The sequence below is a fragment of the Triplophysa dalaica genome, chromosome 5 (assembly GCF_015846415.1).
Source record: "Triplophysa dalaica isolate WHDGS20190420 chromosome 5, ASM1584641v1, whole genome shotgun sequence".
In the NCBI taxonomy this organism is placed as follows: domain Eukaryota; kingdom Metazoa; phylum Chordata; class Actinopteri; order Cypriniformes; family Nemacheilidae; genus Triplophysa; species Triplophysa dalaica.
In genome coordinates this window covers 898,491-1,475,206 of record NC_079546.1, presented here as the reverse complement: position 1 = coordinate 1,475,206, position 576,716 = coordinate 898,491, and the positions used below count along the sequence as shown (strand labels likewise).

Genomic DNA, 576,716 nt, shown 5'->3' with positions numbered 1-576,716 from the left:
TGGAGCTCTAGGTCAAGCTGTAAGAACACACTGTACTCTGTTATTAGTCACGACAGGCGAGGCTTGATTCGATAGTTGCCGCACAAGATAATCAGAAGTCAGACATTTTCATTTTTTGTGGTTTGTGATCTCTTTCTCTCTCTCTCTGTTTCTATGACATGCTCTCTCTCAAAAGCATGTAATTACGGCCTTCCCCGGCGAATAAACAGCTCCGGAGGACCACTCCACCGCACACGACAACACATGCAACATACTCCAGATCATACGTGTAATCATGTTGTTGAGGCTGATGGACGCAAGCGCAATTACGAGGGAGGCGGTCAGGTGGGTAGAATCAGAGCTGCCACACGGCTGTTTGCTCGTGAGAGCCGTAATGACTACTTAAAGCTGTTTCTGACTACGGCTGTTTACTTCGTGGGGAAAAAAAACACAAAATTGCCTGATTAGAGCATTCTGGTCGGATAAATCCATCATCTCTATCCCTCTGTCAGCCTCTCGTCTGTTCCTGTACTGTATGCTTTTAAAACACGGCGCTTCCTTTCTATTGAATGACGGTTGTGATTAAACAAGATAATATCATTTCTGTCCTTCCTGTATGTCATTCCTAGTTTGCTTTATCGACCTCTCTCTAATTGGCAAACACTTTCTTTTTCGAGCGCAAAAATAATGAATTGATTGGGTTTCAGTCTGTTAGCGGTGACGGATCTTTCACGATTTGTCAGCGTATTTGCTTATTTTCTTGTTTAATTAGCACATGTCACAATCAAATTGTGTCAAGTTCTGTTCTGTAGGCGTATGTAAGTGTGTGTGCATGTGTCACAGAGAATGTAAAATCATTAAAATTTTCACTTTATACACTGTCCGGAGAAGAGTGAATGTATGAAATACAAAATGAAACACAAGTCCTAAAAACGGTGTTTCAGTTGGTATTTCCCTTTTGTATCATTAGCATAAATACTAGTAAAAGCTCTTGTCTTTATTCAAACACGTATATCCTGACCAAACTTTTGCGACATTACAATTGAATGACATAGCAGCGTATATTTTTACCAGTGACCAATCCCAGTGCAGAACGCGGGTCGATCAGAAAGTTTTAAGACAGGAGCTGTCACGCCAACTACACAAACCAAACTCTGACGTCAAAGCTCACGCCTGAAGCTCCAAGACTGAGAGAGCGGAAAAAAAACTTGAGGACAGGTATCTACTATGTCGCCAGGCGCTCAGCCACATCTGACTTTGATTAATTACAACCTCTATCCCTCTCATCCAGGACCTGACAGAAAGCATGCAGTCGGGTATCCTCACTGTAGACGGGGAAGCTCAGGCACTTGATTTTCTCACCGCCGCACACCTCTCACTCAACCTCCATCTCCCTCAGGGTGTGCTTTTCAGAACACTCGGAGAGATACAGAACCGCGCTCTTTGTCCGTGAGGATGTGGAGTGCTGCCCGAAACACATCATGCTGCATAAATCAGAGCTGGAAAGTACACAGTTGCCTGGCGGCCCTTCCATCGGATTAGTCGTGCAAGGCTTTGAGCGTTTGCGTTGCAGGCCCTTTTATCAGCCATAAGAGTCTAATTTATGAAGCTCTCCGGCCTTTGGCTTCAGCCAGCGTGTCACCACTAAAAGTGAGAAAGGACAGACCGCGAGCCGCATCGTTTTATTTAATGCTGATCATTTTGCAGCATTAAATCCCGAAGAGCTTTCCGCAGCCACTGTGTGTGGAAAGCAGCGCTAATGCACGAATTTAAAAGATGCTAATGTCTGTTCCATAAGAGTTAGTGTATAATAGGGCCGGAATTAGTCGCTATTAGGCGTACGTTTTGTGCCAAATGAAGTTTTCTAACTGTGCCGATGTACTTTTTGTACATGGAGCATTCTGTCTTTAGGATGATGTGTAGGATTTCCGAGGCGCGAGGGTGAAATTAGCCAGATGGAATCACGCCGTTAATCAGAAGGAGCCGTGTCACTTTGATTTCCTGTCGTGAGGTCAGAAAGATTGTTTAAGGAAGACGCTCAAGTGTTTGAGAAAGACACGTCTAAATTCGCCCAGAGCTATGACTTCCTAATAAACGAACGTGGACCTATCAATAACACGAGGAAGTGCTTTTAAAAAGGTCCGTGAGATTATTCAGATTGTCCGATCCAAATATCAGAAGCACCTCTATGTTGGTTGTTGTTAATAAGAGCTCGAAGCTCGACCTAAAGTGCATTCCACCGTACGATTTGTTCAAACATGAAATGACCTTCAGCTAAGCTGCGAATTATTGTAGTCGTATCTCGTGGCTCGACGAACTAACGTCAAGCTGCGTTTTCACGTCGCCGGTTCTGTAAGCCGGCTGGATTCCTGGGTGAGGAGAAATGAAAAAGCAACATGGCACTGGGTGTTTAACCAAGCACAATTTGCGGCTTCAGTGAGACAAAGCTCGTGATCAATGCATAATAGCTTCTTATTAACCTCAATTACCACAATTAAGCCAGACTGCCACTGGGCCGCTTTGATGACTTAATTAATCTGATTCTGTGAAGAGGCCACAGCGTTCCCCCCCATAGACCCAAACCTTGACCGACCATGTGGCCCCTGTTAAAAGCACATCTGGTGGAACAAAACATCTCCTCGCTGGCAGACAAATGCCTGCACTCTGTGAATGAAAGGCAACCCTCTGCTCTGTGATGTTCCTAATGAATGGTACAAGCCCCTTGGCACGGTGCCGTATTGGGTGGCTTGGATAGCTGCCCAGTTTGTTCGCGGCTAATTGCTTAATTGATGCATTGTTTTTGGCGGCGATATGAATTGCTCTCGTTACGACAACAAAAGGCATTACACTCGATTAGCGAGCGGCGCGTCTCTTGTTTTAAAGATTTAAGGCGCCTTCGGATTTTGCGCATCAATGCGATTAGTAAACACGCTCTCGGTGAACGTCACGCGCTTTGAATAATTCGCTCTGCAAGCTGAATAAACACGCCCGGAGCAGTCTCCGGCGACGTTTGGCTGTACGTAATGAAAATAACCTGTCTGATTTAGCATTTCGCCTCGGTGAGGAGACGTTCCCCCCTCGCTGGCAAAAACAACCCCACTGTTAGTATTTACAGTTCCCTCACAGTTAAAGGAAATGAAATGGCATTTGACTCGGTGTTGGAGCTGTTTAATTAGCAGGCTAAGGGTTAATAAGTTCCTCCTCTGGCGCTAGAGTTTCTCCTCAGGAGAGTTGACACTTCCATAATGCATTCCCTTTTCTGAGTGTAGCACTTCCACCCCCACCTCTCTCTTTCTCTCTAGATATTCCCACTGAAGTCTGGGATAAAGAGCTGTTTCCCCCCCCTCTGCTGCTGCATGTTTGTCCCCAGACCCTCGGAGAGCATTCCGGAAAGCCGGCAGCCTCTGCGGAGCGTCTTCTGCCAGGGGAGCTGGCGGGGATGAAGAGAGCGCCGGCCACATGGAGACACGCCGTTACTTATTCATCAGCTCTCGGAGGCAGGAAACAAGACTTGTGTGCTGTAAACACATTCCCACACAACACAAAGACTGAAATAACAAGAGCTCAGCCCGGCACTGAGCTGAACTGACAGGGATGGGTGCCAGGCAGGTCGGGGATGCTCTGCGTTGTCTCTGTGTACTTGTATGTTTGCGGAGGGATGGCGGAGAGGCGCCCTTGATCACGGCACGCTTCTGGTGCGCCAGACTGGAGTAGTCGATGCGCGTCGCGGCACAAAAGCATTCTGGTTTTCGTCGTTTGTGAGCCATCTCTCCCGTGACCTGACGCACGCTGTTTTGTACATATTAATAGGAAGTGATTGGGGCCGAGAATGTCCATAAGGGGCCTTGTTTTTGGGAGATTTGGGATTTAAAATAAACCAGCATCCCCGCTCTAAGCTTGCCGGCTATTATCTCGACAAGGCAGCGCCGTAGCTGCCGTTCCCCCGCGGTGCAACACACCGGCATTTACATGAGCCTGTGCGGCAGAGAGGAAATTACTTGCTTTGTGATTTGCTTGTCTGCCGCGATTACAGCATTATCATAATGTTACGGTAAGAGAAACGTACCTGCGAGGATGTCTGGCCTTCCTCGCGCCGCCTCTCCCACCCCCTCCGGAGAGGAACCGGGGCCGTGCCGAATGGAGTAGGACCGGGCAGGTGGAGGATGCGTCCCCTCGGGGAGCTGGCGGGTGCAGATGCTTGACAAAGCACCCGTGTAGGCATTCTGATTCAATGAGTGCATTCTGCTGCTGTAGCACGCCGCAGCGCATTCTACTGTTACAATAACATCTGTTTGGGAGATTCAGTCATTCATAAGACCAGAGCACAAGTTAGGCGTCTTATGATCAATTCTCATGAAGTTAATGAGGTTTAGTTTTACATCTGTAGCATACAGTTCAGCAGAGTTCTTTAGTGCTTTCCAGACTCGAACGGAGCTTTTGAAACTCTGTGTTTGTTTTGATGGAAAACTGGGGGTCAAAGGTCGTGGTTTGTTTTATGAAACCCACTACAGTGTTCACTTCAAAGGCACTCCAATGTGAAGCAATACCTAATATATTTGTAATAAGTTGCCGTGCTTGTAAAGTCAAACTGTACGTTTACCACTGCGAGCGTTACTGCAGTAAAACCGTGGTAAATATTTGTATAGAAGAATCTCACCAAGACTAATGACGGACATAGACACAGACTCTAAATTCATCACTTAAGTGTGTTTTTCTTAGTCTGCAAACTGAAACCCATCTCCCTACACACATTTGACACAGTTTTTCTTCAGCAATGCTTACATAATACACTTATATTCGTCACGATTTTAAATGAATTCCAATGTGTTCCTGTTTGATTTATTTACTGCATGAATCCCGGCAGACGGCGGCGTGTTGCATTTGCACGTTTAGCAGGCCGTCGCGATCAATTAGCTAACAAGATGTTACAGGTTACGTTTAGTTGTGAATTCAGCGTTTAGAGCATCAGAGGGAAGATCTTATGAATAGTGAAATATTCATGATGTTTGTTTAAATGCCTGCTGCGCGGCGTTAAACTGTTTATAAATTCTAATAGGCTGCTTTGGAGTCCTCGCGCTCCAGTTTTTACCCGTTTAGCTGCGATCGTCGATGTAATGCAAGCCAAGACCTGCCAAGCCTGTGACGTTACACCTCTGAAGTGCAAATGAGCGTTTTTCTCCTACTAACACAATGTTTTTATGAAACGGCAACATGGGCAGACGCTTGTTTATTTCGTTTCAGATTAGCATAGGCGCTGAGAGCGAGCACCACAACATAAGCAAGATGATGTTAGTTCTGTCGCGCTGAATTTCACCGAAGTTATCTCAAATATTTGATCTTCCTTTTTTACCCAAGTGCTCTGTTATTGGTCGATGAGATCTGAAGGCGAAGAGAACTTCAGGTCTGTATAAAAGCGCAGGTAACCCAAAACAGCCGGGTAGCTTTCATCTCGCTTATTATGGAGTCGTCTCGTATTGACCACAAATACAGAAAACATGTTTTTACACCAAAGAGGATTTGAGAATTTCTTGCTTGTTATTTTGGGACGAGTGTGGGCTTTGGGGATGTTATTTTACACCAGGGTCCGTCTTCCTCTCTCCCGTGGTGTATTTCTGCCTCTCTCTCTTATTAAAAAAGCTTGAATCAGACTTTGATTAAGGAAGGCGAGCTGGCTGTCTTTCTTCCTGGGCGGTTGAAGCGGCAGCCTGGGGAAATTTGATTTGGATCTAGCTGATGTGACTAGATTAAGATCATAATTAGTGGCGTGCGGGATGGTGCTGATGGCGGCTCGGTCCGGCGGCGGGAGAGGGGAGGATTAAAACATTCCATGATGGCGATGCGTGCGTCCTCGTCTGACAGGGTGGGCAGTCCGTGTGTCAGTAAGACGTGAATTTGACTGCTAAACATTTCACATCATGTCACTATGAATACCCGGCACCACGTGTAATGGGCGGGTCCGATTTAGGATGGGGCTGATTAGTGCATGGGGCTCAATTATGGTTGTAAGGCTTCATTAGGATGATGTGAAATGAAGACCCAGTGGTCCGAACTGTCACCCCGGTGGAAACAATCGGCGAGCCAATTCTCGCAAAAAAAAGAAAGAAAAATACACGTTTCCTGTTGTTACTCGGCTGTGCATTGTTAAGAAATTTGTGACGGCGGTGATGTGGTAATATCCTGTGAAGAAAGCTGATATGATGGGGGAGATATTAGCGGGCGCTTGTTAGGACGGGCTGTTTTTCTCGGGCTGTGTTTTAGGAGAAAATAATTCTTCTCCGTGACATTTTTGACTGGAGCCCTCGGGGCGCGAGAGGGGAATCGGACAGGGTAATTGCACCAGGGGTTTCCCCTCACTAAATTAACCTCTGCTCGGAAATTTATTGGCCTGCTGTTTTTGAAAATTATTTAAACTTGAGCTTCTTTCCGCTTTTTTTTCAGTCACAATTGCGTAGCAGGAGGATGTTTGGGAGTGAAGACAGACTGGATAATTCATCCCGGACAGGATTTGGCCCGGCGATGTTTTGAACTGCTCACCTGTGGAAATATACAATAGTGGGTAGTCATGACGACTGGGTTAAGTCATTATCCGTTCACAGGTCATGAGTGACCAGTGTTGGGTATGTTACTCTGAAAAAGTAATGAATTACTAGTTACTAATTACATATTCAATAGTGTAATTAGATTACAGTACAATCACTATTTGACTACTCATTACTAATTACTTTCTATATCCTACATTAACCTTGATTAGTTAAGAGATTCAATGAGAGACATGAAACAGCTCTTTTAATACGTTCAAATAAATAATATAAACTATTACAAATGTGCGAAAGAAACATTTATTCATGCATTTTATAGTTAGACATAAAATTTGAATGTCAATTCCAGTATTATATACATTACACAGTATTTAGTTCAATTACATCCAAAGTAACTGTAATTAAATTACAGAAAAACAAGAGTAATCCCTTGTTACTTTTTTAAAGGAAAAATAATTACATTACAGAAATTAATCACTAGTTACACCCAACACTTTTAGTGACACAGACATGTTTATATTTGTGTGTGGCGTGCATACATGTTTATATATTTCTTAATATAACCCTATATATAAAAATACATGCCACACATATTATATAAACACAAACATTATTTTACATTTAAATACATCATTCAATACTGATAGAGGTGGAATTTGAACTTCATAGCAGTTGATTTTTTTTCATTGAAAGACAGAGGCGCATGCAAAAAAAATGCATTTCATGAGTATCAAAACTCGATCCATAAATCAAACGTTTTGTAACCAAAGTCTTACAAATATTTAACTTCTCGCCGAAAGGCATTCACCTAACAGGGCTGTATTGGCGTAAGTTAAATTTAGTTTTCTCCACATTGGTGACTTCATGTAAAAATATTTAGTCCCATTTGTATACATGTGAAAGCTTGTATGTCTTTGATTTAAATCATAAATGATACTTGTGTCAAGCGTACAGTCTCGTATAGGAAGTAGTGAATCATTTTAATTTACTCTCCAAAGCCAATTTTACAGTGCTTTCATTTGCCACTTGTTTTGGACGTGCGGTCTAAGGCTCAGTCTAGGCTTTGCTCAAGTTAAATTTCACAGTGTTTTTAGAGGAACCCACGTCATTATTTTCATCATCATTTAATGCAGCGTTCCAATCGTCACACCGTCCGGTAATTGTCGTCTCCCACAATGCCCCTCTGCTGATGCTCCAGCACAGACCACACGCGATCTGAACGATTGCTTTTTATGGCGCATTAAAAATGATCATGCGAAGATCCAATGTGGAAAACGCTAACACTTAAAAAGGATATTAAGACATTAGTTCCCTGATCCCGACCTCACTAAACCTTTTAGACAAGCCTTTACATACAGGTTAGATAAATGAGACGATCTCTCAACATTTTCCGTTCTCCCCCTCCTCAAGCGTATTAAACTGCTCTGGACTAATGGTGAGGTGTCCGATTTGATGGTTCCGCCGCTAAAATATGTTTGCCGGTCGTCGAACCGAGACGCTTTGAATAAACATCAATCTCGGACTCCCCTTAAGTCGAACACAATTGTCCAAATCTTGAAGCGGAGACAGCCGTCAGGAAACTGACAAGTAGCCAGGAGAAGCCGAGGAAACGGTCAGCCGATCATGATTTACATGCTGTCTGGCATTTCGGAGAAAACTCTGTCAGATATATTTGACTTTTCTCCTCCGGCAGGCCTTCAGGTCATCCTTATGTGTCTGTATGTAAAGCACTCTTCTGTTTTTCTCATTCCTACAGTCGTTTATTTTCAGAGCTGACCAGTTAAGCGTCTAGGCCCTGAAAGGGAGAGAGATGTTGTCTTGTTCCGCCCGGGGAACCACGGAGGATGTTGTCTGCACAAGATAAATACTGTAAAACCTCTGTCGGTTCACAACAACAGCAATTTGTTAATCAGCCAGAAGTGTTGTCAGACGTGTAATGAAGGGTCGATATTAAAATGAAGGTATTTTGTACCACACTGACCTTTCCGCGGGAGAGTAACGGCTTCTCATAATAAGCTCTGTTGAGTAAGCATCCTAGAAGGCAAGGTTATAGTCTGGGAAAAATAAAAGGCCGTCCTGAATGCGATTTCACAAGTCAATAAACTTCCCGGCGCGTGTGGCCGCTGTGGTTATGCTGATGCGGAGGTTTTTAAAGAGTGCGGACAGCAGGATCCCTCCAGACATTTGTAACGCATCAGATAGGAAAGCATCAATCTCTCCCTCCAAAGTGCCCCGAATTTAACACGGCCGGAGGCAACGCGGAGAAGGAGAGCAGTTAAATGTTCAGTATTTATCTCTCTCGGAATTCTCTCGGTAGGCCGGAGGGGTGAAATTGATATGGACGCGTTCCAGGGTTTTATATCGCCTCGTGCTGCGACTCTGCTGGGCTTTGTTTGGGATCCGCTTATTTATTTATCGGCTGTTTTCGTTTCGCACCGTTGTAAAATGAATTTGCACGCAGTCTCTTGAACACAAAGTCAATAACGGGAACGATATTTCATGGCAACGTGGCGCAGTGACACTGTAAATGAAATGTTGATGTGAGAAAAGGGGAAGAAATCCTTGTGTGACATTTTGTGTCACTATGTGCGTGCGTGGTGTGACTGTGTGTGCGTGTCTGTCTGCGCGTGTGTGTGTGTATGTGTGTCTGTGTCTGTCTGTCTGCGCATTATGACTGCGTGCGTGCATGTGTCTGTCTGTCTGTCTGCGCATTTTAGCAATTGTATATGGTTTAGTCATTTTTTATATTTTTCATATCGCTTTAGTTAAAGTTATGTGTTTATTTACTTTCTATTTATTTTAATGATTTTAGTGCATCAGGTCACATGTATTTAAGTTAATTGCTGATGCAACATTTCAATTGATTTGTTTAGTTTATGTTTTTAAATATAATTTGACAATTACTAAAAAAAATATTTCAATTAATAGAAATGATGTATAATTTTAGTTGTTGTTTAAGTAATAGTTGTACAGTAGTAAGAAAAGGTTGTACAGTATAACAATTCAGTATAATAGATCATTATATCTATGGAAGGCACAACAATGTATAGAATCCTAACGTGGGTGCGTGCGAGAGAGAGAGAGAGAGTCTATGTCTGTGTGACTGTCCATGTATATGAGAAAGTGAGTTTTCTGTTGGAGCATAACAAGCTTCCCCAAACAGCGTCTTGTTTTCTTCTCCTGTGGTCTCGCTCTGAGCACAGACAAGTGCATCTTCCTCTGGCCCTCTGCTTCTCTCCACGCACCACAAACTTCTGCTGACACCAGCACAGAAACATCTTCCTCCAACATCAACTGGTTCGTCACTTTTGTCAAACCCAATGTTGTGAATTCTCACACGCTGCTGTTGATAGATGACTGCTGCATGTGACTTCAGACACAATGTAAAAAGTGAAGGTGTCTGCTTGTTTTTACACCTGGGAGTAGTTGACTAGTTGCTCGCATTTCTTCACCCAACGTTTCCTTGTTGAATTTTGAACGTGACCTTTATTAAGGCGTCTTTAGTTAAATGAATGTTTTTGATTCTATACAAGTTAAACGTGGCAACGTGTTGATGACCTTTTCTGTAGTTTTCTTTGGTTATAGCAACACATTTATAGGTAAACAGACTCCAAATGTATTTATCTCACGTGTTTAGCTGGTCATCTTTTTCAGATGCAGAAATGCAGAAATTGCACTGGTGAGAAAAAAACTCCAACTTTAATTTACGTTGAACTTTAAAGCTCTTAATATTATATATATTTTTTGGAGTTTTTAAAGAAATTATCTATGAACCCTATTCCCATGGTTTTACCAAATTAAGTTTTGGGTTGTCTCAAGAAACTGTAACACAAGTAAGAATTATTTTCTGCGGTAATCTACAGTGTGCCACAAAACCTGCCGACACAGTTTAACTTGAACTCATCGAACCCGGAACCTTCCTCAAAGGATATTAAAGCGAAAACCAATGAACAGCTTGCGTAGCAAATGACAGTTATTTGGGCACCGCTCTTGATTTTTCCTCTTACTTTGCGTGTTTCTTTGTGCACACGAGGAGGAAACAGACAAGGGATTATCAATCTTCATTTTGTAATTCATGAAGGCCGGCTTGTCAGGTATCCAGCAGCGAATGAAACGACTCATTCTAGCGTGCTGGGGTAGAAACCCAAGGGAGCGTCAGCCTCCTGTCTCTCCTCCACCTTACCACCGTCAGCGCGCCGTTCACCGCGCGGGATTAACCCCTCTGTTTGTCGCACAGGTGCGCGCGGCCAAGCTCATTAAGAGTGAGGGCATAGCGGCGCTGCTTCGACAAACGGGAAAACAAACGCTGCCTGCGGTGCCGGGTTTAGCTTGGTGGAACCGCGTCCCTGCTGAGAAGTCTCGCCACGGGACCCTCCGCTAGCCCGGGACGCTCAAACACGCTTAATTATTCAAGCACTGAAGCAAACTCACCTGAGATGCCATCAAAGAAACATTTTGCTCTTTTTTTTTTTTTTAGGGGGCGGGGGGGAGTCACCATACTTGTTGGACACTTTCGTTTAAATGCGTTTTTGGGACGTTTGTACATTCAAATGGAAATGTAAGTCATTGTTTAAATGAATATTTTAACAAAATTGAATTGAACAAAATTTCTCTCCTGCAGTTAAAAAAGTTTTGAAGTCTGCTAATTTAATTTGACCAAACACATTTGGTTTCCTCAATTTAGCTTTCCTTGGATGTGGGTGATCAGTTTACATCATCAAAAGTTCACTTACTCTGGATTTCACCATCAAGGTGGAGAGCCAACTTAATTACCCAGCGAAGATGTCCGTTCTTAATAAATCTATCATTAATATTTCCAAATGCATAAATCTGCAAATTTGGAAATCACTTTGATCGCATCCCTCTCTCCATTTGCCGCCGCCTTTCCTCTTTCCGCTCCTTTCACTCCATTAAAGATTGAAATGTTCTTTTTGAGAATGAGAGCGAGTTCGCTTCATTTTTAGCGGAGTTAGTTTGTGGCGACCTTTCGCCTGTGAATAATTTACTTTCTTATGAAACTCAGTGGGTCTCCTCCCTGGGCTTTGATTGGGGAAAATGGGCTGATTTGCAAGCGATTGCCCCAGGCACCCACCCTAGAGCAGCCTGTGGGGGTGGTGGTCCTGCAAACCCCCCATTCCCTCTCCCAACCCAAAAGTCCAGCAGAGAACGCCAAGCGCCGGCCTTTACGCATTAGCGTGGAGTGGAGAAGCCGTGAGCACGTTTCTCTTTGAATTGCCCCCCTCAGGAACGTGGCCTGATCTAGGAGTTGATCCTCGGAGAGACAGGCAGTGTTAGCTCGCCTGCGCCGGCCGAGAACCCTCCATCACCTCAGGCTGCAATTTGTCGGTTGACCTGCCAGGGGCTTTGAAAAAATCCTCACCGGAGGAACTCGGCAACCGGTTGCCAAGAGTGTCATCCTGCCCTGTTTTTGCCCCCGTTTCGTATTTATGCATGTGGAAAACTCGACCGCCACAAGGGTTTGAATGAACACGGAATAAAAACCTGCAGGACAGCTGATGAGATTTTTAAGCACAGAACCTTCTTGCCGTTTGTTTGGACTCATAAACCACACCGATTGATAGTTCATCCAAACCACTGTTAGTAACTCCTAACAAAGGCTTGTGCAGTTTTCCTGACACTGGAAGAAAAATCCGGCTTGCGGATCAGACGTCTTGGATTGTAAACTTCAGGGGATAATGGCAGGGAGGGTCCAAGGACAAATGCATCCACAAGACCAGACAAAGGCCTGTTCAAATCTCTCCTCTCGTATCTAAATGCCACCTGTCCTCCTTTTTCAGACGTCAGCACTTTTTACGATGGAATTAATTTCGGCCGAACGCTGCGGCTCTCCGCTTTGCTCTGTTTGCCTGCAGTCCTTGCATCTTCAGATAGATAAAAAGACTCTTTTATAATCAACATTTTGTCCCTAAGCAGTCTTTTCTTTTTAAACAAGTTTTCATTATTTATAAGTGCTCCGGAGGTGTAACTGGGCTGGGATTTTCAGCAAAGGTTTGATGGGAGTTAGATGAAGCTAACAGAATTGATTCGAGAAGCATGGAAATGATTATCTGCTTCACACCGTTAACGCATCGAAAAGTTGAAACGGGAGCGTGCGTTCGTTCGTGCGTGCCTTTGTGTCCACTGCGCGAGTTTTAATTTAAAGATGAAAAATATTAAGTGCTCTGGAAATGTAGATGTGATTGAACACGTGTGAGAATTGAGATATTACGGTATCTCGATATCAAAGAAAAGCAGAGCGATTAATTTGACTTTTGCATCCATCCGTCCGAAATCTTCAAATAAAGCAATTTCTGCGTAAGGTTTAGTTAGCAATAAAAAAGACAAATTCAGGCATAACTTTAAAACAAAGTTAAGATGGACTGAAAGCACACATAGATTTTTTCATTCTGCATTTTCATTCAAATAAATATTTCCATTCTAATAGAAACGACCCATTTCAGAGTACTGGACTGATGGTCAGTGAATTTAGTTTTAAAGAAACTTCATCTCTCTTTCCATCTCCCTCTCGTAGTTCTGCTGTCATTTCCTTCCAAGAATGTTAATGGCAGCGGAAAAAAACATGACGAGAATGACTTAGACGTACGTGTCATGAAAAGAGGTCATCTTATGGCAGAAAGATGTTAATTCTCTTCTATTAATGAAATTTATTCCCTTCACCATCTATGCGGCTCAAAAGCGTAGAGGTTTTAAAAAAAGAGACGTAAAACGGAGAAATAAAGGGATAGGGGATTTTTTAAGGCCACGGGGGGGCAGGGCAAAAGGAAGACACTGACAATCGTCAGGTGATTAAGAGGACTTAGAGGCTATAGGTAGACCTACAAAATGTAACCGTGGACCCAAAACCACGCCATAAGGCTCAATGGTTTGTGATTTGCACGTTGATAAGACAAGAAGATTAATAATGGTGCATGATAATGGTTGCTGGCGACTCAGCTGGGGAGATGGTAATGATGCGATCCTGCTGTAGGAGCGATTCAGCGCGACGCAGCGGTGAAGAGACGGCAGAAAAAAAACACTCATCCCAATTGGCCCTCAGGATACGGCGAGTTTGAAAAATGAGAATACAGTTATCATTTTAATTAGATGTAAAGTTTTTTTCCATGTAATTTTGCTGAAGTGACGACTTCAAAGTATGCGTTTCGCAGCGTTCGGCCGGCTGTGATTCCTGAGTGACGTTTTTGTTCATTCCCGAGGTGTGTTTTTATTTGAATCGAACTTCTCCTGCAAGCGTTTCGGAGTGGGCAGAACAAAAAGAAACGCGTGCAGGTGCGTGCGTGTCAGAGACAAACATCTAGGCTTTAGATGCGTTGGATCTGTCAAAAAATATCTTTATTGATATATTCATAGACAGAGATTTTATCTATCGTTCAGCAATATTGAAGGGATAGTTTACCTTAAAATGAAAATTCAGTCATCATTCACTCTTTTCATTTCAAACCTGTATGACTTTACGCAGAACACAAAGATATTTTAGTGTAAAGAACGTTGGTACAACAGCGGTACCCAATTCACATTTGAGCGACTGGAGGGTAAACCAATGATCACAGAATTTTCATGTCTGTGTGTTTAATGACAAACATCACCTGTCAAGCGCAAAACTACACGTTTTGACGTCCTGAGAAGCTACGAGGCTCAGATTTGGATGCGTTTGTCTGTGTTTCACGATTCTGTAAAATCGCTTTTGCTTTCAGCATTAGGCCGCAAACCCATGAACTCGCTCGACTAGCTGTTGAAGGCTGTTGTTGTGGTGCGGTTTGCTAGCGTTGACAGGGCCGCTGTAAGGTGCCTCCAAACGTGTTGATAAACTGCTTAGTATCTTCAAGCAAACAAATGAAACCTGAAAAAAAGGTCTTAGTAAGTTCGTTCACAAGATCCGACACGTGATGTGGCATGTGTTGAACCCCGCGCCGGCACGTGTGAAACAGGGGTGAGAGATTGTTTGTGTCTGCTCATTTAAGTGTGTGTGTGTGAGTTTATGGCTTTCCGCCGGGAATATCCCGATCCCCCCGCATTTACAAAACAGAGGATGTTGCGTTCGCCAACAGAGCCGGGTTGATTTAAAACAATTCAAACTGACACGATCTGGTTTTTCCTCTTTCTTGTTCCACGCCTGACACACAATCCCTCCATTTATATTTTAATTCGAGCACTCTAGTTAATTATTGCAGCCGGTTTGTAATGACTAACTGCGCATTTGCATAGGTCACAATTAAGCGGACGAATTTTCGGGAAATATTCCACCATTGAAGTGTCAACTTTGCTAGAGGTCACAGTAGCTCCGAATGCTCCCCCTATGCCCCGTAATGAGTTAATAACTGCTATTAAACTCTAATTAAAAGGCCAGCGCTGGGTGAGTGAAACAGTTAATAGAGCAATAGCTCAGATGTTTCGTCTAATGCGCAGCCAAAGCAGACATTGCCTATTCAAATTAAACCTAGCAGGGTTATTGTCTGCGAGCCGGGCCGCATTCTGACACTTTAATTACCACGGGGGAGGAAGTTGCATTTTTCACAGCGACACTTTGCCTCCGTATCGGCGATAGCTTGCGTAAACCATTATACATGTCAAATGGCCGTTTAAGAACGGTTGCCGGTAGCCAGCGCTGAAATAATAGAGTTTCCCTCGTTCTCACGGTGTGTATCTGTGTATCGGCCTGCCGTGTTAACACACTGCGTCGGTCACGCTCGCTGCCGTGGATATTTGTCCTGCAGAGGGACTGACATCCGTTTGAGAGCAGGCTGTCAGTTTGACGCAAAGCGAATGAGGCATGTTAGACGCACGCATAGTCCACCTTTCAATGGCGCGCTGATGCACTGATGGTTCCCAGTAAGCAACGATAAGCGTGGAGAGAAGTGACGGTGTCAATAGTCATAATCTCGCCTGCCAGGAAATGATGACACTCGCGTGGCCTGCTAAACATGCCCTCCATATCCACTAATGAAATGAAAGGGGAAATTTCTTTTGAAGTAGCAGGGAAAAAAAGAAACAATCAATAAGCCATCGGATGATAAATATAAAATTGGCGTGTAGAGCGAATACATTTGCTCATGTACGGGGCGGGCGGGCATCGGATCGGTGTGAAGAGAGGGAAGAAGAAGCCCATTTGTATGTAAATGCGGGATTGATTGTATTTATTTGTAGGCTCGTGGTGAAGATGCGCTTGGGGGACAGATCATCTCATCAGTTTAGATCTCGGATTGGCTGCTGTGTAAACCGCTGTCATTATATCACATACACTGACAACATTGTAGTTGAATTAGATCTGTCACTACTGTGGCGTAGTGGGGTAAGTGTATTGTACATTGAGCTTTGGTGGCCATCTAGAAGATGTAGGTTTGTATTTACAAGGATGCATTTGTCTTTCTCAAATATTTGTATTATGGATTAAAAGACGTTTATTTAAAATTTGACTTGTTAAACGTTATGAAAAGCTAGATCTGTCAGGGCCGTGGAAAGTTTAGTATACATTGAGCTTTGATGCACATCTAGAAGATGTAGGTTTGATTTTTTCCGGATGCCAGTTCCATTTCTATCTCTATCAATAACAGGGTAGACAATAGCCATTTTCTCTCTTTCTCTCTCTCTCTCTCTCTCTCTTTTTCGCACTCTCTCTCTCTCACGTATTTTTATGATGTAAAATTCATTTTGTTTTTACATTTTTTTTACTATTTTGCTTATTTTTATTTTGTCCTATTAAATTAAATGGTGCGCTAGATCTGTCGGGGCTGTGACATGTTTGTTAGTATTACTACATGATGAAGGTTTGATTTTTTTTTGGATGCCAGTTGCATTTCATGCACCTTTTTCTCTCTTAAATATTTTTTTATTTATTTTTTATTACTTTTCGATTTATTTTTATTAAATAAATTTGAATATTTATGTATTTATTCAAGCACGTTAAATAATTCATAATTTAAATTTTCTGTACAGTACATAGTTTTTCAAATACATTTAGAAGCTTGATAAACATTTAAATGTGAAGTTAAAATCCAGTTAAGGCAAATTGTGTACAAAAGCATTGTCATGATTCAAACCAGCGATATACAGTGTAAACCTAAAATCCTGATGTTGATTAAAACGAAAAATGTCCATAAGCACGTTATGCTGCCCACACAGTTTAATGCAGCATCATTTTATTTGTTCATATTCATAAGATCATCCCACTCAGAAGCATGAATAATGTAATGATAATTCTCTTTTTCCCGAGGTCACGTGATCCATATGGTCCCCGGTTCTGCTCCTGGCACCAACCTAATGACCTCACACTCCCGTGCAGGTAGTTTTCACCTCTCATCGTGTGTGCAGAACTGCTAGCCCTGGGTTAGCTCGATATTCCAACATTCTGCTCCTCTCCAGAACATTCTCATTACCAGTCCACCCTCATTACGTTTGCCATGTCATTGTGTGCGGACGATTGGAGGCGGGGGAGAGAGAGGCAGAGAGAGGGAGACAAGCGCTTTGGAGCAATTTTATAATTTCTTAATCACTTTTTTGGCAACCTTTGCATGTGCCTGGGTTAATACCATAAATTGAATATTGCTTTGGTTTTCTGCTAAATAGGCTATCACGACATTGGCGTGGCGCTTGGCGAAATCTATTATTGTCATTTGCACAGTTCTTTTTAGCGCAAAGATCCTACAAAGGCTAGAAGAACAAAGAGCTCATGATGGAGAAAATAGGACAGAAAGGGATCCAGCTCGCGCCTCAAACGTGACGTCAGCCCCTAATGAAATCCTTTGACTGAGACCATGGCAAATGGTGAAATTCATATCTGACACTTAATGGTTTGCATAAATTAGAAAGCTCCCGCGTATGATGCGGGTGATTAATTTACACCACTTTTGTTACGTTGACGCCGGCGAAATAATTTGTTGGGTGGATTTTTTTTTAGCCGGAGTAAAAAAATGTATCAAAGCAATTAAAAAATGGATTAAATAAAGCGTCTAATTTCCAAATGGAAAAAAATCGAGCACGTTGCATGTGTGCCTTTTGGGAGAACTGGCCACTTGATTTCCTATGAAAATTAATCGGCTATCAAACAATCTTTGTCTGCCGAGGATGATTATAAAGCCAGAGAGAGAGAGAAAGAGAGAGAGAGAGAGAGAGAGAGAGAGAGAGAGAGAATGCCCTTTGTGTAGGTGAAACGTGTCGGAGACTGTCATCGTAATATACCTCAGTGAAATGAAGGTTAATTCTGATGTACAGCCTGCATGGCAGTCATTATCAGCGAATCATGAAAATAAATTAAGCCACTGAAATAGATACGTCCTCTCCACGCACACAGCGGGGATCCTCTGAGCGATGGACGGATGAACTTTACAGATTATTATTGGAAAATACTGCCGAATTCAATTAATGCACCTAAAAGACACCTTTATAGAGGGCAGCCATAATTTAAATGACAGCGGGGTGTAATTTTGCTTGTTATAAGTCAAATTTGCAGAGTTTCATGTTCCACATATTTCATTCTTTCCCCTTCTGTTCTGCACATTTCCTCCTGGCTTTTGCTCGTCCACACCCACAGGACGCGTTCCTCCATCACATCTGCAGCATTTGCTAAATAAAACCCTCTTTCTCACATGCTCAGTTATCTCTCACGCTAACCACATCGACTCAGAGGCGTGCGCGCACCCGTCGCCTTTATGCAGATCACCTGCCTTCTCGCTTCTCGACGAGGGCCTGACGATAGGAATAAACGGTTGACCTCTAACCTCTCGACAATGGGAGGGAGAGAACAGGAAGCCGGCGTGTTAATCCGTGCAGGCATCTGACAAGCGCCGGGGTCGACTGGGAGTCCATATCAGCCTGACCCCGGCGCACGGCACCTTTATCTGTTAATCTACAGCTCTCTTTAACAACCTGCTGAATTAACATCCAGGCAGGGCAAGAGGGCTTCCGATTAACACACATCAGCCCCCCCGCGCACGGCACGAAAGAGACGCTACCTTGTCTTTATGCTCGCCCGCCCGCCTGAAAAGCCACCATTCCTTTCCTGTGCAGTCAGGAAGTTTGGGAAATAAATTGCCAAAAGTAGTTCGAAGGAGTTTTGAACATGATAAAAGCATGAAACATGAAAGTAGATTCGTACAGATAATTCATATAAATGATATCTTTGTTGGTCATGTAGTGCACCGAATGGAGATTTCTTTCATGAATTTATCCTATTTGTAAAATTCTTATCATTACAGATAGAGAATAATCCAGATTGTTTTTCAACATAACATAAAACCTGCATTTTAAATATTACTGTAAATATTATACGATTTACAATATTATATTAAACATTGTTATATCATATTTTACATGACTGTAATTTACGTTTACATCACCAGTTAATAAAATCTAGTATTAAGGGATTAGAAAATATTAATTGGAAAATACACCTAAATTAATTAATTAAAATTATCGAAGTTATTGTTTCATATTCTAGAAAATAATTTAAAAAGTGGGTAAATGCATCTAACAAACCAGGCGTGAAACAAACCTTTTTTTTATTTCTTCAACTAGCATCACTTTAAAATGTTAAATTCCTTCTATTTATTTTTTTAATTTTCTGATGCAAAAAATGTCTAAAGTTTTCACGGAGATGACCCGAGTCCTCTCTCGTCTGGACGGTTATCTTTTAAATCATAATTTCTATTCCCCGTCCCTACTAATGAAATATAGTCCCAGCATCCTTATGGATATTGAACCCATCTTTGGTTTGTGGAATTGGAAGTGGATGATCACTCATTGCAGCAGATAGTTAAATCAATAGGTGTAGTGTGTGTGAGAGAGTGGCAGTGATACCTTTAGCACACCAGACTGTGTACGCGAGAGACGGAGGCAGAATAAAACGTGAGGTAGTGGGGCCACCTTTTGACGACAGCAACGCACAGACAGCTTGCGTTCGCCCACACAACACACACACACATCCTCTCTCTCTTTCTCACACACACACTCAAGGCCCTCAGACAAAAGCGGTGGCGGCTAATTCCAATGAGAGCCAAATCAATCAGCTTTCTTTAATCACAGCGCTACTTTTATAGTCTGGCTGTAATGATGAAATTCTACGTAGGGTGATCCCCTAAGAAACACCGCTCGCGCCCGCTCGCTCGCACCCTGTCGATTTTAGTACTCCAGACATTTGCTCTGATGATTTTCTTTTTTCAATTACATTATCTAGTCAGCCAATCAATCGCGGGGCTTATCAATAATTGATGCTTCAATGACTATTAAAACTCTTAAATAAAACTGCAACATGGCCTCTGACAACATTTAATGATTTTAGCTCGGTGACATATGGCCCGCGCAGAATAATCTCCATATTTATTTTTAAATGGATAATTCCAATGATTCATTAGACGGGGAGGGAGACGAGTGGAATATCTTTATTTAAATTATGAATATAATGCATGGCGCTCTGTTATTAGCTTTCGCTCGTAGCGCAGCTGCACAACATACAAATAGTAGCGTTACGTGGGTTTAGTAACAGTTTTGTCCACGGGCATTGCAGCGGAGGGGTTGTGCTCGGAGGGGTGCTTCTTTTCTCTCGCTGAGTGTGGATTTGATCCAGCTAAATGGCAAGAAACAACTGTTTATAAACAGCTTTGGAGCCAGCGGGCCTTGAACCGACCCAACCTCACAGCAGATGAAGCTTTGATCCCACTAATCTGAGCGCTCGACTCTCTCTCTCTCTCTCCTGTGTGTGATGTCTGTTTTTCGTACTACAGGGTGGCAATCATCGGTAGGCCTGATCGCCCCTCAGTTGTTACTGGGCATTTATTTTTATACCGCAGCGCCACAGCGATACAATATAATTCAGGTTTTATAGAGCTACAGGGGAAACTTCAAGTGATTTGTTGTGTGTAGAAGAGATTTGGTACGCTGTTTAACAGAGCGTGTGGTTTTACGTTTACAGCACGGTTTTATAAAGTCGCCAAGAAAAGCATTCACAACCTATTTTACTTTGTTGACACATCTCACAGGATTGTGAATGCGTGGAACTTGATTTTATCTATTGGGAATAGTTTGGATCATGAGAAGTTTCCTATATGTGACTCTGGATCACAAAACTTAAGTAGAATGATAGCCAACAAAAATGTAAGGCCATAAAAAATGGGTGTGTTAAGTAATGATAATGTTCTATGAAGATGTTTAGTAAATATCCTTCAATAAAAATATAAAAACTTTATCTTTGTCAGTGGATGGCGTTTTACACCCTCAGATTCCAGAGTTTATATCTCGGTCAAATATTGCCCTATCCTAACAAACCACGTATCAATATAGAGCTTATTTATTCAGCTTTCAGATGATCTAAAAATCCCAATTTTGAAAGATTGAATTTTAAGACTGGTTTTGTTGTCCAAGGTCACGTATATATTATTTCCTTTGGAATAAATTACACAACAATAAGAATATCTCATTTTTCATAGTGAAGCATAAAGCCATAGTTGACCCCAAAATGATTTTTTATCATCTACAAGATTTTTGGAAACCATTGTAAACTGGACCTCATTGACTTCCATTGAATGGACACAAAACCACAAAGACATATCTTTGTGCCTTTGAGAAGAAAGAGTGATAGACTGGTTTTAAACCAATAAATGAAGATTTTTAAATGTTTTCGTGAAAACTATCCCTCATAGATGATGGCACCAGCAGTACCAAAGTGTGTATTAGTTAAAATCACATGGCGATAAGTTTTGCATGGTGACTTAAAAGAAAAAACTCCCTCACAACCATATATAAAAGATCAGCATGATGCAGATGTTGAATATGTAGTCATGAGAGAGCGAGAATGAAAGAGTAGAGGCAGGAACATCTGTCAGCACTCAGACCGGTGTGATGAGAAGAAGTGCTGGTATGCAGCCGCCCGGCGTACGAATCAGCAGGGCCGATGAACTTGGCACAGCTGCGTTGTTTATTTGGCCTGACCCGTCGTTCGCCGCGAGGCTACAGCGAGCGCTCGCTGAAAGGAGCTTTTGTCCTCCAGCAGAAATCTGTTACAAATATTTACCGTGGGGGGAACGCAAAGACCTGGCCCTCCGCCAGCCAGACAGCGGCCATAAAATTCACCGCACATTCTTGAATTTGTCGTCCTTTCAAACTGCGCTAAATTTATACCCTCCCTTTATTAATGAGATCACGCTGTCAAAGATTATTGGCCATTTACAGTGTCAATGTATGGATTTCACGACCCCGCTCAGGCGAGAGGCGTGCAGTAATTCAATACCTTTGAACGGAAATACATATGTGCATTTTCCAAGTCCGGACACGACTGAAATTGAAAGGTTTTCTGGAGAACTTATATTGTTTCGAGACATCCGTCTTATCATTTTTTCTCTGGGATGTGAAAATATAAATGATTGTATTTGGGAGGGGGGAATCTGAGCCGACCCTTTTTTTCCCCCAGCGCACACTTGGGTCAGTGGTAGCAAGCGGAATTTCGAACACTGCATAATTTCACATACGTTAAGAAAAAAATGCCGGTCTTGAATACATGTGCGTTAACCAGCGAGATCGTCTTTTACCCCCGTAGCCGGACCTTGTCAACATCTTCCCTACGCATTGACATGCAACAAAGCTAATGGCACCCGATTCGGAAGGGTCTAATCTCGACTAACTGACAAGATTTAAATGGAGGAGACATGTTCAGCTGATTAGCTTCCACACCCACAATTATCCAACCGGGGTGTCAGGCGAGGTTTAACATCTCCACTGATTCTTCTCTCTGGAGAGATCCGGCAGGAAACGCAATCGCTTTTAATAACTGCAGCCACCTTCAGCAACACCATCCAGCGACTGCAACGTTCCCAGCCGTTCAAACTCCCTTCAAAATTAACCTTTCCAGCAAAAATATAATTTCGTGCAAAATGAACCACAAGCCCTTTTTTCGCCCCTCGCTCTCCCTTTCTGTCTTTCTTCCTCCCCCTCCTTCGAATAATTTATTCAAATTGCCCAACTCAGAACAGTGGAGCAATCTGCTGCCCCGAGAGGACCTGCGAATTCAGATTTTATTCGAAAAAAGAAGAAAAAAGAGAGTTTATATACCTGGCTGTCTCCTGACAAATAAGGGACTCATTTGAAATGTCCCCTTGGTTGCGTGCGGCTCATTAAAATTCGCCTGATTTGAATATTCCGTGAAAAATATTATTTGATTGCGGGGCGTGTCCCGTTGTCGCGTGTATTTCCGTGCGCGCCAGGCCTCTGTTGGGCAGCATATGTCACTGACGACTTTGAAACCGAAATTGACCCCGTTTCGAACGTCGCCCAATCCGCCGCGACAAAGGGGACGTCACACGTCATGATGGACGGCTGGGTTAATTCCGACCAGCGAAGCTCTCCCGCCATCAGATCGGTTTTCGTCTCCGCTCAATCACCTGTAGGTTTCCCGCATTAATGAAATGTTTTTCTCGCGGTGATGAAATCGCGACACAAAGCAACGCAATTAATAATTTACTGTTTAGTTTTACTAATTGATCTGTTTGGGGAGCGAGGATGAAAGTTTAGCCGCATCCTCAGATCACCACGCTTTCATATGCCATTTACACAAAAGCCACAGCGCGTTCCCACAAGATGAATAATGAACTAAACAAGATCAAATAATTATCACCGGGGACCTGAAGAGCATTCTCTAGACAACAAAGTTGCTAAATAGCACGGCAACGTTTCAGAGGAGAGGATCCCAAAATAAGAAAAGGCCGTTCGGCGTCAGGGACACGTTGTGATGGACAATCTTTTTTTGTTTAATGACCACAGTTTACGGCAAACACCATTTCATTAGTAAAAATATTAGTTTTATAGTTTAGATTGGTTAAATAACTTTAAGCATTCAATCCATCGTGCACTCATAACAATGATTATCTGATGGCATTTTCATTCTTCTTTGTCTTTCTAGTAACACGAAAGCATGTCCTTTTCGTCTCGAGTTATCGTGGTGGGGCTGAGTTTAATTAAAGGGTTTATGTTCACACAAGATGAGCTATTTTTAAAACTGTGAATGCCTGTTACTGCTCAGAATAAATGCAAATTGAGCCGCGTTTAAGACTAAAGAAATTATCTGTGATCTATCAGACGTTTAGCATATGGGCATAGTTTACGTTTCTTCAAAAAGCACCATTTTACGTATTCATATATTATATTTGTAGGTGGACATGTTTTGACCAGTGTGAGCTCAAGTTTATATCGTCGGCCTGACATCCATCTCCAGTGTTGCAAAGCGTTGAGCCGTCTGAAGTGTCCGCATCCCGAGGTGCTGTTGCTATTAGCAGTATCTCAGAGACATTCAATGTGCTCATTTCAGGAGGGGAGAGGCACGGATATATGAGCTTCTTACTAGTATCATCAAACAGAGTGGGATTAATATGGTTTTCTTGGGGACTTTTTTTTGTAAATTATGTATTCGTCTCTGCTTGCTCGCTGATGAAATTCCGCAGTGTGTTTTTAAGGAGTAGTTCAATTTCTAAATAAGTGTTCATGATAATTTACTCACCCCATGTCATCCAACATGTTTTTGTTTGGATGTCCAAACGGTTGAAGTTCAAAGTGACAGTTTCAATGCAGCTTTAACCATACCAGACCATGAATAAAAGTCTGTCATTTTCTAAACAAAATAAAAGTGTATATGCTTAATATATGTGCGTTCATGACCTCACGTGATTACGTTGAGAACTTGCACGTTCAACTCGGTACTTCCGCCTACGACAAGTGTGACCTTTTCAACGTAATTACGTATTTTGTGAAGTCGTGAACGCGCATCGCAGAAGAGAGCAAGGCGAGCATTTGTGTTTATAAAGCATATACATTTTTCTTTTTTTTTAGAAATGGACCGATCATTTCACTAGATAAGACTTTTATTCATGAGCTGGTATGGTTTTAAAGCCCTTTGAAGCTGCACTGAAACTGTCATTTTGACCTTCAACCTTTTGGAGTCCATTGAAGTAAAATACTGGAATGATTTCATCAAAAACCTTCATTTCTGTTCGACTAAAGAAACAAATACATAAACATCTTGTATGACATGGGGTGAGTAAATTATCATGAACATTTATTTTGAAAGTGAACTACTGCTTTAAAACATTGATACCATGCTAGATGTCGCCTACTTTGTATTCATTACCTAGTTAACAATTCATCATTGTGTGTACAGTGTGTGGTAAATCATACATGCATTAACAACTAATATTCAATTCCCTCTTATGTTTGGAAATGATTTACACAATTCCATGTGCTGCAAAGCTGGTGTGACTGTTCAGAGATGCTGATTGGATCTGGACGTCTATCACCGCTTTGCTGAAAGTTTGTGTCAGCGACCAGTGTTTTCGTCTCTTTAACTGCCAGCAGGAATGAACGGGCTAAGACGACATGTTTTCAGTCCCAAATATAGCGTCTGGATGCTGTTCCCGTGTTATACGCTCTGTTATACAGTCGCACCCGCATCTGCATACGTAACCAGACAGATCTATTTCCAAAGGTGAATCTGAGGCTTAAACGAACCTTGATGTCAATCACAGGGCCGATTCTTATTTTAGCAAAGTCAAGCACATGTCTGAATATGCATTATTTATGATGGAAATAAGCGGCTTAGGCAGTTTAACCCAAGCCTGCTGCCAGATATTAACAGGAGAGATACTTTTCATCAGCGCTGCGTGTTTGAAGTCTAAATAACACGTGTGATTAGACGCGAGCTAGCTTCTGCCGTCCCTGGAAACTCATTTTCCAAGGCAGAACAAAGTGTTGTGTGTGTCAGGATTTATTTTGGGGGGAGCAACAAACTTTCTTTCTTTGCTCTGTTACGGATCATCTTTACCGTGGCTGTCTTGGTGACTTTATTTATGTGCGTGTCTGTTTTGTTTCAGGTCACCTGATGGACTGACGGAACGGATGAAACATGGCAAGTCTGTGGAGAAACAGAGAGGCTTGTTGACCCAGGTTGGTTTAATGAATATTTCTTCATGAAAGTCTCTCTCTCTCGGTGATTTCCCTGCCTCTTCACCAAGATTTATTTCGTTCATAATAGATTTGCGGAAACTCTGGTTTGCGTCTGTATCTGGCAGTTTTAAGGGCTTTCTGTTATTTCTCTCTCTCCCTTTCTGCTATATCTGTAATAGGTTTACAGATAAATAGAATCAAAATGTGTTGTTTTCGAATGATTGACCGAACTTACTCTGTTCTGTGTTAAGACATCAATTTGAAACGGACACACAGGGTTCGCACTGGTCTGGAATTTCATGGAATTTTAAAAGGTCTGTTCAAGACATTGAAAGTCATGGAATTTGATATTTTTTTTTGTCTAAGTCATGTAATATCAGTGAATTTCGTTTGTCACTTAAAATTGTAGTTTCCATTTATCAAAATGTAGTTTTTCATTACTGTATACTGTATTTATTTTTTTGCGCATTTTGGATATCTTCAGCGCCATTTTATTCCATTCCCGCTCATCACTTTGCAATCACATAAGTCAAATGCAGTCACCTGTAGATCTTAACTAAGGCAAACGACCACTTCAACAGACTGGGTTTCATTCATTATAGGTCGTGGAAGTTCAACTTTTTAGTCGGTGAAAACTCAGGGAATTTGGCTTAGAGTGGGAACCCTGCATACAGCTGTGAAAAAAATCTGTTGAACACAAAATAATATGCGAGTCGCTTTGGATGAAAGTGTCTGCCAAATGCATGAATGTAAATGTAATATTACGGTTGCCAGGAACTGTTTTGTAAGAAGCATTCTTTCAAATATTGACATTTATATTCATGCATTTAGCAGACGCTTTCATCCAAAGCGATTTATGTAGAGTTTAGGGAGAAATAATAGTTCATACAGGAGCAATAATACAACAGGTGCTAATACAAAGTTACTAGTTTCAACAAAAGCTAGACCAACACCTGTTGAGAGAAAGAGTTTTTTTATTGCTTACATTGCATTACATTGCATTATATTATACATTTCTTTCCAATTATGTGTGTCTGGAGAAATAACTTTCTCTGTGTTCATCAGAAAAAGTAAATTTGTACAGATTTGGAACAACTCAAGGGTGAGTAAATGAGTATTTTTGGGGGGTGTGAACTTGTTTTTAATGATGTTAATACGTGTACTGGAAGATGGAACAAATACTGTATATTCAGTTAGAAAAGCCTGTCATGATTTTATTCCCCCCTCCCCCCCCCCCATGTGATTAATACACTGAATTTATAGATGGAAAGCCCCGCAGCCCCATACATAGTGACACCCATGCAAATACGGTCTGTGAGTGTCAGTGGAGACTCTTCACAAACACCGCGGCCGCATCGGGTGGAAGGCCCCTGATGCTAGCGCTGGCTTTTAGATCGGCTTATTTGGATGCACTTGATGACACAATGGATGTGCATTACTCGCCCCCCGGCCTTCCGGCTGCTGTAATTTCATAGCAGTTACCACATGCATCCTACTTGACATACAATTCACTCTCTCCGGGAAGGGAGCCAAATAATGGGATTTAACTCGGGCCGCTAGCGCCCGCATGCCACCGCTTGTCTAATTAGCCTATCCAGACACGCGGCCCTTTGCACTGTCAGCCGCACATCAACCCGTGACGTACCACTCCACCACTGAGAGGTCAAATCTGTTTTCCAGAGCAAATGGAATAATGGACTCATATCGGCCCCCTCTCATCCGGCCCCGGGCGCTCTCAACCACACGCAGAGCAATACAGATAATGTTTTAGATGGTGGAGATGCGCCGTTCCAGCTGAATGTTGACTGGAAAAGGGAAGTGGATTGTGGAATTGTGGGTAAAAATACCAAATTGTGATCCGTTTGATGTGTCACTGTTGGTAGGTCGAGACGTGTTCCAAGAAAGGACTGCGGTTGTGATGAGTTCGATTTTTGACTTGAATGTTATGGTTGTTGTGTAACCATTATGCAATTTTATAAGTCAGCTCGTTGTATTCTAATGTCTGTTTTTGTATAAAGCTGGGATGAAAAAGGCACTATGAACTACAGAAACCGCAAGCATAATTAACATGATTGAATGAGACAGAAAATATAAATTAACGTTTTGCATAAAGTCGCTCGTCCTCGTGTTGGTCCATTCTTGACGTTGCGCGGGACTTTAATTGTTACAAGCATGCACTTCTCAGTAATGACCTGAGCCATCTCCCACAACCGAGCTGTCAAAAACACACAGAAATGATAATCTCTGCTTCTGTAAAGAAAAACGCACAACCCTGGCCTTCTGTAATCAACCTGCTGGGTATTATTGACTTGTTTATTTAATGAAAGCGAAAGCAGTAATGATGCGCAAGGCTTTTGTTTGTTTCATCCGAGGAAAGATAGGCACACAATTAAGAAAATTAATGAGTTTATTGTGCGTGCAACCAAACACGAGGAGATGAAGACACGGGATGAAACACAAGACGCTTCGCTTTGTTTTCATGTCGGGAACACACGGTCATTGGGACCGCAAGGTATTGAGTTATCAGTTTAATTGCGAAGCGTCTTGACAATGAATGTAAGGTTGACTGGTCAATGGGCGAAAATGAATACCGCTGTGGTTAATTGTATTCCTCTGCCTGCTTGGATCGATATACAAATAAGAAAATAAATACATTTAAGTTGGATTGCATACTGAAGTTGGAAGATAACGTTGAGCTTATATACTGTTGGCTGTAATTATGGCTCGTCCAATCAGAATTCCACTCGGTTGTAAAATTAGTTGCATTGTTTTTATTTTTATCAACAAGCTGTGAAACCAACGCAAGACTTCACACGTCATATTAATGATCTTATATTTTGATTTACTGATGTTAACTGACATGAAAATAAATTGAAAATGACATTGTGTATCTTCAATTGATGAAGTATTTATGTAATTCACTACTGTATCCAAAAATAGTCCGTACCATATAGCTATTTACTTCAGAAACTACTGTCATTTATACACACACACACACACACACATGTATATATGTAATATCACCAAACCCCATCTTCACATAGTTTGATCTCATAAATCATTTGAGATAAATGCAGGATTTAGAAAAGGTGACTAGCACCATTCCAAACTTATTTTCAGTTTTTCAGCATTTACACATTCAGATAAAATGATCATTTGCGTTTCATTCTGTGAACTATTAACAATTTTTCTCATTTCAAATAAAAATATTGTGACATTTGCATGTATTTACAGAAATATATAACAGAAAAGCAGCCGTGTACTTACAGAAACAAAACAATATAAAACAAAAGTTTATATTCATTTTTAAGCAATACAACAGTAGTATTTGTACATTTATTTAGGAAAAATGTACAATCTCAAAGTCCTCGTGTATCTTGTCAGTCTTTCACAGTGCTGTTGGATGACTTCATGTCACTCCTGAGGTTTGATTTTGTTCAACACACACTGGACTGGAATGATCGCAATACATCTAGAAATGCTGATTACATGAAGATTTTGAATTGTCTTTTCATTTTTTCCGTGGCTGTATTTACCATTAAAGACGTCTATGTTGCTTGTGGTTGTGATGGAGTAAACCTCTCTTAAGTATTTGGCTCTTAAATAGCTTTGAAAATGTATAATGTCTACTCGCCCCCTGAACATCACCTGAATGAAAAAGTGAGTCAGAACGCATTGATGCTCCTGATCACAATATGAGTGTGTATGTGTGTTCCCATGCCAGCTCTTCTGCGTTGTGTAACCTCGACCATCTCTGATCAGTATATAATTATCTTTAAACAGGAAGTTATGGGTATTGGAATGGGGTTTAGTTGTGATGGATGTTGAACCCCCAGGGGGGACCTGCTCCTGTTGTGTTGGCGCACGCCGCCCCGGGGGTAGGGCAGGAAACGAGCTCTTTAGAGGACATCACCACCATTAGGTCACTGCAGGAGTCCTCTCCACGCATGCACACACAGGACATTACTGTACATGTATCATTCGGCTGAAAGATGACCTCGCTTTTCTGTGGGCAACACCAAACCTGGTGCACTGCTTACTATGACAACTAAAGCTTTATAAGTGAATGATTTGAAACGCTCTACTTTCTGTAGACAGTAATCCATCCAAATGACACTTTCTCAACCGGAGCTCATAGGGGACTTAACCCAGATTTGATGCGAGGTGCGTGAGGACCTACACATATTCTATGCATAAACATACATAACATGCAGGAATGAGACACGCACTTTTTTTTTTAAAATAAATATTTTTATTATCTTAAAGCATTAAAGGTCCAGTGTGTAATATTTTTGGAGTATCTATTGACAGAAATGTAATATAATATACTGTATATAACTATGTTTTAAAGACCTTACATAATGAACCCTTATATTTTTATTACCTTAGAATGAGCGATTTCTATCTATGTACACCGCGGGATCCCTTGCATGGAGTTTGCCATGTTGTTTCTACAGTAGCACTAAACGGACAAACTTCCTTACTGAGCGTGTTTCTTAAATACGTTATCTCCTTCAAGCAAAGGAACGAAAATGTTAATCCTGTGTCAGCCACCGTAGTGATCGCAAGAAAGGGGTGGAGTGAGCCGTTAGTTGCAATTTGCAACATCACCACTAGATGTCGCTTAATTTCACACACTTGACCTATAATGCATCCAATATCGTGTACGATACTTAAGTTACTACATTTAGTGTAATACTAATGGTAACAGGTAAAGTACTTTACAGGTTTTTAAGCTAAGAATGAAATCATAATTAATGTTGTTTTGATGGATTATTTTCGCTGCATTCATTGAAATGCATGGTGGGATTGGATTTTTTAAGGATACGTGTTAAAATTTGGCCAAAATGAGGTATTTCAGGAGCAGCCTTGGTGTCTGTTCTGGCTATGCTGGCAGCTCACTTGGTTTCATGAGACTCTTATAGGCCATAAACTCCCCTAATATCTTCTCCGTAATATCTCTCTGTCATTCTCTGTTTCTTTCTGTCCGGCTCTCTCCCCCGGCACAATAAATATCATGTCAGAAAGGCGGAGACGCTCCTTCATGGAACGCTGGCTGTTTATTAGCAGTGGGCTAACTTTAAAAGAAATGCTAACAACATTCATTAATGGGCTGCATCTTGGGCCTGATGAGGCGTGCCGTCGGGCTCCTGCGGCGCCAGGGGCGTAATGGCGCTGGTAAACGGGTGTCGTCCGAATCGTAGAGCGGGGCCGTCCGAGCGCTGACAGTGACAGAGCAATTATGGCGAGGCAAACGGGCTGTGTCAAATTAGCAGCCCTGAGGAGCGCTCATTTCTCTCGCCTCGACCGGAAGAAGTGATAGCCGCTTGATTGTGAGTGATGGGTGGGACGCGGCTTCGGAACTAACGTTCTGATTTGTCAATAAAGAGCCGGGTGTCGGGATGCGATTGAGATGTTGCGCTGAAGGTGGAGGATCAGGGCGGGGGTCCGGTGACCTGGGCAGGGAGTCTTTCTCTGGGAAGGTCATCAGTCAGTGTTCCTGTCAGATGAAGATCACACGGATGCCTCTGCGGTAATTACACTTGACTGCGGATGAGGAGAGATGTCTTCTTTGGTGGGCTTACAATGACTGCATCATTTATAGTCGACTGCAATCAGACACGTCAGGCGATGAGTCTTTGTTTTTTGGGTCGGCTGCGTGTGATGAAGCAGAACGGCAGTAAAAGACAGTTTGCTGATTCAGGAATAAAATATGCAGACACTTTAAAAGCACCTTAATGGAGTTTAGATTGTTTTAATTTAAGTTTAGTTTCTAGTGTTCCTGCAACTTAGTTGGTAGAACCTTGTGTGAGCTGTTCAGAGGATATGGGTTCGATCCCCAGGGAACACAAGTAGATGATAAAATATAAGGTCTGTCAAACGATATATCGCATCCAGAATAAAAGTTTGTGTTTACACAATAGATATTTGTTTATTCTGCATATTTGTTTATAAATATGTTTATTGAGGAAGGAGCAGAGTATCATATTTCATACAGCAAAAGTTAACAATACTGTATCACTTAATATCAAATATGTACCAATAATTTGAATAAATAAATGTTTATATTTTTGTACATTTTATACTTTTCTCAAACATGTGCATGCATGCACATGTGTTTATAGATACAAAAATAACCTGCAGTCATATATCATGTCAACACAAACTTTTATTCTGGATACAATTAATCGCTTGACAACCCTATACAATATGTACCATTTAAACCGTGGTTCAGATAAAAGCTTCCATCGAATGCATAAATATAAATTTAAATGATGTTTATACATTTTTACATTTGATTTATATAATTTAAATTGTTTTTAAATTTTTCTTTATGATGTCTGATATTCTAGCTCCTTTTGAAGCACAAGATGGTCTTTGGCACGTCCTCAGATACTGCTGTGATAACAGGGAATGTCAGGTTTGTCACGAACTTGTAGTTCATGACAACTCATAGCTCAGCTGGAACATGTCCGTCTCATCTGCCATTAATGTCACTTTCAGCTCATCACATGCATATGATATTTAATTATAAATGCGCTGCTGTCAAAAAAGATTAAGCAGATTTGCCTGGAGTTGTATGTGGAGGAAGTAGGAAGGACTCTTTTGGTTCATTTATTTTAGTGTAACAAATGCAACAAGTCCTGATGTGATTTTTCAACTTTAGAGGGCATTTTCAATTGTTCGTGTTCAAAGATTTAAGCAGAACCAAAAAATGTTGAAATCCGACAGCTCATTTTTGTGCACTAGAATAGGATTTTAGGGAAGCAGGCTGATGATATATTTATATAACACAGATGTACTCCAGTGTTACGCTTTCAGATATTCTTCATCTTTCGGGATGGATTTCACAGACGGTGTCGATATTGCTACTTTTATTCTACATCGTGTTTCTTTTGTAACAGAAATCCATATGACAAATGTATCATTTAGTTTTTACTCCTCTATTGTATATATTCTTATACACATGTCTGTGCGAAAAAAGTGTGTCGGGTCAGTAACAAAACGTTTATTTTGTCTCCTAGTTTAGTGGTATGTCTGTTTTTATTTTGTAAATGGCCAAACCGAAGAGGGTGATGCCAGTGATTCCCATAAAACAAGATGAGTAGGCCAAATCAACGTGCCATGATGTTTAAATATTTAAACTGTCCTCCTCGCAACCCTGATGCAAATGACGTCGGTTATTCACGTCCACAATCTTCAGAGCGCTCGTGTGATATCAGTCAGAGATGTCGATCGGTGAGGTGGAAGGGGGATGTTGCAGGAGAGATTGGGAAGTTTCCCAAAAAACACATTTGACGCAAACAGTACGTCCCACTTACCATGAAGAATGAACAAGGAACGGGGAAAGACCGTGTTGATTGGAACATGCCCTCGAGTGCGACATTGACAGAGCTGAATGATGGCGCACGGCCGCTGCTTCTTCAATAAAGAGAAGGAGAGGTCCACTCCCTTGTTTGTCTGCAGAGTTTTGGACGTGCCACAGAAGACTTTGTCTTCTCTCGAGGCATGGAGCTTTTGACAGAAACATTTTTTTTCCACTCTCCACCCGTCCCAGAGTTCCCCTCCGTCGAAACATTCCTCCTCTCCTGACAGGTGCGCCGCGGCCAATGGGATTTGCTTCCGTGGCCTGCAGGTTGTCAGGAGAGACGGCCAATAAGCAATCAAAGTGGCACGAGTTGCCGAAACAAAGAAGCGGGTTTTTTCTGCCTTTTTTTATAGCGGCACGGTTTGGCGAGTCTTGCATGTATAATTAAGTGAGGGAAAAAAGGAAAGGGCACTTAATCTTCCCCCTAATGGCGATTCCTTCTATCACCGGCTTCCTCTGGGGGGCATACCCCAAAGACCGCTCGCCGGGTCACTGGTGTCCCCCAATTGTCATTGGTGAAGCTTTTTTATCAGGCTGAGATGTGTTTGCTTGCGATGTGGCATTATTCCATTCATCATTGCTTTGTTCCTGTACGAATTCATAGGGCAGCGGAAGGGTCCATCGCCGGGCGCAATTTATCATCTGGAGGAAAATAAAAAGAGATGTGCTGGGCCCTAGTTGCATATTTCACGCACGCTTTCGCACACACACAAACCTGTGGCGACGTCTACCTGTTCATTTGCGGGTTTTATTTGTGTTTTCCGTGCACACGTTAGACATCACAAGCACGCAGCATTTACTCCACATTATTTCAACTGTACAGCTCATTACAAAAGCTCTAAATGGAAGGTGGTGTTTTACACGTCTTGCACCGTCGCAAGTAACGAATTGTTGTGTGATTTTCTCTCTCTACACGTCGATAATTCTCAGTTTCCGATAAGCAAATCTCAGTATTGACAGCTGATGATTTTGATGAAGTATGCAGTTAACGAAACAAGGATACTGTAAGAGGTGTAGACCTCATTGAAGAGAACGAACTAGCCATTATCGGTTCACTGATGAAAGGTGTTAGTGTCATCTGCCAGTCGTGTCCTCCACGCAGGTGTCACAGGCCGAGGAGTCGCACCGGAGCCTGTGATTTAGCCCAAATGGGCCGCACTGCTGCGCTCTATAATACAGACTATTATGTGGTCTCACCACTGACATTAATGGGATGTTACAGCGATTTAAAATGATTTAATGGCTCCCAGGTTGGGCCCCTAATGGCCCTCTTTATACTGCAATGCCTATTATGAATGTGAAAGACAGTGTTGTGAAGTGCCTCTGTTTTTTCCGTCGTCTGCTCAAACAGTGTGACAGGTGCCGCTTTACCCGGCAACTGAAGGGATGGTGGGAATGGAGAGGCAGACGGTACGTGAAGACGCCTTACTGTCCATCCATCCTCGGTTGATCTGAAGGTGTGCAGGTATGCTTAAATGATGCATTTTAACAGCGTCCCAACATATTTAAAAAAAAACAAGAATTTATTTAAAAAAACGTTTGGTCAAAAAAGTAAGTAGAGGCAACCCATCACATCTCGTGTGAGAGCTTAAGCAGCTGAAATGCTAAAAGTAAATTTTTGCTAAATCTAAGCGAAAGGTGATATGATATTGTTTTTTGTTTATTTTGTTTGTATTAGCGCTGTCAAATCGATTATTCCTGATTATAAATGTTTGTTTATATAGTGTAAGGGTGTGGATTATTATATGCATTTTTATTATATTTATTATATATACATACAAATATACACAACGCACGCGCAAGCATTGTGTATATTTGTATGTATATATTAATGCACACACGTTTTAAATTAAGAGTGTTTAAATAAATATATATTTAGATTTAAATACAATTTATGTTATTTTAATTCATACTATATTATAATATTTTGGAATTGATCAATTGTGGGGTTTTTTGTATAAAATTCCCAAAGCTACATTCATGGTGTTCCATAATTTATTCCATACTTTTAATGACTTTTCTACTATTCTAAAGTGTGGAAAAAAGGGTTATAAATTCACCCATATTGTTAAACGATTGTATATGCACTGCTGTATACACAAACACAACGTGCTGTATACACATTATTCTTTTTTTATCACAAGCAAGAGTTATTTAGATCTAGATTATTAAAATTGTGATATAATAAATATAATTTACTGCATGTAATACCAGTATAACACTAGACATCAGATGAAAGCACTGCTATCGCCCCAACCTCTCACTTGCTTTTCTAGTCACAGTTATCACGGATGGGTGATTGGGTAAAGTCCATCGATCGAAGCGGTCAGAGGTGGCCGTGAGGTTAAGCTAATATTGTCACTATCTCGGATGAACTTTCTTTTCCTAAAGTGCCGTTCCTGCCCTCATTTGCATTTAACAACCACAAGCAGTTTGGCAACAATGCCCCAGACTTCTTCAACTGTCCTTAAATCAGTCAGTCGGGTGAGAGTCTGCGTCCAATCAGAGGGTGACGCTAAAGGGCGAGAGGGGTTAGCTGAAATTGAAGAGTGGAAGATGGTGTCATCGCCGGACACAAACTGCCACTCATCTTGTTCTTTCGTGTCCCGACCCCTCCGGTTAAAGCACACTGTCCATGGGCATTTTGAGAGGAAGGAAATGAGAGCGAGCCTGCTGGATTGACATACCGAACAGTCATTACACGCTGGGTTGAATACTAGATTACTCCAAAATGGCTCGGGGTCAAACGGCAACGTGTTCGCTTTTGGCACACGATGACTTTAATACCAGACGCTGTATTAGACAATTACGGCAAAGCCCCGCGACTGGGTTTTACACCCACCAATAAAAAAAGAGCCTGCGACCTCTTCCCCGCCAAACAAACAGCTTCACGGTTTTGAGACAATAGGGTCCCGTTCTGAAATGGCCACTCTGAGACGGAACATCCCTACTCGAACCCTTGACTCGCTATTCTTTTTTCTTCTGGGTGAGCGATACGACCTTTAGGTGCTTCGGTGACAATTACAGAAAGCGAAAAATTGAATTATGAGCTTTTATTTCGCCTGCCAGTGGCCGTGTAGGCGTCGCTGTAAAGCGCAGTAATTATTTAGCGAAATTGGCATATTATAGTTCTTTTTTTCCCAATCCTTTTGCAAAATGAGTAATAAAGGAGACGGCATGCTGGTTGTTGAGAGGGGTTTGAATGAAGGTAAGTGATTTAAATAGCTGATGTAAGCTCGGCTCGATGTTGACTGTCAATAGGAACAAAAGCGGCGGTTTCCCAGAGGTTAGCAGGAGACAGGTGGAGTGACGGAAGGCCACGGTCCTCCATTTTGCCTCTTTTTGGCTTTCCTAGATGAGCTTCAAACAGGGTGATTTCCTTGATATTATTCGCTCTCATTCTTCCTCTCTTCCAGAAACTAAACTGTAGGGTTGTAAACACAGAACTAGTTTTATTGAGAGCATCTATGCTTTACCACAGAGTCAAATTTGTGTTTTGTTAATATTTAACATGCATATGTTTAACATTTCTAGCTGTTATTATGTCCTATTTAGGACACAGCACTGTTAAATCTATAGAATTAAAAACACAACACAACCCGTGTTGACTCATTCTTGAACAAATGACTTTAAGGATCAGTTACTGAATTAATCTCACTCGCGTTATCCTAATTTATTGAATCATGTTTATGGTTAACAACCATAATGTGTGTGAACATTATTTGTAAGGGATGATTTATTATAATATTGATATTGTATAGGCGGTTTCAGCGGCAACAAACAAACGTTATGTAGCCCAAACTTAACTTCCAGTAGACGTCTGCAAAGAATCTATAACCGTTAAGTAGTTTTAATTTATATATTATTTTTTATTTATAAATAATAGTTGAAACCCCTTATGAAATCCATATTTATATTATAACAAAATTAGTTTGATAGATTAGTTTTCATTTGTTTTACTTTAAAACCATAGTAACTTGGTATGTTATTGGAATGAGAAGATGTGAGTTTGTACTGTAGTGTAACTGTTTTATTTTCTGAAGGGAAATAAAGGCACAGTTTTTAAATTCACAGCGGCCACTATTGTTTTATTATAGATTTGCATCTATCAGTCCAAACACGACGAACACGAATAAATCCTGAGGGGCAATAGAAAGACTGTAGATGATGGATGTCTTATTTATGACTTAAAATCCACTGATTACATTTTACAAATATACATTTTAAGTATAAAATAAGGATAAAAGTCAGGCAGGGGCAAGTACCTGCGTTAATATTATAAAGACTTTACAGCAAAGACACGTTTGAGAAAAGTTGTTTTTTCTTTTTGTTGGAACCAAGATATGTTGTGGTTGTATTATTGGCTGTGTGACGGAGCAGTGTGGAGCGTCATGGTTAATCTGGAACTGCTTAATATTGTACTCGTCCAGATACTGGAGAGAGAGAGAGCGCGTTTTACTCTTAACTCATTGATGAATAAACTTAAAGTTAATCTGCGAATTCAATGTATGTAGCGCTCTGTATGTAGAAATAAACGACTTATTCTAGTGTAGTACAGACATAACGCTTCAGTACGTAAAGTCTTTATACATTACTGAAGATATAGTTTTGTATATTATATGGCATTTCTGTCAATAGATCCTCCTAAAAACACTGTATTGCTCTTTTTTTTTATATTGATGTTATAAAAAAATGCCAAAGTGTCCTGATGAGAAATTATGAAATTAAATTATGAGATCCCATCACAGAGGACAACCCAGAAGAACACTCTCAAATAAACTTTTCCATTTGCGGTCAATTTAATCTTATCGAAACAATTGAGTTATTACGGAGATGTCATCTGTGTTCTTTATTCTACTCAAAAAAAGTTAACGCACTAAGAACTGCTTTTCTAATTGTTTAGTGGCACTAAAATAATCAAATAGTTGTTGATGTAATTGAAGGGAGCTAAAATCATCGCAAGATGATTCAGAACCCAAATTCCTTCTGATTCCCTCGTCTCATTCCCCGCACGCTTTTGTCTCCGTGTGGATTGTGAACGCGTTCTCAGAGTGGTTGTAATTATTTTTTCTCTTAGTATTCACCCAGGATGAGCGTTTTGCTTAGTGGCTTGTATCCGGGCCTGACAACCATGCTTTTGATTATTGTGTCCAATGATTTGGCAAACCCTAAACCGTGATGTCGCTAATTAGGTAGCTTTGAGTAGAACAGATGACTGCGAGGTCCTCTGAAGGTCGACGCTGCCTCTCCAAAGCCCGGCTATAAATTTGAAGTTTGAACGGAGAGGGGAGCGAAGGGGGCAGCGAATATGAAGATGAAAGTCCCTGGACGATTCGTTCTTCCGTCCGCCGGAATGCGAGCGCTGTCATGTGCACTCGCACGTCGCCATTAACCTTTTTCTTCCTTGTCCTCTCCTCTCTACAAAACATATTCCTCCCCCCTCGTCGCCTGTGTTTGTTTTTCCCTGATGTATGTTTCAGCGAGTATGTTCTTGCATTTATTTGTCTCTTCTCGAGACGTCTAGGGAACATGTCCTTAATGAAGGCATGATCAAAGAGAGCGACTCTGTCTGTCCAGGCACCCGAAAACCACGTGGAGGCATGAAATAAGAAATAAGAAGCAGGTCTCTATTATTAACATGTATCAATAAACACTGTCGTGTGGACCTTAGCACTTTTTGTGCACTTAAAAAACGACGTCTTGCAAAAGAAGACATGTCTTATGAGCAGCTGCAGCCGCGTGAGCGAGTTACCTGTTATTCTGGAGGACTTTGCGAGAGCCAGAAAGGCATTTATCTGTTTTTCAAATGGTGTTAAATCACACAGCTGTTGAAAAATGGAAGGTCACATCCACGTGCAATGGGAGGCCCGAGACTCGGCCTAGTCCAAATATTGACATGGCTATGCTAAACTCAAGGCAATAAAAATCAACAACGACTAGCTTTAACCGCCGGTGTTATTCCAGCGCTCTGCTGTGTGGCCTTGAGTTACCGCAAAACACACGAGCCGTTCTGTAGTTTTCACGAACTCGGGCTGGATCTTTTTTCCCGACCCGTCTCAAAGCGCTTTGTCTGCATTCATCTCCAGACGCTTTGTGTAATAAGCGCGCGGAATCTCGCGCGGCATGCACGATCAATGAAAACAGAAGGTAATGGAGTACAGGGGTCTGTGTTAAATCAGAAGGGGGCTCCTTCTTTATTCAAGGTTGGATGAAGAATGAGCTTCTGCTTGCGTCTGGTTCTGGAATCCGCCGTTTCTAAATATGCAACGAAGACCTTCTGGCGCTCGCAGTGTAACACTTCTTATGCAACAAGGGGTGAAATCTGCATTTTGTGTCGTGTCAAGAGGTCATAAATGATGGGAGCGAATTTGACCCCGTCTGTGACCTCAAAGAGTGAGCGCCGGAGAGAGTTTAAAATGAAGAGGTGAACATGTGTCACGGGTGCCAATGAAAGCGAATGCATACCGCATACGCTCGGGCACAATGAAGGACACCCGTGTCAGACCGGTGTCCAAATCGACTCACACCTGCTTATTTTTAAACTCTTGCTCAACTTGAAGAGGTTCTCGTGTGGGGTCACAGGGGCTTGTGTTTTGTGTGTTATTATCATTTCGGAAATGAATATCATGATTTTTTTATGACTCATTATTTGGGTGGAACAGGAAGACGGTTGATATTGATTGTGATGCAGAATTCATAAAGAGACAGACTCTCGCTTTTGTTTCTCGCTCTTTCACCAGTCAAGAACTTTCCACTCGGCCTTCCAAAGAGGGACTCTCCTGTTTTTGGTGTTGCGTCTCTGTTGTGTCAAGCGCTGTGGAATTCATAGATATTTCCTTTTAAAACGGCATCTCCTCACAAATTCATTTCTCTTGGTAGGGTGAAGTGAAAATGAGGTGCTTTTGTTAAGAGAGGATTCATGGAACAAACAGAGAAATAAAGTCAAATAATTCCTCAAATACTAAAGTATTGTAGAGAACATTCAGCGTTCACTATGATGCACGGTTCGGTTCAGTGGTTCAGATAAATCTTAAACTTATAAATTAGCTCAAATAATAATATTATATTATTTAATAGATGTTTCATCAGACACAAGCACCTGGCTTGAAGTTCCTTCCAATTCATCAGTGTTTGTTTATTGGTGTTTATATATAAGAATTTATATTATATTTACATTACATTCATATTTCAGTTTATTTTAATTGTAATAAAAAAAAAAAAAAAAAAATATATATATATATATATATATAAATGTGTAAAACTGCTGTAATTTTGCAGCAGGAATTTTGCAGCAACTTACTGTAAATGTATTCACTACTAAATACTTTCCTATTAGTAATGTTTTAATTATATAAAATAATTAAATAATAAAATAAATAATAAATTAAAACACAAGAAGAGACTGGTCTCATTACTGGGATTACACTGCAACACATGACATTCCTCCCAAGCATTTTTGTTTTGTTTTCTAGTAAAAATATAGAAAACTTCTTAAATTTGAAAACAAGAAAAGTGACCTTAAATATGAAGTCTCGTTTTATGAAAGAAAATATGAAGACTAGGTTTATGTTTAAAACAAAATTGTAAATTAAATCTGCAGTAAATTACTGGCTAACCTGCTGCAAAACTACAGTTTAATATATATATATATATATATATATATATATATATATATATATATATATAATATTTTTTTTCTATAGTGTTACCACTGATATAATTTTATTATATTATATAGTAGAGTATAGTATGTTTTAAAGAATAGTTTACCCAAATATTATTTTCATATAAATAAATACAAATGTTCATAATTTACTCTATATGCTATCAGAAGATAACAAGACATTTCAATATAAAATAATTTGTGTGTTTATCTGAAGAAAGAAATCCATATACTGCAGATCTATGATGGCATGATGGTGAGTATATTTGAAGAGAATTTTCATATTTGTGTGAAGGATTGTTGTTGTGGATAAGTAATTACATCAATGTAATTAAAAGAAATAACGCTAATAGAGTTCATTTATATAATAAAAATACCATTTAGGGTTGCCAAATTTATTAATATAATGCATTTATCTCAAATGAATTTGATCAAAATAATGTCACACGCAGGAGAACCCATTGTTGTTATTTTCATTATTGTTTGCTTTTCCTCATTTTTGAGTATTAAAAGCATTCACAGTACGTGCTTAGATGTGTAGTGCATTAGGCAGTTAACTAGTCACCGGTTAGCAGAAGCGTTCTATTGAAAATGACTTACGGTGCACTAATAGCATGGACAGTCCCATCGGGGTGACCCGGGGTTAAGTGCCCTGCTCAGGGGCACAACTCGCCATCTGCTGGTCCAACCTTTGCTTTGGACTGAACTCGCGTTCCCTCATGTTGGCAGACGAGATCTTCACCCAGTAGACTTCCTCCGCAGAACATAAACAAGACAATTAGCAATTTACCACATGGAGAAGGGTTCATATTTATTCATTAAAAGCAGGATTATCACAGCGGTGGGGCCAATAAACACATCGCGTTGCATCTGAGCTCGGCGTAAACAGCGCATCCAAACTTCATTTCAACTTATGGTGACTTCTAATTTTCTACGTTTATAAAGAAAGAAACCAATGCACAGAGCGTGACATTTTCTCTCTTTTTTTAAGATCACATGACAAACGGTAACCCAACACTACAGAATTACCAAAGTGTGTCTGAGAACTAATGAGAAAAATTTCTCCAGGGAATCTTTATCTATTGCTCCTCGGAGTGCACCTTGGGGACCCGCTCACCCACTCCGATGTCTGTCACTCCACCCCCAACACACACACACACTGACACCCTGCTTCCTTTACAATGTCGGCAAGTGAAGCCATTTCACTTTGCACCTTGCAATTAAAATCCGAGAGTGAGAGCGAGAAAGGGAAAGATACACTTACTTTTGTATGACACACACATACTTGCCACTTTCCCCACCCCTGAAATATGTGGCGTACACATGTACGCAAAACGTGTCAAGATTGTGGAGTCGAGAGCAATGACAGGTATGGAATTAATTAACAAAAGAAATCGCACAATTCCCCTTTAGCAGGAGCATTTTATATCAGCTTTTTACATTACGCCTGTCTGATTGCCTCAAAGATGTGGCGCCACATTACCGTGCTATTTATGGGTGTCTATTAGAGTTTTAGCTCTTGGCTTTGTTAAGGTAGGTGTGATGTGTTGGTGAATTGTTTTACAATCTGACACGTGATCCTTTACAAAAGGTACTTGGTACCTCTGCAGCGACAGCATCCAATGAAAAAAAGGGAGTGGTGGTGTGAATCTTAAAGGGACAAAACTCTCTAGTTCTGAATCTGAATAAATTTGTGGGTTGAACACGGAGAAAGATATTTGGTCGAATGCTTGTAACCAAACACTTCTTCCACCTCATTGACTCTGACTGGTAGTCAAAAGTGCCCCAGAATTGTTTGCTGTCCTACATTCTTCAAAATATCTTCTGTGTTCAACGGAACAAAACATTGTAACGTAATTTTTCCTACTGTGGGAGTCAATGGGGGGCAAGATCTGTCTGGTTACAAGCATTCTTCCCAATATCTTTTTCTGGGTTCAGTAGAACAAATCAGAGTTGTCACATCTTGAAGGCGAGTAAATGATGACAATTTTATTTTTGGGTGAACTCTTCCTTTAAGCAAATACATTGTGTAAGTGGTATACAATGTCGGTGAATACATACTGTATGCATGTGCCTTGGTAATAGTAAGCCAGTGTATTTTTGGTCAATTGAATTTGTTTAAATGCTTTTACAAAACATACTCTTCAAAAATAGTATTAAGAATAATGTTAAAAAAAGGAAGCGGAGATACACCTAAACTTTCCTTTTTCCATGATGAAAGCGTTTTAAAAATCATGCTACCAAATTGTGTTTTTGGATAAAAAAATGTTTTCTTTGTCAAGAAGTATGAATGTAATATACAGTTTGTACAGAATAAAAGTCTTTGTCTATAGTAAGTCCCCATTAAACAAAAAAAGCATAAATGTTGTTATAAGTCTAATTTGTGGCGTTACTATACTGACCTCTACAGGAAGTGTGTGTGTGTGTGTGTGCATACGCACACGTGTCATGATGTGGCCTCTAACATTTTCTTGTAAATAAAAAGAGGTCTCGGGCTGCGAATATGTGTGTAATGGATGATAGCCGTGTCCCGCTGGAGTGTTTGAACACAGCACCACAAACACATCCGGACAGAAGAAGCTGTAGTATGAAACATTAAAATCTGCGAGAACAAACACACACACATCCCGCGCCACCACGCACGGGTCAAAGGTCCAGTCATGTAAACAAGACGCTTGATGAGTATTTCATAACTCTTCAATTTTTCATCCAGCAATAAATTGGAATTCCATGCGTTACATATTTGGCCTCTGATATGAAACATGAATGACGAGTGTCTTCGTTTTCAACAGGTACACAAAATTGAGAACACGGTTCCCTTTGGGCCGGGCCGCATCATTCTCGGGTACGTTTTGTTTTTGTTGTACATGTAAACAGTTCAGAGGTTTAAGAAATGCATGGAATGGTTAGTTAATGTCAGATATCTTACAAATGTAGCGTTTTTTAATATATAATTTTCGTACAGACTAAATGTAATTGATTGTATGAGTTTGAAGCTAAACTAGTGTCTTCATTGAGTGGGCAGAGCCTATCACGGATCTGATCTGTGATAGGCTCCGCCCACTCAAGGGAGACCCTAGTTTAGCTTCAAACCCCTACGATCAATACGGTTGTCATTAAAAATTGATGGGAACACTAGTAATTTATTGATTTGATTTATTTGAATCCTGAACTTAAGCATTTCTATCTCTCATTCTGTCTCTTTCACCTTATAGATCGAGTAGAACGATCTTTGAGATGATTGACAGCCGGTTCCTTCGGTGATGAGGAGGTACGCGCATCCAGGTAAACAGACAGGATGGAAATTTGAACAAGGCCTGTTGTAATTTCAGCTCAGAGTAATTATGATAAATGATGAGCGGGAGCGACCGGGACGCCACGCATCTCTATCACCTTCAAAGTGTTTGTGTTTGCTCAACGGCAGAATCGCCACGCATCTCAATTAACCCCATCCACTGTCATCCATCTGCCTCCCGTTGTTATTCTAAATAGATTTGATATCATTTCCAGACTAACCGATGATTTCCCATCTCCTGTATTTGACAGTAAAGCAACTTCGATGGTTTTCAACGAGGTGATTGTGTTGAGAAAAAGACGTCTCGGTTTTAATAACGCTTTTGAAGAGAGTAGCGTCCTGTAGACCCAATTGACGGCGCTTTTAACCCGCGAGCGAGAAATCGCTGTGGAAAGCAGATCTATACACACAGGCCCATGAAAAATGCATCCGCTGGATCTCTCTAGTTGGGCCCGTCCGGTGTCAAATGCGATATTGGAAATGTGCGGTTGCATTGTCTTTCTTTTTGAGCTTGCTTTTTGACTGGAATTGGATGTAGATGAAGAATGAAATGCAAAGTTCGTCTTTCTCTTCGGTCTTGATTTATCCTGAGCCCATTTAAAAGGAAGTTAGCGTGCAGATTTGCAGCCATATGGGCGTTGTGGTGGTCGCGCTCCCAACTCTCATTACTTCTCCAACCCGTCTCTCCATCATTTCTCACTTTCCATCGCTCTGTTCTCTGTGAGCGGTACAGTGAGTAACTAAAGTATTGCTCCACCTACTGTGGCCTGTGTTGTACGCGCCTCTCATTACTTCCTGCACATCTGCCAAAACAGGCACGTCTGTAGGCCTCTCCTGCGTGTCAGCTGCATTTACCATGGCTTTGAACACCTGGAGTCGCATGTTTTATTGATTTCTTTGTTGGTTGATGCCGGATTCCCCCTCAATGTCCAGAGATGGGCTTATGTATTAGGAATGCGGGTCTGCGATGGGCCGTGCATGGATGAAAGAAGATCCGAGATGGTGCTTTTTTGTTCCACTGAAGAAGAATAAGAAGAAACTGGGTCCTTCATCGGATACCAATACTGTCTGTGTTGATGAAGAGTTTTTACCAGACCTGCATTTTTGGAAGTGTTGTATTCAGTCCAAGACAAAGAATCGTGGTTATTAATCTTTTTGCTAGTCCACAACTAAGTAAGGGATGATGTACAGGCAGTTGTTATCGCAGAAATCATTTTTGCTTATTACACGGCTACTTGCCACATGAGAAAAAAAACTGGACTTGATGTGAATTTGAAATATTTTATTAGCACATTTTTACCGAATGCAGACGTTCCACAAGGAAAAGCCGTTTACTTTTGGATTTAAGGTATGAAACGACGCTTGAATGTCACAAACAGTCAATTTGGTTTAATTATTTGTAAACAACATCATGTATGTTTTTAAAAGACATATTTGTTTAATTTGTCGAAAGAAGCAGTCAAAACACTTTGCTGCATCCGGGGTTACCGTGCAAGTTCAGTACCGTGTGTATCTGGGAATAAAAAACCTGCAAATGTCACGACTGGCCAATCAGAATCCGTGTAATAAATGGAGAGATCAGACAATCCAGCGTTACATTCACAGTTTATATAACATTCATCACCCAAATGCAGTGAGCAAACAAACAACGCTACACTTCCGTCAGACGAGTTTAGGGAATTGATGGACGTGCTCTTTCTCACGCTGGCTGGTTGACGCGTGGGCTTGCTCTTTCGCTCGCTGGATAACATGTGGGTGTGTTTATCTGTGAGAATTGTCCAATAAGGGACTAACAAGGGGATCCCCTTTGTTACAAAACAGGGATCCATTTTTAGAAAAAACTTTCTGAAACCTGTATGAACCCTGGCGGAGTGAATCGAGCACAGAAATACCACTAGTTTTTTGACAAGTTGACCACGTCAAGCTTGAGAAGCCAGCATGTTTAACAGTCTAAAGAAGTTAGAGTGCATGAAATAGGATGTTACCTCCGCTTGATATTTGCAAGTGGATGCATGTGATGAACTTTCTATGTTAAATGTGTTTATTTGTTATTTTTAATTATTTATAATTCATGTGTTTTATCATCATTGAGAAGTCCCTGTTCCTCATGGCTCGCATTTTGAGTGCTCGCTGGCAACTCGATGTTGTAGTTGTAGAGACAGGTGTGATTCCACATCACATATAGAAACAATCGTACATGCCGTTAATTGCATCAGTGATGAGACCCAAGAGAAAGGCGACCGGCCAAAAAACAGACAATGTCTCATTAATGAGAGAAAGAAAGCATGCGGGTGCAGCGTTTGGCTGTGAAGCTATTAATTACATGCTTAGTTTAACCTCTTGACTTGGTTTCTATTTGTTCCGGGGGGGATAAGCGAGGGGGCTTCAGACAGAAACATGCAGACGTGTCGGGCCCTGCATTAACGCTCCATATTTTAGAGCCTCTGTAAGCTGCAAACAGTCACATGCGTCATCAGATGTTGCTTTGTCAGACAGCCGCTCCTCGCCTACTTGTTGTTAACACGTGCATCAGTCCGTCTCCCTGCGGTACCCCACTCGACTCCTTTGTTCATTCTCGTAGCGTGTTGACTTGTGGGTTTTTGTTTCCTAGACGTCGCTCTTCCAGCTTTGTTTGTTTAAACGGTTGTAATTGTTGTGACAATGTTTAAGAGAGGGATCAGCGCATAACAGATGTTCCTAGTTACTGCTGACAATCATATTCGTGCTGGGTAAAGATGGCTGACATTCGTTTAAATAAAAAAAATACGCCCGCATGCAGATGGCCTCCCATTGTCTGAGCTGAGATGTATTTAAAATAGAGGCCGTTCTGCTGATACGAGCGTTACTTTTCATTCGGAGATGAATAATCTTCCCTCGTGTAGACTAAACATTAAATTAAAAAGCTCTTTTTTTGATCTATCTGAGACGGTGGAGGAAGTGGGCACCGGTGACTTTGAGAGATAAAAGCGGCGACAGTAGCCGTGCTGTGGGATAAGAGGAAATACATTTTGCGCGTATGTAACCGCGCTTGATTAACAGTCTTCCCAAGCAAAAAGCTAATTATTTTATTGAGTCAAGAGACAGAATCTCACCCCGGGGATTTGGCATTAGTCTTAGAATATAGAAAGCCGCGTGTCTTTCTCTGCGCCTTTTGGATGACTGGAGTTCTGAAAGAGAGGATGAGCCCCAGGTATGGGTGGTCTCAGCACATGTGTATCAATAAGAGGCTTACGGGCAGAACTGGAAAAAGGAGGGAGTACAATAGCACAGCAATTTGATTCTAAGCCCCTCAGGTCAATCCGGTGAACTTCTTTTTCCACAAGAGCCTTTTTTAAATCAAGACGTTTTTGTGCCCGAAGTTCTGAGTCGGCAAGAATAATGTTTGCTTGGTCTATAACGTGGTAACGTTCGTCAAACAGGACGCTTTTTCCAATGTTGTCTTATTGGAGTCGCAATTTACCTTTCAAGCAGCAGTCGTGTGTCGAAAAAGGTGGAAAAAGTACATTTATGTAACCGAACGATCCATATATGAAGCGGTGGCACTCCGACAACAAATCGCCCTCTGCGCAGGTTGGTGTCTGGTGATGCTAAGGTTAGAATTTAATTGTGACGCAAGGGGGAGAGCCACGCCGGTTATGGACAAAATAGCAACGCACATGTCACAGGACGTGTTGTGAATAGTTCACTTAATACCACTGTATACACAGCGGACAGAGAGCGGCCACCTTTGCTCCCCGCTCCGCAAATCCCCGAATAAGAATCTGACACAGATTCTGCACATATAAAATTAGTAAATGCCACTGTAGCCATAGTTAAATATCACACGATTCCCCGAGGAGGCCCCTTGCAAGTTACCTTGCCCTATTTTGCAATAAAAAAGCAGGGGGAAAAGCGGAGGACAAAAAGAGGGGGTCGTGGGCAAAAGAAGCGGCGAGCTTACAGCTGTGTGTAGTTAGAGAGCGAGGTTGCGGTCCGGGAATAGCCAAGGTGGCTTTTGCATCTCCATCCGAGACCTCCCCTCCCGCCGTCACATATTGAAACCATCAAATAAAAAAGCGCCCGAGCGAAGGCTTTCCATCCGTTTCTCATATGGCTCATTAGGGGTTAAGTGCGGCCTAATCTTTTCTCTAATAAAGTTGCTTTGAAGTGTGGAAAGTGGGCGGTACGGGGGCCGGGGTCCTTTACACGGAACACTTTGTAAATGAGACGCGTGCGTGAGGACTGGCTCCTCGACGCGAGCTGTCACTTTGAACCGGTTCGAAGCGTACTCTCAGGAGTCCTCTTGTGAAGTCTCGAATTGGACGCCGTGCTCTCCTGTTAGGCTGCTTTGCATGATGGGAGATTTTCTCGCGCTTGCCGCGCTGGCACGGCTCCAGGTACGCGGGGGGAAGCCCCTCATTAATTTACCCGCAGATTGCTGTTAGCTCGGCGCGCTCGGGTGAGAGGTGTTTACAACAGTTTAGCGGCAAACTGTCACACGCTGAAGCCTTAATGTAGTACAAACCCGCATCGCCTGGACGGGCTTGTTTGTTTTTGGCATCTGTTGGCATTTTCCCTTAATAGGCGACGTTGGGCCTCCGCCAGCAGCTCTGCCAAGATGCAACAGGTCGGTTTTCTTTGCGTGTTCCCGGCGAGCACGTCTGCGGGGTGCCGAGCGCCTAACACATCACAATGTGGTTGCGATTCTCAACGCAAATGTTATTGCGCCGGCGTGTTAAGTGTGTGCATGCGTGCTTTCCATCCATTTCACATATTTTTTATCCGCTCTCTCCAATTGGACCGGGCGGTGGTTCTTTCTCTGTGCAGATCATGTTAAATTACCCAAAACCATTTAGCGTCCGCAGCACAAATGGCATTTTTAACATATGGAAGTCTTTATTTAATGTTTTCCTTGTTGATATACAGAATCTCTAACGAATGGTAATGATTCGCAGCTGTTGAGATGTCAGATGTTTAGCCGAGGCTGGAATGATGGAGAGGTGCCTCGCTCGCGCAATAACGCTCGTATTTACTGCTGATTGGACGCTGGGGTCTATTGACTCAATACTCGCAGGAACCATAAAAGATAAAGAATCGCATTCAAGATGTTTAGCCACATGTTGTAATTGTCAGTCAATATTTTATTTCTCTTTGTAGTTACATGTTTTTCTTTTTTGTACATCCACTGTGTTTTTTTCCTCCTTAAACTATATCAGTTGTGACAGGCCCGACAAGTGTAAATGAAATCAAACGCGTGTACTGTACGCATGCAGCGAAACTATTTGACCTTCTTTGCATTTGTATGTATAACCTGGAGAAGTGTGTTTTCACGTTCCTCTCACTCGGGACCGTCGCTGGTCTGGTTAACCCACCGTTCCGTGTCTGAACCCGTCTTGGAATTGACTTGATGTGGCATATCATGACAGGGTGAGTGTTGATTTTCAGAAACCCCAGGCCGTGATTATACCTAGCTGACTGTGACCGAAGTAAATCATAACAATAATCGCTCGGGGAGGCCTGCGTGTGAACTTGTAGTCTGTAACATACATGTCATGAGGGATACGTGGACCCACCAAACCAAATCCAGTTATTGTACCTCAAAGGCTTGATAGTAAAATAAATCCCATGTATGAGATCAAAACACCTGAAAACATTTGTGTTTTTTTAATGAGAAGATATTACTTCGGTTTTGGCATTCGGAATTCGGAGTTGATTTACTTGTTTTTAAGACAGCGGGCAAATGGTTTGCTCGATTTGGGGTTTTTAGCATTGTTTTTTGTTCCCTCTGATCAAACCGTCAGACTCACAGCTGTCAGTGACCATCCTCCTATTAGCAGCACATGTTTGTTTGTCAGCCTCTATCGATAAAGATAATCTTTGATCAAACAGTGTGTATTGAACTACACGCATCTCCAAGCCGATACTTAGACAAACAACACGCTCCATCAGTCGAGTGTCAGAAGCCTCTCGCTCGCTATCTAACCATGCAGGCCCGTTTTCAAGTGGCAGTCGCTTGTTTTCTTCTCATACGGCATCATGGGATGATCCGTTCTGACAGCGCAGAAGAACATGTTTAGACTCCACAATGGGATTGTCACGTCTTTGTGTATTCGTCTGTTTACGCCGCGCACATCTCAATATACATGCTCTTTCATACCGCGGCGAATGTTAGAACACACTGATGTTTTTGGTAGTGTAAGCAGATCTTGTTGTGCTAAGTAAATATTTAGGCTCGGGTGTCAGAGCCGATCTTAGCCGCCTTGATTTTTTTCCCGCTTTTATGCGTATCTGTTTATCACCCCGCTGAGATAGGAAGCGACTGGGGAGGTTGTTTTGAATAATACAACAAATTAGCAAACACAACAAGTGCTTTCCCATTCGTTGGCAGATTTAAATATCTATTATTTACACTTACGTCTTGTTGCCAGAAGAGAAACGGTTTGTTTACTAAACATGCAGATGCTGAGATGAAAGTGGCGGAGTTGCATAATTCATGCGCCGCATGTTTGCGAGCATCCCAACGTGCGGGCGTCGTGCTCTTCCCATGCATTAAAAATACACAGCAATGCTCCCAGTATTGTTATCATTTATTTAGTCACAGTGACATTAATATTGCACGCTGTGCTTCTGCCCTGCCGACCCGTGCTGTTCGGGAAGCCGCCACGCCAAGGCCTGCCTAGGTCCCACTCGGTGCCGAAAATTAATCCTTATTATAATGACAGCGTACGGCACCTAGATTAGCCCAGGTGAGACGGCACACCACCCTTCAGGGCATCTCCGCACGCAGTTTAATCCAAATGCCAATTTGGTGTGGGTTTGTTTGGCGCAAGGGAGGGCTGCACGAAGAGGGGAAGGTGCTCCTCCCAGCTTGGTGCGTCTATAATTGGAGTGCAGGGAGCGACTGGAGCTGGCTGGCGTCAGTCCGTGTTTAGGATGCCCGGGGGCAGAGCTATCCTGTGGGTATCAAAGTGCTCTAATTAAATGCGGCCTTCGTAGCGCGGCCCTCTGCGTTACTGGCAGAGAGAAACAGACAGCGGCCGACACCTTCCTTCACTCCGCCCGGCCGCGGCTTCTGCTAATTACCTATTGTCCAATTGACTTCCCGTTTTTGACAAAACAGTGAACCTTCCTCTCCGTTCGCACCACCCCCATCTTTATTTTGTTCCCCTTCACCTTGTCTTAGCCCGGCCGGCCTAATTAATCTTATGGAGATCTCCCTCAGCCGGTTTCCCATGTGCCTGACCTCCTGTTTATAATTTGATTCGGAATGATAAAAGTATGTGTGCCTATGAAAGACGAGTGTCATTTCCCCAACGCCTGGACGTGCCCGGGCTATCAATCTTCCCAACGTGCCCGGCAAACTGATTTACCAGAAAATTAACTTCAATTAATAGCACGAGTCCCCCGGCGTGGCCGCGGAGGCAGGCGATGCTTTGAAGGAGGACCTTCAAAGTTGTCTCACAACAGCATCTCGTACACATCCGTTTGCCGCGTGCCCTTTTGTTACCCGTCGAGTGCGAAATATTTGCAGCGTCCACACAACTATTCCCACGTCGACGTGAAAAATTGATTGCGTTCGCAGAGCGGAATTATAAAGCGGAGATCATGTCATTGTTTGTTGTTTCACTAAAGTTAGGACTGTAGGTTGGTGAATGGATTTTGGAGTGTTAGAACACATCTACAATCTCTTTTTTCGAGTTTTATTTGTTTTATTTCTGGTGGGCTTTTTGCTCATTGTTGCAAAAGCAGCTTTAATGAACATTTTAACATTAGAATGAAAAAACAAGGATTTGATACAAATACACGTAAAAAAGTGCGTTAATTGTTTGATGTGGTATCAAAAAAAAACGTGTTGAATGGATAGTTCACCCAACATCTCCTCAAGTCATTGGGTGCCAATGTTGATTGTACCAACGTTCTTCAAAACATGATTTTTCATTGACTTTTGTGAAGTAAGTCATAAAGGTTTGGAATGACATGTGGGTAAGTCAATGATAAAAAGTCACATTTTGGGGTAAACCATCTCTTTTTCTGATATAGCTGGCAGGTCTTGGGGTTAGCCATTTATCACCCCGAGCCGGTCCTCCGACTGTGTTCAAGATCCCGCACTACTAAAGCAATCGGTGTCAGCAACCGGCAAAACCACAGGCTATAGCGGACAAAGACGCGTGCACACACAAATAGAATACGGATGCTGGAACGGCTTTTGAAGGGTCCATTAGAGGGGCCGTGCGAGGCAGTGATGGAGGGAGATAAGTGTCAGGCCCCCCGCCGCACCGCTGCCAGCTGTTTACTGCATCCTGCCGCGGATGCTTGTTACTGTCTGACACAGTCAAGATGAAATCTCTCTCTATCTCTCTCTCTCTCTCTCTCTCTCTAAGAGGCTTTTCACACAAACAAACGTTTGCTGACTCACAGAGCCTGTGAGCGGACCCAGGGAACCAAGCACAGCCTTTTCTCTACATTTGCAGAGTGCTTTCTTCTGCAAAGTTATTTTACAATTAAAGTTCGACTTTTAGTCGATGTCTGTTAGCTTTGAAGCCATCTAAATACTGGTGCATAAAGAAAAGAGCGTTCCCCTTTTTATTTGTTCAGTGGATGAGGTTGAAGCCCATTTATTGGCACAGTCTCGGTACCACCGCTCCACAGGCATTTACACTAACTTACCTTTCATCAATAATGCAGAATGACAGCTTCATGTGTTTATTGAGATGTCTTGAGGTGCCCATCGCACACCTGCTGCTCAGTGGAGGGGAATTTTGAGCGTGCGAGATTGAATGACTGCGTGTGAGAGAGTGGACTCCGTATAAAGCGAGTGTTCCTGCCTCTCTGCCCTGCCTCAGGCACTGCCTCCATTGGGATGGTTTATATGCAATAGTGGGCTTCTACTTTATTGATCCGTGCTAATGTCTCAATGATCGCACACACTTGATTCTGCTCTCTCTCTCTCTCTCTCGTTCGCTCGCTCGCTCGGTCGGGGAGAAACAACCCCAGCTGTTGCCTACATGTTTCAAACTGATTTACAACTGCTCATTAATTAGCCAGAATAATGAAGAGATGAAACATATCTCATGCTATCACATGCTCCTTTTTCACCTTTATTTACATTTACTTTTCAGGTGCACCGTACTTTGCACTTCCAAACTTCAACGGCTTGCAGAAGATACAGGCTACAGTAGAAATGTTGTGATTAAATGACATTACAGCTTATTTTCATTGAAGAATGTTGTGATTCACTTGCGGACACAAATGGGTCAGAAATACCGAATGGGAAGCGGTGACCTGACAAGTGCTAAGAGGATAGAGCTGGATAAAGGACGCGACAACTTTGTTTTTCCTACAACATTTCAAATGCTATTAGATTGTTAATGATAATCTTTAATCCTTAATTTTTATATTTTTACTAAGCCTTGTTGTGCAAGCACTGTTGAGCTTGTGCAGAGGCAGCAGCTTTTGCCAGAGGGGAACTGGAATCCCCTGGTTGGGCCTGGGTTCCCCTGAGGTTTTTTTTCTCGATGGGAGTTTTGGGTTCCTCACCACCGTTTGCATATTGTTTTGCACTATCTGCCTGGCCGGGGGGGGCTGCTTTAGAATTCATACTTGTATTAAATGTGTCTCATGTACAGCTGCTTAGTAACAATGAAAATTGTAAAAAGCGCTATATAAATAAAGTTGAGTTGAGTTGAGTTGAGAAATAACATGAAGATGAGTGAATTTTGAATAAATAACTCTGAATGATAGGAATAATTAAACAGAAACTCATCATTCTCTCGATTTACTCACTTGCACTGTTCGGGTGAAAACAAAGTTTATAAAAAATTGTCCCTTTATTTGTTATGTATTGTTATCAAGTTTGACAACACATTATGAAATTATTTAAAAAGTTACCGTGATTTTCCATTTCCCCAAAAACAGCAAAATTGAAGTTAATTCGTTTTTGCGTTTTTACTTTTTGTGTTAGTAAACTGTGTTTTTTCTAGTTATTATAACTTAATCAAAACAACCTAACTGCAGTTTGATTGATGTTACTTGGTGTGCACAAATAAAAAACATGATTTTCATGTTTTTTATGCAAATGAACTCTTTAAATATTGATCTTAAAATATGATGCACATAAATGCAATTTAAAAGTACTTCTAGTCAAAGTGATTTGCATTATACTTATTTTAGGGTCCTTCCCCATCAAGTATCATAACCAGAGGTTTGTTCAGAATCATTCACGTGTTTATCTGCCGTGTCACAGTCTTTGTGACTCAAAAGTAAACCGGATAGAGCATGCATCTTTCTCTCTTTCTTTAACACATCAGCTCATAAATCTTCTGCTCTTGTAAGGTCTCCAGCCTCTGTGTTTGCCACGGAGTTATTTTCTCAACGCCTTTGTTTTCACATGTCTTTAAATCTCTGCTCGAGTGGACTTACAGTGGAAACAGTAAATTAAAGAACAATGCGGAGGTACTGATCCCCTCTCTCTCTCTCTCTCTCTCTCTCTTTCTATCTCTCTCTCTCTCTCTCTCTCTCTCTCTCTCTGGTGTGTTTGATTACTGAGAAAGCGAACAGACTCGTTTGTTTTCATTAGGGTGATTGCCTCAATGTCTGAGCGACCTTCAGCTGTCCTCGCAATCCAAGAGAAGTCTATATACACACACACACTCGCTGTCTCTCTATGACTAATGGCATGTGTGTACAGAGTTTGTGTTGGGGTTAGCACTGGAGCATGATGGGCTTTGGTGTAATGAGGGAGGCTTTAACTGACGTGGTGGCAAAGAATCTTTTGTGTTTTTGACGTTCTGTGGACGCTGCTTTTGGTGTAGTGTGATGTTTTCCTCGATGTTACAGAGTTTGCAGTGGTTCGGTTTGCTCAAGGGATTTTGGAAGTGAGCTCGGTTGGCTGTGACAATTCTTCTGTTGCCGATTGGCCGTGACCGTTTTCGATTGTTGTTCCGTGCATTTGTGTTCGTCAGCTCGGAAATATGATGCAATGAAATCCCCAAAGTTGAAGTTGGGAAACTCTCGTTCTCATATGTGTCATAAAGGATATCTTAAAGTCTCTTATTCAAGTCAACTGTTATGTTAGACAGATGTATTTATATATATATATTAGTTTAATGTATATGTATAATTTATACAAATTACTTTCTTACTAGGTATGTTTGTCTTGTTTTTCCAGTACAAATCTCAAAAAATTTGTGAATCAAGATGCATTTTCTTGATGAGCAAAACGACCCAAGAAAATAAGTCTCGTTTTTTGAAGAAAAATATACAATTTCAGTGAATTTGTACTTGGAACAAGCAAAAGAAATCTGTCAATGGGGTAAGAAAAATAAACTTGAATTTAGTGACTAAGAAGAAGGTAAACCTGAATTCAAGATTATTTTTCTTACCCCATTGGCAGATATTTTAGCTTGTGCAAATATTCACTGAAATTTCATATTTTTTGTCTTAAAAAATATTTTTTTTGACATTTGTACTGGAAAACAAGACAAACTTACTAAGTAAGAAAGTCATTTTTGCAGTGGATGTGTGTGCTTGCATACACTGGGAATTGGAATGCCAATGACTTATAAAATCAACAAAATGCTGATTTCTAATAACCTTCGATTACCAAATTGCTTGGCAAAAATAATTCATTTTAATCTTTATAAATGAGAGTTTACATTTAAAATTGACCTGAAATTAGGTTTATTTCGGTTTGTGTATTTGCTACATGTTTCAGATGTGATGAAGGTTATTAAAATGAATTAGTGAGAGCACCAAGACAACGTGCTGTTGTGTGATGGAAGACCTTTGTTCTACAAAGAGGCCATTGAATTCTGCCGATTCGGACACCCACGCAATGCAAAAAAAGAGAGAGAGGTGAGCGGGTGGGCGTCGAGACCCCCGTTTTAAATGATGAAGGCGGTAAAGCATACTTTTTGCCTCGTAACAAACCTCGGCTTTTTCGACATCCCGGACTGATTAATTTTGTAGTCATCGAGCAAACTTAAATAAACTTACAGTACAGACGTAAACAGTCTGACAGTCATGCTTGGTGAGGTGCGGTCTGCTGTGAAATTGGTACGGATGCTTGATAAGTTACAGTGTTGTGTCATGTGACTGCTGTACGAACTTCACGCTTCCAGCTCCCTTGTGTTCGTGTCTGTTATGTTTGGGCGCACCATGGAAACAAAATGGGACCGTTTTCAGCACGTTTGGTGACAAACACCGAAGCGAGCGTGCACAGCAAACCTTCTTTATTAAGAGGAAATATTTCATGCCGTAATTTAAAGCTCTAATTTAGCCGTCCGAGATCGTGGGACAGAATTCGAAGACACAGGCGTTCTTTGTGCGAGCTCGAGGCTCAGACTTGATGAGTTTATAACTGTCTGCAAATTTGAAATTATTATCAGGTTACGTCAGTTAGCAACATTTCTCTTGGCCATACCGAGGGTGCAATTGACTTTTCGACCTCAATGCTCGAGCCAAGCTTCTCAACGCAGGTGTGCCAATTGAAACAAGCTCAGAGCCACCTCTTCTCACCTCTCTCTCTCTCTCTCTCTCTCTCTCTCTGTGTGTCTGTATTCTGCTCTCTCTCGCTTTGTGTTTCCCAAGAACACCCGCTCCGGAGGACCTTGTTACCAATACGAGCGCTTTCACTTTTCAGCCATCAACACAAAAGCTTTTCCTTGCTTTGTAACAATTTAGCGTTCCCAGGAGACCCGCGAGCATCACGGGCGCGATTCAGTCACTGAAATCGCATAACGCAGCAACTTTCTCACAGCAAACCGAGAAGGAATGAAATCTAGGGCATGTTTTTAGTGAATGCATCCTGACACCCTTATTCGGGTCTTGTATGTTGGATAAGTGAGCGGATTATTGACTCGCCAAATTATTTTTTGTGGAAGTTTACAATGCACGATGGCAGTGAGACCCAGAGCGCCAGTTCACGATTCAAGAAAACAGGACCACAGATAACGTCATGGCAACTACCTGCTGCATCCTATGAGTTTGACACTTTTAACACGGTTTTGTGTAAAAATTGAAGGCCATGTATGTAAGATCATGTGTCTGTGAAGTTCACTGTAGTCGTGTGAGCTTTTACGGGTGCAGGTGTGCATCTTTGCCCGAGGGGCCCGTTCTTCACTAATGAGGGATGATGCCATGGATCTGTTTATTTACTGACTCCGAAACTAGATCTGGCCAATTTAATCTCATTCTCTCCCCCATTGATACGCAGTTAATGGTTATCAGATGCTCCGCTATTAGTGGGCCTTAAATGTATTTGTGTGCTCCGGCTGGTTTCCTCAGACTAAACCGATATCGGGCCACGGCAGTTGGTTTATATCAAAACACGAGCGACCCGGGACGTCTCCACCTGGTAAAACAAAATAAAGGCTGTTCTGACGGGAGGGTAACATCTTTCCTAACATACGAGCAGTTTAGTGAGCAAAGCCACCTGACCCGTGTTATGTTAGCATTAAATCCTGCCGCACGGACGGGAGATAAAGAATGTGTGAAAATAACATTTCTGGGAGAAGAGGCCAGACTGAATTATGGGGTACAGACAGCAGGCGCTATATTTAGTTGACACGATTGTTTTCAGAGACGGAACATATTGCTTGATTTGAAGTAATGAAATGGTTTGGTCTGAAAGGTTCAGTTTCAAAACAGTGTCGGGTATTAGATGGCCCGGTGCAAACACTACAGCGTTTACATATTCTCAAGCTGTTTAAGGTGTATCTGCTATGGCGTGCCGTCTGCGGTCGACCGCAAGTTTTCTTTTGACGTTACCAAGTGTTTACACGCAGGCCTTCGGCTGTCTCCTCGAATTTAGCAGTTTGCGGCAAGCTCCATGTGCTCGCAGGACTACAATAATGAAATCCTGCTGATTTGAGCGAAAACATGTGGCGGTCCTCAGAACGAGACACGAGGAATCATGTACTCAGATCTCAGGCTGCTTTGAAACTGTAGATTGCCAAGTTGCAGGCTACTTGAAAGTTAAAGTACTTTTCTTGTGATAAAGTATTTATCCACTAAAAGGTTTCAACAACTGACAAACAATAGATGAGTTTATTAAAGATTTGTAAAAGTTTGTTTTTTTCACTTGGGTTTTTTTAAATACAGTTGTACAACACGGTTTATAACTTAATATGCGGGTCTGTGCACAAACCACATTGAGCTATTATTAAAGATATCTAACACTAATAAGTAGGGATGTCAAACGATTAATCGCATGCAGAATAAAAATTTGTGTTTACATAATATATGACTGTGTACTGTGCATATTAACGTTGTGTTTATAAACAAATACACATACATGCATATATTTAAGAAAAATATAACAAATAATTTAATTTAAAACGTAATTTAAGTTATTGGTAAATATAAGTACATCTTAAAAAATGTATTAAATGTATCAACATATGCAATACAATTCATTTATAAATGATATGCACAATACATGGACACATATCAAGTAAACACAAACTTTTATTCTTGATGCGATTCATCACGATTAATCATTTGACAGCCCTACTAATAGCTGATATACAGCGGAACTACTTAAAAATGTATAACATTTCATTTACATTTATGCATTTTAGACGCTTTTACATTTGATCAGTGTGTGTATTTCCTGACTACGATTTTTTCTATGGTAACGTTGCAGCATCACTTGATTTATTTAGTTACTCGACAACACTGACGCATGCAATTTATTTTTGACTTCTTTATCGCTGATCATCAGGTTTGCACAACTATGGACCGGAGAAGTATTGTGACCCCAGAATCTCCTCCACATGTGGGCGGGACTCATTTAAATTGATTGGCAGGTGAAAGGGCTTTACTCCTGGGAACGTTTGTGATTTCCTCATTTCCTGTATTTCTGATGGGGGTTTTCAGGAAGTCACAAGAAGTCAAATAATACCAGATTCCTGAAAGCAACAGATATTGTTTGGAAGTGCCGGTAAAGTACAAGATCAACAAACAATGTAGGAGTTGCTACAGATATGTAGTCATTTGTAAATGGTTTTATCATTTAAAAGAGTTTTATCATTCACTTTTTTAAACACTAATCATGTTTTTTTATATATACCATGATTCTGGATGGCTTTATTAAGGTATTATCGGTATATTATTGGTATATACAGCAACTCTAAGAATGACATCATTGTTTAATTTCATTCCTAGAAACTTTCTATGGTTTTATTTTATTTAAAAAGTTTTTGATATGATATATTTTTTTAAGTGTATAAGGTGTTTTTATGCTAAATGTCTATTTTTAAAGGTGTCCCATAATTTAGGTTAATTTAATCATGTTCAGGTTTGTAAATATTAATATTTTAATATCGACATGTTTAATACAATTTTATATAATTTACCTCCCACCCCATAAAGTGTATTAATTCATGCATTAGCATACATAATTTTGACATGTTTTAGTAGTTTTACTTTGATTTGTCAAATACAATTTTGACAAGCTTTTTCTCCCGACCTCTTTAGCGGCACAGGAAGCCAACAGTGGGCAGTTTCCATCATCACGTTTGTGCTGAGGTGTGGGGTCTCGCACGCGATTGGCCACGGCTCCCATCGGCCCCGAGCTCAGAGCGGGGGACCGCAGTCCGTCAGATTCAGCCTCTCTTCATCTCTTCACGGACCTTTGCGGGAGAAACGGGCAGAAAGGGGAGAGGTGAGGCCCGGTCCGGGTGTTTATTTGTGTGGAGGAAGGAGCAGGGCGGATGTTGTTCTAGTGTCAGGTGTGCTGGTGAACAAACATGGCTCTGTTGTGTGGTTAAAAGGGACATGCTGCTTTTGAGATCTCAGCGAGGGATAAAGACTCTCTTCTGCTCGGTCTCTTTCTTTTGACTTTTGAGTGAGCAGACTGTCATTCTTGAAAGGGGTGTGCAGGTAGGAGATGCTGATGCATTGGGGGTTTGTCTGAGACTCTTTAACAGTATGCATCATTTTCTTAATTAAATCTATTTTTAGAGAAAGTAAGTATGCATCTAACTTTTCTTATTGTTGCCTTGTCTCGATACTTGTAAACTGTGAAGAAATATTGACTTTGTTAAGAAATTATATTGCAGGGAAAAATAGATCCAGTACAAAAGTGCCGCCCGACATCAGGTGGAAGTTGAGCAAAGCATCCTGGGCAGGTGTACAAACACATACACATACACAAACACACATACACAAACACACACACAAACACACACTCCTTAGTAAACACAGTCACTATAAGCTGTAAGAAATAGAATTGGTGTTTAGCATTGTACGAGTTTAACACACCCTAGAAAAATACACACCATCTTTCATGTGCAAATAAATAGAGGCACCAACAAATACGAACACCTTTAATCGCACTCATTCCCTCCCACAACGTGAACACAGTTCCTCCACACACACTCACACTCCATCAATCCCCACACTTGCGTTTAGCATCCTTCAGCGGAGATCATTATTTACAAAACAGCCTCTTTAATAAGTGTGGAATGATTACTGTTTCAAGAGGAGGGGAAAGAGAAAAAACCTCCACCCGAGGAATATCCATCATAATTGATGTGTTGCAAAGCAGATTACACACATTAGCGCACACAGTTTTGAATATGACAGCTCCAACTGAACATGACAAATTCCATAATGTGGAAAAAGGAAGGTATTTGACTTTCAGGATATTAGGATGCTCGGCAAGCAACAAAGCAGCGTTTGCATTCGGGCGTAACATCCGCCCCCCACCTCTGTTCCTTCGGTCATAATTATCTCTCATTTTTTCTTTATTTCAGAAGGATCCTGTGCAGCGCGTCTGCCGGATGACTCCCGCGTAACGCGTCTCCGATTGAACTCGGGCTAATCCGCGACATGCTATTAGATGCCGTAGCGTGCGCTGTTATTTACCGAAGCCGCTTGCCGTAACAGATACGGAGAGGGATTGCTTACTTATTACACACTTATAAAATGCTCTTTTTTAAGGCATCAATAAATGATAAGGATTTGAGGGATTTGCTAAAGAGGTCTCGTACTCCCTGTGTATTTAGAGGGTGGGAAATAGAAAATTACTTATCTTTACTGTAGACGTCTTAAATTCAATCTTGTAGCAGTTTGGTGACGTGGTTTCTTCAAGCGTTTAATCTGGAGGATCAAAGGAGATGTGCTGACAAAAGCACATGCAAGATGTCTCTCATAGCAACACAGAATTGTTCATTGTTACCGTTTTACTAGTCCACTAATTAATCATCATATATTCATTAGAATTATTAAATTATTATAAGTATCATTATATATATATATATAGAAATAGTGTATTTATAGATATTATATTATAGTTCTTACTATATTCTTAAAACCCATATAAAAATACTGTAGAAATACAGTTTTTCTGCATAAAGATACTAGTGTGTTTTTAAACCTTACCTGTTAATGTATACAGTATTTATTTAATATACTGCTGTAAATACCGTACTATGTTGTAATGCAGTATACTAAAATGTATGCAGTATACTAACATTTAATACAGTTTGTTATATGAAGTACAGTAAAGTATTTTGTAGTATTTTTATGTGGGGTATTTGAAGAGTTTGGTTTCTAGATGTAATATTAAAATTGATCAAAAATTATATTATTTATTGTGCATTTGTATTTATATCACTCAAACTGCAGTTGGATTGTTTTGGTTTAAGCCATTATAACTAATACATGAGATAACTATCTCTATAAAAACATAAAACAGTAAAAAACATGATTTTTGAAAAATAAAAATGACTTATCTCATTTTGGAACCAAACTCTTAATTTACTCTAATACGTTTTTACTTCAAAACATAATTCTTAACCTTTTGTTTACAATTATTTTATTAAATATAGTTTTACAGCGTTGTATTTTATAAGGCCGCGTTTCCACTTGGATTATTATTTAATTTCTGTGAGATTGAATGAGTGTTTGAGATTCTAGACGCTCTTCACAAGTGCCATTACTTCCACACAAATTCTCCATCTCGCACTTTCATCATAATCACCTTCCGGTCCTTCAGGAGGGGTGATATATTTATTCCAATTTCTGATTATAACACCTTCTACAATATTTTCGTCCTCATTTCCAAATACGGGCCTGTTTGACTTGATTTTATACGTGAATGCTCTAATAACAGATCAAGTGGAGTCGTAAGGAAAGACAAAGTGAAACAATACTCTCACCCTCCAAGCTTGAACACAATTAAACAGCCGTGTTAAGATCTCTCTGGATCCATATGGGCTCACCCACACAGTTTCTGGTATTTTTCAAACACGTGTAAATTCTAATAAGGATGTTTAATTTCTCTCACACTCAGGGTGTTATTGGAGTCCTTGGCAGATATTTTACTGAACGTACACTGTCGCAGATTTATATAAATTGTTAAAGTATGTTTGCCGACTGAAAGGCAAATGGAGGATGTTCCCTCTGTGTAAGTGGCTTTTTGTGCTATTTGTACTGATAAGAATGAAACGATTTTCGTTTTTTTATTGGATATCTTCTGGGTTGTCTGTAATTTTTATTACCCAATTTCTATGTTTTTAAAAATAAGTTTAAAGTTTTTTGTTAATGATTATTGTTCAGCCTCAGTCTGTTTGTCGGGTACAGGAGTTGTTCAGAAATGTTATAGGTTGTAGGGTTGGTGTGTGAATAATGTTTTCAGCTTTACCATCAGATATGTGAATTGTGTTCCAACACTGACCTCTAGTGACCAAAACTACCTTTTTTATTGTGAAACAGCACGGTTCCATCTCTTGATACAGACTCACAACTTGACATTTGAACAATCATTTGAAATATCATTCTCATCTCATTTGTGTCTATCTATCAAATAAGGTTTAAAAGCAACGACATAAACAAAGAATTTAACTTCCTGTACACGTCCGCAAAGAATAGAGTCCCTGTAGATTATTTCTGATAGCAAGCATAGAAATAACAAGTAAATTACATTAACTAGCGAGTTAAAAGTATGTCTAGCAAAGATTATTTTGGGTTAGAAGAACAGTTTCTTTGCTAAATTTAAATGCCACAAAGTTACGCCACCCATTCAACAAATTGTTTAATAAAATGTATATACAAATAAATTCAACAGATTGTTTATTTAAAACTTTTATTATAAAATGAACTGTGAATGAATATTAATATAAATTAAATGAAATATAAATAGTTATATTAGCACCCGATGAAACATCAATAGACAATAAAAATTATTAATTATTTATAAAACTGTATGTAAGATGGGCACTATAAGGCATTTCAAGGTACCTTTATCTGGGCTGTCACAATATGACATTCTTTCTAAAGCCTTTCGATATTGTGGCCAGAAGAATAATCAATAACAGTATTATCATAATATCAATGACGTTTTGAAAATAATAGTGATATCAGTCAAATTAATCCTATTATTATGGTTATTGTTGGCTGTTCACTTTAAAAAAAGCCCCCATTGACTTATTAGGAATAAAATGACTATGGAAAGTCAATTGGGGATATTTTAAAGTGAACTGCGCCTTCAATATCATTGCCATTGCATATATGTGTATATTGTGGCATCGCTAAGATATCTTTTAGTAACACACTGTATTCATTTTGCTTTCTTTTAAATCACACAATAGTATCAATGATAAACAGGACATTTTATATTTTCAGTTTTATAGGTGAAATCTCCGGCGTCTCAACCTGCCTGACTCTCAAAGTTATGCGATGACCCACAAAAGCAACATTAGCCTTCAGTCATAAATATGTAGTCTTGACTCCCTTTTGACCCCCGCACCTGTCAGACCTACATCTTCCTTAGTCTTTATCGCCATCTCTCTCTCTCGTCCCCCGCTTCAGCCCATCTGTAGGACCCACATCACATCTTTAGAATATGGTCAACCGGTGTATACTCTACAGGCTGTAATAGGCATAATAGGGTCAAGACTCTGCATTTAATAAACAATTACCTATTAATAATATATAAGTCTATCTCCAAAGGGCGTGGCGACGGCCCGCTGCAGGCCAGGAGATGAATAATGCACACCATCGTGGTCAAACGGGTGCCGACCCGCACAGCGCCAATTATCTCGGCAGGGTAACAAGCCCGCTAAACCTGAAACCCGTACACAGCCTTACACACGTTTACAAGCGCACACGTTTCAAAACCACAGAGAGTGTTTGTGCCAGTTTGTCAATTCTCGGGGAAACACACATGTGGATAAATATCTCATCCCTGCGTGCCTTAGTTTCTTGATTTCCCCGCAGCTCTTTCGATGGAGAGGGGGTCTGTTTCAGCGGCCCGTGGCTCTGGACCTGTGGCTCTCGTTCTGAATCACAAATCAGTCGCCGGTGCCGTTTCCGCTCGACCAAGGTCAGTCAGATTATCAGAGGTTGACTGAAGGCAGATTAGCATAGTCCGGCGCAGGCTCTTGATTTAAGGAGCCCCTCTGGAATCTTTCAGAATTCCCAGCTCGGTCTCCCCAAACAGCCGCTTATGATGGAACGAATGCTTTGCACTGTGCAACGCTCAATTATAGATATTAACCATAAAGAAAATATACAGGACTCCCACAGGGTCACGACATATCTGCCAGCATTGAGCTTCTGTGCTTGACGGGAGATTTTGACATCAGTCCGTTGAGGTGATTTTTGAGTTTAGGTGAGATATATTGAGTGCAACATTTTAAATGCATCAAATGTTGAAATAATGAGTAAAAATGCTTGCGTTTTCCTTTTTTTTTTAAAACATGTATTTTTACAAATTAAACTATAGCATAAATTATACATTTTTATCTACACATGTAGATGTCAGTAAATCCTGTTTTGGTTTTCTGAGTAAGTACATCTTGTGAGATCTTATTTGATTTGTATAACAAAACCATTATTTACATTTTATTGGTGGTCTAAAAAAGTCTAAAATATTTTTCTATATTTATAAAAAAATATTGTTTAAATTTTTTTTGAAATTCACACTTTTTCCTTATTTATACTTTATAAGATCCTGAATCTCATTTTTTTATCTGGTGTCTTATATTAGAATCTAGTAATTTTTTTACTTGTTTGTATATTCAAAATCATTTTTGTAGTCTTCATTGTATGTTGGCCTTCTACCCTGTCTTCGGAAAAAAATCTATCATGGTACAAATGATCCGAGTGATCTTGAATCTGAAGTAGGTGGAAATAATGTGAGATTTTGCTATTTTTATATAATTCCATCAGTCCCTACACTGATATCCAACTGTTACTGCTTTCATCTGTTTATCTCAGAAATCTAAGCTTTGTTGTTAAAAAATATATTTCTGCATTTTATTTTATATATGGCCATCGTCCATCTGTATCTGAATTTAACAGCCATGCAAAATATATAGAATTTTCAATATTCTATAAACATACATTTGAGACCCGGTGCAGAATATAAACAGAACATATTATAGTAAATGTAAGTAAACCTGTGAATGAATAAGCACTCATGTGTATACAATAGACATATAGAGCAGTAAGTGTCCACTCCCTGAGATTTCATTTACACAATCAACATTCTGCTGGAGATAAATTAGCATTCTCTCTCTCTCTCTCTCTCTCTCTCTCTCTCTCTCTCTCTCTCTCTCTCGCTCTCTCGCTCTCTCTCTCTCTCTCTCTCTCGCTCTCTCTCGCTCTCTCTCGCTCTCTCTCGCTCGCTCTGTCTCTCTCTCTCTCTCTCTCTCTCTATCTCTCACTCTTTCTCTCTCTCGTTCTCTCTTTCCCTCTCTCTCTCTTTCCCTTTCTCTCTCTTTCCCTCTCTATCTCTCTCTCTCCCTCTCTCTCTCTCTAAATGATCTTGTCTATTAATGTCAGTCTGGAACTCTGTTCACTTTGTCCTAATGACACACTCTCCTCTCCACATCCGCAGTGTTCGTCTCAACGTCCTGGCCTGATCCGAGTGATTTAAAACCCATACGGCCGTACCCCATCTTTATTGTGGAATAAAGGGCAGCGCGGGCCTGAGATACCTTCGCACTCCCTCCTGCATCTGCCCCACATCTGGAAGTGTGCGTCTAAATAATTGGAAGTCAATTTGTTTGAAGTTATGTTTGGGCATCTGGTTCAATTCATTCGATCTCTGGAAATCGCATTCAGGGGTTTTACAGCGCCGCCCCAGCTGGGAGCTTTTTCATCTCTTTGTGCTGTGTGTCGTTAATTCCGCGCTCGCCGGCCGGTGATGTGGGACTCTGTCAGATACTGCTGGGTGTGGTCCCATAAATGCAAAATGGTGGCTCTGCCTTGATGGATTATGGGAAGGATGTTAGGGCATGTGGATAGAGTCCGAGTCGGGTCGGCAGGGTTTACCTGGGGTCACGACTCGTGACATCACTCCCTTTTGTTATGATGATGTCATTTGTCACTACTGCTAAGCCAGAATGGTCACTATACATTTTAATATAAAACTACTGACGGTAGAGAACAACACGTCACTTCTAAACAAACGTCAATAAGTTCTTTATCTATTGGAATGGCTGTATGTGAAAATTATAACTGTAAGATGTAGTAAAATACTACTAAGAAATGATGAATACATGTTCTCGACATTGAAAGTTTTCCACATTAAACAATATAACTAGGGTAGAAATGTAGGAGATTTTAATCTGTTATGATATAAATATAAACTGTGCATTAATGTTTGAAGTTGTCTGTTCTTATACTGTAGGACAACAGCATGCAGCACACGCAGTATGAAGAAAATCCAGTCATATACTGACATCTGCTGGTGGCACACAGGAGAACGGGTAAAAACAACAACAGTCCATTTAAATTATACCAACATGTGATATTTGGTGTCATTATGTTAAAAAAATCTGGAAAGTGATGTATACATGATTAATCATATGATTATACTGCTTAAGTATCATATTCATGTGTGTAAATTTAGTAAGCTTGACAGACAAATGAAAAAATATATAAATAATCCTCTCTCTTTCTCTCAACAGGTAGTGGTCTAGCTTTTGTTGAAACTCTCAACTTTGTATTGACGTATCGCTGTTTGCTCCTTAAACTCTTTGGATAAAAGCGTCTGCTAAATGACTTAATGTAAATGTTTTCTTTGGTTCTTAAGGACATTGAAAATGATTTGCATACAACTATGCATAGTTCAAATAAGGAAAGCTGTTAAAACTGTATTTAAGATCGTATAATTTTTCCTCTCTTTAAAAAAAATCCAGTCCATTTAAAACTTTAGTTTTTGGAAATGAGTCACGTATCAACTTTCTGACATTTTGAAATGAACCCGTGACTTTGGGCTTTAATGAATGCATTAGTGCATCTGAAATGTGTTTGATATAGAGCCCAGTTCCTTCAGTTTATGTTCATCCATTTTTAGTTGCAAATAATGTTTTGAATTATAAGATCATTTTGAGGTCTCTCCTGACCTGAACTACGATGCAGTTTGCTTACTTATAAGCATCTTCATAGCAACGCCCTAGCAACCACCCACAACTCCCCAGCAGCGTATTAGCTGGTTTTGCGCAATACCACCTAATTTTTTGCTTAAAATGAACATATTGAAAATAAATGCACTGTTGGTTGCTTTGGATACAATCATCTGCCAAATGCATGAACGAACGTAAATGTAAAACAAAGCAAATGTTTGTAGTTTCTTTCTCTTTTTCATTCTTTTTAGTTGTTATTCTTCTAACTTCAGGATTGAAGTCCCCCGGCCCTATTATTAATGAGCACCACAATAACACACGCACGATAGTATACGATTTCACTTTTGTACTGAACATAATATTTGTTCCTTTCTATGCAATACCTAATCCGTATTGGAATAAATCAAAAGCCCGTGTTTGTTGAGGAAAACCGCTTTAGAAGTGGCTGGGAAATGGGAAATGAGTCCGCTCCATGTTTGTAATTTACTGAAAATCCATATTTACTTTTGATAATTGCTCTGGCCAATTAAGCGTAAACATCACTCAGCGCTTTGTAGTCTGAGTATCTGCCCTCGATAATGATGTGGCGGTTCAATTTTATTTTGCGCCCGCATCGAAGATGCAAGTCGAAGCTTTTTCGATTTCATTACAGAGATACATATAAGCTAATAACATTCTCAAACATTAATTTAGCCGGCCTTTGATGAGCGAGGCCTATCTGCCGAAATGCATTGACATGTTTCTACGCTCGCGAGTGTTTGTTGTATAATTAATGTGTTATTTCATTTTCCATTTCGGTTAAATAATATCCGCTAATGAAATGTTTCTTAAGAACGCTGCCTGTTCTGGGAAACAAGTCGAAAATAAAAGTTTAAACAAACTAGACTAAAAAGAGCCTGTGTGCGAGATGTTGCGTGTTGTATTTCTGATCATCAGTGCGACTCATTTCGTCTGGGATTTACTTTTCATTTGGCACTCGTGTGTGCGATTCTCTTGTAAACTTTCTTCTGCGGATGCTCTCCGTGTTCGTGGCTGTTTGAGGGCCGCTGGCATATAATTAGGGTTTCTTTCATGTCATTAGTGGCCTACAGTTGGGGGTCATCCTCATCAGTGGCCAATCAACACGTCAATCAAACCTTCAATCACCCGGTGGGCGGGGCTTCTCATCAGTGTCATTACTGCACTGTGTCTGAACACGGTCCGCTCATCTGTGTGCGAGTGTGCTGCTTTTTGGATGACCTACATTTGTGCCAATTTAACATGATGTTTGTAGAATATGTTTCAATATTTACAGAATCAGACATTTGTGATGTGTAATCTGTGCATTTTACATTTATGCATTTGGCAGACGATGTTTGATTTGGAGTGCATTCAATCTTTTTATCAGTTTGTGTGTTGGGGTTTGAAACCATCACCTTTAGTTTTGGTAACACAGTGTTCTACCAGTTGAGCTACAGGAATACATCAAATTTCTTTTTTCAAAAAGTTTGCTTTAAAGGAACAGTTAATTATTTACCCTCAAGTTGAAGGATAAATTCTGGTTAAATTGTTTTATTTTGATGAACACAGAGAAAGATATTTGGAAGAATGCTTGCAACCAAACAGTTCTGGGCCATTGACTACCAACAGAAATGTTGTTTTATACATTTCATTGTTTTTTTGAACTGAAAAGAAGATATTTGGAAGAATGTAGGAGTAAACTGTTCTGGAGTGTTTTTGACTTCCTTTGTTATTTTTCTTACTATAATAGTCAATTGTGTCTAACAACTGTTTGATGACAAACATTCTTCCAAATATCTTTCTCTGCGTTCATCAATTTATTCAGATTCAGAAGCTCGAGGGAGTAAATGAAGACAGATTTTTTTTGGGGGGGTGTGAACTGTCCCATGAAACTAACAAGACTGGTTAGATACTACAACAAGAAAGAAATTGAAAGCATTGAGTTTGTATTTTCCAGAAGAGGTTTATTGTGTTTTCCCACCCCCGGATTCATACGTATATAAAGAGTATCGTTACATTTAGTCTTATTTTTCCTTTATTTATTTAAAGATTACAAGGATTAAGACATTTAAATACATAAACAGGTGTGTTTCTGAAAAAATACATTATGTATGAAACTTTAAAAAAGGTGTTAGGTTTTTTGCCTAGCATAATTACAGTAGCATTGCTTTAAATGCATGAAAGTTTGCCAGCGTCAGATAAGGCACAAATGATCCCTCCCTAACTCCTTTAAACTGGTCCTTTCCATCAATGCCATTTATACATTTAAAGGGACAGTTCACCCAAAAATGAAAATTCTGTCATCGTTAACTCACTGAGTTGTGCTGAACACAAAGGAAGATATTTGGAAGAACGTAAGTAACCAAATAGATCTCGATCCCCATTTACTGCCAGGGTAGGGAAACGAAATACTATGGGAGTTTGGTTACTGACGTTCTTTCAAATATCTTTCTTTGTGTTCAGCAGAACAAAGAAATGTATACAAGTTCGTAAAAGTCTGAGTAAAAGATGACAGAATTTTCATTTTTGGGTGAACTGTCCTGTTTAACATTCCAGTGGATGTTCATTGCTGTGAAGACAGTCCTTCATACACAACTGGCTGTACAGTAGATCAATGTTAGTAGATCAGTTAATCTCCCTTTTTATGATGTGTCCGACTCAACATTGGCGTAAGATTGGCGTGTCTTCCATCCTCTTTGTAATCCAATGGAAACGGGAGGTCAGTTACACAGTGTTACAAACCGGTCCGGGCGGTCAGAGTTCGTCCGTTTCCTCTGAACTGAAACTGCTCCTCCGGCTGCTCCCCTTGGACACGGCGGGCGACCCGGCGGACAGCAGCGGGTCCGTGCCGAAGGGCGAGAGATCGTCGTCCATTAGAATCTCATCCAGTCGTTGCTCTTCTTTCAGGCTGCTGCTGAAGAAGTCGGTGAAGTGAGACAGAGGGTCGGAGAAGGTGGCGGAGCCGTCCATCGGTTCTCCGACGTTCCCAACACCCAAAGCTGTCGGCAAGGGTGTCCGTTGGATGTATTCCTGGCTGCTCAGGTCGTCCTGAGGATAGAGAGGTGGGGGAACAGACTGGGCCTGAGTGGTCGCTTGGGTCTGGTGCTGTTGTTGCTGCTTCAGGAGATGAGACGAAAGCTCAACAGATCCAATGGAAGTGGCCATATTGGGCAGCCCGTGAGCGCGAGCCTGGATCTCCAGTTCCTGTCAAACACACAAACACGGGCAGGTGGGTTAGAGAGGTTTTTGGGGCCTGAAGGAGGCTTTGACACGCCACTGGGGTCATCCAGGCAAACCCAGACAAGATATGATGGATGACCTGAAAGTGCTTCCTAATTTGGTCTGGAGGGATTCATCTTAGCTATCACTGATTCTCTCACGCTACATCTTTTCCTCTCTCTGTTTTTCTCTTCAAGCCCTCGAGGGCCCCACGGGGGTTTGTGCCATAAACACATAACCGGGCGCACCCAGCTTCAAAAGATCATTCATCAGAAACTCATACTCTACGGTTCCTTGAACCTAGCAGGACATCCCATTGAAGAGGACAGCTGTAATTCTCCATCTTAAAACTCAACAATGTGTCATACAATCATTAACTTGCTCATTCATTAAACGACGTTACCTCTTACTTGGGAAAAAAACATATTTGGGCAGATACCCAGATTAAAAAAATGAAGTTCACCGTATGAAATGGAAATCAGAAGCCTGACCCATAAACATTCTTTAGAAAAATCCTTTTAGGTTGATGGAAGACGAAAGCGCATTTTTCTAAACACATTTATCCAAAGTGATCATTTTTCCACATTTAGCCATAGTTTACCCCAACATAAATCCGTCATTTATTTATTCACACCAATATTAATGAATTACTTTGACTTCTGGGACACACACTGGCAAAAATGCATTACTTACTGAGCAGTTTTGTCCTGTTTTCTAGTAAAAAAAGATCTCAAACTCAAGATTTACTTGACAAGTGACCTAAGATATTAAGTCTTGTTTTACGAGAGTTTAGATTAAAAAAATCAACTTGAATTTAGTTTGACTTTTGACCTTTTCGCACCGTTGGCAGATTTGTTAGAAAATAGAAAATATCAAAACAAGACTAAATATCTTGGGTCACTTCAGGAAAATGTATCATGATTTACGACTGTTGTAGACATTTGTTCCATAAAACAAGGTAAAAACGGTTAGGAAGAATATAATTTTTGCAGTGCAGAAGAAGATATTTTGAGAAATGTCTCTCTGGATTTGTGTCCGTACAATGGAAGTCAAGGGGGATCAGGTTTGTTAGGTAATCAACGTTCCTCAAAATATCTTCTTTTGTGTTATTGCAGAAAAAAGAAACTCATACAAGACTGGATTGACATGATGGTGATCATTTTTTGTGAACTATTCTTTTGCCATTAGTTTTGCAAGTTGACGTATTATGTTACTTTCTGTCTTGTTTTCTCAGGTTGGGAGCAATGCAGAAAGTCGTGCCTGTAAACTGCTAACCTGAAACTTTTGTAAGTGTCTATGAACCATTGTTTTATATTTCACTCCCACACATTACACATAGCGGAGACGTTTTAAATGAGTTACTGCATTGCCTCTCAATGTGGGTATCTTCAGACACTCAATTGAGGCATTATTAGCATTAGCGTTTGGATAGCGAGCCTCGGGGTAATTACTTTGAGGGCTAATTGCCGTGTCTTGGCATGTGTGAAGACGATTCGTGCCCGGTCCACGAACATGTCAATACTGTGCGAATGTAATGCATAAATTCAGACGAGAAGCCACGGCTCTTCAAAGTTATTAGCCCTCATAATCTAATTCCAGGCCCTGTGCGCTCGTGCCGACGCTGTAGCGCGCTATTTATTAATCAGGTAATTACTTCAGCCCGACATGCTTCAGAGCTCAGATGGGGAGACGGTTACAAACATCAATAGGACAGACTGCTAAGCTATCAAGCACACGGATGGAGTGTTTGCCCTGTTCTCAGATGAAATTATATAATTAAATACATTTAAATTTAATGTAATTACTTAAAATAAATGTTAAACGCATTATTATATTTCTGAAATAAATCAAGAAAATAAGATATAATATTTATTTCTTATATTTTTATTGTTAGTTTAATAATTGCTTAATGATAATATATTTGTAGTTATTTAAAATGCATTTAATATACGTTATATGAGGGATATCTGTACATTTCTACAGCACAATGTTCTTGTATATTGTTATAGACTGACATGCTAGTTTTAAGGTATCTTCCCCATCACTACCCTCACTAAAAGTTACTATGGTTTTACTATAGTAATCATGGTATAACTATGATATTTGTAGTAAACCATAGGAAACACAAATTTACCTTTGTCTCGCCATAGTTTAATCATGATATTTGCGGCAAAACAAATAGAAACTGTCATCAGTCTGCCAAAAAAGATTGTTATTATACTATGGTTCAACTATGGTTCATTTTCACCTCGGTTATGTTGGGGAAGCTACCCGGAGCAAACCCTTCCTGTGCCGCCCACCCCTGGCCATTGATAAAAAGTTGGTAGCGGCTCTAAACTTTATTTTTATCTCACGGCATGGTTACATCTTTCTTTTTACACACTGTGATAACCATCTTGTCCTTTTATTTCATCTCATCTCTACTTTTTTTACCTGGATTCGTAGCAGAAGTCTTCTGTTGGCCTGTTCCAGTTTCTTCTGCCGGCTCTCCAGATCGCGGGCGTGCTGCTGTTCTTTCTGTAGCCACTTAATGTATTCCACCGAGGCCTTGAGAATCGTCCCTTTGTTCCAGCGCATATCACTGCCGGAGAAACGTAAAAGATAACCTTTCTCAACAGCGCTTTTGCATCAGCAGAACTTTCACGCGCAGAGAAAAGCCGCCGCACAAGGGTCCCCTCTTTTCCGCGACTGAGAAACTGTGATTTACATGGCCAATTATTCATTCTCGGACATTAGCTCGCCTTTGAATGGGAATTTTAATGGAATAGTTAAGTACGTCTGCAAAAAGTCCATTCTGCCGACCCCTTGTGTGGCAAAATTAATCCCAGAGCAAAAATAGGTATCGGACGAAATAGAAAAAGAAGGGACCCGAGGTAAAGCGCGGTCGTTCCTGATACCATTACTTTTTAAAAGGAGGAAAAAGTGGTGAAATTGTCTCTTTCTTTGGAATAAGATGTTGGCCTGAGCTAATAATCTCCTTTATCTTGTGTTAATGGCAAGGTGACAGCGGTAGCCCTCCGTTTTAAATTCCATAAAAAGTTGAATTAAGCTGGGCCGATGGTCTCCCTCTCTGTACCGTACTTCATCTGTGGCTTCGGTGCTTTAACTTGAGTTCAAACGGTTCATCTTTTGCCCTCAACCTCATTTCCATCATTCAGATGGTGGTCTGCTCTCAGGTCCCCATCACCTTTGCTTGAAAAATGGGTCATTTTCTTTCTACTTAACTGTAATTTTGGTATCTCTTTATAAGCCCATATCTGCTGTAATTGTTTTTTTTTCTTTTTTTAAGGTGCAGTTTGACATTTCGAGTGGGACTGTTAGTGTGTGAATGAGGTAACTCACGGGTCATTTGATTTGGGTATCAGCGTTCCAAGCTCCTTGATTCTGTAGTTGATGTTGTATCGCCGTCGTCTTTCAACTGAAAATTATAAGAGCATCAATCGTAAGTATTCAACACTCATTCTGTGAATCTATGATATTAATACATGAATGATTCAAATTAATGTAGCCGGCTGATATTTAATATCACAAATGAAAAATGTAACTAGTTCTGTGGAGATTTTCTACTCTTTATACATTTGGGTCCCAGGGACACAGATGATATAAATTTAAAAGTAGTATTATGGTCATTATGAAATTAACTTCTTTAAATTACTCATTCTTGTGACTTATTAAAAACCCGTCTGAGAGAATTTAACCGTTGATAAACAGAACATTAGATTTTTCTATTATTTGTAAAACACTTACTTAGATTATGATTGTTTTTTTTCTGTCTTTCTTTGGCCGTGACCCTTGTGTCGTGTTCTGTTGGAAAAGAGGACATCAAAAGTTATAGTTTACTGCAGAAACCGAAGATATACAGCAGACGCAAAGATGAGGTAAGTTCTGATGTTTGATGCAATAAATGTCAATTCAACAATTTAAAACCTTTAGTTTTAAATTCAGTTCAGTGCAAACCGATACAGAACCCGCAAAATAAACCCATCTGGATGCAAGCGGACAAGTCCTGTGTCTTTCTCTGAATAAGTTGTCATGATACACTTCTCGACACCACGTCTCTGTTTCGTTGCGGAAATCTCTTTTTAATCCTCCGATTAACGGTTTAAATCTGCTGACGTCCCGGAGCGAGAGGAAGGCGAACTGCTTCGCCGTTCTTATTCGCATTCTTTCGAATTATAAAATTGGAAGCAGTGATTGGATTTCTCAATTGGTTTCTGCTGATTCAATAAGGTCATTTAAGCCGCGCGTAACCAAACAAGAGCCCCGTGCAGCGTGCTTATACCAGCGAGACAGTGATGCGCTTATTTCCTCGCCGGAGTGAAGAGCTCTCCAGGCATCCTTTCTATTTCCTGAATCAATTAGCTTTACTCCATGCATGACATTCATCAGAAATAACGCTCCCACAAAGGGGCCATTGTGCCACGTCTATCATGCTAAGAATACATGCTACCATATTCCGCTTATTGAAGCATCGATAATGAATAACGAGGGAACGCAACGGCGAGCTAAACACAGAGCGCTCTGTCTCTTAAAATAAGACAGCTGGTTTATAACATGAAACATACAGGGTTGTGTTTGGCTTTCGAGTCCCGGCCGTTTGGAATAACAGATGTCTGGGTCTGCTTTGCTAGATCTGTTTCCAGTGCATCCCTGACTGATTTTCCAAATCTTGTCGGTTTGTGCCTCAAAGACGTTCCCTTTATTATATTTATTCTTCAAGCTTATTTTTTCAATATAAAACTGCACAATTATGACCCGATTATCTTAAAGAAACAGTATAAATGAAGTCCCAGCTTTGTGATGTAAATCATAAACTGTTCTGTTTCTTCTGAAATGTCTAGCGGCACAGGTCCGGCCCGGAAAAAAATGTCAAGCCGTACGCCGCACCTGTGACCTCGCTTTTAACTGAGAGCTGTGTGGGACATGAGCCGGCGTGAGAGGCGGTCATACCTTGCTCGCCGCCGTAGACCTCCAGCATGCTGTTGTTCAGAGACACCTTTATAAGAGAGAAGAAAATGAGTCTGTGAGAACACATTTCTACATTATATTGTGTATAAACTGATTGAATAACATATTGACATGACTTGACAAATGTACAATAACAATTATTATTCACTGTGACTTTGAACTGGCTGCCTAATCTCAAATCAGCATGAATAGTTAGTAAAACACATTTGAAGTCCCCAATTCAGCTATGTATTAATAGAGACAGACTGTGTTTCCAATGAACACAGAGCTTCAAGAGACAGTAGAGGGCGCTGTAGAGAAAGTGAGTTTTAAAGTGATAGCTCACCCAAAAATGGTCATTGTCTCGTGTTGTTTAAAACCTGTATCGGACTCTTCTTTAAAAAACACAAAAGAAGATATTTTGAGGAATGTCTCAGTGGTCTTGTGTCTACGCAATGGAAGTCAAGGGGGGTCAATGTTTGGTTATCAACGTGCAGAAGAAGGTCATACAGGTTTGGAATAACAGGAGGACGAGTAAATGATTTAAGGTTTTTTTTTAGGTGAACTGTACATATAAGTTAAACAACAGTATTATGTTGTGTAAACTGAAGGATCGTGTCTATGCACTTGGTTTCAATATCTGTTCTCAATTCGTTGTCAGCGTAAATAATTGCTTACAGTTACATTTATTCATTTGACCGATGATTCAAAGAAACTTTGTATTTTAATCAACGCACGTTCCCTACAAAACAAATCCAAAACTGCAGTGCTCCATAGATGGATTCATCGGACGCACGTGTCTGACCCGAAGTTAACGTCCGGTCTGTTTTTGGTTATAATATAACAATTAATTTTGTACTAAACTTACATTAATATTTTATTGTAAAGTAATTGTATTAAATTGAATTATAGGAAGTTCGGTTTTGGCCGCATAACTTTTTTTTATTATGTTGCCGCTGAAACCGTTAAGTTCACAACGTTACTGTAATATCTGAAATTAAACTTATTTTTTTTGTTTTTTTATAAGAATTCCTCCAAATCAACGCAAAACCATTCTGCTTCTTTAGATTGTCTGGTGTTAAAGAGGTCCGAGCATTACAGATAAAGAAAAACATCAGAGTTTCTCCTCCGCTCTCTCTGTGGAAAACGCTTATCAAAATGAAAGATTGCCACAGCCTCTCGACCGCTGCCGTCGTAATCACTTCAGTCCATTCCCATCATGTTAGCTGATATGTTGATATGTGGAAGCGGCCTGATGCCTCGCGCTGGATGACTAATTAGAACCAATTGATCCGTTTAAGCACGGTCTCATTTCTGAACAAGTCCACTGGGAGAGCAGATACAGCTCCATCCATTGCCTGACTGCTGAACTCGCCCTATTTCATCTCATAGTCCTTTTTATTTCTTCGTTCCTGTCATGCTTTATGCAAGTACCATTGCAATTGAGCTAAAGGTGTAAATAAATACAATAATTGACAAAAGCGTAAAAAGAAATAAACGAAATGTTTCACTACAACACATCTCTCCAGTGACTCCACACTTGGGCAACTTCTACTCCAAAATGCCTAGCAAAGTTTTTTTTTTCGGTGACTACAGCTGAACTGCAGCCCGTCAGCAGTACGCGGTCATTTTTTAGCATCGATTGGCTCGACGTGGAGTTTATTTTCTAACCACATCTGTTTTTCTTTTCTCTTTTCTGTTTTCGTTTGAAGAAATCAGAGCGTTTCACAAATACACATCGATCACTCATTAACACACAAGATGAGCTCTTCTAAGACATACCTCTCTGTGTGCCGACATCATTAACAGGCTAATCTGTATTGTTCAACCACCTAAATCCTTAGATTTACGTCCCCCCTCCCTTTTCACCCCACAGAAACGCTGAACTTTGACCCTCAGCTGGACTCGGTGCGACCCCACGCAAAAGCAAAAAGCATTTTCCCAAGCATACCAAAGACCGGCACGTGTTTGTGTTATGATTTTGTACACGCAAATAAGTAGCTTAGAGCATTGCGATTCTTAGGGAACACACGTACTGATGAAATAATTATGCACAAAGGAGGATATTTTGAAGAATGTCAGCAACCAAACAGATTTCATCCCCTGTGGACTCCCGTAGTATTTATTTTCCCTACTATGGCAGTAAATGGGGGATGAGATCTGTTTGGTTACTGACATTCTTCCAAATATTTCCCTTTGTGTTCAGCAAAACAAAGGCATTTCAACAGGTTGCGAGCAACTTAAATGTGAGTAAATCAATTTTCATTTTTGGGTGACTGTCCCTTTAAGTTGCTTTTGATGAAAGCATAAAAAGTACATAGAATCACAATTTTGAAAGAGACATCTTGCTTTTATTCTATGTGAAGGTTTTCACAAGCACTTGTTTATTTTATTCAAATAAGAATATCCTCTGTGTGTTTTCTACTTTCTCTGCATTGGCAGAACAGATGTTATTAACTAGTATATGGCTATCCATTTTATCTACTTACTATGTGCAAAATCTGCCAAAATGACTTTTGAGGGGCTGTTAAAGATATGGAGAGAAACTAACAGTGAAGAACCGACGGTTTGTACTTACATTATTTTGCATCATGATGCCCGGCTCCATGCAATCCAAACCCCCGTCTTTGAACCCGGTTTCAAAGCTAATGAGATCATCAATAACTTCATCCATTGGAAACTAAAAGAAAACAGTGATTACTCTCTGCTCTTGTCAACAATATGGTACAAGATAAGATTTCATTTTCAACATGTCACTGTGGAGTGAAAGTGAGAAGCTTGTAAATAAACAGCCTTTCTAATCCAATAAAAGATGATTCATCATCTGACAATGGCAACGGTGTGAATGAACCTCTTATCAGAGTAGTTGACGCTTCTGAAACGCGATCAGTGCTGGATGCTTGAAGTCACTGATGAGCACAGAAAGAGACAGTGGCGAGAGAATGAGATCACACTCACCTCGTCGTCGTGATTGTTGGCCAGCGTGAGCAGGGTGACGGGGCTCCCCGGGGTGCTGCTGTCGGTCACCGTCGGCATGTGTCCGTTACGCATGACGGGCACCGTGCCCAGGGCTTGGCCCGGGTAAGGGTGGGCGACCGGGTGGGCCTGGCTGCCGAGTTTGCTCCCTAATGTTAAATACTGTTTGACCTGCTGGGTCTGGTGGTGGTGATACTTGGAGCTCTCCAGATGGCCTTGGACCTGTGGAGGACGAGATGAGTCGGTGGATAAATAAAAGTTTTTTCCACCAAAACTGGTCGAGCAACAGACATACATTATTGTGCACTTATTTTTCTCAAAACTTTTAGAAAGTAAAAGCGTTCAATGGGGTTCGACAGCTGACAGAATGAAAACAAAGGTCCAACACGGGCAAGAGCAACACGAATGTTAAAAGTTATTTTGCGTTAGAAAGTCCTTACGTTAGAAACCCGAGCACCGTCTCTCACCTTGTAGAAACTACAGTCAGTTAAATGTGGCATTCTGGATCTCCTTGTGCGTCCGTTCGCGTTCCCGCTCAAGACCTCTCAGTTAGGATCTCAGGACCTCAATGCTCTAATCTGTACTAAAGGCCAGGCCTTTAGCTTTCTCTTACAGGTCCCAATAATCACTTCAACCCGAGGGCCACCAGATTACTGATGTGACAGGTTTGATGACTGCAGGACTAGTGTCTTTTCCCTATATCACTATTGCTGTGGGACCGCCCAGTTGTGTTTGCGTGAAGTGGCCAATCGTAGACTTCCTTCTCCTGCCACTTCTGCTTCAGGGGGCCGGAGACAAACGCCGCTTGTTCTGCACGGTTTCCAAATGACCCAGGGGCCTGTCTTAGGACAAAACTCACCAGTCAACATTGTTTTCTATGTGGTCTCAAAAACTAACTGTCGTGAACCGGTCGCTTCTCTAATTTTAGCCTGCGATGTATCGTAAAGCTGAAAATAGGACGGGGGCACTCATTTGGGGTGACAGAGGCTGCCCCCGATGGCCATTATCGTGTTGTTGTATAAGTTCACAAAAGCACAACTGTTAAGTCACTTTTTATGGCAGTTAAAAAAGTATTTTTGGAGCGATCCGAAGTGAACTTTTAATGACCGATGGCTTAAACGGTCAATTGTGTGAACAAATGTTAAATTAATGGGGCTGGGATAGTTGAGCAAATCTTTCATCATTTGCTCACTCTCATGTTAATCCAAAGCTGTATGACTTTCTTTCTTCTGCAAAACACGAAGGAGGATATTTTGAAGAACGTTGGTAACCAAACAACATTCACCCTTCCCTTGATTTTAAATATATGGACACAAAAACACAGAGACATTTCTCAAAATATCTTCTTGTGTTTCACAGAAGAATCATAAACATGTTTCCAATGACAAGAGGGTGAATTAATTATTTAAAAAATCCTTTTGGGGCGAACTACCCCCTCAACTCAACTTTGCTGGAAACCGAGGACGCTTGGGTTAAACTCGTCCCTCAGTTGTCGAAAGGATGAATCTAAAAAGGCAAGGACCAAATCGGATCTTCTCTGACTCCATCTTCAACAGTTCAGCGGAGGTCTGTCTGTGTTTATCAGCCTTTGCAAAGCTCTTTTCATTACACACGCTGCATTCGTCCTCAAAAGAGACCCAGAGTGTAACTTCTCTCTCATCCCCGGCAAAGGTGAAAGAAGTCATTGTGTGTCGGAGACCCCGGCTCTGTGGAAGGGATGGCTTATCCTGCCCGCTGCTGGTTTTGTTTGTTGGGCATGTTCTGAAACCCCGGTTTACCAGGAGATGCCACTATTAACTCATTACAGCTTTTTATTCAATTCAGGCGAAACGGTTTTGGGTGATGCATCGCTGTTAATAAGAGACATGCGTCCAAAGATGTGTATAGAGATTTATGGGAAGTAAGGCAGTATAGTCCATAAACACTTAAAGAAAAAGTTCAACCAAAAATGAAAATTCTGTCATGAATTACTCAACCTTGTGTTGTTTTAAACCTCTATACACTTCTTTGTTCTGTTGAGAAAGATATTTGAAAGAATGTTAGCAGCTAACAAATCTGGGGCACCATTGACTACCATTCAAATGTTTGTTAAAGGCGCCCCAGAACTGTTTGTTCTCAAAAATTCTTCAAAATGTTTTCTTTTGTGTTCAACAGAACAAAAAATTATAAAAGATTTGTCAGTTGCTAATATTCTTCCAAATATGTTTCTGTGTGTTCAAACAAAGTTACAGTTTCAGGACAAATTGAGGGTAATTCATGACACAATCTTCATTTTTGGCCGCAGAGTGCAGATTGAGTTTATAACATCAACACATTTAATATTATTTCGAATATGCAGTCCGGCACCCCCTAGTGTAGAAAATACACTTCTTCATTCATAAACCGACTCCCAAAACTGGAATAAGAGATTGTCTGCATACATCATCTACAAAAAAAATGCATAAACAAAACATATTTCATAACTTAAAAATGTCCTTTTAAGGCACTTTATGTGTTATAAAGCAACTAAATTAGCAGCGTCCAGAACTTCAATTTAGTGATTTGAGTTGTAGCTGTAACGGTTTAAACGTTTAAAGTACAGCAGAACATTTTAAAACATTTAGGAAAGAAAGATGATATTCAAGGTGAAATGTAATAACACGGCTCATCTCATTTAACTTCATAAATAATGTTTTTGCACTATAAGAACAGAATAATTCTTTGAACTGAAACAACAATTACAATGCAAGTCATTTAATATTTTGATCAAATGTATTTCCTTTACCTTATTAAGACCTGTTCTGTGCCATGTGCCTAGAAAACCTGCATCCGTGCTTTGAATGGAGCGAGGTGTAATCTGTTGAGCTTTACGTCTATGTTGCCTAATTTCATTTCAGCATTTGTCAAGTTCTAGTTTCACTTCAGAAAAATCTGAGTTTTGAAACACCAGGGTGGGGGGGCTACGTTTTTACAGACTTTAGAAATGATGGACAAAACCTTCAACTCCCACAAGATAAGTCATTACACAATCACAACTGATCAAAAAGTGTGTGTTTCTTTTCTGCAATCTTAAACTATGTGACACATTTTAAAGAAATGATATATCGAATATTCCTCCGTAGGATCAGATCTGTTAGACCACAACGCTTTCTAAAGGGAAGAGAAAGCAAAAACCTTGCACACCCAAGAATCTAATTCAAACGTTGTTCCTTATCCAAGCAGACACATCTTCTATTGTGATTTTTGGATTTGATGCTATTCTGTTGCCAATACAATGTCTAGTATATTTTTAGCAGGTGTTTTTATCACTCATCACCTTGCCATTGCAAGTAAAGCTATAGATTTTCTTTATAAAAAATATTTCATGGGTTCAGGTTTACAGCGCAAATACAGCTTCGCTCTCAAGGAACAAGACTATTTAAAGCACTCTTTCTTTAAGAAGTTAAATGAACACTATCTGAACTTAAACACTCGTATAATGCCAACTCTCTCTCTCTCTCTCTCTCTCTCTCTCTCTCTCTCTGCAGCTACATACCGGCATCAGTTGGATCTCGGTGAGCGAGACGACTTTTACCAAACAGCACCGGCTCATGGTCCAGTTAAAGGCCTTCCCGTTCGGTCCGCAGGTACAACAAGCTCTCCGCTTTCACAACACAAGCCACAAGCGCTGGAATCGCGTTTGCAACCCGGCTGGAACAGCAGAAGGATAAGTGTGTGTGTTTGTGGCTTTCCTGAGCTGTGTGTGCAGAATTGCAAAAACCGGAGAGGAAGGCATGACACATCGGCCTTCTCAGCTACACGGCTTCCTCTGAAAGGGATTGTTAGGGTTCTAGCGGTCGGTCAAAAGCCTGACTGAGGCAGAATTTCAGGTGCTTGACAGACTGAGCGGAACGGAGGATGATGCTTGTTATTTGTTCTTGGTTATTTCCTGCCTGACCGTCTTTACGGGCTTATTCAGCAAATTCCTCCGATAGGTTATCTCTTCAACACACACGCACTGTATAAATCAAAATAAATGCAGTGGATGCAGTGTAGTGTTCGGCACAAAAGCCTCTCTGTCTTCGGGGAAGGACGTCGTATGCAATGTTTTCTATTCTGCTATTTGTCCTGAAGGATCGTTTTTGTATTGCATCATGGAGATGTTTCTCCCACACTGTGAAGTTTGTGTTTGACTGTACTTTCAAACGTGCCATTCAGCTAGAAAAACCAGCATCATCTGCCAAGTCCCATAAAACCTGTTTTTTTGCATAGAACTTTGGTGTATGGCCAAATCGGCCAACGATAGGGAGATGATTATGAAACCAGGTTCTAAAGCTTTAGAATCTGCGTCTTTGCAAATACAGCTAAACCTAAAGATGCTTAGAAAACATCGAATGTTGCTTAAGAATCATCATCATCATCATCTTCCTGTTGGCTTGTTTCCTGTTTCAAAGGAAATGCTGTGGAAAGTGTCTGGTAATGGACCACATGGCCTTTGAACCCGTGTTTGCCGGTGTTTATAGATAGGGTTTGTGTATTTATTTACCCCCTCGCCGCGTGTCCTGGTTGGCCACTTTTCTGTGCTCTCACCGGGCCCGGTCCGAATTCTCACCTTTGTTAGTCGCACATACAGCATGTATAAAAGATGAGCTACTTCCTGTAAGAGTTGGGGCGCTTCTGAGACGAGACATCAAAGTCCAGCTCACACATCTGAGAGCTGTTTTATCCAAGTAGAAAAGGAATGCATAATAACCAGAAGGCTTTAATGATTCATATATAAATTAAATATTACACTCATTTTAACGGTGCGATACTGCAGGGGCCTCCGAACTGATCTCCCCGAGCTCAGCGTCGAGTTTATCAACAAAAAGTTGATGTTTTTCCAAACATACTCCGAATTAAGAATACTTAAATACACAAAGTCATTCTGTGCAAGTTTAGACATCTTATATAAAATATCTAAACAAGCATCGGCAAGAAAATAATATTAGATGATTTTTTAAACATCAAACTTTCCATTAAGTATGATGATGTCCAAATACTTAAATATTTATCATTTTTGTTGATCATTTATCTTACATTTCGCTTGAAAGCTTATGATCTGAATTAGGCACGGTTTATTTATGTTTATATAATAAACTGTTATTGGCATTATCGCAAGACCACGTTTGTGGAAATACGATGTTACATAAAAAGATTCATAGGCTGTGATGGTGCATCCTAAAGGGAGACAAATAGAAACCTTTTTTAAAGATGTGATTACATCTAATGTGATTTTCGCTCTAAATCAATTATCCTCCATCAGAACCGACAAGGCGGGCCATTCACAGAGACACCTGAGAGAAATCCAACTTTACGTTTTATTTACAGCGACCCGTTGTGTGACCAAATCTATTTGCCGACGTGACTAATGCCGTTGCAGTAAATCTGACCGGGAAAATGATTTTTTCCTCAATTTGAGTGTTTGGAAGCATTTAACCGGATCCCTTGATCTTCCAACCCCCTGCTTTGCGCTGATCCCCTTCACAAATGACCAAACCATGTCACATGACATCCTCCGCACACCAGACTCAAAAAGACGCTCTCGGAGCAAAGGCTTGTGGGTAATCTGTGGTTTTGAAAGAGCCTCTTTATCCCGGCTCGTCTAATCACCAGTTAGAAACACCTAAATGGATTTGTCTGCATTATGCGCTTTGACTGAGAAGAGTTTGGTTGTTATGACGGATTGCGTGTTATTTCAGGCTTTCAGATTTGTAGGGATGCTTAGACAGCTATAACACATTTTTGCTTTACAGTGAGAATATAAAGCATCTTTATTAAAGGAATAGTTCACCCAAAAAGGACTTTTTTTCGTAATTTGCTCACCCTAAACCGTTTTGGGTCACCATTGACTCCCATAGTAGTCTTTTGCCCTGCTATGGGAGTCAATGGTCACCCAAAACGTCTGAGTTACAAATTTTGATTAAAATATCTTTGTGAACTATTCCTTTAATAATGATTATTTGCATTATTATAATGCTATTATAATTATTATTATAATGCCAATTAATATTGATTATAATGTTCATACTTCCATTATCAAGCACCGTAAAGTATTTTTATAAATACAAAAGGACATTGAATAGTTCAAATCGTATCAGTTAGTAAGTCTAGACTGTTTTATTTTAAGAGCACCGGACCTTTCATGTCGTTGTCTGGTCTGTCTGTTGTGAGATGTGAGCGTGGGATAGCAGAGTACAATCAATCCATTTCATTTCAGATGTTAGGAAAGATTGAAACGGGAGATTGAGTTAGACCTTTATACACCGTCATCTTATCTGATTGAAGAACATTACAGTAAGGGCCTAAACCTTGATTCACGAGCCCTACCGTACGCAAGATTAAAGCTATCAGCGGTTCGTCAGGTTCTCCACAATAAAGTGGCGTCTCGCTTCACACACAACCTGCTTCTGCTGTAAATTGTAGTCAAACTCATCACACATTTCCTCTCGGTTTCTGCCTTCAGCCTCGAGTTACTGTCGGGCTTTGAATTGTAATCCGGCCCACGACCTTTGGTCCAAAATAAAATAAAATGTTTGAGCAACAAAGTGCATTTGTGGGCTAAAAATCTAATTGTGTCAAATGAAATAATGCAATAGCTGTTTAATGAATACTAAGCAGAAAATTAGATCAACTTTGACCTCAGCCGAACTAATAATATGCGGTTTAAAAGATGACAAAGAAAGGCTTGTTTTAACATTCTCTTCAAGTCAAGTTATTTGTGTGTGTGTTTTGTGTAAGTGTGTGTTGTCAGTGTGGAGTATCTACACAGGGTCCATGTGCATGTGTGGATGTTCACAGAGGCTCAAGTGTATGGTTTTGTAAGCCGGTTTGATTGTGTCGTAATATGCGTGACGGGTTAAAACAGTCATGGCCGTCTTAAACACAGTGTGAAAGAATTCAGTCATCGACACCGCAAAGCACATAAATCTCTTCACAAACACACAAGTTTCTGAATAGGATTCTGTCCTTATGGACATTTGAGTTAAGATTGTTACCATGGGACGTCTTTCATTTAAAATAGAGATTTGGGGTTTTTGTACTGTGTTGTTTGTGAGTGTTAAAGAAGGTCTTGTACGGTTTACATCATGTATGAAGGAGGGAATATAGTTTCAATTTCACTATCATATATTCATCCCCGTGTCATTCCAAACTTCTATGAATCTCTTCTGGAAATATTTAATAAAAATTGGCCGAACAACATTGGCCCCCGTTGACTTCCCTTATAGGGACACAAAGACATTTCTCAAAATATCTTTTTGTGATCCACTGGTTTTAAATGACATGGATGAACAAATGATGACTGTTTTTTGTGAACTATCCCTTTAAGATGAGAATCATATACCAAACACATCTATACTTTTTAGAAATTTTCTTTTTGTATTAGAATCATTCATACCGCAGTAACAAGGCCTAAATCCATATCAATGTTTAATAAAGTACAATAACTTTATACAACATAATTCAGTAACATATTAATAAAAACTAGATGCACTAGGGGAGAAAAATAGTTGCCCCCTTGGTAAATACGAGCAAAGAATGCTGTGAAAATAAATCTGCATTGTTTCTCCTTTTTGTTTGAAAAATTCACAAAACATTCAATGTCTCGTCAAAGTAAAACTAATGAAAGTGTGGGGAATATCACACAATAAAATAAAGGTTTTTCTCTAACATTTTTACTGCCTCCATTTGCAAGAAAAACAGATGGGAGCCTTCTCTTATAATGTCATATACATATACAAGTGATCTTACACTTCCTCCGTACAGAATTTCTCCAGATCCTTCACATGTCCTTCACATCTCTCTTCTTCAGTTCATCCCGCTCATGTTCAGCTCAGGGAACTGGCACGGTTATGGCAGGACCTTGATTTTGCGAGTCATTAGTTTTGTTGATTTTGATGTTTGTTTTAAACCAATGGAAGATCTAGTCACGACCCGTCATAATATTTCTGGCAGAGCAAGTCAGGTTTAGTTTTTGTATCTTTAAGTATTTGATATGATCCATCATGTGTCTGATCAAGATGTCCAGAACCTCTTGTATAAAAGTAGGTCCACAACAATAAAGATGCGGCGGTATATTTGACTTTGGACATGTGGCACTTTTTATCCCTGTTTGCGCCGAACCCATTTTGTGTTATTGCTTCCTAAAAACTTGTTTGAGTAATCAAAAGATTTGTCTTTAACCATGTCCCAAACAACTCGTTGTGATGGAGGAGTGATTTTCTTTTTATGAATTGACCCCAAAAATGTGATCCTTAAAGATTCTTTGTCCCCTCGAATTCTTCTCCTCACTGTGCATTAAGGTAAATAGACACACATCCCGTTTCAGGAAGATTTTCAACATTTCCAGTCTATTAAGGTTGAAAATGTGAATTTTGGTTTGAACTATTTCCTTAAAGCTACTTTCTATTTTGTCTATGCCAACAATCTTTCAGAAGTATTCTTTGGTTTTATCCATTGTGATGAAAGATTGAGGGGATTTTGTCTTTGTGTTACTTAATAATTATTTTCCTGTCCAACAAGAAGTCATGACCGGTCAACATCTTTTAGAGAAAATGTAGATATCAATGGGAATGTACTTGAGAGATATTTCACTTATTTTTGGGGAGTAATTGTGTCCAGAGTGTATTACAGAAAAACAATTATTTTATAATGTGATATTCTCCACATTTTCCGTTGTTTAACATCAATGAAACATTGGATATTTGTGATTAAAACACGAGATCAAAAGAAGAATCAACGCAGGTTTATTTTTACTGCATTCTTTGCTTACCAAGGGGCCGAATATATTTTTTTCTCAATCACTATTACATTATGTAGTTATGCAAAGTCTGTTTTTAGATGTCATTGGGCTGTTCTTTAACTCTATTATATCAGGTAAAAGGGATCTTCACGGCCATCTGCTAGCTGCTGGACACAAAGGTTTATTCACAGAAACTATAAATATCAGCTTCTGTACAGCGCTGCACGTGAGCATTCCAGAAGGGTGAACCTGAACTATTCACAAACCCTCTTCCTTTGATATTTCAGGCCTCCTGTCCATTACCACTTAATCCAATCAAGTATAACATCCAGACATTATGTAAAGATTAATACACAGATTTTTACGATCCACTTTTAAATTGAATCCATGTCCTTTTCTTGCACAGATCTAACTCTGCACGGCTCAAATAGATTAATCAGGAAAGCCTGAGTTTAATTTGATCGTAGAATAGAGGTACAAAGTGTTCAATGTGTCAGCTGCTCATGTTTAGAACTGAATACAAGCTCTCGTCCGTCTGATCAGATCCTCTGGCCTATAGATTCAGTTTGTTGAAATTATTTTTAGTTAATGACTTAAAAATGTCATGAACATCATATAAGAAACTAGTCTGACGACTCTGACAGGTGCATATTCTATAGAGCCTCAAAGTATTATAGAGTTATTACAGTTTTGCTTTCAGCTTTTAATGATATTTTCGCTTTTGTTTTTATCATTTCAGTTTTTATGTTTGTTTTAGTTTAATTTTTTCATGTGCATTTGTCATTTTATTATTTGTCTGTTTATTCTTTATGTTGCTATAAGAAGATTAATTGGTTTTACTTTTCATTGCCTCAAGTTCCTGAGGCAATATATCTCATTTTCATTTATAACTTTTGCATACGTTTAAAAAACTTTATGAATTTAAACAACTTTACTGCTCACCTGAATACTTTTAGCAACATTTCAAGTGCTACTGTACTAACAAATCAGTTTGAAAACACTGAAATTCATGATGTCTAGTCGTGATTCATGATTTTTTTTCAGGTCTGTAAGGCTATGCAAGAATTAGTTTTTTCACTCTTTTTTACATTGTCATTGGAAAGTTTCACATCCTCAAATGTCTTTTAAATTCCTCTAAACCAACTTAAAGGGAGTAAATGGCTGTCGATGGTGTAAACAAATCACGGTTATGACGAACAATATCAGTTGGAGAGAATCCCACATTCTTGAGCGGCCTTCGCTTTTTATTTCTCATCTCTCTTCTCGTCAGCCGAGGACTTTGGTGACGCTAACACGAGCTGATGCTTCTTCTTTCATCACTGCAGGGTTCTCTTCAGACCAAAGACTTGACTTAAGACCTATTAGGTAATTAAGTATCTGATGTTGCACACCCAGGTATAAAAAACCCAACAAAGTCTTAGCAATAGAACCCCAGCTGAGGGTACCAGCAGCTTTAGAGAGAGCTGGTTTGTAAAGATCTGTATTTCTGCTATTTTACAGCATCACATGCTGGCAGCTTAAACATTTAGGTTTTGGTTTAGGTAGTTTTGTGGGGTCTTCGACATCCTGTTTAACAGAGCAGGCGGCTATTGGCCAGAGTAAACGCACATGCTTTTATTTACACGCACAGCCACGGAATAAATGAAGATAAATATTTTAGTTCAATATCTTGAAACGATTATCAAAGGAACATTTAGAATTGTATCTTCCGTTTTTTTACAGCTCCATCCGTCTTTTGATTTCCCCCCTAGAAAATGTTTTAATGTTGATCTGATTTCAGAAAAAGTCAGTCATCTTTTTCATTTTGGCTTTGCGTTTGTTTGTATCCCAAACACATTTTTATTCTGAAACTAAACGCGGTTTTAATGGCTGTCATTTTCTGGCTGGTGTTTAATACACACGCTACATTAGCTTCTTGTCTGGATGGTTTATGTTGTGAAGCTGTTAGTGGAAAATATGAAGCGTATAATGACCTGTCAGTAGGACACACACACGACACCAGTGATACAATTATGGGAATTAAATTAGCCGGTTTGAAATTACTTTGTCAAATGTAGCATCGTACTGACACGTTACCCACGATGCATCATACGGCCGCTAGGTAATGGGATTGTTGATAACAGATTCATTTGATGCAATGGGGAAGATTTGACATGTTAGTTTAGACGAGATAGCGCTCAGATTAGCATTAGGCATTACGTTGACTACGGTCACAAAATGACAATTTCAGTCCTGCAGTTTTCCTTTTAACTTGTTCACACACACACAAACATCTTTAAATGGTCAGATAAAAGTGCACACAAGCAAAGAATCAATGCGATCTCAGATGAACTAAATATTATATAATTCCACGGTAGTATATAAACACCAAATTGACTTACCTGACCGTACCAGCTGTATTCCAGCATTCTGATGCTGCCAAAATCGCACACTTTTGCTTTCTTTCCTCCGGCGCAACAGTGCCGTTGGTTACATGTACGGGCACCTCTAAGCCATCGCGAGCTACGCAGCTCTGTTGAAGTTTAGCCGTCCTAATCGTACAACCTGTTGATAATGAACCTGAACCCATTATTTTGAGTCAATGAATTGAAAGAAATGGGGCAAGGAATGAAAGCCACAGGGCCAATTACAAACCCTCTTTGATGTTTGATTCCTCCCTCACTCGGTCGGTTCGGCACATTTTTGACCGTTTTCCATTTTTCATTAATTATTTTTCTCTGGGTCAGAGGTCAGCCGGCTAACTGTGCAAACTGGCAAGCTTGGAGAATGCCAACCATTCTACCAAAACCTGACCCACTCTCTTGCTGTGCTCAGCCACCTTGCATTATGCCAATTAATCCAATTCTGTGATCTTTTTATGTTTCCCCTTTGTGATTTATAATCTGTGTAACTAAGAGTTGGTGAGGGGATAACGTGGAGCAAAAGCTTTACAGGCCTCAGAAATTATGTCTGTCTGTCTGTCTGTCTGTCTGTCTATCTCTCCTTTCCTAAAGATAAAGAGAGCAGTTTCTCTGGCTCCGCTGGACGGATTAGGCAATGACGTAGGCAAATTGGTCTACAAATGGATTTATTTACCGAAACAAAGCGTGTTGGGTGCCAATGCTTTGTGTGGAAACACCGTTCACTCACACCTCAGTGAATTTCACAAGGATTTAGAAAACAACAGAAACGTTATTGTAGAGATTAACTTTCCTCAATGGGAAGGGTGGCGTAATCTGAATGAGATTAGGGAACGCTATGCGACTAATGATGTATTTCACAGATCTTCAATGACGTTTATCTGACTTCCCGAAAGGATGCTTTGGATGTCCGTGATAGTTAATGCTGTCCCCGGCCCTGCTTCTGATGCACACATATCAGCATTTAGCTAGTATGCTAACCACTTTATTTTTGATTTCTTATATTTCACAATTCATGTTTATTTCAAAAGAAATTCAAATGACGTCTGTTGTAGGATTCTTGTGATTAGTTTTATTGACGCGCTGTTTTTGTGTTCCAGTAATGAGGATCTAATGAGAATCATCAATGAGACTAATGTGATGCATCCATTGCTTTAATGAGATCTGGGGACAAAATTGACTTGGTTGTCATAATGTCACATAATTAAAATGATAATGGTTCTTCAGTATACATGGGTTTCTTTATATGCGAGATGTAGATTACATTGTAGAGTACATTTTATATATATACTGTATTTTTATATTACTTGTAGTTTATTATGAAATGGGACCAGGGCTATATATTTAAATTTGTTTTGTAATATTGTTCTTTTTTTTAGAATATACCCAAGGCCAAGTTACTAAGGCTTGTACCAATGCTTTCATCTTGTTGTTCTCACACCAAAAGTCCCTTCACTCGAATGACAAAGACATGTCAAAGTCACTCTTCATGGTGCATTTTATCCCGACGAGCAAGATGTTCCACTTTATTGAACATCTAAGAGCAATACGTCCAAAGAGACGCCAGTGACTAATCAGAGGGGCCGAGCCGTGATGCTGAGATGTAGGCCTGAGGGAGTTAGTTAGGGTCTCTGGTGATACACCACATTAAGAGCCACAGTGGCCCTGTTTGATATACGTGTTATCATCAGACGGCCAAAACGGCTCACTTTGATCAGAAGCCAAAGGTCAATCGGCACAGACAGACAGGATCTTTAAAGACAAGACAAGTTTAGTGGCTCCGGTTTTGTATTTCTTCAAACGCTTCATACAATCAAAGGTCTGGTCGAGGAATTGCCTTCCACATTATTGTATATATTTACTAAAACCTATTGGTGTAGGCGTATATAATCGTTATAATAGTAGTTGATTTAATGGGTAGCATTTAAAAAAATCTAAATTTATTATTTATTTAATTCCATTTAATTTATATTTTAATGTTTTATATTTTTATGTATAGACTGTTTCAGCTGCAACAACATAAACAAATAATACGTGGCCCACACTTAATTTACGGTTGAAACTTTGCAATGAATCAATAACCGTCGATTTTAAATTAATACAATAAATATACAATAAAATATGAATATAAATGAAGTTTAAAAAAAAATGGTTCTATTATAACCAAACACAAACGAAAGTTAGCTTCGTGCAGGCGTATGTGTCTGACAAAACGTCTATTTATTTATCTTGATTTAATGCAGACCTTCCAGCCAATCAGAACAGAGTATTCAAACACGCCATGGTGAAATGAAACATATCAAACCCTACCACTAGCGCTAAAAACCTTTAAAATATTGATAAATTGTTTACATTTAAAAGTTTAATATTTATAAAAAGTATATTATCGTAGCAGATCTGCTGTTTTTGTTGTGCTTTAAAACAGATTTACTCGCGCTCATAACCAACAAAAACAAAGCATACGATTTCTTAACGAAGTTTTAATGTACTGTCAAATTATTAGGAATAAAACTGAAATAATAAGACTTTTACTAATCAGCGTAATCCTGCAAACCCAAAGTCCCCAATAGGGCCCTGAGGCCAGACCAGACCCCACAGGAGCCTCGGGGCACGGCCATATTCTCCACCGTTGAGTCTTAAGGCCCAAACCGGCATATATTCCACATGAACCTTTCTCTTTGAATCTTATTAGCGTCTGAACTTGGTTTAACTGGAAAAGACTGCCGACTTCACTCGATTAGGTCTAATAGGATTACAGGGGCTTGTATGGGCCGGGCTGTTTAAATAAGACAGGAATTTTGGCAGACACCTGCTAGATGTACTGCATTAATCTTATAAAGGAGAAAATGTGGGCTACGCGTGGGATTCTTGCTATCTTTGTCGTAAAAGTGAATAACGGCTTTGGTTGAGAACTTGTTTGTTGCCAGATGTGTTTTACCAGGTTTCCCGTTTGACTCGTGCCAGTGCTGTAATGTTATTAAGGTGAAGTAATTCCAGAAGGGAATGTAATTTCCAATCACCTTTATGGGATAATGCGCTTAGAAATGTCATTCTTTTGGTTTAATAGCGAAATCAGGATTCAACGGACATATTTTATTTATGGGCCAAAACACAAATCGGCCGTCGTGATTGAGATATACACACCAATTCTTGCGAGGTCTCCATCAGTAGAATTCTAGGTTGCTGGAGCTATAAACCCCGCGGCCGAAGTCATGGGTTCCATACCCAGAATTGCACAAATTGATGTACCCTTTTATCGCTCTTCTTTTGGGAACTGGCACCGTGTCATTGGAATAAAACGTATGTCCGGCTGCTTTAACACAATCTGCAAATGGAATGTATTCGTTTGACCTGACAATCATTTGTAGTGTGGATTCCTTCTTTTTTTTTGTTTTACTAGGGACAGAGAGGCATGTCTGGAGCATCTGGTTAGAGAGGGTAATCCAGAGAGGTCAGGCAGATAAACAGGTTTCCATTGAGTTTTTACACACAATATATTGAATTTAAAAGGCCGCTGGCGTAATCCTATTAGCAGGGAACGACCCTCACGGATCAAAGAGACGAACACAAGACACGCCCCCCCCAAACACCAGGAGTGGTCTTTAGGAACCAAACGGATCCCGGGTTAATCTGAGAGTTTTGGGCTTGATGGTTAATCAAGTCCTGTGATGATTGGATCAAAGTTGAGTCGGTCTACAGAGACCGTTTCAAAAGATTGTTGGATGACAGAAGAGGTAACTACTATATGCTGGAAAGTTTCTAACAGATTACAGTTTTTCTTTAGCATGTTTTCTTTGGCTTTCTCGCGGTATAAAGCATTCATTTTGAAGTGGGATTTTCTGTAAAGAGGCTCTGAACCAAAAACTGTGTTTGTTCTAGCGTTGGTGTCGGGTGAAAACCTTGTATCACCAATTTTAACGAAATTGAAAAAAATGAAACATGTTGTCAAAGTCTATATTGTGGTTTTATATACGGCCAGACATTTGGATCGTTATTATATTTAAAAAAATATTTAAATCCAGCTCAAACGCAAAGATTATTGACCAGCGAGTGTCAGACACGTGTAAATGCATCACATCTCATTTTCATCAGTTCATTGTAGCTGTCTTGGTACTGAGGTTTTTGTTAAAGAGAATACTTTTTGTGGTCAAATATTTGCAAAAATTGAAGAATTATGTAAGTGATAATCCACGGCTAGCCGTGCATTACAGGATTTTAATGCACAACGTTGAGGCGAAGAACCATCCGATGCGTGGATTATCCAGTTTATACCATGGTTATTTACCAAGTTAAAGCTTTTATTGATGTTTACGGTGTCATTTAAGGAAAAACAAGTGAAAATGAGGGTTATTTTGTCAGTCAATTTTAAATGTTATCAAAATGAGTGATGGCTACCCGTGCGTTAAAGGCTTTTAATGCACACCTTCCAGCCAATCAGAATCCAGAATTCAAACAGACCATGGTATAAGGCGATATAAGTTTTCCTCTGACAGCCATATGTTGATCTGACAAAAGTTTTGGACTAGCAAAAGCTGAACTAGAGTTTACATCAACTAGTCTGCCTAGTGACCCGTGGCCCACGTAATCTTGAGAAATACCCCGTCCAGCTCTAAACCCGGATCATTTTAATTCTTTCCCATGTATGCACTTCAGTAAACCCCTCACGATAGCGTACGGGAAAACCGCCTGTCCCTATTATACCTCTTTAGACCTGCCCACCTCCTGTCATTGCCGTTGATCGCAGGATGTCAGACTAAGTTTGGGTCTCGGCCAGACGGCCTGGGTGGTCTCCCTTCCAGTCCAAACCTCGCCTCACACCTCCCTATTCAGTCTTCTGTAATACCTCTAGCCATAAATCCCCCAGCACACCTGCCTCTGACATAAGTTCCATAATGGGAGGTCGTGTATAGACATTATTCTTAATCTTTTTCTTTTGTGAAAAGTGTGTTTGTGTGCATCTGCTTTAAAGGACAACATGCTTTTTACATATTTCATATATATATAGAATCAGACAGCACGGATCACGGCTTTGTTCTTTTTAGAATCAAAATAAACTTGTGTCTGGTTACCGTAACACAGTTCTTGAGTATTTGTCAGCACATTACTCTCCAAAACAATAGTGCTACTAAATCCACAGCGCTGAAATTCCAGACCGGTGAACCCTGAGACACAATGGACTGTTTGGGTGGTTTGTGGCGTAAATGTGCGACATCGGCATGCGTTTATAATCACATTATGGGCTTAAACATTGATGCTGCAGAAAGAAGGAAAATATTTTGTATAACACAGACACACACACACAACGACTTTACACTCATTAAACGCATATATATAAAAATGCTTTTATGCTACTTAGAAATTGTGAGACTTTTTTTGTGAAGACATAACTGTTTATCTACAAAAAAGTCTGACAGATGATGTGATGAGAGATTGACTCTACCTTCCACCGGGTGCATGGACAGGGCCGTGTGGACGGCTGGTTGCTGTAGCTGAAGCCTGCGTTGGGTTCGGTGTAGTAAGTGTGTGGATACGAGGAGAACAGATGTCCCGGGGTCTGCTGATTCTGGTGGTTTGATACATTAGTCATGATGGGAGAATCGAGTCCTGAGAACGGCTGAAACATTGCCGCTTTCCCAATGCTGGATGCTGAAAACACATTGTAACAATTCTCAATAAAATGGAAGGAAGGAGGCGGGAACCGGAAGACATTTTATACATTTAATAAATTAATATAACAGCCGGCGGCCCCTCACGGACGACCGCCGGCGAACAAAACATGAACATAAATATAAATACAAACATAAACATAAGTTCGGGCCCGGTCCTCTCTCTTCGACGGTCCGGTCGCTCGTTCCTTTTATATGCTCCCATCTCCTACGTGATTCAAGGCCGGTGTGCGCACAGCTGGCGCTAATTCACAATTACTCACCGGACTCGAACCACGGTCTCGCCCCGCCTACTCTACTACACACATCATCAGAAATGTGTTAATGTGAAACTGTCCACTCTTATGTGTTCACTTTATTTGGTATAACATAAAAAAAACCATTGATAAAACGTATAATTCCCGGTTTCAATCATCTGCTATGAAAAGGCTTGTTTGAGCATCATTTTTACATTATTTAATCAAGCCTCCTTCTTTTATATACTTCATTCTCATGACTTCCATTCCTTTGTGATCTTTTTTTACAGCGAAATGGCCCGTTCATCTTCTGTGCCGATCTCACACTGGTTCTGTTCTTAATCACCGCTGGTCCTGATGAGAGGACTTTGTTCATGAGACTGCAGCGTGACCATGGCCGATGGCGCTCGGCCTCTGACACAATGGGCTCGTGAAAACATGTCTTTGCTAGACAGGAAGTGGTTTGGGCCATCTTTTCTGAGTGATGAAGAGCAAATGAACCTGACGATGGTTCAGGGCTGAGTGAATGGAGAATGGGAGAGATTAGGCCATAGCTACGGAAGAAGCCAGCGGTCAAACAAGACCCAGCCCGCATCCTGTCTACCCCGATGTATATGCATTTCATCTGCGTTATTTTTATGTTTGTACTACAGTTTTGAGCAGTATTTTTCTCTCTTTCTGGTTTACTTCATCATAATGCAGTCATATCAAATGTCCAATACGTTACAAAACACAGGCACAGTGCACAAGTATGTGGCGTTAGGATCTTAAGAGAAATCATCGATACTACGATGGTCTCACACAATCAGAGGAACCCTGCTGAGAGCCAGACAGCACTGTGAAAGGAAAGAGCGCCATTATAAAATGAACAGAAGGTTGAGAGGAACATAATTGGCAAGTCTTCCCACACCTCTCTACTTCCATGCACGGTGCAAGTGATTTTAAATTCTCTCTCTCTCTCTCCCTCTGTCTCTCCCTCATCATTATTTCTCATTTCCTGTCAGCATCGCAGAACAGTGCTGCCGTTGAACGTCCAATCCCAGACACCAGTCAGATTTGGAGACGACCCGAAATGCTGCTAAAAAAATGTTCCTGTCCATCGGTCAGCATTCCGAGAGCGAGCTGGTTTTAGCTTCCTTTATTCCAGACAATCGCCTCTGCGCTTCCCTCGGGTCCGGGTCCACACTGGGCCACTATTTCTTGCCATTATGGGGCGAGTAAGTATTTCACCCAAACAACAGGGCCATTTTGTAGAGTTAATACCATAATGAAGCCAAATAATGACACTAAACCAGGGCTTTTGTCGAGGGCTGAACTGTTTGACACATTCTGAGGTCAAAAATCCCAAGCCATTTTCCAATTTGCAGAACAGTAAAAGCCTACATTTCGAGAGGGATGCAAGGGGAATGCTGGCAAACGGGTGGTGCCGCGCCGCAACCTGCTGCTTTTCACAATTTTGTCATGTCTTTGACATTCTCATTCCAACTTTCTTGAGCAAGCAAGCATCCTTACAGCCTATTTATTTGTCTTTGTTGCTACTTGAGCTCATTTTTGTTTACGTTCCCCATTTTTAGGGATGTGCTTTTTCCTTTTCCAAGCACCCAGAGAACTTCTTAAAGGGACAGTTCTTTCATGACTTATTTAGCCTCAAGTTGTGTAAATTTCTTCGTTCTCCTGAGCGTTAAAAAAGATATTTCAAAGAGATTCACGACTTGTTAAACGATGACAGAATTTTCCTTTTTGGCTGAACTGTTCGGCGACAGGATTTGCCTTCACACACAACTTACATTTTCTTCTGAACATCTCTTATGCAAAAGAGATGTTTCACGCATTATTTTTGGAGGCCTGTACAGTCTCGATGCGGTCGACTTAAACTAGTGATTTACAGTTTGTGGCAAAAGCCTTCAGGCTCACGGTTCTCGCAGGAACGGTTAGCTTCTCGTGTAGGTAGACACAAAGGAAGTACAGAACCATAGCCTCGGGTCAAATGGACCTCAGTATTGCGAGACCTCACAGGAGCTCTGCTCTTGTTAAAAGTCTGTCAGTCTCGAGGAAGGTTTGGAGTGTGTGTGTGTGATGTACGATAAGAACGGTGTGTGTCTGCGGGAGATCTCAGAGGATGTGTTTCAGTCTGATGAGCTCTTCGTGCCTCCCCCGGGCCTCATTAAAAGCTCTCCCATCAGTGTGGAGTTTGGCTTCTCCATCGACGGGCGGCCTGAGAGACAAAACGCTGCCTGTCTCTCCTTCTTTCTCATGTTGTCTCTCAGGTCCTCAGACGTCTTTGTTGCGGGTCTTTCAAGTAGAAGCATTTATTTGCTCTTTTCACAGCCGATTCTTGGCTTTCTGTGCTCACTGGCCCTCACCTGGGGATGAGCGGGGCCGCGGTGGCCCTCCCTGTACACAGTCGATGAGCCCAAATAATGGATCAAGATCTAAATCTTGTTCGTTATTGCATCTACGGACTACGTGTCCGTATCATATTTGTCGTAATGTATCTGATAAAATGTTAAACTTTTGGCCAAACCAATAGTAAATGATTCAATAGCAAATGATTTAGCAACTTTTCAACCTGTTTGTCTTTTGCACTTCTTTAGGGAACAGGCACAGAGAGAGAGAGAGAGAGAGAGAGAGAGAGATAGAGAGAGAGAGCTTTTGTTTGCTGTTTTTAAGAGGACATGGCCAGACGGGCACAGAGCTGCGGTCAAACCCAAGAGCGACTGGCAGAGGAGAGACAACGGGATTCAATGTCATCTCTGATTGGCCAAGGTTGAGCCGTGCCTCACCTTTCCGTGATCCCCTCGGCTGTCACTGATTGGACAAGGTGAGCCGAGCCTCACTCGTGTCCGAAACCTCGTCTCGGGTGAGATGTTGGTTCTGTGATGTGAGGGTCTCGCAAACGCGGGGCAGGCGGGGTAAGAATGCTCGGTGAGGGAGCGCTCTGTTTGGAGGGCTCTCAAACATCACTCGGCGGGGAGAGATCCTTCATCACTCCGCCGGGATGAGAGCACTACTGTGGAGAGTTTTGAAACCCGCCTCTCCTCGAGGAGGCAATTCAGTGGTCCTCCCTGTGATTAAACAATATGAAGTCTGGAATGCAGATTCTGAGATCCTCAACCGCTGCCCTTTATGAACTTATCTGGGCAGGATGAGTTTGTGACACTCGGGTGGAGGAGACGAACCAGAGTAAAGCAGTTTAAAAGTGCAGTTCACCAGCTGACCACAAGATGCCGCTGTTTAGACTGAATAGTTTGTGCTCGAAACTTCCCATTTATCTTCAGGTTTGAGCTAGACATCATTTGAAGAGCCAACGGTTAAACTTTTTGGTTAGTTGTTGACTTCTACGTGTTGAGCCAGCCATATTAATAAATGTTATTTATAAATAATGTTAGATTATTATGAGGAGCGACCATCGTCCAGTTTAAAGGGATGGTTTGGCAAACAAGCAGAATTTCAATACTTTTATTCTGTATATGGTTTAAACACTGTTGTAATCTTTTATTGGCAGTGAGAAAAATGAATAACTTTATAAAGTATATTACGTGAAATGTTGGATGTCCTGATAAATGGTCTTGCTTGAATGTACTTTTAATGTCAGCATCCTACATCTCTTCACACCTCTTGTGTCGTTCCTCAAACAGGGCCGTGATCTTGTGACTGACCTTTAAGAGGTGGGCGATCTTCAGATATTGAGCAACGGCAGTTTTATGAATCATGGCTGAATCAGAGGTGAACACGGCACGCTGGCTTTCTTTTCTGACCACACGGCACTCTACTTCCTCTGAACACAAACACACGGCTCTCTCTCTCTCTCTCTCTCTCCTGCACACATCTCTCATCAGTGTTGTGACATTCAAGGGGGTTTTGATAGGAGTCAAATCATTTTTTTCTGGGGTAGACTCATAACATCTTATTTTGGTCAAAGGTTTCTTGGACCAAAAATCTCTAACCTTTAAAGGGACAGTTCACCCAAACATAAAAATATTCTGTCATTTACTCCCCCTCAGGTTGTTTCCGACTTTCATAAATGATTTTGTTCTGCTGAACCAAAGGAAGATATTTACAAGAATGTCTGCAATTTTCAGATCTGGGACATGATCCACCACCATAGTAGGACAAATTAAATGGTGGTCAAAGGTGCCCCAGAACTGTTTGCTTTTCTAGAGTCTTTGAAATATCTCATTTTGTGTTCGATAGAAGAAAAAATATACAATATTTGAACCAACCTGAGGGCGAGGAAACGATGAAAGAATAAAAAATATTGTTAACTATCCCTCTAAACCAACTGCTTTTGTTAATGTGGCTTTAAGAATTGTGTATATCACTAAATGATTCATGTCGAAATAAGTCTCACAACCTGTTGCGATCAGAGTAAAATTTAAGAAAAAAGTAACATTGTTTTAAAAATACATTGATTCATAAACAAAATTTTATATGTAATCATTAACATATTTACTACTGTTACAACGGCAACAACATAAACAAACGTAAAATTGCCCAAACTTTACTTCCCCAAAGAAACAATGACTGTTGAGTGGTTTTTATTTCATATAATACAATATCCAATCAAATCTTAATAAAACTGAAATATAAAATATATTATAACCAAACAGATACGCAGAGTTTCAGATAGTTCACTATAAATTGTTCAAGATAAAAGGAAATTTTATATATTAATATAAACTCTCTTTGAAATCGGACAAAATAATGATTACCTTATAAATGAATTAGTTGTGAAAACGTAATAATATAAGTCATGGCAGGTGACTGCTATTGGGTTCTTCTCTCTCTCCTTCTCACCCACAAACCTCATTCGTCTCCGTCTGCATGTTTCATCTCTAAGATCTCTTCATTATCTCATTGTCATTCAAATGTCAGATATCTTTCCCTGTCTATTTTCACCTGGCCTCTCCTCTCTGTATCACCACACGAATGACTCTCACACCCCCTGACATTCATCAACACCTGTGGATCTCACTCATTCTCTCTACATAAGTGACATTAACCTTACGATGGGGTCCAGACGCTGCAGCTCATCTCAGTCTTTGATATTTGCCCTATGTGATATTTCTGCTCTTTCCCCATCTGTGTTTTTATCCTCGCTGTGATTCTTACGAGTGACCGTTTCAAATGCTCGGCATAATGCCCTTTTGCTTTGTGCTATATGACACGCATCTAGTTTGTGCATCGATTAACAACGTCATGATTTTAAGTCTGTGTGCGTGCAAAGTCGTTGTGATTGTGACAGCCGCTCACATGCTCTATTCAGAAATATTCTTTTAAATTGAGTGCAAAACCACATCCTCAAGAGACGGCTGCAGAAATCTCATGATAGATGGCATTTCCTGAACCCATCAAAGAAAATATCTAATGGGAACCAAATAGAGGAAGTTTGGTTATTGAAAAACGTGGTGATGCCTGTTGCTGCCTCTTGTTTTGTTTGTTTGTTTCCTTTTTGCAAAGTCATTCCGTCAGTTTCTGTAAACAAAATCTCAGTATTTCAAAATGGGTTTGTGGACAGTTAACCCACAGCTGTGTTCAGAATTATAACAAATATACCAACACGATCATATTAGCTGGTTATTTAGGTAACTTAGCTGCTATTCATGAACATTTAAATGAGGTTGAATCTGCTTGTTTTGTATATTATTTTTTGTATGATAACATGTGTACAATGGTTATTGCTGCCGTTTTTACATATTACTTTTAAGAATTGAAAAGCAAATATTTCAAGAAAACCTATATTAAACCTTTCTATATGTTCTATGTAATCATTTGTTCATGTCGAATGGTTTTACCAGTTGACCAATTAGATATTATATAAGGAATACGAGAGCCCGAAACCCATAATGTTTAAACAAACATGAACAATATCAAATACACATCAAGACATTTGAACCACGAGTGCTGTTTAGTGTAGCTTTCATCTTTGTCAACTTCATTTGATCCATCACTCGATATGGTGTCATTGTTGATGTTGATGACATCCATGCCACGCTATTATTAAATACTTATAAATGATATATAAACTTAAATGTAGATTATTAAAGATATATCGGTGAAGATTGAGAAAAATGAATTACCTGTGATTTGCGGTGTCTTATTTGTCAGTCTGTGATCTCTTGTCTTTCTGTTAAAGTTTGTCAGTAAGACTCTGTCTGATATAAATCTTAATCGGTTTCCTCTTTTCTTTGTTTATGGAACCGGGTGCAAATGGGAAGTGTCAAGGCGACCTTCTTAAACATATCTTGAATATGGAACCAAATCCGGTAACCCTGTTATTCATTTTTATGCAATGCAATGATGGAATTGTGAGGGATTTTTCCATGTTTCTGGTTGTGTTTTGTATTCATTTATTTTGTGTATTATTTATGACTTTAAGAAATATTTTTTTGAAAAATGTACAAATGCTTTTCTGTTGTCATCTTGTTACAAACAAGGTGACTGTTTTTTTAAATGTTTTTTATTGAAACAACGTTTGTGGATGAGTAAAAAAATAATAGGAAATATGTTTTGGGGTAAAGTAGTAATGAAAGAGTTGTTTTGATTTGTTTTATGTAGTTATAGTTTTAATTAGCTGTTTTTATGTTTATGTAACCCACAAATTTTCTTTCTTATGATCATTTTAGTGCTTTTAACTCCGTTCTTAAACTTCTAACGCAACATTTCAATTTTTGGTTTATTTTGTTTCAAAAAAGTTTAAGCTAATATTTTATTTGATGTCAAAGAACAGGAATGTTTTCAAAGTTGTCATTTTAGTTAACTTAAATAACCTTGATTTGTATAAATATGAATTGTAGAAATAATTTCAACATTGACGTGAGTCATACATGCGTATAATCCTGTGCTCAGCCTAATTCTGTCTAATTTCTCCCAGAATGAAACTAACGTCTATCGGAGTCAATCTCATGTGTGATGTCTGAAGACGAAGAGATATAAGCCACAGACACGTAATCTTCATCACAACATGTCCTAAAGCTCTTGATAATTCTCATCTCCAGCTATTTGTGCTACGAGAGTCAGAGATGACCTTAATCAAGTCATCATCATATTAGAGACCTTGTGTGTGACCTGTGCCTACATTTCATATGTATTAATATATGTGCGTCCGTGTGCGCTTAGTCATTTTTCAGGTACAGAAGAACAGCTGATGTGTTTGACAGGGGAAGGGGAGGACACAAGAGGTCTCTGCAAACATCTCGCTGTTACTTATATCCCTTCAAACGGCGCCCTCACGTCAATCCCAGCATTCCCTTTGTCCGAAAGTTTGCCGAGAACAAACTTCACCCACGTCTTCAAAACCCGATCGCTTTGCTTTATTCTGATCAATGTGCTCCACGCTTCTACGCCGTGTCAGAGTGGGAAGATAAAAAAGCAGAAGGGAAGGAGGGGGGTGGCGGGCGGACGGCTTACTTTTTAGATGCCAATTGTATGCGTCTCTGTGGCTGCCTCACCTGTGTTGCTTTGATCATAGCTGAGCACGGGGTGGCGTTTGATTCCGGGGTTACTTTGACAGCTCGCCGGCTGGCAGAGGCCTCTTGGATGACTGAAGATCAGAGGAGAGAGGCTGGAAAGCAGAAGTCCAGCCGAGAGAAGATCAGAAGAGGCACAACTTCAACCGGAGGTATTGTGAAGGTGCGTAATAACTTTTTCCTTTCTTTCTTTTTTACTTGTGAAAACTCCCCCCCCCTTAGAATTTTGAATGGCACACTTAAAGGTCCACAGGGTTTTGTCTGGCTTTGACAAAACAAATGGATGTGAAACACCAGTGACATTGTTTAAATGGAGCCGACCGTCCAGAAAGAGGAGGAAAAAGGGGTCTGTTTTATACAAACCATATCTGGTTTACTAGTTTTTATATTAACATCAATAAAATTACACTGTCCTAATAAGCATGGCTTTTATCTGTGGATGTAAAAATACATTGGGTACCCTATACGGATTTGTCAGTTTGGCCTTTATTTTAGACTTTTCTTTGTTCGTTGGGATGTTTTATTTTTGCATCATTTCATGTTTTTCAATATTCACTGTGTGAATAGTACATTAGCTGTGAAATAAAAGAATTTCAAACAAATACAAGACTGGGGATTTATGTCAGCATTCAGACAGTACACGTGGTGTAATGTCTCCCTCTAGCGGTCGATGTGATGAACATCTACACAGCATTGTAGAGTTCAAGCTTATGCCAAATGTCAGCGATAAAACATGGGACAGTTCACCCAAAAATGAAATTTCTTTCATCATTTACTCGGCTTGTGTCAAACCTGTAGATATAGATGTCTTTGTTCCGTTGAACACGGAGCAATTTTTAGTTCTGGCATATCATCCACTACCATAGTTGGAAAAAATTATTAACATAATTTTTGTTTGCTCTGTTGAACACAAAATTAGACATTTTGAAGAATTCAGGAAAATAAACAGTTCTGAGGCACCTTTTAATATATCCTACTACGGTAGTCGATGATGTCATTTATAGGCCTACAGTCATGAGGTTTAGTAAATGATGTTTTGATTCATTTTTGTGTTTGGGTGCTCACTTTAACAATGAAGATGCGTTTTAATGCAAATAAAGAAGTGAGACGTATAAAATGATCTATAGTTTGGTTGGCCAGGAACAAAAACCCTACTCAGATTCAGAATTTTGCACTGTCAGCATTGTTATGTATGTTGTCTGACTTCGTGTGCAGTGATATGCATACAGATCACCAGTGGAGGGCGCTGTTGAGTGTTTATTCTCTATTACAGGCAGTAAAATAATTCTCAGGCATCACCACTGGAGGGCTTGGTAGATTCTCTAAATTCATGTGCACATAAATTCACATGTAAATAAACTGAGTGACTAATTTCATGCATTTGATTTGATTATTTGGTTTTCTGATCTTCAGGTCATCTCACTCCAAAGTTGAGCTACCAACAGCTTATAACGGCACATGTGTTTGGATGAACAAGTGCACGTGCTGACATGGCTTTTTTGTCCTCTTACAGATTTCAAATTGTAGGTAATAATTGTTTTTAATAAACAATTTGTTGTAATAAATTTCTAAAATATATATATATTTTGTTCATATTATTAAATAAACAATTTGTTGAATGTGTTGTGTAACTTTGTCGCATTTAAAGACCGTATGGAACATTGAAATCTAGCGGTTGAGCTTGGTCTAATTCTGGAGAGACAAGTTTATCCAAGTAACCGCTCTTCTCGGTTTCTTTCGTCTTTTATCGTAAATAATGCACAGGCACTCTTGTTGTTTGCAGATGTTTTCTGAAGTGGAGTCCAAAAACGTTTGTGCGCATGCGCGGTAAGATGAAACCATCTATAAATGGAAGTGTATCGGATGCTTTATTTCATTTTTTGAGCTTTTGAAACACCTGCGCTTCATAGACAAGAATCTGTAAGATGCGCAATGAATGCAACTCTTACTTTAAGGTTTCAAAAACTCAAACGTGTGTTATTATGGAAACCAGATCGTATAAAATGTTCCTAGAGAAATATGAACATCGTGTAACACCAAACTATACGAGACTGACATATAAGACACAGAAAAGAGTCCTTGCTTGCTTGCTTGCTTTATTAGCCCTGAGACAAACATCCATCAAGATGTCAAATAAAAATAAAGATGAGCGCTTTAGCCACCCAAGAGGAAGCCTCCATCTTTCTTTGCAGAAGATTTGATATGGAGATATCCAAGATGATTTTCAGCCCTGGATACAGCCAATAGGCCGCTTGTGAGAGGATCAGAGACGGGGACCTAATTTGCATCGATTTTCAGATCCTTGGCCACCAGCATTGCAGTGACGGGGTGCAGGGCTCCACGGTGCTCCTTAAAAGCTTTCACCGCCGCCTCGCTGTATTTGGGGAAATTGTATACTTCCCTAGAGAGAGAGAGAGAGAGAGAGAGAGAGATAAAAATGAGGTCAAGGAGACTGGAATTGATCTTGAAGATCTCTTGCAGATCAAGAAAGCACCAAACTGGCTGTGGAAAAAACAGAAGTCGACACAACCACAAACAAGCAGATGTGTGGTTCCTTAAAGCAATGAAGATGTCACACAACTGTCTTTTGTGAAATCTTGAATTTTCGTAACAATTTAACTCACTTAAAGAGCGGGCGAGTGAATTTCATCCTGCCCTGATCAGTGGCCATCTTCAGCGCAAGAGTAACTGATTCCTCCCACTGTCCCCTGACACACACGCGCAACCACCTGCGTAAAACACAAACTTGATGTGATCTACTGACACGTGTGATCTGAGTTTAACGACTGTGGTTCTGTGTGCGCCGTGATTACCTGAAGCGGACCTCTGCGTTTTTAATATCGTTGAGCTGGTAAACCTCCTGCATCCTCTTCAGGTGGGTCAGAGGCAGCGGCTCCTAAAACCATCAAACAAATTTGTCTTTAAAGCACAGATAAGCGTATATTTTCACTAGCCACATATATCTTCTGTTATCTTTTGCATCTATATAAAATTGAGACAAATCTCTTAATTTGAAAATAATTAGAATAAGTAAGTATTTAAAGCTATAGAGGGATCCTAAAACGGAAGGAATATATGGATTTGAATGCGATACTTGTTACCTCTTGCAGAAGTAAAGCCACGAACTCAATGAGCTGATGAGAGTTCAGTTTCTTCACATCTGCTTCAGTGAAACTGGCAAGATCTCCTTCTTTTGCCTAAAAATAATCACGCAGAGAAAGAGAGAGGATTGTGTTACTCTCAGAGAGAATCAGATTTTCAGGCACTTATAAGGTTTTACCTCACCTTCACCCATCTCTGACACAGAGAAGTGCAAGCGTCAGCCATAGTAGTGTCATACCTGTGAACCAAGAGCGTGAGAAACACAAATCACACAATTTCTTTAGATTTTTAATACAGCTATTAACAAACGCTATAATCTAACCAAACGTATTGCAGTTTGAGTTAGAGCGGTGTTTTCCACTTACAGTTCTCAGGGCACCCTTACAAAATGTATCAGATGTATCTCTATAAAGACCCTTTCACCGGACACGTGTGCCGGTTAACTTCCAGTCTGTGTTGGCTAGTGTCTAATAATATACCCATTTCTATTTTATTGTATTTATTAATTTGCATGTATATTACTATTTTAGCGTATGATATTTGTATCAAGCGATTTGTTGAATTGTGTTTGTTCATTTTATTAAATTAACAATTTGTCGAACGGGTCCTGTAGTTCGCATTTAAAGAGACCGTATGGGACATTGAAATATTTTTATTTAGACTGCGATACCATGCTCAACCGCAACATTTCAGAGACAAGTTTAGCCAACAAACAGTTCTTCTCAGCTTCTCTTGCTTGTTATTGAAAATAATCTGTGTGACGAAGACTTTATTATTTACACGTGGAGTACGGAAACGTTTTGGCCTGTTAAAGCTGGTTAGAAAAATATGTATTATCACATATAACTGTTAAACCCAAGCTTGTCTGTTGAAAAAACAGCATATGCTGGGTTAGGGATGGTTTGATGCTGGTTTGACAAGGACTAGCACATGACCAGGTTAAACCAGCATCAAAACTTAAACCAGTTTATGCTGTTCAATTAAGCATTCATCTGGGCTTAATAATTGTGTTCACATTGCTGGGATGTAATTAAGGTAGATGAAATGTACATGATTAGAACACAGCTCGTTTACTTAAAATTTTGGGAAAACAGGTTATATATAAATCTTGGATCTGATTACAATATTTAATACTATTATAAATATTTGGTTTACGATCTCACATACTGTACATGTTTTTCGGCTGTAACGTTAATTGTTTTACCGGAAATACGTCTTTTATTTTTTTTAAGTTGTATAAAAACATGATAGAAAGAGCCGTTTCCCCACTCAAAAAGTCTTAATTTTTTTAGATATGTAAATTAAAAATTTTCCCTTGATGTTCGACGATTCAAATGAAACTCAAAAACAATCTCAGCATGATGTGTTTTATTCTCGACTAATACATATTTATTCTGTTGCTTGTCCCTTCGTATATCCCTAACAGATCACTGAACATGTTGCCATCTAGTGGATACTCCTGAATTACACGTTCAATTAACGTGTATGTAGCGATTCCTTATGGCAACGATTAGTGCCTTAAGCGACGGGATACATTTGTACTCGACACATTTCAACGGTTTACGATATGCGTTAAGAAATGTAAACGTCATTATGCTTTTGATATCGAAAAGCTCAGCTCTTCCATTCACTTCTTTGAGTTTAGTGGGCTTTTTCCTCACCTAATATGGCGGCGCTGTATAGGAGGTTATTGGCCCTTTGCCCTACCCAATATGGCGGCGCCGTTGACGAATCACAGCAGCGGAACCCTCCCAAAAACCACGGTTGCGTGATGACGTCACACTCGAAACGCCAAGGATTTAGTGAAACATTTATTTTCACCCGTGACGTGTCCGTGCATATATTTGGAGGAATATTACAATCGAATGTTGTGTTGACTGTGTTCCCTGCCTTTCTAGCAACGTGTGTGTTTCTATTTAAAATAAAATAAGAGTTTGTCTTTCTCTTTTCGCGATGTTTATCGAGTTGGCTCGAGCGGTTTCTTTCAAAAGGCTTAAAAATGTCACGCGATTTCCGGTGAGGGACCGTAGGGAGCATCGATGCTCACTTGTTTTGCGTCACATTATGGAATTGTGTACGTTTGAGTACACTGGAATGGTTTTGGGAATGAGACAGGCCCTTCCCTGATCGATGCCCCATTACTTAACAAGGGAGCTGATTAAGACACGCCCCTAGTTAATGCGTTAATTGGCTTTCCCAATGAACCTAATCAGTTTTCACCAGCTGATGAGTTGAGGCAGGTGTTTCATATAGAGACACATCTGAAACGTTTTGGGAGCAGGGCCCTGAGGAACATTCAAGTTGTAGTTTCTCACTGTGGTTTGACTGGAGGCATTCCTGGAGTGTGCATCCATCCGTTCCAGTCCACTTTATTCAAGATGTCCACCTGACAGAGAAACAAAGAAAAGTGAGTTACACTGTAGTCGGACCGTGAAGAAACTGATTATACACTAGAGAACGTAAACTAACTCAATGAGAGACAATGTTACGCTTGTACCGGTCGTACCGGTCGGGTAGAAAGTTGTTTAAAAAAGGAAACAATATGACATGTCACATCTTACCTTGTCTTTGAAATAAGTGAACAGATAGTTCTTCCATTCCTCTGTGGTTACGCTGCTGTAAGCGAATAGCTGAATGTAGGATTTCACAAAGCCCATGAAGACCTCTACAAGTTTATGCGAGAGACAAAAACAGTGTTTTTTTTCCTTCCTTTTCTTTAACAATTATTGGTAACTATTATTAGCATTGATACACTGTTAGAACTGTAAACGCTGTATTTAAACATGTGTGTAAAGGATGTTTGTTTGTGTGTGTGTACCAGGGCCTCCCAATAATTCCTCCAGATGATAAAGCAAAGCGTATCCTTTCTCGTAGGGTACAGAAGAGAAGGCTTCGTCCGTGTCCACTTCCTCCAGATTTGGCACCAGGTTTGTAAGGGCACTGTTTGCTCCAAAATGGTTCACCTACGAAATGACACGGCGGCAAAAGTTTTTCATTGTTTTACAAATGGAATGTGATGTCGTTTTTCAGGGATTTTATTATATTTTTGTGAGAAAGATTAGGTTAAAAAGATATATATCGTGCATCCAAAAGTAAAACTTTACGACAAAGTGTTATGTCTCTTTTTGTTTTCAGAATACATTCAGAAACATATTTCATATAGATTTCTCGGAGCACAATCTGATGAATGTTGACGTGAGTAGCTCAAGTGTCTTACAGACTCCTGCAGTTCTTTCCATCCTCCGATGCCTTTAAACTGCCTGAGCTGTTCAGTTTCCATACACCTGGCAATCATTCTCTCTAGATACACTGTGTGACCCTCGTTCAACCTAGAGAGAGAAAGTTGACTTGTTACCAACTGAGTGGTTAAGTAATGGAAACCATAACCCGTCTTGCTCTTTTGACTTTATGAAGTTTGGTGTACCACGTAGATGCACCGTTAAAACTGATAAAACTCTCTCCGCACATCAACCAGACTAAAGTGACGAGCAATAATAAGAATATCTGAGCAATGTATTTCTGCAGAGTCAATCATGATCGAACCAAAATGCAACCATGCACAATTTCTTTTGCATCTTGAAATAAGAAATTGCAACGTGCGAACGTACCAGAAATGCTCCCAGGTCTTGTTGGTCACCAGGTTGCCCGTCCAGCTGTGGGATATCTCGTGAGCGATCACCTGTAGCGGGACGGATGCGAAAAGCAGATTTACAAACACACGAGTGAATATATTTTGAAGCACTTTGTGTAAATGTGTTCTGGTGACTTACGCCTGCGAGAGAACGATCTCCAGCCTGACAGATCACAAGAGTTACACGGGCGTGGAGGTAAAAGATCAAAATCATCAGTCATCTACATCAGTATTAAGGGCTGTCTGTTTGTAATTGGATCAATGAAGTAGAGCGTATAAAGGTATAATAGGAGGGATTTGACTAACCAGTACAGTGGGTGTGATGAATGTGAGGCAGGGGTTCTCCATGCCCCCGTAAGGAAAAGAAGGGGGCAGAACCAGGACATCGTATTGTCCCCACACGTACGGCCCTGCGAGGTTCTCCGCCGTCTTCAGCATGGTCTCAGTCTGATAAAGAAGATGGAGAGACAGATAACAGTTCATTGCCTTAAAATAAGAATATTTGTAACTCAATTTTGAGTGAAATTAATTTCATAAATCTGTGACGATTTATTTACATTGTGCCATGTTTTTTTTTTAAACATGTAAATTTTCGGACATTTTTAAGACATGGTTCTATCTGCGACCCAATTGGTGCTTCAAGAGGACCAATAAGGTTCAGGTTTATTTGACATGTGACTGGACTCCTCAGTGACTGCGTTATATATCTGAGAAAACAGTTTCACGCAAAATAGTGTTCAAAAGAAACCTTACTTGACCGTTTTATTGATCCTCTTGTCTAGGAGAGCAGCTAAAACTGCATTATATTTAGTTTTGTCGAGGAGGTTATTTGTAGACTAAACAGTAGTGCTTCCTTCCTAATTCCAGTGTTTACATACACCCTCATCGTGCGATTAATGCCTTATTATGCCTAAAAGGCCAAATAGTCAACGATTTTTGAGAAATATGTTCTATCCACGTTTGATCTGTTTAAAAAATGTTTGATATCGTACATTAAGATTAAGAATGCAATTAGGGCGTCTGTCTTATTCATGGACTAAAGGGATTTGTTTCTCGTTTCAACTTTGTTCTATGAAATGCAAAAACATTGATGCTCAATATCTTCAACTTATCGTTGTCAAGGTGATGCGTTGTAGGTTCATCAGTCAAATCAGATCATGCTCCTAGGGAGGGGGGTATTAACTACCTAACTCGGTGATCCTCAATTGGTGGATGGAGAGACATGCATTTATACAGACCATCCTCTGGCGCTTTATTGTTAATCTAGTGCCTGCGCCAAAGGTGCTTCATCTTAATTCTTTCTGCTCCAGGTGCACTGAATCTCTCCTGCTAAAGATGGGTGTGTAAAGAGCTGCACACTTATGTTAACATCGAAGCGTAGACATGGTCAGCAGCTTAATAGAATCATGTATTTACTTGAATGCAAATGTGCTGCAAGTTAAAAATATATGGTGCTCTGACTCCAATCTTTCAACTACTGTCCTTGAGGTTATTGACATGTTATAACATATAACACTATCAGCATTTCATAATCTGTTTTAACTGGGCAAATTATTTAGAGCTAGAGTTGGTTTATGTTGTTGTGGGATTAGAATCCTATAATATTTCTACCAGTTTATAACATTTGCAAGCTCACTGCTTGTTTACATGCCAGTAGATGAGGTAATCCACTGCAAAAGCAGCGCGCAAAAAGTCATCAAAAGAAAGTTTGTGAACTTAATGAGTGCAAATAGGCTTGCAATGTGCCTGCAGATGGAGACCGATAGGCATGAAGCGATAACCAATAAAAGTGTCTGTGGATAACATGTTTATTAAAGTGTTGCCACATGTCTGGCACAGCATCGGCAAGAAAATGAGTTTGGTGTCGCAATCTCATCATCACCTCAGAGAACTCGAATGCCGCCCGATCCACAAACTCCTTCTCAGACCAGACTCTGGTCCTCGGCCCGATCTCCCTGAAAACCACAAAGCACGTTAATGGTTATGTGTGAGCTGCAGAAATGTAAATGTAGAGCGATTTCAGAGAAACAAGATTAAGAAAGTGATAGGTTGGCTGGTAAAGTTAGAGGTTTTGGCAGTATGCCACAGATCGCGGTGTTCATGTCAGCTTGTTCAAAAAAGTGACTGTTGTGAAGGCATTACTGCTTTCAGTGTGCATTTAATATAAAACATATTTATCAGACAATTGGTTCTGTCAGTTTAGAAAGAATGAGACATCAAGCAAGTCACCTGCTTTCCAAAGCACCAACTACAATGGCAATGAGGTAGGAAGGCATGGGAACCTAGACCAAACAACACATGATACATTAGTCAAACTTTAATTGGGGATAACCCAATAAAATCTGTCCTAGTGAGGACGAAAGAGACTCACGGGTTGTCTGAAGCGATAAATGATTCGGGTGTTGTCGCTGGGATCCGCCTCCTGACCGTCACGCAATGCGCTCATCAGTGCCACCAGCTCTTTGGGAACAGACACCTGACAGACACAAACACAATTGGTTTAGCATCAATACCTTTCATTCCCTAAAGGCAAAATTTGTGAAACACCGTTCTGCATTCATACAATGTTTTACGATCTTTGGCAGCTGTGTGGAATGTGGTCAGAACTGGTCCTGGTTCCATGAGTGTAACAAGTCTTGAAATGAGCGTTTGGTTTCATGTGGTTGCTTTTGTTCAAGAGTTTTTTTTCTCAGTTATAACAAGCATGTAGCAGTTTTTGCTGTGGGTGTATTTTACCTGAGCGTAGTAAGTGTGCTTGATAGAAGGAGTGTCTTGGCAAGGCAGCATAGTCCTGCAATGGGCGGCCTGCGAGAGCACGAAACATAGATGTTATTGCTTTGTCTTCATGGTTATTGAGAAAATCAAAATCAGCATTAGCACGCAAAGGTTTGATGTGGGGATAGTTAAGCAGAGTTGCTGGCAGTAATTACAGATGAGTAAAAGAGATAAGCAATGCGGTTGTGAATATACTTGCAAAAGTTGGACATTTAGCAAATCATATTAAAAAGTGGTTTATGGTATTGGCAGGAGCTTTTGTGTCATTCCACGTGTAGTGCTGTCAATGTTTGCTCAGTAAATCAGCACAAGTAGTGTAAAATACACAGCCTTTGAAACGAATTGTAAAAAGGGGGTTGAGAGAGAGATACCTGGCACTGGCTGAACAGATAGGGATGGGCTTTCCCAGCAGTCTGCGCGGGAGTCAGCCACTGCAGAGCTGTGGCACTTGGAGACGTCTCGTAGTCGATCTCCACAATCACATGCTGACCACTGAAAAGAAACAGAAGGAAAAAAAAACTTGAAAGAAAAAGAGGAAATCTTTTCAATGCTGCAATGTTGTGCTTTGAAAGGAAAGTGGAGAAATAACTAATCTTTCCACAGAGTGCCTTTACATAAGGAGGAGGAAGGAAATGTGTTGTGAAAGAAAAAGCAAAGTGTGAAATAAGATGTCAAACCATTTTGTGGTATTAAACCGAATAAGGCCAACAGGATTTAACTTGTTATAAGTTGAATACAAAGCTGTGGGTTAACTAGCAGTTCTAGCCAGTAGGAAGCCTGGAGCTCTTAATTGAGTTAGCTGGCACACCTGGTAAGCAATCAGCGAGGCAGTCAACAAGTAAAGAGACAATATATAATCCAGGCCGATCGGTGAAGCGGCAGCGTAACGCGGCAGTCGTAGCGTGCAGATGTGGCGTGAATCCCTGCTCGTGTAAAGACCTGCGACTCTACCTGCGCGACTCCACCGAGCAGACGACAGCAGCGACGGAACGAATACATACTACGCTAAGTCTTACAGTTACTTGCACTTTTATTAACACCTTCTTGATGCTTGTCTACCTTCAGAACATAACTTCATGCTCTACACTTTCACACTCTTCAATATACAGACAAACACAATCAAACATAGCAGATGTCTCATCACCTTCTTCAGCCCCTCTGTTCTAGCCCTCCACAGTCTACTTGAAAGCATCAAGAACTGCCGGTCGTCTTTGACAAATGCACACACCTTTTTTTCTCTTAACCTGTGTGTGTTACCTTCACATTGTGGCTGTTGAAAGACAGACTACCGCAGGGAGCTCAGATCCTGCTCCTATTGACTTCACATCCACAGAATCACAGCTCCAACCTCACTCAAACATACCTGGACGGATTAATCAAGGCGTCCAGGACCTCTTAATAATTACAGACAGGTGTGCAGGGTCGGAGCGGCACTTTTCAAGACAGTACCTCAACAGGAGCAGTGTTGGAGAACCCTGCGCTACGGCTAATAAAACCACACACTTCTTTGTTGTTTGCCTCGTCTCTCCCTCACACATACAGACAATCACGACCACCTACACAGACATTTCAAGTAACATCAACAGTAAGTGGAAGTCTCACCATCCACCACAAGGTTGTGACAAAGAATAAAGCTTAGGGAGTACCGTGAAAGCTCAAAGGGCAGAGTGATCTCCAGAGGAGATCCCTTGAATCTGTGCTGAGCCCCCAGAGCGAACTTGGCTGCCTGGCCATTTGCACACACTTTGAAGATCTTCAGATTCTTGGAGTCCAGCGTCTACAAAACATATCAGAAAAAAAAACACATGTAAATGACACAGAGCTTCACCTCAACTTCCTCCACAAAACACAATGTTTTAGCATTTCTTACACGTGCAGTTCCTCACATGCATTGAAAATAGCACGAAATAATTACGTCTTCATTCACTTATACACATCCTACACGCTACTACAACAGTTGCTGAATAAACGCAATGCATTCTAAAACACACAAGTAAACTCCACTCTTGCATGAATAACCTTCATTTAAAACTGCTAGCTTGACACATTTTGGCCTCATTGACTTCCATAATGGGAAAAAATGCAATGAAACTCCAAAGAGCACCAGGACTGTTCGCTGTCCAACATTCGTCAAAATGTCTACTTTTGTGTTCAACATAACAAATCCGAAATAGACAAACATTTTATGGGACCTAATCCCTTATAAGCTTCTTCCTAATTAATTTATCTGGGTTCAAGAAATATGTACAGATGTACAACAACTCGAACACGACTAAATGATGACACACTATTAATTCATAGGGTGAGGTCTCCCTTAAATCAGCTTTCTCATGCATTTGCGTTATTTCCACACAATCTGCTGACACAGCGCAGTACAAAACCTTTACACCCGCACGTCCATTTCTCCATCTCAGGTAAAAGGTCCTTTAACGTTACCTATCAAAACCACAAATCAAAGTTCGGGTGTAGTAAAATGGTACACAGTCCAAGACTTTGCCTATTCTTGTCCATTACAAATCATTAACGAATTATCCCCGCCGACACTAAATAATACAAAACCATTATAAATTATTTAATGCACCTTTACATTAAAACCCACTCGGATATCAATTAATTGCGTTTTGATGATTTCCATCCTACCAAGTACACGCCAGGAGGAAACGTTCAAGTTTCAATGAAAACCAACTCGCTACAGTTCTGCTCGTGGCTCGTATGGACAATATGTGCCATTGAACATATCAAAGGAAATAAGGCGAATACATGACACGAATCAAGTCTTTACACGTCAAGGTTTGATATGCACCGGCACATCATGAACACCGTATCAGGTTTGCCTCGAGTTGTAACCCGACGACTGCTGTTACAGTTTAACTCCGTCTCTTCAATCCAAATCAAAGCATCAGACTACACGAGTGAATCTTACACGCGCGATTACATGAGGAGAAGAGAAACGCGCACACTGAAAAGCGTTAAATCACATGAAAACTCTACCAGCGAGGAGAACTTATCCTCCAGAACCTCCACCGTCAGGGCCAGCTTTCCTTTCAGCACGCGCCTGTCAAAATCCACATGATACGTGACATTTAAGTGCTTGGTTGCGCACTTAGAAGGAGAAGAGAAGGAGCTCGGATCTGAAACGGGAGACATTGTTGTTACGGAGAACAGTCGGCTGAGTTCGCCCTGCGTGTGGATTTTAACCCGGGCGGTGTATGTGACGCCGGCGAACGCGGCGCATTGTGGGAATTGCGATATTGTGTTTTGTTTTCTTCACCACGGAGACCAAGCGGACACTGCGAGTGGCTGCTGCCCTCTAGCGGCGAAGACGCTCCACGATGGTGTTCTGGTAAAACAATAAATAAAACACACAATATCATAATAAATCACTTTATATACACTACCGCTTTATATTATTATGTAACAACAAATATTTTTAATTGATTTATTTTAGCATTATTATTATTATTTTATCAACTCACTCGCACCTGCCCTAAAAATTACATTTCTAAAAATACAAATGATATTCATAATAAACTGCTTTTACTGGCACTTGTAATGCCGCCTTTCTCCGCAAGAGGGCGTAGAGGGAACATAAATGTTAGGTTCACAATAATTGCTCACGAATTGATCTGACATTTGAGGGAACGTAAAGATTAAATGTACTCGCGCAGATTTTTGGATTACACCACACAAATATTCTACCAGGGGTTTATAAGAGAAATATAAAAACACTTTGCACTATGTGTGCGAGCGTGTGTTTTGAAATATCCTGCTTCCTGTCACTGGATATCCCTTCAGGAAATCGGAAAAGGGTTACACCCCCCCGTGGAGCCCCATGGCACTCGTAAACTAATGTGTGATGGGGAATAAAGATCACGATCAAACTACTGTTTTGAATGAAACATGGTCCAAACCGAAGACGAATAGGCCTTTCTGACCGTGGCCATCCCACAAGTGATCTACATCGACTACTGCAAAACCGTACATGTTGTTTCAAAGAGCACGTGAACCCCGTTGCAGGCAGAAAAGGGTTACGTTCTGCAAAAAAAGGAGTTAAGAAACTCACTGCAGCTTCTTTTAAAGTTGGGGTGCCACAGTGTTTCATGTGTTTGGACTTCTTTACAATGTATAAAACTGACTTCTCGTGCACGACATGGTCAAATTGTACAAAAAAAACGTGTTGGACGTGTGACGTCATATTTCAATGTTCGATACACTCCCCCAGCTTTCGTGATTTTTGGAAAATATGACATTCCGTTACGTAACAACTTTTCTTAGTCCCTCGTTGGACAATTCACCCGGAGAAGCACGGTACAAGCGATAAAACATGCTGGTCATGAACGGTAAGTCAAACAAAGTCATGCATCTGTGTTTTGTTGCCCAAGCAGTTTGTTAGCCAAGCAGTCTAATTTTCGTCATTTCAGGGCGCATGTGCAGTTTCAGATTTTAACTGGACATTATGTGGGTACATGAATTGTAAAACGCTACTTACAATAAACGCTGCAAAATTTCATGACAAAATAAGATTAGATAACACTGGGACTCTAATACTTGCTTTTTTATCGGTGGTGACCTCAAATGTTTAATTGTGCGGCCTTTAATATTATGTATTCATTTGTGAAATAGGCCTAATGCTTATTTATTTTCCAGCTTTCTATTGATTAAGAGGTTTCAGACTTTTATTAAGTACTGGATGAGTTACTTCAAATTGCAATTACTGCTTACGTCATCGACTGAGCATTTATTCACTAATTTCACAAATAAATACTGTCTATATCACTTGAACCGTTTCAGACACTTTTCTACCTTGGGCGTTCTCAGCAATTCTGTCAGAAACACACACGCGCGCGCACACAACAACACAAAAAAGTGTGTGGAGGAAGGAACACGGGCTCCTCCCGGCGGGTCCCGGACAGGAAGAGGATGACGTAAGTGCGCTCCGCTCGCAGCAGATTCAAGTTACAGTACATCACCGCGGGTGCGCGCGTCCGTGCGTTCGCGTGTTCTTGAATGTCGCGCATTTGCGGATAGTGGCTGGAGGAGGAAAAGTGTGTTTACACAGACGGCCCGAGCGCCTGGGGAATAGCGCGCGGCGAGAGGAAGTGAGCCGGCTCGCTGTCTGCCTGCACCAACTTCCTGCTCAGAGTGAGAGAGAGAGAGGGAGAGAGAGAGAGAGAGAGAGAGAGAGAGAAAACAGTCGGGATCCCATTACAGTCCGACTGAGAGCTGACGAGACGGCCGACAGCATGGAAAAACAGCGCATTATACGGAATTCTTGGTAAAAAAGTTATTAAGGACACAGAAAACCCAAACCTTTACGCACAGGTACGTTGACTAATCATTTATACCATCTCGACGTTTTACAAATGTTTTGAGATGTCTACAAACGTATAGTTGGACGACTTGGTAATAGCATTAGGAAGAAGAGCTTCCAAAGTACAGGAATGAAACTTGATATCCCAAAAAGTCGGTCAACGCCGTGAACTTATCGAAACGAATGAGCTGTTTGAAATGTACAGCCCTGACGTGTACGTCTTCGATCCAAAACGTCTGTCCGGTTAAATGAAGAACGAGACCTTTTAAAGCGAAAGAATACGCGAATAACAACAATCGATCCCTAAAGCGCAATCTGCGCTCATCGTTCCCGTTACTTACGCGCTACTTACGCGGTAAAGTTTGGATACCTGTTGAATTTGTGATATCGTTGTGTACGTTTATAAATAAAGGTACGGCTCTTTCCGAGGCTCAAATGTGCCTCCTGGCTCTTTAAACGCGCTAGTAGAGTTTCTGGTTTGTCTGGAAACAGCAGCAGACTAATTGCCATGCGCTTCCGGATTGAAACTGGCAGCAGACAGCATCTTGAAAATGAGTCATTGGGGCGCACAAAGGAACTTCAGTTCGGTCCTAAAGCTGATGTTACTCCTGCATCTGGATGCGTCAGGGTTTATATTTTAGGATTGGAGAAGATCTACAGTGACCTTGACGAGCGTGTTGCCGCGCTACTTTGTAACCGCACCTGAATGTCTTACCTTTATAATGTATGAATTTCTGACGAACGATGGTAAAGCTAAGCCGTTTTGCATTCGCTTTAAAACCACTGGAACTACGTTTTAGTTAGTTGATGTAAACTCGGTTCCTGTCAAATTAACACAGGTGGCATAGGAGAGAAACCACAGGTGTAGTGTGAAGTTCATCGCATTAACTGTGGTTACATAACATTACGCTTGACGAGATGTACATTTTACAGTATAGATATCGTGTTATTTTTTTAACTATGAATATTATTATTTTATAATATCTCTCATTCAAAACGAAGTTACATTCAGTTTGATGTTGCAATGACAATTACGCACTTTGAGGCATCCAAATGGGTTTGGGGGGCACGCGCTGACATACTCGGGTCTGTCTGTGTAATTTCAAGAGCTGCTGATCTCTGGAGAAATGTGGTGGTGGAAGAAGTTCTTCACGCTCTCCATCTCCCTCTCTTTAGCAGGAGCTCTCCGAATTTTCCACTGCAGTCTGTGCGCATAGGAAGAGCGCACGTTTAGTCATGGCGAGGTAATGTCTGCGCAGACACACTAATCTCGTTACGAGTTTCCGCTGGCGCTACAGTGGTGGGGTTTGTGCGGCAGGTTTGGTGTTTTAAAGCTGTCCGGGGGCCATTCAAAATATTGTGCTTCGGGATTTTGGTTTCCAAACTGTCCCAAAGTGAGTCTTGCGCCGAAGGCCTTTTAGTTTAAACATCTCACCGGCTTGTGTTCATAAGCACACGCAGACTGTGTCCAAAACGGCATCCGGATGTATAGGCCTATCGAGGTAAATCATGCAAAAACTGCAGTGGGTTAGTGACTAGACAGATGATTTATGTTTAGGACACAGTCGGCATGTGTGGAGAGGCTTCTTCTTGTTCCTCCTCTGTACTTCCCGATGAGCCGGATAGATTCACAGGAAGAAATTGTGGTGGTTTCCGTTAAAAAAAGTTCTTAACTCACTGGCTTGTGAGAGTCTCAAAAATGTACTTTGCGGGTAAAACGGCTTGATGCAGCTCTCGGCTAAAGAGGAATCGATAGAAATACATCCTATTGTATTTCCGGCTGCCCGATGGCTGCACAGAGAGGAATAAACTATGTTTGTTCACAGTTAAATGTGATGCGTACTGATGCATCATAAAAGCATTCTAAAAACATCATCTTTAAATGGTGCACAAAATATTAGCCTCTTTATAAACATTGAACATCATGTGCACTTTTTGCTTGCCATATTGATGACCTGATTTTTTGGGGGAGATAATGTCTAAATAAAAAATCTGCTCTACAATGAAATAATTCATGTAAAAACAGTGCATTAAAAACAGTCGAGGCAAACTAATCTGCATTCTCAAACTTCCACGAGTCTGATTCAAACCAGACATGTTTGACGTGACCTCAGTGTTTGTTTAGCACACACTGGCTGTTGATTATTTGTCTTCAGATGGCGGTTGTTCAGATTCAGTGTCGTTCCTCTCCTTAAAACTGCACTTTTTACGTCTTTTCACTTTCAAAATAACAAAGACAGCACAGGAATGTTCTCATGATCATTTGCAAATGGTTGTGCAAACATCAAAACGGAAAAGAGGTAAAGGAAACCTATTTGTGCAAAGCGCCCATGGGGTCCCGGCGTTCCCGTGTTCCTCCCCGCAGCAGGAATTCCTACCTTTCAGTTTGTGATCGGCATTCCCAGGAAGACGCCTTTCAAAGGAGAATTGTAGGAAGTCCTGATATAGACAGTTTTACGGTCGTTTAACGCAGATGCTCCGCACAGAGGATGCTGGAGCAGGAAATGGCTTTATTTCGCTTCTTTGGGGTTTGAAAAAATAATAAGGGGACGGCGTGTGTGTGTGGTCAGGGATGAGGTAGGGTGATGTTTTATATTCTGCTTACGTAAAAGTACATCTAAATGAAAATTGCTATAGAAACGAGTGTGTCTTTGGGAAAGTCATCACAGCGGAGAGGGGAAATGTAAATGGTCCCTACTGATAAAAGGCCCATAAAATGGACAAATCGTTAAAGTCGTTGTTCCCTTCAATCTAATGATGTCACATTACTTATATGATATTTGGAGGTACATTTTGGAGATCATCAGTGTCATATGAAAACAATGGGAGTGTATCAGTTGCCCTCGCTCGCACAGTGAAACAAACCTGTGTGTATCTTCACTGAACTTCCTGAAAAATATCTGCAGGGCGTTTGAAGCACATCCTTCTTTGCACATCCTCTTTGTCACCACACGTCTGGAACATCTGTATCTTGCTGTACATGTCCCAGGCAAACACATGAAGGAAAACAAAAAATCCATGACATGTTAAAACAGACACAATTTGAGGACATCACAACTTTTTTGAATGCTTCAGTTTGACATTTTCCTTTCTTTTCATATGTTTGACCCTGGATCACAAACCCGTCTTAAGTAGCACCGGAACATTTTTAGTAAAAGACAAAAATACATTGTATGTGTCAAAATTATCTATAAAAACTTTGTTTCTGAGTGCCACAGTGCCCCTGACTAACAACTTCAAAGGCAATTTTCTCAATATTTTCAGTTATTTGCACTCTCAGATTCCTGAGTTTTAAACGGTTGTATCTCAGCCAGATCTTGTACTATAACATCTATAGAAATCGTATTTATTCAGCCTTCAGATTATGTAAAAATCTCAGTTTCCTAATTTTGACCCATAAGACTGGTTTTGTTGTCCAGGGTCATGTTTTCATTTCATCTCGTCACAGAAATGAAAATGCTTTGCTTTGACTGCTGGAACATGTTGACTTTATTTTGTTTGCATTGTAAACTCTCCTGATGGACTTTGTCGTTTTAAATCCTTTCTCGTACACTCCTTTTGGCTTTCAGTTTCAACACTCGTATCAACCTCTCGAGGACATTCAGAACTGTCTGGTTTGATGGCTGAAAGTGTGGCGAAAGCACGAGGTCGTGTGTCTCTGACAAAGACTTTCCCAAAATAAGCGAGACTGCAATCATGGCGTTCCTATTGACCAATATAACACGTTCCCTGTCAGATCTCTGTGCCAGTGAGTCAGCCAGCATCTTTTCTCCAGCTACTTTTCTTTCACTCCGTCCATCGCTCTGGCCCAGACAGCAGGAAGACAGCAGTTAACGCCAGCCCGCCCTGTTTGACTGACTTACAGCCACCAAAGTATGATGTAACGCTAGTTAAATCTGAGGAGCGTGATATAACACGCACACATTCGACAGCTTTGAATTTCAAACACGTCACGTCTATTAAATAGCCATCAGACATCCATCCAGGTCCTACTCGCCCTGTTTTTTACAACTTAAATCTTTCCTTTACACCGGACATCCACTCCAAATGAAGCAACGCTTTAGTCAAGTTGTGTTTCTTAAAGGGATTGTTCACCCCGAACTTATACTGGACACATCCTCACGTCATTGAAAACCTGTGTGACTTTATTTTCTTCTGCAGACCGCAAAAGATGATGTTTTGAAGAACATTGGTTTGGTGTCGGCCAATGTTGTTTGGTTACCACAGACATTCCTCCAAATATCTTCTTTTGTGTTTGCTTTTGGCAAAAAATACTATCATGTCAGCAAATTAATGTTTTTTTAAATATAAGCAACGTGTGATGTATCAGAGCCTTGATTTGCCGCTGTGCACTTAATTCTAAGCGTGCAATAAACGTAAATCTTTAAATAATAAACTTCATCTCTGGGTAAAAGAAGCAATGAAAATGAAAGAGGTCAGAAGAGCACGCTGAGGTTAAAGGCTTGACTCAAGGGCATGCGGACACTTGGTCTTCCTATACGGCAAGGCTTTTAACATTGAACCAAAGCATCTTCCTGTTGGAAACAATCCCAGACCCCATGCGTAATGGAAACGACTCCCGTTCAACTACAAAATCTTTATCTTACCTTTAATGGATGAACTCACATATCGACTGCCGTCAGCCTCAGACGATACTGTTATTTAATTTCATCCCAGCAGCGTCCGACCCGGTTTGCGCTCTTAAAAATAAAGGTGCTTCACGATGCCATAGAAGAACCTTTTTTTGACTGAATGGTTTCATAAAGAACCTTTGACATTCGAAGAGCCTTTTCGTTTCACAGAAAATGGTTCTTCAGATTGTTAAATGGTAAACACGAGATGGTTCTCGCATGAACCTTTGACTGAATGGTGCTTTGTGGAACCAAAAATGCTTCTTCTGTGGCATCGCTGTGAAGAACCTTTTCAGCAACTTTGGTCTTTAGAGCGTGTGCTTGAAAAAACTGAAGGATTTTGCAGGGAGTATGTCCAGGAAAATGTAACATCACTCAAATTTCGTTGTCAAAAGTACAGAGATCAGAAATGTACGGTTTTGGTTACGGCCGAGGATTTTGACGTTTCTTGGAATCTGAATGCATATCTTTGTGGAGGTCCTGCGTTTTATGAGATTGTGGTTTCCTGTCAGCTTTTCCGCAGATATCCGTTCTCAATCTCATTCACAAAACTAGACTATTGATCAGTCCTTATCTCCTAGATAGGCTGCCGTCCAGTAAATAAAAAGATCTGCGTCTGCATGCACTTGACGGCCTTTGTTTGAACATCACAAAGATTCAGTTGACGTTCACGGATTAAACCCAAAAAAAGGAAGTGTTCGACCTCTTGTCATTTCTATGTTATTCAGGTTCAGCAGCTATTTTTTTGACGCACCTGTGTCGAGGTCAGATAAAGATCTGTTACATGTGTGTGTACCCGTAAACTAGATTTGTATAATTGCAGAACAAAACATGAGCGATACATGACCGCCGTGATGCAAATGTGTTCTGGGGTGGTTAGCACTTCTTAAGTGTCAAAAAAAGTTCACTGTGTCTCCGTATTCTTTGAAAAAAAACTCAGGCCAGTATTCATTTTGTGTCTGCTACCAGTGTTTTGTGATGTATGGGTTGCATTAGAATGAAGTGTTCTGCCCTCTCTTAACCCTCTTATCTCCACCTGGTCTCTTTACTCTTTATGTTCACAAACAAGGTCTTACAAACGGACAAACTCCATATTTACCTTGGTAGTAAATTTGTCCATATTGCGCTACCTTTGCATGGACACCTTCTGAACCTCTTTTGAGTGTCTGCGTGCTGTAAACTGACCTCGTGTCAGTGGGACGGTCGATGCTAAACATGTGGCTCATTTGCAAGAGGTGAAGCTGTTGCCGTGTCTGCGTTCGGTTTCTGGCTGAGATCCTTTGTTGTTTACGAGCCCGTGCGTTAATGTGCAACAGAACAGGAAATGCTTGCCGAGTTTGTGGGAGGGCACGCAGGAATGAAGAGAAAAGGAAGTACGCAGAGAGAAAAGGGAAATTAAAAGCGAGAGGATGGATTCTTGTTCATCGATAAGAGTCTGAATATCAGATCAATTAAAACCGGGCACATGTCTAACTAAATTAGGCGTTACTGTGCCATAGGACCTTCCTGCTGATATTAAACCTTGTTAGGGTCATAAGAGCACGTCCTCAGGGCACCTTTATTTGCCCAATAATATATATATATATATATATCTTCCCGACAGCATTGAGATTTGAAGGACCGCAAGAAACTCGGTTGACCTAGATCTCAGATATTTCTCTGGATAAAAGAGCCAGAAGTCTCAGAAATGTCTCCATTAGAGATACAGGAAAGATCTCAACATTGTGACAAACTGAGCTCAGATTTGTCAAGTCTGCAGTTTTCAGTATAAACTCCAACATTTCTCAACAAATTAACCCCAATCAAGATTCTTTTACCTCTGCATCGTACATTCATTTGACCTTTAGATACTCTGACTGTATTTTAACAATTCTCTCATTTGTTTTCATTTTATATCCCCAATGCAAAATTTTGAGAAATCCGAGACTTGCTTAAATAAAGACTTAAAACACAACTGAGAACTCCATCGAATCTCCCGTGCTTTGAAATAATCCTCTGGTAGAGAAGCAGAGAAATGTCAACTATAAACAAACTTATATGTTATGTAATGTTATGTAAAATAAACCATTAGTATTGCTGCAAGCATACAGCACACAATAACAAGATTAGGCTTAAGCCTAGTCCCAGACTAACTTTTTACCGTTTCTTGATTGAAAACAACTGACACATCTTGTTTTGTCTAGTATTTTTGTAAAGTATGTTTTTAGAAACGACTTAAATATCCTAATTTGACTAAGGTCTAGTTCTGGCTTAAACCAATCCCCATCCCTATCGGTTGTAGAATGACTACAATCTCTCTTTAGCTTCTCATAATTAATTGTGTTACTTTTTGTCTGACAGATATGGAGAGTGCCATCACGCTGTGGCAGTTTTTGCTGCAGCTACTGCTAGACCAAAGCCACAAGCACTTGATTTGCTGGACCTCCAATGACGGCGAGTTCAAACTGCTCAAGTCCGAAGAAGTGGCCAAACTCTGGGGCCTTCGCAAGAACAAGACCAACATGAACTACGACAAACTAAGCAGAGCACTACGCTACTATTACGACAAGGTTACACACGCTCAGACATCGTCACACAATTCCTCCGGACGATGCCTTCCTAATCCACGTTGTGTTTTCTCTTTTTTTGCAGAATATCATCAAGAAGGTGATCGGCCAGAAGTTTGTTTATAAATTTGTTTCGTTCCCTGACATTCTCAAAATGGACCCTCAAGCCGTCGAGCTCGGCCGCGAAGGGGCTCACATCTCTGGGGGTGGGATGTTGCAGGAGGCGGAGTCCGATTGCGGCGAAGGGGAGGAGTCTCCGAAACTATCCCTGAGAAGCCCCGCCTTTAGAAATGAGTATCTGCACTCTGGTCTGTACTCATCCTTCACTGTCAGCTCCCTCCAAAGCCCGCCTCCGCTGCTGCGTCCCATAAAAATCGAGAAACAGCGAGGAGAGGAGGGGCCGACGGTGATTCGGTTCGGCAATCGAACAGATAAGGTCGCTTCACTCTCCTCCTCACCGCCACCCTCTCCCTGCTCTTCTCGCAGCCCCTCCCCCTGTCACAGTCCCATCTATACGATGCGGCCGAGGCATCCAGAGGCTCATTTAGACGAATCGGAACAGAGCGTTCAGCCTCTGAATTTATCGTCTGGCCACAGGGAGCGAGCTCAGAACCGGGCCACGCCGCCCGAGAGGAGGACCGGCAGCAATGGATTTCCTCTCAAACCGAGGAAACCCAGAGGGCTGGAAATCTCCGCCCCGTCCATACTGCTTTCAGGAAGTGACTTGGGCTCCATCGCCCTCAACAGCCCAGCGCTACCCTCAGGGTCACTAACGCCAGCTTTTTTCACTGCACAGGTACTAAAACCTACACGCAATATAGCACTCGAACACCCAGAACGCATTGCAACAAACTCGCTCTAACAAAATAATGTCGATCACCAGAGAATTTTCATGTTTTGATCCACTACCTATTTGAGTCTCTGCATGCCACCTACATAGGGTGTTTCAAAGACATTTCAACTATGAAGGCAGCTAACTACTTAGGTAGCTCACAACAAGGAAGCTTACGAATCCGAGATACAGCTGAACATAATAGAAACGTCCACTCGAGCTCTGTTTCACACCGGTATTTAAGAAACACACCTATACTGGTATTACAGTAAACTTTCGGTGTTTTCTGGGCGTGTAGTGGGAAACGTGTGGCAGTAAGACGAGTTTGTAAAGAGACAAAGAGTGAGACGGTTCGAGGTTAAAGACAGACAGGCAGGTATGAGAATGAAGAGAGACCTATAAGTAAAGCCATATGTTCGTAATCTCGCACAGTACGGCACGGTGACACAGGACAGAGGAAAAACAGGGAAAGCGAGAGAGAGAAATTGATTTTGCATGCTTCCCTGCAGCCACAACCCGCCGGTCCAAAGTTTATGACCCATGGGATGCAACGCGCTCCCGTAGACGTTTCTTTTTCTTTCCCTTCAAAGTCAACACAAAACGCATCCTGTATTTCGAGCGGAACAGGATATTAAACGAGGAAAATATATAATATGGAACTTTAGGATTTTAGACAAGGGTTTGAGTATGCAATGATGTCGGGTGAAAAAGAACACTTTTTTAGGATTGGTGCAAGTTGTTACAAAGACTTTTGTCTTGCTAATTTAAACAGTTATTTCAAGCTTGATCTCTCATTAATTCATGTTAAATAAGCCAAAATTAGCTGAAAAATTATGAATTGCTCTGAGATTGTGCAAAAGATTGTGTGTGAGCAAAATGCAAGATGCAAGAACAGATGTTTATCAAGTGACGTCTGTTATCTGGATAGATTTCATTCGTCTTTTTAGATTTGCTTGGCTAAAAAAATGGATAAAACCTTTGAAAAGTTACCGTTTTAGTGGTACTCATACTTTATTTCTGCATCATGGGTTATATAGCCTGCAACCCGAAGCGAAGACGAACTCTGACGCGTCGAGACAAGCAGAGACTCACATAAGCCTTGCAAACGTTTCGAAAAGACATCAAGAATTCATGATCCACGACTTCAGTGACTATTACAAATATCTTACGGTTCTGCTTATGTTCAGCCCCTTTCACAATACCTCCTCTCTCTCTCTCTCCAGACTCCCTCCGGTCTGCTGTTGACTCCCAGTCCTCTCCTGTCCTCCATTCATTTCTGGAGCAGTCTGAGTCCCGTAGCACCTTTGAGCCCCGCGAGACTCCAGGGCCACGGGTCACTCTTTCAGGTATGCACAAAAACTCCCAGAATGCACTGAGGGTGCAGGTTTCAAACCTATAAAAAGGGAATATGGATTAGAGATTTATTTATGTTTTTGTGTGTGTTCTACAAAGTGATTTCTTTAGAGAGCATGCTCGTCTTTATTCTGTGTTGGGTGTCGCGTTTCAGTCTTCTCGTGAGCGAGAGGGGAAATCCTGTGGATACTTCCTGTTCTGGCCCGGGGGAGTGTGTAGGGTTTGTGCTTATATGTGTGTGTGTGTGTTGAAAAGACAGAAAAGCAAACTGTATGTACGCTCATCTTGCTTTTGAGGGGAGGGTCCGGTCTTTACTGTAAACATCGCTCACCAGCAGGAAATGATTAAGGTAACCACAGCGACTGTTTGGCTCCGCCTCCAAAAGAATAGTGACAGTTCACGATGTGCACTTTTCATGTGCTGTAACACACACACACTCCCCCACTCTCACTTCCTCCCCCGGCGTGCGTTCTGGTTGATCACATGACCGTCGATCCCATCCGTCATTGGCCGCTGTGGAAAAATGTTGTGGCTTGTCTAGATTTTGTTTTCTCTCGAAGAGCTATTCTTCTTTCTTTCCATTTTCTATACCTGCGGTTTTGAAGCACTGAAAGAATCATACTAGGAATGAATTTGTAATGCTGTTGAATTAAGATTTTTAGGGCACTTTTGGGATTTTCTCCGTGTATGTGTGTGCGTATTGGAGTTTGGAAATAAGCTACAGATGTTTCCTCCCAGCGTTGGAAATGGGGGAAAACGGCTTCCTGTTAAAAAAGGGTGGGGTGATAACTGAAAAAGAATCGGTGTGTGTCTCTGTGTAGTCAGCTCTCACATAACAGGAAGTTCCTCTCTCCTAATGCTACCGTGATGCTCGAGAAGTGACTATGAGCGTGTTTGTTTTGTGTGAATGTGTGAAACACAGAGACACTGTTTGAAAAGGGACGGAGAAATATTAGGATGAATGTCACAAAAGCACATTTATATGTCGAAAGACTAAATCAAGTAAATGTTATTTTGCCTAAAGAAAAAAGATCTAAAATTTTGCTTGCAGTTGCATGACTTTCCTTAGAACTGCAGTATCCTGTCACAATGCAAACATTTCTTAGATTCATTTTCTTACATTTCAGACAAATAGTTTATAAATCACAACAAAATCCATAGTAACTGTTACACATTTACAAAATTACACATTGAAGGGATACTTCACCCAAAAAGGAAAATTCTGTAAACGTTTACTCACTACTGTAAAAATGACGTTGTTCTGCTAACCACAAAGGAAGATACTTGGAAGAACGTCAGGAACCGAACAGGTCTCATCCTCCATTGACTCCCATAGTATTTATTTTCCCTACTATGTTAGTAAATGGGGAATGAGATCTGTTCGGTTACTGACATTCTTCCAACTATCTTCCTTTTTGTTCCGCAGAACAACGCCATTTTGACAGGTTCGGAACAACCTGAAGGTGATTAAATGGTGACAGATTTTTCATCCATGGGTGAACTGTCCACATGCTTCCTGTTTTAATCATTTGCTTACTGTTCATTTATAAATATAAAGTCCTTGCTAAGCAGTGACCAGAGCGTTTGAAAAGTGCACCAATACCTCAGTGGTTTGTTTGCTTTCTCACAGTTCCCCACCCTGTTGAACGGACCCCTCCCGGTGCCTCTTCCCAACCTGGACAGGTCCTCCCCACCATCTTCTCTTCTCCTGTCTTCCGGTGCACAGAAGTCCTGATTCGCGGACAATCTGTGTACCCCAAGTTATACTCTTACACTAATAAAGGAATTATGGACCTTCATGGATTTTGAGCCAGACTGCACTTCGCCCCCTTGTGGCCGTCGACACGTATAGCACTCGCAGATTTCTTGTTTCACAAACGGACCAGCAAACTGTGTAGGTATTTTTCTAACTCGGGCTGCCATCCAAACAGCTCACAAACTCCTCGAATAGAAACGATTACGACATGATGCCAAAGAACATGAAGTGACCGTACGAGGACACGGACAGTCAGTGGAAATGCAGCCTTGGAAATGAACGCATTCATGACGTGCCTTCCGGCAAATTACTTCGAAATATCTCCGAGACGAAGTACAGTTCTGGACACTTGATGGTTGTGAAGAAATACGTATTGAAGCACCTTCAGCATCATCTTACAAGCAAAGCTTTCCTTCCCGTATTGTCCTCTTCAGTACACAAATCACATTTTAGGTGCTCTTAAAAAAATTCTCAGTTTGGAAAACTATGTTTTTTAAGTGCAAAACATTTGAGAAATCTCATTAGCATTTGAGTCTCTTTTAAAAAATATATATTTTTGAGGCTGTGAACTGGGTTTTTGTTCGTTTGTCTGGTATTGTATTGTATAATATTGCATTGTATGCACTGTGCTTCAAATGTACTACCGGCTGTGCCTTTTTCCCCGTGTAAGAATTGTGCGTTTGTATTATTTTCCTGCTTAAAAACAATTTTGTAATAGACGAAATTCCATTTCATATCGGAAAGAAAAGCTTTGTAATAGCTTCTGGTAATATTTGTCATTAAGGAATTGATTAAAAATGTATTCTCATATTCATTTATATTATTTTTGCTTTCCTAGGGTACAGAAAATGTGCCTTGTGTTTTTTAAATAAAGCTTTGAATGCGACGCGGTCTTCCGCGTCCAAAACGAAATAAGGGTTTCACTTATAAACACAAACACGCAGAAATAATGTAAACAAATGACAGGATTCTTTGTATGAAACAGACCATCTTTACTTCACTGAATAAGAAATAAATATCTGCAGTACAAAGAGTTAAACGGTCAATTCAGCCGGGAGCGTCAGCGTTTCACGGAGGCGGAGCTTACAGACACCACGCGTTCCATGCGTCACGTACACACGCGCAATCACGCACGCATTCTCCAGAAACGCTCGTCTCCAATATTACAACATTAATAACATCTGTCAGTTTAAAAAGAAAAAAAACAGTCATCTAAAACCTGCTCATCTTCTGCATTCTTCATGTCTATAAATGCTGGGGAAAAGAAACGTTGGTCCAATGCATCGGTCAAAATTGACATTTTTTTGTTACTTTTCCTTTTTAAATCCACACAAAATGTTTCTCTTCTGAATAAAACCAAGCACGAATGTGGGACTCCAACATGCCACATATAGAGACCATTATTCACAGAAGGGTCAATATGCAACAATAAAAAATATTCTTAATACTGTTAATGAAACTAGCTCATCTTCACAGCCAGCACTGGCACAAAGCAACGTGTCTCTGTTCAGTTAATCATCTCAATTCACACATACACACACTCGCTCGTACAAGCATTACGTACACACACGTTCAGAAGCTACAGAGGAGATGCATTCATAGGAATAAGTCATTTGTGTAACGGGTTGTGATGATGCCTAAGGAAACCAAACAAAAGATCTGGCAAACAAGCACTTCAGACAGAATGTTATCACTCTAAAATGATTAAAAAACAAAACGAGGAAGGTTAAGATAAGATGGTCCGGTTCTCAGACGGATCGGTGAGGTCACGTGGTTCCCGCTAGTCCAGTGTTTGTTTTCGACTCTCTCCTCGCTGCTTTGCTCCGTCTGGACGTCCCGTGAAGGGCAGAATCTCTAGTGCTCTCCAAACTTACAGAAGCAATCCTGACAGATCCAGAGCTTTCTGAAGCTTTTCTGAATCTGGCTGAGAAGGTCATGGAACTTCTCAGTAGAGAAGAAATCCCACATCGGAGCGACGCATTGACGAGGGTTTGTTTCCAGAGCATCTTCAAATAAAGATCTGGAATGGATCTTCAAAGGGGGCTGTTTCGTGTCACTCCGTTTCGGTTGAAGCGCATGTTCCTCACCGTGCCAGAAAACAAACAAAAGCGAAATCAAAACACACTCGTAAAATTAACACGACAAACAGACAGCTGCGGTATCAACATTTTTAAGAAACTCATCTTCAAAAAACAAAATAAAAGAACAAAAACTCGACATCGGACTGATGCGTCCATGGCAACCAGGATCGGGGTCGCCCAAGAGTGAGGAATTTACGAAGAGACAGTAGTCAATTAGCAGCAAAACATCTCTCCCCCATCAATAAATATATACACGCTCGCGCACATTCGCACACCCTAACCGTCGCCCGAGAGAAGGGGAGGGCATCCAGACGAGGGGCGTTGGGCGTTCTGGCTCAAGGCTGCATGCTGGAGGTGGGACGCTGGGGGAGACAGACAGTGGGTTCGACCAATCCCCTTTCACCACGCGCGCACGTGAACACTAAACACCCTCTTCTCAGAGATTGAGGGGGGCTTGTCAGTTAGTCTGTACAACACAGTCACGGAATAAGAGCCAACAACCTAATCCGTCAAATGTGTCTGTGTGCTTGAGTGAGTGTGTTCGTAATGAGCAAGTGAGTGAGGGAACACAGCTTAAAACAACATGCTCTGTCTTCTGTTCTTGCCGTTTCCTGTGAGTCAAGAGAGAGAGAGAGTAAAGGGAGAAAGAAAAGAGACGAGTAAGATATGCAGAGGTAGTAGAAAGCTCAAGCAAATTGACAAATTTGTTCCCTAAGGCAAAATTCTACTGCCTTGTCAATAGCAACATTTGTCTCTTAAAACGTTACACAACATGACCGACCAATATAACAGGTTGACCAATGAAAACAATTTGATTTTGATGCCATGTATCAGTCAGTGAGTTTTGAAATGACTAGCATCAACCAATAACATATATTTGACCATTTATAACCACCTATAATTAGCCATATGTAACTTAATATAATTTATATATAGCCGTATAAAATTAGCCATATGCAACTATATATAATTTGCCATATATAGCCACATAAAATTTAATTAGCCATATGTAGGTTTATATATTTGCTTTATATAGTCATATAAAATTTGCCGTTGTAACTGTATATAATTTGCCATATATAACCATTTAAAATGAAATAAGCCATATGTAACTTTATATAATTTGCTATTTATAGTCGTATAAGATTAGCCATATGTAACAATGTATAATTTCCCATATATAGGCAGATTCAATTAGGACATATGTAATAAAAAATTAGCTATAAAAAAACATATATAATTAGCTATATGTCATAAAAATCTTTCATATAACCCTATACGATTAGCCTATATTGCATATATAACTATATAAAAATAGCTTTATGCAACCATATATGAAATAGTCATATATGTGTAATTAAGCATTTTGTCGCTGTCCTTGCGATACCTTGGATGACCTTTTCATTTCCAGAAAATATGAAAACAATATGAAAAAACGTTGTAATTGATTGAATACAATGTTGTCAAAGTTGACAAGCACGTTTTAATGTCTAACCAACTTTATTGGTTATATATTTGCAAAACCCAGTGACCAACATAAAATGTGACTTATAATAAGGATTTATAACAAAAACATATGAAAAATAACAAAATACAAAAGGCACTAACGAACCTGTCTCTGGGTATGAGGAGTTCCTGTAACCGGGATCTCTTTGCAGCTGCACTTCCTTCAGTGTAAATATGGAAATATCTGCAGAAGAACATCACATTATCAGAATAAGTGTGTGTGGAGGTTCATGCAGTAATACATGAACTGTGTGTGTGTGGGGGGGGGGACTCACTTTCTGGCAGTGTGTGCATACGCATGCCCAGACTCTTGAAGTAGGAGTGTTTCATTGATTCATCCGCAGAGATTCTCTTCTTGGACTCATACTAATGAGAAAACATTTGAATAAAGTATCTTAGATTGAAATTGTTTCACGTTTTTGCAGTATGCATTACGTGTAAGAGTGAGAAATTGTTTTTTACCCTTAAAAAGGACAACAACAACTCTATTCCTTCAGTATCCAATCTTTAAAAAAAAAAGAAGGAGAGATGACCATTAGCAGGTTGACATAACATTGGCATACGGAGGACAGGAAGCAAACGGCCTCAGAAATTCCACAGGATGTCCTGTCGTACTGGCACACAACAGTTTCTAACATACAACTACAACACACACATCATTTCTTACAGCCACACCAGAACACACACACAATGAGGTCACGGCCGTTTGTTTTGTGTGGCAGCAAACTGACCAAGTACACAAACATGTTCAATAATAATCACTATGTGAAAGAGGCCACAAACACACTGCAGGTACCTCGGTGCGTGATTGATGAAGGGTTGAGGCTTATATTTGGGGAAGTTGTAGGATTTGAACTCTTCGATGGATGAGATGCCGGCCCAGTTATCCTCTGTTGGTGTACCTATTTGAGACAAAACATTTGTCAAATCACATTTATTTATTGACTACTTCTATAAAATTTACAACACCTAAAAAGAGTTCTCTAAAGTTATTTTGCTCAAATTTCACACCTTGAAGTTTACAATTTATCAATATTTTTACATTTGCAAAATTGTCAGACATGGCGTTGAATATGAGAGCAAATTAAGTTTTGACCCAAAACCACCTTACCAATGCAAGAGAACCTGACTTTACATAATGTGACATTATTTTTATTCCCTAACATCCTTTGCATCTGTGACCATATTAAACGCTGTGCAAAATTGCAACAATTCATTTAAAACTCATTCTCAAAGACATTTCCTAACTCCAGAAAGCCACACCAGATTTTAGATGACCTGTGGTAACCTAACCACGTGATCTCACTGTTTCCATGCGTGTGTGGTTACCAAACATGGCAGAAGTCAGATGGCTGCAGTTTGTATTTAAAGCAGATGGCAATCACATCTGAGTCTGAAAACTGCGAGACGTCTGGTGTGTGTGTGTTATGGATGTCGTCATGTCTGGAGGGGAGGTGTGCGTTTCGTCACACGGTCTTATATGAGAGCTGGACATGAGCGTGAGGGTGTGTGTACTCACCCAGTAATCTGAAGATCAGATGCAGCTCATCTTCGACCGTAGAACCTGGGAACAGCGGCCGACCTGCAGCCATTTCATAAAATATACACCCAACACCCCTGGGAGAGAGAGAGAGAGAGAGAGATGGAGAAAGAGAGTGAGAGAGAGAGAGAAAGAAAGAAAGAGAGAGTGAGAGGGAGAGAGTAAGAGAGAGAGTAAGAGAGGCTTAAAGGGCCAGAACTGAATCTACACAATGAATCCTAAATGATGAATCTTAAAGCTTCATACACACACACATTACTCACCACATGTCGATCTGGGTAGAGTACTCCGAAGACCCCAGGAGTACATCAGGAGGTCTGTACCATAAGGTCACCACCTCATTTGAGTACGTCTTTGTGGGGACAGACTTGGCTCGTGCCAGACCTTTGAACAGCGACATACAGCAATTTACATACAACACCACAACAACATGCATCGAGTATTTCAAACATACTTCATAATATTATGCTAAACGTACCAAAGTCAGCCAGTTTGAGTTCTCCCCTCTCGTTGATGAGCAGATTCTGTGGTTTCAGGTCCCTGTGCAGAACCTTGCGTTTGTGGCAGTACGCCAAGCCTCGCAAGATCTGGTAGAGAAAAATCTAGAACCAGACGAGGTCTACTGGTTAGAAAACCTTGCAGCGCACCAACAAACGAAGAGTTTATGAAGCGTTCGACTTGCACGTACCTTAACGTTGTGCATGCTCATGATGTTCCCGCAATCGTCCATGTACTGCTTCAGATCTTTATCCTGCAGGAAGATGTGGAAAAATAAACAAGAGCGGAGCAGAGCAAACAAAAAGTAACTGTGAAACTCGCTGATAGAAAGAAAAGGATTGTGGGAAAGCTTCCTCACCAGGTACTCAAAGACCAGTGTGAGGGATTTGTCCGTGTGGATGATGTCGTGAAGCGTGACGATGTTGGCGTGCTTTAAATCCTTCAGTAGCGAGACTAGGGGACAGTGAGGGTGAAACGCATAAAATCACTTGTGTGTAAACGTAATGCCGGCCGATCGGGCCAACGTCAAAGTTTGCATCTTGGAATCGAGAGATAATGAGAAATTCCTCACCCTCTCTGATAGCCGTGCACGGAGCGCCTTCCTCGTGCTCCAATCGGATTTCTTTCAGAGCCACTAGGTTGTCTGTCAGTTTGCTCCGCCCCTTGAAGACAGTGGCGTACGTCCCCTGTGATACAATTACAGCAACATTTTAATTCTAATGTATCAAACGATTTAAAGGTGCATTAAGTTATTAACTGCAAAGGGTTTTTGTCAAAAAGGATTTAAGAAATCATATAAAAGATCAAAGAACTTTTTTAAATAACTGGGTTTCTCCACAATTGCATCAGTAACTGGAAACACTTCCTTTTGCATGACACAGCATCATTGCAAACGTCCGTATGACGCTCAAAACAATAAATAAAACATTACACAGTGCACTTTTAACAACCCTGATTTTGCTGATGTACAGATTCAGATTTTACCTCTCCCAACTTGTCCAGTTTGATGTAGGTCTCCAGTTTCCCAAACCCGATTTCTGACTGAAGAGAGAGAGAGAGTGGGAGAGAGAGAGAGATTGCTTCATTAATAAGACATTGTTAATGCTGAACATGCGTGTGTTCAATAGACCTTATCTGTGAGAAACACGTGTTTCACTGACTCCGATATCAGCAGCCGAAATCATTAATCATGTACACACACAAACACTCGATTTTTAAAATCCACGAGGGGTCACTAGAACTTAAAAACCCAAACACATTTATTTGGTTAGATGCAAGCTTACCCTAGACTCCTTTTTAATCATATATATTGCTTTATCTATATTATTAAGCTCTTTTTAACATTTCTATAGACTAACATTAACTAACCCCGTAATTAATTTCTAATTACTTTGAGCCTTTTCACGATGTAAATGTTTTTATATATTTATTTATTAGCTAAGAAGAACATTACAGAGTGTATCCATAACTCTTATTTTTGAGAGACATTTGTATAAAATGTATGTAAACATGTGTTTGAAGAGGTACAGACAAATGGCAAGAAAGAACAATGAATGCCTATAAAAGGTGGTCCCTAAAGCAGGGGTCTTTTCACAAGCAAACCCCCCGTGAACACAACCTACAGACAAAGAACATCGTATGTGTTTTTGTACCCCACTGAGAGAACGACACAATGTCCGTACTGACACTGGGGTTCTCGAGTCCATGGGCAGAGAATATCAGCCCGTGGTGTGTCTTTAAAATCAAAACTTGTTGTATTCCGTGTGTTCATTAACCAAAGCTCACAATATTCTCGTTCAGACATAACAATAATCTTCTCATTTGCTATCCTGCATATCAGATTCTGGTATAATAATGAGCTTTGCCAAGTTTAACATCAATGAAAGCAAACATGATCATTTTATTTCATGTGCATCAAAAGAGATTTTGATGAATAACGACAGACTGTATATCAAGAGTTTGGTTCCAATATGAGATTATACATTTTTTATTGAAAAAATCATGTTTTTGATTGTGTTAGTTAGCTGTATTTTTTTTAGCTATCGTGGCTTAAATTAAAACAAACCAATTGAAATGAATTGGAGTGCACTATAAAAAAAACATGATTTTTGTTCTCATTTTGGGAGCACACTCTTCATATGTGTCCGCATTATTTAATTTAAATAAGATCTGAAACACATGGTCTACACTTTTTTTGCAGACAGCACTCGATTTAATTTATTGCTTTTATTATTCAACCCAAATTCTCACAGCGTGACCAATTCTTTATGAAATATCACATGACAGTGTTTTGTAGTTTCACAACCGTGTCATAGTTTTAACTCTACAGTCCACAGAAAGCTCATTTATTCAACCCTAATCTAGCATTTACTCATCTTGAATACATCGATCTTTGGACTATTCATGTTGCAAACTTGCTACGACAGAGAGCAACGTGAACAACGACTGTTGCTATGGAGCGTAGTTGCTAGGAAGATGTCCCATCATGCACTTCTCCTGATAAGCTTATAGGAAAACAAGCACTACAGATACGAGATATGAAGATTCACGGTGATGCAAGTGTATTATATGAAGAGATGTGTCATGTTTGCGTCATAATAGACGTGGGAATGATTGCGTGTTCTTTGAGCGTACTTAAAGCACATCATGCAGAATGTCACTGGAGATAATGTGAATAGTTCCACCCTCACACAAAATCCTCGGAGACCTCCTTCGGGTTTATGCGAGTAAAAAACGCAACTTTCACACGCAGATACTCACCAGAGAAGCTCTGCGTGACCGTCGGCTGAGGGGTTGGTCGAACGATGGGCTGCTCAACTGCAGCTTTTCCAGGTAACCGTCAGGAATCCGGATATCAGCAGGCAAAGACAAACGTTTATTCAGGTCCTGTGACGTCACAAAGACACATGCATAAGCAAACAAGTCACTCACATGGGACACAATTAGCTTGGTTCCTATCAAAGACGAAATCAAATTAATAATTGATGCTTGGTGAACAATTCCCATTTGTTGTGTGCTTCTAGTTTGAAAGCAGCGTGTGTGTGATTTCAACCAGATAGCATGCCTGTATAAAGCCTGTCTCAACCCAAAGCATTAGCATCTTCAATAAATAACCTTCCAACATGCCCCGACTCTCCTCCTGCACACACATCTCTCTCTCTCTCTCTCTCTCTTTCTCGTCTTTGCTCTTCACCCACACACACTTGAAAGAAGCATCCAGAAAGCAGTACTTTCAAGCACATCAGTCCAATATTCGATAACGGTACATATGCATGTGGGCGAATCTTTCAAACACTGCTAAAATTATAAGAAATTGAAGATTATAAGAAATTGCGTTTTGAAATAAAAACAAAAGCATGAATTATAAGACCGCTAAAATCTTTTGCATTTACATTATTTTAACGAGAAATTGAAATATTGAAACTAAATATTTGAAATAAAATATTAATGAGTGCTATTTATTGTTCTCTACTAAAATGATAAAGAGTCTTTTATGAAAAATAATTATTCAAAAAGATGAAAATTACAAACGATATTAGAGCAAATCTGGACTTTTTAAAAATTAAAAAAGGAAAATACGCCTAATTATTAATAAAAGTATGCCAGAATAATTATAGTGTGTATTTAGTAAAAAACCGTGAAAGTAATAGCTTTACTTTTTTGGTTTTTGTCAGATGTGCACATGTGCAGTAATCCAATGCATACAGCAGGGGGCGTAATAACCCCTAAGACGGAAATCGAGGCATAAATGGTCGAATAACTAGTGTGAACTGAACTGTGGTTTGCAATTAAACCCCAGAATAAAAGGTTTACATGTATACGTGTGATGTGAAATCTCTTGCCGATGCATTTCAGTTCAACTTTTGACAAAAATTGGGAGATTTTCTCAATCTACATCATTTCTAAGTGGTCTCTATTTACAACACCCAGTAAAAAAACTATAAAGCGGACATAAAAATAAAGAAAAGGATAGGTGTTAGAGAAAGCGACCGCCCTTCTTCTAAGATCCATGTATGTGTGTAAAGACCGAAAATATTAAACGGTTTCTCAACCACACCAGACAGTCTTTAACACCTCACTGTTCTAATAATACGAGTCTAAAACAGCGCAGTAACCAGGAGAAGTGACACGTTTCCAGTAACATGTAATTCTCAGCCTTCACTTAAACTTCACGTTGCTTGTCAGATCTGATGCAGAACATACAATTACATACAGCAGGATTCTGGACCAATGAGATTTTACTGTGGGAGGGGCAAGCCAGCACGACCCCTCAGCGCTTTTATTGCTGGTTGGCACGTGGTATCTCATGCACCTGAAAGATCTAGGTAAGTCCAGAAGTTTCCATCTGCGTTTCGCATTTTTTAAGAAATTCAATTTACAGAATCATTGCAGAGGAAGAGAAGAGGAGAAATAAAAGAGGAAAACTCAGGGCTACAAATAAATCCACATCACCATCATGAAGCTTTTAGGATACTTCACAGACACACGTTTTATTCTATGAATAAATGTGCTGGTGATTCATTTATGGACACACAGGGTTTTACCTCCATTGATATGCGGCGATGCGTCCGGCTGCGGAGACACACGCCGGTGGGCGACTGGACTTCATCGGAGGACGTCCCTGAGGCTTGATCGCTCTCTCCGTCAGAACCCATCTTCAGATTCTCATGAACTATATCTGTGAAAGAGGTCATTTTATTAATCATCATATATGTGGTGGATCTTTAAAAGGCTTTTTATTTAGGACATTAGAGACAGATGGTGAGATGAGGAAGGAAAAGGACAATGTGACCCAGGCCGGACTCGAACCCGGGTCTCATGGGATCTCAATGCTTCGACAATGCACTAAAAGCATGCACTCAACATTACTCACATATTCTTTTTACGTAAACAAGGTTGGCAGTACTGGGGCTTTCTAACCACATCAGAACAGTTTTAGGTCTCAGAGTCTCATACTGCTTTTAGAGAATTAGCAATGCAACTTCATTTATGTATTATCAAAGGCAGTGCAAATTGACCATATATGACCTCTATGAGTCAAACATTTTAGTTCCCTAATGATGACATATTCCACATAAATATTTTAAATGGTTTAAGTCATAAGTATACAATAAAATATAAATAAGTATATACTAAATAAAATATAAAACCAACTTTTATTGTACCAATTTGGCAAGCATTTAGCAGTTGCTTCCTTTAATTCATTTTCGAATCAAGTTAAAAATGTCTTCAGACAGTTGATCACGAGGAGGCGGCCAATTTTTATTGAATTAAATGACACACCCCTTTGACGCACAAGGACCGTCTGCACCGTTTGTAGTATTTTCAACATGCAACATGATTTGGGACGCACGGAGCATTTTTTCAACAAATATTGTGAATTTGGATTAAGTCCGTGTGCATGTGCAGTAAAAGCAGCATGTGATTCCATGTCAGTGAAAGACGTCATTCATCTGCTTAACACAAACACACACACACCTGTGTACATACAGTGTGTCTATGTGTAACATATGAACCGCAGGAGAATTATTAACAGAGGTGCTTCTTATTCAACAGCCACATTTAACCCCGAAAAACCATTGACCATAACATGCGCGTCCATCCATGCGATCATGTTCTACGAAATTGAGTTTCTAAGAAAAAGCTGAATATTAACCGAGTAACCGCAGTTTTGTTTTGTTTATAAGAAATGGTGTTCGTTCGGAAATGTCTCCTTAAATCCTCTCTATTACATAAAAGTATGATCGTGTTTATCAGGGCTGGCCAATGGGCTAAATTATGATGTAACACAAACACTCGAAATTGAAAACACTGGCTAGAAATGCTCAATTTGTGTGTTTTAGATCTTTTGTGTCCAGAAAGGTCCAGGATACATAATTTTGCTGCGAAAGGGAACCAGGGATATTCCTTTTCAAAGGAGAATCTGGGTGTAAAGGTGGTGGTGCCTGTAGCGGGTTGTTTGTTGTGGTAAGACAGGGACCCCTCCTCCCTCTCCAGGGTAACATATTGGCCCGTGTTTTATGAAGCCGAGGCAGTAAAGTGCAGTAACCTGAGGGCCATCCATTACGACACAGCTGTGCGCGTCTCTCCCCTGATTTTACACGAGGCGGATGGGGAGAATCCCAGGATGTCTAGAGTATAGGTGGGTCGTATTTCAGGCCACAAAATAGAAAATGATGCCTGTTATTTACTTTAATGGATGACATAAAAATTCACAGTCATAAGAAATGTGTATCAAGGTCATAAAAATAAAGCTTCTTTAAAATTCAGCAAAACATATTTTAGATATTTATACACTAACTTATATTTTTCACAAAAAAAGGTTGAATACAGCATTCCAAATTTTCATTTAATCATCATTTCTAGATGTATTGTGGTCATTCCAGTCCGGAATTTCGAGAAAAATCAAACCTCAGGAGTGACAAAGTCATCCTACAGCAATGTGAAAGACTGACAGCATGACAAGACACATTCAAACTTTGATAAAGATCACTTTTTGATTCATTTAGAAATATTACTTTTGTATCGCTTAGAAGTGAATATGAACGTGTTTTGTTTGCGGTATTTGAGGTCTGAAAAAATATAGAGCATCATTTCTGTTATTTGACCTGTTACTCCAGTTTTCATTTTCTACAAATAAATGCAAATAGAAACAATACTTTTATTTGAAATTTGGGAGCAATATTGTTAGTAGTTCACAGGATGACACTTTACCTAAATGCAAACCTATACGTAGCAAATTCAGAAAAACTGAACCTGTATATATTGCCACAAATTTGAACCATCCTAAATATTATCCTTTATTTTCCTAATGCGAAATATAAATTCTCATTCTTGTTGACTCTGGAGTAGAGAACGACTCGGACATCATCTCGCTATTAACTTTTGGAGAAATGAGAGGACAGATGTAGTTTCCTCACAAAGGCACATTTCTGCACCCCGTCACATCTCTGAAGTCTGTGAAACAGCGCATGGCTCTGTGTGAAAGCGTGTGCGGCTGTAGTCGACGCGCCCTGTTTTTTATATTTCTGACATACTGCGAGTTAACAAGTGCTTCTGTCAGATCACCCCACACTTCCCTTCATTACCTCGCCCTTTTATCCCTCCCGACTTCCTCTCGCTCTTTTATCATCACAGGCTCTGCTCTCTTTCATTCCCGTCACGCCCGAGACGACCTCGTTCCCTTTCTTCTAATTCTGACGTCTGTAATCTGTCTACCTCTCCTGCCTTTTTTAACGCACAACGCTGTGAAACTCTGGGATCCGAAGCGTTCTACTTTTGTGAGAAGCTTGGCACGGAAAAACAACCAGGAACAAAACTGGGTCAAACTTTAATCAACTCCAGACCGTCTCGCAAACTCGCAGGTCCGCCTCACATCACCCCTGACTGACGGACTGAATCCGAGACGATGTATCAAACGCAGATCCGTGCCAAATAAACAAACAGTCTTGACATCAGTGTCACTAGATCAGAGCAGGGAGAGGACGGGTCTAGACTTGCAACTTTGTCTGCAGTACATCACATGCTCGCGTATGGGAAGAACCACGCATGAACACACACGCTAAGCAGCAGAACGGATCTGTTCAGCTGTGACACACACGGTCACCTCCCACATGGGTTTATTCTGACTCATATCCTGCCAGTGTGAGCACGTTCTCTCTGTGCGTACACCCACACACACACACTTACAAGCTTGCAAATGCGATAAGGTCAGGTGGCCCACATCACACACAGAGATTCTGCAGACCTGATTTTTATTCTCAAAATTCTTACAAAACTTATCTGTGACGTGATCATAAGTAAGAAGAGTAGGGTTTATGAAAGTCAAACGGAAGTGGGCATGTTCATGGAAGATTTACGATTGAGATCGGCATGAATACCGTGACTCATTCATAAAAGTCGTGTAACGTGTCTCAAAAACGAGTCATCATTAGCGAACTCAAAGGTCTTAAGAACTGTCTGACTCATAGACGTCAGTTCTCAAGACATTTTACTACGGTCATGTGATTTCTCAGTGCTTATTCAAGACAGTAAAACGCATTCGATTTGATCCATTGGTGACCATCTGAAATGTGAAAAAGATATACAAATCTTTACTGTGGCAAATTGCTTTTGGTATAAAGTGTACTGATGTGCAAAATATGTTCACTTTAAGTATTTATATAATAAATACATTTCTAAAATATATAAAGAAAAAATAAATATTCCCATATCTAAATGTATGTGAATGCTGTACAATAAAATGATAAAAAATATAGGACATTTAATGTAGCCTAAAAGACACCGGTGTGGTCTCCTGCCAGTGTTGTACCTACATATAAGATTGTTATATTGTTGCCTTCGTAAGTCACTTAGAAAAAAATGTAGTGCTTAATTCAAAGTGTAAATGTAAGAGAAGTGTTGCGATTGGTCACTTACCGAGACGGCTGCCGTTTCGGGGCATGGCCATGAAGGACCCCAGACTGCCCCCGATGACGCTGTGCGGCCGGCGTAAGGGAGGCTTCTTGAAGGATCCGGTGTACTGGTGCAAAAACGAGTGCATGCTGTGAGATGTTGGTGGGCGGCCATTCCTCACGATGGGCTCTGAAATAAATCACAAGACCTCTGTCAATACACACGCATCCGTGTTATCACGTGAATGGATTTATCTGTGCACGAACATGACCCGATATCTGTTGTCGATACTTCATTCAAATTATTACTTTATTACACAAGGGTCAGGCTGAGGGCAGGGGAACTATCGGAGAACTTCTAAGAAAGCTGTGACGTTTGTGGAAATTCACTCAGATGCTGTGCCGGAGCTGTTGCTATGGCAGCGTTGTAACCGTGAGATACACTTATTAATATTGAAGTTGCCTCGTGACACTCCAAACAACATGTAAAGTTTAATTTAAAGATGAGTCAATCACTGCATAAGTGTTTCTATGGCAACATGTGCCATATATAGAAAAATTGAGGTTAACATTGAACCGATCATAGCGGGGCATGCAACAGCAACAAATCGACAAACAACTGCAGTTACACACAATTGAATAATCGATGACAACATGCATGTCCTTTTCATAATACACACAGCATTCATTAACATGAATTGAGGATTCTAGAGGTCATTTGACCATCACACTGTGTGTGTGCACCCGTCCCTCCCACCTGTTAGTGCTTATAGCACCTGTCCCAACCACCAAATCCTCCTTGAGCTTGCAAACACACACACACACATATAGTCGGGCGATCCATCCCACAGATATTTCTTTGAAAAGGCAAAATAATATATATTTACAACATCCATTTTCATTTAATGTTGACTTCAAATGTTGTTTTGTCATTCATTCAAACACATTTTTCTGTTGTGGTCATGTCTTCCCACAGATATTATAACACGGCTTCCAACCTGCTTACCGAGAAAAGCCAACAAAACATCAGACAAACAACACAAGACACACAAGAGCGCAGTCCAAATGTTTCAGTTTTAACCAGATGAGCTCACCGTTTCAGCCGGCCTTGTTTACATACGAGCATCATGGAAACTCCAGAATGTTCTACGGTCAACGCTATGGTAACGTACAACGAGTAGAGCTGTGCCAATATGTCATAATGTCCAAGGCAAGAATGTGCCTCAGACAACATCAGTGGGCACGCTTTAAAAAAACAGACAGAAAAAGACCTTGGGGAAAGCTTGAATGTTTCTGGTTCTACCATCACCACATTTGTTTTTACATAAGAAAAAACACGGTGATCGATTTTCAATGCATAAGGATATAAAGTATATAATATGTAAACTCTGCCTGTCCCCTCTACTACGTCTTGTTGCTAAGCAACAGGGCTCCTGAGAAAATACTTCCATGTCAGCAAAAGCTCTCGGGCCCAAAGCGAGGACGCTTTCACAGTTGCCGTGTTGACAGTCTCCGGTGGCAGAATCTTAGGGGTCACGAAAACTCACTCATTACTTATTGACTGCAAAAGGACAGCTTAAAAATACAAGAAAACAACAAGACGAGTACAAGTTTAATGTTTAGCAACACGCACGCCCTGTGCCGATTTATGTGCATTATAATTTAACAGGTAGAATTTTGTGGGAAATGACCGTCGGACATTGTTTGACTTATTAACTTATTTCAAGATAGACGGTTTCATCTTAACAAAATAAAAAAACTTTACGCACGATGTCAATGTACCGTAAGGTTTGTTTAAATGTGACCAAATACAGGATTCGTTCAGTAAAACAATAATACAAATTAATATGAACATAAATTAAATAAGAGATAAAAAGTAATATTATTAGACCCTAGCCAAACACAAACCGGAAGTTAACTGTGGATCAGGCGCGCGACGAAACGGTCTATAGAAACCTATAATTTTAAGTTTAAAACAGAGACGGCGATAGAGAGGCAGAGGTTAACAAGTGAAGCTTTTCGTAGAATTTTCTCTGAACAGTCTCTAATGGTATTTCAGATGGGATGGGCCGAGACGTTCCCGTGGTGATTGAGGATCACCGTAACCGGGATCCAGCTGAGCTTAGAAAATGAGGGTAGAAACCCTCATTAATGTGCGGATTAAAAGAAAGAGAGAACTGCATGACATCCTTATGTAACGTCGGGGTCTTAACAAAACATTCATCAGACCGCCTTTCAACCCTGGTTGGGTCACTGCCTGCATTACACGCATTCAACACGCAGGTCTTAAAACAGTCAATGTGTGTTTAAGTACAACTGAGTGTGTGCAAAGTTGAATGGGCATTTTACGACCATTGTGTACACATCATTGTGTTTACTGCTAAATAAATGGCACATTCGTACAAAAAGAAATTGCATTCTTGAGATGTTAGTCTTAACCCGTGGATTTTTGTTTGCATAAAGACTAACTGTATCCCTCAGTCCACAAGCTCCCATTCGAGGGGTGATTATTCTCCATCGGTCAGGAAGTTCGAGGCAGGACATTTGGAATCTCTCCCGAGCCATATCCGAACCCAGTCACCCGACATTCTATCACACTGGATGATTTTCAATGTTCCCTTTTACACTTCCCTCAACCCCTCACGCGAAGCTGTTCCAAAAAGGACAACGTGAAACTGCACCATCTGTCCCCGGCCAAAACTTTCCTGTGCCCAGTTGATAACTGTGGTTACTGTTTTACCTCATTCGAGCACGCAACACTCAGGGAGCACAGGGCCCAGCTGGTGAGGCTAGGTACGAAGCAAAAAGGCACTAAAACCCAAACGGCTTTGGCTTCTGGTTTATACAGTGTCTCATTGTATTGTCTGTGTGATTACGGTACATCCATCAGACCGGCCCGAAGCCAACGGAGCTAATTTAGGCCGTCTCTCACAAGCAGTCACATGCTCCTATACTCCTCGCAGAGGTGTCAGCGCTGTTATGTAATTACAAGCTAGATGAAAATATAGGCGAGAAGGAAAAAAAATAAAAATGAGTTTTGCTCCAATTTCTTTCCTTGCAACTGAAATTACATCGCTCCAGGCCCTCAGGCTGACTGAAAGCATGACAGAAGGATTTTTCAGCCGGCGTTGGTGCAACTTTGTTTTTATGACCACGGAAATGGTGCAGATGTCCGTAATGGCAGATTTGAATGGCAGGTTTTGGATGAACCGTGAAATGTTTGTGTCAGGGTGCTGCTGTGGCCATGCTGGTGACCCAGAGAAAACAGGCTTGGTATAAAAACTGTTTAAAGGAACATTCTGCCCAATTTGATAGCAGTTTTAACATACTACCCATAACCACAGACAGGGTTTCTCAACCTTTTTGACTCCAAGGCCCCCATTGAATTCAACAATATCAAGGATGACCCCTCCCACACACAAACCCTCAAAATTTCTACCCGATAAAATATTTTAGAGCTTAACATTAACTGGAAAATTGCCAAATAATAAGACATTTTAATGTATTTCAATGCTAATTTTGTCTCATTTTAAAATATCGGTCATCTTGAGGCCTCACAGGAAGTCAGCTGGGGCCCCCTTGTGAACCAGTGACACAGAAATAAATGTGTCTGGTTTACTGATGAGAAACAAACAAACAGTGTAAAGTAATCCAATGGTTCTCAAACTTTTTCTTTTTCTCAAACGCCCTTCTTTTAGGGTGCATCACTTTGTGCCTCCCCTCCAAATCAAGACTCATGATCTTAAACTAAGAATTAAATTAAACCAAAAAACATATTTAGTCATACAATACTGGAACATCTATTCTTTCGGTTGGTGGGCTTATTTTTCAAATCTTTAATTGCATAACATTTATGACAAATTTCTATATCTCATAAAATGCCACAAAATCTGTGGCCCCCCTGGATCGATCTCGGGGCCACTGTAGTTATGCACTTACAATGCAAGTCTATGAGGCAATGCACTGGTATGGAATCAATGTGAAAGAGGAAGTTCACCGAAAAATAAAACATTCTGAGATCATTCATTCACCTTCATGACATCGAAGTATGACTTTCTTTCTCTTTTGAAGCACAAAAGAAGATATTTTAAGAAATGTCTCAGTGCTTCAGTGTACAGACTTTGGAAGTCAATGGGGGTCAATGTTTGTTAACGAGTGAACTTCAAAATCTCTTCTTTTGTGTTCTAGATAAGAAAGAAAGTCATACGGGTTTGAATAGACAAGAGGGTTGTTAACTTTTTGGTAAACTGTCCCCTTTAAAATCACACAGTTTTGAAGTCACAGCCACGAGATTGAAACATTACACGTCTAAATATGAAATTGACGTCATTTAATAGTTTACAAAGACAATTTTGACCATGGTGAGAATGTGCGCTCTTTAACTTCACATAATATAGTCAACAGAACGGAAAGGAGTGTTAACATAAAAATGGAATTATGTTTGAATATCTAACTAAAAGAACCACAAGTCATCCCGCCATTACGATTATTAATCATGAATGTTACAGCTTAAACATCACATTTTTGAACTAAATAATCAATAAAAATACAAGCTTGACATTTCAAGCTTAAACACTCCTTGCCCCTTACACGTATATTGTACGTGCATTACAATAATGTGATTTGAGATTCTCTGTAGTAACTCAAAGTATGCCACAGACAGATGTATGTAGTGTTTATGAAATCACAAATTAAGTTTTGTTTTAGATATCCGTCCATTTACTGTCAGTTTGAACATTTCGCAAGTCACATCTCTTCATGCCACAGACATTTCATTTGAGCTCTAGCTGGCTGGTCTCTACAATCCTTTGCTAATAGTAGTTGATAAATTCTGATAGTCTGTTAAAAAATGTTCCAATACGACCCACAGGGGGTCTTTTTTTCCGCTGTGGTGGCAGTTTTCCAGAGCTCTAACTCCTCAAACTATTAAAGAGCTAATAAATCAGACTGTAATCTGGTCTGCTTAACACTAATGGTGACCCTGCAAACACAACGCGCGCAGAGCAAACGATAACTACGATACGGCACGGAAGCTCACCGCTGTCTTTGCTGCTGTTCTCCTCGATGGTCATCTGTTCGGCCAGCTCGGAGAGCGACTCATCGATCGTCTGGCTTCCGCGCAGGCTGAGAGACAAGCGTCTCTTAAACCTCTTCATCTTCTCCATGGGCCTGTGAAGCAGCGGGGGGCCTGCGGGAAAAACACACACAGCGTTAATGTTCATCAGCTCTCCAAGACCTGCGGGTGATGCGAAATGCAAGAGCTTTTTTTTACATTCAAACAAAATATCGACCCAGCGTTTCACAAGTTTATTAAAAAGTGATGCTAGGAAAGAGAAATGAGAAGGCCTCCGATAGTAAAGGAGGTTAAAGAAGGTGTTTATCTGTAAGGGATGGTTATTAAACCACACAGCAGGCCTTTCAGACTCATGCGCGTGACACGAATAAATAAAAAGAAACCGTCATTAATAATCAAAAGGCTTTTAATCAAATATTTATGACACGGTATTTTGTTTTTATAGGCACTTAAACACATGGCAGTGCATTAATAAAACACACACACACCCCACATGTCAGAATTCTATTATAACAAATGCATTCTCGTAATATAACATTTGAGACGCAAGGGCAATTCCAATGCCATTTTTAGTAAAAACTAGACAAACAATATACACGTAACAATATATCGACGTATCGCAATACAAAAACATTAAGATATGTATCGTAGAGCTAAAATGGTTCAATAAACTGTAAACAGTGTCAATTCTTTAACAAATCCCTTTGTCCATATACTGTATTATATGCATTTTTCAAATGTCGTGATGCAATCATAATCCTAAACTCAATATGGTGCATCGTATGGAGTTGTGAGCGGAGCGTATCGTTACAACCCTATAACAATTTGCACATGTTTTCTACTTTAAAAGAAGAAAAAATCAAAGCGTTATGGATGTCACAAAAAAGGATGCACGTTTTTCTAAGACTACATACAATTACTGCGAATCGAAATGTATAAAGAAGTTAAAATAATCGACAAATAGAGAAGGGATGGCTCTACATAAAACAGTTATTTTATTTGAATGTGCCCAAAAATGAAAATTCTGTCAACATTTACTCATCCTCTGATTGTCCTCTGAACTTCTTTGATCTGCTAAACAAAAAGGAAGATATTTGGAAGAATGTCAGTAACCAAACAGATCTCATGCCTAATTTACTGCCAGAGTAGGGAAAATAAATACAATGGGAGTAAATGGTGGATGAGATCCGTTTCATTACTGACATTCTTCCAAATACCTTCCTTTGTGTTTATCATAAAGAAATTTAGACAGGTAAGGAACAATCAGAGGATGAGTAAACAATGACAGAATTTTCATTTTTGAGGGAACTATCCCTTTAAGAAAATCAGGGTCACGTCTGTATCTTATATATGATTTTAGTATGATTTTAATATTGCTTCAATGTGTGTGTGCTTCTATTCATCTCTCAATAGGTCGGTGCTGACGGTGCGGTGTGAAGCAGGAAACACCTTTCCTTTGGAAGGCAGCGGGGCCCATTCTGTCCATTGTATTTCCACCTCAGACTAAACACACCCAAAAACAAACAAGTTCATGCTGTTCACAAAACGAGGTAAAAAAAGAAACCCTCCCAAATCTGTCAAAAGTACGGCACATTCTGATATCGTTTGCTCCCCGTACGAAAATCCAGTCCACTGAAATCACACCCAAAAAATGCTCATCAGGTTACGGATAGGTGGCGTTTTCTCAGGTGGTGTCTGTAATCCCAGAAAAAGCAAGTGTGCGCTCGTCTGCAGAGAACAGACACGCCCCCGCCACAGGAAGTGCACGGTCAGGGCGTCCGTGATAGGTTTCTCTCAAATACAATCGCACACGCAAGCAGACGTCCATCTGTCCATCCGACATGCACCGGGGGAGGGAGACGAACGAGCACCAGTACGAGGGATTAGTCTACAGCGATATAGCGCAGACAGACAGCTCGCTTTCAAACCCACACATATACAGAGAGGTTAAATGCGTGTGCTGACGGAGCACTGGACTCCAACAGCTGGTATCTCATTCTGCTAGAGGACACAACAGGGCCCAGACACACCCTGTGGTCACATGTGAGAGGTTTTTATTTTGCGAGTCTGTGTGTTTGAACAGTTGGCATTCTTGTGTTATCCTGCCTTAAAATACATCAACACATTTTAATTCTTTTCTAACTTTTTTTCAGGCCTCAGCAGTAATTTCTCGCTGGTCCGGTTAGCCAATGTTTGAAATGGGTAAGACTTGAGCCCCTGGTATGTCTTTCTAGTGAGGAGCATCATGAAGATTGATTTGATAAAGACGACTCAAGTTAAAGCTGAAAACTGTTATAGTATTTTTGTTAAAAATAACACATAAACAAGAATCAGTTATTGATTCAGTTAACCACTTCGGACAATGTAAACAACGCTGGTGTATCGCTAGTGCAGAGGAACTTCCTTTTTTAGTTCTGTAACAATGCACAAATGTTATAAACAATAGAAACACAACCAACAGACACGTTAAACAAATATTTGCAGATTTAATTATATGCAAGATAAAAAAAAAACCTGCTGGACCAATGAGGGCATCTACATGCACGGTCTTACGCTGATTGTGTTTAATGAGCTGATATATGTAAGGTCATGTCAACGCGTAGAACGGTTTTCTTTTATTGTAGAAAGGTAATAAACAGAAAAAACCGATCGGCATAGGTAGTTTTTTGGCCATTACTCTGATTTCTCGCTTCGTGTAAATGCGGTTTCTCTCAGTTTTGTTGATGTGCGCATGTCTGAAAGTGCAGTGGTAAAAGTCCCAAACGGAAGTAATAGTAAAATAACGTATAAAGGTCCGCTCTGGAATCATGCAGTTGATGTAGAAACGTCAAGATGAAGTACTACTGTTGCATATGCTGGTACTGCGGACACAAGAAGAGATATAAAAATACAGCTTCTGACCGTTTGCCTGCTGCCTTTTTAATTACGAAGACGATCGACGATGACGTCACTGCACGCAAGAAACCCGGCAAGTCTCAAATTTCTGCGTAAACACGGTTTTCTGCGTAGCCGGTTTATTACTGTGCATGTATTTTTTTTAAGCTGATTTTTGATAGATATCCATTAATTATGTTAAAGCACTCAGTATTGTAAAGTGGTCTGTGGAAAAAAATGTGTAAAAAAATTATATTTTCGGGTATGAAAAATGTCAGTAGGACATAACTGCAACTTAAAGTGACCTGCAATTTACAAACGGAGACGTTGATAGAACAGCAAAAGTTACAGCTTTCATCTTTAAGACCAAATGTGTCTTAAGATTTCTGTTTTCTGTTCCAGTATCCTCCATCTCCCATTGACCGCTCGCTCAACAGACGCGCTATGCATAAACTGAATCAACAACATAAAAGCATCACCCAAAACCACCGGAGCATCCTTACTGTAGAGCTCTGCATGATGAGAGACGAGTTATCCAGACACACACACACTTCCACTCATCACTTCTCCCTTTCATGTGGGCCTACAGAGACACTCGGTCTTTTCAACCCTGCCTCATTAAAACAACTACAACACATCATAAAAGTGGCTAAAAAAATAGCAAACGTCCTCCTGTTTCCTTTTCACAATTGACAAAACATTTGTCTCTGTTTGCCACCTCTCCTTTTATTCCGCCCGGGGTACGAGCCTTCAGAGGAATATTCGGCATGGGACAGTGACACTGTTGATGCGGCTACAAACCGCATTCTTGGCCAATGAGCGAATGATAACCGGGGACAGTGCTGTCTATTGTCACCCTGCCCCCTCGCTTCATTAACCGCCGGTCTGGCGCGATATCAGTCCCTGGACATTAGCTTTCCGGGGTTCCAGACGGTTAGGAAAGTGGGCTGCATGGGGGGGTGAGGAGGCCACGGGGAGAATGAGAGAATTATACTTTCTAATATGAAGAGATGCTTATAAGTGATTTGATAAGCGTGTGGAAGGGGGCGGGGCTCCTGCTCCTTGGGACTAGAACTGTTGATTTATTGAAAAAACATTGTATTTCCTTTTGCTGTAAACCAAAATGCAGCAGATAAATAAAAGTAACAATAAAAAGAGCCTTTGGTTCAAATACATCATTGAATAATATGTTTTAAAAAAATCACATGCGTGTTCATATTTTGATGGTTAAATCCAACCTGTAGGTTTTGGCTACTAATAGTTGTAGGTTAAGAAAGACAACAAAGACAAACATGTCGGTTGTTTTATTCAACTTCATCAGTCTCTATTGGCGTTGTTTCACAGTCCTCCAATCACAATACAGTATGAAGATCAAATACCATGAGGGGAATCTGTTTACAGTCTCTCATACACCCCTTGGGCTGGGATTAGCCCGTCGCCCCTGTACGCACTCCTCTTGAGAGATAAGGGGTCTTTTGTGTGACAGCGTGAGTGCACACAACCCAAACCATAACAAACCCTCGCGCGTGCGCCGGGGAGGCACAGAAGAAGACAAAACATCCCAAATACACACAAGCGCGCGCACACGGTCTTGCAGAGCTTGCAAAAATAAAAGCATGGCTTCCCTCATACGCAAACAAAACAACAGCACACTCAAGCCCACAAGCACAATGAATGTCCCACACTGCTGCCTCTGATCCAGATGAATTCTGGGATGGGCCCTGAAGCCGGGTGCCACCCCAGACCAGAGGTAATTAGAGCAGGAAGGCCTGACATCAAACCAGTCACCAGCCAGAGGCCTCAAACAGCGGTCTAATTAAACGCAGCCTGCAGAGACAGACACCGAGTTAAGATGCGCATACACACACACGCAAGCTTTCAGGCTTCCAAGTTCACACCATGGGCTTCCAAGTTGAAAAAGCCATTGCACCATCGTACAGTAGATTTGAACACTGTAGGCAAAATGACGCATAAATACAACCAAGGGTTTAGTACTTTTGCGATTGAGTTTAAATGAAAGAAAAGTACAAAAATAAGCCTTGATGTTATCTAAAATGTAAATATTAGCCTAATATTAGGGCCGCACAATATATCTTAAAAAAAGCAATATATCAGCAATAACTTAAGTACAGTCAAAGTACAGTCAAAGTTATGAATCAATGCAGAGACCAAAGAGACTGAATGTTAGCATCTGTGTGTGTGCATGTGGAAAATGAACAATGATCACAAAGAAAGTGAAATATATACATAGGTTATAATGTTTCCTATTTAAAAGTATTTTAATAAGGTTCAGATCTAAAGTATCCCCATACATCACAAATCATATACAACATGTATTTATTTGTTAAGTTATTGCATGTCACGTTCTCCTTTAATATCATGCAGTTCTATCAAATATCTCCAGAAATAAGTAATGCACCATAAAAAAAATCATCTGACATGACATGATTATATTACGTATTCACATTTATGCATTTGTCAACACTTTTATCCAGAGCAACTTTCAGTGCATTCAAAGCCTACATTTTATCAGTGTGTGTTGTTGTAATTCAAATTCAATGTTGGAACACTATTTATAAAGTACAATCTCCTTCATTAGAAGGACCTTAACTACGCTTGCACTTCCAATGAAAAGCTCTGCACGCGCCTGAAGAATATTGTAGGAATCTCTGTATTTTAGATAATTCTCTTTTTATCTATTCCCACACGCACACAAATAAAAGTCCATTCCCGTCACCATGGCAACACGTCTTTCCTGGGACTTCTCAGCATCTTCTTTCTCACAGATCAGAATCAGTAATCTACCCCTCCATGCACCCAGAGAAAGAGAGGAGAGCGAGAGAGAGAGAGATAGAGAGAGAGAGAGAGAGAGAGAGAGTGTGACTGAGTGGGGAGCGAGCACAAAACAGAATAGAGCGAACGAGAAAAAGACACAGAAGAAACAGAATGATGCCTTTGTGTCGGAGTACAAAGCATGAGATCTCCACAGCAACTCTGCTCGTCGGCGGCGAACTGCAAGCGAGTGAGACAAAATGACAAAACAGGGCAAAACAAGGGCGAGAGAGACAGGGGAGATAAAGAGACAAGTTAAACGGGGTGTGAAATTAGCCATACTACATGTGTGAGTGTTCAAGTGGCTGTAAAATGCATTTCTAATCATCCATTTGAAATAAGGAACCTGGCATACGATATCTGGAGAAAGTCATGCACCCAGAATTGCACTAGTTTGTGATTTAAAATCTGCCTTTATGACAAAAGTCACTGGCAAAACATCAAGTATGAAACCGATAAACATCTACCGCAGACGATATGTTTTCGGTTTTCTCATAGCACACAGCAACTTTCGCTATCAGAACAGACAAGAACATCAACAGGTTATCCAAGGAGAAGTCAAGTCTGTTGCCGTCTTCACATGTGTACGTGTGGAGTGTTTAAATGCATTAACACATCTGCCCTTCGTCCTACACGGGACATCAAAGGTTGTGTTCTTTAGACTGTATAATGTAATTAGAGTCATAGAAGATGGAGAGAGAGAGAGAGAGAGAGGCCGTAATGTCCTTTAATCTCCTAGTCCACTCGACGATGTTTGAAGTATTTTAGCGAGTCGTTAATACGCTCTTCGCTCTAGCTCCACGCTGGAAAAATGCATGTAAATTCACCTCCGCTTGCAATTCAAAGACTGACGGGTAGGTCAAGAGAACTAAAGCCATTCATACCTGCTTTGAGGTCAAAGGACGAGTGATATCCAAACACAATAATGTACCATCAAAATAGGTGCACACGTTATGTCTGGATATGTGAGGGTGAAAGTGTGACTAAGCATAGACGAAGATATTGCGTTGAGCGCTCTGGCCCATCAACGGTTGAGCTGCAATTTCAGGAAAAAAAGCGCAATGACATGTACATTTCTGATGTATCGGGAGATTCGAAACTCAACGAAAAATAATTTCAGACAGTGGAAATTTTTGTGTGTCACAAAGATCATAAAACATTAAAATATAGGGATCTAATGATTCATCCTGAGCTAGTTGAGAATCCATTATAATATGTGACGATTCAAGCCGGTTGAGATGTTATTTGTATCGCAATACATGATTTGAACAACAGGGGCACTAGGTGTTTAGGGGAAACTTGGAAAAAGTGGATCTACTGATATTTCCTAAATGTAAAAAAATATCAAATTAAAGCAGTTTGTTTATATTAAAGAGACTTGTGTATTATTCATTCATTATTTGATTTGGAATTAGTTTTAAATTGCAGTTTAGTTTTGTTATTTGACATGAAAGATATTTTTTATTTCACAAAGAAATGTGCAGCATTTAAGTAATAATAAAAGGCAGTTTTTCATTTCTTATTCAACTCAACTCATTTTGTAAAAATGAATCGTATCGTGAGATCAGTATCGTGAATCGCATCGTGAGCTAAGTGAATAGTTATATGCTTTTTACAATAGGTTGAGAAATGTAAACGTTATTGTGCTTTTTATGACATATATTTGGTTGTTTGAAGTGTATATTTAAAGGTCTAGTGTGTACACAAAAATCCTTGAGATATGAATGTAGCAGCAGAGATAATGTAGTCTGCAGCCTTAACTCAACAAAATATACAACTTGAAAAAAATCAAAACATCTCTGTAAGACAGACTGAGAGAAGACTGAGGTCAGGGGTGTAATGAGAAGATAAAGATTTATATCAGAAGGTGAACTTTGTCCTTTTGTCAGCAAATACTCACAGCTAAAAACACAACACAGAACACCTCTGAACTCAAGGATAGCCAGGTGATTCCCAGTGTAACGCAGTGTGAAATACAAGTAAATTGCTCCACAATTTCACCACACAGGACACCTGAAAGCATTTAGCTTGTTGTAGAGAGACGTGCTTTCACTTTTTCAAATGCTGTACATTTTTGAGGTTTTGGCGGTATGGTAATTTAAGTCAAACCATCATGGTGTTGCGGTATTTGGGTTTGCAGCTTTTAAATGTGTTATTTTAAAAACACATTGGACACAATATATTTGATTTTAAGTAACACAACATATTTGGAACAATAGTAAACATGTTCAGTATGTCCGGTTAAATCAGTGCTTCCCAAACATTTCGTAAGCATGGCACCAATTTTTTGTCTTTTTTTCTTCGTTTGCATGCATTCGTCCATACATATATGCATAAATATATTAAACGCAGAAGAGCAAACAACTAACTTGGAGTACACAAAATATAGCACAGAGCCTAATGGATTCCTGCACAAAACAGATCATACCTTTTGAACAGTATATAAGAAATGTGACTTTCCAAACCGCGGTATACCTTGAGACTGGTATTCGGCCCACGGCTTGTCGACCCATTAAACAGTCCAAAATTCCCCTGAACTTTGCGCTGTTAAAGCAGGGGAAGACTAAGTATCAAATAAAACACTTGAAGTCAACACCTATACAATAAAGCACATGTGCACATCCAGGACCTCACACACAACAAACACATGCATGGAAACCGATACAGATTTCTCTTCGCACATTTTGTAATTTTCTTGTTATGCTATGTGTGTGTGTGTGCACGTGTTTGTGTCTGCAGGAGATAACAGGATGATCGCACACACAATCCCCCTTGACAAATGAATCTATGAGAGGCACTGACTCCAGGAGAGAACTGCCTGTTCTCGATCTCCGATACACACACATAAACGCCGACGCACGATCAGACTGTTATTACACAGCATCCACATGATCTACTGCAACAAACGTGAGAAAAGAAGAGAAGGGATTTAAATGGGTAGACCTTACTGTTACTGTCACTACATGCATTTTAATACCGCAGATATGATTTACATACCATGTTATTCATACTACTCATATACATAAGTAGTTGCATTCAGGGATTATATATCCGGTTTTACACCATCACAGCAAACACAAAGTAATAAAAAAACTTAAAAGACATTTTAATTTTAATATGTATTTATATACTGCGAAATATTTATTGCAATATGAACTGCATCATGAGGTGGCTGTTGAAAGCCTGCTTTAAAGTTAATTCCCTTGTGTTGTACTTTAAGTGAAAGAGAGAGGAACAGTAGTTTTGAGGACATATGGAAATAGTTTTAAGGGAGGGCAGAACTCGGAGGTCACCGAATGAGAACGCACATCCCAGAGGCATTTGCAATGTCCCATATACTCATTCTCCACCTGAGAGATGCTCCATTTACTCCACATATACTCTTACATCTTTAGCCTGTAGAAGCCAGCTTTCCCTGCGACACCCAGAAGTGTCACTCAAAAAACCCCGAAAACTCAACTAACCTTCACCCAGAGGTCAAATCTGACATCCCATCAGTACAGCAGGAAGTGTTGATAGTGCACTTAAGAGTTAAGACATTACATGGTGTTCAATGTTCATCTGTGGCTGATACCTCATACGGTGACACCTGCATGAGTCTTCTAATCCCACGATCCTCTTAAACGCTACGTAGCCAAGACGCCCGCAAACTTCCCGTCATTGTTCCCGCAGCAGAGTGGCATTCCAGACAACAGGCAAAAAAAGTCACAATAGAAGCGACAAAAGTGTGTAGTTGGTCTGTCCGAACCACTAGGTAGTAATTTACTGTCTTTTTACCAACAGATGGACAGGAGATTGAAATTACAGTACAATGTTGTTAAACTTATTTCACGAAAAGAAAAAAGTGTGTTTATGTGTTTCTGTATGGGATCTTTTTCTAGTTGTCTACAGTGCGCTTTAACCAAACATTGGACAAGTGAATTGCCCATTTACCCCAGAAAGTTAATCATTCCCCACTTTCTCCTGCTCTTTGCCATGTTTGCCATTTAAACACATGATAGTGTGATACCTGTGCTTGGTCAATAACAAGAAGGTTTATATAGCAAAACATCTTTGATCACAAGTCTTGAAATGTCTAGATAGTGATCATTCATTTGCATTCCAGGTGCCGATCTCTGTGGCTAATATTCCAGGGATCAGATAAAGTCTTCTCTTAAAACGACAAGCGGAAGAAGCATTGCCCTTCTATGAAAGTTCATTTATGACCTCATCTGCATTAAAATCTTTACGACATCACAAAATCAAAACGGTGTCAGTATGCACAATAGAGCACTTCTTATAAAGTTGAGTTGTATGCATGTTTAAATACATATTTAAGTATTTAGGGTTTCTGAACGATCAACTGAATTTTTTATATGAAATCTTATTTTTTTTTAACAAGCCCTCTAGAATAATTTTTCCTTCATCAGCATACATACCAGCCAGGTTTTAAAAGGAAAAACAACAACACAAAGAAGATCTCATTCATCCCTTCAATGCTGTCTTCACGAACAATCACCCACATTGACACACATACAGCATATTTGATCAATTGCAGTCCTTACTAAATCTTAGACTCGATACAACCAGTTTTTACAAGACACTATCGAGAATCAGATAAGTCAAGACATCAAAACAAGGCCAGACCCAGGGTGACATTAGGTCCTGATTATAAGCTCTGTTCCTGTTTGGCACTGCGCAAAACAACAGCTAAAAACCCACAGCGCTGAATGTCCCATGACAGATCACAAGGGATGTGAGCGTGGACGGGTATTTCAAGATATTAGCCTTTAGGACACTTTGCTAAACCACTCACGACTAGAAACTCAAACAAGAATGATGTACTATTGATCATACTGAGGAAATGACAGACCAGGGCAAACAGATATCCTTCAGAAAGTCAGAAAAGGTGTGGGTGATCTCTAATGAAAAAAGAATCACAGGATAGAAATAAAACTATTGAACTATTGACCCATACAGTACACTTCCCCAGTAAGTTAATTCCTTGCACACAGTTTGTTTTCAGAAATTGAGGGAAGTTAAAGAAAGTAAAAGAAAGTTCATGTAACTCGCATCAATCTCAACCCACAAGTACAGGATGCGCTACGCTGCAGAAAGACTCCAAAAAGACGAGCGTGAAGATCTTAGATGCTTCGCTGTTGCTTAGAGACGGACCGGGAATGTAAACACAATGTGAGCTCACTCGACACTCGCGCTCCTTCGAAGGTGAGTGACACCAAAGTGTCTGTTCTCTATCGATGTGCCTCGCCATGAATATTTTAGAGGTTGAACGGTGAAAGATCTCCAGAACACTCTCACTCAGATGGAAGGACACAGAGTATTTGCAACCGCATCCATGTTTCTCCTTGACCAGCCAATCAGAACAAAGAACAACAAATCTATAGACCTGTGACACAATTGGTGTCACGGCAATGATCACAAAGGAAAATTGGGTCACTATATGGCAGAGAGAGCATATTTAGCACAGCAGAGCCAAGTGTGAGGTGTGAGATGAGCACTGGATGGTACTGTAGGAATTTTGTGAGTGTGTGTGTGACGCTGAAGCAGTCTTGCTCTGTGCAGCAGTACACAAAGAAACCTTTCAGTATGCTCAGTTTAGTGATGAAGAGAGGGAGAGAGAGAGAGAAAGAGAGAGAGAGGGGGATAAAATACAAATATCAACAGGCTCCTGTCCAACATACCAAGAACTTTTACAGTTTAGTTTAAAACCAAACAGAGGGCTTGAGTCAAATGATAACAACCACTCACAAATAAACACACACACACACACACACACTAGTGCATTCCTCGCATGGCTGACATAGCTCGTATTGTGCAGGGGTTCAGAGTCTAGGGCTGTGGGGTTTAGGCCGTGTATAGCAATGCCTCTCTTCCTATGTTCGATCATTTTACGCCTATGTGCTTGTTCTATATAAAGCGTAAAGATTTACAAACTTACAGAGGACTGGAATTACGTGACGGCCTTATGATGTCATTAGCGAACAGGGGGGCACATGAACTCTCTAATTAGTTCACTTCCTGTGAGGTTTGCAACTTCCTCTTTGAGGAAGACGGAAAAAGAAAAAGATTCCGCACAATGCGTGAGGTAAAGCACAAAACATGAGTCTCTCCAAAAGCAACTCTGAGTGACTAACTGAGAAACTAAGTGTGAGAAATAATAACAAAATCATTACATTTTACAGAAAACGTGACGGCACCCGGGTTGGGTCACATCCGTTGGAGAGAGAGAGAGAGAGAGAGGTAGCATTAAACTGGAAAAGAGAGAGGAAGAGAGATGTTGTTGCCAATAGCAACATGCCCTTTCTAGAGGACATGGCTGCTTTGCTAACAATGTCCAAAAATTGTGAAATAACTCAACCATATGAATAACACTACATCTCATGCTTAGTAAAAGATAGCACATGACGACTTTCTTATCCTCATCTTATCCTCATGACTAGTAGGTGCTCTAGAACTGTTAGGTTTCCCACATCTTCAAAATATCGTCTGTTGTGTTCAACAGAGTATACTTCCAAATATCTTTCTTTGTGTTCAGCAGAACAGCAAAATCGGTTTGAGACAACTTGAGGGAGAGTAAATGATCGTTTACATTTTTGGGTGAACTGTTCCTTTAACAAGACACACAATATAACATCATATAATCATGATGACCATACTTCAAAATGCTACAGAACATTACGGGCTAAACTTTTAACACTGAATATAAACCCCCCAAAAATGCAATGTTTGTGTTCGCACGAACAATCAGGCAAAAAAATACTCATCATAAAGATGCATATGCGGGTAAATGCAACTACAGTGCATGCAGCTACATGCAAGTTCGCTGAAGAAAAAAAAAAGTTTGCTTAGGACATCATAACTGCACACACTTGGAAAATATGCCACCATAATCAATTCACAATGTAACAAAAGTGTAATGTCAAACCTGTATGACTTGCTTTCTTCCCAGAACACAACTTAACTCAACTTTATCTATATAGCACTTTTTACAATTTTCATTGTTACAAAGCAGCTGTACATGACACATATTGACTACAAGTAAAACAACTAAAGTCATACACCTGTAAAAACAAGAAAAAAGTGAAAACACAAAAGACAAACATACAAATGCTCCACACACACAATATGCATGCATACATACACACATCGATAGACGCACACACACGCAAACACACTCGTACACACGCACAGTGAAAGCACACATTTGAGATAAAGCAGAGAGAACCACAGGTAAAATAAGATAAGAAGATATTTTGAAGAATGTTGTTAACTGGACCCCATTCACTTCCATTTGATTTTAGAAGAGATCACAATAGAGGTGACTGGGGGCCAGTGCTGTTACGTTCTTCAAAATATCATCTTTTGTGTTCTGCAGAAATAAGAGAGTCATAGAGGTTTGAGATGACGAGGGTGAGTAAATCAGGCCAGAATTTATTTGGGGTGAACTATCACTTTAATACATGGGACTGTAAAGTTGCCTGGGTTTTGTATTTTTGACACCCGCACAGATCTTTGCTTCTACTTTGTGAGAACGGGCACGATTGAAAATAGTATGCATTTAAGATGGCTAAGACGACAGCTTGTGGTGGCAGAGGAAAGCATGTGGGCGTGCAGTCAGATGTGTCTGTGCGTGCCTGTGCAATATAGGCCATCAGCTGTGCTTCAACTAAATTAACTTCATCCCGGCGTGCTCTTGACCTACCGATTGAACAAGAACACCAATGCAGAGAGAACAAGAGACAGCCATTCTCCAATAACAATACCCAAGTGCTACCCGAGCTTCGGCTTAAGCAGGTCAAGTTACATGAATGCCTACGACGATGGGTTTTCACCTTCTCGCTGACCTTACCCACAGACACACGGCACAAATTCTCTCAGCAAAAATGTAAGAATCAAATCAATGCACTGCATGTGGGAAAATAGCTCTCAAAAACTGTCATCGCTCTGTCTCCGTTTCACAAACCCTCTTCGTGTTTGTTTAAATGGAGGGATTAAGTATCACTGGGAATTATTACATCACACTGATAAACTGTTTTGCTAGGAAAAGCATAAATCCGCAACGTTAAGTCGAATAACACGGGAAAGGTAAACGAAAAAAAAAAACAGCCGTCTTATGCTCCTAAAGTCCTTGTGCTTTCAGTAGCATTTACAGTTACTGAAGCAACACAGAACAACACATACAGTTGCCTAGAAAACAACACTGATTTTGTGTCTGAAATATAGAAACTAGAATAACTTCACCATTTACGTTCAAAGATCCAGTGTGAGAGCTTCCAAGGCAAACATCACTGTCACTGCTCCTCATACGTACAGTCAAGGTCTAAATACACCTCTAAAGGTATAGTTCACCAAAAACATTAACATTATGTCATCATTTATTCACTCTCTCGTTTTTCACAGCCCGTTTATGACTCTTTTTTTAGCTGAAGAAGATATTTTGAGAAATGTCTCTGTCGTTTTGTGTCCATCCAATGTTATTTGGTCAGCAACAATCCTCAAAATATATTTTTTTGTTTCCTGCACAAGAAAGAAACTCATTCAGGTTTGGAATGAGATGACAGCGAGTATATGATGTAAGAATTATCATTTCTGAGCCATTGCATGTGGACACATGGTGGATGATAAAAAAGTAGACTTTCGAGGAAAGAGAAAGACGTTGGGCTGGGGGAACCCTCACAACCATCCATCACTCCACACTAACCGCATAATGCACTGGCACCTACGCAGAACACCCCATGATACAGACTGTAAGTTCATATTTTCAAGCAGTCTGTTAATACTATTTATTTTGACAACATCATCAGGCAGTGTTCAGTTTCAATAGAGAATAGAATTTCCATTTGACACATTCTAGATGTACAACTGTTTCAAGATGTTCTGAGGATGCCTAAAATGAATTAAAAAAAATTGTACTTGTCAATTAATAAGACATCAAATGACACAATCACTATAGCGCTACCTTAAGAATTAACAAATAAAATACAGCGATTAAGAGTTTAAGAAGAAGACAAAACCGAAGTGTTGGGTGACAAATTGAGCGAAGCCTTTTTTTTGTGTTGCTGTTTTATGGGTCATGTATTATCAGCTTGATCTACCACAATAAAAGTACTCGAGCACAAAAGACCAAGAAGCCACAATGGCCCTGTAACCCTGCTCCTGTCACAGCACGCATACAACATGACACTGTATCTTGAGCTGGGAGAGGCATGGACCCATTATCCTGATGTTGCATTGTGCCGCATCATCAAACACACAGGGGTAAAGAAGCACACAATACATTGCAGAACTTGCAGCCATGTCTACCCTCATATACCCAACATGCGTCCATCACCATGTGGGCCACATTATGTACTGTGAAAGAACAGCCAACCCGCAGTTCCCGATTTGGGTCATCTATACAGCAGCTGCATGCCGGGCAATGGAACGCAACGCACCCTCATTTCCATTTCAAGAGACCCTGATTGAGAGATGCGCATCATCCCTGGCAAACCCCTAAACTGGCCACTGGCCCATAAACTCATCTGAATAGGGCGCGCATGACACAAACATTCATGGGCATGCACACAGGGATGCTCGTCTGTGGTATTCAATGAATTCCCATTTTCATCCACGGCATATGCCTGACACACAAAAATAACATGCCTTAAGAAAAAATGAGGGCACATGAAGTTGGCATGGCACTGATGTTCTCATTCACTCGTGAGTAATAATGCAAAACTTCACTCTGCCGGAGATACATTTGTCCATCTTAACGATTCATTAAACACATCAACACATTTCTCAGTGTTGTGGAGTCACCTGCGGTTTTGAATATCTGATTAAAAAATGCAGAATATGTCCACCGCTTCCTTACACTTCACAGAATTATTTCACAAAGTGGACAAACAGCAATCCCTGCTGAAAAACCATCATCAAGATTCAATGAATTTAATGATATAATGTTAACTTTATAGGTTTTATAATGGTCTCTATGAGTCTCTGATGGTTATGTGTTTGGTTCTTCTGTTGGTGAGATGTTAACCGGTGGATGGAATCCAATTAAACCCATTAAGTCCTACTGTAACACACACAACATAAATACAAGTATAATAGTTTTAATAATAATTAGCTGATGGTTTTTGTCGAATCTGTACTGTCACTTCGGCAGTGATCTTTGTCTTTAGACTGTTTTAAAACATGCATACAAACCGGTAGATCTGTGCTTTTGTTAGACCAACATTTAAAAAAAAAAAACGTAATTATTTTTGTGAAAACAGACACGCTCACTCCAAAACAATACAAAACAAAATCTGCGAAGCCTGTCATGGTTATTCAACCAAGTGGTGGAATTCCCTACTATCACAACCTTAAATAAGCAACACCTCAAATCAACGGTTTTGCTTTCCTTTCAAAGCAAAACAACACAACACACGACACATACGTCGTGCTAATAACGCACCAGTCGATCAAACGACATTTATATCCGATTAATTGCACCAAACACTCCGTACAGCTTTAGTTTTGTTTGACGAAGTACAAAGTAAATGACATAACAGCGTTACATTAAACTCGTTGTTGTTTACGCAACTACACATTAATTCCCGGCATGTCCAAGTGTTTCGTTTTAACTTCGTTAATATAGTGCGTCTTTGTTACAATGTATTTGCGAAACGTCAAATGCCTCAAACGTTACATTGTATCGACGTTGCAATGTATTAATGTCACAATGTATCGTTCTCCAACGTTCCATTGCAGCGTCACTTTTATCTTCCGCTCTGGCGAACACAGCCATATTCACACTCACCAGAGACGACAAACGTTGTTCGGACCCAAGTCCCTGCCCTCGCCTGCTTCTCGGAGGCCGGATGCCGTCTTCCACACTCCACGAACACACAAACACGAGTCTCGTTTTAGACGAAAACAACGCGCTCTTGCCCGTCCGATAGCGTTTAAACGTATGCCGATATCCTCTCCGCAACGGGTCGAATGACTGCGGGAGCTTCGTGTTTAAGTTCACTATGGCGATCGTTTCCCTTGAGCGTACAGTGACGGTGGTTCAATCCGGGAGGGGTGCTGGTGCTGCCGCTGCCCGTGTACTGACGCCTCCGCCTAGGGGTGACATCGGAGGTTGAGGAAGAAGCTTGCACAATTATTTGCGTTGTTCGCCCATCTGTGACTTAGCATACAACGCCACCTTCCGTTGAAAGAATGCCGCGACTCAAATTTTCTTGTGTTGGTGCATTGTGGTGTTTGATAACGATCTTTTCTCATACCCAGTAGGCTGTGGGTTCGAACACTGTGCTGTCATGATTTACTTTGAGAGATTTTTTTAGGTTTTTCTAGTGGTGAAGTTTAAAGTACAAACATGCAACAATCTAATTCAATGAAATTTTCATCTTGGGTAACATACCTGTCAAAAATTAACTATGTTTTTTTGTGGTACAAGTGTGGTAACCATGTTTTTTTGCTGCAGGTTAGGGTTAGGTTTTTTTGGTACAATTACTTGGGGCTCAACCATGATTTTACTACAGTTACCATCGTTTACTATGGTTTTTATAAAAAACATGTTTTTCAAAATCATGGTTATTTTGTGATAACCATTGTTTTACTACAGTAACCATGTTTTTTTGGTTTCAACTGTAGTATAACAATGCTACATTTTCGTAAGGGATTGTTTAAAAGCTCTCACCATGAGCAATGACGGATTAATATGAGAGATGAATCTGTTAAATATAGTATTCAATATAGTAAACATAGTAGTACACAACAAAGAATATGGATTTAAGAATTAGTCATATATTTCTAAAACAGTTTCAATTTCAGAGTTATCCGATCAGTATATCAACCTTTTGAATTCAAGGCCGCCCGTTGTCCACAACAACATTTGAATTCTAAATTTGACCTCCACATGCTATCCAATAAAATCTAGAGCTTGGCGTAACTAGAAAAAGATATTTGTTGTAAAATGTATCCAAACTACCACATATAAGAACTCTTACTTTAAATTGTTTTAGCTTATTTCAATGCTTTTTGGAAATTTGTTGAGGTCTCCTTCTTGAGAAACGCTGCTGTAGATGAAGTAACCTTGAAAATTCATTATTTAAAAAAACTATTTTCTTTAATTCTGTTCTCTCCTCTCCTGGTTTCATTATTCTTCCTGCAAATCCTGTGTACTTTTTATTGTGTGCTCTTTTTCAATACATCTGTTAAGGGAATAAATATACAGTAAATCATGTGTATTAATAACTTTTTCTTATAATGAACGGTCATCATAATGAAAGTAAATGCTTTGCACTTTCCACACTTCTGTTGTCATTCTTAGAATTATTTTGTAATTTCCTTTATTACTTGAGATTACCTCAAAAGTTCCCTTATTTCAAGATTTGCATGAAATAAAAGGTTTGCACTGATACAGAGTAAAAAGATTTTCCATCTTATTTTTCAGTTTAACACTTCACATTTATTTACATTCACACACTGACAACACTTACATTTTTAGTTTAGTGTTCTTGTTAACTGGGATGAAATAGATTGGAAAGATTTGTGTCGAAACTTGATTACTTGTAAAAATCTATTTATAAATAGATTTTCAAATGAATCTTTTTTTTACAAAAAGAGTAAAACTTCTGTTTCTAAGTTAGAAGAAAAGATGAAAGATGATTCATTTTACATTTGTAAATGTCAGTAATTATAATCTGTACAGTACAGTATTTTTTGTAATGGCCTAGGGAGGATTTAAACCCTTTTTTATACGCTCAGTAAATACTTGATGGTATTTTGAGCAACTTTAATGAGTGAGATTTTGGCTGAAACTCTAAAAGAAGTTGCATCTTGTTCTCAAGAATCTTAGGTATCTTCTCATCTTTCTATGTCTGTAAAGCGTTGCAACAATATACATTATGAAAGCACCACAGAAATACAATTTAAATGAAAATTATCAAAGTGAATTGAGTAATCACTGACGAAAAATGAAAGAGAAAAGGAACGTTATAAGAACTCTTTCGTAATGTTGTACCACTGATGGTTCTCAAAGATCCTATCATTCGGCTTAAAGGAAGAAAATGGATTTAATAGAGAAAAACTAAAACTAAATCTAGCAAAAGGTCATGGTCAAACACTGTTGTAACTAGACGCTAGACAGTGTTTTTATGTTTTGTGAAAGATGATCATGAATCTCTTCTTTGTCTGGAGCCATTACACTGCCCACTGTTCTTCAAAAAAACTCCAGGTCCAGACATATTTGACCGTTCCAACAGTACTGTAAGATACATCTTTTCACAAGGACTACAACAGAGGTCAATTATAAAGGGTACGATCAGTGATGCTTACATAAAGATCTCTTTTAAAGATTTTATTAAGTAAAACTTTTAAGAAGCCACATAAAATATGTACAATCTCTTTCCCAGAATACAAAATAAAGTCAATTTTCACCAATAACCAGACTAAATAAAATAAAAGTTAATAGCATATCATCAATATTTAATTTGGCCTGCGAAGTGCTTCATGCATGTAAACATGTTTGAAAAACTGTTGAAAGTAACAAATCAACCACATTTTGCACATACAGTAAACCCGAGGCAGCTGACAAGGTCGCAAGATTCTGTTCAGTTCATTTCTTGGAATTGTGTTTCACAAATGGAAATTTACTGTATAAAACGTAGAACCAGACGATGGCAGCAGCATCCGTTGGTGCAACATGGTATTACCTAATAAGCAGTCACTATAAAAGAGTTCATTAGAGAAGTAGTACACATTACTGAAACTGTTGAGTGTGAATTACACTCACAAGATCCAGAAACCATGAAGACTACTGCATTTCTGTGTCTGTGTTTCGTAAGCTTCAGGTAATCTAATTTGACTAATATCAGGCCTGATGTCAATCAGAAATATTATTATATTAAATACTGGTTATATTCTATGAATTAACAATTGTTTTGTGACTATTTCTATAGTTACAGTCTGGCGATCAGCTCTGTTGAAGATGTGTATGAACGTCTGTGGAAGACGAATACAGACATCGCCAACAAAACCCTCGGAGTGGACTTCCTGAGACAAATGGAGAACGGCAGCCTGCAGGCTGAGCGATACGTCAACTTCACCATACAGGACATCAACTATCTCCTCAAAGTGACCAAGATGTTGAAGAAAATGAGTGCAAAAGTATCTCAACCTTCGGACCTCAAAGACTTCATGAAAGACAGATACACAAGTTATAAAAGTTTTGCAGACTTCATCCTTAATCAGTACTTTTTTAAGGTAAGAATAAACAAAGACATTCCAGATGTTCCTTTTAAATTAATTGAAGAGAAAATTAATTTTGACTGCCTTTGAAAACAGGGTGAGCCTTCCATCCAGCAAACTCCAGCTATGGTGAAGTATCTGTCATTCTACAGGAAGCTGATATCAGGAGATCCGTTATACTTTGCCGTGGGTCTTCTGCCCTGTTCCAGACTCTGGGTGTGGCTGGCAAATAATCTAAACATACCTCCAACCAATGCATACTACACCTGGAGAAAGGAGAACATGAACGGCCACCCTGAGAAGCACTACAAAGCTCTGCTGAACAAGTATCTCAACACGACTGACAAAGTGATGTTTGCTAATAATGTGTTTCGTACTCAGATGCAGAATGAGCATGATTTCTTTTTCACTTCTTGAGTGGTTTGTTTGTAGTTTGTGTACAGTACAGATGTACAGCTTTTTATTGAAAAATGTTCCAAACTAAGCAATATCAAACTATTTCCTCTGATGCAACAGAAATGAATAAAAAGAACTGTTCTTTTCAACTTGTGGGTGATATTCATTATGTCTACAGATTATGATAAATGGCAAACACAGCCCAATGTTATGGGACAACATTAATAACTGACATATATGTAGACATTCGGTCAATCTAATCATAATCATAATCGTATATTTTAATTTTTATTATGAATCATTTTATTCACGCAGTGATTCAACCTTCGAAAGACTCATTTATTCTCTACTATTACACATCATTTCCAACCCTATTAAAGTTTTAAAAAAGTATCATTTTTTTCCGATTTTATAAATTTAGTCCGGGTTAAGAATTTATAGCCCTACAGTATGTCTGATATGCTTAAGCTTCCAAATGACATAGTGGTATATATGCAGTTTAATCTTGCTAGACCTACAGTGACAATACTTTTTTTTAGCAGGGCACACTATAGCTTCCAAAGGAAAAGTCATTTTTCACCATTTTGAATGCAATGCAAATTGTAGCATCCTAGCACTTCAGTACATCAGGAATTAATAAAATAGCTCAAAGGACATGCATAAAAAATTAAAACTCCAGTTTAGAGGACACAAGTCGGTGGGCGAGGTCTCGGTAGGATAGGGCCTTTATCTTTTATCTAGGTTAGCTACAGTATTTCTCAGCCGTGTTATACAATCCCTGTGTGACCGTGTATCAAAGAATGAAGAATGAATTAGCTTATTATTTTTTCTTTAATCACAAATTTATCACACACCTCTACAAAGAAGCTCGCTACTTATTTTACTTTCCCTGGTGTGCACTGGCAAACATTTGACCTGTCAAAAGGAAACTGTAGCACAGCCAGACAATATGACCACCATGCCCGTCTGACACAATTGACCCAATAAAAAAACACATATAAGACTGGCGACGACTGGATGAGGGAAAAAAGTTGAAGACTAGCACACATCAGGATCCAAGAAACATGAAGATTGAGGCTCTCCTGTGTTTTTGTTTCATACATGTCAGGTAATACTCTAATACATCTATTTTTATATATCATTCATGTTTTATTATGATTATCTTTCACTTCAGCCTTACTATTTTAAACACTATGTAAATCTGATCTGAGTCCAACGAATAACATTTGAAATGTTATGAATAATAACGATATTCCATTCTGCAGCAGCTCCTCTCACAGTTTCACAAATGAATCTGCGGATGATGTGTATGAATCCCTCTGGCAAAACAATAAAGACATCGCCAATAAGACACTCAGGGTGGACTTCCTGAGACAAATGGAGAATGGCAGTCTGCAAGCAGAGCGATACATCAACTTCACCATACAGGACATCAACTACGTGCTGAAAGTGACTGATATGTTGAAGATAATGAGCAAAAGAGTTACCAAGCCTAAGGACCTCAAAGATTTCATGGCAGCCAGATACTCAGGGTACAAAGATTTTGCCAATTTAATGGTCAATCAATATCTTTTTAAGGTAAGATTAAACAATGACAATTTATCCAATTGGAAAATGAATGGAATGACATGTCGACATCTTTTAGCTGATGTTATTTACTCACTATTCTACAGGGTCCACCTGCCATCCAGCAAACTCAAGCTATGAGAAAGTATCTGTTATATTACGGATCATTGATGTTAGGAGATCCGTTGTATTTTGCTGTGGGTCTTCTTCCCTGTTCTAGACTCTGGGTGTGGCTGGCCAATAATCTAAACATACCTCCAACCAATGCATACTACACCTGGAAAACAGACAACATTAACGGCAACCCTGAGAAGCACTACAAAGCTTTGCTTAACAAGTATCTCAACACAACTGACAAAGTGGCGAAGGCGAATACTGTGTTCCGTAATCAGATGCAGAATGAGCATGATTTCTTTTTCACTTCTTGAGTGGTTGACTGTGTTCATACCATAAGCAGTGAAATAGGGCCGGTTTCAGATGTCAGTGCAAGTTGTTTTCAGTTTGGACAGCTCTTACATTATATTTAGTCTATTTAGTCCAGGAGACTGAACCAAAATTTTGTGATAAACATGATTTTTTCGTGGATGATTATAACCTTTCTTTAAAGCAATCAGAAATGTGTTTCATTTATGATTTGACATATTATGATTATAATATCTTTTCATGTGATCTTTACTTGTATCTGCTCTTTGAAATATACTAAAAATAACATACAGTGATATTGAAATAAAAACAATATGTATATCAATCATATATCTTCAATAAAATGAAAATAACATATCTTAGCATAGGCCTACTTTTACATACATTTCTCTCTCTTCTTGGATTTCTAAGAAAAAATAGTCAGCATTCATTTTTGCTGAATATGTTTTATTATTGCCACAATATCTAACGAGGAGCATTTTGTCCGATAAAACAACGTTTTTTCACATTTCAAAATAGTTTGTAAAGGTTTGAAACTTAATAAAATATTTTAGAAATAATTATTAAATATATATTATAAAATATTATACGTTTACGGAGATTCATAGACTGTTCTGTCGAGGCAAAAAAAAAAAAATTTCTTTAGTAGATAAACCTTTAAATCTATATTTTAATACAGCGCTGTCCCCTGGTTTGGCTAGAAGGGATCCAGCTACCTCCACTGGGCATGCGCAGTCCAATATCGGATCATTTCAGTCACACTGACTACAGTTAGTTACTATTTTTTTATTTGAAGGTTAGATTAAGGGTTGTGGTGGGTGTTTAACTAGCTAATGTAATTTATTGTAATTTTATGGCGAGAATTTGCATCACTTCCGGCCATAGCTGTATTTCTTTTAGCCAATATCCGTCGTGATGTGATGACGTCACACCACTCGGTGACCGCGCCCCTCACAACTCCGTAAACAAAATATATAATCTTTAAATACCTTTATTTATCAAAACATTAGCTATTCGTGTGAATGTCTTTGAATTTGGATCGTAAATGTCCGCTCTCATTTTAAAAACACGTAGGGCAGGTAGCAATGCACTTTAACCCAGTTAACGTTACACAAGTAAACACACGGCCAGTCAAACGCTGCTGTTCACCCAAAGATCAGAGTTCAACATAAAGGATATTTCACCGGACTGGAAGAAGATGTCTCGGGCCGCAGACAGACTGAAAGTGGTTTTAAATCATCTGAATGGATCACAGGGCAATGTCGTATCCTTTAAAACAGTCGCTTTGGTGCATTATAAACAGCTGAGCGGCGCTTTTAGGGTGTAATTTATGGGAGGGTTAATAATGTGCGTTTTAATTAAGTAACAGTAACAATGTAAGATTGTTGTGACGTTTCATTCTTAAGTCAGGATTACTCGACTCGTGCATTTCCGTCTGGTTGTTTTGTTAGGACTGCACAGTATATTTATTGTTGATTACTGGTTTGCTGGATTGTTTTTATTATTAGCTGTTATACAGTCAATTTTGTAAATCAAACATCTTTCAAGTTTGGGTTTTTGTATAAAGTTCTTCAAAAATGTTGTGCTATGGCGTATATGAATGTTTGCTTATTGTTAATATTGCTTATAATTGTTTATATAAAGAATAAATCATGCAATATGTTTGTTATCATTTCTGATCATTTTTAATACTATTTTTAATTCATGATATAAATCGTTTTTTATATGCATTTAATTTTTTCCACGAGTCATACATCTCTTATGTACAGTATGTCTTTTGTATAATGATTTTACATAACATGCAAAATGAACTTTAACACCTGTGACTCAGCGTGCGTCCTTCACCTCGGCGCAGAGTGTTTCCCTTCATCGTCATCCTCAAACTTTTCGGTCAGTCTGATAATGTTTATTTCCATACAGATTTTTTTAAATGTCTGTATATTAAAGATGCAGCACAGGTCATGTAATACATGTAACACAAGGAAGTTGTCACAAAGCTATACAGTATATCTGTTAATATAAAACCAAAAGTCCAGTTGCACAAGCGCTTGTTTATTCGATTAATTTCTTTATTATCTTGTGTGCAGATACACACTAGACACAGACATCCTGACTCCTGAACAAAGGCTCTCTTATGAAGAGAATGGATTCATCCTCATTCGAAACCTTGTGTCTCCTGCAGACATCGAGAAATTCAGGCAAGCATAATCAATTTATTACTACATTTATTAGTGAGATCTCTATTCAGTGTGTAGTTTTTGTTCATTTGAGTCAATCTAACGCATTTCCTAAATGTATGTCTCACAGGAAAGCCTTTGAACAGATTTGTAAGAGAGAGGTGAAGGTCCCTGGCTTGGTGGTAATGAGAGACGTATCAATCGCGAAGTCTGAGTTTGTCGAGGGTGAAAAGGCTGTCACCAAACTTCAGGACTTCCAAGAAGTTCCAGGACTGTTTCGGTACTGCACGTTACCCCAGGTAGACACAGATTTAATAAATTTACTACAACAATGACACAATACATTTTCTTATTAATCTTGTACGATAATGTAATTATTTTTATTGTCGCCTGAATGCTTTTCTCGCAGATCCTGAAGTATGTGGAGTGTTTTACTGGACCTAACATCATGGCCATGCACACTATGCTTATCAACAAGCCACCGGATACAGGTAGAACCCGCTCTGGACATGAAAAATGTACCCGAACTTACTCAAATACACACACACTTTCATCCCAAATTTCCTAGGTAAGAAAACTTCTCGCCACCCCATGCATCAGGATTTACACTACTTCGCCTTCCGACCCGCTGACCGCATTGTATGCGCATGGACGGCCATGGAGAAAGTGAACCGTCAAAACGGCTGCCTGGTTGTCCTACCGGGATCTCACAAAGGCACCCTGCAGGAACACGACTACCCCGAGTGGGAGGTGAGGACGGTTACATTGAGCTGATCATCCGCACGTGCGGTCAATCACAGCTTCTTATTTCTTCCCAGGGTGGGATAAATAAGATGTACCATGGGGTCCGTAACTACGACCCAAACCATTCCAGAGTACACCTGGAGATGGAGAAAGGAGATACAGTGTTTTTCCATCCTCTGCTGATCCACGGCTCTGGAATGAACCAGACCGAGGGCTTCCGAAAGGTCCGTATATGTTCAATGCGCAGGCGTAGTAGAGTTTGTCTATAGCTCATAATACGAAAAAATATCAGACCTGCAGATTAGCACAGTTATCCAATCAGAATGCAGCATTCCAGGAAGCTACGTGATAAAGAAATGTCATTCTCCTAATGATTTTGTTTATCTCAGGCCATCTCCTGCCACTACGCCAGCGCTGACTGTTATTACATCGACGTGAAAGGAACCACTCAGGAGAACATCAGCAATGAAGTTAAGGATCTTGCGTTTAGGAAGTACGGCGTTGATTCGCTCAGTTTCCAGGTGTGTTCAGATTTAAAGGCACTCTTCATTTCTTTGTAACCTGCAGGATGTAAGGCTTTATAAACGATGCTCAATTCTACAAGTAACGTGTGTTTAAATGCAGGACACCTGGGCCCTGCGTGGACGTCTGGTCCATGGAGAGAGAACATCACTGTGATTGGCTTGAGCCGTCACCATTTGACCATCTTTCTGAGATCTGGAATAATTAACAGCACACCACACAATTTCTTTAGAAATCTTCTGTGGTCTTACACATAGTTGAAAGTCTGACCATAAGGTGGCACTATACTAAATAATCGCAGCTTGTCCCTAGGAGGGTTAGTCCTAATTTATATCTAGCAATAATAATAATGAATGCAAGGCATTCTTAAATTGGCATTAAAGGCCTTTTATTTCCTTAAGCAATGCTTGAACATTAGGAATTCAGTGTCTTTGATTGATATGTGAGGTGTTCGGAGATAAGTTTCATGCAAGTAATTTGAAAAGTTATTGCTGAAGATGTTATAGAGCATTGATCAGAAGTCGAGTTAACAAGATGGAAGGTATAATATAGGTTAGCAGTGTTTTTCTTAATCTGCTGACGGAAGGTAAAGTAATGAGAAGCAAATGTTTTCCCATCAAGTTTGAAATAGAAAATGAACATGTTATTAGATCAAGTTAAAACATCTCATTACACTTTATAACAAAACAGTAATTATATCTTTGCCTAACATCAATGTTGCTTTGAGTTGCAACCTAATTTTGAAAATGACGGATATGATAAAATATATTTTTTCATGTACTAAAATAAATACATTTAATGAGGTGATGAATATTGAGTCCTTTTGTGTCGTAAATTGCTAAAGTTTCTTGTGTCACACAGATCTTTATTGACATCATAAATTACTGGTTTTCATTCCCAGTGGGATTTTACAGCTTTGATTTAGCGGATGTGTGCTAAATTCACATATTCCACAACCTATTTATAAATGTACAAGCTAAGTGCGGTCCAAAACGTTGATGGTGCTGATTGAAAACAGAATAAGTGGGTTTTTTAAGAGCTGGCACAAATTCTTGTTTATTTCACACACAGGACTATATAAGTACCATACATGCCCAAAATGTGGCCTTCATTTAAATCAAATGGTTTTGAGTAGAAAATGTTGAGAAGGGCAAATAAGAATCCATTTTTAGCTATTTCAAGGTGCACAAGGTACAAACTCCATCAAGACAATTCTTTAGTCAAATCCACGCCAGAAACAAAAAAGTGTCAGTAAGTTTGGGTTTAGCAATTCGAATGAAAGTGAATTGGCACTGGGGCTTCTAAATATGAAGACATCTCAAAATGACATTTTTTCATTTATGCAAGCATGCATGCAAAGCTATTTTACATCAATAATTATTGCAGTAAAAAGCGAAGAGTTAATACTCTCCAATCTTTTGTGTTCTGCAGAAAAGTTGGAGTAACGACAACCACCTTTGTATTTGCAGGCGAACTGTTCCTTTCAGAGAGGGACATGCATTTACACTAAGCTAGCAGTGGGCATATAAGTGATTCTCCAGACTATATGGCGGTACCTTTGTGACGAGAATGATACTTCACATGCTATGGTTTAATTCTGCAATGTATGTCTTTTAAGAATTAAGCTGAATAAATATCTGCCAAGGGTCTCTACTGTTTCTTGTACCGTCTGCGCTACGCACAGTTGGAACCACAGAGAGAGCTGGCCAGAATCCAGACATTATAGAATCCATTTACACGGCATGGAAGAATGTCTCATAAATGTTCACATACACCCTATAGCCTAGCCAAACCAGACTGGGCAAATCATAGATACAATATGCAGTTTTTTCTTTATAGTACTTTGATATAACTTTAAAACTGTGGCTAAATAGAGACAGAAGCCATCAGCATAAATTCTTACCAGCCCTTTTCTATTTAACACACGGTCTGTCTGTTTTATATTTGCTCACATTCTCATACCCTGTGTGTTCATTTCTCTGTTGACCATTTATTTGCTAGCTGTCAGTCTTTTTTCAGACTCATTTATGTATTGTGTGCCTTTTTAATATTAATTAAAAATATGGTATTAACAACAAACTGATCAAGTTTAATGTACTATCTCTGTCAAATCTCATAGACATGTTTGGTAGAGAAGTACACACTTAGTAAATGCAAGTGAGATTTATGATGACAGGTGAAAATGCTTCTATTCACCAGGGAAGTGAAGCAGAGTTAATCGGCTTAATACTGATCAGTATCTGCCTGTGAATGCCGTCACACAAGCTTAATCTGTTATACGTTTATTAAATAAGAACAGAAACCTGATGCTAAACAATTCACATTGCCAGATATGGAAGATCGGAGAGAAACGGTAAGTGGTGACAGTGTTCAGGGCTCCTAGGAGCACAGAGGGTCCCGCCATTGGGCGTGTAAGTGGGTGTGCACTGGGGTTCTGTGTCTACCTCTCTCGCCCCTTCTACACTTCCCTGGGCAAATAAAATCCTACCTTTCTTCCTCCTTTGCCTTAACTTTCTCTCTCTCGCACACACACTTTATGGTCTCATGATAATTCCTGCTGTCGTTCCTGATACCTGCATAAGACTTTTTCTTTCACAGACACACATCTTAAAGATGGTCTGGAATCGTGCGGTTCTGTTGGCACTGGTGCCCATCACATTCATTCTGATTGGTGAGTATTCCACTAACGTGTATACCAGGATGCTTTTTTTAAAAGTCTTGTTTGTCTGCTTTAATAATCCTATTTACAATTCAAAAAGTACTGGGTTGATACCATCATACTTATTTTTTCCCTTTGTACTTATTACATTTTTTAAAAATATTTTTACAGTTTCTAAAAACTTTAAGAATGTTATGACATTGACCTTGTGTATATATATAAAGAACAAAAAAATTAATACCACATTTTTTGCATGTGTATTCATATTTGTAAAGCTTCCTTCATGTCCTCAAGTTGTAAATATATTATTGGAATTAGAAAAAAAGTGAAAGAACGACTTAGAAAAAAGGATGGAATATCAACCCTTCGTTCTTTCATTTCATTTCTCTCTCTCTCTCTCTCTCTCTCTCTCTCCCTTTAGTGCTGGCAGGGGTTGAAAGTGCTGCCGTGAGAGATGGAAAAGACAGTGAAGATAAAGGTTAGTTTAACACAACTTCACACATGGACCATTACTTTATAAATCCTTATAAATGAGCACTCAAATTTGTCCCCAAAGTATACAATAGCTCAGTACACCCACCCACATTCTCCACATCCCTCAAGCTCTCTCTGGTTTCCCCATTACTTTCACAGGATCATCTAAACATATTTTTGTGCCAGCGACTGACGCCTCAAACTTCTTCAAACGTCGCAGTCGCAGGTCCCTGAGACCTTACGAAGAGTACTATGGTGAGCACAGTAATATTCATATCTTAAAGTGACAGTTCATCCAAAAATGAAAATTCCGATGTAAAAAAAGCCACTGTGGTTTTACCAAGGTACCATTATGGAAACCTAAATGCACAGTGTTGACATCAGGTTCCAATTTGTAAGTTCAGTAGGACAAACAGGACAATGTGGAGCTTCTCTCTCTCAAACAGACACGATCCCAAACGCCATCAGGTCGTCCCGTAGACTGCCAGCACAGCATCGCTCCAGTTAAAGCATGGAAAACTTTTACTGAGGTGTGTTTTTAGCTGTCAGCGATGTGTGTGTGACGGTGAACGAGAACACTGCAGGTTGGAGGAGGAAAAGCAGAATGGAATGTGCAGACACAGAACTAAACTTACCTCTCTCGATTTAGAGAGAGAGTGGGGAGAGAGATCAAAACCTGGATTATTGTTGGCACACAATTTTGCTAATATCTGTAAATTCACACAAGCTCTCAGTTCACACGAGTGTGTAAAACCTAATTGTTTATGTCCTGAAACAAAAGTGTGTGTCTTGGCCTGCTACTAGATTTCACAGGTATAATATTGACATTTAAGCATTTTGTAGAATTTTTATCCAAAGTGACTTACACCTACACACTATGGATAGAAGCATCTGCTAAATCGACAACCTCTGATCTACTTTACTCACAACTTGACCCCAAGAAGCACAGCATCACATTACCTCAATGTCTTTTGTGTTCTTGTGATTTAGGAGCATCTACAAAGTTTAATATAATCTAACAATAACATCGGGTTAATCTTAGTGAATATCTACTGTCTCTGAGTCTGTTTTTCTCTTATCTGAAGCGGAGCAGAGAGTGAAGATGTCTGGAAATGAGAGGAGGAGAGAGTATTTAGAGGAGCAGACCAATGAGTACGAGAACTATTTAGAGGAGGATCGTAACGGTGAGATGAATTTTTGGCTTTCAGAAAAGAGAATGAGACTGATGACAGCGATTCCTTTCTCAACCTGATAGGTTATCTGTATTGGACACTTTGCATCTAAGATGAGGAATTATGATCCTTTAGTTATCCAGATTTCTGACAGGAGATATGTTTAGCTGATTAGAGACTGTAAAAATTGGAATAGTTTGGCAAAAGAAGGCTGAATTTCTGGCCACTCCTGATTTTAGGATTAATTCTCCATACCAAACCTGTATGACTAACTGTCTTCCGCAGAACACACAAAATAGATATTCTGAAGAGTTGGTAACCAAACAACATCGGCCTCCATTGACTTCCACTGTATGAACAAAACCACAGAGACATTTCTCAAAATATCTTTTTTTTGTGTTCCACAGAATAGTCGTATACAGGTTTTGAATGACATGAGGGAGAATAAATGACATTTTAATTTTTTGGAATGGCATTTATTTTAAGATTTATTTCCTGCTTTTATCATTCTTTGTACAGAGCAGCATGAGAGAAACAGAGAGAAAACCGAACAATGGAGAGAGTATCAGTATGACGGGAATTACCCACGATACCCTCACCATCGCTACTAAGCCGAGCACACGTGACAGTCCTCGAGCTGCTCCATGTGGTTGAAAAATAATCACAAGTTAATGTGTAATTATTGAATCATATAAGAACTTAAGCATTTAGATACATTAATGCAGATCCGTTCTAACCGTGTTATATCATTTATCTTAAATGTTACGCTTTCTTTATGGGACTTTATACTGTTCTGACAACACTTTTCTGAGCTTCATCTTTCCAGAGGAACTATTTCTTTTTCGGATATTTAAAAAAAGCCATCATCTGTACTGTATATGTGTGTGAATAAAAGTACTTTTCATTGTCCTCATTTTTGCACCTACATACTGGAGATCCCACAGCAGTATTTGTTGGCAAAAGAGTATACATTCCAAACTTATACACATGGGAAAAACGTTATGAATGCAGTTGAAATACAGTGGAGTGGAAAGATTTATTGCCTTTTTAGTCCCCTGGTGCCTTTACATCAATCTGACAATCAGCTGACAGACAGGGGGCTGGGTTCATGCCACACCTTCTGTTTAAAGACAAGCACAAGAAGATAATAAAGCTTTAAAAATGCAACTTCTTACTAGGAGAGAAACAGGACTAAACATGTATATCACCCTCGGGGGAAAGTCGTTTTTGAAGGTAATACAATAAAACGTTGCAAGTATTCAATTCAACAGTGTTTAATTCAGATGCACCACTTGATGTTTGCACAGTTGACATAAAATATCACAATTATAACAAAAAATACATAATTTATATATAAAAAGGCTTGAAACCTCAGGTTAAAACAATCCACACAGACAGCAGACAAACATCAATTCAATAAAAACATTATCTATATTTAACATCGAGTCTTGTTACGATCAAACTTCCAAGACTTACAGTCCCCATCTCACTTTCTGCCAATGAACACATCAGTATGTCTGTCCTCTCAGATCCTTGGCAGGGAAAACGGTCTCTAGTTTAGACTGTTGAGGAATTTGGGTTGTTCTTCTCCACGTGTCATCAGCAGATCCCCACCGATTTTGGGTCCCTTTCTCTCCTATAGAAATATGAAGTTGGTCAAGACGGGGAAAGTAATCCGAGCAAATACACACCAATGTATTAAGGCTGCTAACCATTTCAAGCCAAATCCAACGTAAATAATGTTAAACTAATAAAGAGAAACCGTACCTTAAACATACTGTCTCTCTCCCACTTAAAGAGACCGCAGTGACTGAAATGGAGGCAAAACAAAACATAAGTAACTTTAACATGCAATAACATTGTAGTAGCTTTCCTGTGGTTATGCCTAGGTCATGGGTACATAATCAGAAACAAATGTGATGTAAGTCGCTTTGGATAAAAGCGTCTGCCAATTGCATAAATTAAACAAAAGTATAGTAACATGATGTATATGATAGATACATGACTGTATAGATTATCATTATACCCAAATATATATTTAAGCCTCTATTTCCCCAAAATAGTTGCTCAATGTTAAAATATTTGGTTGCAGAATACAAATGATTGGTGTCTGACCAATCAGAATCAAGTATATCCCGAATTAACCTAAAAAAAACTGTCATGTTTTCTTACCTGCAGGCTCCATGAGGCATTCGCCCCAGGCTGATCTTTCTTTGCCCGCACGAGCATTTAAAAAAACGTTTGACTGCATCGTGCCAGTGGTAGTCGTGTTTGTCCTCTACGCAACGGTCCGCTGGTTTAAAGTGGGTGTATTTACACTGTGGGGTAAAAGAAGCTCATGAACTACATCATTATTCTCCACTTACAGGTGCAAAGCGCATAATCGCCACTTTAGTATCTAAAAATAAAGTTTATTTTTCCGTTTAACATTTATTGTTCACAAATTGTGTTTAAATAAGTTTTCAGCAGGGTTTTATTTACCACTGCTGTGACTAAACATCAACTCATTATTAATGATGCAGGACCAAACACTCGCTTCTGGCATTAACCTGCACAAAATTGTATGACTTACAAAGCCACAAGCGGGTATTTTTCAGGGCTTATTACTTAACTGCATTTTTGCTGTTTTTCAACGGGAAACCAAACACAACATGCTTTCTTAGCGCTTAAACGCTGCTTGTTGACTTACGGTTTTGCAGGTGACGGCTCTGCACTTCATCTCCCTGATACTCTTCATCTTCTCCTCCATCTTCTCCTTCTGCACCAGAGGCTCGAAATACTCTTGCATGGCCTGTTCCTCAATCTGCACATATTGCAGCATGTTTAAAAAAAAAAAATCGCAACTAAACCTGCGCATTTACACAATATTGACTTAATATGCAAACAGAAGAAAGATTTAGAGCATCATTCGATCCCACAGTAAGCTCAATCATAATATGCAGAGGACACATATCAAAGCGTCTACTTCAAAATACTGTACAAACCTCTCCCATCAACCATGAGTTTGAGGACTTGGCATTGAGGATGCGCTGGAACTCCTCTGATTGGATGTACTCCAACTGTTCCCGCTTCTTTTTCTGAGCTGGCTCCTCCTCCTCACCAGGCGAGTTTTCATCTGTAGACAGATATTTACAGGAATAAATTCCACAGACCAGAACAAGCAAATAAACAACGTCTGGATGTGTCCATACCTTTAGGCGAGGATAGATTTCGTGCCACTCTGTCTGCGATGTCGTCGCTTTTGGTGCGTTTGCGTTTAACAGCGTTCGGGTCGTCTTTAACAATGGCTGAGCCTTTAGCTTGAAGTTTCCTCACTGCTGCCATCTGAACAAACACAACAAGAAATATAAAGATATAAGTTATTATTAACATTTAGTTCAACTAATTTGAACTATTAATGACTAACAAATGATGTTATGAGGATCTTTCCTCAAATACCTTTGCAGCTGACAGGTGTTTTGAAGAAGGCGGAGACATATCGAGAAGGATATCATCCCCCTCTGAGAAACCACGGCCCAGCGTGGGCACGGGAGGTGCTGCGAGACGGGACCTAGGTTCGGAGGATCTTTTAGGGACCTCAGAGGCTGCTTTAGGGGACAGAAGAGGAGCCCTGCTTCCATCGGGCTGTGAGGGTACAACAGGACCTCTACTGTTCTGCAGAACTCTGAATAAAGAGAGTACACAAAGCAAATTAGATTTGGAGACACGTTCATTTAAAAAAGACCAACCTATAATGCAAACAATGTTTTGCCTTTCTGAAAATATTAAATTAAAGTGAAACGAGCGCTGGGCGTGCACAAGCATAGTAGGAATGACTGCACACGACGGTGCACACCAGCCCACAGCATCACGGAGACGTTTATACTGCACACATTCTTGGCACATCTTAAGTAATTTGGAATGCTCACAGAATGCAATAGTGCACCAGAAGGGTGGTTTCTAAAGATGGTCAATTTGACCAAACAGCTATTTTATTTGGATGTGAATGAAATGTAATATGCGCAAAAAACACCATTAAGCACCAATTAGTAAAGCCAGGACTTCAGCCACTACGCCACCCCATAAAGACACTAAACAAATCTATAATCTAAAATGCAAAACAAAATATCTCTTTCCTTCCCAAACATATGATGTCTGATTTGCAGTTTTTCAGGAAATAGAAAAAACACTTTCTAACAGGTTAGATATTTGCAAAACCCAGTGACAAACATAAAGGGTGACTAATAATTATTATTTATGGCAAAGAAGTAAAAATCACAATAGATGGATATACAAGGTTTGAGAAAGAAAGCAGCTAAAATGAAGCGACTTGGGAAGCACACAACCCTTCACACCTCTTCTGAATCTCTTCGGCTCTCTTCTTGCGAGCCAGTAGTCTCTGCTGATATTCTTCTTTCTGCTGTTTCAGGAGGTCGGATGCAGTGATGGACTTAACAGCAGATCCTGTCCCAACTAATAAAAGTCACAAATTTGATTTTATGGTTTTAATCATCATTTTAATCTTCACTGAGGCCTTGTATTACAGTGGCATCACTTTCATCGCTCTCAATTGTAAGCTGGTGTATGATGGCCGCCCGCTGGCTTAAAATTGCACTGGAGCATCACAGAGCATTTACATCTAAATAATCTTTTAAAAAATCGGCACTCAAATATAACTTGAGACGACACGCAAGGTCTGAAAATGTAATGACATGAAAAAGATCTGAGCGTTACAGTCATTAAAGAACTACTTATATCTCTCTTCTTGTTCCATAGAAATACTATAGTATTAAATGAGGAGAACATCTTTATGCACTGTCCCTTTAAATTACCTGTTTTCTTTACATGTCCTAAATGTTTCTTAATATTAAGCGCTCCTGGTGACGGCATAGACATCAGGCCTTTGAAGTCATCAGAACAGCCTAAAACCTCTCCCGAATTCAGAGCTACATAAGGGAGAATTAGACAACACACACATAAGCCAAACATGAAAAACCATCCGCAATATAAAATAGGTACAATAAAGACGCATTTTACCAAGTTTCTTTGTTGGGATAGATGCCAAAACAGACTGAATTGTGGGTTGTTTCTTTGGCTGTGGGGCAGACCTGTCAAAAGAGATTCATGGCGTAATTTTAAGGTTTGTTTTGATCTAAAGGGGAGGTGACAGTCATCACAACTTGGAACTCACACTGAAGGTGCACAGGCAAGCGAAGACATGCCTCCATAGTGGAAGTCAGACTGGCACAGACGCTCCTTTAAACTGCCCCGCCCCTTTCCTTTGCCAGGGGCTGGGCCTGTGAAGCTGGACTGAAGCTCCGCCCTCTTCGAGCTCATTTTCTTGTACTGGGCTTTGACATGGTACTGGCAATACTGGCATTCAAACTGGTAGAGGAAACAGGAGTGAAAAAGTGAGCAATTACACATTTTTATATAAATAATAATAGAAGTGTACGTTTTGGATACTCACCAAGTTGACAAGCTGAGAACAAGAATCTCCGTTCTTCTTTTTACCGCTGCAGGTGCCAAAGTCCATGGCTTCCCCTATAATAAGAACCTTCTGTGGGTGATCTATTGTCAAGCAGACCTTAAGAGAGAGAGAGAGCGAGATAGAGATAAGACAAAAACACATATTAACTTAAATTACACATTTCTGAGCAAAAAACTGACTAGATATTCAAGTATATATTGTGTGATTCTGCATGTTTATATACTTTTCCTCGAAAAGTATTTACCTCATTTGAACCATCTTTGTTCTTCATTGGATTGGGATTGAGAATGCCGATCACTGTTCCGGTGTCAGTCTTCCACAGTTCCGTGTGAACGCTCCCAAACAGGAAGAGAGACACGTTCACATCCAAGTTATGAAGGTCATTTAATTTCCAGATGCTGAATGTCTTTCCCTAAAAAGGATACACGAACAAGATCAAATAAGATAACGGCTTCACTTCCTGCATACACGAGACATGCTTCCATGGAGACTGTCTACTTACGTTGTTTTTGCTCTGTGGGGTGATCTTATTGATCACAACTGCAAAAGTGACCCAGTCACTGTCCTCTAAATTGTCCCTAGTCAGTCGTTCGGGCAACTGGGAGAGGCTGATCATCCTGCGGCTGGACATTTTTTGCTCAATGTCTATGGAAGAAAGACGTGGTTTCCTACGGATAGAAAAATCTATTGTTTTATTGGAGAAGACCAAGTGTTATTTGAAGACTTTATACCGTTACAATATACTGACCTGAGTCTAAGACCAGAGTACTTCTCCACAGCAACTTGTTGACTGACAGATGGACGTGGCGTGGACTGACGCACAGTAGGAGAACTTTTATTAGGTGGAGGTGATTTCAGGGTACTGTTTACTTTTGTGCTTTCTCTCATTGGCTGAGAATTGCTCATGCCCTGACCAACAGGGATATGCTTTTCTGGGAAGGCTGCAAAAAATAAATATATTTAAAGAAACGTCATCAAATAAGACAAATTTTGATGTTACTGTCAGTTGCCTATACCTTTTTTGGGTTGGAGGACCGTCCTCTGTTTATTTTTAATTGTGGCATCTGATGATGGTGGAGAGGGTGTTTGTGGGGCGCTTTTGGAAAGACCACAGGGTGGTGTACTGGTTTTAGCACTTGACCGGCTCTGGAGCGAGGGTTTGTTTTTGGGCTGTATGGATTTCTGTGAGGCCTCCAGTTGCTGCTGTAGATTCTGCATCTTCTGCTGCATCAACTTCAGTTCAGCTTGAACACAAACACACTCAGTCAGCATACAAAACTTAGTTAAACTTCAATAGGTTCAAATAAATTGTGTCAAAAACCAAATGTCCTACCCTCCAGGTCATCTTTTGATTTATTTAGCTCACTGTGCCCTCCAGGTGAACTGGATTTCTCAGGTGTCACTTCTTCTTCCTCCTCCTCCTCTGGCTCAACATAAGGATCTTCATCATTGTCATCCTCCCCATCAAAGAGGTCATCCAGATTATCATCTTCCTCTCCAGCACCCTGCGGCCCCTGACCCTCGCTCTCAGCAAACAGGGACAGCAACAAATCCAAATTATCCTCCTCTGATGTCACAAAACAAAAACAATGTTATGTATTTCTCTTGGTACAAATTAAATTCAACATATTGATATTAAAAATGAAAAGTTATTTCTAAGCCTAGAATAAACTAACATGAACAAAGATCTATAAATGATGTAAAAATATGACATTGTAATATATTACTTAATACTGTTTATTGTTAGTTCGTATTAATTAAAGCATTAACCAAAATATATAGTACAAGATAACGTTTTGAAAGTACAATATTTCATAATATACTAACAATACGCTTTTTATACTAATAAGTAGACAAGAGGCAAAAGCACTGGTCACTTAGTTGACCAGAAATGTATTCCATCTAATATCAGTATGCTTTATACATCAGAAGAATAAACTGATTTTACGACTTTGTAAACACACTTCTCTTCTTACCTGTCATTTTAATATTAACCTCTTTCGCGTGTCTTATATTTAAATATAATGTGTTAAATGTCCCTGTGTTGGATCAGTCACTGCCTGCCGCTGTTGTTTCAAGGTTGGCGCGAAATATTTTTAATGTTCAGGACCCCGGAACTACGTCACAGTTCCGGGAGACTTCTCTGCCTGTCTAAAACAAAACAAAATAAGTATAAAGACAAAATAAAAAGGAAATGAGTTGTAAAAGCTAGTAACTTTTTATCACATAAAACAATGAAGAATATGGACAAAAAGAATTGTTGCCGATGTTTCGCTACGAGTGGTCACGTGGTCTTGTTGACGTTTGTCATTTTTTTAACTACCTATAACCATTTTCCCGGATCTTATTGCTATAAATTGTATTATATGTGATACTGTCAACAACATTGATTGTTATTTTCCACTCTTATTTGGCATCACAAACACAACACATACACAAAATCAAACGTCAAATTTATTGGATAAAACAAATACAGTTTTTCATGTAGGCAATGCATCTTAAACACTCATCATTGTATTAGAATGACTTGTTCACTTCAGGTCTAGATTCACAATATATAATAATTTGCTAATGACTAAAAACTGACAATGAAAACAACTAAACTGTTAAGTACTGTTAGTTTGTTAGGAATGGTCATGTAGCCATAGTAGAACACTTAGGCCTTGGTCAAGTTTTGTCTAGATTATATTCCCCGCTGGGATCATAATAGTATGTAACATAAAAACAGAAAAATCTGTGAGTTGTGTACAGTTTGATCCGGGGGAACGTTTTGTGTTCTCTCAATCTCACTGTTTCAGCACAGGCAATTCTCTGGGCTTGAAGAATGCCTGGGACATCCCCATAGCATAAATATACACCTTGGTGTCCACCACTATTTTTTCTTTTTGCAGTAATTCTTAAAAAATAAGGAAAAGAAACAAAGTTATATACAAATACTGTGTCAATACAGGTTATTACAAACATAACTGTATCCTTAGATTTATAATGTCAAATGTATAGGCCACTGACATAAAAATGTAAATCTCCAAGTAACCTCAAGAAAGAAAAAACTATATGTATTTTACCAGGAAGACTACCCACCATCAATTTTTCGCTGAAATTCATCTAGAGGTAGAAGAATAACCTCCACAAATTCTGAAAAAAGAGGCAAAATGTGTTTTCAAAATAAACCCTGCTTAGCAATAGTGATTTTCAGTAAAATGAACACCTACCTCCATCACCTGGAAATGGACACAAAACAAGAGATTTTTTTTAAATGTATGAATTTCAACATGTTCAGTGATGTAACATCAATAAAACTACCACTATTCTTGTACTTAAGATAAAGTGTCTGCTAAATGTAAATGTAAATGCAATACACTTACCCAGCTGCTGAGTGGGGTTTATATTTTGAATATCATCTCCATTTATATGCACTATCACAATCTGTGTAGTGCAGTTAGACAGCCCTGGGTCTAAACATGTGACTAAACATCACAAGAAGTGACAGGACATGTTATAAAAAATAGATAAGGCTATATGATATATTTCTATTAAAAAGGAAATATAAGTTGCACCTGGGGTGATGCCCACTACTTCTCCTTTATAACCTGTCTCTTCCTTTAGTTCTCTCAATGCCGCAACTTCAGCACTTTCATTTTCATCTATCAGACCTAAAACACAGATGCAAAGTATGCATGCATGTATTCAATAGTGATCAAACACAAGTGAACTTCACTTCTGTGTGTTTGAACGTTTTTTTAGGCCGTTTCTGACCTGCAGGAAATTCCAGCGTGTGACATCCCATCGGTGGTCTAAACTGCTTCACCATGACAACACAGTCCTTGTGAAGGGTCCTCTTCAAAAGGGCGATGATTCCCACACCTAAATATCAGTTATAGTTCAAATTCACAAAGCATTAGAAAAACAAGCATTCCAAAACGAGTTAAAATGAGGGTTGAAAGAAACCATACAAACCATCCGCTGCAGTGCTAGCTACTCTGGTTGTTCTCTTTGCTGTTTCCCAAACCCTATGACAAAGTTTCACAAAAAAGGCCTTAATTCTGTGTTTCCAGTTACGAATCATAAAATACACCTTACAGATCTCCATTTTGAATGTTTTATTTAAATACATGGACCAGACTAAGGTGTGGTATGATGGGATGAAATAATCATTACTACAGTGATAGATAAAATAATACATCCACATTCCAGATGGATCATAGGTCGGACATCAGTCACAGATCAATACCTTGTGCTTCCAGAGGGATCCACATATGTGGTCTTTTCCAGCTTTACCCAATTTCCACTTGCAATCACCTAACCCAAACACATTTAAGTCACATTTTAGTGTTGAACAACACTGAGCAACATGTAAATGCTAAAAAAATCAGAATGATTTTCATTACAAATACTATTACAAACCACCAGCTGCAAATAAATACAAAATCCCTAGTGTGTTTTCTTATCTGCCGGATAACATCCCAACAACAAAGAACACAACACCAGTACAGACCCTTACAGTTTCATTAAAACCAATACAATACCCATTTTATTTTTAGAAGAGTTAAAAAATGAAAATAACGAGTCAGATTCTCACCTCCTCTTTGACAACATGAGGTTCAGTAGTAGTTTTCTTTGGAGAGCTCATCTCGCATGTGTACAGAAGCAGTTATATTATGTGTACTGGGACAGATACAGTGATTCTGCACGTACAAGAAATTGAATTAGGGCACATGATGATGTCATGATAACAACAGCCAATCTAACCTTTCTTCAAACTATTTTACACAAACACAAACTTATTATACTTGACATCTCCATTGAGTTAAATAAGTGGTTGACGTACCAGAAACGTCTGAGTCTAGCGAATATAAATCGCAATCCGATAAATCGCTGTGAAAAGTTTGTTTTGTCCCGTGTAGTCTCGTGTTTCATGAACATCTGCCCATATGTGCGCAGCTAAAACATTCCCCATTTTATGACCATCGTCCTTTCATCGTTTTATACATTATGTGATTAATTGTGCTCATCATATTAATGGAAACAACTATATAGGAACGTAAATCATCTCTTAAAGTAATAGATTGTATATTTTTTTGAACACAAACCAGAGTTATAAAACGGAACTGTTGTTTTAGGTATTGTCGTTAACACGGAATGTTTTTGAAGCTGCACAGGTGTTAAGCGTGAATTTCAGACAGCATGAAAAAAGAGCAGGTTGTAAACTGTCAGTTCTCGGTTTGGTATCCTTTATTCAGGAAACACACAATTAAAAGGTAAGACTGTATGTTAATCGAGACTATATAATTATTGTGATGACATTGTACTTTTTCAAAAGGGACTGAGAGAACAGGAAACCGTTTATATTGAGTGTCACTAAACTTAGATAATCCTACACATTTTAAAGCAGTGCAAAAAGAAATATGACGATGTTTCATGGGCTAGTAATATAAACATGCTAGAGGTAAATAGAAATTGTACTTTATAAAATAACATTTTAAAGAGTTGCAAAATGAAAGTAAACATGATGTTCTGATTAATTCAACATACATGATATTCCCAGTTTGTGATGGTTGTTGTTTTGTTTCCAGCTTGATTCTACCTATACCTCAAAATGTAATCGACTATTTGTTAGATGATGGGACACTTGTGGTTTCTTGCAGGTGAGATTAGGGCAAACTTTAGGTATGAATCAAATTAACAATTTCGTATTCTGGCTATGGACAGAATAAATGGTTGTTTATCTTTACAGTGAGAACGACAATCAGCACACACACACAAATAACACTGATTCGGACGAGGACGATATTCAGGTATGTGTGTGGTTATGTTAAATGTGTCCTACATGAAACATTTTTTTCACCAAGTTATGAACGTTTTCTCATGATTTGTTTTCAGTGGACTGACGACGAAACTACAACAACAGTTACAGTGAGTCGCATGCTTACAACCAACCATAGCTCAGCAGTAATTTTGTGATATGTCAGAAAATTTTGTGAATATTTTGCAGGCACCAGAATTCCCTGAGTTCAGCAAAAAGGTACAGGAGGCAATAAATGTTCTGCGTGGACGTGTCTTCCCAAAGCTCAACTGGAGTGCCCCTAGAGTAAGAGTCCTTCTGAGGAATTATGATATAAAGCAATATCTATATTCAAAAGTTTTTCTGTTGTTTTTGCTTCTTAGAATTACACATAATTTTGCTCACTCATAAATGTCTTTCTTCCACTCAGGATGCCAACTGGATTGCATTGAACAGTTCCCTACAGTGTCAGAGCCTAAGTGACATCTTCCTTCTTTTTAAAAGTTCAGATTTCATAACACATGACCTCACACAGCCGTAAGTCCTGAGGGCATCTGACCTCCTAAATTAATATTCAAACAAATTTAGCACTTAAGACTGCCATGACCTTCGATCCTGTTGTCTTATCTTTGGAAGTAATCATTACATCACTCCTCTGCCAGATTTCTCCATTGTAGTGATGATTCTCCAGACCCAACCATTAACTATGAGGTAAAAACACAAACAACTCTTACACTCTGTGCAAATTGTGCAAATAATTTTGCTCCATAGCACACCTGTTGGATAACCTCTAAATACCTTATGTAACATTTTTTTTTATGGCACTTTTTTGTCCAGTTGGTGTTGAGGAAATGGAGTGAGCTCATTCCAGGAGGGGAGTTCCGCTGCTTTGTGAAAGAAAACAAACTAATTGGTATAAATTCTGCCTATACACTAATATTTCCTATATTAGTTTAATTGATAACATTTTGTATAAATGCTTTTACCTTTACATAAAACATGCATAAGGTACATTATGCCTCATTGGTTTGTAACTTTGGCTAGAACTTCTCTGACATTGCATGAGATAAGCTAAAGGGCTGATCTAGATTCAGTACTGAGTTCAGTTTTGTTTTTAGCAATCTGTCAGAGAGACTACACACAACATTACCAGCACATTGCCAAACAGGAGGCAAACGTGTCCAGCTCAATACTAGAGTTCTTCAGGGACCAAATTCAATACAAGTTCCCAGATGAGGACTGTAAGTGTTTCAGTATAGCTTTATAAGAGAACATATTTACCATTCTTATTGGTAACATAAGGGCACTAACAACACTGTTTCTATTTTCAGTTGTCCTGGATGTTTACAGAGATAGCACAGTAAGATTTTCATAAATTAGTTTGGCTTCAATCCTTAATAAGTCTTTAAAACCATGGCACAAAACTTACATGAACATTTATGTTTATGAAATACATTGCTTGTCTATAGGGACGTGTGTGGTTGATCGACTTTAACCCATTTGGTGAGGTCACGGACTCTTTGCTCTTCACGTGGGAGGAACTAACCTCGGGGAATAACCTCACAGCCAATCCGACACAAGAGGAGACAGTGCTGCAGGTATGTGTATACTGTGAATGCTATAGTATGCAGATTTAATGTATGTCCAGATGACCATCTGCCAAACTGCAGTGTACTAAAGTGAAACTTTGTTTATTGTTGCATAATGCACTCTATATTGCTTCTTTTAAACTATGTGCAGTTGTTTTAAAGCATATTGTTGTAATACTGACAGGTCTTATACTATATTTTATTAGGACAGACCTGCATTTCGTTACCCTACCAGTGAGGTCACTGTGCAGCCGAGCCCATGTCTGTCATACAGAATCCCGCGAGACTTCATGGACCTGTCCTCTGGAGAGGACGCCTATAAACTCATTGATTTTCTTAAGCTGGTAGGTGAGAGGAAGAAACGGTGCAGTTTTTTCTAGAAAAACATTTCAACTGATATTTCTTGCTCTGTAATTACAGAAGAAGGGTCAGCAGGAGGAGGAGGAGTCTGAAGAGGAACGGGCGGGTCCTTAGTTGTAGATAATCAGAGATGCTGTATACCATTGGTACTTTATTCTGAACCTCTAGGTTATCTTTCAATCCTGCTCTAACACCTGTCAAGTGAGGAACATTGACAGGCTACTTCATGTAAAGACTATATAAAGATGTTGTGCAGGAAGGCGGCGGTCAGTGCCAACTCTGAGTAATGCTTTGGCAGGCTTATTTATGCTTCTGTATGAGAGAAAACCTTTGAAAAAATGTATCCACAGTAGTGCTTAAACCAAGTAAATTCAGTGTGCAAAGCTGTAGAAAGAAAACAATAAAGAATGTGTAATAACTCAAAAATAAAATGTTGCTGCAAAGTTACAACTAAAAACGATCCTGATTCTGCAATCGCAGTGTTGCACGTTTTTTTTAAATCTCACTTAAATCGTAATTCTGGTCATTGAAAAAGGTGTTTTTAAGAAAGAAGACTTTCGAAATGTGCAATGTTTTGGGTCCCCAGGATCAGGAATAAGAAACTCTCAGCCATAACATCTATACAATGGGTGTGCAAATTTTACTTGCAAACAGATGCAAGTAAAATCACAACATCAACCTTCTCATTTCTTTCTTTACTTTTTTGTTCATCCACATGAAGGCGCCAAATACCAATTAACTTCTGTATATTGGTCCAGGGAAACAATCTGTAATTGCTTGAGCGTTTCTTTAGGTGTAATATAATAGAAACATGATGTTATTATGGACCATTTTATTTTTCCATGCATTGTAGTTATTTGTTAACTTGCTAAACAGCTAATTTTTTCCTGCTTTTGCTTTTGTTTAGTTGCATTACTTGGAATGCTTTCTATTATCTTAAAAATTCAGATGCATGTGGGCTGAAGTGGATCTAGACCAAGAGAAATACAGTATCATCTTAGACAGGAAACACACACACACAAAGACGAGAGAGGGTTGGAGGAGACTGACAGAAAAATCAAATTGCTAAGACTTGCTGACTAAGAACTGGTGAAGAGAAAGAGAGCGAGAGATAGAAGGCAAAAGGGAGGGACAGATATTCCTGAGCTGAGAAACTGCAGTGGTTTGCAGCTGGAATACTCATGAGCTCATAGACTACAGCACAGGAGCTGAATTATGCACGCACAGAGATTCAGTCCTTGCTCCGTTATACATACAGTCTGGAGCTTTTGACAACACTACAGTCGTCTGTGATTCACAGGCATGTCTAAGGTCTAATCATCCGACTGGCACATGCTAAGAGAAGCCACCAGATGTAGCCACAAAAGAATCAAAAGATCAGTTTTATATTGTCCAAACTACTTCCTAAATCTGCAAATTACACTTTTGCATCAAATACACTGACCATTCAATTACCAACCTCTCTGACATATAAACCATTTCATTTAATCTGACTGATGATTCATTTACAAAGAAAGAATATGCATTACTTAAATCACACATTTAATAAGATGCACGCTTTTTTACTACTTGAACTTCGTTGCATTTGGTGCAATGCGAATAGTGCACGCAGCATCTTCAGTCTGCCATGCATTTACTCTGTCAGGTCACGCAGTGAGCAACAGAGCATCTCTCTCACAGGCGCACGTTTAGTTTCCTTGTCTAACTCACATTTTCTTTACTTTCTCACTCACTCTATTCCAGTTACTCACTCCCCTCCCTCTCTCTCTCTCTAACTCCCTCTCCTATATCGCTCTCTCACTCTTTCACACTGTCTCTCGCACATACACACACCCTCACTCTCCTCATTGCCATAACAACAGATGCGCCGCATCACTCCGCTTGTATCTATACGGGAGTCGAAGGGCGGAATCAACCCGCACCGGTGCCGATAAAACGCCGCAGAGGTGACGCGTACGACCCTCGTTGAACCATTTACGTCGAACCGAGCCGCTTCGGGGAGAAGAGCGCGCGGGACATCCTCGTTCGCCGGGTCTGCGCGGTCACGGCACGAACCGCAGGCGAAGAGCGACGGACGGAGCAGGAAGCGGAGCGTGGGAAAGCGGGGGAAATCTCCGGGGATCTCCAGCGCTCGCGTCTCCATCTACGGTCGTTCCCGTGTGTTTCCGCCATGGCTCGGGAGAACGGAGAGGCCGGCGGGGATTGCTCGTGGAAGAAGCAGGTCGAGGACGTCAAGGAGATGTTTGAGTTCAAGGAGGTGCTCGGGACGTGAGTTACTTTGTATTGGTTTATAACATATGTGTAGCGAAAAACGCGAGTGTACCATAAACGCATAATAGTGGATTATTATGGGATTGACTTCTCTTAATGAGGGGTATTTTGGTCGGATCTAAGGTACGGCTAGGGTTCCCGTTTTGTTGGTAAACAACCGATCATAAACAACAACAATAAGGATTTCTTTCCTAGAAAGCAGAATGATTTTATATGTATGGTATTTACGCACAAGAGAATCCCAACCCTGATGAAAAATACATTAGAAACCATCAGAGATGTTGTAATGGGAGTTGTATTGGTTTTAATGGAGGCTGTAATTGTCTCTGTGGGTCTCTACTGTACTGGTAATGTGTTTGGTTTTATTGGTTAGATGTTATCTGGCTGATGGAAACCAATAGAACATACTGAACGAACGGCATAAAACACTACATATAGAAATTTAGTCCATCTCGTAATTTGTATTCAATCATTTTCCTTTATTATTTTTGGTGCCGAGCCCTTAAATCGGCTCTGTACGATCTATTTAATGTTGAAGGGTTGAAAACAGAAATTTGGTGTTTGTTTATGCATTGAAGCGCATGACAGTTTCCTGCAAGTGATGCTTTTGCGGGTGTTGTGTTTGGAACAGTCTGTTTGGTGATGAAAGGTGTCTCTGCTATATCATCATGGTGTTATTCGCCACCCACCAGTGACTCGCTCTAGTGTCGAGCTGATGCATCTGGACCTAAAGACAAATCTACTGAATAAAGGCACAGGTGATGCTGTATAGTTTGAGATACACAGATGCACCAGTGTTATTGTGCATTCTTGCAGGGCCTGCATGTGTGCTGCAGAGGGCTCTCCCGAAGCTTTGACTGCAGTAATATAATCTCTGTGCGCTAACCGAGGGAGAGTCGGATTAACCAGGTTGGATTATAGACGGGCCTTAAATAGATTGCTTCCAAATTGTTTAACACACAATCAAGGTGACACTTTACATTATGGTCCACGTTGCACATATTGCTTGTTAAAGGGACAGTTAACCAAAGAATCGTCTACTCACCCTCATGTCATTACAAACCTGCATGACTTTTTACCTTTTAGAGGACACAAAATAATATTTTATTTTAAATAATTATATATTTTCGTAATAACATATGGAAATCTTTCACTTCTATGAAACATGTGATTAGGTGGATCTGAGCTTGCCGAGGAGACACGGCCGTCATAGCAACCTTAGAGGCAGGAGTCATGGCAACTCCTGCTGGCCCGTTCAAGCACATCATTAAGAGGGTCTCACCGATCTTCATTTTCCGCCTTATAAAAACCGCTGCTGTCGTGTTACGGTCCTCTCCGCCCACGCTTAGTTACACACAGATTTCATTTTTCCACCCACAGACATCCAGCTGGTCATTATGAACCGCTACACAGCACGCCTGATCCTTGCAGTATTCAGTTCATTGTTACCCCATATTGTCTTTCGAAACATCAATTATTGATTCTTCCTAAAATGGCAAACCACTGCATACACAATGCTGAGAATTATGAAGAAAGACAGCTGTGTTGGCGTCTCTTGGTGCGCAGACTGTATTTTTGTCCATATTGTTGACGGATGTGGCACATTCAACAGTTGGACGCCGCAGGGGCAGTTTTTTCCAGAAATGAAATGTTTTCGGAGACCTCTGCTCTTTTACAGTCAATTCCAGTCGTCTAGCACTTTGGGTCACATGAATCATTCAGTTCCGGCTTGTTTGTGCCATAGGACGACGTCCCCCTACCTCAACACGTTCTTTATCTAGCCGTTACTCTCCCCATTTGTACATTCCATAGACGGATCGCTTCCTGATCAGTCATGCCTGACCCTTAACCTTTTCGTTCTTGGACTAGATGTGTCTATTTTGGTTGCAAAGACAACAGCAATATCTTTCATCCTTTGAAAAAAAATAAGTCATTGTAACTGGATGGCAAAACATTTTGTAAGCTTGCTTTCTGCGTTCGGTGAAAATCTCTTTGGCTGTTTTCATTTGCATACTTTTATGCTAATTTTGTGCATTTATGTTATTATGATAAATCATAAGATGCAAAATATTTTCAATTACAAACTCACTTTTAAATTTGATACTTGTCTATGCAACTTGGATAGGCTGCTAATGTGCAGAGAGTTGTTTGGGGGTGTTTGCTTGTCAAAATATTTTTATGATTCCTTTTTAAACTTCATTGTTAGTCTATTTGATCTTCTAAAATCTGTGTATTATCTCCCAGTAACAACAAGACACATGATTCAAAATGTAAAGGAAATATGAATTACTGCGTCATCTATCTGCAATGTCCTTCACTCTCTCTAGTAGACATTAGGGACGGCAGAATTCAGTGTTGTGTTTCATCTCTCTGTGTGTACACATCCTGAGTTGTGCTAGCGATTGAATTATTCAGTACGCGAAAGCACCCAGAGGCCAAAAAAGGTCACATGATCACTCAACAGGTGCACGTGTGCCAGGTACAGCATGCGACTGTTAGAAAACTCTCAGAGCTCTGATGTGAAACACATGCGCGGTGTGCCGGGGCAGGTGACTCCAGAGGAGAAAAAGAAAAGGAAGACGAGCGATAAAAAAACATTGAGGCCATGAAGCCCTTAATTGCCTGCTCCACTTTTAGCCTCTGCTCTTGGCTTTGTCCTCTATATAAGAATGTCTCTCTCTTTTTTCTCTCTCTCGGCCCATCATGTGTCATTGTTTCTCTCTCTCGTTGTTCTTTAGTGACTTGACTTGCAAGCACGAGTGATTCGATTTTAAATCTTGTTCTGTGCCGTTTCAGATGCGATTCAGAAAGATGTATTGATTTATTGATTATTCGTAATGCGTTTGTCCTGGGTTTGTTGGCACATTAAGCATCATTGTGAATATCGTCATTTAAACGCCCTTTCATTTGATATTTAAGTTTTCTATTTTTAAAATGGCATTGTTCGATTAGTTTACAAAGGTGGGTGTCGCGACAACATTCTTAGTTTAAAGGGGATTCGTATAATTTATCGTTCACTCACTCTCATATCATTAGCTTGTATGACTTTTGCAGGACCAAGCAAAATTAACTTCCATTGTATTGACAAAGCCAATGTCATTTGTGTTTTACAGAAAAAATAGTCATGGAACGACACGAGAAATGATGACAGAATCCATTTAATATGCAACATAAGAGCGTGAAGCTTATAACTTTACGAGGTTTTTTACTTGGTTGGAATTTGATGTCTAGAAAGTTGGATTTTCTTCTTAAAGCGAAAGGTTTTGTTCTTGTGAAAGTGTGTTTTCTCAACGGTTGTTTAGTAATGTGGTGACGCTTAAGTCCTAGAGTCAGCAGACTTTTAGCCACATCTCTTTCTGAATTCAGCTAATATTACAGACTGCTTAAAGAGAAGTGTGCAATTTTCAAGCTAAAATACAATAGTAAAATGCACGATTTCGGATATTGTGTATTGTTTTTTGTAACTTGAGGCCTTTTCAAACTTGCTGTTCTCATGAGCAGACCGCTTTCCTTGTTTCGCAATCTGTTGCAGAGAACAAAAACACCCACAGTTTGCATTTTTTCTTCTGGTGCAAACATCTCGTGACTGCTCTATTCAATACCCCCATGTGTGCAGCTCTCAAAACCATCTGCTTTGTTCTGTCAATGTCTGCGGCACCAGAATTTGTCAGGTATTAACACGGTGACTCCCACAAAAGAATTACATGATGGGATCTTGTAAGATCTACATCAAACTTGTCTGATCCAATATGTTTTGACACCATGCTTTACTGGAAGTCACACGGTGATGTAAGTTGTTTGGCTTCGAGGTCACGTGCTGGATTAATGGAAGTAAATGAGTTTCGCGTTAGAGGAAACCCGTCTGGAGATTATCCTCTCTTCAGTGTTCTCCAGCTCCGCTGTCTCTGGCTCGCTGTGTGTGTCTTCTGTTCATCCGACTGCACTGTCTGCTTTCTGCCGCTGATTTTATCCTAGGCGACGACCGGCTGTACTCGTGTCACCAATGTTTATCAGCAAAGCTTGTTCACTTAACACAAGCAGTATCCGAGATTATGCCCAAATCCCATCTGCTGCTGATAACATGGTCTCGCAACACACCGCCCACAAACAGTCTTTTGTATTTCTTTAGCATCTGATGTACTTTTGATGCTTTGATTGGCTCCGTCGTTTAAACGGGTGGATGAAAATGTTAAAAAAAAATTGCAACGCAATTCCAATTTTCACATTTAAGACCAATGCACATTGAGTCCGAAATTTGCGTCCAAATTTTTCGCAGGTTGAAACATAAATATAACCTCACATTATGTCAATCACATATACAGATCGCTTACAATATTTTCATCCGTCATAAAAAAATTCAGAGCAGGTTCAATCTTTCTGTGTTTTTTTGCATCCGTAGCAAGCATTTTGATTCAGACAATTCAGAGACAATGTACAAACGAGAGCCGCATACAAATATTTCGGACTGTATGTGCAAAGACCTGGGTTTAAAAAAACCCAGAATTACATTAACCCAGGGTTAAAGATGACCCTTGGTTTTCCCCGAATGCTTCCACAATCACTTTTATAGAGTGAATTTGAGATTATTTTGTGTTCTTCACATGTGGACAGCCCCTTGTGTGCATGATGCTTGCATGTTTTCGAGTGATTTCTTGTGCCGTGAGGCCCCTCATCCTGCTTCCATCTCTCTCACTTTCAGAGAACTTAATGCCCAAAAATAGCTTGAGAGAGCGTTACTACAAGATCTTTCCCTGCATTAGCTTTTAGCCTTCATTACAGTGATCATCTGCAATCTTCCACTCGTCACGCACGTCGTGTTCTAACAGGCTCGTAAACAGAAAGCTCGGACACAAACGCTGCCCATTACTTCAGGAGCGACCTCGGGTTATAAATAGTGACCGGCTTTTCCGCCCAGTCAGTCTTCCCCCAGCTTAGAGACTCGGGGCTTTTGGCATTCAGAGCAGGACCTGCTGTCCGGTAGTCCAGCAATTTAAGTTTGTTATGTTGGGCGCATTAATCCGTATCAACGTCAGTCTTAACTTCTTTCACGATCATCAGGTTGTTTGCTTGATTACTTTGTTTGTCGCTGTAAGCCGGGACTGGCCAACACAGCGACCGCCGCTTATGGCACAGAGTCACCGTTTGGACTTTGGAAACGTTGTGAGGGAACAGACTGTGCAGGGATAGTGATGAGGCTAAGTGTGAAGTATATTGGAAAGGGCAGTGGAATTGCATTGGGCTAAATAACAAGGACTGTTTTGGAACAGCCTGTTCATTATCTGCTTGGCCTTTGCTTAAGCTCTCCGCTGATTGTAAATGCAAGAGATTGCAATAGAAGGGGATTAAAGGAGTTTCAGCCTTAGATGGTACGCTCATAAAACGCCCAGAGTCCGATCCTTGGTCTTATGATGCATATTACATACAAAATTGGCTCCTGGCACTTACATACAAAATGGTAAACTCCAATCAGATTGATTGACTTCAGTTAGAAAGTCAGGATTATATTAGTCCACATTACAGACCCAGAACTTTTGTGTTTTGAAAACTTGTTATCACTGAAATAAGAAAGTTTATAAGGTAAACGTTAAATCTGTGAAAGATGTTCAGTCTTTGGCTTTCTGTAAGTAAACCTAAACATAGGACACTGTAAACAATTATGTCATCAAGTCATGATAACACACAGTCACGGAAAAAGTCAATGCAGTCTAAAAACATACCTATAAATATTTTAAAAAAGTAATAATTTTGAAATGGTCTCAAATTTTTCCACGGCTGACCAAGTCTGTGAAAACCAGGACAAGTTTTGAAAATCTAAAGCATCAAAGTTTGATTTCCACCATTTATCATTTTACCGAAAGTTCTTCACAGTATGTAGGAACATTTTATGTTTTTTTCTTCAACTGGGTTTTCACAAAATAGGTGACCTGTACAGCCTATTTAAAACAAACTTTAACCCAAAATGTTTACATTGCACATTTGTGATCTTTATAAGCTCTTTTATTGTAGTATTGTTTTCTTTTTATTGTAGTGCTAAAGGTCATTTCAGATGTGCCTGTCCATAAATGCATAAAGAACTGTGATTGGTCACTTTCCATGTCGGTCAAAGGGTCTTTTCATGGTAATAATTAATGATGTTGAGAGCTTCAAAGTTCTTCAGTTACAGAGTTTGAAATCTGCTCCTTGTTACTCTTTAAACTAATAATGGCAAATACAAACTAAAGCCATGATCTGGCCAATGAACATCACAACATTTTTATATTCAAAATATTGATATATTGCTATAAGAACTGTGATTGGTAACTTTCCGTCTTGCAATGAGACTACGATTGTTATAGAAAAGAAAAAAAAGACCCAAGAAAAACTGCAAAGGGGAGTCATTTGAGATATAATAAACAAGAAGTGAGGTATAAGGACGCAAGTTGTCTTCTTTATATCCCTGACTTCCCTCTCCCTTTTTCAATGTCACATCTAATCCTGGTTCTTCCTGCTCTTTGATCAGACTCCAGCCCAGCGGTGGCTCTCTCCAAAGCAAGAATCCCGCTGTGAGCTCAGCCTGAAGCACACGGAAACTCTGAGAACAGGGCTGAACATGTGATGTGCCCCTTCTACATCACAGCGACATTAAAGATTACACTGTCAGCTCATCCACAAAGCACATCACAGACCTTTAAAGCCTCTCCAATTAAACATTTCATTACACCAGTCCAAATATAGTGTGGAGATTTAAACAAATTTATGTGACTACTACGCAGCCTAGAGAAGTTCAATAGATGTGGATTTAGAAAACACTGGCATGTGCATCTTAGTTGCAAATGGTAGGCAATATAAGGATACATAAAAATAATTAATTGATTATTTGATTTGGTCTTTGTGTTCATACTAAATAGATTTTCGTATCGTTAGCTGTGCAACATTCAACCCTGAAATCAATGGTGTGTGGAGTCTTCTGTGTTCTCCAATGTGATTAATACACCCAACCAAACACAGTCGATAGTTTCAGACTAATGCCTCAGTATCATTTACAACCACTCAAAACTTGTTTGATATATGTGAACAGTGTTCCTCGCACAGAACGGCAAGTGGCCGCTGCGTGGGTTTGAGTGTCAGCGATGGGTTCTGCGACAGGTGTCGTGGTCGTTGGTTACCATAGTTTTCATTTTCCGTCCGCTCGTCTCCCACACCCTCCTACGATGCATTGCAGCATCCTCACCTAGAGTTCAGCAATGTTTCGGCAACATTTCGTGAACGCTTTCCCACACCAGCTCAAGCAGCGGTCAGTCGGAGTGCAACCGAACGGATGAGAGAGAGAGAGAGAGAGAGATGCGGTGATGTGATGTCAGCACGGCCCTCAGGGACAGTGACCTCAGATATTGGAAAGCTCAGTCATTACCCAGCGTTAAATGCCAGTTATTTGTTTGTACTCAACCGCTGTACATCCTACAGAACACAGCGCCTCCTGCCATACACGATGCTGTAGTAAATCTTATTTGTATCACTTTCTAGCAAAGCGACATGCTATAAGATAAGACTTGTTTCAGTCTATCTTGAATTGAATGGCATTTTTTCTTTTCCATTTTCTGGTCTTCGATTTAAAAACAACCTGTAACAGTTCTTGACCTCTACATTTTGCAATTTATTCAAAGAAAGTCTCTCTTTTACCTTTTATGTGAATCTTCTTGCTTGTGAAAACATGTTAGATACTGGGTATGACCTGCCCAATTTTCTCAGTATTTTAGGTTATTCTAAAAGGAAATGAAAGCATAATTTTTAACTGGAGGCCTCTGTTCATCGAACCCATGGATGAATAATAGTCTAATAATCATAAGCGAGTCAGTTAATAATTAATGAGAGTTTTAAAGTCCTTTAGTTAAGGAGTATGAAATCTGCTCTTTGAAACTATTCCATCTAATAACAGCCAATGCGAACTTATACAACGTACTATATTTTGTAAACACTTTAGTTTTTTGTTTCTGATGACGGGCAGCACACAGTTCTCTTTTGTTTGCCTCCCTTGAAGGTTTCCTTTTCATTGAGCTTGTCTTTCCATATCACCTCTCTCTCTCTCTCTCTGGCCATGTTTCATGCGAGACCTACTTTGGGAAAGTTCCATTACAGGTTGTCCCCTCAGAAGGGATCTAAATAAAGTCACTTTAAATGTAAGTGTCTCGTATGTGCGTGGCCCATTTGTGGGGAGGTTGCCGGAGTGAATTGCAGTCCTTATTGTGCCCTCGGACAGCAGCGAGGTCAAAGCTGAAGTGCTCTCTCGCAACCATTTTGAAGTTAAAGAGTGTCATTTCGACGATAAAACGCTTCCCCTTTTTCGTAGCTTAATGTGCAGAAGCTGTAAGTAAGCCATTTGTAGACCGACGTCCCCTTGTGCGTAGTGATCTTGATGACTAAGGCATGTTTCTAAGTCAACATCTTTTGTTGTTCCTGGAAACCCGAAGTGTTGCAAATGCTTTTCCGTGTTGACGTTAATGGTGATTATGGTGTCGGCGTGTGCGGCGACGGCAGGAGTAAATGAACTGAAGATGTAAATGTGTGTTGGCATTGCAGCGGCCCGCCTCACACCCACAACAACAGTCTTCAAGGTTGATTTATCCCCATGGTATCCCAGCATCCTCTCTGTGAGATTTCTCTGGGGTACCTTAAACTGGCCCACTCTCATCTCTCTCTTTCTCTCTCCTATAAAGGGTGTACGTGAGCTCGGACAGGCAGTTCAACTACTGTTCTCGTTCATCAGATAAAGTGTTATCTCTCTGTAATGCTATGAAATATGAGGCATAAAAGAGGATAAGTGAGACGGCCCTTACTCTCATATACGCATGACCTATGTTCCAAAAACTAGACATTCTTTTAATTTGTGACCTTACATAAGTCAACATCCCTATTTTATAAAGTTGCATTTCTTATGTCTTTGAGAAAAAGGATGCTGTCTTGAAAGGCAGCTCTCTACGTTGTGATTTTACATCCCGTAATGTTTGTATGAGGTCGATAAGTGAAACTGATTCAGTACTGCGTATACAAGCCCACAGCGCATCTGCAAAACAACTGGGGGATATGTGGGGTCTTTTCCTGTTTGTGGCAGTTACTGTACTCGTTTAGACTTCGCCGAAACAGTATCTGTGATTCATGTATTTGCATTATGTTCTGCGGTTGTTGTACATGAGTGTTTGCCACATCTTTTAATGAACAAATGTTACAGAGGCATTTTGTAAAGAATCGTCTTCTGACAGCTGTGTGTGTGTGTTTCCTTCTTTCCCCAAATGTTTTATGCAGGGAACAGGTGGGAATCATCAGATGAGCAGAAACAATAGAAGAGAAGATAATCGTGTCTCCTTTTTATGTACTCAAGCGATTGTCTTCTCCCTCAACGCAGACAAAAGCTAATTTTCTTGCTGAAAGAATAGAAAAGATTGTGATAGCTGGTTAGCTAGTTACTTAAGAAACCCGAACAGTACGCTCAGATCCAACTGTGATTCGATCACAAATCTTAATAGAGTTACTTTGGAACATCATCCGTGTTCACCCAAAATGCACTTGCATGCGCACTCTCTCTTTCTCTCTGTCGTGCTGTTTGCAGGTGCAGCCGAACGCATAACATGCAGACTTCCTGTGGGTTTTACCGCCGCACGCCCTTACTCCATTCACTCGCATCCAAACACAGTACATACATAGACACACAAATAAACGCATGCACGGGCTCTGCTCAATAAACGTCGCTCAATGGAAACTGCAGCTATACTTTGAAGCGAGTTTTGTTAACAGATGTTTGATAATTTGAGCTTTTTAAAGGAGAGCGTGAGTGGCCAGCTGTGTTGTTTTGAGAGAAGTTTGTGTGTTTTGGAGGCGGGGGGTGCCTAGTTTGCGCAGAACAGTGTTAGATGAGGTGGTGACCTGTTGATGGCATTGCATATGGGTTACATTCCGTCATCTTTCATATTACTGCACAAATAACATGACATGAAAATAATTCCTTGCCCTCAGCTTTTGTGGGTTCACCAAAGATATCACCATATTTTTTACTTGGTTATTTTGAAGAAGTGGCACCTGCTTGAAAACGCTTGAAAATACACTTTGTACACTTTGTAAAGTACATAATTCCATACGGTCGTACTCCATAGGGTGAGAGTCATTTAAAATAAGAACCCGCATGGCGTTAATTTTAGAGAGAACAGGCGAGTAGAAAAGAGTGAAGTGGGATTTTGCAGTAGCGAATTGAAGGGAGCGCACAGCCAGAGCGCGAAGATAATAAGACGTGTAATTACCCATGGTCCTTTGGGCCTGCCCTGGATAATATCTCAGAGAGAGCAAGACCAATATCAGAGTGAGCGTTCTTTTAATGTAGCTGTGCCGCTGAACGCTCTATGAACCGATCTCCGAACGCCGTATCTCGGTCTCCGTGCGTTTGTTAGATCTGTCTAACATCCATCTCTTCCGTACACTTGTCAACGGGCTTATCACATCGTCGCTGCATTGTAACCATAGTAACGCCAAATGGATGCTCCGGATCCGCTGTGGTACAGGGAGTATGCCACCGTGACTTTAGCAATTACCAGCCATCCTCTCTTGACTTGAAACAATTACACACACACAGTCACACAGAGATGGATTATATTCCAGCGTGTGTGTGAACAATCCTCAAAACTTCAATTTAAATGTGTTGCTCTGTGACTCAGGGCTTTTGACGGAAATTACAACCTTCTGCAAACCACCTGTCTTCACATGAGTCACGACCTTAGGGAGACGTCAACAATTTAACACACACATCTCTGATCGCACCTTATCGATCGCACCCATGCACTTTTATCCTTGCCAACGTCCTTAAACTCGTGTTGGGATGAATCACACTATCGGGTTGTTAAGTGGTGACGTAAGGAATACCTTTTTAGGGTCCAAGCATCTGTTCATTTCAAGGGGGGCTACAGATTAAACAGCTGTTTATGAGCACCGTTTGCTCATATTACATATTTACAACTTTATGCAGATGATACTGTTATATATGTATCTAATTCTGATTCATTACAAATTCAGTCATTTCTTCAGTCTGATTTTAATATTTGACAAAATTGGTTTAAGGATAATAAATTGGTGCTTAATAAAAATAAATCTTGGATTATCTTTGGTTCTAGACAGAAACTGAAATCTATGAATAATGTCATTGTATGTAAAGATGATTATAAAGTGGATACTATCAAATATCTTGGTTTATTTACTTTCCTTTAAAACTCATATTAATTTTGTTTTACGTCAGGTTCATTTTGGTATTAGTACTTCATATCTATCCCGAAATTGCTTTTCATATAGTGTTCGTACGAAACTTGTTTATACTGCCTATTATTGACTATTGTGAAGTTGTATATCAAACTGAACTTGCTTCACTTACTATACAGTATTTTACAGACTGCAGATTTGTTATGGGTTGTCCTTTTTCTTCTCATCACTGTATAATTTATGATACACTCCAGTGGCGACAGATTCATTGGCTTCATTTTATTTTATTTTTAAGTTAATTTATTTTAATTACCCTGATTATTTACAACAATATTTTATACCATATTTTTCAAATTAGGAAATTAGACATTCTGTTCGGACTTATTTTTTGGTTCCTCGTGTTAAGAAAATAATGAGTAAAAGAGCTTTCATGTTTAAAGCTCCATGGAATAATCTACTTGATGAAATTAGGTCCGTTATATCATTTCATCAAATTTTATTAGAACATTTTGTATTGGACTGTAAATGTTTCTATTGAATCTGGCATCGTTCAAATACTGGTTTGTTTCTTGTTTATTTATAATTAAATCCATTATTTGTTATTATTATCAATAGAATTTTTGTTTGTTTTGTTGTAATGTGGACTTGTGTTTGTTATTCTTCGTGTTGTCATAGTTTGTGTATTAGAGATGTTTCATCTCAAGGGGTTTACCCCAATAAATAAATATTAAAGGGTAACATGTATTAACTCAAAGTATAGGCTATACTAGTCACTAGGCTCACGGAATCTCCGACATCAATATTTGAATAAATTATGAGTAATAAATTGCTGACTGACCATGGGGGATTTCGTTATGAAGATATATAACTATGGTAGGTCAGTAATGCTGTGTTAAAAACTGCAATAGCATTACGCAGAGTCGTTCAGAAAAGCCCCTGGTTCATTCACTTTCGATTTCTCCATATATCAAACTAAAGAAGTAACTGTACATATCAAAACAATAATAGCACCGCAGTACCTTCAGCATTACAAGATGAAAAAAATATTAATCAACAGCGTGACACGTTTTCAGCGTGACAAAAATGATGCAGAATTGAAGTGCGCAGTGGAGGTTGCTGTATCCCTTCTAGTCAAATGTCATGGTTCCACCTCTCCTTGTCAGGTATTTCTTGGTTTTGAGGTGGAATCATACAGAATCCTCTGTTTCTTGTGAGGAGAGATATTTTTGACCCTTGCGGTCTTCCATACTCTCCTCAAGTCGCGTCATTGCCCAACCCTCCTGTTTCATAGTTAGTATTAATTACCTCCCCTATAAAGACTCCTCATGTTTCTTTGTCTCGTTGCTCGTGCATTGAATGTGTTTATGCTGTTTGATGTTATGCTCTGTAAGCTGTATGCTGCTCGTGTTGCTGTTCCCCGTATCTAGTTAGTCTTAGTTTAGTGTTTGTATCCCAGTGTTTGTTTGCGTAGTTTAGTTAGTCAGTGTTTCCTGTCAAAGTTTATATTTCATCCTGTCTGTTTTCCCCCCTCGTGGGTTTTGTTTTGCTTGTTTAGTTTTGTTCATGTTTTATGTTTAATAAAACACCCTTGTTCCATCTATACCGTCCGTGTCTGCCTGCAATTGGGTTCTCACGCCATGTCTCACACCAGAGATCATGACAGTCAAAACCTTACGTCTGGCTTAACAAGCAAATAAACTTAAACACTGAGTGTGCAAGCGCACAAACGTATGTGGAGTGTGGGGGCTATTCATTATTTTAATTTGCTAATACAAAGAAAGCAGGATAGCCTCCTACCTAAACAGCTTTTAAAAGCACAACAGTCTTGCTCAAGCAACATTATGCAGAAATTCTGACGTTGCAGACAAAGAAAATCCCAGAATGCATCTCAACAACCTCGGTCAAAAAGTTGAACAGAGTTGCAGCCTCGGCTTGGTTTGCATTCACAGTAATGAAATGAATGAATTGTATTTTGAACATTTTTCGAACACTGTGTAGCTCTTAAGCTAACAGATGGACGACATCCCCCCGCCGTTACTAACGGAAGGACGATACATTATTTTGGACAGTCAGATCAATAAAGAATCTCACTGCTTCGGCTGCAAGGTTTCCTAGCAACAAGCACGCAGGGCACTTTGATCTGATCTGAAACGTTTCAGATGTTTTGAAAATATAAAAAATTCTTGGCACCAAAACATCTACAAGTAAAGCCATCTACAGATTTATACACTGTTGTGGCATTGCTGAATAAGGGTCGAGGGTTGAATGATTGTACACAAGCGGTTGACAGTCTTGACAGAGCATCCTTTTTCTTAGGGGAGACTATCGATCGCTCCAGGCAAAGAAAACCGATCGCAACGATTATGTCGAGGTTAATAAATGATGGTGTTCATGGAGTGGAGATTTATGTATCCTGTGTATTGGTTTGGGGGTGGGTCGGTTAATAAATCGAGTAAGAAAGCGGTCTATCTTGAATACAAAGCTAAGACAATGTTTTACCGCAGGTTACTGTATGTTTTTCTAAATGAAATTAGTTGGGTTTTATTTGTTTGGCATGTAGCACAGTAAGACACATCGTATCAGACCCAGAAGTGCTGCCGTGGCAACAAGGCTATTAAAATGAGAATGTGAGACCAAGCATATGTGTTTTGGGGTTGGTGTAACTGTTCGGTTTTTCTTGTGTGTGCTTGATCTATGTGATCTTTGGTTTTATATCTTCACGGGTTAAATTCGCATAACGGTCGGTGCAAAAAAAGTTATAAATAAATTGCATTTAACACATATTTGTAATCGATGAGAAAAAGTAAAGTCAGTTTATATTCGTTTTTGCTTTGTTAATCTGAAAGGGGTCAGAATTAAATGATTGCAATAAATGTGTTGAAGCTAATGGTATATTAGTTTGGCTAATTCACTTAATCTAGCACGTTTTAAAGGAACAGTTCATCCAAAAATGCAAAATTCCGTCATCGTTTACCCACCCTAAAGTTGTTGTTCTGTTAAACACAAAAGAAGATATTTTGAAGAATGTGGGAAACCAAGCCGTTCTGGGGCACCATTGACTACAATAGAAGGCAACTAAAGAACTACGGTAGTCAATGGCGCCCCAGAACTCTTCAAACAAACATTCTTCTAAATATCTTCTTTTCAAGTCTAGGGAACACATTTTAGGACTATCTTTGGTTACACGGTTAATTGCTCCGGGCTTTTCGATCATTTTATTTGAACTTTTGGCTGTTTTAAATTCGGTTCAGGGAATGATTCCACTGGAATAAATTGACGAAAAACTGTTTTGAATAGTTAAAGGGGAAATTAATGGAATGAGCCATGTTATCTCAAATGGAAATGTGTTAAGCAGCTTTGCACTTGCAAGTTAATGTAGTCTCGGTGATGAATAGCGTCCACAGTTTCAGATTTCCTTTATGTTGGCGTGTCTAGTTGCTGGTTGATTGCATCATCAGTCTGTCCATTCGCCCTTCTTTTGATTGCGGATTTGGACTGAAGGGTAGAAGACGCATGAATAACTAAAATCCAAAAAGACTGTGACGTTTGTTAGAGCTTTTCTACATCAAGTTAGTGAGTGAAGAGTTTGATGGAGACAAGTCTGTAACGGGTTTCAGTAAGGGGGAAATTCCCCTAGCGCACTTATTTCAGATAAACATTATCATCGATAACGGGAAGTGAGATTTGACCAATTATACAGTAACGATAACTTAAAGATCACTTAAAATGCAACATTGTGGCGTTTTTTTTTATATAGTTATGAACTATTTCTTTATACAGTTGAAGTTGGTTAGTGTCTTTTTTTGTTAAATTCCTTTGTTTAAATAAACAGGTTTGCTCAGGTCTGACACTTGCATGCATACATGCATACCTAATCAACACAGATAACCCATAATTCTTTGCATTTTTTGTGAAAACATGCTCAATTCTTATTATATTGGTTTGACAAAAGTTCTTATTGCTATAAATTTGATAAAAATTTGATAACTGGACAACAATGAAACGTGCATATTAAGCTTATTAGTACAGTTTATGTATGCAAGCAGTACACGACTACTGCCCAGTTCCCCCCTCCCTTATTTCTTCATTTCAGATATCATTTTTTTTCTTTCATACAATTTCAATAAAAGGCACTACAGATGCTTTGCTTTTTTCAGATCTCCAAGCGCAACGTTTTAACATGATTTATTTAATAGTTTCAGATGCATTGTGTAATTACCATTCATTGAAGCCTCTGTAATGGGTCCTCAATCCTGTCCGCTTTATAACATCTCTCTCTCTCTCTCTCTTTCTCTCTCTCTCTCTCTCTCTCTAGTTTCAGCAGTTATAAGTGGATGTTTTGTGTATAATTTGTCAACTGATCCCTAAAGGAGAGCACGGCAGCATAGAAGCCTTTCAGCGAGATTTGTGTGTGGGGGGGTATGAGTCATTGATTGACATTCACTGCAGCTCTGCACAGCCCGTATGATGCACGCTTGTCGATACGTATTGATGAGTAGTTTCCTCAGCAGTGGTCCAGCTGGCATACCCGCACACAGCATCGGGAAAGTCAAATCACAGAGGCGCTGAAGCCATGCTGACAAAATTTCAGTCATTCGGCACTAAGGCAAAAAACGCTTTATAGGCACAAATTGACCTGCATTTACAAACACAATTTTCGTCCTGCGTGCATGCGGGCCTTTCTCTCACCGCTGCAGCTATGAATGTGGAGACAGAAATGAAATGTAGATATTTGCTTGTGGTCTTGCTGGTGTAGCTCGATCTAGTTTGATTATTTTCCAGTGCGCTTGTCTCGACATGCCTGCCATGCACACACGCCAACAAACACGGCAGAAAAACACACGCTTGATTACACCTAACAGGCAGAGCATCTTGCATATCATATAAATCTAGCTTGCGTCAGTCTCTCACCTGAGGTCTGAAATTATTGTCATTTACATTGACTGTATATACGTGGTGGGTGGGGACGGTGTTTTAATGCATGTGGCTAAATTCATGGTTTTTCTTTACCTCTCGCTGTATTTGCTGGTCTGGTGCTCTCCATCTCTGTGTCCTCTTTCCTTCGTTTGTCTTCTTGATTTTCAGTAAGTTTAGTATGTCTTTAGCTAAAGCTTATAGCGCAAGACGTTTGCTTACACTTGATGAAATATATAACTTGAATGTATATTAGAATATGCACATAGTACTTGTTTTCAAAATAATCTTTTATTGGCCTTGAATCAAGGAGTTTTTTGCCATACAGTACAGTGTACAGAGACGTGACATGATGGGATGAGAGAGAGGGGTTCAATCCACCGGCACTTACAAAAAAATGGTCAATGGTCATGTCTGTGACTTAGAAACAGGAGACATCCGTGACCCAATGCACATCCATGCTGACAAGTGTGTGCTTGCGTGCGCTCAATGCGTTCTGTGTATGCAGGAGCATAGCAACAGTTTGCGATTGCCTAAGCAAATATTCCCTAATTCTTTGCTCGGTGTTTTTGAAAGCTTTTATGTGCAGCGGCAGATGGTAGATGAGGTGGAGATTTTCTCAGGGACCTCATCAGCAAATGGGTATTCTAAAAATTTTTACACCCCATGGCACCAAGCCACCTCTCTACGGGCACAGTCACACAGAGTGCTGATCAAGTCTGAGCTATAACGGGCGTGCTTTGATTAAAGTAGAAAGTTAAGGTCTCTGACCCCATGGTGGTGTGTTGGGCATGAGAGTCATCAAAATCATTTAATATTCAAATCTGTAGCCAAAAATGTGTCCATAAATTCTCTCTCTCTCTCTCTCTCTCTCTCTCTCTCTCTCTCTTCAAAAGGGGTGCATTCTCAGAGGTGGTCCTGGCGGAGGAGAGGGCCACGGGAAAGATGTTCGCTGTCAAGTGCATTCCCAAAAAGGCCCTGAAGGGGAAGGAGAGCAGCATCGAGAACGAAATCGCCGTTTTGCACAAGTGAGTTCGATTTCCGGCACCTCGCTTCAGTACCACACCTGTTCCCATGGCAACCGCATCCACCCTCTCTTCTACACTCAGTTTGCCAGTTGATAGGAGCTTGTTTGCCTAAGGTTTGACCTCCAGTTACCGTGGTAACTCTGGTGCCCTCATCCAATTTCAGAAGGGAAGCTCCTGCAGATATTCTCTCTGTGTGAAGCCGTACGTGTGCAATGTGTGGATGGAGGCTTGGGCTTTGTTTGGATGTTCTTACGGATGTGCTTATTGTTAAATAAAATTGTTTTGCATTTTAATTCAGTCAGATATTGTTTGGGCAGTCTAATTAAATAAAAACAGGGTACCAGGATATGACCAGGGTGTGTAATATGCATACTTATGGTACTACTATAGCGAACAAACCACTGTTAGCTTAAAAAACAGTGAAATACAAGATCGAAAAAAAGCAGCGAGCTCAACATGATATCTCAGGTATTTTCCCACCTTGGTTGCAAATGGAAGCAGGTGTGTTCTTTGTGTCTTGCTTACATATGGTGTGTGTGTGTGTACAGCAGGTGTTTTCCCATGGGTCTCAGCAATACATCCGTTTCTGATTCTCACACTAATTTCTGTTGTCACGGCGATAGTACCCCGAAGATTGAGCGCACAGAATTGTCCTTCACGTTTCTGTCTACATCTTAAACTATAGCAGCCCGATGATTGACAGCTCGACTGCCGTCTCCGGGGTGATGCCATAGGCCTGTAATTATATAGAGCGAGCAAACGAAAGCGAGTTTGCTTGCCTGTTTGTCTTCCTATGTATGACATAATGATACGCAGAGAGAGCAAGAGAGCTTTCTTTGGCATCTACAAAAGAGATAATGAGATGCCCCTATAGGTTATAGTTTAATCTAGTTTAATATAGTTTAATACGTACGAATATTATGTTAAGAGACAGTCAATCACGGTCAATTCAGTTTTTCCTAACAGGGGATTCACTAAACAAGAGGAACACATAAGTCCTGGGCTGCTGGTTTAAAGGTGCTATGTGTCGTTTTTAAAACAAGTATAAACATAACTATGTCTTCGGAGGTCTATAAAGACCTTATTTAATGAAGCGTTAGGTTTTTATTACCTATGAATGAGCTATTTCCATCTACATACGCCGCGGGTCCCCTTGCATGGAATTCGCCATGTTGTTTCTACCAAAGCCCTAAACGGACAAACTGCTCTACAGAGCGATTTTGTTAATACGTTATCTCCTCTGCAAAGAAGCAGACACATGCTTCGAAAAGGGAGGGTGGAGGGGTGGACTGAGCCATTGGCTGCAATTCGCAACCTCACTACTAGATGCTGGTATATTTCATACACTGGACCTTTAAAGTTTATGAGACCTCAATCGAGTTATTACCAGGCACAGGATGACTTGTTCCGGCAACATCGAATTTGTCTCTTCCTATTAAAGTGAGAAATATTACAATTTATTTGGTTTACTATTTCTTTTCAATGGAAACAAGTCTCACTCCACATTAGATAATGTGAACGCTGCTGAAATGTATGAGCTATCACATAAAAGTACCTAGCAGGCCTTTAATCTGTTTATTTGTGTGTGGAAAAAGAGATTTTTAAAGCAAGCTGTCCGAGATGTTTCATTGTTAAATGTATTCTATTATTGGCACTCAATAGTGCTTTTCTGTCATTTAATGGGAAAGAGAGGGATTTTTGTTGCTTAGCGCTTTTCCTTGTGAATCAAAAGAGAAGATGGTTTCAGAGGCAGCGACGAAGTCGTGCTACAGCTTCTGCCCACTCACTGCTGAACGACAGAGAGAGAGAGAGAGAGAGAGAGAGAGAGAGAGAGGGAAGGAATCAGTCAGTGTACGAAAGAGAGATATTAAAGCGGTGAATGTCCGTGTAATCCTTACGCCGACAAGTTTTCCATAATGAGTTGACAAAAAAAATCAATATGTCAAGGGCGAATCGACCTCCAGGTTTCATTTAAAATGAAAAAAAAAGACAGGGCATGTCGGTGCTTATTCGCTCGCGTACGGAGTGGCATCAGAGGTTATTCCAGGTTCTCTGAACGGTGAATCGATACTAAACAAGAAGGAATGAATGAACAAATCACTTGCTCACAGCTCTGTCTCAGTAGGTCCCTTATATATTAGGAATATACTAGGAAGAGCTGGCTTTTCTACCCAGAACAGATCCGTTTTTGTTATGTTTTCCCTGAATTTTACTTTTTCCGTCTTATCTAGGGAAAAGACATTTTCCTCCTCACCTGTGAGAATTAACCTTCTCTGAAAATGTGAACAAAGAGAGTCAATTATAGAAAACAAATGTATTATCTGTCTTTCCACACTCGCTGATGTCATTTATCTGTGTGTGTGTGCGTGTCGTGCTGGACATCTTGTTATTGTCCGCTCACTTGCGTCATTGCCCGGCCTGTTATCATGTGCCAGTTGGGCTCACCGATCAGAATTCACTTAAAATGCAACACTAATGTGTACACACACATGGCGTTACCATGACGAGCAGAGAGCGAGAGATGTTAACTGCGGGGATGGAGAGGGAGAAGGAGCGCAGAGGAAAAACAAAAGATGAAAATTTTGCCAGTTTATTCAACGGAGATGAAAAATGTATTTTAAATGAAGAGAAGATAGCAATACGCTGCTGTGAAATTGTACTGCCATTGAGTCACGACGGTTTATAAATCAATAAGCCCCGAGACGCCATGCACAACGGGTAAAACCCACTCTCACTATAATGCAGAATACATTATGGCATATAATAAAACATAAAATTATATATACAAAATATTTAAGAGACTATGGTATGGTGTTTGTAACTTTGAGGACTTAAGGCATAAAACATTGCGTTGCATTGCACAAGCGTGTTTGTTGGACTTTTACAAGTTTATGGAAATGTGCACCCGTATTTTCAGTATAATAGAGTATTTATATATGAGCAGATCTGGAATACTCCCCTATCTTAAATTCACTGCTTTAACAAACCCTGAGTCATCGTGAGCCAGACTGCTCCAGAAACACATACACACGCAAAACTTTTAAAATTGCATATTGGAAGAATTCATTATTTATTACAAATGTGTCCCTCCTGCAGTTGAGTCGCCCTCCGGAAGTAGTTTCTTCATGAGAGATGTGAAGTTTCTAGAGAGCAGAAGCGCTTGAATTTATTTTTGCTAAATTACCCCAAAAACACATTACATTTATAAAGTAGCATAACCGGTGGAATAAGCAATCATTTTTTGAAGGATCTATTGACAGATATGCAATATAATATGCATAATTATGTGTTTTGTGATTTATGAATTGTTAAAATGTTACTTATTAATAATATCTTATATTTGAGTTATGTAGATCATATTTAAAAAGTTCTCATTGAGAGGAATTTGTAGGGAATTGTTTTATCTTGTTTTAAATATAAAAACATGTTACTGAGTACGTTCAAGTTTAAGAAATACCTCATATTGTTAAATAAAGCGCACAAATGTGTTTTGTCTATTTTCTTTTGCAGAATTAAGCATGAGAACATTGTCGCGCTGGAGGACATCTATGAAAGCTCCAACCATCTCTATCTTATAATGCAGCTGTGAGTATGACCAACAAAAAAAACCTAAAATGTGTTTATGTCATTCTGATCTGTATTTCTCTTTGTTCTGTGGACATTTTGTCAAGTCATTTATTTGTATAGTGCGGTTCACAATACATACGGTTTCAAAAGGAAGTGTGTGTGGTGAAAGGTAAAGCTCACACACTCAAGAAGTTCAATTACGTCTCATTAACAAATAGTGCGGAGAGGTTGTTTTCACTGCATAGGAAACATAATAGTGGTTATTGTTTACGAATGAAAGCAATCCCAATCTTCATTGTCATGTACGTACACACAAACTCTCTCGCTCACCCCTCGGCTCTTTTTGTACAAGCAGGAACGATAAGTGAAAATCTTTTCAGACTAATGTTTACTTCATTACGAGACATTTTTTCTTCTTACAGTAAATCAATATAAAGTCGTATTTTGTTGCCCAGTGCATAAACACACACACAAATGTTCTACACAGCTGACATATCCGGAAGCTGCTCGACAAGCCTGACGTCCGATGGTTTTTAAACAGAAGAGAGGTCAAGCACACAAAGAGAGCACATAACACAGATAAAGGCACAAACGGCAAGCGCAGGAGCATTATGTATTATGTTTTTTATGTAAATCTTGACTGTCGCAATGCGTAGATGTGAAGCATAACAGCTCTCTCTCCATTCCACCTGAACATTTAGCTAAACCCTCATGTCACTCCAAACCAGATGATGTTATTTTTCCACCGAACACTAAAAACAGATATTTTCTATATACATAATAGTCAAGCTTTATAAAAGTATTCTATATGACTGTATATAGCCTCGGAAAAAACTAAGATAAATTAAGAGACCATTTCAGAACTATTTTCAGCTTTTCTGAATTTACTATTTATAGGCATGTGTTTAAGTAAAATTATTATTTTCATATTTTTTTATTTGTGTTTATGTGCAGAAAATGAAAACTGGAGAAACAGGTGAAAATAACAGGAAAGATGCTCTGTATGTTTTTAGACCTCAAATACTGCAAAGAAAACAAAACTCAAAAAATTATTTTTGTGTTAACCCGGATTTAATCACAGTTTTCATGTGTCTTGGCATGCTGTCCGTCTTTCACATTGCTGTTGGATAACTTCATGTCACCCCTGAGGATAATTTTGTTGAAATTTATAAGACCACACTGCATATAGAAAAATTTTGAATGGTCTTTAAATTTGATCCAAACACATCTAAACGAGCTCATGGAGTTGAAAATGACCGATAGGAGTGTTTGGTTAGATCTAAACTGTCTGACCGGAGTTGAAAAGCCCTGAAACATCACTATATAATCCTCAGACATCCTGTATCTTTAGACTTCTTTCAACTCATGAAAGAATAAAAATGAGACCGCTTGTAAAATGATAAGAAAGGATATTATTCATTTGGATGGGAAGCAAAATGTCCCTGCCAGTCAAGCACTGCAACCATCTGTAAAGAAAGTGTGATGCTTTTAAGAACGCTAAGTAATGTTGATATATGAGACTCCTGCATCAGAGTACATTGTGTCCGTAAGAGTGTGAATGAAACTGATAGCTCTGACGTCAAGCTGACATTACAGTTCTGCTGAAATCTTTGTGATGGTGAAAACACTTGCTGTGCTTCTAGTCCACATTCATTCAATCCATCAGAACAGGGAAAAGTGGATGAAGGGAGAGGGAGGATCTCATAGAGGATTAGAGGAAACATCTATTTTCTGTCCTCAATTCGCCCCTGGAAAGAAACTTCATCGCACTTTGAATTGCAGAGTGTTAATTTGAATGTTGGCCCGGAGCCTGCCCCTCTTTCCCCTGTTAATGGCTTGCGCAGGGGTGCGCGCGTGTGTGTTTGTGCATTACAAAGAGAAACACGGAGAACATTTTGGCATATGGCTCGCCGATGAATATTTAAACACGACCAAGCTGCTTTCTGTATGATCAAACAGACGCAGTTTAGAAAGCCTCTCCATAATTCACACTGCATGTAGAGTATGTTTGTGTGTGTGACGCGAGCGTTTGATACGATACACAACAGAGAAAGAGAAGAGGATGTCAATGTGTTGACCTGCAAGAGTTTGAGTTAATAACAGTGCAGATCTTTCTCTGGCGTCTTAAGCATCCAAAGGTGGAAACACAAAGACAGAAGACAGTATCTTACACCGGTAGGGGGCGCTATTATATAAGCAGTAGTTTGAACCCAACAGTCCAGCCCAAGACTCTTTGTGAGAAGTTAGGAGCTGTTCTCTTTCTGCAGCAACAGATTACACAACAGCAATATCGCAACCCACTCAAGTCGCTGTTTGAGGTGGAATTTGCATAAATCTAGATATAATAACTAGATGGAAAATGTAATGGAGTTTTCTGCTCAAGGTGCTTTTGACAGCTGTGTGTTTGCTGTGAGAGATAAAGTCCCGGATCAGTTCTGTGATGTGGGGGATTTGTTCATCATCACAGTCGGCATGCAGTACCCCCTATAGGCCGCTTTCAGAATTGTGCAGTCCTACAGGTGTATTAGGACGCATTTCATTTTCAGTTTATGCATTAATGGTTTTATCTTCTTTTCAGTGTATCTGGTGGCGAGTTGTTTGACCGCATCGTGGAGAAAGGTTTCTACACAGAGAAAGACGCCAGCGTGCTTATTAAACAAGTATTAGACGCCGTCAACTACCTCCACAGTATGGGCATCGTGCACAGAGATCTCAAGGTAAGGTGACAATTCATCTTTAGTCATGTGTGTTTGATGGGATTGATTTTAATGTGTGTGTGTTTCTACTCTCAGCCGGAGAATCTGCTGTATTTCAACCCCCAAGATGGATCAAAGATCATGATCAGTGATTTTGGGCTGTCTAAGATGGAGGGGACAGGTGATGTCATGTCCACAGCCTGTGGAACACCGGGATATGTTGGTAAGAAAGATAAACGGATTCTGTAGAGCGTTGCGTCGGCAACACAAAGGTTGCGGGTTTGAATCCTCCACTTCTGCCAAATGAGTCGGATTGTACACCGGTATTGCATCTATTGCATGCATTTTGTTGGACAAATGCTGTTCTTTGAACTTAGTATCAGATGTTTCTCCTGAAATTTCTTATTTAGAAAGTCAGACCCAAATGAGAAAAAATTGAAATTAAGATTTTGTGTGAGATTTAGTGGATAGCAAAGATCAGATCCTTTGGTTTTGAACGAGTTTGGTACCTTGGCAAATATTGGTGAAATTGCAAAGATGTTCTGTTGGCTATTCATGTGAGAAGCAGGATTTGAGTTAAGTTTCTTTATATATCTCGTATTTAATCTCTGTGATGTAAGAGAAAAGAATAAAGATAGATCTCTACATATCTATGTTTTAAAGTAGTTACCAAAGGTGATGAATAAATGTGTTCTCTCTTTTTTAAATGTATTATCAAAGGTGCATTGGACATTTTGTAGGCGTGTTGTGTAGTTGAGCTTTTGTGTTAGCCAGGAGAATGACAGCTTATAAAAAATAACTGATAAAACTAAAGCCTGATATGCTTTAGTTTACTTTTCTGCAAAATAATTGGCATATGGCGTGAATACATGTTTTTCTGTGTCTTTGGTGTGTTATAAGTTGCCTATGCATGTATTAGACAAGTAAAATTGCAAAAATTAAAAAGTTGGAACAAAAGATGCATTCGATCTAAAAGTGAATGCTCACCCAGACCTACCTGAAACACCTTGTGTAACCACATCCCCACAAATCTACTTCAGTTGATGGTCTGATTTGACTAAGACCGCCCAAATGTAAACGCAAGTAAGGTGTGTGTACCTGTCAGTACAATTGAAGAGGAACCTGATGTTCCAAATATGGCAAGAGGCGTTACATTTTCTTCACACGCTTGCAGTATTCCACCAATCACTACACATTAATGAATTGACCAATAATAGCACACCCTGCTTTTCAGAGCCATGAGCTTTGACAAAGATTGGCAGGGATAAGAGGTGATACAAACAAGCGTTTTTTAACCTAAAATCGTGTATATACATTGCATTACATCTAAAACAAAGGATAATATTCGTTTTAGCTGTGTCATATGACCCCTTTGAAAATGTAGGTTTATTTGTCTATTTTGTATCAAACACCTCATATTTAGTTCATTCAAACCTGAGAAGGCATTAAACGCAAAGTTACAAATATTTATCACTTTATTGTAAAGAAAACATGTGAATGTATGATGGATGTAAACACATTTTCATTTTCTATCAAATCTCAAACGTATGGGATGTATTTGGCTGTAAAGCTCATTCAGCCTGCAGCTTTTTCTTATCACACACTGACAGAACTGCCCCACAGTCGCCCCCTTTTTTCCCTTCCATCAGAGCGACCGCATCACTCAGAGTCAACAGCACCGAACGTGACGTACACCTCAAAAATAAATAATTCACACATTCAATTTAAGAAACGTGTAGTCATGTGTTCATAAATGTCTCGTGGGGCCGTTAAACCTGTACATTCCTCTCCTCCTGAACATGTGAGGGTCATTATACGGTTGAAATATCTACCCAGTAAACCAGCGTATAACACAGGGACACCTGCTGCAGTTTGATCTTGCTATGCCTGCATCCGTGCACATATCTGGTGGTGTTTAATAGGATTTGAGTCGCCGTCGTGCTGAGTTTAGTACATAATGCATGTTCATGTTTTAAGGTCGTCCTTAGGAGCAGGTTTCCATGGAAACCCTTTTAACATCGCTGTGCCTATAAAACAAATCCGGAACCAGTTGCATCCCAGGCTGGGGTCAGGCACTGCTGTGTGTTTGAAGAATGTGTGTGATGTTTGTTTCTTCTTGGTGTTCATCAGAAGAATACCAGACTGAGAGCATCACAAAGGCATGCGTTAAGAGTGCATGCATGTGTGTATGTCTGGACAAATTGTCTGGCTTACCCTCTTTTTGTCTTTAAATGGAAATGGTCTGAGAGCTCTTTAAATCAAATTTAAAGGATCAACCACGACGTAGTCTTGGGCTTTAGCTGCTCAAGTTTCTCTCTTATTTTTTTGTTTGTCTCCTCTCTCACTCACACACTCATTTATAGACGACACTTTAAATGTGATGATGAGATTATTTTGATCGCAGCCCTAACTTGGAAATCATTCCAGCATTCCTACGACTGGAAAACTCACAAGTTTTAATAGAAAAGTGAATCAAAAACAGTTGTTTGTTGCGGACACACAATTTAACTCATTGTGTAATGTAGTCTGAGACCAAAGTTCTAGTCAAACGCTCCCGTTTTGCATGTTTGTAATTAACAAAATACAAATAATTTAAGTCAGAAAGATGGATTGAATTTCAGTCTGATTAATCTTTCTTTGTTCCTTTCTTTATACTGAAGTTATACGTTTCTTATAACTACAAATTATTAAATATCTTACAGCTTGACAAACAACAGTTTCACAGTAGATTTCACATTAACGTCTTGACCTGTATGTTTTGGTGGTCTGTTAATAGAAGGTCATGGAGTTTATTTCAATTCTGATGGAAATGTGCTTTGTTTCATCTGAAGAGCTTTTAGGAAAGCAGCTTTCATAAGCAATAGATGAGTCAAAAACTGAGCACACACACTCAATACGGCCTGCTGAAGCCCTAAGCCATAGAATCTGAGCTTTTGTGTGCTGCGTGAAAGCTTATTTCCTGAAGGGAGGAAAATGTGTAGTGGCAGAAAATGGAGAGAATAATAGAATAAATTTAGAAGGACTGAGACGCCTGTATTCCCCTTAACCTCCTGTGGATAAGAACAGGATTGTGTGAGTGTAGGTGTTCGTATATGGTCTCCACAATTGTATACTGTACATGTCTGGCTAATATATATTATATTGAACATAATATAAAAAAAATATAATATATTATACACACACAGATTTTGTATATATGTATATGTGTATGTATCTAAAGCATCTAGTTATACAAGATGTATATATATGAATTATATATAATTTGTGTGTGTGTGTGTATATATATATATATATATATATATATATATATATATATATATATATCGTATACAATATAAATATTATATATATATATCGTATACAATATAAATATTATATATATATATATATATATACACACACACACACACACACATACATACATATCCATACATCATACATATGTGTAAATATTTATCATTTTTATTTTATGTTGTTCTGAAACTTTGTGAATTAAACTAATTAACAACTACCAATCATTTTGTGGGATAATATAATCAGTAAAGTTTGCTTATGTATACTCCTCATTTAGCCACATCGGTCATTTATTCTATGGACAGAAAATGTACATACAGTATAGTGTGAATGTCATGCAATTCAATTTGGTCCCACTAGTGTCAATAAAGACACTTCACCATTTGAAGTTCATCCTTTATACAGTAATTGCTAAATAAGACAAAAATGCCATGATGTGATTTTTTGTAGTCTTGAAATGTAACGTTTCTTTACTTCTTTTCTCAGCTCCAGAAGTTCTGGCTCAGAAACCGTACAGTAAAGCCGTTGACTGTTGGTCTATCGGAGTTATCGCCTACATTCTGTAAGTACCCACAATGCAACACTCCTCCTCCCTCCCACTGCATTTTTATATTAATCTGAGAAAATCCTTTGTCTCTGGCTTAAATGAAACCAGAAATATAAATACAGGTCAACACTTGCTTATGTTTATAAAGTATTATTACTGGAACAATGAGTATGTAACCATCTCTTACATTTAATGACCCATCATCTCCTAAACGGATGCAGATGTTGCACCCCACTTTGAGAAGGATCCTTATACGGTGTTATTGTTTTGATGATTGTGAGTCATTAAAAGAGAAAGTCAATGTATCGCATGCAAATGAGATGCTGTTTGATGACAGATTTCTGCAACGCTTTATGGGAAATTAATCTTCCTTTCAGACTTTCTTTTTTTATATTTTCGTCTTGAGTTTTCAGTGTCAGAATGTGTTATAAAAACTGTATGTTTCAAATGAGCTGCGACCATCTGGGCTTTTACGTGTGTTAGCGTTCCATTGCAAGTCTGAGTAGAAACAAATAAAGATAAATGGTCAATGACAAATAATAAGAATCAAGAAAGAGGTGGAAAAGTATATGTATATAAGGAATGTCCCCATTTTCTCTTTTAGCTTTCTCATTCGTACATCACTTGTCTTTAGGCTTGACAAATTTAGTTTTTAAGGTACAAATATTTAATGTCACTTTTATACATACAATTCTTATAACAACATATTTTTAAAGGAACAGTTCACCCAAAAATGAAATTTCTGTCTTCATTTACTCACAGAATTTTCTTTTTTTGCTGAACTGTCCCTTTAAAGATGATATAATTTTGTATAAAAGTGATGCATGAGATTGAAAAATAATTTAAAATGGTTATTGTTTGTTATTTGTTTTTAAAATACCCTAACTCTATATACATTTAAGTGGACTGTCTTTTGTTTTGGTCCCTCGCTCTCGAGTGCTCTGGGTCGACTCCCGTGCCAACACAAACATTCACTTGTCTTTCAACAAACGGCAAAGCTGCCGATGAGATAGCGGTTCCCATCACTCCCACGCACAGATGCCCTCATCTGACCCTCTTCACGTGCATACAGCAGAGTCTATCGCTCACGGGACGACATTTTATATAAGCAGTGACACTGATAACAATTTTTTGACGATGCAACAAAGTTGAGCAGAGATCAAACACTGAGATCATAGAGTTCAAATTTTTCAGATGCGGCGACAGGAAGTGATGGTGGTCTTCTTAGAGACATGTATTAACACACAGATGTTGGTGATCTCCAGCAATCAGTAGTTAGACCACCTAAAGCTAAAGATATGTGGCATGTGTGTGTTTTTACTGATAACCCCCCACCAGCCCCCCGTCACGGTTGGTCGGCTCTCTCTCAGGTGTGATCAATGCAATGACAACCGGCTGAAACCGTAACTAATTCTCTTAGCGTTTGATTGGTTAACCCATCGCGATGTGAGAAAAACACAAAGCTAATGGGCTCCAAACCAGGCATTAAATTGCCATCCCTTTCACCCCCACTGCCTGCGTTTCTCATGAGAAAAGGCTTTTTAACGTCTCGGGTGATAAGGAAAACAAAAATGGATTTATATTGCTCAGGATTAATCAGCTATCTTTATTTTCAGCTTTTCAGACAGTAAATAGGGTTTACAGTCACTGATGAACAATTTCTTAATGGAGAGTTTATCAAGGTGTTAAATCAAGGTTTGTAGACTGCTGTTAAAGGAATCATTTTTGTACATTCTTCAATGTTTTCTCACAGGCTGTGTGGTTACCCCCCGTTTTACGATGAGAACGACTCCAAACTATTTGAGCAGATCCTGAAAGCCGACTATGAGTTTGACTCACCGTACTGGGATGATATATCTGATTCTGGTAATGTCTTATTATTAATTATGTCTTAATTTCTTTATTTCTTAGAAATGACCTTGTATGGTTATAACTTAAATGTACAAACGTTTTAAAACATTTATCTTTCATTTATCTTTTTCACATTTTTAAAAAAACAGTAAACGGGATTGAAAGGATTTCTACCTGTAATGGGCCCTTGTTTGCTGCCTTTTCATATATAATTTAAAATCATTTTTGTTTCCAAATAAAATAAATTACTGTGCAATTTACTATGCCCTATATTTACTATATTTTTATATATATAAAAAAATGATTACACCTTCAGATTAAATGTTTAGCATCATGAGAAATCAGTCAAGTGTTTCAAAACAGTTGTTTTTGTAAACAGTGCTTTTATAGGAATTTATGAATAATTTAAAAACAAATTAGAATAAATATATATATATTATTTGAAACAACTGCCAACCTTGTTTTTAATAGTATTTTTAATTTTTAAAATCCTGTACTTGAAGGCAGTGCTCTATATATCACTGTTAACATAGGCATTGTCACACTGTAGCCTACCCACAGCTCCAATTCTGTTTTTTTTTAATCACCCCACTCCCTCCTATCCTCTATACGGTGTCTGTAACTGTGAAACACACAGAAATTAGGCGAATGGAATAATTTTTGGGAATTTTACTCATAACTCACTGACTCACTCATCCATCAGTTACTCTTCGTGCTGGTGTAAGAGAGGAAAAAATGTAAGCGGTGTGATTTACAGGAAACTCTGAGCACAAGCTCTGGCATTCGGTAAACACCACATGCACATGATAGAAGTTTTTATGAGATTAATCGCATGCACGATGAAATTCTGTATGTACTGTATGTTTTTCAATCATACAATCAGTTTTTTGTTTTATCTACAGCAAAAGACTTCATCAGTTGTTTGATGGAAAAAGACCCCTTAAAGCGATACACATGTGAACAGGCCCTTCGGCATCCCTGGTAAGTTGCATGCTCTCCTGATCCTACACATTAAGTGCTTCCTACAGCTTGAGTACGGCAAAAATCATTTGTGATTTACTTTGATTTTGTCAGAGTGTCATTTATTCCTCAAAAACTCTTGAGCTGTGGCAAAACAATTAAAGCGTAACCTCTTGAGCAGCCCTTTGAGGCCGAGTTTATTTCATGTTATTAGTGTGACACTTGATTCGCATTCGAAAGAGACGCTATCTGTGTCGGCCGGGGATTGTGTGTAGGTTATGAGTATCAGATTGAATGCGCTCTCCCCATTATTACGCTTGGAGATCTCTCTCAGGAATAACAGAAAAGCAACTGAATAAACGCTTGCCAATTAAGACGCTGCGCTTAATCTCGCATTACGCATTCCAAAGCGCTAATCAGTAATTAGCACATGCTCTGCAGACACCGCTAACAAGCCTTCACCACACAAGAGAGAAGAAAATTGGAGAACAGGAGAGAAGGAATGAAAATCTGTAGAGAGCTGACGTACTTCACAGTAATTCAAAGTGCTTAAGAGTAGAGAAGATGTCAGTAGGTGAAGAGTTACTAGTTTTGAATTTTAACTAACACTCGATTTGTTTTCTTCAGGATCGCAGAGGACACGGCACTCTGCAAGAACATCCATGAGTCCGTCAGCCGACAAATGCGCAAAAACTTTGCTAAAAGCAAATGGAGGGTGAGTTAACTGTGTACTTCACGAGTATACTTCAAGTTCATTGTAGTAAGCATAGCCCATATAAGTTAGATTTAGGTTTTTTTTAAGAAGTGTACTTTATGTGGTTGTATCGTTTCACAGTAGTATACTTGTAAATGTACTATTTTAATGCTACTTGATATTTCTTTAAAAGTATACTTTACTTTAAGTGTTACAGTAGTAAAGTTGATTACACAACTTGTTTACCGGTAAGTTTTTTTTTGTTTGAACTGCAACTATACTACAAATGAACTTATGGTAATACTGTTTCTAATTCTGTTTTTTTGAAAGTACACTTTGAAGTACATTCTTATTATTAGTTGTTAATATTGCAAGTATAGTTGTAAGTTTTCTTAAAGTGAACTTAACATACAAAGTTTTCCGTTTATATACAGTGTTATTTATACGAAATTGTTACGATATAAACTTAAACATGTACATTTATAAGACAATATGCAAAACTATGAAAAAGTATACAATAGGCTACTCAAACAAAAGTAAACAAAATACTAGCCAAGTATACTTTTAATACTAAATTATATATATATTGAGATTTTTTTTTATTTGTAATGCAAAATGAATAAATGAAATTTGTATAGACCAAATATACTATATACTCCGTCAAGTATACTTCAGTAAGTGTAATTTAAATTTGAGTAATTTCGTTTTTTTTAGTTTAAAAGAAGGATTCTAGTAGCACATTCAAAACTTTTTTGTAAATCAAGGCATAAGATTTCCAACTCTTCTGTCATATCTATGTACCAGCAAGCATTCAATGCCACGGCCGTGGTTCGACACATGAGAAGACTGCAGTTGGGCAGCAGCATGGGCAGCAGCATGGATGCCACGCATTCAAGCAATGCCAACCAGAACCGAGTGAACGCAAACCAGACCGCGACCGCACCGCCCAACCAAACATTAAATTCTACACAGAATGTGACTGCGTCTCTCAGCCCAAACCACAAAGCAGCTCAGAACCAGAATACAGTGCTTATTAATGACATGGCGACAGGCACCGCCTCTGTACCACGCAAAGACTGTAAGTTCTGCAGTGATGTATTTTCTTATAGCTTAAAATACTACATTAATCAAATTAACCGAACTATATTTGGCTTTTATAGGTGCGGCTCCACCCCACACTTCCTGTTCTCTGGCATCAGCCACCTCCTCCACCGCCTCAGGGGCGGAGCCCTGCAGGCCACACCCTCCTTCGGTCACGTCTGTTAGCACAGTTGTAACTGGGACCAAGTGACGCCAGGTTCTGCGGGGAGAGAGCTGGGAGGCCACCGCCCTGTAAGCCCCACCCCTCAGCCCGCTCCCCGCCCTGCCGTCAAAGGATGGCAGAGGACTGATCCATCACCATAGCAACCACCGAGAGGCTGGAAAAAAACGTGCGTCTAATGCACTCTGCTGTCCGACCTGCCATTTAACCTCCAGGCAACTAGAGGGCACAATGCATGCAGCGGCAGGAGAAGGGGATTCCCAGCAGGAAAGCTTTCATTTCGAGAAGGCTGGACAGAACTGTAACGTCTTTGCTATGAATGTGCTATGAACTTCGCCAGCCATTTTACCTTTTGGAAAAACAAACAAGTCAAAGAGCGCAGCGGTTTAGGTGCGAAAGTGTGCATGATTGTGTCCGCCTTTAAAAGAGGGCGGAGCCAACATCAAAGCGTTCTTCTTACTATAGCTTGACTCTTCTAGCTCTTCCCTCTTTCTTCCCTCTTTTCCCGTTTGCTCACAAATGTATTGTATTGTTAGCTACCACTTCTGATCTGTTGGGCCTTTCCACGGATTTTTCATGCTGACCTATAAAAGTGCTTTTAAAATCACGTTAGACTGTTTTCGCGACATTTTCGAGTCGAGACTTTATCTGTTTGCACATAGGCTATACACGAGAACAGTTAGCTGAATTAACTTTACTGTATTACGATGAACGGGAGATTAGCGCTTCGATTTTTAACATCAAGCTAGAGGTTAAAACAAGCTATATGTTTAATTTTTAGCATTTTTTGCAAATGTATTTGTGAGCTCCACACACAGACGTAGTTGATGGTAGATAACTGAATATAGTACAACTGTTAATACTAAAAACACACATACTGTACACACAAATCTCCCGAAAAGCCATGGCAGCGTCTTTCTACGCCCAGTGTACGAGTTCTCAGGGAATTCCGCAGCTTCACTGGGCGTCATGATGGTGGTTTCTATAGTAATGCGTACATGGTACAAGATTGTCTCATACAGTCGGATTTATGTCGATTAGTGCGATGGACAGCTGTTTTCGTCTTAGCATTCTCATAAAGATTGTACCACAAAGCGCTAAAAGTTTTGTTGCTTTCACGTCATTTGGGATTACATGATGACCCCATGGGTTTGAAACACAAACAAATTCGGTGCTATTGAAACATTGAGGTTTGTTCAATGGACTTTAGAGCGTGAGATTGTTCGGAAACTTAAACAATACACGAACGTAACATGGTTTAAAGTCTCCGTGAACCGGAAGTTGCGATAGTTTTTACTTACGTATTCTGAGTGAAAAGGAAATTCAAAGAAAAAGAGTGGCTTGCATTTTTCATTGCAAATTAATTGGATTTAGTAATTAATTATTAAAAGGAAAAACATCTATTGCTTGATTTTGAAATGGAACGAAGGGGAGGAGTTAATGGATGCCCCGCCCAAGCTGTCTAGATGAGATGGATAGTCATTTCAGGGCGGAAGTCCATTTGCAGATTTTAACTGAAGATAATGAGTGTACATGAATTTTTAAAAGAAAACTATCCACATTGATAAGCTGTTTATTATAAGCGCTGCAATATTTCACGAAATAATATGAATAATTTCACTGGGACTTTAAGGTAAAGTCTAAAACGACATGAAAGCAACAAAATAACTTTTATTGACGGTAAACATATTTCCAAAATGACGAAGTGGCTGATAGTTAAGCATCGGTATAAGGGCTACGTGTAGATTTATTCACTTCATTAGTGACGGCTAACTGGTCTTCTGTCCCCGGATGGCTCTTATAATGTCCCGCAAGCTTTTGAAAGAGACTGATGTCTTCTTTGCCCTTTACGGTTTGTTAATATCACAGGAGAACTTGTCTGCGGACACATGTGACATTTTCCAAAGTGCCATCTTATAACTTCATGCATTTTTCTTCACTTTCTTGAATGTTCGTTTCAGTATATATTAAAATATGACACCTCGGTGTGAAGAGGTTAATGCTAAGGGGTCTATTTTCGGGTGCGTTTTGTCTTCGTCTGTAAATATGAGATGAGTTCACATACTCAGAATAGAGGAACATTGCAAACCATCTTAGAAAATATTAGAGTAAGATTTATGTTTGTATGCTACAGAATATGTTTAGTGTTAACGGATCATTCAGCACATTTCATTTTCTACTTTCTGAGTCACTTGCGGTGCAAGCATGAAATGTCATGGATGTTTCAGGTTTATTATCTTAAGCTTTATCAACGTTAGGGTTTATAGAAACAACTTGAACCTTTTCCTGCACTTACAATTGAAGTATATTGGGTAAGGAATTTTCGCACATAATACGTTTTTATTTTTCAAGCACTTAAATCTATTATAATACACAAAAATGTTTGTTCTTCAAGCTGTAAAGGGAGTCTACATAACTGATGATAGTTAACAACTTTATCACACTAGATTTATGTCAAGATGTTTAATATTTTAGTTTTGTGGCTTGAAACTATACTTGTTCCATTTCTTGTCCCATTGACTTCCAGTGTAAGCGCATCAACAAACTAGGACACAAATTGAAACAATTATTTACAAGAATCAGTACCGTGTCACCGATGCTGTCAATAAGGCTTAAGTCATATTAAACCTGGAATGTTATTAAACCTGGAAGGTCACCTTGGGGTCAGTGTACGTATACTGAGTGTTCGTCCTTTTGTCTGTGTTGTGTAAACAAAAGTATAAAACCAAAAGGTGTGGATGATGTAATGAAGTGACACAGTGGGTTAATGCCATGCCAAGCCAAACAGAAACGTCTTTAAATAATTGATAATAATTCAAATGAAATATTTGTTTAAATCGCTTTTAACTATTTTATCATTTTACTGTTTAACTTACATTCTACCAAACTAAACACATGCGCACATGTGCCATGACACACACAGACACACACACAAAACTGACTATTCAACAAGTGCAATGAAGGACAAACAGAAAGTTTAAAAATGTTGATCTGTGTTAGATTTGTGTTTTGTTTACTTATAGTGTCATCATTGTTGGTCTGTGTCCAGAGCAGTCTCTACGTTTGTCCAAAAGCTTCGTAAATAGACCGTGATTGTGATGTGTCTTCCATGTTGTTTCCGAAGAGATGATTTGTGTGTGTGTGTTTTCTCCTAAATGTTTATTTTGATCATTCCTCTCTCATGTTGTTCTCCAAGCACTGCCTTTCTCTGAAACTCCACCGCACACTCTGAATCTGTATATTCGGCTCTCGCTCTGTGTTGTAAACTGTACGTGCTGAGAAAAAAAAAAAAATCACATTTCTATTGTAAAAACTGAATATTGAACTACAATCGGTTGTGATGCACCTTTCCGGAACTCCTTTTTTTTTACCAACTCAGTCGTCACTTTTGCCTCTTATGATGAAAAAGCTGTGACTGACAGGTGTCTGTGCTACCCAGTAACTGTGCAGTTCTTCAAACTCGTCCCCTGAATGTGGACTTATTGCTGTGCGACGTCGCTGAAGATCTTAAATCATCTGCAACTGCATCGAATGATTTTATAAAGAATTGCCAGCATGTTAAATGCGCTTATCGGTTCAACGACTTGGTTTCACTATGTAACTATATGTTTGAAGAAACATGTCTATATCTATCTATCTATCTATATATATATATATATATATATATAGATACACATTAAAAAAAATGCAACTTTGACAGTGCAGGATGTTATCTCTGCGTCTCTCACAACCCTGTCCGAAATAAAAGTTGCCCAGTGAAATGTGAATTATATCCTCATATGCATGTGACAATGATGATCCATGTTTTGGGAGTGGCATACGAATACTAACGTTACTGTGATGTGAATCTTCTGTTGATACGGGGCTTGTATATACAATGCCTTTGACAATCATCTGCACATATCAGAATTTATATTTCATGCTGTAAAGCAATTGGGGAAAGAATGATTTCCTTTTCGTTTTCCTTAAATAAATCCTGAATGATCATCATTTGTCTTTCTGGATCAGTAGTCAAGTTATTAGTTTTTCGATGCAATCTAGATTGTTTATTTGATCCAGCGGCTTTAGTTCGGTTGAGCTTTGTTTACCGTGAAAGTGTCTGTTATTGGTTTTGGGGTGGTGGGTTCAGAATAGTTTAGTCTGTTGATCTCCACAGGTGATCAGTGGTGTTCGCCTCATGTTCCCTCATTAGTGAGCAGTAAGGCTGGATGTTGTCGGCCTCCCACCAGCCTCGGCGCTTCAGGCTATACCGCCTGTTACTGAATCCAAAATAGTGGCCGAGGAATGAGACCATGTGAATATCATCCCGGTCTGCATGACCGCTTACAACCCCAGACATCTGCAAGTGTCTGGCCAACATGGTACATATTAGCGAGGCTACATTAAAAAACTGTGATTTTTTTAAATCTGATAAATTAGTTATTTAAACTATCTGTTACTTTAAGTTGCATTTTTGTTTTTCTATAAGGTTTAGCTTATACAGTATTGTAAGTACAATTTTCCTTTTTACATTTAAGTCAACAAAACAATCTTCAAAGAATCCTATTAGTTTATGCTCTCCACTCATCCATCACAGTAAAGTATTATTTGTGTTTTGGTTCAATCGGATGGATTCACATTCTTCTTCTGTGCCAAACGTATTTCTGCAGGCCTGCCAGTACACAATTTCATTTAACACACAAACATCTTAAATTAGACTGAGATTTCCCGGGAGGAAAGCATATATTGTTTTTCTTCGTATGCTACCGAGGGACCTGCAGAATTTCCCCATCGTTGTCCTCTTTAAATGAATGACTTGTAAACGCTTTAACCAACATACAAGTGGGAAATTGTGAGTCATGCACATGTAAGAGTTTGCTAAGGGGTATAAATAAATAGTGTTTTGTTGGAGGGACACTGAGGGGTTTCTAGTGAATGTTTGGGTTATGAAAAACGTAACTTCTCCAAAAAGTGGCGCAGATGAAAGAAAACAAGAGGAAGAGTTTGTATTAGGACATTTGTCAGCAATTAGGTTGGATTAAAGCCTGCATGTTTAGAACGTGACTTCAGTTAGGGGTACAAACTGTGACCGACTTTCACAAAGTAGATTTTTGGAGATGAAAAAGTACAAATACTAGGCATGTGGCTCATTGTTTCTTGTCGAGCACATATTTTTTTATGCCTGATCCTCCTCTATCATTGCATGCATAAATCTATGTCTCACCACAACAACACAAATCCAACTAAATGCACGCCATCATTACAATAACTTTAAGGTACAAGTTCAATCAACATCTCAAGAGAAACAATTGATCACAGGTGAATGAAATAAGCAGTCCTTACAAACTCCAGCAAGCCTTATTTTGATGAAATGATCTGGACTCACCAATGAAGTTCCGTTGATAAGATGCACACTGATCTTCATTTTCAGACATGTCAATGATTCCTCTGAAATATATTGATAAATTCCTGTTCAGTTGAATGCATGGTAAGGTCAGTGTATCCAGTGGCCATCTTGGCGACGCCCCCATGCATCAATGCAGGTGCAGCTCCTATCTAATCTAATCATCCAAATTTCCAAACATGTTTGCCAAAACATGTTTAAATAACTTAAAGTTGATCAAATCTCTGTTTACCTTTTGTGTTGTGTGTAAAGGTTAAATGCAGCATCAATTGTATGGAGCACGACATGCATAATATTCTGATAGGAATTGATTTCAGTGTGATGCCAAGCGCTCTTTTGGAGCAAAGATGAGACATTTTTTCTCCCTTAACTTTAAGGAAGGTAACATAAAACATGAATATCATAAACATCTGGGTCATAAATTATATTAAAATGACATTTTTGCATAAGATAAACACTAATATGTATCATTTGTACCATAAAGACTTTTTGCATTGAGACATTACTTACTTGATCATTAAACTTGTGCCCCAATTTGAATTAGGACAATGTGAAAATATAATACAGTATTTGAATTGTAAAGTATTTATGGATCGTGATCGTTTTTGCTGTAATGCATTCATTTATGCAAATTTTTTATTTAAAAACAATGGATCAAACGGCATGATTTTCACTAGTCAATTACAGTAATGAGATTCTAATGATAATAATTGTGGTGAATAATGAGAATTACAGACAAGCTCATGAGTAAAACATCCAGACACATTATGGTAATGGCAATTAAGCGGCACAATGTGGTGAATTATCATCACAATAAAGTCATACGGCACTAAGTGCTCTTAAAAATAATGCAGATTACAGCCTAATTGCTTTGATTTATTTATTTACAAGTTTTACATAAAACTCAACCAAACAATATAAAGTATATTCTGTGACAAGGCAAAGATAATGGTTCATTGTTATTGCCATCTCTTCAAAATGAAAATATGTCAAATATAGGATGACAGGATAAGGTATTCTATTATCCTAGACCTATAAAATATTTATGAATCATATCGAATTGACACAATCGAACGGAACTAAACTCAAACACATTTTCACCCCTAACCAGCAGTTTTTAACTATTCACTCGGTACCAGGAAAGCCAAACTAAACCACAAAGAAATCCAGGCCCACCTTCTTTCACATTGTATTTTGGATGGCAAAAATGATCATCTTAAATTTCCTAACAAAGAGGATTCATTTCTTACACACTTAAAAATAGGTTAATAAAACAAAAATATATATCGCACCTAAGGCCTAAATTAAATACAAAGTGTGCAATTTACAGCATTTTTGGAGCTGAAGGTTAAAATCTACAGTTATTTTTTTATCTTTCTCAAACTGTTGTCATATCAACCAGCAAAAAAATTACAGCAAAACCGATTTTAACACAAACATTTCTTCTTTGGAATAATTTGCACAACATCAGGAATGTGTATTATTAGAGAGCAAAGAAATACAAATTCTGGAAATTGAAATTCTAAATGAAGATTCTGACATCATTTATTCACCCTCTTGTGGTCTCAAACCTGTACAACTATTTTCTGCAGAAAACAAAAGAAGATAAGTTGTTAACCAAACAGCATTGGCACCCATTCACTTCTATCGTATGGACATAAAACCAATGCAAGTGAATGTGTGCTGGTTACCAACATTCTTCAAAATATCATCTTTTGTGTTCTACGCAACTAATACAATTCATACAGGTTTGAAATGATGAGAGGGTGAGTAAATGATTTTCCTTTTTGGGTGACCACTTTAAATTCTTGTTAGCAGAAAGGATTTAAGCAGTCATTACAAGGAATGATATTGTGACAAACAGACCACCCTGCAGTCTGTAAGAGTCCACCTGTAAGAGTGTTTGTGTAAGTGTCATTGGGTGCCCTGTGTTTGTTTGTTGAAGCTCACAGTCTATGTGTTTCTGTGTCGGGGTGGGATGGCATTAAGATGATGACCAGCATGCCTTTCTTCCGTGCTCAGTCGTTCTCGCAGCTCCTGCCGTTCCTTCTCGGCGTCTTGTGATGCTCTCCTGGTCTTCCGCAGTGAATGTCGCAGTTTCCCGACGCGTTGTCTCAATTGTTTGTTCTTCCTCTCAAGCTCGGCCACGAGTTCCTGGAGCTTCCCGACCCGCTCCTCCTCCTCCATCAGCACCTTCTGCATGGAGGAACACATCAGCTGAGAGAGAGAAATATAGTATTATTTATTTAATCAGAAACAACCCACCCCTACAGAAAAAGCTTTTGAAAACAGACAAAAATAATTTATTCATGTTAAAAAATATATAAACATTAAAATAACATTATGAAATATATAAGACACTGTAATAGCGTATAAAACAATATTAAGCAAATTTCAGTATTCATTTTATTTTTGTAATAAATTTCTAAGATCCAGACTCTTTCATTTCCTTCATTCTGTTTTTTTTTACAAATATCCGGTTTACTCCAACTGTGCATTATGTTTAAAGTATAATTTTGTGATACCGTTTATCTACTAAATATTTCGAACCGAGAGAGACATGTATGATTATAGATCTCTGCATCCATAAGCAAACTGTGCCTCAATTTCAACATAAACCACAACATCATTTCCAGACCCTGTTACCTCCTCTTTTGACCTCAGTAATGACCTGCTGTTATGTTCACAGTACAGACAAGAAGAGATGTGGTGTGTGTGTGTGTGTGTGTGACTGCATGACTGCATCCGTGTGTGCAATGTGAGGCCCCACATTCTCATAAAAATAATGAAAGGGCCTGAATCTCTGTTGTGAAGGACCAAATCCATCCTGTGATGTCAGAGGTCACTCGACAGACTGTAAAAAATGTTCTCCACAAAGGACAAGTACCATCATTTTACAATGAAAGTTAATCTGGATGCTATAAAGATTAAATAATGAAACTATAATAACCAGAAAAATAACAGGCAGTGGAGCAAACATGGAGTGACCGGATGAGACGAATGGACGGGTTGTGTCCTGCTGTCTAAACAGAACACACACTGCTGTAACAACAACAGCACTCCCCAAGTGACACTGAATCACACCCTGATCAGGGAAAAGACCGAATTTGATAATACAGGAAGAGATGGAAAGAGTTAAGGCACATAAGATGTTTAATACAGGAAATACAAGAGTCCCTCAGGCTACCTCAAATAATCCTTTTCCCACAGGAAAGCTCACGTGTAAGAGCCCTTATTATCTCTGAGGTCCCCGGGTCTGATAATAACCCCCACCTGTTTCTACCACACAAACACACACATCACATCCTTCGTGTGCATCTGATTCTTTATTTACAGATGTGGTTAGTGAGGTACCCTGGTGTGTGTTCTTGTGTGAGGATCTGTACCAATACCTAAATGATTATAGCAGTTTTTAAAGGAACGAAAACTGTGCTAGTCGATGCAGCAGTTGATAAAGCTTAAAGGCACAGTTCAGTCACAAATAAAAATTCATAATCATTCGACAAAATACAAATAATCATTTACCAAACCAGTATGACTCTTTCGTCAGCAGAACACGATAGGAGATATTTGGGAGAATGTTGGCAATCAAACAACATTTCCCCAGGCATTTCTCAAAATATCTTCTTTTGTGTTCCACAGTTTTTGAGGGCGAATAAAATATGACAGAATATGTCGTTTCGGGTGAAGAATCCCGTTAAGTTGTCTTAAACCCTGTACATTCCTGTAATTGGCTCCCGACAGGCGGATCCTCACATCTGTTTGGTGCAGAGGACACCTGTTAGAGTCACCTTACACCTCCTCAGGTCAATGCTTGTGACCTTCAGGTTCTAGTTCTGACTACCCTGTCATCAAAATTCAGATTCTTCTCTATATATCTATATAAACCGGTTTACTCACTATCTCTAAATTACTTTCTATCAATCTGAAACCACAGAGCAGCTTTCCTCGTGTTTTCCTGGCTCTCTCACTCTCTCTTTCTCTTTCTCCCGTTCATCATTTGAGCTTTAATTCGTTCATTTTGACGTTCTTTCTTTCTTGTGTGTGTAAGGTGGACTGCTAAGTGGGAGGTCTTTAATCCGACCTTTATCAAGTCGAACGAAATCTTGAATTACCTCAACCTCCTACCGTGATGAAGTCACAGCCGTACAAAGACCACCAAAGAATGGGACTTGTGTGTCTAACTAACTATGTGTGTGTGCTGTGCTGTGGGAACAAGGAGCTCCGTTTACCCACGAGAACCTGAAGCTTCTTGCATCCTGTGTTCTTCACACCTCATTCTATCACCTGTGACGGCCCCGGCCGATCAGATTCCCGCTTTCTTCTCCGCTATTGTCTCCAGACATTATCAGAGCACCGCTGGAATGGAAATTGGCTCTAGCTTTACTGTTAAAGCGCTGCAGTATATTAGTCTGTTAGGACACTGCCTTCACGTAAATGGAAGAGCAGGTTCAGACCTGCGTACCAGAGCAGTTTTAACAGAACAGGTCAAACTGAGGCACACAGACGACCCTGTCGCCATAAACAGATGTTTACGACCTTAGTGAATTTATAGCTGAGCTGCTTCAAACACTAAACAAACTGCACGTCTGCTTGCAACGAGGCAAATAAAAACACAGTCACACACAAAATGTTTGTCTCTCTCTCTCCTTCCTGCTTTGTTGTCTTGACAGAAGATATATAGTCGTCAATACCAACCACAAACCTACAAAATTTGAAGACAGACTCATCAATTCTTTGTGTGTGTGATAGTTACATACCCTGATGTCCTCCTGGCTCTCCCAGTCACTATTAAAGTTGTACACCGTCTGTCCAGCAGAGCAGTTTGAGAACTGGAAGAGACTGGAAAACAGTCGTTTGTTCTCCAGCGTATCTGGGAATATGGCATCTTGGAAGTTCACTCCATGAGGGAGGATGTTGTAGTTTTCATCCATTCTGTACGAGACAGACATCAATAAACACATTTGGGGCCCAAATTTGGCTGTAGGGTCTCTGGTGCCCAAAACACTTTACATAAAGGAATGTGATGCTTTATATGGCAAAGAGTGATAGCGCGTAATAGCAATTGTACTGGAACCCAATAGAAGTTGTATTATTTTGCAGAGGACAAAAACGAACCCACCTAAGAAAAAAGATGTAAGAGTTGTTCTCCATCACCGTGTGCGAATGACAGCTGAAGTACCCGAGTCCCGTGAGGTTGATGCGCGATCCCGCGGGCATCTCCAGCATGCTGCCCCACGCCTGGTCACACAGTAACTCAACCTCCGCCGCGTACAGCAGCGCGTCCTCGGTGCGCTCGTACTGTTGGTACGGCAGGTAGTTGAACAGGCTGGACGCGTACGGCTCCTCGTGGATGGCGAGCACCTTGGCGTACAAGATGATCTCGGCGAGTTCAGCCCGACAGCCCTCGCTGAGGGGTCGCCACTCGGTGGGCAGCTGACATGCAAACACGAACCCGCAACCCAGAGTCACCAGAAGCGCAATGCGCATCCTTACAGTGCCAATTAAACCCATGCGTAAAAGAGTTCGCACAGTGCGCACAGCTATTCAAGCACTGCAACAGTACAAGAGTTGTGCAGTTTAAGTACTTTTAACGCAAAACCACCCAGGTTATCCAATAACACGCAGTGCATTTGTAATTCGAAGAGCATCTTTTAAAAACCAGAAAGGTCAATGACCATGGCGCACAAACCCTTCCCACCCGGGGTCAGTTCACAAAGTCCCGACCTGCACTAACTGACTAGTGTTTACTAACCAATGAAAAGTTCTCTCTTGCCCTATCTATCAATCACACCTAAAGTTCGTCTCGGGCCAATCGGACGGCCCCAAAATTTGGTCAACCAATAAGCGCACGGTGTCCTGCTGCTCTCCACGAGTTGCGCTGCATTCCAGGGCAAAATGTGCGTTACTGCGTGTTTATTTATAACGTAAATGAATTTATTACTTTAATGGGACAAAAACAGAATAATAGATAAAAAAGAACACAAGGATACATTCCAAAAGTTGAAGCATTCAATTGAAATAGATCAACAGGCTTTGTATCAAAGTTATGTCTCGGTGGCTCCATCTAGCGCCGCAGAAAATTCATCACATGTGATTCAACACAGTTAATAACAACAACACAAATATTTTCCTTATTGCATTACTTGCAATAATAAATACTGCCATGAGTGTGCCGCAAAAGCCACTTCACCAGTCCCACTTCAGAGTGCGTCATGCGGTATGATGACTGACCGTAAGGACGGCAGCGCAGGGAAATCCCGGCCCGCGGTGTGACGTCAGCTCCAGGAAGCCGCCTTAGCGCAGAGTTTTAATGCAGTTGCTCTTGTAACACTTGTCACGACAACACGTAGATCAGACCGATCCTACCAGAATACTGATCTGAGGTCTGTGGAAAGCATTGCATTACATCTGACGTCTGGATCAGGAAGTGCTTCTTACCAAAACAAGCTGATCTGTGCTCGCGCAAGACGCAAGTGAAGCCTTGGTGAGTTTTGTAACGCGAGTTAATGTCAATAACTGTCTTTACATTAAAGTGTCTGCGATTAGATTGTAAGTGTTGCGTCTGTATTAAACACTCAAGGGCGGAGACGAACAGTTGTTTAATTCAGCAAACGGTGAAGAAATGTCATCGGTAACTTTCGTTTTCTCGTATTGTCACCATTAGGGTCGATGGTGTCAGATGATGAGATATAAATGTATTCTGGTTCCAATGCTTTGATTTTATATAACTGTGTACAAGTGTACATATCTTTACTAAACATGTAAATAATCTGGTCATATAAGAGTACTCAGTACGAATATACTGCGTTTAAGAATGTATAGTGTTTACATATGTTGCTTAAAAAAGTACTCAAATCAAGTATACAACAGAATAATATTCTAACATTATTTATTTTGCCTTTTCCATTAAAACCATACACATCCCATTATAACAATAAATCAATTATAATTCTCTGTTGTGTCATTTTCAGCTGCGTTTGTAGTGTAAATTAAACACACGACTGGTTTTATTGATTAGTTAAAGGTATTTGCTGAACGTGTTTTTACCAGATTAACCACATTCCGACCTCTAAACAGAGTTAACATTACTTTCTTTTCAAGTTAAACGTACATTTCCAGTTTCTGTTCATATATGGTTATAAAGTCTTTAGTTATGTACAATATGTACAATGACCACTTGTATTGAAGGAATTAAAACCTGGTATATATATTTTAACGTTTTTTTTATTTATTATGCATATTGCTATATTACCCTGCACAAGTATAACAATATATTTTAAAAAATGATTGTATATATATTAATATCACAGTATTGACTATAGTATTTCTTTTTTAAGAAACACCAAAATAAAGATGTACAAGATCTAAATTTGTACTCCAAACAGCACAAAAACTTTGGGCTGTGCATCTGTTTCATAACTGCTCTTATGTGTCCAGCCCTTTGTGAAAACATGCCTTTGTGTAAATACATACGGTCTTGATATTTCAGAGCTCCAGACTTTGAAACATGGCTTCCGGTTCATCGATGATGAACGGGGACATCAATCACCCCCGAGGGGGCACTGGCAATCTGACCGGTTTAGAAGAGACGATTCAACAAATGAACACTCTCATCAAAGAAAACCGAGAACTGAAGGGTGAGGGACGTTCTCGCTTCAATTCTGTCGATTCACACATGCGTAAGCCACAAACGTTTGTCTGTAAACCCCACAGAGGCCCTGAAACAGACCAATTTGACCATGAAGGAGAGATTCGAGGGCTTGTCCGCGTGGAAGGAGAAACAGAAGGAGGATAGAGAGTTCCTGGAGAAACGACTGGATGAAGCCAGAGCCGGACTGAGCGCTGCGGACGCCGAGAACGAGACCCTGAAGAAGAAAGTGCAGGAGCTGGAGAAGAGCGGAGCCGAGGTGACACGGCGTGGAATCAAAAATACTCAAATTCAATATTTTGGGGTGAATTCAATTTCTATAAGTAATCGTTACAATTCTCTTGTAGTGTTTACTGTCAGAACTGGAGGCGTTGAGAGGTCAGATCGCTCGACTTCAAGCCGAGAAAAACGATCTGGTGGCTTTAAACTCCGAACTCCAGCTGAAAATGGGTCAAGGTTCACCTCGGGACTCCTTCATCGAGATCAGAATAGATGTAAGCGCACAAACACATTCTTGCGTCTGAGTAAGGACTTTCCATTTCTGTTTTTTCACAACCTTTTCTATTATACCCTAATCTTTAAACTTCCGATTTTGTCACAACAAGAATTTGGTTTGCATTGTTTGATATTTTGAAATGTTAAATAGCACCATTACTTCATGAAACTGTGCTTTGTCCCACAGGACGGTGAACTCAATGTGACGAAAGATTTGAGCAGTACACAGAAAGACCAATCTTCATCCAGCGTGTAAGGACCCAGCATAAAACTTTTTTATTTTTATACAGATTGAATTAAAATTTCTTATTTATTTAAGAATTTAAAATAGTCAGATAAAAAGTTTGTTTAGAGCTCTTAGTGTGACATTATTGAGTCGTGTGTGTTTAGGGCAATGGCCGAGTCCGAGGAACAAACGGTGCGACAGCTCCTTCAGTCTCTCAGGATCGAGACGGATGAGAAGGAAGTGCTTCATCTAAAGCTTCAGGAGGCCCAGGCGAGGTGGGCTTCAGTTCTTCACACAGATTAGTTATTTGACTGGAAAAGCTTCCTTTACACTCTTCTGTGTTGTCAGGATCGCAGAGTTGCAGAAGAAAGTGGATCAAAGTGAGGGCGGCACGCAAACGTCTCTTCCCTGCGCCACTGAAAATGTAACCAACATATATCATGCTTTTAAACTGCTTATTTGATCTGTTCATACACCCTGAACGGTTTGTACAAGAACATTATTTTGACGTGGATGTTGTTCTTGTCAGTCAAGCGGCGAGGTTCAGAATCTGAAGGCTCAACTGATGAAGCTCTGTGATGAGTTAAAACAGGCACAGAGCAAACTGGACGAGGCCGAGAACATGAAACGAGATCTGCAGGACAGGTGAGGAACACCAGATACTGTTTCTCTACATACGTGAAAGAAAGAACCAACGTGTCTTATCACTCTTTCCGCAGGTGTAAAGAACTGGAGCAGGATCGGAGCACTCTGAGGACCCAGCTCGGAGACAAGCAGAAGGTCCAGACTGAGAACGAGAGTCTGAAGGTCCAGATGGATAGTCTGCACGCTGCTGTTAAACTGGAACAGAAGAAGACTCAAGATGAAAAGTACTGAAATAATTTAGGTCTTCAATCTGGAATAGAATCACATCATCACATAATAACAATATATATTTCTGTGTCTTTCTTTTCCAGGAGTAGCCTGAACCAGCTGAAAGATGCCTATACTAAACTCTTTGAGGATTATAATGAACTTCAAGATGAGGAGAAGAAGAAAGAGGTGCAGTATATATTTGTCTCAAACTTTTGAATGTAGCGTGCCCATACTGTAACACCTTCAGAAGTGGACGATAAATAAAAATGACAGTATGTACAGTAGGACTTGTGACATTTTCCACCTACGTCGATGATAGATGTTTGTGTGCTTGATCAGGGAAGTGTGTCAAAGGAAGAGTACGAAGACCTCCAAACCAGGTTTACAGTCGCAGAAAAGGCCCTGGCGGACAAACAGGAGAAGATCGATGGCATGAAGATGGAAATCTTCGAGAGGGAGAAGGAGCTGGAGACCATCTCTGTTTTCAAAGCTCAGGTGCTGCGACAGAATAATAAACAAGTAGAACTGTGATGTTAGCTGAGCTGACCCAAAATAAGTCATTTGTTTGAAACAAGACTATGCTTTTCTTTTGAACATTTAAACAACTGTGGCTTAAAGAATTAAAAGATTTAAAAATACCCATTAAGATCACATTTACGTTTGTCATTATTAATAATCAAGTCGGAGTCTGTGTCCGTGTGCACAGTGCTCCAGACATGCAGCGCAACAAGGCTTCGGGCGAGTTCGAGTCCTGACTCGTGGTCCGTTCCCAATCCTGTGCCCACTCTCCTCCCCATAACTTCCTGTCTGTCTATACTGTCCTGACAAAAACTGTATTATTCATTACGATAATAGTTTGTATCTGTGTCCCCACTCAGGCTGAAATATATTCCCAAGATTTCCATGCAGAACGAGAAGCTCGTGAGAAGATACACGAGGAGAAAGAACGTCTGGCCAATCAGTTGGATTATATGAAGAAACAACACAGTCAACTTCAGGAAGAAATGGAGTCGCTCGGCAGGTGCGTACACAACCACACGCTCACGTACTTTCATGTCTCCGGTTCTGTATGTTCCGCGTAGAGACTAAAAAGGGAATTATTGATGTGTTTAGGCAATCTATGAGCGAGATGCAAAGGAGACTTCAGTCAGGTGGGCCCAATCCACAAGAACCCGCGTCTCCATCACAGGGGGCCAGAGGTACTGTACTGTATATCCTTCTCTTCAGGATAAGATTAAAACCTGAGATTTGTAAAAGAACCAACAAGAACAAATCAACTATCAACACTGAATAGAACATTTTAAATTGTTTTCCCTTTTTTCCTCAGATGACTGGCAGCAGCAGAATATTCCAGAATATGCGTGTCCAAAGTGTGAGGAAGTACTGCCCGACCTGGACACTCTCCAGATCCACATTATGGATTGCATCATCTAAACCCGTTGCCTAGTAACCATACAGAATTCCCCGTCTGTGAATCAGCTTCTCTGTCCAGCACTGGAGATGTAGACATCAAACGCATTGTTGATTCATCAATATACCTAACAAAAACATTTAAGTCAACTTAAACATGTAGGTTCAGTGCTGGCTGGTCAGACGTTCTCTAAATAGACTTTAAATAACAGCAACATTCATTAATTTAACGCTGCTAAATATATACTCAATGTATAAATGTTATCTGCTAAGAAAGACTGTATTAATGTATGGTGAAGGTAGACAATTGGAGCGGCACGATCTGTTAATCTGTTGTGTACGACTAACTCTATTGGTCGCAAAAAGATTTGTTTATGTTAAAATAAAAGTTTGTGAGAAAACAAAGTTTATGTTGAGATTAAATTATGCAGAATTTTTTTGTTTCATTAATCTGTTTAATTCTGCTGTTAATGTCATTAGAGACATCAAAGACAACTGATGTAATAGAAAATGTTTTTCTTTTTGGTTAATTGTTGAAGCACTTTATCTTATTTTATAAGCAAGCCTATTAAGATCAGGGGAAGATATACAGCTTCGTATTTGTTAAAACATGCTTGATTTAAATAAACACATGAAGTTCATTTACAGTATATTGTGCTATGAAGAGATTTGGCGCCCTCTTGTGGTTCATTGTGTGAATAACAGTGACAATGGTCGAGCTTAAAGGAACAGTTCGCCCAAAAACGTAAAATTAAGTCATTTACTCACCCTCAAGTTGATCCAAATCTGTTTTAGAAATTCATTTTTGATGAAAACAGAGAAATATATTGGGAAGAATGCTTGTAGCTAAACAGTTCTTGGCCACCACTGACTATCGTACACTGAAAAAAAAAAGATTCTTGAGGGTTAGTAAATAAATCCCATGCAAATCAGTTAAACATATATTATAAATCAGTTAAACATATACATATATATACATATATTAGGTAGCAAAGTAAAAAATATGCAAATTTACTGAATCTACTATTAGATTAAGTAGATTTTATTCTATGTTTTTGGGTAAAGAGTACCTAAATTTATCAGATATAAGTCATGACACACTAAAAGAAATTAGAATAAAGTCTACCTAATATTTCTCAATATTAATTACTTGTAAAAATGGAGTAATATTAGTTAATAAAACCAACAACAGTTCATCTTATATCTTAGACTTATTATGAATGATAAATATTGAATGATTAAACACTAATTATGACTTATTCAGAGAAGCTTGAATTGACCAAAAAATGGTCAGAAACAGGAGATCACATCAATTGCTTTTATTTTTAATTTTATGTGATCAGTGATTCACAAATGAACACTGATCACAATAATGGTGACATTAAATGAATCTTGTTCATTGTCAAAAAGGGGTTTTGTAGACGTTTGTTATTTGGTCAGTCTTGTGTTTCATTTGCATTTGATGTGATCTATTTCTGACCATTTTTAGGTCAATTGAAGCTTCACTGAATAAGTCAAATTTTGTGTTTAATCATTCAATATTTGTTATTCATAATAAGTAGATGAACTGTTGTTGGTTTTATAAACTAATTAATTAATATTGAGAAATTTCTTTTAGATAGATCTGATAGATTTAGGTACTCTTTACCTAAAAAACATAGAATAAAATCTACTCAATCTAATTGAGTGGAAATTAATTGAGTAGATTCAGGAACTTTACATATAGTTAACTTTGCTACATAGTATATGTATGTAAAATTTAACTGATTGGCATGGGATTTATTTACTAACCCTCAAAAATCATTTTTTTCAGTGTAGTAGGAAAAATGATGTTATAAATGTCTTTGTTCTGTTTAACACTGTTTTTGCCAAGAGGTTCATATCATTAGGACAACATTATGTTGACACTGGGACAAGATTGTGCTCAACCAATCAGATTTCAGAAATAAATTTACTGTTTATTTTAAATGTAATCTTCCAACCAGGATTAGGTGCTTCAGACCATTGTTTTTCACTTATCATTTCCCTCTGATGTTAGGGGTAAGTTATGGTCTGGGTTTGCTGTGGGTTTGGGTTTTATTTATAAAAATTTTGCCTGTATGTCAACAAAATATGTTGTCCTAAAGACATCAAACACTTGGCAAAATCAGCTCGAGCAGATATTGTGAAGAATTATGGAAAGCAAACAGAAGACGTACCACATATAACATCTTCAAAGCATCTTGTCACCTTTCTGACATGTGAACAGATGATCATCAACATTCAAATCCTTGTCCCACACCTCCAGCTTCAGGTTCTATGATTCAGAAGTTTTAAAAGCTGATCCCTGCAGACCATAAAGGGCTTAAAATATCCATCTGAAATGATCCTCAGACTTGGACATATGGATCAGGGACATTCCCCAGAAGGATACTTGGCCCGTAAGCGTGAAATCCAGATCAGCATGTGTAAGAATGCCATGACTGTCAAGAAAAACAACAAAATGCACAAGAATTAATGTTAATCATAACAAAGAATATTTAGACTCATCGTCAAGTGTAAATAATGGCAAAAAATAAATCCTTACCCCACTTGTAGTTTTAGGATAAATTTAGAATCCCAAGCCCTATTTACAGCCAAAAGAATCACAACAATCTTTCATACGGGACAAAGTCTCGTGTTTATGCAACAACTTTGTTTGTTCAGCTCATCCAGTGGCACAAACAATGTCAAGGTTGACCAGTTATACGTGATTTGAGCAATGCATCACTTTGGACACCAGTGGCTGCCAAATACGATAAATATGTTTTTTTTATTTTCATGTTCATATGAGGGTAACATTCATCCTATCCTCTTACAGAAAACATGAACCATGTGGATAGTAATCAGTTTTTCGTTCTCTGTCCTGTAGGAGCTGTAAAATCAAGTCTTTATAAGCAAAGACATTTATTCATGTTTTTAGTGTATATTTTTTGTTTTCATGATAAGTTAAATTGAATTTTTTTTGTTTTATGATTTTAAACACACTTTTTTTAGGGCTGTCAAAGGATTAATCGCGATTAATCGCATCCAGAATATAGGTTTGTTTTTACATATGAGCAGGCAGAGCAACATCAAGTACACCAGAGGTGCAACACACAACCCCGGAGGGTAACTTTATTTGAAGTCGCCGTGGGAGAGGAGAGGAAGGTGTGGGTATAAGGCCTCGATCTGACACGGGGTAAGGCTGTGTGCACAGAGCTGTTGCACATCTTCCTTCTTGTTGAGAATAAGCTGCAGCTGGTGATGACCTGCAGGTATGCCGCCTTGATTTCCTCCGTCTCCATGGCGACGCTGTTTGCGCCAAGTTAGTATATATATCTGTGTGTAGTAATTTTGTATTTATAAACACAAAACATACACATACTTGTCGATATACTTAGAAAATATTTAAATGTATTAATTTATATTGACCAATAATTGTAAATACAATAAAAAACGTTTATTTATTGTTATATTTTTCTCAAGTATATGACTTTATGTGTATGTATTCATAAATACAAAATTAATATGTACAGTACACCGACATATATTATGTAAACACAATTTTTATTCTGTATGCGATTAATCGTTTGACAGCCCTATGATTAATATATCTTTTTAGGTTTCATTATTTTAGTTTTAGCTTTTTTCAGTGAAGATTTTAACGTCACAGCTTAAACCCATTTCAGTTTATTACCGAGGCATCGTTTCTAGTAATATTTTTTATTTAGGTTTAAAGAACTTAAGGGGTGTGCAATCAAGCGAATCTTTTTTGGTCCACCACTTGTGTCGATGGTTTTAAATAAGCGACCTCTAGCGGCGAAACGGACACACTGCGCCTAACAGTCAACTGGACATTGTGCAACAGAATATACTCTGCATCGATTTTTTTATTTGAATAAAAAACAGTTTGCGGTTAGTTCAGCAAGATGCAAAATACAGTAGAATACTACAGTCGACAGTAGTAAAATTACCACAACCTGTTTGGCACAAACACATTTCAATACACAACAAGCAGAACTTGCAATGAACTGTGTACGTGATTACTTCAGAGCTGGTTACAGTGGAGATGATCTCAGAACAGATTTAAAACATAGTGTAATCGAAATACAGAGTTCCATAATATTTGTCCGGACAAGTGATTTTATGAGACCCCCTCTTAAGCTCTAAGATACAAGTGTACAAATGGTCATCAAAAATCAAATCTTTGTCCCACACCTCCAGTGCCAGGGTGTCACCGACTTCACAATTTGTTATGTTGAACTCTGCGGTCCACTGGGGGTAATCTGTATCTCTGCGATGTTCTGTCATACTCCTAAATAAACCATTGCACGAGACCTTCACATATGCATCAGCTTGGTTTCCCGCTGGATCGGCGCCGGAGAGGTTGTTGGCACGTAAGCCTGTAACTCTGACACCACCAGCACTGGTTAACTCCAGATGTAGAGCCAACATCAGCATGGCTAGAAATGCCAATCGAACATCGGACAAGAACGCCATGGCTGTCAAAAAATATTTACAGATGTCCATTATTGCTTGGTGATAAATTATTTAAAGGCATTTAGATACAGACACACTGTCAAATAAAAAACATCAATACAAACAACTTTCTGCAAGAAATTAAAGACGTCTTACATCTGTTGTACGGGATGGGGATAACTGATCTTGCAGTTTAAAAATCTCTCAAACAAAGAAGGTCCAGGTGTCAAAGAGTAAACTTTATTTGCTCGAGCCAAACAAAGTGAGATGTTCCAAGTCATCTGAAAACACAGTGCTTTGCATCAACAGTTATACCCAAACGTCAAGAGGTGTTCCTTACTTTGAACCAATCCGGTCATTTCTGGTTATCTCTTTAGGTCCCGCCCCTTTCATCCGTTTCTATTGGTGGTAAACCAATCTTTGTGTATTTTTTTATATAAATCCTCGCCCACCACAATTATTTCATCATCATCATGACCTGTTTCCCCTTCTTCACCCCATTCTCTTGTCTCTAACTGTGGCAAAACTGTGGCCTTGCTCTATGTAGATTGTTGTCATAGTAACGGGGCGGAACATGCCCAGATTGGGACCATGTAGGGTTGGGGCCGGAAAAAGTGCCCAGATTTCATAAACACTACCAGACAACAAAAACAAAGCAGTCAGGTGCTTTTCTGAATCTCATACAAATGTGTTTAAATCGAAGAGCAATACATTGTGAATAAGGATGAAAAACAAAGTCATGTCATGAAATTCCTACATATACAGTATCCCCCCCTTTGAGGCCCCAGACATTCTCACCTTTTGTGATAACAGTGATCACAGTTATTTGCGAAAAACCATAACATCAGGAGACTATAACTTACAGGAATACAATATGTGTATCAAAATATATATGTTAAACAAGTGCGCAAAGATATAACGTAGCGTGTGCAATTTATCATTGGTGCCCAAAACATTTAAATTGTCACTTAATTCAGCAAGTTAGATAAGTAAAAAGCTTTTCATTTACATTTACATTTAGCGGACACTTTTATCCACAGCGACTTGAAGTTGGATAAACAATGGAAGCAATTGGGTCAACATTAGGAGAACAAAAAGCATAAGTGCAATAAAAACAGGTCTCACAAAGTCTACTACAGTGTACAGAGCAAAGTTTAGTTTATCTAAGTATAAATAAGCATGTTTTTTTTCCAATACATTTTTTAGATATTGTAGAAAAGATATATATATATATCAGGTGCAGACTGAAGAGATGTGTTTTCAGCCGATTCTTAAAGGTGGGGACAGAATCTGCTGATCTTGTAGCAGCAGGTAGATCATTACACAAATGTGGAACAGATCCAAAGAAGGTTCATGAGAGCAATTTTTTACCTTTTTGGGATGGCACCACAAGACGTCGGTCGTTTGCATATAGTGTAAGGATCTAGCGGGTACATAATTCTGCATAAGTGAGTGAAGATAAGAGGGTGCCAAACCAGTGGTGCTCTTGTAACTTAATGAAGAGAGGAGTGACGCGTGCTCTCTTCGGTTCATTGAAGAACACTCTTGGCTCTGCATTCTGGATCATCTGTAGAAGGTTGGTCATGAAAGCAGGAAGTCCAACAAGTAGCGCATTGCAATAGTCCAGTCTGGACAGAACAAGAGCCTGGACTACGACCTGATATGAAAGGTCTAATTTTCCTGATATTGTAGAGGATGAATCTACAGAACGAAGTGGTGCTGGCAACCTGATCTGTGAGCACCACTCGGTCCTTTTCACATCCTACATCATTTATCTCGTACCATGGATGACTTCTGATTGTACAACTCTCAATATTTTTCAGGTTCAAAGACCATTTTACTCCACATTGGCAGCAGCATCATTGTAATTATTATCTGTTACTGTGTACAATACCTTTTGATCTATTGAGCTTTTCTTTGGATCATTAAATCAACAGTGGCTTTAAAAAATTAAAAGATTTAAAAATACCCATTAAAATCACATTTATATTTGTTAATATTAATAATGAAGTCGGAGCAACAACGCTTCAGGCGACCCGAGTTCGAGTCCTGACTCGTGGTCCGTTCCCGATCCTGTGTCCTCTCTCCTCCCCATCACTTCCTGTCTGTCTATATTCCAATGTCAGTCCTGGAGGGCCACAGTCCAGCAGAGTTTAACTCCAACTTGGTTTAACACACCTGTTCTGAAGTTCCTAGTCTGCTTTGTGAGACCTTTATTAGCTGTTCAGGTGTGTTTGATTAGGGTTGAAGCTAAACTTCAAATCCACTGGCTGGTCAGACATTCTCTAAATAGACTTTAAATAACAGCAACATTCATTAATTTAACGCTGCTCAATATATATTCAATGTATAAATGTTATCTGCTAAGAAAGACTGTATTAATGTATGGTGAAGGTAGACAATTGGAGCGGCACGATCTGTTAATCTGTTGTGTACGACTAACTCTATTGGTCGCAAAAAGATTTGTTTATGTTAAAATAAAAGTTTCTGAGAAAACGAAGTGTAAATTGAGATTGAATTATACAGAAAATATTTAGTTTCATTAATCTGTTTAATTCTGCTGTTAATGTCATTAGAGACATCAAAGACAACTGATTTAATAGAAAAGTTTATTTTTGTTGAACTGTTAAAGCACTTTATCTAGTTTGATAAGCAAGCCTATTAAGATCAGGGGAAGATATACAGCTTCATATCTGTTAAAACATGCTTGATTTAAATAAACACATGAAGTTCATTTACAGTATATTGTGCTATGAAGAGATTTGGTGAACTCTTGTGGTTCACTGTGTGAATAACAGTGACAGTGGTCGAGCTTAAAGGAACAGTTCGCCATAAAATGTAAATTAAGTCATTTACTCACCCTCAAGTTGTTCCAAATCTGTTTTAATTTCTTTGTTTTGATGAAAACAGAGATTTTTTATGGAAAGAATGCTTGAAACTAAACAGTTCTTGGCCACCACTGACTAACATTACAGGAAAAATGATGTTATAAATGTCTTTGTTCTGTTTAACACTGTTTTTGTCAAGTGGTTCATATCATTAGGACAACATTATGTTGACACTGGGACAAGATTTAGCTCGACTAATCAGATTTCAGAAATAAGTTTACAGTTTATTTTAAATGTAATCTTCCAACCAGGATTAGGTGCTTCAGACCATTGTTTTTCACTTATCATTTCCCTCTGATGTTAGGGGTAAGTTATGGTCTGGGTTTGATTTATAAAAATGTTGCCCGTATGTCAACAAAATATGTTGTCCTAAAGACATCAAACACTTGGCAAAATCAGCTCGAGCAGATATTGTGAAGAATTATGGAAAGCAAACAGAAGACGTACCACATGTAACATCTTCATAGCATCTTGTCACCTTTCTGACATGTGAACAGATGATCATCAACATTCAGATCCTTGTCCCACACCTCCAGCTTCAGGGTCAATGATTCAGAAGTTTTAAAAGCTGATCCCTGCAGACTATAAAGGGCTTAAAATATTCCTCTGAAATAATCCCCAGACTTGGACATATGGATCAGGGGCATTCCTCAGAAGGATACTTGGCCCGTAAGCCTGAAAACCAGATCAGCATGTGTAAGAATGCCATGACTGTCAAGAAAAACAACAAAATCCACAAGCATTAATGTTAAATCATAACAGAGAATATTTAGACTCATTGTCAAGTGTAAATAATGGCAAAAAATAAATCCTTACCCCACTTGTAATTTTAGGATAAATTGAGATGGCCTACTGATAATCCCAAGCTCTATTTAAAGCATAAAGAATCAGAACAATCTTTCATACGGGACAAAGTCTTGTGTTTATGCAACAACTTTGTTTGTTCAGCTCATCCAGTGGCACAAACAATGTCAAGGTTGACGGATTGACTTCCAAATTATACGTGATTTGAGCAATGCATCACTTTCGACACCAATGGCTGCCAAATACATAAATATGATTGTTTTTATTTTATTTTCATGTTCATATGAGGGTAATATTCATCCTATTATAGAAAACATGAACCATGTGGATAATAATCAGATTTCAGTTTCCTGTCCTGTAGGAGCTGTAAAATCAAGTTTTTATAAGGAAAGACATTTATTCATGTTTTTATTGTATATATTTTGTTTTCATGATAATTTAAATGTAAACTTTTTTTTGTTTAGTGATTTTAACACTTTATTTTTTAAGGGCTGTCAAACGATTAATCGCAATTCATCGCATCCAGAATAAAGTTTTGTAATTAAATAATTTAATATATGTATGTACTCTGCATATTAATTTGTATTAATGAACACAAAACATACACATACTTGTCTATATTCTTAGGAAATATTTAAATCTATTAATTTAAATTGACCAATAATTGTAAATAAAATAAAGAAATGTTTATTGTTATATTTTATATTTTTCTTAAATGTATGCATTTATGTGTATGTGTTCATAAACAAAAAAATTACATGCCCAGTACACAAACATATATTTTGTAAACACAAACTTTTATTCTGGATGCGAATAATCTTGATTAATTGTTTGACAGCCCTATAGGTTTCATTATTTTAGTTTTAGCTTTTTTTGATGAAGATTTTAACACCGCAACTAAAAACTCATTTCAGTTTTTTACTGAGGCAGCGTTTCTAGTCATATTTTTTATTTAGGTTTAAAGAACTTAAAATAATTTATGCATTTTTATTTCAATAAACAAAATGTTTTAGTTGTATTCAACAGTAACACTGATTCCGGTGGGTCCCTGGTGTTGAACAGTGTGTAGACCGAGCAAAAATGAAGGTTCAGGTTGTGCAATCTAGCAAATCTTTTTTGGTCCAAAACTTGTGTTGATGGTTTTGAATAAACGACCTCTAGCGGCGAAACGGACACACTGCGCCTAACAGTCAACTGGAGATGGTGCAACAGCATAACACTGCATGATTTTTTTATTTGAATTAAAACCAGTTTGCAGTCATTTCAGAAAGATGCAAAATACAGTAGAATACTACAGTCAACTGTAGTAAAATTCCTAAATACTACAGTATTTTTTAACCTTACCACAACCTGTTTGGCAGAAACATCTTTCACTGCAAAACCAGCAGAACATGAAATTCACTGTCTACTTGATTACTTCAGAGCTGGTTACAGTGGAGATGATCTCAGAACAGATTTAATACACCTCTAAATCAAAATGCAGAGTTCCATAAGCGTTACAATAATAAGAGCCGCTCTTCAGTGGTGGAGATGATCGACAGGATGCCAAATGGTCATCAAAATACCAATCTCTGTCCCACACCTCCAGCCTCAGGGAGTTACTGCCTTTACAACTTGGAAAGTTGAACTCTGCGTACCACCTGGGGTTATCATCATCTTCAACATATCCCGACAGAGCATCCTTTTCAGAACCGCACGAGACCTTCAAATATGCATCAGCTTTGTCTCCTGAGGGATCGGCGCCGGAGAGGTTGTTGGCTCTTAAATTTGTAATTTTGACACCAGCACTGGTTAACTCCAGATGTAGAGCCAACATCAGCATGGCTAGAAATGCCAATCGAACATTGTACAAGAACGCCATTGCTGTCAAAAAAAAATATACAGATGTCCATTATTGCTTGGTGAAAATCAATTATTTAAAGGCATTTACATACAGACACAATGTCAAATGAAACACATCAATGCAAACACTTTTCTGCAAGAAATTAAAGACGTCTTACATCTGTTGTACGTGATGGGGATAAATGATCTTGCGGATTAAAAATCTACCAAACAAAGAAGGTCCAGGTGTCAAAGAGTAAACTTTATTTGCTCGAGCCAAACAAAGTGAGACGTTCCAAGTCATCTGAAAACACAGTGCTTTGCATCAACAGTTATACCCAAACGTCAAGAGGTGTTCCTTACTTTGAACCAATCAGGTAACTTGCGGTTATCTTCGTGTTTCTTTTATATAAATCCTCGCCCACCACAATTATTTCATCATCATCATGACCTGTTTCCCCTTCTTCACCCCATTCTCTTGTCTCTAACTGTGGCAAAACTGTGGCCTTGCTCTATGTAGATTGTTGTCATAGTAACGGGGCGGAACATGCCCAGATTGGGACCATGTAGGGTTGGGGCTGGAAAAAGTGCCCAGATTTCATAAACACTACCAGACAACAAAAACACAGCAGTCAGGTGCTTTTCTGAATCTCATACAAATGTGTTTAAATCGAAGAGCAATACATTGTGAATAAGGATGAAAAACAAAGTCATGTCATGAAATTCCTCCATAAGCAGTATTCTATAATCATAACTAACAGGAAAAAAAATATGCGTATCATAATATATATGCTAAACATGTGCGCAAAGATATAACGTAGTATGTGCAATTTATCATTGGTGCCCAAAACATTTAAATTGTCATATCACTTAATTCAGCAAGTTAGATAAGTAAACAGCTTTTCACATCTTTATCAGTTATCTTGTACCACGGATGACTTCTGATTTTACACATCTCAATATTTCTCAGGTTCAAAGACCATTTTACTCCACATTGAAAGTGAAAAGTTATTTTCAGAGAATTTGTCAGATATCTGCAAAATGTACCTCTGCTTTCAACCCATCCAGTGAGTAGTGAACACACGCACAGCAATGAACACATGGACAACCAGAGCAGTGGGCAGCTATCACTGCAGCGCCCGGGGAGCAAGTAGGGGTAAAGTGCCTTGCTCAAGGACACCTCAATCATTACCCGTCTGCACTGAGGATCGAACCAGCAACCTTCTGGTCACGAGTACAACATTCTAACCATTAGGCCACGATTGCCCCAGAAAGAAGATCAAGGCAAGATCAAGGCTAGATAAAGGATACAAATTCTTCGTTTGTTTATGAAGGTAAGTGTGTTTTTTTCATTTTGTGTTAGCGGAGGTGCTAGGATAAGTACTTCAATACGTGTTCTGTCAGTTTTTCACTGTTGTTCAATTACAGTTCGACGGCAAAACGGAAGTTGTTCTTCTCCTTGTTTGTTGAAAGACGGATGTTATGATACACTGCTTTGCGAAAAGGCGGAAGTTGAGTTACGTCATTGTGAAAAGGGCCTATACCCGACAAACCCCGTTTTCATATCAACGACGAAACGAATGATTGCTTTCTTCTATTTGACACCCGCATGGTAGAAGGCGCTGATGGAGAATGTATTTCACGCCTCAACATTATGTGGAGCTCAACCGCTATTCAGGCTTTGGCTGCTGAGAGGAAGAATAGCTTAGCGCATAGCAATACAGGCTACTAGTACTGTTTGCTTTACGTACTTCCAACAGCAGAACAAGAAATGGAGATCTCCAGCACCAGCAGCAGTGAAGATTAGTTTATTGCTTTTTGCCAGAATGAGCAAAGGAAGAGAAAAAGACGATATCAGGTACACACCGATCCAGGAGTATAAGCTGTACCACGATCGTTTTCATCGTTACTTCAGGACGATGGTCTGGGGGTTAATTAGTTACAAAATGTCATTTGCATTGCAGCTGTACTATTTAAACAGTTGTAAAATATGTGTACACTTGACTTGATTTTTGTTTACATGTGCCTGTGATTTCTACAGTCAAGCAAAAACTGCTTAGTTATTGTATATAAAAAAAATAAGGAAATATGAAGAAACTGATTGTATTTGATGACTTACTGGTACCGCCAATATATTTGTAATATCCCAAAACAACATAATATGTGAATTGTATTCATATGAAAATTATATATAAAACTTGCTGTGACTTATCCTTGTTCAGGATGATCTTTTTCTGAAACTTGATTCTTTTAATGTCTTCAGAGAAGGCATCTTCTTGCATCTGATTAATAATGACGATTTCCGTTGTAGACTTCCCGATTTCCGATGTCGAACATTTGCTCGACATCACACATTACACAGCACTCCCACTAATGTGTTGGTCATGTCTGGGCCAGTCAAAAGGTGATCGTTTAGAGAGGTGTCTTGGAAGCGTGCTGAACAATCTAAAACTACACAGAATTAACCTGGTTTGTGGGGATGGTAAACTCTGTGGTCCGGAATATACCCAGCAGGTTGGTTCTCAAGTTCATAGAGAGGAACTCACTCTGCATCTCCTCAAGTTATCATTTCGTTCCTCAACTTGAGATAATCGTTGTGATATTGTTTATCTTGTCTCAAGCTTACCTATAACGAATTCAGTCTATGGACAGCCAATTGGTTGTTGTCTGGGAGATTAGATTTGTCCGTCTTGAAGGGAAGTGGAAGTTCAAAGTGGCGATTTTCCTTTTGCCTTATACCTTGGATAAGAAAAGAAGGTCTTCCTGAGAAACTGGGTATCATCTGTGCTATTATTAATGAAGTCGGATTTGAGAGCCTTGATAATGTCTGTTGAAATTATTTCCTAGACACGAGTCCTGCACACAAAGTGTACCTCTCTTTTCAGGTTAATGGACAACTTTACGTCGGGCATAACTTGTCGCACTAAAGTTATGTTGCTGATTCCTATTGTGTCACAGCGATTATTAGCTGGGTATGAGTATCCAACTATGCTCCAGCCAAGATCGGTTTGTTGGGCATATGGCTGATTTTCTTCCCCAGATAAGACTTCCTTAGGACTAGGCCTTGCTGGAAATGATTGCAGATTAAAATGCCTACTTCACAGTTCAACAATGGCAAAATTTTGTCTGATAACGGTTCCAAATGAGGCCACGTCTTCTGCTGTTTCTGAAGTTGGAATCTGTGACCTATTTGCCGGAATGACCGCTCTTGGAAAGACTGGTGGCAATGGGTCCTTTTCTCTGAGGTGTTACCCCTCAGTTGTAGACTTGTCAGTTTTTGACAAGTTATGACTGTCGACCTTGCCAACATTTTAGATAGCTGTAAACTGACACTCTTTGTTCGAATCAAGATTTTGAGCCACTTTATCCAGAATAAAGGTTGTATCACTTTGCGTATTTAAATGTGCATGGACAAGGACTTCTTGATCAAGCTGCTTTGTGCTGGTATGATGGTAGATGTTTGCGTGTCTAGATCCTTTTGTTTGACTACATTGGCGATTACTGTTGCAACTATCTCCTTATTATCTGTCTCCTTTGAGTTTTCACCTCTCCTAACTTGTCATCAGAAGCAAGTAGGATATCTTTTGCTAAACTTTTCGCATATGCTCCTGTTATCACATCTTCTTGAATGATGACTTGGGGCCCGTTTCAAAAAGCAGGGTAAGTCCAAATTCAGAGCAAGTCAACCCCAGAAAACGGAATACTCAGGGAGTTTGGTTTCAGAACGCGAGGTATCTTATACTCCGAGTGAGTAACCAGAGTAACACACTCCATGAACCAAACCCGGGAGCAAACCCAGAGTTTGTTACAATCTCGCGAGCGCGAGCGGTGTTGACATTGCATACGCCATTTGTTTATTGATTCACGATCCTAATCGAAATGGGCCCCAGCCTGCAAACACCCAAAGCAAAGCTTCTCTGTGCGCACAAACTTGACACAATCTTGCAATGTCTTCTCGCCAAACCTTGTACATTTAGCCATGTCCTGTTCTCTTACAAAAAGGGCATGATGAGGTACGGCTCTGTGTTGTGTTTGTGTACAGCGTCTTTGAATGGGTTGGTTTCTCAACTGCTTGGGTTTTGTGCTTTCTACACCTTTGAGCTTCGAAGATATTAGATTGCAAGCGAGATCTGCTTCTTTAGACAGGAAGTCTACAAAATCTTTGAATCGCGGATAATCAGGCTTTATTTTTCATCTGGCTTCCATCACTTCGCGGTTCCATCTGGAAACGAACCAATCTGGTAGCTTCAATAGGATTTTTTGATTCTCATTGTAGTCATTAAGAATTTCCAAAGTCTTAAGGTGTGGCATTGCAGTTTCATTGTGTCATAGATGTCAAAACAGGTGGGGCTTTTGATGACCATTGCAAAGTCTGGGTTTGTATTGCCTGAGATTGAGGAATGAATTGATGGCTTGAGGCATCAAGTGTTTGTGTGATGAATGGCTGAGGCAGAGTACTGACCAAGAGCTTTGCGTAGTTGGAAACCTGAAGTCCTTCTACTACATCAGTAGCGTGCTGGGAATTAATTGGCTTAAAATTTGCTTCAAATTGATCATACACTTCATCGAGCACTGGCAGCATTCAACTTTTTAATTTCTTCCAAGCGTTCAAGCCTTCTGCGCTTGTATTGCTTGGTGTCTTGCCAGGTCATCAGATTCAAATTGAGCCATTGCCTACTTTCAAACTCTAGAAGTTCTTTGAAGTTCTGCTATTTCTCTTTCCTGTTCTTCCAACACTGCTAAAACTTCCTGAGATGCAGCCGCTTCAGCCACAGCCTCGTTTATTTTTGCAGAGCGTAAACTGAAGTGGGCTGAACTACACTTTGATCCTTGAGACATTGGTCTTGATGCAGAGCTTGTTGAAGCTAAAATTGATCCCACATCAGGCCGCGGTTCTTTCTCCTCATCTGCTGCACATCGTTCAAGTTGTCTTTGTGCTCGTTGAATAATGCATTCTGAAAGCGATATACAAGCGTCAACTCTACGTCGCAGATCTGTTTCAGGAGTTTGAACTACTTTATAGACAATCTATACTTCAGGACATGCGTTTTCCATATTTTTCTATATTAGTATATATATTAATTCATCTCGGGAGACCTCATCATATGGTATTTCCTTGCCTATTCTCACATGAGACTTCCATTTGTATTTCCCGATGTATAGCCTATAGTTTTTTATCTTGAGGTTGTTTTCCCTTTTTAGTTAAAGTTCGAGTTCTTTCACTTCTACACAGCTTTTCTACGTCTGCAGATTCAGGGTTTGTAACTTCTGCCTGACCATGTGATTCAGCATTTCCCTGGCGAATCTCATTGTATGCGTTTAACATTTTGAAATAAGATGAATGGATAAAGTAATGAACTGTATGTCTGTTGTTGCTAAGACTGACTTGTTTGTAAGGCTATGTGTAAATGGAAACTAGGGTGTTCTTAAATGTGAATAGTCAGAAGGTGAACTAAATGAATTCTTTAACAACTACGAGCACTTGGATTTCTTAACACATACTTAATATTGCATTCAACCCTGTATTGTCACCTAGACTTAAATAAATCTTAACCTCAAGAAGTGAAACCAATTTCAAACAAATTGAATCATAAAATACTTTGCACAATGTGCAATGCAATATAAACAGTTCAAATACTTAATTTCCAAGTGTATTAAACTGCTATTTTGTAACTCAGAAGAGGTGCACTTCTGTAAATTCACATGAACTGTCCCTTTGGCTTGCCATAGACAGTTTAAACCTTTAAATTGTTCTTAAAACAAATTACTGCAAAGCCCCTTTAACCTTGTAACAAGTACCAGCGTATTAAATCACCCCTATACTTCTAGGCATAGCACAGTAAACAAAAGGTTAATATAATTAAATAGATTTTAATTGCAACGCCCTTTTGTGTCCAAAATCATTTCAACTTGATTCTTGAGGTTTAGCACTTAACAATTTCGGCTTGAAATGTTGCACTTTCAACAGTCTATTTAACGTAGCTTGAAATCGCAAAACTGTCATTGAGTTGTGCGCCTCGCTTATCTGATACGCTGGATCCTCGTCGAATTTTCCCGCGAAGGTCTCGTCTCACATAGCCGTGTCGAGCAGATCTTACTGTAGCTCTTTCCCAACACCACAGACACAGGTAGTTCTTTGTGACGGCAACATTTGTATCTTAAAATACATTTAACGAAATAAACAATCATGAATAAGTAAACAAATCATACAGTCATTATTAGAAATAAAAAGTAGTTACAGTCATTGTTCTGTTGAACACGACAGCAGATATTGTGACGTATTGAGGAAGGCAAACAGAAGACCTTCTACATGTAACATCTTGATAGCATCTTGATTCGGAAGTTTTAATTCCTCAGAAAGATATTTGGCCCGTAAGCCTGAAATCCAGATGGAATAACATCATCAGTATGTGTAAGAATGACATGACTGTATTAAATCATAACAAAGGATATTTAAATGCGGATTCATTGTAAAGTGTAAATAATGGGAAAAAATAAATCCTTACCGCACTTATAGGTTTAGGATAAATTGACTGATAATCCCAAGACCTGTTTAAAGCCAAAATGATCAGAACAATCTTTCATACGGGACAAAGTCTTGTGTTTATGCAACAACTTTGTTTGTTCAGCTCATCCAGTGGCACAAACAATGTCAAGGTTGACGGATTGACTTCCAAGTTATACATGATTTGAGCAATGCATCACTTTGGACACCAATGGCTGCCAAATACATAAATATGATTGTTTTTATTTTCATGTTCATATGAACATTCATCCTATTATAGAAAACATGAACCATGTGGATAATAATCAGTTGCTCGTTCCCTGTCCTATAGGAGCTATAAATCATTTAAGTTTAAGCTTTTTTGTTTTGTGATTTTAACGCTTTTAAGGGCTGTCAAACGATACATCGCATAGAGATATATATTTTGTAAACACAAACCTTAATTCTGTGTACTCTGCATATTAATTTTGTATTTATAAACACAAAACATACACATACTTGTCTATATTCTCAGGAAATATTTAAATATATGAATTTATATTTGCCAATAATTGTAAATAAAATCAAATAAATAAAAGGTTTATTAATCGTTATATTTTTCTTAAATATATGCATTGATGTGTATGTGTTCATAAACAAAAAAATGACATGCCCAGTACACAAACATATATTTTGTAAACACAAACTTTTATTCTGGATGCGAATAATCTTGATTAATTGTTTGACAGCCCTATAGGTTTCATTATTTTAGTTTTAGCTTTTTTTGATGAAGATTTTAACACCGCAGCTAAAACTCATTTCAGTTTTTTACTTAGGCAGCGTTTCTAGTCATATTTTTTATTAAGGTTTAAAGAACTTAAAATAATTTATGCATTTTTATTTCAATAAACAAAATGTTTCAGTTTTATTCAACAGTAACACTGATTCCGGTGGGTCCCTGGTGTTGAACAGTGTGTAGACCGAGCAAAAATGAAGGTTTAGGTTGTGCAATCTAGTCAATCAAACACTTGTGTCGATAGTTTTGAATAAGCGACCTCTAGCGGCGAAACGGACACACTGCACTTATCAGTCAACTGGACATTGTGCAACAGCATAACTCTGCATGATTTTTTTTATTTGAATTAAAACCAGTTTGCAGTCATTTCAGAAAGATGCAAAATACAGTAGAATACTATAGTCAACTGTAGTAAAATTCCTAAATACTACAGTATTTTTTAACCTTACCACAACCTGTTTGGCAGAAACAAACATCTTTCAATGCAAAACCAGCAGAACATGAAATTCACTGTCTACTTGATTAGTTCAGAGCTGGTTACAGTGGAGATGATCTCAGAACAGATTTAATACACCCTGTAATCTAAATAGAGAGTTCCATGATAATGTTTACAAGTGTATGTATAAGAGCCGCTCTTAAGCTGTGTTGTACAGGTAAACAAATTGTCATCATAATCCCAATCGCTGTCCCACACCTGCAGCTTCAGGGTGTCACCGACTCCACAATATGAAAAGATGAACTCTCTCGACCACCGGGGGTAATTTGTATCTTCGCGATATCCTGTCGAACCCCCAAATAAACCATTGCACCAGACCATCACATATGCATCGGCCTTGTTTCCCGCAGGATCAACATCGTAGAGGCTGTCGGCTTTTATGTTTGTAATTTCTACACCAGCACTGGTTAACTCCAGATGTAGAGCCAACATCAGCATGGCAAGAAATGCCAATCGAAAATTGTTCAAGAACGCCATTGCTGTCAAAAAAATATTTACAGATGTCCATTATTGCTTGGTGAAAATCAATTATTTAAAGGCATTTAGATACAGACACAATGTCAAATGAAACACATCAATGCAAACACTTTTCTGCAAGAAATTTAAGACGTCTTACATCTGTTGTACGTGATGGGGATAAATGATCTTGCGGATTAAAAGTCTCTCAAACAAAGAAGGTCCAGGTGTCAAAGAGTAAACTTTATTTGCTCGAGCCAAACAAAGTGAGACGTTCCAAGTCATCTGAAAACACAGTGCTTTGCATCAACAGTTATACCCAAACGTCAAGAGGTGTTCCTTACTTTGAACCAATCAGGTAACTTGCGGTTATCTTCGTGTTTCTTTTATATAAATCCTCGCCCACCACAATTATTTCATCATCATCATGACCTGTTTCCCCTTCTTCACCCCATTCTCTTGTCTATAACTGTGGCAAAACTGTGGCCTTGCTCTATGTAGATTGTTGTCATAGTAACGGGGCGGAACATGCCCAGATTGGGACCATGTAGGGTTGGGGCCGGAAAAAGTGCCCAGATTTCATAAACACTAACAGACAACAAAAACACAGCAGTCAGGTGCTTTTCTGAATCTCATACAAATGTGTTTAAATCGAAGAGCAATACATTGTGAATAAGGATGAAAAACAAAGTCATGTCATGAAATTCCTCCATAAGCAGTATTCTATAACTATAACTAACAGGAAAAAAAATATGCGTATCATAATATATATGCTAAACATGTGCGCAAAGATATAACGTAGTATGTGCAATTTAATATTGGTGCCCAAAACATTTAAATTGTCATATCACTTAATTCAGCAAGCTAGATAAGTAAACAGCTTTTCACATCTTTATCAGTTATCTTGTACCACGGATGACTTCGGATTTTACACATCTCAATATTTCTCAGGTTCAAAGACCATTTTACTCCACATTCTGGAATGTATATACAGCTGATTCTTCCATTGTGGCACAAACTTTAGCTTGAGCAGCAGTTAGCAGATCCACGGTTCTGCAGCTGTTTAAATGAAATCCTTGAAGTTCTTCCATGATGCTCTCCATCCTGATCCTCGTGGCATTCATAAACGAAATCAATTCATATCTGGTGATTTCCACTTCATGCAATGATGATGCTACTCCCAGAGCAGGGCTGAATATATTCGGTTGAGAGCTTTTCAGCCAATGTCCATACACAACGATGTATGAACGATTCTCTTCTTGGCCTTCTCCACAGCACACATGATGGATGTGGTTGAAGTCGAGGCACACAGCCCAGTTAAGTTTTGTGGCAGTGATAAGTATATCTGATATCCAGTCAGCCATTGATCGTCTTCCACCACACCTGTGCGTTTTGTACTGTAGCACATCTAGATTAGCACAGCCTTTATCTTTGCGAGTTAGATATAGATACAGGCAGCGGTATTTCTCCAGTCGTCACAGACCGCAAACATCCCAAGCAGCACTGCCGTGTGATGAAATTAGTGTCTTTCTCCCTGTAAATCGTAGAACATTGCGGGGGGCATTTTGGAAATGCATTTGTAAAAAGGTTTTTTCTCTACATAAAACATAAATACTAGATAAGACTGAAAAGCATGGTTAAATTCATTCCCTTTTATACATTAATGAATTAAAAACATTACATAACTCATTCTGACATGAAGCAATAATAAATCTCTTCATAAATCATTCACTCATTTGTTTACATTACTTAATACTAATCTAGTGGTTTTATTTGTGTTAGTACATTGATAAACGTTAAAAAATACAACAGTTAATATTTTAAATGGATTAAAATATTTATTTAATCCGTAGTAATGGACCATTAAGACGAATAACTGTTGTAGGAGTGGTACACATTATTAGTTCATGTAAGTTTATATTTAGAAATTGAACCTAGTTGTAAAGTGATATCAAAGTTGGTCAGCTGTATGTTGGCCTGTCACAAAATAAATCATCATGCACAGGTTAATGTCATCATTCTCATAGGGCGTCAATTTGGGTAGGGACGTGTTATTCAGGGAACAATAAATGGTCCCTACTAATAACTTCAACCAAACAATTCATCTTTACGTAAGGGATAATCCAGAGCTAACCGTGCGTTAAGAGGTTTTAATGCACAACGTGGAGGCCTAGAACCACCGGACGCGAAGCAGTTGCCTCTGTGAAGTCCATTAAATTCCTTTAATGTTGATATGGAATGCATTATTGTGTCAAGTCAGGTGACAGAAGCAGTCCAGTCGTGTTGTGGAGAGTCACAGGTGATTAGGCTTTTTAAAACATGATTATGTTATTTGTTGTACATTATATTAAAGATATAACAAGGTTGGACTGTTATAGAGGTCTAGTAAGCACTCAGTCATACATAGTTTTAAAGATGTAGGCATAAATATGTATGTATATAAAAAGTAGTTTTATCCAGACTGTAGATGTAGTTCAACATACTGAAGAGAGTCTAATTGTATATTCTGGTGTATTTCTAAGGAAACTGATCTTGCTGTAGACAGCAATAGACAGTATAGCAATGAGAGTGACAACAATGAAGAACCGTCTAGAAAACCCTTTCAAATAAAACATTTTTTTAATTCTTATTATATTATGATATTGTTTAAATAAGTCAAGTAAACGGAGCTAAACATTAGTGACAATGTGGCTCTGCACACCACTTTTATGTCCCCACCAATGTCAAAATCCCGGTCTATGGTGCAACACTACATTGAACACTTTCAACAAAGCAGACTCTGTGTTATGGAAAGCACTGAATCCAGATTTACGCTCTAATCAATTAGCTGTATTTAAAAACGGAATCTTTGTGACAGCGTGACTTTCTAAACGTTTTGAGAGACAAGACAACTTGGAAACAGTGCAAAAGTTATTAAAGCAGTTTTCATCCAAACCTTGCTTCTCAAGCAAAGGCTGAACAACTGCCTGCTTAAAGCAAATGAACCAAACCAGTGCCCAAAGAGGAGTTCATCAACACTTGGACACTTGGGCCGATCACATGGGAAAGATGCTTTTGTCATATCTGGTTGAACAACTTTGAGTGACGAGGTGTTTGCCTTCCTCTTGCTAACAAAAGAAGAACAGATAGCACTCACTTTTACGACGAAAATGTTAGATTTCTCACAAAAACGGCTCCCTAAAAACAAGGACTTCGGATAAATCTATCTGAAATCTATTTGAAAATGAATAAAAAAGACTTGACCTGGTGTCCACTCAACCATTGTGAAGTTGGTTGTCAGTAGAGCCGCCTCAGGAACTGGTCATCGGGCTTCCTCATTCTCTTGAGGTCTGTGCTACTGTGAATATAAAGTTTCATACACAACAGGTCATTGTCTCATGTAGATCCTTAGTTCCACAAAATGTCCTTCATAAGAGTCTCTAAAACAAAACAAAAGTCACTAATAGGAAAGAACAGAAAAGTTTCAAAACATGAAACTTAATGTCTCTAGATCAGAATTGATCAGCTATCCTTCATAAGCCAATAAACATAAAAAAACGGAGTATATTCTTCAATGACCATAGTCCATATATCATATTGTGACCGTTGGGTGATTTCTTTCTATGTTGGCTAAAACATAAATTAAATTCTTATTCATGGTCACAACATGCAGTAATAGTAGTAGTATTTTTGCCAAAATGCAATCTTTATTAAAAAATCCAAAGACTTCAGCCTTCCAACACAGTACTTGAATTCATTCTTTGAAAATAAAATTTTAGAGGATACGTGATATATATATATAAGTTATTTATAATAGTTTCACTTTCTCTCCTGGGGCCCGTTTCAGAAAGCAGGGTAAGTGCAAACTCAGAGTAAGTTAACCCCAGAAAACGGAAGACTCAGTGTTTTTGGTTTCAGAACTCGAGGTATGTCAAACCCGCGACCGCGGGGTAAGTCAAGCCCATTTCAGAAATCGAGGTATCTTAAACTCCGAGTGAGTAACCAGAGTAACACACTCCGTGAACCTAACCAGGTCGGGAGCATGAGCTTCGAAAGGAAGCTGCATTAATTCGCAGAGAGTTACATTTATGTCGGGAGAGAATTGTGAGGCCCCGTTTGGACGTTTTATCTTAACTTTTAAGGCCGCTTTAAGTCGTATATTTAACATTTCCCAAACAGGCATCCTACTAGCAAGAGCATTTTATTTCTTTAAACTTTAAACAAGATGTTCTTGTATTTCATATTCAGCTTCTGCCGAGATCTTTTTATTGCAGAAGGATTGCATCTACATGAGAGAGAGAGAGAGCGCGAGAGAGAGAGAGCGCGCGAGAGAGACAGCGAGGGGGGGGGGAGAGAGAGAGAGAGAGAGCGCGCGAGAGAGACAGCGAGGGGGAGAGAGAGAGAGAGAGAGAGAGAGAGAGCGGGAGCGTTAAATATAATTCCCATTTTCACAGTTTCAACAAAAAAGATATAAAAGTGATTGACATATAAACTTGCGCATTAATGTGCTCATATTCACCGTACGCTTGTAACAGTTCCTTCAATTCGATTGGCGACAAATGAACACGTGCTTTTGTCACGTGCCGTTGCCATGGTGAATCGTGCTATCTTCACTCAATTGATGATGTCTTTTCCTCGCCATGCTGCACGCGCATAACCTACAACAGTGGTTCTCAACTCTGTCCCGCGAGATCCATTTCCCTGCAGAGTTTAGCCCCAACTCTGATAAAACACCTGAAGAGGCGAATCAGTGACTTCAATAACAGACACGTTCAACTTAATGTTGGGCTGCGCAGATTGTTTGGCATATCGCGTTAAAGTACCGCGAGAGCGATTCAAACCGTACCGAGCAATATACACTTGAATTGCTCTCGCGGTACTTAAATCTCATACTCTGATAGATTTGCGCAGCGCCGCATTAAGTTGAACGCGTCTATTTCTAAAGACACAGATTAGCTTGTTCAGGTGTTTTATATCAGAGTTCGGGCTAAACTCGGCAGGAAAATGGATCTCGCGGGACAGAGTTGAGAACCACTGACCTAGAGTGAACTTACTCAGGGTCGATTGAACTAACTCAAGTCAGCTGGTCTGAAACTGAAAACTAGCGATTCTCTGAGTAAATCAACTCAGGGTTCAGATTTTAACTCGATGTTGGTTGAACTTCCTTATTGAAACGGGCCCCAGATCCTGTGCTCCTTCATACATCATCACAGTCACTCCAGGACAGCAGACAACAGCCCTCCTTTCTTGCTCTTAAGTTTTCTCAGCTTGATATGACAAAACCCTACATACATTGACAATCTAAACAGACAAGACACAAATTGAATTCTACATCTACACGCAACTCTTCTCTGCGAGATAAATAAATATGTCTTTCTCTTTCATTCACTCACTCACATTCATACCTTTACTTTGAGACCTGGGACCCTTCTGCAAATGCAGTATATTCATTTGGTTTTTCATTTCGGAGAAGCTTTATACAGACACCAATGCTAACCAGGACTCACCTCCGACAGACTGCACAGATGTTTAAAAAAATGTATAAGCAAAAATATGCTCACCTATTTTGAGCGCTTGATCTTTGCACCCAGCCGGATGGCCCGCCCTAGGATGTTGTCTTATGCCCTCAGCCCACACGGGGATGTCAACTTGGATGGTTAAAATAAAAAAATCTCTCTCAAACAAACAAGGTCCAGGTGTCCAAGAGTTTATTAACTCGAGCCAAACAAAGTGAGACGTTCCGAGTCATCTGAAAACACAGTGCTTTGCATCAACATTTATACCCAAATGTCAAGAGGTGTTCCTTACTTTGTACCAATCCGGTCATTTCTGGTTATCTCTTTTGGCCCGCCCCTTTCATCCGTTTCTATTGGTGGTAAACCAATCTTTGTGTATTTTTTATATAAATCCAAAACACAGCAAAAACACAGCAGTCAGGGTGCTTTTCTGAATCTCATACAAATTTTGAATAATGATCAAAATCAAGACATGTCATGAAATTCCTCCATATAAGATCAAGATCACAATGTTGGTAATTTAGTACATTCATGCAGTCACACACTCCACTGTTTATGTGATTGCCCGACTCTCAATAAAATGGTGAAAATGTGTAATCGGAGGACCACATTAAATCGGAGGATGCTACATTAAAAGTAGTAAAATTGTGATAAAATTGAATGTGTTAATTCATAGAAAATATTACACAAGTACCCATAAGAACTGTTTTTTATTTACGGGTCGATTTGGTAAGTTTTACTGCCAGGTGTAAATTAACACATTAACAAACAAACATGAAGTTAACCTGGGCAGTATTAACACATGAATCCAGTATTAACTTAGGTTAGACCTTCATTAATTCCTGATTATTTCTTTCTTCATTCATCATCAGTTCATGTGGAGGTAAGTAATAATTCAGATATTAGTATTGATTATTCAACGACTTTATATTGAACCTATATTGGAGTATTACGATTATTCATGGACCCTTATTGTAAAGTGTTCCCGTAAAAGTGTTCCTGTAGCTTATAGAGTAGCACTAACAATGTCAAGGTTGATGGACGGATTTCCAAGGAATACGTGAAATGATCAATGCATTATTTTCCACACCAGTACCTGACACAAAGCCTAAATAGCATATGATTGTTTATATTTAGTTCGTTTTACGTTTATGTTGTATACGGGTAAAATTGATCCTTATAGAAAACATGAACCACATTGTTCATTCCCTGTCCTGTGTTAGCTTTAAAATCAGGATTTTATAAGCAAAGATATTTAGGTTTTTATTCTTTATTTTTCCTTTTCATAATCATTTTAGTTTAAGCAATTTTGTTTAGTGATTTTAACTTTCTTACCCAAATATTGCTTCTTAGGTTTAATTTCTTTAGCCTATTATAAATTAAATTGTTTATTTTAAGAAACTTTTTTTAAAATGATGTCAAGATCATGGGACCCAGAGAATGCGTGACTACAAACGAGCACGACTTGATTTGGACAACAGTGTGAACATTTCAGCAGTGTTCATTACATGAAATATGGGAAAGATCATTTATCATGGGTACTTTTAAAAACAACAACCTCCACAGTTATGAGTTAAGCAGATTCATTGCTTCAAGCTCTCTAAAGGAACTTGAAGACGTTTTGATTGACGTCAAAACATTTGAATGGAACTTACTTTAATTTAAATAAAAAACATTTTATTTTATTGCAGCACTGTTAAAAGTTGTATAAGAAGCAACTTTTACCACCTTACCACAACCTGTCGGGCAGAAACAAACATCTTTCAATTGAAACCATGCAGAACGTGAAATGCAAAGGTCGACTTTATTATTGTTATTTATAGATTTAATACAACCTGAATTTGTAATACAGAGTTCCTTTAGATTGGTTACAAATGATATCATGAGTACCACTTAGCAGCTGTCTGGTACATGTGAACATTTTGTCATCATAATTCATATCTTTGTCCCACACCTCCAGCGTCAGGATGTTATGGACTTGACAATTTGGAAAGTTGAACTCTGCGGACCACCAGGGGTTATTGTCACCTTTGCTATGTTCCGTCATACCCCCAAATACACCATTGCACCAGACCTTCACATATGCATCGGCTTTATTTCCCACCGGATCGGCGCCGGAGAGGTTGCTGGCTCTTAAGTGTGTAACTTGTACAGCAGCACTGGTTAACTCCAGATGTAGAGCCAACATCAGCATGGCTAGACATGCCAATCGAACATTGTTCAAGAACGCCATGGCTGTCAAAAAATATATACAGATGTCCATTATTGCTCGGTGATGATAAATTATTTAAAGGCATTTAGATACAGACACACTGTCAAATAAAAAACAACAATGCAAACAACTTTCTGCAAGAAATGAAAGACTTCTTACCTCTGTTGTAAGGCCGACACCAATTTGGACATTTGTTGATCCAGCCTTCTTATATAAAGCCCCAAATATCTATAACAATCTACAGGTGGTGAAGTCTCATGCTTATCTGTGTTGACGTAAAGAGATTTCTGTTCATGTAACTCAACAGCAAGCAACATAAGATCATGGGTTTGATTTCAGATTCACAGACCTTGAAGACAATGTTGCTTTAGAAGTGTCTGCGACCGCACAATTTCTTAATCAAACTGTATGTGATCCTGTCTGTGAAAACACAGCTAAAGTTTTTTTTTGTGATTTGCTGTTTTCTACATAAGATCAACATACACAATGTAAAGAACATTCTGTGAACCTTATTATCATTTATATCAAAAATTGAAATCTTAGTGGAACTAATGCTTTGCCAAACACCTGTGTTTTCCTGTGCGAGTGAGAAATTGAACACACGGTCAACTTTAAAATAGCTTTTCTGGGACATCCAGAACGAGGTCTTTAAGAAACTAACATCCTTGAATAACAGAGAAACAGAGACGAGTCATTTTTATTTAAATGACTTTTATTAAGTTTACAAATAAAGGTAACAAATGCTGTTTTATTGGAGCGCAAAGCACAGTTCTATATGAAGCTTGAACGTCCTATACTTAGTGCAAAACATACAGTTAAACTTGCCAATGATTGCCTACATGTTTACGTTTGGTATTTGTTTTATCTAACTTTTTTCCTTTAACATTTTTGTACAATGTTAAATATCACTCGGAGAAACACTGAATGAAGTCGCTAGATGAAACCTAGAGACGAAACGAGCGGATCGTATATTAGTACAAAACAAAATAACTTAATGACAGGACAGTATTAAGTACACATTCTTCTGTTGTATTTCCTTCCACAGGACGGCGACTAGACGGTAAAACAAAGCGTTTTATTCATTTCCACACTTTTGAGTGCGCGCCCGTGTGCATTTTCTGTATCTTGTATAATGCCAAGATTCTTTTATCTATGATTCATTTATAGACAAAAATGAATCTGAATGTATCAATCGGAGGTTTGTTTGCACATCAGCCGCATTTCTCAAAAGTATGGTGAGGGGTAAAGTTGGCGTTTATAATTTACAAAGTTTAGGGTCATCTCTGTAGTTTTGGTAAACTGGGAACGTGGTGTCACATTGTGAATCTGGTTTAACATTGTACGTTCTGCACTGCAGTTACATTAGCGCCCTCTACAGTACGGGAGGGCGAATAACACTTACGTTTTGGAATGAGGACATGGCACTCACAAGGTAGCTGTCGACAGATTTCATTAAGTCTGAACACTGAGCAGGTGGGACCTCTTTGTCAAAAACCTTTTGGTTTGTTCACAGTTTCAATGAACGAGCGTAACGGTGAATTCAATTCCGGGTTAAAAAACAAGAGAAACAAGTAATGCGTTGTGTACAAAGCAAAAGCCATCTTTAAAACAACTTATTTAAATATAAAGAAAAACGGAGCCATTCGCGGCTGGTGAAAACAGATACTGTACAGCTGATTAGTGATGTTCTTCTGTACCAGACGTTCCACTCAGTACACTAAGCAGTACACAACAAATTATAATCCAAGTCCATTCAGTAGTTAAGGTGATGAGTGTCTCAACTAAGTTCAACTTCACTACATTTTGTACCCATTACGGTCTTAACCTGGCAAACAAGGTTTTAAACATCGGTACATTTGTAAATGATGAATTAGGACTGAAAGCATTTACAAGAGTGATTCGACCGGCACTTGACCAATTGTTGCGTGACTGCTACAAAAGGGATCCCGTAAGAAACTACTACTAAGCCATAAACCACGAGGCCATTGCAGTAGCCTGAAAACTTATCTACACAGCGAGTCTCAAGCAAAGAAACAACTGCAACCGCTCGTCTGAACCAGAACTGTTTTGGCCATGTCGTGTTGGTGAGGGTTGCTATCTTTCTCCATCTTTCTGCATCCTTCACGTCCTGTCACAGCAACGTCCAAACTGAGTTAACTAGTCAAAGTGCTTCTCAACACACGGATGGTGTCTTTGCCAGTTAAGCAAATAGGATACATTTAAAAACATACAACAAACCGTCTCACGTGAACCAACGTTCTTTGCATCGCATCTCAATCTTCCTCACCATCACAAGAGCCGGTCATGATGTTTAAGAGCTCTCTCTCTCTCGAGGGAACATGGTGACACATTTATAGAAGGGTGCGCTGCTGATATGCACACTTAAGCATGCTAAGATCATCTAAACTCGTAGTATAGTAATGGCATTTATGCACTTTCGCAGGCACCCGGCCTTCAAAAAAGAAAAGCCCCACCTGGTTATTTATCCAGATGATCTCAGCAGGTTTCTTGGTATCGGCGTGCATTACATACAACAGCCCAAGCTTCAAAACTCCTTTTTCGCACACTGTCCAATGTCTACAACTGTGCCATCAAATGGTTTCAGTCATAGCCGAGCTAGAACGCCACTCAAACCGATATCTTATTCTGTAATGTACAAACATTCACCCTCTGTGAGGTCCAAACACCGGCATCGTTCAGACTCTCTGCAGGCGTCAAAGCCCAAAGCAAAGAAAAGTAAAAAAGCAAGGCACTATAATCTTCAGGAAAGCTCACCGGACGTGGGCAAAAAAGGGAAAGTTTCTTCAAGTACATTTTTACATTTTACATTCACATTTTTTTCGAATACACAAAAATACAATGGGGGAAAAAAAAGGTTAAAGTGTCTCCAATAAGTTGTGAAATAATGAAATAGCTAGCCTTACATCTCATGAACGCTAATATCCATAACCCTCACAATTTCATGTTTTTTTTTCTACCTTTAGTTTAAACGCATGTTGTCCAACAACATTTATAATAATCACAGTGTTTCAACATCAAAAACTGATGAGTAAATACAGGTCCATACAGAACTCAACCTTCTCATTTGACTGTCGCCAACTATTATAACAGGGCCCCAAAATGCTGGCAGGATCAAACAAAGCTGTTCCTTTAGAGCTTTGTCTGTGAATGGGTCTACATGTCACATCTACTCATCCCAAATAAAGACAACGTGAATGGTGGCCATTTACAGTAAATGGGTGGAGCAAAATGTTGACCTCTAATTCACTGCAAAGGGGGCCATGGGTGTTGACGGACAGGCTCCCCTACCAAAAGGAACAGATCGGTTTATCTTAACTATATTACACAATTACAGCTCGCCTTACGGTGTGGCCCGATGAGAGAGGTGGAAGAGGATATTAAGCATGTGAATGTGCTGCAAAGCATGCTGGGAAGCCGTAGTATTTTGTAGCACAAACCCCGGGGCAGCTTAAAGGCCTCTGAACATCTGAAAAACAGAAATCTCCCTAACATTTGCTACACAAGGCCGGCTCGATGGGCGTAAGGGAAGAAAACCAACCCAACCAAACCAAACGAACAAAAAAATGGAATCGTAACCCTCGTAACCCAATTTAAAAACAAAGTACGATCTTGTACACAGATTTTCGTTTTATCGAATGAAGGACACTTTTTGCGTTTTAAAACAGGTTATTTTTCCCCAACCATTGAAATTATTGCATTTTTCATGGCGTTGCAGCAGAGGGTCGAGGGCAGGGGGAACAACAGGTGTACGCAGCTTGTATGTCTCCTGTCTGTTTGCTGACGATGAGCGAGTGTGAGGAGATAAAAGGCGAGACCTCTTGAATACCAGTCGATTCAAATCACTCCGGAATCAAATGTGTGGGCCTGGATGGTGAACAATGACTTTGCTACACATTTTGAAAGATGTGAAACCATCACAATCGTCAAGACTGTCTTTGGCCACATCACATTGCATTCGTTTAGTTTCCGTCCCCTCCTGTGTCTGGTTGGGCGTTATCTGTAAATGTACAAGAAGATTCCGCAGGTGCATCTTGGCATCTTCCGTCTCCTCATCTGCATGGTCTTCCTCAATCCCTCAACTGTCCAAACCTCTCAACGCTTCCAGACAAATTTGCAACGCAATAACACACACATTCCAAATTCCAAAACTTCCCCCTGCCTCTTTCTCTGACTGTCCCCTCCACCAAAATCTTTGGGCCTGGCACGGCAAGGCCCTGCACTATGTGCTCTTCAGGTTGGGTCCGCCGGGGTGGCTGACTGACTTTTGCAAAGTGCTCATGTGGAAGGTCTGTATTGGGTTGGGAACCGGTGGAAACTGGCCCAGGGGTTGCGAGGCGGCAAGTAGGCCACTCTGGGCGTGCGGGGCGGAGCTGACCCACTGGGCGCTGTAAGGTGCGGATGGGTAGACGTACTGCGGCGTTGGGCACAGGGAGCCTTTCCGGGTTCCTAGAGAGGTAGCAGGAGTGTTGGGTATGGGTGGGTGAGCGCTCAGATTCGAAGCGCTACTTGGGCACAGCTGTCCCGGAGCGGAGTACTTACGGCCCATGTTGGCAGGAGGGACCATCTGAGGAGAGATGATGAAAAGACATGTAAAAACGCTGGCTGTTTTAGCATCACCAGTGCTCTGTAAATCTCCAAAATTTTCAAATTCAGGTTCTTACATCGTAATTGTTGCCCTGAGGGGCCGACTGCTGTTGATGTTTGTTGACTTTCTTGCCCTGGGACAGGTTCATAGCATCCCTGGCCCAGTTGTCCACCAGCTTGTGCAGTTCGTCTGTGAACATCCCCTTGCAGCTCTGGGACTGAGAGACGGACGGCTGGTTTTGATTGGGACCAGTTCCTGCCGTCCCTACGCAGGTGGTGCTGCTCGTCCCTAAGCAGAGAAAAATGACAATGTAAAGAAGTAATTTGAACCGATGTCCCACAAACCCACAGCTGATGGCCACAGACTATACATGTATATTTTCATATACATAAGGTATGTAGGAAACAGAAGTCATGGCAGTGAGGCCCTATGGAGCACCTGGGCGTCCGCTGTGATGCCAAAGTGACAGTTTTATCACTATGAATCCAGCCTGCAAAACAGGGCACCATGAAAGTGTTACAACAGCATCTCAGGCACTTCACCTTTTTAAACGGCCTGCGTTTTATGATCATGCTTGCCATGGTTGTCATTATGATGATGTCAACACAGCGTTTAAAGGAGCGAGATGGTGATCAAATGAAACGAGGTCACCAAATGCTCCAGTATTAGCTTGAAATGAACTGCAATGTCTCCTACACGAAGAGGTTATTCTGTTCTTTATTCATTTGAAATGTATATGTACAGTTTTAGGATTTAATCATTGAGTTATAAAGTTATGTTTCAAGTTTTAGAATTAGTATTTGGGAGAGGAGGTATGAGTAGATACATTTAGACTACACTGTTTACTGAGCACTTAAAGGGACAGTTCACCTAAAAATAAAGACGTCACCACTTACTCATCCTCATGTGACCTCATACGTTCTTAATTTCAAGAGGTTTAGTCAAAAGACTCAACTTCTCTCATCCAAAAAAGGAATCCATTGTAAAAGCAGTTTGCGAGGAAGACAAAGCTGGTGTCACTATTCACTTTCATTGAGATAAGAGCAGGCGGAACAATGTGCTATAAATAACTGTGTTTCACAAAAGAAAGAGATAAAGGTGAGGAAATGACAGAACTTTCTTGTTTAGGTGAACTGTTCCGGAGCGAGATGAAGCAGACGGGCTGAAGAGATGGGTTAAAATACCTCAGCTCCTTCGTAAGACACATCACCGTCATAACAAGAGATGACGGTCCTTAAACAGACCAAACGAATCATGCACTGCTCTAAGCTGTCGCTTTTAGTGCGCACGTTTCTCCAAAAAAAAAAGGCATTAGAAGTGTAAGTTAATAGAGCTTACAAACAAACACATTTTTATAAAATCACATCTCATCATTTTAATGATGCCCCAAAAGGATCCCCACTGGCAGTATGCATAAGACCTGTTAGGACAGCAGACAAAGTCCGTAAGGAACTGAGAATTCTGGGTAACGTAGTCCAGAGCAAGCCATGCTTAGAAAGACAGGCACACCCTTTTCCCTCGAGTGCAAGTGCTGGGCTGAAAAAAAGACAATAAATCTACTCTAAAAGTTTCTCGCTTGATTCAAAGCAGGATCCGCAGTCCTGCAGGGGGCAGGATTACGTCAGGAAAAAGTTTTAAACCCAGCCCAACTGGAATGATGCAATTTTAGGTACAGTGCACAGCTAGTCCAGTATTCAGCCAGTCGTGTTGTCTCTGTTCGTCTGAAATAACCACACTGTACTTGCGAATACAACACGTGTGAAATAAATGTCTTTAAATGTTAAAGCCTGAGCACCAGCACAGTTTCGATGGAAAAGTGGCAAGGAAAGCTACACAGTTCGACATCAGCATTTACTAGATGACTTCCATTCACCATGTTCACCAATCTCTTGTATTTTGGCCTTCTATTTGTAAAAACCGTCCTTTAAGTCTAAATGTTTTTCTGTGAAAGTCCGAGCAGCTTCGCCTCAAATACACTGGTTTGTGCAGTGATTAAGCCCTGTGCATATAAGTGAGGCTTCATTAAACCCTTTTAATGGGTGAGAAAGCCAATCCGAACGGGACAAGGACGTACAAAAAAAGAGAGAGAGAGAAATGAGTTAAAGAAGAATGCAGATGAGCACAGAAAAAGGAGTCTGCGGTTTTGAACTGGCTTGCGTGTAATGTGATGAGCGTTCAGACCAGTCCGTTTAAAGTGCACTGGACTGCTGCGGGCGGTGAGATGTTTAGAAAGAGTGCCATTGACTCTATGTGCACAAACATATATGCATACATGTTCTGTAAACTTGGAATTTCCAGACACCCAACACCACGCTGTGTAAATGCTCTTTTTCATAAAAAAAAAATCTGGGGCCCGGAAATACAATTTAGCATTTATGTCTATGGTTTACGGTAATATAATGTTGCGTTTCTTTAAGAATGAGTTTGGATTTTAGCCCTAGTATTTAACTCAATATATTTATCTAAGAATGGAGCTGTAGGAAAATCTTGAAATATCTATAGGCACCCCCACCAGTTTTCATGTTGGTATTTTCTTATATGAACTTATATTTAAGAGATTTACACATGAACACACATCACATGCCACACTTATAACACATGAATGGGGTCATCAGAGAGGAAATGCTCAAGTCAGCCTGAGAAATGTGACAGGCCACAGGACACAAGACAAGGGAGTGCAGGAGTGAGTGACGACAGGAGAGAGCAGAGAGGAAAGGGCAGGATGTATAAAAGAGAGATAATTACTACAGAGCTGGTTGCAGGGGCAGACTTTTTTCACCATCTTCCCTGAAGCATGGAGAGAACGATGGGATTGAGAGAATCAGTGTTACTCAACATCCGACACAATGCATCATGGGAGTGCATTAAAACAAGCTAGCCTAAAGTCTTACTCAAAGCCTTTACATAATGTACTGTTTTATGAAGGGTAAAGTGAATGGAGGGAGGTGATCTTGTGGCGACTATACTGTTCTAGTGAGGGGTATTACCACGTGAGAACACACGGTGCTAGTCGTCTTTTCTTCTGACTGCTAATGGAAAACATTGCGTCTGAGTTAGAACATACAGTAGCACCTGTGTCCAGGGACATGTTGCGGTTTCATTTCCTGTTTTTTTATGTCAAAACTGAATCCAACAAAACATCAACTGGTCGACTGCGATCAATTCTTGAATTAAAATCAAACGCATGCACTGCTACATTATGACATATACGTGTAAGGGACTGTACTGTATATGTTTAGCAACATGTATGGGTGATTTTGAGATTCCTGAAAATAAGCCAATCGGGGGGCCTGGCAAAATCAAGAACCAATCACATGACAGTGTACGAAGGAGACAAAAGAAAAAAGCGTTACACACAAAGAGCCAAGCAGGGCGTACTCAGAAAACGCGTCCTCCTGCCACCTGGTTTGAAGGTCACTCTCTCCGACCCACAGCTAAACTTTATACAGCCTGTGGTACAAAAAGAGGGAAAAGAGGGCAAGCAAGAAAGAGAGAGAGAGAGAGAGAGAGAGAGAGAGAGAGAGAAAGAGAGAGAGAGATGGAGTAAGAGAAAAAGAGAGTGTACACAAATACACAGTGAGAATGATAACAGAGGTCAGTAAGGCATGAATTCCTGACAGATAGAGAGTGAAGGAGGTGAAGGAGGGGTGTGGGAGAGCAACGAGCTGCGCAGAAAAGGAGGGGAGAAGAGCGCCCCCCGCAGGAATAAGCATCAGCCCTGCAGCTCCATCCACATCAAAACATGCACCGTCTCAGATGGGGTCTCTCTGACATGCCCGTATCACCAGAAATAAGACCACAACGTTCAGAATAAATAAACACTGCTAACATGAAATCCAATTTCTCTCGATTGTATCATTTTTTGGTCTCCTCAAATTTGGAAGAAACAAAACACGAAAGACGCACGAGATCACTATATTCAGCAAACATGTGGGGTCAAGCGGTGGGCTGTGACGTGTCCGGCCTTTATTTTACCTTGCGAGGTGACGCACAAACTGGGCGCGGAGAGTGTGCCGTCGCTGGTGTAAGCGGAGCACAGGTTCTCATTAGAGGGAGAGGGTTTGAAGGACTGGAGCAGAGGGCTGCTGCCCCCATCTATCATCCCCCCAGGGGCCAGAAACGCCTGCTGGGACGGGTACACAGAGGGAGCGCTCTGCGCCGATAAAGTGCTGGCTGCTGAAACAACACACACACAGAGAAGCGCTGATCAGAGCCAGGACGGAAGATGCAGGCACACACACTGTCGTTCTGTAAAACGGGTGCCTTTTTCTGAGACGTGTTATAATTAGTGGTGGGCATAGATTAATTTTTTTAATCTAGATTAATCTAGATTAAAATGGCTCATTTGAATTCTGCCTAAGGCATTCAGAATATGTGTGCTACCCAAATAATGACTAAAAGTAAGTCTTTGAGAACGGGTTTCTCAAGCCAGGTGGTGCATTAGACCAGGGGCTCATCTCCTGTTTCCAAAATGCATCACAAACTGCTTGAGAAAGCTGTTCTACTATGATAATTGGTGATGAAAAATAAATTATGTTCAATAAAATGAATTTGTGTTACTTCCGCATTAGCTAAGGGATGATTTCTGTTTAGGTGGTACTTGAGACTGGAAGAGCTCCTACAGTACATTTAGTCATTTAGCAGACGCATTTATCCAAAGCAACTTACAAAGAGTGAGCGATATGTCATACAGGAGCCATAATACATTAGATCTCAATACAAAGTTACTGGTTTCAACTAAAGCTAGACCACTACCTGTTGAGAGAAAGTGTTTTTTTTAAACCAATTCCGCATTGCACAAGGTGCAAACAACCTTAGTCTTGTCGATGTTTCTATTGGGAAGCTTCTTAAAAATTAATATTCCCTGAAGCAAACCCGGCGGCTTCATAGCATATTAGCACGTCATGTTTGATGCGGTAATTTCACAGTAACGTTATGTTGTGTTCGGACCAAACACAAATGGCGGCTCAAGCGCGAGTGAGTTATATGTTAATGCAAAGAGCCAATAGACCAACTTGCTGCGCGAATCGCGCGAATGAAGCCCTGGTTATGAGATGATGAGGCGGCTTCTGCTTCCGCGAATGACGCGAATCACGCGAGTTGAAAAATCTCGTTCTCGCCCCGTACAGTGCAGTTAAGCTGGTATACATCCGCGCTAAAATATCAAGGTGAAAGTCATCATAGCTTGCGTAGTATAGACCCAGCTGCCAACCCAACTTTGAGAATAGATTAACCGCAACATTTTTTGTAACGCGCGATAATAGTCTCACTGCGTTAACGGCCCACCACTAGTTATAATACAATTCACATTCAGAAAGGTGACAGGGCTGACGAGGCACCTCTTTTACGGAATGATCCCATAATGCCAAGCACGAGGCAGGACAGAGGGAGGGAATACCTGGCTGTACGGGACTCTTACTGCTCTGCAAGCTGCTGCGGCTGGATTTGCTGCTTTTGCTCTTGGTAGGACGTCGTCTGCGGCCGGCGGGATTCAAAACAGGTGGGTTGATCATGCCGGGCGGAGCTTTGCCCAAACGTGCAAAGAGGGAGTCGATCTCGGCTTTCTGTCTGACGTACAGGGCCTGGCTTTCAATCATGTGCCTGACGGGGTAACAGAGATCTTAAATACCAATAAACCATCCATCACATCAGATCGGGGGAAAATGGTGAAAACATACTTCTCCCTCAGTCTGCTGACTTCTTTCTTAAAGTCCTCGTCTTCGAACTCCGAGTCATTGTCGCTGCTTGGGTAGGGGCTGATGGAGTTGTTGAGAGGGCCGGGACTCTGGGCTGGACCGTTTCCTAAGGCAGGATGGGTGTGAGGTCCCGGTTGGGGTTCAGGGGACGTCTCGCTCACCGAGAAACGACCCACTTTGGTGTCCGCCTTAGTAGTGACTTGAAAACGTCCGATGGTGGTGGGCAGGGGTGAGACGGCGTTCCGGTCGGAGGAAGCAGAGGGGCTGTCGATCCTGTCCACTGCAGCGTTTTTGAGGGGAGAGGAGGTGCGGTGCAGCGTGTGCTCAGGGCTTGAGAGGGTGGAGGAGGACGATGAGGTGGAAGATGATGATGATGTGGTAGATGAATCGTGGAAGGTGGTGGGAACCTGCGGGGAACTCTCATCAGAAGCTACTGACACCTAAACAACAGATAGAAGGAGTAAGTCAGCTCGGCGTCACATGGTTTTAACTTCCAGTTGCTAATAATACTGTCATGCTAAATCATTTGAGGTACCTGGAATCGTCCCAGTTTGTAGCCTCCAGTCACGGGCACAGCTGCTGGCTCTCCATCCAAGGAAAACGGAACTGAAAGAGCAACATCAATAAACGCCACAAATAATGGGTTCTTGTCACCTTTTTAAAATATTATGTAAAGATATTTTAATGAAAGATTGTTCATAAGCCATTTTGGGTCACCATTGACTCCCATAGTAGGACAGACTATGGTAGTCCTAAAACAGCTTATTTACAAACTTTCATTAAAATATATTCATTTGTGTTCGGCACAGCAAAGAAATCCATACAGCTTTGTAACAACTACAAACCTGTATGGATTTCTTTTTTGTGAGCAATGGGTGAACGAATTTGCATATTTGTATTATGCAGGAATGTAAAACAGCTATCAGTCAACATTAACTTCAGGGTAAAAAGGTGGATCGTTTAAAAGACAAAGTTGATCATATTCTGATCAAAAATAAAAAGACATTTTCCTCTAAAGAATAACATGCACCGATAAATCATTCGCAGTATAAACAGGATTGTGTTTTTGCAAATGTTGTTGTGTAAATTTCGACATCAAAGTTTAATCTGTGAATCTGGCAGCACACACCTGGCTGTCCTCCAAATGGCATCCCGGTGACGGAGCACTGCAGAGCAAAACAAAGACGAGTGGAATTACAATACAAACATGTAGACGCAGACTAAATGACATTTGTTCACAAAAAGGTGTGTAAGACCCGACATGCAAGACACAAGAATCTTAAACCAGTACGCAAATCAAATCAGGATTTCTCAGTTTCGACTGGTGACTCAAGACGCCCAAACTGATGTCAAAGAAGATAATCCTCTCTTTAAAATTGCTGGAGATCTGAGAGACATTGTTTGATCTGCTCTGTGTTTATAAATCATTCCAGTGTTGAATCTTTAGGCAAACTTAACAAAAGCAGACAGCTCTGGTGTTTTTCGGTCAGCCCTGTTAGTGTGCTTGTACCTGATGCGTGCCGCTGCCGACTTGGACGGTCTCTGGACTCAGAGCTCGTCTCAGCTGGGCATCCAGATCCTCCAAGGGCTGCTGAGACTACACAATCCATTTCACCAATTAGTCAAGTACATTTAAAAAAACACACATACGCTTTTTCCTTGTGGCAAGTGCACGCAAATCCGACATGGGAACAGTGAATCTAATTAAATCCAGCAGTCTCTTACAGTAAGTTAAAAGTCAGATGACCATTGCCTGGAAGGGCTGAATGCTTTTAATCCAAGTTAAGGTTTCCTGTCATGCTACAGCTCAAATTGGTATTCAAATTGGTCGGCGTTCTGCTGTTCCTGAAATGTTTTGTATGGCTCGGCTAAGGGCCAACAAGCACTTTGAAACTAATTTCCTCTTTTAAGAGGCAGATGAAAGATATTGCTCTGATTCTACATAAACACACAAGATTTAGTGTGAATCACCTCGGGCCAGAATGTAAAGACTAAACTGAATGTGAGGTCGAGGACAGCAGGTTTTAAGATTGAGCCGAGGAAAATTATAACAATTTGGTTTGGCATCTAAATGTATCAAACCAAAAGATAATCAAAACTACTGATGATTAATCTTTCCTTTGGCTATATAATTTAAAATATGCATAACTTACTATTAAAGAGTACATAACATGATATCATGGAAATTAAATTTCACACGTTTTACATCACTACATATAGTCCCCGCCTAGGTTTTGCTAGGACTGCCCGCGAAAACTTAAATCTTCTCCCCCAAACACTGTACCTCGTGAGCCTCATTCGAGGTAGACCAATCACATCAGACTAGAGCATCTGACCAATCACATCAGATTAGGCTAGTGGAAAGGAGGGGATTAGAGCGATTCATGGCGGAACGAAGAGTCATTCAAGAAGTAAGGTATTACGAAATAATTGTGTTTTTACACCTATGTAAATAAACTTGTTGGACACTCCATATACCAAAGTAGGACCTTAAAAATCCCTAGTTATGTACTCTTTAACAAATAAAGTATGAGGGTTTCGTAACACGAATATGCATTACTATATGTGAGAACATGGTTTGACAAAATCCATTTCTCCAAGTAGAAATAATAGAGGAGCGAGTTAGTACGAGTCAAAGGTCATGCTCCTATTTGACCTCACAGGATAGCAACACTAGTTATTCATGCTCCGTGTGTTTCACAGGAAACGATATCCAAACTTAAAAGCACAGCGTGATAGAGAGAGAAAGCAATAAAGGCACCTGGATTAAACAAGGTCCTGGGAAGGGTGGTAGGTGCTCTGATGGTGGTGTGCCAGCCTGATCGAGGCCAGCAGGCAACACCTAATGAATGAAGACGGAAAAGAAACTAAACCATCGTGAAGAACAAGTGCTGGCAGATACTTGACTCTGAGAAGCTATCTCAAGCTACATGCAGCATACAGGAGCCAAAGACTCATGTTTGGGAAGTTGAGTTGTCTCCATCATGCTAGCTCTTGGTATATAATTTTAGAGTTAGTTGAGTCACATGCTAGAGATGCACACTTAAAATCTCATGCATTTTGCCACGTATGAAATTCTGCCATGCATAACATGTGATTCAAACAGACTATAACAGGTTTTCATATTGTTAGTAGTTGAGAGAGTAAAGTTAATAAAATAATAAAAACAAGAAAATCTGTAAAGATGTCAATCTTTTTTTTAACTGGCCCTTTACTGTTTGTATAATATTTATTATCAATTGTAAAATATCCTGATCGTATTTTCTTTTGATCTTGAGTGAAGTCTGAACAATTTTCATAAACATTTTCTCTTCAACCATTAAATTAGCCATTGCTCACCGGTAACCTTGACAACGGAGCTTTGGATGGTGTTGTCTGACTGTAGCCGACAGGGGTGGATCCATTACCCATGGCGGTCATCGGGGAGCCCGTTTGTAGACCGGAGGTGCTCAGGGGTAAACTAGAGGGAGGGAGGGGGGTACCACTAGGGGTGGCGCATGTGGTTGGGGAGGAGGTGCCAGGGACGCTTGGGGTCGCCATTGGGTCAGACGTGATATCGGACTGGGCAGATGGCGGACCGGACCCCAGGTCCATAAAGAGAGAACGTAGTTTCTTATCAAGAGCTTGGATGTCATCAACGCCCTTTCCCTGCGGGTCGCTGTCGCAATCCACACAATGAATGTGGCTCTGGTTGGGCACGGTGGAGGTTTGAGGTTGGCTGTTTGTGGTGACAGGTTGGAGGGTGGGTACCTGCGGCTGGGAGTCTGCGGAGGGAATTACAGTGGTGGGGATGGTGGAAGGTGCGAGCTGGGGTGTTTCAAAAGCTGTGGTGGGAACTACAGTAGGCGTGAGTTGAGCAGTCGTGGAGGGGATGAACGGGTGTTCGGCACTGCCGCCGGAAACAGAACCCACAACATTCACAGGAGCCACAGGATGAGGGAGCGATGCGACCATGCTACCCAGCGCTGGCACAGGAACTGTTGCCTGGGGGAACGGTGTAGAGACGGGCATGGTGATGGCAGCTTGCACAGGCAGAGATGAGGGAGATGTAATAACACTGATGCCAGTAGGTATAGATGGCTGACTTGGAGGCAGAGGGGGCTGAGACATGGGCAGTGAATGGGTGGGTGTGGAGGTCATGGCAGAGGTTGGCGTCTGTTGAAGGGTAGGAGGTGGTGATGTTGACCCCTGAGGGTTTGCTGAAACAGTGGGTAAAGATGCCAAATATGTTACTTCAGACACATGTGCTAGTGGGGGAGAGACCATCAGGGCGGTGCCAGAAGGCACGGGTGTTACAGGGGGCAATAAAGGGGGCATTGAGGTGTGGAGCATTGGTGGTGCAGTGCTGGGACCGGGGTCAAAATGGCCCTGACGCATCTCCAAAAACGCCTGTTGTAGACTGACTACGGACGCAGACGTTGAAAGCCCAAGACCTGGTGCTGCAGTCGAAGCAGGTGTGAAAAAATACAGAATTAGGATACGGTTGCATAAAATGTCCAACAGACGAACTTGAACCCAAAATCTTCATTTTCTTATCTCTTGATTTACACTCACAGGATGAAGTCTCTTGACCCACAGGGACTGAGCTGAAGAACTGGTCTTTCAGCCTGGATTCGGGCACTGGACTTACGATAAACCTGCGGCCTGCTGAATGGACCACCAGGGCAGCTGAATAAGGCGGTATGCCTGAAAGAACAAGTGAAGGAGAGACCTCAGTCCTGACATGATATTAGCATGGGACATTAATTTGTCTATCATGCTAAGATCATAAACTTTACCTTGTTCAAGGGGTGCAGAGATGGTGGGCAGATGTTGCACATGATCATTGACCGCCTGTTTGGACACATTTAAGTTGTTTAGACAATGTTGTCAAAAAAATATATATTTTTGTGTAACATATCATACATGGTCTACAATGCAAACTATGTCATTCTGCCTTATGACACTACGATGCTATTGAGCATAGCTTACCTGGCTGCGTTCTCGCTCTACACCTTTCTCATCAGCTGTCTCTATGACCTCCCGGATCTGCTCAACGAAGGACTCGCGCTCGCTTTCTAGAATAAATTCACTCAGAACCTAAAACAAAAAGGAGGATATTGCAGAAATTGTTTCTGTCACATCAAGTTCATTGGGCATATCTGGTTGGTATTAAAAACATGCAGGTGGTGTATCAAGTTACCATTATTTGTGCAATTTCCTCTGGGTTATCTCCGTCTAGATCAAACTTAAACGTCACCATTTTTCTGTTGTGTGTTTCCAGCTGACATTCTGCAACTCTGTCGCCCATGCTTGAGATCTGAAACAAGATTGAGATGTTTTTCCCACTGTAACTCACCAAAAATCCTCAGAACTTATTTCCAAAATGTAGCAGACATACATTAAGGACGTTGAGCTTGGCTTTAGAGTTCTTGTCGTGGCGCGAACGACTGCGCACTGATCTGCGCTGGTGTCGTTTTGCCGAACGACCCTCATGTCTGCCGCCCGTTACGCCATCATTCCCATCACTGAGCCCAGATGCCACGTCAGAGTAATAACTGAAAGTGTAAAAAATGTTTTGATGTGCTAGCACTTTTTATCAAATTTTCCTTTTTTGTTTTAATAATAAACCATTACACATTGTGAATCTGGTAACTGAAGGATCTTACCTATCCACAACAGGACCTTGAAGTTGTGTCAGCTCTGTTGTCAAAGTCTGAGCGACGGTGTGAGGAGTCTTAGATGAGAAAAAAATGATTAGAAGAAATAAAGGCTCAAATCAGGCTGACTCTTTGTGAAGCAAAGGAAATAAACACACCAAGAGAGAAAAACAATAAATTTAATAATAAAAGACTATCAAATCAACCTCATCATTTCACTTTTTATCTTCCCAGACAGAACGACAAAAACTGAAAGACCATGAGATGACGGTAGCGAAAGACAAACGCAGCATTACCACTAGAAATAATCTCATTGTACATGTACAATGACAGCAAACAGCTTAAACTAAAAGTTAACCAAATCAGTCTCTGGTACCAAAATATCTACCTGTCTGCCTGATTATTTAAAACTAATGAAAGTGTGATTAAGGGGAAAGAAAATATTGTGAATAGTCATTTTAGTTCTATTAGTTTAGTTAAAGATTTATCAGCAGGTACTTATAAAATAGAGCCTTATTTTTTTTAATTGCTACAGCTCTGATAAAGAAGCCTATAACCTCTATCTTTACTTAAGTTTAACTTCAAACGCTATTCCATGTACATGGAAAACAGCCATGGTTATCCCTTTGTTGAAAGGTGGAGATCCGTCAGAATTAGATAATTATCGTCCAATTTCAAGATTATCAGTAATGACAAAAGGGTTTGAATCGCTTGTTAATGATCAAGTTAAACAGTTTTAACCAAAAATGAAATTTGAAATCAGGTTTCAGATCAGGTCGTTATACGTCTATTGCAGTAATGTTGGTCACAAATGATGCTATAAATTGTTTGTTTAGAAAACCACATTATTTGTTTGACTCCGTGGATCATAAACTTCTGCTGCAGAGGCTAGAGTATGTTGATTTTAGTGAAATGGCTATGAATTGGTTAATCAGAGTTCAGTGGGTCTCAGCTGAGAATTATATTTTAACAGATCAAAAAATTACAAACGGAGTTCCTCTGGGATCTATATTAGGACCGATTTTATTTTCAGTTGATATTTATTATTTAGGGTTTGGGATTATCTCAAGTAAAATAAATCCCTATGCCGATGACACTGTTATTTATACTGTAGGGCACTCTTTAAATCGAGCCTTGGAGCTTTTGCAAGAATCTTTACGGTCATTGTAATGGTCATTGATAAACTTAAAAAGGATTTTTAACTCTTAAAAATCTAAATATATGTTTTTTTCTCGTAGTAGTATCAAATCAGACAACCCTTTTTAACATTACAAGGAGAGTATATAGAAAGAGAAAAAAAGTTATAAATACTTGGGTATATGGCTGAATGAAAAGCTGGACTTTTATGTCAATATTATACCTAAATTGGGTTTTCTATATCGAATCAAGAAACGTCTTCCTTATGAAGCTAGAAAAGTATTTACTCAAAGTTGTTTCCTTTAGGTTGAAGATTATGGGGATGTGCTATATATGCATGCAAGTTTAACTCTACTTAAAAATCTGGACTGTGTGTACCATGCTGCCCTACGATTAGTGACTGGTACTTCTTTACGCACTCACCACTGTTCCTGGTATGAATTAAGAGGCTGGTCCTCCTTGTCTCAAATGAGAAAAATATACACATGTTGTTGTTCATTGGCAAGGCAATTAGGAAAATTACCTAATTATATCTGTAGTCTTCTATTTTATCACACTTGTAATTATACGACGAGATCTTCTACCAAATTGCTTTAAGAGTTTAAACAGAGTTTTGCATAACTGCATTTTCTTTGAATGCACCTTTTTTGAGGAACTTTTGATCTTGCAAATTGATCTCTTGGTATGCACTAATTGTTTGATGTGTATGAAGTTGATTTAAGTGTAACTTTTGTGCTGCCATTTTGGCCAGGACTCCCTGGAAGAAGAGATTTACATCTCAATGGGACTATCCTCGGAAAATAAAAAACACTATACACTAATGGGTCGAGAGCTAGTCGGGGGCTGGCAGAAGTCAGTTCCAGGTACCTGGAATGGGGTGTCTGCTGGCAAACATGGATGTTCGGCAGGGGTGGGGACTGTGGCCACAATGATGGTTGGCACTATAGGTTGCCGCGCTGCTGAGGGTGTGGGTATCGGCTGGGGCAGGGACCTCTGAACCGCTGTGACTGGAAGCAGCAATGAGGGTACTGATGCGGGGGCCAAGGTCGGCACGCAGGGAGCCTTATTACAAAGCTAGGAGAGGTAGCAGAGGGGCAGGTGGATCAGATTGATCGCTGGGTAGATGGAGGACGAAGGGGGAATTGTGTTTACTGGGGTGGTGCAGGGACCAATCAGTGAGGTTGATGGAAACCGCAAGGCCTGATTATGTGTGAGAGGAGCGATGTCTCAATAAACCATTGCAAAAACAACAGACGGCATGCCTTGGAGTGAATTGAGGATTACATCAACACAAGCAAAACAAACATCAACTTTAATTTACGAGCCAAACAGTTATGAGATTAAATTAGCAGGGGCTTCTTTCTATGTGCCTAAAAGCTGTCGCTACACAACAACACATTAAACTATTTAGTAAAAAATGGACTTGTGAGATCAACCCATGTGTACAGTTATATTCAAAAGCAAACGTGGAGAGAGCGTCTTTGTGGTGGAACACAACACAATGCATAGTAACAATATGATCTGGGCTTCCAGGACAAACAGGTTTTCCGGACAAAACATCATAGCACTAAACAAGGTGGACTCATCTTTAAACAATACCCAGATGACGTACATGCAACATATACAAACAGCATGCTAGAAAACACTGCACATAAGCTCATCTGAGAAAGACTTATACACACACAGGTTAAAAATGAAAACGGAAACAAAAACTTCCAATGAGGAAGAGGCTTTATCAGTCAACATGAAATGGCATTCAGCATCAGTGCAAAAAAAAAAGTAGGAACTTGCTGTGTGTGTTACCTGTGTGGGAGGAGGCCCGGTCTGCAACTGTGTCTGGGAGCCGGTCTGAACCACGTTGGGAGGCTGTTGAGGAGCTTGCTGGGGTATAGACACACCTGGTTGGGAAGGTGGTCCCAGAGACACCTGCTGCAATACAGGAGCCTAAATGGAAAACAGAAGAGCCACAGCCAGGCACAAATCTTGATTATTTTACTCTTTTAATATTACTGCAATGCTGGGAGGAAGAGTGCTGAAGAAAAACATAAGCCCATTTTCCATGAATGACTTTGCTCTCTCACTCTCTCAATTTTGTCTTGATCTCACTTAAACTTGCCCTGTCATGTCTGTGCAAACTACTTACCTCAAATAAATATACTTGGGAATTGGGAATATGCCTTTGATTGAACCATTTAACGCCACAAGACTTTTTATCCATATATGTTATAATTTGGGACTAATTTACAATTTGCTTTCATCTACTAAAAGAAGAGTCAAACTTATTAACAGATTCCAGAACATTACTTAAAACCACCATATTCAACTTTATGAAGAAACAGAAACCAAATCTTATCACAACAATCATTCTCAAATTAGTTCTTCAAGAAAAATGTATTAAAGACCCAGATTTGGTAATACTCGCATTTGCAAGCTTCCGTTATTTAACATCTAAATACTGTGCAACATTTCAAATTGTGCAAATAGTAATGAAATGACAAACTAAAACAAAAGATTCAGTTAAATGTAAGAAAGAGAGAGAGAGAAGGCAGAGAGAGTGGAAATGGGTGTTTTCTCTACCTGCGAAGGGAGCGCTTGGACGTAGTAACCTCCATACTATAAGAAACAAATACAAGACCGTTTAAGTGAAAGGCACCTCTGATGTCCACAGCTTTCATACGCAGGAGAGAATCCAGAGCGAAAACAAAACTCAAAAAGGTCTGGAAGTGTTTTAAAGGGGAGTGATTGGTTTGCCTTTGCTCTACATCTATGCCAATGGTGAAGGAAAAGAGACCATGTGATTGGGAAGAAGGACGTCTTACCTGCTGAGGAGTGGGGACGGCCGTTGGGGTGCTGCAGGAAACCAAAGAAATTGAACTTGTGGACTGCGGGGGAACCTGCACCTGCTATGAGAATTGAAGAAATATGAAAAAAGAGAGAGAGGATGGTGGAGAGCGGTGGAGAGATGGAAAAATTAAGTCAAATCCACATCTTGGCTCCATCATAAACAAAACTATTCAACTTTAAAATACTGACTATTCATACACAAAGCGAGAACACAGAGTAACATAACTCAGGTCATGGTTCACTTTTTGTGTATGCCTTTCACATCTCACAATTAACTGACAAACAAACATCAGGGTGTTAGCCAGGGAGTGAGTAGGCTTCATGCACGTGACTCTACATGACTCTTAGGTAGCTTAGGTGAAGGTTATACCAGAACCCAGGGATGCACCCTGAGTGTACTGTAGTTTGTATAACCAAGGAAGCTTTTCCTAAAAACACACTGCTGGATTTGACCCTTAGAAAGCTGCAAGTATACTTGTCTTTCAACTTCTCTTCTCTGGGATACAGACAAGTATAGTTGCTCCAGACATAGATCACCTTACCTTGACATTGTATCGAAGTATCTACTCATTATTAGTACGAGGCTTAGAAAGCAGCAGGGAATAACGAAATTAAAATAACAATGGTGTCAAAAGATAAAAAGAAAAGTTGCTTAAAGATGGGGAACAGAATGGATCTGCGGGATGACATTGATACATAATGCCAGCCTTCTAAGGGTTATAAGTTGACTTCTAAACAAAAAAAATGTGTTGATACTTTTTAACTGATGCTGTATCTCAACTTGTCCGTCACAAAGACAAAATTGGAAAAGGTGAAAATCACTAGGAACCGTTTTAACCATTTCCAGCCATCTATAATGTAGCAGGTCTAATAAAGCGGGCGTTAAAATACAACAACAAAATAAAAACATTTCTAAGAGCAGGATTAGAGAACCCAACATTAAAGAGGCAAGCAAACCGATCTAAACCCCCATTTGTGTAGTATGCGTCTTGTGTGTTTGGTCATACAAATCAGTTTCGTCAAGCCTCATTTTTCAAATAAAACAAGCATCTTTTAAAATTCTGATATTACCACACAATAACTGTTACATTTTGGTCGATGTGCATAAAAAATTGGTAAGAGGCAACCATGACTTCAGATTTGTATGTTCAGATATAAAATTATACGTCATATCTGCACAAACACACAGGTACAGCACTATACAGTATGAACATACACACAAAATAATACTTACAAAACACACCTAAAATAAAAAACTTTGGAAATAAAATGACAATAAATCAAAGGGGATTTAAAAAGCAGGTTTATGCATATACAGCTCAGTATACCTCCTGAACATACTTCTTAGCCCTATGATATGGCTGGAGAGGGTTAAAACCACAACCACGGGACAAAAATCAGGTAACTGAGAAAAGCACAGGGATTGCTAGGGAAAGGCGGACGGGAACGAGTAATTTTAGGTACCAGATGAGACAGGGCAGCCTCGTGGTATGCGAGGTTCGGCTGAAGGGTGGTTTGCCGGCCCCAGGCACTGATGTGCAAGGACGGGACACCCGACGATTCGGAGGCTGGGACGAACAGAAACGTTGGCTGACTGGGCGGGTGTCCGTCGCTGATGTTGCTCCCTCCTTCCATTTTGTAATAGAAAGTCTGAGGGATTGACTGAGCGCCGGAGGACTCTTGACCTTGGTAAAATGGATGAGGGGGAGGTGAGTAGAACTCACCAGCATCAGAGGAGGTCATTGAGTCGCTTGATGGCTCAGGGCTGTGATCTCTAGGTCCGTGTAGAAGCAGGTTACCAGGGGGAAGAGGCAGTTCTGGGCTGACGTAGCTGTATAGTTCTTCGGTGACAGGCTGCAAGCGACCGCATACGCCCTGATTGCTGGCTGCTTCCTCAAGGTTAAGGTCCATGGAGCCGCGGCGGGCTCGGTAGAGTCTGGAGGCCAGCATGGCGGGGTCTGCCTGAAAGTTGTGCATGTGGAATTCAAAGGGTTCGGCAGTATGTCCCAACACAGGCGGAGCTGAATGAGGTTGATAGACCGGATCACCAGCACCAACTGCCCCAGTTGGCTGTCCCACAGACATTGACATGCTCATGGGAGGCAGTTGCGGGACTGGGCTCTGGGTCAAACGCATTTGGTTTTGGACGTGAAGGTGCGGGTAAGCTGTCCCAGGTTGAGGTGGAGCCTCGTAGGCCATGCTGGCGGCAGCAGCCGCCTGCATCTGCTGATGGAAAGCGATGTGGCTCATCTGATGAGCCGTCATCGGGTAGCCACCATATGACATGGCTTCCAAGTGTTCCATTAACGCAGCCTGATTAAGACTCAATCTCCGGACCGCTTTCTCTTGCTCGGCTCTAACATCCTTGTATCCGTAGATGGATTCTGTAGGGGTTGGCAGGTGCAGTGGCTCGGCCAACCTTTGAGCCGCCATTCCTTGCATCACGTATAGAGAAGGTTCAATGCTGGCACCCATGGTCTCCATGCCTGAGAACGGGTGCAAGCTGCTGCCATAGCTACGGTGGTAGGTGGGCTGGAAGTGTCGCGTGTGGGCCTCCAGGATGGAGGTGCTCTTACGACGCTGCACATTGAAACCTTTGGGTGGGCAAGACGGCGGCGGCGAGAAAGACACGGGCCGCTCTGGGATGGTGGGGAAAAAGTGCGGGGGCTCAACCAGACCTGAGCCTCCTCCGCCGTAGGGCTGACTCACTGACTGCGGCTGCAGTGACAATAACATATAGCATCTTTGTGAGGCAAAGGAAACAGCACAAGTTCACAAAGCAAGAAAAAACAAAAAGAGAGAAAGATGTAAAGAGATATCAGGTGAAAAACAGACAATATTCATCTCAAAGGTAAAACTGCCTCAATGACAAAAGAATAAGTCAAAAGATGCTTAAAATATGCTAAATGTTTAACAAAAAGAAGTGTAAAAACATGATAGGGACAGATTCACGATTAAATACAGATGTGTCACAGGCTGAAGGGCCTAAGAACTATTTTGACTCGACCGAAGTTCTTCTAAATCTGTATTTAATGTGAACACAGGGCTCCAGCTGAATGAACCAGGGTATCCAAAAGAGGTTTTAATGTATGTATCTGTCCGTCTTCATTCCATCAGGACTGTGGTTAGCCAATCTATTCTCAAGATTTGTGACAAACAACCATTATGCTAATGCTATGGTGGGTTTCAACCTGAACCTTTGACTCTCAAAAAGAGAACTCTACTTGTCCTCATGTTGTGTTAAACAACCGCTAATAAGTGAAATTGCATTACCTATCTTTAAACTAACATTTCTAACGGAATGACTTTCAGTTTGATTATGTTCCTCGCCCCTTCCAAACTGTTCATAGCACTTTAAAAGTGTTCTTTACAGATGCAAGGTCTATACCCTAGATCATGTACAGCAGGGGAATCCTGGTTCACTGGGAAAAACTAACATACAGGACTGGCAAAGATTGCTGGGAGACTGGCCCGGCGGCGGGACGGGGCCGAGTGAAGGGGCAGGACGCTCTCCAGCGCTTTGGACAGTCTGTCCGCGAACGTCTCCCCATCTGGCCTCCCCAGTCGGGGTGAGAGGGGGGCTGATGCGACTGGAGGAGGTGTGGAAGGTTGCTTGGGAGGGCACAACAGAGGAGTGGTAGAAAAGCAGGGCACGCAAACAGACATGCTACGACGACGTGGAGGAGGCTGGAGGCAAAGAGGGGAACCGACTATTAACCTCAATGGAACGTAAATGAGACTAAAGCTAAAAAATAAACTATAAGAAAACAATTCAAGACAAATACCAACATACAGAATAAAAAAAAACATTAAAGCTCAAAAGAGAAGTCTGAGGTTTCGATCAAATGTTGATATCATCTACCATAAAGTCTATTGTCAAGTCAGATGAAAACAATAAACATGGTTGAATTGATGACCTATGGATGACAATACTTTATCAGGTGACATAACTATTTATGCTACGATAAGACTGCATGTAATACAAAACCAAGAACTGATGAATCACAGTGGCAGCCTGAAGTATTGCTCAACAAACCTGATCTGAGATCCGGTTACATGTTACAAAGAAACTGTGTTAATTTCCAGACAAATGTGGGTACAGGTGACTGCAATGACGCTACTGAGATCAAATCTACCGTCATTGTCAGACTCCAACACCACTAACTTTCTAAAACAGATAAATAACGGATACAGTTGAGGTTAGGAATCTCCATAAAAACATCACAGGATCTCCATCCACAGAGATGTTTCATGACAAAATATGAACATAAAAGATCAAATATGACAACAAATATCATGTGGTATAAGAAAACAAATGATAATAATTAAAAAATATCGGTGCTGTGCAGAATCTGAATTTTAACTTCTCACGCATTATTAAAGCTATTTTTTAAAGCCTTATTTGAGTTTAAGGAAATAACTAGAGTGAATTTGAAATTTGTCCCCGAAGTCGTTTAATGTAATTGCAAAAAGGCAAACCAATGCAAACAAATTAAAAATGAATGAGTCAGAATAGCTTGCGGAAGTGATGAAGGCCTTCCAGTCTGCACAGCACGATACACTGCTACAGTACATGGCACTGTCTTAAAAAGAACATGGGAATAAAAACCAAGTAAAATGCAAATAAGTAAAAATGTGATGAAGAGGGAGCACCGGCTCAAGGCCTGTGGGAATCTGAAATATACTCGACAGTTGAGAGAGAAAACCAGAATGAACAAAGAGGATGTTTGAAAAGAATCAAACCTGTTTAGTGTGTCGAGGTTATGGCTTTGATTTCCTTTTCTCATGCATCATTCATTTAGTGTCTCATAAAGATCAACATTCAGTTTCATATAAAAGACAAATCATGCAACCACAACAATCCAAAAGTCAAACATCAATTCAGTCCACATTCATACAATATTTTACAATATCATTATGCACAGGAAGTACCATGATGGGATAAACATATATTAACTACATGAATGAAAATTATATTTAACTAAATTGCTTATTGATTGTCAAATATAATATTATTTTGTTGTGCAAGTGAAAGACCTGCAACTTTATGTTGTGTTGTCGACGTTATAATACGCACATACAATTTAAGAAAGACTAGATTAGTCAATTATCTGATCATTCTCCTGCCAGAGGGTAGCTGCCAAAACTCTGTTCTCAAATGAACTCGTGCACATAGCAACTCATTTGTTGATTCTTAATGATGTTAAAAACAACGTTTAGCTGCATTTTAGACAAGTCTGTGTCTTCGATTACTACTTCGATTTTTTCTGTTGCATACTTGACAGGAAGGTGTGGTTCTGTCTGTTCTGTGTGCGCTAGATTTAGTTAAACAATGCAAAGACTATTTCTGTAGCTCCGCTGGTGTAGCATGGTTCTAGTAACCGCATGGTCATCGGTTTGAATCATAAGGCTGAAATACACTACAAGACTTTTGCTCATATTTTCAGATTGTGCCAGTCTGAAGATTTGATCAGTTAGTGTGTTTCTATCTGATACTTTCAAAAAGTTTACAAGTGTACGTCTAGTTTTAAAAAGATCTGTTCAGATTTTCAAAGTCTTGTAGTGTATTCCAGCCATTAGGGAAGACGCTAGTAAAAAAACGGATAAAAACACTTTTTCACTATGAGTCACATTGGATAAAAGCAGCAGCCAAGAGCGTAAATGCGAATGTAATTTGTGTTGACTTTAAAATCCCATTTGAACCTTTCTTCAGTCTACAGAGAATATAAACGCAGCTGCTTTCTGCGCTTTAACATATTTGAGCTGTTTAATCTTTCTGTGCACTGATCACGGATTTGGCTGCAAAACTGCTTCTTTGAAGTAGTAATTTATTAATTGAGGAATATGCCAGTAGGCGTACAGCTGCCAAAAGTGTGGTGTGTGAATGTTTACGTTTCTTGATGATGACTTACCATGGGCTGCTGGAGGTATGGGGTGTGCTGCTGGGGAGCCTGAGATACGGGGGGAAAGATGCCCTGTCCGGGCACCTGGGGTTGTTGGGACGTTGCAGGAGAACCATACGACATGTTGACCTGGCTCAGGTGAGCTTCTGAGAACACTGATGAACCCTGACCACTGTCCAGCGTCCCATCAGCAGCTGGGAAAAGAGACCAGGCTTAGAATTAAGCAGGAAAAGACTGATTGGTCGATGAGTTTGGGATTACCCTTACAGGCCATTCCACTTTGTGAGTAGTGAAGCTGCTGTTCTGCCTCAAGTTCCTCACAATCAGGTTGAAGAAGACCTGGAGTGGGAGGCTGGGATCCGCACTGACTCTGAGTACCGTGAGAGGTTGGTGTGTTCTTCAAAGACTCGCTGGAAATCTGCTTCTGCTCTTCCTCCTGTTTGCGTTTCTCTTGTTCGGCTCGTACTTGCTGCCGTTGCTCTCGCTTGCGGTTGATCAGAGCCACGCGATCCCTGATGGCCTTGGCCATGGTTTTGTGGTCGCCCTCGCAAACGTAGCCCGACTCAACCTGTGTAGTGACATCGTTAAAAAAGGTACAGAAATAAAAGACACCTATGTGCGCAACATGCAGCTCATAAAACCAACCCACCATTTCCTGAGCCACATCTTCTGGAACATCCTTGCTGAGGTCGAAGGAGAACTCGATGGCTTCGTTTTCTTTGTATTTGCCTTTGAGTTTCTTGACGTCTTCGATCCGCAGCCAGAGCTTAATGGCGATCACCTCACGGTCGTCCTCCTCGGCCAGCTCAACTCGTACTCCTGTCTCCTCCTGGAAGAAGGCATGGTTCAAAAGATCCTTGATAGCATATCTGTCAGGGACGAAAAGCGGTTTTAGTACAAGTAAACAAGACTAGTGATCTTAAATAATGACAACCAGACAAAATTACACAATTTGAGTAATGTAGAATAATTCTGAGAAACATGCTTGAATACTGGAGTTCTTCAAGACAATTAAAAAATGGACTAAAGGGTCGAGCCACAATTCAAAACACCGAACACGATTTTCAATTGCACCATCTGATTACGAAAATGATATTTAATAGGGTTCCAGTCTCAGGGCTCTGCCCCAATGAGTCAAGTTTGATAAATTCATAAGACTGTACAGTACAACATAAACTATAAATAAGATTTTATAACCTAAATCAGTGGTTCCCAACCTGGGGTCCGCGACCCCCTTAGGGGGGCGCCAAAGTTCACATGAGGGCCGTGGGAGCTGACATACATTGAGATTAAATAAAGTTGCATAAAATTTTCCACTAATCATTTTATATAAAAATAATGTGCTTACAATGCAAAGATAATGCAGTCAAAGATAGTTATATCTTATATAAAATAATTATTTCAATTTCCGGCTCCATCGGCAGACATTCACAAAGGACTTTGCGGTAGCTGGAAGCACTGACATCGGCTGTTCTCGCTATGAGACTCACGTGAGAATTGTCCTCTGTCAGTAGTCAACGTTCGTATCAATATAAAAATTACAAGAAAAAATAGCAGAGAAACGTTGCAACACAGTTCCAAGTAAGGAAGGAGGCAACTTTTATTAAAATAAACAAACCACAAAAGGTGGTTCACGGTCGACTGCTGGCCACACAAACATAATAAAACATAACAAAAAATCCAGGCCTGGTCCTCTCTCGTCGTACACTCCTGTCGCTCATCCTTTTGTTTTCAATCTCCTCCGTGATAAATGCAAGAACTGTGCAACCCGCAGCTGACACTAATCACTCACGTTCCCTCACGGCTCTAACCTGAACATTTGTTTGAGTATTCAAGTAAAAATGTCATTCTATCTTAACCATTTAATTTATGATTAAATTATTTCATTTAATTGATTTATATTTACTATCTATATATGTGTGTGAGTAGCAATTATGTGTGAATACACACCAGACACACACACATATGAGGGTTGGGGGGGTTCGATTGTTATATATGTACGTGGGGGGGCCCCAAGGAAAAAAGTATGGGACCACTGACTTAAATATTGCACTAGAAATGACCAACCATTTGCATCTCAAAATGCTAAACCATGTCACTTCCAGGGAATGATGAACTCCTATATTTTCACCAAACAAATCTTGTTCAGCTCTTTCGTTATTCTGGAGTTCTTGCAAGCCGACCTCCAGGTTTGCACTGCAGGATTCACGCATTGATGAGTAGCTTGATACAGTAGATATCAGCTTTCTATTGCTTCATCATCGGAACTTCAGACATCATCTCATCTTGCTGTTGACACACCGTTTTCCATTTGTTTTCCGTTTGCCATTTTCCATTCAATTTTTTTATTTGCCCAAGCAAAACACAGGGCATTAGCCGTAAGCATGATCCTTGATACGACACTATTAATGAAGTTACAGATTTTCCCCATATTTTGTCTTAAAATACACTTCATGTGTTCTAAGGTCAGTATTAAGAAGACTTTTAGTTAAAATGTGCATTTTGCAGAATCTTGCGGGGTTTAGACCTTGGCGTGCAGGAACTTCTGTTATCATTGCGCTGCAAGAATGAAGTTGATTAAATAAAGACAGAGATTTTACTGCCAGTCGAGTGAGATTACAGCAGTTTCATTTACTGCCGGTTACTGGAATTGTTCCAAAGCGTTGTGTGAAATAAGCTTATCCGCTGCTACTGTGCACATCACACACCCAGAGCCCCCGATACACCCTCACATCAGCAATAGGTTCATCGCCTCCGTGTGCAGCTGCAGCACGACTGCCTACGAGAACTGAGGTATGACCAGATGAATGAGTTCTACGACCGATGTGTGCGTGTGAAACATGCAGTAGGCACCACCTCACCTTTCATCTTTGTTTTGCTGAATACATCCCTCGATGATCTCTTTCACCTCTGGAATGGCTACCTTGTCAAAGCTGCAAGGCTTAACTCCCTGCAGAATAAAAACACAATGGAGCGTTAAATCAACACGTCGTTTTTAAAGTGTAAGAAAACACGGCTCACTAGGGATAATCCAACACTTGTTTCGTGAAGAAAACGCAAGGGCCGCTTGCCTGTGCAGAAGCAGCTGGCGTGATGCAAAGATTCTAGTTGGCACCTAAAACATCGCTATCCAGTTACTAAGATGTTCTGAGTATGTTAGTGTTGTTGCTATATTGTTGCTAAGGTGTTTCGGGTGGTCACTTGGTGATCAACTTCTGGCCCAAGATGAAAGAATCTCTAATGGTATTCTGGTCTGTAAATATGGTTTGGCTAAGTGAAGATTTTTTTAACCCATTATTGACCGCTTGGAGAAGAATGAAAATACTTCTTATAAACAAAATTCATGATTTGAATCATTGGTATTATTCATTCAGTACCAAAATATCTTAAAATTCATCAATAATATGATTAAAACCATTAGTTAAAATTCTGTTCACTATCATTCACAATAAAAAAATCAGTTTAGCTGATAAACCAGATATTGAGCAACCTAACACTTGATGACCATTAGTTTAAAAACAGAACACAACTCCACCATGCGACAAAACCAACATCCTACGAATCAACTAACACAAAATAATGAAGACAAAGTAGTATCTTGAAAACAGAAACGACCCTTTTAACTCATCACAAAGATAAAAAAGCATTAAAAAAAGTTACAGCATCTGCCCGAGAGAGAAACAAAACAAACTTACGAGCAAATCCTGGAACACTAGATGCCTCACAAAGAGATCCGCTTCGACTATTTACCAAACCTTGGCATCGCCTCCTTATAAGTCTGCACCCCTACCTCAAATTCCAGTGCCAAACAAAATTAAGAATGACGAAGCGTCTAATCGAATGAAGCGAGAAAGTCAAAGAATTCCGATAACAAGGTGATTTAAAAAGCCTGTTGCTAATGCTCAGAGTAAATGGGTCCCCCTAAAGCCGGATACATGATGTTCCCTGCTCTTGTGCAAGTTAACAAAAGCGGAAAATTAGAAGCAATCATATCGTATTTTAACAAAGCAAAGAGAGGAGGGCTCTTGAAACAGCTGGGGGTGGATGTTAAAGGGAACAAAAGTAATCTTAAACTTTTGCTCTGTTCAAGTCAGTTCAGATGTGTTCCCATGCATCTTCATACTAAAGAATATTACTGTCCGAATTCTCTTTGTGGTAACGTGCCGTAATTGCATCTTTAAATGTTTTCCTCAAAAGCAAAAGCATGACATTATATTTTGACCTTTTTTATTAAAACGGGCTGTTAGGATGTTGCTAAGGCGGATGGTTTCTTACTAGGCCGTACTGTAGCAATGCTTTGGCTGTAAAAAGCACCAATACTGACTTTCATCAAAGTGTCCATTTGTAAGCTCCTTCAAAACAGTTTATTAGTTAGTTCATGGCTAAAAGAAGGTTGACCTTCACAACAGCATCAACAAACATTTCCCCCAAAAACAACTCCAAATATCTGACATCACTATTCATGTTAAACAAACTGTATAAAAAATAAACAGGAACACTGTGAAACCCTGTAATGCTGTTTACTCTGACTGCGGCTCTGAACTCTTTAGTTGAATTACCCAAAAAGAAAAAATCTGCATTACAGTAAAATGCCTGCCAGTGACTTCACTTCAGTAAAACTGTCGGGTTGAAACGTTCACATTAGAAAGTGCACGGCTTGATAGAGAGAAGTAACAAGAGCGGTTTTGTCGTAATGAAAGCTCTGTTTACACAGAGGCTGAAATGGAGAAAAGCAGTCACACAGCTGTTTGTGTGAGTAACCCCGGGTCTGTCGGGCTTAAAACTCTCTCCGATTGCATAAATCTTCAATTGCTTCTTTCAGAGAACTGAGCGATTGGATTTCAAGAGATTAAACAGCCTTCAGTTTTCCTGACGGGTGAATAGTGCCAAAAAGGCGAAATCTAGGACGTTCTTTGCACTTTCTTAATCCAACAGGTGGACTAGGATAACCAATACGGCCACTTTTCCACCTGCTGAGAAAGAGAAAGGCAAACAGTGCTATTCTCCTTTTTAGACACTGCAGAGTAGGCCTTTTTATTTGCCAACAGCAGATCATTCTTAAGAACAACTTTAAAAGAATGCCAAATTAAAATTTAGACCAAAATTTTGTTTGTCAGACAAATACAATTCGAATCCTTTTAGGATTAAGCATCGAAGTGACTATTGTGTTATTCCTAAATCAAGTTTTATTTAAATAGTTTTAAATGTGTTATCTATTCAGTATTCAAACTACTGATCAGATTTTAACCTCCAGTATCATATGATGGTCCCATTGACCTGAAGGAAAACAAACAAACTCAACGCTGTCCCTCCCCTCTTCTTCCTCTCAGCCAATCATATTAAAGGCCATCTATAAGGGGAAAGAATACTATTTTTAAAGCAAAGCAACACAATGGTCTTGGACTCGCTTATACCCTCAGCGTCATGCAGTGTAATTGTTCTCTGACTGACGCATTGTCCATCTACAAATATCATTAATGATGATTACATCACAATGGCTTAAATGAGATCAGTAATAAATAAATCTCATACGTAAAATGAAACGCAAACATTTAAGCCGGAGCAAGCAGTTGATGGGATCGAGGCTGTGACTGTGGAAAAGTGAACACAAGCTGATATCAATAATGAGTGATTCAATCTAAGAATGATTTTTTCTATTAGCACAGCTTTTTATTCGTTATCTTACCTTTAGGTTTGCCTTTATCCATTGCTAAATAAAATAATAAAATAAATGGCTGGCAATAGCTCACGTTGTAGGTTTAAGATCATTACAAAAATGTGGCACGACAACATTCATTTGCTGATATGTTTATATATACAATTGATTTATACCGTTGTCATGATCATAGCGCCCACCACTAGCGTAGGCGTAATGGACGGCTGTCATAGTTGGTTTGCTATATAATCTTATACATAGTGAGACGCCTCCAGCAGCGGGCAGGTTTAAGTGTGCGTAGAGAGCAAGCTCCTTTTATTGAATTATTTCACAAGCAGAAGCTTGAGTGGGTGTAATGACAGAAATGTGAGCCAGTGAAGACTACAGCAGACGGAAACAGAGATAAATCCAAAGTCCCCCACAGACGGATCGAGGGGGCGAGAACAAGGTTCGGAGAGAAAGTGATAAGATGTGCGAGGATACTCACGCTGGTGACCCGGCGATAGATTTGAGCGGGGTTCTGACACTCGGAGTAAGGGTACTCAGAGGTCGCCATCTCCAACATGCACATCCCGAAGGCGTACACGTCCACCGATTCGTCGTACTTTTCCTCGTACATCTCAGGCGCCATGAACTCAGGGGTACCTTAAATCAAAAGAACCATTCAGAACTCTCACAGCCTGAGATCTGTACTCACCCCAGCAGGGCCGGGGAGAGGAAGGGAGAGAGGAAGAGGAGAACCGGGCTGTCGCTCCGTAACGTCCCTGAGAGGAGAAAAGAGGGGGGAGCAAAAGATATGGAGAAGAGGGGAAAAAATAAAACAAAAAAAAAGAGGAAGGGGGAAAACTGGCCTCAGTTATTTCGCAGTGAAAGAATCCACTGTTTTTCTTTGCAAGGCCTTTAGGTGGGTTTATTCAGGTGGGTCGGACTAGTGCACAAAGCAGTTACTGCAAACAGGAAGTTGATTCAAGTCGGATTCACGTGTTGGTGAAGAACAGCCTACTTTAAGAGGTGACAGCGATGGGCTTTTCGAAAACCATGTTTATCTTTACAACCAGGTCATGCCACCGACACCTTAAATGAGATGGCAGCGACTAGCTATGGAACTTGATCCATGTCAACAACACAGTTGTGGAAAACACATGACAGACTCACCTTTCTACCAGACTGTAATGAGAGAAGGTTAAGCAGGTTAAAAGCACAGAGCAAGCCCATAGCTAGCGTGTTGTGCACTAGCTTGCGTTCAAAGGCCTCGCACAGAAAAACACGTCAGAATATTGATTCGTATTAGAATTATTTCGGTTTTTTGTGGTAGGTTGCTTGTTGACTTACCACTTACTCGTGAGCCATTTTTAGCATACTTACTGTTTGAACTGCAGGACATTAAATAATCCATACAGTGACGTGAGACCAGCCCTACAGTTGAGAATATAGCCCTACAGTTTAAGGGAAACAATTCTCAAAACCAGGGATAAAAAACTAAGACAATAAATGGAAAGAAGTCATTTTGGGGAGAGAAGGGATCCAGAAATAAACGTATCACAATATCTAAACCATCTGAAATAAAGGAGGGGGAAAATCTGATGAGGCCAACAGGAAAACCTTTGGAAAAATATGTTAGACGTTACTGGCAGCAATAGATCTCTAGGCTTTTAATAATTATACACCACAGGTTCCAAACCGAAGGGTAATTCTGTTTGTGAAAGTCACCAAGTCTGACTAACAAACAAAACGTTACGCACCATGCGGCTTCATTGGTTTTCTTGAGGCATATAATGACTCTGAACACAATAAGCTTTATGGAAGGTGTTTTTGTGTTTGCATTTACAGGCCAATTAGACGTCACTCGTTGCAATTACTGGCTTCGGGTGGGAAACAGCAGGATCTAAAGGTGTTCCCCCACTTTATACAAAGTCCCTTTGGCTTTCCCACATCTCCTAACTTTAATAAAAACCGAATCCCTTGGTTGCCTGGAAATCTGTGGTCTAAGGTGAACAGTGTAGCTCAGAGCTACAGCATGCCTTACATATTTCATCATCAACTTTCCATTTCAACTTGACACCTCATCGAACAAGACAAGCAATGACATGAAACACATTAAGTTATAAATACTTGGGAGGTGGGGAGAGAAATAGAAGAGTCAGCAGCAATGTCGTACCTATGACACTTTTAGCAAACGAAGAGCGCTTGAGGGTGGCCAAGCCCAGATCTCCAATCTTAACAGATCCAGTGGGGCCGGTGATGAAGATGTTGTCACATTTAAGGTCCCGGTGGATGATGGGAGGCGCCCTGGTGTGTAGGAAGTGTAGGCCCTTCAAGATCTGTCGGCACCAGCTCCGCAATACTTTTATCTTCATCACCTTGAAGCGCTTGAGATACCTGAGCACAAAGAGATTAGAGAAGATTACAGCAGGTCATGTGGAGTTCAAGGAGTTCTTGAAGAGTAAACCAATCGATCAATATTATTTCTTTAGTGTAAAAACAAAACCGGTAGCATTCTCTGGTCTTGAGGTCCTGTTATAGACAAAAAAGAACTTTTACTCAACCTCTCAATAAAGTCCACATTTACCCCATGATTTCTGCGCTTTAAATGACACTGCATTTACATCTCAACAACTCGCAGGAAGGCCGGGATAAGTGAGATGACAGCATGTGATGATGGCAGTCTACCCCAGCACTTTCATTAGATTAGCTTGCCCTAATCAAATCTTTTGGAGCCGAGCCATAGCCAGGCTTTATCCTTGTAATCCTCATTACAACGATCTACTCAGTTCAGGCACCACAACAGGGGTAGCTGGGTACCTATTATACCATAATGCCCTTGGCGAGAAGGAAGACGGGCACAAACCCGCTTGGAATAAGAAACCTTGTACAGTGTAACGCTAATAGCAAAGAACCAAAATTGAATCTTTTGTTATAATGTGACATCAATTTCAATCTGGTGCATTGCTTCTCTAAGCCAACCAACCTGTTTGTCTGAAAGAAAAAAACACACACAATGCAAGCCTTAGAAAACATACGTGTACAAAGGTAGATGTTACAGGTACGCACTCAGAAGTGCAATTTGCTGTGTCTTGCATTTTCACTACTCTTGCAAAAAAGATTTGACACCTATCACGCATCGGATAGTAAACGCATTAAAGTGGTTGAACTATCTTTGTTCATCGAGAAAACATCCGTAGGCAGGGATAAAATAGATAGAACTGGTTTTGGAAATGAACGACAAAGCCCGGCTGTAAGGGACGTAGTTAAAGTTTTATGTAAACATCTATAGTTTGCTTAATAAGATGCCCTGGAAGCAGCACTTTGCCCAACGGGATATGGGTGGTGAGGTAACAGGGTGTTTTGACGGTTCTGGCAGGTGATTGACAGGTGGGAAAGGAGCCAAGGGCAAGTCCCGGAGCGAAATACAGAGAGCAACAAAGCTCAAAATTGTCTCATCACTCAACACACCCAATGGCTCCAAGAGAGTCCTAATTGCCTGTTCTCCTATTTTTTAATTACATGAAACGTGTTATTTAAAGTATTCTGTCCTTAAGCATGAGGTCCAAAACACGTGCACAGAAACGCAAACACCTCAAGCGTTGCAAAACCAAACATTGTATGCATTTCCACTTAGAAACATGCATGTATTAGCGTAAACTGTTTTTTGGGTCATGGGAGAGCAACAGTTTGAAGAATCTTGCTGAACAAGTTCAACCGTCCTGTAGCTGGAAAATGTCATCAAGTTTATGTTTGGGAGATGACGCTAACTCTATTCCCCACCTTGAGGATTGAGGTTATAAGGCAATACATAAGGCAATGTAACATAAGAACGCATGTTAAATACGTAAAGTCACTGAAACTTTACTTTTTTACTGAAGTAATCAGAGAGTTCCCGTCATGAGTAAATCATTTTAACAGGTGAAATAATTTTGGCACAAAACTCCAATCACGATGGATTGAATTTAGTCCCACCATACTGTATCAAGCTAAATATTTAACGACACTCATGTTCGACTACATGTTCCCATGCCTTTGATGTCCAATAAACAATGATTAGTCTAGGCATGGCATGGCGTGGCTCCGGGAAATGGTGTATCCACCTGACCTCACTGTTTATCTTCGTGGTGGAGCCAGAGCCGGCACTTCCTATAAGCGAACAAAGCGGCAGCTTAGGGCCCTGCCGGCACTAGGGGGCCCCCAAGAGCACATGAAATTACAGCTTTTTTGTGATAATCACAATACGCATCCATTTTCTAGCATAGGGCCATACCCACTATTTTTTCTGTGATGTGTGTTTCAAATTTTGTGAAATTACGGTCTTATCGCAACATTGCAATATCAAAATAATTGTGGTGGCCAATCAAATGAAAGGAGGCGGGAGTAACTGGTTACAGAGCCTGTCAATTCAGCGTTATATTTGGGATATTTTTGACTTGTAATGCAAGGTTTATGTATTTTGGTTTTAGTGACATTCCTACATCCCAAACACAGCAACAACTAATAGAATAGGGTGTGTTCGATTTAATGTGTGGGTGCAAATAATCAAACATTGACAAAATATGATTGTATTTAGGGCAAAGGGGGCCAATTCTGCTTAGGGCCCCTTTAAGGTACAAGTATGTGTGTGTGTGAACATCCACAGGAGGGGGCTGCTAATCCAGCGTATGGTCTTCTCATGTGGAGGTGACAAGCCACTCTTCCCAGCGATCACTCTGGTATAACTGCTGTCTCGATCGCTCTATTGTGACTTTGTGTTTTGTAACAGATAATCACGCCCCCTGTCCACTGATGTAAATGGACATGTGGCTGCTAAAAAGCATGTCTGAAAAGAGGGTCTTATTGTTGCATTTCAATCTGCTGATTAAAATATTCACAGCTAAAGCTAATTGCACAGACATAAAAGGAACAAACAATGGGTTGTATTTTACATAACAGACCGGCTACAAATGATGCATTCAATAGTTGCTGTTGAGACAACAACACAAATGTGATTTCAAGCATTTTGACAATATAATTACACTTCTTAAACTATATCAATTGTTACCAAACTGATCTAGTAGTCCCATCAGAAGCAAGTATTACAGGATGCCACGTGCAATAAAATGCAAACAACAACACAATGGAGTACAAGCCTAAGGCCGATATATATACTCACGTTTTTAGCGTTCCAGATGTCATGAGCTCTGTCACCAGCACGATGCACTTGCGACCTTTGGAAGGCAACTCCCACGAGTCGTAGAAACGCACGATGTTTGGGTGCTGCAGCCCTTTTAACATGCCGGCCTCCTCTTTAAACCTCTGCCGTTCCGATTTCGACAGCTTTCGATCCTGCAAACGAGAGTGGAAAAAACTTTTAGTCGCCTGCCCTGTGTAAACAAACTGAAATTGATGGAATTTCACAGCTATTTATTGGATTTTAATAGTTGCAACGGTGATTAAACTCAGAGGTTAGCGTGGGATAAGCGTTACAAATGTGATTTAAATTAGCCGTAATGACTTCATGTAAAACCACAGTGGCTCACGAGGGAATCGGAGTGGATCCACTCAACTTAAATAATGTAATCTGATTCCAGATTCCTGTCAGAGCTCCGGCAAACAGGCCCATAGACAAAGTAGAAAGGACACAAGAGGACTCATCTACTTTAAACAGAGTGGTCCTATTATCCTGGGCTAAATCCTTGTCAAGACCACACACAAACACACACACAAATGCAGCAAAAGAATAGAAAACCTCTTTGCAACTGGTTCAGCAAGACTGGCCATGAAAAACGATACTACATCATCTTCCCCCACTGTCTAACCCAGCCGAAAAATTCCTCTGATATTCTACCCAGGGGCCGAGACCTGTCCAATCAGTACTTCGTAGGGACGAGAGGGTTGTTGAATCGAACGCACCTCCACGCTCGTGAGGGTATCCAGTGTTAGTTATGTGAGTGGTGACGTCATTTCCTCTCCGGTCAGACGTGTCAGAAGTGTGCACAAGCCTGATCATTAATAACCATTATGATTGCCACAGCATCCCACAGTCGTGAATAACTCTGCACTTTTTTCTGAGGTTTACTTTTCTACGGCCCAATTCATGTGCATTATGTGACCGCTAACTTCAATCTTTTGAATTCAATCGTGCCCTGCAAACCTGCAGGAAGACCGCCATGTGCATCTTATAAAAGCTACGGTTCTGTGCATGTGCGCATCTATCGATTCGCAAGCTAACTGCAAGCAGATCAGATATCATTTTCTCTGTCTGGTCACTGATGTGCTGCCATTCCAGAACGCTGAGAGTTGCAATCTATTTCTACATTAAAGCAGACAATCATTAATTTTCCAAATGCACCAAACACTGTTCTAGCAGCAGGCATCTGCAAACCATTAAGTACCAGTAATCCCAAAGGATAGCAGAGAAGTAGAGAGAGACAGAGAGAGAGAGAGAGAGAGAGAGAGAGAGAGGGAGAGAGGGAGAGAGGGAGAGAGAGAGAGAGAGAGAGGGAGAGAGGGAGAGAGAGAGAGAGAGGGAGAGAGAGAGAGAGTAAATGGTATTGACTGGGATGAGTGCTATGGGAGATGAAAGAGAATGTGATGGAAAGACCCTATCAGACTGAGTGAGAAAAACAACATCTAATTTGGATTTGTACATCCCAGAATACAAAGGCAGAGAACTCAGAATTCTCTGATCAGATTTGCCGATCAGAAGTGTAACATTCAATACAGTAATGCTTAAGAATGGACAATTAAACTGATCATTTAGATATATCTTGTAGGCCTGGTAAGAAATCTCACTACTTGAGTAATAAAGTCACATTGAAGTGGACTTGCTATTGTTCAGGTTTTTAGCTATAAAATGTTGGACCTTTATCTCATTGCTTAGCGCTCTGGTGAGCTCACAGTGACCATGTTTGAGACCGACCCGGGGCAGTTTTAATCCTACTTCTCTCGCCTTCATGCTCCTGTCTGTATCTATAATCCTATATATACATAAAGTCCATCAAAAAAGCATTATTAATATTTTGACAGTTGAACTAAAATTGCTCAACAGGATTGTCTTCAAACTTTTGCTTTGCCATGACAGTAACTGACTTGAAATAGAAAACTGCAGATATAGATTTTAGTTTGCCCACGAAAGAGCACGTACCTGCATTGCATTACTGTACGAATTGCACTGACATTTCACAACTGTCTGTGGAGAATCTAATCAACACCTGATAACATAGAAAAAGAAAGACGTCTTCTGCAATATGCTGGGGATTGCAGCTTTTGATAGCCTTTATTTTTTAGTCAAAAAAGCCCATTGATGCTTACTTTGACAGATAAGGCTCAGATAGATAAAAAAACAAGTCTGAGTGAGTGGGCGAGTGAGAGAGAGAAAGGGAAGTGATGCGTTTTACTTTGACACCTCATGCACACTGGTCTTGGCAAACTGCAGGTGTCACTTTTAGCACTCTGCATCTCAATATAAAAACGCAGGTGCTTGCGCTTTTCTCAATCATGTGAAGAATATATTTAAAGGTTTGTTTACAGGAATAAACACAGGGTAAAAACAACAAAGGTTACGTTAAATAAATCTGCCAAGGTGGATGAGGAAAGCAAATAAACAAACATAAAAACTCAAAGTAGAGACTCTCTCTCTTTTCTAGTCACATTAAGTTGGCTGTCATCTGTAAAGAAGGTAGTACATTGTAGGACGTAGTTACTTTTTAACATGGAAATTCATGCTAATAATACTACAATCCCCATGAATCGCTCAAGATGTCAAGAATTAAAACAGGACATTATATTACAAATTATTTTTTCCACACTTCATTAAGTTGTTTAGAAGCATTCAACTGTGCGAAGATAACAAGAAAGCTTTTCACAGTAGCTTATTAACACTTCCGAATAATTCCTTGAGGACCATTTGATTGTGATCTTTTGGTAAACTGCAGTGATGGCCGCTGAAACGGGGCTACAACAAATGTATACCAAGTTATACACATTTTAAAATTAATTAAAAAAACTGTTTTAGATAATGGTAATTTATTATTATTGTATTAGGCTGGAACCTTTTTTGGGAATCGTTTCATGCCTTAAACCCATATTAAAATGGTAAGTAAACTGTCATTTTCAGTTTCAAACACAGATGGCGACAGAGAGCCGAACGTAACGAATTTCGTTGTTAATTGTATCTTTTTTTCTTTATAATTGAAATGCTACAGTAACAGAAGTTATTTTGTAAACACAAAACTCTCAAACCTCTCTCTCTCTCTGCTTAGCCAGTTACATGACCTTGTGCAGTTCAGTGAACAATCAGCTGTTTACTCGTGTCCAGGTCTACACCTCTGCCTTGGCGTGAGATAAACATTACTGTGGTGCCCATCGTCTGTAAACAGCTGAGAAAAACACTGCAGTAATCAGATACAGCAACACCACTTTCTAGAAAATCACCCCGGCTCCTTTCTGAGAAAATAAGCCTCATGCTAATGCAATAATGATAATGATACCATGCCAACTCCTGAAATAAAAAAACCCATGTCCAAGTCTTTTTTACGGCACTGCTTTCTAACTAAACATAACAGGAACACAAGTTTGGAGCACAACGCAAAAAGAAAATGGCCTTTGTTAAAACACTGTCAATTCAAGTTGGAGTCAATTTCATAACAGACCCAAAATCCCCTAGATGTGGTTGGAATAAGATGAAAAGCAGCTTTGACCATACTGAAAGACGCAATAACACCAATATTATGATAAAAGTAATTCCGATCGCTCGTTCAATCAGCAAGGCAAACGGAGTATCTCCTGTATCTACCTCTGAATAACAGCTGACTAAAACACCCCCTGAGATTTGCATTTGTGAAAAAAGCAAATAAAACGAATTGGCGTGACTCATGCTAGCAGGTTGCAATGCCAGTAGGGTATAAGGCAATCGGCACATCAAAGCTGAAAGAGATAAGAGCGCTTTCTGCTCATGTTTGCTTATACCTTAACAGCTCAGAGATAGACCTAGAGGCTCCCTGAACTACGTAATGCTTAAAACGTTCCACGAGTCGGGCGATACCTGGGTGCAGCGATACTTTATTGAAGTGCTTATAGTTATAATTCCAGTAGGCTTTGAGAAATGCGTATCAGCCAATTCATATCAAAGCAGAATGATATGCGCCTCGGTGACACCTACAGTTTCATAAAGCTCAATCCCAAAGGGGAAAGTGCAGACAGCTGCCGAGCTCTGGACGTCTACCAGGCTACATAGGAATCTAATGATTCGCATCGGGCCGTGAACGCACCCTGAAAAGCAGGCCCAGGCGGTCCTTAATACAGCAAGGGCAACATCCCAAAGTTTCCTGAACAAACAGCTGCTTCTCATGTGCAGCTCCTCCATCCCTCCATTTCATCCAATAGGACAGACATGCGTTGTTCGTAATAGGCTAACAGCACAGGGAAGACCACATCCTCCGTTGGGCTCGTACTGTAATATGTCACATCTGTCCAATCCTGTGCCAGAAATGAGAAAAAGAACGAATGAGGGGAAGAAATCTGGCTTCGGGCCTTGGTTTCTAGGAACACAAATGCATATCTGTGACAGTACTTTTCCACAATAATGGAACCCAAATGGCAGAACCTTGTTCTGGGCCTCTTGTTTAACAGCTGAGCCAAGTGGACTGTTAAGCAAGTATGTGCTTATTTGTTTTGATGTGTGAGTGAGTGGCTAAAGGTTGTGGAAACCTGGTTCTCCAAACTTCAAAGAACACAAACATATTCTACGATTTTAGCTACGCGACCTTAATCTCAGACATTGCTAAGGTGTTGAACTTTGAATGAAATCCAGTGCATACTTGTACTACATTCAGAGGAACTAAAGCTATAATAAACCTGGTAAGTTCACTTTTTTAAGTCATGCAGCAGTTTGCAAGACATTTTTTGGTACTTTACTATAGCAAACTACATGAGTGAGATCTAACGTTTGTTACCACAACAGTAGTGCAAGAACGTAGACATTAAGCATGCACAAAAGGAATGCACTGGCCAAGCACTCCTGGTTACAACAAAGTGAACGTTCCCGACCCCAGTCTAGCAATTATGAAGTCAAGCTTTATTATTCACTGCTGTAATTGCAGTACTTCCTGAAGGGAACGTGAAGCTGTCTTAGCAGGCATGCGAAGCACTTAGTGGGAGTTAATGGAAAGACAAAGATTCTGTTCTCAAGGGGGACTTCATTCTGTCTTTGGCGGATTCATATTTCACAAACACAGGCGCCAGTAGACCGCTGATACTAAAAATACCGCTCACCCTTCCCTTGCTCATTCATAGTCGGTTTGGGCATCTAGGAGACATCAAATATTTAAAAAGTCTTAAATGTGCACTCACACATACTCGTCAAAAAAAGGAATCGTAGCGAAACACTTAAAAATCTGCCTCCATTATGGACAAATTATCAGCTTACAGATGCTGCTGGTATTTTCTGATAACTATATAAGCGGGCCGGCTGATGGACACACTCGGTCACATGACTGCTTGAAAGCCTCCATTCCATTTCCCTGCAGCACTTAGCAATGGCCATGACAAGAGTTTAATACATCAAAACAAATATGACCACATCCTTCTGGCAGAAACTCTTTCCTTTGTTTGCATGTTGCTTTAATAAAGTAGAATGCAACCATGGGGCCTTCTGTCCCTATATGAGCGCCAAACGGAGGGTTGCAGGCTGATCATGGGTTCTAAACCATCCCAGAGTTCCACAGATTAACAGTATAGCCAAATGACTTCTCTCATGACTGCTGAAATCTCGCAAAGCATTGTAAACATCATAAGACTTTAATTTGCCTGACCCTGACAGCCTGACCCTGAATCAATGCAATGCCCCCTTTTCCATTATCAATGTTGAGAGACATTTGAAGAGCCGTTTAAGCTGCAATCACAATTTCCAGAAAAGAAAAAAAAATACATTAAGAAAAAACAAGCGTCAGATGGCTAACGGCAAATACAGGATTCTTTTTTGCTATTTGTTTTTCAGCAAGTTCACACTCTACCAAGAAAAAAGAATGACCGAGGCTGATATTCTCGAAAATGTTTACAGAGTCTCTTACTCCAGTCACATGAGACCTGGGTCACCAGTTCAAATTGCCCAACCGTGCACAGCTCATGTCTGCTCATCAAAGATAACCGTTTAGGACGACCCCGTGCCTTCCCTAACATTAGCTTTCCCAAAATGTGTTATAGTAAATGTGCTTGGTCCGTACCGCTTCATTGAGAACTGCAGGGTGATTCAAACTACTAACCATTTTCTTGGTGCCAACTACAGTTAAATAGGTAGAGTAGAAGACATCAGCCGTCTCCTCGTGAAAGAGTGTGGCGTGCAATGATTTCTTTGCTCTACAAGCAGTGCTGCTGATAAGTTCCTATGGAGAACTTTGATAGAGCAACAAAATGATAGAGGAAATGAGAAAGGAAATGTGCACCAGTCATGCATCTGCTTTGAATACGGGTGAACAGTTGTTCCTCAATCCTCACATCAAATAAGACTTACTGGAAAACCAAGAGAGCTTCTTATAGATCTAAAGCAGGCGTATACTTTTAGACTCAAATTAGTTAACGTAAACAAAAATGTGATTTTCATTTGCTCAAACACAGATTTTTCATCTATCAGCAGATTACTCATAAGCAAGGCCATATGTTTTGTGTGACCTCATTTTTGGGAAATGCAGATCGCCACTCAAGGGGTTGCTTTGGGGCCTATGAAGAGAACGATGCATATAATTCCGTTATCTTCTTAAAATCCTTTCAGTAGACTTCATGGGAGATAAACAGAGGTCAAGGTAGGGAAGAACCAGGTGTTCAGCCTCTGGCGTACATATAACCACAACATATTTTATACTAGTGTATTGGTTCTGTGAACAACAATTTAAATAATGGCTACTCCGCCGCTAAATGAATTTAGGGTCAAGACACAACCCAATGATCAAAAACAGACCACTTATACTTGAAACATTACAATTCTCATGAAAACTGATTATAACGGGTGGGTTGCTTACAGCAAGTGATTTGCATTTTAACAGTAAATCTCAAATTTTCTTGCAAGTCTTCAGCTTGGTTAAGGGTAAGTTTCAATATATACTGATTCATCAGATAACTGATAAAGAATCTATAAATTAACTACATATCATTTTCTATAATTTAATACATGATGGCTCACACTAAAAAAGTATTAATAACCATGATCATTGTTCCCAGCAGGTAATTTACATTCTGACCATAATTGTAGTGCTTTGCTTTCGTCACTATAATGACAACATTTTTACGATTTAAAGAGAATAAATTAGAGGTATTATCTTTGTTAACTTTATACATTTGCATTCACCCATGTACCACATGCATTCGGTGACATCTTTGGATTGTTCTTTGTTGGGTTTTGAAGGGTCTATGTAATCTGCTTTTAAAATGCATGAAATAAAACCTGAATTATGAACATAACTAAATATTATTCATTAACACAAAAGCAATTATGACGATACTAATAAAAACTAAGTTTAAATCAACATCAAAACATTGTGTAAAATATTAAACTTTTATAAATATTTAAAAAAGGAAAGCTTCACAACAACTATACAAATACTAAAAATAAACCAACTAGTCAGATGATTTGCCGTGGCTTTAACTCTAATTCACCAGTTTAACTGTTTCCCTTTTCCATTTGCATTAAACCTTAAGAGGTTTCCAACTCAACCTCACCTGCATTGTCATCTGTCATCTGTCATGATATAATTTCTCTTCATACTATTATTCAAATAAGGCCAATAAACCATGAAGCGCATAAAGTATTCAATTGGCAAAGCGTTGATATTCCTTATGTGTAAGAGCCAAACACAACACACCTTGGCCTCATATAGAGCTATAAATAAAGCAAGAACAATACAATAGCAATAAAAGAATGCATCAAGAAAAGAAAGACAGATTGAGAACAGAATAGACAGTGCAAGCTAAAATAAGGCCCCTTCATGGTCTCGCTTTGAACCAGATTCATGTGTCCTCGATCACTGTTTGGTCAGCTATGTGGGTCAGAGCGACGAGGAACATCTCCAGCACTTCTCTCTGCCTGTCACGGGCTCTGGGCTGTGAGGTCAGGAGGTGATGACGGAGCGCACAGCAAGCCAGTGTCAACCAGAGACAGGCACCATTGTTCGTGAGGCAGACCAGACATTTGCCGAAGACCTGCATGCAGTTGCGCACAACAACGGTCCTCGTTGGTTTCTGGATTTTCTCCACCCCGATCCACATGCCTCAATCCATCTTCCTTTGAAACGTAACAAGGCTTGAGGCAGGGGTGCGTGGAGTGAAAGGGAATAAAGTTCAGAGTTACTGTGGAAATTTTCCTGAGGTTTGTACATTAAAATGTTTGCAGTGACACCGCTAATAAATCGATGCTGGGGGCGGATGCTGTCAGAAACTTGCTTAGAAAGCCTTTAAAACTGCTTTGACAAACTACAAAACTGTAAGCTTTCCGGTGGTATTTGGATGCTTTGTAGTCCAAGATATTAGGTCATACCTTGGCATCTCAAAGAAAATTAGTAAGATATCACAAATGAGAGATTTCCAGAACTTTTTAAATCCCATGATCTTATGATCACCGGGGGAATGCGATGGCTTATCTGTGTATTGAACTCTCGCCGCTCTGATCCATGACAAACCCCTTTTAATCAATATAATGTTTTTTTTTTATTTATCACAAACAATCCCCTTGTGAGACAATGGTGCTCTTGTTTTGCTATGCAACAAATCTCCTTAAGTGATCAAGTTTAAGAATGACATTTACTAAATGTTCTCAGACAGTTCTTACTGGCATGTTGTAGGGCCATTGCTCAAGAATACAAATCCCTTTTCGGAAATAGGCAATTTAGAGTAAATCAAGGCTAGACAGGCTAAATCATTACATTACATACTAAAGCCAATTGTTCAACTGTGTAGCAAATCACCATCACATCTATCTTCTTCCTTGAAAGTCAAAATGCTGGATGGTCCATATGGGCAAGGTCAGAGATCTCTTCTCCAAAAAAACAGTTACTTAACCACCCCATGACAGCTGTTAATAACAAATTCCCACAAGGATCACCACTAGCTGTTTCATTTTCAACATTCATGAACCTTCTTCCGTTCTGTAATCATTGTTCCAATTGATCCCCTTCATGGAACCAAGCAGAACCTAAAAACCTAAAAGAAATGGTCGCAGAGGTTAGGGCTGGGTGATATACATTGTGATTCACGCTAATGATAAACGTCTAAATTGATTCTGAAATCGGTTCTTTGTTTTATGCACAGCTCTTCCGTGAACTACGGCTCTTTGATCGGTAGGAAGTACTGCTTGATCTTAAATCACTACGAGGTTGAGTCGTTAATAACGTGCATTTGAAAATGCAACGCTCTTCTATCATCAGTGTTTCCCATACAATGCATTTACTTGGGCGGTCCACTCAGGTATATTTATGGCCGCCCAAGTATAGTTGGCGTCACATTTTATGTATCCATCCGTGCTAATAATTGTATCTGTTCAGCGCCACAAGTCTGTCAAAATCCTATGGGAAACACTGCATCATTACTATAAATCAACTTTATTATCATGAAAATACCTGAAAAGGTTTGAAGAACAGCAAAAGAATTTGATCACAGGCATTTCCTGGAACTAATTGTTCTTCTTCCGTTTCCTATATTTAGAGTTTCTGCGCAAGAGCGCCTATTGGCTTTGGGATGTGGCGGCATTTAACCGCAAGTCATTGAGAAACTGAGAGCATAAGAATTGCACGATATATCACCCAGCCATGGGTCAGATAGCATTCCACAGTTTGTCAGCATACTTTATCATTAATAATAATAATAATAATAACAATAATAATAATAAGTCAGCTCTTTCCCTACAGATACAAAATGTAAGACATATCTAGGCCCACTCACAATTAAAGCCGCAGTAACATCTAAAACATCTGTAGAGCTTGTCATAATCCACATCAACCCTTGGGGAGACATAAAAGAATAAAGTAGGTCTTTTGTACTTTGCTCTGTACACCTCCGCACTCTTAAAAGCCTCTTTACAGCGCAGCACATGCGCCCCCTCAATTATACAGGGATTAGCTCATTGCATGATGGGGAAAAAATGCTTTTGTGCTTTAGCATCCTGAGCGCTTTAAACACTGCAGCATTCGAGTATTTAACCCATTTAAAAGAGAGCTAAAATAAGGTTTTGAGACACAAAGAAAGTGTGCACATCAAACTAGAAAGTTACAACATTGTTAGCCCAAAAATAAGGAAATAAAGCAAAATTTGTACAAATGATGAAGTGAGGCAACACCCTAATATTTGCACAGTCTCTGACTCATATGACCATTGGCTGAAATCCTATAAGCAACAGCAGGTCCAAAATTTAGTTCTGAGCTCTGTGACACACTCCTGTTATGATGTGACTATGATAAAACAAACATGAGAATTCCTCACCAACAAATGTATTTTTCTGCAGCACACTAACCTACTTTTCACACTAGCCCTTGATCCATGAGGGGTTATGGCAACCCAAATAAATTTAGCAGATTGCCTCGTGGCAAACAGAAGAGCTGAGCAAAGAAACTGGGAATCTTATGCAAGACATTTTGGCCTCACCCGGTGACAGCCATTATGCAAGAGCTTATGTACATAAGGGCTGTACCGACGGTCAAAAAATACCGGCAATTACTCATCTCTCAACCTTGTTCTTTTCATGTCATGTTCCACTGTCAAAGGCAGATCATTTACCAATGACACACTATGGCATTTAACTGGTTTAAAGATCTTTCATAGAGAAGATGGAAGCAAGTCACAGAAAAGACTATTATAGTCTTAATAGTCCTAAGGTCCTTAATCCAAACCACTGCAAACTCAAGAAGGTAACCACAAAGACAACAAACCAGTAGAGAACACTCAAGCTCCAGCATGGAGTAAAGAAACATTATGGTTGACTTTGCATTAAAAAGGGATTTAAATGAGAGGCAGAGATCACAGAGAAAGCAAAAGAAGGCCATGAGAGTGGAAATCCGAGTCACATAGAAGTGGCCAACCCAAGAGCATCCAGCCATTCAGAACAATGACACAACAACGAGTCACCGCAGATGAAATGACACGTCAGTAGGTATTTCATTGACAAAAGGGAGTGAGACATGATTGACATTTTGTGGGAATTTCCAAATCAAGTATGGACATAACAAACCTTTAAATGATTGGGAAACTTTAGAATACATCAAAGTTAATACCTACATTTTTTTTCTAACAGGTGACCTACTATAAACATGACTTATGCTTTGAGTGATCTATCATGACGTCACAGAAAGCCTTTAAATTCTCGGAGAAAAAAACGACCCGCAACACATACTAATTTACAACAGCAACATTTATGAATAGCATTGCACGATCGTAAAACTTGGGTGTGAATTCTAAAGGGACTAGGTCAGGAGGAATGCATATGATCTCGGGTCCATACATCACACAGATCCCGGTTTCTGATGGAATCTACATTTGTCTACATCCATAACAGATGGCACCTTAGTTAACTCTTCCCTAGTCGGTGTTGTGGCATAATTCATGTAAGACAAGAAGGACATGAAAGCAGCCAACAGTTATGTTGGGGGGATACCATGTTGGGCATTAATCTATCCGGAATGAACAGAAGACGACACCTGTTGAGCAACAATCATATTCAAAAGGGACAAGTCAGCACCATTCTGCGGCATCCCATGATGCTTTGAAATAAGCAATACAAGCAAGGGATGATGCCTCATGTCATTCTGTTACCAGCGAATGAAGACATTCCAGCTCATAAGAAGAACCTCAATGAGTTTAAAATAAAAACTGTCTGTTTTCTCCAAATAATGGATGATAATCATAGCGGGATCTTGTCTCAATATCACTGATCCTCACTGTCACCTCAATATGAACCTTTTTACTGAGGGAGGGGGCGGACGATGTTAATAAGACATGTGGTGAGGAACTTTATGGAGAGTGGGCTATTTGTCGATATGAGTGAAAAAAGACAAGTACAGGCACAGTTCTCTTGCCTGCCTGTGCCTGTGGCAGTAATATACACCTTTGCTCTTTATCACAATGTCATTAAACACAGCTAGCTCACCTGAACGCTTTTATGAAGCTGCTAAGCCTGAGATTTTAATGGAGCGGGTCACGAGCAATTAGCTTTATGAGGACCTGTGCGATCAGCCATTAGTGAAAGATAAAATATAAAGTTACACTGTAAGTTTCTATAGCAACAGTAGTTCATTTTATACCCATGATACAATGAAAACTGAACAAATGAAAATATTCGGGCTGATGAAGACGGCAATGGGAAACAAAGCAATTTGTAAATGTTGTGCTGGGTTATGTAGCCTACATTAAATCACAATAGAGATTATGGGCTATACAAGAAAATTGAGGCGATAATTAAAGATGCCACAGCAGTTGTCAAACATGTCTGCGAAAAACCTGAAAGTCTGACTTATATACACATCTCTGTGAGGAGGAAGGCAGAAGGCATTTCCAAATAACCAAACTCCGTTTCCCCAGGCTTCCACAACATTTCGATTACATCAGTGGCAGGAGTGCAGTGAGGTCACGAAAACATGGGATGAAAGGCAAGTGGAAACAGAAGAGAGCAAATACAGTCACATTTCACTGAGGCTTCTGGATCACTGCGGGATCACATGCTTATGAACTAAGCCAGGCAAAACAAATCATATTTATAGCTCCTCATTCCAAGGCAAATAAGACAGATTTAACAGCGCAGACAGCACGGAACTGAATCAACAGGGGTGATATTACGACAAAAAGTGAAGAACGATCAAAGCAAAGGATGCAATCCCAGGGCTTCGATGTAAAGATGCTGACTAACTATTCATGAGACCATACAAAGAAGTGCAGCTCCAACATCCTTGAATAAGGAATGTTATGACGTTGAGAGCACTTGGACGTGCTAGGTGACCTGATAAGCCTGTGAAAACACTACCCTGAAACCTGTGACTCATTAATATGACATCAAATGTTTAGGCTGGACACTAAAAGTCAAACTCCTGCCAACACGGCAATGCTAGATCAATGTTGTTTGTTATGAGCTGTCAATCTGAATGTTACATCGGTTTTCTAACGGCCTGAAGTGCTCGATTCAACTGCTGTGTGAATTCTCCCAAATCTTACTTTTCGTCAGAATTGTTGCCACACGATTATGAGATGTTTGTCATTTAGCAGTGACGTTAATGACAAAACAAAACGTTCAGAATCCAAAATCTCACATCTGAATATTATTTGTGCATTTACACAGTTTACGTCACGGGACAGAAATGAGCTGGGAGGCGAAGGGTTTTACAGCTTTATAAAAAAACATTTTACACAATGTTCCATGAAATCTGCTGCTGAAAAACAGCCCTTTCGCGACCCGCCGCCATGGATACGAAGTCATGAGATCATTAAAAGCAATGATCACCATAAATCAAAGCTCTTGTGCAATTACAAGAGTTCATTACCAGCTGATAACACTGCTCTATTATAAACTACACAGGAGAGGTTTGTCTCATAGCAGTCTTTGTTTAACATTTACAATCCCTTTCTTGTTTCAAACTTAAGCAAGTCAAGACCCACCTTGCCACGCCGTACTAAGAAACAAGAGCAAGTCCAAATAGTGAAACTGGCTGAGAGTAGACAAACACGGCCGGGGTTCCATCACTCTATATGCTGTATATAGGGTATCTTCCCAGCCTGCTCTGTTGAAGTGATGCAAGATGCCAGCTGCGGGCTGATTCAGCACTTGCATCTCTAGTCACAGGAAGGTTTCGGTTTTGTCATGTGACTAATCTGATAGCGGTTTAGTTATGTTCAATGTGCACTTCCTACGGGATGTGACTCACGATTGTGAGATTCTGTTTCACATTCACATCCGGCGATTTTAACAACACTCTTTTCTCAAAGACATCCTGTAACATTTTGGATTGATACGTTTCATTTTTCATTTACGCATTTGTCTCTTTTATCCAAAGAGACATTGCATTGTATTATACATTTGTTTCTGACTATGTGCAATCCACTGAGATCGAACCCATGACCTTTGCATTGCTAGTGCCATGCTCGAACCACTGAGCCTTCAAAATGCATTATAAAAATATAAAACCATAAATGTCCATATGTAAATGACTGTTCTGGAGTAAAATTATGAAAAACATGACAAGAAATCACAACCATAAAACACATTTTGACGTTTCGCTCAGGCTAAAAAGAGCAAAGGCCATTCAGCGAAGGCAGGGGGTGAAAACCCCTGTGTCTCCCTGACCTAACCTTTTGTTGTCCTTTGCCTATCCATAGACGTTTAGACCTGACGCCAGAAGGAACCTGATAGGCCATGGGGCTCCATTTTACCCCTCACCCGCAGCCAATCAGTCAGGCACTATGCCATACAACCACACATGCTCCTGGTTAGAGAGTGGTATCAGACCCCAAGCTGCCCGTACATGACTTGTCTGCGGATTTAAGATCTGAACCTTAAAAAAAACATATCGGAGGCAGTGTGTAAATGTGATTGACACAACATGAGGTTGTATGAATTTTTTTACGTGCTGAAATTTCGGACTCAATGTGCAATTGGCTTTATTCTACGCCCAAAAAGGAACATGATGGGCAACTGAAGTCCGCTATGATCCATCACTTGAGAAAGTTTAGGTAAAAACATGTGGAAAAGTGACTGTAGCGAGATGACTACGATAAAACAGAAGTGCCTGCAGGGTTTTCTTCCCTACCTTCAAGATGAGAAAGAGACATTGGTTATGGATATTAAGATAGACAAAGCAACCAACTACGGAGTATGATATTTACTCTATATGGTCAAAAGTCTCTCGAGAAACAATAATCCGATCTGACCAAATCTCCCACTGTACCTTTTAATGGAAGATTCTGTGGTAGAAGCCAGTGTGTTTTAGAAGCTCATTCTTCTTTTAAGATTATAGCCTGTGTGTTTAGGGCTGAACTCTAAAAAAGAGTTTTTGAGATTATGGTCTGCGCTTGTAATTGCGCGTTGTGCTGTACAATAGGCTCTCACGGTCCTGGTTTGTGCTGCCCTGTAGTTTAGTCGTCAAGAGTGACCCTTAAAAGCATGGCCAATTATTGTATCATAACCACACACAGTCATAAAGATGAACTCCATGTCCTCGCTAGAAACTTTTTAAAGGGGCTCAAAACATCAAGGGTCAATTAGTTCTTATTTATGAATTGTTCTTATCGGTATACATATAAATACAAGAGAACATTTGTTGATGAACTATTGTTTTAACACATGCAAAATAAAATAAAAATAATTGAGAGCTCATTATCTCTATTTCAGACAATGCAAACTTGTTGATCTTATTTATCAAAAAAGGTTGGAATAATTTGAGTTAAGCAAGCAGCTGCAGAAAACCCTTACCATGTGTATCACAGATCATACTGTTAACATCTCATGTTAAAAAAAGCTTGAAGGGCTACCCATGTTTCCCACGTTGGAGAAACGACAGAACAAGTTCTTGCATTGCCTACGATGAATTATATCTTTTATCTGAACAATGGGACTTTTGTTAAACTCAACCCAGAGATGCTCATGAGATTAAGAACTTCACCTCCTGGGAACAGAAGGGCAACACGTGTCCATCAACAGGATGGTAATTTACACTGAAGAGGACGACTTCCATAGTGATGGGACACAACACGGAGAAGAGTGGGTGGAGTGAAATGGACAGGTTGGAGAGGGCTCAAGTGTCTGTCACTCTGATTACACGGAAGGCATCCAAATGGGCGAGGGGGCAAAGATCCTCAGCTGGGATGAGGTGTGTGTTGATGAAGACAGCAGGTTTAATGTGACAGTGCTGCATTCCTCACGGCCACACAAGATAGCTGTGGCTCAACATTGGGTCTAGATTCATGAAGTTCATCAAGGTTATCGTCTGCACATCATGTGTGCTGGATTGAAATGGAAGAGGGGTTTCCTGCCGCATGAAATGTCATATGCAACATCTATTCCTTGGATTTAATTAAACTTTCAGAGTTCATGGGAGAGAATGGATGGTTGTTTTTCTACCGCTATTCAAGAAAAAAAAGCAGGCAAAGAAAACAAGGCAAGAATCATTTATATCTCTGATGATAAAAGTTAATTTCTATATCCTAGAAAAAAAAGAATAAATGCTGAAACTGATCCTTATTAAATAAATAATATGACCAATTAGTTGCTGAAATGTTCATAATCTATCAAATCACAGAAACAAAATGACCAAAATCTACTGCCCTTTAACACCTCTATGTTATCTGTATGCAAGGGTGCCTTTCTAACACAGCTGGAAAAAATCAAAACGCAACCTAAACTATCTCAACTAAAATTAAAGTAAACTTTTTTAAACAAAACTACTAGATATTTTTTTGTCTTATACGTCTCAGCTTTCAAATATCACCTTATTTTTAATACTGGTGGAAAAAAAAGTAAGTATGAAAGTAAGAAAGATGAGATGGAAGGAAAAAAGTTGTATTCAGTTTTTACAAGAATATTCAAGTCATTTTGGTTTGTTTGCCCATCTGTTCTTCCACTGACTTTGACTCAAAATTAAGGCAGACATCTATGGCAAACGTATCATCAGGTCTAACGCCTTAAAATGTTTACTAATCCTACAAAAAACTGGAAATCATAGTTTGGCTGAACTGCTCTCTCTGGCCTGGAGAGAATGCATGACAAAGAGTAATAGGGGAGAGAGTGCATGTTGGATATCTGCCCTGAGCTGGCGCCCAATGCCCAGGGTGTTTCTTAGGGCCCATACAGGGAAAGCAGCACAGAGCGTTCAGCCGAGCAGAGCACGGTTCAGAAGAGTAAATAAATGCCTCTCAAAACGTAAATCAAGCACTGCTGACACGCTTGTCCTACATGAGGGTTATTAATAGAAGCGGAGACGGAGCGATACAGAGATAGAGTCAAAGACAGAGACGTTCCCAAATTTAAGGGAGAAGTAAGGGAGGGAATGAAATCTCGCAGGGAACGAGATAAAGTTTGGAGTAGACATCAATTCCTCTTTATCCTTGAATGGGAACATTGATAACAACTGCTGCCTCAAAGAACATAAGATAAGCGAGCTGTTTGGATGCTTGATGTTCACAGGCTGAATTTGTGACTTCGAAGCAGCAATCGTTGGGTCTGGATATTGTCATCTTCCTCCTGTAATAAGGGAGTTGCACAAATGTGGGTGAGTAATACAGCTGAAATCAACGTGACGTAACGAAAGATGCCACATTCAGACACACTCATAGGTGATGAATTCTCAAAGCGTGAAGGCCGAGGCCCGACAGGTGTGGGTGAATCATCGCATTTAGCCACTCTGGCTAACCTGTCGTCTGGATGAATCGGAGTGCAACTTTCTCAAGAGTCTTCAAGACCTTCTTGTAAACCATGCTGCAAGATGTTATATTATAGATTACAAACTTACTCGCCACTCTTGTCTACGAAAACTCTTCGAACAGATTGTTACAGGACTGCGTTGCTGGCGGCGTCCTGCCTTCAGGCATCACCTGAAGGGTTCTCGTTCATCAAAGCCAGATGAGTCGGAGCCTCATCTTTTCTGACTGTTCTCCGTGTTAAAATAAGGACGACAGCATTTGCTTAACTGTGCAGGTAGAACACACAAAGGGGAAGAAAAGAACAATTGAAAAAAAGCGGAATTTGTTTTGAACCCTAGGTGATAACCATAGACTGTATAAAATATGGACACAGTGTCCGTGAAGTCACCCGTAGGTTTCTGATGAGCTGTTTTGAAGCTTAAAGTGGGCGGAGCCAGCTGTCACTCCCAGATTATCAAAAAAGGGTAAAGAGGCAGGACGTGGTTGGAGCTGAGGTGCCTGGTTGGCTGAAATCAGTTGTCACTCATGTGACCACGCACCTAATTTGGAGAACGTTAAGGCTTCATATAAGTTAAACAGGCGAGTAATAATTAAAAAAAAAATCAACCTCCTCACAGTTGTCATGAAGGGTAAAATTTGCTATATTGACCAAAATCGTTTTTGTACCAGGCTGTAAACATGTTTTTTTCTGCTCTAAAGTTGCCCATATTAACATGGGGCTTAATGAGATTCTGCTCTCTTTTGGAGCCAGTCTCTAGGATCCAGTCGATGAATTGCGGTTTAAGTCACTTCCGTGTTGGCTTCGTGAGAGAGATCAGAAGGTTGGCGCTTGGTCATTGTATGAATAAGGGGAAGGATCGATATGACAAGTGGAAACTTTGGGCTTTTTTACAGCGAGTAATCAGTAAACATCCTTTGAAAATTTGGCTTAGCAAAATATTAGCTAAAAAAATTGGCAAAAACAAGCAGGTAACAGTAACACAAAAAAGCAGTCTTTCCCCATCACTGGCGTGACCACAGACAGTTCGCAATGTGTCTGCAACACGTTGGGGAGGAAGTCCTGTGTTGACAAGTTTAACCCAGTTTTAAACCTAGAGTACAGTAAGCAGGTTTGTGAAACTGGCTCATACATATCAGGCATCACATTTAGAAATACATGACCTGACATAATGATGTAGATACAAACAGATGTGAGCTTCCATCGACAGAGAATAGGGCGGGAAGTGAACAAGACAATTTACAGTTAAAGAATGATGTCTGTTGAAACAGCCTCTCTATCTAAAAAGAGTTGTATAACCATGTGCCTCTGATAAGTGCGATTTATATTTAAGCGCTTGAAAGCAAAATGGAAAAAGGAAGCAAGTGTTTCGGACCGTGTAGAACAAAAGCCACAGTGTTTGTAAGCACTGACAGTCGCAAAGTGAGCTTCCTCATCAGATGTGTTACAGGCAGGAAACTGTACGCTTCCTTTTCCTTTCTGATGACAAAATGTAAGAGAGAACACACAGCAGCAAGGCAACAGAACATAGAGTAGTAGAGACAAAGCAAGATGCCTAGCCAACCGAGGTGCAGTTCCAGACCGTCTATTAATAGAGACTGCTTGACTATGCAGAATTCTTAAAGGAAGAAAATGTAATAGACTGGGGTACAGTACAGTATCGACCTCTTCTGCTTAACCATCACCAACCCATCTACAAACCCAAGAACCGTCTGGAATGACATATCGGGAACAGTTCACTGAGCATCCACGTATCAGCGCCACATGAATACATTCTCTTCTCCACCTACTCTTGCTGATGTCTGCAATAGCGGGGTCATAGTCAGGTCACTGTCACATGGGAACGTCCAGTACGGCAGGAATCAGCCACCTGACTGCCACATTCAACATCGAAGAGACAGAAGAACGACTGGAAGGGATGCAACGTTTTAGGGTGGGTGAGAACAAGGAAAGGAATTGCATTCACAGAGCAACGTTCACTAAGAAAGAAATCAAACTAGATCCCCCAGAATCCCTCAATAATGTATCCCTAGAACCCCGAGGAGGATAAATGACACCCACCGGCCACAATACAGCAGAAAATGAGGAACACAGACAGTCTATAGCCTGCTTGCCTTCAGGGGGCAAGAGGGTCAGACTTGTTCCGTAATGACTCCTCCTGAATTAGCAGTGTCAGAAACACGCCAGCGCTAAATTTCAAGATAGGAAACATAACAGAGCTGTGCAGTGACCTCCAAAACCATACAGAGATACCGCAGGGTCGTGAGCTGAGATTATGTCACGGTTTTGGGATTTTATTTCTGAAGCTTATCTGAGAGCTGAAACATTCTCTCGGGGCAACATGGCTCCACGTCATTACTCAGAACTGTCTGCTCCAGTTCTGACCGTGGAGTGGAACGACAGCGGCAGATGAGGTTTTGCTATTTATAGCTTACGAACAGGGGACAAAACTTAAACAGTGGAATTAACTAGTGCTGATCTCTACAGAGTATTTCTCAATACATCAGCACAGGCTGAGAAAGCAGACAAATATTTTAAGATCTGTACGTCTTTTAGGCATATTCCACCAAATTCAGCAGAACTCTGGGAGGGGAGGACGTATTACTTCTTACCAACAGAAGGGGGTTGAACACACTCTTCGAATGACGTAACGGACCTTAACAGCACAGTCAGCCAAATAAACACCGGTTCTCGATGATGGAGATCAGGCTACACCTCTAGCGCTGCATTTATATTGACGTGACAGTGCTAACGTATGGCTGACATTTAGCAGAAGCAGCATGAAGCGGATCTAATGAAACATTCCTGCATTTCAAGGCTAAAAACACTAGTAACACCATAATTTGGGAGAAATAAGCCTGTTATCCGTTCATACTGGTTAGATCAAATAACTTATTACATGTCTGTGACTTATTTAGACATGAAACTGAACTTTTTACTTTATAAATGTAAAGTAGGACAGGGAGAAAAGTTATAAGAAGTGAGAAGTTGAGAGGTTTTGAGATGAAGAAGAGAGATTAGTTTAAAGCCCAGCTTTCACGCTCAAGTACAAGTCTAACGTATATCCCTTTCTGAGATTCTGAAAAGGAGTATAAATTATACTTAAATTACAAATAAATTAAGTTTGGAGAAAATCTGATATGGTTACTATCTAAATACTCTGCAGAACTGTTCTTTTGAGCTTTATTTCAAACAATTTCAGGCAAGTGCGGTCTACTCTTACTAAGGCCAAATTTCCTCCATTCAGACTGGTGGACTAAACCCAGTGTTCTGAGATTTAAACTCAGGGTTGGGGGTAAGGCAGACAAAACCAGAGAGAGTCTGCATTGAATGGGATCCCCCTCCTTTTAAGTTTTTTGTCCTCTCTATAAGCTGACGTCCTGCCACAAGAATTCGAAGAATGCAAACGCCAAACAGCTTTAGAAAAGTGGGAGGAGGTGCTACTGTGGATCCCATCAGCCCACCACGAGGGCAGCCTCTGAGAGGATCCTCACCCGGGTCAGAGTTTACAGGTTTCCAAATTTAGCATTTGCTACATCATTGGTTCTGTAACACTGAACAAAATATAACAAAGAAACTACAAAAATGACAGCAAGTGAAAATGAAATGGGGTCAGTGTGTTTAAAAACAAAAAGCTTAGGTAAGCAGCGAAATATAGGGAATTTACTGCCCTCCCATTATGACCTTTAACACACTTATGCTACCTACACAAAGAGATAATGGAGAAGAGAGAGAGAAGAAGAGAGTGCAAGAGATCAGACCTGATTTTCCTTACGAGCTACTGTATTGACAGTGAGGAAACCTGTTGAATTACAGATGGGAACCATGCCCCTGGGGGTTATGCGGAATAACAAGTCTTGGCAAGCCAAAAACTCCCTGTATTTCAAAGACAGACATTAAGCTAAGATTGCACTTTCTTTGAAGGGAGAACAACTTAATTCTTGTTATCTCAAAGTGTTCAGAGCAGACATATTGTGCTTTATAGTGAAGCCTGTAATCATTTTTAATGATCTTCAAAGACTCATTAGTGCATACATTTTACATATGTTTAGTTTTAGCGGGAATTAAAACTAGGGTCAATAAATTAAACTTGGTCAAAAATGTTAACTACAGAATGGAAACATACTATTTAAGTTAACAGTATGCATCTCATGAAACTGTGGTGTATTAAATATGGAGTAAAAAGGTTCATGGATGTTGTGAGAAGTGAAAGCGCCACATAAGACGGCTTTCGTTCTTCAGCGGAAAACAAGAATGTCAAGCGCATCTCTTTAAAAAAAGAGCTCAAAGCTTGAGCAAGATTAAAAACTAAAGATTATCTTGAAAAAATACCAGATTCACTGCAACGAGAGATAAAACGCAAGCACAAAGTACAAATGAAACCTAAAGCCAATCAGATAGCATCTTCCAAAGCTCTCAGTAAATTTCCATTTAAAATGACATCTTTTTCCTTGTAGTCTGTGTAAGACACACAATGGATAAACACATACTGGCATGTACTGCAAATGAGGAAGGAGATCAGCGCTCGCTAATGAAGGAAGCTCTGCTCCTGTCTTTGTCTTTTATAAAATGGATTTCAACAATGAAGAGGGAAACGGTTATGGCTGGGATCCATGGGATTGGATTTCTTCCTCAACTGTTCCCCTCACATCCTCTACATTATTCACAGATGACGAAACTCTCTGGGGCATGTCTCTTTGAAACCGGCCGAGGTTACAGCACCTCCCTCACGGATTCCTACACTGCGATATTTCGCAGCTACCACATGGCGATGAGGCTGATGGTACGACAGCCGCATCGTTTTAAATAGTTTACAGTCAAACAACTGGAGTGTGAATCATAGTGTACATTTGTGTGGGTAGTCGATGTATGGACATAGGACTGGCTGCATGTGTTTAGAATGCTTTTTGTAAGTGGTTTCCATTCCTCACGACTACTATGTGCTGGAAAAGGTGTAATGAGCCAAGTGGAAGTGGAGAAGTGCATGCTAACCGGGTTACGTACCATCAGGGCGCTAAAAGCATATTAAGACGACACACAGTGAAAAAGGAAGGTAGCCAGAAAACTCATAAGCCTGGGAAACAGAATAGGAGGCAAAAGAGAGCAAGAAGAACTACGACTTACAATGCCCTTCGAAAGGAAGATGAGAAAAAGTAAATTAGCAATGAAGTGTATTACATCAATAAACATGTTGCTTGAACCACTAAACTGTATTGTACTTTTAAATAAAACACATAAATTTTAACTACATTAATAAATATTAAACTCAAGGGTAAGATTTAAACAAAACTAAGAAAATTCTTAAATTCTAATAATTAAAACAATTCTTGCCACCAAACTAGCAGAATGATGGATCTATTGTAATATTTAACAATATATTCTGTCGTGTTTACATGCGTGTTTGTTTACATTAAAACGATTCTCATTAACATTAGCCGTTCGTGCGGTCTCTGTCATCTGTTTTCTATTTCGGTGCACGCACACACACGCACACACAATACTGACAAATGCCTATCTATAGTTACAATAATAAAATTTAAACATTTCTATGTGTATTTTTGTCACCATGTTATAACTTTTTAAACAAACATTAATAGGCGACTATTGTTAACGCACTTTCAGCACTGTCGGAAAAAATACTGCTGTTCCCCATTAAATGCAGCATATAGATAATAAATAAAGAACTTTTTAACATCATGTTTCCTGCAACTGGCTATACCTTGTCATTGTGAAACTTTTAAACCCCCATCTGATGTATTCCGCAACCTTGCAGACTATAGTCTCGCATCTTCAAACTAAACAGGCTGTCAGTTTTATTTCCACCTCTAGAAGTCGCTGTTTTACACTATACTCGGAACTCTCCACCTGCGTTTCTCCACAGCATGGCTTTCCCTGCTGCGTCTGGATCAAACGCACCAGGAAAAACTATCGGTGGGGATTATTGCCGATAGACGATTATTCAAATGATCGTTATCTGTGCCGATTAATCGGCAAAAACAATGAATCGGTCGAACATTGAATAATGTGAACATTAAACATCAGAGAGAAAGAAGAATACGTGATTCAGTTAAACAATTCCCGAGTGATTTTGATTGGAAGAAAATTCAGCTCTAGAGAAAATAAAAATTGTGGATGTCTCATTAAAAAGCTGATGACACAATCTTCTGCATTCAAGAAATGTTCCATTAACTAATGGCCAGAAAGACTTTAAAAGCTACATAAGCGTAGGAGAGTGAGGCAGACATAAAGCAGGCCTCACTGATCTTCTTGGAGCTCTGCCTCCCATCCTACCACATCCCCCCTCTCTTTGCTTCTCTATCCGCGACCTTCCTTTGTCAAGGTAACCTGGGGGTTTCCAGTGGCTGGACCTCTGCTCCCGACTAACCCCTGAATTACTCTGGATCGCCCTATAGGCCTCGATACATCTTTAAAAGCATCCCCCCTCCTTTCCTTTTTTTAAAGTATCCTTATCTCATCATAAAGCTACTTTGCTTTGACCAGTGCACAATGGCACAACCTTCTCATGCAGACGGCATCGGGCATCAACGTGATGTTACTCTAGTTACATTCCACAGTCTTCCAACCCACCCTCACGGCATATTTTTCACACTTTAATTTCAGTGTACTTTGACATGTTTTTGTAAGCCTTTCAATCTATGAGCACTTGGGGGGAATGACTAATAAAGTCTAATATGCCCCTGGCCGTCGGGTATAACAGTTGAGCATTCCATCTTTACCTGCGCTTGAGTTATACTCCCTCTAGGAAAGGTCCACACAGAGTTAAAAACCAGAAACCAAGACACAGAGACTGTCTTGTGATATTTAAGGGAACACTCAGGCAGCAAGCCATTGGTGTAATGGGATCCAACAGAGTTTCTTTTTCCAAGTCCAAATTTGTCAGATTTAAATTCATTAACAGTGCAGGTGTTAAAAAGAACTCCGGCCTAATGTGACCCAACGTGTAATTTAAACAACAACAGAAGAATCTTGCTAGCTAGGAACAAAAAGTTTTTACAACAGGACTGATCATGGGAGTGTGCCAAATATTCACATGGGCCTTTGCATTTATTTTTAAAGTATGCCTCTGGCCAAACCAGCTACTTCCCCTTAAATCTTCTTCAGCAACCTAGATTCTGTTGGGGAACCAAATGAACCACAACCACAAAACTGCATAAACATTCACACCAAGGTGACTTCCTATAGTAACTCTGGCATCCATTTTTAATTGAACTTTCATTGTTTAACCAAAGCATTTCGGTCAACGAAGAGACAACAAGAAACACAGTCATTAAGCAACAGGCATCCACAGCAAGTAATAAACGGCCAAACGGTTCATAAAACGGTTGCGCCTTACCTGCAGTTCACACCACGCGACTTCAACCGTCGTTTCAGTATCCAAGCCTTTGTAGACCGTTTTGAAGGAGCCACGTCCAATCTCTATATCGAACTTGAGAAAACGTCCATCTGGCGAAGTGCCCACAGCTTTCGTCTCCACTTCTTCGATGTCATCCTGGACCTTTTTCTCAGCCTCCCTCTGTTCAGCCTCGGCACGAGCCTTTGCCACCCCTTTCTCCACTTCCACACGTTTGTCTGCCTCGCTGCTTTCCTGCTCTTGTTCGCCCACATCGCAGACCTCCGTCTCAGCAGTCCCAAGGACCTCAATCTGTCTCACATCCACATCCTGCACAGATGGGCTCTGTACCTCCACTGTCACATCAACCCCAGCGCGTCTTCCTCCACTACCAATGTCCTGTGCATGCTCTTCCTCCACAACCCCTGAAACACACACCCGGGCATCACTTGTTACATCTGGGGTCGAACAAAGGTCTGCAGGCACAACGAACTGCTCTTGGTCCGTGGGCGAGGTAAGGATGCAGGCCTTGCTCGGCAGGTCTAGTGCCGTGGCATTGGAGTCACAGATGACGCTGCGCCTAAAAAATCTGTGCTCGGCTGTCTTCTGGTCTTTATCCATAGTGTGGCGGCGCTTTCTGACCCCCGTGTCTAGTTTCTCACTCACAAGCGAGTCCGACCCGGAGCCATTCACATTCTTTGGTGGTGGAGGGGCCAAGAAGGTCACCACCTTGTCGGGATTTTCTGACGACATGTCTCCAAGAACGAAAACAAAAATACTCTGAAAAGTATAAATAAATTACGACGAAGAAACTGAAATGTAAACTTTTCCTGGAAATTTCCTGTTCCAAACAAACTCCTGACTGTGGCACAAAAATGTGACGAAAAAATAAAAGCTCAGGTGAGCCACAGAGTTGAAGAGGCCCCTCTGTGGGGTATTCCTTATTAACAGTTACTCTTACAGTGTATGGGGCCGAGGCCCACGAGAGGAGGTGTTCTTTTATAAACGTAAAAGAACAAGACACAGTCACAGATAAGCAAGCGCTGACGGTGACAGACAGAAACTGTCAAATCCAGTTCATCCATCCTGCAGTGACCCTGGGACAGCCGTCATTGGGCATAAGGGACCGCAAGAGGGAAAGGGCAGGGGCCTGTAGATTGTTAGAACCGCCAGAGACTGCAGGAAACCTGGCAGCGAAACCCCAACCCAGGTCCAGATTTACTGCAAGAGATGAGCAGACAAAAAACAGACTCAATTGCATGCCCAAAGTTAGATCACCCTTGTAAATATGACCTCTCCATTGGCCCAAATGAACTTTTTAAAAAGAAGGAGAGAGGAATTAGATTCACGTCAAATGTCTATTAATACCAGGTTAAACAAACAATATAAAACATCTTAAGTGTGTTAAACCTCATTCAGGGTTTAAAGGATTGAAAACTTTGAACCTTACCGAGCAACGTAAATATTAAAGCAACACCCACACATAAGATATAAAAAGAATAACAGCCTCTGTTTAAACATATAAATAAATGTTGGCTTACATTAAAAAAGTTAAAAAAGCAAAACATTTATTAAAAATGGCGTCTTGAAACGGATAACTTAAACGTTCCTCAAAAAGCTTTTAGCTAACGTTAGACACAGTAGTTATTCCCGGGTGTAAGTGTTGAGCTCTCGGCTTTCCAACACCCTACTCTTAAATCAACGGGTTCTTCTTCATACGTTAAATATGAGTAAACTCAATTCGTCAGTCAAATTAATGATAAATAAATAATGTTACAGTACTAGCGTGTTGGCTACGCACGCTGGTGTCGCGAGACGGATCGCCTTGGTTACGTACGGTGGTCAACTGAGATTTGGGATTTTCTGGCCGACAAAACTGACCAAACTCAAAGGGCGCGAGTAATATCAACTGCAATTTCTCACAGAAACATTAACTGTTAATAACTGAGTGAAAAGTTGCCATTTAAATATACCGCTCAAATAAACACCGCGCGCGTATTAAAGAGCTTTATTGAACAGGAAGCGTGTGGAAATGCCGCGTATGAACACACATAACGTGCGTTACCGTTTAACGTCAAATCTCCTTCTGTGGCACGATGTTCTCTTGTGAGGCGACTGTAACGTTAGAAGTTAATACTGGATGCCTGTCAACCTGTAATAAATCTCCGGCAGTGTGCAGCTGAGCTTTACAGTCAGGTAACGTTATATAAACATTTAGGCTGCGATGAAAGACAGACCAGCGTTCGTTACCTTTCGTATCGTGGTCTCCATTCCACGCTCCTCTGGTGAAGACAAAGCGACAGCTGCGGTTAAGCCGAGAAAATAATTTACAAGAGGTAATATCCGAATAGAAATATACAGAAATGTATCAAATTGAATCGTCCATCGTTATTAATCCCACGGATGTAGTGCAACTACGCTTTCGCGGCACTGTTTGCACTGCAGGCCAAGTTCGATACGGGGCTGTTGAACCCGATGTAACGATCCTAACGAAATCGGTATCCGGCGTAACGACGTTTCCCTTGACAAGACATGCCGACGAAGTGAGGTTCCGGTCGACCGCGCGCTGTTCCGCAGCAAACCACCGATCTCACTGCTTTCACGTGAACAATGCAACAACATCCACTGCGGCTGGCGTCCGTTTCTGTCGAGCCGGGCTGCCACGAAATTCTCGCTCGGGGATTGAATCGTTATCCGAACGCAGCAGTCGGAAAACGGCCGTGTTACGGTCGCGGGTCTAGACGATATTCAGGTCGCAACTAACGTGACTGCTCTCGGTTCGGGTGCCGTTGTTAAGACTCCAGCGTGTCACGTTGGCTTTAGCTGCGAGGCTGCTTCTGTCTACCCTCCCACTGATACTGACAGCAGAGCCAGCCTGCGGTCTTCTCAAACAGCCTGAAGGGGTCGCTGTTTCGACGCTTTGTTCAGTACTAAAGGGAATGTAAATGACATCGAGAAATCTTAGTTCTCTTTTGTATGGCGCGATACTTGTTTATAAGCGTTATTGATCTTTTTTTCTAATGTTTTCTGTTTATTTATTGTGTTTAGGGAAGCCTGAGCTACGTGAGTTTGCTGGCACACGGTGATGACGTCACTGGTACTCCGGTGCACGGTTTCACAGACGAGGTTTAAGACTGTTCCCAGACTAAAATGAAAATAATTAAATTAAATTGCCCTGGTATATCTTAAAATGTGTAATTCTCGTTGTTTTCTCTAAAGATGCACACGAGGGATGTTTTTCTAATCCAAGGCATTTTATTAAAAGTGATTTAAATCCTAATCTAAGGCATAGTCCTGGTTTAAAATATACCTTGTCTGTGATACTTGTCCTGAATGTGAGTGAGGGTTATTTATACATTTTGCCTTTGAATTTTGGGTGTTTTAGGTGATGAAAACACTTTATTGAAATAAAAAAATAAATAGAAAAATCGATAAACAAGGGTCAATCTATGAAAGGATCTGACTTTTGGCAGTATGTAATATTTAATGACATATTTTATTTCTGAGCCACATTTGTGCAAGTCATTTGTTTGAATTTCACACATTTATTCTTTCATACAAATGTAGGCCTACTTGCCAACTATGCAATGTTTAGGCCTACATATGTTTGTACATTACTGTTTATTCATCATAATCGCTTGGTAATTGTTTTACGGTTTAAATACTGATGAAAAAGTATGGCAACGTTTTTGGTGTGCATTTTTGATTTGGTATGGTAAACATGGTTTTTGCATTGGAAAAATAAAAGATGTCACGCATACATAAACACATACACAATGTGCAAACAATGTTCCCTTGAGCGATGACGTAACTTTGCACCCGCTTTCTTTTCCTGTTTCCAGACACTGTTTTCTCAGGCAATATTTATGTGAAGCTCAATATAACACTTGTGACACGTGAGTTAAACGTTTCCTAACATCACACATTCTCTATGGAGGCCCCGCTCTTACATAAACCAAACATGGGGTCCGATGAAGCTACGTACGAGTGTGCAAGAAAACAGTTGTGTGCATCTGTTAAGATCCCGGTATGTGTTATCAATTGCATTCTAGGAAGAGGTTTGTGTACACTTTCTTCTCCAGTCATTTTGAAACAGTCACACTGATAGTGTTTACTTTAAAGTAGCGGCAACAAAGTCATATTTTAAGTGCATGAACAAATATTTTAACGTTTGGCCAATCTATACGTGCGAAACAATGTGTGTCAAAGCAAGTACTTTAACTTTGCGGATATTATAAATCAGAAGAATCACAAAAACATGGGGTTATTAAAAAGGCCGTATAGCTGTTTTGTCTGAATTCAAGTCTTCTACATGTAAAGTCAACATGTAATATCATGCAGCGCCACATGGGGGTGATAATGAGGGAGTGACAAAAACAGGCATTGGAAACCAATATTCTCTGCAATTGAGCTTTCATCGTGATGAATATTTAACTAATCAACATTATGGAATAGACAAAAAGTGTTCTTTTGTAAACTGTGAAGGTATTCTGGCAAGCTTTGCTTTCATGGTGTCCACAACACTGAAGGTGAAGTGTTTACACTAAGATTGAAACAATGCACGAATGCCACATTTGTGGAGCAGGAAGTCTAATCTAAATGAGTTTGAGCAGGGTTATCTTTAAAGTCACTTTAACCAAACTCCTGCTGGGAAGTTTAACATTCCATTGGAAAGAGCCACTGGATATTCACACATGCTTATCCCTCAGCACATTAGGAGAAGTGCAGAACTCCTTTATGCAATGAAATGCTGCACACATTCTGCTGTATGCTACAGAAACACGCTGCTGTGTTTAGTTGAGCTGATGAAGAAACATCCAACATTTTGTATGATAAATTTGACCAATGTACACATATTTAATAATGCATTCAACATGGCAGAAAGCCGAATTAACATATGTGAAGGATTTATTCATTTAATGTGAGTTAAAAAAAAGCGATTTTAAATATCACTTAATACTACAGTATGGATTGCATAACCTACAAAGCCTCTTGCTCAAACAACTACAGTAATAACCATGGGAATCCACCACAACACAGCAAAGCGCAGCAGCATTAGCGGCATTCCATTGCAAACTCTATAGATCTCTGAGGGAGGTGAAGACAGAGCATTTGACAGGTTTCTGTGTTTCTGTTCCAGCTGCAGAAGCGTGTCCTTTTACATACTATAGGGTTCACAGGAGGAGTCTATTGTTTTGACTCATAGAAAAACAAAACCACTAAACACAGGCTGTTATGTAGTTTAACAAAAGATAAATAACGTGACTTGTCCAATCTTCCTCACGCTGTTGACTTTCTGTAAAAATTGTTTTAGGTGCGAAAAGACTGTTTTAACATTGTTTTGTATCAATCATATTCAGAGCAGAGCTAAGTTAAAGTGGTTCTTTAGTGTGCATGCTATGTGCATACAGTATATGTAGTATATGCTTTTATTTTAGTAAAGAATATTCAAGTCCTCAAAGGGCTCATTTATTCTGGTTGCTCCATATTTGAGGTTACGTCTAGAGATGTTTTGGTCATGCGCACAACACAAAGAACCACAAATGCCACGTGTCCAGCACTATTGCAGCTGCAGTGGCACTCAGCCCTTGTTCTGTTAATGCCCCATTGTGTATTTGTAGAGATGACCAGCACTGGTTGTCACCGTCCCAACGGGCTCAGAGAACATGCGTGCTGTTGCATGCTGCTTCTAACACATGTCTAATGCTCTCTATTCACCAATCTATCACCTGCCATCAACACTTCAGAAGATTAGTAACATTCTAAACCTTTTCTCCCCCTCCTACGCTTTGCTTTCCCCCTTAGTGAGGCCCGAAAACTCTGCAAACAAAACGTGTTTGACATACCTGCATTGGGGCACTGCAGATAAACGGATCCCCTTTTTGTCAACACACACCCTTTCTCACAACTCTCCTTACCTTGGAGGAATTTCTGCACTTTGTTATCTGGTTGTTTAACTGATGCTCTCTGTGTCTTCAATTACGCCATTTATTATTCTCTCTCGTGACTCCATTCACTACTGTGACTGGAAAATGAGTCATTATGTGCTTGGCTCTGATAATAGTTACCAAGAAGACAAACGGGTCACCGAACGCTTTCAATGAAAGTGTTTAATGCTCTTATCCAAATTTAACCAGGGGCTTCTTTTTTATGGGTCGACATACTAGAGAAACCCGTGTCATTACATGAATGATCCTGTAGGTAGACAATAGATTAAATACTGTAATTATTTAGTAGCTTAAAAAGCGATTTCCAAACAGGTTGAGGCACATGTTAATGTAAGGCCTTTCAAACAAACAAGTCAATGTTTGGAAAGTGCTTGAGCACAGTATTTAGAATTTATAAGGAAAATATTAAGAGACAATTTTATATTATCTGTTTTTCTGAATTGTGTTTAGGTAAAACGGTCATTTTTGTTTCATTCTGTGAACTACTAACAATATTTCTCCCAAATTTCAATTATAAATATTGTTTCTATTTGCATTTATTTGCAGAAAATGAAAACTGGAGGTTGTAATAACATAAAAAAATGTTTTGTGTTTTTTCAGACCTCAAATAATCCAATGAATACAAGTTTATATTCACTTTCAAGCAACAAAAGTGTAATATTTGTGCATGTATTTAGACAATGTTTAAACATTATTTTTATGCGACGACCTTGATTTTGAACAGTTTTCATGTGTCTTGTCAAGCTGTCAGTTTTTCACATTGCTGTTGGATCACTTTGTCACTCCTGAGGTTTGTTTTTGTTGAATTTCAACAGACGCCGGACTGGAATGACCACAATACATCTAGAAATGCTGAATAAATGAAACTTTGGAATGGTTTCTTAATCTTTCCGTGGCGGTTTATAAATGTATACCTCATAATAAATGTTGGTTTGTTTCAGTAGGTTCGTTCAACCCAAAGGTTGTGTTTGTCTGTTACCAAGCATCGTTTACATTTTATGAATATGTTTACACTGTTTAGAAAAACTGTTTACCTAAAGTTTTATGCAAGCAAATTTGGGATTAGGGAAAGTATTTTTACCATTTCAAAAATGACACGCTTTGTCGACAGTGGTCGTCCGTTTACCTAACTTTGTCTTTTTGTGTGTTTTGTGTGAAAATACTGACCACACGTTTTTAAGAATATCAGAATGTGGTGCGTGAGCAAACGAGCGCTGAATGTCGCGTTTGTCTGGATGGAGAGATTTGAGGCCACTGAGAAAATAAAATCTCGTCTTTGCAATCACTGCAGACGATGAGTAGAGGACACAGACTGGTTTAGTAGTGTTTGACTGGTTTACTGTTTTAAAAGAGTGCTCAGCTTTGTTGCTCTTTCTGTGTCGCACATACAGTATTTGTGACCCAGTCCAGTGGGTTGGAGTAGGCTGGAGTACAAAAAAGAATGAATAGTACTCTTGTTCGTGGCCTGCCGTCCATGCTATGTGCCGCGAATTTCTTCAAAAGCTTTTGCCAACTTTGCCTTTATTAGCATCTAATGTAGGCTGTCTGCGACATTTCAGCCTGAGACAGAAGAAAACCGTGCAGCTCACAGCAACGACAGACGTCTGCTCACCGTACATGATGCCAGCTTCAAGAGGACAGCCGAATATTCAGGTATGCTGAGACGTCTAGAGGCCATTGATATTTCTTTGAGGGCTGAAATAGCATTCTTTCCATTCTGTCCTCTTCTTCTTGTTGCCGTCTCTTTCTTTGTCCTCACACAGGGGTGCAGAATGTTCTGTGTATTTAGAGAAAGGTGATCATAAGGTCTCTTGAGCTTCTCTATGTGTATCAGCATCAATCAAAGAATCAATTAGTGATGGACTGCAAAGACGTGCTGAACCTGTAATGTACCTGAAGATCAACAAAGCGTGCACTTACCAAACTATTACTGGGATTGGAGGATTGTCACAAACCTCTGACAATGATTTTTGTGTACTTATTTATAAGACTTAAACTCTTAAGTGTTTTATTGTCAGTTTAGGAAGGAAGAAAGCGCAGTTTGAAGTTGACCCTTGTGCAGACGTTGCTGTAATAATTGAAGAGTTTGGATGCAAAAAAAATGTTATCATGTGGTGTTTTATTGTGTTAGTTAGCTGTATTTTTTGATTATGGGTTAAAGTAAAACTAACCAACTGCAGTTTGATTGATATAAATTAGAATGCACATAAAAAAATATGATTTTTTCATCTCATTTTGGAACCAAACTCTTCAATTAGACACATAGATGAAATTTCACTTCCTAGGGACAAATTCCAGGAGGATTTGTTTGTCACACAGTATTCCTGCTCTTTAATTTATATGTCTCACATTAATCTGCCAATTATATCCCTGTAAAACAGTTTTATTCATTTCTAAATGACATACCACAGCTGTCAGTGTGCATGTGATTTTTTAATATAAACGAATTTGATTATTATTATCTTTTACAAACCAGTAGCTAGAAAAGCAAAGGCAGAAACAGTTATGAAACTGAGGTCTCCTACAGGTCACTTAGTAAGTAGATGGTTTGTATCTCTATAGGAGGACAAAGACACATATGCTTGCGCATTATGTGCCCAACAAACTTCTGTCAGCTCACTAATCTCTGTCGAATCCGCAGTATTTACAGAGAGTTGGGATTCCATTTCCTTTGGATTAAATACCCCTTGCAGACAGGGCAGTTAGAGTACCGTATGACATCACAGGACTTGTTGATCCTTGTGAAAATTATTTCCAGTTGGCGCCACTAGCCAAGCGGGCTGCACATCGACATATTGCACAATTCCGCTTCAGGCAACCCGAGTTTGAGTGCTGACCTGTGGTCTTTTCCAGACTCCTGTTCTCCTCTCTTTAATTTGTAGGATTTCCTGGCTCTATATTGTCACATTCAATAAAAGATTTCAAGATAAAGCATTGCCACAGCATTACCAAGAGATAATAGAGATATTGCTTGATTTTTATCCTATACGAATCTAAAAAGTAGTAAAAAAAATTCAACCAACGGCTCACTCCACCCCTCCCTTTCGAAGCATTACGGTGGCTGACACAGAACTAAGATGTCATTTTGTTTTTGTTTCTTTGCTGAAGGAGATCACGTATTTCCAAAATGCGCTTTGTAAAACAGTTTGTCCGTTTAGGGCTTCTGTAGAAACTACATGGTGAATTCCATACAAGGGGACCCCTGGTGTATGTAGAGAGAAACAGCTCATTCATAGGTAATAAAAACATAACGCTTCCTTATGTAAGGTCTTTATACACCTCTGAACACACAGTTATGCATATTATTGCTGTTCTGTCAATAGATCCTCCGAAGAATAAAACACAGCACTTTTAAATCCTGTTTTCTCTTTGCTTATGACCTGCGTTGCCACTAATTCTCTAACTCCACATTCTCTACAATCTGTATTGTACTGAGCTGAAACATTCAAAGTGTGTTTGTGAAGTACAGGGCGGCGAGAGCTGATTCTGGGAATTGGCTGGTGCTCTTTTGACCTGATGGCACCCCCGTGCCACTTCAGCCAGACTCTATAGTGGGCAGTAGCACCTGAGCTGGCATTTCTCACAGTAGCGTTACACATTTGAAGGCACGAGTCACGCGTTGAATGTATGCCCTTCATCACCACATCTTCCTCCTCCTTTTACTCTCAGTTGCTGTTAAATATTAAGGCACGTTACAAGGGTACATTTTTCATTCATGTGGAGTTTCCGTGGATGAAGTATAGGTATAGATCACTCAGCGTGCAGGCCTAGATCATGTCCCTTAATGCAACGCTCGTGTTACCATAACAAAAACGTATCGTAATGCACTGAGGAATGCTGGCAAATATGAGTGTTTCCAGATGTGAGATGCATAACAGATTTGTGCAAATATGATGTCATCTATGAAGGGGGTGTGTGTACATTTCGGCACGGTCACATTGCAGGGAATGCAGTGGCATCACATTTCACTTCAATGAAAGTATAATAAAGCTTGCACTGACTTTGAAACTGTGATGAAGAAACACATGTTTGAAAAGTAGTTTGATAAAGATTAAAGTGAAGGCGGATGCTAAAAGTGATGCGGTCATGGGGTTGACATTGGGGGACAAACATGAGTTGCGTAACGACATTAAACAGGGTATTTTGTAATTAGGTTTGTTAGCTGTAATAATAACAACACGCTGTTTAATGTTTGACCCTCATCCTCTTATTATTACAGTCGTCATCTGTGCTCGGATGTTTGGTTGCTATAGTAACAGACACAGATGTCAAGGGCTGCTGCTGTTTTTGTGTTGGTGAACTTTGCCCAATGCCGTTATTCATCCTCATATCGTTTATACCTCATATCAAATAATTCTGTGATGCGTAGAAGACATTTTGAAAATTGTTTTCGTTTACATACAATAAAAGACAAATGTTGCTTAGTAACCAATATTCTTCAAAAGATCTTGTGTTCTGCAAAAGAAAGAAACTTTACAGTTCTGGAGTGGCAGTGATAGTAAGTAAATGGGTAAATGAAAATGAACGTATTTTCTTTGTCTCGTAAATTTGTTCTTCTTTGCTTGTTTTAGAATAAAGCAACACTTGTCTTCTTCAGATGGACATTGTTTGCTGCATATAAAATGAAGTCTGCATTTTATCCACAACGTGAAACTACCAAAACAAAGAACATCAGAAATAATATAACATAATATAATATATAATATTTAATATCTTAATCGTTCAAACATATAGCAGTGAAGCTAAATGGAGAGCATAAAAAACAGATCACATGTTCTTATATCTGTTACCAGTCGCAAAATGTCCAAAAAAGCACCATTTAAGTGTTACATCATTTCTGTCTGGACAGTGTTAATGTCACATTGAGTCAAAACTATTTCACAGAACCAGCCCATAGTTTCTCCAGCATAAAGATCAGAGGTACTTTTGTTTTGGGGAAATTATGCTTTATAAAATCTGAAGAAGTCATGCTATCCATCTGGCAATTTTCTTTTATTCAGAGATAATCTAATTGTACGAAATTGCCTTGGGAGTGAGGAGCTTATATTTAGAGCGCACACTCCATTGTGTAACACACATTAACTCTATGATATAACTGCGGTAAAGTTTTTCTTTAAGAATGACTGCTTCAACATGTGAAAGACGCTGAGGCCACAATTCTCAAATTTATTTAACCTCACACGCATGTTGCGTGTTTTCAGGAAACACTTTTGTGTTCCGCTCCACTGGAATCCAGCCTGACAGTCGCTGCTGACGTGTTTATCCAAGTTGGTTTCTCAATCTTCGTAGCTGTTAGGCAGTTATGGGAATTGTTTGACTTGTGTCAGTGAGATGCATACGGAGTAAAATATGAGTGTTGTGGCCCTTGAGGTCACAATATGTCTTATTGAAGTCAGAGAAGGTTCTTAGGGGTCAGAGCTATCAGAATGAGTTATTTTACCTGTGAAAACTGAACATTGGGCCCCTTTCACAGGAGCTTCTTATATGAGAGACCTTACGTGCAGCATGTTGCATCAGGACGAGAATACATCAGTCATCAGCCCACAGGCATGATAAGCTTTTTTATAGTACGGTTAAAAAGTAACAGCGGAAAGGAAATCCAAGCTTTGAAACCCCTGACGTCAGTCTAGAGAATGTTTGTTTAAAGTTATACTGACACTGCATGCAAGTGTATGACTGAACCAAGCTTAACCGGATGAAGAAAATGAAACGCATTGCTTTTCTTGATTTAGTGTCTCTGTGACAGCGTTGTTATTGCTTTGTGGTTTTGACATGGAATATAACTTTGAAATCATACTGGTATAAGGTGTCCCAATAAAACATTTGGAGGATTTAACCAGTGAATGTCAATGCATTAGATGCCAAATCAGAAAGTGGTTTATTAAAGAACGATAGCAGACCTTATAACGCAAACAAATAAAAGCAAAAATAAAATAAATAAAGCAAACATTGACAATTACTTTATCCGTTTATAACATTTGTTGATCTTTGGTGTAGTTATATTTTGTAGCCAATCCAAATAGAATAAAAATATGTCTTATTATTAAACACGTCTCTCTCCATGAACATGGCCATATAAGCTGATGTTAAAAAAATAAAAGAAAACATAATTTGTAGCAATTTACCTGGGCCTTGATTTAGCAAGCAAGCATTGTACAGAACATCTACTGTACATGTGTGTAAGCTTATTTTACTTGCCAAGCCTGAGCTTTGGTGTATACTTTTAAATACAGCAACATGAATAAAAAGGTTTGAATACAATATTTTATAATATACAGCTGCAGAAAAATGAAGAGACCATTTCAAACAGATTTAAAGTTTTTCTGTATTTACTATTTACCAAATAGATACAAATATTTCAGACAAAAATATTGTTTCCATTTCTATTGCAGGAAATGAAAACTGAAGAAACAGGTCGAAATAACAGAAAACATGCTCTGCATTTTATCAGACTGTAACAATGGATTTTTGTTTTTCATTTGAGTTCTTTCATGTTGTTTTGTTTTCCTTGATTCCCTTGTTTGACGTATCTTGTTCTGATTGGTTAATTGTTTCATTGTCATCAGGTTTGTCGTTGTTAGAGGTACTGGACTGGAATGACCACAACACATCTAGAAATGCAGATTAGAACAAAAATTGGAATGGTGTCTTATTTTTTTCCTGCGTCTGTATTTGTAAGAAAAGCAAAGACATTCAAATTTAGACACTTTTGTTTATGACTGTGTATAAGCTGCAATGGTAAAGTAAAAGGAATGTAAACAAAATAACAAAAGAAGAGTGACGTTATTTGAGAAAATGTGCATGTAGCATCATTTGTGTCTAACGCTACATTTGACTTGTGCTTAAATGTGCAAATACAATATCATACTGTACATCAACAGTCACACATGTCTGGATTAATGCTTCTGACCATCAGATTTAATTTTCACAACCCAGTGCCTATGTACAGGTCCTCTTGTTCTTCAGGATTCCTGCGTGTTGGACTCACACATGGTACTGCTGGGTCACGTGTTTGATCACGGCTCGACACTGACTGTGTGATTGATCGCTCGTGGATCACCAGTCGGTTTAAGTTTCTTTATCCTGACACGTCTGCGCGCTCCTCCTCATTTGAGATTCTCTGAGGGAAAGATGGAAGGAAAGCGTTCTTCGATGGGAGAAACCAGTGGGGGCTCTGCGACGAAAGACAAGAAAGCCCCGGAGGAAAAAGTCATGCTGAGATGTCACACGTGCTGGGGAAACATGGCTTCTCTCGGGTCATGCCTGCTGCTTCTTAACCCTCTTAAACTACCCCTTGCTTTCAAATCACCATCACTGTGAGCTTTCATGTCAGCTATGATGATGTCTAAGAAGATAGCCTGTAAACAGCAAAGCAGCTCAGTTTCATTCAAACACTTTTTGTTTTTGAATGTCTTTAGATTTGTGAGTGGTTATGCACTCTGTGTTTTAGATTATATAACCCGTCTGGATTCCAAACCTCTCTCTTCTTCCCCCTAACTGTTTAAGCAGACTGTTGGCCAATGTGTTTTCACTTAAGAACGTGTCACACTATACATTAACCCGAGTCTTTCAGCTTTCAGAGGGGCATGGCTATAAAACACTGTGTTGGACTGATCCACAGTAGTATATTACGGGTGTGGATTTGATACCTCAGCCATTTGTGAGACCCTCTGTGACCACCAGGAGACCAGCTGGTTTATGGTGTACTGATTGAAACCAGCTCCATGTGCACAAGGCAAAATAACTAGTTAGTTTTAAAATCGGTGAGGAAGGTGACAAATATTCACATTGTGGATTTGTCACGTTCAGGACTGCTTAGATGCTGTTTTTAACCTTTGTACCACAATGTGTTTTAGTGTGGAACTGCGACACCTCGCTCCTTTTTGTAGTGAGCAGTGATGTCCAAGAAACGTGACATAGATGTCGAGGGTTGTGACCTTGGGATTCAACTTACTGCAGTGAATTTCCCAAGCAAAAGAAAGATTCTTCTGTGACAGGAGCTGGTTCAGTAAAGCACAGGCCTGTTTTTCTGTTTGGCATTTTTTGGCATTCGTCCATTCTGTTGTAAATGGATGTGATGGCATCAGAGATGTTTGATGTAGTCTGAGATTGTTTATATAGTCTCCGTTTGACTCGTTCAGAGGCCTTCCTGTCCATGAAAACATGCTTGTCTCTTTGATGGATATACACGCAATTCCATTCTTTCTAATGGCTTTGAATGTTTTAGCTTTCCGCTTGCATTTTCTAATTTTGAACTTCAGGCAAAAATGGTTTGATTGTTTTATTTTGACAAATAGAATGTGTGTTTCACAGTCACTGAAATAACTTGATAGACGCGCAATTCATAGTTTGGGTGCATTTTAAAATGAAAAACGCATTAAGAAACGCATCCATTTGTGTCTGACAGCTATAACATAACAACAAGAATTCCAAATAAAATAAAACATTTCTGTCATTTCTCTTACATTGTGAAAGATTTACTGGAAACCAACTGTAATTTTACCTTTTGCAAATGGGAAATTCCAGCGTCATGGATGTGAAATTTTGCGTTATGGACGTGACATAAAAATGCTCAGAGAATGAAATTGTTATGATTATATTGAACCATCTGTTTATATTTTACTGAACCCTTGTTGGGTCTTAACATGACAAAATGTCAGTCTATGAAAAATATATATTAAAAAAAGGGAAATAAACATGCGTTATGGATGCGACAAAAAAAGAAGCGTTTTTTGGGAGACGATAAACTTTGTTGGAGTTCTGTCAAATAAAATGCACAATCCTGAAGCAATAATACCCAATGAATGGAGAAGTGATGCCAATTTATAGAACATCAAATAGTGACTTTATATTCATTTTCATGCGTCCATTTATGAGGAATATGAAGCGTTATGGACATGACAATCCTGAAAATGTCTCTTACCTTACTAAAAAAAATCTTGAGCTAAAAATAAAACTAATGCTTAACAAATTTGAAGAGATCTCACATGAGTATTTGAACCACTAAATATTAAAATCTGTGCTGTTAGCATGGTAAAAACCGCTGGTGAAAACATACTTTTCTTGGTAAGGTTGATATTTTCACAGAATTGCCCAGATATACATATTAAGTCAATATAGCGAATAACTCCAAGCGAAAATAATCATAATAAGTTATGCTTTGGACAAAATGTTTTAGCTCTGCATGCCATCATGTGTCCAATTTTTTCTCCAGAGGAATTTATTTGGTCTAGAGTCGCTCTTTCAAACTCAATTTGAATTTTTTGGGAGGTTCTCCTGCATGTTTCTCTGTGTGGAGGTAGATTTGACCTCATCTTCTCAACAGGACGGAGGCCTTCAAGCACCCCAGTGGAAGTCTTTGAGAAACTGCGTGGCCTTCAGAGCTCGATGACTCATCAGGGTCCTATAAATCTCAAGTCAGCATTACCTAGAGCCCATTCACAAACACACGCATGATAAAAAATTCTTCATGTGTTTTCAGGCACGCCTTTAGCCGTTTGACAAACCTGGTGTGTTTTGCTGTAATGTGGAGGTCTTTTGTGCTGGGGTTAAACTCGCTCAGTTTTCCTGTGTACATGTAGCTGTTTGCTAGCTCATTGACCAGAGAGGAATTTGTATTCACAACTCTCCGGTATGAAAGACATTCCGGTCCACATGACTAAACCGGTCAGGCGTTCCGGGGCTTTCCAGAGCCACCGCTGTTGTATCAAGGCTGTAATGCGTTTTATGTGCTTTGCCTTGCCCATGCCAACAGTGAACCAACCACACCTCTTCATAGACGGCACAATTCACTCATACACCAGCTTTAGAGTGTGTTAGTGGAAAGACACGATTAAAGAGCACTGATGTAATGACATGGTAACATGTTGTACGGTATAAATCACGAGTCATCATGAGGTCAGTGTGATGGGACGAAATCTCTGCAGTGTAACCATCTCTCATTCTGTATGAGCTATAAATTCTCTTCAAGTCATCTGATTATAGACCAGTTGATGTTAATGAAAGGCAATGGATATTGTTAATGAAGGGGAAAATAATTTGGTCGTGTTGGCACTGTGCAGTTTTATCTTATCTTATCACACCCTTACTGCTGGGATAGCATGCATTTATTTTTTATTTTATTCTACTTTTTCATTCATTCGTTCATTCGTTTGTTTGTTCATTATTTTCCTCATTCTATTCTATTCTATTATTCGATTGTGTTCTCTTATTCTTATTCAATTCAAATTTCAATAATTGATTGATTAATTCATTCATTGTTTTTGTTTCATTATTAAGTTTTGTTTTGTTTTGTTTGATTGGGTTTTGTTTTACTTAATTCATTTTATTTAAAAAAAGATATATAACATGTGAGTTTATGTGCTTTAAAAGGAAAGCCGCCATAGTTCTCCCCGGTTAGCAACATACATTTTTAAGCACACGACGGCTCCAAAATTCACATGACCTATCGCATGAGCTCTGACTGTGTGTAATTTAAGTTGTAGATCAAAGTGTGACAGTTTCATCGAGTAATGGAAACCACAGACTTTATTTTAGTCATAAAACACAAGCAAGTTTTTAAAAACCTCATTGGAAAATCTCAGGGGAAATCATGGAGAATTTACCTGCCAGTTTAGCCTGTATATCTCCACTTAACAGCTTTATGTATATGTGGTCATTACTTCTGAGTTCCCATTTCAGTTTTAAGTGCATCGATGGCATAACTATTGTAGAAGGGCCGGAGAAAATAAAAACATGCTGTTGAATTGTACACAACAAGGGTTGGGAAAGTACAATTTTATATGAAACTATGTCCTGCTCCAGTTTGTCTGAGATCATGTTTTCACGAGAAGGGAAAACAACAGGAGCTCAGGGGAGGTATAGATTAAGCGAGGGAGGAATATAAAGTGAATCAGATTGATAAGAGGCTGGAAAACCGAGCTGACAAACACAGACCTCCACCCAGTTCACCCACTCCACACATCCTCTGAACCTCCAGATACATGTGTATCAACACTCTAGCCTCTTTATTATTGTTTCCAGTATAGATATGAACAGAGAGAGAGAGAGAGAGACCTCATCACATGCACTGGATAAGATAAACTGTTTATCACAGGACAGAGCAGACAGTGCGCTCATGGTTATTTTGAACTGAATTTTTTAAAGAATATGAATGTGTGTGTGTCACTGTCCCCTGCGGTTAATGCTCCACATCATGACCCAGTTTGAATAAAGTGACATCCCAGTTGTCCAGCTCTGTGTCCCTGTATCCCAATAAAGTCCATCGGAAGACAAACACACATTTCAAAAATCCCGTCATGTACTCGCTTTCACTCCTCAGAGCATCATATGTGATTATTTATGCGTCCTTGTTGTGACACTGCTGGAAATGTTAAGGATGTTTATTGGGTAGATAGGGAAAGAGAAGGCAAGATTTTGTCCTGAAGCATAGTGTCATAAACATTTCCTGTTCTCTCTTTTGATTTTAAATACACACACACACACACAAGGTCAGTGGTGGTTTTTGTGTAAATTCTTTCAGAGTATTGTGAGTCACTACTGTACTCAGAAGAACATGTTATTGTTAAGTACATGTTAGTGATGATGTAATGAATAGAAGTACGTTTTGGGACGACAAACGCTACTTGGAGATTTAGTGTGTTAGGGATTCAGCAAAAGAAGTGGAAATGAGTAACTCAGAGTTTAAACGGTCTGTCTTTATAAGCAGAGGCCTGTGTGGTGTCTCACCGTCTGCTGTGTGTTCGATGAGCCACAACCTCAAATCTAGTTTATTTCTACTCTCTATTTCTGTACCTAAATCCTCTTTTTCTCAGTCTCCCTTTAGCCACATCCACATGACAGATTCAAATGAAGTCAACCACACGGTTAATTCACGATCCCCTTCCTCCGCCTGTTTGAAAACATCAGACTAAAATCCCCACATACACACTTTTACTGTACACTATAACAGCTGTCTCACTCAGCGTCAGGAAGTAAATGGGCAATTCCGTGAAAATTTCAACCTTACCACGAATAAATGAAGTTCTTACCAGCAGTTTTTACTATGCTAACAGCACAGATTTTAACATTTGGTGGTTCAGATACTCATGTGAGATCTTTTCAAATTTGTAAAGCATTTGTTATATTTTTAGTGCATGATTTTTCATAGTCAAGTAAGAGCCATTTTCAGGATTGTCACATCCATAACGCTACAGATTCCTCATAAATGGACACATGAAAATATATATAAAGTAACTAAATATAAACAGTACCATTCATCGGGTATTATTGCTTCAGTATTGTGCATTTTATTTGACAGAAATCCCATAAAGTTTATCGTCTCCCAAAAACGACCTTCCTGTTTTTTCACATGTTTATTTCCCTTTTTTTAAATAGATATTATCTTCATAGACTGACATTTCTGGATGTTTAGACTTACAGTAAATATAAACGGTTGGTTCATTATAATCATTACAAATTCATTCTCTAAGCATTTTTATTTCACGTCCATTATGCAAAATGTCACGTCCATAGCGTTGGAATTGCCCAAATGCAGGTAAATTCTGTTTGCGAGCGAGTTAGTCAGTGAGTAAAAGTTTGGCAGTGTCTTTCTGAGGTCTGGTAACATTTGGTAGTCTTAAAGAGACAGCTGTTACAGTATCTGCAGACGTGTATAGACATGCTGTCAGCTATAAACTTTTTATTCGTTTATACAGGCTAAAACCGTTCATGTGAAGTCCATAAAACATTCTCTCAATGGAGAAATAAACAACTGTTTAAGTGTCAGACACATATTTACAACAGTCAATGTGAGAAGTAGTGTTACAATTCATTTTGACAACCGATATGAGATTTAAAAGCTTTAATGCTTGACATTCTGAATTGTAAAAGCAATAATAGTGTCCGAAGTCATAAAGCTTTCTGTGAATAGTGAAAAGTTGTGCAATTTTGTGCGATTCTGTTTGCGGCCACTAGTTGGCGACTCACTTCAGGTGTATATAAAATATATATATAATGAAGTGTTATGTTTTTTATTACCTTAGAATGATTTTTTTCTATCTACGTACACTGCGGGTCCCCTTACATGGAGTTCACTATGTTGTTTCTACAGAAGCCCTCAACGGACAAACTGCTCTACAGTGCGCGTTTCGTAAAAACGTTATCTCCTTTGTCAAAGAATCGAAAATGTGACGACATGTTTGTCTTGTGTCAGTTGCTGTAGTGCTTCAAAAGGGAGGGGTGGAGTGAGCCATTGGTTGCAATTTGCAACCTCACCACTAGATGCCGCTAAAATCTCCACATTGCTCATTTAACAAATGAAAGGAGCACAAAGTTATCTGGTAATTCAAATGTATTGACATTTGAATGGAGGCGAGATATGAGTATGTGTGCGAGGTCACAGGGTTCCTTACAGGATTGGTGGGCGAGGAAAAGGGATGTGTCCAAAGAACTCCTCTCCTTATTCTCGTTCCCCTTTTTTTATAAGAAGTGAAGATGTTCCAGTGTTTATAGCAACTGTCAACATAAACAAGCCATGACCGTTTCAAAATTGGAACACCCCACAAAACGCCTCGCGGTTAACTTAAAACTAAGAAAAAATGTGTTATTGCAGAGATACAGACTGTCAGTGATAAAAGGATTAGTTTTATTGGTTTATACAAAATAAAACCTCCATGTGGAGTCCGTAAACATTCTCTCACAAAGCAACTATTCTCCTAATGGAGCAAGTAACAACCATTTCGGTGTCAGATATTCACCCCAGTTGAGGTGTCAGATGGGTTGGTTATTTGTTTAAAGGCCTTTATAAACATACACAATTATGCACATTTAGTAATTGCACACTATTGTGCATAAAGGGATTTCTTTATTGTTTTACTATGAAAATAAATTTTCCACGCTATAAAAACTTATTTGATGTCATTAGATTTATTTCGATTTTAGCGCTATTTTACAATTTTGCACATTTTAGGGGTAGACACATAAGAAAAACATTATAGAGATAAATATAACAAAGAGAATTTATAAAATACATGGTATTAGGATTGGAAATGTGTTATATTAACTTATTTAGATCACAAGGAAATGTTTGCTCTCTCAGATTGTTATGAAAGATTCTCAAATCTTTGTCATTCTTTACCTGAATTTGTTTTAAGTATGTACGTGTCCTTGTTACTTTGGGCCCTACAGTTGCCAGAAAACGTATCTGTACTGTATCTAACATTCCCAGAATGCCCCTGATGACCTGTCAACACATTCCTTAACTTATTGACATTGTAATTGGCTAGGAAGTTATTATACCGTGTCCTGATTGGCTGACCCCTGAACGATCTTGTGCAACATATATCTTTACCAACTTTATGTACGTGGATCTGTTCCCATGACAACAACAATGTAAATGTTGCAGTGCAGCGACTGATGCATACGTGATTGCACGTGTTGATTTTTTTTCAATTCATACAGAACCTTCAGATCATCAATCATTCTAAATCGATAATAATGTTTTTATTTCTCAGGTTTGTTCATGTGTCTCTTAAAGTTGGGTAGACCGTAGCTCAGAATTCTGAGGGGGCCTGTTTCAAAGTATTCGGGCATGTTTGAGCAAAATCCACATTCATGTAGGGTGTGTACCTGTAAAATCACACACTGTCTTTCTCATCACCGTTCTTGTTTGCGCACCTAAGGCAGGTGCAAGAGTTTCATTCATGTAATTATGAGATGAAGTTGAGACACACATAGGAGTACAAGAAGGTGCGGTATGACAATTTATCATGATAATACTGTAATGCCCCGAGGGGCAGGTGGCAGGACTGAAGGGTTTGTTTTAAACCGTTCGGCATACGCTGTGATCTCTGTCACCAAACACTGCACCCAGTAAAACATTTATCTAATCATCTTGAACAATGCAACAATTTAAGGTTACAAAACTCATTCTTAAGTCAAAACCGGAATTTCTTGCAAAGTTATTTCATTTAAATAAATAATTAAAAGAGTTTTTTTTTTTTTGTCATTTGGCAGACGCTTTTATCCAAAGCGACTTACAGTGCACTTATTACAGGGACAATCCCCCTGGAGCAACATGGAGTAAAGTGTCTTGCTCAAGGACACACTGGTGGTGGCTGCTGGGATCGAACCAGCAACCTTTGCTTTACCAGTTCAGTGGTTTAACCCACTAGACCACCATCTCGCATCGCATTATTTAATTAGTAAATGTTTTTTTATGTTGTATATATTTTTCTCCAATATTGTATAATGTAGCTGTTGCTATTTGTAAAAATCAAAGTCATTGGATATAAATAAATATAATATATAAATAAATAAATAAACTATTCCAGAATGAATGAAAGACTGGAAATACGGAGCTAGATCTCTCTCAGGGGGCCAACGATGTGTCCAATTCCTGACTTCTAAATTATACTTCAGTCTACCCCCACAGCCTGAAGATCTGTGAGTCTTGGTCAGTTTCCCACTACATAAATATACTGTGTCCAATCTGGATGTCTACAGTATATTCTGTCATATAAGAGTTTCATGAGAGACTACAATGAATAAAAAAAAAATCAAAATGTATTGAAACAAAACCTTTCATTACAGTGTTGAATGGTTGAATGACGTGCAGACCTAATGGCTGCAATTATATTTTTTCTTAGAATTTAAGACATCTTTTCCCCTTTTCCCCATTCTCTGTGATAAATGTGCTCTCATAACATGCTCAGGGGTCCGCACAGATCCGCCCTCCTGACCCGCACGTGTTTCGAGACGTTGTAAAAGAAAAACAGAGCAGAAAAAGATATTTGTTTGAGCGAACCCTCCTTGACGGTTCCCATTTGCTATTGGACAAGAGGGCAGCCAATGAACGCACGGGGAGGTGGACTTCCTGTGGGCCGACTGCACGGGCCCCTCGTGTAGAATATTCCTGACCTCTCCCATGGTGTTATTTTAAAAGGAAAGCGTTACGGATAATGTGAGCCTTCGCATGTGGTATTTGGAAGCATGCCCGGTCTTTATGCCGGGCCGGGATTGGCTGGGAAGATTCATGGCTCCCTAAGTGTTTTTTTTTAAAAGAAGCCATCCATATCTCACATGTATGTAGCACGTATGGTAGAAAGGAGGAGTGGACAATGTTAAGGACAACATGCTTCATAGGAACATTTTGATCTTCTGTAGATAAGAAGCATGCTGGCCTCCTTTGAGGGACGTATGCACATGCTTTAGCTTCAGATCATGTGTCTAGGATCCTTATGTAAGTGTAATCTCTCCCACAATCAACATACATGTCTCTGTCGGGTCCTGTAGAAGGTGATTAGCAAGTGTTACAAGAATCAAATATGAGAAGAGTATTTCACAAAACACCGGATTTGCTGCATAAGTGTTGAATTGATTTTGAGATCTGATAGAAAGTAAATGTTTCAAGCAGCTGTTAGATAGCAGATACCATATCAGCAAGAGAGGATGTGGTTTATGACTTAAACTGTTTAGTGGGACATGAACACAGATACAAATATGTTGCATTGCATATTTGGTACTAAAATAAGCTACATAGTTTTATTACTGTATGTATTGTTGGTGTAAAAATATTAACTGCACACTTGCACTTTTGACTTTTATATAGGCTATTATAGTTGCCAAGAAAAAACAAAACTAGAAGAAAAAAGATTTCTAGCGCCCCCAGATGTTTTTTATACGTCGGTGCACACTGAAGAAAACTTTATTGTAAAATGCTGCCCTCTATTGCAAAAAAGCTAACTACACATGTGCATATGTAAATATACAGTGTGAATGTATGTTTATGTTTTTGCTATTGTTAAAAAAACGTGTTTATTAAAAAAGTGTTATAGTGTATGGATGTTTAGTATAGAGGATGAAAATTAAATGTGTTTTTTTATATCGCTGGAGGTGATGAACACATGTCATCAGGAATTTTTATAGAGGATTAAAAATCTAAAAATGTTACATTTAAACCCATTTCACTTTGCATTTCCTTATTTGAGCTATAATGTGTTGCTGAAGAAAGTTATTTTTCAGACAAATTGAACAAATAGAGAATATAAATGATTCACTATACTGAAAATGTGACTGAATACATTTAATAAATGTACTAAATGTCTAAAGCTACCATATAAAAATAGCACTGTAGAACCAATAATTGATTTCAGAAATGCTTGCAAATGAAATGTAAATCTTGGAATGCCCTGAAAGGTGCTTTGGTGCAAGGATCTGCTTTTTTCTAATATCAAAATGTTTCGAGTCTCACCATCCATACAGTGAATAAAAATGTGAGCTTTTTATACAGTTATTTTGAAACAGTACAGTACACATTTCGTTTTTTACCAGCTTTGCACCAAAGGGTTTAGCGTAGCAGAGCCTTTCCCTTTGAAGAAGTGGTCCAGGGACTCTCAATACAAACAATCAGACGATCTCTCCTCACAGTTTATTTTCTGCTTCACTTTTGTTTAAACAACTAGCGGCCTAAACCGGTAACCTCACAGAAATGTTTTTCAAGAACTAGCATGACTCACCTCAGAGATTTCAGACAACAGTCAACGTCTTTCTGGTTCAGCCCGCAGGAACACTCAACATGAATCACTATGCCACTAAGAAGACTGTAGCAGAGAGCATGCTGGATGTGGCGCTGTTGATGGCGAACGCTTCTCAGCTGAAGGCCGTTCTGGAGCAGGGCCCTGAGTTCAAGTATTTCCTCACTGTGATCATTCTCATTGCTGCTTCTCTCTTCTTCCAAGTGCTCGCTGGGGCGCTCTTCGTCAACATGGGTAGGCTCTACATATAATCATGATCACAATGAGAACAACAAATAACATACAATCTTGTTTTCCTCATACAGCACGCAAAAACCTCAATGACGTGGCCAATCAGAGGAAGCTGGACATAATGAATAATGTGGCCACTGGGCTGGTGTTTCTTACTGTCATCATCAACATTTTCGTCACGGCTTTCGGTGTGCAGAAAACAGGTCTCTATCCTAAACAGTAAACTGTCTCATACAGCAGCATACAGGTGACTTGACAAGGTTATAAAAACAGTGCCAAATAATGTGGAATACATATGCAAGCGAATGAAAAATAATACAAAATTTTTACTTTTTTGTCAATATCTTTCAGGATCTCCAGAACAACAGCGGTTGTAAAAGTCCAGAACATTCTGAAGGACGACATGAGACACTTCGTTCCAAAAGTGTTTTGGGAGATTCTACCAGAAACATACATTATCTGTCCTTGAACTATTACAGTGAATGTTTCATCCAAAAAGTATTTCATCCCAAAAATGTGTCAAACTGACTGATGTTTAATTTCTGTGAGTTGTTCTGTAAAGGAATTTGTCATTTATTAGGTTCTTTTTACTTAAAACATTTTTGAAAATCACAAATCCTGTTCTTGTCCTCAGTCAAATTGGACCTACAGCTTTCATTGTGTTCAAATTTTACTGAGAAAAAAACTTGATCAATATTAAGTTTAAGTTGATATCATTCATATCAATTGATTATAACATGAAATTATACATACATTCTACCAATAAATACTTCTTTACAACTACCCCCTTGTTTTTGGTCGGTCCTGTCGCGTTTACATAAAACTCAACATAAAGTGCATGCAATACGCCTTTGCTTTGACTCCGAGGAAATGACATCATTTGACTGAGGTGAAGCTTACACTGATCAAGGTTGAGTTCTGTCATTGAACTTTATGATTTTAAGCTGGTTTTTGAATGTTTTTTATGAGAAGGACTAGCTTATGTGTCAGGCCCTGTCACTGTAAATTTATGTTTCTGGTAGAATGTCCCTTTTAATAAAATGAACTGTGAATGAGATAACATTTACCAAGTAGGATGTCTGGAACTAAATATAAACAAAATAATATAAACTAAATAAAGTAACCTTATTTCATTATCTAATCTATGTAGTGTAAATTCTGTTCTCTGACAAAAAATAAAGGTTTATTCTGAAACATCATTGTTTCTATTTTGCTATATTTAAATGATATCTGACACCTCATGTTGTAATTTAAGCATATGTTACTCAACTTAAACAAGGCTATTTGTAACACAGAGGAGTTTTGAGGACTTTAGACTTGCTGGATTTGTATGCCGATTTAGTTCTTGGAAAATCTCTACTGTCCTCTAGTGGAAGATTTATGCATTACAGGTCAAATTAAATATGCATCTATTAAATCATTATATAAAATAAATCAATACTATTAAATATAATCTAAATCACGAAAAGAAAAAAAAAACAGTTTAATTAAAATAATTAAAATAATGAAGTAAATGTTTCCTTACAATATGAAATGGCTTTAATTTAGAGTTATGGCATATTTTTTTTATCAAATAATGAATCATTGACTACAGTTAAAGACAAGACACTGGTTATTGTGTGTGCTTGTAAGGAGCACTGTTTTCAGGCAAAAAAACAGTAATACAAGTCAAAGCCCAAATTACACCCAGAGGACCAATGATGAAGGAGGCTTCACAGCTTCATTGAAGACCTCATAGTGAACATATCTGCAATACAGCTGTTAAAATAAACAAACGTCTGACAAAAGAGAGAAAGTATGAAAAGAGTGGCTATTCATTATTACTTTAGAGTGAAAAATATTGAGCAAAAATATACTATGATATGAATAGGCTAGTAATATTTATATCGTAGCTCTATAAATAAAAAGTAAAACTAATATATATATGCAAGTGAACGAGATTTCTTTTGATACATCATACTACTTAATGATTAAAACCAAATCAATTAAAAAATATATAAGTTTCTATTTTGTCCTTCATTTTATTTTACCTTTCGTAAAAAGTGAAACAATTGACGCAACCGCATTTTCACCTCGAACAGTTGAATGAAATCAGTGCAGCACATCCTGTGTCTGCTGCCACCTCGCATTAGAAGCAGCGAGACTCGTCTCTCGTGCACTCCGACGGTCACGGAGGCCAGACTCGGGAGCGCGCATCCCGGTTCGTTACGTCACTTGAAGCGCCCAGGCTCGCAGTGCTACTGGTAGAGCTGGCAAAGAGAGGAAGAAAACGACACAAGTACTATAAAAGAGGGTTTTGCCCGCGGATAACGGCTCTCAAAGTCATAACGGTCCGTCCACAACCATAAATACAGCCGCAAAGATCTCACTAAACCGGACTAACCTCTTGTGCAAGAAGGTGAGACGCTTTTTTTAAAGTCTTGTGTGAACTGCTCGGACACAGCCCATTGATAGTGTGGGATTTTATGTACGTTTCTATATATTTCACAGTGACGCTCTGATACTTTTAAAGGTGCCCAAACAAACTAGTGGGAAGGTAAATATACGTAATATTGCTTGAAGTGAGCTTTAAAAGCCTCTGGAAATGAAACGCTGTTGCGCCAGAAGCAAGCAATGGAGGAGGTACTGGGCGAAAAAAAGAGAAACATGTATGTCCATAGCAAGCTAAGAGAAAGAAGTCTAGCAGTTTGTTATCATTTAGTGGTTTTTATTGGAAGATATAACCCGAGATTGACGACGATAGCGAGACACTGTGTGTACGCTACAACTATCAATCCGTCTGAAGACTCAAATCACTCAGTTTTAGGCGGTGTCAGGCTTCTCTAAGAAGGAACTCTGTCACTACATGTGCATTTCACACTTTTGCTCGTTATTTTTTGCGTCTTACCTGTTGAAATGATTGAAAGAGGCAACGAGACGGATGCAGACATCGCTCGAATTGTTACAAAGTATCCCCGTACTCTCCGTGACGTCACTCGGGAAATATGTATCTGTTACAAAATATCAAAGGCGTTGGAATAGAGACAACGCGGTGCCTCGGGGGGAAATATTTGGAGAAAGTCTAAAGTTTGGATGTTTCGTTTAGTATTACAGCAAAACACAGTTGTTTTATTTAACAGAACGCCGTGTTGTTGTAAAGTAGGCTACCCGGCAGACAGATGAATGAATCCTTAACAATTAATTCGCATTTAGACGATTGTGATTGGTTCACTGAGCCTCTTCCATTAACAGCGTTGTTGTAGATTTGAAACTTTATTTCGTTTAAAGTGCTCACTTCATAAATATTAATTATTTAGTTGTTAAGTGTAATATTGCGTGTCTTTGTGTTGTACATAGATGTGTGTAGTTTCTATTAATGAATTTTTGATTGGCTATTGCTGGTCGTGTCAAAACAAAAACACCTCTTAAGAGGTGGAGAATATATACATATAATATAAAACAACCTTAATATATATAATAACGGATCCGACCTGTCAACCGTGTTGACCACAGTTAAATATCTTCTGATTCAACAGGTTGGTTTCAGACCATCACTTCATGTCATTTTGTTGTAATTCTACAGTTGATTCTTGCTTTTGGAAGCCTGTGGCTTATTTTAATCTTCCCCCATGTCTAATCACATGACGTAACACACATATTCTGCTGTGATTGTCATCAGAATAAATGGAGGATTGCATAGGCCAGCAGTGAGATGTGATAACCGTGCTGACCGAGTTTTATCTGCTTGTGTTGTGTTTATCTCAGCTGGTTTTCACAATCGGATCAATCTTGTGTGTTTTGCTTTGTCGTTGTTTGACTGGCCTGCTTGTGTCGGAAATTAGTCCTACCTGACATAGAAGGATTAGTGTAATGTCAGTCTGACCTAACCTGACCAGCAAACTGTCCATGGCTATTGTGCCTCCATCACTTAAAAAAAAAAAGCCCTTTGCTTTTGATCTGAACTTCTGCAGCACCTGCACATTCTGTCAGGGGAGGGCAGAGGGAAAATTCATATGGCATGTACTTGTATATCTCAACCCTTGAACCCTCTCAGGACCTTTGATAGAGAGTTAGTTCGGCTCACAACTTCTGTCTTTGCAGTGATGGATGTGACTGAATTGTTACAAATAAGATCAAAGAACCTTTTTTGTGCATAAAACCAAACTGTTCATTAGTGCAGAAAAACGCAAAATGAGAAAAATAGATTATTGTTTGAAAAAATGTAAACGGGTCACTAATATAATATGCTGAGATTATGGCGTACAGGTTTGACCTGTGTTTTCTCTCTTCTTCATAAATTGGCTTGATATTTACACATATTTATGTAATCTCTAGAGGGTGTAACGCAGGGAAATTCAGCGAGGATGATTGATTCTTGGACACTGAGACATGCAGGAGAGTTCGTCTTGTGTCAGCATGTACAAACATGCAGGCCATTTCAAGGGAAGATGTTTTACAGCCGATGAAAAAAATATTTTTAGTTCAATGTGTGAATGTGTTATGCAATTTGATGTTATTCAATTTTGATGTTATAGATTCATTTGCATACGTGTAACAAATCTATCTAAATCTTGCAATAAATGGAAGTTACAATGCAAGGTGCATGACATGTGTGCTTAACAAGCCAGACCCAAGCTGCCCAGCAGCAAGAGAGCCCGGCAAGAGTCTCATCCTCATCTTTAGCATGGCTTGTGCCGGCTTTGACCTAATTACCTCACGCAGACGGGATGAGAGCAAAAAGAAAAGAACATTCAAAAGCGGCTCTCTCGTTTCATGCTCTCAGGACAGGACTGGAGATGAGAATTGATCAGTTGATCCAGGGTCCCAGAGGAGGGTACCAGCAGTTAATGATGTGTCGGCTCAGGACTTTGTTTCGACATCTTTGATTTATGAAAGCCCGAAAGCATCAAGCTTGTGGGATAGTAGGACAGCGGTGTTACGCCCTTGTTTTAGGGGGAACACGACCCTAACCTACAGTAGCGTGCAGATGGTAAGGTATGGGTCTTGAGCTTTTGTTTTGATTTGGGTTAGTTTGCTTAAAGTGCACCTGTGTATGTTCTAAGGCATTGTTTTTTTTCAAGTTCTCGTAAGGCATAACGCTTTACGTGTTTGACTTTTATTTTGTGAGAATTAAAGGTGGTACTCTTGGTTATGCAAAGTTACTGTGGTTTGGAGCCAAATAATGCAGTGTGAAATAGACCTGTGGAGGTGGGGGTGGGATCAGGTTTGGACCCAGCAAACAACTCGTATGTGAAAACAGCCTTCAGGTTGTTTTGGCCTTGCAGAGACTATATCTGGTTTCTGTGGAGGTTGGTAGACCCTCTACCCTCTGTGAATCAGCATTGTCCTGTAACTGGGCCAGTGTAGCATCTTTCACTTCTTGGATAATACTCTTTTTCTTTCACATTTTATTTAAAAACGTGTTTAACAATCTGCATTTTTGTTGGCCAAAGCAATGGTTTGATATTTTTGTGTGCTGCCTTTTTGATACGTTGAGTTGCCGTTAAATGCTTTTCACCAAAAATCCATTAAATATTTTACGTCAGGCAGTTTAATAAGTCTCCATACTGTATAGTGTCTACATGCATTATACGTGCTGCACTGAGCTCTAGATTTAACGATCGTCCATTAATAAGCAAACTATCATTTTAAATGATTGAAAGATGAGACAAAAATCACCGCAGCTAAAAAGTTATAGAGAGATTTATGTTATCATCTTTTATATAGAGTCTTCTTATTGATTGGTCACCGTCCTGTCTTATTGAAAATAAGATGGATAACTCGCAGCCTGATTAATTCCCACAGTTTTTACCTGGATTCGCAAAAGAGCAATTTATGAATGCATGCGGCGGGTTAAATCAAATGTGCTTTGTTGTAGCTGGTGTTGGTGAACGTGTTCAGTGATTTAAAGCGGCAGGCAGAGCTTTTAAAGTGAACTCAAAGCTGACCTCTGTTCCCTCCTGTAAATATAATGGCGGAGGCAGGCACGCATTGTCCCATTGATGCTATAAAAGAGGCACTGGGTTAGATACTCAGGAATGAGCCAAAAAACTGATGCTTTCAAACCCAGCCGCTGGTTTAAATTGATACCTTATTGATTGGTGTAGGCGGCCTTGGAATTTGAAATGAAAGTTACTGGCTTTAATTTAGGGCGTGCGCTCTGAATCAGCACTCAAAGCCTTACTTTAAATGATTGGGACTTTTTACAGTAAGTTGTGAGTCATCAGTATGATGTGTATTAAAACATTGCATTTTTGAGATGTTTGTAGTATTTCATCAAATGAAATAGACTTTTAGGTTTGAAATATATGCAATTTCGTTTTTCGATTTTATTTAGATAAAGTGTAAAGATTCTAGTCAAAATGTTGAGCCACTTGAGGTCTAATTTGATCTATATGGCAACCCTGAATGTAGAGATGTGTGCTGTTGTTGTGTGTTACTGTATGTCTGGCTGGTGAGCTCATTTATCACTCTGAACTATGAGTAAGAATAGCATATGGTCAGTCGTTCTGCAGTTTACTCTCATCCGTTTGCAACAGATTCTCAGTTTTATGATCCTAGAGCCTTACGCATTCAATTTCAACATTTGGCGAAACGTTTTGATTTTCTTTGTTTGTTGACACCAATAACCTTCTTCCTGAGGTTTAAAAACATAATTCGGAGAACAATTATGTTGAAAATATTTGCTTTGGCTCAGTTTTGCCCGTCTAACAGAGTAAAGATGTGGGACTAATGAAATGGAAAATTTTGTATGATCCAAAATGCCATTGTTAATAGAAATATCCGTTTCGGAGGGGGAAAAGCACATTGCTTTTACGATAGAATTGAAAGGAGCGATATGAGAGTAAAGCATTGGAGGGGAGTGTTTGTAGTTCTTCATGCTGTGTTCGCTGTCCAGGTGTAATCCACCTGCCTAAGGGGCAGCCAGATGGCAGCCGTTTGAGCAATAAAGAGTCTTGTAGCTCTTAAAGGGATAGTTCACCCAAAATGTAAAACCAGTCATTAACTCACCTTCAGTTTGATATACGTTGAATTGATGTCATTGTTATTTAGTTGCTAGGTGCTCATTGTACATGTGTGAATATGTAAACCCGATGTGCCTTTTCTTCGTCTGTTTTAGACCAGTTTGGAATTGAAAACTTTATAAAATATTTCTTTAACCTCGATAAGAACGATACAATTAACATTGGCGCATAAAGGAATATTAAATTGCTCATTAAATTAATGAATGCAATGTAATGATGAGGCACAGTTGTTCTGGTGCCCTGAACTGACCCCATATGTCCCTAAATAACTGCCAACCCCTCATTCAACTCTCTAACACTGTAGATTCCTGTTATTTCTCAATTCCTGTCTCAAGAATCACATCTAGAAAAATAATTATAGTCTCTGCAAACAAATGATGCTTGATCTTTTCCTAGTACTGTCTTCAGTCCTTATCATTTTTGCCGGTCCCAAGACTATTTTACATGTTGTATAAAGTCATTCATTTATCACATTAACTGCATAAAGGAAAGGAAAGTCTAGGCATGTAAAGCATGTTGTCTTAACTTTGGGAATGTGACGTGGTTTGGCATGCCCATGCAGAGCATTTTGTGACTTCCGTTCGACAGAAGTAGAGGAAGGAGTTTTGCGGTCTCATTGCCCTTTCCGCATCTTATCAGCAGTTGGCTCTGTTCTGCTTCTGGAGACTATCACAGTATAAAAAACTGGTCCTGAGTGTTTTGATTTTTTTCTTCCTGACCTCTGCATCATGCTCTGTAAAGTCAACATGTTTGTGTATCCAAAAAGAGCCTGCAGTCAACATACTTCACATTCAGTGAAGTATGGATTTATTGGCGATACATGCAGATTAGCTCGACTGAAACGAAATGCAGCACTTCGGTTAGATGCATTCCTAATGAGGGATTGTGGCTCTGCTGGCTTGGACCTGATCAAGTGCCTCTTAAATATTTTCATGGCTTTTTGGAAAGAGCCAAAACACAGTTGAGAGGAGTGTGCCAGCTCCCCCATAAAGGGCAATGTTTTCTCAATAAATTACCCATAAGATGTTTTACCACGGCTTATATAATATTGTGGAACTTAAAAACGTGGAATTAAACAATTGTGCATTTGTAAATGAATGCTATAGCATTTATTAAAGAAAGAGATCACACAGTCACACTTGTGTCATGTGACTTGTTTTCACGCCAAGTCTTGCTACAAAACAAAGATGCGTTTTACCAAGACAATGACGTTTTTCAGTAAAAATAAATAGATAAGCAGGGCAGCTTGGACATAAACAAACAGTTCATTGATCTGCTTGCACATAGTTGTGTTGATGTATTATTACAGATTTGCTCGTACAAGACAATGAATGACTGGTATTGCAAAAATATGTCTTTTTTTATGTGTGTAAAGTAAATACTACATATGTGGCATATATTCTGTCTATCTGGGTAGTGCATCTGATACACGATACATGAAAGGACTGTGTGCATTGGAGAAGATGGATGGTGGAGTGACAGTGCAGAGAGTACAGACTACTGTATGTATTGGAACGGAGCCACCTAGCTAAAGTAAATACACGTGTGAGTGACCTACATAGAGCTCAGTGAAGGAGGTTAAAAAGCTGATTGTGCCAGGCCTGTTCATTAGACTATTATTTCCTCACTGGGAAAAGTACAAGGGAGGTAGACGTCAGGGAAAACTTCTCTGCGATGCTTCTGGCAGTAATGAGTGTGAGGTTGGGCACTCCCTTAATGGTCCAGTGGATGAATTTTAGCATCTAGTGGTGGGGTTGCGAATTGCAACCAACGGCTCACTCCACCCCTCCATTCGAAGCACTACGGTGGCTGACAGTGGACTAAGATATCGTCATGTTTCGCTTCTTCGCTGAAGAAGATAACGTATTTTCTAGGGCACAATATATCAAAGCATTTATATGCTCAGATTCTTATAGAATTATGGTTATATGCCACCACATCCGAAAGCTAGAGGGCACTCTAGAATGATTTTCACGCGTAAGGTGTTGCTGCGTCCCAATTCGTCTATTTATACTAAGCCCTTAAAGTTTGTGCGATACTTTGTGTGAGGCTGTCTTGACCAGGTCCTGATTAAATAAAATTAAAAATATATATTGCATCTCTTTTTCAGTTGATCCATACGATAATGCTGTATTAGTTAGCTTTTTTTTGCAATGCATATGACTAAATTTTATCTTTCTTTCTCTCTCTTGCAGGAGTATAACATGAACAGGTTAAACGGATAATACTGTCCGCTCCTTCGTACCCAACCCAGTCTCCATGTTGTCAAAACGAAATGCTTTCTTCGTCTATGCAGTTAACATAAACAAAATAAGGAGCACCTTTCAATAGATCAACTTGTACATTTATATCCCCCCCTTTTATTTCACGGCTGTTCTTCCCTAACCAAAAGCACCATGTACGGTAGCGCCCGTTCTGTGGGCAAAGGGGAGGGAAACCACAGCGGCGGGAGCAATCAGAGTCCCGGCCGCTCGCCTCGTCTCCCACGCTCACCCCGTTTGGGCCACCGTCGGACCAACAGCACAGGAGGCAGCGGGGCAGGAGCGGGTCCTGGGGGTAAAACCCTATCCATGGAGAACATTCAGTCTCTCAATGCTGCGTACGCCACATCTGGCCCCTTGTACCTGAGCGACAACGAGGTGGTGGTGTCCGGCCCAGATATGCCAAAGAGTACGATGACGCTGGGGCGCTCGAGTGGACGGGTGCCTTATGGCGTCCGCACGACTGTAATGGGTAGCAGCCCGAACATCTCCACCGGGGGCCCGGGCTCCATGCCTACTGATGCCATCGCTTTTGGAGACCATCATATGCCTTCCACGCTGGCATCAACTGTGCCTCATTCGCTGCGGCAGGCGCGGGACAACACCATCATGGATCTGCAGGCACAGCTCAAGGAGGTGCTTCGGGAGAACGATCTTCTAAGGAAAGAGGTGGACGTGAAGGAGAGCAAGCTCAGCTCCTCCATGAACTCCATTAAGACCTTCTGGAGCCCGGAGCTGAAGAAGGAGCGAGTACTTCGTAAGGACGAGGTGTCGAAGATCACCGTGTGGAAGGAGCAGTATAGTGTCGTGCAGGATGAGAACCAGGTAAAAGTTCTTATGGCTGGTCAAAAAAATTGTGGATATCATCCGAATGCATTGCATTTTTAATTTTTTTCGGTAGATTTTCACTTGGAAAACTAGGCTGTAATATTATTGGTTAATATTATTTTGTTTATGTCCGCAGAAAACTTGCTCAGTTACACAGCTTGTAATTCATTTTGGTTGAAGGGCTTTTAAAAACAAACATTTTATTTCGGTAGAATATTATGCACTGACGAATTGTGCAAGGAAAGTCAAGAGGTAGAAAGTAACCAGTGTCAGTATTTATTTATGTTGCCTCTAATGCTTGTATTAAAAACATCTCAAGCGATATCGCTTTTCTAGTTAAATCTGCTATATAAATATTTAGTTTTTGCAAAATGCTTGACAGTCAGGCATCTGTTGTTGTGCAAAAAAAAAAAAATGTAAAGAGGAAAAAATTTTTTTTCATATCACATCACAAAGAGCATCAGGACAAAAGACGTCTATGAAATGGTGCTCACTGCTGTCTTGAAATAGTTTGCTGAAAGCAAAAGAATACCTCTGATGAACCTAGAAATCAGAATTAAAGGTGTTTGTTTGGCTTGCATGGCCAGGTGTTTGGACAAAACACTATTTAAGTGATGTTTTGTGCTGCATAAAATAGAAAATCTTGAATGAAGCATAAACCCACCACCAGTTCTTTAGCACACTTGTGATGGATGTGAATGGTCAGCGATGCAACTTTCCATAACATTTTATGATCTTTAATGCAAGCTTCTGTCTTACAAACATCGGATTTAAAAGAAAGTCATGGAAAAAATGCCTAATTTTTCATTGGCAGACTTGATTCCTTGTGTCTAGACTAAACTAATTCTTTCTCTATGCTGAGTCTATAGTAATGCTCTACGTCTGTGTGAGATGTAGAGTCCATGCCAAGCTTTGGTTATACTAGACCTGCTTAGCCAGACGTTTGGCTTTGGACATTGAATCTGGCCCATATTACAGCGTATTCCCACTACGAACTGCCCACTTGGACAGGAAGTTGTTTGATGCCAGTCAGTCAGACTGGAGCGGTCTAGTTCAGCTTTTGCCATTTTTGTGTACAATGTCATGTGGTCCAATAAGGAGGTCCTTTGGCATGCCGTCTGAGGTTGATGCTTGTGTCAAATTAGTTCTCTCCCACAAACATGCTGCAGACATAGTTTTGGAGCATTCGGGGAATGTTCTCGGAAGACATGCTGTCTGTCTTTAACTTTGTTGGTTTTGCAGTAAATTCATAGATCAGGATCTGAAGATGTTGATGTTTCAAAAACACAGCCTCTTTTGTCCATGACCTTGTATGGGTTTTTATCTTTTACTAAGTTTACTGCAAAAACTTTTACTAATTAGTTATGATCCTCGCACATTTTTGATCAACCCACATGCACAATAACTTATAAAGCCATGTGACACCTCACATGTCCTGTCTGATCAAGTGACTTATTGGAAGTATGTTATTCATGTGCTTGAAATATTATCTGCATTAAACTAGATCAATATTCAAAAATATTTACCAGTTAAGGGTGCAGTTTGTAAAAAACATCTATAGAGGGCGCACAATCTAAACAACGACAATGCCTTAGCTTGATGACGCTGTGAAGGAGCGGGAATGATGGGATCTGTTGTCTTTAACACAACCTCTGATGGCCATCAAACAGATGGGAACGAGAAAACATGTTAGTGGATGAAGTTAAGTTTTATAAATATTGCGAATAGTTGTGGTCCATATATAAGTGACTGCTCGAAAACAAGCTAGTGGCTCGCTAGACACTACTTCCTCATTTGTCCACGACACTGTTGTCATGCGGTTTCTACATCAGTAAAGCCGGTAACACAGATGAACCCTCTTTCTCACTGTCCATTGGTTTATTCAGAACATTGTACAATTGAATGTGTGAACTGCGCATGGCGTTTTATACGTTTGGGCACTTGTTTGTGTGTAGTACAAAGTGTGAACATTTGTGAACAACTGTCACACTCTTCCTCAATTTCTCTCTCTTTCTCACACGCACACATTCTGGTCTGTGAGGAGGGCGGTCTGTCTTGCACCTCCTGCACCCTCCAAACATCTGCTGTGTTTTTTCAAGCATTAGTGAACACGTTTATGCGAGCACGTCCAGAACGAGTCAGTCCGTGTGTCATTTCTGTAAGTGTCTGTGTTGAGGTCCTTTGCATCCATTAACAGGTGGTGAACACAGCATCCGATGTTCTCTTAATGCAAAGATTCCCTCCCCAATCCCCCTAGTTTCATTTTCCACATCCATGTTCCGCCCAGTCTTCATTCAGACAGTTTCCGGTCTGTTTCAGGCATGACTGTTTGTTCCTGATCCAAAACCTGGAAACTTGTTTTTTTTCGGAGGAGAGCTGATAGCTGAGCAGAGATAGAAAAGGGTTTGTTTGCTGTGTCACGCCGGTAAATGTAATCTAGAAGGGTAGCAGATGGCCCAGGGTGGAGGCAGGGGCCGGCCAACCCCCAGGTGGTCAAAGCAGAAGGGAGACTAATAAATACACTCTTTGAGAGCAAAACATCACATGGAACTGGAGCTTAAAGCGAAGTTTGAGAACCTTTAAATATCACGTGACAAATCACATTTATTTTTTAACCTCCTGTTGTCCTGCTGTACAGGATTAAGGTTATGTAATGGATAATGAGTCCGTTACTTACAGATGAATGACTGTGTCTTTCAATATGTGTTTACACTGTAGGATTTTTGTGTTTACACTGTAGTTTTCAACGTACACAGCATAGCCAATAGTCTATTATGGGTGTACAGTTAAAGGGGTAGTTCACCCAAAAATGAAGTTGTTCCAAATCTGTGGACATCTCTTGGTTTTGCTGAACACACAAAAACATTTTTTAAAGTTTTCCAACAACATGAATTGGCAGATGAAAAACAATGACAGATTTTTCATTTTTGGGTCACCCATCCTTTAATATTGGGGCAATACATTTAAACGGACCTCTAACACTAAAATTTATACGTTTGTGTTTAACTTATCCCACTTTATTTTTTTACTATTTTTATAACTTTTTTTGTTGTTGTTTGTTACGTCTCAGAATTTGTCAAGATTTAACAAAGACCTGCATATTTGATCCATGTCTATAATAGTAGTTTGGGGGAAAGAGTGTTAGAGACACAGTTCATATTTTTCTCTTTCCATTATGGTGCCGTGATCTGCAGACACGGCTGCCCGAATATGGAGTGTGGTCATGTAGGATAGGTGTGGAATGAAGAGAATTCCGAGCCTTCCGTCTCCTTTACTAGTCCCTCATTCCCTGCCTTATTCACACATAGGGGGAAGAGAGGAAGAGCAAGAGACGAAAACAGATTGAGAAAGAGAGAAGCAGAGCAAGGTGGCATTTTTGGGAAACGGATTTGTCCAAAATAGACGCAGTCTCAAAATGTTATTCAAGGTTTCTTGCACCCGATACAGTTAATAAGTGGTCATGAGGGTAAAAAGTATAATGCATTATGCAATTTTTTTTTGTTTGCTTGCTATCTTTTGATGTTGTGTTTGTCTGAATCAAAGCGCAGGACTGTTGTTGTCCACTACTATTTCCCAAAACCTCACTGACTGTACAGATGGCCAATCTGAGACGTTCTAATAGGATAAAGCCGCTATGATTGGCTGAATGATTCCTTTGACGGTAAGAGCCCCGCCCACCCTCAAGGTGTTTATATCTGTAATGTACATGTCAGTTAGAAAACTACATAAGCCTGAAGATTTCACAGAGTTTGATGTTGTGCTGTATTTGGTAATGGAAGATTAGCCTTTTGTTGAAAATTGTGAGGAGTTTTTTTTAACTGTCTGGGTCGTATTGCATACCAAAATCCAAAATAAAATAAAAAATAAATACTTTATTTGCCGAAAAAGATTAAGGACCGTCATCCAAGAATTTCATTTGCATTTCTAGTGAAAAGTAATTCAAAATTAATTGCCCCATTTTAAATTTCATTTTAGAATATTTTTATGATTGTAATTATTTTTTATTAAAAAAATTTTTAATTTATTAACCGAAATATGACCCAGATGTCTTTACAATATATTATATACGATTAACTGTAAAGTTGATTTATTTATCTTGAAATGAATGCATTTTATTTTTAATGCAATCTATTTTAATTTTTCATGTCTGCTCCCACATTTTTTCGTGGAAGAAAATATTTTCATGCACAAAATATAATTTCTTAGATGTTTATTAGACGACCTGTGGAGCAATATTTGGCTTTAATTGTGCGGCCACTTTTAATCTACTTTGCACTAATTGAAAATGTCTGTTTTCAAATGATTATTGCGATCTGATTATAGTCTCCCCCGTCATATCTGGTTAATGACATAATCTCATTCAGTCGTCTGGCTTCTCCTCCATTCGAGGGCTTCATGACACAGCAAGTCTTGGTTGCCATGGTAGCCCTGCAATAGCAGTCCCTCAGCAAGCTCCAGCATCGTTTCAATGAACCCTTTAAAGGCAAGCTGTGGAGCTTTCTAAACTCCATTTTATATCAAATTAAATCTATCTCTGTAGATATCTATATACAGAGATCGAGAGGTGGAGTTTAAGAAAGGAACAGGGGGCAATCATGACATAACGGAATGTGGTTGTGAACAACTCGCAGGAAGTAGCTGGCAAACTCTGCCTTCAATGAGGATGAGGCAAACCCTGATGCATCTGCAAATTATACGGATGGCCAGAAGTCTGTGCATATTCTTAGCCTCAAGACAGGAGACGGGCTCTATTTGGTACATTGTAAGTGAATGTGAAGCCTGTTTTGTGTTTGTGACCTGTGGGATCTGACTCTGCCAAGGTTTGGAGTTGACAACCCAGTTGGACAGACGCTGGAGAACAAGATATGAATATTGAAGAAATTAGAATAAACAAGTTTTTTCTGGAATTCATAACTTTTCGTTTAAAAATAAACCAAAAGTAGTTACAGGATAAAATATAAAGTAATTTGCATCAGACAGTAAGGTTATGATAATGGTTTATAAGTTGTGCTATAAAGAGATGTTAGAAAAGTAAACTGTAATTTCATGTTTCAATGGAGCGATAAAGTAGATACAGATTTACGGACTGCAGCATATTCTAAACAATTTGTTTAAATAACTTGTATCTATGTAGATTTATTCTGACGTTCACAACGCAAGGGCACCTCCTAATAGTTTACTAGGAGGGAAAAATTAATAATGATATTTTTTATTGTGCATTCCTAGTAATATCAATCAAACTGCAGTTAGCTTGTTTTGATTTAAGTTTTAGTAACCTAAACAAATGCAGCATACTAACAATAAAACACAATAAAGACATTAAAACATAACAAAAAACTTTGTTTTTTGAAAATCTTCGTTAAATGTTTTTGTGAATAAACTCTTCACATTTAACTCGATTTGGCAGTTTTTTGGCATTTCACAGTAGAAACTTATCCTGCCTGAGGTTGTGAAAAAAAGGCTGGGAAAGTGCAGTGCGTGGCCATTTAAATCAGCAGACGAAAGGCAGACAGCTTGTCAAAATTATGTCCGTTTTACAGCTGCGTGTAAAGTTTATTTTCGACTTTAAAAAAACTGCTCTTTAAAAACCCTCCCGTGCTCTGTTTGGTCACCGCTCCTGGAAAGAAGTGAAACAAGAACTCCTTGTGTATGTGGTTGTCATAGTGAGATGTAAGTGACTATCTGTTGTATAGATGTGCCATCAGGTTCATCTCTGTCACCTGATTCCAGCGCGGTTTACCATTGGGTTTCCTCATTAGACCTGCCGCACACAGAGAACGGAAATCAATTAATTAACGCACTCGCGATGAGTTATTCATGATGTCGATCTATCGTGAGGAATCACCACAGCAGGCAGGAAAGAGCGTAGCACATCGCAGGGTGCTGGAAAACACCAATCGTCTGTCATCCTTTGGGCATTTCTGTCTGCGTGTTTCAAATATTTATGCGCGCTTTAGGGAAGCCACACTTTTATAATACCATACAATCTGCACATCCTCGCTATTCTTCACTTACCAGCAGAAACATCCAGATGATATGCATGTTTCTGTTGAATGGATTACGTCTTTTCTCTTAACCAAACCATATCTTTCTTAGCATGCAGTGACATTTGCTATGTAAGAGAGAGGTGTGGTTCATGCATTTTTGTGTGGGAATCTTGGAGTTTAGGATTTGTAATAAGAAGGTAGTGCAAAGCGTTGTGATGTGCCGAATGAGACTTTTCTGATTGGCTGAGCTCCTCAGGTCATTCGGTGTGGTCCAACCAACATGACTGGAATGCAGGAGGGCTGTTAAGGGTCAGGGGTCACAAATGCTAGCCGTTACAGCCTCCAGAAATCCTAAGAAAGCACACCTAACTTTACACGTTCGATGACTTTGGGGTGCTAGTCAAAATTCTGGGAATTCCACTGCATTCTGTGGTTTGGAAAACCCCAAACACATTCCATGTGTTAGGACGGCTAGAAGAATCTGAGCCCTCCAATGAAAAAAACGACGAGGAAGCAGAAACCAGTAAGACAAAAGAGCAAGTAGAAACAAACCCACTAATGCTGTGCAAAATCCTGAGCTTTTAATTTTTTTTAGAAACAAATGTTGGTCAGTGAAAGCTTCTAGACAATATTGCTTTTAAACTAAATAAATAAATATTCATTTTCTGTACTATAATACTATACTAGATGCTAGTGTAGAAACATAATTATATTTATTGTGTCTGATACAATTGCAACATTACATGTTGTAATTTGGAAAACTTTTGTGGTTGCGTACAAAATGTAGTTAGTTTTGTTTTATATTCAGAACCTAACCATACTTATTTTCCACACTTTACCAACACGAGAACCTTAGTATAGTTAAATATAAAGGTTCTTTTAAGCATTGCATATTAATTTTGTTTGTGTAAGTGTGCTTTTTCATGAGTCACATTCTTTATGTCCTGGCATCAGCAGGGTGAGTAAGTCGCTGTCCTTGTAAATGTAAATCAGTTTTCATGCGAAGATGTAAATGACATCATACCTTCTGCTTCACATCTGTCTGCCTGCCACCTTACTGCATTAATACTGAATCATCATCGGGGTTTGGTTTTGTCACTTGCTATCGTTCATGTGGAAGACTGTGTAGTAGTGCACTCTTGTTCTAATGCATACTTTTGGTTTATACTATACAGCGTATTCTGTACATGCCAGTGGCGTAACCAGAATTATCTTTTTTAGGGGGCCATGGACATGGGAATTACGGGGGAATTGCACACACATCTGAAACTGTACGAGACGCAAACTCAATATGCAGAGGGGAGTCGTCAGGACCAGAATTAAGAACCGCATTAGCTCGGCGGCTACAACTCAAACCATTAGCTTACCTTTTACATGACAAGGCGGAGTGTTCGAGGGTGACAAAAGTTTCATAATTTATAAAAACACTTAATATTGTGTGCAACGTAGAAATTAAACTCTTGGCGCAAAAATCCTACTGGCAATACGTGACATAATTAAACCAATGGCTGTGTCCGAAATAGCGCCCTATACCCTAATATAGTGCACATCCATTTTTAGTGGTGTCCGAATTGTCAGTGGACATTATTGAGTGCACTCATTCAATCCCATAATGCATCATAATAACGAGTGTACGACCGATGTACACTCACGGCTATCTGCTAGCCATCTATCGTGACGCTCGCGCTGAATGAATTCCCGCGTTTTGGCAGAAGATGGCGTCCGCAGCATTTCCTGTGTCGGAATTTAATCACTCGTTTTCACCCTCTCCTTATTAAAGTGGACTATATTAGGGAACTAATGTACGGAATAGTAAATGAGGATATAGTGGGCGATTTCGGAATATCGGAATCTGAGGGGGTCGTACATGTAAATGAGGGGGCTTAGGTCCCCTCAGGTCCCGTCGTGACTGGCTACGCTACTGGTGCATTCCTCTATAATACATGCACAAGAGTTAGAGAAAATGTGAATTTGACCAACGGAATATAACATCATTTACGGGGTATGAGTTTTAATCATTTTTTGGAATTGAAAATCAGAATTCAAAGTAAAAAGTGTTCATGCTGATCATAAGTCCGTCACCATGGTGATACCTGTGGTAAGAGTAGTTGGGAATCTTTAATTAATAGCTTATCTATTAACAGTTTCGATTCACAGTTAAAGTAAAAATCAAATTGTTTGGTCATTCAGCCTGCTTATTGACTTGTTTTCAATATTTATGAGCACTGTTTTGTGTATAAACACATAGAACCAATTTATTACGATTTGTATTACCATAGCTGAACTGCATCATGGTTAAACTGTAGTAACTATAACAAAACTATGGTTAATTTGTTGTTCCTGTGCTTTTCTGCAAATAATATGGTTAAACTATGCTTTCTATAGTAAAAATATTTGACTAGGCTTTTTATTGAGTTATCAAGGATGTGTAGGATGGTCAACGATTTCTTTATGGACCTCTCTTTGTGCACAGGGGCATTGTGGGGGATTCTAGTGTAAATGTTTGTCTAAGGCCTTTTACTTGATTTTATGCACCTGTTAGTAATGCTTCCTGCTGACATAACCGAAAAGAGTGTCTATATACGTTTGGATAACCATTTAGAGACAGGAAGTACGTTGCAATAGAACATTTTTGTGAACTCAGATATTGTGTTTACACAAGCACTCTCTCTTTGGTTTGTTTGTCCTTAGCATCTCCAGATGACCATCCAGGCCCTGCAAGACGAGCTGCGTATCCAGCGAGATCTGAACCAGCTGTTCCAGCAGGACTCCAGCATTCGCCCCGGCGAGCACGTCGGAGCCGAGCTGACCGAGGACAACTTTCAGCGGCTGCACGCCGAACACGAGCGGCAGGCCAAGGAGCTCTTCCTCCTGAGGAAGACTCTGGAGGAGATGGAGCTGCGCATCGACACGCAGAAGCAGACGCTCAACGCCCGAGACGAGTCCATCAAGAAGCTGCTGGAGATGCTGCAGAGCAAGGGGCTGTCGGCCAAGGCCAGCGAGGAAGACCACGAGCGCACCCGCAGGCTGGCGGACGCCGAGATGCACATCCACCATCTGGAGAGCCTGCTGGAACAGAGGGAGAAGGATGTTATTTTGCTCAGGGAGGTAAGACTTACTACAGAAACTTTCATACAATCCTATCAAATCTGGATCAAAGTCTTGCAATCACTTCTCGGATGAAACAAAAAAAGTACATCTCTTTCAAGATGACCTTGCTCAAGGGGTCGCTCTCGAAGTCGTTAAGGCTTGAGTCTACTATTTGAATGTCACCTATTTCAGTATTACTGACATTTAAACAACTAATGGGGATTACATGGCATTTAATGAAATATTTATCGCTGACATTTTATGCACCAAGCAAACAGCTGCTGCGCGGAGGATGCCGATAGCACATGGTCATTTATCCAGAGAGGATGCGGGAAGATACTCTGTAATTAAACGTTTTACCTAAAACTCACAATTAGCGTGCCGATGGATGTCGGGATTAGTCATTTCAAACTCGGACTGACAAGCGAGCCCACAGTGGAAGTGAGAGGGGGAAACCTGTCACAAACTGAAGGCATTGAACTTCGGTTGCTATAGAGACGAGACTGAAAAGAACATTGATGAAGGGAGACACGGATGTTGCCGAGTGCAAGAACTGTTAATTTGTCTTTCTTTTTTATATTTCATTCAGCTGACGCCAGAGGTTTATTCAGAGTTTGACCATATTTCCTCAGTTAAGATCTGTTATGTAATTCCAAGTCAAGTGACTTTAATTATGCATGCGGAGAAGATGTGTTTCCCCGTGGAGAAGGTTGCAGGGACCGCCCGTGTGGTCCTCCAACTTTCCATTTTTTTAACCTATGTAAAGCGATGCAGTTTTGCTTTTTATGTAGAAAAACACGGTTTCCTAGTTCACTTGTAATAAGGTGTTTATAAGGTGCTGGTGCCCTGGTAGTGCCATTGACATTTCAATGGCAGTTCAGCGTTCGTTCAAAGTGATGTCTAAATAGTTCTCAGAGGTCTCCGGCCCTTCACAGGTGGTTCTGTGGCACTGTTTTTCTGTCAGGCATCTTTACTGACGTCCGACAACCAGAGACACAACTGTGGACATGCTGACACCTGGTGGCCAGTTTTTGATCAGCAGTTTTAGAAATAGTTTTTTTTTCTTACTTGTCAGATTAAAAATAGAATAATGCTTCCAATCAAAAAAAATTTGCACTTGAGGTGACGTCGCTGTCAAATAAAAAAATGATTGGAGCCTCCAGATGTAAATCAAAGAACAAGAAAAAAAATTCTTGGATTTATTTTTAGACTATTTATTTTTGGTCATTTGAAATTCTCTTTTCGCCAGGAGTTTGCCGTAAATGAGAAAAAATGTTTTTTTTTCAATTAAATGTGTGGAAATCTAACATGAAATGTAATCATCTCTCTCTCTCTCTCTCGCTCGCAAGCACACGCAAACACACACATACACTGCGTTCACACTTTGTGTAACATATGATTTTGCAGTCTTTCATTGCCCTGAGCTTGTAGGCTGGCCTGCATCTCTTTGCGTTTGTTGGGATGAATTTTCTTTGTTGGATGATCGGAACATTTATCTTATTCATAAAGGCATAAACGCCCTACCCTGTCAAAAAAAAATCAAGCTACAAGATTTACAGCCTCATTTCACATCAGAATTGGTCTAGAATGTGGCACGGTGTGGTTCCACGACAACTGAGGGCTGGATTTGTGGGGGGTCATTATATTCCTGCGGTTTCATGACCCAAGCCTCATGTTTTCTCATCAGGATCTCCACAGACGATACGAGAGCGCACCGGACTCGGCCAAAACCAAGGCACTGCAGACGGTCATCGAGATGAAGGTAATGTTAGTTTGTGTTTCATGTATGGATAAATAAAAATATCACTTACTTTAGTTTCAAGCTCTTTAATGATATTCCGGAGTGATGCTTAGTATTTATGAAAATAAATGTTATGCAACTGAACATAAATTGCCACTTGAGAGCACACAGAATGCTCTCAGGTCAAAGACGTTTTCTTCTCTTGTCAAGTGGGATAAACATTACATCTGATCTTTTAAGGACTCGAAGATAAGCTCTCTGGAGCGCAGCCTGAGAGACCTGGAGGACGAGATACAGATGCTGAAGTCAAACGGAGCTCTCAGTACCGAGGAGAGGGAGGAGGAGATGAAACAGATGGAGGTCTATCGCAGTCACTCCAAGTTCATGAAGAATAAGGTAGAATCTGTTTTTTTAAACACTTTTTTTATGTGAGGATAGATGTGTTCTTTTCATGGATGTTAGTTATTGCTGTTGAATATCAGCAAATGGTTTGTGGTGTTCATATTGAACAGGATGTTGTGATACTGTTTGCATTACAGAAAAGATGGATAAATATGCACGGAATTACCAAATTTTTTTAAACTCCGCTTTTATTTTGTAGTTTGTAGTTTTGTAGTTGTTTTTCCATTGCAATTTTTTATTTTATAAACTGTTTATTATGAATATAATTCCTTAAAATTAACCTTAAAACAGCTGAAATTAATTATTTGATATTATTTTCATATATATATATATATATAAATATAAATTATATTTAATGTTGGGCTGTTAAACAATCATTTGTGACTAATTGTATGCAGAAAGTTTAGTGTACTGTGTATAATAATCATTTATAAATTGTTATTATAAGAGAAGAAAATCTTGCAATTATACACGCATGTGTGTGTATTTATAAATAACATATATTTCTATATTAAATATTTATATATAATTTACATTATATATAAATATAAAAATATACATCTGCATGTAAATATTTCTTAAATATTCAGGCATTATTTAAACTTAACATATTTATTATGCATTTAATTAGTCGTGAATAATCGTTTGACATACGTAATCGAATGTATTACGAGAATGTATTTAATTTCGTTTTTAATCATTTTTTATATATTTATTAACTAATCGTCGCTGCTTTTTTCTAACAACAACGGCATGCCCTGCCCTTATTGGTTGCATAATTTTAATGACCAGTTGTCAGTTCATCATGTGACCCGAAGGTGATATTATGGCTCAGGGTGTGCATGCAAGGCGCGTGGTGGTGAAGGCTGCTGATTGGTGGTTGTTGCAAGTAACAGCGCCCTCTCCTGACAGGTAGAGCAACTGAAGGAGGAACTGGCGCAGGGCGAGGAGCTGAAAAAGCGTTTGGCCGAGCTGCAGCAGGAGGTCTTTGCTGTAAGACGACCCAGAGAACCGGCTTAGCTCTGCTGTCCTCACCAGAGAGAGCGATTCACCCGCCTCAGATTTGGCTCCTATGCCCAGAAAAGCCCACCGATCAAATCTGCATAATTCCTTATTTAAAACTTCTGTTCTGAAGTTTTAAAATCATAGCTGAGAACGTTTCCCACTCAACTACAAACTCATTGGAGAAATATTCACACAAAGTTAAAGTCGCAAATACAGCCCAGTCTTGCCTGGGGCCATTTAAGGAAACAGCGGAACATGCGTGGGGCAGTGAAGGGAGCGTATCAAAAATATTAGTTTAAGAGACTCCCTATCAATGGCCCATTTGATTCACAATGGCAGTATCATGTAGGCGGCGGTACATGAAGTCACAGCGTTTTTCTGTCTCTCCCTCTGATCAGGAAAGCAGAGTCGCCTGGTGCCCGAAGATATTACGCCACAATGCTTCTCACCATCCTCTCTCTCTCAACTCTTTCCCTTCCTCTCTCTTTTGTATTTGTAGCGCTGGTTGGAGTAGAGCTCCGAGCACTAATGCCCACAATCCTCCAGTCTCTTTCCTCCTCTTCTCATCTTTGTCTTTTGCCTGTGCATGTGTTTTTTTCACTAGGGTGATTGCCGTCCGGTAGAGTGACAGCTTTATGCTCTGCTAACCTGCTACGGCTGCCCCAGTGCATGCTGGGAATGTGTCTTGAATGAGTTTTGTTTGTCTTACATGTCTGGGATAAACACTCATCATTATTGAACGTTTTTGCGTTATAATGTTGTTACGTGTTTATGAAAAAGCTAACTTTTCAGTGCAACATCGATCACATCTCTGCCCTCTGTTTTAGGCTGAATACAAATAATTTCCATAACCGTCTAAATATTACCAGGTTATTTTAGTTTATCTGTGTCTAATTTTTCAGGTTTGTAAGCTTACTTTATTTGAATGCTTTGTTTCACGTTAGTTGTATCTGTTGAAGCCACTTTTTTGAGGTTAAAAGGATTCAACATGAGCTTGGAGGCCTGGTTTAAGAGGTTTTTGGAGAGAATCCTCTCCAGATTTTCATAGCTGACCAACTGTTTGTCTCGTTCAGATTGACCAGGTCAAGCAGGATCTGTCCAGGAAGGAAACTGAACTCTTGGGTCTACAGACAAAACTGGAGACGCTCAACAATCAGTTTTCTGACAGCAAACAGCACATCGATGTTCTTAAAGAGTCTCTCACCGCCAAAGAACAGCGGGCCGCCATCCTGCAGACTGAGGTAAGAATTGTCACGTGTGAATTATAGGGCATCGCATTGGGGGTCATGTTGGGCATATTGTGATATGGCATCAATTCCGGGTGGAAATTTCTGCTATTTCTAGCCTCAATTGCTTATTTCAGTTCAAAATATGTAAATTCATTTAGAAAACATTGTTCACAACATAGAGATTCACATAAAATTGTAGTATTTTATTATTTTAAGTATTTTATGATGGTATAAATTAGTAAAACATGAGAATGTGGATTTGTATGCATTATAGATATAATTTACATATATTAGTGTTATATTGCAGCTACGCCTATAATAAATTGATGGATTAGTTTCAGTTTTAGTTTCAAGCTTTTTTCAGCTTTGCTAATTATATAAGACGATACCATAAATGGATAGTTGAGAATTATCGTACATGTTTCCTATGGTATGACAAACTGTTGACATATTTTTCATATTATTAATATTCATAGTAATAAAATAGCATATACAAATAGATAGTCACTCCATAGTCAAGTTCCCAAATATGTATTGTATGAATGTTTCTTTCCTGAACACTAGGGGTCACTATTGAATTAGAAATCCTATGAAGCCTATGTGAAGTCGCAGTTGTATGAAAGGCCTCTTTGTGTGTGCTCTCAATCCTGTATTTAGTCTATCATCACACTTTTTATCATAATCCCGTGTTAGCAGTGCCAGCATGTGATTCATGCAGTTTACCCTACAGCTAATGTGCCCCGGCTGCCAAGTATATGTGTGTTTTAGAACATTGTTGTGAATAATAGCTTTTTAATGCACGTTAAGCGCCGTCTCATGCATTCGTATGATTTCTGCGGCTGATTTGTATGAACTGCGTCCATTTCAGGTCGATGCACTGCGGTTACGCCTGGAAGAGAAGGACGCCATGCTTAACAAAAAGAGCAAACAGATACAAGAAATGTCAGAGGAGAAAGGCACACTCGGCGGGGAAATCCACGACCTAAAAGATATGCTCGACGTCAAGGAACGCAAGGTCAACGTGTTACAGAAAAAGGTAAACGCCATGCACATGTCCATCGCGTCCCTTTACACTTCCACCTTTTGAATGTAGGTGGCACTGTTAGGCAATGTTTGATGAAGTCTGGCGAAACGCTCCAAACCAGTCTTACCAAATATCCCTCTGTGTAAATTTGTGATTTCTAAAAGTAGGGAAAAGTTGTGTTTGTGATGGCGGTGGAGTCTGCTGTTCTCAGAAATGACACAGGCGAGCTGTTAACCTCAGCTAAAAGCGGCCCCTGCCCTTCAAAAATGTATACGTCCGTCCTGCGTCTTTCATATTGAAGCAACAGCTGTTTGTTTCTACCTCTGTTACTCGCTGGATATACAGGAAGCTGTAACTTTTTGCTTTTTCTGCTGGGAACTGCAGATATTTCTGTTAATTTTACAGAAGGCAAACCTTGACATAAATGACCTCGCAGACAATACGGCTGATGTTTTTGAGGACACACAGGAAACATAAAATGCGTTTCCATGGTGACGCATCAGGCTCTCAGCATCCTCCGGCCGGTCCTCCCATCAGGCCGTGCTCCGACGGTTACATCCGACTATCAGTTTCAGTTTCTCTTCGCTGAGATCACAGGCTGTGCAAACAACCCCCCTCCGCAGTCTCATTAATCTTGCCACAGGGTTAGTCTGACTGCATTAACCCCACCATGAGCTAATCTTTATTGGGGAACAGGAAGTAGTGCTTCTCGCTAATGGAGATTCTGTGGATAATGTTGCAAATCATGCTCCTTAGATCATTGTGACTTGTGTCATATGTTATTTTATGACGGAACTACTTTGGTTTCACAAACAAGCGCATAGATCATTCGCTATAAAGTAGAAGTGAAGTATGTTTGCTTTAATCGTGAATAGATGTGGTCCTTTGGATGGACAGTTTATTAGGAAGAGAGATCGGGCTAAAAAGGCGCAAGCTGTGTGCAAGAGTGTTGAATTCGACTTGCAGGCAAACGGTTCCAGTGATTTCATGGGGGAATTATATGTGAAATGGAGTACTCTGAGGTTTTAACTTACTGTATTTCATCTAGATGAGACCGTCGCATTACATGCACAGCTTTTTTTAGATACAGACTTCAGGGTGTGATTTCTTGTTTTAACACGCTTTCTCTCCAGGTTATGGTTGCATATCTGATGCGTATCGGCATATTTTGAGCTCACGTTTACGTGGTCGAAAAGCTATGTAGATCATGGCATGTATTTTGAAGTGAAACAGGATATTTTATGAGGAACGATCAGAAATAGATCAGATGGTGGTTGTGACATGCTAACGTGGAGTATGATTTGAGTCTGATTTTGGTAAAACGATGCCTGTATCATCCAATAGCTCATTCGGCCTTTGCGATGTAAATAGATGGAAAATGAAAAGTGATGACGTTTTGGTTAAAGATGATCAAAGCACAATCTCTGTTTTAAATAACATGCACAGATTAATCTGTTACAATATAATTATATATAATATTGATTTCATGTCTGAAGTGGAAATGAGAAAACTACGTCTAGCGCATTTCACAATGTTTCCATGCAATAGAATAAAGAACGAAATTAGAATTGAATTGAAGCTGTTGTTGCGTTATATTTATTTTGTTGTTTTTGGAAATCTGGCGTGTAATTTATCGTAATGTCTCTTGATATAAAGGTGTCATGCTTTTGCTTTCCCATGCACTAGATGTTATTACTCAATCTCTTGTTTTTATTTTTACTTCTGTCGTTTTCTCTCTTTCTTCATGGTCATGTTTACTTTTTGTCTTTTATTTCTCTCTCCGTCTCCGCCGCTTTGCTTTGCTTCGCAGTCAGAGTCTAAAAGCCTCCCCGAGTCATCGGGGACATGATGAAGTTTTCTTGAAGCTGAGCGAGCTCCCAAGCCGCAGAAAAAGAAACATTTAGTTTCCATTAGAGTGCCTGAGCCGCTCTGTATTGCCCTCGAGCTGTTCCTAATGGCCATAACACATTGAGACAGTACTATGAAGGCATGCATGGGGCTTCTCGACGGGACCTCTCTGAATGCGCCATTCATCGTGCGGGTCATACATGACAAAACGATGGACTGTACAAAGGAAGCAGAACAACATTCAGAGAGGGGAGAAAAGCATACCTGTGCTCTTTATATAAAAAACTATGGCCTTCAAGGGGAACATTATTAAAATCAGCATTGTGTATTGGAAAAGGAGCTTGAAATGTCATGTAGACACCCACTGACTTCACTTTCAGTCCTCGCAGACCTGTATGACTTGCTTGAATAAGTCATCTTTAAACGTCAATATTTAAAACAGTTCACTTATAGACATATTGAAGTAGCACATTTACTTATTCAAATGAATGTTCCTAAACTCTGTGTATAAAAGTGAGGATGGAACCGATACACACTTGTCTTGAGAAGTATGCAAACATTCTCAGAGGAGGCTTATTTTAACTTCTTCCCCTCACTCCCATTTAATGTTTGATCATCATTTTTCTCCCTCATCGAGCTGTTTAGCTTTGTGATTGTTTTCCCAGCGTCTCTGCATTGAGCGCAGAGCTGTTTGGCTTCTCATTGCACGCAGCAAAGCACCTCTTCCAGCTGCAGCCGGACGATCTGTTCCCTCTTCATCCTTTTGTTTATGCTCGACGTTTTGTGTTGAACCGAACACTTACCCTTTAACAGTCTGGAAAATAACGCTAATTTGATTTTCGACCGTCAGATAAGGTGGCAGACAGATACGGGGTGGAAGAGGCAGAGCTAAATATTGAAAACAGCGGGTTGGAAACAAATTCTTTCGCGAGTTCACAGAAGGACAGGCTGCAGAAAATAACATTTGTTAATGCGAGAAGAGGGTGGAATTCAGCGGGACTCGCTCGAGTATGTAAACTGAAGTGGAACGTCTTGACGTTAAGCAGCTCTGTTTGGCATGATGGGGCTGTCATCTTACTGATGAAAGCCCTTTGAAAGAAAAGCTTCCCGTTTGCTACACCTTTTAAAGGCCGAACACAGTACGTGTGCAACGTTAAGTATGGCCATCTGGCTCGAAGCCATTTAACAGAACTGAAAGTCATGAGGCTTTGTTTTCTTTTTGTTCTTAAGAATGCGCAACCTGGTTGAAATTTTTTTTTTTCTGAAACAATAATGCTTTACTAAAACATATTGCTTTGTGCTTGGCCAAGTCAAAATCTGAACTTCCAGCTTACCAAGGAGAAAAAAATCGTTACTATTGAGCCGTGTGTTTGTGTGCTTATGTGCGTCCGTGGGCTTTTTTCCCCTTCTTTTCACCAGCTACGGGGTGAGGAGGGCTAACAGGCTTAGCACCAGAAGGAAAGCCTCTTAAACAGAGCGTGTCGGGTCTGAGTTGTGATCTTCTCCCAGAAAGAGCCTCTTACATTGTTTGTTACCGTACTTCAGTAGACAGAGAGAGAGAGAGAACTGTGCATGGTTAAGAGGGCACATGCTAATAAGTGCCTTGTGTTGAAATAATGATAAATCCCACATCAAAAGGGCGAGTGAGCCTTAAGCCCCTAACGATCTGAGCGAGAGAGAGAGAAAGATCGTCTTTTCTTTTGACTTAATTGGGGAAAGGGAAGTTCAACAGAAGTTTTTAATTAATTGTCATTTCCTCTCTTTTTCTTTCTCTCTCATTCAGTATTTCTTCCGTTTAGCACTTTTCTTTTTTATTTAAATATCAAAATATTGGGTGATTTTGTTTAAATATGCAATATTAAAAAACTAACATAGTTTGAAAAACTATGTGTATTTTTGTACGTTGTATATATATTATAAGTTAATACAAATATATTTATATATTATATAATATAATATAATATAATGTATTGGGCTGTGCATCTAAATCTTTAAAATTATTCAAAATATATATGTATTAACGCACCCGCCCGACCCCGTTACATTTCATACAGTTGACTGGTGACAAATATGACCCTGGCAAAAACGTACTGCGTAAATTAACAGACAGAATACTGTTAGAAAGAACCTAAAATTAAAGATATCTGTTCAGAAATGACCCTGAATGAGCTTTTTTCTTACAAGTGCAATATCAAAGCAGTACTATGTATTTTTGTCCAGAAAACTACGAGTGCACATGTCATGTTGATTTTAGACAACAGTAAATTAAATAAGAAATTCATTTTAAGACATATTTTATAGACAACATTGTCTGTTTTTCAAATTTTTCAACGAAAATATACAAAAATATAAAGCCTCAGGAGAAGTGTTACGCGTCTCTTAGGAACACACAGTGTTGTTTTGTTTCCAAATGAATACATTTCTTGTGCGAATCAATTGGGTGAATCAATTAATCAGTGGCTAATTCATTAAGAGTCATTTACTGCATTCCTAAACGAATTCAGGGAACCTATTGAATTGATGGCATTTACCGGTACCGTCTGGCAGTTTTAAATCTTTTAAAGAATTTAAACAGTATTAAAATAACGAAGTTGATCAATAACAATACAAATAAATTGGTGATAGTTTGCCCCACAACAAATCCGCTTATTTACTAACCCTTATGTCGTTTCAAACTTGAATTGCAATTTCCTTGGGCAAAAGAAGATATTTCTTAATGTTAGTAACCAAACAGTTTGGTCTTTAATTATAATAATTCAGCTTCTGAATTTTTTTAAATTATGACCGTTTTATCATCTGAACATATGAGGCAACTTTCTTTATTGTCTTATTATGGCACTAAATTATATTTTGGCCCAAAATGTGATATGTGATAAAGTTGCGATTAATTAAATTAATTAATTGCAACATCATGTAATTATGTAATATATAATATAATATAATATAATATGGTTAACGCTTCAGACACATTTACATGAGCGGTTGTCTCACGGGGACCCAGGTTTGAGTACGACCCTGGTCATGTCCCATATCAACATCCTGTCTCTTGCCCTCATGTTTCTGTCTGCCTCCCCTGTCCTATAAATAAAAGCTCCAAAAATATATATATATATATAATATATTTTGTCCCTGTAAAATATGAATCGTCTCCTCTCCCAAAGCTCCACTCCGTGGGTTTGACATGTTGTTTTGTTCGGGTTGCACATTGCCTACGATTCTGATGCAACCTGCTGTAAATGCTGAAAATCTTTGCACTCTGTATGTGTGTGTATGTGTGTGTGTGCGTTGTTGTTGTGTGTCGTATGTCTGAAAGCTCGTATTGGACTGACAAGCGGCACATCACTAAGTGAAACAAAACACTCTTTAATAATTCAGACAGCCCACTCTCTCTCTCTCTCTCCCCGTGCATTTGAATCTCTGATGGGACGCTGGTCTTTTTCTTCTCTTTTGTCCTTTATGCGCTCACAAATACACAGATCTGCGCATGAAACCAGAAGCAGGGGTTGTCGAGGAGTGTGTGTGACCCTCTGTATACCGCTCTCCCCCTCGCTCCATTTTATTTAGCAGGTCATCCAATTCCACATTAACCCTGGTCGCAGATTTCCAACATGGAATCTGTCTCTCTAATAGTCTCCTATTTGAACGTAATCATCATTTGGCTTGACATGGATCCCCCTAATCTAGATGGGATACATCCACCTTCCCTTCGTGAGGACGATGAAGGAATTTTTCCTCCATTAGCCTGACGCGAAACGGCAGTTTTTCATCAATGCTCTGATTGTTTTCCAAAATATAATTGCAGTTATCATATGACTCTGCACATGCATAATATAAACGCTATGAAATATTCATGAGCGCGGGCCAAAGCTGTGTAGGGTAACCGGAGACACTGGGGGAGGCTGGGTAATGGAACCGAGGAGCGTAATCAGGTTGCGTTACACAACCGGGTTTCATAGGCAACCGCGGATGATATCAAAAGCAAAGAGACTTCTGCTGAATGTCAAGTGTGTGTGTTTGTGTGTGTGTTTGTGTGTGTGTTTGTGTGTGTGTTTGTGTGTGTGTTTGTGCGTGTGCGTGCGCGTGCGCGCGTGTGTTGGAGGATATGAGACAGGTGAAAGGGAAGTTTGCAGACAGGTGGAGCTGTCAGGTGAGCTGTCAGGTGTGTGTTTGATTAATGAGGGGCTGGAAATGTTTTAAGCATGCATATCGGACACACACACATTACTCCAACTGTTTTTCAGCTTATAAAGTCTGAGCACGATGAAAGAAACAGTTCACCGAAAATGGAAATTGTGTTAATATCCACCATCGTCGGGCATCAGAAGACCCAGAATACGAGTATGTAGGACTTTGACAAACAACTTCTGTCCAATTGTTATATTGATATTTGTCACTCGTTCAGTGGATCATTAATGGTAAATAGATCCAATCCATGTTCAACACTGTTACATGCCACCAATATATAAAATAAATGAATAAATATGTTTCCTGTATTATTTCATGTTTAGCTTTATTAAGCTTTGGACATGGTACAACTCAGCACCTTCAAACATTTAATGCAAAATAATTTTTTTCATGTTTTTTCTTGGCAAACCCTGATCACCATCCACTTTCATTGCCCGAAGAACATCTGTAATGTTCCATGGAAAAGATTTATTCACTGTCCTGCTTCAGCTGAGAGGTTACAAATAAATCAGCAGAAGGAATGTGATGCCACTTGGATAGCTTCCATTTGTTCTTCCTCGAAACCTTTCACACGATTCCTTCACAAATCGTCACCAATCAGCACAACCCCTTATTAACCAAACAGCTGTTTTTTTCCTCCGCTCAACATTTCACTTAAAGCACATTCACGACTAGCTCCGAGCAAACCAGACATCTGTCCAAACATGTCTGAAATTATTTAAAACAACAAACCCTGCCGTCCTTTTATTATTCATTTGAACCGGGGCAGATTCTATTCTTTTCTCCTTGCATACGTTTGATGTCCTTGTAAAGGTTTTTTCCAAAAACTTTCAGCCTTTTAATTGAATTCACCAGTGACTCTCTTTTAGTTCTTGGGTTCAGAACCATTATGATGGTGTCACTGACAGTTTTTACTTGCTCCTTTATTGAGAAAATAAAAAGCGGAAAAAATGAAGAAAACTGTGAACGATGAGGCCAACGGATGTCATTTTTGTTCATTTTGTTGTTTTATGTAACACTGTAGCATTAAAATATGGTCATGAGTTCAGTTCTCAGGATTTTGAGGTCCATATGGAGATTTAAACCCTCTATATTCATCAAGACACATAATGCTTGTTTATGTCTTGATAAAAGGTATGAAGTGTTTCTTTTTTTGTCTGCAGATCTGTTTCTGCATATTACTTTGTGTTGCTATATAAATTGTCATTTCATTATGTTTAAGTGACAAATTTACCGTAGGTCTAATTGGTTGGCTGTGATGCTGTAGCCATAGCAACAAAACTGATTTTGTCAACGTCTTATTGAGCATTTGGAAAATGTGGTAAAATGGGCAAATGCTTTAACGAAATCATATTTCATTAAAAAACTCAAAGAACTTTGAGTAAATGTATCATGCTAGGAGACCATTCGAGGCAGGCCAGCTGATAAAATACATCTGGCCCTCGAGCCTCTCTATCAGCGGGAGAAGAAACAAAACGGCAACTATTTATCAAACCCGTCAGCGTTTAATTGAATGTGAAGCGCTGGACAGGAACAGTCAGTCTTTTCATTGAGCTGTCTGGACATGATGAATGGAGCGAAACATGGAAATGCCCATCTCTTCCGCGTCATTCATCAGCCGCGCGCCACTTGCGTACACAGATAAGGAAAGTTTATGCAGAGAATTAGTTCTGAATATGGTTCTAATGAGGTCATCATTTATTTTCGGCTGAACAGGGAAAAAATGGATTGTTTTATAACCGATCCCGACCCTTCCCCCCCGATCCAAATGTTCCGTACGGAAGTGGTCATGTTGGAAATGAAATGAAAAATAGCTCGAGTTTACGCTGAGCTGAAGTGTGAGTAAATGTTTGTTGTGTTTTAATAGACATGTCCTCATCTGGGTCTGTTCGATCTCTCTCTCCATGCAGATTGAAAACCTGCAGGAACAGCTGAAGGATAAAGAGAAGCAGATGAACAGTTTGAAGGAGCGTGTCAAATCCCTGCAGACTGACACTTCAAACACGGATACGGCTCTCACAACGCTGGAGGAGGCCTTGGCTGAGAAGGTGGGGACACACAGACACAAAAACACACACTGTTAAACTTTAGAAGCTTTATTATTGAGAACCTCATAAAGACACGGTTGTTTTCATTGTGAGAGTGATATTCACTCTATAATTTATCTCTGTACTTTAGCGAAATCAATTGACATGATTTGATGTATGAGCCATTTAGGCTGTGAGGAACACTTCAGATATCCTGTGAAGTCAGTTTTTGACATGTTTCTCTATATATCTGAATACTGCTTTATAGCCACCAAATTCACTTTACTCTTTAGATGTGCCATCATTACATTATGCTCCCTTTTAAAGGGACAGGTAACCCAATAATGAAAATTCTGTCATCGTTTTCCAAATCTCTATACATTTCTTTGTTCTGATGAACACCGAGAAAGATATTTGGTAGAATGCTTGGAACCAAACAGTTCTTGGCCACCACATACTATCATAGTAGGAAAATGCTTTATAAGTGTTTTTCTTCTGTTGAACACAAAATAATATATTTACAAAGAGGTAGGAAATCAAACATTTGATGACCATTGTTATTTTTCCTACTATGGTAGTGAATAACTGTTTGGATACAAGCATTCTTCCAAATATCTTTCTCTGTGTTCATCCAAATCTTTATGGATTTGGAACAGCTCGAGGGTGAGTAAATGACGGATTTTATATTTTTGGTTGAACTGTCCCTTTAAGTTCACTCATTTTCAGGTTGCATCAACGGATAAACAATAGCTTTTCATTAAATGCATTTTATAGATGTCTTATACATTACGTTCTGGTAAAGCACAGCGTTCAGAGACACGAGTTCACAGGTGATGTGTAGATCAGAGTTGCAGTACATGAGAATCGTTGAGCGTGTGTGTGTGTGTGTGTTCGTGACAGTTGTGAAGATTGCTCTGTCATACACCCTTATGTTAGGATTCAGTCATTCTCACACTACGCTTGACCTCCCAGCGAGAGTACAGATCTGTGGGTCAATCCCTGTCACTTCTCATCAACTCTACCTCAGCAACTTAACGTGTGTGGATCAAGCCACGAGCATTTCTTATTGTGTGTGTATGTGTGTGTGTTCGACTGTTTAACTTAACTTGCAGTTTCTTTTAGACTTTAATCGTCTGTTGACAGTAAACGTTGCAGAACAGAAATTGGTATTAAAAGTCTTAAAATAAAATTCTGTCATGTTGTTTGAAACGGGTATATGACTCTATCTTCTATGGGACTCCAAAAAAATTTGAGTATTGACTGAGTGGTTTCAAACAATGAAAGTCAATAGGGATCAGTGTTGTTTGGTTACCAACATTCTTTAAAATATCTTCTTTAGTGTTCTACTTTAGAAAGTGAGTCATACCTGTTTGAAATGAAATGAGGGTGAATAAATGATGAATACTTTATTGGGTGAACTTTCACTTTTTTAACCATTTTACATTTTGATAGACACATGCGGTTAGCATAAATTCTGCAACCCATCAAAACTCTGAAAGTTTCAGGTCATGTGCATTCAGAGCACCGCAGTTCTGAGAACCAACATCCTGCAGCCGCCCCACTCCCACCCCTGAACTCCATCTCATGAATATAAATGAGCGGGCCCCAGCGGTTATTAGCATTGTCTTATGTGTCTGCAGTTTAGCGGTGATCTGCCGTTCGGCTTTCCCCATCTCTCACATACCCTCACGCCCCGAGGTTTGGGCGTCCTTCTCTTGCCCGGCCTCAGCAGCGTGGCGGCCAGCCGAGGGATGAAAATTAACTTTGTCAGCCGTTTGCGTCTCGGAGCTCTGGCTCTCCACCGATGCGTATTGCTGGACGCACATACTCATGCATACATGCTCATGTCCAAATTTCTACGCTACGTTCTCTCGCGCTGACGTTCGCTGACCGGTTCTGTCCTTTGCTACCTAGACGGCCTTAATTTTCCATTTCACACACCTTGGCCGGCATACGATGCACATTCGTGTGCATGCGCCCGACCCAGGATGCATCTGGTGCTTAACGTAACGGAGAGCGAGTTAGTTGGCACAGGGACGAGCGGTCATGCTTAATGTCACAACTCGGCAAGGGTCGGCCAAGAACGTCGACTCAGGAGAGTGAAATACAGCCTCCGTGGTGAGAAAAGCAAAGCAGGCCTGAAAAAGAAGCATGTTATTAATGTCCGGTTCGTCCGATCGGTGTGTGAGTTTTGGCCGGTGCGGGTGCGAATGTGCTGGAGGCTGATGCTCTCCATGATTCCAGCTGCCCTCTTTCACAGACCATCGACTGTAAACACGAGCCAGGCCAGAACTTCTTTTCAGACCTCTTATTGTTTCAGATTAGTTTTCTCGCTTTTTAGAATGAATAAAGGTGTTTTTTTAAGTGTGCTGTTATAGTAGCCGTTCACTCTTGGGGAGCTCCACAAGAAAGGGCAACATCACATCAGACTTATTTTCGCTAAAGTTAAGTCCAATTTCTTCAAGCCATTCTGCGGCCAAATCCTGCAACACCTCGCCAGAGCTGACACGTGTGAAATTAATGGATTGTGCGCGCAAATTCGTTCATTCAAAAATGTTCCACTAGCTGTGTGGAGGTGTAGTATGGAATGAAGGGATTGGGTTTACTGTGTTTTGACTCCAACAGGTGTCAGCCCACCTCGATTTTGGGTAAATATAGCACCCACAATGTGAAAATAGACCAAACGCAGTTCCTACTTCCTTTGCTGTGATTATTTTATTTTTTTACAGATAATCGACATCTGAAGTGAACACCGTTATTATACAATTTTCTATTTTTTTGCTACAGTCTAAGATTTAGAAATCTACTATAGTACTTGCGTCTAAACCATGTATAAAGAGGTTGAAGGGGTGTTGAGAGTAACTAAAGTTTTATGCTTAAATTCATTTTTATTGTGGTACTATAACTGAAGTGTTTTTTGTGTATTGTACTCCTACATTAGGGTAAATCAAATCATAGATCAGAGTTGTCATTTATTGCCTATCTAAACTTACCTCTCTAAGCTCTAAACAGCTTTTGTCATTGAAGTCCATTTAAACACCGACTTTACAATTTAAGACTTGATTTCTTAAAGTGACAGTTCAACAAAAAATGTACTCACTCTCTTGTCGTTTCAAACCTGTTTGGCTTTCTTTCACAGAGCACAAAAGAAGATATTTTGAAGAACGTTTGTAACCGAACAGCGCCGACACCCATTAACTTCTGTTGTATGGACACAAAACCAATGCAAGTGAATCAGAGCCGGTTAACGACGTTCTTCAAAATATCTTCTTTCAAAACATCACTTCAACGGGTGCTGTCAAAACTCACGCAACGCATCTTCCACATGCACGTATAAAAACTTGTAAGAAGATACAGCATGGACGTTCCTTGTTTGTGATGTTTGTAGGAGCGCATCATCGAACGGCTGAAGGACCAGAGGGACAGAGATGAGAGGGAGAAGAGCGAAGAACTCGATAGCAACAAGAAAGAACTCAAGGAACTTAAGGAAAAGGTCAACTTACTGCAAGGAGACCTGTCCGATCGAGAGGTGAGCAGAATAAAATCCGCCCAACACATTTTGGACTGACGGTGTGAATAACTCAAATCCTGTTGAATAGAGTTGCACACTTATTTCTAAAAGTTGAACTTGTGGTTTTTATGACAGATAAGAAAACTGATGCTAGTACGACTGATTTTTATTGTATAGAGTTTGCAAACTGTATCAAGGTACCAAAATATCATAGTGACATGAGGAGGGGTCTTTTAACCCAAACACTCAAAATTTTGTCCATATTGTCGACATGAATGTAGGTGCTGATTGCTATTATTCTTAAAGTGTCATCTGACTTGTTGCACATTTTCTCTGGGATTTGCATATTACTGGGATATTCATTCTTGAATCATAACCTGAATTTAGAGCTAACGCTAACGTAAATCTCTGCTAAATAAAATTAAACGCAAATAAGAACGGTATGATTAAACAATTCTTCATTTAAAGCCTCTCGTTTTCTTTTAGGCGAAGTTGTTTTAGTTTCTTGGCAAATATTTTTTACAATGAATTGTAGCCATTGTGCGTTTATTTACGATACGCAGATTGCTTGTGTTTGTAACGCCAGTCGTTTGAAAGGTTTTGGCAGCTCACATGCGACTAACCAAGAGACAAACAGCTTAGAGGCGACCGACCGAATGCTGAGGTTGTGCAATTCAGATGCCGGTTTCGCATTTGTAATGCAATAATCCTCTATGTGTCATGCTGGGATTATAGAGGTTGAAACTGATCCCGGGACAGCATTAAAAAGCATCAACCATAGAAAACAGCGCTGCGGCATTTCACAACCTTTTGTTTTACAAAGATCACCGTAAAGCCACAAATGAATCATTATTTGTGTAAACTGTACTTGGAATCGTGAATCAATTTATCTGGTTCACAAAACCAGTCTGAACATTTTTAACCTGGTCTGGCCAAAGAAGTGAATACTGACGTGGCTTATTGTATGGCTTATGAAGGCTTGTAATATAATGCTACATTTAACATCGTTTTATGATGCGGTTGTGTCCCCTTCAGTCCCCGTTCACCGTAGCCGCACAATTCTACTTTTTGGTTCCACAGACAAAGAAAGTGATACAGCTTTGTGAAGACGGTAAGCAGAGGCGGCATCAAATCAAAATATTTTTAAGTGCCCCCTAGAACCTCCCCGATCCTTGAACCTCCTGGTTTGGGAAGCGCTGCAGGTTTGGCGATAAAGACGAGCCGATCCACACAACCCCAGACGAGCTGTAGTGATGAGATCATGCGGGACCCACAGCACTGTCATTCCTGCGTGTGTGCGTACACGACAGGAAGATAAATGAAGGGTGCTCAATGTGAGGGAACGACCCCTCCCCGAGAGCCACCATTCATTTCTCTTGCTGTCTTCGCTCGCTCGTTCACTTTTTTTGCGTGCCTTTCTTGTTTTCCCTTTCTTTCTAGTGTTTCTTTCGATAAGGCTAACATCTCTTCCACAGACAGGCCTTTAAATCAATATTAAGGACACGTCGGCTTTTCCCTGAGTTCTGCGTCTGTGGCTATTTTATTATTCAGGTTATTCTTGTTTGCTGTGATCTCCGCATTCCTCTCCGCCGTCTGTGTCGGGTACGCGGGCGATGCGCGGCCCGCCACTTAACCACTTCCTCGCTCACCCCCATACGCGCCCGCTCACGTACCGTATTAAGTTCTCGCTCAGATCCTTCATTTCTTCTTTTGTTTCACCTGCAGAGATTTTGTTTCCCAACTTTATCTTTTTCTCTCGCCTTACTTTCAGAATATGACAGACATCTGGGTAGCATGGGGGCGAATTTCATTTCCAAAGGTTTTCCAAATCAAAATGGAGAACAAAGAAAATGACGGCTGAAGATACAGATATTTCTTACTCGTGTGTAAATATTCAACCTTAAACCAAAAAGTTAATTGTACATCTCATGACTGCTATACAAAATTTGTATCGGTATGTTTGAGAGAATTAGATTTTTAACACTACAGTAATGATCATTTAGGAGGAGGACAGTAAAAAAAGCATTAAATGCCCTAAAAACACTTTCTTTAAATGTTTCTCACAGGTTTCGTGACCTTTACCTATTTATTTTCCACGTGTAGCTCAACACGCTAGCATCTCACATAATTGCGTTGGATCACAGCTGACCTGTGTCCAGCAGCTTCCCATTGCTCAGCGTTCTTTCTCTCCGTTTCTCGCTCATCATGTTGGTTCTGAGGGATGACCTCTTCATTCCCGGCGCTCTCGGCCTCCCCCGCGCTCTAATCACAAAGCGCGGACTCCAGCACATCCCATCGTTCCCTTTTTCTGTTTTCTTTACCAACGCGAGAGAACGCGGGGCGGCAGTATGAACATTAAATATGTATTTTTGGTCTGCAGACTCCAGTGGAGTGTGAAATTGTGGGGCTCTCCGGCTGTAAGCGGAAACTGGAGGAAAGGCCTCATGGATGGAGGGCTGCAGTTTTAAGACTCGCCTTAGCAAAACAGAGAACTGATGTACAGCATATGTGCTGCACGGAGGCCTCGTTTAAAAGCAACATTTGTGATATCGATGTAATGTAACTGTTGTTATTCTACAACGTTTCTCTGTTTGATATTTCATCATGATTGTTCGCAAGACCTGTTTTGTCGTAAATGAATAGTTCACCCTAAAGTTGCACTGCTGTCATTTTACATATTTTTCGTAGAACATACAGTATGTATCTCCCAGAAAATTCGATGAATGACAACTGGAGGTTTTTTTTAACCTTGCAAGAGACACAAGAGCACTATAAAAGGATCATAATCTGTGTTGTTTAGTCCATGTCTTATAAAATCAAACCATAACTTGGTAGGACTTTATTGACAATTGTTTCAAGACTTTTTTTGACATTTAATGAATTTTACAGATCCAAAGCAACTTAAAGGGTATATAAGTATTTGTGTTCTCTTGGAATCGAACCCACAATTTAGTTTTTTTGTTAACACAAAGCACTTAATTGACCTACATGAACGCATTTCTTTCGTCCGCCGAAAACATTAACAAAAAATAAATTTTGGAAGATCTATTCCTTTAAACGTATGAATTTTATTACGGCGCTGCCGAAATCAGGTCCACGTTATTCGGTCATCGACTCGCGTCTCTTTGATTGCATGTTTGTAAACAAATTAGCGTTTTGAAAAAAGAACGAAGAAAGATGTCACATGCCAATTTGTCTTGGCTCTTCTGCTTCCTGTTGTCGAAATTGGCTTGAAACCGCCGGCCGGGGTTGCGATCAGAACATCTACATGTGTTTGTGCTCAGGTTGTTTCGATGCAATCAGAGACCGTGGCATGACGTTAGCAAAACCTGGTGCTGCTTGTGATTAGCCGTTTTCTCTGATCGCCGATCGGCTGCATCAAGAGGCGGATTGTTCAATAAGTGCTCTACGTCAGTAACTGATTGAACCTCTCTGTCCCCCAGGCCTCTGTGTTGGACCTGAAGGAGCACGCCTCGTCCCTGGCGTCCTCCGGACTGAAGAAGGACTCCAAGCTGAAGAGTCTCGAAATCGCTCTCGAGCAGAAGAGGGAGGAATGCACCAAATTCGAGAGTCAACTTAAAAAGGTGAGACAGGCACTTTGACGGAACTGAAGCATCGCAGCGAATGCCGCAAGTCATCCCGTCAGCGGACCAAGAGTGCGTGACAAGCTATTACGGTGATTGACAACCTGTTAGCAACACTCTGACATCGTTTAAAACCATGACAGCGAGCTGAGTGTTTGCTCAAGTGCCATTTACCTGTCGAATGACGGACGGGAAGATATTATCCCTATTTCAAATGAACACAAAAGCATCCTAGTGACCAACTTAATCTGAAACACGGACAGCTAGCTTCAGTTAGCACATCCTTTGTCTGCTTACTTCCCGTTTCCTCTCTATTTTTACTTGAATAAATTTCTATGTATCACCCAGTTCTTTTCTCTCCCCCCACCCCTTTCTGTTTCTCTTTCCAAAAGCTTTCTGAGCTCATGTCAGGCCATCCCTCCAATCTTGTAAGTGCATCTTTGTGGAAAAAGCTTCCCTTCTCTAGTCATGTGTGTGTGTGTGTGTGTAAGATTGTAATAAATGCGTGAGCGGAGCTTTGCTTGCATGAGCTCACGGCTTATCTGAAGTTTAGTTTTCTGTGTATGTGAGATCGAGAGGATATGTTCGGCAGCTAGCGGAGTCTCCGAGCGTTCTAAGATGTGCTTGCATGAGATCTTTTCTTATCTAAGGCTTGAGAGTGATGATCTTGTGTTCTTTGATGTTCCTCCGCAGCGGATTTAGCGGCGTGTGCTTGAGCTGATGTCTGTCGAGCTGTGCACGTGCTTCAATCATTAAAAAAATATGTGCCAATGCAAATCATTTATGATATATTTTTCTTCTTTAAAGAAGCAGTCCATTCAAGTCCGTCTGTCTAGTTTCTACCTTCCTTATTTTTTCGTTGTAGATGAATTTAAGTGTTTATCAGCTTTGGTTTGTATGCATGCTGTGCTTGCCTGCGTTAAACGAAAGGCAAATGTAATTCTGCTCCGAACTATAGTGTGGATCCGTCACCTTCACACGTACACATACAGACCTCATGGCTCGATGAGAAGACCTGGGTCCTATCATCCGTTCCAAGAGTAATGAAATCTCTGGCAGCGTGTGTATGTCTGTGTTCACGCAGGGCCTCGTATAAAAGCAGTGCAAGTGAAGGGCTGTTGACAGCTCTGCGGGCGTCTGCTCTGATTGGATGAGACAAAGAAAGGGCGGGGGACTCGGCTGTCCCCGTGTGACCGCCAGGAGTGCACGCCGACGATGTCAGCCCAGCGTTAGAAATGTGAACAGACGTGCCACCAAGGCATCCAACCCCATGCACGATACACAACACCAACCAATTCCCCGGCGTACTTCCCAAAACGTATTCTTGTATTCACACAAGCAGATTTACATCGATCAACGGCGGGGTGTTTTCTCACAAGGACGTTTATAGGTCGTGCAAGTCAGCGCCGGCACACATAAACACAGCAGCCAGTCATCAACCGCGTGTTGTTTTCACGAAGACCTTGTGATATCTTGCCCAGCCAAACATGCAGAGGCACGTAAACGTTATTAAACAACATTATTAAACCACATTTCCCACAATCCAGTGTTTAATGCCAGTACACTGGCTGCTCCTCTGAGAAGCGGTGCCGATTGGATGGGCCGTTCTGATGTTCCAATACCAACATTTTGCACAAAGCTTAAGGGCAGACACTGTGGGTTTGACATCCCGCTACTAACTGTAATAGTTTAAGTTATTTCCTACCCGGTCGGTCGGTCTGTCTGTCTCTAACTCTCCTCTGTTCACGTTCCTCAACATGTCGCATTTAACATAATGCACATTGATAAACAAATGTATTAGTTCTCAAAGCACGCAGTAAAAGCATCCCGCCAGGAATGAATGGCTAACCGGGATCCCATGTTTAGGCCATAACGTGTTGCTAACTGCCTGTATTATTTGTGTATAATACAGTTTCGCACAAACCTCCATTTCTTCGGGCCTAGCCATACACGCTCGTACCCGCAAGCTGGTCCGTGGACAGTTGACAAGTTCTTGGCGGTCGGAGTGGAAACCTACTCAACCTCAGTCCCAGACTTTAATGAAGCTAATTAGCGGGGCCTAAACGTCACCTTCAAATAGTATCCCCAGTAAAGCAGAACAGTCTTCTTTCACCTCGTGCCAGAAGAGACCTGTAGACTGCGGCGGCCCCTCGCGGCCCAGACTGTACTGTATGTTTTTTTCCTACACCCGAGTGCAACACAACACACTTTTAGCAAGTGATTTGTCTTTGAATGTCCAGTGCATGAAATTCTGCACGTCTAGTGGTGAGGCTTTGAATTGCAACCAATGGCTCACTCCTCCCCTCCTTTTTTGAAGCACCACGGTGGCTGACACAGAACTAAGATGTCGTCTGGTTTTTGTTTCTTTGCTGAAGGAGATGGCGTATTTAGAAAAAGCGCTCTGTAGAGCATTTTGTCCGTTTAGGGCTTCTGTAGAAACAACATGGTGAATTCTATGTAAAGGGACCGTGGGTGTATGTAGATAGAAATGGCTCAGTCATAGCCAATAAAACAATAAAACTTCATTGTGTAAGGTCTTTATTCGCCTCTGAACACAAAGTTATGTGTATTATATTGCAGATTTGTCAAATAGCCTTCAAAAAAAATCACACACTGGACCTTTAAACTTAATAAGAGGTGATGGATTTCAGACCATCATGAATTAACTAAAAATGTATTTAGCAAGATCAGTTTACTGTAGCTGATAGGTAAAGTTACTTAATATCTTACGTTGTTTTGAAAATCTGCATTGTGTTCTTGTCAAATGTTTTCTGATTTATGCTTAAAATTTAAAAAATAATTAAAAATAATTTTCATTTTAATTGAAGAACAAAATAATTATTTCAAATATTTAATAAAAAAATAGCATTGTGTTTTCTGTTCTCTCTGGTTTGGATAGCTTCAAACTATCTTTAATCTTGTTGCTCATTACCACAACACAGATCACACACACGTACGCTCGCATGCAGATGTGATGTAAATAACACAGCTCTTCTCAGTTCCCTGTTTGTGTTTTCCCAGCAGACAGTTTTTTTAAGCAGGAAGACACCTGCGTCCTTTTAGAGGACTTTTATTATAGAGACATTACCACACTTACTCATTGTACCCGACTCCTTTAATTGTCTGGGGAAGCGAGTTGATTTACTTTTCATTAAAGCGGGTCCTTTGACCCGGCACTTTAAATGCTTGTAATGTCACTCATTATTTTGATGACTTCAGTATGATTGTGTTTCCACGCGTCCACACGCACACCCTGTAATGAGACCGTATCCTGTTGTGATGTCATGGGGCTGCTTACACACAGCCTGCAGGTGTGAGCGGGTGTCAGAACACACTAGCACACATGACACACGCCTATGACAGTGCACAAGTCACGTTACAGTACGAGTTTTGACATGTGATCTAGCTGTACTTAGCAGAGCGACATTTGAAAAGTTATAATAAAATATTCAAGATTTTCACAACAAGATTTTATTCAACTTATACAGAGTCCACATTTCCTTACGGTTTCAATGTTTTGTTCCATGTAGGCGCAGTCAGCCGCAGTGGAGGCCCAGTCGAATGCTGGACTGTCGGATCGCATTGCCACACTCGAGCAGGAGGTGGCGCGCTACAAAGAGGATGCTGGGAAAGCTCAGACCGAGGTGGACCGACTGCTGGAGATCCTCAGGGAGATGGAGAATGAGAAGAACGACAAGGATCGCAAGATCAATGAGCTGGAGAGGTATATACACACATGGACCACAACTTCTGTTGTTTTTATATAAAACTAAAATTATTGTTTTTATAAAGCGCAAAAACATGATTTTTTTATCAAATAATTTTCCAATTGGGGTCGTACCAAAAGGGATGTTTTTTGTAAGCTGTAACAGTATATTTGGTTTCTTTGGAAACCTCACACACTTAAGCTCGTACGTGCATGAAATGAGAATACACTTAAATGTCAAGTGTGTAATTTCTGTAGCTCTATTTTTGCAATTCGGTTTGGTATAAATAATTTGTGATTTCAGCACTGTTGTGGGTATAATTTCCATTTTATTTCATTTATTTGTAGAAGTTCCCTGTTGTCTGTCTTTAAACACCAGCTATTTCACAAATTGTTTCTGACACAATGTACTTTATCGTGTCATGCTCGGCTCAAGTTTGCTAGCCAAACGATCATTTCATTTGGTTCCTTCTTTTATTTCTGCGACTCCCACAAATCCATTTTCCATTTCCATCTAGCATGAAGTCTTTTTCATATTACCATTGCCGGCCTTGGCATAGTGTAAAAGTGTGTGTGTGTGTGCGCATGTAATCGTGCTTATACCCCGACTAACACATTGGTGATCATCCAGCTTCGGCCCTGCCCCAAATGGCGCTGTTAATGTGGACTTGTGCACTTGGTCTGTGTCTATATCTCTCTCTCATTCCTTTAGTCGCTGCCCTTCTCACCCACTCAGTCATCTCTTATCCTCCATTTATTTTGGCAGAAATGTAGAGATTTTTCTAAACTTCCAGGATATGGAGGGGGGCTTCAGCGCTCATCTCGCAGCATTATAAATTGTTGGTATGGTCGTGAAGCACGTCTAATAGATGCGTTGCCGGGGTAGATTGTAGATTTCGTTTTTGTCCTTAACATGTAGCTTTGTAACTAAGGTATGCTTTGTGTATTGTGATGTCATGTAAGCTGTAAACCTCTCTTTGGAAGTTTCCATTAATTTGAGAGCCAAGTAATGATGCAACCACATTAGCTCCAACGGATATTTGCTTATAGAAATCCATGAACACGTCATTTGTCAATAATTTTTTTATTTGAAATAAGATTATCTTAAAATAGCGTCAGAATATGCATCAACAGTACGTGCCGTTAGTTTGTTTAACGATGGCAAAGGTCTTCATGAGAATACCTCATTCGCCTGAACGCACCCTTTTGCAAAACATGGGTGCGTGTGCTTCTCCATTTCTGGATATGTTGGGTTTTCTGTCAGTGTGCCCCGGTGTAAACATCTGTTTTCGGCCTGTGTAATTGGACTAATTAATGTGAAGCAAATATGGACCCGTTTCTCATCTTGGCTTGCATAAATAAATAAAGAGATGAATAATTGAAATGGGCCTAAGTGTAAACACGGCGGAATGTGAGGAAGAATTTAAGAGGAGAGTCGGGCCTGGAGGTGAAGAGTCTTGGATGTGCTGGATGTTGATGTTGTGTACTGACAGAAGAGCGGTCTCCAATGCCAAACATAAGAGCCAACAGGCTAAAGAAAAGCCTGACATGGAAATGTGTTTATTTGGCTACATGGCTCTCGCAGTCGAACACTGGCAACGGTTCGGGCCGTTGGATTTCTGTTGATTCATAAATATTAATCTGACTTGCGTTCGACATCTCTCACGCTTTCTTAACCTATCTGTATTAGGAGAGGATTAGAATAAAACAAACTCCATATGCTCGGCTCCGTGCATCATTCATGCCGAGCATTTCTGACAGAAACACAAGGCGCTACAAACTAATTACCGCTGAGAGTCGGATTGTGCTCTTGATACACATCGGGGAGTTGGGTTCCCAAAAACCTTCTATTGTTGTCCGTGTTGTAGCCTCAGAGGTTTGACTCTCGATTCGATTTAACAGAAAGTTATTCAGACGGATCTTCACGTCTTTAATCAAGACGCGAGTCGCAGGTAGAAGCGGTGCTTTCAGTTTTTCAGTCAGGATTACCTTTGTCAGTTAGAGATGGAGAAGCAAAGCCTCTATTGGAGATCAGTGGTGCGGAGGCAGGGCTTGCGCAAAAATGCCATCAAAGTCACCGAAAATGGCAGAGGTTGAATCGGGGCATGAGGTATTTATTTCATCAATTCGGCAGCGGTAAATTTGCAGGCAATTACGACGGATTGTAAAACTCACCGTTGGGAGAGAGCTCAAATAAGAGAATGAGTTAGGTTGGGGAAGAAATAAGCACGCAACAAAGGAACTAAAGCACTGAAAGTGGAGTTGTGTTTCCATTGAAAATGTTATTTTACATGAAATAGTATGGCAATGTAAATGCATCTATTTTCAATTAATATATTTGGCTATTTTTTGTTTTCTCATATGACTAATGATGTTACGGATGTGTGGTAATGTGTCACATTTTCTCTGTTGCAAAACCTGGCAAGCTGCTTAAAGAGACATCCTATACTGTTCCAAAAAGTTCAACTTAATTAAGATACGTTCTTTTTGCCAAATTCTGCACATGTTCTTGTGAGAGAAGATATTCCCAGAATGCCATGCGACAAAGTGAATAAAAATGCAAAACGTTAGAGAAATGATGATTAGAAAGATGTTATACATAACAGTATAATCATAATTGAATGATCATGTTTATATGTGTTGTTATGATAACGACCGAACTAGTGACCATACTGACATACTGACGCCATATTGGAGGGAATCAGCTTGCTATGTTTTGCAATCGAACATTTCTGACGCTGTCATCACGTTTGTGAGTCTCACTATGCGTGTATGAAAAGTGTCATGCACTGTTAACATGCTGTCTTTAAATCTAAACTCGAGTCACTCTGTCTCTCTTCACCACTTTTTCTTTCTTTCTCTCGCTGGAATGCTGTGTCTTCTTTCCAGTCTGGCTTCAAGGTTAGTATGCCTGCTTTCCTCGGCCACGTTTCTTTCAACAGAATGCACTTCCTCATGCGTTCAGCACTAGTTTACTAACGTGAATAGTGAATCATTAAAGACCCATTCGAATTCTTTTTAACCGTTGACACAGTTTGATGAAAGTCGCACGGGTTTGGAATTACGTGTTTTTGGGAAAGCGATGACAGAACTTTCCAGCGAGGTGAGGTGTTCTTAAAACATGGCCCAAAAAATGCTCCAATTGTTTAAGGACACTTTTAAGTGCCTGAGATCTGTGTTTTTTCGCGGGGCGGTTTGGGAAAACGGTATCTGCTACTTGGGGGGAATAATTCAGTGGATGATTGTAGTGTGGCGGTGCCCTTGGGCGATGCACTTAACCCCAATTTGCTGTCGTTGCCTCCTTCACTCCCTTTGGACTCCCTTCTAAAGTTTCTGTTGAAAAAAGCGCAATTGCTCTGACCTGAATTGATTAAAGGTTGAAAGAAAGGAATGAGGAAACCTGGTGGGGTCAGGCGGGCGCTGCAAACAGAAGAGCTTGTCTTATTAATGCATGTCAGCGTACCTGTGAGGTCTTCGGAGACGCAGCGAAAGAAGCAACGAACGTTCGTTAAACACGCTAGCTCGACAGCTCCACAAGAATAGGGACGTGGGAAAAAGAGAAATGAGGAGACCATCAGCGACTCCTTGCAGATCTTTTAATTGGAAGGGAAAAAATCGAGTCGAGTCTTTTGCCAGGCGCACAATACAGATCCCGTTCACTCTCGCCTTGTTTATCTCAGTTATTATTTTGCTTTTCTTTCTAGTTTTGGTCTGGAACAGAGATTTGTCAGGTATTTATATTTCCCCCTGTTGTAACTCTCCTAGAAAACAAGCGCGATGTTACGGGAAAGCTTCACAGAAGTGTCATTCTCTCGCTGCCTTCTCTCCACCTCTTTGTTTTTTGCCTTCTTGATGTATTTTCTGGAAGTCAGCAACACAACAAACAGGGCCGATTTGATATCTCCCCCACATCAAGGGATGAGGCGTAATGAAAAGACATCCGTGACATGCTGAAATGAATTTTCCCCAGTGTAACGCATTTGCTTCTGAGCTCCGGGGCCTCTTGATTTACTCGACAAATGCTTGACAATAAATGTGATGTGTGCCGGTCCCCGAAGTATAGATGCTTCCTGACATTCCTCTGTCTGTCTCTCTCTCTTTTATTTCTTGTTTTCTCCCTGTTTTTTCTGTCTCACTCTCTCTCTGTTTTTTGTTTCGGTCTCATTCTCTGTTTTGTTCTTGTGCCTTTTTGGCATGACAAATATTTGTACGTTCATTTTGCCAAAGCACTGGCACCTTAACTGCCCCAAAATTCAACAACGCAGACAAAAATGCATAAACAGTGCAGTGCAAAACAACATGTGTCAATTAAAAACCAAAAGGCAAAATATAGAATGTTTTTTAATAGAGATATTATAAAACTTAGCCTACAGTAAATGAAAAATGAAGTATATTAATAATATGAAGTTTGGTTTCCAAATGAGATAACTGAATTTATAAAAAAATCTAAAATCGTGTTTTTATGATGTTATCATGTTTTTATTGTGTTAGTTAACTGTATTTTTTTTAAGTTACTGTGGCCTAAATCAAAACAAACCAACTGCAGTTTGATTGATAATAATAAACATGATTTTTGAAAAGTGGAGTTTTCTCATTTTGCAACCAAACTCTTCATATATAGTATAAAAGATATAATAATATAAATTGTATCATAATATAAAAGATATTATGAGAAGTAAAAGTTAGAAACTTTCTGTCATTTGGAGTATAAGTTCTTCCTTATTTTCTCCACTTTTTCCAAATCCTCCTCTTTGTTCCCTCTTAAATCTTCTTTCTTTATATTTAAGTTACTTATTTCTCCTCCACATGTTAAGGAGCTCATTTTATTGCGGCGGCTGTTTTTCTGCTTGTCCACAGTAAGCATCCGTTCCAGCAACAGGTGAAGGGCACGGTTCCACACAGACACGGAGGTCTGCGCCTGCGATACGCTCGGCTGTGAGAACTCCTCCGCCTTTCTGTTATATCTGCGCGCTTTCCAGTTACCTTTGGCTGGCCTGGGCCGAAGGCCGGCCGCATAATTAACTAGATTAGTCAAGGGCCGTCCCCGAAGACCGCTCCACGCGCCACGTACCGGACGGATGTCGGCCAGCAGGATGGTACGCGAGCGAGTTGGGGACACCCCGTCGAGCACCTGGCCATGGATCACTCTCTTGGCAGCATCGGAAGCCAAACTCTATTAGACATGAAAAGTTAGCGCTCACCGCAGACAGAAACGTGGAAATGAACTCCACTATCAAGTAGCGGCCTGAAGGAGCTGCTCGTGCCAGCTTTCCTTCACCTGCTGCTGGAAAACGACCACAGTCGGCGAAGAACCCACATTTCCTGAGTTTTATTAGTCACGAGCTTACGGACGGAGATACTCGGCCAGTATAAAGACACGGGGGGATGAGGAAGGAAGTAAACATGGGCACTCGAACATTTTCTGAGCAAGTCTTTGATAGCGTTCCACCCCCTCGTGTGTTGGTCAAACTGTGATAAACAGAGGTCCATGTCCTCAGTCAACCTTTTGATGTTTACTTCATCTTAAAGTGTTAGTGTGGGCACTCGCATGTGCTATTCTGTCAGCAGGCTTGAAAAATGGGTTCAAAACGTGGGACCAAAAGACTTTGGATGAAAACGCCAGGCTGTAACCATCTCCAGCCTTTAGTGTTGAACAGGCCACTCATAAACACGCATTGGCTCTGTAACATAATAAGTCTTTCTGTTTTCCACCCATAACGGCGTGATGGATTTATTTCTTCAACATCAATTTCCATCTGCATTCATCTCAAAATCGCACCCAATTTTACCTTCGGGTCTCGTTTAGTGTTATTATGTGTCAGGTGCGATTTGAACCTTGCAATAACGTTTGCTTTAATGCCCAACGGGCCTCATTTCTCCTGTTAAGTGACCGCAGAATGAAATTGTTTAGAAATGTAGGAACACGTTGAAAGAGCGAAACTGTATTTTCAGAACTCGCATACTGGAGATGACTCTTTCGTCTTTGAGTTCCTTTGTTTTGTTTTTCTTACATGTCAGATGACCTCGCAGCAGCGGTCATCGTACAACAACAACGTTTGCTTTCGGCCTTGGACGCGCGCCATGCCTCGTCGTGGCATTGGCCTGTCGACAAGGACGCTCTCGTCCCTGAGGCGTAATTTGGCCAAGCAGGAAGTGCAAACGCGAACGTTTTTTATATGTTTTTCGAGAGGTGTTTACTAGACGTACGTTTCAAAGGCTTCATTATGCTCGCGTTCGGAACATCTTTATAGTCCAAAGTTAACAGACTTTCTGATGTTTGTTCGCACTCTCCAGCCAATATCTTGAGAATTTCAAAGCGCTTTCAAGCCGTAGCCCGTAAACATTGCCTGAAGCCGTCTCGGATATGAATTATTAATTTGGAGATCTGGACAAAAATAATGAATTCATATTTTTGATGGCATTCCAGAGCTCCAGCACCGTGAAAGTAAGATTCATTAAGAAGCGTGAGGTTAGCCAGGAATGTTGAGAATTATCTGCACAGAAATATGTTTAACCAAGTAACTCTTTATGAACGTGCTCATTTGCTTGCTAACTCCTTGATGTATGTTGTTGGGTTTTTTCTGATCAAAACGAGACAAACGGAACGCTGTCAGGATCGTGCAAAAATGTGTTTTCTTTCTCTAGGTAAACTGCCCGGTGATTTGTTTTTTTCATTAATGTAGTTTGAAGCCACACTGGCATATATTTATATGGGCAATAATGCAGTACAAAGGATGGATGATGGCATAGGATTGTGCGGTACATGTTTTATTTAGAGGAGAGGAAAATGTTGGTACTGGAAAAGGCTAAAGAAAGAAAGCATTCTCTCTCCGGCCTGTAAATGGGGTCTGTACCTTTGCACTCGGTTCACTATATAGAGACATTTCCATTGAGTTGTTTGTGTGTGTTTTCGCCGTTTTAACAGGAGAGCGGGATGGTCTCTTTAATGTCCCCTGTATTTAGATGATGTCATTGTGTGCTTAGACAACTGATTTAGATTTAACTGGCACACACTTCGCTTACACGGACATCAACAGCCACTGCCTGCATTAATATTTTCCATGTTTTTACATAGTAACTGTATGTGAAATTATCTGAATCTCACTCGTATATTGAGGGGGTCCCAAAGTTTCCAGCCCGAGACCCCAAAAATAACAGTAACTCGAGACCCTCACTATCCTCGAAGGTGGTGCAAGTATACAAACAATGTGCTCAAAGGCACACATGCACCTATTCTACCCAAACATGCATAGTGACAATAGAAAAAAGCACAGTCTAACATAACATAACATTATTTTATAGTTATTTACTCATTACTTAACTAGATGTTAAACATAAAGTAAACTCTGAATTATTACTACAGACGGTCGAATTTCATCAAACTGATTGGAGTGCCGATGGATTTGCCTCTTTTGGTACCTGAGGACGATGGCCTCTCTTACTTTGGCCCTTCTACAACCTCCTTAGGTGGCCTTCCTGCGTTGTTTTCGGTCGATATTTATCAACGTTTCATTTCGACGAATAAGAACATCCTAAATTTTAAGCCTGAAAAATACTTTGCGTGCACATGGGACTGTTTAACGTGATGCTGTAAATGGACTTGCTGCACACTTAATGCGGCTGCTAATGTCGTTATTGGGACGTAATCACCTCAGGGGTCACTATTGAGGGGGAAGACATTCCTAAGTTTATTTGCCTGGTTTTATTTTTAACTTAACAAATATTTATACTTTGTTTCACTTATTGATTACATACACTATTTCTAATAATAAAAAAGATTTCTGGAAATCATCTTGCGATCCCCACTTTGGGAACCTCTGCTCTAGCATATCAAACAATGTTTTTTTATTTGTTTAAATAGGCAGTTTTTGGAAACGTATCATGTTTTTTCCAGTTCAGACTAGTTCATGCTAAATCTGATTAACCAATGTTTTCCTCGCATAATTTGAGAGCGTTCCAGAAAGCATCTTAAATATCTATTCATTTTACGTTGCTTTTGTTATTCATTCTTTAAAATCCTGAGACTGTGTATTTCCAGCTTTAAATTAGATTTCGAATCCCACTTTTCATTGTGGTTACGGATTTTTGGATCCGTCTGTATATATCATAGCTTTTTTGTAAGTGTAAGTTTGTGTGGTTTAGCGGTTCGCTGTTGTACTTATAGGCGTACAGCAGAAATATTCGTTAAATAATCTTTCGAAAATAGGCCTTAAACTTGCAGGATGGGACGGATTAGAATCCATCAGCGCACTTTTGGTCTGAATGATGAAACTGGAACGTATGCTGTGAATATTGACCTAACAAAACCTGAGATGCATTAGTTTTGTCCCTCAGTTGGAAGAGCAGAGCGAAAGGTCGTCGATACCTAAAACGCATATTGGAAAAAAATTGCATAAATGTAATAAAAATGGTTCAGCGTTGCATACCTGTGTGGTCATACATGTAGGCATTTGTCCCAATGTTTTAGGAATACAGCTACGACCGGTGAACTCAATCTAGATCCGATCTTATTGTTTCTTCTCATTGCTATAGAAATGTTTCCTCCGTGAACTCTCCATAATGGGGTTACCTATCCCATCACATCAAGCCTCAAATGGAGACGTATAAACATATAATCAAAACCCTGAATAAAGGGTTGGCGCACGAGACATAAAAACAGTCAGCTTCTTATTGGAAATGTAGCAGAGCCAAGCAGATGGCTTGGCCTCTTCTGGAAACGGCAAATAGGAACATTCCAGTATATTTATGACCTGTTGCACAAACTCCCTCGTGCAAGTCGTTTCTTTTTGCTTTGTTATAAAAAACAGCATTGAATGTTGGTCATGTTGTCTTCAAGATGGGTTTTTGACAGCGCGGCATCATTTTCTCTAGGTTTCCAGTTACACGTTGGCCTTGGAAATTATTTGCGGCCGTTTTATTGCATTCCTTAGTCTCTATGAAATTAGGCTGTAATTAGTGCCCTTGTTGGGAAACAGCCTAGTGTGTGTGTTACAGTAATATTGCTCTTAACCTCAAGCGTAGAGACGTCAATAACGCTCGCAGAATTTTTTTTATCCGTACAATATTGCGATAGATGTCATACAAGTAGAGTTTCTCTCTTCATCACCTACAATCTGTCAACACGTCCTGAGATTCTGCACGGCTGCACGGCGCATTCCTTGTGTTCTGTCCGGCTCTGTACTGGAGAGAATGGAAAAGAACACTTTGGGGAAAAAAATGAAATGCAAACACATATATGTCACCAGAATAACCTTAACTCTGAACCTATGTATTGCAGCTGTTTTCTGAGGAATGCTCGGATAGCTTCTTGCTCGTACCTGCAACCAGATCCAGAAATCTGCGGCTGTGGTACGTCCAACACAGTGCTTTACTGTGCTCGAGACAGCCTGGCCTGAAGAATGATCAGGTTTAAGCGCGCAGCGGCTTGGCGTGCCTTCCAAACCTTGTTCGCCATCACCTTACTTCAGTGCACCAGCCGTTTCACAAGGCACACCTTAGTTGGCACACGTATACGATGCTTGTCATATCCCATAAGCCCTCACAATAGGTCTTCATTTACGTTCCCGTATTATGTGACTGTGGTGTCAGAAGGAGGTCTTTCCACAAGCCAGTGTTTTTTCTCATTTATAGACATTGGTGTTGGCACAGTCAGCGTTGCATCTGTTCTGCAGGGCAGAGGACTGGCGAGGCAAACAGGTTTTTTTTCTTGATCAAGTCAAGATGGAGAATGGTAAGCGATCCTGACCACTGACGCTGCCAGTGCGCAATCCACTCGTGGTGGCCACGTAAACAGGAAAACTCTGGCAGCCGACGCAAACGGTGATGCTCGTCGGGGCCGGACGACCCGGAACTCGATCGCGTTTGATAGAGCGTCCATCTGCTATGATGTTCTTTTTATTTATTTATTCCTCTTTGGTTTTGCTTTGTGTTCTTGCGGGTTCTCATGCCATAGCAGAACAGGGAGGGTGTGGGGCGGTGGAGGGTAGAGCGAAAACACAAACATTCTTCCTTTCATTCACGCAGCTTGATCCGGGGAAAATGGGTCTTGCTCTCTTTGTTATCATTTATGATATGCTGGATAGTTTTTAGCCAGATTGTCTCTCATTAGCTCTTCTGATCAAACTTGATTGTGTGCATGTGTGCGAAGGCGAGAAATATGATTTTTTTATTTTGTTGTTTGAATTGGTAGATTGTTGACTTTAAAGTTGTACTGTTATGGTCATGCTTTAAGAATGATACACTATTACCGGTATGCTTCAGAGTATAAAGTAGCATTTTAAACAATCATTATGCTGTATGCAACATTTAGCATATAGAAAGAAGCATGCTACATCATTGTCACATGACCTCAGTGCATTGCTGTTTATTCCTGATTTTATTTTGGAAATAAATAGTCATTTTGCCTTTTTAATCTAATGTTATGTAAAAGTGCTTGAATGAAGAAGCACAGTTAAAAGTTCAAATGTCACAATGAAAATGAATGGTATAGTGCACTGAATTGTGAGATACGGTGCGCCTCTGTGCCCTAAATTTTGGCCTTGTGTATTTTTACTATTTGAATGAAAAAAAATTGTCAAGCTCTGCATACAAGAACATTGGAGCGCTATTATATTATTTCAGAAATGTATAACGTTTTGTATTGTACATATGGGATTTAAATACTACTGATAATGAAATAATGTTTTCTAATGAAAGTAATTGTTATTTGGGCACAATTATATTTTGTGTACAATATTAATTTCTAACATTTAAGAATATGCCTTGAAACTAAAAGATTTTTAAGATTATTAGAACTTGTGACTAGTACTGTAAATAGTACATGTTTATATGGCCACAAAAAAAGAAACATGTTCAAAATTATTTTTATAGGTAAATTATGATTTAGTTTTGTTCTGTAAACTTCTAACAAAAATTCTCCTAAATTTCCAATTCAAATAGTGGTGGCTTTTTTAAATTATTTTTGCAGAAAATGAGAACTAGAAGGAGAGGTCAAAGAAAGTAACAGAAAAGATCATCTAAATTTTTTCAAACCTCAAACACTGCAAAGAAAACAAGTTCATATTCACTTTTAAGCAGCAGAAAAGTAATATTTGTACATGTATTTAGGAAGGTTAATGTTCTCATGTGTCTATCACTTTGCTTTCAGTGACATCATGTCACTGCTGAAGTTAGACTTTGTTGAAATTCAACACACATTGGACTGGAATGGACACAATACATCTAAAAATGTTGATTCATGAAAATGTAGTATTTTGGCCAAGGCTCTATATCGCTCTTGCACCACTGTATCTGTCTGTGCATCTGTGAATGAAATCTGTTATTGTGTTCCTGCAGGCAGATGAAAGACCAAACAAAGAAAGTGTCCAACCTGAAGCACAAGGAGCAGGTGGAGAAGAGCAAGAACGCCCAGCTTATGGAAGAGGCTCGAAAGAGAGAGGATAACATCAACGAGAGTTCTCAACAAGTCAAGGTGAATCACATGTAACGTTATTTACATACGTGGTATCCTAAACCCTGCAACATTGAAACGTAACGCATTATGACGCTGGTGAACCTCTTAAAAGGCTCAGTGTCACACAAGAAGTCATTTACCATAGCTAAAATCTGTACAATCCTTAAAGGTTTTTCCTCTTGCGCTGCCTAAAAATACATCATCTCTTCCGAGCTCTCTGTCTTTTCTCATTTAAACAAGTTTGGATGTCGACTCTGGTGCCTCATTTGAGAATAGCTGAGATGCTTCTTAGGTACAGAGAGGTCTCACGTTTCTTCTCCCAGACCACATTCACGCATGCCCTGACCTCGCGTCCTTCACCCATCGTGATGTTTGGATTTTAGGAAAAGAGAAACGGAGAGATGGATGAGAGTTGAAATAGGACACGGGTGAAAATGATTGTTCGACGCGACCACAGGATCCGTTTTGTAAGAGTGAATTATGGCTTTATGTTATTGAGGTAGAACAGCCAGTATCATTATGCAGGTATCAGCATGCGAGTCGTGATGAGTCCGAGCAGAATTACAAATACAAACTACTTCATCTAAGCGAACAGAACTGTCATCATATTGACTATTTTAGCCTCATTTTGACGGGGGGGGGGGGGGGGGGTTGAGACGGAGAAATCAGAAGAGGTTGGTGGTCTGTGGTGGCCGTTTTTGGCATAGCGTGAGAGTCGGCACAAGAGCCAGAGTCAGCACTTCATGTCTGTGAGAATCTCTGTGCAGAAAGTCCTAGTTTTATGGAGGGACTGTTTTTCCCTCTTTGTCTCAGACCCCTGGACAACAATGGCACGGCGGCCCTCTCTCTGTTGTGGTTTGGGTATTTTTTCTGGCCACCGGTTTGTTCTTTCGATCATTCTCCATTTTCACATTTTCCTTTTTCTGTGTCATGCCTCCACTGTTTTGATTCGAGTTCATATGCTTTATTTTTTGACAGCAGGATTGATGTGCTATTGGGCTCCGACCTGTGGTACCCAGCGGCTGGCGTGTCTGCGTGCGCGCAGGAGGACGCGTTGCGGTCGCTCGGAGCTCATTTATGACTCCGGGGCCACAGCCCTCTCCGTGGGGTCACGTTGCCGTGAGCCCACATTGTGGCTTTTTCTCCCCAGTTGGAAGCGCCCTGATGCGGCTTTATCGTGGGCCTCGTCTAGGAAAGATGCTGGAAGCGGCAACAGCTGCGTCCTTCGGCCAAGATCATCAACCGCCACCTTCCCCCACAAGCACGTCACGCTCCAACATTGAGGCCCGCGCATTAGAATAACCCTGAACTAATATCCACACGCTATTGGATACATTAGCCGTGTTTGGAAGGGGAACTGATTATTGTTGATGATTGGTATGGTTACAGCGGTCCCTATCCAATTGGTTGGTCAGGGTGAGCTGTAAAGGGTTATCCCGGGACACCATTTAGATGGCCGCAGAGAGCTCTTTTTTAGCACAGCGCTGACCCTGTACTAAAAGGGTCTTTTGTTACTTTTCAATCAATTGAAAGGTTGGAAGCCAGAGGTGGGATGCGGGGCGGTGGGTCGCGGTTGAGCGCCAAACATATTCAGTATAGCAGCTATTGACTTTGGAGAAAGTTAGACGGTCATATGGGTGGAACTACCCAACAGGCTCTTTTAATTCTGGTTTTTTTGCCGGTGCCATGGGACAGATTCCACGTGATCAAACCATCTTATTAATTAAGACTCGCCTTTAGTTTCCATAAGAGGAACATATGGCGCCCAGGCGCCGAATGTTTGTAGAGAGACAGTCCAGAGTACGCTACGCGAGGACGAAACTGTGACCGCCGCCCTGGATCGAGCGTGACTTAAAGTTCTTCTCAATCGCCCCTCTCCATTTCCATCTATCTCTTTAGTCTGATAAAAGGACAAGATTCTGGGATTTTATAAGGTTCTTTGCCGGATACAGAGTTCCCAGACGTGCAATAGGGATCGAGTCTTCAAGCCTCACCCCCCTCTCCCGCTGATCAAATATCATCAGCTTGAAGAAATCAAGGCTTGCGTTGGGAAACGGAGAGACGGATGGAGGAAGACGGCAGGGGAGAGAAGATGACATTATAATGAAGCCCAGTAAATACCTGTTTTACTGCGTGGTTGAGTCTGTTCCATTTTACAGCAGCGGCAAATGCTCTGATTCCCAGCATGCCTTGCGACCAGAAGGCCTGATCTCTAAATTGCCCGTTATTGAAAGTAGAAAGCAGGCCAAACATGTAAAGGGTTGGAAGGAAAATTTAAATGTCATGGTATTGAAAGCAGACTTGGTCAGTCCCCACAGGTGCATTGTACATCACCAAGACCCACTGTAAGCCATAGGTCTTATGTTTATAAGTCTCTCAGTCACTTTTATGCTCGGCACATTGTGATTTTGTGATCAGATGCAGAGACCTCATAGTGACACCTTTAGAGGGAGAGTATTTTGACAACGTTCATGAGGTAGGGTTCACACTTCTAAGTGTTCTTACAAGCACCAGTTGTATTGGTGTAGGGTATTCATAGTGAAGTTTTTTGCAATGCGCTTTATAAAGATTTATGTACAAGGTTACACATCTGCATTTTTGCCCCATCCCATTGGTCTTTCTCGTGCACACACACTTACAGGCAAATGAAAAGAGCCGACAGGTGATGGCGACACGCTGGAGTTAATAAAGCCAAAGTGCTGCCGGCGGATCGAAGGTTTATGGTCCTTTTTAAACACGCAGATATAAAAGAGTCAAACAGAAGCCTTTTATGACTGACTGGGTGGCTGCCGACGCTGCTTTCATTTGGAGGAACGTTTTACTGTCCCTGGGGGTGGACTTTTTATTCCTAAATGTCCTTTTCTTAACTTGCAACATCAGACGGTTGCAGTGCATCATCCAGCATCCCTAGTGGTCCTCAACTTTTGTAAAGAAATTTTCTTAGGAACTGGATAAAATCTGTTGTTATTCACTATATGTATATATTTATTTATCAAGAATTAGCTAAATAGCCCAAAATGTTATTGATTACTAAAAACGCTTGTATTAATAAATCGTGTCTGGTCGATTAACAAGAAATGTTTGATGTCGTTTTTGCAATCTACGTACCGTACGGCTGGCACGGGACAATCTCAACCAACAGGATGCCTCGGTGGGTCTGCGACAACAGCTGTTTGCTTTAAGCAAACCATTCTGTTTCTTTCTGCATAGCTCACTTTTGACCCATCAGCGAGGGTGCGTGTACAGAAACCATCTCGGGATTAGATGTTACATTACTGTCTCGGACAAATTAGCTTTGGCAGTTTCAGGTTCAGGACTTTTTCGAGCTGCTGAGGTCTCGGTGGAATGTTGTACAATGTTCCAGTCTGTCTTCCAAACCTCGGAAGACTGACGAGAGACGGTGCTGTAGCGGTAACACAGAACAGAGGTGAAACAAAACTGTGGTCAAAATCAGCTCGACAAGGTCGTCATCGCTAATGCGGTGCCGAGAGCCTTTCTCAACACTCAAAGGGAAACGGAAAGAGAGAGAGAGGTAGAGCGAGGTGAGGAGCGTTAAAGATGGAGAAATGGAAATGGTGCAGGCAGAAAAGAGGGAGGTGCTGTGTACTTTACACATGAAAGCTGTGATTCTGACACTCATCACCTCTCGAGCGCGAGCAGGTCGGGTGAGAGGTAACAGACGCCTGGCGTGAGACTTACTATACAGAGCGCCCGTGAAGGGGAACTCTAGGAGACATCGATTTCGTTCTTGATATTATTTCTAAAATGCAGGAAAGTGGAAATACATGTGTCTTTCAAATTATAGTAATAAAGCAGGACTTGTATTTTGTGCCCAGATGCGAATTTGAATGTTTAACATGCGCACGATAGGGAACTAGAGGTGCTTTTTCGGCTCCAGTTTTGGGGGTTTCGCTTTTCCCCCTTCGAATACGACAGAGCTGTACTACAATCAAGAGAAAATATCTGCACAGGGACATTACCAAAATGGCTGCCTCTTCAAAAGCACGCTCGCAAAGCTGCTCCATCTGATACCCATCAGCCCCATATGCAGGCCCTCTTCAGTCAGCACAAGAGCCTTGCTGTTTACACTCATCTTTGTTCTGCTACATCTCAAGTCTTTCACCTCCTCCTTATGCTAAATGTTTAGCTTCAGGCTGTTTCAGACACTCATTTCTCTCGTTCTAGCGTTTTTTTTGTCTTTTTTTCTGTGATGTGCATAAACTATTGCTTTGAAACGACCCCAGAAGATTCCCCGCTGAGGGCAGAATTTCCCTGCAGAGATACTTTGATGATAATGACTTTTGCTTTGGGGGGGCCCTTTTTATGGCACATTCTGGCCAGACACCCACACGCACACTCGATCACAGCACTGTGAATTAAAGGTCAGCCGCCCGCCACCGCAGGTGGAGCGTGGTGGATGAAGAACCGGTGACTGGTACAGAGACCCAAAGGTCTAGCACACCTGGCTAATGGCTAATGAAGGATGATGGTAAGGTGTTTTTGTGGCCTTTGCATAACAGCTGTGTTCTGAAACTTGGTAGTCTGGAAACTATGTTAGACAGCTGCCTATCTATAATAGGATCTTGTTAGTGACCAATTTGGAGAACTTGACTTCGTCATTTGACTTGTATTTGATTTCAGTAGCTCGCGGTTTGCATGATCCCGAGATGAAGCATGCAAAATATTGTTGTATCTGTACTTAATGTAATATGCATTATTTCTAATAGATAACACTTTTGCGGTGCATTTTGGAGCTGAAGGTTAAAGTTGTGGTATTTAGGAGCCATCTTTAAGTTAAGTCACCTAGCTTTCAGAACTGCTGTTATGTTGGGATCTCTTAAACGAAAAAGGGCTTCACTATGCCATAGAAGAACCTTTTTTGTCCTAATGGTTCCACAAAGAACCTTTAACATCTGAGCAGTGTTGGGTGTAACTGGTTACTAAGTAATTAGTTCCCGTAAGTAAGGGATTACTCTTATTTTGTCTGTGATTTAATTAGTAACTTCTGATGCAATTAAACTAAATACTGTGTGTTATATATGTGTGTAAACTTTAAAATACGGGCTTAAATGTATAATTCTCACATTTGTATACCTTGGTGAGTTAATAATAAAATATGTAGATTTCTATTATTTATTTGAATAAATTAAAAGAGCCGTTTCATGTCTATCTTTGAATCACTAAGCTAATCAAGGTTGATGTAGGATATAGAAAATTATTACTAATCAGTAACTAAATACTTTTTGTAGAGAGTAATTTGTACAGTAATCTAATTACACTATTGAATATGTAATTAGTAACTAGCAATTCATTACTTTTTGAGAGTAGCTTGCCTAACACTGCATCCAAAGAAGCTTTCTGTATCATAAGACGTTCTACAGAATGTTGCGAAAAACGGTTCTTCAGATTATAAAAGTGTAAAGAAGAGATGGTTCTTAAAAGTAACATTTGACTGAAGGGTTCTTTCTGGAACAAAAATGGTTCTTCTATGGCATCGCCGTGAAAAATCCTTTAAGCACCTTTGTTTTGGGGGTTTTATAATGCTGCATCACCAGATTTCTACAGCATTTTGATATAAAACGTGGAGGTAACTTCAATGTGAGGAGAATGAGAGCAAAAAGAGAAAGATGAGATTGATCTGGATGAAGCTGAATAGAGCTCGCTTTAAAGACGCAGATCTGAGGATGTTAGAGAAGTGATTGAAACAGTGTTCACAGATCTCAGTAACCACAGGGCCCAGAGGCTTTATATTCAACTCTGTTGGGAGCTTTTTAAGTCTGTCATGGAAGCTTAGATTGTTTTTCTGCCTGTCACTCTGTGGTTGATAACGTCCCCTTCTGACCTTCTTATTTATAGCATTCACAGATTAACAAACACCCGTGGGGTATGAGGAGGTGTTGTAAATGAAGTGCGGGGGACTGCCCTAGTTCTTACTTATTTCCAGACATTTGGATTTGCAGCCAGTGCAGTGCACTCTTATTACTTATTACTGTTTTTACTAGAAATTAGTATACAACATAATTCAAGCTTCAACATATTTTCTACTTTCAAAAAGACGTACAAAAATGTTCACCACTGCCCTAGTTTATCAAGATATTTCCATTTTTTAGCTGCTCAATTTTTCAATCCGTTCCCCGTTTCTCAAACAATGACTGTTTTACTGTTTTCACAAAATGACAAGCTTTGTATTACAGTCATAAGAAGTCCAATGAATCATTTGTTGAGCATCTCCCAGACTGGCTATGTTTGTTGTGTCTCAAACCGAATGCGGTTCGGGCCATCGGAGCATTTTCGAATTTGTTCGCCCATGCGTCAGCCGCAATCTCCGTGCTTCAGAGGAATGTTTCAACTCGAACCAGATCCATAATCGGGAGCTCGGGATCAGATGGGAGGGGTTCGGGGAATCACATCCGCATGTTCTCATGTCTTTAATAGACTTCCAAGGTCTTTTTATTGGGCCAGTTTGTTGGCTGATGTTGTTTGATGTTCCCACGCTTTTGGCCTTCTTGTCGCTTTCCCCTGCCAGAGGACGGACACCTGTTGTTCTATTCCGGTTTTTGCGTAAACATTTGAGATTCCTTACTCTCGCACCCAGAACGGTACAGAAAAATGCTCCCACTGGGTGATAACTTGTAAGGGACATCTGTTACCCAACTCTGTGTGCTTTTTATACTAGCATCCTGCTGTTTTGAAGTCATTTTAAATCAAGTTTTTTTGACGTGTGCCACTCGCTAAGAACTGATGAAGTGCATTTACTTCATTTCCCAGTATTTCACTTTTCCAATCTTAGTATCGGTGATATGTTATGGTTCTTGATAACTGATATGCATTCCAACACCGCACATTTGAAGTGGTTTCCCTATTGAGCCACAACTGGATACTGTTGTGGTATCCAATTGGTATTGAAGAACCGGAAATATTGATTACAACACATCATTACTAATATTAGAGCAGTAAACCAGCGTAGGTTTAATGTCGGTCTCCAATTGGACCGGGGCGGCACTACAACTCAACCAACGCATTTTTCTAGTCCCGTGCGTTCCAGAAGGCAGCCGCAGATGGGAACAAAATGATCTCACATTGAATTAGAGCTCTCTAAGTTACATATATGTGTGTACGTTAGACAGCTGCAAGTCATTTCTGACCCGACTGTGTGAGCAGAGCTTTTGTTCTGCAGACCCTATCCCGCTCATCTCCTAATTGGTTGTGCGGGCAGATTCCCCGGCGAGCCCCGGCCGGTCCCAATGGGACTGCATGTGGCTTTGATTTGTGGCTTCCCCGAGGTGTCTCTTTCTATCATCTGTGCGGTTTTGGCACCAAAGGCATTACCATAATGAGATATTGACCGAGCAAAAAGGATTACTGTCGCTTTAAATCAAACCAAAGTGACTGTGGTCTGCCTGCAAGAGGAAAGCGTGAGCTCAAAACGGTCAAAATAAGATACAAGCCTTTTAAAAATAAAAACGAATCCTCTGTCATCCGCACCCCTGCCACCCTCCTTGCGTTTGAACTTCCTGTAATTGCTGACCTCGGTTACGGAAAAAATCTGCCGATTCGACAGATGCGTCTGGTTATCTTGGTACCTTGACATTGCCTCTCTTAGCAGGAATTTGTGGTGTGTGCTTCCAGATGAATACGCTCGCTGTGATCTTCTGCATCTGGGGTTGTACGCATCAGGCCTCCGAGGTGGATGCTTTTTGCTGTGAGGCAGGTTCTCGAGCTGTGTTTGTATGAATGGGAGGTTGTTTGTGTGCATAAGCGCGTCTGTTTGCTTGGTTGTGTACGTCAGCACGCATGTTTTTAGAGATCTAGGTTAAGTGCCTCGGGCCTGCCAAACGAGTCAGGACTTTTGTAGCAGGTTTTGAAATGCGGGGGGGAAATAAATTGTGAGTGTTCCATGAAACGGAGGAACGTAATGAACTCGAGACTGTTCCCGTATTCAGCGCTCCTCTGGACTCTCTCCACCTATCCCACATTGCCTGTTCACTCGAGTCTCCCAACACTACTTTGTCTTGCTATCTATCAAAACCTTTCCCAACATTTTGTCAGATTTACCCCACAGACCCATCAGTAGGACTCAATTACTTCTTTATGAATACCAAACCAGAATTGATTCTTTATCTCATATTTATTGTAACATTTTGTGGCTTACTGCTTTAATAATTGTATTGTTAATGTTTTATATATCTATATATTAAGGCTGTCAGACCATTAATCATATCCAGAATAAAAGTTTGTGTCTACATGATATATGTAGTCTGTGTATTGTGAATATTCATTTTGTATGTATAAACACATTGAAAAATATACAATGTTAAAATCAATAAGCATTTATATTAGAGCTGTTAAACGATTAATCGTGATTAATCGCATCCAGAATAAAGGTTGGTATTTAAATAATATATATCTGTGTACTGTGCATATTCATTTTGTATTTATAAACACCAAACATACACACACTTGTGTATATATTTAGGAAACATTTAAATTTGAGGTTGAAATTCTAAGTTGAAATTCTTATACAAGTTTATTAATTCTTATATTTTATATTTTTCTTAAATGTATGCATTTATGTGTATGTGTTCATAAATACAAAATGAATATACACAGTATACCGATATATATTATGTAAACACAAAATTTTCTTCTCGATGCGATTAATCACGATTAATCGTTTGACACCCCTAACATAAGCATATGTAATTTAAATTTTTGGTAAATATTAATAAATACCTTTAAATATTTATTAAATATATATACTGTACATGTATGCGTATCTTTTTGTGTTTATAAATACGAAATGAATATGTACAGTACATTATTTAAACACAAACTTTTATGCTAGATGCGATTAATCGTGATTAATCGTTTGACAGCCCAACTACATGCGTCTATTTTTATATAGGCATATACTATATGTACTTCTAAAGCTCACATATATATGCATATACATATTTATAACACTTAACACATTTCATTAAACTTTCTTATGATCTTACAATTGTTTTTCAGCTTGTGATTTCTCAATCTCTCTTTTTTTCCGTCTACATTGATTTTCTTCATCACTATTCTTTTCTGGTGGTTGGTTGAGTCAGGCTTCATGATAACAAGGTCTAGGCCCCTGATGATTCCTCGGTATAGATTTGCCCGAGCAGAAGGGTCTTGAAGTGGTGTTATTTGGCTTTTGACTGACGAGTCATGGATCTGGTCTGACTCACGGCAGCAGACTGTGGATGCATGAGTCACATCGCTGAGATGGACAGCTTTGGTTACCCTCAGTCACCGCAGTCATGGAGTTCATAATGCTTTTACCTCACACGCTGAGATGTTTAGACAGATTTCGTCTGAACTACCTGCTCCATGTATTAGCGGTCGATTTTAACAGAATGGATAATCGTGTATATTATACTAATATATGATAATACAATTGAATTATAGCAAATGAAATATGATTGAATTAGCTGAAATTCTGCTTTTATTTAAACAGCATATGATCAAGTCCTGTATAATTATTTTGGGAAAAATGTGTATTGTGGAAATTTAAGTAATTCAAATAGCTGAAATTCAAAATGTAATTGCACAATATTTTAAACACAACGTGCATTGGACAAGGTTTTAAGTACTTTCATGATTTTATTGTCCATGTTAGCATACTTTATTTACCAAAACATTCTTTTATTTTTTACCCAGGATTCTCTTCAGCAGAAAGACGAGCGGATCGAGGAGCTGGAAGAGGCGTTACGTGAGAGTGTGCAGATCACCGCAGAGAGAGAGATGGTGTTGGCACAAGAGGAGTCTGCCCGCTCACACGCTGAGAAACAGGTGACAAAGCCAAAAACATTCAGTGAATGAACTGACCCATGGTTCTTATTTTTAGGGTTTAGACATTGTCATATGTTACCTTTAGATCAGAAAGAAATATTGCTGTGATGTTAATCCATTAGAGCGTTACACAAGAGCATAACACTTTGTATTTGCAAACTTCCTGCTATGTGGAACGGGGCGATGGTTGGTAATTTGGTTTTGCGGACATCTAGCCAGCTGGCAATATGATTAGGGATGAGGCGCCTAGTTTTGGCGATGTTGAAGTGTTCATCATTGTTGGTATTCACATACTTTGGTAACAGTGTTGCATAAAGAGCAGCGTTCGTGTATTTTTACCCCGCGGGCGCCAATGTATTACCTCATCAACACATGTGCACCACAAAGTTCACCCAAGACTGAGAACGCTGTTGTCATTAACTATTCCTAAACCCATATGAGTTTCTTCCTTGACACCCAAAAATTGAAAAACTGCTCTGTTTCATAGAATGAAAGTAGATGGAGACTAGGGCTTCATAGCTTCGCACTAAAAACGTAGTTTTTATTTACCTTACTTACTTTGATTGATATCCATGGTCACCATTTTCTTGCATCATATGTCACAAAGCCACAAGGATGTTCTGCCATGAAAGGTTGTGTGTAAATGACAGCAGAATTCTCATTTTAAGTGAACGTTTTCTTTTACCGGCAATGTGACGCTTGCCTAAGCTTGCCTTAAAAGAAACCGTCTATCCATTGTGCAAATATCTACTTTTTCCCAATGTTTACACAGAAGTTTATGCACCTCCACGCAAGGCTAGCATCTACCAAGCTGGGGGTATAATGGCTTTTGCTTGGCCCACTGTATTGCTAACTACACATCTGCCTTGAAAGCCTCCTTCACAGGACTTGGGAACCAGAAAAAAGCCGCCCCTGTCGCAGCCCATCACGGTACCAGTGCCCACAGCCGTGCCAGCCAGCCAGCTCCATGCCAGCGCTGCATCTCTGTGCCAGCTTTAGGCCGGTGGAGAACATTCATGTGGCATGCATTGGTTACTTGTTTGCGTCTCACGTCAATCTTCATTAAGAACGTAAATAAGCTTTACAAGGCCCGTGTGAAGACTGCTGACTTTGGTCTGTAGGCGTAGAAAGAACCCACACATGCATACAGGGAATGTCTTGTGTGTGGACAGCACTCGCCGTCGTTTCTTTCTTTGTGTTTGGAAGGCATCAATGGGGATTACACCACAATGCGGCTGTCTGTGTAGCCCGGCCCTGGAGATAGCATCAAACCTCCTATAACCTCCTGTGAACGAAGCGGACTGCCTTGAAACGGAGAGCAGAGCGGCTGCCAAATTCCCGCTTCCCTTGTACCTGAATCCCTGCACTTTTCCACTTTTCTCCCCCTCGTCCGTCCAACCCCAGCCAAACCTTTCTCCCTCGACTATGGTTCTTTTTTAAACCCGTAATGGTTTGTTATACCTTGTGTGGATCCTGGCGTCTTGCCTTTTCTTTCCCTTTCCTCTCCCATAGTCGTGAGATGGCTGGCTAAGCTTGGTCCCAGCGCGCATTGCCGTCTCGGCAACGTACCGCGAGTTTCTTCACTCTGGGTGGACCTCCGCTCCAATCCCCCGGAGGTCAATTAGAGCCGGGGCTGCGGCAGGATCCAGCGTTTCTGCTAAGCCTGGCCAGGCCCCTCGACTGAGCTCGAAGGGAGGAAACGGGGACAGACTGAGTGCCACCCTCCAAAACCCAGACTCCACGCTCATTACCACCGTCCCGGCCGCATCAGGTCTTGCTATGAGACCCGGAACCATGCTCGGGGATATTGACCGTTAACGTTCAACCGGAGAGGTTCAGCCCCTCCCTGGCACCTGTTATATAAGAATGAACTCAGAGCCTGGTGTTCCGGCTTACATATTTCGGGAATTATGAGCTATATAGGATGGAAAAAATATGGATGGCGGTCTGCCTTGCTGGCAGACATGTTTATAAATGCGTAATTTGTGGGCCTGCATTAAACCATGCAAAATCAAATTAGTTTCACACACACTCTCTCTTTTTATTCTTTCTCTCCTCCACTATTTAATGAACATCAATGCTTCACCACACCCGCTCTTGTGCCAATCTTACGCAAGAACTCGTCTCCAGCTCTGTGTTCAATTTCCTCCAATAGCTGTTCGCCTCATTGTTTGAATTTTGCAGAACATATGCTGGACTGAACGCAGTGCCGGTACAAATTGCTGTCAATGTGTTGGTTTAAAATGTATGGGGACAGGACCTGCTCTTTGTTACGCTTACATGAAGTGAACCTCTGCCAAGTATGACTTATTTCTTTTTAAAGTAAGCCATGTTGTACAATCCGTTCCGTGTGTGTTCCGTCAAAACTTGTGTACTTGTTTTGAAAAAGTGAATGGGTGAGCTACAAATTGTTTGCTAGTAAAATTTTGAAATTTTAAGCCAAACATGTGTTTCGTTTAGGTTCTATACTAGCTGAAAGATCGCTGAAGATTATAGAGGCATGTGATGAACGTTGTTGACTGGCCTTTGTATTTGTTAAAGGTGCAGATTGTAATAATTTTATTTATTGTAATAAATATCTTTGTTCTGTTTAACATAAGGAAAGATATTTGGAGGAATGTTAGCAATTCTGAGCCATTGACTACCATGGTAGGTGTAATCTTTTGTTTTGTTGAACACAAAATACATTTTGAGGGATTTAGGAAAGCAAACAGTTCCGGTGCACTTTTGTCTTCCATTGTCATTTTTCCTGCTATGGTGCCTTAGTCGGTTGCCAACATCCTTCCAAATGTTTATCTTTGTGTTTAACCGCACAAAGACATTTGTTCAGGTTTGTAACAACTAAAGGGTAGGTAATTCATAACAGAATTTTTATTTTTGGGCGAACTGTTCCTTTAAGACTAAATGATGTCCAGCTGTTTTTTTTATTAACACAGAAAATATTTTCTCTGTTTGCTGCCATTGAAGCATCGGCTTTAACAATCTGTTTGTTACTAAGGGCAAATGTGGTCACTGAAAGAAAAAGAGAACGAGGGGTGTTTTCATCCTACACAGGGCGCTCGCTGCGACACCAGTCACTCAGCTCGGGCGCAGGATTTACGGCCGGGATGTAGAAATGCGACCAGCCGCTCATGCGGGGCCAGTGAAAACGTTTTCCCAAGACCACATGAAAACACGCGTCCAGTCTTCAGACATGATTCAGCAGCAAAATGACATACTTCATAAGCTTCTCCGGAGGCAGCTGACCAAAGAAAGCCTCAATCTCTCCGCTCGCGTTGAGCGGGGATGATGGGATGTCTCGAAGCCACCCTTTCCCCCGCCGACCCAACTTAATCCTGTATGGACCTCTTTTCCATCCCGACCTCTCGACCCTGTTCTCACTCAATGGTTTCAGTGTTGTCACATTGGATCCCCGGTTAGCATCTTGTCCCCTAAAAACATGTTTTTTCAAAGCTCTCTGCTTCCAATTTTCTGTTTGCGTGGTTTGTTTCAAACCCTTGTTCTGTTTGCTCTGTTCTGTCTCTGGATTTTTCTATAATTCATCTTTTTCTCTGTTTCCTCCGCATCGCTTACCACCTTATCGTGACCTAATGCATGACTCCTGCCACATGGACTTAAAATGGCTCAAGGTACGACACGATTAAACTTATCCGTCTCTTTTATATGGAATGATTTCAATTTTGTACTTTTCGTCAGTATTTTTTTGCGTTCCAGTGACTCTTTTATTCTTCATTTGGATGGGGGCTTTCGACCAGTGTGGCTTTTGGTTGGCTTTTTGGAATCTTTTCCAATAGGAGGCTTAACCGCTGACACAGAGCAATTTATTGACTGTTCCCTGAAGATGAGCTCTATCATATCACTGTTTCATAGGGAAGACCTCTCCTGTACTTACCTCTAACGTTCTTTCCGTTATATAGGGAAATCATGTTGATTTCCTTCTGTCTGTAAGGATGATTTATGTTTTGGTCTATCCTCATTGGAAACGTTTTGGTCGGGTTTATGGACTCTCGTGTATAAAATTAGTTTCCCATCCATACGACATGTAAGTCCTAACCGTGTGTCAGGCATGACCTGGGCCCCTGATACTTTTTTTTTGAAAAGGTTATATCAGAACCTGCAAGGAACAACATGAAATTACAACAAAAGATAACATTTATTCTAGTCTTATTTTGCATCATTCGTAACGATAACAAAACGCTGTTTTCTTAACCTTTTATCAATGTTAAGAAAAGCGTTTTAAATTATGAATTTGCAGCCGATATAAGTTTATTTAATTACAGTGAAATTGGTAAAATGATTGCGATTCATATGGTAAATACATGTGGTTCTGTTTCCCAAACAAATCATGAACTATGAATGCATAAAAATATCACATGTTGTTTTAAGATTTGTTGTTAAGATTATTTGTTGCTTGTGATTTTGAAAAGTCAATTTGATTGTAGTTCTCACTCCATACTACAGGGGATGCTGTGATGACAAAAGGGCTCTAAATGCAGTGCAGGCCAAAAACAGACATGGAAATTAGTCAAAGAATAAATAGCTCTCCCAGCTGCCACTGCTCTTTCTCAAGTGAGATTGTATTCGCGCCATCGTCAGAAACAGCCGGGTTTTATGATAAAACTTTAGAGGGACATAAAACTCCCTCCTCTGCTAATATTCCCCACCAGCTGAGAGCCAGACACAAAGCTCGGCACCCAAAACACAGCGAGATCCAAAGACCAGCTTGTTGAAATTGGCTTTGTACTCACCGTTGTGGACGAGGCTGCTGGTTTGGCAGCTTGGGCGGAGAGATGGAAGAGACGGATGAGGAGAAATGGAGAGAGAGCAGAAGAAGCCCAGCATGCTGTTGCATTAAGCTCTTTTTTATTAGGGCTATGTTTCTGCTCCGAGCATCTGGATGTCTCTCGCAGGAGGTGATTAGAAGCTTCTGAGCTCGGCCCGGACCGAGGAGAGGGCCCTGAACTGATGCCCACCGTGATCTCATCACCCACGCGGTGCACATGCATATCAAAACACACAGATACTGTACTCACCTATTCGGTTAAAAAGTAGCATGTACATGGTAACAGTGTTACATAGCACCAGAGTGTTTTTTAACATGCGTGATGAATATACCATGGTATCCTTTGAAGTACAATAGAAATACCATGTTCAAGTACTTTATGGCACCGCCTCTGCACTTTGGGCACTTTAAACCGTGGTATTAACTAGACTGCACCTTTTTCCTAAAACGTCATTCATTTAACATTTTATTTCTGTTTTATTTGGTTGTTTTGCCCCATTTGCATCACTTTGGAACGCCATTTTATGCCTTTTGAACTTTCTTTTGCTGTTTTAGTCTGTAGTCCTCTCTGCTTTCGTATCACAAGTTCACCGTTGGAGTGATGGGCGGCTCAGTTTCAGGCCGTCGGACCCTGCCACAATCTTTTCTGTTCCTTTAATCACTCTTTCCTGATGGTTGTCCACTTCCCTTTCCTGAGGTCTGACACCGATTTTGAGCGGTTGGGTTTAAATGAAAGAAAGAGGAGAAAATCACTGTTATCAATTCCATAGACTGTACATCACAACCGATGTGAGCAATTACTCCGAGTCGCAAAAACACTTACAGAGACCGAAGCCTGGCTGTAAAAATCGTTTAAAGGATGTTCGCCTCGAATGCTTTGATCTGTACTGGTTCTCCCTCAACAGTTCACATTCCCGGTGTGAGTCAGGAAGTGTTGTTATCATCACCCAGTGAAGTGCTCAATCTTTCACACCCGAGGTGTCATAATTCACTGCGGTGTTTCTTTACGACTTGACTAACATCTGAGGTTAGTTTGTACTCCCCAGAGAAAACAAGCACTGCATGCTACCTTGCTCTGTCACACGCACACACACAACATCACGAGTCAATGCTGAATCTAGTATTTTTTACAGAACTATTGGGATAGAAGGCATTGATCGGGTTCCTACTCCTATGAACATTTCTTTATTGCTACATGAATAGGTATTGTGTAATAGTACATTTTTATTAACTTTAGAGAATTATATTTACAGTTTTATATTTCAGTAGGCTATTCAAGAACTCTATTACACAAATGTGTTTTGTTGTACGAACACTGTATTTTAGTACAGTTTTATATTTTAGTATACAAAGACTGTATTTTAGTATAAACAAAACACTTTTTAGTAAAGTATTGTATTTTATTACATAGACAATTTGTTTTGTTATAAAAGCTCTTTTTAGTACACTTCAGTATACAAGCACTGTATTTTAGTATAAGCAAAACACTTTTTAGTAAAGTATTGTATTTTAATATATTATATTTAGTATACAAGCTAGAGTAAACAGACTCTGTATTTTAGTATAAATACAAGTGCTCTGTTTCATTATTTCACAAAGGTGTTTCGTTAAACTCTGTACTTTAGTACAGCTTTATATTTTAGGATACAAACGCTGTATTTAATGATAAACACAACCCATTTTTAGGACAGTTTTATATTTTTATATAGTACAAGTGTATTTTAGTTTACAAACATAGTATTTTATCATACAAATTTTTTTAGGATAGCATCCTATTTTAGTTTAACGGACTCTTTTATTTTATTTTTCTCAATCATGGCATTTGTTTTCAACAGCAGGCTCAGAATACGAACCAATTTTTTATTTCCAACCCTACAGATCTAGAAACCATAGGTGTCCAAAGATATGGGTGTGCAGATGTTCTAGCTTGTGTGTCTGTGTGTGATTTTGACTTTTTGTCCGACTGCCAGACTGTTAGTCAGACATTAAAAATCTTCTAATTATCTCTTAATGAATGACTTAAGTCTACGGCTTAGAGAACTTCGCTCTAGGCAGTGCTAACTAAATACTTTTACAGTAAAAGTGACCGAGTGCCCTGTAAATTCATTTGAATCCATTCGTTCCAGATGATGTTTGGTCACCGAGGACTGAGTCGGTTCGCATATCTCCCTTCAGGCGGAGTGACACCATATCGGTTCTCATACATCCTGGACTGATTAGTTAACTGCTCTTCTGGTAGTGTGTGTGTGCAAAAGAGGGTTATGTTGTCGAGACCTTGGTATGCTGATGTATAAAAATGCACCGCGGTTCTCACGATTTGATCTTTGCCTCCCCCTCACCTTTCAAAAGGTGATCGGTTTGATTGACAGCCCCATTGCCCCGCCCTTAGCGTAGAGTAGCCACAGGCAGTGAAACTAACGCTGGCAGCGTTTATAGATTTCCATTCCACTCTGGGGGTCCTCAGGAAGCCCGTCTCAATGCTCCTTTGGTTTTTTTCTCCGGAGAGACAAAGGTGAGCTGCATTCCTTATTCCCGCTGTATCTGTAAAAAATAATATCATCATTTACATCCACTTGTATAGCTCTCGCTTGCCAGTATTATATTTTTGTGATCTCTGAGTCCAAAGTATTCCCCAGTCGGCTTACAGGCGACATGTGCAGATCCATCAGGGGTTGCCCATGCTTCTTTGCATGAATAATGATTTCCTCTTCCTTTTTTAATTCGACCTGCATTACATCTTAACATTAGACATTCGGGTGAGCCCTCTCTCTTACCTAACGCTGTCCAATGCAATTTGCCAGCGGATCTCACGTGCCCAGGGGAGGGACCATCATCTAAGGGTTTTTTTTCTCGGTTGCGCTCATGACCCACCCAAAGCTTCTCAATTTCAACCCCAAGACTGTGAGTTAATGGTATGAGATGACAAACGAGAACATATGAAGTAGAGGGATAGGAAAGCAGATGGCAATAAATATGGCCGTGCAGGGTCTGGTAGCTTGTACGCTGGACTTGGCTCAGTTGCAGTACATTAGGAGGATGACTTATGAAGACAGCTGGACATCTCATTCTAATACTTTCCCACCTGGTGTAGTTCCTCCAGCCACTAGAGGGCAGCACCGCTGGAGGGATGCACTCACACACAATTGCCTCTACACTTTAGGATCATTTCACTATGAAGTTTTTTTGGTAGATCTCATAAGGATGTATAGGTTATAAAATAAAGGTTTTGTTTGATCCCTTCAGCTGTTTTTTGATGTCAATGCTCTTAATTGCATCTCGCACCTTAATTGTTGCTTTTATTGAAACCTCCTTGTTAAGCTCAATGTAGTTATACTTTTAAAATCATCTCTGTTTTTGATTCGCATCTGGCAGGTGAACCTAAATTAGCAAAATTATATAAACATTGAATAGTTCTTTACTCTTTTAGCTGCCTGAGTAATGGTGATGAAAAACCTACCTGGTTTGCGTGTTGCATCATTTGTTTTTGTTTTACTTTTTCCATTGTTATTGTTCCTTTACGTTTGTTGGTTTAAGGACAATACGTTGATGCCTCGACGACATATATTTCGTTTTAATTGGATAAGCTTTGCTTTCGCACATCCCTACGGGAAGTGTTTTGAAGGATTTCCATCTGCGGGTTCTGTTGAATGAGCCAAACAAAAGCGGATGAAAGAGCGAGCAGTGAAGGTTATATAGAGCCAGAGAGAACAGACAAAGGAGACTGCACAGATCGCAGCCCGAGGCGTGCGCCGTTTCCTGCGAGCGGAGCGATTTCAGAGAGTCCTGGGGTGAACCACAGCGGTCGAAGAGGCTGTGAGAATCGCCTTGAGCCAAGTCACTAAACCTTGCCTTCCATGGAATACATAAACCTGCCACGCAATTTGATTTATCCCTCTCGTTCGCCCGCTTCTGTTGCTTTGAGTTATAAACATTGTGTGGAAATGGAGGGAGAGAGAGAAAGAAAAATCACAATTTGAAATTGAGATCGCCACCTTTTCAAAAACAAAATGTGGAGGAACTACTTTGCGGACGTGATGTATGGCAAACCTCATTACGGAGTCCTGACTGGTACTCTATCTATACTAACAAAATGACGCACATAAGTACAATCTCACGCTTTATCATTCAGTTTTAATGTCAACATGGATGACTTTACCAACCTCTCAGAAACTTGATATACCTCGAAGGAAAGAAATATTCTGGGTTTAATACAATCTAAGCGCTGACACCATCTGTGGAAAATCATTTAGATTTTTGTTTGTTTAAATCAACAGCATGTCACAGTATTTCATCTAAAATAATCTGTACACGATATAAAGGTGACATATTTAAAAATGCCAAGAAAAATGATTCCCTAAACACACTGACGTACTACCATTGCGATACGTTTTTTATATCCAAAAACCAGTTTGTGGCATAACTTTTCTCATGTTGTCTTCGTTTTCTGTCTGTGTCTCTGTAACCTTAATCTTTCTTTTCGAATGTTTGTTTGTCTTTTTCCCTCTTTTGTGAACTGCTCTCCCTCTCTGTCTGGCATCTTTGGTTTTTTTAAAACTCCTTTACATTTCCGTGCACGAATCCGTTGGTGTCTCTATTGTGCGTCTCTCTTGGCCCGCTGTGTCTTCATGAGCATATTTGTTTGGTTTCGACCTCGTCAGACGTGTTATTATGGGATTATGTTTTCGTCCTTCTGTTTTGTTTGTTATCGTTCGTTAACACAAACGTGTTTGTTTTGTGCGTGTTTGCATTGACAGATGGAGGAGCTGTTGGCAGCCATGGAAAAGGTGAAGCAGGAGTTGGAGTCCATGAAGGCCAGGCTGTCGTCCACCCAGCAGTCCCTGGCCGAGAAGGAGGCCCACCTGACCACACTGAGGGCGGAGCGCAGAAAGCACCTGGAGGAGGTGTTGGAAATGAAGTAAGACATTTATAGACATCCTTCATCCTTCTTGAACTGATACACTGTTGCTCACTGTTGAACTCGCATATCTTCCATTCACAGTTGTGTTAAAGGGCATAAGATGGAAAACATGATTTTCCCTGCAGTCTGCCGTAGTATGTAGACATTCTCGACATATTCCTACACATCCCAACGCTCCTTCCACAGTCCACTCTGACCATTTATGGAAACTGTGCTGCAAAAACATGATTTTGATGTCAGCCTTGTTAGCACGCGACCACCTACAATTACAATTGCAACTTGGCGGGGCATTGCTGCTCATTTACTCATGCGATGAGGTTAGCTAATCATAACATGTCATTTACATACAAGTCCTAGAATTGAATTGGCCATTTTTTTCTACTGTAAGGCAAAGAAAGGGAGAGGGAGGGGATTATAAGTGAACCTCAGGGAAAAAGGAAAAATGCTGTAATGTGTAGAATATAATCACTTTAAAGACGTGCTGCTTTTTTGATGCGTTGAAGTTTTAATACACAAGAATATAGAAAGTTTGAGTAGGGAAAGGAGTTATGGAAATGTAAGTACAAAGGTATTTAAATGGTTTAAGTATACTGACATATAGATGTTTTGAGTGTGGAAGGTTTAGTAAACTGGTATTTACAGTAGATGTTGGAGTGTGAAAATTTTAGTACGCTGTTATATACATGGTGTTAGAATGTAAGTACAGAATTTTAAGTACACTGACTTATTGATGTTCTGTAGAATGTAAATTCAGAATAATATTTAAGTACACTGGCATGAAGACATTTTGAGTGTGGAAATGTAAATAGATAGACATATAGACAGATAGACAGACAGACAGACAGACAGACAGACAGACAGACAGACAGACAGATAGATAGATAGGTTTAAGCATGGAAGTATTTAAGTCTAGGCACATTGGCATATAGATGTTCTGTAGAATGTATGTTGAGAATATAAAATATTTGGCATATAGATGGTTTGAGTATGGAAGTTTAAGTACACTGGCGTAATAATGGTTTGAGTATGGAAGTATGGGAGTTTAGGTACACTGGCATATAGATGGTTTAAGTATGGAAGTTTAAGTACACTGGCATAATGTTGGGGTATTGAAGAATGCAAAGTTAAGTACACTTGCATATAGATGGTTTGAGTATGGAAGTACAGAAGTTTAGGTATACTGGCATGTAGACGGATTAAGTATCGGAGTATAAAAGTTTAAGTACACTGGCAAATACAGTACATGTTCTGACTATGGAAATGTAAGTGGGCTGTCCTATAGATGGTTTGAGTATGGAAGTATGAAAGTTTGGTGTGTAAGTTCAATATTTTGTTAATATTAAAATGTGCTTTGTCGTGTAGAGTTTGTTTTGTACAATGTTTGTCATACAGTGATGGATGGTCTGTATATGATCCTGTCAAGATGCACATACAGTAGAATGGAGGCCAGAGGGCTGAAGTATGTGCTCATGGGAGGCTGAATGGTTTTTGAGTGCGTCTTCACACCAACCTTTTTCCTCCTCCAGCACTGCTAAGAAACATCCTTCAAACAGAGCACTTCAGCAGATCCCTGGACCTCTCAGGCAGTGTTCTCTGCACTCTCTTGTTTTTGTAGCATCTGTCTTTCACACAAACACTCTCTTCGCCTCTTTCTCACACGCTGCTGGAATTCTCTGCTTCCTTTACACTTATCAGTCCGTGAGTAGACCTCAGAGGTTTGAGCACTTCATGACTGGAGATATGGATAAGAGCAGCACTAGTTGAATGTAAGAGGCTGAAGGTCTCCAGGCAGAAGTTGAAGTAGGATTCAGTGATCTCCCACAAGTGTGGACTTAGAAAACAGGATGAATCTCAGATAGCAGACGCTAAGTTTAATTCATGTGGCTCCACTCAGATAGGTTTGGAGGCAGGACTCTGTCTTCTCCCCCATGGACCTTATCATATCCTGTGGATGTTTGAATAGCTTTTTCTCCTTTAAATGCATTTAATGGGATATTTTTTTAAACTTGGCACTCAGAACGCATTTCATTGGTGGCTATGCTTGGAGTGCCACGGGGTTGTGTCATTTCCTTTGGGCGGTACTTTTTAATGAACTTTTTATTAATTGATCGATTCTGAAATGGACCTTAGTATATCAGGGCATTTAGTGTGTGTTATTCATGGGCCCTCTTTTTAAACATTCTAACCTCACAGAACTGTTGTTTTAGATAGAATATCAAATAAGTTGGACAAATAATGATTGTGGTTGAGTCAAAATGAGTCAGAATTGGCCGTTCAAGCACTTTGTGTTTTCCAGTCATTGGCGAAGGGATTTAATTGTCAGCTATGTCTTTGGAGACACGGATCTGTTTGCACGCTTGAGCTGTGCTTCCAGTGGATTCTGGGACGTGTGACATTATTAAGTTAAAGAAAAGGCTGTCTGGCAACATGATGATAGTTTTGATCTTGTTTTATTGTCACAAGGACTACTGCGTACTTTATTGCTTGCCCCTTAAGACAAAAAAAGGCTGGAGAGCTGGGCCCCAATGCCACATCCATGTTCAAACTAGAGGTCAGCTGAGACATGGAACACTGCAAAAAATATTTTTGTTGAGAGAAAATGATATGTAGTGGCTTCTGGATGTAGGGGCAGAGCAGAAGAGGGGTGGTCTTCGATCGGTTTTGGCCATGAGCGTAATGCGGTCAGGGACGGGGAAAGTAGAACGGGGCCCCGTCGCCAAGCAGCCGTCAACCAGCTTGACCACTCATTAAAAGTTCGCAAAATAGCAGACGCAAAGGTCATGGGCTTTTGTTTTATTTATTCTCCCAGGCCGAACTTCCGACCGCATGGTTTCAGTGGAGACGCCGACCCTTTGAGCTGGTTCTCCATCCCGTCCATCTAACAAGGCTCAATTACAACAGTTACAAGTTTGTTACCCTTCGGTTTGCAAAAAAATAGCCTTCTGTGTATTGTACTATATATATTTTAGGCTTATTTTTGAAAGATTTTTTCAGCCACAGTCTCAATTGAGATCCACCAGATTTTCTTTTTTCCAAAATATACGCTTACATTGTCCAGGGTCTGATGTCCAGGATCTGATATTCATAAGTGTGTTCGGATCATAAGTACCGCATTTTTACCACAGTTGTATGTAGCGAAGTGTTTCGTCAGTATTTCTCTGAATATATTTTGCAGATTGTTGTTCATTTGCATTGCTCACAATAGAATTGAATGGTGAGCTGTGCTGTTCTGTTACCAACATTTTTCAAAATATCTTCTTTTGTGTTCCTCAGAAAGTCATACATGTTTGAGTAAATGATGACAGAATTTTCATTTTGTAGCTGAACTACTCCTTTAAGTGTGAATTAAGCATGTTTGAAATAATCAATTAAAAGGCACAGTGAAGCACCGTGGCGAGTGTCGACCGCTGTGAGGTCATTTATTCTTTTACTGTCTGTGACTAAAGACCGTTATGAGGTCATCACTCAGTTAAAATCTAAATGGACTGAACAACCGTCAATGAGGTTCCTTGATAGTGCACGGAGGTGGGTTCAAGCTGTGTTGGCGCCGAGGTTCATGAAGGCAGCGGTGATTTATGCTTATGTTCGGGATTGTTTGGTGGAAGGAGCCGAGGATTTAGAGCGGCGGAGGGTCCGTAATGAGATCTCCAGCACACCATCTCATCCCCGCGTTTCCTCTCCACCTAGCGCAGCTTTATGTGCCCCCGTACCGATGGAAACGACATGTGGAGATATCCCGGCGTTTGTCTATTTGAGGTGATTCGCTAACGCGCTCGGCAAAGTGCAACCGCAAGGCAGTCGTCAGTCGTCCGCCTTTGAGCAAATGTTTAACTTTCTTTCTGCAGTTGTTTGGGAGCGGTGGACGTTTCGGAGGGCCCGGTGAGAGGTGGGTGATGATGGAAGGGTTGATCTTGATGAAGAGGCCCCTCTCAGATGTTTGCTCTGAGGCATTAAGCCACTTGTCCGTCTTTTAGGGATTGAAAAGAGCAGTCACCACCTGCACCGCCTCCTAAGCCTGTTTTACACATCCTGCGTTGGTAGACTCGCATTATTGCCAAAGTAAGATTTCTGGGAAACTATGTTTTCTTTTTAATAATAACTATTATTATAAAATACTGACATTTTTGTGATTGGGAATTATCACAAATGTTGTGTTAATGAAATTACATTGACATGTTTGTTTTTTTTTGCTTCCTAAGAAAGATGTTAAACATAAACATAGTGTATTTACGCACCTTAATGTCATTCCAAACCTGTATGACTTTCTTTTTTTCTGCAGAACGCAAAAAAATATTTTAAAGAATATTAGTAACCAAACAACAGTGGCCTCCATTGACATCCATTGTATGTTCTCAAAATATCCTCTTTTGTGTTCCAAAACCCGTATACTATATTAATATAATATTCAATTTATTCTCCGTAATGTGTTTTCTGCTTGAGTTCAACATAACGTGATCGTGGCGTTAAAACTCCAAGCTTCTGTGTGAACGCAGCATCTCACTAATACAGGCGGTGGAACAAAAACATACTTTCGCAGGATGTGTGAAACATACTTTCGTTTCGATCTTTCTGAGTATAGTTTCTCCTAAAGCTGTGAAATAGCGTTCTTGTTAAACCGGCCGGCGGCTGCCTGCCCATGCAGTAATTGATCAATATCACTCTTAAAATTCCCGACCGCTCCCCGCATGTGTCACGGCTGCAACATTTCATGTCCTGCGAGAGTCCAATTATAATTCTTCAGCGCGTGTGGTGTGTGTTTGGAGATGTTTAAATTGACACCGGGTGACCGCCAGGCTATCGGCTGCCCACAAAGTCTCTATCGGTAGGGTGGGTGAAGCTGCTAATTGCCCCTGTTAGCACCCTGGACTCATGGTGCGTAGCAGACAGGCAGGCTCATTACAGGGACCACTGCTTCAGAAAAACTGCAAACCTGCAGAAGTCCAGCGTGTCGGTTTAAATGAACATGTGTGGTTTAGAGAGGTTTAGCCCGGGGAATGACTCGCCACATTCACACGCTACTGAAATGCCAGCTTGTTGTACCATTCAAAGAATTGTTGTTTGGTTCAACAAGAGAGAACAAAGCGCAAAGGGGTGGATAAAACATTGGCACCTTACTGGGTTTGATTGGTATGTAGTATAAAACGCAGATTGGCATCATCAAACGAAATACTTTAGAAAAACTGTATTTCCCACTACCCCGTTATATTGTTTTAAGATGTCAATCACAAAGTCCAAATGTTCTTGCCTTTGTAGATTTGTAATCTCTGAATGCTACCATCTTGTCGTGAATGACGCTTTTGTTAACCCAAAGTGCCAAGTTCAGTGGGTGGTATGATTTAGCTGTTATAATGGGTGTGATAACACGCCGACTCTCACGGGCAAGCCGATCTCAGCGGCCTTGATGTCGTGTTATTAGGGCCGCCGGGGCGGATTTGTCCAGGGTATTTGGGTGGCAAAGGAGAGAGAATCTAACATGATCTCTTCTGAGAGAGCTACAGCAGTCAGGGGCCATGAAGCCCTGGCCCCGAGATCTTAGCGACCATGTGAGAACGGATTATTTTAGCATGGAGCCAATGAGGCTGGACATGTGTGAGAGGCCAAGCGGGGCCTGCAGCGATTAGACTTTAAACGCCACACAATGGCCTCGGCCCTCTGATCATGTATCAGAGAGCCATGATCCGGCCAAATCGCAAAGTTGCACGTCACGTCTCTGTACGTGTCAGGGGTGTTTGGAGATAACGCTGCGGCGGAGGTCCATTCTGATCATGTCTGACGTGTTCTGGGCTCTGGGGTCTTCTGCTGGGTCTGTACTTATTACATCACATTAAGAGACACTTAATCTTTTGTTATTAAGCCAGCAGTGATGGGTCAGTTCTTTTGTTGAACAAAAATTATCATTTCAACATTGACCGGGTTGCCTTAAAGTGAAAACTGTGGACATGCTAGGATGAAATTAAAAAAAGCTTTCTTTCAATTAGCCCCTGGATAACTACAAATGTTACTGTGAAACAGTCACTTTATTTAATATATACAACTTTGCAATAATTCCATCTCTACGCTAAAATATTTATTCTGTGTATGACTCTTTGGTCTGTAGAACACAGAAGAAGATATTTGAAACATTGTCTCTGTGGCTTTGTATCATACATGTTTGGAATGGCATGAGGGTCAGTAAAGGAAAAAATACATATTATTTTATCGATTATTCTTTTCCCATGTTATTTTTTTCCTTAACAAACAAAGTTGTGGAGCAGTGTTGGGTATAAATTGTTTTTAAGTAATGATTTACTGTCATTTAATTACCTCCCCCTTGAAAAAGTAAAGTAAGGGATTACTCTTATTTTTCTGTAATTGAATTACAGTTACATCTGATGTAATTGAACTAAATACTGTTTAATATATTCAATTGTGGAAATGATATCAAAATTATAAGTCTTACTTTAAGATATATGGTTTAATGTGTCCTTCTTATGTTTGTATACTTTGGTCAGTTAATAAGAATCCTTACGTAGTTATTTATTATTTATTTGAATGAATTAAAAGAGCCGTTTACTGTCTATTCTTGAATCAATTCTAATCAAGGTTGATGCAGGATATAGAAAGTAATTAGTAAGAAGTAATTAAATACTTTTTAGAGAGTAATTTGTAAAGTAATCCAAGTACACAGAGAATGTAATAAGTAACTATTTCTTCGTAAGTTTCTGTGATGGCACATTCGTAGTTGCATTGTGAATTTAGGGTCGATTCATAGACAAAGTGCATACAATAATGTACACTAGATGGCTTCACAGGCCAGAAGTCAGTGTCTGGTTTGGCAGAAACATATCAAGCTGTTTTCTACATGGAACTCCTGCTGTCTGACTGAAAACCAAGGCTGACCCTAAATCACCAGCATCCCTGCTAACAGACATTAATGATTCTCAACCCCTCAAGGGTTTCTCAGGATGAGCTCAGCAATACGCCAGATCCGAGGACAGTTCCGGAGGTGTGAATTTACACCTCTGTCACTCCAGCTGTGGTGTTTATTTTTCAGCCTTTCGCTGAGAAACACGCAGACCGGTTTAATGTAAACATGCTCTCGAAGGATGTTCTGTAATGGATTAGCTACGGTTTATGTGAACTTGTACATTGGAGCATTTAAGGACTTTAACTCATCTAAGCGTTTGGCTTTTCCATCCCGACCATGTCGCAATTCCAGCGCAACCCCATAAATCACGCTCTCATATTGAAAGTAAGAACTGGAAAACTCACAACAACAATTTACGTTGTGAGAAAGTGACGTTATGCCAGAGCCTCTGGTGTCATTGACTGGAGGGGGGCCGGAGGGGCCAAAACAGAGTAAAAGATGTATTCTTTAAATGCAAACGTTCACTACTCCCCCATCCTCCAGCACTTCTGCTCATCTCCAGACAGCCGGGGAATGCTCAAGGTCAGAACTCAGAGATGCATATCCATATGTCTTATCAGCGGCGAGGTAAAACTCCTGCTGGCGGCTCCTGTCCGTGCATAAATCACACAGAGCGCCTCATCCACAGGATCAGGACGGGCACTGTTTGAATTTATACTCTGTAAATTCAGTTTCCCCTTAAATCACTGTCGTCTCCATAACACTGCTGTCCTCCACTGTAAAAACCAATTCTTAGTGACCTTATTTCAAGTTTACGTTCAGTGGATCTTGTTTGTTCGTGTATGGTGGCCCCAAATAATGTGTGGACACGTTTGCATTATTTGACATGATATCAACGTGAATGACATGCATGAAAAAATTAAGACAACATTCCAATTTTTCTTATGTGATCAGCATTTTTTAGATGTATTATGGCTTTTCCAGTCCAGTGTGTGTTGAAATTCAACAAAATCAAACCTCAGGAGTGACATAAAGTCATCCAACAGCAACGTGAAAGGCTGACAGCATGTGATAAAACTCAAGGTTATCACATAAAAAAATAAATTCCTAAATACATGTAGAAATATGACTGTTGTGTTGCTTAAAAGTTAATATGAAACTTGTTTTCTTTGCAGTATTTGAGTTCTGAAAAAAGCTAAAAGCATCTTTTCTGTTATTATCACCTGTTTCTCCAGTTTTCATTTTCTGCAAAATAAATGCCAAAAGAAACCATATTTCATATGAAATTTAAGAGGATAACTGTTAGTTGCCATTTTACCTAAACACATAAATATAGTAAATTCAGAAAAACTGAAAATAATTTTGAAAAGGTCTGATCATTTTATTATTATTCATCAATTTCAAGATGTGCACAAATACTGTTTAAGGACGTTGTATGAACTAAATGGAAATTTTGAGCCAGTACTTTAAGCGATTGAAGGATTCTTCCCCACGTTTAATCGTGTAACACTTTCATCTGTTTGTTGATCGGCTTGAACTGATGAGTCAAATCTATTTCCAGCCTGAAACGTGCTCTCTCACAATTCTAGCCCTGCGCTGCGTTGAGCTTCCCCTGCTGTTTGTTAGGAAACGCTCTGCCACGTGGTTCTCGCCGCCTTTTTCTTTAGTGGATAGTTAACCTTGTTATAGGTGGCGTTTTATCAAAGCAAGCTGTGTCGATGTCCAAGAACTCATTTTGCTGCTTTATTTATAGATGACAAACACACGACCACTGACACACGGCACATACTGTGAGCTCTGTTCATCTGGCTTGAATCCCCGCTCACACACACCTGCTCCTAAAGCGGTTTGCTTTGGCACAGTGATCCGCGGGCTCCTGCCCGGGGGGGGATGTTACTCAAGGTGACAGGTTGGGACAGTGTGGTTAAACGGTCGGAAACGGGAGCGACCGGGAGCCAAGAGGAGGCGGGTGGAGGAACACGGGCTTTTGTTGGAGGCAGGTGGTTGATAAGATGAAAGAGGGATGAGCAGCCAAGTTCAGGGCATCGAGAAAGAGTGAGAGGGAGGGATGGAGCCAAACACAACATGTAGGGGCCAGACAACCTCCGTGAGCTTCCCGCGAATTATTTCTAAGCCACACATTCGCTTTTTTTCACATATGGGAGCGCAGGAACTTGCATTTTAATTTTAGTGTGTGGTTGCAGCCATTTCTTTGCATTAATGTATTAGCTGCCGAGGCGATGGCTTTATCCTCCCGTTCATACACATCCTGTCATTCCGCTGTAGACTAGATAAATGAACTGTGGAGTGAGTGCTTGCTTGGCACCGCTGTTCCTACGTTATAGAGACTCTGTGTCTTTCTTTCACTGTATACATTGGATAAGAATTTCTAGATGGAATACAGCGGACATTCAAGTTTCCTAGTAATCCTGTTTCTTCTCTCTTTTTTTATCCCCATGAACCCCCTTGAGTTCAATTCACCGTGTAAACGCTTTAACAGATGCAAAGCTTAAAACTCTTCATGATTATGAAAATAAAGATGAATGAGTTGAAGTTTGCATGTGGGTAATTGACTGACATTCGGCATGAGCAACATGAATAGATTCACTGCTTCTAAAGATCGACAGACGTGTGCGTCGAGACCCACCTTTACTCTTGTCCTGAGAGTCGCTGTGCATTTTTTTTAGCATAGCTGAATTCGCCGCATCCCCGGTCCTCACCATAAGTCCAGCGCAGAAAGGAGAAATTAAGAGATGGAATAGATATCAGACGTTTCATCAACAAGAGACCAGAGCCCTTTGGGTCTCCCCGTAATATCTGATTTACGAAAGGAAAGAGTTTTTTCCTCCTCTTCATTTTTCTGTCCCACTATGTTTCCATCTCTAGGAATGGGTTCATGGTCGTTGTTATTTTGTTCCTCATTTACGATTATTGTGCTTGATCTCAATACAGCGACATAAATCTCTCAGCAAGCCCGAGTTAACAGATCCCAATGGCGGATTTTATAGGTTTCCCCCGATTTGTAAGCGAAGGATCGTTTTCCCTCCGTGGCAGTGTCAGTGCCGTTTTCAGTCGAAAGCCCGCCGACCTCGCATTAACTGAAATGCAACATCCAACAAATCGCCAGCAACCTCAGCGAGCGGGACTCGTAGCCCTTATCAAAAGGGAAATGTATCAAAATGGAAAACGAATTAACGGTCTCTTGCATTTGGTTCTATAGGGTCCCTCAGGTTTCTTTACTGGGGAAGACAGAGACAGATGGGGCCTCGGGTCGAAAGAACAGTTTACCTGTGTAAGGGGATAGCCGCCTAGCGAGTGTCCCACTGTTTCATTGCATGGTGTTGACATCAATACTGTTGTTATTTTGGAAACAATTCCGTACGAGTTACGAAAGCCGGCTGTATTTCATACTGAGATGAGAAATGTGCTGTGGTGACAGCTTGTAGTAGCATTATTGTATTGTTTTTCCGTTTTGATCGACGGGTATAGTTCACCTAAAAATGAAAAGTGTGTCACAGTTGTGTCAAACCTGCATAAACTTGGTCGTTCAATACATTTCTGGGTCACAATTGACCACCATATTAGTAGTTCATGATAGTCAATGGTGTCCCAGAACTTGAGGAAGAGTAAATGGTTTTTGGTATCGCTTAAACATGACTAAATCCCAAAAATATAAATGACGTTTTATTCTACTTTTTGATCGATTTTCTGTATATTTAGCTAAATACTGTGTCGCATGTCATCGCATGCGCACTTGGGTGGTCTGATGTGTTGTCAGGTCAGGTGTAGTACATGCTGAAACAACATATAACAATATAATATATGAAGCCAGAAATCAACATTAACGCTCGTTGTTTACTTAAAAGATATACACGGTTTTAAAATTCATTCACGTTACTTGAAAGTAACTCTGTTTGCCCGACACCAGCGAGCGCAGCACAATGATATATATGTGTCTAATGGAATAGTTGGGACATGAGAGATTTACTCTCATGCATTCCACGCAGGGAACGCGAGGGCTTTCTGATCCCTCCACCGATGCTTATTTATTTATTCCCTCATGTCGTGCCTCCGTCCCGCTCAGCGCAGGCAGCGTGCACTCTTAAATCTGCTGCTTGCCATCTCAAGGTGAAAGGGATAAATTCACCTCCCCTGCTATCCGGGTTTGCTTCCATACATGTCTCCTCAAAAGCATTTCTCCTTTGCTTTACAGCTCACTGGCTCAAAACCTCCGCCTTTGTCCCGGATGCCGATGAGGGGCAGCGACGATTACGCCATGTCAGTGGGGATTGACTTGTCATGTTGAGATTTGGCTTTTGGAATAATGTCCTTTTTTTAGGGTGCACATGGACAGACTTGGCGCAGCTTTCAGGGGAGGAGATCTTTTGATACAAGACAGGCTGTCCTCGCTATTCCAAGCCTTGATAACTTTTTAATTCTCTTTGTTTTCCGTTAGATGGAATATTGATCGCATCAGTTTGGCATGCTTGCAGAAGTTTTCTTGTGTTTCTCAGTAGTTCCTTTTGGTTTCTCCGTTCATCTTTCTCATTTGATGCCTGCATGCATCTTTTACGGAGGAGGCGGCTTTGTGCTGATTTGAGCGAAATGGAGATGAATAACATCAGTCGGAAACATTCATACACACAACAGCGTAATGCGTAACACAACACAGCTTACAACACTAAAGACATCAGCTCCGAGACTCTTCTGATCTTCAGCAGTTCAGATGAAGTTAAATTATTACTGATATCATTCTCAAATCCTCTGTCTGTGCCAGTTGAGTGTCTCTTGACGACGAGTTTATACTTCCCGACTTTTTATTTTAAAGCTGTGTTTGGTGATAAAATAACTGTTTATTTTATACCACAATCAGAAGGAGCTTTATTGGCAAGTATGTTTACACACACAAGGAATTTGAATTGGCGACAGGTGTACACATGGTGCAAACATAGTGCAAATATACATTAAGTTAGAAATTAAATAAAAACAATAATGCACTATATGCAAAAAAGTACAGGTCATATAACATGTTATGTCACATAACATAATTAAAATAAATGTATATTAATGTTAATTTTGCATTAATATTTTTGGTATATTAATGTGTTAAATTAAATGAACACTGCTCATTAGTTATTGAGGTCTACCAGAAGTAACATTTGGGCGACATAAAGTTTACGTCATAGCAGCTTAAACCTTCTGTAGCTGCTTTGCAACTATTCCAAATTTTCAAAAAACGCTATAGAAATAACTTAGTGTAATATAAAAAGTCCACGCTATCATACTGACATGAAGAACAACTATGTTAATATTCTTGACTACAGACAACTAAATCTGACATGAGCGCACTTCTTTCTGCAATCCAAGTAAATGAGGAGCAGCTTCTCGTTTTCCGACAAATTCAAACACGGCACAGCTGTCCGGCCCCGGCCAAAGCAGAAGGCCGTAGAACAGATCTGAAGCTAATTTGGCTAACAGCGTTGGCTCTGCGTCAGTCCCTCCTGCCCTGCTGGCTAACAGGACACCTGATAGCCGGCCTCCGGGGAGCTCCTCACAGCTGCACTTCTTAAGAGCTAATTTCCCTAATAGCGCAGAGAACCATCTTTCCCCCTATCTCTCTATCTCTTCTTTTCATCTGCTCTCATTCCTTTGGTGCCGTGCCATCGGGCGGCCCTTTCGCTAGGTATCCTACATATGACGGCGTTGTGTGTTTAAAAAGAGAGCGCTTTAGTGATCTGTGTTTATGGAACGCTTCAAATCCTTACTGATATATCGGCCTCTTATTTCAGCATATTTGTATAATGAGGGGATCTCTAAACCCACTTCAAACTCCTCATGAGTAATTACCGCGCAGCGGCATTGTTTGCGGAAAGCGTGGCATCTGCGCAGGATATGTTTGTTTTGGCCGGCGGCCATTTTGAAGCTGCGTGTTAGCATGAACAAATATCTGTTTGTGTGCGTGTTCGCTTTGGCCTGAACTATACTATGTGTATGTCTGCCTCTCTGATAGAAAAGCCATCTCGTCCCCAGGCTGTGATTACACGGAGGGCAGTGGGGTTGACTTCCACAGGGGGGCATCCTCCACCCCTTCATCCCACATCAAAGAAACTCTGTCTGGCAATCAAGGCCAAAGAGCCCCCACTTTTCCCGCCCCGCGTCTGTGTACAGTACCACCGGGCCGAGAGGAGCAATTGACTTGTGAAGGACTTCATTAAGCCCAGGGAGACATCCCGAGTCCTCCATCCATCTGTTTTTTTGCCTCTCTCTATTTATCTCTCCGTATTCCACATCCTCTCCCTGTTTTTGATCGCTTCCTCTTTGGCTTAGAGGTCAGGTTTATGTAAAGAACACACGCTCGACCAGATAGATTTGGGAGTTCTTGATGTCTACGGTTGGGTTTTTTAAATATGGAAAGTTTGGGTGTTGTGGTTGTACCTGGTGCTGTTGATTTAACTGCTGGTTGTAGGATTAAGATTCACAGTGAGGTCATATTCAAAATCTGGAATGGTTTTTCTTAGACGCATGTTTAAGATTTAAAAAAATGTAAAACCATGATAAGTTGTGACACATCATAAGGAAGAAAAATGACAGTCTGCGCTGGATCACGCTAAATCTTTTGTACAAGACTATTGTTTTTTGTTTGTTTCGTTGATGCACACAAGATGCTTCTTGGACCGTTCTTACATTCTGCTGGAATAACACAGATTTTGAACAAACTTGTGAATGAAAGCGGGACAAGCAGAAATTGTATTCTTCATAAAAGTTCACATTTAACTTTTCACAAAATTGAAATTAAAGAGAACTACTGAAGATACAAAAAAAGCAAAACTTAAAATCAAACAACTTTGGAAAAATGCAAAATAATGCTCTTTGACTTGTTCCCCGGATGCATTTGTGTCTGATGCATCACATTCTTCAGTGTTCTGTGTTTGGAAGGACAGGCTTTGATCTTGAGCTTTCTCCATCATTCCCATCTCTCTCTCTCTCAAGCGCTGGCAGGTTTCAAGAGGTTTTGCTCCTCTATCCCAGTCTGATTCACTGACTCATCTGTGGGAACACCTGTGAAGATTAGTGTCTGGCCTGGACAACGGCTCAAGCTATTTTAGTCCAGAGGGGGATGCAGGTGGGTGGCCTGCTGTGTCATGTGATGGCCTCCTCCACCCATCATCTTTTGTCTCTGTTAGAAGCGTTCTTAAATAATACTTATATAAACCTTACATAATATAAATGTATAACCTTAATATACATCAAGAGTGTCTCCCCTGTCTGTTGTCTCCATCTGCGACTTTCTTTTGTCTCTCCAAGCCTTTGTTCTCTCCTCAGTCGACAGCCGGCGTATTCCCCTCCGTCTCCCCCCTCTCCACCACCAGCCGTAAGCCGCACGGGTCGAGGCTTGAGCGCTGTGTGAATCTGAGCACATGAATCCTTTAGAGATCCCATTTTCCGCCGCTTTTCTCCGAGGTATGATCGGCATGTTGGCGGTCCGGCTCGCTGATTCCCGACAATGTTAACACATGTCTCCGACAAAGAGGAGTCACGTACCTCCTCCGCCTTGCCAGGCCTTTCATCTCCACACCATGATATCTGATAAACCGCCGGCAAGATCCCACATTGTGCCGTTGCGCTGCGCTGCGCTGCGGGCCGGTGTGTGTGTGGACAGCAGCTAAAGGCCTTTTTGACACTGATCCACACCTTTTCTCTCCTCTCTCTCTGCCAGTCTTTGCCCTGACTCCCTCTCCTCCCCGAACACACGTCTTTAGCACATTCTCGTGCTCGGTGAAAAGAGGCTGAATGGTGGATGTCACCCTGCATTAAGATCCGGGGTGCTTTTGCGAAATGAACCAAAGGAGGAAACATATTTCAACACTTTCATATCTTGTTGTTGAGACTAAACGGCTCTGACTTAGTTTCGGTTTGATTAGTTATTTTTACAAATTTACAGCTTATAATGCTGAAATGTGATAAATAATTGAGGGGCGTTTTGATATTCGAAATATTAATCTATGGAAAAGAAATTGTAGTTGCAGAAAGTTACCTGCACTAATTTTGATCCACATGCACACTAAACACACTTGTCAGTTCTCTTCTTAAAGGCATAGTTCAATTAAAAAATAAAATATATTTTTTTATAAATTTCTTTAAAGATTTTAATGAAAGTTGGTAGCTAAGCGATTGTGGGTCACCATTGACTCCCATAACTTTCAAAACTTCCAAACTTATTCCAAACTTTCTTTATAATATCTTCTTTTGTGTTCAGCAGTAGTTTTGTAATAACTGGAGAGTGAGCTAAGGATGACAAAATGTTTATTTTGGGATGAATTATTCCTTTAATGTTGTAATGTAAATGCCACTGTTAGTTATTCTAAATATATCAGTTTAGCTTTTTGCCTTCAACTTTTCTCCTTTTTTAGCTTTGAGACGTCAGAGCGTTATCTCAAATGTGGTTATCCCGAAACATGCAGTTTGTATGCGTCCTTTGTGTTTTAAAGGTTTTTGTAACGTGCGTGTTTGTAAAAAAACAGCCGATGTGCTCGAGCATGTCTGAGATCTGGCAGAACAATAGCTCAAAACTGTTGCAGACTCAAATCAAGTGCTGTCGTCAACACGGGTCGTAACGCTACAGGCGATAAAGTGCCTGCCAAGCAGGGCAGCCTGAAAATAGCTGCTTGACTCTGTCTGGGCTTAACGTCACTCCACACATGTAGTTATGTGTAGATCTGCCTTTTTTTCTGAGGTATTACTGTCAAATTCCAGTGTTCATGTCTTTAAAGATATTATAACGTAGCAAACAGCGATCAGTTACGATTAGTGATGATGAACAGTGGCGCTTGCTTGTGTGTATATTGCCACAGGTTTTTTTTCTCTTTTCTCAGCCTTTTAAGATTATATGAAACAACAAAAGTAGACACAACATTGAGGGACAATGAGATAATCAGGTCGGGGATGTGAAGAAGAAACCCCAGGTCTTTTGATTTGTATTTTATGGTGTTTTGTACCTAAATGAGTAAATGGTTTATGACTTCTGTATATTTTTCTCTCGCTTTCGTTCTCATGCTTGGGTTTTGTAGAAATACTGTGAGCGCTTCTGCGCCCTAAAATTACACTACTTTGTGATCTTTAGGTGAAATTGTGCATAAAATATCAGAAAACTCCGAGCTCAGCATGTTCTTCGCTCCGAGACGCTGTAAAACGCTGGCTGGCTTGGTTTCTTCCTGATTTTACTCCTCTCGCTCTTAAAATCTCAAGTAAAGAGGACAGAGATTGAAATCGAGAAAACTGAGCCATAAAAAAACAAGTCCCACAGGACGCTTCAGTCAACCCTTCATTTAAATACCACGCTGTGTTTTTTAACTTTAATTGCTCTTGTATTGCCAATTTCTTTCCGCTATAATCTCTTCTTAACAAAACGGATTTCATGAAAAAAGGCACGGGGAATAGAAACGCTGCCTTTTCGCTTGATTATACGTTTGCCGTGCCAAGCAATTATCCTCCTTAAATATCTATTCTTTAAAAAGGGAAGGAGAGAGAAAGATTGACTTTTAGAGGGCGAGAAAGAGAAAGAAAGCATGACAGGCGATAGTTTTGAAAAGCAACGATTCTGGGGCGCGAACAGGATTTCTTTCTCGAGATATTTGGTTATCAGATATTTACGGGAAATACCGCGAAGAGAATTCTGTTTGTTTTAAGTCCCTAGCTCAATCACAAACCTTCCCAGACACAATCTGTGAGAAAGTGCTTTTCCCAAAATAAAGATGAAGAATTGCAAAGGACTGTAACTTCAGACTATAACCTGGTGTTTCTGCTGAGTGTTTTGTATCTCCGTCTCTCCTCCCCTTCTTCTCCCTTTCTCTTAGCATTCTTCTATCCTTCCCTTTTCTGCTCCTTTATTCTTTCCTTCTTCTCTCTTCTCCCTCTCTTAATCATTTATATCGTGCGCTTGGATGTCTGACCTATTTCCTGACTCGACTCCATACCTGCCATTCCATCTTTTTAATCCCAGTGCCTGGAACGTTCTGGAACACTTCCGCACTAAAAGCATCGAGCGGGAGTCGGTGGATAATTCTCAGATTCTCAGTTTTAGTCTTAAGCTTTTTCTGGCTGAATGGGTCTGGGGGGGGGAGCTCTTGGCTATACTTAGGGGATGAATCGTCCCAGTTAGCTAAACCTTACAAACGTTGATGTCCTCGAATGTAAAATTGATTTATAAAAACAATCTGCTTTTTAAGAAAACAGGAGAAGGCCACAGCATGCCCTCACGACTCAAGTTCATTAAAAAATAAGGGTTCGTCCAAAAGAAGAAGCTTGGAAATGTATCTTTTTTATAAATATTTGCTTACGAGTGTGTTGGTGACGGGTGAAGGGAAAATGATTGACAGGCCGGCTATGGCAGCATGCTGGCTCAGCCGGATTTAGACAGGAAATGGCTCTCACGGTATCTTGAATCTTGCTTGTTATATCTACCTCCTATTACCGAGAAAAATCTCTCCCTCCTTCGCTTTCTCTTTCTTTTGCCCTGTTTTTCTGTGGACAACTTTGCCGGTTAGATTGACAGGTGAGCTACAGTGCTGGCCTCACGTCACAAGTCACTCTGTAGCTGTCGCCATGCGGACATCTGTCATGGGTGCTCAACTTCTTCTGCAGATTAAATTTGCTGACACACACACGGAGAGAGAGATTTATGAAAAAAGAGAGCCGGGTAATGTGGAAAAGATTAGTTGGGATGCCTAGAGGGGAGAAAGGCTGAAATGTGCTTCTCTATCTTGTCATCTCTTTCAGCTGGAATGGGGTGAGAGAGTCTGAGCTGTCTTGCCTATTCTATCCTCCCCTCTTTCGCTCTACCTTCTCTTTGCTTGTGTGGTCCACAGCCCGGAGTATTTTCCTCCCCGGCAGCTGCTCTCAGCCTCTTAAAGTTCCTCTGAGTGGCTCTAAAGATGAGGTTTGTGATACCGAACATCAGCAGGAAGCGAGAGGAGAAACATACCTCTGCTCTGCTTTTGTTCTGTCTTGAGAGAAAAAGCCTCTTTTGAAAAGCAGGCTCTTAAACCTCGCTCGGGTTCTAACAGGACTGCTCCCAAAGAACATCTTGAACGCTTCAGAAAAAGAAAAGCGCTGACTTTTTGAAACCTCACACACCCAGGTGTGTCAAAGACTCGCTTTGAAAGGCGAATCGATCACTTTACCTTTGTTTGACCGGCTTGCACCCAAAGCTTTTTTCTCCGTTATTATTCAAAGCCTGAATCTTCAAAGCGGGATCTTTCACCAGCCCCGGTGCGGCTCTGCACTCTACCCAAACGCTTGTCGGTCTCAAAGAGGCCCACGAGTTGTGTCTGAGCACTTAGAAGTGTCGGTTTAAGATGAGATCCAGACCTTCATTCCCCACTGTAAATCGCTCCATGGCTGGTGCGTCCTGCTGGGGCCAGAAATCAACCCCCGGGGGCGCTGCCTCAGCACCAGCTCCCAGAATCTGCAGTGTTGCAGCCGTAAAAGGAGCTAACGTGTGTGAGCGTTGTGGTGTTTGGTTGCGTGTCTGTCTCGAGTTGTGTGATCAGATCCTCCTTAGGAGTCATTAGACATGCACCAATATTAAAACTTTGTCAAAAACTGAAATCTCGGCCGATATATAATACATCTGAACAGTTTTGCTATTTGAGAAGCGTTTGCCTCTCTGTCACCATCTCTGTTTTAAACATCTAATTTTATCTTTATATCAGTCAAATTACATCAAACTTTCCCACAAAATTGCACACAACAACTCCAATGATGGATACTTGTTATGAGCTTACTGTCTTGATTTTGTGATGTTCATGTTTTTTCGACTTCATCTCAATAATTTAGATTTAATCCGCACTGAAGCTTACACTCAAATGCAGGATTTGTGATAACGTAAATTGCATGAAGTGAATCAAATATTTCTAGAATGTCATATCACTGCTGTGCTTCAAAAACCTCATATTTTGTCATTTTTGTCTCTGGGTTTTGCAAATATCTAACCAAAAAATCTTTTTAAAACACAGTATTTATCTCTAAAAAGTTCATTGACTTTTCCATTTCCTAAAACAGCATTTGAACATCCGAGGTTTTGGAAGGACGGCGACGATATGTTTTATCAACAGCCAAATATTTTTGTGTTTAACATGGTTTTTAAAATGATAGTTGTTGGCCTTTTTGGATGGAGGACAATTAATAAATAATGAAAATTGTCAAAACTGATCACTGTGCTTCTCTTTTAATATTACGAGTCGTCCTGATGTGCATTTTTTCTTTCCCACTTTAAAAAAAATGCTAAAGCATGTTCCAACCACCTTCACTTATATAATAAATAAATCCTGCACATGCTTCAAAATCTCGCCCAATTTCAGCAATTTATTTAAGCGACTGCACGTTATTGACCCCCGAATGAAAAGTGTCACTGCGGCGGTCCCAGGGGGACGTCTGGTGACAGGAATCTCTGAGGACGTCCTCCGCGTGACATTGATTGACGAGCAACTGTTCTAGTTCATTCAGTGTTGCCGTGACGACGTTTCACCATCGCCTCCGATTTCTGTCCGTCTGTATCTTTCCTTTTATCACTTGATCTGTTTCTTTTCTCTTCCATGTTAGCACCCAAACGCACAACAGTGAGACACATCTCTCAGCTCTGGTTCTGCTTATTGTTCCTTTTTGTTTGTTTAGTACTCTTTTCTCTTTTGATTTCTATCCTCACACTAATTTTCTGTCCGACTCTCTCCAGACACGCAATTTCAAGACAAAGCAAAAACAGGCGGTCGTCTCAGATCAAGGCATACAGGACCAAAGACCAAGGATGTTTTCACACTTGAATCATCTTCGAATAACACTCAGACCCTTTTAAACGGAACAAAATGTGAACAAACTGGAAAGGACCAACTTCACTTCCAATGCATGTTGACTCATTTTGGAGGTCTCAATATGCTTTTGACACTATTGTTTTAAAATTGATTTTAATTTGCGTTATGGCTGCTGTGAGTAATACATTGCATATTGTTCAACAAATGCAATCTCGTTCTTCACTTTAAAGGGTTTTGTTCATATAAAGTTCATTTCGCACATGAGCCTAACACATTTTTAGACCAACCAAGTGTGAAAACACCCTTAGATTGAGTGAGAGAACACAAAGAGCAAAGAGAAATTTTAGGGCTTTAAAGAGGCAGATTATGTAGTGCCATGAGCATCAGAATCAATCTGACAGGTGTGTGTGTGTGTGTGTGTGTGTGTGTCTGCTGTCATCTCAACAATAGGAGCTGACATCCAGGTGATTAGCAGGCATTATGGTTTGTCGGAGGGCTTGAGGTGGAAGAGTCGAAGGGGGTTTGGGGTCTCATTAATCTCTGTCTGTCACGAGTGCCCCCCAACCCCAAACCAACTTCTCTCCACACCCAGCCTGTCCATCACACTCCATCTAGGCCTCTCTGTGTTTTTCTTTGGATAGTTAAAGAATTACACACACACAAAGTGCACCACACCTATGAGGGCTCTGCGTCTGTCACCCCCTCTCTGGGGGAATATGAGTAATCGTACATTCTCTGCCTGTGTTTGCTCAGTTGTCTTATCTGTAGTGGCCGTGACAGGCTACTGGTGTGTGTTTTTCCATCTTTTAAAGGACATTGTGAATGAGGTTATGTAATGATAACTACACAAGTGCTGCGTGCTAAAGCAACGGGCACTATTTAATACATACTTCATGTTTGGACTTTCAATCGGACACTTTTTCTCTCGATGATCTATTTTAAAGAGTGTTTTTGTTGAACCCACGCCGTCCTCGCCCTTTCCTCATTCGTGCCCCAGCACAACATTTAGGTGACTGTAAATAGGCATGTATAGATTACCGTGTAAACCGGCGTTCTGTACACCAGTGGTTTTCTGCAGACCGCTCCCTGCCGAGAGGTGAAACTCGATTCCCAATGCTACGTACCCGTCGGCCGATCCGTTCTCAGGGACCCCAGCAGAATGGCATGCTGGGTAGGATGCAGAGCAGCTAACGCAGCCTGTCAGCACAGCCGAGGGTACAAGGAGATGGATGTAGGGAACGAGCGAGCGTTTTTGGGCTTTCTTTGCCTCGCTTTTTCCCCTGGGCAGACAAAAAGTATGTTTTACACGGTGGCTTTTGCATGTACCAAATGTAAGTGTGTGTGCAGATTTTAAAGAGTGTGGACGAGTGTGTTTTGTCAGCTCTTAGGGGACAGCTGGGACTTGTTAGGGGCCCAGGAAACTGAGGTTTGTGGAGCAGAAAGAACAACAGGGATGGGGGGTGCTGGCTATGACAGGCCCCTTCGAAACCTCTGGCGCTCGCGACTAGCTTCCCCATACTGCGTTCCATTCATGGATACGTGCACAAGACCTCCATGGTTACTTTTTGGTCACACATGAGACGGTCTTAGGATGTCTTCTGTGATATTCATTATCCAGGGACATCACAAACACCCAGGCAGCAGAGATGGTCCTCCACACCCCAGCAATCAAATGCTGTCAGGTTGTATGTACGCGCACACACACACACACAAAGCAGGGCTCATGGGAGATGTAGGCATCAGCAGGGGTGTGTAGAGTACAGCCACTGCCTCTCATGAGTGATGGACGTCTGGGGGATACGGGCAATAAATTTGCCCTCGCGTTGGCCCTACACCGGGGTCTCCGGACCCCATACTGCTCATTCCTCTTACTGTAATTGTCATATTTTTTATTCCCCCGAGTAGTTCTTGAGGAAACATCAGATACAAGAATATAGTGAAGACTACAAAGAAACATTACCGTTTCGTTTCTTGAGCAACTAAAATGAAATGAACGGACATCTCTGTGTGAACTGTCCAAATTGCAGTTAAATGCATTTAGAAACAGATCACTTTGTCGTACATGAACCCAATCGCACGCACAGCAGTCTGAGAGATGATCGGGCCCCGGAGGGGATATCATGTACTAAAAGTGCTGCCCCGGGACTTGTGCGCAATGGTGAAATCAGACAGATCCTGGCGAAGTGAGCCAAGTTTTAATGCGATTCGTTGCATACACGCCCATGCAGCTTTACCATTTCAAGACTCATTTTTCCAAGGCTTTTTGGGCGCACGTGTCCCTACGCGTTCGCCGGTCCGACGCTTTGACATGCATTAAACCTTTCTTTCTAAGTGGGCGAGAAACCCCATTCGCTGTCGACTGCTCGACTCAAACACAAGTGCAGTGGGACACGTAAAAACCTCAGATTTCCAGAGTTTAGACTGAAACCCTGCCCTAATTAAAGGAATAAAATAAACAGCAGAAACGCAAATAATAACATTGTAAAGCTGTGTTACAAGAGCTGGCGCGGGCCGCGCTGGCGCTGCCGAGGTCCAACCTGTTAAAAAGAGGGCAGGCGGCGGTGGGCGGCTGCATCGGCCGTTTATTGACAGCTGTAATGTGGTCGACCAGGCCGCTGCCAAAAGTGCTGTTTCCATCCCGATCGGGCACGGCCTCTGCTAAGATGTCATGGCGGCACAAGCGCCCGACTGTGTGTGTATGCCTCCCAGAATGTTCCTGGTAGAGGACAGGCCTTAATTCTCTTGTAAAGTGAAGGAAACAGTCCTCCACCCTGCCCACTTCCATTCAGCTACTAATGGCAAGTTCGGGTGTCTCAGACACAGGCGGGTTATTTCTTTGGTGCCACACGTTCCCGCAATAAACTAAAAAGTAGACATTTGATGAGCGTGTAAGCATGGCTGTAATTACGTATTATTTTGTTTTTTTGGGGGGGGCTTTGATTTAAAAAATATTTATGAATGCCCTATAGATGGTCAGGTTTAATGATCATATTCATTCTTGCAAAACCGTACCATTGGAAAACTGGATTTTTGACAAACATTGATCCTCGCAGTAGTGATTTATGTTGGAGATATACAAACTATTTGGAGTCTGCCGCAGAACCTAAGCGGAGGTCTTAGAAGTCTTTGGATATGTGATTGGTATCGCAGAGAAAACACATTAAAGGTATCAGAGCACCAATCATTGGGTCAGATAAATAAATGTGTATAATAAAAAACAGCGCCGTGTGATGTTCTGATTTAAAGGGCGAGGTTTTTTCTGTTGTGCAGGCAGCTACAGGTTCTGTTTAAGGGGATCAAGGAGATTCAATCGCCGGGGCGATAAAAGCCTTTTAAGTGTTTTTCTGAAGCCGTTCGGCTCAGAGGTGGCTTGGCCTCGTTTATCAGGGCTGCGGAGCGAAGCTGCCACGGGTCGGCCGCTCCGAGCGCGCTCCAAACCATCTGTTCAGCCTCACTCGCTGACACCGCACGGGTGACATCATGACATGCGGTGAGGAGAGCGGAAAAATTCCTCCTTTCCATCGCCGGAGGAGACACCGGACAGCTGTCACCCCCTCAAAGAGGAGAGCGGGGAAAAATGGGGTGGGGAAAGAAAACAAGTGAAAGAGGGAGAGAAAAGAAGCCATCATCAGCGAGGGTCTGGCAGGTGTGGTGGTTTTGCTCCGTCATCACCGCCCTGCCCGTTTGAACCTTCAGCGCTGTATCTGGAAGGGATTATGAGTGTGGCTCTGGGGTTAAGCTCTCTCAGCATTCGCACCCATGTCTGATTTCCCTGACAGCTTTTCTTGTCCTTTTCCACATTGAGCTGTTCTTACCTGTCGCTCCGAAACCTCTTGTGATTCCCATGAATGCAGTTTGATAGACGTTTGCTCGGATACCTCTATAGTTTCCAGCTCTCCGAACCACATTTTCAGCTTAGACTGGTTTTGGGTGGTACGCCTCGCTAGTTAAGTAGATGCTTTGTAGATTTTGGGCTTAAAAATAAAATGTTTCCCATTGCAGTTGGGTGAACAAAGGTTGCGGCATATAAAGTTTCAAAGGTGAGCAGGAATCTCCATTTATATAAAAATGCCATTTAGACTCTACGCGTAACTCGTACGTGTTACTTCTAATGGACTTTATGTGCCCGTTTATGACAGGCAGGTTAATGAGGGCGGGAGAAGATGGGATCGGGGTGGTCTTGCACCGAGAGAGACGAATTACACCCACGGATGCGTTATATTCATGGGGGGCTCGTTGAAAGTAAAGTATCTGAAAGATATGACCAACCCAGATGCACGCCGCGTGGAAGCCTACAGCATAAAAATCATTGGCCCCGTAAGACACATTTTTTATCAATTCTGTCTTTGGACAAGCGTGAAGTTTATCAGGATTTTAGTTAGTAATGAGGCTGCGTTTTATTGCACTCTCTTGTTCACCGAGTCATGAATCAGTATATTGTGCAGAGGAATTCGGGCTTTAGCGAGCAACTTAACATACGTTGACTTGAACTTTTTGTGGTTGTGCAGTTAGCCTTTTTTTTTTTACATGGCAAGAAACAGCAATCACATTTTTTATATCAAGGTTGTTCATGATTCACTTTTTTACATTTGTATAAAAAAAAATGTAGAATATAATGCAATCGTTTTCCAAATGTATGAAATCCTCAAACATTTTGATTGTAGTTTTTCCTCCAAAAATGATTTGTTCCCTCGATTTCTCAGACATCCTTTTTTGGCACTGACCCCTTTTCTAACAAGATCCTTTATGCCAGTTTACTGCATTGTTTTTCTTTTTTTGCGTACTAGGAATGAATGAGTAACAAACAAGCTCTCAAAGTCTCTTAAAGACTGAAATAAGACTTTGATGGCTGATTTAGCCACACCCGTAATTTTATGGAACGGGATTGAGTTTGACCTATATTTGAGGATGGCTGTGCACCTATTTGGCCCGGCCCGGCCTCTGTGGGCCCCGAGTTGTTTTATTGCATTCAGTGTGGTGTTTGTAATTGGGTTGCGGCCAGTGGGGTTGAGGGCACTTCATTTTGGTCTGTGGTAGCTTCACTCGGTACACTCCTCCTGTCTTTGTCGATCCAATAAATGGCTGCGTTTATGAAACCACCTTTTCATCCGTTTACCAGATGACGTAACCGGTGCTTCCCGCCAACCGGCTTTGGTCAACTCTTTTTTTAACGCATAGAGAATCGTTGACGAGAATGGAAAAAACACGCTCCGTCTGCGTTGCGGTACCAGCGAGTAGAACGTGCGTGTGCATTATAAGGATGACCACACACGTCTCCACGGTTCCTGGGTTCCCCGCGGGCCAAGTTGTCCTGCCAGGCCTGTTTGTGGAGGAACTTCTGGAACACATCCTTCAGTATGAGGCTTTATGTTTACTCTCACAACGTCTCCAATACATTTTTTCTATAGGAGGAAATGTTTGAAGTAGGTGAGCGAACATTTATCTTTTAATAACATATATATGTATGGGTAGTTTACAAAGATCATACACGTGTCTTATGGTGTGACCCAAATTTAGAAAACAAACTGTGACGATCAGATCAAATCTTAAATGACCGTGGCATCACCAACCACCAACGAGATACAAACACAGCTTGTATCGCTATATCTTTGTGACCTTATTTCTACTCATCTACTAAAAGAAAAGCTTTCAGGGTGCACATGTCAGGTTCATCATGCCGTGTCTTCCTCTCACCAAACACGTAATGAAACATTAGAGGAGCTTCGCTGCACCAATAAGTCACAACAGTTGTCATGGTCACGTTAGTCACAATGAAAAACCGTGCGCTGTCTAGAAGCCGCAGAAACTATATCTGACTAATCCACGCGTGCGTTTTAAAACCATCGACGTTGTAGACATGTCACGGGGGAAAAATGCCTTAAGCTGCAGTGGCTCGACCGTTGCATGGAGAGCTGGGCTTTGGGCTGTATGTCACACTGACAGGCGTAATCCCTCGTATGGTGTCCAGCGGTAAGCCTCGGTGTTCCCAAATCTCTTCTGCTCAGACCTAACCCATCTTTCTCCCACTCCTCCATCTGTTTCAATAATGGTTTCCGCAGGTGCCACTCCTAACCGAGCTCCATTTCCCAGAAAGCAAGTTCTGCCCTCCTCCCTCGCCTTCCTCTCTCCCGCCACGCTTAGGTTTGTTTAGAGGCCCCAGCTGTGTTGCTCGGCGCAACTTTGCCGGCGTTTCCCAGGTAACGGGTTTTGAGTGGACTCCGGTGAGCTGGAGCGGTCTGCTGAGAAATGCGTGTTCCTGGTCACGCTCTGCGTAGCATATCTGAAGTGGTCACGGATTGACCGGCTTGTCCCATCTTCCACCACCTGCTCCGGCTGTCTTGTCAGTCCGCTGCCGCATCACAGGGCCTGTCTGTCTGTCTCTCTAATCGCGGTCTGGGTTTGTTTGCTACGTCGTTTTTGCCACAAGGATTTTATGTAGAAGTTTGCGAGTGTAAATACAGGATGCTGCCGAGTGCAGTTTGTTTACTCGTTCATGTTGTTTTTCGACACTTCCCCCTCCTGCGGTCTCGGAATGTTCGAAATTTCAACGAACGTGTTTACATAATGGTTTCAATCAGGTGATTGGCAAACATTGGCAAACGTTTCTCAGTTTAACGATGAAAAAATCAAGTGGAAAACATTGCTCGGCGAACTCGTTTGAATTCTAGATAACGTTTGATTGGACGATAATCGGTGTAGGGCGAGATGAGTCATCGATATTCTTCCACCGTTTTCCCAGAAAGGAACGCATTTTTTAATCGCGCAAGTCTGCTCGGGGTTCATTTGGTCAGCTTTCAGGAATGCACGACATGCCTTCAAAGCTAATAGACGTGGACTAAAAGGCACAAAACTACAATTTGGATTTCATGGGGCCTTTTAAAAAAAAGGTCTATGAAATCTGAAATTTATGGAGCGTGTTGGTAAATTCCTTAAACTCGGCATCAACCCCTGCACGAGGTTAAGCAAGAGTTACATTCTCCTCTTAAGCGTTCTCTCTCTCTATCTCTTCCTCTCTAGTTGATGTGATCCAGATGGCTGGGTGCTGTCACTCCAGGCGTGTGTATGTTCCCAGTGGAGATAGGCAGGAGAGAGCGGTGTGTTTGTGTTGGGCTCGGGGATGTGCTGGCCACCCTTTGGGTCTGCTGCTATCAGCACTAATTAAGGTCGGCCTGTCAACCTTAGAAACAGCTGATAAGTGCAGAGGGGATAGGAGAGTGATGGGGTCAGCACATAGCCATTTGTGTGTGTATTTGTATGGGAGGTCATTTTCATGTTATTGTCTTTTTTGTGTTTCTGATCACTTTGTCTTTGTTAAAGATAGACCGAAATATTGTCCAGGCCTGTCCTGTATGACAGCCAAGACATTTTTGTGATATATGTCATGTCTCATATGCTTCCGTTAAAAAAACCCACCTCATCTTTTTTGTGGGCATGCCACTGTGAAAAAGACCTTTTCCATGAAACTACACATCAGACCCAAGTAGTACCCAAGTTTATCATAAAAACACCTGAAAAGGTTTGAAGAACATTGACCACAGGCATTTCCTGAAACTAATTGTTCTTCTTCTGTTTCCCATATTCTGAGTTTCTGCACAAGAGCGCACTCTGGCTTTCGGATGTGGCGGCATTTAACCGCAAATCATTGAGAAACAGAGTCGTACGATTTGTCGCCCATCCCTACTTTACATTTACATTTATACATTTGGCAGACGCTTTTATCCAAAGCGACTTACATTGCAATATCGAATAAATTTATACATAGTTATGTGCAATCCCCTGGGATCGAACCCACAACCTTGCGCTGTTAACGAAATGCTCTTACCACTGAGCTACAGGAGCACATAACGTCTGAGATTAAAAAGAGAGATTAAAACAGCCATTAAGGTTCGGGAAGCACAAAACGCATATTTTCAAATTGCTCACACACCAGAATCAGAGAGTCAATATTAGCTCAAGGCGCACGGCTGTAGGTTTCTCTTGAAATGTTATAGTGTCTCTCCACTTTACGAATACTCTATAACTCTCTCTCTCTCTTAGTCCAGCACTCTGATACCAACAGCGGATGTATCGCCCCTTTTTAGGACTGTTAAAGGAGCCACCGAAGGTCCTCCATGCCCCGGGGTTGCAGTGAATGCTAAACGGAGACCGTATTTCTCTCTCCATCTCACACATGAGACACACACCATACAGAGAGCCTATAGCATACTTCTCTCTCTCTTCTATATAACACACACACACGTGTGGAAAAAGGGGCCTAGAAAGCCAGGCTATGGCTCCGGGCCAGGGAATGATGGAGAGTTGGGTTATTTTTGTTTTTTTAATGCTTGGGCTCTTCCAACACTCAGTTTGTTTAACGCGGCTGGCCTGTATTTTATTTTTATGCGCTAGATCAGCCAGTATCAGGTAGGACTTAGCGCTGATGGATTTGGCTGATAACGTTTTCTGAACTCTTCCCTACCAGCTAATGGTGTCCTCCGAATTCCTCGCTTTCAAATCAGCGCTGTGAAAATACAGAAGTGTTAAAGGAACGAGCAGTGGACCTTTATATTTGAGCTTAGATATTCCATAGATAGGATTCATGGCTAGGAACATTTTTTACACGGTGAGGATATATCTTCCCTCTTAAAGTAGCCGTGTAATTTTAGGCATGCACTTTAGAGAGTGATAATGTTTTGATAGGAGAAGAGATGAATGACGGAGGAGGTGACGGATGGATCGAGTTTTGCATCTTTTCGTTTCTTCTGTCCACAGGCTTCCCATGATCATGGAAAACATTGGGAGTTTCAAAAAGGACGATCATGAAAATGAATCTGAATGTAAAAGATTATAATATTGAAAATATTTTTAAAAGCTCTGCTTTCCTTAAAATGCTCACAAACTGTTGGATAACCCATTCAAATGTATAGGTGAAATAAACTTGTGTCCTGCTATCCAAACATTTCACATTTACATTCATTCATTTGGCAGACGCATTTATCCAAAGCAACTTACATGTAGGAGGGCATATAAACATTTCTCATTCATCTATCTCTCTTCACTACATTATGCTCGATTCATGTTTCTCCCTGTTTATGTGCTTTCATGAAAAACTCTTGAATCTTATTTCCTTTCCCGAGTGGTCATGGTGTAGGCGAACATTACATTTCTCAAGCGCTGTAGCTTGCAAGTAGTCAACCTCAGATCTGCATTCATTTAACATTCCTTCCTAATTTTGCCATCATTTGCGTCGTCATGCGAGAGGAATCGCAGTCAGGTTTAAGACTCTTAATTTAGCCATTCTTGGAATTTGACATGTTTTGGTGTCTTAACCAAGACTGTGTCGCCATCGCTGTAAATCTGCCATCCTCTTCCCACCCCCTCAGCTATTCATTTTGTCTCCAGTGACGCCCATCGAGAAAACAAAGCGATTGATCCAAAGAGAAGTGATGTATTTTTAGGCCTGCTGGAGGACTTGTGAGAAGAAAAGAAAACGAGATGCTTAAAGGAATGGAAACATTTAAAGAGATGGAGACCATTGAGTGTTGAGGGCGGTGATGGGATGCATTGATTGATGGGCTGTTTCCTCTCTCTCTGATTGGCTGTGTTGTGGGAGGAGGTGATTGGCCACTTGACCTCTAAGTGATCAATATGGACTCTTCCCTATCTGTCTCAGGACAAATGTGTAAGGGCCCATTGTGTTCCAGTGCTTCTGATAAGAAAGCTCAAGCTATGTTTCCTGAAGGTAGAGAGCTGTCGACTGCCTACATAGACAGCTGTCTACAAAGGGAAGATTGTGAACAAGTGATATAGATGTGGGATTATCAAATAATGTCTCAAAATAAATATTAAATAGACATTTTAAACACTACGCTATAAATTGTTTTAAATTGAAAACATAAAAAATAAATATATATTTTTTTATGAATAAGAAAGGTGTTTAAATAAGATAATTTGTATAAAAATGCTAAACAGAGAGATTTGGGCCCTATTTTTTGTTATAAATCAGTTCATCTTTTTCACTGAGGCTCGTTGGAATGCATTCTGGGATTGTTGTTTTAAAGCATGTACCTTTATAATCAGTATTGTGTGTATGATTTTTCAAAATGCTTGCTCGCTATGCGGATACGTTGAATGACTTTATTTTTCCTCTCTAAAAGCTTTTGAATCTGAAGTTTTGAGGACCAGCATTAGATGGACATATTATGTGAAAGTAAATCAATTGTAATGATTGTTTTCAGGGCATCCTCGTGACCCATGCCTCTTTTCTTCCTGTCGACGCCCCAGCCCGATGCTATCAATATACGCAATAAATGGGAAAGATGAGGTCACAGAGGAAAAATCCTGTCCTTGTTGAAAGAGTAATCTGAAGGGACACACGCGTCAAATAGAGGAAAACTTGAGACACGGATGAAGTCAGAAATCTTTTCTTCTGCTTTAGATCAGCATCTATCTGTCCCTCGTTTCCAGGTTATGAGAGACTGTGTATTATCGTGACCCAAATAAAAGTGCGCCCGGACGTGTGAATGTTCTCATCCGTCATCCTCAGCCTCTGTTTCCCAGTACACTTCCTCCCCAGCCTCTCTGCTCGTGCTGTCGCTCCGGCTTTCTCTTTTCACCTCATCTTTCCCTTTGATTTGACTTTTAGCTTTTGCCGTCCTCATGTGTTTTGGCAGGACAGATGCAGAAGGGCTCATCGGGACTAGCCGGAGAGGTTATGGAGCTCAAGAGGAAGTTCTTTTTGCCCTAAGTAAACTGACTCACCTCAGGGCCAGCTGCCGCCTGTGGTCTGAGCCTGACCGTAATGAGTACGGCTAGTCAGAAGGTCAGTGTCTTTAAAGGCCTCTCTGACAGGACGTGTTAGTGCTCGAAAGGCTGCTGGAACATCACCAGCTTCATTTATTAGCTTGTGCCAGGACGTGGTGGTTTGTACAGATCTGGGTGGCCCGTGTGCTTGTGGGATGGATCGCATTTGGTTTTTTGGTCAAAATGGCTGAATTAAGATGGGCATGGCAGGCTATGAGCATCACGCATACATTGTGTGTAAGAGGAAACACAATCACACTGATGTCAGGTACATAAGCTTCTTTCTAGAGCTGAGATGTCACTCTGGATAGAATCGGGTCAGCCGGTTCCTTTGAGGAGCCGTAAAGAAGGAAAAGAGACTGACAGAAAGCGATGGAGTTCGCCAGCGATTGGGAAAACGATAAGAGAAAAAGTTCATTCGCAGAGAGGCCGAGATGAAAATGGAACGGGTAGTCTTTCACTCTGAAGCGAAGAGAGGCACTGCGTTGTAAAACTTAAGGCCGCTGTCGGCTGATGTTTAAGGCATTAAAGCTGTTCCAAAATGCAGGTTGCATGCCCGATTCAGCTGTTTTGCGCAAATTTAAGGGCAGCATTTAACCATGCATTGCGTTGTCGAGTTACATTTATCGAATAGGATATAGAATATAAAAATAAGCAGTTTCAAAAGGTTACACTTTGAAGTGGACCATTTTGCAAAGTTTTTTTTTAGGACCACATGTGTTGCATCCCATAGAAAACATCTCGCCAGCTTTTGAGATGGCTCCAGGGGTAAGACAGTAAAGAAAATGTGAGAAGTATAGAGAACTAGTGTTTGACACACTGAGCTGTCATTGTGTGTCATCTTCAACTCTAGGACACGTGGAAGGACATCAGAATAGTAATTGTGTGTTTTTGGTTCTCCAAACAGGCAGGAGGCGCTGTTGGCAGCCATCAGTGAGAAGGACGCCAACATTGCTCTTCTAGAACTCTCCTCGTCGAAGAAGAAGAAGACTCAAGATGAGGTGGCTCTGCTGAAGAGGGAGAAAGACCGATTGGTCCAGCAGCTCAAACAGCAGGTGAGAACGGCCTCCACATTCACATCACACCCCTGGAGTTCTTCAACCTCTAGCCACAGGAATAACATCAGTTAAGTGAATCCAGAATTCTAAAATTTTAGATTTTAAACCCTGTGACCCGCCAGGCTTGCGTTGTAAGTGCGTTACTGTAAATGTTTGTTTTTTCAGGGGACAGGTCAAAATGATCATGAGTCGTAATCAAAAGCACGCCGCAGATGCTGTCCACAGACGTTAAGTTGACAATAACCCGAAATATTCCGAGTGATTGCGCAGAAAGGACAGGATATCCTTATGGTGTGTTCATAGTATCAGTAACCATCTGACCTTCAGGAGTGCAGCCGTAATTTGCGGCCTGTTCTGCGAAGCTGTATAGCAGTTCAAGGACAGGCTACAGGACGGGTTTTGGGAAAAATCAAACTGAGCCGAGACCCAGAGTTTGGAGACGCAAACAGGGCGCAGATGTCCGGCCGCAGACCCGATTTTAGGATTACTTGGCTCCTCCTCCCCCTTCCCACAAACCACCTGCAAATACATGCACACTAACTCAAATACACACAGACTAGTGCACATCCATGCAGTTGAGACCCTCGCAACCCCTTGACACACACGCAGTTGAAATGCCCATGCGCAAAAAACGGCACCCGCAGAAAAACAAACAGACGCAGCAACACGCACATTGCTCCATTCATTCTCACGGACGCATGCACACACACAAACACGCATGCAGTCTCGAAAAAACACCCCTCCCTCGCGCTTTCTCTGAATGACAGGCTATCAGCGCGTCGCATAGCGGCAGCATTCCACAGGAAATGGGTGTCAGTAGTGCAGATAGCTGTGGGGCTCGACTCTCACCCGCAGCCCTGAGATCAGGAGGGCAGCCCACCGGCCCCTCCTGCACACTGTCAATCACAGCGGGGGGAATTTGGTTAAGGGCCGGTTGCTCTCCTGACATCCTAATGGTTCGGGTCAGTTATGGGGGTTACACACGGTGGCCCTAAATCAGCTATTTTGGGCAGTTTAACTGGGTCAGAGTTAAGAAAGGCCCCGGAAGGTTAAGGACCCTTAATTCACCCATCTTCGTTTTTCCGGTCTTCCCGGACACATTCGGCATACTCTTGGAACTTATTTAGAATCATTAATAATCGCCAATACTCATTTATAATCATTACCATCTAGATGGAGAATAATGGTTGTAGTTTTCGACACAGGACATGACAAGCCTGAAGGTGTTTGACGTGGCCCCAGGGATGGGCGAGGGCTGTCTACTGTTGCAGCTTCTGGATCGGGGCCGGAGGAAGTGATTGACGGAAGACGAGTGTGACATAGTGGTACATGAAAGGAGTGCTTTTCTTTTGCGTTTTAAAGAGACAGATGCAGGGCTGATTATGGTCTGGGGGAGGAGAAATTCTCATCTTGCTTGTCGAGTCTTGTAGGAAAAAGGAAAATGGTGTTTGGCCGTACACGTGTTTTAACCAAGTGTGGTGTGATAGTGAATCAAATGAGGGAGTATATTGTGATGCATCTGTTCTTTGCTGGTTTTGACAGTCAATGGATTTCTGCTTTTGATCAACGCAACCGGAATTACATTTTCTAAATATGAATATGGATGTATTTAATCTAAATAGCAATAATTTTGCATCTTGAAACATTTTGCTACAAAAATGACATGACACTAAGTCAATAAAAGCATCGTCATTTTTCTACAAAGCTTGTGGGCATCCTTTCTTTGTTTAAGAAGCTCACATTGCCTTTCTTGTTTATTTTTTTTTAAATAAAAGCAGGTTTAGACGTACCAAGCGTGAGATAATTGGAGCCCATTCTTACATTTAAATGATATATTCTAGACAAATAGCAGATGGGACTTCTTGATGTCTGACAAAATGATGCATAACCAACAGCCGGTTCTGTGTGATCCACATATTTGAAGTGCTGGAGATATTAAAAGATGGGAGAAAATGAGCGTGCACGTTTTGAATGACAACATCTTTCGGTTTTCATCACTCCTAAAGATAGATCTGATGTGTTTCTCTTTGTTCTGTTCCTTCTCGTCTTCTTCTCTCCTCTGGTCTCCGTCTGTGTGTCTGTCAACCTCGGTGTTGATGATGGTGTAAAAATAGGACGATGCCCTGGTTGACCGTCTTTTGATGCGCGTTGATGTGCTCTCTCCGTCGGCTCAGTCTTTTCTCTCTCCATAAATCTCCACTACGCGCCGTGACACAGCGGTCGGCTCTGATCTGCTGCCCAAGTTTTATTAGCAGACTTGAGAAAGTGGAACAGCGTGTCACTGTGAAGCGCAGGAGTTGGTTTGTAAAATTTGTGCAGCCCGCAGATTAAACGCCAGGGTGGCAACTGCTCCCCACTGCCATCACATGGTTCACTGATGTTACGATTAGCTGGAGAGGCTGGTTTCTTCTGCTGGTTTTTGTCTAGACAGGTCTGGATCTGGATATGTTAGGAAACTGTGCGTCTGTACACTACCAGTCGAAAGCTTTGACACATCTGTTCATTCTTTATTATTCCCATTTTCCATAGTTTAGAATGCTCATAAAGTCAACAAAAGTAATAAATTGATGTACAGGGATTTTCAGGTATTAGTGACCAAAAATGTTGAAGTCAAATCTTTCATCTAAGCATACACGCATAGACATGAATTATATTTGTCTGAATGTAATTTCTTGCGTAAATCACATGGTTTTTGGATTATTAGAAACATAAATTCACTCAGATGTGTCAGAAGGTTTGACTTATAGTGGACGTTCAAAGGTTAGGCTGAGGGAAATGTTTCCTCTTGACATTTTGATCCACATCTTTGTGGATTTTAAGACTTAAAATTTACGTTGATGTTAGAAGTCACGAGAGCATTCAGCACCCCACAACCCCTAGTTCATCGATCGACTTTTATTCTACTTTGAAGCTCATGTGCAGTTAATTTTGGACAGATGACACTGGTTCAAGAGATAAAAGAAGATAAAAAAATCTGTCATCATTTACTCACCCTCGAGATCTGTATAAATGTCTTTGTTCTGATGAAGACGGAGAAAGATATTTGGACAAATGCTTGTAACCAAGCAGTTCTTGGCCACCATTGACTACCATAGTTGGAAAATGACAAATGTAGCGCTCCTACATTCTTCAAAATATCTTCTTTTGTGTTCAACAAAATAAAGACATTTACAAAGAAACTTTTCCTTCTATGGTAGTCAATGGTGGCCAAGAACTGTTTGGTTACAAGCATTCTTCCAAATATCTTACTTTGTCTTCATCAGAACAAAGAGAATTTTGACAGTAAATGATCACATTTTTGGGGTGAACTGTCCCCAAAATTCCAAGTTAGATTCAAACTCTCATTGCCTACATTAGCACCAAAGCACGATGTCTTGACTCAATCCCCAAATCAAAGTCCTTTTCTCGTATTATCTTATCTTTGAGTTATTATCGTCTTATGAGTTATTAGCGTGTTATTCTAGGACAGCAGCTGGCGTGGGAGAGAAACAACATGAACGTCTGCCGCAGACCATCTGAGCTCCCCATAACCAAGCTTGCCGTTCTAAAAGCGCTCCTGGCTTGGGACCTGCAGAAAAACACTCCCACCTGCACGAGGCATCCAAAAATATTTGATATGTCATAAAATTGATCATCCCTGCCCTAGCACGGTCTTAAGAGGCTGCATTAATCCGCACCATTATGGAGGAGCGTGATTCAGACCATTACTCATCTTAGTGCTCACATGTGAAATCTTTATGACACCTCAGTGGCCGGGCCTGCACAGTGAGCTCTCTGTCTGCTGTGGAAAGGTGTAGAATGGTCGGTGTGGTCACCACCCCTAAACCCGACCCCCTCTTCCATCATAATTCTCAACCTCCTGATGGATCACAGCAGAGACTTCCTGACTTTTCCCCTGTTAACCGTATGTCAGAATACATGCGTGTGTGGGAGCGTGTGTTTGGGATCGCTGCGCTCTGATGTCAGAATGAACGGTTTATAGCGGTTAGAGTATGTTAGCTGTGTAGTCAAATGTTGAATTCATTTTGGATTTCACGGATGCTTTAAATTATTGCAGTATGTTGTTTTATACATTCGTGCATATATTTAATTTTAAAGAAACTTTAATTCATCTCCCAGCCTTTAAACAAAAACAAAAAGATAATTTAGTTGGGGTGTAACAATATGTTGATATATTCCATATCACAATACATGAAATGAAAAATGTTTATGTTAAAGCAATGGTGCAATTTTGCACTTATATTGCATTAAGAAGTTCTCTCTTGGGGTTGGCTGTGTTAAAATTCAATAAATAATAAATCATTTTTTTACTAATTTAAATTCAGATTTAAGATCAGATCTATTCAATTTGTGGTATTAAGATACAGAAGGTTCAGTTAAACCTTTAAAATTGTCAGTTCCTTAACAACAACAAAAACAAATTGTATTGTTTTGGATTTAAATTTCAGGGGGGGTTGTTGCTTTTGCTTCAAATTATTTTGACACAGTCCTAACCGTAAGGTTGACTTATAATAATAATTTTTGAAAAAAAAATAAAGATCACGAAAAATGCAGATACAAGGTTTCAGAAGGACGATATGCTGACACAAAACCCAAAGGCACTTTTGAAGTAATGTATCTATATTGTGAGATAGTTGGCGATACCAGGCACATCACGGGTAAACGGTTCCAGACTCCCTTCACACATTCTTACTCCGCGGCACACGTATGGTGCATGTTCTTTTAACAGGTTACAGCGTTCACACCACACGTGTGAACGGAGCAGAGCGGCACTGAAGATAGTTTAGCGCCGAGTCTATTTTTTGCTGCGTTACATGCTGAACTCAGCAGGAAACACATTGTAAATGCACTATAAACCTGTTTATCAACACAGTCTCTTTCAATATAAGCTTTTATGAAGCAACATAAAACACTGGAATGAACAACTCGCCCATAAAAAATACATCTGTCGGGCTTGATTGAAGTCACACACACAGTGACAAGCTCACAAACAGCACTTTATTTTCGCGGCGTCTGGCTGAATCCAGATGATTTAGGCGGTTTATTGGTACAATTTAGGGTTTGGGTTCCGTTCCATGTAGATTAATTACCATTTCGGTGTAAATGTCATCATGTCGATTTCACGATAACCAAATTTGTAATCCTTCTCAAAGGCACACTGCCCATAACGGTTCAATTACTTGTAGCCATTATTGGAGGAAAATACAGCGTAGTACACCAAAAAACGCTGAATAGAGAAACCCTGTTTGTGTGAAAGCCTATGATTGGAAGCCGTAGGGTTTAAGTGCATTGAAAGTCGCTCGTGTGTGTGTTTTCGTCCACCCTGACCACCGTGTATTTTAGTCCACGCACAGAGATGAAGGACATGCCAAGCTGTCAAAATCCCCCATCCCCTCCAGAGTCCAATGCATCCAGACGTTTTTTACTCATCTACTTGAGAAAATTGAGACGTACGGAGGGAACGATATTTATACTGACAATTTCGGTAAGGTTCATTACCCCCGTGCTTTCCGAAGACTGGAGTTGCAGTTTCGGTCTCCCGTTCCCTTTAACCAATGTATCTGATGACTAAACCCCATCCGCTTCTTAGGAAGATGACCCGGAGTGATTCAGTCCAATTACAGTTTGCAGGTCCTCTGGGACGGTGTTAAAAAGTCTGGTTGTAGTTCTCTAACCGCAGATTGAGTGTTAGTGTTAGTTCCCACAAGTGCTGGAATGGTGTTGGTAATTCCATCCTCTCCCAAACTGCAGATTTGGGTCGATAGGTCTTTCTCTCATTACCTGCTACGTCGCCTCTGCCGAGTCCTCGCGTGGCATCGGGCACGACGGGCATTAGGATGGGCAGAGGTGCCAATTCAGAAAGCAGCCGCGTCCTGCTGTTGTCAGCAGAGACGTGGTTTGGTCACCCCAAAACCGTTTTGTCTCGGAGTAACCCACGAAAGGACTAAAAATCCTTGCCAATGCCACCACATTGCGGATGGTCTAGAATAAATTGTACTTGTGTGTGTGCACGCGCACGTGTTTGTGTACCCAGTCGTGTTTGAAAGCGTACCTTTACTGGGTTCAGAATGCTGATGTTTTGTTGCATGGCCAGAGCTCCAGGCGCCTCACATCCCGCTGCGGCCAAACTGATCACAGAGCTTAAATTAGAGCTCAGAGCCCCGCAGCCAATGACAGGGGGAAGAGGGGGAAGAAATCCAGAAAAACAAGTGAAAAAACACGCACAAACAAAAACATCAACAGGCCTTCGATTCATCACAGTTTGCGAGAAGGTCTCGCGGCGGTTACGAGGCAATGGGTTCAAGCGGAGGGGGCCCTGCGACGGAGGGTCGTGGCTCACAGACCCATCCGCAACTGGATTTGTCTTGGATCCGGCGCAACTCTCTCTCCTCGTTTAGGAAAAATAGTCGCTGTGTTTTCGGAACACGAGACCTCAGAACACAAGCCGCTAAATGGCTGTTTGAATAAGGCCTGTGGGTGTCCGGCTTGTCCAAAGTGTGACGTTGTGGAGGAGAGGAAATGGATATTTTCCACTGCATCTCTGATTGTGGAGAATGTTTTATGATGTTATTATTATTCGGTTAGACAAATGAAGTTTTTTCAAAACATTTTCGTGCCTGGCTGGCAAGAGACTGTTGGGCAGCTGTTTTTTATGGAGTTTCGCTCATGCAGTTGCTTTTCAACTGCAAACTGGCAGTTTCTGTTAATGATACACCCATTCTGTTCAGCTGATTAAGATCACTAAAACCTCTCTCTCTTTTACTTTCTCTCTTTTGTTTCTCTCTATCTCGTGTTTCATTCTGACTCTGTTCTTTCTTTCAGAGCACATTAGCAAATTATTTGTGACAACATTGGCAACATCTCTAAGGTCCTTGGAACAAACATGGAAAAATGCAAACTGCTCTACCAAAAAATAAAGTGTAAATTGAGGAGTACTTGAATATTGTAATGAATATATATAATTATTGATCAATTTATTTCTGTTTACTAAATTTAAATAAACATGTGTCTTAAGTAACAAAAATACACTGTTATTCAATAATATTAAAGTTATTCAAATATACCAATAATCATAAGATTATTTGCTAAATGTCATGTTCCATGATGATGTTTTGTAAATTTCCTACCTTAAATATATAAAAACTTTATTTTTGTGTGTGGATGGCCGGCCACGGTGCAATTTTCTCAATACTTTATAGTATTTTTTTGCACTTTTAGATTCCAGACTTTTAAACGGTTGTATCTCAGCCAAATATTGTCATATTCGAACAACTCATACATAAATAAAAATCGTATTTATTCAGCTTAAAAAAAAATCATAAGACTGGTTTTGTTGTCCAGGGTCACATATTAGGCGTGACCACTTTAAACAGCTTTTGTCCCACTCACATGCACACAGTTGTTCAGAGCAACTTGGAGATGTTGATGTTTTTATGGATTTAGTCTTTCTCTTCATGTCATCTTAGACTGATGGTGAGATCAGATCTCTGTGTGGGCCGTACTATCCATTTCAGTGTTTATATTCGTACATAAATCTCACTTTTATATTACAGTTAAAGGGAAAGAATGTTTGGACATCTACGTTCATATTTCCTTCCTACACTAATGTACCTAATACGTTTGCGGTGTATATATATACTTCTAAATCTAACTCAAAGTCTGCTTCCCCTGGGCACGCAGAACAGAGCGAGCATTCTGTTTCCACCCATTTCCCAGTTATCTGCTCAGTTCCATTTAAATCCCCGTCCTGTAAAACTGGAAGCGCTACAGCTCACAATCACGGCAGCAGTACAGAATCCTCTCTGTCATGCTTATCTCTCTCTCTGTTATTCATGCAGGGATCTGGGACTGTATTTTTGTTATCTTTGCGTTTGATGTCTTGGCCTCTTAAGTGGCTTCTGAGCCTTTGTAATTACTTTTAATGGTCTTGAAAAAGACTGCGACGGAGCACCCAATTTTTCAGTCTTTCTTCTTGACTATTGGTAATTTTTTCCCTGGCATTAAATACCGTAAAACAAAGCAAGGCTCAATAGTTTACAGTGAAAACAGTATAAGAGAGAATGGGGTGTTTATCAAAAAATCCACCTTTTCCTGGACTCCCTAATTAACGTGGTTTGTCCGGCAGGCGATTACTCAGACTGCTTTGTTGTTAATTTGTTGACATCAGTTTATGCATAAAATAACGTGAATTGTTCATTGTTTATTTTTTTACAAATAAATATTGAGCTTTTTACCTACAAGCTTTGTGGTGCATAGCCTCTGCAATGATATTTTAGTGAGAATGGATGCAGAATGGTCCAAGTAATGAGTCATCGTAACTGTGGCCTTTCAGCTAGTGCATGCGCTCTGATTGTTGACCTCGGTGCTAAAGTGGCTCGTGTAAGTTTAAGTCTGCCTCTTATATGCCCTCCAAATCTTATTTTCCCCTCGTCTCATTATTTCTTCTCCTGTTTATACTGTTTCATCAATAAAAGTGGCCAAAATGCAGCTTGCAGGTTCAGGTAATGGCATACCTTTGAGAAACATGTGGTTCACATTAAAACAAACAGGGAAGTGTGTGTGCATCTGTGAGCTTGTGTTTGTGTGTGTTAAAAGCCATTTAGAGCCGAGCCGGAGAATGCCGGGAAGAGATGTTCTACTGTTAACAGATGAGACGAGCTGTAATAAAACATTGCTTTTGCAAATTTGTTAAGCTTAACGCACACACTTTTGTTTTACTAGTGAAGGAAAAATGTTTACAGTGTTGGGGGATTTTGCTTAGCTTTGCATTCTCATGATGTAAAATGATATCATATACGTGTTTTTTATCATGGTAAAAGTTTTACAATAAGGTTTGTTAACATTAGATGCATTATCATAAACCAACAATAAACAATACATTTTTGCAGCTTTTTTAATCATAGTAATTTTATCCAGTTAAAGTAAATTTTAATAAAAATATTTATTGTTCATTGTTTACAAATGGAACCTTATTGTAAACGTCTTACCAATATTTTTTACATTTATCTCATCATACATTGACTGCCAATCTTAACATCCCAGCTAATTTTTATATTCTTTGTCATGTAAAACTTTTTTTTTCTCAATCCATATTTATTATTTTATTTGCATTACAATGTGGAACACGATCCCATTTATAACCATTTCTTCAAATGCAGTCATTATGTAATTTTTGTTATTGTGTAGCTTGATGCTTTTAAACTTCTGCAATTGAAAGCAATTACAATAAGGAAATATGACGAAAATGCAATAGACAAAAATTTTTTTTTTGCATTTTATTCACAATATTTTTTAAGGAAGGAGGCAGAGAAAGGGTTTGTGTGCTCCGGAGATCATGAAGGTCTGCTGTGAAGGTGTAGGAGGAGCTGCCATTAAGACGTTTCACTTCCTTGACCCCAATTTTGAGCCCCATAAAAAGGCCCTTGATATCACACCGAATTCTGAGCAATGACGGATAATCGCCACTCAGCACTTTCATCAATTTTCAGGGTTTTTTCTCGTTTGTTGGCAGCATGTCAGCGTTTTTGAGCCGTATTAGAGCAGGCTGGGAGTCAGGAGAAATGATAATGGCGGAGAAGTAGAATAATTGTAAAAATGATTAGATTAAGTGAACAAACCAGCTCTCCAGTTGGGACGGAAACCAACGGATTGAGGTCAGCATTCCTGACAATTACTATGAGAGAGAGAACGAGAAGAAAACGTACGAAAAGCGGTCGAGAGAAAAAAGACAGAGTGAGAAATGTATAGATAAGCGATGCGGAGAAGGCAGGGAAGTGTGGCACTTAGAAGCATTCCCTCTCCGTTCCTTTAGATGCGTTCGGTGCCGCCGGCAGTAACCCGAGTGGTTTTGTAAATGTTGCAGCGTTCTCCGGCAACAGGGCTTAGTGTGTGTTCCCTCATCCGCTCGACTTTATCAAGTCCGTATCGCTGCCTCTAGCTGAAGGAATTTGGAAGTAAGAGAGGTCCTGGAGAAAAGGGGAAAAACAGAGAAAAAGATCCATATGTCGGATTCCAGAAGCACCTCGACACGCACACAAATACACAAACACACAGCAGTTCCCTCGCCGTGAGCCACTCAGACAGGGATCTGGTTTCATGGTACATTTTATTACACATGGATGTAAGGGGCTCCTACAATTAAGGAGGGCTTCTTAACAGGGTCTCGCTTACCCGCTTGTTAGCCCGCTAGCCTGCGCACATTTCGTTCTCCTTTTCGCATTCCTTTCCAGCCTTCTGTTCTCCCGGCGTCCAACCCCCTTCCATTAAGACATGGGAACAGAGGATTTCCATTTTTAAATGTCCAAACCATTGGTTACGGGACACCAGAGTAAAACCGTCTGAAAGTTACAGCACCTAACGCAGAGCGTGATGGAGTTTGAATCATTGACGAATTACTCGAAGTGGTTATGGAATTCATCTAACTCGCTTTCTGAACCGCAAGTCATTTATTTCAACGTGTCCAAGTTGAAATGAACCAAAAAACTGTTTATTTAAGGCACGTGTGGCTTAAAGTGACTTAATGCGATTATGGCGAATTTATAAAACGTTTAAACACATTTTAGGACATTTGCGTTATGAAAAATTCAATAATTTCAAACAGGATCTCAGTTCCCTTCCCTGCTATCTTCCTCACCATCTCCGTCCCTTCACCATTCACCTTTCCCCTCGTCTTTGTTTTATAGCTCACAGATGAGCTGTTAGGTACGGAGTGTGCCTCCCTGTTCCGTAGCCATCTGGGATCGGCTCTTCAGAACCCCTCCGGCCCTTTGAGGAGATCCGGTTTCCACAAACGCTTCCCCACGCCTCCCTCTCCTCACATACATACACAAACACCTCCCTGTGGACCCCTTCCCTTTCAACCCCGACATCTCTGAGAATCCCCCCTCGTTGCCCTTCCATTGTCCATATTGTGTTTTCCAAGGGCGTCTGCGAGTTGTGCGAAGGTCGAACGCTCCGCCAAAGTAAATCCAGGAGGTTTAGTTGCTTCTGCTAACGTGGGGTACATGATGTCATTGGCTAGATCATCCACAGAGGTCAAAGGCCACACATGGACATTTGTAGCAATTTGTCTCCTCTCCATTGGCTCTCCCTTGTCCTGTCTTCTGGAATGAGTTTATCTCTTAGCAGAGGGGCCTCTTCCGCTCGGAGAGTGGCGTCTGTATAGCGGCCCTCACCTGTTTTCCAAACAGAGACGCGAGTTTGACAGTTTGCAGTGAGCGGTTGCAGTCCCCTTTGAAAACCATCTCCCTGTTTTCATTCTCGGTGGGTTGGAGCCGGTCACCCCTGGAGGGGAGGCAGAGGGAACTCTGTATAGTTATGTTTAAGCTACGCTGACATGTTTTAGGAAATTATGGCAGATTTGCTGTATTGCTTCATAAATCATTTTATTAACCCCGAGAAGGTTCCTCGGGTTGACTGAATGAAAAACGATACGGTTCTTTTTTCCGCCGTAGAGTGAAATGGGGATGAAGAGTATTCACAGTAATCACACATTTCAAATCTTATGAGGATTTTAGAGAAGAAATACAAAATAATTGTGATTTTATTGCTAATCTGGCTCTTTAATTGTACATGCATACAGTTTCTATAAAGAGAAATTGTGCAATGTGGATAGTTAATATCAATGATTTGTGTGGTTTTGTAAGAAAATATGAACCGAGATTTAATACGCGTATGATTTCAGAGTGGATGGCAAAGTTTTGTTATATTCACGCAAGGAAGGTTCAGAATGTATATGGGTAGTTGCCATGTTTCCTTTGGTGGCAAAAGTTTGAAAATTAACAAAAAAATGTACTTTGTATTTTTAATATTTATCATATAAAATTGCATTTTAGAGAGATTTATCTTCGATGTTTTTTTTTGTGTTTTTTTTGCCATCACACCATTGGACACATTTGCAAATCAACTACCCATTTTATAGGCTACTTATTATTTTTTTTTTTCATGTCTTGTCAATACATGTCTTTTGTTGTTGGAAACCAGTAGTGTGAAGCGTTTATAAAGATTTAGAAAGGTCAAAATATTACGTATAGCCTATGTCTTGGAGTTACCAATGACATAATTTTTATTATTATTTGTGTATTTTATTTTCACTCCATCGCAGTGGCAGAAATGAGATTACACCCAAACCTCTTCGATAGCATCTATGAGTGCAAATATTTTCTTTTGCTTTGCAAATGAGCTTTTCGCTTCAGTAAGTGACTGGAATAGAGAGTCCTCTGTAGGTGCTTTGCGGCCGCCAGGCCCCGAAACCTTACAGCTTCAAGGCAAACTGTTTGTTTTCACGTTTATTTTTTTTAGCATGTATGTTTCGCCTCCTCAGGAGAGGAAACGTACGATGTGCGTACGCGCCGGGAAAGCCGCACGGGCCTCTTGTTAGCGAAATCGACTAAATCATTTCCCCCCTTTCACGCTAGCATTTGAACACTCTTTACCCGTTCAGGGATTTACAGGTTACAAACCAGAGAGCTTAAGTCTTTCCGAACCCTCGCCCCGAATCCTCTAAAACTCACCGGCTGAGCATGTGGAACAAATTGTCTTGAATGGGGTATTTTCTTCCTCGTGAGGTAGTGACAGTCGATCTGAAATGCTGCGTTTTTTCCGGGGGCTATAATGGCTTCCCCTCCGCCTGCGGCCCTCTTGCCCCTCAAGTTGACTGCGTCTTCTGTGGGGTTGTTGAGTACAGGGTGTCTGCGAGCTGCTCAGGGGTTGTTTGCTCAGTGTTTTTATTTAACCTCTGACTAAGTGGCTTGTTAACAGGTAGAGAACGAGCCCGGCCCACACCAAAAGTAGAGGCAGCCAGTAGCGTCGCGTCTAGCAGGCGTTATGTTGATGATGTGGGTGTTTTGCGGACAACGTTTTCATCCCATGCATGTGGTTAGCGCAGACGTGTATTTGGCACAAAAATACATCCTCCCCCCAATCCTTCACCCAATATGAAATTTGTTTCTTATTTTATCTCTGGCTGAGGTATTTCTTGAAAACGTCCACTGGGCTTTTGGCTTTTTCGCATATGTAGGAGCCAGAGAAAAGGTTCTGTGTTTGTGGCACGCAGTATAGATGGCAGCCATCCAAACTTTTATTTTCGTTGAACTGGCTTGTTGAGGATAGAACCCCCAACTGGCTTATGGCCTATCGCCTCGCTCGCCCCATTAGGAGGCCAACTCTCACCCAGACCACTGACATAATTCTGACCGAGTGGAGCGCAGCGACTGGGGTGAACCCGGCCCATTTAAATCCAACGCTGCCCTGTGGCCCGTTAATGCTGTTTATTACTGTAACTGAGGGGCACTGGGGTTGCAGGGAAGCGGGTGAGAAAACCAAACAGAAGGAGCCCAACCATCACATTCTGGTCAGGGAGCAGGCGGGGAACAAGCTCAAGAATCTGGAAGGACAGGGTGTGGGCACGTTTCCATTCGAACGCAATGTTTGATTGATTCATTTTATTGTTAGCGGTACTTTTGTTGCTGTATGATGTCGGGGGGCATTGGGAATGAAGGTCTAGTAACATGAAGACTGATGTATTATGGATAGTTCACCCTGAAAATTCTGTCATTTATTCGCTTACCTGTCATTCAAAACTTATGACACATTTTTTATGTGGAGCCAAAAGAAGATTTATCTCGGCGGTTTTGGGTCCGCACAATGGAAGTGAATGGCTCGCAGTGTTGTTTGGTTACCAACGTCCTTAAAACATCTTCTTTCGTGTTCTGCAGATGAAATAAAGTAATACGGGTTTGAAATGAGGGTGAGCACACAACGAGGAATTTTAATGTCGAGGCGAACCATCCCATCAAGTGTTCACAAGTGCACATTTAGCAGAGTACATGATGTCATGTTTGTTTTGTGTGTGACGCCTAATTGGCAAACCTCAAGTAAGTATTGTGTTTTTACATTGTGATAAAAACAAGGCGCAACAAGATTAGAGAGACTAGAGAGGAAGCGATGGGAGGATTCAGAGTAACGTCACCCATATAATCACCATAGCTCAATGTGTCAGAACATGCATTCTAACCTCCAGCCCACGGCACCAACAAACACCCTTCAAATCTACAAGGTGGTCAGACACAGAAACCTTAGGGCGCTTGTTAAAATACGTGTCAGTTTCAGTGTACAGAGGTTTGAACGTCTATCGAGCAGGGGACGGGTGTGCACGATGTGTTTATATTTTAGACAACCTGGTGTTTTGTTCTATTCTCTACATCTGCACCATTCTCTCTCTCTCTCTTTCTCTCTGTTATTGCTTTTTCACACCCCTCTCCTCTGGGCTTAAAAGATCTCCGTCGCTCTCTTTCAAATCCATTCCAGCTGACAGCTGAAACTTGCGTGAATACAACGCAATCCCCTTTTTGCTGTAGGGCTCGAAGTAATACTCTGTCTATCAAAAGGAATATCAGAATCTCTTCTTATAATGCTTGTAATTGAGTTCATACAGATAAAGTTTCCATTCCTAACAGCACGGACCGAGATGGAGATTTGATAACTCAAGCCCTACGACTACCAGGCTCGGTCAGATTGTGTGTTTTGGCGTTAACAGCGAACTGTATCTTTTCTAGACGCAGAACCGAATGAAGCTGATGGCCGATAACTACGAGGATGACCACCTAAAAGCCTCCAATCCTGACCAGACCAATCACAAACCTTCTCCAGATCAGGTGAGCCAATCACAGTGCATCTCGTTCATTGCGTTGTTGCGCTTTTGTGCATTTATGTGTTTGACTACTCGGGTCTCTTTCGCTAACATGGTATGAAGCCCTGAAGATCTTCCTGCGAAGCCATCGCACAACCAAACGTAAACAACAGGAAATTACATTTTTCATCCACCAACGTACAGTATCTTCAGCTCAAATGTGTGTATTGTTTCATATTAAGCTCATTCATGAATGTACACACACACATACACGTCACCCGACTGGAATACTTTGGTCACACCGAAGGATTGGAGAAGATTTGACTGGCTTTGTTCTTTGTTGGTTTTAACGTTGGATTCCTTAAGCCTCTCTGCTCTGGACGGCACTCCAACAGGAATTAGTTCCCAAGAAGAGAAAGAGGAAAGAATTGACTAGATAAAGGATGAATAGAGAGTGAAATTCAAAGAGAAAGGTTGCGTTCCCCAGTCCCGGCTCTCCCAGGAAGCGCAAATCCCGATGGTTGTTATGACATGACTTAATGCACTAAACGTAGTGTAATAATCCAGTTCAAGCGAAGAAGAAAGCCATCTTTCAACAACATCGGTTTAGATCCACGCATTCCCAGCTCACACAACACAATCGATGAAAAGGAATATTGGATTTTGGTCTTCATACACACACACACTAGCATATCTCTAGTCCCTGTCACAGACCCTTCACGTTGTCGGTTTTCCGATTGCCAAGAAAACACTCATCTAACTTACATATTTCCAACTGAAATAAGAACACCTGAGCCCCCTCCAAATCTCCCAATCACACAGTTATCACCTAAACAGAACCGAGAGCGAAACAGATCTCAAACGCTTTCATTGCAGGTATTTTCCAGACCGACGGGGTGAAGGCCACGTGTGGTTCTCATTTCCAGCGCATACTGCTATGGTTTCAATCCTGTTTTAGCACAGCCGTCCGTTTTTAGGGCTGAAAGCAGTTGGGTTTAATGATCGGTTTCACTCCGGTTCAGTGACCAACTAATCAACCCTGACCCCCTGCTGAGAGACTGAAAAATTAACGGGAAAGTAGTGTCTTGCTCTTTGACTTGACATTCTTTGGGGTTTTTCTACATACTGTAGATGTGGTTTTGATTCATTGCACAGATTCACAGCTTCGGCACTGTGTGTTATGTCATTTTCTTTCATTGCATGTCTGTCGAAGCGAAACTGTTCGATGTAATAACATTCTCTCTCTCTCCCACTAATAACTTCTTTCTTTAATCCCATGCTGCCCTGGATTAAATCTGCGCTCATTTTCGACCAATAGGACGATGAGGAGGGCATTTGGGCGTAGCCAATCACATGCCCTCTCCCAGCCATTTTGTTCAGAAGGGTGAGAACTGTGTAAATGGGGCATGACGCTACACCGCTGTTTTCTCCGTGGTTTCATCATGTTTCAACTGTTTTTGAAACATGATGCTTTCTGCACTTTCCGGTTCATCCCATCTTTCCTTTCTCATTATTCGTATGTCTCGTGGTTTTCTTCGTGTCTGGTTTCGTCGGTGATATAAATATTGTTGCCATTGAATTATTCTTTTTTCATTTACAAAGTATATTTTGTTGCTTTATAGTAGGATTTGCGAATGCATTGGCTTGCCGTTTTCAAACATTACCAGGCTGGAAATGATACTGTACATGATAAAATGTTTTTTATGAAGGATTTGTTCACCTAAAAATGGAAATTGTCATTTCTGAGCACACGTCCTTCCAAAACTCTATGCTGTAAATTTTGCCGTACTAAAAAATATATATAATTTTCCCTCATAAAATGACAGTGGACACTTCTGTCAAGATGCAAAACAGTCAAAAAAAGTTCCATGAATGAGTCCAATTTGTCACTTTTAAATCAGTGATTTAGTTGTGATTGAACTACTTTTACAACGCTTATTTTGGAAGGCCGTGAGATCAAGTAAATAATGACACAACGTTCTTTATTTTGTGGTGAGCAGTTCCTTTTTCCTGTTTTATTCCGTTTCATTTAATTCTCGATTCCTACATTTTTCACAGCCGACTGTAATGGTCAATTTCTTCTGTACCTCTCAGAATCCTGTTTAGGACTACTTCGTGGTTCTTTATTGTTTTACACAGAAGCGTCTACCTTTTGACTTCTCTGGTCTTTGCCTTTCCCCACCAAAAAAACATCACCATATTTGTCTCCGCGCTGTCAATTTTGATGGATGGTTTGGAGGAAACACACAGACTGTAGAATACATATGAGCCGCACATGTTTCGGCCATGGACACACACAGGTTCGGTCGTTGAAGACTCAGGCATCCTGTCTCCCGCTGCATCACGACTGTTACCTCATGCCCATGATGATGGTAAATGCCATGCATCGTTCAGACTGTAATAAATTAGCAGGTCCCACAGATAACCGGCATGAACAGCCGTGTGCAATAAAGCACATATACTGCAAGAGCAATTAGGCGTAGCGGAGCACTGGAGAACAGAGTGGAATTGTGCTAGCCGTGGGCCGAGGGTCTCGGCAGCATGAAGGGGGGTGTCTAATCTGAACAGCTGCCCCCCTACACTGTGTCCTATTTCAGGCAACTACCGGGCCCCACTCGCTAATGTTTTTGCTTCGTTCGCAGGTCTTAATGTCTGAACCCGCTAAGCTGCTCGCTCCCATACATTCAGAATTCAGATGGTCGCTACACCCGTGGTGCCAAACTGTACGTGTAACCGTAGCGTGAAAGTCACTCTCTGCATATCATATGACCATGTCCAACTTGTAATGGCATTTAGCCGGGGAGATCAAGACCTCCAAGCCCCCGAACGTATTAAAGCTCACATAAAGGCCAGCCGTGTTCTTCCAACCGTGTTCTCAGGGCAAGGTGGGGGGAACCGCGTCCGTACGTACAAGCGCATGATTAGAGAGGGTAATAATCTCAACATGACTCTGATCTCCTTCATGTTGAATTGTGGGTGGTCGAGGCATATTTAATTGCTCCCCGTTTGGCACGATAACCCACAACGACACACCGCAACCCTGGATTCAGTTTTGGCGATGATGAATTGCAGTCCGTTTTAATCTGACTGCCTGGTGTATCACTAGGGGTGTATTTACAGAGCATGCTCTCTGGCCCTTGACTCTGTTTTGTGTGGCTGATTTTGTTTTTGTTCCTCTGAGTTTCGCTCGTCTTCTCATTTCATCTCCGGCTGCTGTTGCTTTTTTGTTTTTTAGTTGAGGATTATTGATGCAGTTCTGTTTGGGTGTTTTCGCCGCTTCTGTCGTTTCGCCGTCGTCATGTAAAGATTTGTGTGGATTTTTTTAGAAATCGAGAGTTGGAATCTTACACCCAAAGAGGAAGCGAGTCTGAGATTCTAGTAGAAACCTTACCATTATGGTCCCAGAATATTTATAATAGTTTTGTGTAAGACTAATGGCTCTTACAGGAAGTCTTGTATAATTAGGCCGGTTACGGTTCAGGTGACCCCAATCAGGCACATTTCTTAGAAGACGTTTACATAAGACGTTTTTAATCATTTAAAAATAGAGCCAGCAGCTGCACAATAGAGTAAAGTGTGGAGATTTCGCTCTCAAATGGTGGATTGACTAGTCGACGTCACTTCTCAGCCATCGCGACCCATCGCTATTTTGTGTAAAACGTTTCCTTACCCGGTTTGAGCTTCGCTTATACCTGAATTTTTGTAGGAAGTATGGAAAACATGTGGCGACCACCATAAACTTGACTGATGTTATGTTCTCGGGAAATATTACAGAGCACGGCCAGCAATTGAGCATTGGAAGACCCGCAACCCGATGAGAGACGTTCTGCAAGAGGGAGACTAGCAAGCCAGTGTATTCCATCACACCCCCCTTTCCCATCTTTACAACCACTCACCCAAAACAGGTCCATGCGCCGTTTTTTTCATCCAGGCTGCATATTCCTCCATTATTTTCACATCCCCCTCCTTCTTTTGTCATGAACGTTATTTTCAAAGTGACTCACGTCCTAAGCCATGCCAAAGCTGGTGTTAGCATGCAGAACAGAAAAGTAATGAAGACTCAATTGTCGTGTCACCTCGATTTGGCGACCTCAGACATTACTAACCCGTTGGACGGTGCGATTCCATGGAAAACCGTGAAACAGAGCTTGGCATTCGCTAGCATATTCCAGGGGTCAGCGGGTACCCGTCCCGCTGGAGCAACTAAGGTGTAACCTCCGCTGAACTCGTCCCATGAGCACAGCCACCCACCATTCGCCCACATTATTAAAAAGGTCCCCGCCCCTCGGTGGAAGAACGGAGACACCGTTGCTGAGATTGGATTTTTTTCTGCGACTCCGAAATCGGCTCAGTGGTCAGGAGGGGAACTTTTCAACAGCTCTGTTTTAGCCATTAACATGAACCGAAAGCGCATGTTTGCTTTCTTATTTGTCTTTTGTACTTGCATTGTTTATTCCAGCGTGACTTTTTTCTTTCTGTCAGTTCCAACTGATTCCTGTCCAAATATTTATAATTAGATTAAAATGGGAAACATGTGGCGAAGAGGGAAGTTGCAGGGGGTCGTTGTCGAAACCTTCCCACCTCCATATGATTTCAATATAAAACTGGCCTCTGGCTCCGTTCGCCTGGTGCAGACGGGAGGGTAGACGGCGGTGGGGCCCTCGCTCCGACTGGGATTGCGAGGGGGGCGAAGTTTGGCAGGGCACAGACTCGGGGTTTCTGTGGAGCCCCTGAACCATACTGCCCTTCTTCCTGTACCATGAAACCGAGATCTGCTTCTCTGGGATGGAGCCGAGCGACTGTACCCCAAATGGCTCAATCAGTCATAGCTTCTCCATTTGTCGATGTCTGAGTAAGAGCATGCCATAGGAAATGAGGAAATAGGGTGTCATTGGAAACATACCCTAGCTCCTTACCAAAGGTCAAAGGTCGTTTGACGGATGGTCGTCGCTCGCCGAGGTCCAGCATGTCGGGAGAGGCAGCAGAATAAAATTACTCTGACCCAATCAAGCGTTCGACAGATATCAACCATTCGGTCGCGCCGGCAGCACGCAAGCATTGGGTTTTATCTGACCTTGTAATCTGAGCTTCGCTCCTTGATGAGAGACCGATGGCTGCCCTTGGAGAGTCTACGGGTTGTAATCCACTCAGATAAATAGCTTGTAGCTCTGCGGTGGCCATGTTTGAATCTGCCAATCAGAAGAGAGTTTAGACCGCGGCATCTAAATGTTGCGATGATGTCATGAAGGATGAGCTCACCTATAAGAGCTTGTGTAGAAGTGTGTGAAATCTCTCCTCTGTCAGGGTTTTGGCTCTACGTTCTCCGCTGGATTCTGAGAGGAACTCTGTTTAGCATCAGCCAGATAGGCGATGACTTTACCCGCCACCTCTTTTTTTGTGGTAAATGTCAATGTATGTATTTTCCTCGGAGGATACAGAGAATTGTAAACTGGCCTCGTGTTTGGTGAGGGAGGTCCATTTCACTAGTCATTTCATGTCAAGCGTTATCTCTCGAAACATTCAGTTTCTCATGATTCTCATTCCCACTCAATCTATAAATAGTGGGAAAAAAGACTTTAGTTGAGATTTCATCTGCGTGATTGCATGACAAAGTGGAGTAATATTTGATTTGAGAGCGTCTGACATTAAAGGCGTGAAGGTGCAGTGATTTTCATATTTTCACACACGCTCTCTCTCTCTCTCAGACATAGGGTTGCTTTTCTGGGCAGTTTCGTTTGCCCAGTCTTGCTTCACTGCCTGACTGTCCTGCTTTTTAAGGCCTCAGCAAACCACACGTCTTGGCCCGCTCTCCCAGGATGCATCACTCAAGAAAAATACATTTTAATGGCGCATCCATGTTTCTGGTTTCCCTCTTGGAACTAGGCAACCCAAGGACGTGCTGGCCAGCTGGGTTCTGCTCGCCTGCTCTGTGTCAGAGGGTAACTAGGAAAATAGTCTAAAGATGTCAATTAAGCCACAGCGCTTCTAGCGAATGTTTTCACTCCATCATATCATCATTTACGCATCACTGAGAGTCTAGCAATAAAACAAATTCGAGTCCCTTATTAATTGGTGGGTGATGGCCAAAATGAAAGATTTCAATTATTGACCTTTGTGCAATCCTGTCAAAACAAATAATAGCGCAACTCCTCCCCCATCAAACCCAGTGAACCCAACATGGCCAGCATTGCTGCACAAGCTGCTGAAACAGTAAAGTTCGTGGCTCATTGTGGCGGAGATTATGCGGTTGGAACATTTTGGCCCCCTGGTCCAGGGCGCCTTTTCTGGATGTGTTAACGGGCGGACGTGGGAGCCCTACCCTGGGCGCTGCGCCCGTCGGCCTCTCTCTCTAGGTTAGATGGGGAAAGCGCTCGTTATATGACTAAGTAATCGACCGTGACTGTGAGCTGTGGAAAATCTTCACAACTCAAGCTCTTTTTAGAACGTCTGCTCACTGATAACGCAACTGTCTGAGCGTTTCCAACTTCAGTGAAAAAAGGAATGATTATTCCAGGGAACTGCGTGTTTTTAAGCGGTTAATAGCTAGGACCATGTTAGCCATGCTCGTCTGGAAAAACAATGCATTTGAATGGATCTCGTGCTGAACTGCTATATGATATCTCAGTGGGTTTTATCTCTGGAAAGTGTTGATATGTCATTTATTTCTAATGTAATTACGCTTGTAAAAAAGAACTGGTCCAGTGATTAAATCTGATGGCAACACCATCATACTTCAATCTATACTTTAGTTTTGAAATATTTTCCATATTATTGAAATAGTGTTGTAAATTACCATGGTTCTGTACACAGAAGTGGCCCAAAGTGATGTCCCGGGGGTCATATTTGTACAAGATTAGCTTTTAATGACCCCTCAGGTTAGATTAAGGAATAGTCCACCCCAAAAATGAATATACTGTCATTTGTTTACTGATTCTGCGGAACACAATAAAAAGACATTTGGAAGAATGTTTGTAACCAACAATTTTAGGGCACTATTGACTACCACATAGGTAAAAGTAGTCAATGGTGCCCCAAAACATTTGGTTTCCCAAGTTCTTCAAAATATCTTCCTTTATCTTCAGCAGAACAAAGACATGTTATGAGGTGTATGGTACAAAATGGACAAACCGCTTAACTTTTAAAGTATTTATTTGTCAAAATGATTGGGAAAAGGCGATATTTATAAAAAAAATGTATGAGTATGTCAATTGTCCAAAATTAGACATTACTTTTGGCAACTCCTGTATGTCCAAATTTCATGGTTGTACAAAAATATCAATGATCGCATCAAGCACAAATTCCTAAAGCGCAAACACTTACCAAATGTGTGTTTTCCTCAAAGCTCAACAAAGCTTCATCAGGTCTTGTTTCAATTCCAGGTTGTTCTCATTTTTGTGCTTAGACGTGGTGCTTCCTCATCTCCGTTTGCTGAATGTTAGCTACATACTGCTAATAAACTCCCTGCGGCATGTCAATAGGCCTTAATGCTTTCCAGAGCTGTGGATGGGGGGCCTGCAGCAGGTTGAGCACCCCCTCTGCAGACGCCACCCGACTGATTTAAGGCTGATAGGAAAGAGCTGGCTCAGATCCTGCACCCTGCGTAAGCTGTCCAACAACCACCTTAAATCTCCCAGTTCATTTAGCACTTAACCATCCGTGGACGGAATGGGCGCTGGAGACCAGACGGGTGGAAAGAGCGACATTGCTCCCTCTCTCTTTTTCTTCCTCCTTTGCTGCTTCTTCCTCTTTGTCTCTTCCCCCACCCGACGCTCAGTCTGTTTCCGTTTACCCAGCCTCTCCAATTAAGCCTAAAATCGAGGACCGAGAACTGCTGCTATTATCAGTCAATAAAAGGCAAACTTGCCATGTGTGCATCACACTTGACTGGCGACCATATGTGTTGAGAATAGACTGGTAGACTGATTACCAATCCGTTGACTAGTTTGAAGGTTTTGACGTTTAGCAGTGGTGTTGGTTAGCACTTAAATTGGTTTTTGTCTCCGTTAAAACGAACCACTGAGCTGTTGCCACCTCCTCCAAGACCTAAATCTTTCTGTCTCTCAGGACATGTGTGATAGCAGATTTCATACCTTCAGAGCCAGAGGGAGTCTGTTAGAACCATCTCCGCCAACTTTGCATCCTTGAACTCACCTAGAGCCCTGTCCTCGTCTTACTATTTCCTCTGTCTTTAAAAGCGTAGCAGCATAAGTCTTCTGGTGTTGAGCGTTACACAGGGGAAAGCCTTTGACCTCGGGATGTGGGTCACGTTAGATCTCTCCATCCGCGGTTGCTCTCAAAACGCCTTCTTCCTCTGTTGTGTGTTTGTGGTGATGTTTGCGTTTCTAGGAGTAAGACAGGAATGCTATGTCATAAGTTATGTGTGAACACACGGCATTAGGATGTCTCTGCTTTTGAACCTGTGGACAACGAAGGTTAGAAGGAGCAGTTGGTCCAGGCACAAAACTACAAACAGTAAAGGCTTTTTAAGACCTCAGATAAATGGATGCCATTAAGGAAGTAGTACTAACTCGAGTCAAAGGTCTTTGTTGCATCGCCGGGTTAAAGTTGAATGTGACACATTTATTGCGTTGTTTTAAATCATTGGTTCATGGCTCTCTGAGACGCCCCAGAGTTCCTGTAATAACGTTGATGGCAGATCTGGCTTTAGTCATTAACTGGTCTGGTTCGCCCTCACAGTAGGGTAGATGTTCTGGCGCTTCGCTACACGCTCGACCCCTCCTACGTTTTAATGATGCCCCTCAACCTCGGCTGGAAGAGGTCGGAACCTTCTTTCACCCCAACACCCCTCACCCTCAGGGTCATGACCCCCATTGCCACTTCCCCTCCTCCTGGAGCGAAACTCAACCCACACAACAGTTTTACTTCCCTTTTGCCGAGGCTAATTTGTTCTTGGCAGTGCTCTTCTGCTCATTACAGACGTGTATTCGCGCACATAACCCGAACAGGCTCAATAAATGGAATGCCGTCCCTAGACAGCGGCCTTCATGGTCTGTTTAAATGGCGCTATGATGGTGACACTGGGAGTTGCTTAATTTCTAAAAAACACTTTTCCAGAGTCAACAGTAACCTGCTCTGGCTTTTTGTCCTGCTTTCCCCCACCCCACCCAATGCTGTTAAAGACCTGCTTATTCTATTAGCCAGTGACTGACCGGGAGATTTGGCATGTAAGTCAACAGTCATAAAACCCCCCATCAGTATAAATCTAATGGCATTTATATAAAAACCTGCGTAAATAGGTGACGAGACTCTTTAGTTCATAAAACGCTTGAGCAGCCGAGCCCTGGCGTGCATAAATCTCGCATCTCTTAAAACACGAGTGCCGTTGTGCTTAATTCGAAATGTTAAAGCATGCAAGAGAGAAGGCCCAAGCATATGAAAAAATGCATTTGAGGAGTGTGTGCGTCTCTACTGAGAAATATTGCGAGTTGTGGAGAGAGGCAACGCAGTCAGTCACTTATAAAATGACAGTATGGAAAGATAGAGCGACTCACCTGCTCTTAATCTGCCCGCTAGATCTGCTCTCTGTGCTCGGATTACATGTGTTTCTGTACGTGTGCTTTGGGGAGGTATGCGTGCGTGTCGTCCGAGGCTTTTTTTGACAGTTGTTTTTTCCATATCAGTGTTGTTTCATTCCGTTGAGACGATACGTCTGCTTGAAACACTCTACGTTAAGGCAGACTCACCACCTGTAGGTTTGAAGCTTCACATGCGCCTCCTTATCTTTATCCCCTTAACGCTCATGGACACGTTGCACGGCGAGGCTGAAAGTGGATAGCCCAATAAAACTCTCAGCCACGGGAAGGGATGTGGGTCTGTGCGCCCGGCTACTGTTCGAGGAGAGGCCCTTCAGGTCTTCAGATCCTCCCCCCTCCCCGAGCGAGACGCGTTTTGAGCTGGGCTTCAAGGCCGCGTCAGGGGCTTCCTGTAGCGCCAGGCCTCAGGAGTCTTTGAGGAAGGAGCCGGTGGCTGGTCTCTGATGGAGCGCCTGACTGACAACATTGATCCAGACGCTTGCCTCTCAGTGTGGGTATCGAATGGCACCCGATGAGCTGATAGGTGATAAATGAGAGAGGGAAAAATGTGGAGGCCGGTCATTGTTGAGGGGAATGGCCTTTGGAGAAGGAGGGGTTCTTGTGGGACGAAAAGGCCAGGTAGAAATAGGTATGCAACACACTTCAGCATCTGGTGAGGACAGCTCCTTTCAAGGCGAGGTAATGAAAGAGAGCAGATGGACAGACTTCTCAGTGATGCTTTTCTGTAGTCTTGAGGCGGGAGTGTGAGGTTCAAGAAGGCGACGTCTGCTGCTGAGGTAGAGAGGGTAAAGTCAAGTGCTGTATACCACTATAGAGGTTTCAGAGGGTCAATGAAGGATCTTGGCAAACTTATTCTGCAAACTTATTTCAGACTAGGCATTTGGTACATTTATTTTTGTATTGGCTCCACACTTGAAGGGAATGTTCAGCCAAAAGTATGTATGACTTTCTTCTCCAGAACACAAAAGAAGATATTTTGAAGAAGGTGCTTGCCTTCCATTGTACGGACAAAAAACCACTTAGGCATTTTTTTATCTTCTTTTGTGTTCCACAAAAGAAAGTCGTGAAGGTTTGGATTGACATATAAATATTTGAATAAATACAAGGATGGTAATGTTTGGGTGAACTATCCCTTTGAATGTTACACATCAGTGGATTTATTTTCACAACATTGTGCAAAGAAACTGAAAATGTTTTCTTAACATTGTGTCTCGTTTTCTAGGCAAATTGTCTGAGTATACAACATCTACTGTTCAAGCTGTTTCTTTTAGATACATGCTAAAGAAACAGATCATTTTCCAGACGTGATGCAATGCATGATGGGTAAACGGAGAGACTTATACACACACACATACACATATAATGCCATTTTACCCACTGAGGGTTGAGAGTATCCATCGTGTGTATCCAAACCGAAAGAAGACAAGCAGCGCTTTGAGCGGAAAATTCCCCTGTTGTAAATCTGTCACCTGGGCATGATGTTTGTTTTTGTTATTGTTGCATTATTTATGATCTCAGTCTACCACAGGACTCTTTGAAAATGACACGGCGACGCGGCACAAGTAAAAAAGAAAGTTTTGACAGCTCTGAATTGACAGAAAACATCGCCAGCAGCAAGACGTTGTGCTAACTCTGCGTCCATCCTCAAAGCTTAGCTTGACTGTACCAGCCTGCTTACAGGAGGTGATGAAGCTTGACATTTCAGTTTTTGGGGCTGTTTGTCAGCTCTCTGAAGCAGCTTGCCACCGGAGAGGCGTTGACTTAGCAGTCGAGACCACGCGGTGAGAGATGGAGCTGTCGTGTGACTCCACTCGCTCTTTCTCCAAGCCAACATAAAATAATAAATGTCAAGTCCTATCACTTTTAAGTCCTTTATAAATCACATTAGCATGCTTTCAGTCAACCATGTATGTAGCAAGTATGTAACAAGTACGCGTGTGTGCAGCATCGCTAAGCCCGGGCTTATTTTAACTCGGCTGTTTTTGTGCGTATCCACACGGGCCGTGCAAAAGGGCAATTCTGTCACAGTGGTTTGGAGGGCTTCTATCAGACCGCCTCGTCCCTCCTTCTGTGGCCGCCAGTCAAACCGAAGGCCCCAAATATCGTCCGGCAGCACCGCTTGGCTGAGATACAAGACCTGATGGAGATGCCGAGGAGGTATCGCCCTTACAGCTCTTTAGATACCATCAGATGTGCGTCACGTAGATGAATGTCGACTTTTTTTGTCACCGCTCATTTTCTCGAATTGTTATTCATTCGCCTTCAGGCAAGTTTGGGTGATGTGTCTGGGTTTAGATTCTGGCACTTTAGTTTTTAAGTTGTAGCGTATCGTGAGCACGATGTAGGGCCGTGTGCATCTCCTCTGGTTCTATGCACAGACACAGTTTGCACCATCTAATTGGTTCCAGAACTGGAGGGAAAACCAGCTGCCCTCTTTAGGCATTCTTTTGTTCCTCCACTCGCTCCCTTCTCATTTTATCTCTCATTTTCTCTCTCGTGCTCTTCTCCTCCTGGTTTCGTGCCCTCCCTCACCGTAACCTTCCTCCATCTTGTTCTTTCACAGTTTTGTTTGATCACACTCGGCAGCCAGGATGCACCCAAGAGAGCCTTCGCGGCCCCCGGCAAGCCAAGGAAAACAAAATAACATTCGGCCCTGGAAAAGATACAGATGGGGTTAATAAGAATTAATAAAGTGCGGGGACACAAATGTTCGCGCTTCACCATACTCTGCGTTTCTCTTTCCTTACATCTCTCTCATCGCTCACTTTTTCTTTCAAGGCTCCGTCTCCCGTTCCTGCTTTCTGACAATCAGGTAACCGTATTGGCTTTCTGTTCTTGAGCGATGAGGAGCGTATCCAGTACTCCCCAAGCCCAACTATGTTCACGGCCCTGTTTGAGCGAATATTAATATAGGAAAATTTCAATCGATCTTCGTGCTGTCTCATGCTGGACTGTTGAACTTCAGAAACATCACACACCCAAGAAATGATGGGTCGTCCGTGACAGCCCGAGACCAGTTTATCTAACGCAACGATACATCAGAAAATATATTTGTTTGCGGTGCACGTCTGCTCTTTTACTCATCAGTTCATTATCAACGGTTTGATCTGTCATCCACTGTTTAATGACTTATTTATTCAGTTTAGTTCACATGGGATATGCAACTAAAAACTTTGCAGATTCCCACAGATTTAAAACAAGATCAAAATGCCTACAGTAAATGTGTGTCTATGAAATATTCAGAATGGATTTTGTTATTTGGGATTTGGAGTAATATGGGGCTGATCATATTGAAAACAAGATGCAAACAAAAAACAGTACTGTAGAATAGGTTGTTTAGCACCTTCAAGCCTTCTGGTTACCAGAAGTCACATAAAAGCACTTATTCCCGTCCTAACTTGCCCAACAAACACATTTCTATGTATCATTTCTCTGATTTAAGATCAGTTGTGTTAGATGAATAACGCAGTGGACCAAATGTCTTTTGTTGAAGCCAACAGCTGTCTTTACAGCGTGACACGCATGCAGCTTAAAGCACGTAGGAAGTAAATGTATTATTTTGAAGGAAAAGCTGTTCAAACTCCGGCTGTGTGTTGAGATGTTTTGTGTATAGAGATGTTTTCTAAAGATCGGGCATCTGTCGGCGGCTTTCCAGGTATCCCAAATCGTTTGTCCGTGTTCCCGGACTGGAATTGTATCGAAGCTCAAAGACAGATTTGTGTTGTGTCACTGTTGTGTGCGAATCCTGTGTTTCAGCTGTTCTATCATTCTTAATCATTTCACTGAACATTGCTCTTCTTTCTTCTGGAAATCTTCTTTTTAAAAACAATCAGATGCGACGGTGCAATTTTATCTTTGTCTTTTTGCTTAACGTGTTATTTGAGGCATTATAGCATGCGCCTGCATACCCTTTTTGTGTCTTGCTGGCTCACGTCCAGATATCTAAATTGTGAATGGCTGTGAAAAGTGAGATTAAAATGGCTCTTTATCTCTAACCCATTTCCTCATTCCTCTGTTCTGGACAGATTATCCCCCCGCTCATAGACCTCAATCAGAACCGCAGTAAACTGAAACTGTACATCGGCCACCTCACAGCGCTTTGTCACGAGAGAGACCCCCACATCCTGCAGGACCTGGCCCCGCCCTCTGCATACCACCACACCCCACAAGACACCTGGGAGGAGGAGCTTCAGAAGATGCGCCCAGAACAGGTGAGAGACTGGCGCCAATATGGCCGTTACTTCTTTTCTATTATTCCTGTTGTAAACTGATTTTTTTCATATTTTTTCTAAGGAATTAATTTTGTGTTTTTCATGTTTCGTTTTTATTTAAGTTTGATTTGTGTTTTTAGCAGGGCTGTCAATCGATTATTTGAAATTTATCGCATCCAGAATAAAAAGTTTGTGTTATCATAATATATGTGCATATTCATTTTGTGTTTTTATACAAATACACTTACATGTACATATTCAAGAAAAATATAAAAATTAATAAATGTTCGTATATAATTTCAATGATTGGTAAATATAAATAAATACATTTAAACATTTTCTAAATACATATACATGTATGTGTACGTTTTTTATTTTTATTACTACAAAATTAATATGCAAAGTACTCACACAAACATTTATTCTCGCTGCGATTAATCACGATTAATCATTGGACAGCCCTAGTTTTTAGTATTATTTTTAATTTCGGTTTTGTATTATTTGTTTTTATATTCATTATATTTTTGTTTTATTTTGGGGTCATGCAAATCCATAAAAATAGTTTTATTTAATTTTTTTATTTAGTTTTTAATTTTTTTTTATTTCATCTTTTTGCATGACCAATCAATTCATCCAATGTCCCTCCGTTGGCACCATTGTTTACACGTTGCATTCCTGTTATGATGGAATCGTGCCATCACTATGAAAACTCTTACATTTTTAAACACCTTACCTTATTAATTTAACTCTTATTTCACAGTTCCCCTAGCACATAAATTGCATAAGAAGGTTTGATTGCGCTTCTTTCGGTGTGTGTGCGAGGTTCTGTAAGGTTGTTCGGGTACTTGGAATTGTCACCCATTGATTATTGGAGCCATCTGGCCTGGCCCACAAGGGTCCAAGCTGACGCGAACGCTCGCTGTCTATAAATCTCCTATTGGCTTTGAGGGATGGTCTCGCTCTGCATAAATGCCATTAGTTGTCTTTATAGAGAGGAATGTCTTCCTACAGAAAATAAATAGTCCAATATATTGTGTTTTATTAGAGTCATTTACTGTTACTTTAACAAAAGAAACCAAGAAAGCTACCCAGAGGCTCACTTAAAAATCTGCGGAGAGCCAAGAGCAGAGAAGGGGGGTGAGAAAGACATTGGAAAGGAGGAGGCATGGAGGAGAAACGGGAATGGCGCGATAAAGAAAAGGAGCGTCTGCGTTTGAGAAGGCAGTGGCTGGATTTAGTCTCACCATGATGAATGATCCGCTCTCTGTACTAAATGCACGCATAGATCCATTTTCTCCATTTCGCTTTGAAGCCATTTCCATACCTAACCTAACAGTAAATTGTCTGCAAACGGACACTGGGTTTAGGCCCCGAGCCGGCACGTCCCAGTTCTGCATCCACTCCTGATGCTTTTGGTAACATCAGAAAAATAAATTGTCTGGAAGTCTACGGATACATTATGCTCACTTTAAATCGGCCCCGTTTCTCTAGGGGAGAGTCGAGTGATCTGCTGTGCGGGTGCCAAGGCCCATACAATGCTCATGTGTTTTACTGTATAGGGAACTGTCTGCTTGGCAGGTTTTTGGCTCGACTTGACATTATTGAAATGCGTTTTTTATGTGGGCTGCCTGATGACAAGCCCTTGGCTAGTGAACAAATAATGTTTAAGATTTTTCGTTTGCTTTGCAGCAAGTAAACTTTGTTCCAAAAACCGAGGGCTTTTTCCCCATGCTTGTTTAATGTGAAGTCGGGAGACGTCTGTACATTTATTTTTCTTCGAGAGAGGTAGCTTTCATCAGCGAGTGTGCAAATGTGATGAGGTTCGGCGGCCTTTTCAATCTTTGGGTAGCCACTGGTCAGCCAAGGCTTCTGTGCATAAACACAGTCAGCATCGGGTCTGTTTCGTAGCTCTTGAATAGATTGGACTAGAGCTGCTAGACCCGTTATTTAAAATGATCAACAAAAAATTACTAATTACTTTCTTAAAATTCACATTAATCCATTTAAACATACTACATTTTTTGATCATTTCTTAAGCGTCAATCTGTAACTTTTGCCTCTCTATCACCAACTGTGTTTGAAACGTAAAATTGCAGGTTGCGTTACTTATTTGTATGTTAGATAGTCAAACAGTCGTTTTCCACAAAACCGTACCCATGGGTCAAAATAATATTTTGGACTTTTGAATACAGATTTTTTGTGTACTTGATCAAAACTGAAAAGTAACAGATTGCACCTTTAACAAATAAACTTGTGCAACTCAATAGCTTATTTAGTACTAGTGATTTTCTTTCAAACTAGAAGGCTAAAGATTTAACAGTAAAGCTACCATGTGTTTGTATTTGAACATTGTAACAATTTTTGGACACTTCTTCAAAGAAACCATGTTCTGCAGGGTTGGTTACCAGAACAACGATAAGATTTGGGCGAACATGCTGTTGTTCCTCCAAGCTGTTATTCCTCCCGGACCCTCTGGAAGGTCAACGATCCAGTGTTTATCTTGTCCAATCTCTGAATGACAGTGTTTAGAAAAGCGCCCCTTCTCATGATGGGCCGATTGAAACTTCTGGACCTCTGTGCCAGGTTTCTGACTCGGTTAGCTGAAGGCAAATTGGGTTCTGGGATGAACGTGTCCCCTGCAATGACATCACAGTCATCCCCTACAGTTTTCACCAGAGTGAGCAGTTGTTGCAAGGCTCTAGACAACTTTGGCACTTTTGTTTAGACAGTTGGACACGTTAGTGGAGAGATAATGAATATTTCAGGTTGCACCGGTAGGTCTTCCCCTTTCAAACATCAGAATTTTCCTCCAAATCCAATAGCTGGAAGATATTTTGCATCACATATCCATATGGTATGCACATGTACGGAGTCCTGCTCATTCTTTAGTTACATGTCCTGCATGTAAGACACAATCCGCTTGAAGACACTTTTGTTTTTTCTCTGATGGCGGAATCACTTGCAGATGGCGAATTGGAAGAGTTGCCGGCATTCACAAGCCGTTTGATTGATGTCTTCTTTGACCTCTCATCTTCGTTTTGTGTCGGGTGTGTAGCGCATTACATTAGCATTCTCTCTGCGCCGAATTTTACCCCTTTAGATCCCTTTGGCTCTGTGATGCCAGAACGGGCATGTTTGGCCATGACAGGCTGAAATTGACGAGAAAAGTCTGGGCTCGTTATTGGCTTATTTAGCATGTTCTGCTCGGTCCATTATTGTTAGTAACGTCCACATGAATTTACTTGTGGCGTCTTTTGATGGTGCATGTGCGTCCTCGTAGACCCTTAAGCGGTTTGATTCGGGAAAGGGTTTTTGCTAATCATCATTCTTGTAAACCGAGTTATTAGTCGCTAATTGAATGGGCTTTTGGGCGCAGTCGCCATCGTGCCCATAGAGGATTGAGGTTGATGTCCTCTATGCCCAGTCCTTAGCTAATGACAAGCCTCACGCTTTCAAAACGTCCTACAGTAATTTACAAGGCACCGCACACTGTTTGAGCTCATGCCCTTCTTTTGATGCCCAACATTGATCTCCTAATTAACAGTTTTTATGTGATTCTTTTTTCATGGCCTGGCACTCTCAGCTGGCACTGAGCTTGTGTACCGCAGTGCTTTAGATTTTACCCTAATTTCCTTGTCTCTTATGTGGTTAGAATACATAAAAAACGTTGTATTTTTTTGTTCTCGCTCGCTTCACTTTTCTCTTAATTGCTTTTGTTTTCTGCTCTTTTTTTTCCCTTGACCTATGATGTCGTCCTAAAGCTCATATGTTTGTTTGCAGGATTTCCGCATACCCGTATGTTCACAAAGACTCGCTGACTAACACAAACAGGATAATCAACGATTGCACAACCCCAGCCCGCAAAAACATCACTGGTGTAGAGACTCATCAAGACAATGCAAATACACAAGAGAGTTGTAATAAACACACTTGTGAAATCACACTCGTATATTACTCAAACAGCACCAGACCTCGCTGCCAGCCCGTCTTCTGTTGTGGCCTGTGCCTCTTTTATTACTCGTCTTGCCTGTTTTCTCTCTGTTTATGGTGTGATGTTGTTTTATTTGGTTAGAGCTGTTCGCAGGATGTTACTGTATCTCCGGAATGCAAAAAGGTGATTAAGCCGGCCCTGAACGAACCATTTAGTCATATACAACCCACAGAGCCATCAAAGGCAATAAAGCCACTTTATTTGAAAAGAATTGGTGTTTTCGGGAACAGCTGTAAATAATCTAGATAGCGCCTTAGTGTAGTTTAGCTGAAGTGATATATGAGGAAATCACTGTTCACAGTTGTACACGTCCCCATACATCTTGGATCACAAAGGATTTTGGTTACACTTTACAATAAGCTTGTATTGGTTAAAGGTCCAGTGAATGAAATTTTGCAGCATCTAGCGACGAGGTTGCGAATTTCAACCAACGCCTCACTCCACTACTCCTCCCTCCCTTTCGAAGCACTACGGTGTCTGACACCGGACTAAGATGTTGTCTCATTTTTGTTTCTTTGCAGAAGGAGAAAACCTATTTATGAAACGCAATTTGTCCATTTAGGGCTACTGTTAAAACAGAATGGCGAATTCCATATAAGGGGACCCGCTGTGTATATAGATAGAAATAACTCATTCTAAGGAAATCAAATTATGTCAGGTCTTGATACACCTCTGAACACATAGTTATATATATTATATTGCAGTTCTTCCTATGTATCATCCAGAAAATTACACATTGGACCTTTAAAGTACACAATAGATCTCCCAATACAATAATGTACCTAAAAAAAGGTACAACGTTTTTGTGCTGTATACCAGTTAAGGGACAAAAGTGAACCACCCCAGCTTCAGAAAAGGTCAAAAAAATTCTGACTGTGTAGCATCTATCACTGTTCCACCTTAAGAGGATGCAATTCTTCTGAAAAGTGCCATGGCTTTATTATAGTACCATAGTATTTTAAAATATATAATAGTACTGAATGATACCATATGCATATACCACAGTATTTACATAATAAGCGCTGAATAATGTCCAGAAAAAGGTACGCGTCCGGAAAACTTTGGCAATGCAATAGTCCTATATTGTGAATTATTCCTGAAGAGGATGTAGTCATCGGTGACATTTTGGGCAGCTGTGGGACTCTCTGCTCCTGCATCGCAGCTGCGTCTGTGATGAGCAGTAATTGTTTGATGAAAGTTGCTGTCAGTTACATTCTGCCGCCAGTTTCACCTCCTGTCTCATAACGCTGGAGTTTGCTGTTTACTTTAAAGAGTGCTGATCTTAGATCAGTATGCAAAGTGAAGAAACCTGCAGGAGAGAAGGCCAGCGCTCGACTGCCCTTGGCCAAAGTCATCTGGCTGTGATCTGGCAGCACAAAGCCAGCTGTATAAATAGGGGGAGAGTCTTGCATTTTACGGGTCACCCTGAATAAAACATGAACTAGAGAAGATTGATTATTAATGACCTCAGGGCTGGCACAGAAATAATCCGTTAGGTCTTTGGTTTTCCCTCCTTTGCTCTGGGCGCACCTTTTGCTGGCTTTTCCCCTCCGATTGGCACTGCGACTGTCTGTGTTCAGATGCGTTCCCCGTTGAACCAAACATCTGCAAAATACATGTTTTCGTAGTCGACTGGTTTCATGAGCATTTCGCGGTCCAAACTGCTGAAGCGCAGGACATTCATTTAAATGTATTTTAAAATATACAAAATTATTGGAGTGTGCTAATCACCTCATCAGACCTGGATTCAGTTTCGCGTGTGGGCTCTTTTGCTTGAGAGCAACAGGAACTGGTCCCGGATCAGCTCCCTGATGTTCCGTGCTGGCGACTGTATTGCGTCTGTACCCGCTGGGGCCGGCTGCGAGCTGACAGGGCCATGAATCCCGGCCCGCGTAAGTGCAGTGTAATTTAAACGGGCAGGAAATGGGGGTAAACATAGTGGAACATGCCTGCAACCCGCACGGCTACGATTAATAAAAGCACATGGAGTGTGTTTGTGCCATAAGTAGGCCTTTAAATTACCAGCTTGTCTCTCTCCCTCTTTTTCGTGTACTGGCTGACATCATCGTTCTTGTTATGCCAGTATCAGTAATAGCGGTAGTCATCGAAGAGTCACGGAGGTGTGACGGTCTGATGTAGGAGAGACATTAAAAGTGGTCTGTGAACAAGCACTACCTTAAGTAAACACATCACAGAGACTGGAAATGAGACATGGAGGCGTCATAGTCTGGCCATGTGTTGATTTTTGATAGCAAGGCCATGTTCGCACCGGTAGAAATGTAGAAATTTTTGGTCTGTAATCTGAAGCGATGTGAATTCTAAAACTGTAGTTGTTCTTGTCTAGATTTCTCCCACCAAAGGCTGTTTTGGTATACCTTGTTTCAACCAGTGCTAATCCTGAGGCGGTGCTGAAAAGCGCGCTAAACCAACAACACTTTTCAGCCGACCCCTAAACATCCCGAGCGAGTGAAAGAACAGCCCCGTCTTCAAAGCCATGCGAAATGAGCCCTTTGTGCAGCACGTCTCCGTTCCAGGGTTCGGCTTTCCTTTCTTCCCAACCAGCAAAAATGTGTGAAAGCGCGGCCTGGACGCAGGCTTATGTCCCGGTACATTCGCCTCATGAAGCACTTCAGGAGGAAGATGAATATATGAACTAAAAACCTCAAATGATGAAACCATGAGCGAGATTGAGTCGTCTCAGATGGAAGCCGCCAAGGCAAACATCCAAATACTTGAGCAGGTTTATTGTGATTTTCGCGCTCTGATGAATCAGAGTTTTTGAGTTTCTTTGCTGGTTTGGGTTACATCCGCCATAAACCAGACCAGATGAAATTCTACTTTTATATATATTTGCATTTTAGCGCTGCCAATTTAACATGTTCATTTGATGACATTTCGATAAAGAAAACATGATAAAGAAATTCAAGCCATTAAATTTGAATGACTTTTGACCAAAATGTTCCCAACAATATTCTTCATTCTTACAACAGATCGTAATGAGATCTTGCGATTTCGTGCCGCTTTTAAATTAAACACAAATTTGTTTTAAAAACGTGATCCTTACGACACAAGACCCAGCACAACTCATCTGGCAAAACAAGGCAACGTCTTTGAATCCTTTTAAACGCTTTGAATTTGTGCAGATCGTCGGCAAAGATTAAATTATGCAGTTTAATTGGATCTAAATGAATTCAATGAAACATTTTAATTGACGGACCTGAAATGTATGTATGCTTGTTTGTTTTCGTCCTTTGAAAGGCACGAACGACGAGGCTGTTGAATATTTGTGGTTTGTCGCTTTATCGGCCCGCATCATGAATCATCCCACAAAGTAGAGGAGCTGTCAATCTGTGCCGCTGCTCCTCCGACGGCTTTATTTGCGACAAACTCTGCACCATTGGCAGTCCTGGCATCTGTTTCACATTGAACTTTGGCTGGGAAAAAGATACTCCGATGGATCTGACTCCTACTTCCTCTTTTTCGTTCAGTCTATGCCAGTAGGAAGCTATATTATGAGGATAACAGCTCATTCAGGGCCTGTCAGATTAATAAAGCCTATTAAGAATTGAGAAGGGTTTTATGAAACTCTATGTTTGAAACAGGGTTGATTTTCCACAAATATTTAATAGTCCGTTGGGCTCTTTTAACGTCCAAGTGCTTCCATGCTGACCGTCGGGAAGTTTTGTTTAGGGTGGGGCCGGGCCTATTAAGATCCGTTGCCATCCAGCAATTGGCGTGTTGACGGCGCTGTTTATCGTCTCTTACATCATACAACTTTCACATCGCTTAGTGTGTGTGTGTGTGTGTGTGAGCGAACAGTGATTCGCAACAGTCTAGCCATGATCATTAGTAGCGACCAGGAGTTTGTTCTGTAAAGGAATGTGGTTGTAATTTATCCCTGCGCAAAAGCCCCGCGGCTGAGTCATTGGATGGAAAAAAACGACAACAAAAAATATCTAAGCATGACAAAATCAAAACATGCCCTTTCATCATCTTGTGGTGGGTGTTAACGCTGAAGTTATTTCGATCTGGCTTTTTGATCGTGATTGCGTCCCCAGCTTCACCGGTTTGACCACATACGTCGTAATAGTGCCCCCCGCCCGCTAATATACTTTATCCTCACTCAGACTCGGGTGTCCTCGTCCCCCCGAAACTCAATTAGACTTGACTGATGGGGTACACAGATCCGGCCACAGCTGAGGTGGAGGGCGGTTCCAATCAGATGCAGTCACTTTATATAAATAGCCACACCTCCTCCGCCTCCAAGCAGGCCCTGATTGGCTCAGTTTGCATCGTATGGCTGGCGGCTTCACGTCAGAGTGCTTGGTTCAAGATGGGAGATGGAAGACAACACGGTGTACTAAACTGCTAGGATTGTTTTTTGTCTTTTAAGTACAGTGAGAGGATAAGAGAGGGAAAGACAAACAGAACGGCCGGCGAGAGATCCCACTTTAAGTGCCTCTTAGTAAAGCCGCAGAGGGTTTTGCTCTAACAAGGAGGAAGCGGGGAAACTGCTCGTCATGAGCTGAACACCATCCAAAGAGACCATTTTTACAGATATGTGCGTGTGTGTGTTTGTGAGAGTTAAGGATGAGAGAGGAGTTAAGAGTTAAAGAACAAAGAGAACAGTCAAGAGTTTAGCTTTAAAGATAAACCAGATTCTAAAGATATGAGCGTGTAGCGTAGCGGCCCAACTGTGGCGGTCTAGTCTGGGAAGAATGGCCTTCAAGGATGTGAACAGAGGTTCGAGTGACCTCATCTCACTTTATTTGGGTGGTGTGAAGGGTTTTGGGGGAAATGCACTTAAATTGTGCCGCTGAAGGGGATTGGTGTTCCCCTTCTCCCCGTTAATGATGAGGACCTTTGAACACGGTCCGTTGATAAAGAGAACACGATTTCCTGCTAAAGAGATCTTTGTTTTTTCTCAAAATACTGTAACAGTGTCACGTTTTGGAAGAAAGGCCGATGCCTTTATGCAGATTTATTGAACAAGCTCATGATTGCTTTTGCAGAAGCGGTCAATTCCCCGCAGCCCAGATCTCTCTTTACTTTCTCACCTTCTCTCGCTCTTTGATGAAAAGTTGGTCTAGTGTTTGCCAAGGCCCGGGCCACCCCTGGCTGCCATTTTTACGCCTTTGACTGAGCAACCCTGGCACCGAGGCCAATGCAGCTTTTTAATACCCAAAGTCCCCAGCTCCCATAATTCAGCACAAAGGTACGTTAAGGTTTCGGATGAGGCTGGTGGGTGGGAGCCACGTCACGGAGGTGAGCGTGTGTCATCCAGGCCCATGTGGAGAGCGGATTTGCTCGAAGGGTTTGTTGGGAGGTTTGAGTCCTCCTGTTTGATCTCCATGTGCCACTCCAGGCGCAAATGTGCAACACAGCATTTATTGATGAAACACATCCTGTCTGAGTCATCTGCGTTGAGCCCCCTCACAGCCGCCACATGGGACGGGAAGATGAGCGCAAGAGTGATTTACAGACAGAGGGGCCAAAATGCACACTTCCATCAAATACTTGGCGAGAAAATGGCTGTCAATGGTTTAAATATTGATTTATTATTAATATTCCATGTGCTTGTGAATTGATTTAAGATGCTTTCCTTTTAGGACCTTTTAACATGGAAAATTGCCTTTTGTCTAGTTCTAGCAGATTCACAGTCATGTTTATTAAAGGCATAGTTTAACCAAAAATGTATATTCTGTCATAATTTGTCATTCAAAACCTGAAAATGTTTTTTTTCCAGTGCAGCACAAAAGAAGATATCTTGAGGAATGTCTTAGTTGTTTTGTGTTCCTGCAATCGAAGTCAATGGGGTCAAGTATAGGTTTCCAACATTCTTCAAAATATCTTATTTTGTGTTCCACGTAAGAAAATGTCTTGTAATGACATGAAAGATTTAACATTTTTTGGTAACTATCCCTTTAATGTCTTCATTCTGTAAACAAATAGATAAATTCAGACACTAATAAGTCATATGTTGGACCGTGCCAGAACAGTTCAGACGCCTCCAAAACGTTTGTGTGCTTGTGTATGTGACGCTCATTGTGTCACGGTAATGGTTGACCGCTGTGTTTGTTCTGTCTTCATCAGTGTAGCCGTTTGTTTAGAGAGCGACTGACCGTAAACACGCAATAACAATTGATAACAATCTACAATGATAACAAAGCTTAATGTACCTCTCTCCCATTTCTTTCTCTCATCTTCATCTCTATGGGCTTTAAATCTTATCTTTACAACTCTGTTTTTTTGTGGATTTTTGCTAAACACACAGTCGTAAAAGCGGGACGTGACAGCCATGGCCTTGGCGAGCATTTGTCATGTAGTTGAGTTGCATCTTTACCCTTTGTGTGTTCTTGTATGTGTTTGTGCACTCGGTCATTTTTGCGCAGGGATGGTTTTGTAGAAATCCTAAAAGCACATTTTCTTTAATATTCATGTGGTTTACATTCAGTTTGTTGCAGAACCTCAGCGTCCCGCTCACACTGTTACAGTTACACGAACACCCCTGCTTACATTACAACGGACCGAAATTGCATCACTCCTGTTATAATTACAAAAGCTGTCCACACTGCAAGCGTAAACAAGTAATGATTCTGATTTATTACTTTTATTATTCATATAACTCTTAAAGTCACATTTGATACTGATTCCCAGAACCCAGAGATGGGAATGTCCTCTGCTTGCTCACACACTCCATGCAGCTTATTCTTCCCTTTCCTTCATTTCGCTGTTGTCTGATTGTAATGGTGTTTCCAGCAGCGGCGTCCTCACGCAGCATCATACATCAGCTCATTTACCCTCCTCTCATGACTCAACACACTCCTCCTCTCTCATTCTTCTCCATCATGTCTCTGCTCCTCTCTTGACTCAAGCTTCATAGGTGTGTCGTCACAGATGACAACATCAGAAATGAGAAGTTAAATCGGGTTAAAATGGGTTTAAAGCTGAGACCAAGCTGTAGAGAGGAGAGCGGAACACGGTGGTCTATCACTGCTTATAGAGAGAAATGAATACAGGTTAAAAATGTTAGAAGTAGTGATGGATCTATTACTTTCAATTATCAAAAATCACTTATTATCTTTTAACTCTTTTGTTTTCATTTCATTTTTTTAACCAAATTTGTTACATGCTCTTGTCATTTTTATTTTGTTTTTTACGTTGCCATATAAGATTAATTTATTTTAATTCATACTTTACATTTAGTCATTTAGCAGACGCTTTTATCCATTTTTTTTTTGTTGCAATTTTGTTAAATGCTTTTGTCATTTTATTATTAACTTTTTCTATGTTGCCAAATACGATTCAATTATTTTTATTCATACTATACATTTAGTCATTTAGCAAATGCTTTAATTCAAATTAGTTTTAGTGTTTCTTTTTTTATTAGTTTTTTTTAATATTCTTAGTTTTTTCATTAAATTTTGATAAATGCTTTTGTTATTTTATTCATTTTAGAGTTTTGTTTATTATTTTTGTATTTTATTTTCTTAAACTTGAAAATTTAAAAGTTAAAGTTCTTCCAATATTTTTTGGGCCAGTATTTTATTTTAATAAATAAAACCATTGAATTCTTATTATTTTATTTTTCAAATTTTAAACCAATAATTTTCTGTTTTGTATTTTTATCTCATTACATGACTCTCTTGAATACTGGATTGTGATTGGTCAGAATCTAGGGATTCTGTGGTCATTGCCTTAAACTAATTGTACATAATTTCAAGCAGTCGCTCTCGTACACAATAGTTTCATGCACTCTGCACTCTTTTTCAACTTAATTTGATATATTTTGTCAGTTTATTTATCTCTCAAATAGCTGTTTAATACACAGAATAATGTACAGTCACTTTGTTATTATTATAAAATAAACACTTTTGGGATGAATACAGGCCGTTGTGGCCCTTTTCACCCTGCCCGTGTTTATTTTGTGATGTCTGAAAATGATCCCTTTGTCTGATATTCTCCATTCCTTCTGACATAAGTCAATGTGTCAGGATTGTTAATGCCCTGAGGTTATTCCTCTTATGCCCTTTTTAAATCCCGGCTAGGTTTTATATCCATGATTGGACCCGCCCCTTTGACTCGCTCCAGGCTCGGAGGCCCCGAGATGGAAAGACTTTCCCGGGCATATCCGTCACCCCTCATTTTTAACCCCCCTCTGAGCCGGTGAGAGCCCAGCGCAGCGCTAAGACAAGCTGTGTGGTTCATGAAGGGGGCGGGGCTTCTGTTCCCAGGGCCGTTCGGGTGTGTTTTCCCTACAGTTGTGCAAACACCCGCCTGACGGATCGCTCCCCCTGCCCCCGGGTGACCCGGCGCGGCATGTTTTGTTTCATTAATTATGAAATAGTTGCAGGATCCAAGCTTACACAAAAACACACATGAAAGGGAAACATATTTTATGATGTATGAATATTACTTCCAGTTATTGTTACAGATGTCTTTATCATTAACCTTGTTAAAGCTGGCGTTCGTATGCAGGGAGAGCCAAAGAAAATACTTTTGTGGGATTTTGTGAAATATTCCACTTTCTGCGGGCTTTGGATCACGGGCTCTTGCTCAAATCTGAAAAGCAATTTGAAACGGCGCTAGCGTGTGAGGGCCACACAGAGGCCAGGAGTGGGGACCCAGAGACCCAATCTTGGTGTGTGTATTTTTGCTACATTTGAACGGGGTTGTAGCGCTAACGCCAGTCTGCTGTTGTTTGAAATTTCGCCTTTGAATTTTGCAAACCGGATTGACCTCTGAAAGCATTTCCAGCTTCCCTCCGGGTTGTTTTTAATTCAACTCATTTTGTTCATTTCCTTTTATCGAGCTTTCTCTTCAAGAATGTGCGAATAATTATTCCTCTTGATGAGAGTGCAGACATGGCTTTTTAAAGCACCCAAAAGAAAATAATCCAGCGTCATACTCACATTGACATCAGTGTTTTCGTTCATTTGGACGCACCTGCTCCCGTCGTGGCATATTTTCTGGTGTGCTTGGCACCGCCAGCGTCCCGGAATCCCCCTTTCATTTCTCCACATCCCGCAGCCAAACCTAGACGGAAATCGTCGGGGAAACGGATTTCGGCATTAAAGATAGCCACACCTGTGATTATCATTAGGCAGAGGTGCTGTAAAATATTAAATCCCTTAGTTGAAGTTTCTTTTAATGAGCGGAAAATTTAAGCTTTCGGGCAAATTCCAAGTGTCGAATTTTATATAAGGGTTTATAAAGAAGTGCTCTGTGGAGGCGATTTGTTTCAGCGCTGTTGTGAAAGCGGAGAGAGGGGTCAACGTTCTTCCTCACGTGTCCGGTGTCTGCATCATTACACCCTTTTCTCATCGCTCAGTCTTTCTTCGGCTCGCTCGTGCGTGCGCTGGGTTTGTGGTGTTTGGTAGACAGTAATTCAGATCGCGTGAGGTCATTACAATCATTTAAATGAAAACAAGGCTGTGAGGGATTGAGCTGTAGTATGTTCAATGAGTTGTACCGTTGTGTACCTTGGCGCCGAGCGTTCAAGCTGCAAACTTTGAGAATACAGCGTGGCTTTCCAAAAGCATAAGGCATCCATCCTGACTGAAGTCCGCTGGCTGTACGTCGAGGATGTTTATGACTGCCAAGCAATGGAGTAGTTCAGTGATTGTTCAATTGTGGTACTAACCTGCTTTGAATGAAAGCGTCTGTCCAATAAATGTTTTGTTTTTAACCAATATATGGAGTAAATCTTATGTTAAAAACGTGGGAATAAAATACTCAGGGGACATGTTTGAATAAAATGTAAATGCTCACTTTTTAGGGCACTTGACATTCCGTCCTCTATTCTGAAACGATGGTTGTCCCAGGTTATTATTGTAAAATGTCATCCAAAATAACCCACTTTATCTGTCTCGTTCACAGTTGGAGTCTGAGCTGGAGCAGTGCGAGCGAGAGAGCGCAGAACTGCAGGAATACGCCAACTCCGTCCTGCAGCAGATTGCCGACCACTGTCCCGACATCCTGGAACAGGTGGTGAACGCTCTGGAGGAGTCGTGCTGACCGCACCTCACCGCCCGCCCGCCGCATCTTCTGACGGTTTCTCATTTCACAACCCACGGATGCCAGCACAAAAACACAAACGTTCTCGCCCGCACCCACACACGCAACTCAAAGATCAGAACAGACACACATACGAGGAAGACTGACGCTCGTGGAAGTGAAGTGCACGCTCCAATTGGCCTCTGAGAGTGGGAGGGGTGGGCTTTTATGTTGCCATCCCCTAGCGTCCCTTCCTCTCCGCACCTTCAGAATCCTGTTTACACTTCACTCCATGGCTTACATAAACACAAAGCACCCTGGGAAGAAGAAACCTGAAGACGGAGGAGATCCAAGAGACAAGCTCAGTCTTATAAGCCATCTCTGTGTTTTCGCATCGTCGTGGCCTGTTCTCCGTCCTACAGGAGGTGGAGTTTGCTCCATGAGGGCCAGGAACCACGACCCTTATCTTGATGTACGCTGTTGCCACAGCTTTTAAAAGCTGCAGAATTTTGAAACAGTTTTGAAGCAATTCACATTTTTTCCTCTCTCTCTCTCAATCTCCCGCTCTCTTTTTTTGTCTAGATGTTTTGTTACTGTAGTTAAATTGTGGGTCATTCGCGCAGGGCAAATATCCCGCACTCTCCAACCATCTGGTTTCACTCAAAGCGCTGGTTAATGCTCCGGTTGTGCCAGCAAACAGTCCTCCCGGAGTTAAACATACTTTTACTATCGTAGTCAGTAGCGGGTTTAGATTACTGCAACCCCCAACCATCTGGGATTTTACTATCCGCTTGGTTACTGCCCGATTTCCTCCCTAGTCTGCTTCATAAAAGTTATGAAATGGACAATGTGGGTAATGTTATCCCGTGTGCACCTGTCACCAGCTACGAGTACTTCGCAGAAACCACAGCCTGGTTTGTGTCTTTTAAATGTGAGGGAGAAAATGATTTGCCTTGCAACTTGCAGGTTTATTGCTGCTAACATTTGTCTTTGCATGCAGCAGGTTTGGTTCTGTCTTTTTATTTTTCTGAGGAGGAGAGGCTGCTTCTAAAAAGGGTGTTATTACCGACCCAGATGTTGTGCAAAAGTGCCTGATCATCAGAGCGTCAAAGCGCTCACGTAACGCTCATTCCGTGCTCCAAAAACTTTCAAAGCAGAACGTTTAAAGTTTTTTATGGAAAGGTAAAGTGAGCAGCGGTGATTTAGATAGTCTCACTCTCTCTCTCGTGTTGAGATCAGATTAAAGTTTTGTGCGGTTGCTTTGTGACGGTCCTATCAGAGATCTCGGCAGCTTTGATCTCCTGCATCTCTAATGTACCACCATGTTCCTCTTTCATGCTGGCTTCGTATCATCATCCTCAAACGTTCGCACCTGCGTTCGCACCATCATGTGTATCCGCTTTCACTTTATGGTTATATGGGTCTATATCCGCAGGCCTGAGGTGTCAGATTCAGGACGGGCAGCGGGAGCGATAAGACTCGACTGATAAACACTGTTGCTTCATTGCACACGTTGGCTATTGCTTTAAAGTCCAGAGTCGAGTTGTTCTCCCGCTGCCCCTGAGGATGACACTGGGCGTTACGTGGCCTATGATCCGCTCATCCCTCCCTTGTTCATGCTTGTGTAGTTTATGGCTCTGACCTGCTGGGCCGTGTTAGTCATACTCATCTTTACATGATAAGAGCCGCGGACAAGACAAACGGTTTTAAAATGGGTGAGAGATCAAGGCCAATGCAACCCTCTCTCTCACCACTTCCCATACCCAGACCAAACGTACTAGTTTTTCCCGTTCACACTAGTTTTGCCCATGTACAGTACATTACTTACTTTCATACACACTAGCTATGCTCTTAAACACTAGCTGTTCATATGCGTACTAACTATTTCCAAAAACTTTTGCCCATTCACAACATTTTATTCCATACACACTAGCCATATCCATAAACACTATGTTTTTCTGTGCACACTAGCTGTTCCAATGCATGCTAATTATGAACAAACAACAAAATGTTCCTGTTCAAACTAGTTTTGCCTATTTACACATTTTTATTCACACTGGCTATGCCCATACACACTAGATGTGCACATGCATACTTTTTTTTATGTCCAAACACACTTGGTTTTCCCTTTCACACTAGTTTTGCCCATGTACAGTACGTAACTTACTTTTGTACGCACTAGCTGTGCATATGTATACTAATTATTTCCAAATACTAGTCTTGCCCTTTCACAATACTTAATTCATACACACCAGCTATACCCATACCCTGTAGATTTGTCTTTACACACTAGCTATATCCATTCGTACTAATTATGTCTAAACACACTAGTTTTCCCCTTTCACGCAAGATTTGCCCCTGTACACTACTTTCATACACACTAGCTATGCTCCTGCATAATAATTATGTCCAAACACACTAGTTCACTGTAGTTAGCGAATAGGCAGAGTTGTGTCTGTGCACACTAGATATGAGGTAAAGTTGCCTGATGATGTTAGACTAGACCTTTTCTTTACTCACATTTTGTTGTCCATATGGACCGTGAGTCATTCTCTTAGTCACAGCGTGCGTCTTAGAAGAGTTCCTAAGAACGGGATGGTGCCCTACACTTAGTACACAACTTGACCTTGAAGGTCTCCTTTTACCATCTCAGAATGTGTATGATGCTACTGGGTGAATCACGTCGAGCTTGACATTTTATTCCAAACTCAAAGATGAAACTTGTCCAGGCAAACAAAGATTCACCCAGATGTAGAATTCTGTATACGGCGCAGTGTGTGGCCATCACGTTCCCATGCTTACATCGCCAATGCCAAGAAAACGCCCGTTCGCGTGCCATCATCACCCTTGGCACTGTAAATCTTATCACAGTTATATTCATTGCATCTCCATAAAGGTTTTATGGCTTTTTGCTCCTGATCGCTGCTGCTGGACTTCCTTATGAGGACATAAATGTGACGTGCAGCTCTGGAAACCAAACAGCTGATTGATGATGCCCATCCTGCTTTTCATCTCTCGCGCCCTCCGTCCGTCCACTATCTCCTTCACACACAAACACAGTTTTGGCCGTCACCCGTGGGTCTGTGAAATATGGGTCTCAGTTATCTACTCCGCGGCCGAATCTCTCAGCTTAGACTAAACACAGAGCCGTTGAGCTCGCACGCACGTGCGCTCGCCCGCCATCGCTGACCCTCTCACGATTTATGTTATTCAGTACGGGAGCCGGGCTTTTAAAGCCCCTCTCCGTGCCTCCGTTCGGCTTAGAGCACTCCAGGGAATTCGCAAAGAAAACAAAACGCAGGAACGCTGTGATAACCAGGAGCAGATCAGAGAGAGAGAGCCGCTGCTTTGGAGAGGCGTTTATTGTGTGTTATTGAGCCTCTCTCCGGAGCTCTGGTATTTCTGTGATTGCTGGTTATAGGTTGACTAAATCACACACAAGAGTACGGAAATTCCCTGCAGGCTTCAGATCGCTGTGGATGTTTGCAGGGACCCCTGGCGCGATTCTTCCTCCTGTTTTTGGAGGAATTAAAAGAGATCTACACCATTTGCTCGAAAGCCTTCACTTTCTGTGAAGCTTGTGTATATGATACATTGCAATGGTTTTGTAAATGATTAGAATTATAGGTATGAGATGGTCACCCTATATAATCCTAAACAGGCCTTTTAAAAAGTCTTACAAAGAGTGTTGTTTATATTTCGTTGTGAACCTTTCACACGACTATTTTCCTTATTTTCCACAAAGAAGCTCATAGGATGTGGTCAAGTGTGAATGAGACTTGAGATGTTGCTTCACGTACTAGTATGAACATTTATCATCCTCATAAAATTCACCGACGCATGTCTGCGGAGAGAGAGAGAGAGAGAGAGCAGGAGCGGGGCGACCAGGCTGTGCGTTTATTTTCGCGTTTCTCTGATGGATTTGTCTTTCTCAGTCTTGCGTTTTGTTGTCTAGATTTGAAATTCATTCTTGTTTCTTTAACCGCCGACATTTATCACAGCGTCCACCTAAACACTTCAAGGGAGACGAAAACGAATTACGTCATGTTGTCTGTCCCATAATTCTAAGCATTAATCAGCGGTGCCGCCATCGCAGTCTCTTGAGTTTTGTCGTAGGATTGCGCACACGCTGGAGTGTGTATATAAGAGACCACAAGTTTTAAAGGGCAACAATCTTTTTTTTACTTGTTATTAAAGACAAAGGTCTTTACACACGTGTGTCAGCACTGCCGGACACATCTACACACTAGATGTATAGAAGTCCATGGTTGGACCTGAACGTTTTGCACAAGTGTCCGGGAGGGAAACATCCGTCTGAATAAAATGGCTGTCGGAACTAGTTAAGCATTTGTCTTGAAAGTCGAAAAAAGACAAAATAAGTGTCAAATCAAAGCTGTTAACAAAGACTTGTTACCATGTTGTTGATGTACTGTTGCTATGTTCTCTGCATCTTTTTATTTTGATTCTGACTCCTCACAATTGTTATTATCGATTTCTTTTTTTCATGGTTCGTTTTTGTTTTGCAGCCTTTGTGTGCATGATGCAGTGTTAAAAACGGTGTTTAATATCACAAAAACATGTGTGAATATTTCTGTGATCTGTAGAAACTTCTGTGACTGTGCTTTGGGTTGCCGCGACCTTTTTCTAAGGACTGCGACCCCGACATCACCCTCTGTGTTATTTGAGGTTAGAACCATCCGCACATTTTCCGCAGATAACATTGGCGTTGCGTCGACCGGATCGGTCAGATGAACAGTATCACTCGACACGAGCCCTCGTTGGTTTTCCATGGTAATTTATCACCCGTTTAAACACACTCACATTTTTTATGGCCTCTTAAGTAGATCCTCTATTAAAGTGTTTACTTATTAACTCATCTCGATTGTCATTATTTACCCAAACAGTCCGTCAACACGTTTGCATTTTTCATGCGTTACTTCCCCTCACTTAGTTTGATGGACTGAGACTGTTTAAAGCATGAAACCACATAAAACATCCGCTGAAGGATTTGGCAAGTTTATGTCTGACTTTCCGTTCTCCATCTGAGAGAATTCGGTGCCAAACGAAGCTAGCCTGCGCTAGAAAGTGCCACAAATAATAACCTGCCTGTCGTTCATCAGCAACCAAAGCCAGGTCACGAGACCTCATACTGTTTATATCATGTTTGCTTTATATTTAAACCTTTAAACCTTAATTGACACAATAAGAGGTCAAACCGAAACCAGGCCTACCATGCTAGTCTTAAGCCAGATGGAAGATTTAGATCAGGCACCAGAAACGGACGCCTCTGTGAAGTCTATAACACACTTTAAGTGTCGGAGTTAAATGGAGCAGCATTTTTCACATGGACCTAATCTTCATTTGAACTTGGATGTGTGCGTGTTGTAATCTAGTCGATTTCCAGACTCATACAGTCCAGTTCTGTGTGCCTGTAGTGTATATCTGGGTCATTCTTGACATGACGATAAAACGTCTGGCCTGAGTTGCTGTTCAGAATGGTATCTTTTTTTTCTGGATTTGTTCCTAAGAGAGTGTCAGACCTCAGTATCACCCCATCCACATCTTCGTCTTTTGGCTCCTGCAGCTATGCCTTCTGTCACAGTCTTTTCTAAAGATGCTTTTTCTACACACTACCCAGAAACACTGTCAAGCAGGATTCTCGCCCTTTCCCCTTCCATTTAACGATGAGAAATAAACAGAAAAATGTCAGAATTAACCCAAAGCTGGTCAGTGTTCGTTTCTTTTTGTATTGTCACATTCACAAAAATAATGCCTTATGTTCGTCTGTGTGGAAATGATTCAAAGATTTCTGTAAAAAGAAGGAAAAGAATGATTGTGTTCGGCTTTTGACTTTGTATATATATATATAAACTTTACGTTATCAGACTTATTATTCTGTGTGTCATTTCTTAATGATGTCCTGTTATTTATGTAAGGGTTAACCCATGGCTAGCCGTGCATTAAAAAGCCAAGCGTCGAGTGTTGCCTCCACTAAGTGCTTTAAAATTCTTTAAAAAACAAAGCAAGATGTGGATTATTCTTGTTATACTATGTTTATTCGCCAAGTTAAAGCTGTTATTATTGTTATTTATCAGACATTGATCAAACTGACTGGAACCCCCTGTGCACTAAACGGATTTAATACACACCTTCCAGCCAATGAAAATCGAGTATTCAAACAGACCATGGTATAATAAAGCAATAAGCCGCGCGCAGCAGTGGATTACAGTGCATTTTATAACAGCTGAGAGCGTTCGCAGCGTGCCCAAAACCCTGTAGCTGTTATAAAATGCACTGTAACCCACTGATTTTATTCTATATTAATTACTCAACAGTTATTGATTCTTTGTGAAGGTCTACAGGAACTTAACTTTGGACCACATAGCGTTTGTTTAAGTTGTTGCCGCTCAAACGTCTTAACCTGTTCCAAAACCTAGTGAGCTGCCCACCTAGAAAGTATTTAAAGGCCGTTTATGTACACTTAGAATGTGCCTGTGTCAAAAGGTAAGCAACAAAACATGCTAAGAAAAAGTAGTAGTCTTTCCATCTAAGTCAGCATTATTGTATTTTTTGTGTAGAAGACAGCAAAAAAGTAGATTCTAAATGAAGGCGGCTGCCATAGAAAGCTGATGACTAGTTGTTTGTCAGTTGTGTCGCTAGGTTTTGGAACAACCTCGACCATTCATAACGCTGGCTAACATCCGTTTCATTGTCTCAGTGGCGTCCCATTGTTCCTCACTGCCTCCTGTGCTCTTCTGCCTGTCTCTCCTCACCTCTTTCAGCAGTCCTGTAAAGACAGAAGAAAACCTGTCTGATATCGATCAGACCCACAAGAAGAGGACTACAGATGGCCTGCCGAGATGTTTCCTCCTCTTGCTTTTATGTCCTCACCCCCCAGGACCGGATTTATTGCAAATTACGCTTCACCGCTTAGGCCACCCAGCAGAGTTCCTGTTGGAGTTTATACTCCTCACTTTACGATATACAACTTGCTTGCAGTATACAGTATTTCATGTAGCGACTTGGTTGAGAACTAGACCAAAGATCCCGTTTTCGGGGAAAATCACCGGTGATGTGTTCCACGCCAAGCCCGTGTTTGCTAAACACAGGCAACGAGAAGAATATGACCACTATTTAAGCCGCCAGTTAAATGTGCAAATTTCCAGGGAATTTCCCCGCGGGACGGTCTTACACCTTATTGGAGCGGAGACTCGTCCAGAAATCACAAAATGTACAGAGATATACAGCTAGTTGGAGTGACAAATCCGTTTCGGAAGCGTCACTTCGTTTCTGGAAAGCGATGATTGGCAACCTTCTCTATCCCATAATGCTCTATATCCAAGCAGGAGTGGCCTGCGGAGGTCTCTCTCTGTTTAAAGTGCATGTATATATAGAAATTCTTCTGCATGTGTGTTTTTCAGAGAGGCACCGAGGATAAGAGGTCCGTGTGTGGGTGTGGAAACGATGTGGTTTCAGCCGTAGTGCCCAAAAGCACACTGATTGCAAAAAGCAAGAAGAGAGATCGAAATACAGAACAGCAAGCGCCTAAAATAAACGTCATGTCCATAGGATGGAGAGGCACGGAAAAAACGCCTTTTTCACAACGCTGACTACATGAAGGTCATAAGAAAACACGTCTCCGTCACTTACGTGAATGCTCCACATTGTCCGTGTCCTGCGGCCGGACGCGCTGAACGGTTTGTTCGTATTTCTTAGAAATGGCATTATCATAAGCAAAGTTTGCTTTGACAAACATAGATCTTACTACGTGACCGTGCATAGAGAAACGTTTGTATGAGGTAGACTTTTAGGCCGCTAAGTGGTTGCGTATACATCTTAAAGGAGTAGTTCACCTTCAAAACGAAAATAAATTCTGTCATTTACACACCCTCATTTCAAACCTGTATGACTTTCTTCCTTGAAAGAACATGAAAGAAGATATTTTGAAGAAAGTCCGAAATTTTCGCACCCTTAAAAATAAATAAGACCTCACGTTGTGTCAATCACATTTACACACTGCCTCCTGTCATAAAAAAGTTCAGACTTAGGCTTGGGCTCGTTTTTCGCATCTGTAGCGAGCATTTTTATAGGCGTTTTGAAAATTCAGAGACACCGTACAAACGAGCGCCAAATACGAGAAAAACGCATACGAATATTTCGAACCGTATGTGCAAAGTCCCTAATAGTGATTCTTGGCCTGGCAAACACCGCTAATGATAGCTTGTACGAAACAGCCGAGAGTCAGAAAGTTCTTTTCTGCTGACGCTGATTTGTCTTGGAGAGCATATCGACAAATTACAGGCAGACTCACACTGGGATTTACCTTTAGTGTAAATCACTGGGTCTAGAAGCGACCTCGCTGAAATTAACAGTCTTGTAGAGCGTTAAACAACTAATTACAAGGCCATTATTACGCTCGCGCACGCACATCCAACGCGTAAGAAAGAAACAGACATGCGAGGGCCTTTACAAGCTCCGACAGGTTCCTGGAGGACGACGTTACCTGGAGCTTCAAACAGCAGTTGATAAAACGGCAGGAGAATATCACACAAAGGAATGTCTGAAAGTCCCAATCAAACACGAAGAGCAGCAGACGCCGCTCCTGCGAAACCTTATCGATGCAGATTCTCGAAAAGCACTAAAATGGCCGTTTTTCGATGAGTAAGACAAGCTCGCGCTCATTTCTCAAACTGGTAATGAATGGAGCAGTTCTGAGAAGAGTTTTGGACGCGAGTCAGAGCCCGAGGACCAGAGCTGGGTTTCATTATGTGCGGGTCGCGGGATGTTCGTCTGAAAAAACACAACGTTGCGTTTCTCGTCTGTATTGACGTGCTCACGTTATGCTTGGATCCGCCGTGGCAGATGTGAGGGAGGCAAGCCTCTCATTCCCACGACGACCCCAAAAGTCCACGCGTAATGCTACTTCAGTAGGTCTCTTATAAAGCCTTCACCTCCGTTTAGACGTTTAGAAACTATACATTCTTCTTTGAAATTGGGGTGGGAAAAAGCTTGGCGAATTGAGATGTTATCGATACTTTTGTCATAATCTTTCACACTGTCTGCCAGCAGAGAGCTCCAGATGTCAGAGGTGGGCACGCAGCGGTAGATCAGGCCCATGTGTGAGACGAGCCCTTCAGAATGTGTGTTCTGGAGAAATGGAGTCGGGTCTGACCCGCTGGCCTCTCTACGCTCGTTAAAGCAGAATCTTCACATGTTGAAACCCGATATCGCTCCACCGCGTGTTTGTCTTCCATTGTCATCCACCGTTCGTTCAGACGCTCCATATGTGAACGTGACTGCGCCCCCTCAAAGCTCTGATCCGAAAGAGTCGTTCGGCGTTCGCTGAACTTCTGCAATCTGTGCGCAGTTAAAAACTGAGAGAACTGAGGCAAATTACTGCAGCAGATCACGAGTTGTGTCATTCAAAACCATGTTGTTAAATAATGCCTGTGTTTATTGTTATAAAAGTATTCTTTTGTCGTTGAAAACCAAACAAACATGCTTTGTTTATAATTTAAGAATTAAAGTATATAAGTATTGAGAACTAGTTGCTGTCTATCTATCTACATACTCTATATCTATATAGATCTCTATCTATCCATCTATCTACTCTAGATCTATAGATTCAAGATTGAAAGGAGCTTTATTGGCATGATAAAAGAAAATTTACATTGCCAAAGCACAAGATTAAATATAAACATGCAGAAATACAGATTAAGATAAAAAAAATAAGATAGAATAAAATTAAAAGTCTATAAGTAAAAATCTATATATATACATCTCAATATAAACAGAAAAATAATTAATCTATATCTAACTTTCTATCTACATACTCTATATCTATATAGATCTCTATCTATCTACTCTATATCTATCTATCTACTCTGTCTGTCATTCTTTTGCCATGTTGTTAAACTATACTTTTATATAAAACTGGGAATTACTAAAAACTATAACACAAGTATATTGACAGCTTCCTTTCCATATATGTATATAATTTTAAATCTATTTATAATTATCTCCATGGTGTTTTCTTTTGAAATGCAGTGTATTGTTTTGATTTTCAAAGCATGACCAGGCCTGTCACATAAAACACATCAATCTTATAATAGCTAATTACTACAAGTTTATTGGCTGACTAATAGGAGCAGTGGTTTTACTCCTGCGACGGGACACTAGTCCAAGTGTTCGTCAAATAGGAATGCGCGTGCCCGTCGGGCTCGTGGAGCACTCAGCCTTCCTTCCCTCCCCTGTTTCGGATCTGGAGAGATGGGCAGGCCCGTGAGTAGGCAACGCACAAACTAGTGAAAACTCATTCAGTCTCTCACCCCCTGCCTGCGGACTGAAACTGAGTTTCATCGTCGTCTGCTTTTATAGTTCTTTCTTTAAGCACCGGGCTTTAGTTTAAAAACAGTGCAGTGACACCTTTTGCCTCTGGGAAGAGAAGAGGGGGGAGAGTTTGGGTTTGTAAAGCTTTCCAAATTTCCTCCGCAAACGGCAGGAGAGGATTAAATGCTGGAGGAAGGAACGAAAGAAAAGTTTGTGTGAAGTTGTGTTGTGTTGCAGGACAGGGCTGAGTGCATCAGATGCATTAGATGAACTGACTGACTCCAGACTCCTTTGTCTACGACTAATTTCTCTAATAAGGAGGAAAAGGCTTTGGTCACTCCAGTCGCCTGTTGCGCACTGCGAGCGGGACGCGTGCCTCGAGTTTGCGCTCTTGTCAAACGATCAAACGTTTAATTGACACCTGTTGCATCGAGACGCATCTCGGTAAGCGCTTCGAACATTTTAAACTTCAAATCGAGTGTTTTTCGCCGAACTTTTTTGCAATGGGCTGCGCCGGACTGTTTGAGGAGTACGTTCTTTAGTTCTTAAGCGCACGAAAGACAGAAAAACGCGGAAAACTCAGGTGGCGAGTTACATTTATCGGAGGTGGAATTGTTGCATATCTTCAGAAGTAACTCCTACTTTGTGTGAGGTTCAAAAGAGTCGAAGAACATCCCGTAGAGCAGAACGCCAGGTTCAAGTCTCAGGACTCCAGTTGTGGGACTTTAGAGGAACTTTGGAGACGTGCGCTGAACGGAGAGATCGTGTGAGATCGGCAAACAAGTAAGAAGTTCAGTTATTCTATCAAATCTGCACGTTTGTTGATGAAGCTTTGCGCTTTTGCGCTCTGGTCAATGTCAGAACTTAACTTCACAACGCGCAGAAAACTTTGTTCTTCGCCGAGAAACGTGCAGAGAGTAAAACGTTTTCCAAATTATGCTTATTGAATGCATATTCTTGAATGCGTATCATTCAGACTTTCATATGTAGAACATGTATATCCAGTTAATCGTATAGTTTTTGTTAGGCTCAAATTACCTTTCAAATAGTCAAGGTTATATCGAGATTCTTAAACGATTTAAAACACTTACCGGCCTTTAGTCTCTGAGCCGAGAGTTGTGGGACACCTTCTGAATTTAGGACGTAAATGTATTCTATTCGTGCATGCAGTGTTTGCCTCGAAAAAACTTGTAATTGGTCAAAGCTAAAATATGATTGACAGTTTGTGAGTTTAGTGCGCTTTTTTAAAGTGTAAAGCCGACTGTAATTTGAAAATATTTTTCGTGCATTAAAACGCGCCGCATGTATATTTCTTTCTCCACGTCTTCTTTACGGCTGCACGTAGCCTATAGGTTTCTCTGAATATTCTTTGCACGTATTATTTTGCTGTGAAAGTTTGGTTATAGGTCAACATCTCGAGAAAGTTGCGCTGCATGTGTGTCCTGAACATTTGCAAATGTGTCTCTTCATCTCCAAAGTTTCTACTCCGTTACTGTAAATGTGCATTTGTTGCATTGCTAACTTTTTAATGCTTCTACTTTGTTTCAATGTTGATGTAATTAAACTTTACTAAAATGAAATACTTTTCATAATATTTTGCAGAAGTATCTGTGTGTATTTAATGTGTTGTGAGTGCTCATTCCTATGTACACAAACTTTTTGTTTTGTGTGATTATTATATTTCTTGCTTTATTGCTTCTCGGCACAGTTTGGATTTTTGTGTGTGTTTGTGTAATGTAAAGCGACCTTTTCTGTGCCTCCGGTACGATAAGACACAAAATTCTTGTCTGCCCATGACTCTGCCAAAATAGTTTCTAACCACAAAAATATAAACAGGTGTCGTTTAACCCAACACGTGAAGATTTAGATGCCGAAGAGCTTTTATCAACTGTGGAACAGACAGTGGGAAGCAATATCTTCTGTCGTGTGTATAAACGCTGGCTGAGGGTTTTATTTCATGTGTCGCCTGTTCATTTTGTGTGTTTAACTTGACTATTTCTGTCTCCCAGTGGCTGTACATGCTAAGTTAAGATATTATGCATCCGTTTGTGTTTGGCGTGACCTTTTCTGGCTTCAAGCGACTGTATACGTTCAGGTTTAATTGATACGCCGGTTGTGTAAATGTATAAGCCAAGTATAAATCTCTGGGCTCCTCTGGTCATTCTCAAAGTAGTCTGTCCGTGAGATGTAATGTACAGACGTGTATGTGTGACACAATGTCTTCTTTCTTGGTAACGTCTGCCTTCAGGCCTATTGAGTTTTCATCTGAGGTTAAGAGGGTCCACGGGAACCTGCGCTTTCATTGGTTAACCCCGGTCTTCAATTGTCTTCCTGATGAAATCACAACGCCCCCCTCCTTTAAACGGGTATTCCGAGAGCAGCCCTGATCTTCGGCTCGTCTTTCTGCAGACGGGCCTCCATGTTGCATCCGCGTACAGATTTGATCGTTCCCATTTGTTCTGCGGTCACGTGACGCTTTTGAACATTTGTAGGCACACTTGAAGATGAGCTTTGCATGGGGCTGTAAATATCCTAGAGGAAGCGTTTTTGAGGATTTTGTCCATTGTTAATTTGTTTAGAAAGAGTATGGCTTTGTTTACAGCCGCTTTCTTTGATCACGCCAGAGGAATCGTGGAAACGCACGCCAAAAGCCCTCTTTTTTCTGGAAGGGAACAGGGTCAGATCATGGATCAAGAACTGGCTGTTGAGCTTTTTTGATGTTTTCAGCCCCGTTCTTGCCTCAAACCACAGGGTTTTCCCCTCTCGCGTCTCTCTTTATTTCGTCTCTATCAGTTTTTCACCGCTATCTGGAATGTGACGGGGTGGGGGGGGGACAGTTGATTAAGACGTTGATTCATTTAATGAAATGTTTCAGTTCTGGGTTGGAATGAGAAGCTGCAGACACCAGTCGTGTTTTTGTGGCCAAGGCTCTGGGAAAGCTCTCAAAAGCTGATTCGGAGAGATAAAACCGTCAACAGCCCACCTGCACAAGCCAACCTTCCTCTCCTGCCCGAGCACGCGCTTCACACACACACACATATATACACAATCCCCATCATCCACGCCACACACACTTTGTTTCTCTCTTTGTCATCCTGGTGGTAGTCATACATGCAAATCTGAATACATCCTTTCACATTTTCCCCCACAATGCAACAGGTTTCCCCCAACACCATCAAATATAGGAATCAAAAACGATCCTGCATCTGGGTTTGCTGTGTGGTTGTTCTTTGTTTTTTCAGATCACTGTGATGCCACCTCTGTCTCTCTCTTCCTGACACGGCCTCAAAGTCCTTTGTTGGCTTTTGGGATCTGCTTGTACACACTTTGTCTTTTGGTGACTGATAGGGGTGTAGCGGTGCCCGTTGCCTGACCTGACGTAGAGAGTTTTGTTCAGCTATTTCCTTTGGTGTTATTTTGTACACACGTTTTTTTGTAATTTGAAAAAAAATGGCTTACATGCAAGTAAATAGGAATTAGGGCTGTGCAATTAATCGAAAATTTACCATAATCGTCAATTTTGTTCTTCAACAATTACAAAAACAAAAGAATCGAGGTTAAACGATTAATGTACTCAATTCCATTTTGCAAGAATCCTCTCTTGTCTTGTGGTATTTATCCACAGCGCACCCCATTCCTTTACAGCGCTCAGATTTGCTTTTTCTTTCATTTATTTTTCGGTTGAATTTAAAAGACCAGTTTCCTTTTATTCCAAAAGATAGGTTTAAAAGTCAGTGAGTAATCGTGTTAGATGATCGTGATCTCAATATTGGACAAAATGATCGTGATTATTATTTTTGTCATAATCGAGCAGCCCTAATAGGATAGTAATGTAAATGACTATTTCTTCTGCCAAACACCAAATCAATTATTTTGAGAAATATCTCAATCAATCAATGTTGTTCAAAGTTTACATCATTCTTCAAAATGTTGTCTTTTGTGTTCTGCAGAAAAAAAGAGTGACACAGGTGTGAAAAAAAACATGATTTTCATTTTAGGGAAACTATCCCTTTAAGGTCTATTGAAACAAAATAATTTAGACTTTTGACTGAATTGACTCTTAACAAAAACAAACAACAAAACACTGACAGAAAATGACTTACAATGGTTATCAATGAGCTAATCAATGCATAGATCAATCACAATTATTTCTTTTTTTAAATTTCATTGAAATATTGTTTGTTTTGTGCACATGCTTATAATTGCTGTCCACATATAAATGGAGTCTACAAAGTGATACGTCACAAATGAATGTAAGTGAATATTTTGCTCTCTCAGTATTATAACAATATGTACAGAAGTTAATGCACCCGCTAGGAAATTATGTGAAAAAAAATTTTGCTTACTCATTGCACTTATTTTACATGCGCTGGAGCTCTAGATTGCAGATGTTTTCTAGCTAGTAATCAGAGGGACGGTGTGACTTGTTCGGTTTCTCAAAAGAAGCTCCAACACCTGGTGTGCGCTCTCTAAAATAGGCCACTATTTCAACACAGCCGTCAGATTGGGAGGCTGCGTTCATTGATTAAAGGTCCAGCATGTGAAGTGTTGTGAAATGTCTGGCCTCCTGCCATTCTCTTGTTGAAGGGCACAGCGTGTCTGAGTGACAACAGGCGTGTCTGTAGGTTCATCACCTGAGCTGTGCATTTTGACATGCGTCAGCGTCTGTCAGTCACACGCACACTCGCATATTGGCGTCCTGTCCACACGCAAAGACGGCGATCGGCAAACGCGTCGGGTGCATCTCAAACAAATCGAGAGGAATGCTAAAATTAGACCGCAAACAGATGTGTTGATGTGATGCGCGGTCCATTACATGCCGAGGAACAGCTGTCTGATGCTGTGTTGTCATTTTAAAGTCATTTAAAGTCTGTTAGCGGCGACTGTTATAGACGGTTCATCGGACTCACACCTCTGACCCTGAGTTAACTTCCGGTCTGATTGTATTGAACGGTCTGGTTAGTGGCTAATAATAAAACTATTTAATTTAATTTAGATTCATATTAATTTGGATTAATTTTTTATTTTATAATAATTATGTTAAATAAACAAAATGTATTTCAATTTTATTAAATAAAGAATTTGTCAAATGGGTCGCGTATCCCAAAATAATACTGGCTAGACATACTTTTAACTTGCTAGCTAATGTAGTTTACTTATTACTTCTTTTGTTTGTATCCAGAAATAATCTACAGGGCTCTAATATTTGTTATAAATTTGGGCCACAAAAGCACACATGCGCAGTAACGATTGTTTATGTCGTTGCTTTGAAAGCGTCTATAGCTAAGCAATTCTCTCACACCGCACCATTAAAAAAATGTGATGTAAGTACATGTCGTATTTTGAGTGTTACCACTAGGGCGGCAGTATTGGACACTAGCAGGTTCTCGTCTGTCGTACCTGAAATTCAATCTTTATTAAGATGTTAATAAGTTGCAGTGTGGCGGCAAAGCACTTACCTCTTGCGTTCACATCAGATTTTCAGCCGTACCGTGCCCACATCTCCGAATAGCGAAATTTTGCTCCCGTAAAAACAGTGGCGGTGAACGTTCCGGTAGAATAACACATACATTCTGTCACTCGGCGCCGTGATGTATTGTCAGTGCAGTATGGCGTCGACCCAGTGTAAACACAGCTGTATGTGACTTCTCTTGCCAGCTGTTAATTTGCGAATGTGTGTTTGTGTTCACCTCTGGGTGTGAGGAGAAGATTCCCCATCGGCTCTTTAGCAGAATTAAGGGTTATTCCCCTACATTAATCAGTTGTGCCACAGGCCCTGTGCTTATGTGTCTAAGATTTAGAGGGCTTTTCAGGAGAGAGGAGAGATTTTGAAGATATAGCCTGTTATTGCGGGTATTCGAGTGTGTGCGCTTGAAACCCCTTGCTGTGAAGTCCTGCTTAATATTTGAAGCCTTGTACTTGATAAAAGCCGAGTGTGTGAATCTCTCCCCCTTGCTGTCTGATAATGATGTGCAAGTTTGGGTGTCTTGATGATGGTTAAGTCGTGTGAGTGTGGCCCGGGCAGCAGGACCGGTTTGATGCTCAGCGGGGTTTCTGAGAGCTGTTGACGGCCGGAGGAAGAGATGAAGTCCATCGTTCTGCTGGTTTTAAGCCCTAAATGAACTTGGAGCCAAACTCATGTTGGCAGAGTGTGTGTGTGTGTACACATATATATCAACACCACACTTAGCGGGGATAGGCAATTATTGATCATGAAAACACCATTCTTGTCTACACTAGTTTTGTCTTTGGTGTCTCGAGCCCACAGACAGAGACAATTCCATTCTATAGTTATGCTCATAAGATCTGCAGGGCACAGCTTTCATTGGCTGGGTTTCAGCCAATCGCCTGCGAGCTTTATTTTATTAAAGCTGTTCTGTAGCAACACTTCATTGTGTAAGGCACTAAATAACACACAACTCTTCTTATTCTGGTTCAGTGGAAAATGAAAATAAAGAGTTGGAGGCGTGAATACATAAACAAAAGAAGAACACATTACAACAGGGTTCAATTCACTAACATGATACATTTATTAAAATAGGTGAAAGATTATATTGTCCATTATTAATTCAAGGGTTAGTTCACCCAAAATGAAAAATCGCTCATCATTTACTCTTGTGATCTCAAACCTGTATGACTTTCTTTCTTCTGTAGAACACGAAAGAAGAATATGTTGGGAACCGAACTGGCAGTGCTCATTCACTTGCTTTGCTTTTGTGTCCATATATTAAAAGTCATTGGGCCATTGTTCATTTTTGAGTGAACTATTCCTTTAACTGGGGTTCATTTATACTATAAATAGGAAACATACATGTATTTGAAATGCATGATTTATTCCGTTTCATATTATCATATAAGTTACTCAAAAGTAATAAAGTAAAAGTTACTAATGACATATTCAATAGTGTAATTGGATTACTGTACCAAAGACTCTCTCCAAAAAGTATTAAATTACTTCCTACTAATTCCTTCCTATATCCTAAATCAACCTTGATTAGTTAAGAGATTCAAGGACAGACATGAAACGGCTCTATGAATTCATTCAAATAAATAATATAACCACACAAAGTAGTATTATTAACTGATGAAAGTATTACAAATGTGAGTAATATTCATGAAAGGACGTATTTTAAAGTTCGGCTTGAAATTTTGCCACTATTACTCACACAAGCGTTACACAAAGTATTTTGTTTAATTACATCAAAAGTAACTGTAATTAAATGACAGAAAAACAAGAGTAATTGCTTACTTTACTTTTTCTATATGAGCATTTCTGCAACACCAGACTTGACCTCAGGCAGTTGCAATGTTTCACTGAATACCGTACAGAGGGCCTTCAGACGTGTGTGTACTTATAAATAGTTGTGTATATCAGACGCATTTGTAGCCCAATCTTTGTTGTGAATGTGAATATGACAGAGGGAGCACTGAAGAGACAGCAAGGAATTCGACGAAGAAGCGACCATTCTCTTGCACATTTGGACGCGTTGAGGCTTTAGCGGGCGAGCTATAAGGAGATTGCGAGGCCACTAGCAGAACGCTGGTAATAGACTGCTGTAATAGCTGCGTAAATCCTGCTTGAGCCTACAAACACACACACACACTCACATATGGCCGCGCTTTCTCTAAAACACTCTCATTTTCTCCCCTCACATGTTTTCTTGTTCTCGCAGCAATTGCAACACAATTTCCCCACAGTTTAGTTTCACACACACACTCGCTAGACGAGAAAGTGACCCCGCTGCCCCGGTCCTCACAGCGCCTTTAATTGGTGCAATTAAAAGCTCTGAAATCTGGGAGATAATTGGCCGGGCCCACTTGAGCAAACAGGACTTCAATGGAGTCATTTAACGGTGCGATAGGGTGCGGATCTGGGGAGCCCTGGGAAGAGAGCTGACGGCTTGAGTGAGGGAAATGGGGTGTTTGGGTTAAAAGAGGGTTTCTCTTAAACAAGATTTTGGGGGGCAATTGGCGGTAGCGTGAGTAATCTGCCGCTCTGACCTGGTAACACAATGCGTGGGTTATGGTTCCAGATTAGCGTGTTGCTGTGTTTTTTGTATAGAAAATAGATATTTGATAGTTACATTGAATATAAATGTTAAGATGTAATAAAGTCTAACTATATCATATGGTTTATTGAATTGAGTTGTGCTGCTTTTGTAAATAATTTGACATTTTGCTTGTCAAATTATACACTTTGGCAAAGACTTCCATATACATTTTTCCGTTCTCCAGTTCTTCGGTTTTTAAAAAACTGAAACAAATATAGTTTTTTGGCATTCCAAGTAGTATCGCTCAAACTGCAGTTTGGTTGTTTCGATTAAGTAATCATAGCTAGAAAAATATATAGCTAACTAATACAATAAAACACAAAAAAGCGTGATAAAATAATAAAAAACATGTTTTTTTAAATCAGATGAGTTATCTGTTTTTGTAAATTAACTTCAAAAAAGTTTCTCATTAATGTGAAACACAAAATTTAGCAAATGGCATCATGATGGATTTAGGAACATTCAGGAGACGACTGTTTAGCTGTGAGTGCTTGTAGTGACAAGTTCGTTCCCGAATATTGCTACCTTTTTCATTTTTTCTTTTATCCATGGCTTTATATGACAATCCGCTTGTTTAAACGTGACGTAATGTTGGCTCGCCCGAAAAAGCCTTTTCTGTTCTTCAATATGGGTAATCCCAGTGTAAATAAATGTTGAAACAAACGCTTCTCAGACAACACGTGCAATAGAAGATCCTGTGGATTTGAATGCTGAGATTCAAAGTAAAACAGCGATAATGACGTCCAAGGCTTGATAATGACAGTGCCCTTGTTTAAACGTGATGTCATATTGGCACACCCGAAAAAGCCCATTCTGTTCATCAATGTGGGTAATCCGAGTGTAAATAAAGACTGGATGAAAGGTTTCTTAGACAACACGTGCAATAGAGGAACCTGCGGTTTTGTGTGAGATCAGACACTGAATGGACTACATAATGGGAAAAGAGACCTGCGTGTGTCCGAGTCGTGGTGGGCTCTGAGGAGGCGGCAGGATGTTCAGAGAGCTTTTGTTCGGCGTTTAGCGGGGGATCCGTTTAAGACTGAGGTTTCCCACTCGGCTGCCGCAACATTATGGCATTATTAGAGACCCCTCACACGCTCGCAGCCAGATTCACACGCAGTTCCCAAGTGAAGCTTTTGTGGAATAAACCCTGAATGTGCCTGTCAGTTCCCTTTTTGCCCGTCTATAACCTGCTGACGTGATGTTTATCGCATGCTTCTACAATCTCTTTCTTTCTAAAAGGAAAAGTTCAGACAAAATAGTGAGAATGTTTCTATATTACATATATACATTTCAATTTTATACTGACAGGACGGGGGTCCCGTTGATCCAGAGCGGGCGTGTGTAGCATTTGGTAGCGATTGTAATGTTTTGCATCAACACTTGCATCTCTCCCCCTTCTCTTATTTTAACCACCTCCCTCCCAGCACCCCTTCCTCTCTCTCCGAGTTGCACGATGAAAAGATGGAATCTAACCCTGCCATTAATGAGGATTAACGGGGCAGGGAATGTTTGTCAGAGAGCCAAGCAGATCAAAGATGCTGCTCAGCGGACCATGAACCTCTCCGAAACCCGTGATATCGAGAGTCTGCGGAGCAAAACAAACAACCGTCGGCAACACCCGGTACAGCGAGTCGGGTGTTGAAGCGCATCTTTACCATCTGACCCCCAATGACACAGCGGGGGCCGCTCTGCTCGTCCCGGGCCGGACGGCTGTGTTGATCCATTGTAAATCACGCGTCTTTCAGCCAGCCAACCCAAACACGGCCTCTATGAATGGGACTCGCTGGACTGCCGGTGTGGTCCTCCATTTATTTGCCTCTACGTCCACGGAGGCTTTTTTAAAAACCCATTTAGAGCAGGCGGAGGCCTGGAAGCAAGGCTTTAAGCAAACACGCGGAAGTGATGCGGCACAGGAGACGCAACAGGTGCTTGTGTGGTGCGTCTGCACGTGTGTGTGTGTGTGCAGCCGATTGTCAGAGCATGTTGGTCTGGAACAACATCGAGTTAAAGTTCCCTCGGTAGTGTTCTGCATTCCAGCAATGCTGTAATTATAGCGCTTGTTGTTATTACCTGGCGAGGAGACGGATGTTTAGATAGATGGTGAAGAAGAAGAAAATGAAGAAAGAAACTCCATAAGGCCGGCTGGTGTTCATACATTCTGCTGTACAGTTAATAATGCGCCGGTGGATATATTTGTGTGGCTGTTTGTGAGCAGAACCGCTTAAGGATATTTACACAGAAGTGCGACAAAGAAACGTGGCGTAATGCGGAAATACGAAGTGGGATGTGTGGCAAACAAGTCAAGACAAGGAAGAACTTGTTATTATGGCTACAATGTGAAACGTTGCAACTTGCACCAATAATATAGCATTCAATTGTGTGAATAATGTGTGTGTGTGTTTGTGCGTGTGTCCATGCGTGTGTGCGTGTTGGCTATTGTTCAGTCAAAACCTGAACTGTCTCAGTCTTTTGTTTGTAACTCCTTTGGCGTTGATGCCGACTTTTATTCCTTTGTCGTGAATAGTTAATAATATAATCAATCACACACCAAATCAAAGACGTCAAATTTGATGAAGTCATTTCTATTTGTTAAGTCCTGTGAACTGAATATCACAAACAGAGGCTTCGCAGCGCAGGTGTTTGAAATAAAATAGAAACAAATCTTAATTCAATTGAATCTAATCTTTGTTGAATAATCATTTGTTCTAAGCATGATGGTAAGATTTCGGTCACATCCTCCACAGGTAGACACTGTAACCGAATTAAAAAAGGGCTTGAAAAGTGTAGAAAGAGTTTTATTAAGGATGGACTCAGAAATGGAGAACATTGAACAGACAGACAGGTAGAGAGTTTGAAACAGTTGGTGTGTAGATAGATGGAAGAGCTGTGATGTGAGGGGTGATGCTGTGGGAGCTCAACTACTGTAAGTGCCGGAAGGTTTTTCTAGCTGTGTGATGACTTCCTCTCTCTCTCTACAGCAGTCTAGTGATGATGTTAACGTCTGGTTTCAAACTTTGATCAAATCCAGAATTCTTATTGATTTCTGTTTTTATAAGGCCATGGATGACCTTTCTACTCTTGAGCTGATATGGTGCTTTGTGTGGAGTATGTGAAGGTGAATTGTTTTGTTCTTTGTGATGTCATTATGCTCCTTAATCTTGTTGACTTTATTACTTTAGAGGAGCAATTGTGGTAATTATGGATTCAAAATTCAAATTCTCTCTCTCTCTTTCAGCTTTATGCACACTGGTCCTCTTGTTCAGCAGTTCTGTGTGTGCCTGTGTGCGTGTGTGTGTGTTTTTTGTGAGAGAGAGAAATGTGAAGTCACCAGAATGTCAATAAAAAAATCACATGTCATAAATCACACTAATGGGGGATCCATTACTCCATGTGACGCATGTGTCCATTTCCGTATATACATCACCCTGTTTGTTTTCTATGTTGATATATACCGAATATGTTTTGGCAATATTGTAAATGCTGTCAATCGTGCCGATAAAGATTTCTTGACCGCGTCTGTGACTGAGAAGCTTACACTAGCTTACATTTGCCAACTGTATATCTGACATGGCGCTTTTTATCCCTGTATGCGTGTTTGTGGAAACTCTTACAGCACGATCCATGCACTTTAGCAAATGCACGGGCATGCAAGAGAGAAAGACAAGTGAATGATGGAGTCAGAAGAGAGACAGACAGGAGTCATATCTGATGGGAAATATCGCCCCTCTATGGCAGCTTCTCGTCACTGCACCTCTCCTGTCCTAGAGCTAGAGAAACAGGGCAGGACAAATGTGTAATGAAACAGCACTTAGCCACGGCTGTCCTTTATTCTTATAGTCTGAGCCAAGATGTCAGACAAAAGATGGAATTAAATGAAGATGAAGAGCAGTATTGATCCGAGGGGTTTTCTCTGTCACGCTGACCCGTAGGTGTTTGCGGGCGTGCTCTGTATCATTGAATATATGAGGGATGTATGCACAATGTAAGTGACAGGAGGACGTTTAATCTCTTTTATTGATCCGGAGCGTGAAGTACTTGACACACAGAGAGACGTCTGTTACCACACTGCCTTTTATAATTTCATCCCAAGCCATGTGAATTGTAAGGCTTTGTTTCATTTATTTAATTGCTTAAGTTTGTTCAGAAATGACATTTTGAGCCTCAATATTAGTCAGTCAAAGCTATATCTTGCTGTAATAACATGGCTGTTTGAGGTTTGTTTGTTTATTTTGTTTGTTGTTTGTTTAACCAATAGCGTTTGTTTTGAGTACTTTCTCTTTGTTTGGGAACTCCGTCTTTGTTCATTTTGGTGAATCTAGTGCCACAAACATTGCACACTTTATCTACAGATGTGTTGTGTGTTAGTGTGTAAGGGAAAAACATTGATTTTGTGCAGTTTGACACGGACAGATATGCGTATATGTGTCATTTTATTATTTCTTCCATTCGTGGGTTTAGACTTTTCCAATTTATCGCTTACCATCATCCGATTTATTCTCTCCCCCATCAGTCATCTAGCCAGAGGAGTGTTTCACAAACCTCAGCGTTCAGTGTGACGCCAATTTAGGGGGGATTTTAATGTAATTGATCTTGTGATTCTCGGGAGGCAGGGCCTTGAATTATGAGCGTTTTAGCTGTCAGGGAAGATGCCTTGAGGCAGATGAATTTCTTTGTCGTGTTTCTGGACAATGGTTTCCACTGTTCCTTTAGCAGCAGACAGAGGGCGCTGTCTCCTTTACACAGAGCTCTCCTTACAAAGATGCCTGAGGAGAAGAGAAAGAGAGCAGGAGCCAAAGGAATGTAGACAGAGAAACACACAGACAGACAGAGAGAAAGAGAGAGAGAGATGTCATGAGACCTTTTCTGATTAAAGCATGCAGAGAGAGGGAGGACGAGAGAGATGAGAGGATGGAGAGAACGCGAGAGAACGCAAGAGATAATGTGGTGTTGACGGTTTTATAACGAATACAAGTATATAAATCTCATTCCTTGTTAGTGGATCCATCAAAATAAAAAACACAATTTATTTTAAACAATGCCAACTAATTCCCTAACAAATATCCCAAAATATGTTCATTATATTCTCGCTGTCTGTATAACTGGCAAAAATGATGCAAGCGCAAGCTAACGCTTCTGTTAATTGGTCAAGCGGCTCTGTTTTCCACAGTGCTGATCATCTTAAACAACCAAATACTGATATATCAGTCCATCATCACCCCTCTCTCTCTTCTTCTCCTTTTCTTCATCCCAGAGGCAGATAGTGCCTGCGGTGCCGACCGAAGCCAAGTTGGCGTGTGCATGGGAATTTCTGCCGTTTAGTTAATGGTACATATCATATCTGGGTTTCACACCAGCGCTCCCGAGGGACACGGCTGTGCTGGCTGCAATTAGACTGACGGTGGGCAGGCAGGCAGAACCTCCAGGAGAGGCTCAGAGGACCACTAATCAGCCCTGAGAGCTCGCTGCGGGGTGGAGGGGGTCAGACCTGATGGGGCACGGATAGAGAGCTCGGCTTAAACTGACTCGGGACGTCTTGACAGGGGACTAACTTAAAGTGATACTCCACCCAAAAATGAAGATTCTGTCATTGTTTACTCCCCTTGTAGTTGATCCAAATCTGTATAAGTGTCTTTGTTCTGATGAACACAGAGAAAGATATTTGGAAGAATGCTTGTATCCAAACAGATCTCAACACCCATTGCCTCCAAGAGTAGGAAAAATGACTTTATCCTTTTTTTTGTTCTGTTAACCACTTTTGACCTACATTGTATTTTTATGGGAGTCGATGGGGGTCGAGATCTATAAGCATTATTCCAAATATCTTTCTCTGCGTTCATCAGAACAAAGAAATCTAAACACATTTGGAACGACTCCAATGTGAGTAAATGATGACAGAACTTTTGTTTTTGGGTGAATTATCCCTTTAAGAATCTTGTGCTTCTTTTCCTTGAAATACTTGGTTGTGATTGGTTAACTATGATCCAATATTGATTAAATTAAAATCAGAGTTTGATTGACAAATTTAGGCTCTTCACACCAAGAGTGATTATTATAAACGGGCTTGCTTCAGTTTTAATGCACGAGCCCTTTAAATTCTAAAGGATTTTTATTGGATGTCATGTTTAATGGTGCATCAGCAGGAAAATATCCCTCTCAAAGTGATCACAATATCTATTTATTTGTAAGTTTCTGTTTTATAAGTGGGATAATGTAGAATCATCCAGTCATTATTGCGAGAAAATAAAGCCCAACGGGATGATTAACTCCTCTTGTATAGCTCATATTCTCTCTTATGCTGTAATAGTGGAAATTCAAACCAGTTTTGGTAAGGTAGAGGACGATAGCTGTGGGAATTTAAATTGCGTAAGTGGCCATCCAAAGGGATTTCAGCCGGGCTCAGAAAGAGTCAAAGAGGATTCAGAAACATTAGATAGACAATCTTGGGATGAAAAGATTTAGGGATTTCAGAAATATTAGATCTCTTTTTATGATGATATGTGACCCTGGATCACAAAAGCAGTCTTAAGTAGCACGGAAACATATTTAGTAAAAGACAAAAATACATTGTATGAGTCAAAATTATTGATTTTTCTTTTATGCCAAAATTCATTAGGATATTAAGTAGAGATCCTGTTCCATGATGATATTTAGTAGATTTCCTACCTTAAATATATACACTCTCAGAGTCCTGAGTTGTAAACGGTTGTATCTCAGACAGATATTGTCCTATTCTAGCAACTCATACATCAATAGAAAGCTTATTTATTCAGCTTAAAAATCTCAATTTCGAAAAATTGACCCATAAGACTGGTTTTGTTGTCCAGGGTCACATATGGAAGAGCGGTTATGTTTACCCTGGGGATTTGCAGCATCGAGTTGCATCATAGTTTTCTTCTGTAAAAGCATATATAATGCATGATAAACTCCTGTGGTGATACAGATGATGTTTGTGGTCTTTCGCTCATTCTCCATGTGTTTGGGTTTCTTTATCTCCCAGCAGTATCGGGATAACCGGGGCTGGTTGTCATATATAAATATTCCCGACCCGGGGTCAAGCTAGAAAGGCCTTGCAAAAAAACTTTTTATACATTATTCCACAGGAAAAAAGATGCATTGAACACACATTGAACTTTTGTGATGACATGCCCCATAGGGACCCTCTCTCACTCCCTCTCTCTCTCTCACTCTCTCTGTGGGTATTTGCGTGCATCATTTCAGAACTTTCTCCTCTCATTTACCTCTCCACATTCAACATACCTTTATGTACCATTGTGATCAATCTCGTCCCTTAAGCTTGCTTGGCCACAGATGATACTCGTGTTCTTGGTTCGGACCCAAACACACCAATTTAGGCTGTTCCATTAGTTGCATGAGAAGGGGTTTGTTCTCTGCGTGTGGGCATTTACCAGATGCTGTTGCCGCTGTGAGGAACCATCATCAATCTGAGTTCAGCTGGCAGTGGATTTCTCCCGATGTGGCCCACATTTGCTCAAGCACACCCTCGCTCGTCCCCCTCTGGCGGATCGCTTAATAACTTCTGAACAATTAAGTTTCAGACATGTCGTGAAAATGATGCCATTAAAAGAATGTTATTTCTTCTGTTCTGTCTATAGCTGTCTCATACACAACATTGACCATGCTAAGTAGCCGTAGTTACCCCCTAACATATTTAATTTAAGGTTATTTTAGTTTACTTGATTGGAAAATAGTAAAATTGATTGGAAAAACTTAAACAAAGGGAAAATTGAAAAAGTCATTATATATTATAATAATAAACAAAAACAAAACAATTTTTTTTATTAATTAATATTATATAGCAAAATAAAAAATAAATCGATCAATGAAAGAATATACCAAAATATTTTAATTTTTTAGCATTAATAAAACTATCCTATCGAACAGATTTTTAAACTATGGATACTATGATAAATGTTTGTGAGCGAGCAACTTTTCCCCTTTGTTTTTGTCTCTCTCTCCACACAAGTCACTCTTCAAAACTGTCTCTCGCTCACCTAAGCGGTGCAGTATCACCCGCTGAGGGGCTGTGGGAGGGAGCGAGCGAGCGAGTCTGTTCTGGGTGGTTGCCAGGTCTAGATCTGTGGAGGCTGGACCAGAGGGGAGGGCAGGTGGAGAGGAGCCAGCCTCCCCTAGCAGAAGAGGTCAGATCTGGGCAGCCATCTCCCGCGAGCCTGGGGAGAGAGAGACGAGGATGTGTGGAGGAGTAAGAGACGGGCGGTGGAGCGCAACGCTGCAGAGAACAGTAACAAACATCCTGATGCTCGACACACTGTGTGTGTGTGTGTGTGTGGTACAACTATTAAAAACACTTGAAATGACATGGTACTGTGTGCAAGACGCTGAGGAATTTGAAATTTGGTAGTTGCGGAAAGACCTTGAGAATGTAGTAAAGTGTGTGTGTGTGTGTGTGTGTGTGTGTGTGTGCGTGTGTGTGTGTGTGTGTGTGTGCGTGCGTGCGTGTAGGAGACAGATTGAATCTGGAGGTCTGTGGTAGGGGGCTTTGAGTGCAGTTGCTCCAGGAACAGAATGTCCACAATCTAATGTGACTCTGCTGGAGGGCGAGAAGAATGTGGTGAGAGAGTTAAAGAGGCAAAGAAACACAAGAAGAAACAACTCAACACAAGTTCACACAGATATCTATTCTTTAGCTGCTTTAAAACAACTGGTGAAGTTTTGAGTAAGTTTGGTAAGTTTGTCATGATGCTCTGTATGTGGTTTATTTGTTGACTGTGCATGAATAATAATTAGTTTAGCGCCACCTTTATCATTTTTTTTTGACATTTTTTATGAAAATGAATGTATCGTCACCACTGACTTGTGAATGTTTAAATTACTAACTATATCTGTGGAAGATTTCTTTGAGGATAATCTTAAATCTTCAACCTTGCTGCAGTTTTATAGTAAAATTTAAAGTCGTCAAGATGTTGTCACGCTTTCTCTTCTTTGCTGAAGGAGCTCACATATTTACGAAATGCAGTTTGTCCATTTAGGGCTTCTGTAGAAACAACATGGCTACTTCCGTGCAAGGGAACCCGCTATGTATTCATAGGTAATAAAAACATAACACCATATTACATAGGGTCTTCACCTCTGTCTGGACACTCAGTTACGTGGATTATATTGCATTTCTGTCTAAAGATCCTCCAAAAAAATCACACACTGGACCTTTAAACCTGTTCTAGTCAGCATACCTTAATGATTTAAAAGTGAGCCGTGAGGATGACTTTGCTGGAAATGTCAGTTTGACATTTTTTAACTTCAACTCACTTGAAGCACATACAGTAACCTGCAATTTCATGTTTCAAACAGAGATGGTGATATAGAGGCAAAGTTAAGGATTGCAATGTTCAAGTAAAGGAAATAAAGCATTGTACTTGGGTTTGCCATACACCATTCACACATGGGCACGTTCTCCAAACAGGAATTGTGTATCGCGTAACGCATAACTATCGTGTGCCTCTTTGTGCGCATACGGACTGATATAGAGTTTCTGATTCTTTCTCCGCAAGAATAAACAGACACCCAGGAGGCGGTTGGACATGAACACATCTGCCGTCTGTTGTCAGGCAGAAATCTGTTGTGTCTCTCTTCTGTTTCAGTGTTCAGCTGTCAGCGTGCTTTCGTTTAGTTGGTTTGAGTTTGACATTCAACAGGAAAGGAAATTCTCCAGAGCTGGTCATTTGTTTTGGATTTTCATCTTCGGAGTCCAGAGTCAGTTCAGAGTTTGGTAGAGTTGGATTGTGCGGCATTTGCTTTCGCACACTGACGCAATTCCTCGCGTGAACGCCAACGGCACGAACTCTGAACAGCCTTCATTCATTTCTCTTTTGAAAAGCTGTTCGCTTCCTAGCATTAATAAACACTGTACTGCAAATTCTTTTGATTGCCAAGGTCATGACACGTTTTGTGCTTCAGACGGTTTTGTTAACTGTAGACCACGGATCTTTCTCAGAAAGAGGCCCAACTAGGACAAGACGTGAGCCTGAGAGAGGTACAGGGTGGATGTGTGGGTCTCTCTGTAGGAAAGGGTTTGAGTTCAAGCCTGATTATAAAGGACTGGGTGGAATATTTGGGGTTGTTTTATATTGACCAACAGATTGTGTGCGAGCCAGCAGGAAGTGGCTGAGTGACCTTGTGGCTTTTTCCACACGTCTGTTCCCCGCCCTCTGGATAACACGTCTAGTTTTCCACCTCACAGTCCAGCTATGACAACATCAGATTTTTGCTATTGACATCAATTGCTATAAAAGTCTCGTGTTTTTCTGTCAGAAGCTGGTGAGTTGGACTGACTCTCTCTCTCTTTTTCTCTCTCCGTCTCTCTCTCTTTCTGTCATACAGTATAGCTGTACAAAGACCAAGATGATCGGGTACTTGTACCTTACTAAAATATGCTTAATTCCATCTTTATTTATTAGATATGATAGTTTTTTCACTGGTATTTTAACAAATTTTATTCATGAATGTCACTGCATTAGATTTCTTTTTCATTATAAATAGGTAGTTGACTAATATACCATACATGTGTCCTATGGTGTGAAATATAAAAAATGAATTGTTAATATTATATTAACTTACAAATATTCTATATTATAAAATATAAACAGTTTTAAACTATTTTATTTTAGACTACTTAATAAATAATAAAATAGGAGTGATTTATCTTCATTGTTCGTTTATACTTAATTTTTGCCAGCGCACCACAATAGGACACATTTACAGTATATTTGTCAACTAGGCCTACCCATAAAACGTATTAAACAAGTGACATTTATGTTAATTAGAAAAGAAAAGCAAAATTTTCTAATAAAGTATTAGTTCTGAGAGAAGCTCTCACATCATCTGATTTGATATGTAATCTAATGCAGCGACATACTTACATTGTACTTAACTCATCTTCAGCTTCTGAACCCACTTTATTCATCCCACAGTCTATGTTTTAAGGTCAAACATTTTCCCCTATGATCACTTTGAATGGGAGTCAGTCTGTCTGGGGTCTGATGGTAAGAAGGGAGTGTGTGTGGGTGTGTGTGGGTGTGTGTGTGTGTGGGTGTGTGTGTCTGTGTGTGTGTGTGTGTGTGGCAGCCGTGCTGCTCTCTGTGCCCAACACACTTCAGAGAGACTTCAGGGTTTCTGCTCACAGGGACGCCACACACTGTTAGCGCTCCTGCTGTGTGTTCTGCCTGTAAAAGGTGTTCTGATCGGACATAGTCTTCACAGTGGGATATAACTGCTTGAGAGAATCGTGTGTTTGAGATAGAGAGAGAGAGAGTTATGAGGGGAAGAGAAAAAACAGAAGCTGTGGGTGTTTTGAGAAAAGTCACCTTGACGGCTCTATTTAAAAAGAAGCATTCTGAGGACCTTGGGTATTCAGTTTTACTCTAATTGTTTTTCACAGAAAAAGCTCGGCTGAAAAAACCCAAGAGGGGCTGGCGTGAGAGTGAGAGAATCGCACAGTTTGTTCACCATCTACATTTTGATCCTTAACAGTGAAGGGTTTAAACCTTGAGGACCCCACAGTAACAGGTCACAACACCCATCAGAGACGCACTGTGTGTTAACTTGTCTAATCGAACGAACGAAGCAAGCCACGGCCGGGTGGGTCCGCTACCAAAGTCGAGCATGGTAGGAATGCATAAACTTGTTGGCGTGAGTTTAGATCTTCAATGGTGACGTGCGTTTTAGGCCTCGTTTACACCGGTTAACTGGTATTAACATCTGCCTCGGGTTCACAAGTGGTCAGCTGAGACACGTTGACATTTACACCCGGTATTAACATGCGGATCGAATGCGTCTCTTGTGACCGCCCGCGATCGCATTTCAAAGGGGAGGGACTCGGATTTGGGCTCCATACATCACTTACTATGTCAACATGTCAGTGCATGTTAATAAAGCAGCAAAAGAAACAAACGGTGTTACTGTCACACGTGCGTGCGCTTGAATTTGAATCTCGCCACTGAGCACCTGTGTCAACTCACGTGTCGTGCACATATATGTGTAATCACGCTTATAATCAAAGCTGGTCCAATCCACAAATTGAATTGCATGTTAGAACAAGAGCACGTCACGACCACCCCCGAATGTTGTTCGAGTTACCCGATCTCAAAAGTTTATAGCGTAGAAACCGTGGGCAGGTTGACTCGAGCTCGGCCTGCCCCTCATCTGCCCTCGGCATCCATCATGAAAGCCCAGCACATCACCTCCACGCCGCGAGCGGATCTGTTCTGTTTACCCCAATCTTGTCCCATATGCTTAAAGCCGCAGGGGGCTGATGACAGTGGGGTTATACGAATGTCCTGCTTCAACCTCCCCAACCTCCCTTAGCATGAAATCGATGGACTCCACGGAGGCCGTAACTTTGGTCACGGTGGGATTGCGGGGAGTGAGCGTCAGCCGTGAGGAAAGCAGTCAGGGGTGGAGTACAGAACAGGTGTCGCGTGACCCGCGTTACTTTGCTTCTACGTCTCTTTTGCTCTTTGTTTATCAGAGTTTTGAAGGAGGGGGATTGCCCTGAGCCACGGCTCATTAGCTCCTGGTTCTCCCCTGACCTGGAGCTCCTTTAGTCTGCTCCTGTGAGGAGTCAGCGGTATGATCCCCTAGCGGCCTGAAGCGACCAAACAGATTCAGATCAAGTGGAGATCGCAGGAACGGGAATGTTGCGAGCCAGATTTGAACTCTCATTTAAACCCGACTATACCATCCAGATGGATCTTTTTGGAGTGCCGTTCAGACCCCTCGGGTCGTTTGAAGAGAGAAAGCGGTGCGGCTGGCGTTTTCTGCACGGTTTTATACGCGATGTGAATCGGGCCTTATGCATTTGGCATGATGCTTTTATACAAAGCAGTTTTACAGTGCACCCATTTCCTAATGGTGACCACTACTCTCCAACTTTAACATTAGTGTTTTCATAAGACCGTGTAAGTTAAAACTCGAGACATCCTTCTGAATATGCCCCGACATTCTGAGCTGCCTCTCAGCTCTTGTTTTTGTTCTAGAAACACATTCTGTGGTGACTTCAACTCAGGTCACGGCGCTGTGCTCTCGTGGCATCTCGAAGACAAAGTTTAGCACGGGGCGTGTGGAGAGGAGCGCTCTGGAACCCGAGTGCGCCAGCAACCGTGACATAGACTGACAGCTTGATTTATGGCGTAGCTATAAGTAGCCACGATGTCGGCTGGCTTCAGCGAGGTTGAGTCCCTGCAGACACATAACGCTGGCTCCTTGTGCCACCCAAGCCCCCTGACAACAAGTTCTATGTGTGAGAGAGAGGGTGAGCAACAGTCCCCTGCTAACATACCAAATCTGCATGTTTATCTGGTCCTGTGCCAGGCAGTAATCAATTAAAACCCTGCTGTCCCTGAGGGATGAGCAAAAGATTCATCAGACGGCGAGAGACAGAAAGAAAGAAAGAAAGAAAGAAAGAAAGAAAGAAAGAAAGAAAGAAAGAAAGAAAGAAAGAAAGAAAGAAAGAAAGAAAAGAGGAAGGAAGGAAGGAAGGAAGGAAGGAAGGAAGGAAGGAAGGAAGGAAGGAAAGAGAGAGAGAGAGAGAGAGAGAGAGAGGCAGGAAGACAGATGGACTGAGAAAAGATCAAAAGATAGGAAGAAGAAAGGTAGACCAACAGAAAGAGAGATTGACTCACAGATAGAAAAAATAAATGGCAGAACAAAGAAAAACAAACAGAAAGAAAGAGAGAAAGAAAGTCATGCAGACAGAGAAATAGACAGACCAATAGACAGAAATGAAGAATGAAGGAAGAAAGAAAGGCAGACTGACCGACAGACAAAAAGATTGAATGAACAGATAGAAGGAAAAAAAGGCAGACGGTCAGAGAGAAAGATGGAACGAATGAAAGAACAAACAAATAGAAAGAAAGGTAAACAGGCAGAACAAAGAACAAACAGAAAGAACAAATAGAATGGTAGACAGACACAAAGAAAGAACTAATAAAGGAACGAATGAATAGAAATAAATAAATGTAGACAGAAAGAACGAATGGATGAAATAACAAACTAATCGAAGAAAAGGAAGAACGGACCGATATAAAGACAGAAAGTTAGACAGATGCAGACAGAGAGACTGACAGACAGAGAAAACTAGAAAGTATCTAGCAAGATAGACAAACAGAGAGACAGACAGAAGGAAATAATTCAAAAATCATTAATAAATAGAAAGAAAGAAAGAAAGAAAGAAAGAAAGAAAGAATATGTTGACTCATATATGTTTAAATAATGTAAGAGGTGAGCGCGGAGGTCAACCAAACCTGAACCCTCAGTTAAGAACCCTCTCTTTTTATTTGCTTAAATCTAGTTTTACACTTCCCTGACAATGTATGCGTAGTTCCTGCCGAAATACTTGACTAATAATATATGTTAATTATTCTCTAGTGTGACCAAATAAATATTCTACTCTTCAAACAACACACATTAATTCAATATCATTATATTTCTCTAGTAACTATAGTTCAAACTACCTGTCTTTCACAAGATGTTGACAGAGCTGTCTCGTTGGACAGATATGAAGTATTTCCTACAGTCTCAGACGTTTTGTCCAGTGCCGTGGGAGGCTTGTGTGACCCGTGTGTCAGCGGTCTCATTGGCTGGTGGTTGTCATGGGGATGATCTTGGCCGAGGTGCCCGTGGATGGAGTGATTTTGCCCTCTGAGCAGGTGCTTCTCTTCCTGGAGCTCAGAGAGAAACGGCGCGCGCCTCATTAGAGATTCGGAATCTAATTACACTTATCTACGTCCTCATCTCTTTCCTCATAAAATCTCAGGAATCATCTACTTCCCCACAGAAAAAGAAAGCGGTGATCCGGGGTGGGGTGAGGAGGGGGGTGACAGTCTTTGAACTGATAGAAGGGCCCCTGCAGGGATAGAGAACTGGGACGGTGCCAGAACCCTCTTGGCTGACAGTCTTCTCTGCTGGTTGGCAGCTTGAAGGCTTTGGTGATTAATTCTACCGGGACGATGAAAGCGGCTCTAGCCGGCGGCTCCGTGCCTCAGAAGACCAGCGACATGGTCTAAACCCGGCCCAGCGTAGACCAGACCGGCCGTGTCTTCCCTGTCTGGCCAGCTGCCCATCTGCCTGCCTGCCTGCTGCCTCAGGACCGACCACAGCAGGTGATGGACCAGAGAGGAGAGAGAGAGATGGGGGTGGAAGGCACTCTGATCCATATTGAACAAGCTTTCTTTTTGTTTCTCTGCTGATGTCTCTACTGTTTTATTAGGAAGTATCTTTTATGTTGTGTCACTATGCCACGATAATCCCTGGAGACGGTACAGCACCCTTTTTGAAACGGTGAGCTGAGCAAGAGAGAGGATTTGTGATAGATGCAGAAGTGGACATGAGATGCACACACGGTCATAGATCTCAACCAGTCCACTATCTACGCTTGAGAGACTCATAAGGTGTGATGTCTTCGCCTGTCTGGTGAGTTATAGTGTGACTTGTGTTGGGTAAGATCACAGCTCTACCCCTTGTGCAATCTCTTCCTTGATGGAACAGGCCAGGGATGGGGTCGGTCAGCTGGGGATTCTGGGATAGCATGCAGATTTGAATGCATACTGTTGCAGGAGGGCATCACGTGTGCTGCATTCTTGAGCATACGACCTAGATTCAGTTTTGTTAAAAATGTGTTTTATAGCTGAAGCTGTCATCTAAAATAATAACTAGAGTGCCACTGGGAAAAAACGATTAAACTAAATGTTTAATTAAAACAAATATATATATAATATAATTACAAAATATATATATATTATATATTTATCTTTTTAATATTATAATTTAAATAATTGGTTTTGGAATCAATTTCTCAAACTCTCAGATTTGTCAAACCAACAGATGAACATAAATAGAAGTAATTTAAGAAAAAAAAAACATTTTTACCAGTTCTCCCTTGCATTACTTGGGTATAACAGTGCTTTTCAAAATTGCATAACTAATAATTAATAATGTATTAAATACAAACTTTGTACAAGTGTTAGTACAAGTTGCCAAGTTGCTCACTTGTTTGTGTGTCCACTGTACCACAAATATCCACTCCAGTGATCTTTTACATGTATTCTTATTTATTGTGTGCCATTTTTTTTCTGGTAAAGTGGACACATCCACTTCTTTCCAAACGTCCAATGTCATAATTTTTCAAACCCTTGATACATTTACTGCTGCTTATTAATCTTCTTTAGCTTGTTTCATTACATCGGTCAGATTGATCATAAATCATGTTTGTGTCTAAAAGAATCATGATAGCCAGCATGGGAACAATGGAATTGATGGTCATATGTTTCATTTGCACAGTTCTGTTGCGTACCTGTTTGTCGACCCTTCAGCTGTCTTGGATTTCCAAAGGCTGGCAAACAACTCCATAAAACATGGGTTGTGAAAATTAAACTGATCTGGCCCCTTAAGACAATATGAGACGTTACACCGACTGCATTTCTGTCCCTTACAGCTTTGTTTTCTTCACAGTCAAACCTAGACATGACATGTACTCTGAATCAAGTTGGTAGGGAAATATTGTTCTGCTGTGCTTGTGTGTGTGTTTGCGTGTCGAGTCCACCTGGATTACTTGTCTTTGTGTTTACAAGGGTGGTCTGGAGGCAGAATGACTGTACACCTCATTTCCTCGGTGTGTGTGTGTTAGGTAATAGAGTGGATATGGGTCTTGTTTAGGACCAATGAACAGTGAGAACAGCGCTGAGAGAGAGAGAGAGAGAGAGAGTTCTTCAGGAATATCTGTAAAGGAATTACCAGATTAAAGCTACATTACTTTGACGCCTGTTTTCTTCCTCCCGCCTCTATCGCTTTCAGCATCTTTCCGTCTCCATCTCCGTCGCCTTTTCTTCACAACTTTTCTATTCCCAAAGGCACTCCCTCATTTTCTCTTGTGCCCTTTTCCTGCCCCCGGTCTTTCCTTCTGGTATTTATTTCTGTTCTCACTATGCCCCCCACACACACATACTCTCTCCTGGGTGTAACATTGTTGGCAGTGTGTGCGCGAGGCATCAGCCAGGGCTGTAAGCGTATCCTGTGGGAGATCGGTTTTCAGCAGTGTGTGTGTATGCATGCCACGGTCGCGCTTTCTTTTCTTTCTATTGCTCGCTGTATGTTGTGGGGCGGCGGGGAGTTTTTTCACCTGCTGTAGGGACAGGCTGCAGGGTCTTAGAGCAGCTTTAGGGTGGGCGTGGAGAACACTGCTAATGTTTCTGCGTGCAGCCACTGCTCTCAATGTCCTGTCTGTGCCGAGTCTGTGCGGCTCCACACACACACACTGACACACACACTGACACACACACACACACTGACACACACACAGCCACAGGGGCCGTCAATGATTAATAGCTTCTCCCTGAGTGGCATCTTTGGAGGCCCCGAGAGAGAAAGAGGCAAAACAAGAGCTCTGTTTTCCTCCCGGCTCTGCTATCTTCCTGTTCTGTGAGAGAGAGTTCACTCTCAATCCATTTCAGAAAGATAGATAAAAAAAGACAAGGACACAATGTTTGTGTCTGGGTAGGGGGGCAGGTTCTAACTACATTGTGGGGACGAAATGGAAACGGCTTGATAGAGGGAAAATGAGGAGACATGCTAAGGCCACGTTTACACGATGAGAAACGGAAACGTTTTTCCTTTGTGTTTTTGAAAAGTTTCAGGGACACATGACAGATTTATCAAAGCGGTCCGCATTTGCAAACGAAAACTGAGACCCGTTTTCAAAAGTTCGCGTTTCCAGTCCCCCAAAACGCCTAAACGAACGTCTAAAACGCACAAATATTTTTTTCATTTTCAGTTGAAAACAGCATCGTTTGAACAGCCTCTAAATTTTGTCTTTAAACGCACGAATGCAAACTGTTTGGTTTATGGGTTATATGCGTGTGTTCAGTTTGGGAAAGTCCCAACCATGATCCAAAAATTGTGTTTGTGTGCATTATCAGATTATGTCCAAAAGTCTGAGACCACATTGAAATGCTGAGATTTAATCTGGATTTGTTTTGAAAATTTAACCTGGAAATGAAGTTTCAGGATTGTTTGAGGACTTAAATAAAGTTTAAGGATTAAAGACATGTTAAATATTAGTGTTATTATAGTCTAGACCATGAATGAAAATGCTTTCTTTTCTATCATTTATGTATTTATTTTAATTGCAAAATATTATCCTAACATTTTGAGGGAAACGTTTAATGAAAGTAAACATGTACAAGTTTAGAAAATTGCCATGTTTTTACGAATGTGTTCATTTAATTTTTTTGAGTTTTTTTTGAGTCTAGACGTTTAGACCCTGCAGTGTTTTCAAATATAAGAACGGTATTTTTGTTCCGTGTTCAGAATTAAAGTTTGTAGTCTGAACCAAAGTCAAGAGTCTGTTTTTTCAAAGTCAGGTTGTAATGAACTCACCAACTCTGACACTTTCTGTATTTCATCAGGTCTAAAGCTCAGCGTAATGCACTCGGAAACATGAAAGGCTCTTTCATGCTTTTATGCAAGTTTTATTAGGGCTGAAGCACCATTGCTTTTCAAGTCACCCAGGATGAGACCATGAGCAAAAAAAAGTAGATAATGATTGGAATGATCTAATTCTTGTCTCATATGGTGTAAAGTGACTGTGTGAATATCCTCAATGATGTGTCAACAGCACATGGATTATATCAGACTGTGAGCCATTTTGATCAGAGTAATATTACAATGAGCGCTGGAGCGTAATGGACGTCCTCTGCATTGGAAGGTCTCTAATAATCAACATGTTGTATTATATATACTCACCCACATGAATTTGGTGGAAAGTTCTTCATTTGACTATAATATTAAAATAATAATTTGTCACATTTATATAGTGCTTTTCTGGACACTCAAAGGAACTATTAACTTTGTTTGAAAAATCTTAAAATACTTCAAGCTTCTAATTTGTTGAACCTAAATGTTTTAATTGAAAAGGCATCTAGATCGAAGCCTAAAGGATTTTGTTTATATTTTATATTCCTTCTAGAAATATAAAAATAAATAATAATTGAAAATAAAACAATACGAGTGTGGATAGCATTATTTTGATGACGTGACCAAGCATGAATATAAATATTTTTATCGCAAAGAGAAAGAAGTTGTAGAGACACATTATCTTTAAACATTTATCCAGAAGCACTTCCTGTTCCATTTTTTATTCCTTTATCTTACATATATATTCAATTGTTAAAAATATTCGTTTAACATTTTGCCTTGGTTATCAATGTTCTGTTGGTTTGTGTTGTTTTAAAAAACTGAAACGGGACGTTTTTCTGGACCAGCTTGGTTTTAGTCTTCTGAAGTGGTTTATATATACACACATACATATATAATTGATAACTGAATCGACTATTGTCTATTCAATAGTATATATATATAGCGTTATATTGGGGGACTGAAAATGCAATATTTATATTTATTATAGTAATTCTGACATTTGAAAAGATTTTTTGTATGTTAAAGCATGCGAGTCTTCAAAGACATTGTGAGAAACCGCTAAATTATGCTGAAGTACAGTTTAATATTGTGGTTGAAGTACTGTAGTAATGAAGACTCTGAGCAGAAGGGTTTGCAGCTAAAGGTGAAGAAAAGGTTGGAGAGGCCCCAGGTGTGAGACAGTTCAGACACGTCTTCTACTCCTAGAGACAGGCTGTGAGACCAGAGAGAGAGAAAGAGAGAGAGAGAGAGAGAGAGAGAGAGAGAGAGAGGGAGGGACGTGTGGAGGAGTGGGGCCAGGAGGTGAAAGCAGAGCTGGAATTTGTACGGTATGCAGAGAATGATGGGATTTTTCCTGCTGGGCAGCTGAGAGCTCCTGCACTGCTGAGCATTGACCACCACACTCTCTCTATCACACATCCTATCCCTCTCTCTATACTCCCTCACATTGTCTCTCTCTCTCACAAGAGACAGCCAATCCTTTTGTATCAGGATTATATTCCTGTGTGTGTTCTTGCTCTTTTATTTTCTAGTATCTGTTTCAATGCATCGGTCATGAGCAGTGCTTCCTTTTGGTTGTGTGAGGACAAAGACAAAGAGTACTTTGGAGGTCATGAGGGATGTATTTGTCTTTTTGTTTTGCGTGAAGATGGCAGCAGAGGCACAAGAATGTTGATTATACATTAAATTGCATTATTTTACCCATATATATATATATATATACTGTATATTTGATCTTAGTATTTTTGTGCTATTATTATGTAAACTAAACCAGATACAATTGTTCACAGCAATTGTTTACTTTGTCTATTTATCTGTGTTTCTATAACTCAACTAGAGCGTGGCAGCAACTCCAGAGTCATTGTTCGGATGTTCTTTGTCACTTTGAAGAAAAAGCATCTGCATTAATGTGAATATGTGACTTTCTTCTGCCGTCTTTTCTCTCTCTTTTTCCGGACAGGTCATACATTAGGGTTACGGGAGCCTTTTTTCTTTCTTTTTTTCTCCGGTAACTTTTGAGAAATTCTTGGCTCGACTCTCCCCCCCCGCTTCCCCGAATGAGAAACTGTCAGTTTAATTGGCTGTGATCTCGTATGCAAAGCTGCGTTCACTTATTGCACTCAGGTCTTAGCCTTTAAATATGGATAAGATGGTTGGAGAGAAAAATCCCAGGGTCTTCTGCAGTCTGTATGCTTTGAATTAAAGCCAGACACACTGGGTTTGTCCTATATCATTTTTTCGAACCGTGATATATGTATTTTCCTCACCGTAGCGCAGGAGTTTTACACATAGAAAATTCTTTGTTTTTTTTATTCTCTCTCGCTCTCTAAAGCATAGGAGTCGGAAACAGAGGAGCAGTGAATATTCTTTTTCAGAATCACTTAACATTCGTGTACAAAACACATCTGCAATAATCTCTGCTTTAATCGTAAGAGGCACATTTAGAGAGAGAGAGAGAGGAGGCTCAAAGGAGATAGTTAGTGGAATGTTAACACTTGTATGTAAATGTGTGTTTTAGTGTATGTTTAAAGGAGTTTTATGAAAAATAAGTCGATAGAATTACAGGACACAGCTTTTCACATACACAGCTGTTTTTTCTTCATAATAAATTGTGCACAATAAAACATGTATTGAGTAAAAAGGACCCAGTTTGTTTTCGTGTAGTTTTTAAGTGGTCAGATTGATGTTCAGGTATAGCTTCATAATGGCTCATTTATCGTAGGGACTCCAGCGGCCTTGTGAAATCCCGCCTCAGCTGCATTTAATTGAAGTCTCGTGTCATCGCCGTGGTAACACGAGCGTGTGGATGTTACTGAAATGTATGAACATTAGTTCACTAATAAGGTCACTCCAGAGCACCCTTTATCTCTCCTCTTCTCTCCAGCTCCATCCGCATTTACAGACACAAACAGCTTTAGAAATGTGTGCCATTTTTTTGTCGACGGTGTATTTGGCTGCTAGCACGTGGTCATGTTTTTGACATCATGTTACGAAAATCAATTGGTCTTTACTTTAAATGCATGTATTCATAATCCATATTCTGATACACCAACAGATAAACATCCGCACAATACGGAGTTTCCAGTTCCTGTCTTGGAACAGACACAGAGCTGAGAAAGAGAGGGAGGAAGATTGATCGAGAGAGCTTGAGAAAGAGAGAGAAAACAGAACGACAGGCAGCATTCTCTGGCCCCGTGTCTGTCGAAGCGAATGGACCATGTGACAGGACATGTCGTGTTGAGTGACAATGCAAAAAAAAGAGAGAAGTGGCAGCACAAAAGTATAACACTATCCACTGTTTCCCAGCATCCACTGCAGCGAGTGAGCGGGCGAGTGAGAGAGAGAGAAAGAGAGAGAGACAGGAAGCGGGAGGAAGAACAGATGGAAAAAGTAGAAAACGTTAAAAAAACAGGAGGTTAGAATGGCAGATATGCAAGTTGTGCGAGTTGATATGTGAAGGTGTCTCACACAAGTTCATGTGAGGAAATATTAAATAAATATGTAAAATGCTCAGATGGAGGCAAAATTACAAACTGCTAGAGCACAGATATGTCCGAAATGTAAAACGGAGTACAGATTTGGTGAGAAAGAGAGAAAGGATGGATGAAGGGGGAGGCAGAGAACGAATACTTTGCATACCGCATGGCGATAACGTCAGACACTTTACATTTCCCCGGCTGACTCGGACTGCTGCCTCGAGGCAGACACAAGCTGTGCCTCTCCATGTCACACTTACAGCCTCTAAATCTCAGAGCGAGAGAGAGAGAGAGAGAGAGAGAGAGAGAGCATGGCATTTTACAGTGGGCTGAGAGAAAAGGGAAGAGATGGATGGCTGCCACAAAGTGAGACGGGTTCGTAGGAGAAAAGGAAGGAGAGAGAAAGAGAGGAAATGAGGGCTCAGTGCTGCCCAGTGTATGTGGTTTCATATTCCTGCATCGCTTTCGGCTCGTGAGCACAGCACAAATGACCAAAAGCAATGCAGTCATCCAACAAAGCGTTTATTTCAGGAACAGACGAACCGATTCACCTTGGCCACTCGTCATTTATTCGCCCTCACGTTGTTTGAAACATGTACGTGACTCTTTCTTATGTGGAACACAAAAAGAAGATATTTGGAAGAATGTCCCTTTGTGTCCATACAATGGAAGTCGATGAGGTACAGTGCTGTCTGGTTACCAACGTTCTTCAAAATATCTTCAAGAAAAAAAAGAAAAAAAACAGTTTGGAACGAGGTGAGGGCGAGTAAATGATACATTTTCACTTTTGGGTGAGCCATGGCTTTGTTTAAGTGTACACCAGCCCTACACCCCACACTTCCTGTTAGCCGTTACGACTGTGTGTGTTCTTTTGAAGGCTAAAACAATGGTTGGTGCCTTTTTGCTGATGTTACAGTTTGAGGTTAGCTACTCTTTGAGCTGCCAGGCCTTGTGTATTCAGCCCTGTGGGTTCTGCTCTGTTAATGTGCAGCTTCTTGTGCAGCTGTGTTCACTCATCTATATTGTATCCTGTTTTTAGATATAATTCCAGCACTGTTGTGTATCACTCTTTGGGCTGGTAACAGTCTGTAACTAAATTCTGTCTCGCTTTCATGAATCTCCAACAGAAACGGAAGTTTTGCAGCTGTACAACGGTGAAGTGACGGTATCTGATGGAAATACTACAGTACTTTGATTTGTATCAAATCAGTATTCGCATATTGTCAGAGCATTTTGCATCAATCTTTTTGTATGTGTTTAGAAAAGGATTCTGAACATGACTTATTCTCTGAGATATCTCAGACATTTTGTCTTGCATTTGAAACCGAGAGAATTGAACGTTGAATCAGGCAAGATGAAGCTATAAGTGTTTATAAATTCCCTGCGCTCTCCTGTGTTTGTGTACTAGAGCCAGTATTGAGAGGTGGGCTCAAGAGAGCCCGGCACTAAACTTGATCAAACCGGTCTATTTGTCCTTAAAGCTCTAGAGACGTGCTTCACTTCCTGTTGAATAACACTGCCTTTTCCTAGTCTCTGAGAGAGAGAGAGAGAGAGAGAGAGAGAGAGAGAGAGAGAGAGAGAGAGAGAGATGTGAGATTTTGACACAAACTTTAATGTTTAAAAACCATAAATGCATAAAAAGAGAGAGCGAGAGAGAGAGAGAGAGAGAGAGAGAGATGCAAAGAAGTCTGAGATATTTAATAATAACAATGCTAGTGCCAGGACAGCTATTGCAAACACATGATTTTCTGTTCATATCAATACATGTACACCTTGTTATTCCTCACAAACCTATTGTATGGCTTCAGAAAAGATAGAAATAAGATTACACTTGTCATATAAACTACTACAATTTTATCTGTTGGAGTTTACAGAACTTCTGTCATTACTGACCCATGATCACCTATGAGAACTAGAAGTGTGAGTAAATGATGGGAGAATTGTTCATTTTATCATTCAAATAAAGATCTTGTCATTCTTTTATATCCCTCAAAGCCATTAGTTTCTGTCACTCTGTGGATGCGTGTCATTAATCTGCGGTACCGCATTAAAGTCAATTTCCTTGTTATGCCTATGATGCCATATTGGATCTGCTTTGATTTATTTAATCCAGATTGGGAGTTTTTTCCCTATCTCACTCAGGATACATCTTTATTCCATTTCTCGACCGATAATTTGATCCAGTTTCAACCACGTCGAAGCCATGTTAAAAAATTCCATTAGATTTATAAATCCATGGGTAACAGTATCTGTCTTACCAAAACATTATGAATTGGACCTCTCGGGCGATTCCAAATGGCACTTTTAAAAATATATCACCCCTTTGAGAGCGGCTGAACTGACTGTGTGGGGTTTGGCAATGGCGTATGTGTGGAGTGATCTTAGCTACAGTAGTGTACCTCCCTCTGTCATCCATCTCTCATCTTCTTTCTTCCTTTTAGTCTCTCTTTCTCCTCTGAGTGGATTCTGTGCACCACACACACAACACTCACACACAACCGCCCACACTCTGTGCAACAACAATTCTCCTACTGTGAAGTCGGCCGGTAGCCCGGACTTTGAACACACTCATGTACTCGTCTATCAGCTCTCACCTTTTACATTACAAAGCCAAAAAAAGTCTTGTGTTTTACACTGTGGTTTCCAAAGCATCCGCTTCCCTGTTTCCCAAAGGCACTTTCCCCGCTATAGTTTTTTTGTGTGCTTTTATTTAAGGTCCAGTGTGTCTTTTTTTGGAGGATCTATTGACAGAAATGCAATATAATATACATAACTGTCTTTATAGGTGTATAACGAACTTATATAATGAAGCGTTATGTTTTTATTATTTCCATCTACCTACACCGCGGGTCCCCAAGCAATAAATTTCCCATTTGTTTCTACATTATCCCTTTATGGACAGTATGTTAATGCTAATTTCATACATATGTTATCTCCAATGGCAAAGAAGCGAACATGTGATGACATTTTAGGACTATGCAGTGCTTTGAAAGGGAGGCGTGGAATTTGCAACCACACCACTAGATGCCGCTAAATTTCATACACTGGACCTTCAAGCTACAAGTGGGTTGTTTGAGGGCACAAAGCATTCAAATTTTATTTTATTAAACACTTATATTAAGCACAGTCCTTGCGCTAGAAGATGCAGTCACTGACGTCCCAACCAAAGTTTTATCAGGGATTTTTTTGTATAGCTAAGTGAGTGGGTGCTTTGCATCATAACTGTAAATATATATTGTATATCTGAAATACTGCATTGACCAATCAGCAGCCAGAGCGGTATCTGTTTTGTAATTTCATTTTATAACAGTCAATTTATATTCTCAATTTAACAAAAGCTGTGCGTGCACAGCCTGACAATTTGAGGTTAAGGATTAACATTAAAACGGGCTGGTTGAGAAGCAACAAAGCTTCCGCGCTGTTTTTTTCCCGAATTGTTTTTGTTGTGCGGTGTGGTTTTCAGTCTCGCGCTCAAGTTTCTTTCATGCACAGACCTCCTGCCTCCAGAGTGCTGCCGGAGAGCTGCATTTCACACCGTATGAAAGTAGATATGAACCCGTTTGGACCCGTCACCTAATACAATCCGAACAAAGGGGGAAATCTGCTGCAACACGAGCCCAATGCCATTTTTCTAAGGGAGAAATGAAGAAGGGCGAAAAATAAGAGTTGATCGTTTACGTGTGTGTCTGACATGGAGAGAGCTTGCACACGATCCCTAAGATGCACAGAAACAAGTTGGACGGAATAGCTCTGGCGTTTTCTTTCATTTTGCATAAATTGTGAAGTGTGTGGCTTTGTGCGCCTGTGCGAGGTGCAACTTTGCCGTTGTAAATTTGTTTCTCAGAACGCGTGTGAAGGGTGGGGCGAAAGGTGACAGATTGGGTCTCCTGGCTCCGGACCCTCTGTACTCACACTTCCAGCAGGCTCACCGATGACTCTGGTGAAACTCTGTCACAACCTCACCAGCGGAGAGCTGGCAAAGCAAACCTGGACACGGCGCGCAGTCCGATGTACTCGCAGTCCTACCTTTTACAGGTTACTTTAAAAAATGGGTTGACGTACAATATGTGCAGTAAAACAGTTGTGTGTGGTACCAACTGCTTGTAAAAATGCCATATGGCCGTCATCCAGGCCGCAGTGTGAAAAGACTGCTGTGGATTAGCTCTAATGAGAGGTTTGCTTAAACCTGACAGCCATGGGAGACAGTTAGCGTACACCGCAAAGTTAATTCCACTCTCTTTCTCAAACCAAAATGTGTCTATAAACCCACGAGACACTCTTCTTCACGAGCGAATCTCACGAAAATCATGTCCAGGTTACATCTTCCCCCTATAAAAAAGGAAAAATGTGGAACTATATTTGGACAATGAGAGAACTAAACACCAACATCTTGATGTCTGGATAGTCTCATAATTCTCTGTTTTGATTCTCATAATTGTGTTGCAATGATTTTCAGTATACGTTGTTTTATTATTAAGCATTTCAATAATAAAAAGGAGAATTAATAATGAGGAAAATATCACAATGCAAATATTTAGACATTTACACATATAAATGTGTAAACGTTTTATCCTTCTGTCAAAGAACTATTAATTCTGGGTTGACCTGAACATGTTTTTCGTGTTTTAAACTTTTAATCTAAATTTGGGGCGGTCACAAAGCGATCTCTTAATCCCATGACTCTTAACAAAATTTGACAAATGTTGTTTCCAGATTCCAATGCAAAAAATGTTAAGATTAAGGTTTTCTGATTGCCCGAATGTTTTCTGTATTGCAAACCACACAAAGAGTCTTGTGCAGAATTGACCAAGAGATTAAGTTTTCCTGCGTCCGGCCTCATGCTATTGTTCTGAGCAGATAAACACAGCAATACCACACACAGAGAGGAAATACAACACCTCAGCGAAACTACAGCATCTCGCGTGTGCCATGTTTGCTAGACGGTGCCAGTCTCCAAAAGTCAGACAGGGTTCTCCAACCACACCGCATTTTCTAACACAGCGAAGTCAAACAGTGACTCACAAATTCCTCTCCATTTTCCAGGGATCTGTAGCCGGCAGAGCTTTGAGCCACCTTTTCTGAACTCTCAACCTTCTGCTTAAATGCTAAATCACACATTTATTTCAGATCTTGCCATCATACGCTAAGCGCCTTTAATCGGAGGATGGGATTGTTTGATCTGTGCTTGAATTTTGGCTCTCCGAGCAAATCACGTGTGCCTTTCAAAAGTGCCTGCAACTTTATACAAGAGCAAAATAACCCCCCAAAAAACTTCAAAGCGTCTGACAGTAGCCCAGAGACACCTTTAACCACAGGTGCTGGAAGAGCCTTAACAGGCTGCTGCTAATGTTCCAACTGCTTTGTTCAAATGACCCTGTTGCCTGCTGTAAGAGATATTTTATTATTTCATTTTTATTTTCAATTCCGTGAGGTTTCTCCCAGGTTTAATACATTTGTATTTGATTTGCACCGTGTCTTCTTGGTTTAGCAGAGTCATTTTAAGAGACAGTCAATAGAGACTCAATAGTTTTAATATACTACTGTCAAATAATATCTTGAGTAATACGATCAAAGCATTTCATTATAAAGCAGCAAGCCATGTCTGACTCACACATGTTAACATGGCGTAAAAAGCATCTTAAATTTAGCTCAAAGGAAAGATCTATGAACACGCAGCAAAGTTGCGAAAGAGGGATGCCGGTAACCTTAAGATGGGCTTAAATTTTCTTTCCCTCTCTCACCCCCGTTTAAATCCTCCACCCCTCCGGACGGTGGAGGGGAGCAAAGACTAAAGCTTAAATGCTTTGAATGATGGTGTGGAATGTTTAAAAGTGTCTGTTTGAGGAAGGGGGTGGGCTGCAGAATTTTTTCCTTGGGGGAGGAAGACTCCCGTGGGACAAACCCTGTCTCTCAGATCTGATATGCGTGACTGAGCAAGAAGAAAAAACCGCCAGACCTGGCTTCTTAACTTAGGGAAACAATGGCAACTGTTGAGAGGATTTATCATTTTTGTGAGGCTTTAAATAATGAAGAGTATACGAAGTGCAGCATTACAGTCACCAAATTGAAATGGTCTCCTATAAAATAAGTATAGTATCCGATTGGATAAAGATGGCAAAAAGCCTAAATGCCATTTTAACACCCTAGATGGTAAAATTAAAGAAAGCATCCATTTTGTGTTGCCTCATAAATAATGTAACGCACAAATGATGCAGTCCCTTAACACACAAATATCATTTCCATTATCTCCTAAAATGCTGAATACTCAAATCCACTCCATTGCCTTGCGATCAACAAAATAACCTCATGTATTTTTGCCAGCTGGTGTCCTGCTGATAATGTATTATAACATTATCAGGATAATGCCTAAACCTTATGACATTCATCAAGCATTAAAGGTACCAAAACAACACTTAATGCATGAATTACAGCAAAAACCATGCCTCACCTTTCAACGAAATTGCACGCGTCTCATGTGTTTATTTATATAAATATCAACTTTAATGTTTTTACTGTAAGAATATAAAACATCTTAATTCGGGATTCTTTTTTACAAACACATTTACAGTACATCAGAACACAGTAGCTTCTCAGCAGGACTCAATACATGTTGCAGGTCGATACATCATGTTACATATATAGGCCTGACACACATTTTGCGTGTTACCCGAGAAAAAAAATCCATTGCGAACATGTCATTTCTATGCAACGTTGAATGTTAATTTGTTTAAAACGGACACGTTGTTTTGATAACGCCCGTATAGCCTTGAAAAGGCAAAGAAGGTGTCGGTAAATTGCAAACAGGGGGTTTTCTGGGACAGATTTCACTTCAATTTGAAGTACAACGCTCTGAATAACAGCCATGAATTAAACAATATCTGCTTACATAAGCATAAATACATTAGCAGAACCTCATTCCTCTTTCCAAGTAGGAACTGAAGGCTGTCTGAACATTTGCGCTCAAATCAAAACTAAAAATTTGAAATAGAAAAAAAATGAGTGTACAAACCCAGTCTCTTCGTGTGTCTTTGCATAAACTCGTTTTGAGCCGCGCCAATCTTTACTTAAAACTCCTTTTGTTGGCTATTCGAAGGGAAATTAACAACGTTTGAATCCATCCATTCTTTTCAGTCTTTTTGCTTTTTCCGAGCCAAAGACGAGATAATGGGGGAGGGGATTGGTTTTTTTCTAGGCACAAATTTTCATTCTTCTTAAGAATAACAATATATAATACATCTAACGAGGTAGCCAAAATATCAGAAACTTAAGGAGGAGGAGGTTTAATATTGCGATCTGTTAAGTACAAATAACTTTTTAGTGTTTCTTACACTGACTGGGTTGTTAATAATAACAACAACATCAATAACACGTATCACATTCATAATCTTTGCCAATGAGTTTATTAGTCTCGCTGAACTCAAACTAGGACAGTGTGAATCTTTGATTTTTGTTATTAAAATATAACTCTCCTCCATCCTCCATCCCCTCCCTCCAGAATCTCGTCAAGTTTCACCTCACTTTTTCGCTTTCAGTCATCTGCCAAAGGCCCAGGTTCAAAACTTTAAGGCAGGGGAGCTGCGTGATCCTCTCTAGTCCCCTCTTAGTGATTTTCGTACATCCATACAGATCGATGCCGGTCAGTTGAGTCAAGTGATCGGCGATGAGCTCCAGTCCTTTGTCTGTAATCCGCACGCATTGGCCGATGTTCAGCGTCCTCAGCTCGTGCATCTGGCGCACCATCCTGTTGATGCCATCGTCGCTGATGTGGCACGAGCACAACGACAGCGACTTGAGCTGGTAAAGGCCCTGGGCGATGTACGCCAAGCTCTGGTCGCCTATCTTATCGCAAAAAGACATGTCGAGCCCAGAAAGTCTCAGCGTCCCCATGGCGAGGTGCATGATGCCCGTGTCGCTGATGTTGTCGCATGAACGTAGATTAAGGCTCCATAGACTCGTCATGTGTGAGAGGTGGATCATGCCGGCGTCCGAGATCCCCCCGCAGAAACTCAGGTTGAGCACTTTCAGCTTGGAAAGGCCCTTAGAAATGTGCTTGAGGGACAAGTCCGTCAACTTTTGACAGTCCTGGAGGGTCAGGTACTCCAGACTGAGGCAGCCCTCCGCCGCGCTGCGGGTCATGCCAGCCAAATGCCCGATGCCCACGTCTGACACATGCCGGCAGCTCCTCAGATTAAGACTTTTGAGTCTGTGCAAACCCCATGCGATGAGTAATAACCCCGTGTTGGTGATGTTGCTGCAGCCGCCCAGTTCCAGCACTTCCAAGTTTTTGAGATACTGGGCTATTCGACCCAAACTGGAGTCCGTGATCTGTTTACAAAGGCTCAGATTGAGCACTCTGAGGGAAGGGATCTCCTGCACGAACGCGTGACCCAGGCCGTTATCCGTTAAGTTATAGCAGCCGCTCAGATTCAAGCTTTCGATGTTAGGCATCCCTTGGATAACGTAGCTGAGGCTGCGCCGCAGGCTGAGGATCTGCACCCGCCTGATGCCCCGCGCCTGAAGGCTGGGAAACAGCGACGGGTTCGCCCGCCTCAGATGCAGTTTGGCTTCCACCCCCCTCCACACGGACTTGTGGTAGGACGCGTCCCTCCACGCCGTGCACACTTGGGCCACCCTGCCTTTGTCCCTCACGTCCAAGTAGCTGAAAATCATGGCCAATATCTCCGGAAAGAGGCATGAGATGTGCGTCTCCATCTTCCGCGCGCGCTTCTAGAAAGCAAACGGCGGCAAACCCCCACCAAGCGACGCGGAAAACAGTCCCCTCAGGAGACAAAAAGGCTTTTAAAAGAACTCAACTCGCTTTCTTTTCACATTTAACTGCGTAGGTCCGTCAACTCCGTCCCACGTGATCCGTTCGGTGGCGCAGTAAGGGTTCAAATCGGTGAAAAAAAGCCTCAAAAAAGAAGCTTGATCCGGGGGGAACGCTGGCGGTCAGTCAGCGCTGCTGCCCGTTTGGCGCTCGGATAATAGCCTTCGCTCGACCCGGGGATCGAGACGGTCGTACATTTTCAAAACACGCGTGAAACGGCAACAAACCAAAGGAGAAAATAGATTCAGTCCGATTCGATCGCTATCAGATTAAAGAGCGAGGTTTCGCTTTGCGTTTGTGCTCCGCTCGCTCTCATTGCCAAGCCGAGGGGCTTCCTGCTGCCTTTGTCTGATCTTTTCAAACTGACTTGGCAGGGCCGCCAGCACAGAGCGGCCGCGGGGGGAGGCGCATATTTATACCCGTTAAAACAAGCAAAGTTAATCAAGAACAGTCTGAAACTCGTTCGTCAGCGTTCCAGAAAGCTTTTCGTATTATAGTTGTTTGTGTTTAGTTTTGTTCAAAACTGTCATTTGAGATTTGAGTGATGTCTGTGTTTGCTCTCCCCCTTTTTGAACCCTGAGTGGTTTGGCCCAACTCAGCTGGAACAGTGAGAATAGTTCCCCTGGAAACCAACTTCTTACAATTCAGTTCACTTTACCTTTAACCCTTCAGCTACCGAGTCAGACGGGGATATTTTTCGTAGCTGTTATTAAAATCTCCCTCTTCAGAGTAAACTTAGTTGACATTTTCAGAAAAAAGAATGCAAATGTTTTGTCATCATATTAAAACCATTTTGAATAGAAGTATTTACATTTCAATATTGTATTACATTATTCGTTTAGATTAACAGTGATATCATCTATCATATTTTAGTTTTGATCCTGCTAAACATGTGGAATTATTTTTATTTATTTATAATAACGTATTATTATTATTCTCTGAAATTTTAACCTAAAAAGCAATATTCATTATAACCCAAATGAAAATCTGTGTATTATTGGGCTTAATAACCACCCTGTGAAAAGAGTCTCTTTCAGTCTTACGTAAGGTCGTTTTTTTCCACCTTGTGCGTATTTAACCGTGTTTGGGCCTCAGGCCCCCCTTCTGCGGGAGCTTTGGCATTGTTAACCGATATGACTGAGCGTTTGCAGAAGGTACTGGAGTGTAGCAGTAAGAAAGAAGAAAAATGGAGCGCACAAAGGTTTGTGTTTGCAAAAGAAAAATGCAGTACAGCACAACTGACAGCAGAAGTCCAACGTTCCACCCGCCCTGCCTCAGTTCTCTCTCTCTCTCTCTGTTTGTGTCTTTCATTCTGTCTCTCCATCTTCTCTCTACTTCACCACGCGTCTCTGCCTCTCTTTAGTAAATGTCACTTTTTTCTTCCCCCTCCTCCTTCACTGATTCATTTGTGTAATTAACACATTACGTATCCAGTTATTCGCAGTCCTTGGGTATTGGAAGCCAACAGAAATCGACCACGTCTATTAATATAATAATAACATAATAATAGCACGTTTATGGTGTGCAACAAGGCACATGTTTATTTTGAGTTTAAAGTATTTTAACGGCCTTCACTTATTACAATATTTCAAAAGCATCACACAAACCAAGTGGTGACATGAAATATACAAATCACTATAGATCACTAAGTTGGTAATAAAATAAGATGTTATTATAAATCTTATTAAAATTGTGGTAAATATTTAGGCACATTTTTCTCTGCACATTATTGGCCTTTCACTGATGCGAGTGCTTCTATCATGTGCCTCTTTTGTAAGTCGCTTTGGATAAATGCGCCTGCTAAATGATTAAATGTAAATATTAGACTATCCCATATTTCAGAGAAAGTAGGTAAATAGGTTGCAAATGCTTTCACGTTGACAGGCAAGTGGACGTATAAAGATGCTCTGAATGCCCGCCGAGCCCCGATGCCCAGCGTGCACGGGGGTGCGAGGTCTGTGGCAGCGGCCCCTCTCCCCGGCTCCTCCAGCCGGCCTCACCGTCAGAGCGAAGGGCCGCTCCAGAACCACACTGCTGTGAGTCAGAGGCACTCAAAGCAGGCCCGCAGAGCCAAAAGCAGGACTCAAGCTGCTCCTGGAAATAGGCAGAGAGAGGGAGGAGGGGACGAGTGATGGAGAGAGAAAGCGAGAACAGAAGAGGGAGGGGTGTGATTTATAAAGCAGGAGAAAGCTAACAATTAAAAAAGACGCACTCGCCACAGAGAGATGCAACTATCAATTTACAGTTTATGATCATTCGGGCTGAATTGAAACGGGTGTAAGCACAACACACACACATGCAACAACAGGAAGAACATTGGGATCCAGATCCCCAAGAAAAGAGAAGAGAGGCAAACGATTAAAGACAGTGAAAACGTAGCCGGGAGACAGCGAGAACTGGAAGGACAAGTGCTACATGCAAATGCGAAGGTGTTGTAGGATTTTGCAAAAAAATGTGTCTTGTGATTTGATGTGCTGATTCAGGAGGGGGGATAATTGGATAATTGCATGCCACAGAACTGCGCTGATAACTGCGCTTGGGGCACCCGTTTCCTAGGAGACGTAGGCATGTGTCAACATGCTGTTGAAAGCTGACACCTCATGAATAGATTTTAGGCTACTTTGTAGTTTCTCGCTCTCCTCCTTCACGGGTTCATGTATGACTCCTATCTGCTTTTTTGTTTTGCAAGCCGTGGCAGTTCGAGGAAAGGTTCTGGCAGCTGTAACTTGCGCAAACCTCGCATACACGCAGGCTGCTGAATGGGCTTTTCATGAAATCAGACAACAGTTTCAGCTACGGCAGGGGAAACCACATCGCTCTATTCAAATCAGGTCGAATCTCCCCAGGAGCTGTACCCCCGTTGCGGTACTACAGGGGAAACAGTGGGAAGTCGATGCTTTCTGCGCTTCTGTGAAGAACAGGCAGTGATGTAATACTCTACACCATTGTAATGTTAATATCGCAGTTAAAAATGAATAATTGCCTATAGTTTCTCATAACATCTTTATCGTATGATTTAATAGCGCTGATTTCGCATGAATTTTCTTGGAAGGAGCAGCTTCGGAAAATGAAAATGATGTTAGTATTTACTCACCCTCATTTCTTGGTATTTAAGATAAGATTTTTTCTTCATCTTTATAGCAATCGTTGTGGTCAAGCACCAATGATATCAAAATAATGATGTAATAAACAACATAATATCAAAGTAATAGTATAATAAACACAGCTTAATATCAAAATAAACAACAAAGTAAGGAAAAAATAAAAACGTAGACGGTTTCAGGTGTAGTGATGTGGTGTGAATTTAGACCTACACAAAGACACTGTTGAGGGGTTTTGATTTAATAAGTATACAGTAAAATATTAATATAATTATATTCCACAATATTGATATTCATTTGAATATCAATGAAATTTAATATGAATTTTAATTGAATAAAATTCAGGTGCGTGCGTCCGATGAAACTGTCTATAGAGACATTCCATTGCATTGCAACCCATAATCTACAGCTCATAGTTTCTTGTACATAGTAAATGTACCTTTTTCCTTCATCCCTCTTCTTACTCATCTTCTTGTTTTTCATGTCTGTTTTCTCAGTCATTCCTCACACTCTTATTCTCTCTCTCTCTCTCTCTCTCTCTCTCTCTCTCTCTCTCTCTCTCTCTCTCTCCCTCTCTCTCTCTCTGCCTGGAGCCCACAGCCAGGTGAGGCCCCTCCAGAGAATAATTACAACCTGAAACAGAGATCGGAGCCCCGCGGCAATCACCATCAAAGCAGTCGCTGGGAACAGCCCCAGCTAATGTGGTGGAGGAGAGAGGCACTGTCAGGGCAGAAAGCTGCTGGTTCAAAACACACGCTTGCGTGCTACAAACACCAAACTCTCTCTCCTAGCATGACCAACAATAACAGGCCGTTTGCCAACCCAAGGGTCATGTTGCTCGCCCAGGACCTTTGGGAAGTTAAAAAAGAGAGGCTTAAAGAAAGCAAGAGAGAGGGTTGGCCAAATTAGTCTGCTGCATGCCCGGGCCTGGAAAGAGGGAGGGAGGAACCAGAAACACATTGAAAAGCGGTCTGCAAACAACTGTGTGACTCAAGGGCAGGTTCTGGCTGCAGAATTTATACACACCAGCCACCCAGCTAGTAAAGCCTACAGGGGCTTTGAGACCAGGAGAAGTCAGATGTCACACCCACAAGGAAAAGTTGGCGCTCGCGAGTTTGAGGGGTGATGTCATGAGACGAGAAAGGGTCCTGCGGTACTGTTCTTCCAGTCTTTGGGAATTCTGTAAGTCCTGAAAGTGAGATTGATGTTGTTAACATTTGTGCATAGCCTATCTGCCTCTGTCCTGTTGGCTGTGTGTCCGGATCTATTATCAGTGTCTAAGTTATCATGCAAGAATTTTATTTGCAATAGATTTTAACTAGAATTTGACTTTAATAGTTTAGCTAAACCAGTCGGCCTGCTTATAGGACTAAAACAGCTTAATAAAGAAAAACTGATTAAAGTAGTCAGGCCCTTAACCAACGATCAATGATTGTATCTGTCATGTGACATATTTATAATGACGTCAAACTTTTTGTTTGAATGTAATATTGCTTCACGCAATTACTTTTAATGACTATGCAAATCACAAATATGCTGTTTACAGATCTGTTCGACCCATGGTGCTGAAGCTGTATGCTTGCACATTTTGATGTGAACACAACAACAAAAATAATCTGTAAAACAGATGTGAAGTAAAAGGAAACAAAACAAGTGTTATTGAGAAGAAATAATGTCTCAAAACTGTCAAACAAACACGTTTAAAAACGACACAATCGAGCAGCTTAGCCATTTAAAAAAAACACGTGAAAGCAAGAAAAAAGTCATTGTAACCCAGTTGCGATGCGGGAAAAGACTTAGTGGTTAGATGAGGCCAAGATAGAGCTTTTTACCAGAATCCAAACCAATATGTGTGGTGTAAATCTAACGCTACCCACACCTCAGAGACACTAAGCCTACTGTGAAGTATGCTGGTAATAACATCATGTTGTCTGGCTGCTTTTTATCAGCAGGGACTGGCCGGCTTGTTAAAATACAAGAATGAATGGGTGGTGCGAAACACAGAGGCATACTGCAAGAGATCTGCAATCTTGAGTTCAATCTGAATAAACTTTAGAAAAGCTTCCAATTATTGTAAACATAAGATTATATGAGCAAGGTTACAGCTTTGTAGTTTTTAGAATAACGCCACTTAACATTTATCGAATCGTATGTGCCGCAATTCTGCAAAGAAGGATCAAAAATCATCGCTGAAGAGTAGGCCAAACTGGTGCATACTTGCCCCAAAGCTTCAAAATGATGCGAGTTGTGCAAACATTCATTTATAATTTCTTTACTTTTTGGGCTGATTATTTTATAGTAAAGACAATATCACGGTTATTTTTGAGACATTAGAGAAAGTCTAAATGCTATCGTGAGACACTATATATCTGCGTGTGCTGTTTTCGGTTCATCTCGTCATAGCTGTCGGGGAGTATCTCTTTTAGAGAGTGTTGATTGTGGAGAAGAAAGCCAAGCTGTTTGTCTCAGCGCTGGGACTCGGAGACAGCCGTACGCTGACAGCACACCGCACAGCTGTGCTGCCCTCATAATCACAATAATGAAAACCTAAATAATTGATACGTTCTCCCAGAAAACGTGTCGTTTGCATTTGAATTAAACATGACAAGGTGTGTTGTGTTGGAAAGCGAAAAGGTCTATGCATAAAGGGCAGGAAGCGCAAGACATGAAAGCGGGGATTAGCATTGTGCCGCTGATGTGCTGACCTGCAAGTCTGGTCTGGTTTCTCTCTGCTTTCTGCACGGTCCTACTTTCCCCCGTATGCTGTTCTGACTCTCTCCCGCCCCGCGCTCATCCACTTCAGGAAAGTGGGCTGTGCTCTTGTCCCGAGGGGTTGATCCAATACAGGTCAGGTTAATCAATCCAGAGGGAGTGAGTGGCTGTGCTGGGAGTTTTAATCAGGCCGAGACTGTGGAGACTCCGACCTCTCCACCCTCCAGCTGCCGGCTTCCAGCCAGCATGTTTGTATGTGCCGTCACGTTTAAAGACTTCTCTCTCTCTCTCTCTCAGCAACGACTGTTTATTTTTCAGGGGCTTAAGAGTGAGTGTAGTCTGTATATGTTGTGTGAATGGACACAGAGATATAACCCATATGTCATTTCTTTGCCATTGTATAGTTGGTGTATATGTTGTGAGATGAAACCTTTCCTGGAGCGTTTCTGAGGGCCGTTCGCTCTGTGGTCCCTGGATTGCGAGGAGGAGAAACAGTAGAGGCTTTCCAGGGAAGCTAAGGAGGACTGATGGGCAGCCAGCGGCCTGTCAGCTTGCCAGGACCGGAGTGGGCACTGTGCCCAGGCTGGCGACGGCCTCCAAGCTGCCCGAGGAGGGATCGAGCCCCTCTGTCTTCTACTGAGATAAGAGTGAGAGAGATACAAAGAGGAAAAGCAGTAAGATACTTCGGTGAGGGTCAGCAAACGGTGCCGTAGATAAAGCTTTTTCATTGGCTAGCTGTTTAGTCAAAGCCTTTTACCCAAGGAGACTGACAGTAGTCTAATTGTAGCTTCTGGAGAATCTCAGGGTTAAAGGGATAGTTCACCCAAAAATGAAAATTCACAAAACCAATGCAAGTGAATAGCTGTTGTTCAGTTAACCACATTGTTCAAAATATCTTCTTTTGTTTTGGGCAGAATAAAGAAAGCCATACAGGTTTAAAATAACAAAAGGCTGAGTAAGGCCGTGTTCACACTTGACTTCTTTTTTGACAAGAAAAAGTTGCATAGGCCAGAGAAACAGATGCGTAATGGAAGTCTACTTGAATTATAAACAGAGAGCGTCTTTGTAATAACGAAACGCATATTTAAAAATGATGTTACAAATTCCTCGCTAGAAATGCAATCAGAAGTTGTTGATAGTGAAAGTTAACTAACATTTATACAAAAATATGCAACAAGCGTTTCGGCCACCATATCATTTTTTCGAGCTTGAGCCTTCCTCGACCAATCAGGGTTCCTCGCTTGTGGTAATAGAAACGTTTCTTCTCAGGAAAGTTAAACTTTTTTCAACCTCAAAAGACGCTCTGAGCTGCAGAAAAAGACACGGGCGCTGGCATTTCTCATATTTCTTGAAAACACAGTTTACACCATAGGATTATAATGTAAAACAGACGCTTTCAACTTTCGAAAAAGAAGTCAAGTCTGAACACGGCCTTAACGATTACAGAATTTTGAAAGGAAGTGGTTCACACTTCGTGGGTCACACGTGTCACTTCTTTTCGGGAAGCAAGTACCAAACTCAGTGCCCCAACACTGTCGGTTCTCGGACAACACTACAAATCAATAACACGTGCCACGTCCCCCACCGACTCCAGACCCCGTCCCGTGCCAATGAGGAGCGGCTGTCAATAAATCCCCTCTTTACTTTCTCTCCCAACCCCTACGACAGAAACCCATGCGTTTCAGCCACAGGCCCCCGACTGCTGCGTTCATCTATTTATTAAAGAATAAAGTAGCTCGAACAGCCCCTGTGCTTTTATAGCAGGCTCCCTGCTGGTACGCCACACTACACCAAGTCCGATCAGACTTCTTACTGGGAACAAATTGATGGAGGGGAAGGCGGAGAGAAAAAGAGGGAGAGGGGGCTGCGTGCGTCACAGGAGAGAGAGTGACTGATGTGTGGCCAGTTTGGCCTGTGTCTGGTTTCCTGAGCCGTCAGTGTAGAAAGCCATATGGGCTCAGAGGGGAGAGAGATAGAGCGAGAGACATGCATTCGCTTTTGCAATGAGAGCCGCGCGCATGAGTCATCCTCTTCCAGCTTGACAGAGGAGCTCAGGGAGAAATGTGGCGTTTTAATGCTGATACTGTGTGCTGTATACTATCATAAGCTGCATTTACATTGTTTAACATGGTATGGTTACACAGAACTTACAGTCGTCTTAATGTCTTAAACACAAATTTATAAAAATAAGTTTTTGGGTCAAATTAGTAAAATGCTTGCTCATTCAGCGTTCATGACCTCATAATACTTCAAAGAATTCATGCAACGTTTGTATGCAATGTAATAACGTAATTTCAGTATTCCAGTTCTACTTTTATGTTGTTGTATCTTAACAAAGAATTTCGAGCCGTCTTAAAGTCATAGTTCACCTAAAAATACAACACGTCATTCTAAATCTGTATTTGACTTTCTGTGTCAGTGGATTTTTAACGGGGCTAAATCTATTTATTTATATTTATTAATAATTGAAATTCTATATCAACGTTTATCAATTGTTGTACATTATATTTTTCTTAAATACATGAATTGTATGTGTTTATAAATACAAAATAAATATGCACAGCATATATAACGTAAACAAACTTTTATTCTGGATGCGAATAATCACGATTAATCGTTTGACGGCACTCATTTCTACCCACTCAATGGCAGTCAATAGGGGGGCAATGTTTTTTGTTAATGACATTTTTCAAAATATCTTCTTTTGTATTCTACAGAAGTCATACAGGTTTGGCATGAGGTTGAATAAACGACGAAAGAAGTTTTATTTTGGGGAGAACTATGCCTTTAACTCGGTTATGTAAAGATGTCTGTAAGATGTGGAAGACAGTAGAACAGACACAGGTACAAAGCCATCATAGAGTCATTACATACGAAAGGTGTGTTTGAGCGAGAGAGACAAGGTGAATGAATAACAGACGAGAGACAAAAGGGGGCGTAAACATCTGAGCAGCAGGTGTAGGACAGACAGAAACACAAAATGGCGAGAGATATGGAAAACAAGCGTCCAGAGACTATTTTGAGAAAAGAAAGTGGAAGGAGAGAGAAATGTGTGAAGGGCAAAATAGAAAAGACGGGTGATGAAACAGACTAATAGAGAAAGAATTACAGAATTTCAAGAGTACACGGTGGGAATGTCTGGGAGTGAAAGAAAGCAACATGAGGTGGGAGTGACGGAGAGAGAGACGAACATTGTGTATTTCACACATGTCTTTGATTTGGGAGTCTGCCTGCTATCTGGGTTAGTCACAGACAGCGTTACGGAGAGACTCTGCAGTTTTAATGATATACAACAGGCTGCTCTCAGACACCTCAGCACACAGACCTGTCAGGTCTGCCTCACCATTGATCTCCCAGCGGCTGCCGCAAAGCACCCTGGGAAACACAGCTGGACTGTTTAACCCCACCCCCAGCACGTGTAGAGTTCCTCTCGGCCGACCCCTCCCCTTCATTTCCACCGTGCATCAAACCACATGGCGATGTGTTGTGTGTGTTGTGTGTTGGTGCATTTACAGTATGCGTGACTCAATGGGAAACCAGAGAGTTTTACAGACTTGCGAGCACTTCTGTTATTATAAGTGCTGTGAATTAACAGCGAGAAAGCTGCTTCACATATGACTGTCTGATGCTGTTACCAAAGACCCGAGGACAGTTTCCATCTACCTGCTCGGTTAGTCAGATCGGTTAGGGGAGGAACGCCGCGTGTAGTGCAACATGAGTCATCGGCGTGTTCGGTCTGTTTTCCCAGAAGCGAGAGGCTGTACGTTTTAAAAGTTAATTTAGGCGGCTTTTATGAGCACACCAGCATGTAGATGGTTTCAAAGCTAATAGACACAGGCTTGTTTAACAGCGTCTTGAAAGCTTTTCTTCTTTTTTGTGATTTTGTTCATTTCTGCGTGTAAAGGGGCGCGAGGAGAGAGAGGCATTGGGTCTTGTTTTGATTAGTGGCTGTTTTAATGCTGGTCGGGATCTTTGGTATGGGTGGCATCTTCTCTGGCGCCGGAGCTCTTTGTGCACAGTTGTGTAACTGGAGGATCACAGCAGAGTTCAAGAGCTCTCGCGCGCCTGTCTTCATCTTACCTCTGTTTCAGTTTTCTATCAGAAAACTGTTTACGTGATCACTCACAGTCAAAGATCTGAACTAACAGATGCTTAAAGTAACAAATGCTGACACAGCGAACACCGGGCATCTAGACTGATCAAATGTATTCTGTGAATAATGTCACTTTAGATAAAATCGTCTGGCAAATGCATGAACGTGACTGGTGGACAGAGGGATGTCAGGTGAACCACAAAAGGTTCTTAAATAAAATGCAAAAATGTATTATATTCAGCGGAGTTCATGCTTCCATACAGATTCAACCTTCAAAACACTGCATTTACTTGATAAGCATGAGTGTTTTTATCAGTCGTTTGTTACACAGGCGCCTTGTTGCTCCACCATTGCACATACCTCCTGAGAAAATGTATTTGGCAGTTTAATCATTCTTGGTCATTGCTTGCTTGAGTGCGCCACCGTGTGGTATGATAGAGTAATGCATTACTTCACACATTAGTTTTAAAGTCCAAGCCAGTGTGTTGTAGAAATTAACTCTTATATAAACTTTATTCATGTCGTTTAAGAATTTTTTTAGCTTGCATATTACACTTGTGTACACTGTGTATATTTTGTGTTTTAATTGTGCCCATGTTATTCATATTTATTGTTTCTTGAAGGATTCGTTTTCAAAATGGGTTAAATGTGCTTTTGTTCTGTGCTATAAATTAATATTCTCGTTTATTTTACACCACTGACATTTGTTGTAATTATTTAGTCGGTACACCAGGGGGCGCACTGCCCACTCACTAAAAATGAATGTGAACTATTTATACTAATAAACTATGATAATTACGTTAGCAACTTAAAGGCCAGGGGTTCGATTCCCAGAGAACAAAATGATGAAATGTATAGCATGTATGCACCGTACTTGCTTTAGATAAAGCCATAAGCCAAATGCCTAAATGTAAATGAACATGACGAATGAAAAACTCCGTTTTTAAAGTTTTTTTTATTATGATATCATGTTTTTATTCTGTTAGTAGGCTGTATTTTTTTATCAAAACAAACCAACTGCAGTTTGATTGATATTAATTGGAATGCACAATAAAAAAAACATGATTTTTTAAAAAAGTTTTAAAATCTCATGTTCGAACCAAACTCTTCATATTACGTAAATTTTAAAAATGTAGTTTTACGTACATGGTGAGTTTATCATCATCTTGAAAATGAATAGTCTTAACACCATGCAACCCTATTCGGTAGGCTTGTATTGTTCTTAATGCATTTACCAGTAAAATATTGTATTGGGTTTAAACTCATTACTTTAGGTTTCAACGGAAGCTGATTTCAGTGAAAAGTTGTACAACTTTACAACTTAATCCTATGTTTAAACAAACAACAAAAAATCAACACAACACAGCACAGTACTGTAAAGTAAAATAAATAGTGTTTATTGCTCACTGTGCGTCAGGGTCCCAGGGTGAGGGAGGGACACTGGAGACGAGTCCAGGTTTGCGATGGGAGGCGTAAAGGTGATGGCTGGGCGTGTGGATTAGAAGAGATGAAAGGCTCTGAAGAGGCCGCTTTATCATGCACAGACTGCTCGGAAATTGAGTGGCGTCTCTCACACCAATTCTGACATGTCTGTAGGACGGCACTCAAAAGAAAGGTGTAGGGAAATTGAGGTGGGGGTTACGCTGGAACAAGGCGCTCTATAATTCTGGCAGTCTGGCAGTGACCGAAGTTGTAAAACACTCATTGTATTTGCATTCCTCGCACCGCACTTCTGAATGATAGGGTGTAATGTAGCTGTTTATGTCTGCAATATTGGTTATCAGCTGTAAATTCGTCTATAAAGTGGGTTTGCTGATAAAAATGTCCCCACATTATAGCTTAGTCTTGCTTACAATTGTGAGCGGATATCTGGTGCCTAAGTTAGTTTAATGGAATCGCGTCTTTTATGTGGACAATGATTTACCGGGTAGCAGGAGTTGAACAGTCAAAGATCAGATGCGTGGCTTTTATTTCTAATGTCACTCGGGGAATTTTTGTTTCCCCCTTGTTCGGATTTATTGCGGTAAACTATAGATCTAAAGAGAAAGAAGATTATGCGCATGTGAACTTTAATTGAAGAATGATATTTTCCAAGCCGTTAACCCTTTTATTCGCTCTTTCTCCATGCACCCAAGTGAACTTTTTGCCTTTCTGACTTTTGTCTAGAACAGATTTTCATACAAATGCCTGAAGCACCATATATAAATCTCAAGCTCCTATTCATAAACGCATTGTGTTCTGATTTACCACGAATCCAAAATGCGCCTTTACGCACAAGTCAAAGCAGCCGTGTCCGCTTCCTCTTCGGGTACTTACTTACTTCTGCCAGTTCTCATCTGCTGCCCTCTTGTGTTGTTCCGCACGCCATCCATTGGCCTCCCCAAATTCCTTACCCAAAAGCGCACGGTGCGCTCCCCCTGCGCTCCTCCTCCTCTCCATTGTATCCTCGTAAAAGACGAAGGGGGTGCGGAGAAGTGCGTGCAGGGAGGGTTAAGTTGTGCCATAGAAGCGAAGAGGTGTTAGTCCATACTGCGAGAACCGGCAGAGTGAGAAGTAGAGAGCGTTTGGGCTGTTTTCATATGATATGCACTTAGTCTTTTTTATATTTTCTTTTAACTTTCATACATGTGGCGCTTATATCCAATCTCACTCAGGCATCCACTTTCGTTCCGTTTTATGAACCAATGTTTTCTGAACAGATGTCAGACTCCGCTAGTGCCTCCGGTCGTATAGGTGCTTTACGCACAGCTGGTGTTTAAAACCGAGGAGCTGTGGCTACAGTACAAGTACGGATTCAGAGTTTCTGTACTTCAGGAGTTACTTTTTAGTCAGGTTACGTCTGAAGGAAGCAGCTCATCTAAACGGATTACTGTCATTTCCTAATGTTTCCCCAGAGGAGGCTCTTCACGTTTCCATTTCTTGGACGAGGAAGAATGGATGTAAGAATGAACCAAGGACACCTAATTCTGGCAGTGACCCTCATCGCCTGCAACCCACATCTGTTGGTGGTCGCCAACTCTTGGTGGTAAGATTTCATCATAATTTTTAACTCGCCTATACGTTAAAGTCAACTCTCATAATATTATTGATTTAGGTGTCTTCGAGGGGAATCATATCGTATATAACTGTTAGTCTAGAACAAATGTGGAGGCTTTGTCACAATATTTACATTGGGCAACAAATGGCCGAACTGTTTGTAAATAAGGGTTCCAATATTCAAGGCAGCACGACTTGAGACAACGTTTTCTTTAAGTTGACTTTATCTAAAGTGTTCCAAACTTTTCCTTAGAATCAATAAAACCCGTGCAACCCATTTTCTCAAAGTTACGAAGGAAAACGTCTTCATTGTCATATAAATAATTAAATCTTCATATTTATTCATGTTTACAATCATGCATATACTGAGTAGAATGCACTATGGTCCGCGTAAAAGTTTGCGAATTAATATTGTAGATAGAGTAGTCTTCAGTTTGTGCAGCTTTTAATAATAAACTTTACGTCATTTAAGCCACAAGTTATTTGTGTAACCTGTGTTTATATCTAAGCCCATCTTGTACTTGGCTGATGGTCAGTGCTTTGGTCTCATTTTGGTGACTTTACAGGTCATTAGCTATGAACCCCATCCAGAGACCGGAGATGTACATCATCGGAACGCAGCCTCTGTGCAGCCAGCTGACGGGACTTTCTACGGGTCAGAGGAAGCTGTGCCAGCTCTTTCAGGACCATATGGTTTATATCGGAGAGGGGGCAAAGACGGGCATCAAGGAGTGTCAGTACCAGTTCAGGCAAAGGAGATGGAACTGCAGCACGGTGGATAACACATCGGTGTTCGGCCGCGTAATCCATATAGGTGAGTCAGGTGAAAACCGCCATGAGCAAAGCGCAAGTACGTGTTTCAATCTAATTTCGTCACATTTTGTGTAAATAATAATACAGTATATGCATTGGTGATTGCTGGAATTGTTTTACGGATTAAAAATATGATTGCAATGCAGTGTTTTACGCATTTAAAATAAGGCAAAACCATTGTAAACTGCAAGTGGCAACTAAGTATAGTTAAGAATGGAGGGGAGAAAACAACATTTTTGTAGTTTTCTAAAATTATTATATGTAACTGTTAAAATGAGGCGTGTATTTTTGGTTATTGATTACTTTAGATGTTTCAGATGAACGTTGCTATTTTCTGAACATAAATCCACTATTTTTGTTCATGCCTACGGATGCGTAAAATCTTTAGAATAGCTTCTTTAAGAATAGAAAATACCTGCTGTTCTAGATTGTATATGAAGAGTTCGGTTTCAAAATGAGATAAATAATGTTTTTATAATGTTATCGTGTTTTATTGTGTTAGTTTGCTGTATGTTTGTTTTTAGTTAAATCTAAACACACCAATTGCAGTTTGGTCGATATTAATTGGAATGCGCAATAAAACATGATTTTTGAACAGTTTTGAAAACGGAGTATCTCAATTTGGAACCAAACTCTTCATCCAAATATTTCATATAATATATTTATTATTCGAAAGCTGCGTTCTGTGATGAAAGTATGCGTAAAGACAGCTCTTTTCTGCGTCAATTGAGTGTTAGTTCCGCTCATCACTGAAACAAGGTGTAATACGCGTCGTGCCCCCCAGATAGCACGGGACTTATTTGCAGTCAATCGCGAGGTTTATATTGAGGTGTTAGTCGGCCCATTGTCCAGCGTCGCTTTTGAAATGCAATGACACGATGACACGGAGTCGGGATATCCGGGACTCTATTTGAAGTCTGGGCCCCAAAGGCTAATAAAAGTGGCCCACTAAATGAAATAGGCGCATCGGAGGAATGCAGGTACACACCCGTTTTAACGCGCCTTTGTATGTTTGGGGACGCGATTGGGGGACTCATTTCTGTTATTTCTTTCTGTAAACTTCTTGTTTGTATATTCTACATAATCTATATATATACAGTGTTATGCAAGTGCGGGGAAGAAACTAATAAGCCATATGCTCATGTGGTGACATTTCTGTGTTTTTTTAATGCAAATAACTTTTACTTATTAAGTCAGAGGGCTGGTTCATTTAAGAGGAATTCTCAGGGCATGCAGTCTCACAACGTTTTGTTTGACAAATTTCTTCTGGTAATTATGGTGCTGTTGAGGATTGATAGAAAGCGCTTATCTCTAAATATGGTTGTATGAGCAGTTTTTTAACATGTTTCAACAGCTTTTAAATGTTAAAAGCTATTAACTGTATTGCCTGTGTTGTCGAGGTATGTGAAATCTGCATTCCAGATGGCTTATTAGATGGGGAAAAAAAGCCAGGTAACACATGCAGAACAGATGCGAAAAAGAGCACAAATTTTTATAAACCTAGCGCCTCTTTGGCAGGAAATCTTTGTGGGTTATCATTTGCCTCATAGGAAGTGAACCAAAACTGGAAGAACTCTCAGCTTAAATATACAGTATTCTTATTAAGATGTACGCTGTTTAACAGGAGAACAATGAATCGAGGCTGTCTGTCCTCGCACACATTTCTGATAATCTTATCTCTCACTGGAGGGCTTACTAGAAAGATTGTGACCATCTGTGCGTTCCTTAAAATTAGTCTTTCACTCTGGGCCTTACTTAAAAGCAACTAATCAATTCGGAATGAGGACTTTGGGTGACGTTCGGACACCAGGAAAAAAGGCCAACATTTAACTTATGTGTTTTTTGTGTCTTTTGCAGGGAGTAGAGAAACAGCGTTCACGTACGCCATCAGTGCCGCGGGCGTAGTGAACGCAGTGAGCCGAGCTTGCCGTGAGGGCGAGCTCTCCACCTGTGGGTGCAGCAGGGCGGCTCGTCCAAAAGACCTTCCGAGAGACTGGTTGTGGGGTGGCTGCGGCGACAACGTCGACTACGGTTACCACTTCTCCCGGGAGTTCGTGGACGCCCGCGAGCGTGAGAAAAACCACCCACGTGGATCGCTGGACCAAGCACGCACCCTTATGAACCTACAGAACAACGAGGCTGGGAGAATGGTGAGGAATGGAGAACACACACAAAGATGGTTGATCCAGCACCTTCATTTTCATTGAACCTCATCCGTGTCAAAAGTCCACTGTGCTTTTAAATTTTTTGCTTGATGTGCGTGTTTCTATGCATATGGAGGAAAACTTGGCAAGTGGTATTGTGAAATTGAGAAACAAGAGCAAAGATATACACTGCAATGGATAAACACAGCTTTAGATGTTTGCGAGTGAATAAACCCCAGGCAGGTTTAGTGTCTCCTGCCGAGCACCACAAACACAACCACATACACAGTAACCTCATTCTCTCGTTCCTCTTAAACACACGTGTGTGCCCTAGAAATCTATCCAGAAGTTGTCAAAACCGGAATAGTTTTTTTATTTTGTAAACTCCAGTGATCAACGTTGAGTCCTTTAGATTAACAGTAAATGCATCAGTTATGTGAGGGTTCATTTAACTCAAGTGACCAAATGACTCCTGTGCTCGGCTGCCGCCCTTGAGAGTCTGGCGGGGGTCAGGAGGTCAAAGCTCCATAGATCTCCTCTTTCCAAAGTTTCTTATTCACAGTCTCTTCATAGTGCGTACTCAACTGTAGTTTAGACCGTCATCTGATCGCCCTTTTCTTAATTTAAAAGTTTAGTCCAGTCCAGAGCGAATCGTTTTTTATAAGGTGACGTGTGACCAATATGTTTAGTCAGGAACTCTCTGACACAGCACGTTTTCTTTTTCGAATGGCTTCGTGCTGTTTTATAGAACAGCTAAATAGATTATTGGAGCGTATCCAAATACGTGTCTGTGTGGGGGATCTGGCTCCAGCAAACTGTAGCCCCCCTGCCACGTTCAGGTGGGCATAAAACCGGAGCGGGCAGCTTATCGCCCCCTCGGAATGCGCTGCAGAATGTCACCACATCCTGCCAAAACACACCATCAAGCTGGAATGTGTTCCTCGTCCTCTTACGAGTCCCGCGCTTCGTCACACCACACCCCGATTCCATCTTCTTTCCTTAGTTATTTGAGTGCTTTTAAAACGAAACGCTCCCATAAAAAGTCCATTTGCTCGCCGGCGTGGGCGCTTGCCGTGGCAGAGCGCCGTGTTTGTCTTAGGGAAGATGAGTGTATTTAAGCTGTTTACAGAAGAGAGGGCCCCTGCTCTGGAGTTATGGCACTTCTGAGTTCCCTGAATCGTCTCCTGGAGGTCCCAGAGGTGAGGAGGTCAAGGTCTGGATGCTTTCTGTACGAGAACGCTGGGAAATGAAATCTCGCTATCCCGACCACCCTCAATTTACTCTTCCTACTTAAATGGAAAGGTGCTTGTTTTCGTCGCTGGCGGTGGTGGGTCGTCAAAGGGTGGATGTGAAGGTGTGACCTCGTTTCCCAGAGATACCCGACGTTCCCTTTTAAAGGACCCCGTTTGAAGGAGACTTTGATGTCAGTGGGCTTTTGTAGAGGCGTCATGAGCGTATCGGATGCCCCTCACTGTGGAGTCGAGGCTGTAAAGGTTTAGTGAAAGATGGTGCGTGCGGTTACGGTTCTGTGGGTCACAAAGGTACGTGAACAGAAGTGTACGAGGAGACCACATCGTTTGTCACATTCGTTTGAATGCCTTCATTTTAGTTCACTTAATTTATTCGAAACGAATTGTGTGCATCTTCGAGATAAAAAGTTGGGTTCTTTTGATGTATGTTTGGGGATATTCGTGTCATTAAGCACCATACACAATTTTCACTTCCGCACAAGGCTACATTTGTTTTCTTTGGGTCCCCGTCCTTTGCTCTTATCTCCACACCTCCACACCTCCAGGGACGGTTGTTTGCCGTCTTCGCGCTCCGCCCCGACCCCGCCCAGTTGCCGACCCTGACCCCGTCTGAGCGCGCTCCTTTATCCGCAGCACCGCATGCGTGTCCTTACCACGCACCAATGAGTCTGTCTATCCATCACACCTTGGTCACTCGGCCCAGAAAGAGAAAAGGGAAGAAAGAGAGTGAAAAGGGAGGGGGGAGAAAAGAGAGCAGAGGAGGCCGATGAAAGAAGACGAATAAAAGAGAGAAACAGAGGCCTTTATACCGACGCAGTTTCAGTTGGACGCACATGTTGCATACAAATCCCTTAAACCCTTTTGTGAGAGATCATTAGAGACGGCAACCTCACACGCGAGATAGTAAATAACCGAGAGGCGTTTGCGTGATGTGAGCCTGTTGCGTGTGGGAAAGCGTGTTTACGTAAGTGTGTGTGTGTGTTGTTTCTGGATTGTAGACAGGTATGCAGGTAGGGCCGGCGATGATAGAGACTTGAAAGGTGTTGGAACTTCCCCTAATGTCTGTGTGCGAGCCGGTAAAAGGGAGGGAACTTTAACAGCTGCCACCGAAGGGGGGTCGAAGAGTAGCGGGGCACATCCTCAAAGACGGCCGTTAAACGTTCTCACGTGAGGTGTTAAAGGGAGGAGTCTGCTGGGCCTTAAATGACAGAGAGGGAGAGAGAGAATGCCTTTAATGTTCTCTCGTTCAGGAAACTAAACGGGTACAAGAGTACAACAAACAAGACATGAGATGGAAATACCCACGATGCCCACCCAGACATGAGCGACGCAATTATGTGCTGGTTTTAATGTGAAAAGCATTAGACGTGAACCAGTTTGTTTAAAGTAGTCTTTAAATGTTGAATGTAATAAAATGAAATGACAAAAGTCAGGCTGCAAAGGAAAGTAAAAACGTCCGCTAGTTCATTAACACAATATGTTGAGTGTTTTTTTATTGATTCAGCTGGGGGGTGCGGTGAATTTAGTCAGCAGGAAGTCTGTTGTCAGTGTACGTGGGGCTCTCTGTGTGTTCTGAACAGAATGACCATTCAACCCATTGTTCTCCAAATGCTCTCACCGCAGTTCTGTTGTTTGTTAAGGGACCGTAAAGTCAAATGCCTATGAGGACCCCACCGGGCTCAAGAAGATGTGGTGCGCTGAATGCATTTGGCCTCTAGAGGGTGGAATTGTTTTAATGAAAGATTGTTTTGGACTACTATAATTTTGTTTAAAAAAAGGGAGAACATATGTATTTCTATCTGCATTAGGATAAAACTATTTAATATGAGGTTTCCCATAAATCGGTATTATAATCATAAATCATCTGTTTTTATCCCCAGTACATTTTGTTTGTTCCTGATTGTATTGTAAATTGTCTTTTATGTCTTGGTTCCTTTTTGGCCAGGTCACTCTTTTATTAAAGTTTCCTGAATTCTGTGTTTTTCTAGCTTAGTTAAAGTTTAAAGGTAAATAAAAGAAAATGTTTAAAAATCCTAATTTTGCGTCTGTAAATATTCATTTTTTTTAGAGCAAAACAACATGAAATTAATCTTAAAGCTAATCGCGTCTTGACAGGTGGGTGTAATTATAGTTTTATGCAATTTTGAAGTTTTATAAACTTTTGCCACATTTGCAGGCCATTTCTAAGCTCGCCTTCCATTTCCCAAACCCCACAGCACCCCACCCTCCAAAGACATCTGAGCAAATGTGCAAAATGATTTACAGGCTGATAGCTTATCTGATTGGCTAATAAAACGTGGGCCACTCCCAGATTCCTGTTTTGCCGTTTACAGAGCCTAGGGCCAACGCACAAATGTCTAAGTACACCTATTTTATTGGCAGCCACTGGTGACAGCTAATAGAAATAACATAATAACGATCGTTGTTTACATTTCATTTGTTTCTGTTTGTTTCGAGATAAACAACCTTTACAACCATTTTCCTTCTTATTCTGTCTCTCCACACAGGCGGTGTACAATCTGGCCAACGTCGCGTGCAAGTGTCACGGAGTGTCGGGTTCGTGCAGCCTCAAAACCTGTTGGCTTCAGCTGGCCGACTTCCGCCGCGTTGGCGAGTTCCTGAAGGAAAAGTATGACAGCGCCGCCGCCATGCGTATCAACCGACGAGGCAAGCTGGAACTGGTCAACAACAGATTCAACCCCCCGACGCCCGATGACCTGGCCTACATCGACCCCAGCCCCGACTACTGCCTGCGCAACGAGACCACCGGCTCCATGGGCACCCAGGGGCGCCTCTGCAACAAGACCTCGGAGGGGATGGACGGCTGCGAGCTCATGTGCTGCGGCCGCGGCTACGACCAGTTCAAGACCTATAAGCACGAGCGCTGCCATTGCAAATTCCACTGGTGCTGCTACGTCAAATGCAAGCGCTGCACGTCGCTGGTAGACCAGTTCGTCTGCAAGTAGCACCCCGGGGGTGGGACGCACGCCCTGGAGAGGCACTGAGCAATTAGTGGGAGACGAACAGGACCCCTTAACGGACCCGTAGGGGGAACTTAGAGATAATTAAATGTAAAATGATATATTAAATAGCAACAAATTAAAGTATATAATTAAGTGTACGTGTGCCGGCGATAGTAATTTAATGACTCTTTCTGACTCAACACGCCCAAGTAGGATGTCATTGACGTAAAGGAGGCACCAGACCGTGTGTTTTGTTGTTAAGCTGTTGTCAAGTGCCCGGTCGCCAAATTTTGTGTGCGATGTCAATTGAAAGAGGCTGCACCCCTCCGCTTTTTCTGCAAGAAAGAGCCTGCGAACTCTTACAAGACTCTTTTTATGAGCTTTCGTGAGGGATTGAGGAGAACTAGAGACGCCGAGAGAGGACGGAGAACAACGGAAGAACCTTTTCTAGACCTGCAGGTCCACACACGTGCTGATTCTCCACCACACCCCACCTTGCCCATATCAGAGCTCTTAAGAACCTTGAGTCAGATGGTGACATCAGGGGGGAGAAATGCGGAGCGAACATTGTGTTCCTTGTTGATATGTTGATCATTAAGATATGACAAGAACCTCCTGTGACCCTTCGTACAAGCCACTCCCCCGTGATACCTGGAGATGAGGGTGAAAGACCGTACCTGGAGCAAGTACCCACTGGTTTTTTGCTTGGATTGGGGCCGTACATCAACACACCGCGCCCCATTATTTACCGTAGGATAAAAAATTCTGTCATTTGCTTTTATACAAAGGATCCTTAATACTTAAAAAGTGTCCATCCGTCATATCTTGGAATAACATATAAACTAGAGCTGAAAGAATATCGTGTTGTACTGTCACTGTTGTTGTTGTCCTTGTTGGTTCGAACGGTGTGTCTCACAGTGATGAATGTGTGTCTGGTAACTCAGAATTGTAGAAAAAAATTCAAGGCTACGTGATAAGGACTGCAAAAAAATATATTACAGTAACCAAATACTAGTGGTTCAGATTATATTTTATTAATTGCTTCTCATTTTATACATCATATGTATTGTTCTTATGATTTTTTGATAAAGAAGCTTTTTACTGGGGATTTATATGCAAACAGAGGAAATATTATTGGCTACTGGATGGAATGAGTAAACAGCCAACTTCTCCCACCGTACGGCCAAGGAACAAAACAATAGGAACCTTTGTGCTTACCTGAGCGTTTCAGAGGAATACTTCACTTGTAAATACGTCAGTCATATATTCAAATAACACTTACAAATATTTACAGTCTCTGCGACCTTACCTTGTCAGTCTACAGTTTTGCTGCCCTGTGATCATATGCTTGTTGTGTGTATTTTCCTTCATTCAAACCAGTAATATTAAAAATATTAATAGTGATTACTTATGGAGCTGCTTTAATTCGGTGTCGATTGTTATTTTCTGACTTGTGAGCTTTATCACGTTTATGGGTTTACATATTACAACATTTAATCTGCACCAAGTAACATTACTTGAAATAATGATCTTCTGATTCAGTCGGCCATTTTATACAGAATATTGAACACTATAGTGAACAAATGTAAATGTATTTTGGCTGTGGGGCTTGACCATATTTGCATACTTCTTAGTAACTGAATGCCATAAATGTTTATTATCTTTTGTGTGTAAACAAAAAGGTTATACTGTAGTCTTCCCTCTTCTTCATCAAGATTCAGTTATAAATGTATAGCTTGAATTGGATTGGGCACATTTATAGATTAAAGGCGAGATACATTGGATGTCAATCCATGTCAAAATAATTGGGATGTAACAATATCTAAATCTCACTGTATACACTAATACCTTGGTGTATAACTAAGTCCACGGTACGGTATTTATTGCAGTATTTAAAACGACTTGGAAATGTGCCAAAAGCATCCTCTTTTCTTGATCCTCTAATCGTAACTGTTTAGGTATGAGTTATAGTATGAGATGGGTAAAATTACCTTAAAATCCCTTTTATGAAATAAAATAATTGCACCAGCTGAACCTTGACAAAGTTATCATTTTTTTCTAATGTTCTCATTTCATATAGTCATCCGACCACGATAATATCGGACGATTTTGCTATTGCGATAATACAAAATCGATAATATTGTTACATCCCTTACCCTTTTTTATTCATAATAATAACATTAAAATGCTTATCACATTATTTATGTATATTATTGTAGTAAAGGGGATGACGCTATGATTGATATGTTATTCATATTTATGCAATAAATAAAATTACTTATTGCTTATTAATCATGTAAATTGTTTACTAACTGCACAAAGGGATAGTTCAGCCAAAATAAAAAAAATCCATTATTTATTCACCTTGGTTTGGGTTTAAAAACTACTAGACTTTTTCTTCCATGGAAGATATATGTGGTTTTGTGTCAATACATTAAAAGTCAGTGTTGTTCGGGCACATATGTTTTTAAAAATATATATTTTTTGTGTTCTGAAGAAGAAAGTCATGTATGTAATGTCATAAGGGTGAATAAATGATGAATGAATTTTCATTTTTGAGTGACCTATACCTTTAACAAAAGTGATGCTAAACACAACAAACATCTAGATTTTCTCCTGCATAAACTTCAGGGTGGGGCTGTACAACTTGACTTTCTGTAAATCAAGTCAAACATCTCAATTTAGATTTCAACTTCTTGGTTGACACCCTGTTTCTCACTGGTCCGGACTAGTTTCACTGCTGTTGTTATGTGCATTTCCCTCTGCATGGTTAGCGGATCAGCTCACTGGTTTTGTTGTACAATTGGCAGACACTTGCACAAAAACCCATGTACTGTGTGTACCGCATGCAGGTTGGGAGAGTTCCAATGATTCTGGCTAAAGACCAGTGTAATATGCATTGACAGGTGGGATGCTGTCTACATGCCCTCATCTGTCTTTTTGGGGAGCAGGTGAGTGTTTCTTTCAGTTTGGATGACTACCGGTTTTATTAAATGTTGGGTTGGTGCTCATTAAATGACGCGGTGGTAGACTCAACTGAATTAGTCTGTTTACTCAGCAAACTACATGGGTTGGTTTAAGCTGTTTTCTTATAGAAAGCTTAAATAGGTCAATAACCACAGGAAACAGACACGAGCAGATAAACTCATGAAGTTTTAGAAAAGAAAGCCCATACATTTTCATGATGGTTATCATGAAAAATGGTCAGTGATGTCTAACTAAACCGCCGTGTTACAACACATATTTGAGACTTGGTACAGACTAGCTTCTGGTTCAAATTTCACAAAATATCATGCAACATTAGATATTGAACCTTTGTCATAGATTACAACAAATAGGCCACCGTCCAACATTGCACAACTAGAACTTTCAGCTCTGATATCATATCTGAATGTGACTTGTAATCCATAATAGTTATAACATCAAATATATACAGCAAATAACTTCGTATGTTAAAATAAACATAGCTTCAGCGCGAGGCAATTTTAAAATATGATTTATAAGTGTAAATCGATGTAAACATAATCGCTTTTTCTCTTCGTTCCTTGTTTACAAAGTATGTGTAAGATGTGTTTTAAAAACAATCATATCTTATTAAATATCAAATAAAAGATTTGACAACATAAAATAAAGGAGATCAAAACCACGCGTTTCATAACGGAGCAAGCAACTACAAATCCCGTCAAACCCGTTGATCCTGCAGCATCACGTGGTACAATCAGAGCTTAGTGATTGGAGGCTCTGTCCTCACGCGAGGGGCGTCACATCGGAACGCAACTACTACATCCAGAAAATCCAGCCAGGTCGAGTCAGTCAGTCCGCTGGATCCACAACAGCACTCCGAACAACAGACTCGAACAAAACAACGTCTCGTCGCTGACATTAACAGGTAACCCTCCCGCCCGAAACGCCACATGTTGTCGTTTTTAAACGTGTTTACGACTAGAAACTTGGTATATGTTTAAGCTAATTAAGTTTTTTGTCTCAGTGTCGCTAGCTTACTAGCCCCGTCGCTACTGAGACGTCTCGTCTCTTGTTTTTCCAGCTCTTTCTGAAAAGAATTTCGTTTTTGAACGGTTTAAGGAACCGTTGTTTAATTGTAATTATATCGGAATACTCGGAAATACACGTTAGACGTGAAGATAGTAACGAAGCCATGTGTATAAGTCACTTTAATAATTGTTTGTGTCAGTCTTGTGGAGCTTACAGTGACACACTACTGGGGCTTTTGTTTGTGTTTTGACCTGTATTTGTATAACTTCTATATGCTCGGACAAAAGAATTTTATATTCCTGACGGGTTTTGAATTCCTGATATTTCTTGAGAAATGACAATAAAATATTTGGTGAGTGGTCGTGTTGTAAACAAACCAGTTTTATTGTTACTCGCACTGACTCTGTGGAGGTCAGATGCATTGATTGACAGATTCCCACAGTCTGTTGGATTGCGTTGTTTTAGATTTACTTGATTATCTTATTGCTGCCTAATGATGTTCTGGTTACACCCAGCAGACATAATGTCTCCTAAATACATCCCCAGCTGTCTGTGTTTTTGAACTAAGAAGAGACCTAGTGGCACATTAGATGCATGCGGCTTATAGCTTGGAATACATTTAATTTTCAAGGGGTATGGAGCCCCCCTGCTAGTTGTATTTCTAGTTATTCCAGAAAACAGGCAGCTTCTCTTTCAACGCGAAGATTATGAAGCACATCGCTCAACTTTCTCACCGCAAGGTGCAATATCTTTTTTTGGTTGTTGTCAGGGTCCCTAAACAGTCCCTCGTGAGTTTTAAATAGCACCTGTGCTTGTCAATGCTGCCTGCCACCAGGTAAGCATCTTAAACCAAACACTTGCTATTTTAAGTGGGCTTTTCTGTGCATCACCGTTTCCTTTCCTCTCATCAGAGTTCAACATATCAGGACTTTGCACCTTTCAGAAATACACCCGTGTTGAGATTTTAACTTTAATGGCGTTTAGTTTTCTGGCATCAATATAGATGATGTAAAAATGTAATTTTACACAATTAAAATGTTTTCATACAGACAAAAGACAAAAGAGTTAAACCATTTATGGAGACAGCACACATGTAGATTTTTTTGTCTGTGTTTATTGTTTTACAAACCAGTAAAGTGGCTGTTATCAGAAGTGTTTATCTTCTGCTTTGACATTAAAGGATTATTTGCTAACAAAAGTAAAAATATTTGTCTTTATTGTTTTAAATTGTAGGATTTGTTATTGCAGTCTAACTAGTCGCAGAAAATGTTTTGTTTTGGGTCTTTGTTAAGCTTTGAATTGCTTTGCGTGTATCACTTGAGGGCAAATAGCTGTTTTGAAACGCTGAATAATTTATGCAAGCGATGCTATTCTTTACCTGTAAAGGCTGTTGGTCAATGTTAAAACAGGTAGACTTTATTTAAATAAGCGGAACTACTGTATTAAAACATGAGTCAACCTGATTGTTTTTGTCTTCAGTGTCTGCAGTAGACAGGCACCTTATGAGGGACTGCATGAGAGGCTAATTTTGGGACATTGATCGACAAAGCCATCATCTCGTAAATGACAAGGTTATAATCCTGAACTACTGAAAAGCATGATTGACTTTTTTATTGATTCATCGAAAATCTCTGGTTTGGTTTGTGATGGGAATATGGGACTGTTTGGGGCATGTTATTCCTCACTTCCCATAATCCTGAAGAAGTTGGAATGGTGTTGCCAAGACGTCCGACTCCTATGTGACCCGTGCTGTTTGTGTAGATAATGTACTGGGAACCTTCTCAGTAATCGTTGTCATTTTGCTTTGTCTGGCTTTTTTGAGATTTAGACTCTGTTTACACTTTGACCTTGGCCACTGTGGTTGACAGGTGCTTCAGGCCTGCTTCAAACAGTATGGGACCAAACGCTATGTGTATGAGTGTGAAGGACGAGTGAACCTCTTTCCGCCTATTGGCTTTATTGTACAATGCCAGGCAGTTGTGGAGGAGTCCAAATTTTGCTCTGATTGAACATGGGACATGTGTGTTTATTGGTAATTTAGTTGAATATCAATCGGTGTTGTCTGTAGATGACTGGTTGGGGTTTTCTTTGTGACTCTCTCACAAAGGGCCTTTTCCTCTCGAGCAAGGTCAGCAGTGCTGGCGGTCAGCTCTGGTCTCATGACATACAGCCGGCACACAAAGGCACATCTCTGCTTGTTCTGTTAGCCGGTCACATGTCCAACACACCCAAAGACTGGCTCCAGCAGCGGTTTTGTTTGGGTTTCTCTGTTCTCTCGCTAGTTTTGATGAACAGATCTGCTACCAGGTATTTATATGTCTGATGGGGTTAGCACCAGCAATATCTGCTCTTGGAATGTTGTTACATGGTGTGGTGATTCTAAACACAAAGTATATATCTATTTTAGGCTATTCAAAACACAAAGATTTCCTTGTTTTTTTCCACCAAAAGTCATGGAAAACCTGTAAAAAGTCCAGGAAACAGGGTTTCCAGCCCTGTTAAAGTCGTAAATAAATAAAGTAAGTGAATAAAAATGCTTTTTTAAGAGACTTGGTTATTCCACGGCAAAAAAATAGTGAAATAGAGAAAACTCTGAATGCGACCTCTACAAAGAGTCCAGTGATCACAAACAAAAGAAACGTTATAGAATTTGGTCTGTCTAAAGGGCCATATTTTATTCCACGTGTTTTTTAGGTCTTAAGAACCGCAGACTTTATTGCGTCAGAGGTTATTGAGCAACATGCATGTCACCATCGTATGCGTTATTCACTGTGCTGGCACAGCTCTGCGACTGTTCCATGAATCCCCACTTCTCTTATCAATCTGTGGGTGTGTGACCTTCTGTAAACCGAGAGATGGGTCCACTACTTCTTTTTGGCATGTCGGGCATAATGCAAGTAATTTTAATGCAAGTATTTACAGTCCAATTGAGTTCATTAAACAACACACGTGATGAAAGTAGTGTACAGTGACAAAAATCAATGCCCTATCTGGCTCGCAAGCTTTGCGTTTGTCCATCTGTGTT

General features: G+C 40.5%; 20 protein-coding genes and 2 long non-coding RNA genes across 59 annotated transcripts; 12 read left to right on the top strand and 10 right to left on the bottom strand.

Moving 5' to 3' along the window:
- Positions 1–69,091: 69,091 nt before the first annotated feature.
- Positions 69,092–81,913, bottom strand: tfec (transcription factor EC). 3 transcript variants are annotated; one of them, XM_056749249.1, is made up of 9 exons: positions 81,024–81,444; positions 78,727–79,101; positions 78,242–78,481; positions 77,862–77,963; positions 75,287–75,332; positions 74,084–74,140; positions 73,679–73,754; positions 72,770–72,917; positions 69,092–70,321 (listed from the first exon to the last, which is right to left on the bottom strand). In XM_056749249.1, exons 2-9 carry the CDS (start codon positions 78,757–78,759, stop codon positions 69,872–69,874), a joined length of 1,152 nt encoding a protein of 383 aa, XP_056605227.1. In that variant the 5' UTR covers positions 78,760–79,101; positions 81,024–81,444; the 3' UTR covers positions 69,092–69,871. The 3 variants fall into 3 exon arrangements, with proteins under 3 accessions (XP_056605227.1, XP_056605226.1, XP_056605228.1); XM_056749248.1 differs by lacking the exons at positions 78,727–79,101; positions 81,024–81,444 and adding an exon at positions 81,774–81,913; XM_056749250.1 differs by lacking the exon at positions 78,727–79,101 and having other exon boundaries at positions 81,024–81,128.
- A 19,657-nt stretch (positions 81,914–101,570) lies between these two features.
- LOC130421403 (uncharacterized) lies at positions 101,571–104,388 on the top strand. Its single transcript, XR_008906803.1, has 2 exons — positions 101,571–102,932; positions 104,183–104,388. It is a non-coding gene; the product is annotated as an uncharacterized LOC130421403 (long non-coding RNA).
- Positions 104,389–104,844: 456 nt separating this feature from the next.
- On the bottom strand, positions 104,845–115,582 carry lta4h (leukotriene A4 hydrolase). The gene is made up of 19 exons (XM_056748595.1): positions 115,269–115,582; positions 113,924–114,054; positions 112,649–112,769; positions 112,239–112,307; positions 111,874–111,978; positions 111,732–111,784; positions 111,385–111,457; positions 109,809–109,949; positions 109,642–109,665; positions 109,480–109,550; positions 109,089–109,200; positions 108,690–108,834; positions 108,433–108,536; positions 108,187–108,257; positions 106,055–106,109; positions 105,871–105,966; positions 105,583–105,665; positions 105,394–105,498; positions 104,845–105,170 (listed from the first exon to the last, which is right to left on the bottom strand). Exons 1-19 carry the CDS (start codon positions 115,422–115,424, stop codon positions 105,047–105,049), a joined length of 1,839 nt encoding a protein of 612 aa, XP_056604573.1. The 5' UTR covers positions 115,425–115,582; the 3' UTR covers positions 104,845–105,046.
- Positions 115,583–117,164: 1,582 nt separating this feature from the next.
- On the top strand, positions 117,165–129,516 carry elk3 (ETS transcription factor ELK3). Its single transcript, XM_056748598.1, has 5 exons — positions 117,165–117,599; positions 124,560–124,768; positions 124,851–125,561; positions 126,821–126,943; positions 128,581–129,516. Exons 2-5 carry the CDS (start codon positions 124,562–124,564, stop codon positions 128,683–128,685), a joined length of 1,146 nt encoding a protein of 381 aa, XP_056604576.1. The 5' UTR covers positions 117,165–117,599; positions 124,560–124,561; the 3' UTR covers positions 128,686–129,516.
- cdk17 (cyclin dependent kinase 17) lies at positions 128,634–165,485 on the bottom strand. The gene is made up of 17 exons (XM_056748596.1): positions 164,288–165,485; positions 147,763–147,912; positions 142,750–142,914; positions 138,876–139,009; positions 137,092–137,217; positions 135,316–135,372; positions 134,903–135,017; positions 134,690–134,784; positions 134,522–134,584; positions 134,312–134,435; positions 134,097–134,217; positions 133,813–133,910; positions 133,090–133,195; positions 132,756–132,798; positions 132,569–132,659; positions 132,400–132,477; positions 128,634–131,398 (listed from the first exon to the last, which is right to left on the bottom strand). Exons 2-17 carry the CDS (start codon positions 147,887–147,889, stop codon positions 131,361–131,363), a joined length of 1,581 nt encoding a protein of 526 aa, XP_056604574.1. The 5' UTR covers positions 147,890–147,912; positions 164,288–165,485; the 3' UTR covers positions 128,634–131,360.
- A 1,720-nt stretch (positions 165,486–167,205) lies between these two features.
- On the top strand, positions 167,206–168,269 carry LOC130421141 (uncharacterized). Its single transcript, XM_056748872.1, has 3 exons — positions 167,206–167,327; positions 167,436–167,739; positions 167,821–168,269. Exons 1-3 carry the CDS (start codon positions 167,284–167,286, stop codon positions 168,139–168,141), a joined length of 669 nt encoding a protein of 222 aa, XP_056604850.1. The 5' UTR covers positions 167,206–167,283; the 3' UTR covers positions 168,142–168,269.
- An 854-nt stretch (positions 168,270–169,123) lies between these two features.
- On the top strand, positions 169,124–170,274 carry LOC130421297 (uncharacterized). Of its 2 annotated transcripts, none has more exons than XM_056749108.1 (3): positions 169,124–169,228; positions 169,386–169,698; positions 169,794–170,274. In XM_056749108.1, the coding sequence occupies exons 1-3, from the start codon at positions 169,185–169,187 to the stop codon at positions 170,112–170,114; spliced, it is 678 nt and encodes a 225-aa protein (XP_056605086.1). In that variant the 5' UTR covers positions 169,124–169,184; the 3' UTR covers positions 170,115–170,274. The 2 variants fall into 2 exon arrangements, with proteins under 2 accessions (XP_056605086.1, XP_056605087.1); XM_056749109.1 differs by having other exon boundaries at positions 169,169–169,228; positions 169,389–169,698.
- A 759-nt stretch (positions 170,275–171,033) lies between these two features.
- On the top strand, positions 171,034–174,363 carry phyh (phytanoyl-CoA 2-hydroxylase). The gene is made up of 9 exons (XM_056748510.1): positions 171,034–171,373; positions 171,941–171,999; positions 172,197–172,307; positions 172,417–172,585; positions 172,696–172,777; positions 172,855–173,036; positions 173,105–173,254; positions 173,420–173,551; positions 173,655–174,363. The coding sequence occupies exons 1-9, from the start codon at positions 171,308–171,310 to the stop codon at positions 173,706–173,708; spliced, it is 1,005 nt and encodes a 334-aa protein (XP_056604488.1). The 5' UTR covers positions 171,034–171,307; the 3' UTR covers positions 173,709–174,363.
- Positions 174,364–176,057: 1,694 nt separating this feature from the next.
- Positions 176,058–178,766, top strand: ucmaa (upper zone of growth plate and cartilage matrix associated a). The gene is made up of 5 exons (XM_056748509.1): positions 176,058–176,223; positions 176,633–176,689; positions 176,845–176,940; positions 177,771–177,869; positions 178,377–178,766. The coding sequence occupies exons 1-5, from the start codon at positions 176,097–176,099 to the stop codon at positions 178,466–178,468; spliced, it is 471 nt and encodes a 156-aa protein (XP_056604487.1). The 5' UTR covers positions 176,058–176,096; the 3' UTR covers positions 178,469–178,766.
- Positions 178,767–178,874: 108 nt separating this feature from the next.
- Positions 178,875–185,413, bottom strand: mcm10 (minichromosome maintenance 10 replication initiation factor). Of its 2 annotated transcripts, XR_008906738.1 has the most exons (19): positions 185,304–185,413; positions 184,661–184,894; positions 184,344–184,571; positions 184,076–184,268; positions 183,830–183,995; positions 183,572–183,739; positions 183,307–183,423; positions 183,028–183,221; positions 182,874–182,944; positions 182,669–182,782; positions 182,192–182,309; positions 181,296–181,521; positions 181,049–181,181; positions 180,842–180,972; positions 180,547–180,660; positions 180,030–180,175; positions 179,625–179,667; positions 179,334–179,493; positions 178,875–178,977 (listed from the first exon to the last, which is right to left on the bottom strand). XR_008906738.1 is itself a non-coding variant. In XM_056748508.1 (18 exons), the coding sequence occupies exons 1-18, from the start codon at positions 185,308–185,310 to the stop codon at positions 179,410–179,412; spliced, it is 2,487 nt and encodes an 828-aa protein (XP_056604486.1). In that variant the 5' UTR covers positions 185,311–185,413; the 3' UTR covers positions 179,116–179,409. The 2 variants fall into 2 exon arrangements, 1 of the variants encoding a protein (XP_056604486.1); XM_056748508.1 differs by lacking the exon at positions 178,875–178,977 and having other exon boundaries at positions 179,116–179,493.
- Positions 185,414–185,763: 350 nt separating this feature from the next.
- Positions 185,764–188,286, bottom strand: nudt5 (nudix (nucleoside diphosphate linked moiety X)-type motif 5). Of its 2 annotated transcripts, none has more exons than XM_056748640.1 (9): positions 188,156–188,286; positions 187,907–188,012; positions 187,559–187,626; positions 187,285–187,337; positions 187,084–187,191; positions 186,885–186,980; positions 186,693–186,794; positions 186,409–186,462; positions 185,764–186,223 (listed from the first exon to the last, which is right to left on the bottom strand). In XM_056748640.1, exons 2-9 carry the CDS (start codon positions 187,955–187,957, stop codon positions 186,114–186,116), a joined length of 642 nt encoding a protein of 213 aa, XP_056604618.1. In that variant the 5' UTR covers positions 187,958–188,012; positions 188,156–188,286; the 3' UTR covers positions 185,764–186,113. The 2 variants fall into 2 exon arrangements, 1 of the variants encoding a protein (XP_056604618.1); XR_008906744.1 differs by having other exon boundaries at positions 186,154–186,223; positions 186,540–186,794.
- Positions 188,287–188,468: 182 nt separating this feature from the next.
- Positions 188,469–191,518, top strand: cdc123 (cell division cycle 123 homolog (S. cerevisiae)). Its single transcript, XM_056748675.1, has 13 exons — positions 188,469–188,585; positions 188,901–188,972; positions 189,062–189,122; positions 189,208–189,240; positions 189,320–189,415; positions 189,540–189,646; positions 189,772–189,820; positions 189,947–190,022; positions 190,228–190,350; positions 190,441–190,469; positions 190,579–190,707; positions 190,905–191,042; positions 191,119–191,518. Exons 1-13 carry the CDS (start codon positions 188,512–188,514, stop codon positions 191,170–191,172), a joined length of 1,041 nt encoding a protein of 346 aa, XP_056604653.1. The 5' UTR covers positions 188,469–188,511; the 3' UTR covers positions 191,173–191,518.
- Positions 191,519–192,880: 1,362 nt separating this feature from the next.
- Positions 192,881–229,345, top strand: camk1da (calcium/calmodulin-dependent protein kinase 1Da). The gene is made up of 11 exons (XM_056748959.1): positions 192,881–193,326; positions 210,354–210,485; positions 213,996–214,070; positions 216,631–216,769; positions 216,845–216,971; positions 220,529–220,604; positions 222,343–222,455; positions 223,343–223,421; positions 224,028–224,115; positions 224,899–225,172; positions 225,255–229,345. Exons 1-11 carry the CDS (start codon positions 193,229–193,231, stop codon positions 225,383–225,385), a joined length of 1,332 nt encoding a protein of 443 aa, XP_056604937.1. The 5' UTR covers positions 192,881–193,228; the 3' UTR covers positions 225,386–229,345.
- Positions 229,346–231,589: 2,244 nt separating this feature from the next.
- Positions 231,590–236,891, bottom strand: ccdc3a (coiled-coil domain containing 3a). 2 transcript variants are annotated; one of them, XM_056747426.1, is made up of 3 exons: positions 235,861–236,891; positions 235,499–235,673; positions 231,590–232,955 (listed from the first exon to the last, which is right to left on the bottom strand). In XM_056747426.1, the coding sequence occupies exons 1-3, from the start codon at positions 236,250–236,252 to the stop codon at positions 232,692–232,694; spliced, it is 831 nt and encodes a 276-aa protein (XP_056603404.1). In that variant the 5' UTR covers positions 236,253–236,891; the 3' UTR covers positions 231,590–232,691. The 2 variants fall into 2 exon arrangements, with proteins under 2 accessions (XP_056603404.1, XP_056603405.1); XM_056747427.1 differs by having other exon boundaries at positions 231,590–232,934.
- A 182-nt stretch (positions 236,892–237,073) lies between these two features.
- Positions 237,074–242,043, top strand: optn (optineurin). Its single transcript, XM_056747425.1, has 14 exons — positions 237,074–237,225; positions 238,231–238,378; positions 238,455–238,648; positions 238,737–238,883; positions 239,072–239,136; positions 239,275–239,385; positions 239,459–239,534; positions 239,640–239,755; positions 239,830–239,979; positions 240,067–240,151; positions 240,305–240,460; positions 240,844–240,986; positions 241,079–241,164; positions 241,293–242,043. The coding sequence occupies exons 2-14, from the start codon at positions 238,249–238,251 to the stop codon at positions 241,397–241,399; spliced, it is 1,566 nt and encodes a 521-aa protein (XP_056603403.1). The 5' UTR covers positions 237,074–237,225; positions 238,231–238,248; the 3' UTR covers positions 241,400–242,043.
- On the bottom strand, positions 239,809–258,005 carry LOC130420265 (uncharacterized). Of its 8 annotated transcripts, none has more exons than XR_008906611.1 (11): positions 257,874–258,005; positions 257,607–257,745; positions 253,994–257,524; positions 251,547–253,818; positions 249,190–251,409; positions 246,011–247,421; positions 243,942–245,877; positions 243,574–243,837; positions 242,144–242,256; positions 240,274–240,463; positions 239,809–239,950 (listed from the first exon to the last, which is right to left on the bottom strand). It is a non-coding gene; the product is annotated as an uncharacterized LOC130420265 (long non-coding RNA). The 8 variants fall into 8 exon arrangements; XR_008906612.1 differs by lacking the exon at positions 242,144–242,256 and having other exon boundaries at positions 249,190–249,453; positions 249,559–251,409; XR_008906614.1 differs by lacking the exon at positions 242,144–242,256 and having other exon boundaries at positions 251,547–251,974; positions 253,119–253,818; positions 257,874–258,004.
- Positions 258,006–258,965: 960 nt separating this feature from the next.
- LOC130421398 (perforin-1-like) lies at positions 258,966–265,298 on the bottom strand. Its single transcript, XM_056749242.1, has 3 exons — positions 265,140–265,298; positions 259,760–262,936; positions 258,966–259,622 (listed from the first exon to the last, which is right to left on the bottom strand). The coding sequence occupies exon 3, from the start codon at positions 259,618–259,620 to the stop codon at positions 259,213–259,215; it is 408 nt and encodes a 135-aa protein (XP_056605220.1). The 5' UTR covers positions 259,621–259,622; positions 259,760–262,936; positions 265,140–265,298; the 3' UTR covers positions 258,966–259,212.
- A 2,699-nt stretch (positions 265,299–267,997) lies between these two features.
- Positions 267,998–331,336, bottom strand: wnk1b (WNK lysine deficient protein kinase 1b). 12 transcript variants are annotated; one of them, XM_056748539.1, is made up of 33 exons: positions 330,734–331,336; positions 328,487–329,704; positions 303,928–304,100; positions 300,946–301,166; positions 299,275–299,432; positions 295,993–296,081; positions 293,781–294,000; positions 293,399–293,699; positions 293,141–293,325; positions 290,670–290,915; positions 288,693–289,946; positions 287,204–287,287; positions 286,962–286,997; positions 286,188–286,328; positions 283,257–283,324; positions 282,989–283,145; positions 282,791–282,907; positions 282,580–282,687; positions 282,387–282,441; positions 282,163–282,294; positions 280,948–282,047; positions 280,370–280,450; positions 279,119–279,205; positions 278,738–278,774; positions 278,144–278,214; positions 277,591–278,048; positions 277,311–277,513; positions 275,888–276,088; positions 275,270–275,362; positions 274,658–274,699; positions 272,351–272,402; positions 271,989–272,200; positions 271,722–271,891 (listed from the first exon to the last, which is right to left on the bottom strand). In XM_056748539.1, the coding sequence occupies exons 2-33, from the start codon at positions 329,234–329,236 to the stop codon at positions 271,863–271,865; spliced, it is 7,161 nt and encodes a 2,386-aa protein (XP_056604517.1). In that variant the 5' UTR covers positions 329,237–329,704; positions 330,734–331,336; the 3' UTR covers positions 271,722–271,862. The 12 variants fall into 12 exon arrangements, with proteins under 12 accessions (XP_056604510.1, XP_056604509.1, XP_056604511.1 ...); XM_056748540.1 differs by having other exon boundaries at positions 275,291–275,362; XM_056748532.1 differs by lacking the exon at positions 272,351–272,402 and having other exon boundaries at positions 267,998–271,891; positions 275,888–276,085; positions 330,734–331,335.
- A 4,404-nt stretch (positions 331,337–335,740) lies between these two features.
- On the top strand, positions 335,741–353,372 carry ninj2 (ninjurin 2). Of its 2 annotated transcripts, none has more exons than XM_056748693.1 (4): positions 335,741–336,084; positions 351,968–352,178; positions 352,250–352,378; positions 352,527–353,372. In XM_056748693.1, exons 1-4 carry the CDS (start codon positions 335,911–335,913, stop codon positions 352,550–352,552), a joined length of 540 nt encoding a protein of 179 aa, XP_056604671.1. In that variant the 5' UTR covers positions 335,741–335,910; the 3' UTR covers positions 352,553–353,372. The 2 variants fall into 2 exon arrangements, with proteins under 2 accessions (XP_056604671.1, XP_056604672.1); XM_056748694.1 differs by having other exon boundaries at positions 335,747–336,084; positions 352,250–352,422.
- Positions 353,373–354,405: 1,033 nt separating this feature from the next.
- On the top strand, positions 354,406–506,346 carry erc1b (ELKS/RAB6-interacting/CAST family member 1b). Of its 9 annotated transcripts, none has more exons than XM_056748562.1 (21): positions 354,406–354,573; positions 361,375–362,265; positions 370,947–371,363; positions 373,033–373,107; positions 373,327–373,482; positions 374,401–374,481; positions 375,567–375,734; positions 376,591–376,758; positions 384,690–384,827; positions 388,195–388,335; positions 391,761–391,901; positions 392,294–392,329; positions 395,432–395,625; positions 398,497–398,508; positions 406,942–407,077; positions 416,750–416,881; positions 426,419–426,579; positions 457,925–458,072; positions 472,631–472,729; positions 486,284–486,469; positions 500,340–506,346. In XM_056748562.1, the coding sequence occupies exons 2-21, from the start codon at positions 361,576–361,578 to the stop codon at positions 500,475–500,477; spliced, it is 3,417 nt and encodes a 1,138-aa protein (XP_056604540.1). In that variant the 5' UTR covers positions 354,406–354,573; positions 361,375–361,575; the 3' UTR covers positions 500,478–506,346. The 9 variants fall into 9 exon arrangements, with proteins under 9 accessions (XP_056604540.1, XP_056604548.1, XP_056604545.1 ...); XM_056748570.1 differs by lacking the exon at positions 500,340–506,346 and adding an exon at positions 474,023–474,088 and having other exon boundaries at positions 486,284–486,409; XM_056748567.1 differs by lacking the exon at positions 374,401–374,481.
- Positions 506,347–510,711: 4,365 nt separating this feature from the next.
- On the top strand, positions 510,712–571,950 carry wnt5b (wingless-type MMTV integration site family, member 5b). Of its 5 annotated transcripts, none has more exons than XM_056748574.1 (5): positions 510,712–511,568; positions 562,387–562,517; positions 563,095–563,342; positions 565,199–565,491; positions 569,243–571,950. In XM_056748574.1, exons 2-5 carry the CDS (start codon positions 562,426–562,428, stop codon positions 569,699–569,701), a joined length of 1,092 nt encoding a protein of 363 aa, XP_056604552.1. In that variant the 5' UTR covers positions 510,712–511,568; positions 562,387–562,425; the 3' UTR covers positions 569,702–571,950. The 5 variants fall into 5 exon arrangements, with proteins under 5 accessions (XP_056604552.1, XP_056604554.1, XP_056604555.1 ...); XM_056748576.1 differs by lacking the exon at positions 510,712–511,568 and adding an exon at positions 533,722–534,283; XM_056748577.1 differs by lacking the exon at positions 510,712–511,568 and adding an exon at positions 553,815–553,869.
- Positions 547,238–549,938, bottom strand: fbxl14b (F-box and leucine-rich repeat protein 14b). Its single transcript, XM_056748572.1, has one exon. The coding sequence runs from the start codon at positions 549,469–549,471 to the stop codon at positions 548,269–548,271; it is 1,203 nt and encodes a 400-aa protein (XP_056604550.1). The 5' UTR covers positions 549,472–549,938; the 3' UTR covers positions 547,238–548,268.
- Positions 571,951–576,716: the final 4,766 nt, after the last annotated feature.

What these genes read in the sequence shown, in the direction of transcription:
- erc1b (XM_056748562.1), top strand. Translation starts at nt 361,576, where the DNA reads ATGTACGGTAGCGCCCGTTCTGTGGGCAAAGGGGAGGGAAACCACAGC. An exon ending in GAGACCTGTCCGATCGAGAG is followed by an intron (nt 388,336 to 391,760) that starts GTGAGCAGAATA and finishes TCTGTCCCCCAG; the next exon opens with GCCTCTGTGTTGGACCTGAA. An exon ending in ACAAACCTTCTCCAGATCAG is followed by an intron (nt 472,730 to 486,283) that starts GTGAGCCAATCA and finishes TGTTCTGGACAG; the next exon opens with ATTATCCCCCCGCTCATAGA.
- tfec (XM_056749248.1), bottom strand. Translation starts at nt 81,830, where the DNA reads ATGAGCCGGTGCTGTTTGGTAAAAGTCGTCTCGCTCACCGAGATCCAA. An exon ending in GGTCTACGGCGGCGAGCAAG is followed by an intron (nt 74,141 to 75,286) that starts GTATGACCGCCT and finishes CTTTTCCAACAG; the next exon opens with AACACGACACAAGGGTCACG. An exon ending in GACTTCTGCTACGAATCCAG is followed by an intron (nt 70,322 to 72,769) that starts GTAAAAAAAGTA and finishes TGTGTTTGACAG; the next exon opens with GAACTGGAGATCCAGGCTCG.
- ninj2 (XM_056748693.1), top strand. Translation starts at nt 335,911, where the DNA reads ATGTGCCGCGAATTTCTTCAAAAGCTTTTGCCAACTTTGCCTTTATTA. An exon ending in GAGGACAGCCGAATATTCAG is followed by an intron (nt 336,085 to 351,967) that starts GTATGCTGAGAC and finishes TTTCTGGTTCAG; the next exon opens with CCCGCAGGAACACTCAACAT. An exon ending in GGCGCTCTTCGTCAACATGG is followed by an intron (nt 352,179 to 352,249) that starts GTAGGCTCTACA and finishes TTCCTCATACAG; the next exon opens with CACGCAAAAACCTCAATGAC.
- LOC130421398 (XM_056749242.1), bottom strand. Translation starts at nt 259,620, where the DNA reads ATGGCGTTCTTGAACAATTTTCGATTGGCATTTCTTGCCATGCTGATG.
- wnk1b (XM_056748531.1), bottom strand. Translation starts at nt 329,236, where the DNA reads ATGTCGTCAGAAAATCCCGACAAGGTGGTGACCTTCTTGGCCCCTCCA. An exon ending in CCGGGCCTCCTCCCACACAG is followed by an intron (nt 283,325 to 286,187) that starts GTAACACACACA and finishes TTCTCATCTAAG; the next exon opens with ACTCCTCACACCGTCGCTCA. An exon ending in GGGTCAAGAGACTTCATCCT is followed by an intron (nt 282,048 to 282,162) that starts GTGAGTGTAAAT and finishes CTTCGACTGCAG; the next exon opens with CACCAGGTCTTGGGCTTTCA.
- phyh (XM_056748510.1), top strand. Translation starts at nt 171,308, where the DNA reads ATGTCTCGGGCCGCAGACAGACTGAAAGTGGTTTTAAATCATCTGAAT. An exon ending in GGTACTGCACGTTACCCCAG is followed by an intron (nt 172,586 to 172,695) that starts GTAGACACAGAT and finishes CTTTTCTCGCAG; the next exon opens with ATCCTGAAGTATGTGGAGTG. An exon ending in CAACAAGCCACCGGATACAG is followed by an intron (nt 172,778 to 172,854) that starts GTAGAACCCGCT and finishes CAAATTTCCTAG; the next exon opens with GTAAGAAAACTTCTCGCCAC.
- elk3 (XM_056748598.1), top strand. Translation starts at nt 124,562, where the DNA reads ATGGAGAGTGCCATCACGCTGTGGCAGTTTTTGCTGCAGCTACTGCTA. An exon ending in TACGCTACTATTACGACAAG is followed by an intron (nt 124,769 to 124,850) that starts GTTACACACGCT and finishes CTTTTTTTGCAG; the next exon opens with AATATCATCAAGAAGGTGAT. An exon ending in CAGCTTTTTTCACTGCACAG is followed by an intron (nt 125,562 to 126,820) that starts GTACTAAAACCT and finishes CTCTCTCTCCAG; the next exon opens with ACTCCCTCCGGTCTGCTGTT.
- nudt5 (XM_056748640.1), bottom strand. Translation starts at nt 187,957, where the DNA reads ATGAGCTCTCCAAAGAAAACTACTACTGAACCTCATGTTGTCAAAGAG. An exon ending in AAACCCCACTCAGCAGCTGG is followed by an intron (nt 186,463 to 186,692) that starts GTAAGTGTATTG and finishes CTCTTTTTTCAG; the next exon opens with AATTTGTGGAGGTTATTCTT. An exon ending in ATTTCAGCGAAAAATTGATG is followed by an intron (nt 186,224 to 186,408) that starts GTGGGTAGTCTT and finishes TTATTTTTTAAG; the next exon opens with AATTACTGCAAAAAGAAAAA.
- fbxl14b (XM_056748572.1), bottom strand. Translation starts at nt 549,471, where the DNA reads ATGGAGACGCACATCTCATGCCTCTTTCCGGAGATATTGGCCATGATT.
- wnt5b (XM_056748573.1), top strand. Translation starts at nt 562,375, where the DNA reads ATGTTTCCCCAGAGGAGGCTCTTCACGTTTCCATTTCTTGGACGAGGA. An exon ending in GTGGTCGCCAACTCTTGGTG is followed by an intron (nt 562,518 to 563,094) that starts GTAAGATTTCAT and finishes GTGACTTTACAG; the next exon opens with GTCATTAGCTATGAACCCCA. An exon ending in ACAACGAGGCTGGGAGAATG is followed by an intron (nt 565,492 to 569,242) that starts GTGAGGAATGGA and finishes CTCTCCACACAG; the next exon opens with GCGGTGTACAATCTGGCCAA.
- optn (XM_056747425.1), top strand. Translation starts at nt 238,249, where the DNA reads ATGGCTTCCGGTTCATCGATGATGAACGGGGACATCAATCACCCCCGA. An exon ending in AAACGAGATCTGCAGGACAG is followed by an intron (nt 239,756 to 239,829) that starts GTGAGGAACACC and finishes CTCTTTCCGCAG; the next exon opens with GTGTAAAGAACTGGAGCAGG. An exon ending in AAGAAGACTCAAGATGAAAA is followed by an intron (nt 239,980 to 240,066) that starts GTACTGAAATAA and finishes TTTCTTTTCCAG; the next exon opens with GAGTAGCCTGAACCAGCTGA.
- camk1da (XM_056748959.1), top strand. Translation starts at nt 193,229, where the DNA reads ATGGCTCGGGAGAACGGAGAGGCCGGCGGGGATTGCTCGTGGAAGAAG. An exon ending in TTCAAGGAGGTGCTCGGGAC is followed by an intron (nt 193,327 to 210,353) that starts GTGAGTTACTTT and finishes TCTCTTCAAAAG; the next exon opens with GGGTGCATTCTCAGAGGTGG. An exon ending in TCGTGCACAGAGATCTCAAG is followed by an intron (nt 216,770 to 216,844) that starts GTAAGGTGACAA and finishes TTCTACTCTCAG; the next exon opens with CCGGAGAATCTGCTGTATTT.
- ucmaa (XM_056748509.1), top strand. Translation starts at nt 176,097, where the DNA reads ATGATAATTCCTGCTGTCGTTCCTGATACCTGCATAAGACTTTTTCTT. An exon ending in CATCACATTCATTCTGATTG is followed by an intron (nt 176,224 to 176,632) that starts GTGAGTATTCCA and finishes CTCTCCCTTTAG; the next exon opens with TGCTGGCAGGGGTTGAAAGT. An exon ending in ACCTTACGAAGAGTACTATG is followed by an intron (nt 176,941 to 177,770) that starts GTGAGCACAGTA and finishes TCTTATCTGAAG; the next exon opens with CGGAGCAGAGAGTGAAGATG.
- ccdc3a (XM_056747426.1), bottom strand. Translation starts at nt 236,252, where the DNA reads ATGGGTTTAATTGGCACTGTAAGGATGCGCATTGCGCTTCTGGTGACT. An exon ending in TCTTACATCTTTTTTCTTAG is followed by an intron (nt 235,674 to 235,860) that starts GTGGGTTCGTTT and finishes TGTCTCGTACAG; the next exon opens with AATGGATGAAAACTACAACA. An exon ending in AGAGCCAGGAGGACATCAGG is followed by an intron (nt 232,956 to 235,498) that starts GTATGTAACTAT and finishes TCTCTCTCTCAG; the next exon opens with CTGATGTGTTCCTCCATGCA.
- mcm10 (XM_056748508.1), bottom strand. An exon ending in CTTGCCTGTGCACCTTCAGT is followed by an intron (nt 182,945 to 183,027) that starts GTGAGTTCCAAG and finishes CTCTTTTGACAG; the next exon opens with GTCTGCCCCACAGCCAAAGA. An exon ending in GCCGAAGAGATTCAGAAGAG is followed by an intron (nt 181,522 to 182,191) that starts GTGTGAAGGGTT and finishes CTCTTTATTCAG; the next exon opens with AGTTCTGCAGAACAGTAGAG.
- lta4h (XM_056748595.1), bottom strand. Translation starts at nt 115,424, where the DNA reads ATGTCTCCCGTTTCAGATCCGAGCTCCTTCTCTTCTCCTTCTAAGTGC. An exon ending in GTTGGTGCTTTGGAAAGCAG is followed by an intron (nt 111,458 to 111,731) that starts GTGACTTGCTTG and finishes TGTGGTTTTCAG; the next exon opens with GGAGATCGGGCCGAGGACCA. An exon ending in GAGATCGTTCTCTCGCAGGC is followed by an intron (nt 109,551 to 109,641) that starts GTAAGTCACCAG and finishes GTCCCGCTACAG; the next exon opens with GTGATCGCTCACGAGATATC.
- cdc123 (XM_056748675.1), top strand. Translation starts at nt 188,512, where the DNA reads ATGAAAAAAGAGCAGGTTGTAAACTGTCAGTTCTCGGTTTGGTATCCT. An exon ending in AGGAAACACACAATTAAAAG is followed by an intron (nt 188,586 to 188,900) that starts GTAAGACTGTAT and finishes TTTTGTTTCCAG; the next exon opens with CTTGATTCTACCTATACCTC. An exon ending in ACACTTGTGGTTTCTTGCAG is followed by an intron (nt 188,973 to 189,061) that starts GTGAGATTAGGG and finishes TTATCTTTACAG; the next exon opens with TGAGAACGACAATCAGCACA.
- LOC130421141 (XM_056748872.1), top strand. Translation starts at nt 167,284, where the DNA reads ATGAAGACTACTGCATTTCTGTGTCTGTGTTTCGTAAGCTTCAG. An exon ending in CTGTGTTTCGTAAGCTTCAG is followed by an intron (nt 167,328 to 167,435) that starts GTAATCTAATTT and finishes CTATTTCTATAG; the next exon opens with TTACAGTCTGGCGATCAGCT. An exon ending in TTAATCAGTACTTTTTTAAG is followed by an intron (nt 167,740 to 167,820) that starts GTAAGAATAAAC and finishes CTTTGAAAACAG; the next exon opens with GGTGAGCCTTCCATCCAGCA.
- cdk17 (XM_056748596.1), bottom strand. Translation starts at nt 147,889, where the DNA reads ATGGAGAAGATGAAGAGGTTTAAGAGACGCTTGTCTCTCAGCCTGCGC. An exon ending in TCTACCCAGATCGACATGTG is followed by an intron (nt 133,911 to 134,096) that starts GTGAGTAATGTG and finishes TCTCTCTCCCAG; the next exon opens with GGGTGTTGGGTGTATATTTT. An exon ending in TCTGATCTTCAGATTACTGG is followed by an intron (nt 133,196 to 133,812) that starts GTGAGTACACAC and finishes TGTCTCAAATAG; the next exon opens with GTACACCAACAGAGGATAAC.
- LOC130421297 (XM_056749108.1), top strand. Translation starts at nt 169,185, where the DNA reads ATGAAGATTGAGGCTCTCCTGTGTTTTTGTTTCATACATGTCAG. An exon ending in TTTTGTTTCATACATGTCAG is followed by an intron (nt 169,229 to 169,385) that starts GTAATACTCTAA and finishes TCCATTCTGCAG; the next exon opens with CAGCTCCTCTCACAGTTTCA. An exon ending in TCAATCAATATCTTTTTAAG is followed by an intron (nt 169,699 to 169,793) that starts GTAAGATTAAAC and finishes ACTATTCTACAG; the next exon opens with GGTCCACCTGCCATCCAGCA.